The sequence below is a fragment of the Chamaea fasciata genome, unplaced genomic scaffold (assembly GCF_029207755.1).
Source record: "Chamaea fasciata isolate MVZ Bird 193981 ecotype frontalis unplaced genomic scaffold, bChaFas1.0.hap1 SCAF_5, whole genome shotgun sequence".
In the NCBI taxonomy this organism is placed as follows: domain Eukaryota; kingdom Metazoa; phylum Chordata; class Aves; order Passeriformes; family Sylviidae; genus Chamaea; species Chamaea fasciata.
In genome coordinates this window covers 38673870-39134474 of record NW_027094090.1, presented here as the reverse complement: position 1 = coordinate 39134474, position 460605 = coordinate 38673870, and the positions used below count along the sequence as shown (strand labels likewise).

At 38.2% G+C, this 460605-nt stretch overlaps 2 protein-coding genes across 4 annotated transcripts; one reads left to right on the top strand and one right to left on the bottom strand.

The window, feature by feature from the left end:
- The first annotated feature begins 12214 nt into the window (after nt 1-12214).
- Nucleotides 12215-86363, top strand: PAWR (pro-apoptotic WT1 regulator). The gene is given in 8 exon segments (XM_066183299.1): nt 12215-12242; nt 12245-12346; nt 12753-13387; nt 50295-50423; nt 68501-68535; nt 77656-77803; nt 79139-79243; nt 83734-86363. Coding segments are annotated over 8 exon segments (1269 nt in total). The 3' UTR covers nt 83821-86363.
- Nucleotides 86364-109629: 23266 nt separating this feature from the next.
- On the bottom strand, nt 109630-447768 carry SYT1 (synaptotagmin 1). Of its 3 annotated transcripts, XM_066183295.1 has the most exons (12): nt 378712-378796; nt 376294-376362; nt 368451-368541; nt 328043-328104; nt 235219-235407; nt 198041-198225; nt 185472-185594; nt 182095-182262; nt 178681-178848; nt 160081-160198; nt 117056-117189; nt 109630-112724 (listed from the first exon to the last, which is right to left on the bottom strand). In XM_066183295.1, the coding sequence occupies exons 5-12, from the start codon at nt 235388-235390 to the stop codon at nt 112518-112520; spliced, it is 1275 nt and encodes a 424-aa protein (XP_066039392.1). In that variant the 5' UTR covers nt 235391-235407; nt 328043-328104; nt 368451-368541; nt 376294-376362; nt 378712-378796; the 3' UTR covers nt 109630-112517. The 3 variants fall into 3 exon arrangements, with proteins under 3 accessions (XP_066039392.1, XP_066039393.1, XP_066039395.1); XM_066183296.1 differs by lacking the exons at nt 376294-376362; nt 378712-378796 and adding an exon at nt 447550-447768; XM_066183298.1 differs by lacking the exon at nt 378712-378796 and having other exon boundaries at nt 185472-185585; nt 376294-376346.
- Nucleotides 447769-460605: the final 12837 nt, after the last annotated feature.

The following is a 460605-nucleotide window of genomic DNA, read 5'->3' as shown; positions in this document are numbered from 1 at the left end:
GGTTTATAGTCAAGAGTGATGGCATAGTGCCAAAATACGATGGTAGGCAGAAAGAGCAGGGGGTGATGAAGAATACGCCACGATGTCAAGACTAGGAAGGGCAAGACCATGTCAGAAAATGAATGGTTTGTGTGATGGCATCAAAACAAAATTGGCCTCAAGTCAAGAGTTCAAGGCCCCATGTCATCCAAACTGCTGACCAGAGAAATGTCCAGTGCAGCCAAAAGCATGAGTTATGGCTTGCTGCTGGCTCATGACACTGTTCAAAGGAGGTATTAATTTATTTCTGAATTGAGTATGAAATAATCATCACACTGACTTGTAATTGATCTGGTGCTCCTGGAAGAGTTGACTTCCTGCAGCTGGTACTTTATCATTCTTTTATGACCATCTTGAGGTATTACTCATCTCAGGAGCACATCAGCTCCTCACGAAAGGGACAAGGGCCCTTTTGTATCTGCCCTATTGCTTGGTCTCGTGACAGAAGTATAAATGGAGGTGGCCAAATCTGCCACGCTGAAATGTCGTGCAGCTATGGGTCCTGGGAAGCTCCAGGCTGGGCCTTCCTGGAAAGAGTGGGTAAAGGCTCTTGGCAGCGGAGGCCTCAAGCATGTGCAGTATGGAAAGTGTAAGCAGCCTCATTTTTAGTTACACTTAAAGTCACTTTTCACCTCTTAGTAGTAGCTCCAGTTTCTCTAACTTGACATGGTACAGTGTGGCCAGTAAATGATGACGGCGCTTTAATTGTGCAACTGGGGGATTAATAATGTTTTATATATGAAATTTAATTGGCAGTTACAATCCAGAAGACTGTCACAGCAAAGCATGACACAAATTCACTATATGATACACATTTTAAAAACCCAACAAAACAAACTCCACAGCGATTACACAATTTTGGGGGGAGGGTATTTTGAACGAGACAGAAGAAACAATTGTCACTGCACTGTAGAGGGTTGCTTTCCCACTTGCTTTAAAGGTTCTGTTGAACAGTTCTCTTACAGCTCTGCTGGTCACTTCTGTGAAATTAGTTTTTTCCCACAGAGGGATAGCCAGTCTGTCTGCTGGGGAACAGAAGAAATGCTCTTAAGTTTTTCAGAAGAAGCTCTTGCTACTTATGGTTTTGTACACACTGTTACATTCAGCTGTGGTGATTCAGCTTCCTCAAGTTCTTAAATCAAAGCCACTAATAACATGAGTGAAAAAATGGTGGCAACTGGAGTTACTTGCTTTACATTAGTTTTGATTGCAGGAAGGGCTGTGGAGCTGGTTAGAGAGTAGTAGCAAATAAAATTGTGCTTGGCCTCAGTATAGATGTAAAATAAGACTAGAACAGTCCCAAAGATGACTGCAGGTTCCCTTACCGAAGACAGAATTAAAAAGCAAAACAAAACCTCCCAAACTCACAATTAATTGCGCACTTTAAAGGGACAGCTGCTGCCATACTGATGAGGTAATCGGCTATTCCTGCTTGTGTCAGCACCTCCCCATTTTGTATCACTGATTAGATAGGAAAAGTATGTAGCCTTTAGAGAAAGGAGGAACTGTTCAGTTCTTTCATCTGAAAACATCACCTGTTGGATGTCTAATGTTTCTCATCTGGCCCAGGGACAATTACGTTAGGGACAAAAGCCCCGCATTCCCACTCTAATTATTTTGCCCTTGCTCGGGTTCTACACGTCTGTTTTGCAAACCTATTCAAGCTTAGCAGAAATAGTTAGCCAAGAGAGTGTGATTCATCTTCTGGTGTGGTCTTTTCCCTTTGCTTTATTTGCTGGAGAAGAAAGAAAAAAAAACAAAACTCAATCAAGTATGGTGGATGGTGGGAAAGAACCTATCTGTTTGTTTGGTAGCATCTTCCTGTGCTTCCGCCATTGCTCTGCAGAGTCCTTGGAGCAGAGACTCACTGGGCTGAATTGCTCTTTGGGCAAACCAGCACCTGCCACACTGCCTCGGGTGGGACCCCAGCGGGGCTGGCTGCTGCACCTCCCCCTGACCTTCATCTCTCCCCAGACAGAAAATAGTCCTGTTACCTTTGTTTTGGCTGCTTATATACGCGTTTTAATGTCTCCAATTCCTGAAAAGACAGACCTGATCTGAGGGAATTGCGGCATTGCAGCTAAAATGAAGCTACCGCTCTCTGTATGTGGTCACTTGGGCCTATACCCCAAGTGACCACAAGAAAGAAAGGAGTTTTTACATCAGCTGATACAAAAAATACACATCTACACAAAATTACACCATATACACATCTTGCCACACAGTCTAGTCACTGCCCAGAAAGAAGATCTAATGAAAAAGCTTGTTTAAAAATAAAAATCCGTATTTACATCAACTGCAGATAGTGTGGGTGATTCTTCGGCTGTTAGCAGCTCACCTCTCTATTTTCAGCTGTACGAAAACCACCAAATTAGACTAAGTTCTTTCCTCCCCTTAACCCATGGCTATTGGCGGTGCATTATGTTAAGTAATTGCCCACTAATGCAGCCTCAGCCACTCTTAGTGCTTTATGAAAATAAGGGAGTTTTCACTACAGGCTTTTATGGATGCTTCTTTATCCCCGTGCATAAGAAAGGCACAGCTCAGAAGTAAAAGGGGGAAGGAGCGGAAGCGATGCTACCGAAGCGCTAACACTACTTTAGCAGTTTCTGCCTAGAAATAATGACACCGAGATGAGTTTCCAGCCCCTGGAGGAGCTCCGAGCGCGGAGAGGCCTCTGGCAGGCGGCGAGGCCGGGAGGTGGCACCAGACGGCTTCGCTTCTCCCGGGCCGCGCCGGGGCTCCCCCGGGGCTCCTGCGGGCTCCCGCAGCTTCCCCGCGGGACAGCGGCCGCCGTGCCGGCCAGCTCTGGCCAGGCAGCCAGGCACGGCGCCCGAAGCCGCTCCCTGATGGTCCGGGAGGGCAGCACGGCTTCTTCACCTGTCCCCCCCGCTCTGCCCTCAACGCCGTGCGTAGGGATGGCTCAAACGACAGTGCCCGGAGGAAGCTCTGCCTCTCGTGTAAACTGAGCCAGGCCTAGTCTGACGGACGAAGCGTGGCAGAGAACCGCAATCTCCAATTCATCGACACACAGGAACGCACTGGGTTAGTTTGAAGGCGGCAAGGGCTACCTTTTAATCTCTGATACTGAAAGCCTGCGAAGGGAGCTTGACACCCTGGGAATGGCAGAGTGCCCTTGGCTGGTGAGCTGAAATCCATCCCGTCAGGAGGCGGAAACTGTAACCCAAGGAGGGCTGGCTTGCGGCTCTGGTGGGACGGATCCGTGTGAGTGCGGACAGGCACCCACTGCACAGTGAGCGCTCCCGACTCAGTGAAGAGACAGACTGGGAACACGCACCGAGCGCCACAGGACAGCTCTGCTACGGAGAAGAGGGACAGCAAAAAAAGTAATCCCCCGTATCAAAAGTTGTCAAATCAGCGGTTCATAGCAGCCCTGCACTTGGCTGAAATGCTGAAACACTGGTTAACTCCTTCTTGCTCAGCTCCCTTTCACTATCATCTGTGTGCTGCTTCGCTGTGTGACCAGAGCTCTCCGTTTGCTGAGAGGCCCTGGTAGCTCTCCCTTCAGTCTCTTCTCTGGTGCAGTACACCGTGGACACTCGCGTCTTTCGGATCTCCTCAGCCTTTTCTCCTCGGATCTGCATGGATAGGGTTATGCACTATTTCCAAGCCACCATATACAATTATTTTCTGTGCAAGAGAGGGCTCTGAAATCTAATTACATTCCCTGTTATCCCTGGAGACAGCCATAAAAGATCCCAGAAGTCACTTCCCCCGGGACCTTGAGCACTGTCTAAATTTCCCTTTGTATGGGGAGTGGCACTCAGGATTGCTCCATGCAGGCACTGAGTGCAAGAACTCCTTCATATTTTACCAACAAGTCACTACAAGCTTACCGACCGACATGCCACAGCTGCTGGAAAGAGCAGCCTCTCCTCCATCTCCTCCCCACCTCAGCTGCTGGTTTTCTCACTTGCTCCTGAGTGCCACCCCAACCACCGAAACTCCTTCTTGGACATTCAGATCCCAGCACTCTCATTCAGACCTGCTTGCACTTGCTGCCTATTTGCGGCCCCCCAGACCACCTCCCATCCTTCTGCTAAGCTTCTTACACTTTCTACTCATTTGCCACTTCTCTCTCCTGTTTCACTCCCCCTGCAGACCTCATCACTGGTTACTTCTTCCAGAGCTCATTGCTCCTACAGTTCTGTCTTTGGCTGAATTCTCTGCTGTCCCCAATTCCTTGCTCCACAAGTGCAGCAGCCTCACCACCGCATGCTCTCCCTCAGCCTCTGTTCTTCACCTCCCACTCCCCTTTCCTCACACTGCCTTATCCTGGGCTTCTTAGATCCCTAATGGTTTCAAAGACACCATTAATCTTTTCCTGACCACTGGATCTCTTTTTTTCCCCACTGATAATGGAATCTTTGCCCAGCAGGAATGTCTCTACTCAACCAACGAGTTCCCATCTACTCTTGGTTATCTGTAATGCAAGGGGGTGGTTTTGCCATAAACTAAGCCCACTCCTAAAAGTCACCTGTTCCCATTCAATCCAGTTATCCCACTGCTCAGGAATCAGCACTATTTTCCACAGGCTCCAAACCTCAAAACAATTTGCAGAGTGAAAGGTCTTACACTTCTTTCTTATTTTCAACCCATCAAGGCGTTTGCAGGCATAATTCACAATTTTCTCGTTTTCCTTCATCTCATTTTGAGTGTCTTACAAAAAAGCAAACCCATAGGGGGATGCCTACTGGGTCCTAATGCTAGGGAATAAATAAATTGAGCATTGGCTGTGGGTTTGCTGAAGTATGCAGCTTCTCTCAAGTAACTTTTGAACTTAAAACTTTTTTTTTTAATATGTATTTAAAGCTTGTCATCTTGAAACAGAAAATTCTGTATTATAAGAAAATCCCAACATTTGTTCTTAAGCGTGTCCACATTTGTTTATATAAAATCATTACAATGGCACATTGATTTTATTCCAATTTTCACAGTCTCAAACTCTTATCCTAAATGATTATAGCATAGCCATGTATCATTGAAATAAATTTTGTAATATAAATTATCAACAAAATTTTAACAATAAAATGCATATTTTATTTATGTCCTTTAAGCTATTCACTTCCTTTGTAGTCTGTTTGGTTTCATACACACCCACTCTAAACTCTTCCAAGTGCTTCCCCCTCCTCTGCTTATACTCACTGACACGTCACTGCCATTGATTGATCGTTGTTTGTGTTTGCTTTGGACACTTCCAGATGATTGCTACTAATAACCAGTACTAAATTCCTGAAATATCTGCCTGATTCCTTTTCCAAGGCAACTTCATTATGGTGTCATATGAAGCACAGTAGGCCCTAGAAATACTGTGCTGCAGGAGAGAAATAATCTCCAAATGAAGGGATAGCTCAAACAAAGCATTGTAAAAAGCCATCACACTAAATTCTGCATGCATCATCTACTGCATTTCAGCAAAGCCCAAGGTTCTTAGTCAGCTCTCTGAGGAGATCCCTCAGCCTTAACTATGATTCTTTTGGGGCATAGTTTTGTGCTCACTGGACTTTCCTACTGTGTGCAACTCATTACCTGAACAAGGTTAGATCAAAAGGATGAGGTATAGCAGTTTAACCAGGCACGCAGTGACAATCAAGAGGCCTAATTAATTTTTACTGACTTTGTATTGGTTTGACAAAAAAAAAATCCAAATTAATTCTTATGAATTTGAGTGCTGTTAATTAAAAAACCAAAAACCCCAAAACCACAACACAACAGCCTTGAAGGATTATGAATAGTAACCAGTACCAACAAGACACAGACTGACAATGAGCCAGGAACCACTAGATTTGATTTCTAATTATTCATTTGCCTGCTTACATTTGGAGATACAGAAAGACAGAACAGAATTGTCTTTGGTGCAGACCAAAAATCTGTTTAACAATGTTTTAAACTTATGAGCTAGCTGCATAGAGGTCATAGAAGTATCTTGAGTTGGAACAGACTCATAGAATAATTGTGTCCAACTCCCTGTTTCTTACAGAACTATCTGAAACTAAAGCAGGCGTATGGTCAGAGGGTGCTGTCTTTAGAAAGAATGAATAGGCTCCACAGGTGCTAGAAACATCATAAAAAGGAACAAAGGTAGTGTTATTCAGATAACTTAAGGTTATCTTATAAGGTAGTTTACACCTATGATCAATTTCTGTCACATGGAGAGGTACAGTCAGCTCTTTATCACCAAGGTGGTAGACAGTATCTTGGATGGCACAGCAGTGGGGTAACTGGCAGCCTCTCCACTAATGAAGATGGTGGCAGGCCAGCAGCCCATTCAGGGTATTCCTAAGAACTCAGGACTCTAGGGGATGATGTGGCACAAAGACAGGCCCTAGAAAACACCCAAGGCTGGCTTACATCCTGTAAGACTAGAGAGTTCTCTCTTGTGAAGGAATACGAAGAGAGCAAAGCATCTCTGTTCCCAAAAGGGCGAGTCTGGAGCTGGACTAATAAATCAGCATATGGCCAAATCCAATACCTCTGTGTTATGCTCCCTGGTATTCTCATGGCAAGGAAGCACAGGCATTCTGAAGGAACATTTTGGTTCAACAGACTCTGTGCTCCTCAACTACGTCCAGGTGGTATTGTGTCTCGGAAAATTTGTCCCAACACAAGTCACTTTACAACGCCCTACACTGAATTCCATCTGCTACTTTATCACTGCCATTCACTTTGCCAAACTGTTATTTTTCACTTTCTCAATTTGTTGTGTTTCTTTCCAGTTCTTTAATTTTGATGGATCTGCCATAGTGAAGAGCTCTGCTGCAAGATGCTCCCCAGGCTCCTTCATAGTAGGGAAAAACTTTTTAAAAAAGCGCTCCCTTTGTATGGTGATCGTGTCCTGGCCCTACTGATCTGCCATCAGGGGAATTGCTTCTATGCCTTTTGCAAACTGGTCCCCAAGCATACTTACAGCCTGCCTTACAGCATCCACTTTTCCCTCCCTTCTTTCCCAAGCACTGTGAGGCTCGTCAGCATCAGCTTTTTCTCCACGTTCTTATACCTTGCTGTTTAACATTTTGACTGTGTCTGCTTTTCCCTATTCCTCAACAAGTTGCTCTAGGGCATACTCACCTGGTTCACTATTCAAACCTGGCCCTCCACAGTACCTGTTTGGATGAAAAAAAGAACTGCGTACCACAGCTGCTCAATAAGCTCTGTCAAAACTCTGCTGGCTGAACCTCACCACAAAAAACAAGGAGGTAAGACAAGCCAAGTCATTGCTCTATACCCTCATGGTGCAGGACATGAACAGCAGCAGCAACAGACCTGACAGAGTCAGGCTGGGAACTGTGGCAGAAACATTCCCATCACGCTTTTGAAGTCATCTGCACAGATACGGAATCCATTCACATCCCCACTGCCATTCTTATCCAAAACCTGCCAGCTGAGGACAGATAGCAATTTCTGCATTAACTTTTCATACTCTAAGATGAAACACCTAAAAAAATCAAGCAAACTTCTGTCAGTTTGTTTTTTTGACGCTACATTCTTCCATCAGACAGATGAATAAACTTTGCTGCAAGAAACAAGACTAGTTTGTATGTCAAACCAAACTAGTTCAAATAAACTACATAGCTTTCTGTCAAATGATAGCAGAGTTCAAGAATGATAAAACACACACAGAAACAAGACCAGAGGATGCACTCTAGGACAGATCTTGAGTGCTAGTGCCTCCTGATAAATGCAGCTATTTCACAAAGCTCTGTTTTATTTACACACAAGATTTCAAATCGGACCCAAGCACTTGGAAAAAAAGGGTTTAAGCATCCATTTCAGTAGCATAGAAAATAGGACAAATTGGCATTTCATTAAAAGCAGGATTTTCAGATTTGTACAAGTTTGCAGACAAAAACCATAAGAAAGTTGAGTCCAGTTAAACCACTGACTACAGCAACTACACCATGATGAGTTGTTACAACCTTACAGAGGAAAGCCTTGGCAGAAAGTTAGCACTTTGACCCCAGTCTGTAGTGAGGGGGGAAAAAAGAGAATAATCAATTTCTGCAAGAAAAGTTGAGGAAATGAAAAATCCCTGATGACAGGCTAAGCCTCTCAGAACAGTGTGCATATCTCAGAAGCAGCAGAAAGTGGTATGAAATTGAAAGGGGTAGCAGTTCACCTGCCTTTAGACAAAAACACCCAAGACCATTAGCAATAAAAGGTTAAAAAAGAGGAGTATATATTTGAGGACCATTTTACTTTCACAGGAAATTTGACATTAGAAATGTCATGGAACTTAGGTAGGGAATTTACAGGAACATTAGCCAGAAGTTACACCCAGAGATTTAACATGAAAGGTTTAGAGAGAGGTTTTTGAAATTTTATGGATAAAAAGCACAGATGTTCCTACAAAAAGATGGCTGTAAGATTTCACTGAGTCACAGCAATTCTAAACAATGGCATTTCTGGATGGAAGGTGCAGAAATAAGTAGGTAGATGGGTTCGTTAGGGTACAGTGAAGTGGCTGAGGGTTATCCAGCAGGTAAAATTTAAAGCAACAGAGAGGGAAGATTTAGTGGGACAGCACCAGAGCAAGCTAAATAAACCTAGCTTAATAAAGCATGAGTGATAAAGCAGGGAGAACAAGTATGTGACTGGAAAAGTTTGAACTGGGAGAAGAAAGATGAAGAATGCTGAGTGAATGAACTTCAAAGGGGATCCAATATGGGAAGCAGTGGACAGGTGCACTAAGTGGAAGAGTTTCATGGAAATACAGGTAATAGGCAGAGGCAAAGTAAAGTCTGGAGCAGAAGGAAGAGGATGTGTGTTTGAGAACCAGGCAGGTGAACACAGTAAACTCAAAAGAGACTTTGGGGAGAGACGCTGAAGAGGGTGAGATGGAGGGAATGTTTCAGTGCAGAACATGCAGACATGAGTGTATATAACAAATGTTTGCTAAGCTAAGAGCATGATGGTAACAAGTGAACAGACATTAGGCAGGAATTTGGATGTTGTCTTTAATTTCCTCAGCCATTAACGTGTTATTATGTTCTCTATTTTATTTTCCAGCCCTTGAAAATTGCCACTTCAGAAAATATTATGGCACAGATAAACTTGAATTCAGAACCTTAATAAGGTTCTATAATGTGGTTGAATCTCTAGAAGAAATTACAAAGATCTCAAGCAGCTTCCAACCCTTTACAAAGGAGGCAGCTTTGAAGTGTCCAACCCCAAAAGGCACTTAATTTCCTTGAGAATTTAAGAATGAATTATGGGTTTTACTCTAAATTGAAAAATGAAGTATTTTTTCCATGGCAAAGGAGATCAAGATCATCCTACCCAATCCTGGTGGTAATTTTACCTCTAGGGAAGAATCTCATTCCAGAATATATAAAAAACAATATCTTAAGGCTTAAGGACCCTTATCATTACGCCAGTTTAAAATGTAGCTAATAAAATGAACTGTATTTCTAGGACTTAAAAATATCCTGAAGCCTTTTTTTCTTTGTAAGAAAAGAGGAAAATGTTGTTCTAAAAATGTTTGCAAGCTATTAAGCTGTTCTCCCTTGTGGCAGAGGAAAACATGCAGCGTGATACTTAAACTATTTGGGACTTTATCCCTGAAAGCTCTCCAGCACAGACAACCTTATTGAGATGCAAACATCTGACAGTCAGCATTTTTGTATTGGGCACTTAAGCCCAACCTCACTCACCACAACATAACTTCTGTTAATTTATAACAGACTGTAAGGCAAACAAAGCCTTTTTGGCACCAAAAGACCCCAAAAAACAAACAACAAAAAACCAAACTCACAATGTTTTTTAGAGTAGAGAGAAAAAAAAAAATCCAACAGCAGTGGTAGATGCAGCTAAAGCCTGGACATGTCAGCTACTATATGAGGAAGGTGGGCACATAGGACGTGAAGTGGGGCAGGCACATGTAAGCCTTGCTAGCTGCTACAGATTGCCACAGAGAGAGGGGCTCAAGCGGCAGCTGGCATGACCTGGGTAGCAGAGAACCGAGGGTGTGCTAAGAACTAAACTACATTGTTATATTTCTCAATTGACACAGTATGCTCTAAGTAAAAACTTTCTACTATGACTTTTTTGCTAATATTTGGCCAGCTATGCTGCTCATGGTGTGTAATAATTAGGGTGAAATACCATTATTGTCACAGTTACATGATTCTTTCAAAAAAAGCTCTTCATTGTTTAAATGAGAAAAAATAACATTTTTTTTCCAAAGACAAGAACTCATATCAGAAATCCTATTTCTCGATTATGTTTTCTAGAAATACAATCGAGTACTTGCCTAATTTAAAAACTCTACAGATAAGAGTGCAGGTACTACTGCCGAGTAGTAAAGAATAGCACTAGTCCAGAACTATGCTTCTACCATCTATTTTTCTGCCTATTTACAGCTTTCCAACCCAACAGTGAACATTAGCTGGTTTTGTTTGGGGATTTTTCCCTTGGCCTGAAAGATAAGAAGTTTCATCTGCAGTGATGAAACTGCACCTTAATTTCCACATATGCGAAAGTTTAAACGCCTCTTCAAAATCGACCACCACACCAAAACCACCCCTAAATCCAAACCAGAGCAGAAATTAGATATGAGTTCAGTGAAAAGTCCAAGTAAATGAATGATCACCAGAAGGGCAGAGAAGGTTGGCAGGCTGCGACTGTGCCCATTGCTGTGAAAGAGAGCAAGGCAGAGACTTATTTAAGGCACAAGTGGCTACATGGACTAATCCTGTTATTTACATTGTGCAGAGGGCCTAGCAGCGGATATTTGGAGCTCCATTTTGCCAGATATTTTTATCCCCATCACCTATATTTTTTTTCTTTAAAAAGAAACCAAAAATCCTTGCGAAATTTATATTCTGAAGTACCACTGAATTTTATTAACGAGGTGGACAAATTCACGACTGAATCTGAAAAGGGGAGAAAAGGTGATGAAAAGGTGATCATGAGCTCTCAGCTAGGTAAGCCCAGGCTATATGGATTTCCTCTGACTGATGTAAGCTTGTATCTTGTCCTGAGCCAGCTGGAAAGGTGGCACAGGTACACTCCTTTCCCCCAGCATACCACTGATAAACCAGGATTAAGCAAGCCACAAGTCTGTTGAAAACCATGATTTTCAAAAGTACCACGACAAATTTCAAGGATGCTACTAAGATACAGTGAGTTCGGACAAACCAAAAAAAGCTGAGTTTTCCATGCAGGTTTACCCATCTTATCACCTACACAAGCTGTTCAACAGATAGCATATGCTCCCACCACGGTCCCTGCATGTTCGTTTTTCCTAACATTTAACCGAGTCAGGTTTCCCCGCTGAGGGCTGTTATTATTTATGAGACACCTATCAAGTCTTTGCAGCATGACTGGCGGAAACCCGTTGAATCCCGGTTTCTTGTAACGTCAGGAAAACACAGGATCTTTCCCAACCTTCCGCCCGCGGGAGTGAACTTCCACCAGGCTAGCAGCAGCCTGCCCAGCACCGGCGCGGCCCAGAGGAAGTCATTCTGCTGCGGGAGCCACTGACCTCGGGCTCTTTCGCAGCGCGCCCCGACCCCGGCGCACGGCGCAGCGGCGGCACCGCGCTTTGAGGCCAAGCCGGCGCTGCCGTGCCAGCGCGGCGTGCCGCCGATAACAGCCGAGCCGCGGGCTGACGGCGCCGAGTCCGCACGCCGGTGACAGCGGCCGGCGGTGCCGGGAGCCGCCCCGCCCCAGGGCCGCGCCCGGCACCTGCCCCGCGGGACGCGGCCGCACGTCGGGGCCCTTCAGCCGAGGCTTTGCGGCAGGTGCGGGGCGGGTTTGGAGAAGCCCCCGTGGAGGGGTGTGACACCAGACCGCCTTCTCCGGCCTCTCCTGGCGGGGCTCCGGCAGCCCCCGCCCGCCCTCCGTTAAAACCGCCGGGGAAGCCGAGCGCGGCCGGGGCCGGCGGCGTCCCGGCTCGCTTATCCCCGCTCCGCTCCTGCCGCGGCGCCCCTCGCCCCTCTGCAGCCCTCGCTGCCGCTCGTCGGGAGCGCCGAGGTCCGCGTCCGCTCCCGCGCCCACGCTGCCTGGGGCAGGTGCCAGGGCACCGCCGCGGGCCGGCAGCCGGCGCGGCCGGGTCGCGGCGCGCACCGGGCCGGGCGGGGCGTCCCCGCCCTCACCCCATTGTCGAGGCCATCTCGGCAGTTTCCGCCCTGGCTTCGGCTGTGTCCGCGCCGCGATGGGGAAAGGGGAGGGAGCTCGGGATGGCTCGGGGCCGCGCCGCTCCTTCCGGGACGGCGGGAGGCGGTGCCGCTCACCTGGTGCCGCCGGCGCTGTGCAGCGCCCGAGCCGCGGCCCCGCCGGGCGGGAGGTGAGCGCCGGCCGCGCTCGCCCCGCCCTGCTGCACGCGGGAACGCGGCTCCCCGGGAGGCAAGCGGGCGGCGGGGGGATGGCAGCGGCTCCGGGGGGATGGCACCCGATGGCCCGGGGCGAGGGACGGCGCTGCGCGGCCGTCGTGGCCGCGGCGGGCGGGCGGAGGAGGCGGGTACCGCCGGGCGGCCCCGCGCTGAGGGGTGGAAGGGAGCCCTGGGGAGCGAGGGGCGCCGCGCCGGGGCCGGGCGGCACGGTCCGAGCCGTGGGAGCCGAGCGTGCGAGGGCGGGCGGTGATGGAGACCCGTCCCCTGGGGCCGGGGGCTGCCCGGGGAGTTCGCGAGGCGGCGGGACGGGGATGGGCAGTGCGGCGGGATGGCTCACGTCCCCTCTTTGTTTCTCTCCAGGGTGTTTGTGCTTCTCCGAGCCTCTCCCCGCCCCCGTCTCTCCCGCCCCCGTCTCTCCCGCCCGACCCGCCGGGACCTCTCCTCTCCGGGCAGCACCAGAGCCGCCTCGGGGCGGGCGGCGGCAGCGGTGCTGGTGGTGCGCTCTTGCCGTCCAGCCCGCCGGGAACATGGCGACCGGCGGCTACCGTAGCGCCGGGGGCAGCACCACGGACTTTCTGGAGGAATGGAAAGCCAAGCGGGAGAAGATGCGGGCGAAACAGGCACCGCCGGCCCCGGGCGCACCGGGCGGGGGGGAGCCCCGTCCTGCGGGGGGCGGCCCCTCGGCCGAGCTGAACAACAACAATCTGCCCCCCGAGCGCGCGGCGCCCCCCGCCGGCGGGGCGCTGAACTGCGTCAGCCTCGCCAGCGCTGCCCTGGGCCGCGCCGGCCCCGCCAAGGAGCCGCCGCCGGCCCTCGCCGGGAGCCGCGGGGCCGAGCCCGCCGCCGCACCGGGCTCCCCCGAGGGCGAGGAGAAGCTGGCCGCCAAGGGAAAGAGCTCGGGCCCCAGCGCCAGGAAGGGGAAGGGGCAGATCGAGAAGAGGAAGCTGAGGGAGAAGAGGAGGTCGACAGGTGTGGTGAACATCCCGGCCGCCGAGGTAAGCGGGGACGAGGGGGCGCGGCCGCGGCGGAGCCGTCGCCGCTGGGGGCGCCGGGCGCTGCCCCGCCGCTGCTGCTGCCGGGCGCTCCCCGCAGCGGCCGGGGGCGAAGCGCTCCCCGATGGGCCGGATGGCGCGGGGGTCGGGGCAGGGCGGCATCCCAAGCGACCGACAGATGTGGTGTAATTTATCCTAAATAAATTGGACCTGTCGTAACTTGCGGCCTTTTTGTTTTTGAAGCTTCTAGTCGACAGAGAGTAAGTTCAGAGCTTTTTGAGGATCAAACTGAGACACGTGCCTGTTAAAGTATGGTCAAAACAATAGTAGTGAGACCAAATTGATTTATCAGGTTGGAATAGATGTTCAGGTGTAAATATTATTCAGTTTGGAACCCAGAAGAATTTCCTGCACTGGAAAAAATGTAGTGGTTTAAAGAGCATTTTTTTGAGGCAGAGGAAGGTATTTTTATCAGCCAACACCACTGTCCTCTGCGGTTTGCTACTAGTATAAAAATCTGGCATTGATTTGTAATCCTCCTAGAGGAATTCAGAAGAATGATAACTAAGCTTTTAGCTTGTTTTGCAGTTAATAAGAAAGGCCACAGGAAACTTTGCACAGAGTTGGATTTCTGTCTACAGTTTTGCACTAGTAATGGTGATCATCGTATTTTTGTAGAGAAAAACTTGTAGTTCTTCTGGTTAATGTTATGGACTATTAAAGTAACTAGAAAATTAAAGATCTTTGTTTCTGAAACATCAAGAGAAGATGAAATCGTGTTCTTCACACCTGAAGTTACTAATCTTTGCTTGTGACATCCTAGGCACTTTCACAGCACACTTTCATGTGAGGTGGTCTAAAATGCTGCATCTTTACTTCTCCAAGTGAACTTGTTCTAGCCCAGTCAGTAATGGATTTGCACATTGCAGCAGGGGTTGTATGACATGATATTTTAGGGGTCTCTGTTGGGTACTCTGTCCCTAGTTGTTTTGAGCAGTGAGTTTGTTTTTGCTCTTTGAGACTAACGTCCTAGTTCTTTGAACTAGTTTTTTGAACTGCTGTTCCTGTGGTAGTTTTTTGGTGGTGTGGTTTGGGGTTTGCTAGTTTGGTGAGTTTGGTGGTGGTTGGGGTTTCTGTTTGTTTGTTTTGTTAAAGTATTTCTCAAAATATGTATTGCTTTCCAGGAAAACACATTCCTTGCTCAGCAGCTGTTAGAATTTGCTGCATTTCGAAGGGTATCTTTTTTTATTAAACATATTTAGGCATTGAGAAAAGAGTTCTCACCTGCTCCCTGAACTTTTGAGGGGCTAAACTTTGTGGAGTTGTCACCACGTGTTGACGCTTCTTGGAAACTTCTTGTACCTTTATGCTAACTGCTTTTATAACTAGCAGTTAAGCATTTCATCACATTTTTGGGGTCAAATTTTAGTAACTGTAGATAACTGTTGTACAAGGTGTTATTGGGGAAGCTTGCTACTAGTAAGTGTTGCATTTTTTAATGAGCACATCCTGATGCAGAGCTATCTCTTTTCCCTATTTCACTCTTCTTAAATGTTTTTATTCATTGCCACATGCATTCCAAGGAATTGTTTAGCTAGGGAACTCTAGATCATTCCTGGTAGTGAGCAGCTTCAGAAACAGTCTCCAGTGTCAAATGTGAGTACCTACTTACCGGTTAATGCTTTGCAGACTATTTACTTGTCATGTCTTTCATACAGCTCTGTAGTCATGGAAAAATGCTTTAAAGTATTGATTCAACCTGGTCAGCTGAAGTTCTCAGACAAAAGAAGGCTGTGATGTAGATGATGGCTTGTTGGAGTAATCTGCAACACTCCAGTTTCTTGCTGCCTTTCTCAATAGATGCTAGGCATAGCTTTACTGTGCAATACATAGTGATTTGTTAGTACTACACACTGAATTTTACCACTTATGGTTCTTCATGGTGTCTGTTTTAAAATTACTTCTCGGGAGATGTTCTTTTAGAGCTTTGATGGATGTTTCATTGTCTTCATTTTCAATAAAATAATTTTTGTTAGAATGAAGTAGACGTTTTATGCTAAATGTGTCCTCTTTATGACCATCATGCCACTGCGGTGGACACCAATAAGATCCTCTGAAATTAGAATAGGTACCTGTTGAAAAAATGCACTCCTAGAAGATACAAAGTGTCTAAAAGCTTTTCTGCCCAAAACTGAATACAGAAATAGCTTTTGCTCCAAAGAAGTAGGATTTAATTTCATTTGCAATGCCACTGGAGAATTTATTGATAGGAAAGGTGGCAGAATAAGAAAAGTTTGTGTTGTCTCAGTTATCTTGAAACAGGCATGAAAAATGTAAGCAGATTACTCATTAATGATTAATTTCTCTCCTGTTCAATGGGAAGGTAATAGAGAGCCAGTTCTTAAAGAGTTCTGTGTCTTAAGCGTATTTTGAATAGATGTTGGTGGAGGGCAGAAACCATTGTGGAAGCTGTAAAAACAGATGGTCAGGTTGGAAGTTGACAACGCTTTGTACTTAGAGACCACCATGGTAAAAATTAAGGCTGTTTTTTCCCTTCTCAGCACTAGTGCTTATCTAAGTAATGGCGACTTTTGAAAATAACTTCAGAAACACAGTGTTTTTCCTTTCAGTGATCATGAAGTAGTTTCTTGAAAGCTGGATAAATATTAAGTGCTGTGGGATTTGGGTTTTGTTGATTCATAACAATTCTTCAAGTTGTAAAAGGTAACTGAATTATATGCAATTATCATTACTGTGCATGTTTCCTTCCCTAAATATTAAATTTCATAACCAGTTTTTAATTGTGTTTGGAATGTGTTTCTCAGTTTGCAGGTACTTGATGCAGGTGTTGAGTTTACTTGCAGCATTTTTCTTATTTACAGTTGTGCTAGTGCCTATTTAAGAAACACAGAGCTCCCGTTATTCACTGAGAGTGCTTTGTGAGGATCCACATATAGGGTGAGAGTTATGTTTTGTATTGTTATAATAATTATGTCCGCCTTCAAGCAAACCAAGCTGCACTGGTGAAACTGCAGCTTTACTTCTGTAACTTTACATTTGAGGATTATGCTGGTATAGCTGTGTGAGTGAGGTTTTTTTGTTGGTTTATTTTTTTAGTCTGAACTCCAAAAAGGAGAATAACAAGTATTTTTGTGGTTACTTTTTAAAAAAAGGTGTGCATATAATCAAAATATTGGTTCATTTAGGAAGGACAGTTTTATAGCTGGGTTTTTTGTAATGTGTGCAGTATAGATAAAGTTTACATTTTTACTTAACCAGATGGAAGTCATCTAGGTTGGGAGGTGTTCTTTTGTTAATAACAGGGTGATGAATGATTTTAAAAGGTGTAAGGAACACTGATCTGTGTATTTTGTACCTGAAGCTGCCAGACTCAAGACAGAGCAGTCTCCTGACCTGTTTGTGGGACATACTGGAGTGAAAGGTAAAGTGATTCAAATACGGACTCTGCAAAGGCTGTTCAGCCAGTCTGTGTTCGTCTCTTGTCTTATGAACAGCAGTAAGGACATCACTTCTTGCAACCCCACTGATGGCTTCCTGTCAGGAGTGTGTAGAAGGCCCTGCATATGTGCTGCTTGATAGATGTTGCACTGAACAACAGCTTGGAAGTAAGCAGAGCTTTCTGTGAGGAAAGAGAGTTCCTGCCACTAGAGAAGTCCAGTGTGCTCAGTTGAGGAGATTAACAAAAAGTTGCTGTGTTCCAGTTGGAAAAACTTCAAGAAAATTTAAGTGCTACCTGTGTCAGGCATAGCAATTAATGTGCGTGTTGTAAAGGGATTGAAATCCTTCTCTGAATGGCTGGAAACTAGAGAGAGGAGTGGAATCCTGTACTAGCTGTTAAGCTCTTTTAATTAGACGTTTGCCTTCAGCATTATCTTTCTTAGCGATTCCCTACCTGAGTATTGAAGTGTCTTTATGTTATACCTTAATGAGGTAGTGTTTTTCCATTGTCTAACATCTGTTGTACTGTAAAACAACTTGTTTCTTTTTGTGTGTATTGGGGAAAAAAAGAGCCTCAGTAAGTGGTTGTTCAAAGTACTAGAAAAAAACCCTGCATTTGACTGATATCCTTACCATTCATGCAGATGTAATAGTGTTATAATGGAAGTCTGAAATACATTTATTTGACCTGGACAACCATTCGTGATAGGTTAGACCATTCTCCTGTTGGCTTTGTCTAGTGAACCATCTTATTAGGATTCCATTTATAGTTCTTCCTTCAGATGTGGCAGGGTGAATACAACCATTTTCAGGTTCTGATAAAAGAATTGTATTGAGATTGTTTATATCCAGTTTGTTTTGCTGGTGCTACCTTTGTGAATTCTGATTTGACCAAGCCTCCTGAGAATACCTGTTCAAAGGACATATTTTTCTTTCCATCTTTTTTTGGCACATGGTAAGCTTATTCTTTTCTTTTTGAAGTTTTGTTTAAGACTATGCTTTAATATCCTGATGTAGCTATGTGCTGGAAGTTATTTGGCCAAAAAAACAATGACAACTAAGTTTTTAATAAACTTAAAAGTCTGGAAAACTTTCAGTCCCAGAATCCATGTAGCAGCTTCTAAATTTCTGTGTGTGTACCTTCAAAACCTGGTGTGCCCATCCTGTTGCTTATCACTGGCAAGCCTGGGAGAAAACCAGGTTTCCTTGTGATAAGCAATGGAACTGCATGGCAAAATTTGATGGACTGCGTGCTCATGAGATCCTTCAGTCATCCCCATGAGGTATTGGCTACAGTGAACTGCACTTGGGATGTTCCTACACCAATGCACACAGCACAAGGAGCTTCCTTAGGCCCAGAGATGTGACATCATTAACATAAGTGAAGCCTGGTAGGATTAGTCCTGTGACTGTTACAGTGGACAGTTCCAGGCTCTTCAGGAGAGATTAGGCAGGGAAGGTGAGGTGAAGGGGTGACATAGGTCATAGCGGGGCTGGAATGGATGGATCATGGAGTTGGCAATGGCACAGTTGAGAGCTACTGAGTAAGGATTAAGGAACAAACTTCATTATGGAAGTCTTCTATAGGCAGCCCAGCCAGGATGACAGCACTGACAAATTATCCTTTAAGGAGCGAAGGGATATCTATAAATCAACCACCTTTGTTCTTACAGGGGACTTCAACTTGCCACATGTTAACTGGGAGCACCACACAGCTGGTACAAACAGGTCCAGAAGATTTCTAGAATACCTGGATGGTAGCTTCTTAATATAGATGCTAAGGGAGTTGACTAGGAAAGGTGCCCTTCTTGATTTGCTGCCTTCATCAGGGAGGGGCTTGTGAGTGGAATGGAGTGGTTGGTGACTGTCTTGGCCACAGTGACCATGAAGTGATCAAGTTTAAAATGGGCATGAGGAGAGCAGACTTCAGGCTGCTCAGGGAGATGGTGAGTAAGGTCGCTTGGGAAGATGCTTTTGAAGGTGCTGTGGTCCAACAGTGCTGGTCACTGAAGCACCACCTTCTAAGAGTACAGGAGCAGGTAATTTGAAAATGTTGAAAGTCAAGCATGACAAAAGGCTAACTTGTCTGAGCAGGGATCTTCTTCTGCAGCTCAGGCAAAAAGGACAATGTTTGTCCAGTGGAAGCAATGTTCATGGGCACAGGAGGATTACAAAGATGCTGTTTCACCTCTGTGGGGAGAAAATTTGTGTAGCTAAAGCTCAGTCAGAACTGAAGCTAGGCAGAACTGTGGGAGACCATAAAAAGGGCTTTTAAAAGTATGTTAATAGCAAAAGACAGTGCAGAAATAATATATGTGATGAGAATGATCACCTCACAAACTGGAACGTAGAGCAGAGACATTTAATGGTTTCTTCACTTTAGTCTTCAACACTGGTGGTGGCCTCTTGGAGTCCCAGTGCCCTGGGCTGGAGAACCATGGCTGTGAGAATGATAAACTCTCAGTTTGTAGAGGACTTCCTTCTCCATCTGAATTCCTTGAAGTCTATGAGACCTGATAGGGTTCATCCAAGGGTATTCAAGGGGCTGGCTGATGTCATCACAAGACCTTTCTCGATGATTCTTGAATGGTCTCAGGAATCTGAAAAGGTCCTAATTGACTGGAACTTGACAAATGCCCCAATTTTCCAGGAGGGCCAGAAGGATGCCCTGGTAACCGCAGGTGTCTGTCTCACTTCAGTTCCTGGTAAAAATTATGGAGAGGATTATGTTGGGAGTTACTGAGAAACACCTGCAGCACAGTGCAGTCATGGGTCACAGCCAGCACAGTTTCAGAGTTTCAGAGTTTCAGAGGGGCAAGTCCTGCTTGTCAAACTTAATTTCATTTTTTGTCAAGGCGACTCCCCATTTGATCAGTGGATGCCTGTTGTGATCTTTTTGGATTTTGGTAAAGCTTTTGATAGTGTCTGTCACAGGATCCTTGTGGACAAAATGTCCAGCACACAGCTGGATAAACATGTCGCATGGTGGTGAGCAACTGTGAGCAAAGGGTTATGGTGAATGGGGTTAGATTAGGCTGGTGACCTGTCACTAGTGAGGCTCTGCAGGGCTCCATCCTTGGCCCTGTGCTTTTAAACATCTTCATAAGTGACTTGGACACAGGACTTGAGGGAATGCTTGGTAAGTTTGCTGATGGCACTAAGTTGGGAGGAACTGTTGATTGCCATGGAGACAGAGGGACTTTGACAAATAAAAGGGTGGGCAATCATCAACCCTATGAAGTTGAAAAATTGCAAGTGCTGGATTCTGCATGTGGGATGGGGCAACCCTGGATGTACAGACCAACTGGGGAGTGTAACACTGGAGAGCAGCCCTGTGGAAAAGGACCTGGGAGTCCTGGTCAAGGGCCAGTTGGAAGGGCCACTGTTGATTAGTTCCATACAAGTTTGTACTGAGTTCTTAAAACTGTATCTAGCTTACATTCATTACATATGTTTAAACTCATGTATGGTATTCTCTGCAACTTTTGTACCCCAAGATTGGAGTTGTGTATTTAAAGAATTTCAAGTGGAATAGTAGTAGACTAGTAGACTTAGTAGACTAGGTGGAAGACTTATTTTCTGTGCTACACGAGGTCATGGGAAATTAAAATAAAAACCACAATCCTGATGTTTTATTTCAGGATTTTACTGTATTTGATCTGCTTGCATGTTGCTTTGAAGAACTGAATGGAACATTTAGGTCTCTCTTACTCCAGGCCTGCAAATCTTATATTCAACTCTGTTGTATAGTCTTACTGTGTAATAGTCACATCATCTTAGATGTAGCTATGTTTGGTACAAAATACAAGAACATTATCCTGAGTTAAGGTAAGCTTAAGAAAAGAAATTAACCAAAAAAAAACCTCTCAGAGAAACAAAAGTAATGCTGTGCCATCTGCAATTTTTACCTATCTTAACTCTCAACTGTTACTCAACTTGAAACAAAAATACAAAAAAACCCCCCAAAACCAAAAACAAACAAACAAAAAGTGCTAGGTATGGGCTTCACACAGTGTTTTATGCAGGATTTCATTGATTTTCTTGATCTGAAACCTTATGTAAGTGACTGATGTCTTGATCTCTTAAGTCAGAAGCTTTCAGCCTTGTTGCATCCAGTCAGATCTTGAAAATCTCCAAGGATGAAGTCTTTGCAGCATCCTTGGGCAATGCTACTGGAACATGACTGCCCATGAGATGAAAGTGTTTTCTTTTGGTCTGTCCTTTAAATTTACATCCATTGTCTCTGGCCATGCACTGTTGCAAAGAGCCTAGGTCTATACTTGATGTCTACCTGGGACAGTTGGAAAAAACATGGATTTGGTTTTTTGGAAGAGCAACAGTCTAGACAGGCTTTCTAGTTGGCAGAAATAGGTGATATAACAAGATCTGGGACACAAAGGCAGGATAGGTGGGCAAAATGCATGCAGCACTCAGATATGGAAAAAGTGTTGTGAAGTAACAGCTGATTGTATGTGTGGTGTCTAAACAACATACATCTGTGAGATGTATGAGAGACCATAGTGACATGCAGAAGCCAAGGAAGCAGTAACAGCAAATTCTCTCTTTCATTGTTCCTCCTCTCAGCACTTTCTGACCCTGCTATTTATTTTTGCGAAAGATAGGAACTTCTGTATGTCCTACTTGTCCACTGTATTCATATTTTATGAACTGTTTTCCATGCAATATGTGGTTTAGTGTTTGTAGGAACATGGGATTTCATCTGGAACCTGCACTCATCTGGATTGGTCTCTTCCCCCTGTACACACTTAAGGTGTATTTAATTCGTAAGGCTCTTTAGCTTAAATTTTCCTCTCTGTACACCAATAAAATAAGACTTATTGTAGTGTATCTGACTAAAGAGCCACCTTGCTCAGTGTCCTGCTCCTACCATGGCCATAGTCAGACACACAGGAAAAAACCTGCAGGAATGTTGTCTGGTGTTTCCTGTGAAATAGTTTTCTAGTGGCTTCACAGTTTTCATCTCAAAGACTTGCACCACCTTATCAAGACTGCTAAATGGACAGAAATTAATATGAATGTATGTGCAAAATACTCATTCAGTCTCCTTTTCTACTTGTGTAAACTGTTAGCAAACAGAACATCAGCTGACAGTGAAGTCCACATTTCTAAGAACTCTCCTATGTGATGAGATACCTCTCTATGATTACTTCCTTCTTTTCCCTGCAGAAGCTCCATGTGGTATCTGTTAGCTTCATGTTATGATCTCTGTTTACTAGTTACTCTAGATATTCTTCAGGATTGTTGAGCTTCTGAAAGATGACCTTTATTGCAGAGTTTAGGAGCTAATTAATGTTCTGGTACTCAGACTCAGATTATTAAACAAATTGTACATCAAAAAAGTCTAAAACAAACAATGTAGGGTGAGCAGTCATTTCAAAAGATCTCTAGGAACTCTTAGTTTGGTCTTAAAACAAATTTAATCTGAATACTTCTTCCAAGATGCAATGAACAGAGTAATCAGTGATAAAAAGCATAGTTTCAATTTCTTCCGTACATTTTGTCTTTGCAGGTTAAACTAGAAATTATTATTAAAATGGATCAATTAAGCCGTGCTTTGCCCAGCCAGAACTATGCCAGTGCCTTATTAACCTTAGTTGTTTGAAGTTTGGCGGTGGTTGTGCTTGTAGTCTGTGTCCCCGGCTGTTACTCACAGATTAAGATGGAGTGTGTGTATTTTTTTTTTTTTTATTTGTGGTGATGAGGCTTATTAACTTTTGTGGACTAAATCCAATCTGAAATAGGACCATGACTTCATGTTTTCAATAAGTCTGATATCAAGAGTCATATTGATCTCTGGTCAGAAAACAGTATTTAGCAGTACGTTACTCACACCTCTGTTCACTGGTCAACCTCCTTCATTTTGTCTTGTATGATACATGTTCTTACGAATGTAGGAAAAAAGCCTGGAACCCAGCAAAGATTCCATGCATGACTCTTCTGTTCTTTGTGCTGGTTTAGTAACTATTATCTTTTCACAGGTACTATTTAATTGTATTTTTTCCTGAAGCTGGTAGCTGCTACAGGTGCCTCTAGAACACAAAGTCAAAAGCTTATCTTTATCTGTTTGTAGTTTGTTTTCTTTTGAGGAATAGTTTTGAGTAAGATCTGTTTTGAGTAAAGATATAGGTATTTTGGAATGTGGAAATTGGAGTGGAGCATGGAAGTACTTAGTCCTGTAGAAAATTAGAGTTTAGACCTGTACTAAATGAGTTACTTAACTTCTGTCTGTTACATAGCCAGATGTAGAGTTACCATTCTTTCCTTCCTATAAAAGCTCTGAGGTTCTTTTGTTAAAAGTTCTATTTAAATTAATGCACTAACTCCAAGATGGATGATTTTGTGTGTGTGTGTGTCTGTAACATGGTACGTCAAAGGAGGATTGTATGACATTGTCATTTCAATTAGACAAAAGCTGAAAGCATCTGCAAAACGCTGAGAAGTGCTGAAAGATTTAAAAATGGAGTGTAGAGACATTTGACAGAACAGTCCTTTGGTTTTCTTCTTTAAAAAAAAAAAAGTGAAGATGTGAATTGAGATGGTCCACATTTTTTTTCACGTTTTAAATTGCATTCATTTATGATACAGTATGCTGAGAAGAGGTGAAGGGTGTGTTTGAAGCTTAAATTATTACTTAATGATTTGTCATTGCTTTTCAAAATGTTTGAGCCTTGAAAATGGTCACATTTCTTTCACAAAGGTAGTAAAGACTGTAGTAATCTCAGAAATGTAGTTTTTCAGAGTTGGAATTCTACAACTGAATGTTTAAGAAGCATATATTTGGTGTATTAAGTACTCTGATAAAGCATTCCAATGAAGTATATTGGAATTGGGCACTTTGAGCATTCTTAACAATTAAGTTAGAGACCTGAGCTTGACAACCAAGTATTTAGGTACCTGCATTCATACGCTTCTGAATGGCATAGCTAGAATTTCATTGGTCCTAACACATCTGTCAAAGAATCTCCTATTCAGCTTATTTCTCTACTCTTTTGATCCGTTACTTGTAGAATTGAAAAAGGACAAAGTCTGTAGCACTTCATAATGCCTAGAAAGACATAGAAACCCCAAAGGTAATTTTGTGGAAATAGAAATAAGCTAAAAATTAACAAAACTTGTACAGTGAGTGTGCATAAAGATACCTTGTATCCTCTTGAGGATGATGTGCATTGTAATTACCTTGTGTGAAATACTGTACCTCAGGCAGTTGACTTCTACAGCAAAATATAGTTGTTATTTTTAGCCTGAGGCAGAAACTGAGGAGCATCTCCTTGTCTGATAATCTTCTTTAAGCTAAAACATAAATGGGTGTTTTAATATATCCCATTTGTGGCCTTGCTTCTTCCTTTCATTTAAAAAAAAATGCGGCTTGTCAGATGTCAGATCAGTTTTTGTCAAAGTTACCCAGAGGCTATTTGAATGCAGGTGTTGGTAAGCAGCTCAATATAAAAAATCACTTCTCCCAGCATATTGCATTTTTTATGAGATGCAAGAATGTTTCAGAATCAAACCAAGAGTTTGGAAGTAGGAATATTGATGTATTTTTGCATGCATGAGGTATTCCCAGCTACCATTCCTACCATTCTGCTTCCCTTTTCGATTTTTCATAGTGATTTTTTTTTTTTTTTTTTTTTTTGTGGTCTGTTTATTTAGAGTGTTTTGGAGGTTGTTTGTATGTTATGTTCTAAAGCTTTCATTATTTACTTCTGGCCAGAGCAGAGAGCCCGGAAAATGAGATCTGAAGCCTGGATTACCTACATTGTGCAAGCTATCAGTTAATATCTATCCCATTATGATGAGTGTAAGCATCCCTAAAGCTTTGTATTTAGGTGCTACAGCTTATTAATTTAGGTTGGGAATAGCTGTTCTTCTGTTTTGAGATCCTCCTTCGATCAGTGTGGAAAGACTAGGATGGTGCACTCCGGAACTTGTGGTTAATAAATCATGCTGACCTTACCTGACTCCATCTGGAAATAGTACAAAATGTGGGTATGTAGGTGTGATACAGTGATTTTCAATCTGACTCTCAGACCTTTGGATGTCAGTGCTGCTTCCCACTTCTAAGAGTGTTTGGTGGGCTTGCCACTGTACTTACATTGTGTAAGTACAGGTGTTTTTAAATCAGTGCAGATTGGGCTTGAGCTTTGTGTATCAGATCTCAGTTTGGAAGGAGCAACGTTAAAAATAATAGCTTTTGTGCCACTTTGACAGAATGGAATGGTTTCTGTCCCTTTAAAATATACCTGAAAAAGTCTTTCTTTAAATATGCTTGGGGTTTTTTTTCTTGAGGCAGAAAGCGAGGAGCAATTTAGTAGATTTAGTGAAGTCATAGTAAATAACAAAAAAGACTAATCTGAAGGATAAATTCAAGATGTGTCTATCCTGTAATATGTTACAGAACTTCAACAAAGATGACAAATATCATATTTAAAAAGGCAGATAAGGAAAGATAGCTAACTGTAGATGTAGTTTAGAAGAGGCAATTTGTTGGTGTGTCTGGAGAGAACTGATGAACATGATAAATAAAAAGCAGCTCACTAAACAGAGGTGATTTTCTATTGTGCTGTTGATTGGTTTGTTTTTTATCTTAATTTTGTTTTAATTTTTTGTCTCTTGAATGCATGTTTTATCCAGTGCTCATACTTGTATATGAGATGGTATTTCTTCATAATCTGGAGACTGAGGTAAACTTTTTTGAAGAATACTGGGAAAAAACAGGCAGGGTTGCATAAATGTTAACTGTTTTAAATCTACAGTGACTATGTGGCTGGATTCTCCCTTCATTTTCCACAGCACCTCCAAAGTTATGTTTAATAGGTCCAAGTGCTGAGTCCTGCATTTTGGCCACAATAACCCCCTGCAGCATTATAGGCTGGGGACAGTGTGGCTGGACAGTGCCCAGGCAGAAAGGGACCTTGGGGTGCTGGTGACGGCAGCTGAACATGAGCCAGCAGTGTGCCCTGATGGCCAAGAAGGCCAAGGGCATCCTGGCCTGGATCAGGAATGGTGTGGCCAGCAGGAGCAGGGAGGTCATTCTTCCCCTGTACTGGGCACCAGGGAGGCCCCACCTTGAGTGCTGTGTCCAGTTCTGGGCCCTCAGTTTAGGAAGGACATTGAGACACTTGAGCACGTCCAGAGGAGGCAACAAGGCGGGTGAGGGGCTTGGAACACAAACCCTGTGAAGAATAACTGAGGGAGCTGGGGTTGTTTAACCTGGAGAAAAGGAGACTCAGAGGTGACCTTATCACTCTCTACATCTTCCTAAAAGGTGGCTGTAGCCAGGTGGGGTCAGTCTCTTTCTCCAGGCAGCAACTGGCAGAACAAGAGGACAAAGTCTTAAGCTGCACCAGGGGAAACATAAGTTGGGTATTAGGAAAAGTTTTGTACAGAAAGGGTGATAAAGTATTGGAATGGTCTGCCCGGGGAGGTGGTGGAGTCACCATTCGTGGATGTGTTTAAAGAGAGACTGGATGTGGCACTCAGTGCCATGGTTTAGTTGAGGTGTTAGGGCTGGGTTAGACTCGATGATCTTGGAGGTCTCTTCCAACCTAGTCATTCTGTGAAAATGAGTATGGGATAGACAAAACATGTATTGGAAAAAAGAGGTGAGCACATGACAAAGAGAAAGTAGAGAAGCAAGATTTGAGTGTCAGAAGGGAGAATAAAAAGAATGTTCCAGTCAAGTTGTTTATTCCATGTTTTTTTAATATAGGTTCTGAAATGGAAGGTATGTTGCAGCCATTCTTTAAACAGTGACCAAAATTTTTCTTCTTATATAAAGTGTATGAATCTAAACTTCAATGTGAAAACTAGTTTGGTTACATTTGTAGGAGCCTGTATTTAAAACTACAATTTTAAACAAACCTCTCTATTTCCACATGAAATTGAATTTGTAGCATTTATGCAACCAATAGGTCAGAGCAGAGATCTAAATCTGAAACAAAAGCTGGAGAGTCTTTTTTTTTTTTCCTGTTTGGTTGTTTGCCACAGTCATTGGTTCTGCATAGCAGGACTTCAGTGGAAACTTGGAGGGATTGTATGAACTAGGATCTGTGGCTGCACTAGTATTTGGTCAGTATCAAAAATTGATTAGCAAAAAGGAAGTAAGGCCTGTAAAGTGCTTTCCCACAGTTTTAAGTGGATTTTTTTTTCTGTTATCATCTACTTTTATTCAACTTACAGAATTCAAATTTTTCTGTCTTTTGTGCAGGGATGGTTCTTTACTTGGACACTGTTTATTAGGAAGCTGCACTAATTAATCATGAATGAATCCCTTAAAATATCACTGGATGTGTACTGCTATAAATGGGTTGCCATCAGGGATTACAGATGCTGCCTTATATCTGGAACTTGGTCTGGACCATATTTTTCTGGGTGTCTTCATGTGTATGAACTATTTGTTGGCCAGCACTCTGTGAACTTCATAGATGATGGGATGTAAGAGGTGAGCGCAGAGGGAGCAGTGCTGGCTTGGGGAACCAAGTACACTGAATGGGGTGTGCGAGAGTGTGCTGGGTCAGAGGGGGAGCTGCCTGTCCAGACAAAGAAGCTTGGAGAACCCAGTGATAGGTCACAGATGTTTGTGCTTGGGGATAGCCACCAGACTCCAAACTCGGCTCTGCATCTAGGCTTGAGCCAAAGTAAGTGCAGTTGGTTTCATTTGAAAGGTCTTGGCTCTGAATCAGCCACAGGTCCCAGGAAGGACGTGTTTTCCCTGTGATTGGCAGCCCTTCCGAAGAGGACTATAAATAATGTCTTCTGTTTGCTCCTTTTTTATTTTACATATAGAGAAAGCTAGTTTGAAAACAAAGCTTTTGCAGTTTACTTGGCTTATAGTTATGGAAATACTTTCCTTGAAATATTTCACCCTTGAGAAAATTGCGAATTTTCTAGTCAGTGTTTTCATGTGTTAGCAGCTACTGGTACAAGTTGATTTGAAAGGCCCAGATGTAAGTGAAAATGAAAAATTTCTTGAGAACAAAAGAAAAGTGATCACTTTATTTTCTCACTTTTTTGCTTCTAAGAACTTGACTTAAATTTTAGGTGGCATGTATCATGTCTGTAAGTGGACATTCCCTTTATCAGTTGTAGCCACAGGTTTTATTTAACAAGAACAGTCTCACAATGGCATGTTCAGTCATGCCTTAACTGTATAACAAACAAAATGCCTGAAGCAGATAGAGATAACAGCAAATGGGGACTGTATTCTAGCAAAGAGACACCAACTCATTAAACAATCATGTTCATCCCTGGTATTCCAACCCTTTCTTTTCTTTCTTCCCTCAAAATTCTGGCACCACCAGATACTGGCGGTAGCATACTCCAGCAATTAACAGGTGAAAGGATGTGAAGCTTGTATGTCTGATGAGTTCGTTTAAGGTAAAAACATGTTATACCAATACAACATTTCTTATTGATCACTGTGAGTATTTAATTTGTAGCAAATCTGTTTCCCAAAGTGCAACAATAAAAACCTCACTAAAGTGCACTCTTTAAAGCGTAGCTAGCAATCTTGAAAAGTCCTTTTGTGTGTGTAAATAATGAAGGAGAGTAGGAGGATGGATAAAAGCTAGAATAATCTTTAAGGTTCAGTTTTAAAACTTCGTCTTAAAGAAAAGAGTAGAGGTACTGGTATTTTGAGCCTTCGTTTGGCTTCATTTAGAGCAAGCAGGTAGATTTTCTATTTTGCAAAGTACCTAGTTGCTTTCTTTCTGATTTGTTTTGTAGCCTCATCCTCCATTTATCTTAGTAATTTGTTTCTGACTAATTTTTTTAATAGCCTGTTGGGTACCATGTCCACTTCTGTAATCAATGTGTGATTTACTGTTCATTCTCTAGTGTAGTATCCAGTTTAATTAAATGAGATTGACTGTTTTCATTAGTTGTGGTAGCTATTTAATTCTTAATTTCACCGTAACTCCTGGGTGTATGCTTCTAGGGATTTATTTCTTCATGTCTTCATTCTCAGTACAAGTTTGTAATGTTTATGCAAAGCTCTGTGCTTGTAGCGAAATTTTTATTAAATTATCTTTTGAAGTTTTAATGGATTGGTTTTTAAAGATTGTGTGCTGGGAACTTTAAAATAAATCATCCTTTCAGGCTGTGAATGGATATTGCATGCCTTGAACTTTTTTTTGTGTCTCCAGGTATGTCTGAGGTAGAGCAAAGGTCAAATGTTAACCATCTCCTCAAGTTACGTTTCAGATTAAGAAGACATGAATGTCAGGAATTTGCAGGATTGAGTTTAGTGAGGCCGGTAATGTCAAAGTATTAGTTGAAAAAGTGAGGAGGGGAAGAAGGGAATGTGGCAGGAGGGAGGGGGGTATTTTGCAGATACTTAAATATACTTCACCCAGGGCAGATGATGTGTTAACATGGGATCTCAGATCTGCTGGCGTTTGGGTGAAAAAGTGTGTTGCATGTATTTTGCTTTTAAATTAAAAACCAGTTTGGCTAGTTGTGGAATAGTTTGGTTTTGAACAAAATTAGCATTTGCAGCTGCTTGGATTTTTTGTTTGTTTGTTTGTTCTTACTTTTTGTCAAATGTTTTAACACCCCGGAAGGTCTGTGGAAGTGTGGTTTTTTTTGGTTTTTTTTTTTTTTTTTTTTTTTTTTTTCTGTTTTTAGTTGGGAAGCTTTGCAAGAATGTGCTTATTTTCTGCTTAAATGCATTTGCTGCTTATAATTTAAATGAGTTCATAGATGAGTCTTTTTACTTTCAAGACCAATCCTCTTCAAAAGATTGAGCTGTCCTTGAAAGGTGGATTTGTAGAAAGTCGTTTATCTCCAGAAGGCTTTTTTCATTGTTCAGAACATAATCCTGTCCTCTAAATATTTAATCAAGTAGTCAGAGTGTTTTGTACACAGTTGGGTTGAATTCCTTGATTTTTAGGGAATGCTGAACTTGAAAATGATGGTTGAGTCAGTTCTTGTCGAAATATAAGTAGATGCCTGCTGTTGTAATTAACTGACCCTGTTGAAGAACTTGCCAGGAATTCAGTCCATACAGTCATGTTACATTTAAACTTGCTACTCTGTTGGAGCAGTCTAGTCGTTGTGGGTATGTCATGATGCAACAGCACCAAAACCTGGGCAAAAGTTAACAAGAGGGAACAATTTCCACTCAACTGTTTTAACGCATTTGGAAAGAGAACCACAAAGCTAAATGAAGACTTGAGAATTTTTGTTTTAAGCTTTAGTGTCTTTTGCTACAAGATACTTAAATGGGCCTGTAGTGAGGCACAGGGAATCGTTTTGGCTGCTTACTCATTTCAGACATTTGGCAGCTGCCTGTTTCATCCCGGTCAAAAGTCCTTTGATTGTCGTCTCTTGACAGTAAATAGCAAGAGGAAAAGGTGTGAAGTTTATACACTGCAAATCTCTGTGCTGTTTCTGCTGGTAGAGTACTGTACCAGAAATGGGCACATCACTTCCAGATGTTAATGTCTGGTAGGAGGACTAAGTGTAGTTTGTTTTGAGACGTGAATAAAATTAAAATATACTCAAGGGTGTGCTTTCTTTACTCGAGCTTAATTTGAAGGCAGCCTTGATTTCCGAGTCAGACTTTACAGATTTTATTTTGTGCTGCTGTGAATTTCCAGGATGGCCTTCATCAGTACAGCCATTGCTTACTATAGTTATTGATTGGAAGTTTGCTTGTTTTCATCAAATAGCCCTTTCATGTCGAAGGGGGAAGGTTGGGGAATCCTCTTGAGAAGGTACTTTATAATGCAGTCGAAAGCCGCATCTGTGTATCCCTTAGCTTCTCACTAAGATCATGCGGCAATGCACAAGGAATGAGATCTACAGAGTCTCTATGTGACAAACAGGCATATTGTCTCTCATCTTACAGAAGATGAGCAGGGCTTTTGTGGTTGGTTTTCCTCTGCAGCTTTTAATCCAGGAGTCTTATTTCTTCCTTTCCTTAAATCTGAGAAAGTTTATTATTGCTCTCAGTAATAGTAAAGCTACAAATTCCATAGTGAAAGGCCAAAAAAAGAAGAGATCCAGCTAATATGCAGGAGGAGGAAATGCAGTGTAAGTGAATGCACCGAGAGAAAGGAGCAGAAAATAATTCATGGAAGGGAGAGAGATTTCTGATCTTGCCAATTCTGATTTGATTTCAGTGAACTATCAGATCACAAATCCTTTGGAAGCTGACCTTTATTGGATTTGGTGCATTTGAACACCTTTGCTCAATACATAGTCTTTATTATATAGTGTGTGATGTGAGTTGTGGCTTTACTGTGTATCTGTTTATGTAGCCAGTAGAGTAAGAGTTGGAACAGTGAAACAGGAAAGATACGTTTGGATAGGGCAGCTCACTTTTTGGGTGTGGGTAACTCCAGCAAATGTTACAGGAAGAAGTATACTTCTATCCAGTAAAATGTGTACATTTTAAACAGTCCATCTTTCTTCATTCCCATAATGAATAATAGAGAATGAATTGGCTGTTTCAAAACCATAAGCTTTGGCTTTTAGAAGATTTTCCTTTGCATATTTTAGGAGAGCTTTTCAAATGCATCTGATTACTTGTTTGCGTGGACTTTTTTTTCCCAAATTCTTTGCTTCTGCACATTTTTTAGATGCATCTTTGGACTTGTGCCTGAATGCTTCTTTACACTTGAGCTTTGAACTACAGAACATTTTTGCCTGAATCATCTCAAAAAGGCAGTATTGATCTCACTGTTGCCCAAATGTAAGAAAAATTAAAGCCAAGTGGACCCTGAGATTTCCACTTTGAGGGGAAATGAGTGACAGGGCATAAAGATAAATCAAGCAGCTCTTCTGGCTCTGTAAATGCATAGAAATGTTGATTGGAGGAGGCCTTTGGAAGGATCAGAGCAGTATTTTGAGCAGCCCTGGATCAGGTCAGCCTGGGTTTTGTCTTACTGAGGCTTGAGAGCCTTTAAAGGTGTGTCTCCAACTGTCTCTCTGAGTTACCTGACCCGGTGCTGTGCTGCTGCTCTCTTACTGAGATATTGTTCCTAGTGTCCAGTTGATGCGTTTTGTACCCTTTGCTTTATCATCTGCTGCTTCTGAGAACATCCTGGCTCACATCATCTTTGTAACTAACCTTCAGATAGTCTGAGGTTGCTATTAAATTTCTCCTTGACTTCCTCTTTAGCAGGCTGAACAAGCCCTTCTTCTTCATCATGTGCTCTTGCTCTAAAAACCCTCTCTAGTTTCTTTTCCTGCTGTTTACTTTTTTTCCTATTTTCAGAAATTACTCTGATTTTGTACTTTAATAATCTTTAAACAAGAGTAAAGTGAGTATAAAGCATTTTTTAAATTGTTTTTCTTAGTCCTTGTTGTAAGTGAGCTGAAGCATGTCTGAGAAAGTTGTCTTTCTGTTGGTTCTCCTTGCTGGAGTTACTGGTCATCAGACACATATCAGAGAGAGTGTGGGTTGTTTCTTTTTTATTAAGGAATAAGAAGCAAAGAAAGAATTACCTGTTTCTCAAGGTAACTTCCTCAGAAGCTAGCAAAAGTTTACATTTTTCTCAGATCCTTTTCGTTCCATATGTTTCAGGGGCCTAGGCACCTTAATTCAACTGTTCTTTCAAAAAATGAAATCAGTATGGATCCACAAATGATATGCCCAGTGCAGTAATTTTAAGTAGGAAGTAGTTTTTAGGTTGTTCCTCATTCTTTTAACTGAAGCATTTTAGTTGCAACCAGAAGTATTTCTAGTAACAAAAATACTCAGTGCTGATTTGGATAGATATGTATTCTCATATTTACATATTTTAAAAAATTCTGGTATTGCTTGAAAGAGCCACTCGGAGACTCATAATCTTGGTGAATTATGGAATGCACATACAAATGTATTTGTTCTCCAGTTACAGATAGTTTAAATTTATATGTGAAAACAGCATTGTTTATTCTGACTAGTAGAAAAATCTAACTATTCAAATCAATCCCAATATCTTACTTATCTGATAGTGCTTCTTTATAAAAGGTATTTGCTGCCTTTGTGCTGATAAAAAGTGCTTACTCCGCTATTGTAAAAAGAATATATGTTCTTTTTAAGTTTCAAGGTACGTTTAGTAGAGTTTTTTTGCAGGATGGTTTTGAAAGCTGAATGATACTACTGTTCTGTGAATAACTTAGCTTTGTGTTTTCAAGAATGGTATTTTTTTTTCTTTGGTTTCCATTCAGAAAACCAAATTCTAAATTGTCTGTCCAATGAAATTTATTGGGTTTTTGAAGCTTCCCTTAATGGGGAGTATGAATTGTCAGATATGTACCTTTTGGTGATGAAGTTCTTCTTTGTTCCTAGGTTAAAAATGAGTTTCATCCTTTGATTTTGATTTGACTCTTTAGTCAGGCTGTTATTAAACTTGTAAGTGGGCAACGCAAAAATAAACTCTCTTCTTGCTTTGTTGATCAGAATGCTGTAGAACAACTGGTTTGTGAATAAAGTGCTTGATTTAGTTGTGGAGCCCAAATCTGAGCAAGTCTGTGGAAAGCTCAAAATAATTTTGTCATTTTAATACTGGTTCATATGCTTTTATTTATCTATAAATTGCTCCAGGGAACAAGAGCTGACTACTGAGGTGCTTAAAAGCCTTTTCTTTTGACAGTTTTTCAAGGGACACATTCAAATTGCCTCTATCTTCTATTAGTGGGTAACTGTGACTTCCATAATCTAAAATTTACAGATGGGATAAAGCTCAATAGTAATCATGTCAGAGTGGTCATAAAGTCCATTTGATTTTATTGTTGTCTCTTCCCGTAAGGCTAAATAGCGTGTTCTTCCCCCCTCAACTTTTTCTTTCTTCATGACTTGTATGTAAGATATGCAGTTTAATTTCTTAAGTATTTTGCTATTAAACTAAAGGTCATGTGAGTATCCCCAGGAATCGGCTGTTTCCCAAGAATGTGACTCCTGAAAGATGGTCTGTTGTAACATGCTGCTTTTGCAGCCATGATGTGCTGCATGTCAGAGTAAATTAGAGCACAGCTTATTCATTCTCCTGCTACATCACAGGAGCTGGGATTTTGAATACCCATTACTCCTTATTCTTCAAACTTCATTAATAGTTTTGGACCATAAGTAAAGTTCTAGGTCACTGGCCCTTTCCCCGTTACTGTTAGCGGACCCCTTTTTAAGTCTACTGGAATGTGAAGAATGAAGTTTTACTTCCCTTTTTGGGAACTCCTAATTTTTGCCAGTTGTATGATTACTTCAAGCTTCTGCATTGCTTTAAGGAATAAAAGAGTATCCCTAATTTATTTACTATGAATAATTAGAATTTACAACACAAAGAAATGACATTTAAGCCTTAGCCTTTGAGGAAGCTAATTATCATGTATATGAAGATTCCCTAGAAGATGGGAACTGAATGCTGAGAAGCCTTGTTTTAATGAGACTGGTTTAAATTTCTTTTTTAATGTTAAGGCCTCTCTTTGTTCTGGTGCCCTACTCATAAGCTGAACAGAAAAGTGAGATTTGAGTGAACAACTAGGAAATTATTTTAGGCAAGCGTGTCTCAAATCATATTAAAAAAATCAGGAGCTGAATTTCAAACTGAGATGTACCATTCTATTCTTTAATGTAAAATTATCTTTTCAAAGTTTAAAAGCAGCAGTTTCAAATATTGTAGGATTTTGCAAAGTTACATTCCGTAGTAGTTTTGAGAAGTACAAACAGGTTTAACTTGGTGTAGAAACTGTATTGCAATCAGTGGTTTTTTGCTTCCCCAAAAGCCCCTCACATTATCTTATTAAAACGGACTTTGCATGTTGATGGTTGTAGTTTTTCAAGGAAAAGGATCAGAAGGAGTGAGAATGTTCTCTTTTGTGTGTGTGTGTGTGACTGTATCCAAGTTACTATCCGTAACCCAGGTTTTGTTCTGCGGCAAACTGATTTAAATCCTCCTAGGAATGCACAATATCCTTGCCAAGGGGTTTCACCAAGCAATTGTATGCTGTGTTTCAAAATAGGCATTCTTTACAAATACTTCTATTAAAAATTTTGTCCTTAAGAATAGACTGTAGCAGTGCATGTGCTTTGTGGCGAATAGAGGTAAATGTTTAGTCTGTGCTGTTGAATAATTAAAAGTTCAGCATGGGTAGCTTTGCCAGGAGTGTTGCTCACTGGAGGGTGAGCATATAAAGAAAACCACAAATTAAAAAAAAAAAAGGACAGGAATTGTCATTTTTTGTTTTTCTTTTTAGTCAATCCAATAGTTTGTTTTATTTATTACACTCCTACAGTGCTTTAGAGTTTATAACTAAGTTATGTGTCAAAGCCAGCAGAGTCAGAAAAATCCTCAGTGTTTCCAACACTTGGCTCCAAACACAGATAATCTTCTCAACCAGTAGTTTTCAGATCTTTCCTCTAGAAGTGTACAGCTGCATCTCTTACTGAGAGCTGTGACCACTGCAGATTTAACCTGTATTTATCTGCCAGGGAAGATCTTCAAGGGGACAACTGCTTTAGACTTGGGGTTATGGTCAGTCATCAGCTGTGACAGTGTTAGTACTGGGTTCTGTGCCTCTGTGTGCCTGTCTCACTTAAGGCAGAGTTACTAATAGTGGGTGTGCTGTTAGCCCTTTACAGTGGGAAATACGGGGCTTCTTTCAAACAGTAGGTTTGGATACTTTAAATGAATGTTTTCAGTTCCAAGGTCTGGTAGCATGGCCATGGCCAAGTGCTACATTTCATTTGGAGGACCCATCTGACTTAAATGTGGAATTCTTTTCCTGAAACAATTATTTAGTCATAATGTAAGTCATGTTGTTGTGTCTTTCTGGTTAGATTAGTATTACTATACCACATTGATGAGCACTTGCCATTAGGAGTACGTGTTGAAGAAATAGTTCGGTTTTCCGCCCAGGGGAAACAAGTGTAAGTGTTCACATTATAAAGGGAGTCGGTTCATCTCCAGTAAGGATAAACATTTGAAAATGATCGTGTCCAGATAACTTGCTCTCAAAGCAGTGGTCTGAAGTTGTCTGTGGTCTGGTAATACTGATTTGTAAGAAACCTTGGAATACTGGAGAAGTTTTCAGAGAATTGAGTAAAAAATTATCATTATAACTACAAAAACAATTCTAGGTTCATAAATCTAGATCAGCAGATGTTAGCTAGATGGGAGTCAGTTCCAAGGAAATCACTGAGAGATCTGTTTTACTTGATTTTCTTGACTGATGAACAGGCAGTGTAATTTAGCAGATCTTTTTTTCCTAGTATTGTAACTGAGACCATCACAAAAATGTATTGTAGTTACCTTGTAAAAATCTTGTGTTAGCAGGAAGGCAGAGTTTGTAAGAAAGGTAGCAATTTTGATTAAGCTAACAGGGAATGTAGATGTGAACTAGTTTCTTTAGTAGGTGTGATAGACTTAATAGTAACTGAATTTAATACTCTGATGCAGTCAGTTGGATAAGGTCAAGAAGGAAAAAGTTTAATTTAGGAACTCATATTCTGTGCTTTAAAAAAAAAAGAGCCTGTAATCAAAGTGACATAAGAGCAGTTGACCTCATTCAGGGGAAACACTCTAGAAACATCCCAACATCCCTTCTTGGCAGGGATGAGTGGGAATGTCTTTGAAAGCAAAGAAGGGGTGGATCAGCTTTTTTTATTTTTATTTTTTTTTTTTTTTTAACTGTTACCTTTTCAGATTTGAACTATATTGTGCTTTGGGGAATTCTTGATATGTACCTATGTCTTCTGATAAGAGCCAGCATGCTGCAATTCCATATGTGTGAGAGCAGAATTGCCCTGCTGCCTATGCTTATTTCTCCCAGTTTGCTGTGCAGCTGCAGGTGGTTTCTGTGGGATGTATGCATGAAGGTTGGTGAGGATAAATGTGTTTTTGGTGCGGTTTGTTATCCCTGTTTGTTGTTTCTGTTGCCACTGCAACTCTTCCTGCAAAGAGTTTACTGTTAAAAACTCCTAGAAAATAAGGCTGCAGGGAGCCTTGAAGAATTGTCAAGTTTGTCATCTTTCCCAACAGCATTCTTACACCTCTGTTATTCCTGATATTTATCTTCTGTTGATGTGTACTTTAAAATCTCCGGTGATGACGATTGCTTTTCTGGGCAAACTGCTCTGTGTCCCTTTTTTGGATGTGGCTTTTTGTATATTGGTTTTTTTTTTTTTTTTTTTCCTGTAATGTACTCGTTCTTTAGACAAAATCTTACTGGTTTAAATGAAATGGCTAAGTGAATCAGTCTGCATTCTATTTGCAAGGTGTGTGTTTCTTTTCACTAACCCAGTTGGTTGTTCACAATTTGAGCTGAGATTTTGGGAGAAAGCTTTTCTTATAGCATTGTGTATCAGTAGTGAATGACTGTGAAAGCCTTTGTGGGTGCTTGGTATGAGAATGCATGGATGTACCTATGTCTTGCTTCCCTCTCCACAGTTTAGAGACAGTCTTCAAACACAAACCATAAATAGAAGAGGAGCTACAGAAGAGAGTCAGAGCCTTTCTTTATCCAAACTCCATTTAATAAATACTACATTTTCAGAAATAAAGATGGCCAGAAAAATCCTAGGTGCCACTTATATTCCAGGCATAAACCACTGCAGCTAAATTATCATTACCTTTTTTTAATGTTTACAATCTATGTCGAAAGTACAGTTAAAAAAAGGCCATCGAAGTCTGTATGTGTACAAAGCTCTACTTATAAAAAGAAATTCCCTGTTAAAAAATGTGGAAAATTTTTCTTAAGGCAGAAATAAGAGAATACTAAAATCCTAGCAGTGTAGGGCATAGTGCAGTACCTGTGTTATGATCCTTTGTGGTCTCGTTTTTAGTGGATATTTTTTCCTAAAATAACTTGCATATGTTAGCAGGAGAAGTAAATGACGTGAGGTATGCTATGTATACAAGGTATACGTATTTTAATCTGTTTTTGTATATTGTGCCCAGAGAGGGGGTAATTCATTACAAATTTCACATGGAATTAGGCCAGGTCCTTGTGCTGCCAGCTGTGTTTGTGCACCTGTTGTAATAATAGGGCAAGTGGCAAGTGTGAAGATTAACATTTTTGGGACTAAGTGAATTCATTTACGGTGGGATCAGTTCCTGTACAGGTAAACATGCCAAGACAGAAGGATGGGCAGTGCAGGCATCCGGATGAACAGAAGATGAGGCTGGGCTGTTTGACCAGGCTGTAGGTATTTCTGACTTCATGCTGTTTGTGTTGGACAAGGCAGGTTAAGTCCAGCTTGTTCTTGTCTCTCCGTTCTGCTCGTTTATATCTGTGTTGCAGTTTTCTTTCAGTTGCAGTGGCCCTGCTGCGTGTGGAGCCAAGAAGAACCTGTGAAAGGGAGCGTGTTAATCCAGTCTTTGACTCTTGATGGGCTTTTTACTTAAGGAATGTTAACACAGGGCTATGCCATGACGTGGCACGGTGGTGAAACTTGCAGTGGTTGGATGGATGAGCTCTGCAGCTCTGTAGTAGTCCTCCTTTTTCAACTTAGAGTAATAGCAGCTGTGCAGGTTACAAGCAGAACTGTTCTGTAGCCCATACAGCCTGCAGGTTCAAGAAGTCACTTGGGCCTTGTGTTGGAGCTCTGAAGTCTGAATCAGTAGTTTATTTCCCTCTAAAAATGGTGTTTAGCATTATCAGGAACACTAATTACATCCCCAAACAGTTAATAATGTTAAATATTTGGACGTGCATTTAGATGAATTTCTGTTGAACCCCTGTTTCTCTGGTTTGAATTGCTGAGGTTTTAATTTTGTGAGACTTTATCCTTTTACATGGCCAGACTGCTTTAGGTCCTTACTTTTACCTGCCTCGCCTGTGCTGGTCCTGGCACACATTTGACCCTGCAGTTAGCTGGACCAAGGTGTACAAAATACTGTTCACTTTTCATAGAGGTACCTTTCTGCTTGGAAATGACCCTGACACGGTTTGCCAGTGTCAGCGGAGGGGATGCAGAGGACTGGCAGATGCCCTTGGGCAGGAACAGAAAAGAGGGAGAGTTGAAATATAGCTAAATGGATACTTGCTGATTCTAGCTGTTGTGGAACCTTAGCCCTTGTCCATTGTGTTGTTAAATTTCTGAGGAATCTTGGGGGAGGGAGAAGTCTTGTTTTCATGGCTGGAAAAAGCAGTTGCAGGGGAACATGAAAATAAGAAATAGGAAGTCGAAATAAAATCAAAGCAATGCAGAGTTATTTCAGTGTTGAAATAAAATTTGGCTCAACTTTAGGGTGAAGGTTCAGTTCTGATTGTATCTAGAGTAGTATCCTTTCTTTAAATTGTCTAGTGCCCTCACACAGTTAGTCATAGATCTGCAAAGAAACTTCGTGTTTCTACATTATTTTAATATTGTTTGTGATACTTCAGGATTCCTTGCTCTTGCTCAAGAATCACGTGGCAGGGAAGGGAAAGAGTTTTAAATGTTTACTGAACAGAAAGCTGTATCTAAAAGGCCTTCTGCTAGGTTTTGTTTCATTTAGTGCAGGTGCTAAAAGGTTAATGGCTACCCTATCACATCTATTGTATCAAGAGCTTCTTTTCTAACCTAAAGCAATGTTAATTTCCATTTAAGGAAGAATGTCTGCAGGAGCCAGTGGTATTTACCAACTGCGCCTGGAAAAACATTCCTTTTCACCCTCAGATGCTCACTCAGCCTTCTGTTTTCCAAGCGACGTTATTACAGGCTTTAGCTTGTAGTCTGAGAAATTAAAAGCATGTTTTAATAACGTGAACAGCAAAATCCTCATTCCTGACTCCTCCTCGGATACTTCTTTACTTGCTCCCCTCTGGTTTGGATTGGACTTTTAAGTGTAGCCGTGGCTGGGGGGGATTTATTTTGTCGCTTTTGCGTGTGTGTGTCCTCCTGTTAACAACACGAAGATCCCTGCTGGAGCATCAATTTATATTTGAAAGGGTTTTTTTGTCATTAGGATTCTTTAAGTCAAGGGGAAAAAGTCTGGTTTTAACTATTATTTGGCTGTGATAGGTAATTATATGAGACAAATTGAATGGAATCCCATTTCCAGTGCTGTCAACTCATGTGAATTCCTCTCCTTGTCCTCTTTGGTCAGAGTGACAGACTGTCGGGCTGGACACAGCAGTGGCTCAGGGCTGCTTCATGGTAACGGAATGAATGCTTCTGGCTCTGTGGTACCTACAGGATGCATGTAATTGTTTACCTTTCTTTCACCGAGGAATGGTAAAGCTTGAATTACCTTGTGTTTACCACAGTTTGGTCTACAGAAAACAACGCATGGGAGCAGTTACCATGGCAAACATGATGCATGCTAATTTTGCATCAGTCTTAGCCTTAACCTCGCGCTTTCATAACACTCAGTAGAAGGGGGGGAAGAGGTGCAGCCCTTCTGTTCTGTGCCTCAGCAAGGGAGACCCTTGCCAGTGCCTTGGGTCTGGAGCACAGAGCAAATCCGTGTCACCTTGTAGCAAAGTTTCCCAGTCACCAGTAATGGGCAGATTTCTGAGTATTTCAGAAGAAAGGACTTTACCCCAATATTCCTATTCTGAAGTTGAGAAATGCATATTCCAGTTGATGTTACAAATCAAGATAATAACTGCTCTGTAAGCTGAAATCTTAATTATTTGCTTGAGCTGTCTGGTCTCAGACTCCTTGCTTGGGCTGTTGTCTGTGTAGATGGGGTGACGTACGAGTAATTGATTGCTGAAGACCCAAAGCTTGCACTGTATTGTAAGCAAGTAACTCTATAGCTAAAAAACCCCCTAAACTTTATCAGTCACTCAACACTTAACATAATGGAAAATTGCCTTTTTTGTATAAATTCTGCTCTTGTGAATATAAACTTTTACTTATCCAGCATTTTCCATGCTTTATTATTCATGCTTTGTTCTGGTTTGATTTCTTGTAGAAATAGCATTGCTCTCTTATGGAATGAGTTACAGTAGTCTAAGGTTCCAGTGAGTGAAGTTGTTTTGAACCAACACTGTGACGTGACTCATTCCTCCCATCATGATCCTGTACTAGGATTTCCTTACACCTGGAGGGATTTGGTTTTGTGTCTGTGCATGTTGTTCTCTGTTCTGAGGTCATCATATTCAAATGCTACTTTTGTACTAAGGTACTTGAACTTGCTGGCATTGTTTAGTGTGCACATGAAATACTCTTTAGTGGCAAAGCCTTGTCTATTTGCATGTTCCCACCCTGAAGTCCTAGTTTTTCTTACCTGCTGGAAGTGGAGTGTGCCCAGCTCTGTCTTAGATCTGTTAATCAAAATATGAAAATCTTTGGATGCGTGTTGCGGGGAAAATTAGGCAGCCCACTCTGACAATGACAAAAAGACCACAAAACATAAGTAGTTCTGCTTCTCAGACCAGTGTGTAGTTTTGCTTCTCAGACCAATGGAAACAGATGTGTCCTTTGCTTGCTTGCATATTTTTGCTGCTGTAATATCTGTTTACTTGAGTAGCTCCCTCTCACCAGGCATCAGCTACATGTTCTTTCAGTGAGCCTTTCCCACAGCTTTTTCTGTCTCCCACGCTTTCTTCTCCTCACTCCCATGTCAGTACCATAGTTCCCTTAGTTCCTCACGGAGCTGTTGAATGGGAAGAGTCAAACACCTGCTGAGCTGGCTCAGGGCTGTATACAGTGCTGACTACTTAGGTGGAAGGGTAACTGCCTGTTTTGTCTAGTCCTTGAATTACTGTGGCAACTAATCTGCATATTTCACTTGTAGCAAACTTGAGTTAACCCCCTCACACTTGTGCAACTTTCACGCCTTAAAGAATCTATTACTAAGTATTGATTACTGTCAGAAACACAATGTGCACATACCTGCCAGCACTAGGTATTTGATTTCTTTGATTTCTGAACGCAGTTTCCCCGCAGTTTCGTAAGAAGCAAGGATACGAGTGGAGGTAACAGAAGACTCTTAGCTGTTAGCATGTGAGATTGCCCTATGAGAACCTGGACTGGATTTCAATCAAGATCCTTGGACATTGATTTATTTATTAAAAAAGTGCTGGGAGTGCACCCAAGGAAGAGGACTTCCCTCCAAATACAGAACTAAAGAGTGATTTTGGAAGTCTGGCTTGGGAAACAGCTTCACAGAATTGTCACTAGGATTAGTTTGTAGGTATAAGGTGTTCTCCCAAGAAATAGTTAAAATACTGACTTCAGCAACAGCTTTAAATTTTTTTGATCTTATCTGGTTGTATCTGTCCTAGGGAGGCTTCAATCCCAGTACTGGTACTGAAGTGCTTTTTCTGCCTGCACTGTTTTGATCAGTGCTGTCTATTGCTGACAGCAGTGCTGAGTCCATCAAAAGTGCTTGTTTATTGCCTTGGAAATCAAATTCAAACATACTTTTTTTCATCCAGATAAGTGCCTATCCTATTTGAAGTGCTTTTTCTGTGCTACTTTTCCCTTTCTGCCCACGGCTGAGTGTAGACACCATCTCTGTCTGGTTAGTACACTTACTTGTATTAGGACTCAAAAGAAGCATCTGGGAGAGCAGAAAATCTGATTGATATTTTTATCAGTTTTTCCGTAGATTGAGAAGATCTCTCCTAAACGAGAAGTATAGTAAAACTCTCAAGAAAGTATTGTGCCCAAGTTTTCTTTTTTCCCTTTGGGTTCTGAGTCTGTTGTCCTGGCTTGCCTGTGCTCAGTTGGTTTTCATCAGCTATTTTGCCTTTGTTTAGTTTGACCAATCCCACACCCACTGTATGTAAACATTGAATGAGAGTCAGTGAGTAGAATTAGAAAAATGACAACTAGCCTATTAGACAAGAGAGCAGAATCCTATGAAGGCACTGCATTAAAAAAAATTAAAAAATTAAATGGAACTTGATATTCAGATATTATAAATGGCTACAAACTGTATGCTTTAGGGAACAGGACAGTTAGAAATACTGTTCTACTGATTAACCTGTTTGGTCTCCTTTTAGAACATTCTTCAAGTACTGATCTCATCTGTATTTCTCTTCAGAAGCACCATAGATGTACTGGGGGAGAGAACATTCTTCTGTGTTATATGGTCACATTAAAGGGAATAATTCTCTTTTGAAAATGGCATGCTAATCTTCACCGAGATTTTTTTCTCTCCCTGTTTCTCTGGCTTTAAAGAGAAGGGTGCTCAATCTGTGTGGTCTTTTGCTACATGACAATACAGCTTTCTCTCATTTGGAGCACTGTTTCTGTTTGCTGACTTTTGTCAGAAATACATGGCAGTGAAAGTCAAAGTGATGGTGGTTAGATATTTTTACTCCATTATCTGTTTGAGTGGCATTTGTTCAGCTGTTGATGCCCTCAAGTACCAACATCTCCTAAAATCTTACCTAACACAGGAGCAAGTTTAATGGAAAATACAGCACAGGTGGGCATCAAGCGTGTAAATGATCACTTGTTTTCTGTACATCCAGGAAGAATCCTCTCTTCTGCTCTTGCAGTCTGTGAATGTTGTTTCCTAACATCTCTGGCATGATGCAAACTGATAAATAGTTTGTGAATGGTGCAAATATGATTAACAGATCATATTTCTCCCCGGCTGAACCAGGCAAACTTTGTTTCACCAAATTTCTTGTGCTCAACCACTGATTTGCCATCTTTGTTTCAGATAGGATGTGTCATTTCAGAGAGTTAATTAGGAGGTTAATGAGACTGTTTTGGTGGCTGGCTCCACTTCTCTGTGTGGAGATTGGGACCATTTCTGTAACTTTTAGATTCATGTGTTCAACACTATTAATGATTTCTGTGTAGAGGATGTAGCTTTTATTGACTGTGTACCAGATGTCCACCATCAGCAGAGGAGGGTAAAGACATGTTACTGCTATCAAAATAGAAGTAAGGAGCAGTGTGCAAAATTTGAATGAGGAGTGGGATGTTTATTTTCACTCTCAGCACGCAGAGATGTTCTATATAAGGACCCTATAGTTCTGAAAGTCAGATCATACCAACAAGCATTTGGTGGATTTGGCTGCTTTTTTCATAGACCCTTTATTTGATGTTGATTTACATTTTCTTTTTTAGAGCATGGGATTGGGGTTTCTTCTGGATGAGTCATGATTCTATTAATATAGTAACTTCCCCATGGAACAGGTGTAAGCATGTCATTGCATAAGGATCCTCAGTCATTGTTGCTGCTTGATGCTTCTGTTCTTAGGCGTTGATCAGTCAGAAGGGCTTTAAAATGCTAACAGTGAGTTCAGCGTTAAATAGTTCAGTGCTTAATTCTGAGAGTTTGCCAATCCATAATTTTTATTATGTCTCTCCCTTTTCTAGAAAGATTTTAATAATGCTAGATAGCTTGTCTTTTGCAAGACAAGCTTTCTTGTATCCCTGGAATTTTACTCTGTGACTTTAATATCATGTACTAAGTAGTTAAATTAAGCATATCCACCAATCATTCTTGACAAGCCTTGTGATAAAGGAGTTTTTGGCAATTAGTTTAAGTTAAACATTTGACTTTTGAACTCATTCTTGTGGTATGTTTGAAAACACTGGTGACCAAACAGTGTATTTGGATGAATAACAAACTGCAAACATTGCTAACATTGCTGCTTTTTGTTATTATAATGAGGGATAATTGACATTCTGGTGTTGATGCAGTTGATGTTTTACATAAAGCTTTAAAAGAATTTGAAATACTTTGTTATTTTGCTCTTAATACAGACAAATATGCTGGGTTTTTTTCCAGAAACATTTCTAAGAGGATTTTGAGACTTTAAATTGTATTTGCTCTGGAATATAATTGAATGTACAAAGTAGGTACTTATAAATTCTTATTATGGGTGAGAAAAGGATAGAGTTCAAAAAAAATGTAAATGTGACTTATAATCAGGAATGCTGTGAGTTTTGTAGAGCAAGATGTGCATTTCACTCATCTCTAGGTGATGCTTGTCTTCTAGAATTGCTTTGTTGGCAGCATGGTCAAGGATGAGCAAATCCTATGGCTGCAGTCAGCTGTGCTCTGGCCCACCTGCTGGGCACTGACCCATTGTTGTCCTGGGATCTCTTTTGATCTCAGATACCAAACATTCCTGCCTTTACTCTTCTATGTTAAAAATCCATGCTTGTGATTATACTAATGGTTGATATTGGACTGCTCCAGTTAGAGAGGTAGACTTTTAGAAGTGCACAAAAATCATGAGGATAAGGTGTTGGAGTTCAGTGTCCTTTTCTGGACTCTCTTAATGTGACAATTGAAGTCTTAAAAAAAATTTAATCTTTAGCTGGGCAATTGATAAAACTGTTTGAAGGTTTTAGACAGTTCATAGGAATAACGTTATCTCTTTTCACCTCTATAGGAATAGTTTTCAACTTGGAAAGAAAAGCACTTCAGCAAGTGAAGTGTGATGAAAGGCTTGCAGAGTGAAAAAAGATGGAATTTTCCCAAAATTATAAGCAATTATTCCAATAAAAGCAGTTATTCCAATAAAAAGATTTTATTACTCTAAACATGTTTTACTTAAATATTTTGGGTGCTGTCTGAACAGTGTAATAAAAGTGTGTTACAAATATGATTAAAATAAGTGTTTCAGAGGGGGAAAGTTATATAATCTTAAACCATAGAGCTTTGAGGAGAGGTGGTGACAGAAGGATTTGATACTATGCAAACAGGTAGGAAGATGGTGTTTAGCTGGTATCAAAGTTGTGCATAGTAAAGCAAGAGGCATTTGATTCTTAGTGTTGCAGTAAGAAGAGTGATTATAAAGAAATCATGTGTAAAATACTTGTCTTTTATTTGCAGGTTTTTCTGAATGGTCAGCCAAGGGAAAGATAATGTTGAATCCCAAAATGTATGTTGCAGTAGTTAATTGCCTGGATAAGTTTTTTTCAGAGTTAAAAACAGTTCTTATATCTTGTCTTGTATTTCTATTGTGGAAGCTTTTAGAAAATACTTACATTTAATAGAAACCTTTGCAGTTTTACAATGTCTTGAGATGAAGTCGATAATGCACTTTGAACTTTCTCTCAGCATGGGAAATATCCTTATGGCAAAAGTGACTTTTTAAAATTGCCTTTTTAAATTGTTCGTTGTTGTTTCAGGGAAATGGGAAGATGCCTTGATTTGTTTCCTCTCCTGCATTACTACCATGGTTAAGCGAAGAAAGCCCATCAAGATAACTGATGGTGCTCATGATGCAGAGTTTCTGTTTATTGCCCAACATGAAGCTGAACATGGGGTTTTACTGAGAGTACATATCTGCTTGCACATCTTGCTGTACTGGTTCAATATGGTATTATCTCAAGTGCTCATCATTTTCAAAAAGCTGATGTAGCACAACTATTCCTGGAGTTCTGCGAAATAAATAGCTTGAATGGGCCTGTATCTGGTCCAGGCAAAATCAATTGAGTAAATTAAAACTGCTGAAACTAACCTGACTGACCTTTCATGAAATAAACTGGGAAGCCCTCAGTTATGTACTTGGCCAGCAGAACTCCAAGGCAGAAGCAGGTTGGTGCAGGATGGGGGATGGGAACGGGGACATTTTGACTCGGCACGGTTTCTTGTCACAAGAGCAGCGTATACATGCTCATAAACTGATCTGCAGAGGATAGGAATATTGCTTCTTTCCAGGGAAAAGACAGCCCTTTCCCAACTTTTGCTTGTTCTTAGCAATGCACAAATATTTATAGGAAGCACACCAGTGAATGTCCTTCACACCAGAAGTGTCCTCCATACAATGTCTCCTTGAACTGGAGGTGGTGGTGTGCTGGAATGTGGGGATATCTTGGTGGCAGTTTCTTTCCTCAGTCTGATTCTTTTTGAAAGCATCTTACTCTGCTTGTATTTTCCATACTAGAGGTTTACAGAAAAATGTTTATACTACAGCTTCAAACATTTACTGAAATCCTAGAGAACCTAAAGAATTTCTGTGGATTCCTTATATTAAGATCAGATGTGGGAATGTCACATTGAATATCTGCTATACAAAACTCAGATGATTTCAATGAAAAATAAGAATCTGAAATGGTATGTGCCTAGGGGCAAAATTAAAAAGAGGAAAGGGAATGGACAGAGAGAATTATATAATGGGTCAGAATTACACCTTGGTGGTTACAAGTCCATTTCTCTGCTGTGCTGACAGAGAAAGTAATTGCTGTACTTATGTCTTTTTCAATGACGTGAAACTAGCTTTTACAGCAAAGTGCAGTATTTGAGAGAGCCTGTAATGTGAGCAGCACAGTAATCCAGCTGATTGAAATGTCTGGTGGGCTGAGGCAGTTTCAGCTGAAGGGCAGCTTGGAAAAGCCCAGTTTTTGAGGTGTCTAACAACACTTTGAACATTTTTAGTTTTTTCAGTAATAACGTATCAACCCTCACCCAAAACCCGAAATGTGGTTTTATTGATTTTTGTTACTCTACAAGTTAGCTAAGAACTTAAATGGCAGTAATGCTAGCAATCAATAACTGAAGTGCATAAGCAGGATATTTTTAATAAGAAAGCATGTTTTGTCATGAGTCAGAACAAGTGGATTTCCTTTTAAAGGCTAATGGTTATTGAAGCGAAGCTTAATAACTTACTAAAAGGCAGTAAAAGGTTTAAATTACATTATTTGTTACTGTGTTGGTTTGTGCTCAGCCTGCATTTTATAAACATTGTGTGAGTTGGTGTGTCTGCATGTTTGGAAGGGGGAGCATAACCTTTGTGTTAGGGAAACCACAGCCTGACAGTGACTACGAACCTGCTTTAGGGCAGGAAGGCACTGGCAGCCCTGGCCAAATGTGCCATGTCAGCCATGGATGGTGACTCTCACCCTGTGCTCGTGAGTCTTCCATCTCATCGCTTACAAGTCATAAAAACGTGGTGCTTCTGTGGTTCTAACCACTCAAACTTGTGCTGGCTTCAGCTGGTGTGACACTTGCAGAGTGAAGGGAACTGGAGTGGGGAGCAAGCCCCCACAGCCGTTCCAACAGAGGTTATACACTCTGAATTCGATTTACATTAACTGTTAACCAGCTGTTCTGTGCTTGGGAGGAAGGCCTTTAACCTTGGAAGTATGCATTGTTTGGGGCGGTTGAATACCTTTTGATGGTATTGATTTGCAGACTTTGGTGATTTTGGACCTTCCTGAGAAGAAAGGAAAGGCTGAGAATGGACATTGCTGGCAAATCCTAACTGAAAATGTTTAGTTTAAAATAATACTGCTAGAACTTTCATACAAGATTTTGTTCCTGTTCAGATTTGCTAAAAGAATAGTTAGCAGCCGGGTGTTGTTATATTAAAAGAGGGAAGAACATTCTTCATTACAGATGTAATTGTATTCAGAAAAAATTATTTTTCTGGAATGCTCATTGTCTTTGGAAAGCTTATGAGGAGCTTTCATGTATCTGCAGGAGACAATTTGTGGAGAAAGGTACACTAATCTACTTAGTCACTACTAAGACTTTTTTCCTACAATATTGGCATTTGAGCTTCTTTTTTCTCCTTAAAGAATGTTTTTCCTTGAAACTACGAAGTTGTTTCCATTCTCTGCTTTAACAATTTGGAGACCTGAAGACCAATCTGAAAATGTTTCTGGTTTTCTAACACAGTATCATTCTTCTTCTGCATGACACTAGTTAAAATTTACATGGTGTCTTCTGTGTGCCTCGTAGTTCTTTCTGAACAAGGCTGGCTTTGTAAGAGGTGAAGATCACTCCCTTTCTTGTTGCAGTAGGGCCTTATTATATCTTATTGTGTCACTTCATAATGGATTAATATGATAATGGGATAAATTAGGACTTAAGTTCATGTTATCAAAATTTTTCATCTTTATAGTTTATAAAAGGTAGATGATGTTGATTTAAAGATCATTTCCTAGAATGTGCCATGACAATGTTTTTTAAATGCTTTGTTATAAATGGACCTAAAGGAATTACATTAGATATTTGTAATTATTTTATTAGAAAAGACCCATTGAAAGTGTTTTTGAATGTGCAGTGATTTAGCCATAGTAACCTTCTAAGTATGCCTTTCTTAGTGATAGGAACAGGTCTGCATCAGTTGCATTGGAAGGTTGGTTAGAAATAGACTAGTGAAATTGCATTAGTGTTGCTGTCATGAGCGCTGCTGTGGAGAGTTTAAATGGCTTTTATTCAGGGTCACTTGTGGAAACATATCCCTTTCTGGTTTGCCAGTTTGCTAGGACTTGTATCACCATAATGTTTGCTTTGGAGGAGCTGGAGTTAGTTTTTGATACACTAGTGCTATTTTCAGCTAGCAAATAACACTGGTTTTATTCTTAAACATACTGTATTCCCGCATTCTCATTATGTACTTTTGACTAGTTTTGTGTCCTTTGTGTAAGATGATGACAGAGATTGTCAGTATCTGAGCCTCAGAATACTGACTTTGTTTTTCATGCATTAGGAATTTCAACTGAAATAATTTGACATTCATCTTTGTTTTCTGCTAGTCCTGTTCTGTGTTTCTCAAGGTACTGTGCATTCATCTAGAAACTTTTTCTGATGTCTTAAACTGATTATTTTTCTGTGTTTCTGTAACAAGGTTTCACACATCTCTTGTTCTAATGTAGAGTGCTAGCAAAGAGCTTGTGATGTCATGGTCAGTTTTTTTGTTTTGTTTTCTAGCTTTGTCTGCCGTAAGTTGGTCTTCTAACCATAAGATTGTGAGGGGCTTTTCTTTCTATAAATATGTGTACACTAAATTAATAGACTGATCTAGACATAGCTGACTTAACCCAAAGCTGGTTGAGTCCTCGCATTTCTACCCTGGCCTTAATGTGGCTTTGAGCCGGAGCAGAGGCAGTAATAGGGATGATTTTTTTTTTTTCATTTACTTGCCTACTTACTTTTCCTGTCTCTGGTCTGACAGCAGTCAGTGCTTTAGAAACTTAATCCTCTCAAAGAAATTATTTCAGCAAATCTAGTATGAAACATTTGTATTGAAGAGTCAAAGTGTTACATATAAGTGTAAACTGTGAGTAATTAATGACTGTCCAAGTAATTTAAAAATCACTGGTTTTCAATGGCAAATTGTCAAAGAAAAAATGAAAACCACAGGCACCAAAACTAAAATGGGTGATTGAGACTGACACTTCAACCTCAGTCGGTGCCACTATGTCAAAGTAGATCAGCTGTTGAGTGAAGAGTACAATTAACTTTTTTTTTTGTCTTTTCTGGATTTCCTGAAAATCTCTTACATGTAAAGGTACTGTTTTTGCCTCACACAATTGCATGTGGCAGAGAGGGTTGTGGAATCATTCCAATAGAAGGAACTTCAGGTATAGTCCAAGCTCCTGCTCGTAGCAGGATTAGCACTGAACTCACACAGCCTTGTCTAAATCTTTGTCAAATTGGATCTTGTTTTGATTATTTCTTGCTTTGGTGATGAACAAAAAGTTGTTAGTTGGAAAGAAAAGCGTTGAAACATTTAATTAAACTTTCCTGAAATATGAAATTAATATTTGAAAATACTCACTGATGCATGAATTTTGTGAAATATGGGAAGCATGTGAAGCAACATACAAAGGCTGTAACTGATAAATAAATAATTTTTGTTTTAGAGCCTTGATGAGTATGAAGATGATGAAGCAGGGCAGAAGGAACGAAAGAAAGAGGATGCTATTACTCAACAGAATACGATACAAAATGAGAGTTCCAGTGCAGATACCTCTTGCTCATACTTACTCCAGGTGAGATCATAACACTGTTCATTTTGGCATTTTACTCAGATTTAAAACTTGTACTACTTTCTTCTTTGTAATTCTTAACAGTAGAAAATATGCTACGTGAAAAAACCCTAAGGTTCAGTAATTGACACATTACTGAAAACTGGGTATGAGGTTCAATTCCTCAAACTTAACACTACTGAGACAAAGATTCTGACAACAGAATCTTCTGTTTCTGTAGAGGTCTTGAAGGTAATAGTTTTGATGTTCATCATAGAACTTACTATTTGATGAGGGGAAGAGAAACGGGAGATTGGAGTGAAAAATACTGATAGATTTAGAATATTCAATTAATTGGAGGTAGACTTCTAAATCAGGACACATTTTCCTAATTTATTTTGTCAATTGACTTCTAATTACTGTTTCTAGGATTGAAACCAACACACAAACTCCTAGGGTAGCCCTTGCCTCTGTGAAACCTTTTCTCTCTTTTTATTGCTATTGCTCTCCAATCCCCTGACCACACTCATTCCTGCAGTCCCCTTCCCCACTATCAAAACATTGCCAATTATGCCCAGTATGACCCTCCTTCATATTATACCACCTGTCTCAAATGTTCTGTCTCTTTCCTGAGTGCCCTGAGTCTCTTTAACCAGTCTTGTTTCTCCTTCTGTTACCTAACAGCATGTACAAACTGAGGTCATCCAGCTCTGCCTGTTGACTCCAACAGAGGCAACAGCACATGCACGGGGAGAAAAGCATCCAAACAAACCAAGCACCTGGTGCTCATGGGTAGTTTTCTAGCTATCCGTAACTAGAGGTAGCATGGCTGAATTGGTGGATCTGGATGCACTTTCCTTCTAAAATTTTGCCCAGTCTTTCATGTGCTCATGGATGCCTTTAACGTTGAGAAGAGCCTGAGGCAGAGAAGTCTACAACCTAATTACCTGGAATGTCAAGATCAGTCTCCTTTTGTTAAAGCTGAATCTGTCATTTTCCATGTTTCCATGTGATTTCAGCAAAGTGTCCCAGTGGAAGACATGGGGAATAACTGCTTCCTCTTTGTGTGACTGAGTGCTGCAGAGAGAGGATGGCTCCTCTCAGCTGCCTGTTCCCTAGGCTGAAGATTTCTATTTTTTTGAGGTTGTTCCTCAAAGAGGAGTTACTCAAGAACATTCTCTCCTTTCCAGTTTGACTCCGTTTTGTTTGCTACCCAAAAACAGAACCAATGTAACATTCAGTACAACATACAGTCATAGAGTGGTTTAGTGATGTGACTTGTTTTGTTCTCTGTTTCTTTCCTAATAATTCCTGATACCTATGTGTCTCCTGAGCATTGAATTTACAGTTTATGGTGTATATGCCTAATCTAACTTAACATTTTGGAGTTATCTGGGAGTGAGAATAACAAGCTCAGAGGTCAATGCCTGCGTAAATTTAGAAACATGTTCACCTTTTGTTTCACTTATGTACACTGTACTTATGTACAATAAATTTAATCTCCCGTTCCTCCTCCCAGTCACTCCCAATAAAGGACTCCTGCATGTTTTTACAGTTGATCTTTATCTTTTCTGTTCTGAATAGCATCTGTGGACATCTCCTCCCCAAATACATGGAAAAGCACAGGTTTCTGCACAGGTTCCTGTAACACTGTTCTGGTTGTTCCATTCACTGTGAGAGCTGACCATCGGAGTCCACCATTATTTCCTGCCTTTTCACCCGTGATTTATTCACAGGATGTTTTCTTTTATTCCAAGAGGAGATTACTTTCTTTAGGAGGTTTTGGGGAGTGCCTTTGAAATGCACTATGCTGTCAATCAAATTCCTGCCCTGGACATGTTTTTGTGACTTAAAAAAGCTGTATGAGATTTGTGAAGTGCAACTGTTCTAGAAATGCCATGGTGACTCTTCCTCATGATACCATAATCCTTAATTGTTCTAGACCTACTAGCAACACTTTATCCAGTATAAATATCAAGTTTACTCCTCTATACTACTGTGTTTAAGAAGCTTCTTGAGGATGATGTTTATGGTACGCCGTGGTACTAGGGCAGTTATAAATGAGAAGTTTCATTTGATCTCGGTTAGTTCAGCTATTACATTTTTCAGTAACATCAGTGGTTTCTTCAAAGCTCAAGGAGTAAATAGCTGCCTCATTCTGGCAGGTGACATTTTAAAATTTCTTTTATTAGCTTTTTTTCACATTCTAACAGTGCTTCTGCTGTAAATAGACTGTTCTCCAGAAGGAGTGCTCTGATATGACACACTTACCGTTCTTTTCCATGGTGAACATCAAAAGTATTTCTGCAAAGTGACTGTCTCCTCTGAGTATGCCTCATATAACCAGATGTGTTTATCTTTGCAGATTTGTCAGAAGCCATCATGCTGAAAAATTTTTATGCTTTTTTTCCCAGTTGTTTGTAAGACTCTTTCTGACGGTGTTCACTCTGTTTTCACTTCTTTGACAGATATTCCAAAAGTTATAATTTTTAGTTTCCTCTAGTGGTATTGTATAATGCTTGGGTTATATTCCCGTGCCCTCTTTTTTTCTCATCCAAATTCTCTATCCTTCTTGATTAGCAATCTCAGTTTTTATTTACCAAATTGTGTTTATTAATTGTATTCTACATTTCCAAGTTTGTCATCTCTCTATTCCAACAGGCGCTATTTCCTTGTTGACAGAGCACAGCAGGCATGTCCTGTTACTGACAATACAGAATAGAGTTACAGGTCTTGGATCTGGCAAAGGCCCAGGGTGGCACATGTACAGAACAGATGGAGCCTCACGAAGGTGGAGCTACTAAGAGTTAATCAGTTTACTACTGGCTCTGTCAATTCGCTTCTTCTTAGAAGACTTAGAACTTGACCATTTTGAACAGAATTTGACAGCAGTGTTATTTCAGCTTTGGTGACTTAATTTCCTTTTGATTCTGCTCTGTGCAAGGCTAATACTCTTTTAAAAAGTAGGGCTTATGTTGTAGATGTAAGTACTCATTTTAAGTTGCCATTGACCAGTATATCTTTTACTTCCATGTACTAAGCAGAATAAATACATTTCTGTACTTATAGCTATTTCCCCTCCCTTGTCCATTCTTATTATAATTTAATGAAATTTGTAAATACATAATTGTTGTGAATGTGGTAAATAAAATGGTATTGACTTCATATTTGATGAGGAAATACGTTGCTGAGTAAGGTTTTCTTTCCAGTCCTTAATCTGATTGTTTTAGTTCCAGTTTAATATTGTCAGAGGTTGTGGGTCTCATTTTCTTAGGCAATATGTACATTCTTTGAAAACTCTGGCTGAATTTAACATTCTTCATCCAAAGCACAGACATACCAGGTTTGTTTAAGAATAGATCTAAAAATACAACAGACTTGAGTATTTTCCCTGAAGCAGAGCTATTTGACTGAAATCACCTCCTGAATTATTTTATATTGACAATATAGAAGATGGTAGGTCTGGCAATGTTACAAGCACTGAAAAACTATTACAATCAAAGAATTTGTTCTTTAACTTTAGCAAAAGATAATGTAGAAAGCCACACCTCACCAGGTGGCTCAACATTAAATCAGCTGCCAGACACGAGTGTTATATCTGACTCTGACTTTCTTGCTTGATTTTCCTCCTGTTCTTAACAGGACTAAAATTCCATTCTTCAGTTGTTCTGATCTTGTGAGTTACAGTCCTGTGGGCTGCTCCAGCCATGTGTATGGGGATGCAGACTGATGGTGATAAATCATAGATCCGTAAGCTTAGAAATTTTACAAATGAACTAAAAATCTGTAATGCTAAGGACAAGCATTGTTAAAACTACTATTTAGAGGTTACTAAAGTTTCTACTTTATCTAAAAATCTTCAGTGTCTGGTAATTATAGATATCTATCTCTTGTTTAGCAGAGATGGCAAAATTAAAAATAGTGCAACACTATTTGATAGCAGTGTCTTTCTTGCAGGTGGATAGAAATGATATGTTCCAAGTAGTGAACATGCCTTAATTGAAAATGGTATTAGTATTTATGTGCTGTACAGAAAGCTTGCATCAAAAAACCTACAAGATTTGGCTGGAAAAGCCAATTTTTTTAATGAAGATTTCGTTTTAAGTTTTTTAGAAGACTTTCTGAGTTCCAGAATGTGGAAAAGATGTTACTATTAGCTAATACTCAAAAAACCCCTACCAAAAAACACCATATGCAATGCTGTTGTATCAAAGCATTCAGGTTTGCTGATACCATGGTCATGTGCCTCTTGGAATTCAGTTGTTTGTGCATCTGAACTCCTAAAGTATTCCCCAAATATGTGCCCTTCTTCATGTAATCCTGTGGCAGTAGGGTTAACATAACCTCTGAGTCGTTACAAAAGTGATACTTGAGCATGGTAGTATGTTGCGATGTGTGGGTCACCTTATGGTGTTCTTGGAAAATTGGAGAGCCAATTGGGAAAGCTGAGAAGATCAATTCAAAACTAGCATAAAGCCTTGCAGTGAGAGACACATGTATAGGTCCTCTGTCCATTAAAACCTTTTAATTACAACGGGCTGTTTTTTGGCAGTTATGCTATAATAATGCGGAAGTATCATTCTCAATACCTTGGAAAGGGTTTGAAATCCTTTGTTTTATGTTACCTGTGGTTCCTTTCTACTTGTGTTTTACTTCAAGTGTTGTAGTGTCTGTGAATGCTAGTTGTTCTGTGCACTGAATGAGTCCATTGCAAAAAAATTATCAGCTGTGAATAACTGATGTTTAATATATGGGAGCTGAGTAAATACGTATTGTCAAAAGCATCAAGAGACAAAAAGGCATTTGAGAACTTCAAAATTACTTTTGTCATTGGCATGAGGGTGGGGGTTATTGAGTTCTAGATGTGTGTTTCTTTCCTCATTGAGGACAAAAAGGGTCCTGCTGGATGAACTGAATCCTTTCCTCTCCCTGGAAAACTTGACCCAGACATGTCAGGATGATTTTTTACTACTATCATATCATGAAAATAGTAATCAATTAGAGTGAGATTTTTGTGATTTTTGTGCCTGCGGGCATGGAAAGAGGAAATTCTGAGTCACTTAGATACTGAACTTCAGCCTATGTGAAACTAATACTATGAACCCTTCAACTGAAAGGTAATTAAAAATACTAGAATGATTTAGAGTATCTTACTGTAGAAAGGGAATGCTGATCTTTATTATTGTTAGGCAGAAGCAAATCATAACTATCACAGTTACCAGTATCTTTTGCATCTGTACTGATTGCCAAAGATCTCTCTGCAGTCATTTGCTAGAAACCTGTTGTGGTATTTGTAGTGCTGGTATGAAACTAGTAGAGGAAAATTGCCTCTCAAGCATTATGAAGCCTGGGACCCCATTATGAGATGACTCACTCTTTTTTTTTAAGACATGACAACTGTTTTGCTGTACCTAATTGCATATTATGTATTGCTATAAAGCCCAGAGTGTCATTCAAGACCCTTGCACTTCAGTTGGAAATGGCAGTTATTTTGTTCCAACCATTAACTTGCTTTGTGTATGCAATTGTAATGTACATTTCTTGCTCTCTCTGTATTAGTCTTAGCATGTACACGAACAGGAAATTCAAGAAATTAGGATGTTGAATCTTACAAAATTATTTTATGCAAGACACAGCTTTGTGAGATACATTTTAGGCAGTTAAACATCCACACTGAATTGCAGTCACAAACTCAGAATGGATTTGCTAGACAAAAAAAAAAGTCACTTCATTTGTAGCACTTAACCTTGTTAGGCTGTAAGTTGTATTATATTCTTGCAGTAAGTACAAATTATGTCCATTAGTAGACAGACTAAAGCTTGATCCCAGTACTGAATTCCTGTGGAGCTGTTAATCCAAGACAAGAGAAGGCAAAGCTGCCCTAGTTTTCAGCTCAGGGCAGTGACTTAAATACACAATAGTATTGCCGTGTCTTGATTTGCTCTCCTCTCTGTAGCAGCAATGCATTTTTTTGTTCTCTGCAAGAGATTAGCTTGCGATAGATGCTTGGATAATCATTCAATTTAGCGTAGAAATTACCCAGTACCTTTGAAAGAATCCTTGTTGATTGGAGGTGAGGATAGGATGAAATGTCTACATAATTTGCATTAATGGTACAATTATGAAATTGTGTCATAGTAGGTTGGGTTCATTGTAGTAACTTCAGTATGAATAGGTTAGGTGGCTGGCAAAGTAATCAAAACTTGATTTATTAACATGACCCTTTAGTTATGCCTTGTGCATTTAGTTGTAAGTCATTTAAACGCCTTTGAAAATTGAAGGAATACCACATCTGATCTTTTTTTAAGCTTGTGTTCTAAAAAGGCTTAACATTTCACCAAAACATTACAGGTACTTTCTAAAAGGAACGTGGTCCAAAGATATTTCTACAGAAGTGTAGTTCTGTTTGCTTCTATACTATTCTTTAAATTTGACCTAACTTATTGAAATTTTTGGAAGCAAGGATATATATCAGTGTTAAAAAACTATAAATGTTTGAGGGGCACCTTATAAGCTTTGCTGAAAGCAATAAATAAAGGTAAGGAATAAAATTTCTTAGCTTTGTGGCAGACTGTGAGAAATGCAGGGATCTGAATCTGTTACATGCATCTCCTTTCAGAACGACAGCTGAAAACCTACTTGACACAAGCTTCCCCAGAGTTCTGTACTTGAATCTTGTGCTGAGAATATATTGCCAGACAAGCCAGTCAACTCAAGTTGCACTTCTTGCCTATTTTGCCTTTTCTGGCTTGTCATTTATCTAATATCATACAACATCATTTTACTATTATGTTTATTATCCAAAGTATATGGTAATAATATTCATGCCTATTCATGCATGGCTTTTCAAAGGTGTCTGGCATCTAGGTTTCACATAGTTCTTGCAAAGAACTGTGTGCATGCATTCAAGAGAAGTAAATAATCTTTAGTAAGTATTTTGCCATGATGTTGCTTGATGTTAATTTCCATCCATAGAGAAGATGTGATTGTGCTACACTAGGCATGCCTAAATGTATTGAACATGTTTTCTTTTCAGCACTACGTTTTTTAGATGTTACGCCAAGAGTTATTTTGCATATTAACATGATTATAATATGCTATTGTTTTTAAAAGTAAGGAAGTAAATGTGATTCAAGTAGAGAAATATGTTAATTATGGTGATGTATATTTGAGTTTGGAAGTCATAAGTAATTCTGCCCAATCAGGTTATATGACTCTAATATTTGAGAGTTAAGTACCTGCTAATACTCATCTTGGGTTTTCTATTTGCAGGTGAAATGTGATGCACTTCACAGAGATGGTATAAAAGCAGTCATTAGTATCCACAAAGCACTTAAGCTATAATAGTGACTGCAGTAGAAAACTCACGAGGAAATCTGACTGTATGTCTAAAAGCGTTTGCATAAAAATTAGGTTAGAAGTGTTCAAATTCAATGTTAAGTATTAAAAGATCACTAATTTTTAAAATACATTTGCACCTTGACTCAGTTTTGTATGGGTGTGCAGTGTTTTGTAAGTGACATTAGTTGTAGGGAATTTGCTGCTCTGTGCAGGTCATGACATGAACCAGGTGCTTCAGTTACCATCTGCCATGGCTCCCATGGCTTGGGAGACGAGGGTGATTTCTGTGACCTATGTGAAGAAAACAGGAACACAGGAATTTCATGTTTTCATGGCCACACGTGATCAGGCAATCATTCAGGTAATTTCTAGCAATATGGGCCTGTATTCAGAGCAGTTTGAGTATGTTAATAACTAAGTAATTAAGGCATGTGTCCACTTCGAGAAGAGCTAGCAAATGCAGAATATTGAGCATTACTGAGTACTGTTCTTTGTGTTCCACTTAAGAGATATGGAGAAATATATCATGTTGTTGGGAAAGGCAGTATCATGAGTTTGAATGAAAGTTGCGTAGGTCTGGGACGTTGTGATCTGTTCTGAATTGCTTGACTTTGTGGTCTTAATTGCTTTAATTGCACTTTTCTATATATATTATTGCAGGTTGGAAAAACCCCTACTCTGTATAGTAACTTTTTCATTCATCTTCATGGTAACTTCTGAGTTTGAGTGATAATAACATTATATATATAATGTTATTAATATTATATATATATATATATATATATATATATATATATATATATATATATATAAAATATTATCACTCACAAGATGTTCTTGTCTGGTATAACTGGAGGCTTTAACTACACTCAAGGGTTTGTTTTGATAAAAATGAGATTGCTAGCTTTTTGTTACATTGTATGGATTTGTATTTTTAGTAGAACAGCAGTTCTAGAACAGTGGAGTCTGAATTTCTCATGGAATGGGCTATGTGATAAGATGTTGTTTTAGCAACATAGGTTTCTGTTCTAAGATCTTCCTCCTCTCCTGCCATGTGAGCAAATTTAATAAATGTGTGTCTGTTGGTATAGTGCTGCTGACCCATGCATGTTCAGTGGGTTTTACTGTGCCAAAGGATCTGCACATGCAAATCTGATTCAGCTGTACTGTATGTGCACTATCCAGTACTGCTGCTTTTGGAAAGTGCCTTCAAGTGCAATCGTGGTCCTTTTTGCCCCTAAGAAATCAGGAAGCTAAGAGATAGCACTCACTGATGTAAGACCAAAGGGATGGAGGGTGGCTGTAAATTGGCTATGAGCCAGGTAAAGTTGCTTGGCTATAGTTGCTTGGGCATCCCTGCTTTGAGTTGCCTAACTTCTGCTCTTGGAGGGAAATACTGATAATGACTATCAAGATTTGTCTTCCTGACAACTGTCCAAGAAGAGAGATCTTTCAATTTTTTTGTGGAAGGCATTATTTGTGTTCAGTGCTTGATCACTGTCAGCATGAATTTGATTACCTTTGATGGCAAACTTTGCTTTTCTTAGAAAGAAATACACAATTATTAACATTTTTAACATCTGTGCTCAGTAAAATTTAATTTAGTGGATAAGTGGTTTGAGTTTAAAATTTTGTTTGATGAATGCATTTCACTCCCAGTAAATAGAATTAAATGTACCCATGAAGTCTCTTAAAATTGAATATTTGATTTTGTGTGACTGTGTATGTGTGCACAACTGTTTGTCACAGGACCTGCCTGAAAACTAAAGTTGAGTCAAGCCTGTATCTGTGAAGGCAAGGCATTTTGAAAGCTTCCTTTTCTTACTTTAGATTCACAGTTGTGTCTAGGAGCCTACATGGTTTTCAGCTCAGCCTGCTCTTCAGGTGCTTTCTAGATCCTTATGCACAGCAAGTGTGAAGCAAAGTGTGTAATGATTTCTTATGATTTCCTTCTTGTAGTTTCCTTAAGTTTGGTTGTGATCCTTCTGCTAAGATTTCATTTTCTGGGGGCTTTTACTCTAATTTTTTGCTGTCTTCAGGTGTTGCTGCTGTATACTCAGCCTGTATGAACAGATGTTCACTTTGTTGTTGCCGTTTGTTTCCTTCACTATGGAGTTCATGCTCCAGAATTGCACCAGCACTAGCTGCTGTTACACTTGTCTGGGGTCTTTTTTGGGACCTTTGTACGGATGTAAGGAATAGGAGGCAGTTTCTCAAATTCCCTACTAGTGTTTTGAGCAGTCTAAAGGGGCCTCACATAAAGGATTTTTTTTTCCCCCCCACATGTTTTCTCTTTTGGACTGGTTTTTTAAGTCAGCTGTGTTACAGTGGGTATCTCCTCACAGTCTTTATTTTTGTGGGGAAACAAGAAAAGTGATCCTGAAAGTACAATGGTAAACTGCATCTAAGGTTTCTTTGGCAAGAAGAATCTTTGAGCACATACAAATATTTTGAAAAAGGTCTTCCTGACGTATCTACTTGTGGAAATAGATTACACAGCCTGACTGATATCAAAATCTTTAGTAAGGTATGGTAATACTCCTGATTCCTCCACTTTTCTGTTCTTCTACTCTAGAAAGAATTTTAATTGATACTGCTTTCATGCCAGGAACAAGTCTGAAGCCTAGGTAGCAGTTGTGAGTACCTGCTGGGTGTGTACAGAGAGGGAGGAGGCTCTTTTCTGCAAGAACCAACATGAACCAAGAGGATCCCTACTGCAAGGTGAAGAGGGGAGACAACTTGCTCAGTATTGCTGAAAGATGAGCAGAAATGTATCCTCTGCACAAATACACATAGCAATAGTTTTCAGACATTTTGTAACATGTATCATACAGTCATGTTATTAATACCAATTTAGAGAATATCATAGCAGTAGATACTCGGATGTGCTGGTGCTTTTGGAAGGTGCATATTCCAGTTCCATGGTGGTGTGAGGATGGCTGGAGCAGGATAGCCTGCTTCTCCATCTCTACATCCTTGCAGTCTAGTGTAGTTAATGTGATGGCTCAGAAGGGCCATTACATTAACTATGTAATTCATGGTTGTTTGGTGGAGACAGTCTGACTGTGTTTATACTGTTAAAAAGTACAAGACCTGGGTGTGAGCTCAACGGCTGCACTGCTGATAGAGCCTATGGCTTAATTATTAGCAACATTTTCTGGCAAGGTTTTGGTTCATGCTGCCTAATGCTCTTTTATGTCGTACCTGAGGACTGTTTGAGGAATAATGTACGAGGAGCCAGTCCTCTTATATAGTATGAACATCACAGCAACAGTTTTGGCTGCCTGTGTAGTGCTACAAGGACATTACTAGCCTTTGCTAGCTCAAAAACAACTGCATACCTTTCATCAACAGGCTGAACACTACATTGAGTTGTAGTTCAGCCCTTATGTGATTTCAAATACTTGTGTCTGAGGGGAGCCTACAGATTCTTATTTCTTAGGAATACCACAATGTCTTTCTGGTCATTTTTCCTGCTCTGCTTTTTCTGTGAGTCACCTGAGATCTAGTCAGGGTTTTTTAGCCTGATCTAATCAGTTCCTTCACAGCTTTTGTTCTGAGTGCCTAATTGTTTGTTCTGAAGTCTTTTTTTCTGACTGTTCAGTGGTGAATATTGATTTAATATAGAAATAGAGAATAGTAAATAAAAGAAAAGCTCTGTTAATTTGTTTAAATGTGTGTTTCTGGTTTCCTTATTTCTGGGAGCTGTTTTCTTTTGGAAGATGCTTGACTTACCTGGGAGTTACTTGTGTTATCTGCTGACATTTCTTTAATTATTTTCTCTCACCTTATGTCCTTAATAGATTTCTTCAAAGGTATGGATTGAGGATACTTACCTTTCTGTTAGAACTCTGATTGATTCCGTAGGTGTTCTTGCAGTTTTTCCTCTATGGCCCCCTACTTCTGTGTAAACAGGCAGATAAGTCATAACTCCTTTGGCTTCGCTGGAGTAATATCTATCACTTGAACCCAGGCATTTTAGCACATTTATTAGTTCTAGTTTGAAGTCCTATTAATTGCATATTAATTAAAGATAGTAGATGAGGCTGTAAAAAATAAGGTTCACAAAGTTGTGTTGCAAACTTGTGTTTTCAAAGGGGTGACACAATTGAGAGGAACTGTCAACTCCCTCACAGGCAGAGGGGCCCTGTAGACATAGACAAATTAGAGAATTGGGCAATCACCAACTGTATGAAATTTAACAAGGGCAAGTGCCAAATCCTGCACCTGGAATGGGGCAGTCCTGGTTGTGTGCATTGACTGGGGAGCAGGAAAGAGACCTGCGGATCCTGGTGGATGGCAAGTTGAATGTGAGTCAGCAGTGCCCTGGCAGCCAGGGGGGCCAACCCTGTTCTGGGGGCATCAGGCACAGCATCACCAGCTGAGGGAGGGGATTGTCCCCTCTCTGCACTGGGGCAGCCTCACCTCCAGTGCTGGGGGCAGTTTTGGGCGCCACAATGTGTAAAAGACATTAAAAAGAAAGCTGTTAGAGAGCATTGAGAGGAAAGCTACAAGGATGATGAGTGGTATGGAGTGGGAGCCATATGAAGAGCAGCTGAGGTCACTTGGTCTGTTCAGCCTGGAGGAGACTGAAGGGAGACCTCATTGTGGTCTTCATTCTCACAAGGGGAGGAGGAGGGGCAGGTAGTGATCTCTTCACTCTTATGACCAGTGACAGGACCCAAGGAAATGGCAAAAAGCTGAGTCAGGAGAGGTTTAGGTTGGATATCAGGAAAAAAACTCTTCACCTAGAGGGTGTTTGGACACTGGAACAGGCTCCCCAGGGCAGTGATCACAGCACCAGGCCTGGCGGAGTTCAAGAAGCATTTGGACAACACACTCGAGCGCACGGTGTGATCCTTGGGGTATTCTGTTTAGGACCAGGCAGTGGACTTGATGATTCTGATGGGTCCTTTCCAAATCAGCATAATCTTTGATTCTGTGATTCAAGAGTGGAAGGTAAATGGTATCTCTTGACTCCTGAGGGAAAATCGCTTCTGGGAAATTTTGATGGGAGGAGAAAAAAGGTATTTCGTCTGTCTTTTTGCTGTTTTTCTGATCGGCAGTCATTCCTGGTTTGTATTAGGGTCAGACTGCTTTTCAGTTGTTGAACATTTAGATGTTATCCCACTTTAAGAGCTGAATGAAACCTTGTCTGTGTTGCAGAAGATACATAACTGCCATTTCCAAACAAATCTAGAGTGCAGAGTTGTACTGAATGTGAGAAGTAGCTGTAGTTAATCAAGATGTGATTTAAGGTACAGGAGTTAACTTGATTTGCTGGATGGAGATAGAATCTACCTTGGTATGTAAAAAGGCAAGAAACACCAGCAGTAGATCTCCTTCTATGTAGTGAACTTGTTTTGCTCACATCTTGAAGAATGTACAAAAAACTTCTTAGGAAGCCCATATTTGAATTACATATGAAAAGAAAATTGTTTTGATGGCCTAATTTCAGTCAAAATTTAATCTTGCATGTTGCAGGAATATCATTATGTAGTGATAATTTGCACTAGTGTGTAGTTATATTTCAAAACAGCGTGCATGTTCTTCCTGTCAGTATCTATACCAGTGAGCCCTAACAGCCTGATTTGATCCAGGGGATTTGCTTTAATTGTTTGCAAAACTTTTAAGTAGTGTTTCAAGGGATTCCAGTGAACCTTGTATATAGTCCAGCTGACTCCAGAGTCTGTACTTGTTTAACAACGTTTGTTAGTGCATTTTAACTGGCAAATTTGTAGTAGTAGGGTTGGTTTAACATCTGGAAAACTTTGTCAGACACTTGTAAACACAGACAATTCTGTTTATTTAAAACCCATGACCAGCTTGTTTATGTAATCTCTCTGTTGGCCAGATGAAATACCAAGATGAGCCAGGAGCAAAGAGGAGAGTTAGCCAAGTTCCTTGCATCCTAGTTTGACAGAGATTTAATTGGCAGTAAATGGTTTCATTAATTGAAATGGTCTCAGCTGTCTTTTCTGTCATTATATATTCTCTTGTGCAGCAGGTGCATGTCTGTGTGTTAGTCTATGCAGTGAATCAGATGAAGGAATTCATGTGGAATGAGAGAAATGTTTTCTTTTTCCTTGGTTTTTTCACGTAGTTCACACCCTGTCCTGCATTAATACCATCTACACAATCACTTTTGTAGACAAAACAAAAAGGGAACATGAACAATTTTCTGGAGCCATGATGATGTATGTCACTCTGCAGTAGTTTGCAGTGTTCACTAATAATTTGGTTTATTAGTGAAGTATATGCTATTAAAATGTAATGTAAGCTGCCTGAGATCATGTACAAAAAGTAAAAGTATTTTTAAAGCTGTGTTTGGAATACTGCATTGAAGTGTGTATTTGATTTCAGCCTTGGACAAAGAATTGATGTTGGTACATGTCTTTGGCAGCAGTATTTTTTCACCAGTATGAAAGAAACCATTAGCATTATTATGGATTACTTCTTCACTTACTGTTTTCCATTCAGGATTTCCACAGACTATAAAAAGAATTCCTCTTTTAGAGGGAGACATTCAAATAAACTGATCCCTTTGTTGCTCATGACAAATTTCACTTTTATAGTAATGATTAGGTATTTTAAATGTGGGTTAAAACTCAAAAAATATTAAGGAATATAAGCCAGATTTGTAAATAAGTATTTATGTACAAGAATAATCATGTGCTTTTAGGTTAACTCTTTGTCAGAACAGGCATATCCCTCCTTCTCTCCTTCTCTTTCTTCATTTTCTGCCAACCTTCAGTTCTCCAAAAGTGGAGGAGACAAGGTCTTAAATTATAGGTGCTTGCCTCGTTTAAGATCTTCTGAATAGTTTGAAATCTTAGATTAATTTTTGATTTATAGGCACATAATGCTATTGACAATGTGACTGCTTATGTTCATGTTGCCAGAGACGTTTGGTTGCACACAAAATAAATTCCATAAATGAGAACAGGGGTGAATAATACATTTTCCTAGTGCTTTCATCATCACTTTAAAGAATGATTGGTTTGCATTTACATTAGAGATTTCAAAGTAATAAAAGTCATAATTTACCAAATCTGCAATATTAATTTAGTGTTCAGAGGAACTTTTTATGCATCAGATGTGCATTTTTAACTTTTTATTCATAGTTTTAACTACAGAAAAAACCCACTAATACTTAGTGTAAAAACATGTTACAAAGGACTTGTTAATTGATTCAAGGTTTTTTTGTTTGTTTGTTTGTTTTAACAGCTGTCATTTGTACCAAATGAGAGTATTTGCTATCCACTTTGTCTCTGAGCATTTGTTTGCTTTCCCAGCTTTTTCTGAAGAACTGACTTTTCTGAATACTACTGCCAAACTTTTAAGTGTCCTGTTGAATTAAATGTACAAATCTATGTAATTGCTTTACAGCTTATATTTGCATTTAGTATATGAAAATGTTTTAGCAAATAAGAGGATATACAGTGCATTCATTGCATCCTTTTAGTATCTAGAGTACAAAACATCTGATACCTCAAGATTTCTTTGTACCAAGGTATGTGTGCTTCACTGGACTGCAATCTTAGATGCAATTTCTCCCTTTCTCATGAATTCTGCCTTTCACTGCAAACAGAGGCTTATGTTCACCAGGAATCATTTTCTTGAAAATAAGAAGCTGTTAAAAAAATAACTGAGGAAGATTGGAGCCCAAAGTTCCTACTTTATTGTATCTAGAGGCAGTTAGGCAAAATTTAGACCCAATGTAACTCTCCATCGAAGCCTAGAATGACAATTGAACCACTTGCCCATTGCTAATGGGGCAGCTGGGATGTTTCTGAGACCATCACAAGCAGGCGCTGTGTCTGTTACTGATGTGGTGTTTCAGTTCTCAAATACAGGGAACTTATATCTTAATGTATTAGATGAAACAGTTTGAATCTCTTCAGGTACCTCAGAGTCAAATCACCTCCATCAGTCACTGCTGACTGTCTTAGAGCTAAAAGCCTTAAGGCTTTAGGGGATCTTGGGAAGTCTCCAGTCCAGGTCTTGCAAACAAAGCAGGATTCCTGTAACAAATTGCTCAGGACTGTAGCCAGTTGGGTTTTTATTATCACCATGGACAGAGCTATGTCTCCGTCATCTTTACCCCATCAGGAATTTGTACACACTGGCAAGATACCTCCTGAGAATCCTATTCTCCTGGCTGAACACTTCCAGCACTTTCAGCTTCTCCTCACGTGTCAGATGCTTCAGACCTTTAATCATATGTCCAGCTTTGCTGGGGTCTCTCCAGTGTATTGTTCTCGTACTGAGAAGTCCAGAAGTGGACCCAGCGTACCAACTGTGGTCTCACCAGAGCTGAGCAGAGGGAAATTAGAGAATATGCTTGGAAGGGACCCATGAGTCCAACTCCTGTCCCTGAAGAGGACACCCCAAGAATTACACCATGTGCCTGAGAGTATTGTCCAAATGCTTCTTGAGGTCTTTAAGGTTTGGTGCTGTGACCACTTCCCTGAAGAGCCTGTTCAAGTGCCCAACCATCCTGAGATGTGAAGAACTTTTCCCTAATATTCAAATTAAACCTCTGCTGACACAACTTCACACCATTCCCTTGGATCCTGTCACTGGTCATGACAGAGAAGAAGGAGAACAGTGCCTGACTGTCCTCCTCCCTTCATGAGGAAGTTGTAACTGCAATGAGGTTTCCCCTCAGTCTTGTCCGGGCTGAACAAGCCAGGTGACCTCAGCAACTCCTTGTGTGATTTTTCCTCTAGTCCCTTCACTGTCTTTGTAGCTGTCCTCAGGATGCTGTCCTTCAACCTGCTGGCAGTGCATCCTGAGGGTGCCATGTGGCTTCTTTGCTGCACAGGCAGAGTGATGGCTTATGTTCGACTTGGTGTCCACCAGAACACCCGGGTTTTTTTCTGCACAGTAGCTTTCTACGCAGCATGTACTCATGCTTGGGGTTATTTGTCCCCAGGCTCAGGTGCAGGACTTTGCGTTTTCCTTTTTTTTGGATTTCATGGGGTCTCTGTAAGCTCTTTTTCAAGCTTCTGTCCCTCTAGATGGCAACACAGCCACCTGATGTATTGTTAACCGCTCATCCAAGTTGTTTGTATTGTAAACTTCCTGAGACTGTACTTTGTCTCATTATTCAGGTCATTCATGAAGTCATTAAACAGTACTGGCCCCTCTATCAATCCCTCCAAAGTGTCTGGTGTCCAGCTGGAGTTAAAGCTGCTGTTCATAACCCTCTGGACCCAGTAGTCACTGCATCTCATGGTCTACTTCGCTGGCCACTATTTCTGTATACATATGTTGTGTGGGAAGGTGTAGAAAGCTCTGCTAACATCCAGATAAACATCATCTTCTTTGCCCTCATTCACCAGGTCCTCTCATCATAGAAGGCTATCAGGTCAGGCATGGTTTCCTCTTCACGTATCCATGCTGATTTCACCTTCTTGTCCTTGAGGATTTGTTCCATTTCCTACTCAGGGACTGAGCTTAAGGATTGCCCTACAGTTCCCTGTATGACCCTTCTTGAAGAAAGGAATGACATTTACTTCATTTTAGTCCTCAGAAATTTCCTCCTGCTTCCATGACCTTTCAAAGATAACCTACCCTTAAGTAAACTTTAAAAATAGCATTGGTACCATTTAAAATTATGTTCCTCTGCCCTTTTAGAGGTAAAATTAGGTTTCTGTTTCACAGCTGTGAATCACTAATTTTCAGATGCTGTCATCAATGATAAAAATAGCTATCAGTGTTAAACCAGCAGTTTTGCCAAATTTGTGGATTTCTTTAAATAGTTCCCATGAATTTATTGAATTTTGTTCTTCTGCTTATCTTAGGGATAAAGCGTAACACATAGAGCAGAAATTGAAAATGCTCCATAGGATAAAATGTACTTTCAGATCAAGCTTTTTCTATAATACAAATATTTTTTAGGTTTTTTTTTTTTTTGGTATAGTAAAATAATAACCTTTGTGTCCTAATTTTAGCTTGCTAATCAGTGAAGGCAGTGTAGTGTTTTGTAGAAGTTTCAGAATGGATAGAATTTCTCTTTTATCTTGTTTTGAGTGCTCATTTACTTCTTTGCCTACAGTAAGTGTAAGTAGACAAAATTTTATGCTTTGCCTTTTTTTTTTTCTTGTAAATGCAATTATTCATTAACTCCTAAATATTCTTTCCTGACTTTTTACCTGTTATTTTCTGGGGGGTGTTTTCCCTATGACAAAGAAAATAATTGGTTCATGTTCTTACAACATCCTAAAAGATGTTTATGGACTTACTCTGTCAAATCTGAGCCTTTGTTTACCAGTTGAAACATGTCTTAATTTTTGTTCTTGACAGCTTCAGTTTTTGTTCCTATCCAGAAGGAGAGCAGTGGTGCAGAGGAATTAAAACAGTTTCGCTCTGCTGCTCTTGGACAAGTTGATGAACAACTGCACATGTGTTTTCCTGCTAGTTAGTGATAGTGGAGGTGTAATGGTGGCAGGGTGTGAGCTGTTCCACTTGTTGTGCATTCAGGGGGATGGAATAAGTGTATCCAGTTTTATGATGTAATCAGAGGCAGACACTTAAGGCTTTTGAGGTGGTGTACAGAAGCAGTAACATGGTTACAGTAGTCCTGGTATTGTCTATACCTGGCAACAAAAAAATGCAAAACTGAGTTGTACAGTGCCATGGGACTGCTCTCACTGCAGACTTAGTTTTCTGTGGAGTGATAAGGTATTTTGGCAGTATAGATACAATATTATTAAAAAAAAAAATAATTCGTTTTTACTTTCTGTTTCTTTTAGGACTCCTCCCGGATGGTTTCAAGCAGGTATAAAAGGTATGAGATCTTTGTACGAAACAATTTTTTTACATTTCTGTCAGAAATAATGCTGATTAAATTGTATTTGTAGTAGAAGCCATCGTACTGCTACTGTAGATACATAGCCTGATATCAGGCAAAGGACCTGAAAGATGCAACAAGGTTATCCAAAGCCCTCTATTATATTACTATTTTGAAATAAATTCAGACAGTGTTTTACTGGATCTTACTAGGGCAGGATAGTTTCCCAGTCAAATGTCAAACTCAACTACACATTGCCTGGCAGCCAGTATTTTCACAATTTAATTTATGAACCACCATATTCCGAAGTTTAATAAAGAAAGATAATTTTGTTGCTCTCCACAGTGAGAGATGGTTTTGTCATACCACTGTCTCAGTTGTAGCAAGTATTTCTCATATATAGCATGTCCTCTTTGTTATTTGTTTGTCTTTGAGTCATTTGGTCATTACTCCAGCTTTTTAATCAGAGAAATACTTCAGAAGCTCTTGATGCACCTGGCCAGTGTGCAAAACTTTTGTCCATGTGGAATTAATACTGACGCAACTATTACAACTATTAGGAAATGTTATGGTAACGTGGGGTCTAAAATATGTCAATTGAAGCAAGACAGTTATGTAATAATGTTTTTATTTGGTATATGAATGCATTCTCTTTTAGGTATCCTTTACTCGGGTAAAATATGTAGGTGGTTAATTCATCTGTGTATATATATAAATGTGGCTGTAGAAGAAAGTGCAAAGAGAATCTAAAATTATCTAGTCTTCACTGCTGTATTTTCTACTCGTCAAAACTGTTCACCCGTAGAATCATAGAATGGCTGGGTTGGAAGAGACATTGAAGATCACCTAGTTCAGTCCCCCTGCCATGGGCAGGGACACTTTCCAGTGAACTACATTGCTTAGAGCCCTATCCAAACTGGCCTTGAACACTTAGAGGGAGAGAAGACCCATAGCTTCTCTGGGCAACCTGTTCCAGAGTCTCACCTCCCACAGTGTAAAAAAATAATAACCTGTCCTGTTATGCTTTAGCTTTTAGCATGGTGTCTTTTATATTTATATTCCCAGGTTCTCGCAAACCCAGCTCTGTGATGCTTTTTATTGCTTTAGGGTTTTTTTCTAAATCACTTTGTCATTGCAGAATGGGTGGGCTTGTTGTCACAAGCTTAATAACGATGTAATTTCATGATTCATTTCTTATTAATCAAGCACATTTTAGTTCAGTCTTTACTTCCTCTTCAGTCCTGGTGCAGAATTTTACTGCTGTTTGTATCTGCCAAATACTTAGTGGTGTGTGTCATACTTTTGTGGCTTTTCATAAACCTTATCTCTGCTTCCATGCTGTATATACTCACTCACTTGCAAAAACTTGACTGTGCGTGGGGTGGTAATAAATAGAAGTTTGCACAACCAGGTTCGTAACTTATTTGAAAATAATCTAGTTCTTCTGATTAGCATTGCAAAAGCAGGAAACACCAGAGCTAGAAAACGCTAATTAAGACTTGGTTGTGCAGTCTTCCCTTAGTCAGCTGTAGTTATATGTGGGACGTAGTCTTTGTCAAGTTCCCCTGTCAGGACTAGCATCACATTCAGGAGGAATCTGACTTGCTGTGAGCTGTCATTCAATATTTTATGGATGTTGCCATCTGTCTTATTCATTGCATAGTCTTGAAACTTCATGTTGAAAGTGAAGGATTATTTACCACTATCAACACAGTGCCCAGTGCTCACAAGTACTCAGTGGGTTTTATTCCCCTTGAGGTATACAATGCTCACTGCGATTTGAGTTAATAGTATTTTATTCATTTTCTGCTGTATTTGAAAATTTCTGCCTCTCTGAGCTAATTTTTCCTGTGAGGGTACTTTAGATATGACTCCCAGTGGTTTTGCTTTCTGGTTTGAATGCTAAGGGAGTCAGAACCAGAGTTGTTCTTGGCTTGTTTGCTTCTTCCAACATCTGCAATAGGTGAAGGTCTTAGAGAAGCAGCCTCCTCTACAGTAATTCTTATTCAGATCACACAGATCTCACTGAAGTCCCAAATACAGTAGGAGTCCCTTGGAATGTCAGTTGGTTAGAGCATGGTGCTAATAACACTAAAGCTGTGGATTCCATCCCTGCGTGGGCCATTCACTTAAGAGTTGGACTCATGATCCTTCTGTGTGGACTCCTCCATGTGTCCCTTCCAACTCAGAATATTCTGTGAATCTGTGAAATGTGAAATGCCATTCTGTGATTCCACCTAGAACTGGAATGTTAATGCGTAAAGGCTGAATTGAGAGCATAAGCTGCTTCAAGGCTCAAATACGTTCAGCTTCATGTGCTTTTAATGATTTTGAGTGTACTCCCTTAGGTTTTCAAGGCAAACTGAGAGTGAAGCATGTTCTCACATAGGGACAAGCACTTTGAGATCCTATTTGGAACTTACTTGAAAGAGTAAGCGGCCGGTACTTTGTGGGAGAGAGATGGTTGGTAGACTTTATAGACACATGATAGCAAAATGGAAAGTATATTTTCTGAAATGTTAGCTCTGTAACAGATTCTCTTTCCCATTGAAAGATTGAATTATTTTCCAGAAATATTCAGGTTGCTTTCTTCCATCTTTACTACTTCTGCTTATTCTCTTTTGCCTTCTTGCTCTTCCCCAGTTACTCCTTATCAAACATGACATCTTGTTCATCTCATCATTTTCCTTCACTTCACTGGTTTCCATTTCCTAGCCCAGTTAGGCATCCTTTCCTTTTTCTTCCCCATTTCTCTTACATCCTTATATTTAATCATTGAGGTACTAGTCTTCTCTTTATTATTTGTCTGATTTCTTGCGCAGTTTTTTTTGTTTCAGTTTTTTTTTTTTTTTTTTTCCTTCCTGTTTTGTCTCCATTATCTGTCCTTTCTGACTTCTAGTCCTGGATTACCGACACTGTTCTGGACTTCCAGTACCTTTCCTTTCCCTTTCCATTTAACTGTTTTCATATTTTGTGTTACGCTCTTAGAGATTATTTCACAGCTTCTACAGTTCTGTGATTCTGCCTCTAGACTGAGATAGCCATCCTCCTGTACCTGACAAGAGAAGAGATTTAAAAGTAGATGAGATATGTGTGTTCTTACAGAACCATTGTTCTCTCAGTGTGTTCCAGGACTCAAGGAATTGCACAGATTTTAGACTGTGAATTACACTGGCTACTTTCCCTTATATGGGTGCAACAATCCGTGACTAAACGTTTATATGACATTGCTGGGAAACCTGTTTCACTGAGTGTCCATTGACTGGAAAACATGTTTACAAATGAACTCTGATGTCTGCTGTGTTGCTGTGTGCTTAGTGACTTGGGCAAACTGAGCCTGTCTCTTTGCGCTGTAAAGTAAATAAAAGTTTGTGATGAGAATCTTAGTCTATAATTGTAGTCTGTCTTCTGAATTTTCTCCAGAAATTTTCAGAAGTTTGTGGAAGGTTTCCTTTGCATGATTAAGTGCATAAAGTATTTTCAAGAGAAAGTCTTGGTTTCGTTGTGGTCTGGAGCGGTACTGTGAGATCTGTTAAAAGCACAACCAGAATCTATAAGGTCGTGCTGACATGAAGGCCACAGGACATGCAGGAGAGTATGTGGGAGCTGTGGTCAGTCATGTGTCCTAACTGTGAGCTTCATGTGTTTTAAATGTATAGGTATACTTAAGTTGTAATAGCCCATATCAACTTCCCATTCTTCTGTTTTCCTCTCAGGTTTTTTAATGTAATATGGCTCATCTTGGCCATTTCAAACTACTGTTATGAAGCTGGGTCTGCCATTTTTTGCACTGCTTTGTGAATAGTTGTTTTAAGTACCAAACATATTGCTATTAGTAATAATTTAGGTCTGATGGTATCAGCATAGTGGATGTTACCAATGATTTCTCAGACATGAGAAGGACAACGTGCATTTTCTTTATTGAAATATTTGAGTCTAATCTACATGTAACCTTGAATTATGTTCCTTTTGTGAACTAAAAGGCTTGTTTGCAAGTAACAGTAAAAAAGCAAGATATTTATGCAGAAATAGGAATATTTTTATAGACACAGAAAGTTCGATCAGCTTACTTTAAAGACTGTCTACTAGGTTTTGAACCAATTTAGTCTCTTTTAAAAAAAATAAATTGTAGAGCAAACCTTGCGGATTGGGATTTAAACATTTTTGCATGGTTCTAGAATCAGACAGATCTACTGGATCAGTTTACCAAAAGAGCTAGATTAAAATCTCTTCATGGTTCAGAAGTGTATTCCCCATATAAGTTTGTTTAGTAGTGGAAATGAGTGCCAGATGGTATGCTTCTATGGCTTCCAGTCAAAATGTCAGAAAGGATTTTTGCCCCCCTCATTTAGGATGGTACAACCCATTAACATAGAACCCTAGAGGTAGAGTCTATTTAGCTGTAATTGTAGAAGAATCCATCATACTTGAGTTTATCATTCATCTAAGAGTTGAAAAATAAATGGGGAAATAGAGACCATAAAAAAGGTGCTTCAGAGCACTCACTGGAGAGGCTTTGAAGGAAATGTTTGAACACTGCTGAAATTGCCTTGCTCAGTGTTTTTAGATAATTAGAAAACTTAAACTATAACGGTTTGCTTTCCATCATACTAACCTTGATCTCACTAATTTAAAAACAACACAGCTGCAACATACTGTTTCATTATGCTATGCCCAGACTTGCCTGCTTGCCTGTGTTTAGGAATTTCTCAGTGAGTTCTGGCTTTGGAAGCATTGTCTTATCTAGCTTGTTACCTTAGGACCACTGCTTTGCAGATATGAGCATTTTGTTTTAGACAGGGGTCACTTAAGAGGTTTTTCTTGACTATTGTAGCCCTTCTTGAGACACTGCTGATGTTATGAGAAGGCATAAACATGTAGGGTTTATTTCTGCGAAAGGTTTTGATAGTCTAAGTTGAGCAGTCTCGAGTTCCTCACTGCCCCTTGTGCCAGTGCTCATGCAGCTGGGCAGTGTACGGCTTCACGGAGCCACTGTGGGTGGAAGTTGATGACTTCGTTTTGCTTTCTCGATTGCTGCATCATGGTTTGAGTAGTTTCCCATTCACCTGAAGGCCAGAGGCAGGAAAAGTGGAGGAGCCTAGGGAAGTACAGCTGTAGAGAAGATGAGACTACCTTTCTTTAGCTCAACTCTGAAAGCCACAAATTTGGCTCAAGCAGTCTGAAGTAACAGAAAGCCAAGGTGCCCTATTTAGAAATAATTGTCCTTTGCTTCTTCTAGCAAAGCTGTTAGCAACTGATTGGATATTATCACATAAATAACTGGGAGTTTCCAAATCAGGTATAGTTATAAGATTCTGGCATCAAAACAAACTTTCTGTAGTTGAAATACAGTTTTGGCAGGGTGATTTTCACTGGGTGAAATGGCAGTATGGACAGTGCTTTTGAAAGATATTGAGAGAATCAAAGAAGAGTTGGAAGGAGCAAGAGACATTCCACTGTTGGGGAAGATGAATCAGGGAGACATTATAAATATGATTGTGTAGCAAAAGATTCTGAAAATATGAATCCTATAATAGAAATAGAAGCTTACTTTGAGTTGTAGGATACCGAGTCTTAGTTACTATATAACCTGAAAACAATAGCCTAGCTAGCTGAAGAAGAATCCCTTTTGATGGAATGATACCCTTCTGCTAGCTAAGGAACCAAAGGTCAATGTGGCAAAACAGAAACGTCTAAAGAGTAGTTTTTAGAGTTTAAAATATAACATAGTATGGTAATGTAGTAGTTCTTATAGGCTATATGTAGATTCTATAGCATTTTGTGTCTTGTATTGGTTGGTCACTGTAAATTAGAATATTCCTCACAAAAAGAGATATAATGCATTGTAACTTGGACCTCGCTCTCTTTTCCCTGCTCTCTTGCCTCTTCCCCCTGCTCTCTGACCCCTGCCACCTGGCTCCCTTCTCTCTTAACTCGTACCCCCTTGCTCTTCCTCTCGCTCTCTCTGGGACTTTCCTTCAGCCGAGGCTGGTGGCTGAAGGCAAGGCCCTTTTTACCCTCGACCCATGCAATAAAACCATGTATTCTAGAATATCTCAGGTCAGCAGAATTCCTTCTCCCTGCCGTCCGCGGATGTTCCTACATTCCACCTGCTGTAATAATGCTTTTAAACCTATCGCTGTATGAATAGCTGATTTTTTTGTAAAGAAAATAACTAGGAACATCGTTCCAACCCAAAATTTCTGTTTCTCTGTAAGAGTAGTCAAGCTGATTGTGCTATCTTGTTTTGTTTTAAGTATAGCCAGAAAAAAACCCTTGTTAAAATAGTTGTGTTTTTTATATAAACATAATCTACAGGTATGCTTCCATGGGCAGTATCTTTGTTGAGCGTAGTTCATAGATACTTCCTCTTAGTAAAGAGACACCAAGTTCAGTGACACTGTTTTTCTAGTCATCATTGTGGGAAGTGTCCTGGGGGGCATCAGGCCCAGCATCGCCAGCCAGGCAAGGGAGGGGATTGTCCCCTCTGCTCTGAGCTGAGGTGGCCTCGCCTCGAGTGCTGAGGGCAGTTTTGAGTGCCACAATATAAAACAGACATTAAGCTCTTAGGGAACAACAGAAGAGAGCAACAAGGATGGTGAAGGGACTGGAGCAGAAGCCCTATGAGGAATGGCTGAGATCACTTGGTCTGTTCAGCCTGGAGAAGGGGAGACTGAGGGGAGAGCTCATTGCAGTTACAACTTCCTTGTGAGGGGAAGAGGAGGGTCAGATACAGATTTCTTGACATTTGCGGTCCATGACAGGACTCAAGGAAAGGACGTAATGCTGGCTCAGGAGAGGTTTAGGTTGGATATCAAGGAGTTTTCCAGCTAGGGAATGGTTGGGCACTGGAATAGGTTTCCCGGGGCACTGGTCACAGCACCAAGCCTGTCTTGAGTTCAAGAAGTGTTTGAACAATGCTCTCAGGCACACGTGGCTCTTGCGGTGTCCAGGGCTGACAGTTGGACTCAATGATCCTGATGGGTCCCTTCCAACTCAAGATATTCTGATTTTGTGGTTCTTTCTCATTTAACACTCATGAAGTGACATTGCATCTGAAGACAGATGTGTTTGTGTTTCTGTTGTGGCTAGTACATTTTTTTGCCATTGCTGTATACCAGCCATTGGTTATAAGAACCAAAACAATTAACTTTTTATCTATCACATTCCTTGTGTTAGGTTATGGAATGATGCCCCCTTAAATGTTTTTTTTTAAATCCCATTTCCTAGAAGCCTCCATGATACATCCTTTGTACTTTCCTACAGTGAAAAGGAAAGTGTTCAGTAGGGTCTTCTGCCCAGTGGAATAAGTGAGGAAATTCTTGAGTGTGAGTTTCAGGAAAAAAACCCTCTGAAAACTAATGCATTTTCTTTATTAATGAAACCCTTCCTGTCCAGGTATTCTTTCTTGTAATCTTTGTGTAAGAGCTTCTGCAAATATCACTGAGCTGAGTTGAAATACTCCAGTATGCTAGCAAAAGTATTCATTTTTAAATGATGAAATTTTTTTTGTGTGGTCTGTCCTTGAGATAATAACAGCATGAAACTACATGTCTTTTGGGAAGCTCAATAATCTAGAATTTATAGAGTTAAGTTAAAATATTTCTCTTATGCTGTGTTGCAACATGCATATCCGGTCCTAGAAATGTTTTTTAAAAAATCTTCTGGATGAAGAATAAACAGTGCTAAATATGGTAATAACATCAAGCTACAAAATTCCTTACAATTGTGTCAGTGTGTCTTGGAAACTTCACACATACTGGAGCAAAAGAATATTTATATCCACGAAAAGACATCCCATTGCCAGATGCTCCTGCTTTTGATTTGCATTGTATCCATCTAAATCTGCATGTTGTCAGCAGGGGTTTTCTGGAGTTATGAAATGCAAAATTGTTAAATGAACGCATTAATCATACACTCTTCTGTGTTTTAAAGGAAATGTTGCAGGGATGCTCGTAGTGCTTTCCATTCTTTTCCTAAGTGGTCTAGAGCACCAGTGTATACATACTTCAGCTGTGTGATTTTGCAGGATCACAGGCTGGTTGATTATGGAAGGGACCTCTGGGGGGAATCTTGTCCAGTCCCCTGCTCAAGCAGGGCCACCTAGAGCTGATTATTGAGGACCATCTCCAGGTGGCTTTTGAGTATCTCCATTTTTTGTTTTTGTCTTGGCAGTTTGTCTGCATATTTTAAGAAGTGTAATTTTGATGAATTGAAGAGGGAAAGTCTCTTTGCCTGCTCCCAGGGTACTCTGTTCTGTTATTCTTAGTTATTCATTAGAATCTTTGATGAAGGTAAGTAACATTACTGTTAGGAGGAAAACGGCTATGGGAAGGACACTGCTAGTTTTGTGACTGAAAATGCTTGACTTGTCATACATACTTTTAAATTAGTACTGGTTTTGTACATACTGGTAGTAATGAAGAACCTGCATGCTTTTTTAGAAACTAAGTTATGTGTACTTGCAGTACTTTTCTGTGGATTCCGTGACAGTGATTTTTAAATAAATAGACACATAATCTAAACCAAAAAACCCATAGGACCACTTAAGGAGTGTCTACCAACAGAGCTCTGACAAACTCCTCTGTATCAAAGTTTTGAAGTAAAATATCTGGAGATGGCATAAAATTAGTTTATTAGGTCACATCACTTTCTTACTTTAGTTTACTGTCCATTCCCTTACAGGCCAAATCCATAGTTCCCGAACAGTTAGTAAATATTCTTCTTATGTTCTGGACATGTACTTGTTTTTTCATCCCTTATGTTATTCATCTAGTTAAAAAGATCCTTGGTTTAAACTCTGTAGTGGCACTTTAGTTCTTGAAATAAAGTTATTTAGCTTAGTTTTTAATGTGTGTAGTTCATGAAACTTGAGATAAAGGGTAAGTATGTGTTTATGGTTTATTACCCATGTGATGAAAGCTGCATTATCCAAGTATTTGAATCCCTGAGGCAGTGAATTTAGTGAGTTCTCAGCTACAAAAGAGCTGTGAAATACGTTCTCTGCAGTTTATTAGACTGACCTATTGACTGCATTGGAAAGCGCTTCTGTGACTGCTCTCATTTCCATTTTGTTAAATGTGTAAATAGGTGTGTGCTTTGCTCTGCCTTTCACAGTACAGCTAATGCACCAGAAGACGATGCTCCAAATAGATATTCCCGAACAGAGAGGACAACTTTCAGCAGACACAGCAGAGATGCAAATTCTTCTGGCAGTTCTCTTCCAAGTAACGCTTTGGAAAAGAGGATTGAGGAACTTGAAAGGGTAAGTACCAACTAACCTTTCCATGGCATACAACTGTAATAAAGTACTTTTGAAGCTCCATGGGGAAATTTGCAGGTGAAATCCATAGGAATGATGCAAAATGATTGAAGTCCAGATAGTTATGTCTACAAAAATGTATAAAGAGTCAGACTGACTGAGAAGAATGTGGACTTTCAAATCACAGGTGTTTAGTTTTCATTTGGTATATAAGTGAGAAATAGTTTAGGTAAAGATAATATACTTAGAGAGCTGGCAGTGCTCTGTGTGCTTCTCTTATGTACCTCGTGACACACCAACACAGAGCAAATGTCTTGGGGGAAGAAGGAGCTCACTGGCTGTTCACAAGGTTTACAAGCCAGTTTCTGATCTACTTGTTGGTTTGGAGTTTTTGGTATACCAAAATACTGTAAAATTTAATTGCTATCCAATTCTTCGTTAGAGCTGTAAACATTTAAAATACATATTTAAAATTATTTTCATTGTTTCACACTGATTTAATAAAAACAGTTTGGGGAATAATGTTAAAGCTGAGCTTTTCACCTAAGCCAATATTTTGCTAAGTAATGTCATCTGTGTAATCTACTACTGGCTTCTCTGTCTTCCTCTGAAGTGGATTTTTTTGTGGGTAACTTACCAAATATTCTTGAATTGTATGGGTGAAAGTTACTAAGTAAACACAATTTGAATAGGTCTTTTTTTGGAAAGGGGAAAATAACATGTATTTTGTAGAAATTACTGTTTCTGATTTTAGTCTTGAGGAATCTTCATTTGAGTAGAGTATACCATAATCCTCCCTTCTAGATTAACTTCTTTCTGAAATACTTTAATTGCCAGTAACAAAAAAACAGAAGATGATTTGAACACCTTCTTTCCTAATGAAGATTTTCATTCTCTCTCACATTCAGGCCCACAGATTTAAAAGTGAGTCTTCATTTCTTGTTAATGGTCTTATAAAAAAAACAACAATAGAAAATCCAACCAACAACGATTTGGGAGCTGATGCTTTACATTTACTTCTTCTGGTTTGGGTCCCTGTCCAATTCTGTGTTCATGCTTAAGTTAAATACAAATTAGCACTTAATAAAAGTTAAAAATATTATCACTTGAATCAGATATCAAACTGATTTGGTGTTGGTAAAATATTCTTAGATGTGATTCCTTAGCTCCTTGAAAGGTAAAAGGACTTGAAGATGTGGGTTTGACTTGCTGTAGGAATGGAATTATAGGTAAGTCTGTGTATGTGTTCTTATTCCTTTGTTTTAGATGGTGTTGACTTAAAACTGTTTCTTAAAAAAGAATTAACATTTCTAACTTCATTCTGTGTTGTGGTTATAGGAACTTGCAAAAGAAAGACAGGAAAATGCAAGATTAATGAAAATGGCACAGGACAAAGAGGAACTAATTGGAAAGCTGAAAGAAGAAATTGATTTATTAAACAGAGTAAGGAAATACTTTCTTATATTTCTTCCTCTATGAAGAGGAAATAAAAGTGTCTGCATTCTCTATTGTTTTCTTCAGGCACCACATCCATTGGGCAAGGTCAGAAAAGAATTAATTGAGGGATTTTTTGTATGTGTGTAGCTTTTCAAGAGGTATGTCAGTAAAGTTCAATTTTCTAAGTTGACTTCTATTTGTCATGGTTAACTTCCCTAAGTCCGGTGTTACTGGAGTACTTCAATTCCTTGTTGTTCTAAGTGTTCATAGAGCAAGGTTCTAAAAGCAAAAGCTCTTTATATTTTGACAGATGTTCTTATACTCTTTATTGTTGATCCCAAGTAAGGGCGGAATAAGACAGAGGGCAGGGGGCTTGAGGTACTATCATCAGGCAAGGTGTGAAGGCAGGAGAAGAGGGGTAGAAGAGTGAGACATGCTTGGAAATGGGACAGGATAAGAAGTTTTGAAGTTGATAAAAAAAAGTTGCACCAGTTTTTAGGGCAAACAGGAATTCTTTTGTAGAGTGGATTATTGACCTCATCCTGCACTTCCTGGCTGAAGTGTGGAGACCTGATGTACTAGAGATACATGCCTCTGTTCTAGTCCAGTGCAGATAATGCTCTGGTCAGTTCCTCAGTGAAGGGAGGCAATAACTGCATGAGGAGTGTCAGACCTACCTTTTGCAGCTCTTCATTAGTAGCAAAGCAGGGCAGCATTCAAAAGTTTGCAAACTAACCTAGAAAATTAAGAGAGATGAGATTATGCTGAAACACAAACTTTGGTTTTATGTGGAGAAACTTGGAAGTTAATCTGTTGGATAAATGAGGTATTGTCTGGTTGGGAGAGATTTCAATTTCAACTGAGGCATTGCTCTTCATGCAGTTCTTTTATTCTCCAAACAATCTGTTACATCTAAGCTGATGGCCTTGTTACAGCTGAGGCAGGTGTTCGTTCCTTCTGCATAATGGATGGCAAAGCTATTTCATTCTGTTGGTCACATCTGACTTCCTGACTCAAAGGTCACAAAGAACAAATCAGAAGAACCTAAATGACTGAAATCTTGGGGTTTAGGACCACAACTTTTTGAGAGGTTTGATGTTCCAGAAGCAATGTTATTTTTTTTTGGCTATATTTGAAGTATGATGTCCTAAATGAAATCCATCAAGTGTCTTAACTAGAAACTATCCTTGAACATCCATTGTAAAGTCAGGCAGTGTCTGTGCATTGCCTGTGTTAAGTACAAGGGCAGTTTCTGCTTGTTGTATGGAAGAAAACAAACTGAAAAAAGTAGTTTCAAAACCGACTTTGTTATATATTGACTAAAATTTTACCTTTCCATGAGATATACAAAGCCATCTTATTGGTGCTCCCTAAGTAGACACTTTTAAACACAGTAGAGAAAGGATTTTTTTTTTGGTTCATCAGGTCAGCATTTTTCATACCTTTAACACTTCTGTTTGCTCAGTAGAGTGCATGTTATTTGCCTGTGTCTCTTGGGCTTTTCTTAACGATGAAATAGCTACCTTTTGATTTTATGACAGCATAATTATTTGTCTTCTTGAACTCATGTCTCAAGTGATGCTTCCATTAAAACAAATACAGTTTTACTTTCCTGTTTATTTACTCTTGAATTTAGGATTGCTTCTGTATTGGCTGTCCATGTGGATTTAGAAAGAGAAAGATTTAAAAAATTAAGAAAAGCTGTAGAAATACCACATCATTCTCATGGTAAAAGGTTATGAAAGTTAATATGGCAGTTGTATTTGCTTCAGGTTTATTCATAAACATGAGAGCCAGCACTTGGACATCCATCTGTTCTTTGTGGAGTGTCCCTGTGTAGGCCTAGCACCAGGATTGATGCTTTTCATGGAAGAACAGTTGTGATCTTCAGCCTTCTGTTCACATAAAAGGATGTCCCAAGGACTGAACTTTATTTAGTGAGTGAGTCTATGCAGAGGTCTTAAAAATTTTTGCTGGTAGGCAGCCTAAATAGGGGTCTCTAAATTTGACCATCCATACATTCATGGTTTTCCTCCAGCTTTTCTGTTCATCAAAATGAACAGTTATTGGATGTTAAGATGTGCAGGTGTGGAAAGAATGTCACATGAGATACCCTACATAACTTCTTAAAAAGCCATTTTATTCCATATCTTTCTGAGTGCTCAGTCCATATTTGGTGAAATGCTCTTTCTAGAGGTTTTAGTCAGATCATACCCACAGATGAATCCCTGATTGACAAAGATGTTGTATTGCATTTGAAAAACTTTTCCCAAGAACCATGTAAGCTTCTTGGTAGAATTTTTCTCATTTTAAGTGAGTATATTTATTTAATGTGACAATATCATTTTACTGAGATCAGCCAGTACATCACAGCGATATTTTAAAAATATGAGCTGCATTTATATTGAAGAATAGAAAAGGCTTTCTCCTATAAATGGCATTCTCTCATTCCAGTATATTAGACATTAAAATTATGTCTGCCATGTTCTTTGTAAGAAAGGGGAAATTGCTTCATAAAACCCTTAAATGTGTGAAAAGAAAGGCATCTCAAAATATTTAAATACTTTGTAGGCAAAGTTCAACTGTCAACTAGTTTACACTTCATCATCTCTGTCCTCACTAAGATGTCATTGTAGTTAAAAGTGTGTTTGGTATGTCTGTCAGTGAGAATTTACAGTCCAATTAGTGTCAATTGTGTAGTTATCAGTTCTTTTGGTATGTAAAGTTCAAGCTTTCCTGCTATTGCATCTTTTTTTGCTAATAAGCATAAATAAGTGTTGTAATTTTGAATAAGAAGCTTTAAATTTCAGAGTGGCAGAATCCCCTCCATCTCTCAGCCCATTGTTTTGGTAGATACTTAAACTGCAACAGTTATTTTTCCTGGCTTATATTCAAGAAACTTTTACTTGTAGTAATGTTTGGAATGTTATTTTTGCAGCATAAACATTTCACAAACTTCTTAATATTTTATTTTGAGTCAATTATACTAGAACTTTAAACAACAGATTTTTAGGTAAGCTTTAATTGAGGCATCCAGCGGCTAGATCAACAAGTTTGAACATTATAAGTTTTATGTATACCAAACTAAAAAGAAATAATTTTATTCAAATGTGTCATCCCTTCCATCTGATTATTGATCTTGCACAAAAATTGCACAAAAGAGAATATAAAGTTTATTTGTTTATAGTAAATTGTATTTATAGTATCTATCCACCAAAACTTTCCCTGTTTAGATGTTTAAGGCACTTGTATCCATTATGTTGGACTGGTCAAATGCTTTTCTTGGAAGTGATTCATGCTGTGATGCAGCTTTACTTCTGTGAGGCAAAGAGGAATTTCTGCTAGTGATTTCTTGATTCCACTCTAGAAAACAATAAAGGGATTGCAAAGGTATTGCAGTATGGACTTTAGCTTGGCAAACTGAAGAGGCTTTTTAAAATCATTGTATCAATTGAACAGATGATCTCTATTGTGCGCTTCTGGAATGAAAGAAATAAGAAACTGGGCTTTGTATGTCAACTACTGTATAACAAAGGGCTAAGAGAGAGAAAATTTCATCTTTACTGCTTGAGGCAAGACGACAGTTTGGCACACTTGAATCAGAGAACACGTAGGATCTCCAGTGAGAATTCTAGTTCTTTTTCCTTTGCCCACCTTTCATTTTTCTCCTTAAAATCCTGTCCTTGACATCACTCTTTTGTTTCTTCATTCTTTTCTAGTTCACGTTCTGTTTCTTGCATGTGATTTTTGTACGGTAAAATTATTTTTATGGAAGTAATGTTTGTATTAAGCAGCCATTATCACTGGTTTTCACTTTAAAGACTTGAAAAAACTTGTTAGGAGAGAAGAAGTGAAATGGGAACTGGACAAAAATGGTAATTAGTGGAAAAGACACAAACATTTGGGGTGAAAGCAGTCTATTTTGAGCACTCATTACTACTGTGTGCACACTGTCTGTTCTTCCAGTAGCACTTTCACTTTAAACAGAAGGTACGAAGTCCATTCTTATTTTCTCTTTACAGAAAACAGAAAAAAAGGACCAGCATATCTTTTTCTGAAAACTTTGGTACTTAATAAAAAAACCTGTTCTTCCTGCAGTAATAACCAGTGATCTGTATACATGAGAGTCATGGTTGCAGACAAGCAATTGGGAAAGCAGGAGCAGTAGTAGCTGATTAATACACTTTCTGTCTATGCCAGAAAAATAATCCCCCCCTTTCTATTTTGGTTTCTTTATGCATTAATTCCTGCTGTAGTTTTGATTTGAACATGTTTCTTTGTAAGGTGCTTGGGAATATAACACTAATGTTTTGTAATTACAGTAACCCTTGGAAACAGGCTGTTTTAACAGTTCTAAGGGTACCTACTGTGACACTAATTCTTCCCTATCCCAACTTCCTCATTTCAGAGCTAAGATGCTAAATTCCTGCTGCTATTAATTAAGAGTTTGTATTTCCATCCTGAGGAGTGTTTATTTTTCTTTTTTTCTTGTACAGGATCTAGATGATATAGAAGATGAAAATGAACAATTGAAGCAAGAAAATAAAACCCTCTTAAAAGTTGTTGGACAGCTGACAAGGTAGAAGATTCAGGCATCAATGAGGAAAGATTTAAAAAACTACTGATTGAACATTATGCTCAATATAGTAATATTTCCTGTGTTGCAGTATGTTATAATAACTGTCTTTGTATTTATTGTTAGGAAAACCGATGAATGTTTATTTTCATAGTACTTTCTCCTCCATTCAGTGAAATGGCATACAATTTGGGGTGTATTTTTAGCTCTCTTTTCACATAAGCATAATTAAAATGTTTGGCATTTGTCAATATTTTAAGTTCAAAAATATTTGGATTTTTTAGCTTTAGATTACATCTGCTTAAATTACAGTAATCTAAAATTCATAGCACCAAAATCACTTTCAGTCCATGTGGGTGTATATTTTTGAAATAAATGGAAGCAATACATATAAGCTTTGTTTACACAGATTCAAAATATATATTTTGGGAAAAGCTTCCTTTTTTGTTCAAACAGCTGTAAAGTGGATGCCTTATTACCGATGTATAACATTTTGCAGATTGATGACTTGCTCTAGAACTCTTGTATGTTGAGTTTTTTACTGTGTCTGAAAGATGAACAGTAGAAAGATGAATAGTAGAGAGTAGCAATTTTTTTTCCATGTTTAACAGTATTCTGTCAGAAGGGGAAGGTTTTACTAAAAACAGCAAAACAAACAAATGCAAAACACCACAAAGCCAAATAAATCATCTCTGGTATCAGCATTAATAAGTTCTTAGAATCACGTTGAAGCTGTGCACTACAGTTTATTTTATGGCTTTTGCTTTAGCAGTGAAATGCAAGTTTGCAATCAGACAGTTAGTTTGCTGTGTTGAGAATTCAAACAAAGCCTGGAGCTTTCATTTTAGCAAAGACACTTCTTGTTGTCATCTTAACATTTGTAGTGATCATAACCTATACAGGTTCTTGGATTTTTTTAAGGTGAGTGAAAATTTTTTTGTACATGACAAAGTAGAGGGGCATACTAGTGATATGTGCCTTTTTGAAACATCGTATGGTATACAAATCCCATTTTTATCCTTGATTTTAAACTAACAAGTTGTTTGAAAAGTGCCTGGTTAGATGTTACAATCCAGTTAAGACTGTGTGCAGATTCTTCTATAACATGATAGCTGACAAAATTTTCCTTAGACTTTAACCACAGACCTCACTTAATATTTAAACTAAAAATTATTTGTACTTTATTTCATCCTAATACAGCACATTTTTCCTTTTTGGTAGTTTAAATGTACATGTCCTTTGAGGAAAGACTAGAAATTAAAACATTTCAAAGAGTCCAGGCTTTTGCTGGACAGTTTTGAAGTTTGGTGTCAGAAAGTTACATAGTGTTCTTGTTACCTTAAAGGCAACTTCAATATAACAATAAAGCAGTATTGTATATGTATATACATATACACATTATATATATATATTTCACATATACATAATGTATATGTGAAATATATATAACAATTACCTTTTCAGATTTGCCAATTGTTTTCATAATGTGCATTTAATGACAGTGTTTCTTAAATTTAAAATCCGGCTATTATTGTTACACTTTGGATTGTTTTGGATATAGGATAGGTTCTTTAGCATTTGTGCGTTCTGATGAGGAAAAACTTTTCAAAGCTTTAAAGTGTTTTTCAAGACACTTACAGTCCAGAATGCCTCATTGTTTTCCTCCACAGCAGATGAGATTCCATGGGAGGCCGTTTAAAACCTTTACTCAGGGGGTTAAATGGTATGGGGGGTTTGTATCAGCCCTTTGAACTACAATATAAACACTAATGAGTATTGTTTGCAATGTTGTTGAAACAGTAAGACGTCCCTTAATTTATAAGTTCCATGAAATTAAACATTTAAATACACAATAAAGTCAGTTGAGATCTATGCCTTTTGAATAAATACGAAACTTGCTCTAGAAGAACATCTGATTTCCTTCTGTGTGTACTAGATAGGAAGTACATGTACCCATGTGCTGCATGGGATGTCAAACATATTGAAGCCTTATTAAGGACATACTGCAGTACACACAGATATCAATATGAAGTTACAAATGAGATGTTTCATAAAATGTGTTTCATGCACATTTTAAACCAAAGAAAAATAGTAACAAAGAACATAAACAAGAGTTACTTGTCTTCATATTACCTCTTCTTGGCAGCAGTAATGCTGGAATTAGAACTATTTTTTTTAACTTGTACATAAAACTGACAAATATTTGACAGAATTTCTGGATTTCTAATATAACTGTTCTTGTTCAGGGCTAGTTGTGATTTTTCTACTCTGGAAAACTTGTGGTAGTTGAGTTTTCCTCTGAAAACAGTCTCATAATCATAATGCAGAGTGATTTTTAAGAAATATCCATTTTATATGTTTAAAAAATTTAAACATCGTTAACCTATGAGTAACTGAATATCCATTTTAGTTTTGAACATCGACTAGTTGTGGTGATACTTGTTATCAGATTTAAAAAATGATTTTGAGATCTTCTACTGCAGGTAAAAGATACATGTTTAATAATAAAGATTGTTTGCCTTTGTTCAAATAAAACAAAATTCTTTTTAATCCAGGCTGAGTACTTACTGTCTTTAAAGGAGAATTAATACTGTCTGTCTAAAATTTTAACTGTATTTGTCCTCTGTAGTCCTTTGTAGTGGGAAGCTCCCAATCTGAACTGCTAAAGTTAGTTTTGCATTCACATTGGAGTTTTCAAGTGTGTATACATATGCCGACACACGAGAGAAATTTGTGTATTTACACTATACTTATTTTTTGTTTTAGGTATGTAGTGAGTATCCTTCTATCAATTAGATAAAAATTATCTTTTCTTCTACTTCCAATTAGAAGTATAACTCTTCCCAGGAAAAGGAAGAATGTTACAGTGCTGTTTCTACAGAAAGTGAATTGATTTAACTTCTGAAAGCTCTATATAGGTGCGTGTTCTCTTCTCCTGCACAAGCAGAATCATTAAAGGCAATCTACTTTTCACTCGTAGTTGCAGACTGCACACAAAGAGAACAAATGAATAATCAGTAAATATTAGGGAGATAATAGTTATATGGCAGCTTATCATAAAGTTTGTAATGTTGTTGTGTTAAAAGAATGTAAACAAAAATACCACAAGCAAATGCATTCAACACCATGGTTACTTTATGGATAAGACATTATCCATTAAGAGCATTTGCACTTAGTAAATTTAATATGTTAAGTGAAATTGGTTAAGGATGACTGCCTTTATAAATCATGGTGGCTTTTAGGTTTGTTTTAAAACACAAAATTTTGTCTTTCCTCAGTTTTTGCCTTTGGCATTTTAGGTTCCTCAGTCTTGATGGGAAATTTTAGCTCCAAGTACACAAGTGCATTTTCTTTGCTCCTCCTTTAATTCCTGGATTTGCCATATGATAGCTGCCTGATCTTAGCAGTTGGTATGTTTTCCTATGGATATTCTAGTTTTTCTCTCATTACTTAACTCTTTGTATCTTTTGGTATATTCTTTCCCGTGTTCTTATAGAAGTTTAAGTGGTATCCATGAAGTGTAACAATGTCCATGAACCTATTTGCTGGATTTTCTCCTTTCTTAAATAGACCTCAAATATTTATATGAAATTTTTCTCATACACTGAGGAATGTATTGCTGCTGAAAGTTGGTTTGGGACACCTAAGAGCTTACCAAGGTTTTGAGAGGGATTGAATACTGATAAAGATATTGAGAGAATCTAATGTTCTAGTTGTACCGTAAAAAGTTCTGTTAATCTCCAACAATTAAAAGTGAAACCTTGTAGGAATGTCACATGCAAGAGTAATGGTGGTGTATGGAAAACACTTGGACAGGAGCCAATAACAGGATGTCTGTCTAATGTGTCCCAAAGTAGCCCAATTCTCTGTGCAGGTCTAGTGTATTTCCACCTAAATCTACAGGTTTTCAGCTGAGCCCTTCCTGTCTAGCAGCTGACAGCCCTTCAGGTATGGAAATGGATGCATATGCTCCACCTGGCATTCTTTGAGCAGGAAGGCCTAATTCACACCCAGTAGCCTTAGTCTTTCTTGCTGCTATCTCAGGAGGGATTTCTGTATAAACACAATTGACCTTCAGTTTCTGGATTCGCTGGAGACATTTGATGCAGTATTAAGCAATTGGCAGGTTTTAATGATTGATTAGGAAATGGATGACATCTTTCATGCCACATAAAAAGAGAATGTTTCATTTTCTTATGCAGTGTCTAGTCTGCTGGGCCTTTTCTTGAAATGAAAGTTGCTGCCCCCAGAAAAGACTCTTTTAATGCCTTTAAGTTGGGCTCATTTTATGGCCTGACGAAGGTGCTTACGTCAGTAAACTCAAACCCACCAAGCCTTCTTTTAACAGCACTAGAAGTTAAAATGTCTTTGGAAGAATTCCAAGAGCAGATTTGAGGGTAATATCTTAGGACTGTAAGTCCTTGTTTTCTTTTGGGCTTTGAGCAACCTGGTCCAGTGAAAGGCATTCTTTTGCATGGCAAGGAAGGGGGGGAACTAGATCATCTTTGAGGTCCCTTCTAACTCAAACCATTCTGATTCTTCATTTGAAGAAAATCTGGCTAAAAAGGCAACATCCAGCATTGTTTCTGAGTGACTACCTTGGTAGTCATTGATGGACTTCTTAGGGAACACAACTGTTACTTCACACAGAAGTACTGCAGTATAGCAGAGAATAGCAGGAGCATTCTAGAAATGTCTTAACTTGGATTTTCTACTGGTTTGGGCCAAGCTATGTAAAGCTTCGTTAGTAATTAGTGATGGAGTTGTAGTGGATGTTGCTGATGAAGGAGACAGAAAAGTCTTACTTTTGTGGCTGTATTTTAGGCTTGCTTCAGGAAATCTTTCTGTGGTTATAATTATTGAGAGGTTAAACAGTGAACTTTGGCAGTAGTTGTGTAAGTTTTAGAAAAAAACTTTGAGGGAAGAAGGGTGCTCTTTGGTATCTTCAGTATCTTCAAAAAATAGGTATTTTTTGTGGTAAGGCTCTGTTATCTACAGATAACAAAAGATAAAAGCCTTACCTGTACTGCAAAGATCATCCAAGTCTACCTTGATTTTTAATTGATATGTTGTAAATGTTAAAAAAATATTAAATAACATAAGAATCAAACTTTGTTTTCAGATCTGGAATTCCGTTTATAGGGAAGGTAATGGAAATGTATGCATATTTTGTGCTACTGCTCAGCCTCCTTTTCCGGTAAAGAGAACCACTGTTGAAAATGAACATTTTATAATTGATTGTCCCATTGTTGACTTGTTTAGATGTTGCAGCTAATAAAGTTCATGCTTTCTGGAAGAGGAAAAAAAAAGATGCACTTACAAAGTAACAGCAGCAAAAATGAGAACTCAGTCTCCTCTTGGTATTTTGGGGTGGGAACTCAAGCAATTTTTATGGGTTGTCCTTGATTAAATGACCTGAAGATATTTAGGTGTTACAGGCACGTTGAATGAACTATTGTGTAATCTGCAACCAAGTAACATTAACTGTTGTCCTTTTTTAGTATCAGTATTTTCTAAGAAAGCTAAGCATAATTTAAAAGAAAGACAGTGTTTTTGTGTTACACAGGATTGTATTTTAGAAAACTGGAGGTTGATAATTGGCATCTTGATATACTCTTCATTAGTGTTTCTCCCCAGAAATCAGGTTTTGTGGATGGGTAGTGGAATGAAATCTTTGTTTTCTGTCTCAGAAATGTTATTCTCTGCTTTTGCCTGAAGGCTCATTATAACAATGATGCAGTTTAGAGAGTTTAAAATTTTGATTGCAACAGTGTATGTGTGTTTACAGCCAGCTACCAAATATATTTAATGGGTGGGGACAATAAAACTGCTGAAGCTTTGCAAGTTGAGACTCTCTAGAAATAACTCCCATATTTCTCTGTGAAGCAATTATAGAGAAAATGCTAATTGTTCCCAGCTGAATCATTCTTTCTTCTAATTTAATTGCTTTGGCTCACTATGGTTTGTAATAAAATATCACTTAAACCCTCCAAATTCTGTTGCTTTGGCTTCATATGAGAAGTGACATTTAAAAGAGTGGTCACTTTCAATTTTCACTCTCCAGATTCTAGGATTTATAAGGCTGGTTTAAAGCGGGGAGAAAACAAGGAGAAATGTGTGGGTTGAGACTATGCAGGACTGTATATTAGGGAGAGGATATCTTTGTGTAAGGACGTAGAAAATCTAGTTTCCTCCAGCATTTTTTTCACGTAGTTTTCAACAAGGAAAGGATGACAAACTGGGTGTTTTATAGAGATCTAGAAGTGGTTCCAGTTATCACTGCAGTACAGTTAAGTGTTTTTATGAGAAAAATGTAATCTCCAGCTTTTCATTTGCTCACCTTTGCACAGACACTTAAAAAGGAGAAGAATATGACTTTCTATCCTTGAAGAAATGCAAATGACCATCTTTGCCCAGAGCTTTGATCCTATCTTTCCTAGACTATGCTAGGCTGTAGATGAGTGGTCAGAAATGTCAGACACTGATTTTCAAATACTGCATCATCTGTATTATGCTATGGTAATGTTGGTTGGTATGGTTAATGTTTTGGGGAATGGCTAGCTCTAAGCATTTAGATTTCTAGCAGAAGCATAACAGAGCTGGTTCTCAAAATAAGATGGAAACCACTTGCTCAGGTGCCAGGACTGTGTGGAGAACATCCGATTTCCCTGTATCTGAGAGCCTTCCGGCTGCATTTTGCAGATTTAAACATAAAAAATTCTTCCTTAACAACTGCTGAGAGACTTATGGAAAAGAAACACTCTCCCAAACAAAATACTCCTTGCTTTTGTAGCGTGCCAGGTAGTTGTGTGCAAGTGTTGTGGAACAAAATAATTTTAAAAGTCTTTTTTAAAGCACATTGAATATAATGTTACTGAGTGAAGTAATTTAGCACGTTCTAATGTAATTCACTGTGCCTTTGTAAAATGGTGGTGCGTTAATGAATTTTTAAAAAAAGTATAGAATCAGAGGAAGGAAACTCTTCTGGGTTCACTGGATTGTAAAAGCCCAGAACTGGATATCGATCTCAAGAAAGGTGCTGCTTCTTTTGATTGAAGTGGCTGGTGCAGCTCTGTAAGCATGCTCTTCATTCAGCTCCCATTTATGCAGCTGTCAGCAGTCTTCACTGAGAAACTCCTTATGTAGGAATCACATCCTTTTTATTTGTCATCCTATCCACTGAGTTTACATGGCTTTTGAAATGCTGCTAATATTGTAGCTGAGGCAGTTGAGAGCAGGAAGAGTTGCCCTGCCTTCCTTCTGTGGGAGTGTATTCCAATACTTGGAAGCTGCTCTTGGTAATATCTGCGTGACTTACTTCACTGCTGGAAGAAAGTAGCTTGCTCTTTGGGGTTTGTAATAGGAAGTGAGAATCTTCACTAGTTCAAAGGCAGCAGTGACCAGCAGGTGTCCATGGGGCTGCCTCTGTAACACAGAGCATTACCACCTGAATTTTGTTACGAGGTCCACCTGTAGGGTTGTAAATTTACCTTAGATGAGAGGTCAGAGTATTCGAAATAGAAACTAAGTCCCATGTCCAAAAGTGTGTTACTGAAGTGGATGAATAAAGCTGATGTCTTTGGTCTGTCTGTTCTGTGGGTAAGCAAAGATGCAGGCCTTTCAAGGCATTTTACTTTAGTATTTTTGTCTAATCTATAGGTAAGTAAAGACTTGAGACTTTTAAAATCTGTCATTTCGTGGCCTTTTTTCTTGAACACAGTTGAAATATGTTTTATGACACTTCAAACAAAGATAAATAGATCTCATTTAGCTACTTGGGGATTCTACAGTAGATGAGTGCAATCATCCTTTTTCTTGGTTTCATTTTCTTTAGTCATCTTTTGCCTTACTGATGTCTCTTGAGATTTTCAGTGCTTAAGCTGAAATGTAGCTCAGTTTACAGTCTAAATCTAAGGAAGGTTATCCCAACAGATGATTATTTATCTCTGCAATTGGAGTGTTCTGTGTATTTTACTCATTTTTTAATATCATGGAGTCAAAAACACTTAACGGACGGGTTCAGGAAATGCCTCTATCAGTGCTGCCAAACACTTACTTTTTGAATCTATTAACAATCTTTTCTGGCTGTGTGCTGCAGTCAGAGCTGTGTGATTGTGGAAAGTAAACAACTGAAGTACCTATGCAGGGAGCAAGATTTAGAGGTAAGCGCTTTCTGTTTGGTTTTTTCCTCTCTCAGGCCATACACCAGCTGTACTCTGCTGTCCACTAAGCTGCTGCAGCTAGACAGCTGAACCAACATATTTCAGGGCAGTATCATTAACTGTGCTGATACAAAAACCCACTGGACAGGATGAATCAGCTTCCATTTATTTGCAAATTGGCAAAATGTCACGTTCTTCTTCTGCTCTTCCTCTATGAAACTTTTATCCATCTTTCCCACTGCTTTTTTGCAAATAGCAGTGTGTCCAGCTATTCAGAAACAGGAAAGTTTTACAGCAAGTTACCAACTGATTTGTCAGCTGCCTTGTTGGGCACCGAGGCAGTGAGACACAGGATGCAGTTTGCTAGGCGTTGGCACCAAGAAGAATTTTCCTCCTTGTAATCTGGCAGGATGCCGTAACTCCTCACCAAAGAGATTGAAATAAAACATTTTTTTCCTCATCATTATGCAAGAATTAAAATAATAAACTGTTTTGAGATATTGGCAAGCATTGCTTTGGATTTTAATGGACTTTAATAATCTCTTAAGTAAAGTAATAATTAAATCACTTTTTATTAAATCACTTCTTACTAACACGGCTCTAGGATACCAGGCTCAAGAGGGAAAGCTGCAAGGCCAAGGAGGGCAAGCCTCTGCTTTGAATTTGGTGTCATATGGGCAAACAGCTGGCTGTGTTAGTATTTTCTCCTTCCTCTAACTATACTTCTATGAAGCTTGACTTCATTGTAGGTCTGCTACAGTATTTTTTGTTTGTGTGTCACAGCAAGAATTTTGGGTGTGTCAATGAGAGATGGTAATGTGAACAAAGGTCAGGCTGGATGGCAAGTAGACTCGTGGCTAGTAAGTACACCTGCAGGGAGGATATTTGTATGAGATGATGATATTTGGCTTGGGAGGGGAAGTGACAGTGTTCTTTGATTGAAGTGTTGACATGGCAAGACTTAGCCACAGTAGCTAGGCTCTGCTGAATCTGTGAAAAATGGTGTTTAGAAAAAAGTCCTCATTCATACTGATTCTGTTTTTCCTTTTGCTTCTTTAGTGCAATAAAGAGCCATAGCTTTGGGGTGCAGAGGAATTTGAAGGGGACAGAAGAAAGGTCAGAGAGTAAAATAATAGGACATTGCAAACAGGCTTTAAAGCAAAATGGTTACAGTAAGTCAAATGTGAGAGGAGGATGGCTAGAGTCCTCTTGCCAGCAGACAGGCTATCCCAGCACTCAGCAAAATAATAGCAGTCAACCAGAAAGGCATCCAGTCAACTTGGAAAGGCATCCAGACTGTGGGCTATGAAAGGTAAGAGCTGGGGGTGTTCTTCCTTTTCAGGCAGATAAGTTTTTAAAGCTACTGCTTTTGTCAGTTTTCAGCTGATAAAAAAAAAAAAAAAAAAATTATGCTGCTATTAAGCCTAAATGATCCTTGGGAAACATGACAAAAAAGGCTTAAAATTTCCTATGTATTTTCAGATATATTTTGAAAGTGTATTCGGCACATGTAGTTTTTACAACTTGTCTCAGTGATTTGCAAAAATAAGCATCCACAGGTGTTGGAAGTGGCTCAGCAGTAGCAAATTCTGTGGAAGAACTCTGTGCTCTGCTGGGCCTGTCCTTGAGTTGCTGTGTGGGTGAGTCTCTGATACTGGCTGACAGCAAGGTTGGTTCAGTGAAGCTGCAATAATAGGGGGTTTGCAAGCTCTGCAGAAACCGGGAAGAATTTAAAAGAAGAGATACCGGAGTGGCTATGGTGGGACTTTCTTCAATAAAAGAAAGGAATAATTCAACGACAAGTAGTGAGGACAGAGCACTGTGAACTCTACAGACCACTGTCACTAGCAGTAATAACCCATTCCTTTGAATCATAGCAAAGGAAGAATAAGAAACTAAAGAGTAGCACAGAATGAGTGCTACTCATAAGCATGGAGTGTTTTCTGTGCTCACTCTTAAAAAATCCCAAACCCTGAACACCTGGGCAGCCTGTAGTCCTTTGAAAAGATCCTTTAAAAGGAAAGAGAAATGCCATTGTGTTACTCATAGTGCCAGGTGTGTTGAAGGAAATGGAGCTTACCTTTTTATTTCTGGTCTGATGAGGAAGGATTTTGATTTTCTTTAAGAGGGATGGGTTTTTTTCTCTAAAGGGGATAGATCTGATAGTGTCACTTTTCCACAGGAACTCAGCTCGGAGATTTTCTGTCTTTTCTAACTCATGTTCAAGAGAAGTAATGTTTTAGCTGTCTAGATACAGTAAACACTTCTCCTTCCTTCCCCTTTCAATTAGGGTGAAATGGTAGGGAAAGGATTTGAAGTAATTATTTCTCAGAAGGGGAGAGGTGTATTTGGTGGTCATTGCTAAGACTGTGATTTAATGGGTTTTGGTGTTACTGGAGAGCTGGATATTCTGGAAAACGTGTCTGTACTTTGGATGGCTATTCTAGCATCTGTTTTTAAGAATATTCCTAAATTACTAATTAAAACCAGATGCAGCACAAGATTAATTAGCCTCCCTGTACTTTCTCTTGTCATCATGCAGTCCTCTTGTGAGAGCTGTATGCCAGAAAGCCAGGAAGAGGGCAGTCTCACTACAAGCAGGTCCATTTTAAAGGCACAAAGCCTAATTCCCAAGTTTCTTCACAAATGTAACCATGTTAAATAGAAGATCTGTTCAGGGTTGTGTAACTACTTCTGTAGCAATTAGAGAAAACTACATGGAAAAACTACACTAGAAAAGCATGTGTGTTTCTAGCTCATCTCTCTATAAGGTTTTCTTTCCTTTTCTGTTAATGTAATTCAGATATAGCTGTACAATCCATTTTTCTCTTCAGTACATTTTTTCTCTTTCTCTCATTTGTTTTTTCTCTTCCTAAGTGAAATGAGTGGAATGACAGAGCTAGCCAGCTTTCTGTAGACCAGGGGCATGTGATTTGTGGCCTGTATTTGTGAAACCACTGGCATTAAGTTGTTCATGAAATCTGCTTCAGCAGCATGATGACTAGAGAAGGTTATGTCAGCCCTCAGGAGGAACCACACTGGATGCTGTGCTAAGGAGTGGGAGAGAGAAATTCTGTAACTAGCTTGCCCATAGTCTGCTTAAGTCACTCAAAACTCTGGTTGAAACACTGATTGCCCTGGACAATTAATCATAGAGTCTTTCTGATAGTTATTTGCCCTGTTCTCTGCCTTGATTCTGAGAAAACAGGCTCTCGATCCCGTTTATTGCTCATTATGTATATACTGTTAGATTATGGGAACAGGTGAGGCAAACTTCATTTTGAACCAGCATTTCTGTTTTCAGCAGTCTGGTTACTTGATAGAGATATTTAGGTCTCTCAGTCAAGATGTTCCAGTCAGCTATTTCCTAGAGGCAGCTGCTCCTCACAGACCTTGCCTGTCCACTCTTCGAGGTGCAGAGTGCAGGGGATGGGGCTGCTGGAACTCTTGAGCCCTGCTGAAGACAGAAATACTACTGGGTAGCACAGGCTGATAAATTCATGGTGAGTCTAAGATCAGAGAATTGTGGTGTGGGAAGCAGGAAGCTGGCGAATGAAATCAGAAGCCCGTTCAGCAATCCAGTTTTTCAAAAGAGAAAATGAGCCAGCTGACAGCTTTCTCAGGGAGTCAAAGCAGAGGCCAAGGCAAAGAAAGGGAAGAAAATTTGATGCCAAGCTGCTGGCTGCCTCTGTTATCCTAAGTTTGCTTCCTCTCCTGCTGAGGCTGAAGGGGACACACCTAAATGGAATTGGTGGAGTGAAAAGCCCTGTCCCTAAGTGAGGAAAAGGGACCTAGTGGAAGACTTTTGTGACTGCTTGTGGTACGGGGTGAAGTAACTGAGGAGCTGTGAACTGAGTGTAAAGGGTTTCCCTACCTTGTTGTGGTAAGAGACCAAGGCACCTGGTGAGGTCCAGGTATCCATATCCAGCTCTATTTGTAGGAAAGGTTTCTATTTGTGTTCTTACTCTGAAATGGGAAAGGAAGACTTTGGCTGGGGGCCAGGTCATTTCACAAGGCCGGAAGAGACGAAAACATTTTGGGTGAAATCTCACGCGTGGCAGCACTAGGTGTTGAAAAGTTACTTTCATACATGTTACATATATTGCAGTGTCTCTTGGAACTGCTGTTTAAGATAATTTGTTGTATATCTCATCTGTATTTTTGCAGTCATAAGAGCTACTCTTCCTTGTACATGAGGTACACAGAACTATTAGAGCTATGTAAAAAAGGGAAAAAAATTGTGAGACAGAAACAACCATCAGAAACCCCCAAACCTAAAGGAGCCTTCATTTAAAGGTTGCAGACTTCTTTTTAATTGAGGAACTTGCAAGTTTTCCTCAGAAGGAAGAGGTGGGACTTGCCTTGTTTTGCCGAGATGATGACTCACATGCCAGTTGAATTCAAAGGGGAATAAAAATTAATGGTCTGTCTTTCCTCCTATACAGAACATTTTAATGTACCTTGATTTCTCAGAGTGTATTTCGTAAAATAGAAGTTGAACACTTCTACCTAGTCTTTAGAGGCAGAATCCTGAAGGTGTGCAAGGACACAGTGCTGCTCTCCCAGCTTCCAAGTTCCACAGGAGCCAGAATTTGGTTGAAGTTGTGTCTCTTGGCCAGTCTGTTTATTGTCTCCCATTTTCAACATTCTTCTCGTGACCTGCAGTATTAGTTTATGAACTCCATTACAAATTCCAGTACTGCAGGTCAGTAGGTGGTATAGAGGTTTTAAGTAATTCCAGGCTGTTTGGAGTAGGAGTAGATAGGGATGTGTATTGAATCAGACTCGTTAGGTGTGGTTTATCTTGATTTTACTGAATTGAAGTAAACCAAATAACAGAGAAAATACCCTAATATAATTGTAATCAACTTCTGTGAGTATGAACAGTCTGTGCTGAAGGTATGATTACAGGAAAGTAAAACATTAATGAAATTGCAGTTTTGGAGCTGAATCTGTTCTTGACCTTTACATGAATAGTAATTTCCAGGATAATTGAATTAGTATATATTTGTAAATAATTTTCATAACTCATTGCTAAACAGTACCTGTGGCTTATTTTGAAGACTGTGAACATTTGAACATTTTAACAGAGTCCTTTTTTACTGCAAATTACTGCTGCAGGTAGAGGTCTTCAGATCTATATTCATAAAGAACAGGTGAACTAAGAATCTACTCCCCCACACCCTGCCTTTTGCTGTAGGCTGGGACAGCAAATTTTTTTGTCCTGGGGAACATAAAAGGACAGAGACAATTCATTTGAAATCCATACTGTTCTGTTCCTTGGTTTTATGTGAGCTTGAAGCATTTGGGGATGGCCAGCTAGAAGGGAAGAAAGTCCGTCTCGTCTTATAGGGGGCCAAACCTGCTGTTTCTGCAGGGCCAAATATAATGTAAAATTAAAAATAAAAAAGTAAATTGCCATCTGGGATTTGAAAGTTGACACTAGAGTGTTGCTACTGCTCCATTTGTTACCCCATTAGTCAGTAAAGATTATGGATGGATATAAGGAAATAGAAAGCAAGTAATAAAAATCTATTGGAGTTACGGTCTTTTGTAGCAAGGGCAAAAGCCAAAGAGTAGATAAACACTGTAATCATAAATTGTAGGTCTACAATATACTGAACTTAGTTGCCTTCTTAGTAATCAATATCTTCTCTTGAGCACCTTGATGGGGGTCTTCTGGCATAAAAACTGCAACACTCAAACACAATTTGCTCCATGTCTCTTGGATTCTAATGGATTGCATTAAAATCCTTTCAGTCATTATGGAGCTTTTAATACCTAGCACACAAACTTTAGCCTCGGGGCATGGTTGTAGCACATACCAAGCGGATACCATGCTTGATCCCAGCGGTGAGTGTGGGTTTGTGTGTGCATGCATGGGTGTAATGGGACGTGTGCAGGAATGTTGCTTTGAACAAACATTCAGGTCTCAGCAGAATGGTTCTTTTGAAGTATTAAAAGAACTAGTATTAGTAGATGAGAAACTTACTTTTAATTTTGAGATATAACAACATCAGAAACTTTTTCTCCCAAATTTTCATTTTCCTTAAGCATGAGGTAATGGCAGGGTATTAGCAATGTCTCCTCTGCCTTCGCAGTGCTTTTCAGATGGGTGTTTATTTCTGTGGATTGGGCTTCCTTGGGCATCTTCCCTGCTGCTCCATCCCAGTCCCCCCTCTGGCCCCTCTCTCGTGGTCCATGACTGACATCTTCTGGTGGCAGTTCTGTACTGCACAGTAGCCTGGACGGCTAATAATGAGGAACATTTTGGGGCCCTGGTGCTTAAGAAACCCGTAACTGCTTTTGTGAAATTGTCATCCTAAGGTTTGCTTCATAACCCTCAGAATCACTGTCGTCATGTTCTGCTTCATCACCTCAAAGTCTCGCTCAAATTCTGTATTTGCAGTTATTCCTCTGGGTTTCCTTTGCAGAATTCTTGAGTTTGTTGATATTAAAATAAAAGAGGGGGAGGGAAGATTTAAAAAATACATATCAAATAGATCAGATCAATTTTAACTGTATTGTGAAGTTAATAAATTTAAAAAATGCATTTGGCCTCTAACCTGCAGTTCTGAGACTACTGTCATTTAACAGCAAAGCCTGGTAACAGCACATGCTTTAGATTCTAATAAATATAATTTCCTTAAGTAAAGCTTAAAGCAATGTTTTTTGCATGCTAGACCAGTGCCTCTGATATTTTTCAGGAATTTACTGAGCTTCTATGCATATATGCACAAAGCAGTGGGAAGATAGGTATGTGTTTAATTTAAAAGAAACTGATGGTTTTGTTTACAGGAATTACATTCTAGTCCTTCATCTCCATTCCTCTCTGCATTCCATTCATTCAGGAGCTCAGACTGTTTATATGGTCTGCTTCATCTGACATTATGCTAAACCCTGAATAGAAAGATGATTTCTCCAAAGAGGTCTACATGGAAAACCCCCCAGATGAATGGTCTATGGGGAGAGCTGGTGGGAATTTAAAGATCGAGACTGCTGGCATTAGCATGAGTTGTTTGGCAGCGGGACAGAAGCAAGAGCTGTTGCTCATGCTCCAGATGTCTGCTTGCTTCTTAATGTGCTTGAGGATATGGTGTCCTTGGGTCTGGGACATGCCATAGCCACTTACTAGCTGTGTTTATTCCTTGAATTTCTTCAAAGTAAACAAAACCTCCTAGAACACTTTCTCCTCCCAACTCTGACTTCTTGAGCAGGCAGTCCTAACCAGAGCTTTGTGTGGTCTTCCTGTTTCCAGCAGTGCCACTGCAGTATGAGGAAGCCTCAGGACTGCTGGCACTGTCCTGCAAGAGCTTTCCTATAATTTTAAGTATGTGAGGGATCCACCTTTGTCCTTTCTTTGGATTACCATTAATTTTATAATAGTGCTCTCCCTGCATGTGTGTGTTAGCCTGAGCAGACAGATCTGCCTGCGGCACTGCTGCATGGTGTCCATCCCTTGATGTTACATGTGGTCTTCAGTGCTCCATATGCAGTACAAGTTGAAGTTCCCGTCCAGGCGCTTTCTATGTCAAATCAACAATCTTTTTACTTTTTTCCCTTACTATTTGCCTTTCTGAAAGTTTTCAAATGCCTTGGGAAGATTGTTCAGAACACGCCTATTTTCTGCTCCTCCCAGAAACCTGATGCTTTCTCTTCAGACAAGGTTTCCTGAAATGAATCTAATTACTGAGACAACAGAGTTGTGGGTGAGCATTTCAAATAACCTTCTCTGTTTTCACTTTTTTTGTGCTGGGTCTGGTTTGAGTACAACCTACAAAGCATTGGCTCTAAAATCCAAAGCTGAGATAATGCTCTCACCTACTAAAAGGATAATCCATCTCCTCTCTCTTTCTGTAAGTATGATGCTGTTTCGATCAGATTGATGTGACCAGCACTTAGCAAGGCTTTACAGCTCTTGCCACGGTCTGACATTACATGAACTTGAAATTAAGAGAGCATGCTGTGCAGAAGCCTAGAATGGGGCCAGCACTGAGAGGGGTTCCTAAACCCCTGCACAGTCACTTCAGAGCTAAGTGCCAGAGTAATGCTTTGTCCTGTGCAGGGCCCGCTTGTTAGAGGGCAGCTCTGAATGGTTTGGGAGGGACTTATTTTGAAACTGGCATTAAACTGAGGTGCCCACTTAGAGGGCTCATTTAGAGAATTATGCTGCTCCCTAATGCACAAACCCACTGCCTTGTGCATGGAATTGTTTAATTGATCAAATTTCTGCTGTGTATATTTGGAATTAAGCAGCAGCTACGCTTACAGATAATTGTATGCAGATACATATATTCAGATGTCTCAAGCCAGATCATCACCCTCACTAGAAAGTGATCCTCTTTTTTTCAGCATCCAGAAGTAACAGCATTTTCTAAAAAAAGTCTGTTGCAAATTGCCTTCCTGGACAGGTCATTTTAGTTCTGTGCAGCCGATTAGTAGCCCTGTCAGAAATCCAATCCTCTTCATTTTGGATGGAAAATAGATTTTAAAAACAAGTTGTAAATATAATTGAAGTATTCTTCTTATTTAATGCCTTTAAAAACATTCATGACTGTAGTCCCTGGACACTTGAAACCATGTCAGTTCAGCTCCAGCATGAACTCTAGAATTGTAGAATTTCCTGGGAGTTGTAATCCATTAGTTTGTCTCAAACTACTCAGCAGCATCCTGAGCAGATTGCAAAATCTTCCACCTTCCTTAAGATGAATCTGTGGTCAGGCAGTTTCCATGACTGCATATGTAGATATACAGTAATTAAATTTCAGTTTTTTGCATACTGTATTTTACAGTTCTTTGTGTATTTACTGCTGGGTAGGAGGAAGAAATACAGCAAGATGTTGATTTGAGTGACTTCTGAGCTGAGTGAGAAATGGTCTTAGTCTTCACTAGTTGTTACTGGCTAATTCTGAAGGCCACATGTTTTACACAGCGGTCAGCTTTAGAAACTGTGCACAGCGCCACAGTTAACACACCTGGGTTGCTCTCTGCTTTCCTCATCTTCCACAAAGTGGAGCTACAGCTGCACTAAGAGAAGGGAATGTGGAAAAACAATTTAAGGATAAGGAAATAATACTCTGCAGTGAAAACAAAAAAAAAAAGTTGAAGCTTGACAGCTGAAAGTCAAGGAAAGATAATTCATCAATCTAGCTTTGCAATGCTCTAGATCCAGAAATCATAGAGGCTTCTCAAGCCATTTTGAGTGAGCAAATAAGTGCGTGTATGGCTTGTACATGGCATACCCTTGCTTTACCATGGCACAAACCTTGCTGGTAATGTGTTTCTTGTGGGAGACAGTGATTGGTTTTCAAAACTCTGGTTTTATTTAGAGGTAGAAACGCGTGGTGGCATGTACCACACCACTGAGTAGTGGTGACTAGTTTGCACTGTAACCAACCACAAGATACTATCCTAGAGCTTGGTGAAATCTCTAAAAACTTCTCACTGATGTTTTACAGCTGAGTGAGTGTGTCCAGATATTCTTGAGGTTTGAGCTGCGTCAGGACCAAAGCTCTAATCACTACTGCAGCCTTGTGTGGCCCTGTGTGACCTGAGATCATGTAAGTGGCATTGAGTTGCTGCCTACAGCAGTATAATAATTCTTACCACCTCATTACCAAAATAATTCTTCAGATATGATGGGCAAGTTTTATAGAAAACATTGAAAAGAAGTTGCATAAGTTCCCAGTTAGGAAAGTAATGGTCTTGTTAATATATAACTCTGCTACATATTACCTACAAAACTGTTTTCCTCAAATTCTCGAAGAGCAAAAGATTTTAGTTTTCTACTTATATTGAACAGAGGGAGCAGACACATGAATTACATAGGACTCCCTGAAAAAAGGCCAGTGAGAAGTAAAATCTGATCATCATCACAATGTAGCATTCTGCCAGTCAGGCCATTAAGTACTTAATTAGCTCCTAAGCACACAAAAAGTTCAATTAACTGGGATAGTAAACCTAACCAAAAACCAGCTGCAGTTGTGGTTGGAATCAGAAGATTTTGAAAATGCAGCTGTGGACTGTAAAGCTGAAGAGACAACCATGGGGTATAGACAAAGGCAGTGTTTCCCCCAATTTTTATTGACAAAAACAGCAAAGAAGATGGATTTGCCTGTCTTTGTATGAACTGATGCTCACTGATGAAGGTGAAAGGCCTGAGGGCTGAGATATGGCGGCTGATGGAATCTTGGGACTGATGAGACTAATCAAAGAATAGTTTGGGCTGGATGGCCTTTAAAGGTAATCTATCCTGACTGCCCTGCAGTGAGGGCATGGGGTCCAACCTGACCTTGAATGTTCCCTGGAAAACCTGTTCCAGCATTTCACCACCCTCATTGTAAAGAATTTCCTTCCTTGTATCTAGTCTGAATCTATCCTCTTTCAGTTTAATACCATTACCCTGTCCTATTGCAACAGGCCGGCCCTGCTAATGTCTGTCCTCATCTTTCTTATGAGCCCCTTAAGTACTAAAAATTCACAAATAGGTCACCCTATAGTGTTCTGTTTTCCAGGCTGAACTATCCCAATCCTCTCAGCCTTTCCTCATAGGACAGGTTTGTCGTCCTTCTAATCATCTCGGTGGCCTCCTCTGGACTTGCTCCAACAGTTCCCTGTCCTTCCAGTGCTGGGACCCCAGAGCTGGATGCAGCACTGCTGGTGGGGTCTCAGCGCAGCGGCAGAATCCCCTCCCTCACCCTGCTGGCCACACTGCTTTGGATGCAGCCCAGGACACAATTGGCTTTCTGGGCTAGGAGTGCCCATTGCCAGCTCAGGTCCAGATTCTCATCCACCACTGTCCCCAGTTCCTTCTCAGCAGGGATGCTCTCAATTCCTCCACCCCTCAGCTTGTATGGTTACTGGGGGTTGCCCAACCCAGGATCAGCTCCTTGCACTTGGCCAGGTTGAACCTCATGAGGTGCCCACGGGCTCCTTTCACCAGCTTGTTCAGTCCCTCAGGACAGCATCCCATCCCTCAGTTGTGTCAACTGCACCACTCAGCTTGGCATTCTCTGTAAAGTTGCTGAGGGTGCACTCAATCCCACTGTCCCTGTCATTAATGATGATATGAACCTGTACTGGTCCCAGTGCAGACCCCTGAGGGACACCCCTTGTCACCAGCCTCCATTTGGACATTGAGCTGCTGACCACTACACTCTGGATGTGACCATCCAACCAATTCCTCATCCACCTAACAGTCCATCCATCAAATCTGTCTCTCTTCAATTTAGAGAGAAGGATGCTGGACATCCTTACAATACAGATACTCTGGCTTCTTGCTGTTACATTTACCAGTAAGCTTCTGACCTCCCTCCCTTGAATGTCTTTTAGACCAAGTGGGGAGGAAGGGGCTGATGCAAAATTCAGTTCTGTACAAGCTGAAGTCAGCTGCTCCTCATCAGGACCTTGCCTTTTGCATCCTGCAAAGTCCAGTGAAGGGGAAGACCTGACTTTATGTATTTGCTACACATACTGTACTTTTTAAACATGAGAAAACTGCCTGCAAACTACAGAAATAACTCACTGCTCTTTACAAAGTCCTTGGTTTCTCTTATTACACCTTGAGCCAAGTCTGGACAGTATTCTCCAGGCAATCTCTGGGAGCCAGGAGTTACGAGTCAGTAGTTTTGTGGTATTATCCAGATCAGTAATTTCCAATGCAGGATTTTTCCCCCCTTTGATAAGTGCTCTGTGGCGGTGTTACCAGACACGTTGAATCATGTTGCATGACAAGGAAGAGACCATGTTGCTGCTAATAAGACCAAATTCACTCCATGGATAACTGTTTTAGATAATTAACAGGATAAAATGTTTTCATTATGTTCCAAGTACTTCAGATGAAAAGGATACAATTCTTGCAGGAGTTTGAAAATTACCTTGCTCTGCTAACCATGTCACAGTAAGTGGCTGTTCTACTATGTGGGAAACATATTGTTAATGAGATGAGCAGGGAATGGCATTAATCTTCCCTCTTTTTTTTTTTTTTTCTTTAAATTAAGGAAGAGTATAGCAATCTTTAGGAAATGAAGATCCAGATGCTTTTGAGTAGGATGATTTGGCTGATGATAATATATTTGTTTATCAAATTATGTCAATGATAATTTCAGATTTGCAGTGTTAAAAGCTATGGATCTTTAAAGCCTTTGCTATGGCTTCAGAATTTAAATAGCTGGCATTTGCAGTGTAGTAATTCTCAGATGCCCAGACTGTGGACCAGAGGTGTGTATGCTACAAACCCTAGGAAAAGTAAACAAGGCAACAGTGGGGTTATAAATGAAAGGGGAATGTGGTATATGCCATGTAATGCACTCATCAAGGAATGGTGTACTACTGCTTACACATGGAGGAGACCTAACATCAGGTGCTGGGGAATAGAGTGCCAGCACATACCTGTATTTAGTAGCTGCTAGTCAAGGAACACCCTGTGTAATTGTGTGGGGATGTGAAATATTTTGTCACGAAGGAGCTCCTCATCTATCCTTGAACATATCAAGAGTGTGAGAGGATTTATGGAGCTGTCACCCAGGAGATAATGAATGCACACACAAAAGAGTGAAGACGTTATAAAACTGTTACCCAGGCTGGCAGGAGAATGAAAGAGTTGCCTGATGATGCTTATAAGTTACTTATTCTTTTAATGCATTTTAAAATCTAGATTGCAGTGAAGTTGACTTCTGTGTCACCTGTATTGACATTCTACTTAATGTTTGCTGGCTATTCTATAGACATTAAAATGTAAATTTTTCTTTAAGATAACTGAACGCGAGTATGGGATAGTGATCTGAACAAAAGTTTGCCCCTCATGAGATGCCTTAAAGAGAGAATGTGAGTCAAACCAGGCTAAGTCAGGTCATGAACAGGGGCAGTCCTCTTAGCATGTAATCAGAGAAGTATTAGTCCTGCTAACCTCAAAAAAGGCTGGGAGGAGACTGGCGAGACTCATGTGCAGCCCAAACTGATTGTTCAGCTGCCTGAGTTATAATGCAGTGGATTTCTGTTATGGTGCCAGGCAGGGAGAGTGTTCTCCCTCTCTTAGGGAAAAGGTTACAGGAGGTTTTGTGAAGGCACTTGAGATGATGAAAGTTGTGGTGGAAACTGATGATGAAAGTCATGGTTGGAACTGATTTATAATTTCTGGTGCATGAAAAAAATAAAAAAAAAAGCCCTTTGTTTCACCTAGTCCATTATATTTCTTCTCCATTAAAAGTGCTACTACACTTCTTTGCAGTGCCGGCGTGACTCTCCATTGCTAATAAGTTGTAGAATATGATCAAGAACAAAGTATATTTTACAGGACACACCTACAGAACGTAGGTTTTGTGCTGTGGGAAGTGAATGAACCACTGTAGCACCTTTGTAGTTTAAATTCTGAAACAAGTATTAACTGGTTGCAAAGGCTTTTGCAACTCTTTGTTTTTCCCTGAACCCATGTTCTTAAGAGATTGTTAGGAGTTATTGCAGAGTAGTTGAATAAACTCTAGAAAGTTAGCTAGGCAAAAGTGCAGCAAAGGAAGCATCAAAAACAATCCAGAAGGGAGGAGCTTGTATTCAGCTGGATTAGGGGACACAGTGGATACAACATAATAGCAAACATGGGATCAGAAGTTCAGTTAGAAGAGATCTTGTGCCTCTTTGACAGGACAGTGACATGGGGAAAGACAAAAACATGTAAGACCTTGTGGTTGTAAGACCTTGGGGCTATATGGCAAGAGAGAGATATTTGGTCCCCTGATATGCAAGCGATTTCTTTTTCTTCCTGTATTTTTGCCAGTTTATTCCTCTGTGTTATCTGTACTTCAGAAACTGTCAACTGGAGAAGCGCGCCTGCTTTCTTGCTGTCTTTGCATTACTAATTACTGCAGATTTAATTATGGTCACGGTGCTCAAACCTTTCAGGCAGCTATTTGTTTGTGTTAAATCCAAGGAGTGAGAGCATTAACCAATTCTCCTCATGACTGGCTGGAGTGGGAAAGCTAATTCTTTGTGTTAGGAAAAATGCTCTTTTCAGAAGCATGAAGCAAAGCAACGATGATAACCTGAATCTTCTCAGGTTTTTATTCTGGAGACTTGGAAGGCTCAAAGAGAAGGCACTATGTGACATAGGCAGGACTCATCTTTGCTCTGGTACAAATCTGTAGCTACTTTTCTGTAGTAGAGCAGAACTCTGGATAGCTGGGATACATATTTACTCACTAGACCTACCTTTTTTTTTTTTCTTTTTTTTTTTTTTTTTTCTTTTTTTTTTTTTTTTTTGTCTCCATAAATGTCTCGGTTTCCCTCAAGACTGGATCTTTTTAGATTTACTTTTCAGAATTTCCTTCTGTTAGGGACTCCCTCAAATCCTTTTTTATACCCTGTGTTTCAACTACAAAGACTTACCTGATTCAGCTGCCATGGAAAACTTTTCACTGTACACCAGACCATACGACATCTCTTAATGGGATTTTATTTTCCAGTTTTCCAATAGGCATTTTCCAAGGTTTAGTCTGATCTTTGAAAAGCACTTTGAGACATTTGCATGGAGCGTATGATGTCTCAGTGGCAGCAGCCCCACCCTGAAGCCGGGAAGCATCCTGGCATCCGTACAAGTGCTGTGCTGGGACACAGAGCATGTTCTGTCCATGTATGAAGTATGTCTACAAAGAAGCTTATTCCAGATAACATACATGAAGGCTAAATATATATAAGAGGATTGTAATTTGAACATCCTTTGTGTACTCCCAGTTCATCAGAAGCTTTCATTACCTTCTTAGAGACTACTGAGAAAACAAATCTATTTTTCTGGAAGTAACTCTTGTACAAAAAAAGAGGTTCTGCTTTCATTTGTCTTAGTGGCTTGACCTAGCTCTCTTACCTTCTCATTTGAGATCATCATTAGAGACATTTTTGGTACTACTGTTCAAAAATTCCTCCAAAGTATTTGGGTGATCAGTAACATTTGATTTGAATTGAAATGCCTGCCTTGGTAATGGATTCTCAATATAAGAAATCAGAGATGGCCTCATAATTTAGATTTGTTCCAGCTGAAACAATTTTACAGCACAGGTAAATTTTGCCAACTCATTCATCTGTTTTCTAGATCACTAATAAATGTTCATCTGCAACAATGAACCTCTTTAGCACCTCACCCTTAATCATACACTATGTTGAAATTTGACCATTTAATCTTCATTTAATCCATGAAAAGGACTCTGTGAGTCACTATGATTACTTAATTTCCTTGACAGTCTTCCATCAGAGCTTTTACCCATGAATCAGTGTCAGATCATGGTGTATGGCCGGAGGGGAGTAAGTGAAACTAAGAAGTTTGATGAAGCAGGGAGTTAAAGCTAATTAACAATTTAGCCATTTATTATATATTTTGGAGTGTTGGTTTTAGAATTCTTAAAACTGAGTTAAACCAGAGGCAATCTTGTACTTGAATGAAGAAATGTATAAAAGCTGCCTTGAGTCTGACTGTTACAGGAAAAAAAAAAAAAAAGAAAGAAAAGGATGCCATGAAGAAAAAAGACATCTTGAGGAGTTTCATGAAGAATAAAGCCATTTTGAGCAGGATGCAAGTTACTGACGTTCAGTCTGTCTTTCACCAGAACAAGTGGATGAGGATGTTTCTGAGTAAGTGTGAAATAATTGACTTTAGCATTGCATTCTGGGTTCCAACCTGTCAGGCTTTCAATCATGATTAACAGCCAGGAATCCTCCTCCTTGTGATGAATGGTCCAACGGAGAAGACAAATATAGCCTAAGCTCAGTCTGGAGCTCTTCAATGACAGATCCATGTCACGGTTTTGGAACAAATTCTTGGTGCCAGTGGGCGCTGCTGCTCCTTAGGAAAGCCATGAAGGCTAAGGTACATAATAAAACATAATAGATAAAAGAACTTTCCCTGGGCTCAGGGGGAATGCAAGCAAACTTAGGTCTGTGCAGGACTGTGGGATAATCTTGATAAGTTGAGCAGAGACTATTTTGCCACTTTTGTGCATTGGTCTTTTGTAAGGAAAACTGGTGTCAGCTCCATTTGGTGCTGTAACATCAGGGCATCATCACCTACTGTGTGCTCTCTTTGTTGTGAGTAATAAGACAGTGTACAAAGATCTGAAATTAAATGCGAGCTGTCAAACTGATGAGATTGGTTCTGTCAGAAGACAAACTCTTCATTTGGTAAGGTAAGTGTATATTTTTTGGCTAAATGGCTGTTCAAAATCTCAGCATGTTATCACACAGTACATGCACAGATAAAAGACTGTACTAGCTGTACCCTGCACCTTCACCCCAGAAGCACGGAAGAGCTTCCCCAATTTATTTGGCCTCTTTATAAACTCCATGAAGAACATCTAGATCATCCCCTAGTTTGTAGAACTTTCTTTTTTTTTTATCTTGAATACAGCATAATCTTGACATACATCTCTTTGTATGGCTCATGTCTGAAAGTGTTGCTGCAGGTGTCGGTCACAAGGAAGAACACAGAGTTAGTGTCCTGTGTACAAGTTTGTCATGTGCTTTTGGAACTACTTTTTGATGCAATATTAAATGTATTTTCTGTATTGAAGGTAAAGCTTTGATGCATATAAGGTAAAGGTTATGAAGGCTGCTTAAAAACTATGGTAGGATGTCAAGAAAACTCCTTTTTAATACTTTTCTCAATGCCTGGATGAGCAACAGTGCTTGAACAGGTACTGAAAATTTGGGCTGGATGTGTATTTGGTAGGTTCATGTTCTGAAAAGCAGGTCAGTATGTGTAAAACTGCAGCCTGGAGTGGAAATGTTAAAGCATAAATAAATAAAACAGGGCTGTTAGAGTAAAAAAAAATAAACTGTTTTAATTTTTGCTTTGCATAACTAACAGTCAATTAACTTTCATTGACTCATGATGTGAAAAGTGATCGAGAGACAGATACTTTGCTTTGGTAACAGTCTGACAGTTGGGAAGAATGTTTTTCTTGACAGTTGATTAGGGGTTAAATGAGCTGAATAAAATTGGTAATTTTTGCTGCTTTCCCCACTTAGTATAATAGCTATTATATGAAGCATTTTTCCTTATATTAGTTGTAATGACTGACTTTAGCTGATTACTCTGTTGAAAGAACTGGTTTTGATTGACAAAGATGTCTTCTTGGTATTCTTTAGACCTGTAAAAATGGCTGGTGAATATAGAACCTGCAATGCCTCCTCCCTGCTGCCCCTTTCCCCCATTATTTAAGCACTTATTTAATAATCTTTAGTCTACAACAGGTTTAATTTTATGGTCATCTTAGAAGCAGCACTTGGTTGTAGGTTAAAATATCCCATCTCTCCAAATGAAAACTTCAGCCACAGCTTTAGCACAATTGTCTGGAAGAATACTGATGTGTAGGCAACTACTTGGGAGTTTTTGTCATGGTCATGTTTTGATAGAGGATGATGGTTTTTGAGGCAAATAATCAGGCTCCTGGGTAAACAAGGTAATAGTGCTTCATCTGAAACAGAGGTGGAGAATTCATCTACTGTAGCACTGCTGGCTGTGACTGTCTTACTGATGAAAGCAGCTTTTCACAGCCCCTCGAAACGTGCTGTGCTATTTCACTTGTGACACTTCAAAGTATGTGATTGTGTGAAAGTCCTGGAGTGAAATGTCCTTTCAAAATTTTCGATCAAAAGAGACGTGCCAGAACATCAACAGGAAATAAAACATTTTTATTGAATATCTGTGTAATATGTATGTTATTTTAACGACAATTGGAAAACTCTACTGTGGGGAGTCACTACACAAAGTGAAACAAAATATAAACCACCTCATCAAAAATGAAGGTAAAATACGGCTAAGGTTGTCAGCTCGCGGGCCACGAGCGATATGGCAGGATAAAACACCCCAAACATTTCTACAAGATACAGAGAAAACCCACACAGAGAAACACTCAAGCAGGCAGTAAATATACACAAAGGCAACTAGGATCTTTCTACAGCATCAGATTCTAATACTTCACACAGCTTTGTCAGAAAGGTACATGTGGCTTCTTTGAGGATGAAAAATGTCATCTTGGTCACATGGCAGGTTCAGTCTCTGAGAATCATTGTACCTTACAAACCAGTTCTAGGGTGACGTTCAGTCTGGCAGTGTAGGAAGAGAAAGCATTAAGAATACCTTAACACAGTAAGTCAGTCCTGGCACTTTGAACCTGCAGCTATCCTGAATGAATAACTGAAAGCTGGAGACCATGAAGCTCTTAGGCTGGGAAGCTGACTATCTACTTCTTCTCTTTGGTGGGGTTTGGTCCTTAAGGATAAGATTTTAAAATATTCCAGCTTGATGCTTTGCATGTATGTGCCTGTATCAGAAAATGTCTCACTTGTGTTTTTTCTATGTTTCATGTAAAAAAGGAAGAAAATGGATCTTGCTATTCTCACTTTTGGAGGTGGGGAGAGATACAGGCTTTTTTCCCCCTCCCAGTACTTTGCTGCTGCTTTTACCCTGAAAGTACTGAAAAACAGGTGTGCTCAGCCATCCCTGCACTGACACACCTCTCCCAGAAGCAGAGCCTTGAGGGAGGCTGTGGAATTTAGTTTGCAGCGCACAGTTCTCCGATTACATTCATCTTTGTTAGACACAGAAGATTGATAAGAACATTAATGGTTAATTCTCATGCCGCCCTCCAAAAGCAATAGCATTTCCACATTTCTAGGGTAGTTTGCATTGCTGAAAATAATCAACTCTTCAAAGCATTATAAATATATTCACAGCGTGGAAAGATAAGCGAGGGGCCTCCAAGGACAGTACATGAGCTAGAAGTGATGCCCTGAATGACTTGATGAGATGGTGCAGCGGAGGTGCCATGCTGGGGAGCTGTAAGATGACTCTACGGGAAAGCAGCAGGGGCGAGGGCGCTTGGAAACGTAGAGTATTGCACAGGGCTTGACAAAATGCTGCGTGGTCAACCCATTCACTAGAGCATCCTTGTCCCCTGCATAGCTCTCCAGTTCTACATTGGTCCGTAACAACTGGAACTGCTTGTGCTATGCGTTCCTTCGGCAGTGCAGTAGAAGGGAATGGCAGTATTATTACAATATCACTACGGAATAAATTGATTGCTATCCACTGAGAAAACTACATTTCTAAGCACACACGGCAGTCACAGTGATACACAGAGCAGTCTTTCAAGACTCTTATGGAATGACTAATAGCTTCATAATAGTGCCATTTACTACATAATAACATTTAAAACATTTAAAAACTCCTCCTGAAACGAGCATCTAGTATACAGAAGAGGTTGCTTCAGTTTTCTAGAACTTGTTCTTTGTTTTCACTTTTTTTTTTTAAAGGACAAATTAAAACTTAAGTATAAATAGTATATAAAAGGTCACTAGCTGTTCTCTTTTGGCTTACTTTGAAGTGCATTTAGAACTATGGCTAAATTTTGTCATCTTCTGATGGGATTACAATACTGTCTGTTTACCATGAAACTATTTTGTATAATAAACTCACACGGCTGTGTCTAAAAAATATTCTGCATTCCTTCTAATCTGAGTTAGTATCATAAAATATTTTGTTACAAAGTCTAATGTGCAAACTCATTATAATGTGAAATTGTGGATGGAATTCACAGTATGCAAATTTTGTATAAAGGTGATAATGGAGAGCTACTCTTGTTTTCATGGCAGCATTTTACTACTGCTGCATCTCCCTCTTCCCCCTCCCTGCACAACTTCTGCAGTGGTCTGTCTTCATATGTTAGATGAAATTGTTGCCTCCTGTGGAACTGCTTCCTCAACATTCAATCTAAAGCCATTTCAGTCTGTAATGTGTTTGCTTTGGAATATATACAAAAAAATTATATCCTAGCTTCTGGCTACATCTCCATGAGGTCAGTCATGGAGCTGTTCAGATCATGCTAAGGTGCCTGTGAAAGAAGTCTACCCAATTGGATTTGCCTCTCCAAGATTCACTGTGGACATGAAGTGCGTTATTAGGATGGTCCAGTTGAAAGCTCAGATTTAAGTTGTCCTTTAAGATGTCAGTGTAACACTACTAGTGCCTTACAAGTTGGATATTTTTTTTTTTCTGGAATGCAGACGATACAATAGTTACCCTATAATATAGTATCAGCTCTCCTACATCTCAGTCAATTTACATAATTTAAAATAGAACATCTTATTAAAAACATCTAGATATACACAGATTAGGAAACGCTTACAACATACAAATACACAAACTAGAAATAAATTCTGAGCATACTGGTGTATATATACAACTGTGTGATACAATAAATAATTTCTGTCATGCTCTATCTACACATCATATTGCTTAAAAGAAGAGTAGATCTGGGGCGGGCAGTGGTGAAATGAAGCGCCTTTGAAAGGCTCTCTACATTTAAATTTGTGCAAATTAAAACGGGAATTTTAAAGTACAACTGATCTGTGTCAGGAACACATGGCTGGAAATGAAAGGACCCATATTACTGAGGTATTTACAGATACTGGCTAAAGAGCACTATGTGGGCAAATGCAGAAAGGCTTCTTCTTCATCTTTTTCTTCTTCATAATTTAATTTAATTTAATTTTATTTAATTTACTTCTTGACTGCCAGCATGGCATCTACCTCCTCCTCGGGCTGTAGGGTGTGCCACTGTGCAATGGGCCGCCGGGGGTTGGCCAGCATGTCTGACCAGTGCCGCAGCTCCGCGCCGGTGCTGTTGTAGCCCACAAAGACTTTCCCGATGGCATCGTTCTTGCCAATCTTGTCATAGTCCAAAACAGTCACAACAATTTGCACTTTCTGTAACGAGACAGAGAAAGAGCAGTGAGCATGACAGTGAGGGGAAGGTTGGCAGGGATGAATGTGGGGACAGCCAGCCATGGAGAAGTCATGAAGGGGGAAGTGTGTGACAGCTGGAGTAGATTCCCCTAATGAGAAGCAAGTTCAAACTTTTTTCTTTTTTTTTTTTTTTTTTCTTTCCTTCTTGTGAGCCTTCCAAATAAAATCAGGTTTACAACCTCCCTGTTAGCTTGAAACTTGCCCACTTGCATTGAATAGCTTCACATGGAAATAGAGGTTGATTGTTTTTCCTTTAACAGATTAACAGCTTACAGGTAAATTAATTCAAAGGTTGTGCAATTTTACACACCCGCATTTTTCAAGTAGATAAGTTAACAACTGAAATTCAGAAATTGCTCAATATTTGCAATGCTGCACTCTATTCCATTAGTTGCTTTTCTACTTCTTAGCAACTCTTACCCATCCATCCAGTATGCTTATCAGGTATTTTCAGATAAATTCAGAAGACAGTCCTTATGGTTACTATATACATACATGCACACATGTTCTCATCTCTGCACATGCGTGTGCACTTGTGCACATGCACAAGAATGTGTGTATACTGTGTATGTTCTGTGTATTTACGGAGAAATCTAGAAAAGAGGCTGGCTGCTTAAGGGAATTGGAATGGATGTAAAAACGCCTGGTGTCTTGGGGCTCTGACATACCAGCACAGCCTATGACGGAGCTGATGCTGGAGTGCCACTTCTATAGGAATGGTGACCTCTGGCAAACAGGGTTAAACAAGTCCCACACGGTCTGTGTGAGCCCATCTGTCACAGCTCATAGGCAATTTTCCATCCATTTAGGCTGGGGCACACTGGGAGGTGTTTGAGCCAGGCATTTATGTTTGTAGCTGTGTGCACCTACACAAAATTCCTCTCTTTCAGGTCTTTAACATTTGTCAAAAGAGCAGAAACAGCTATTCCTTCAGTGGAGTGGTGTTCTTCCCCAACAGCACCTAAGACTTTCACAGTCTTGGGCTGATTTTACTAAATTGTAACACTTTTCCTTATAGAGCTTTATTTTTAACGATGAACATACAGTTCTTTTCTTGATTCCAGTGTCAGCTTCCTGAAATGCCCTGAAACACGTTTCCAGAAAAATCTTCTGTTCTCTAGAACTAGGTTTTTAAATGAAAAGCTTCACATATATCTACAATCTGGACCTCTTACTAGAATGATTAATTTCAGGGCTTGTAATAGGATTATCTTTTAAAAGTAGCAAGACCAGGGTCATTAGGTTTATTTTATAAAGTCCATTTCCTTACAGGACTGTGCCGTTCACTGAGCCAGAGAAAGAGATAGTTCTAACAGGCACTGAAGTATTTATATAGTTGCCGATGACAAAAGCATACATCAAACTCAAGACTTGCCCTCACCAGAGGATTCAGGATAAAAGGCAATATTCTGAAGGAAGTATTTCTATGTGCCAGAATTACGTTTCAGTGCTGCTGTTTGCAGTACACTCACTTTCAATAGTACCTCCCCAAATGAACACTTACGTTTTAGCTGCATGCTACACTCACAGATATAAAAAGTAAGCTTGAGACTAATTTTTTGCACTACAAAAAAATGCTTGCCTGCTGTACCTAGAAGCTTGGGGATAGTTATTACTGGATTTTTTTTTTTTTTAATGTTAATCATAAGACAAAAATGAGCACTGTAAATGAAGGACCCTTTTCCTTGCTCTACGAAGATGTAAGAACAGCCAGCTCAGATAATTAACTTGGAGATGATTCTCCCCTCATGATCTCTGGACTAAACCTACAGAGAAATGTGAGCATCTCTTTGCCTTTGTACGACATATTAAAGGAGCAGCTGCATGGCAAAACCCAAGAGGTGCTAGTAAAAAGCACTGCCTCTCCTAATAAACACTTGGATTAGCAGTTTCCACAGTGTGATTAAGCCCTTTGGACTGAGAGGGCCTGGAGACATGGCTGTCTACAAAGGCAGGCTGCTTTGCATGTGGCAGAACACGTGCCTGATCTGCCGGGAGCAGCAGGATTTGACTTCCCTGTGGTGTTCTCCCATTACCCTTGAAGACATCACTTTCTTTCTCTTAAGAACCAGAACCCACAGTCACTGTAAAATTGTTGAAAATGTTAATGTTTAGCTCCTTTAAAATTACAAAGATGTACTGCTATTGGCCTGTTTTCCCTCCATGACCTCTCTTCATTCTCCAGCAATCAAGAAACTTGTATAACCTTTATTTTTTGACAGTGAAAGTTTGCTTAATGACTTTTATATGAACAGTACATAAGTCACAGTGATTCCTACCATATTAAGTCTAAATCACATTTAAAATGTGTTTTTCTAATGATGAAATCACTTCAGTATCCATGATGAAGTAACTTCTAAATATAATCTTTTATAACTAACTCAAAATACATTGGCAAATGACCAAAGTCCATAATTGCAGATTTAAAATTGAGGCTATATAGTCAAGTAGATAGCTAAAAAGTCACTCTAATAAACTTATAAAAAACAAACAAACAAACAAAAAAACAAAAAAAAAAAAAAAGGAAAAAAAAAAAGGAAAAAAAATGGGGGGGGGGGTGATTGAAACCTCTTAACCACAATACTTTAAAAATAAATTATACCCACCTCAAAAAATGACTTTAGAATTAGAAGACAAAATGGTCAAGTACCAAAACCACACCTAACCATACCAAAGCTTTGATAGGGTAATTTGGAGGCAACCATTCCAGCTCCTCTCAATCCTGCCCTATTTGGAAATAAAGATACTTGTTGCCTAAACTGCCACTTGATTTGATTCATCTCTTTTTTGCCTCTGGGTCTTTGATCCTTGTTATGAAATCTTTCACAAGCACACAGACTTGCTTTCATTAAAATCAAGGGAAATTAGCCCCCACTGGATTTCCACTTTTTGATTCCTAGAATCCACAGACACCTGTACATGCAGTAGGGCATGAAGAAATTCTAAATGGACTAGTCATGCATCCAAGTCATGGTACCCATGCTTCACCTGGTCTAGTTTTATTATCGTTGTTAGTACCAAGTCAATAAAATGCACACAGTTTTACTTGAAAGGTAGGCCGTGGCTCCTGGGCTTCTCTTCAGCCCAGTTGATATCAAAATCAAAGCTACACACTGTGAAAACCAATACCATGCTCTCATCTAATGATGAGGGGGCTCCAAGTTTTGTCCAAGCAATTTAAACACGTTAGAACTTTTAAACTACAAGTTTAAAAGCATGGCACCTAAATTATACCATGACCTCTCTTACAATCCATAGACGATGTATTCCCAGATGTTTTAAATTACAGTGATAAAAACTGGGAGACCCCTGAAAGGACAATTTCCCCACTCAGCTCCACCCAGCAAAGCTGTTGTATTGCTTAACATCTCTACAGTCCTGGGGCTCCATGGCCAGGTGGGAAGCCAGCAGGCAGTTCTTTTCCTACATGCCTCCTGAGATGGCTAAAAAAAGCTGGTCTCTTGAGATAAAGGACAGTTAACATCAAAATAAGTTAATTCTCACCCATGAGAGATGGTTTACCTCCCAGTAGCTCAAAGATAGGCAACTGAATCCCTGAAAAAAATTACACAATGCTTTGTCCTGGTATTGGCCACTGCTAAGGTAGGTGACTTCCATCTCACTGTGCTGACTTCTGAGATCCTCGATTTTAGGTACTGAGCTCTGAGAGTAACATCTGGATAACTACTGGAGCTCTCCTGAGGCACTAAGAGAACAGGTACTGCAGTACTGATCCCTGAGATTCTCAAATGCCTTTTTCCAAGGGACATGGGAATCACTGAAAAACTTTTCAAGGTGTAGTGAATAACTGGAAAAAAAAGCCCTGTATGAATTAGGTGTTTTACTTTACAGGGATGCTACAACAGGCCAAAATGTTTCAAAAAACAGGCCAAATAAAAGCATAAAGAACACAAATATATCTGATAATGCCGATTTATTATTTTAAATAATTTAGGGAAAAATGTTAGATATGGCTTTTCTTTTATCCCTATTCGTTTTTGCTGGTACATTCCTTCACTATCTCCCTGTGCATTTTTTTTTGCCCAGAATCCATTTCTGTTAACAGAAAATGTCAGTTATCCATTTCTCACTGATGAATCAAAGCTTCCTAAGTACTTCACATTTTATCATTTCCCTCTTGAAGCAGTCACACTCATCTAATGTAGCACAGGGCTGGCACCTAGGTGCTAATGAAGGCATGCACATGTGATAATTAACAAGATTCCTGTTAAATATTTATGAGGGTTGAGAAATGGAATGCAGAGGAAAGACAAAACACTGTTTGACATTACCTGAATTTGCTCAAATGGTACTTCAAAGCTGAAAGACTCGTTGTAGTAGGGATTCAGAGTGTTCTTTTTAATTGTAGTCTTTTTCTTCTTCAGCCTCTTGCCATTCTGCATCAGATGGATCTTCACATAGGGATCTAAGCATTCAAGAGAAGAGGTAGAGCTAAGAAGGAGAGTTCAGTGTGTTTTCTACAAATTTTAATCGCGTACATGTAAGGGTAGATTAAAAAATAAACAACAGACAACATTTACAGTTTGTATTTAAACAAGTTTGTAACTTCTACTATAGAAAAACTGTACGGTTATGAAGTGTTCCTGATGGGAAAAGGTACAAAGTATTTATTGCATTATCTCCTTAACATCCTGAATGTGGAATAAATTCCACCTAACTTTGTTCCACAGCTTATTAACCATCCTGCAAGCATTTCTTAGCAATGGTTTGGGGGGTGGTTTTCCCAAGACCGGTGAGTGCTGCCAAACGCATACAGCAGGTACAGAGCTGGCATGGCTGGAGGCTCTACAGCCACCTGGCAACTATTCCCATCACTCCTTGGGCAGGTGCTGCACCATGGCTTTCCTGTGCTCTGACCTCCCTGGTGAGCAGTGACTGACAGGGTCCAGCAGGGTCCAGCACTGCCTGGCAGGAAAGGACTCTGTCCCTTCAATGCCAGCCCTCGGCCTCAGTGCTGCACACACCCGGAGTCCATGGGGGCCACGGTGCTGGTATAAATCACAGACTGGCTTTGCCACTCTCTGCTGAATTCCCACTGTCATTTCAAACGACTTCTGGTGGCGAAGGAACAGAACTCATTTGGTACCTAATCAGGTATTCCTTGTGTGAGCAAAACCTTCCTGGACATTACAGTGCTGATGAGGTATCTCACTGATGATAATTTCAGTGGAACTTTTGCATGCGTGAAAGAATAGCACTGTGAGTCCTTAATCCATTACAAGGGCCATGTGGCTGTCTGGAGAGTGAACTAACGTTCTTCCATGGAGCTGGAAAATAGCACTTCCCCCACTGAGTTCAGCTATTTTTCTGCTTAGGCTTACCACAAAGCAGCATCTGAGACATCTCAAGCTCACACTTTTCAACAACCTGTATGGTACTGTCAACAAAATTTGGGTAGGTATCTCTTCGGCTTTAGGCAGCTGAACTGTGATGTAGATCAAGGCAAGCTTCCCTTGAGTGAGCTGGTAGGAGCTATAAAAAAGGCCTGCCAGACATGTCACCTGCAGCACAAATAAGGGAGCCTGAATAATGCAAACTATCATAGGAGAGGGCTTCTCCTTTCCCTCCTGAGAAAAGGCTGGGGCTACAGAGGAAGGACAAATGAACACTGCACTTAATATGAGCAAACCATGCTTTATGATTCTGCAATGAAATTAATCTTTACAAGAGTAATTGCACTCTCCTACAATCAAAATATGCCTTTCTGTGGAAGTCCTGGGTGTTCAGGAAAGTTAAGCTACTGGAGTCACTTGATCACAGTCTACAGTTCCTCTGAAGGAAGCCTAATTTTGGTAGTAGATTCTTCAAGACAGCAGACAAGGGTATAAAAAGATCCAGTGGCTGTGAGAAAAGGATTAGAGAAATTCTAACTTAGGAATAGGCACATATTTTAGGAGTAAGACTGAAACAGCTGGAGTAGCTTCTCCAGTGGTGAACTCTCTGTTACAGAGGGTTAAGACCCCTTCTCCCTCAAAAGACTCAAAGTTCAAACGGAAATTAAATCTGGATAAGTTTACGCTTCAGGCAAGATGGGATTGTAAGGGTTCCTCGTGGCTGCACAATTTATGAATTAAGGAGTATCATGTGAAGAGCAGAATGCTAGCAAAAAGCCAACAAAGGTCTGTTTCTTTTTTAATACCGAGTTCAAGATCACTGCACACAGGATTTTGAAGCTGGAAAGGAGGCGAATCTGGACTTCTTCAACATCCATCAGTCGGTACTTAAGAAAAGCTCATCACTTTCCCTGAGGCTCCATGCAGAATGCAAAATTGTCCTAACTTCAAAATGATGATTTACGTATACCTAATATGTACTGAGTAAGTTTAGTAGCCAATGAGTTGAGTGGTAGAGTGTTAAGAAATGCGAATCAGTTAAGATGCTGTAAAAATATAATTTGAGTTACCAGACTGGAAAGCTAAACAGTACAGTAATATATTAAGGGTATTTGAAGGGAATAATTTATTAAAATAAATGCAGGTGATATAAGCCAGTCCTTTGCTGAACTGTGCCTTTGCACAGACAATATACACAGGTTTGATAATCATTCGTATGTCCTTAAGGAATTGTACAGTAAGATTTATATAGGGATGCAGAAATAGTCCTGTATTGATGACAAAATCCATATTTTGAAGAAGAATATTTTTAAACTAGAAATCAATGTATGAGACTGCTTGTACATCTATGAGCACATTCACTAGAAATTATTTGCTTCTACTGACTTTCTATAGTTTCTATCTTCATGCTTGTATTAGAGCAGAACCTGACCTAGACAACTCACAGCCATGGGACAAGACCCACAGGATATGTTTCTGTAGTTTCTTTTTCATGTCCTGATCAGCTTCTTCTGTTTGTCAGTCTGGGGAGTTGAGTTAGGCTCAGTCAAATGCCAGTTGTTTAGTAGGAAAGACCCGGTGGTGCCACTGGAGTGCAGAACTGAGTGGCAGAGGTACCAAATGGAGCACAGAATGGGGCGTAACATGATAAAATAATCTGATTTTCTTTCATCTGAGGGTAAAATTGTCATGCTAATCCAAACAGAAACCTATCACTTAGCTGAAACCATGTTCCTCCTTTTCTTGTTTCACAGGAAAGTATTGTAAGTTTACTCATCACAAACATCTAAAATCAGAACAGTGTGTCCAGCTCAAGTAAGTGGGCGATTAGAGATTTTGGCTGAATTTATCCTCATTAGATGGTATATCCACTTCCATGTTTTTGAAGTGTCCCGATCCCAACTAATTCTCCCCTCTCCTCATTTTTCTGTCCCATACACGAGCCCCTCCACCACTGCACTATCTTCAGTTACATCCTTCCATGTTGCACAACGTTAACTCCCTCAACTCCCCAGTAATCTATTTGCTTGCACTCCACCCAGAAAACCTGATACCTAAGCACAGACTTTCTTGTGACTTCATGAATAAATCTCTGAAAAAGACAGATTCTTTTCCACTAAATAACGGAAGCTGAACTGCTTGGAATCAATTACTGGAAGAAGGGACGATAATCTAAAGAAAGCAGAACCTCTGGAAAGTGCCAGTCTCAAGTGATTTTTGTGAGATAAGGTTTAGTCTAATGGAAATGTCTCTCCTCTCTACTTGCAACATAACCTCAGTGTTGGCCCCATTAGTCAGGCTGAGTAATATTTTAACATGTAAATAGTCTCACTGAAGAACTGAGACTAGTAAGGATGAACTGATATTTACAGCCCTGCAATGATAAATTGCCTGTTAAATGCCTAGCCTGGTCATAAAGGGCAATGCCAATGAAAATAAGCATTTCTCTTTATGTTCCCTGGACAGTTATCTCATTCCAGAGTAAATATCTATCTTTAGTCAAATAGATTGCACCCCAGAATATTAATTTCTCTCCATGGGTAAACATCACAGTATTTTTAATGAGTTTGATTCCTTTCAAGTAAACCAGGATCTAGAATCACATTACATCCACACGTACCTCTGGATGGACTACACCCATCTATCTGGAAAAAAGATGTTGCACCCAGATGTCCCCCTGCTAAAGGAGACAGAATGACTTTGTGTCCCTTGCTTAATAATCCATTTTAACCAGTGTGTGGGAGTAAATAAAATTGTGCTATTTATTCCCTCATTAACAGTCTACCCAGGAATGCTAAAAGGATGTACAATTCACAACTAATTGTGCATTGTGGATCTCACAGTAATGTCTCAATGGAGGCTAGCTGAACTGCTTTTAAAGCATGGGGGACCAGCTGACACATTTTGTTTTCCTGAAGTTTGCAGTAAATGCCAATGCATTATTTATGAAGTAATCAACATGGTATGTAATATCAAGATTTCTACAGTAATCTGGACCATGAGGCATATATATAGATATATAGATATATATGCACACACACACAACTGGAACTCTGTTAAAATAATGACTAGTTACAGATATGTTGTAGACAAGATGCACTTCGTTTGTTAAGAGATTTTAAAAAAGCAAACTTTAAAAGGAAAGAGTACTACAACACAAAGGAAGAAAATTGTGGCAAAAGACAGTATGTCAGGATAAGGTAGAACTTGAGAATGACTGTTTTTCAAGGGGTTTTAAGATGAAAAATGTTAGAGGGGTAAGTAGCTAATGGAAAGTTATTTTGCACATAGGTAGGAGAGAATTCAGCATACAAATTTCCATTTCTATGGATCTTCAGGAAAAAAGCATCAACAACAGAGTCAGCTTGGGATGGTTTTACTACAATGGCTTATTCTGAATGCAAACAGAAGGACAGTGCCCATCCTTGTAAAAATAAAATTAGAGCTTTGGCAATCTAATCAAAATATGAAAAGGAAAGCATCTAGAAATTGACAAATTTGAAAAATGCCACAGGGATAACACTGGAATTGATTGTGTGTGCAATTGTACAGTCCTGAGGCTGTGGGCAGGGGGAGCTTAATGGTTTAAAGAAAAAAATCCCATGCAGGTCTGTGCACTGAGATCAGAGAAAACCCTCTACAAGCCTTGAGAAAGCCTAACATGATTAACAGGAAAAAAAGTGAGCCAGAACAAACTAGTCATAAATACAGCTGAATAGTTCCATATGACAAAACACTGCAATAAGATGTCCTCAACTAAAATGTAGAAATGGTGAAGAAATACAGTGCCAGAACTGCCTCCAGCTGTATTTTTGTCTTCAAAATGTTCAGGATAACTGGGTGCTCATTAGCACGTGTTTTTTTTCCCATCAGAAGAAAATTTATGCACAATCCATGCCAAAGCTCAACATCACTGACATTTAGAGCAAAAGTGTCAGCAGACAGTGGAGTTTTCCATTCCAGGAAGCAGAATGAATTCATGAAGAGCTTGTAAATTGATTCAAGAAGTAAAGAAAATGAGGTTTGGAAATGCAGCTTTCCAAATAGCTGTGCAAATGCAGTTAGGACAGAGGTGACATGCAGGGTGTATTGTTAGTTCCAGGCTAAAGAGCCACTCTCATCCTGCAGCACAGCAGTGCGGTGGAAAACCAAGGAAAATCCAAGCCAGGGGCTTAGACCAGAGCTGGAGCAGGGTCAATACTGCACCCTTAGCCTGTGTCCCCTTCTGTGAAAACAGGCTTCTGGTGAAGCTCTCTTGCCCAGCAGTGGAGAGAACAGCCACTTAATACAGCAAACAACCTTATTTTGTATAGAGACTGTATCTGGGATGGAGGCCGGCTGCACAGGCAATACCTGCGTGCCTTTGGAGAGAAACAGCAGCATACGCCAGAGTTAGGATATGGAAAGCAGCAGGGTTCTAAGAGCAAAGCAAAACAGGAAGAACTTTGCTGGGAGTTCCCACAGATTTGCTGATTTTTCCCAAGAACCATGGGACATGATCCCTCTGTGGGCATATAAACTCTTCCTCCCAAGGGAGAGGGCCAATTCACATGATGCCTGTGGTATCCAGGCCATGGATAATTTACCCTGACTTTCTCTCTTCTGTTTATTCATGTTTGGATGAGAGCGGATAAAACAATCTCTGAAATAATGAGTTTAGAGTGATAATGGATTTTCTCAGCTAGTATTTTTTCAGATGAATGGAAAGGTTTGAATGGGAAGGAGAGCCAGAGGGGGAAAAAACAATATATGGTACAATGACTAAGAAGAAGCACAAGTATCTTCTAGACTGCATAAAAATTATAGTTTATATTCACTGACACAAGCTGTTGGGCCTTCTACCTTCCTCCACAAATGAACAAATTAAAGTTAGGATATTAATTTTACAGAGTAGCTGATGTCCCCAGAGAAATATTGGAAAACACTCTCACACTGGAAACAGTTCCCTTGGCATAAACTATATGGTTTGTAAGGTTTTTAAAATCAGATTTCCTTAGAAATAGGAGTGTTTTTAAAGTGGGCTTGCTACATAATGTCCAACCTCAGCTAATGCTGATATTTTGTTACTCTAATCACACTTTCTGTAACCCCACCAGGCTGCAGATTACTTGATGTTATGGGCCAAGCCTTTAGCAGTGCCCAGTATTTGCGACCAAAGGTGAGTAGCAAAAGGTATTTGCTGTAGGTTCCTGTGCAGTGTCCGTGCCAGTCTTGACCCCAGCAAAACACATTTTGAAATCCCTTTTACTAAAGGGGCTGAGGACTGAGTGGTGGAGACTCTCCCAACACCAGCCAGGAGAGTACTGGCCATGGATGGGGTTGAGAAGTTGCATGCAGTTCAGATGGCCTGTCAGAATCGCCATGAGAGCTGTGACCAGTTTAATCCTAAGAAGCTCCTATCACACTTGGCAGTGTCTGTCTGTGCCACGGAGGGATGCTCCAGACCCAGTGCACACACACAAAACACATGCCCATCACGCTCCTTCGGGCTCATATGTCACAGTGTAACAAGTTAGATCACTTTGGATTACATAGTTCCACCAGCATCTTTAAAAGAAGATGCTGTAAGACTGGGTAATTTATAAATGAAAATGTATTTAATTTCATATTCAATAACATTAGTCAGATTCTCTAAGGAACAATGGAGTCCAGGAATCCATTTATGGTGGGGAAGAAGGGGTTGGTATCTATAAAAGTAACAATAGCCTGCCTGGAATGAAAAGAGTTAAATGGAGAGTGTAGCAAAGCAGTCTCAAAATAACAACTCTTCACTGGTGCTCAGATATACCAACATCAGGTTGCTACTGAAATGCTGAATTCAGAGAACCACGGAGCTTTGGGAAGAAGGAGGTGCTGTAAAACTGCCAGCCAGCCAGTGATTCCCTCACCCAAGGATCCCAAACTGAGGCTGCTGAACATGAGAGCTGACAGAGGAAACAGAAATGTTCACAGTGGCCTAAGGGCTATTCAGCCAACTCTTGAGTGTGCAGTTCCACCCACAGTGCTTCCAACTGGAACAGAACGACAAATGTTACAGTGCCAGATGGGGAAAGTAGCAGAAAACGGGAGGGAAAAAAAAGGAAAAAAAAAAAAGAAAGCCAAAACTCTTATTTAAAACAAGCACAAATTACTGCTTATGAGCTTTTGATTAAGTTTACTGCCAGAGCAAGGACAGCTGATCTGTCTGTTGTATCCAAGAGGTTCATATCAGCACAGTTACACATAGACAAAACAAATAGTTTTATAAAGTGCAACAAATGTGGGTTGACACAACAGGAAAATGCACCTTGAGTTTTGGCTGTGGGTAAACACAGAATACGCTTGTGGAAAAACAAAGCTACTCAACCAAGCACCTTGTAAATGTGATTACAAGGAAACTACATGCATCAAAGCAGTAAACCTTGTTCTGTATTTGCACCAAAAGGGGAGGAACTCACTGCTCATGAAACTTAAATGTAGCAAGGAGGAAAACACAGCATGGCATTGTAAAAATTTAACACACTGGAGAAGGGCCCCTGCAATCTTAGATTACAAATACAGAAATAAAAATGCATATTGCAATACCGTGCTTGTATACAAGTAGAAAGAATACAACAGCAGCTAAAATGAAGGAGGCATTTATAGCAAATAGTGGGAAGGTATTAATCTGAGCTGCTGATACAGGCAGACTCTCCAGGACAGGAATCCAGACTGAAACCAAAGCAAACTGGCAATACCTCAGGCAGCAAATTCCAGCAGACTGCTGAGTTAGAATTTAGGTAATGCCTTTTGATGATGTAGAGAAAAAAAAAAATTATTAAATTGATGGCAGTGAAAATACCAGAAGATAATACGTAGAGGCTTAAAGAGATTCGAAAGACTATCCTCAAGTGGACTGGGGAAGAGGGAAGGGGGAATACATATGGACTGAGGAGTAACAACAGGCAGAGGAGTGAAGAGAGTATCAGAAGCACAGATTACAGAACACTCCAAGGTAAAAAGTACTTCTTGTGGGACGTCATAGCTGAAAACAACTAGAGCTTGGGCTCATAATGATGTTCTGCACAGGACTGCCAGTGAGTGCCATGAAGCCCTCCAGAACTGGGCTGGTTTGGGGGCAGAGCTGCACCACCTCACTGAGGCACACACTGCTGAGTGGAGGCCTGTTTCAGTTATTTCCCCACTCCCAGAACCCCACCCATCACAAAGACCCCAAATCCAACAGCTGTGAGACAAAATAAGTCCTAATCTCAAATTTCATTGAGAACAGATAGGCATTCCAGTATTACTGGATAATAAAGAAAACCACATCTGAGTGAGTGTCAGTATTCACTCCAAGGAATTCCTCAACCCTGAAACACAGAGAAAGTCTGTTAAAAACAAAAATTGGTCTAAGTAGCATATTAGCAATTTACTGTAGCAAGAATATACATTTGCAGTCCCAACTCTCCAAGTCAGCATTGCCACAGAAAGGTTTTGTAGCTTGAATGAATTTCAGCATGGCATCACTGTGCTGTGATTGTCTTTACATGGAAAAAAGTGAATATAACGCCTGCTAAGGGGTAATCTGTGTACTCTTCCACAGAGGGTTAGAAGCAACACACTCAGAACCAGGCAAAGTCAGTTAGAAAGGCTGTCTCAGATCAAAACCATGAAACGATCGTATTGTTTAACCATGAAAATTTTCTTCAAATGCAGCAAACCTAATTATGTCCCTGTATTCCATCCATATCCTCACAGGCCAAAACAGCATGAAGGGAGTTGGGAGGAGAAGCAGAAAAAATAGAAAAGCAAAGCAGCAGGGAGTTTTATCTACCTATGATTGAAAGGGTAGGAAACACCCAAGTACCTTAGCTCATACAAATGAGTCACCAGAAAAATGCAAGCCAATATACTGCAAAATAATTCTGATGCTTTGAATAAAAATCTAGCACAGCCACTTTATAAACAGCTTTTCTCATCCAGGTAAGCTTTCAGTCCCAGACAATGTGAAGGAGACATGTCTTTTTTTTTTTTTTATTCTGATGATTAAACCACAGATAGCACAGAATTAATACTGCAGGAATGCTGCAGTAAAGAAGGCATAGGAAAAACAGAGTTACAACATCAGTGTCTACTGGCAAAGCACCCTAATCTGAACTCTTCACAGCTGAGAAACCAACCCTAGGTATGCTTTTTCAAGGTTGATATTTATTTTAAGAGCATATAAAGACTTTCAAACTACATTTTATTTATCAGTGGCTGCATGTATAAAGGGATTCCATCATCATCCAGTCCTCAGTCTCAACTTGAAATAATACTCAGTACTTTTTCTACCTGCAAGGTTTACATAAATCTTAGTTTTCATTTTGTTTTCATTATTTTTCTGTTGGATTTAAGCTTCAAGGAAAAACCCTAAATGGAAGGAAGAAGGTACGTGAATATAGTCTTTCTTTTAGCCTACAAAACATGCATTCAGAATTACTTGGAGAAAATACTCAACAGCTCTCTTTCCCCTCCTATTCCTGCTTCCCAACACAAGCAGTGTCTGTTAAGCAAGATTTTGGGAATTCGCATAGGTTATTTGTGACACTTAATTTTAGAGTGAATCAGAGGATCAAACTCTTTACTGCCTCAACACACAGACCATCCACCCCATATATGAAACCTAAGGTAACGCACAATACAGTTAGTTTTTAGAACCTCTTTAAACACAGAGGCCGCAAAAAACTTCTCCCTATTCCCTGCTCAGAACCATGGCTAAGGACAAGCTTAGCTGATGGGCTTCCTGGTGGTGAGAAGACTCCTGGAACACTGCAAGGCAAGAACTGCATCTGCTCAGGGAGTGGAAAGAGCTATTCTGGATTATGTTTCCCAATACTGTTGGGAAAACAAGTTTTGTTTTGGATTAAATTTAATCACAGCAAGGCAAAAGAGATCAAAAGCAGATTTTACTGGGATGGGTAATATCTTTGTCTCAATCCCATCATGAGAAGTTACAAGGTAGGTTAAATTTATCAGCAATTTCAACCGAGTTCAGCTAAATCATATCTGGTTTTCAAACATGACAGCTGAGTGAAAGCCTATTTTTTAGAATCCCCAAACCCCCCAGGTTTTAAAAGCCTGAAGGTCAGATTTTTAACTTGAGTACTTGCAGAGGAAGGGCTGGGAGGCTGCACGCCTGCTCACATTCCTGTCGATTACACATAATGAGAAGCAGTGACCTGAAACTTAAGGCAAATTTTTACTTAGACAAGAGTAATATCAAGATTATGTTTACTGAAGAGTCATGCAAGTGCTGAAGTCCTTGGGAGAACAAACTGTTTACTTTGTTTTTTAACTCCAGACAAATTACAAGAAAGAACAAGATGAGGAGTTATTTAAGAGCTAAGATTCAAGGAAAAGAACAAGCGCTCAAGGCCAACAGCATCTGCATTAGGAGCACACTGCTGCTGAGAACATTAGTCCTGCTATAAGACAGGAGGACAGATGACCTGAAAAATGGTGCCATTAGGTGAAAGATGGAAGTATTTATAACACAACCAATAGCTCATGCCCCAAATTCTTCTTTAAATTGCCCCAGTCAGTTAATGGCACAAATAGATATTTGACTGACATGTTCACCACTGACTCTACAGAACTTCAGTTTAAAAGTCAGTCAAACGTGACACCACCTTTCAGAAATCCAAGGGTACATGATAGCTTTCAGCTCAGATGCCTGCTACAAATTTCTACAGCAGATAGCCTATTTGGTACAGAAGTGGTGGAGTGTGCTTCACTGACAAACCAGATCGAATCTGGGCAGCTCAGTATATTTCTGCCTGCTACCTCATTGAACAAGACCTTGATGCAGCCTAGTCAGTGGATCACGATCTGTAATAAAAGCAACCCAGGAATCCAAAAAGCACATATGAATTTCTGAAACCCTTTGGCTCTTCAGAATTGAAAGGAGGAGTATTTGAAAAGACAAGCCTCAGTGCTCGTGCTTACTATATGAGGAGGATGCTAGAGGAGGGGAACTGCTGCTTTTATTTGTAATCAATAAATAGAAACCATAGTAAAGGAAAAGTGGATGACACTGCTTCCAAGCCAAGGTAGTACTCATTGTGTGTAACAGAGAGTAGAAGTAATTTCAGTAAAACTAGGCTCATAAAATAGTACTCTTTTCAAGCAGTGTTCGCCAAAGTTAGAATAGATTTTCAAAAGTATCGAGTACTCTTCGGTCTGTTTTCCAAGGCACCTAGCTCCTGTTAAAAATTACTGGTACGAAGATGAAGCAATCAATTCCCCTGGAGTCCCAGGCTTCAGCTTTCCTCTGGAAACTGCTATTGAACATTTCTCTGCATTAGTCAGTATCTAAGTGACAATAGGTCTCTTTTTTTTTTTTTTTTCCCTGTGAACAAAGACAGTCAAGACATTCACTCAGCAGCAATGAGAAATAATTCAAATTCTTTCTGTTTACCATATATGCCACAAATGGCAATCAGCAAGCAGTGATATTAAACTTGTGGGTTTCAGATAGACAAAACATTCACCTGTTAAAAATGAAGATCAGAAACGTTGAAAAGAACATACTAATGAGAACTGAGATTTTACATTTTTTTTAAAAAAGCCATATTTAGCAAATGATAAACCTGCTTTTCTGAGACTTTCAGGAGAGAAGGAGAGAAAGGGGGAGAGAGAGGGAGTGCCTCCAGTTAGCTTGCCATTAGCACAAAGGAAACAATTGCAGGGCTTAGTGAGGATTTAGCTTTCACAAATGCTTATCACGAAGTTATGTCAGTGCACACTATTGTTCTGTATTTGGAATGAAATTAATTTCCAACTCCACATTAACCTTTTAGAGACCTTGCTTGGTAGAGGAATTTAATCCTTTAGATGTGGTATGTCACCAACAGAGGCTGTTTCTAAATTTGCTGAGTATGATAACACTATTACCTGAAGAACTTTCATTAAAGGGGGAAAAAATCAGTTTATTAACAGAGAGTATTTCAGACCATTGAAAAGCTGAATGTTGAATCAAATAGGCAAGAAAAATGAAATAAAATCTAGGAAATCCTAAGTTTTTTCAATTCTCATAACATATTATTCTTCTGTGCTACAATTAATCCACAGATACTGTGACAGCATACTCTCGAGCCATTCACTAATACAAAATCTTTATGGTGACAAAGTAGATCTTTTCTAAACTTTATGCAAAACAGGCCTTCCAACGTGCCCAGGAAAGACCATTCAGCTGGGGAATGGGAAACAATTGGTAGCTTTACCATAAAGTAAGGGAAAAGTGGTGATTTAGATAGTAGTGGAAGCAGGAATCTCAGCACATGTGGAGAAGCTCATTTTCTGGTCCTTATTAGTATTAATGCAACAACTGTCTTTGTTGGCCTCTGCAGGACTCTCTCCCTGCTGCATTCCAGGAGCTGAGAGGAGCCCTCTGGAAGTCAGACAAAATCTGCTGTTGCTACCATATTAGGAATCAAACCGAGTAGCAAAAGCCTCTGGCTGAGAGGAGATAAATCAGCAGGGAACGCCTTTGCCTCCCAGCCAAATGAGTAAAGCAAAGTGATTGAGGAAACAAAGTAAATAATAATTAAAAAACAAATCCTCAGCAGTAGGAGAGACAGCTTTCTTTTTACTTTTATCATGCTTCTTACTGAAGTATAGGTCCAAACCAGATTTACAGATATGAGCACACCCTGTTCCTTACATTTCCTTATTGCTGCAGAGTGAAATAATCCTAAGACACCTATCAATGATCAACAATGTTTTTAACACGTTCTTTTTGGCTGGAAAGACAGCATTAGACTGCAGTGGAGTTAAAATTGCTCTTGACATAAATTTTGGTTTACAGCCAATCTGGTCTTTCCCCCAAGATTTCCTCTAATCACAGACACAGTCACTCTTCCACTTGTGATCAGCCTTGTAGGCCATAGAAAATCTCACCTGAAATACGTTTGCCACTGATTCAGCTGTTTGTAGAGGCAGAACAAAGGACTTGCTATATTACACTTTGTATATGTTCATGGATCTATTCTGAGCACTCCTTATTAGAGAGGGTCTGTAAGGTAACTAATCTATTATGGCATTGGCAAAGGGATGCTATTCCATGTAGGTGTGATTGACATCTATAGATTTTGTACCTGCTGTGTGAGTGAGGACCAGATCTGCAAGGCATGCCAGTTCATAGCCTGTAAAAGGTGGGAAAGTCTAACTCCCATTGCATGGCATGGAGTCCAAAGTCAGCATGATGAACTGTCCTATGAAAAGATCTCTGTCTCTACTCTCTGCATTGCAGATGCTGTGAGATGGATGCTGACAAGATGCAGGCACTGCAGATACCATCGCAAAAAAGAGCAAGGACTGCTGTGCCTGGACCCACGTGCCAGCCCCACATAGAGGCCAATGTGCCATATCCCCTTCTGCTCTTCAGCAGCCCAAAGCACACCCATCCCACCTCCTCTCATCCTGCACAAGTACACACCCCTCTGCAGGTTAGGGGGCTTAACAAAAACATGGTACAGCTAAGTTCGGGTTTCTATTTTGAAATCCAGAGGAGATTTGTTCTTAGTATGTTATTTCACAGAAAGAAAACAGTCTGAAGAGTAAGAAAATGTAACAAGATGGATACACTGCTAAGCCATCGTTAACTAGTGATAAGTAACACCATCATTTTGGCCTCAGTAACCTTGCACATCACTTGTGATTGTTGTCTTTGGTGGCAGTGTCACATACATTTTCTAATCCTCAGCCATCAGGCTCCCATGGCAACCCTTCTCTCACGCAACCAAAATAAACGGGGTGGTCTCCCCACAGAACTTAACGCAAAGCGTTGCACAAATAATGGCAGAAATAATATTTTGCCCATGGAAGTATTCCCACCTCTTCTGAGAGGAAAGGTGGTTTCTGAAAGGTGGTAGACTAGCAATAAAGAGGAAGATTGCATGTATCATCTTGTATTCATTCAGGGGATGAAAATCAGTAGGATTCCGTCAACCAGCAGGTTGTCTTGGTAAAAATAAGCAATAGCTGAGGGAATGCAGAAATAAAATGGTACCCACGGCTTTCTACAGCTTTTGAGACAAGAATAAAGCTGCAGCTTCCTAATTATATAGTGCTCACCCTCTAGCATATTGATTTCATTGTTATATTTTCTCCTTTCTTGATAAGACGCTGTGGTTGAATGCTGTTGTCAGCTGTGCGTTGTTTTTCTGAAAACCTGTCTTAACTATTCAAATATCCACAAACTATACCAACATTAGCAAATAAAAAATGTGTATTTTTGGTGCAGCTGAAGCTGCACCAAGATTTGTCTATTCACCCCCAAAATCAAAGGAAGGTGAAGCAGAAGCTCTCACGTCATGATATCAGCCAGTGGTATTAGACCATAAATATTCATAGGGCGTCACACCAGTAAGCATTTATCACCAGTGGGAGCCTGGAAACTGGACTCTGGGGCCTGGGAGAGCCCTCTGGCTGAAGCTAAAATCAGACTGATTCACTAAACGGCAATGTGGTTGCACCCAGAGGATGGAATTGGATAACTCAGCCTACAATCACCTTGCTGCTAATTTGAGTTTATTTTTATTTTTATTTTTTTAATCTGGAGTCAACAAGGTGGTTGCATCCCATTTTCTCAGCTATGTTTGTGTCTGATAAAAAATGCTGGTGTGCTGGACAGAAATTTAATGGGAACAGGGAATGCTGTGCTTGGAAGCCCTGTTCACTTCCGTTTCAAGTGATTTGATTTGTATCTGTGCTACCGATGGAAAGGAGACAAGCAGGACAGAGTATTTAACAGAGACCCCACTTTGAATTAAGTTCACTAGATTTTCCTTTGCAAGACAGTTACCCCGTATTTTGTCATAGATATTGCTCATCTACAGAGAAGTATTGTTCAATTAAGAGATGGTGCCAAAGGAGTAACACGTTTACAGCAGGTTGCAGGTTGCACAGAAAAGCAGTGAAAAGGTGTGAAAAACAGAGCTTTCATACTGCTAAAAATTTCTGTCAATCAACTTTTCCTCAAACCAGATAGAAGATGAACTCTGAGTCTTACTGTCATACATTTGGTATCTCAATTAGGTTTTCAAAAAAGAATGGTTTAAAGTGCCTTTCAAGCTTTAAAGTGAGCTCTCTTATATAAATTTGCCTACAACATGTTAAGCAGTGCTATGCAGCATTTCAGATTTATTTTTCTTAGCATCTCTGTCATTCTAATCATAGCAAATTCCAGGCAGGGCACTTAGCAAAACCCACAGAAGCTTTTCAAAGGCTCTTTATTTTCCTGCTTCTCCTTGAATTATCAGCATCTTTGTTTCATAAACTTTTGAACTTGCCATAAACATGTCTCGGTATGTTAAAGTACTGTCTTTCACCCAACTCCCGACTGTGAAAATACAGGAGATTACAAAAAGAATTGACATACACTTAAAAAAAAACCAACCCAAACCCCCATACTCCAACCTTATATGTTTTACTTTTTGTAAGTAAAGAGGTGACTTTGCCAACCATTTCTAAAGGATTAAAAAGCCTGCTGTGTCATCTCATATATCTTCGTTCACTCTCTAATGCAGCCAGAGAACACAAAGGCTGAGAGAAAACCTTTTATCATTTGCAGTTATCGACTAGGCCAGAATACAGTATTAGGAACCTTAGAAACTTTTAGCTAAAACTTCTTTGCTTTGAAGAATGGCTGATCTCCTAAGTGAATGAAAGCAGTCTACCCTCCAAAAGGTTGTTATTATTATCCAGAAATCTAACACATTTTAGGGAAAAATTGTTGGGGCACTTTGAATGACTTATTTTCTACTGCATTGCCGCAACAGTCCAAATGTTTCTGGATGTTCTTAATCACCTTATACACCACCTTTGGGAAAGTTTTACCTGCCTTCAACAATAAGGTCTTTTATTTTTTTTAAAAAAGCGTATCTATCAGAAGGCAAAGGCAATTAAGGGAATTGTCGCTTCAATGAGAGTGAAAGTTAGTGTTTTGTCCTGAGGCTCTTCATCCAAGATGCAGCTGATCTTAATGTTATGGGTTTCCAGCAAAATGCAGGCAGAATCCTTTTCTCCATACAGCCTCTTGCTCATGCACCATGGCATGAGCAAACAGTAAAGTCAGAGGTGGAGGCTGACACTAAACACCAGAGTAGTGCCCCAAACTAGGTGCCAAGATCTCTGCATAGCAATCATAAAAAATGCTATACTCTTAAATGTGAAACTTTTATATATATATATATATATATATATATATATATAAAATAATCTATTTTTAAAACCCTTCTACTTGATTATGATTCCTGGGGTTAGGTTTGCTTTTGCATCCATCCTCTCTTTCAGTATGGATTCAAATCTTGACCTTATTCAAAGGCATCAGTCTATTTACTCACCAGAGGTAACCCACGGAAGAATTCTGGCATTGATTGATAGTCAAGCCAGCAATCAGCTCCTGGAAGTACTCTATCAGTTGAGAAGTGAGACTGCAGGATCATTGTATGCAAAGTTTAAGAATATTCACTGCTGCCAACTCTTGTGATTTTATCACAATCCCTGAGATACTGAGTATATTTCTTGAAGCCTTAGTTTCTCAGGATTATGTTACCATCAGGCATTTGCAGTTTGCATTTCAAATTAAAAAACCCCACAACTTCTCTACCTCTCATGGCTAGAAATAAAAATCTGAAAGCATTGGACCCAAAGCTTCAAATAAAAAGTAAGTTATTAATTAATATACCTTAAGTGTATTTATTTTTAAGTCAAGAGTAAAAGTCTGGGAACCTAGGTTTGGTAATATCACTACTATCCCCTCTTTACCAACAGCAAGCTCTAAAACTGAGCTGCTTGTGACCTTTTCCTTATGTATTATTTCCCATTGCAACCACTGTCAACGTGCAGTGATAAAAGCTTTAAAAGCATAATTGAGAAGGGCTTTTACTTGTAGTTTTGCTTGACATTTTTCCCAGGAAATTTTCAGAACTGAGTGAAATCAGAATCAAACAAAATGGTCTTCAGAAAATTCATGGCGTCCTCCTCCGACAGTGGCATCACTAACATACTGAACTGAAGAAAACATCAAAACAGACATGGAAACCCAACCAAAACTATACTGGTTGACCGTCTGTCATGTCAGCATGAACTCACGCAGGTTGCCACCATTTTGGTAAATATTTTTCTAGCTACTGCAATCTGTGTTCCACTGTTTTTACTGTTGGGAGATTTATCACTACATTTTCTATAGTCCTCTGCCAGCTTTAAGTGCAATAGAAAGCTCTTTTCTCCATTATTATTTAGGTTTCTTCCTGGAGAGAAAATAAAGCAATTCAGAAGACTAATCAGACATAAGTACAATTTTGAAGTGCTGGACACAAAAAACTCTCCCTGCAGTTTCCACAGCAAAATAGCTGTGCCACATAATTCTCAGATGCTGCTCATCTATTTTGCTTTAGGTTTGTTGAAAAATCAATCTCTGAACTCAGGCAAGTGTGAAAGAAGGGTGGCGAGCAAAAGGAATGGACACCAGACAGCACAGACTCAATGTATGACCGGTGGCTCCTCAAGGAGGTGATCTCAGAGCCATCAGGCGTGAAGCCCCTGGGATATGCTCTTCCTGGGATCACTCAGAAAGATTCTGTCCTTCTCTGCTGTTCAGAAACGGTCATGGGGAAGAAGCATGGGAAAAACTCTGTCTGCAGTTTAACTACTATCCCAAAGATTCCTGACTAATCTGGTACCCGTCATGCAGATGTCCAGCGCCTGTAAAAAAATCTGCATTTTTTCATGCTGAACTACAAACACCAGTAGAGTTTTGCCCAGTTTTGTTAATACGGATTAACAACTTGGATCATGTTAATCATGTTTCTCCTGCTTTCTCTTTATGTTCTGACTGTAGAAGGTAAGTATCTCATACCTGTTTATATTGTGCTCTATAAAATTGAATCAATCTTTTAAAGAGAGACTTTCAGGGAGCAGTAAATATCCAGATCATCATTTTATGAAATTGGTTCATAGCACAGGACATTTGAATTCCACGGACTGTTGCCATGGCTGCAACCCGAATGAAGACATTTCCTTCCAGAATTCAGCAGACATGCTCCTTTGTTTATTTTTTCATTATATTTTATTTATACATGTAAAAGAAAAGGGGCAACACTGACCAGTCAGTCTGCTCTTTAGCATACATATACTCTATTTCACCACATTATTACTTCATCAAGATAGTATCTTCTGGCCAAACTGAAGAGGATCTTTTAGAAAGACAACAAACCAGATTTATGGACTTCAGCCTGCTTCATTAGCTTATATGCTCTAAGTTGCTTTCACATTAAATCTTGTGGAATGACTCTCTTATTACTTATATTACTTATATTATCAACTGTCCCAATTGCTCTGAGGGGCTTTGATTGAATTTTAAAGAGATCCAGCAATCTCAAAAACCTCCTAATAGCTATGTCTGAAAGTGATAGTCTTTCTTCATGTAAGGATTCTGAAAGTTTCTGCTTAAGTGGTAGCATTCACACGACTTAATTTTTACCATTTCATGCTAAGAACTGAAAATAGCACAGTAACACAGTTATTGGAGAATACAAAAATTTGATTTACTAATTGAGAAAAAAATTATAGTTGATCAACATTACATAAAGTAAAAATTTACTAAAGTATTCACAGCTATTACAAGCTACTCACGTCACAATAGCTTCAGCTTGGTACAGTTATGATACAGAATATACTAAGCTCCCTTTAAAGACGGTAACTTTTCTTACCTGTTGAATGCAGTAACTTTTTCAAAATCTTAGGAAAAACACTGCAAAGGTTCTCTTTATCTCTGTGGTACTCTATAGGTTTTCCAAAGTACGAGATGAAAATAAGGTTTAAGTCCTAGTAGAATTAATCAAATACAACTCCGAGAACAGCAACCCACGTCCAGGCCCAGGGTCAATAAAACCAGCGGACTGGTTTCAAATGTGATGTTTCTTAAAAAATGCAAGAGGTCAGATAGCTAGTCTTTGCACCATATTTTTTCGTCATTTAAAGGAATCAAGGAATTGGCCTCTAGGGCCTTTTCTTACAAACCAAACACATCCCAAACAAACAAGCAACCAACCAACAAAGGTGAGACAACAGTGAGAAAATAGCATTGAACCTAATAGGTAAGAAGTTTACCTGAAAGAGGTTGATGTGCCTTCTCCAATGCATATTTTGTTACTTATAGGAGTGGAATAATTTTGGCATGCTTATGCTATAGTAGCTGCTAACCCAGTGTAGAAAGGACTCCCCTGGGAAGGAGGAAATCCTCCCACCCTGTTCCAAATGGAGTTTACCCTCTCCAAACACAGCATTTGAAAATCCCTCTGTCTGTGTTCATTCCCAGGAGTAGAAACCTTGGTAGTATGGAGTTTCGAGGAAGTCAGAGCTTTGGGGAGCTCAGAGGAGACTGAAGTCAGCCCTTTTTCTAAACTGTTGTCTTGATTTCTTAAAGATTTCTGTAAACATTGTTATTTTCACAGAATCACAGAATATGCCGAGTTGGAAGGGACCCTCAAGGATCATTGAGTCTAACTCCTGGCCCTGCACAGCACTATCCCCAAGAGTCACATCATGTGCCTGAGAGAATTTTGTGCTGTTCCCTCCTGTAATGGAAAAAAAAATATTTTCCACAATCGGTGTTTGACCGTCCTCCTCTGGCACAATGAAGTAACTGTGTTTTGCACAAACAAGGCATCCCAGTTGGATTTATTGTCAATTAAAAATGCTGCATACAAAAACCTTAGATAACCTGAGAAATAGGAACTGGCAAAGTCTTTTGCAGACTGAGTTATGGCAGAAAGGCACATGGGCAGTGCACACGAGGTGAGTCAGTGGGACTTTTGAGTAACAGCTCTGCATGACACACATAAAGTAAAGGCAGGCACAATTACAGCATTTATGGTTTTGGAAACACAATTCCTCAGCTAGTGCTCAAGAGACAAAGACCGCTGATCAGTGAAAATTATGTGGCACTCTCCTACAAAAGAAGAATAAGGACCACGCTGTGTTACATATTTAGATGCCAGCCAGCACCCTGCTACGTCCCGATCCCAGGCTCAGTCCCCAGGCCACAAAAACCAATTGTGCTGCCCAAAGCTGCCTTTGAAGCAACCCCGGTGAGAAACTGATTCTAACAAGGCAAAGACAAGGAGGCACTTCAGACAACATCAGATAATTTAAAACTGTGCACAGCTCCCTGCAAGAATAAATGGGCACATCATTGTCATCGTTGGTGAAATTTTATCTGTTCAGATAAGCAGAGAATTAGGCCAATAATGCCCTACCAGACTAAATTATGTAACTACTTATCTGTAAAGGTTACTTTTGTTATCTGTATAATGGAATTATCGCCACAAAAACAGTTATTTAGCCACTTAGTTATAAAACCATGTAGGAACACCAGAATTTCTATCATCAGTTTATGATTGTCTTTCGTTATTAATTCCAATCGTGCTATATAGTGATAATGAATCACAACAGGGGCACTGCTTCAGATATTGCAGCACAGTATATCCACCAGACCAGAACAACTACCTGCTGCATTAGGATAATTCTGACACACTTTCGTCTTTTTTCCTGAGTTTCTTTTTTTTTTTTCCCCCAGTTTATCTGTTCTCAGCTTCCTAATCTAAGCGAAACAGATGACAATATTTTCCTCTTTGATAAAAGCCCCAGTGACAACTCAATTTATTTTTTAACTAGTTTGCCCATCAATAGTCCGGTCCACTAGACACACTAAGACCAGCAAGTGAAAAGGCATACTTGATGGAATTTGAAAAGTCAACCCTAAACACACCACCCAACATCTAAAATATCAGCATCATGCCTTGAACAAATGATGTGAGGTATTTGGTTGTTCAAAATAATGGCATTACCTTTGTTGTAGACCTGGTCACAGTGCTTGGCATTTGGTTAAATCGTTTACATCTGTGCTGAATTTGTATAGAGCCATGCCTTTACAGTCCACTAGCACTCTACACCATCTTTACACACACCAACATGACTGAATAAGTCTTTTGTTGAAGCAGAAAATCAGGTTCATGTTCATCTCTAGACCAATTCCCTAATAATGATTTTTCCATCTTGCAATCTGAAGTTCAATTTAAGGACCAAGGACAAAAGAAAAGTGTTTTTCCCCTCAGGAGAATTTGACTTGTTCAGATTTAAACATCAACATAAATAGATGTTAGGAATGTACTGTTTTCATTTATCTGTGAGTTACTCTATACTTGCTGCTTCTTTCTCACTTGAGGAGGATAGTCCAGGTCCCCTTCCAGCATCTAAAAACCACACTCTACCTTGCACCAGGGAAGGAATTTACTGTTGAGACTGTAGCCTCTTTTTTGCAATCTACTGCTCATGCATGTAGGCATGACAAACGCTGCATATGCTTTTCAGGCCCTTACAGTAACAGCTTTAAGTCCAGAAGAAGGCAGCGCTTTCCAAAATTATAGATCCCATGGATAGAGAGCCTATGCATAGAGAAATGCACTCTGACTGTTTACTATTGGAAAAAAAAAATTAAAACTTATGACACTGTTTTTGTAAAGGAATCTGCTAATATTTGGGCTGGATTTTATACTAATCTAATTTTTTTGGCATGTCATTTTTCAGAACAAATGATCATATAATTGTCATTATAGGATGCTAAATTAAAATGTTCTACAACATAGTTTAATTAATCTTTGACTCTTGAGAAAGTACTTAAGGATGCTGAAATTGAACTTCATCAAAATATTCAAAAGAGCCCTTGTCCTTAGCAGAAACAAATAAACAAACAAATTAGTGATAGTTTCCTATACTTCCACAATAGGCTGGTTACAGCAAAATAAGCATTTTTGTAAGCACGCTTAAGTGGACCAGAATATGATGGTATTTTCAGAATGGTTAAAATGCTCCTTAGCTCTCAGTGGCAGAGCACATTAGTCTGAAGACTGTTGTTATCTCAGTTGCTCTGGTACTCTGTGACCCTGCTACTACCTCCAGCTATCTGCCATACAAAGGCTTAGGTTGTTTTCTTGCATTTACTAACTTGTTTTGCCCTCTCAGGTGGGCAGTCAAGGATCTCCTTGGCACAAGCAGAGCAGCATGAACAAAAAGAATTTTCAGCTATTTCCTAATCTCCTTTCTCTTGGTGACATAGTAATTTGAAATTCTTAATTCTCTATACATGGAGCTTAAGTAAAGACTGTAATAATTCTTAAAGAGAATGTCTTTCTCTTCTGTTGGAGATTTTACCCATGTATAGAAAATAATGAGAAGAGTCCATTGTAGCTGTTGGCCATTCCCTTGATCCATGTTAGACCTAATTATCTGTGGATTTTGTTTTTTTCTGTTTGTTTCTTTTTTTTTTTCCCAAATTATCACCACCAAGCTCTCAAGTTTTTCTTATATAGGACTGGAAAAGATGTCTTTCCCTAACTTTCAAGATCGTTCTTTTGCGGTGTATGATTAGTTGAAACAATGCTCTATTTAAACTGATGTTCAAAAGTTTCCTTGCAGGCTCATTTTGAGACTGATACCATTCCAGAGAGGGACTGCATATATTTTAACACTGAAAAAAAGCAAACACGAAAATCCATATTGCCTTTTTTCATCTGATGGGTACTTGTACTAGCACAGCAATATTTACATGACACAGAAGTCAGAATTTACTCACAGCTGGAGGCTAGTATTCACGACACAGCTAGTTCCCCATCATGAACTGTCTGAGTTGGAACCTGATCCATGACCAAGACTACTGTGCACAAATAAACAATAACATGATCACTGCACTGCAGAATCATAGGCTAAACTGTCAGAATAATGTCAGCTACTATCACATCACATCACAGGTTGTGTGTTTTTTATAAAGAAGACAAAATGTTTTATTTTCCACTCCAACAAAAGCATTTATTAGCAGCTCTCAGAGCTTAATTCAAGTTAGGCATGCAATATCTGTATTTCAGACTGACCATAAATCACTTTTAGAGAATAAGAATCAGTTGGAGAACAGCCAAACATTATTTCAGAATTTTGGTATTAAACACCCTTTATACAAACAAAATTATAAACATATTGTCTGCATAAGCCAGGAGAATGTAAGTGTATCAGATAAAGTGATGCACCTCTTTCACACATGCCACAAAAGCAGAATAAATATGACAGAGGTATTTGTTATTGTTCCAGTTCTGTGGTGGTACTGTACACTGGGGTATGTTAAACGAGCATGATAAAAGGTGGACATAGTTCTTCAAAATGAAAGTATTTTTATGTAAAAATTTTGTTTTCTTTCATCCACAATGCAATTAATAAAGTGATAAAAAAGTATTCAGCCAAAATAATTGAAATGTATATAAACATGCATCCTTACTGGAGAAGCTTTTAAAAGGAGAAAAAGAGGAAAATGCACAAAAAGCATTACAAAAATGGTTGCATAAGTTTCCATAAAACATGCAACTAGACAGAATAGATGGGAAATATAGTCACAGGTTTGATTTTTTAAATATTCCTAAATCAGAAATTTCCAGCTGTTCAGTTTAAATACCATCAATATTTGACAAACTAAAAGATTTCCACTTAACAATAAACTCTGCATCCATGCTTAATAATTTGATGTATATGTATGCTGATCTCATAAAGATGCAAATGTCTTCTGGGATTGGCCACAGAACACTAATTTAATATTGTACACGGGGAATGTTTGTTAATTTCTTCCAGGATGTCTCGGTTATAAGAACTAGAAATTATTCTGATTTGGGAATCGTGTGGGAATGAGAGAGGATGACACCTGCTCAGTACCACTCCTGCAAGAGATTACTCCCACACAAGGGATTTGCATGATAATAGAAAAGCAGTATTTTCAGGGTTTTATTTACTACAGAAATATCTGTACAGTACAGATTACTGACCAAAGCACCAAGCAGAACAAACTGGAACCTGCATCTCTGCTCACATTTTCATCTGTCATAGCTGTCATTCTTTTGTGTTCCCTTCCATTTTTGCTACAACAACAGCTGGGCTGCTATATGTATTTTCTGAAAAGTCATACATATTGCATGATTAATCATTTAAATAATGAAACATCAGCTTCACAGTATTGTTCCTATTACTTGTGTGATGGATTCTCAGCTACCTGTGACAGACCGAAACACCATCCTGGCAGTGAAAGTTTCCTTAGGTATCTCTAGTGTGATTCAGTGACATTTTAGGCAACTGGAAAGTTTGAAAAATATTTTCTAGTTATTTCACTAAGGGCATGTTTGGCTGATGTCCCTCACAACTACTGGATGATTCACAGCTGCCTACCTCCGAGAAGCAGTTCAGCAGAAATTACTGTTGTGTTTCTATAGCAAACAGAAAGGACTGAAACTGATTTCTCCAGGAAAATGCAAACCCAACATACACAATTTCAAAAAGTCGTGACACTACCTACTCTTAAAATGATATAGTTATTTTAAACCCACACTAATTCTAAGGCAAAGGACTCCCTCCCCAAAATAAATGGCCATCTTGCATACCCAGATCAATAGTAACTTCAACATTTCCAGCTCAAACCAGCCAAGGTCTTCAGTCAGGACTGTAGCTTCGCAGAATAAAAATGAACCAGAAAGGTAGAAAGCCATTCTGCCATTTAGGGAGTGTGTGGATTGAACCCTCCCATAAATCTACAGCTCAGCAGCCTGGACTGTAATGTCTCTACATGCCCTCTGGGTGAGAAGGGAGGCAAGGGCTGCAGGAACCTCATGCCATCCTTCCTGTAGTTCACTTTTCTGTGGGCTTACAGAGCTCCTCTTATTGCCAGACTAAAAACTCATTCACTCTATGACTGTAACATTTTCTGTCCACAGCATGTGGACAGACAAGCAGGGGACACCAGCTCTTTGGTAGTGTGGTGAGCATATTTTCTGTTCCATGATGGGAGAAAGATTGGAGAATTTAAGCCCTGGTGTGCTTGTGTATCAGGTGAATAGTTCCTCATTGCTGCTTCAAACTATAGACTTCAAGCTCTTTGGAAGAGCTGCGAACATGTGAGAGCTGCAATGCAGTTATTTTTCAGTTTTCCAGCTATTTTTATATTTCACTTTTTAAATTATCTTGTTACATAAAATGAGCTTATCCCCACTCACTACTCAGCATCCTTAACTTCATATCCCACCCCCTCCAACTTATTACTAAATCTACTCCCAACATAATTTCGCATTCTTTTGTAACTTTAGGTAATTTTATTTAAGGGACCTTCAAATATATCATTAATCTCTAAAGATTTCCTGTATCATTCATTTGACTCAGCTTAAATATTTTGGCTGATTTCAAAGAGTTAACAGCTAACAACTTAGACTGATGTACAAAGATTCTCTTCCACACACTCACATCAGTTGACTCCATGTTCTGCATAACTAATAATGCATGTCAAAAAATGTATGGGTTTGAGACTGATCTGATCAATCTATTTATGTAATCCAATCAATCTATTTGTCTTTAAATATATTTGTATGTTGTTATTGGCATTTAGGTACCTCCTAAGACTAAAATCTAGTGCTAAATTAATACTCACAGAGACTTTTCAGGCCCCAATTACTTGTGTGCCGCAGCTGCCACTAAACCGAGTAAATACTCTGTGTTGCAGTACAGAGAATGGAGGCAATGCATTGTGATGTGGATCCCAGTCCTGTGCATTAGCATAGCAGCTGAGAGTGTGAAGTGTTTAGACTGTGCTAACTTAAAAGAACCAGGCTCTATCCAATGTAATACACAACTAATAATTACATTGAAAGGCTGCAATTGAAGTCCTATCTGAAAGCTTTTCAGACCTACAGAATCCCAAAGAAGGAATAGCCAATGTCAAATAAAAATTAAAGTAAAAAGAATTTGATAAAAACCTTAATTAAAAGTGTGTCAGAACAAATACATCTCACTTTATGTCCTGAAGCTCATTAAATTTTAATATGACAAAGTGCCACTGGGCATGAATGTCAGAGTTTCAGTGCTGCTAGAGACTCAGTGCTGGTTTCCTCAAAGCCCTCCTTGGATAAACCCCCTCGTGCAAACCTCCCCTTCTGCATCCTTTCTCTGCAGCTGGCAGGAAAAGTGACATCTTAGAAAGTGTACCTCTTATTTTTGAAAAGCACCCAAACCCACAGGTAGCCAGTGGGAGGTGGCAGTGAATAGGCTGGTATTACTGGTTCCCAGCCCCTGACACACTGAATGTGCCACCAGCCCCATTTGCATCAGCTGGGAGCTGCTGTGCAGCTGGCAAAGATTGACAGGAATACAAATTCTGGCCTTTGGTTTCCTGTGTGCTGAGACTCCATGTGCACACAAGTGGCCAACCAGGGCTGGCTAACCACTGAAAAGACCCTTGTTCTGCTCCTGTTTGGCAGGAGAGCAACATTAAAGTGAACCAGCAACAACCAGGGCAAGCCCAAGCTGTCCAGAGGAGAGTGGACACTATGCTCTCTCCTCCCAAAATTGAAACAAAGACCCTGCAAAATTCTCCACAAATTTCCCCTACCAATAAGCTTATCTCACACTCTGCTCAGACAGGACAAGCTTTTTAATACCTATATTTTGGCCACTGAGGAGGAAGATAAGAGGACCACGGAACCTAACTGCAAAATATATGCTCCAAAAATCTCTAGCCATGTTAGCCAGAAAATACAAAAAAGCCCAAACCAACTAAGTTGTCAAAGATAAGTGCTTTTATTCAGACGGGTTTTATTCAGTTGCTCAAAATTAATAGACTAATACAAAGGAAAACCATTGTAATTTCCATACCCTAGTATTTTTTGCAAACACAAGGGATTACTTGAAAATTTTTTGATAACAAAATGTTGATTAATTCAGTTTCCTATTACAAAAATTTAAGAGAAATGGAATCTACAAATCAGTGGCAAAAGAAGAAATCCAAAAAGTCATTACACAACTATATAATTACTTGATGATTTTATAACTGTGTGTGTCAGCAGGAGCAAGAAAGAGACTGCTCTTCAGAGACAATTCTATCACAACAAGGCTTACAAAGATATTAATGTAAAAGCTTCTCATTGTCTGAAAATCCTTTGCCATGGCAACTTAAAATCAGCTGCTTCCAAGTGATTTTAAAGATTAACCATCTATCCTAACCCTTGTGTTTCAGACTTAGTATTTCAACCACAACTATTACATCTTCTGAACAGGTGTATGCATTATCTCTACAAAGACCTGCATGATGAGCAGGTCCATTTACTCTACAGGTAATCATTTTGGCTCTTACATATGGCAGAAATTATCAAGAATCCTGTATTCAAATCACTCAGACTCTTGCACATGCACTACAGGAATGGCTGGGGTGCTGTTTTTTGCATTACAATGAAGCTGCTTTTCATCAAACTGTATTTTCATGCTGCTTTGAACTTGCTGACAGCATTGATCCTCTTATCATCTTCAAGGATATCTGATAAGAATTATCTGATTCAATGGAAATTTGAGACAGCTTCAGCTACACATGTACCAAAATTTTCTTTGAAATCTACAGACGCTCCTGCATTCAGTCAGTGAGACTGAATATGAAGGATAAACTGGAAAAAAAAAATCTATTTCAAATTTGAACTGGGGAATCATGTACCTCAATTTCTGTGAATATAAAAACCTGAGGAGGAGATTTTCAGCTGAGAGTTTTTAAACTGTGTTGGTTACTGGTTCTTCAGGCTTGCAATGCTGCTGGCAGTGATTGTAAGCAACTTGACTGAGAAAATACTTGCCTCTAAGCGTTTGATAAGGAGTACTTACTATTTCCTGTTTGCCCACTATATTCCTGATTCATGCTCAGGCGATGGTACAAAGAAAAAATATTTACAATTCTGCTATGTGGCTTTTATTATTAAGTTTTTCAGGACATGAGCACGATCAAACTGACTGGAGATCTTAAGTAGAGCCATGATACAAATAACACACAACAGTCTCAGGAGAGAAAGGGATCTGAGCACAGATGAAAGGAGGTAAAAACAAGGAAATTCAAAACTTACTATTGCTATTACTGCTACATGAGCAACAAGAAGTCCCTCTTAGCTGCATGCTGGCTCTATACAACAGGGGGCAGCCCTGCTCCATCACACTGGAGATAGGAGTGCAAATACAGGCAGAAAGAAATGCTCTCCAAGGTCAAACTTAGCTCAAGACCTTTACATATGGCCAAAACCCAATGTACTGGTAAATCAGTGGAGAGTCAACTTTAAGGCTCAAAGTAGCATTCAGAACAACATTGGCAAACTCTGGGTACCAAAGAGAGTAAATGTAAAAAGACCTTACATAAACATGTGAGAGGACACAGCTGTTTTTCTGGAACCTATTTTTCTTAAGTGTCCAAGAACACATCTGCATCTCCCACAGAACACGTTCACTCAGTCACCCAATGTGTGGAGGTGCCCTCACTATCCAAAACACATAAGGATATGGAAAAGCGCACACTTTAGATCCCTCTGGGATGTACACTGGCTGGTTCAGCTTATCCTTAGCACAGAGACAGAGGCGGTGACCGAGCTTTGCACAGAGAAAAGCCTTTGCATGCTTGGCAAAAAAACCCCAAACAACAACAACAACAAAAAAACGTAGCAATGTAGCTGTCCCTGCAAACAGAGAAGGTCATTCTGAAGACTAGGTTTCCAGGAGTAGAACATGCACCAGGAAAGCAGTAACCCCAGTTCTATTTCTACTCAATACGAGGTAATTTAATACTCCACCTTCTCTGAGCATTTCCTATCCTACCAGGGTATAGTCTTGGCCAGTGACCAGGAAATTAAACCCTCAAGTTTACACACAAGGAAATAAGAAGGTGCCTGGGACAAGGGCACCTGGCAGGGTATGTCTTGACTTTGCAAAGTACTGGTTAGGACACTTAGGTGGATAAGGACAGATAAAGGTCTTGAATTTATGAGGTTTCACTTCTCTGGGATCATACCTGCTTTTTATGTTAGGAAGTTCTGAGTCAAAGCCCACCCACAAAGCATACTCCAAAGTGGGAATCAGAAAGTAAGACTTATTCAAAGGTTCAGAGCAGAAACTACCACTAAATTAGTCACATTTCCATGCCACCCATATCTCCGTTGCCTCATGCAACTGCATTTGCAGAGCCATTTGGAATACTAATGTTTAGAGACTCCTTGAGAGATGTTAGAGGTACTTCTCAGACAAAAAGAGTTTTTCCTTTTGTTATACTTTAGAAACTGAAGTGTACTTACTAGTCTAAACTCTCCTTAAAATATTTTTATCATATGCCTCACTGACATCTCAGAATCAGCTTTTGGATGAAAGGGCTCAAGGGAATGAGCAATACGCACATTTTTCTTCTGAGTGCTCCTTTTCAAATTTGGTTATTCAAGTCACTTGACAGAGGGTTAAATTCCTATGCCCTCTCTCATCTTCCTTTTAACTGCATATCCAAGAGACTCAGGTAAGCATTAACTTAAGCCCTAAAATACCTATTAAGCCTTGAGTATTAGAAACTCTTTTTTGAATTTAAGGCCTCTAATTCACTGAAAAAACCCATGAACAGCTTTTCTCTGCTGTCAGAGTTGTGCAAAAGAGTTTAGCTATAACTGAGACACCAACCTTCTGCCTTTCAGTTTATTAAAACTTGGCCCTGAACTGCTGATTCATGGCAATTTGGTCTTTCTGACTGAACCAGGAAAAGTTACTAAGAGTATAGTTTGAAATGTATTTAAAAGCGTAAGTATGAATGGGATTTTCAAAAGTACAGAGCTAAGCTGAAGTCCTGTCACCCACTGGAGTTTAAATTAGTGAATGTCCTTATTTGAAATAAAAAAAAAAAAATTGCGGAAGCTTTCTGCTCATTTTGGTAAGTCCTGTCTTGCCCTGCATTGCCTTTACCTGATTAGTATGTTATCTATCGAGCTGCATGGCTTCAGCACTGGAACTCGAGGTCTGGTATCAGCACATGCTGATGATTTAAGGTTTGAAAATACGCAGTTGAACGCTTCAGTTTACTGAAGGAAGACTTTGGAGCTGAGAAGGCAAGCTGTATGTGGATTTGGTGTGTGCTTTTCTACAATGGTTTGTGTTTTATATGACATTGTCTAAACCGTGATGTGACTGCGTTACTGTGCCCAGTCTTTGGTGATGCATAGATGGCAACTCTCTGCATCTCTTATGAACCCAGAATTTTTGCCTTCCTGGCAGCTCACATGCAATTTTTCTGGAATACTTTTTACTGTCATTATTTAGGGATTTTTCTCATCTTGCCCACTATCTTTATCATGCAAATATGATTAAGTCATTAAGTGATACACTGTTTCTTCTATGCCTTATTTCTTCTGATTAGTTTGTGAGACACTAATTGCATTTTTTCTCTTTACTGTGGCTTGCAAAACACTTAGGAATATGTGCTATTCAAACTAGTTTATTACCCCCACATAAAATTCACATAGAAATTGTTGACAAGAAATAAAACCCACAGGCAGCTATAGGTAATGTGTCTTGTTTCCTAGGAGCAAAAAGGTGGCATGCATTTATGCACAAGCAGACCAAACCAGTCAACAGAGAGCATTCCAGAAACAGCCAAAGCCTTTACTAATTATGTGGCCATGAAATGCTTAAACAAAAAAGCATTAGAACATCCAAAATCTGAGTTCTATCTCCCTTTACATAATAAAACAGAAGCTTCACCTAATGGAAATCCATTGGACAATATGAAAATATGCCTTATTGGAATGTTGTGAAATGGCAGAACCTAACTCCATGCGTCACAGCCAGTTTTCAGCTCTTCAGTGCAATTTGAGAAACAAGGAGGAAAATAAACACTCAGTGTATGGGGAGAGATAAAACTGGCAGATGGAGAAGCTGGCCTTTGTGCTTCTGAGAATAAATAAAAATCAACAGAGAAAAACAAGGGTAAAAATACAAAACTGGGCATGAACATTTTGCATCTGACCAGAATGCTGTCTTTCAATAAAACAACACTAGAATTAATACAGAGCACTACTGTACTATTTGGATGCTTGGATCTCTGCCAGAAAAACTGCACCACCTTCCCTTTACTAAAAATATTGACTGGAGTGAGTTACAGCAAGGCTACCTGTCTTTTCAACCTTCTAGACACAACCCTGATTAGAAAGATATACTTCTCAGTCCAGTAAGACCTGCAGTGGTCTTGAGTGCTTGTAACTGAATCTGACCCAAAGATACTGAAGGATTATTTAATTACCATGTCACACTTCAGAAACCCTGGCCAGTAACATAAAACTTGGTCACTATTAATGAGGATTTGTTATTAATCATATTCAAAAGCAGCTCAGAGTTCTTCTCTCTGGTTATAATAAAAATTTGTTAACAGCATTTTAGACAAGAAATCCAAGCTCCTCCACTTTCCTTATCAAGCTTAGTACAAGACCTTTGTTTTATCTATAGATGGCAGTGCTATCAAATTACTTACTTCATTTTTTATCAAATACAACATAAACAGCCATAAACAACACAAAGAACATGCACTTATACAATGCATCTCATTTAGTATGCCTGATTGCTATAAGTCAAATGAACAAAAACCCCCACAGCATTCCCATAGGGTCCTTCAATTTTGAAGCCTCTTTCACGGAATTTTAACTCAATTTCAGGAATATAATTGAACTAACAATCTGTTGTCTCAGACAGGATGTTCTCTGCCTGATATTATGCAGGGCTGGACAGATGCCAAGGCAGATTTGAATGCACCTCAAAGTACCAGTGAAAAATGACTGGACTGTTCTGAAAGCAAGAGGCGTGTGCTGGATGGGTCAGGCACCACTGTCTGATGCCTGTCTTCCCTTCCATTTAACCTATCAGGAATCCAGTGTGCTAGGATTGTAAACAAAGAGAAAATACAGCAAGGCAAATGTAAACAACAAAAGCCAACAAAAGTGCTTATCCTGCAAATGCTCTGCATAAAGCAAACCTTGCTCAACAACACAATGCTTGGGGACCAAGCTCTTTGCTGAAGAAACATTCTGGCAGCCAACACAGACAAAACCTGGTTTCTAAAATCAGGGTATAGCTTAAGATAGTCAGAGCTGGAAGAGAAAGTAATAGAGTGATTTAGATCATTGGAATGATTGGAGCAGCTATCTAGATTAAAAAAAAAAAATTCATTTCCTTTATACAGTGATCAAAAAGAAAAAGTAAATTCACCACATGGTAAGAAAATGAGACTAGATTTAAATTTGAATCAAAGTATGTTTGTCACTGAATTTGCACTAAAACAAAATACATTTTTTTCCTTAGTTCCCAAGGAAACATAGTGTAGGCAATAATTTTGTCTTCTTGGAGTGCAATTACCACCCTGGTGACTGACTGCTCCCTTTCCATACCTTTTTAGAATATTTGACCAGGATCACAGGCCTCTTGAAGACATTAAATTCCTTTAAGTTTTCTGAAAGCAGGCAGCCAGATGGAATACAGAAAGCCTACCAAGTATCCCTGTATGAGGTGAAAGCTCTAAGATGGTCTCACCTCTCATTACACACCAGAAAACAGACAGGTGAAAGAGTTACTATTGATGTTCAAACTGTGGAAAAAAGTTACAATTGAAGCACATATTTTATTAGATATCAGAATACCCAGTCACATTCCGAAATTAATGGAAATCATGCCTTATAATTTCATTGCTCACAAAACTGTGTTTGAAATTACCAGAGGACTACTGCTGGCTTTGGGCTTTTGCCAACTCTTAATGTAACAGAAACCAGTGCAAAACTTCCCTCAAGGCTGAAAAGCAATCAAGTCATATCCTCTGCTACCTCATGAGCAACCTGAAGATGAGGACCACAATACCTAGGCTCTACAGCAATGGGTATTTCATAATATCACAGATGTATTAGTTACACAAAGGAAAGTGTGCATTGGTGTATATGAAAAATGTGCTTGTCTGAGTAATTTCATTTATAAACAAATGACTGTCAATACTTTGTTGTGGATTCTCTTATACTACATTTAGTTCTGTGAAGAACGAAAACCTTGATCAAAGAAATGCAATCAATCCCCAGATTAGACAAAAGCAACACCTCTCTCATTCTTGAGTCTATTTCTTGACTAATTCATGTCAAAGAACTCAATCAATGTAGGGAATCACTCACTTGCTGTGCCACAGGGACTACCAGACACAAAAACAGAGCAGAGCAGCAGAAAAAAGATTATTCTTATCCAGTGCTGGTTTCCTGACCAGAATCCAGACAGTAACTTCCTGAAGTAAGTGTTCCTCAGCAGTGGGGCAATAAAAATAATCTCTAGGAACACCTGAACCAGTCCCTGATTTCTACCACCATCCAAGAAGCAGCTTGGCCTAACACCCTTTAAGCTTACTTAGCCCTAGTGAAACCTCTCTCAGGAACACCTTTGCTCCCACAGCTTTCCAGATCCCAAACACCTTATTTCTAAAGTAATGTGCACTTGTTTTAAATAAAATATTTTGCCCCTCTCTTTTTTTATCCACAAGGGAGCAGCCTGAATTAACTTAGCTTCCACCCAGCTGAAACAATTTGCAGCACAAGACTTGCTGATGCTTTCACATCCTTACATAAGCAATTCTTCACATCCCACATAGTCAGGGCTTCTGAACTTAAAAAACCCTTTTTGTTACCAGCTCTCACAATCGCTACTTTTAGCATCCCTCAGATGTTGATAAGCATGTGACGGTTTGCTGATGGGAAGCAGCCGATACAGCTGAGTACTTCAACTCGGCTTCCTGGGACTTACTGCAGGAATGCATCCCCTCACAACAGCGCTGGAGTGAGACTGGCCCTCGAGCCAGCTGTACTGCAAAGATTTCTGAAGAGGCTCAAAAAGAATTTAGTATGCCTTCTTCTCACTAGGGCTCAATCAGGACATTATCATTATTCACTTCACTGGAAAGGTGGATTTAACCTGCAGACTTGTATATGTAAAGTGTTCTGTGATACCACTGGGAATCTGGAGACGGAGATCCCTTGAACTGGGCTTGATAGCTGAGATTAAAAAGAACCCCTTACTTCTCTGACTTGAAGCTGTTCCTACAACGGTGCTACTGAGCTGCAGAGATGACATTTGGATCCCAAAATGTTCATATGTACAGGACAGGAATTAAAATTTGGATCTGCCTACTGTAAGATCATGCATAGCTTTTATTAGATCATGCATAGCTTTATATTGTCTATCTCTATCTTTATTTGATTTTTTACAAACTCACACATGAGAGATTGTATTGTGACGAAGTTCACAAAATCAGCTCTTATAAATCCTGTGTTCTGCTTTCACAAAAGAGGTAGAGCACAGAGGAGCTTTGCAGTGGATAGGATTCTTTATTACAGATTTCTTTTTAGGCATATTTGGTAAGAAAATTTCCATCTGTTATCCATTCCACATTGGTCAACTGCATTACATAACATTTGAAGTCTGCAATCAAATAAAGAAGGTTTGGTCTGTCAGTACACATGCTGGACAGATGTTATCTTTATTTTTACCTTTCCTTAATTAGAGTTATCTATTTTATTATTCAGTAATTATTTCATTAATATCTGATTTGATGGGATGCAGCAAGAAGCCCTTGCACAGAAATTATTTTGATTTAAATAGAGTAAAAAATGTTGCTATTTGTAAATTTGAAGACAGCTCAGCAGAACTGAAAGGCATTCATGTGGGGAATGAGCAATAGCATATTCATCAAGAAGAGAGAAAAAAGATAACTTCATAAACATGGGAGGACTAGAATCACTGCACTAATAACCAGAAAATGTCACGAGTTGTTCCCTCCATATTACCAGTTCTACTATATTATTATGTTGGTGATAGGTGCCCGAGTTGAGAGTAACACAGTCAGCTCCATCTTATGAACAAGGTTGGTATAACAGAGGAAAAAAACACCCCAGTTTTGGCTTCAAAACTAATCATATTGTTAAGGGAATTAAAAACAGACCAGATCTCTCTCTTCAGCTTTGTAAAATAATTGTTTAGCACCTTAGCTGTCTTAACTCAGTATCTAAATTAAGGGCTTACTTGTGTAGATCCCTCAATCATACCCAGCCTTATCCTCCCCTTCAACACATTTGCAGATTTCACAGAAGTGACACATACTGATGATGCTAGACCATGTTATCATGCAAAATCACGCTAATCAACATGTTATTCATGCTAAAGATGACCCTCATGAAGAAGAGACTGTGTTGACTTTCACAGCTAATAAACAAATGGATGAAAACAATAGTCAGGAATAAAACCCAAATAATTTTCACTTCCACCCACATAATTCCTTCTTTACTTGGGAAAAGTGGCATTTCTGGGCTTTGCCTTTTCCCCTTGTTGGCAGGTAATCTCCAGTTAATCAAACTGGCTGTAGCCCAGGACTGTCTCAGAACCAAGTGGCTCTAAAGCAGCATGACCTGTTCTGGAAGGGAAAAGACAGGGCTCAAATGCTGGCTTTCCTACCTCATCGATAACATCATGGAAGTGAGAGCGAGGAATAAAATAATTGGAAAGAGAACCCCATTGAGATTCACATCACTCTGCTTAGAGAGACAAAAGGCACAATGAGAAAAACTGAATGCTGGCTCTCAATCTCAGCAACAAGACTGTATGTCTTCTGTCACCTCAAGAAGGGTAATGGGATCTTTTGGGGAACTGCATCAATAGAAGAAAGGGCAGGACTTGACTTTCACTTTTAGTTAGAAAGGTTTTGAAAAATAAACTTTGGAATTGGCAAGGGGAAAGCTTCCTTTCCATTTTGCCAAATAGCAACTTGCAGCTGCCATTGGAGAGCTTCACTTGCCAAATGTGCAAACAGATTTGAACAGCTATGACCCAAAAAGGATTTATGTAAAGTAATGCTATAAACCAAGAACTACACATACCTGTTTTTTTATCTCTGTTCTTACACTGAAGCACACGCTTTCTCTGTAGTCATAGACATTTTCAGCAGTGTACTAGAGGAAACGTGCAGTTCCCTTCTTTCATAAATCCCCTGCTCCTTTCAGGAGTAATCTGGGATCAAGGGTCTGATTTGTGAAATGTTTCTTTCCATCGATATGTGTACGTAAAGGAGTTATACACTGGAAACGGAGGCAGGAGGTCTATAACAAGCAACCACAAAACTAATCATTTTTCTACCCACATGGGATTAAACAAACAAAATATGCATGTGGGATTTAAAGTAATGTAAAAACTTTAAAACTGTTTCTAGTTCTTCAGACAGTGCCACAAACTCCATCAAATCTCAATTGCATCAATAGTGCTAATGCTCATCATGCTGTCTTAAAAACCTGTATAACTTTACACTGTTAAGAAAATGAAATAGCCTCATTTATACCTTCCTTACTTTCTCTGCACATTTAGACACTTATTTAAACTGTATTTATAAAGATGAAAAAGATATTTTCTTTTTTAGTTTCTATTTTTCTTAAAATCCATTAAAAAAAAAAAGATGTAAGTTGCAATTTTCAGAGAGTAAAAAGAAATTAAATTTACTTATAAGAGAACTGACTAATTTCCCTGAGGATTTTAGAATCTATCTACAGTATTTCTACATCCATTTTACAGCCACTCACATTGCTGTGAAACTCTTGAGGACCTTGAAAACCTAAAGCATTAATTACTTATATGAAAATGAGATGTTCAACACACAGATTTTTACACTTGCTTTGGGACTGTGCAACCAAATAAAAATTTACTATAATTTAATCAGGAAGAAAAAGGCATACAAACACAAAACGCATTGTTTAGATGTGGCTATTCAAATAAAAGAATAAGAAGTCTTCATATAAGAATACGAAGGGAAGGGAAGTAGGAGAAAATAAATAGAAATGCCAGAAAATGATGACTATTAACTGGCAGAGTCCAGCCAGCTGGGTGCTGACCACCCACACCTTTGGTCAGTGTCTATATGAAATAACTCCTCCTTTCTCAAATCAAGAAGCTATTCATACAGCTACTGAGCCAAGGCACTTTTTCAGCACAGTGATTGCCCTGAGGTTTCTCAGAGCAATGCCCACAGGTTTAGCACAACTTTTCTGACAAGCAGAAAGCATGGTCTTGTTTCCCTCATTTTAAGCACAGGAGAAATAAAAGAGAGGAACAATTTCACTCTGCTACTCTGTATGAATCAACAAATTTGACTGTTCATCTAATATATTGTTGTGTACAATAGCTGTAGCATATGATGCAGTGGAAATTGTGGACTCACTACAAAATCAACAGTTACCTGACAATTTCCTCTTAAGAGTTTCCAAAATGCCCTGAAGTATGAGAGTCTGTGTATCCTTTAACATAGCTTCTATGATGAATACATTGTACTTTGGAACAGATGTTGATTTTGGCACTTCCTTCTTCAGCTTTTAAGTTGAGGAACAAGATAGCTTGGTGTCAAAAGCTTGAGTTGAGATTAGAAGAAGCAACCCCCAAATACCTTAATTAACTATTGAGGAAGGACCACTTCAGGCAACCTCCCACCTACTGTGCAGTGTTACAGAAGATGTCACCAACAAGAATGTTCTTTCAGGCAGGAGAGAAAGGTTTTAATGTGATGGAGATTTGCTGACTGATGCCATCACCACTGCAGGAGCCCACAATGAATTTAGTGCAATGCTGTGCAACCGCTTTGCGAGCGTGAGATGCACTGCTGCAGCCATCTGCTGTTGAAGTTCTGCTGGTGTAGTAGAGATACTGAGATGTTAAATGATGTAGAAATCCTCTACACTAAGTAGGGATCTTAAAATATTTGTTGGTACTGATCTCTGCTGGATTCCTTAGGATTAGGCTAGCTGAAAATACAGTGGCGGCAGTGGTTTGTTATTTATTTTTACTTTCATCTTTTAATAAGCTGTTTTCTCTTCCCTTAATACTTGCTGAGCTATGCTTACAATAGGGCTTATAGGAAGACCATGGCATTAATGGTGTATTTCTTTTCCCATAATATTGTCCTCGTGTTAGCCAGCTTTTAAGGTTTCTTATGTTTTCATGAAGTTATTAAAGTGAATGCTCTGTTTGCATAATAAGCATTCACTTGGTCTTCAAAGAACTGGTCTCTAAATGATTTTTAATTTCTCTATTCTTTTCTAAGACATTGAAGTAAGCTGTTTGAATTTAAATGCAATCTTTCAACTTGTAGAAAACTAGGTGTATTCCTGCTATAGAACCATTTGGTCCCCAGAGATGGTTCAGAGTATTTACTTGGCAGGTATAAAGGGGTGCTGTGTATTTTCTATTTATAACTCATAAATACTGAAATCAGCTTTCACACATAATGGGCCCGATTATGGGCTGCTTTCTTTTCACAGCTATACGTGCAGCCTTCTGCAGAAGGAAGAGCACAGGGATCCAGTGACAATCCTATTCTCCTTGCAGTTCTTTCTAAGCATTAATTTGCACTAAATAGTACAATTTAGGGTCTGCTACAGTATCTGTTACTTGGCAACAGTTCCTAAGGCAATACCTGAGCCCATGCCAGCTAGGGCATCTACTCCCCCTTGGAACTGGGGAGTGGTGAGAGACAGCAGTGCTGAGGACATAAGGGGAGGGTGTATTGCTGGCTTCTAGGATACATTCCTGGTAAATACATTCACTAAAAGTTAAGCATGCTACAATAACACAAAGAGAACAAAAGCACATTAGCTTTCAAAGACTTTTAGAAGGAACAAACCATACTGAAATTAATCCTGAAAAGATGACAAGATGTGTTAAGGCTTACACTTACTATCAGCTGCTAAAAGGTGACTTCTTGATACAAACCAATATTTCACTGTAATATACAGAGCCACTGAAGTTCTTAAAAAACTCAAACCGAAATAAGGCACTTAAGCTGAAGGGCCTGAGTGGCCAAACACCTTATAACAAGTCTGTTTAGGAGGCAGCCCCAGACACTCCTGAAGGTTGGGAGGCAAAATTCTTTTCAAGGTATTTGGGTAATTTATTTCAACAATTAGCATGGTCAAAGCAGGGAAAGCCGATGGAAGTTGAAATGAAAGTTTTTATTTTATGTTAGGAGCAAAACCAAATACAAATGAAAGGCATGGCTAAATATATGGAAATCTATAGAACCGCTTGTACAAATGTGTGTATGTATTTCAAAATTTTCTGTGTAGTAACAAAAAGCACCATATTTATCCCACAGACCACAGTTAGCTACTACTCAAATGCACTGAGGGTTACACAACCAATTTCACTTTAGAAACTAAGTTTAAATTACAACTAAAAATAAGATTAAAATTAATTTAGAATATTAGAATCAAGTTTCATACTTATTTAAATCTGTATCTGAAATCAGTATTACTTTGATTTAAATGAATATCTCATAGGGGAGCTGCAGGTAATTCCTGTCCTCTACTCAAGCAGAAGGGATCATAACCCTAATGAAGTACCACAACAAACAGACAACCATTGTGAACTGAATGGCACTGGTGAGCTGCATTGTGCCCTTATCAAGGAATTAGCTGGATTATGTCTCTACGGACTATTTGGAGAGACTAAACCATAAACTGGTTTTGAAATCTTCCAACACTGCAAATCACCTAACTGAAATTTAAACAAAACCAAAGGAGTAACTTGGAAGTCTAAGTTCTCTGTAAGACCTAAGCTTCTAAGTCTCATAGACATTTTAGGTGAAGTATGCTTATAAAGCCAACCAAGACCACCAAGTTCAGATAAACAAAAATAATTGCTTTGTATCCTTAATTCCTACACATCACCTTCCAGATGTCAGATTCATTAGCAATGCATTTGAATATAATTTAAATAATTACAATGCCATTTTAGAATATGCATAATTGCTTGCCAGAGGCCCTTGCTCACCAGAAGTAATAATTTCCACTTGTTGCAGTGACTTGATGAGCTCAGGCTAAATAGTTTCAGTGTTTGAGCCAAGGTTTTCTCTAGTCACAGCCTGATGTTGAAATTAAGTTTAAGACCTGAGAGTTGATTGCTCAGATGGGTGATATGGTTTTGTTACAGGAAGTCTAATGAATTTGATGATTAGTTTGTTGTTTTTATTATATGTTGCCAAAGTAATTTATGCTAGGCTTTTGACTGAAAGCAATGAAATTTATGAAAAATGCTGGTGATAAATGCTTTTGTAAAGTTTTTTCTTTTTTAAACAGCTGTAGTAACCATTAAGTACGATAGAGATGCTGACTAGGAGGACCAAGGTTTCCCAACTGAGGCCCTGTAAAAATGCTAGGAAAGGTAGTGCTCTCAATATACTTCAACCTCTCTTGCTTTGAGTACTTTTGTAACAGGGCTCTCTCTATCTGCATAACATAAATATACATATTAAAAGAAAATCAAGTATGTATTTAAGCCCAATTGACTACAATTATGGATTTAATAGATCTATATAGAGTAGTAGAAGTTCAGATGACTAGTGAGCCACAGTGACTGGTTCTGTGTATTGGGACTACAGATAATGTAAATGCTGAAACCTCCCACATTGTTGAGGTGCAAAGGTACAGCAGATATTTACTAGCAGCAGTAATACTTAAGATGTGGACAGAAGCAGCCAGAAGGAAGACACAAAGTTGCCCACAACTGTGCTGTGAATGCTTGTCAACGCTTCCTCACTCTGTGAGGCAGGTAAACTTCATAGAGGCGTAAGGAATGGGTGCAAGAGAAAAGCAGAACCATTTCCAAACATCTGCACTCTGCTTTTCTAGCATCTTCTCAAAACCAGGAAAGAGTAACTAAAAGATATATCCCAAACCCAAAACAACAACAAAAGAGGTATTTTTTGCCTATTTTTGACAAACTGTTAAGATTTGTTTCCTCCGTCTGTGTCAACTACAGCATTTTCACCTCTTGTTAATGGTGCTGTTGAATATATAGGTAACATTCAGTTTGAGTTCACATTTGATTGCTAATCTTTTCCCACCTCCACTGTCATGCAAAATTTTATAATATGAAAAGCCATTTTAGTATCTAGAGAAAGTAACAACACTAGGGGGAAATATTTGCTAATCAACATAAAATCCTGTCACCTTCGTTAACACTTAGAGACTAGGTATTATTTAGTGTGAATAATGGCAACAGAATCTCAGCTTGATTTCCAAAGTAGTTCCTGCATAATTTATTCAAAAGATAAATTCCCTAATGAAAGATACTGGATCTACTTTAAACCAACATTATTTCATCTATAATTACTGCCTCAGGAATACCAGACTAACTGCCACTTATCACTGTCAGTGACTTTTGAATTCCTGCTACAACTATGGTATCCCATTGGGTTTGTTTGTCTCCAAGAGAACATGATGTTTCAGGTTTGGCATGGCCCTAAAAAGGAGAACCAAACCTCTCTTTCCCTAGAAATTTAAATGTCCTCTACGTGCCTCAGAACATAGAGAAGATTAAGTCCATTCATTTCCTCACAGTTATTTCCGACACAATCTACTATAATTTCCATCTGAAGTTTGTAGAAGCTCTTCAGTTCATTAGTGCTTCCCCTGCCCCTTTCTTTCATTTCTTATAAGCTGAGTACCCATTATCCATCACATTTCTCATAAAGTTTGGAAAAGAATATAGATGCTCTGGCTGTCTAAGCTAACCCTTAGTCAAAATCCCCATGCTTTGTCATTATGAGAATCTAATCTTTCATTAGGAAACCATTAGGAGTAAATGTGCTTATGAACATTAATTTGCAACTGTTCATTCTGAGTGTTAGGGAAACTATTAGTGGTGTCTTAATCGAGTGTCCATCATGGACAAGAAAAGGCTTGACTTTACTGAGTAATGACTACAACAACACTTATATGTCCTTCACTTTTATGTCTCTTGCTGTGCAGTGGATGACTTTAGATGCAAGTAAAACAAAAAAACCCAAAAAAACCCCTGGTTATTGATAGAAGACTTTGTTCCCCCTCACTATGGGAAGGTCCTCCAGTTATTATTCACTGAAAGTGGTAAATAAAACCTTCACAGTTGCTTTTAGTAAGTTCCCATTTCTGTTTATTTTGCACATAGTTAGTACCTTGTGCTAAGATTATAAAAAAATAAGAGCAAAACACTTGTTTTTTTGGTCACCCAGTAAATCAAAATGAGCAATTACATTATCTATGTGTTAGTGGCACCTTCAAAAGTTTCCGGTCCTAGAACTGTGCTGGAAATAGCCTCATTCTCAATAGTGGGCAGCAACTGTTTCTTCTAAACAGAAGGCATACAGACCAAAATTCTCCTGGAAAGACCTCACCTCATAAAGCATCTTGTTATCTAATCTGGTCTCAACTAATTAGCAATTTAGACAGTAACTTGTGTTCAAATTCCAGATGCAGCAGAGAACAGAAACCTACAGGGAGCTGCACCGGGTTGCTGGGACACAGCCCAGGTGCCAGTGTGCTGACTGCAGCGTCCCTCAGAGGTGGCACATCCCCATCACACACAGTGTGCACAGCCCTCACCCCATGGAAAGGCTGGCAGGGCTGTTGGCAGGCACTGAGCACGTTGGATATAACAGCCTCACCGCTTACCACACGTGCAAGACTGTCATTTCAATTTCTGGTGTGCATGCAAATGCAGAGCACCTCGAACTCTGCACGTGTAAGCAATCACACCTGAGCCCTTCAAATGCAGAAACCATCTTCCTAGCACCTCAAACAGCAGTCAGCATGGCAACCTGTGGCGAATTCCTCTGTTACCTATTATCTGCAACATTGCAGTGAAATGCTCACATTTTGTGAGATTAAACAGACAATAGGAATTGTAGTCAGTTTTTTTTCTCTTGCCTGAATAGTCTGTATTTATCTCTAGGCAACAGGAGAGAAGGAAAGTACAGAGAGCTTGCACTGTCATCTGATTGTGTAACACTTCAGACCTTGTCTTGGAAGGGGATGCAATGTATTGTGATTTTTTTAACCTAGAATTAGTTCTGATATACTCAGTCATGCCCTAACTTTCAAGAAAACACAAACCACATCTTTCAGACAGGGTGCAAGAGTCCTTACCTTCTCAGCCAAGAGACCTCCAACAGAAAACAAGTTGATTTTCTGCTTTTACAAGCCTGCAAAGCTTTGAGCAGATTTTCACATACATACCTGATAGCCCACCGACATCCATCTTCTTCAGGTTCTTCGCCTCCAGAATGACGACAGTCAGTTTGCCAGCAGTAGGCACATAACGGAGGGAGAAGCAGATATCACCCAGCTTTTCTTGCTGTGAAAGGAAACAATACACGATGCTTTACTTTAATGATTTTTTTTTTTTACCTTTTAGAAAATGCAATTTTGAAAGCCCCACAGAAAATTAGCAGGATTACATCTCTGACTTGTACTGCTAAAGAAAACATTCAAATGAACAATATTGAGAAAACTACCACAAATTGTCCAGATTAAATCTGGATAAATCTGTATTGATAACCTCAAATCTGTTGCAGTAACTATCCTATATAGAACCAAATGACAAGGTATGTGCTGGCCAGAAAGCAAGTGATGCTTCCCACAATTTCATCCCTGACAATAGGGGTACCACAAGTACTGTTTGCTCTTTAAACTAAGCCAGCAATTTTTTTGTTTTCTCCAGGTTGCATTTCAGTGGAAATCTGCTAAGAAACATGCACACGCAGCTACTAGGCTGTAATATGGATCAGTAAATAGTGAAACAGTAATATGAATCTTTCTCATCACTCTTTGTCACAAAAGCAAAAAGTATAAAAAGCCCACTAAGTACAAAATATTCAGTATAAAAAAAGACTTGTCTCCTATCTGTCAGAAGAGGAAAAAAAAGAGATAGAGACCATGAAAGTACACAGTACCTCACTCCTCACATAAGGAATAGCTGCCAAATGCAGCCTTTTGCCATTGATGGCTTAATATTTTCCTAACAGTCCTGGCAAAGAGGGAAAAGCTGAATGATGTTCAGAATTATAGGAACTTTGTTTTAAAATGATGAATAAGAGACAGGAACTCGCAGATGAGAGGGGGAGGATATTGCTTAGAAATGATGAGTTGGATGATCCAAGCTGCTTTCCTTCTTTCCTTCAAGGCCCGTGGTATCTCTTGGGGGGCTAACAAAGATGTTTTTGAGACGAGAAGGATGAGCTTACACCAAGCAGACCAATAAAAAAATTCAGACAGCCATGCTTCTCTTTCAAAGGCATTAGCTCTTATGGCATATGTATACTTCCAAAATTTATTCTGACGGTAGAGTATAAAGTACATTTCTATGATCATATCTCTTTGCTTCCAGCGTTTTCTTAGACACAACTGAGAGTAACTTGCTCACATGCTCATGGATGTAGTGGATATTTTCTACAGAACAGACAGTCCATGTGCAAAGGACTTACCTATAAAGTGACAGATTCTAAACTGATTATTTCAAGTTGGGACTGAAATCCAGGGACAGTAAGAGACAGTTCCCTGCCAGACATCATCTCAGCAATCACCAGTGGTCAGGAAACATACAGAACAAGCATAGTTACATGTAGTTAAGATATGCTCAGACAGAACAAACAAAATAGCTTGTGATGTGTGTATTGTATAAAAATGCTGTCAGAATGCACTTGTGCCAGTATCTTGAAAACTCATGGTGATCTCCTCACCTCAAAAGGATATGTTAGAATTGGGACAGATTCCAAGAAAAGCAGCAGGAGCAAGAAAGGATATGACACAGTTTCTGCTGAAGGAACACGTAAGCAGATTAAGACTCTTCAGGTTGTAAAGTGAGTAGTTGGGGAGGAGACCTCTGTCTGACTCAGAAGGGCCAAAATGATGTTATTACCTTGTTCAAAAGGACTAACACAAATATGAAAAAAATTACTCACATCTAGAACAACCCTAGATGTCTTTCAGAACATGGACTGCACTACCATGAAAAAATTTACTATTCTTCCCTGACTGCATGTACTGTCGTAAATCCCAGCAGAGATTCAGATTGTGAAAATATGGACTTCTGCCATACAATCTACATAGCTCATGCCTGGCTTTAGCTGAGCTTCGAACAGCACAGTGACAGCAAAACATGCTCCTGTTCACCTGACATTTGGTTTTGCAAGTCCATATTGGATAGGGTAACAGTGAAGTTGATCTATCACTTGCAGGTTGTTCAGAATGAAAGAAATCAATTGCTTATTGATTTGTGTTATCATGATCACAGGTCACCCAGCCACCACTCGGTGTTCTCCACAGTCACTGCTCTATTACATCGTAGAGTTGGCTTAAATTTGCCTGTGGATTCATGGGGCTCTGAGAAGACAAGGTATTGATGAAAGCTTGTTTTAGTCCCTCCATCTTAGAGATCTTGGTACCTACCCAACGTTCAAGGGCTCTGCCTCACCTCCAGATTCATTAGGCAGAGCTTTAGTTGTAGCAGCATAGGAACTTTTGTCCCCTTTTAAATCAATACCATGCTTCTGATTGTTCCTTTCAGTGGATATTTGTAAGGGGTTCTTTAGCTTTTCCTTGTTTGGATTTTTGATTTTTTTAAAAAAATTGTTTGGGGCTTTTTTTTTTTGGAGGGGGGTAATCTTGTGTTGAGACAAGAGTGTGTTCAGAAGGCATAAAATAGCTTTAGGATTGTTGGCTCTGATCTGAGTGCTTCAGCAGTAGCTGAAGGAAGTACTTTACACTGAACAGCTATTGCCACGGAGACCATCACCTCTCACCAGCATTTCTCCATTTGTAATCATGTTATGTTACTGTGCAAATACTGCAATTGCCTAGTCAGAAGAGTAATTTTAAGAGGGTGTTTAATGCTTTTTTAGCCTCTTTTAATGTAATTTTAGCTACAGGAAACACAAAGAATGCAGCATCACGCAAACAGCCAGTTTTCCATAGATCACCAGGTAGCCAAGGAAGATGACAGCAGATAATGGGCTAATTCCAGTGAATAACCTGAAGAGAAAACATAGGCACCTCATTAAATGCCTCCAGAATCAAGTTTAGTACTTTTTTTGTTGGTATGAAAATCTGTATCAACTGCATTTCTACAATATTTCTTTTACTTGTAACCTTTTCTCTTTGCATGACTGCCACACTATTTTTTTAGTTCAAAAAGTATTTGTCAGGTAAAACACTGGAAGTGGCAGCATTGCAATGAAGCAAAAAACCCCAATCACTAGAGGTGTGGTTTGCAGGAGATAATTACAAACTCCCGCAGGGCTACACAGTACAGATGAGTACCGCTGGTATGGTGATTATCCCATGGAGCTGCCTTATTGTTATTATTAATTTCTTTCAGCCCTGTGTATAAATAATTTATGTTAGTAAATTACTTTGATGGAGACTGTAAGTTAGTGTTAGAAACTTCCAGCTGGGAGGTTCATAGTCATTAACCTATTCATGTATAATGCTTATACACCAATCAAAATATTCTCTCCACCTAAGCAACTCCATAACTTTATTACTTTTAAAGAGGATGCAATGGAGCAGAACATAAATGACAGAGACAGTGCTCCTAACACTTCTTCAACTTAGGAATGGCTATTTGAAGTCCTGTTGAGAACCTGGACTTTTTAGAGATGACTCTTAAGTAGCTCCTGCCTTTTCCATGCTTCTCCTATTTGTCAGTAATCATGTTTGCCTTGACAGTTTACTCTCCTTATGAGCTACAGAGAAAAATGCTTTCTATGCAGATTACTCTCATTTGTACTGCAGAATCTCTAACAGACATATTTATCTCATTAAAATAAACATTCTCTACATTTTTTGTAAAGATATGAGAAAGTTGATGCTTGCAGTTCTCTTAGTAAAACAATACCGAAACAACAAACCACAGCACCATATGCTCTTCCCTAATTGGATATAAGACTCAAAAACAATCAGTACAGGAAGAATATAAACACAGCGAGTTGGGTTTCCAACTTTGGTACCTGGCTTTGATTGTGAATATTTGCATAAGCCTGAAAGAAACAGAATATGATGCAATTTATGGGCAAAGACCCAAAACAATACCATCTTACTCTAATCAGTATTTACAATGAAAGCTCGTAAAGTTCACTGTATAGTTTTCACAGCAACTAAAATGCTTCAAAACTCTGTGGAGAAAATAGGGGCAGCATAAATGTGGGCTATGAGCTAAATTAGTGTCTTTCAAATTCAGGAAACCCAGGTAAACTGCAGTGACAGAATCTAATCCCAATTCCCACACTGATGGACTTCAGGCAATTTTAAGGCCACCACACGCTGTCTGCACATGGAGATCTTAAATCCAATGAATTCCTTTTCTTGCCATGTAAGGCATGAATACACTTAGCCTCAAAAAGTGCCACAATAATACAAGTGACAATACCACATGGATGTAGAAATTTATGACGTAGACTGGTCCCAACTTCAATTAAGCGACAGTAGCAAGTGGGTAGAATTAGCAACCTATTCACATAGTTGGGATCTAGAATTATGAAAGCACTGCTCCTCCATGCCAATAGAGCAAACAGGGATCACACTGGGGAAGGGTAATACTGGTTTGTTGAGCACCCATTTTTTCTTTAGACGTGAAATTTTATTGCTACCACAGCTGTCTGACATCACTAGTTCCAAAGGCACTGCATTTTCAATAAATACATGGTTAGAGAACAAAGCAGAAAATTTCAAACCTTCAATAGGTATAATCAGAAAAGAAAGAATCTTTTTCTCTTTTATTTGCAAACTGGGGCCCAGACGACCCCACAATATGAAGATGATTCTGCCACCATTAGGCAAAGGAGTGGGAAGTGAGCAAAAAGCTCCTAGAACTCAGTTTGTAGAAGCAGGCTAGAAATAGATGGTGCAACAGGGAAAGATAAGGAAAGGGAAGAGAAGCTGGAGCTAACATGTCAGCCCTTATGGCACTTTGGAGACGATCACATGTATGCACACCAAGTACCACTGTACCCCAAAGTTTGTGCACTACTTTTGGGATAAAATACCAAGAGCGAATAGGAGAGGCAGAGCTCTCCCAACCCTTTCAGGCAAAAGGTTTTTTGCAGAAGTACCTGTTTTAGACTTGCAAAACGTTATCTATACATTCAGTCAATATAAACCTAAAGGCTTTAACAACTATGCCATTAATCTGACAAACAGAGTAATTTCTTTGTTGTCTGAAAGAATTTCATGCCCATGAACACAGCAGCCAACTGGAAGTAAATAGGTGCTAAAAACCTCTGGAGAGAAGGCAGAACCATCTTCATAACTGTACCTACTGCAACTTTAGAGAAAATATTTTAAAACAATAAAATATGAACAGACAAGTGCCCTACTGCATGATTCCTTACTCTGTGATTAGTCTGTGTTTTGTCTTATAAAATGTCTGATCAAAAGTCTCTCCTATTTGCTGTTAGTAACTTTTTCTTTTAGAAGAGTCTTCACAGATTACACTGTCTTCAAATGTGCACACTTGGCCACAAAAGGATGTCCCTGATAATGTACGTGCAGTTAGTTACAAGACATCTAACAAGTAAATTAAGTAGCAAAGTGAAATAAGTCATAGCATGAGACATTGGAAGAAAAAGAATTCTCAAGGCAAAGATCCAGAGGGTTCACTTTGGACCCTGTAGAAAAGGGACTAGCAGTGGTAACAGGCTAAAGAAGAGATGGAAAAGATATTAGGCAAAGAGAAAAGAGAAATAGAAATAAAGGTCCATGAGGAAAGCTTTAAAAGGGAGAAGTTCTAGGGCAGACAGGGAATAATCTTTCAAATGAAGTGAATTCATTAAAGGTATTGGGAGGTAGTATCTGCAAGCATACAGCCATGCTATAAAGTATAAGTTGGAAGGAGCCAAAAGAAAGAGTTTAATTGCATATTCCTTTTGACTGACTTCCCTACCACAGTCCTACTCTGAGTCTTTGTGACACAACTTTTTTTTATGCCAGCACTACTTTTTACCTTGGCTTCAAGGGAACAGCCCTATCAGGATCTTCCTCTGGAAAGAGAAATACCTGCTTCTTTTTCCTTCTTTCCCCCCAGCCCTCTCTGAAAAGCACAACTTGAAACAGAAATTCATGGGACATATCTGTCCTCTTGGTGCAATATATAAAAATAACCAGTGGATTGCACTTCTTTAACTGCCATAACTAAGTAATATTCCCCAACACAATGGTAAATTGGACTGGAAAGCAATTTAGGCAACAAATTTGAACCAGCCAATGTTATTAAAAAAATTAACAAACTAGGTTTTGGCAGCTTCCTCCTTTTAGTCTGCTTATTACATTTTTAACTATTTAGAGACAGTATTGCAATTACTGCTTTCTAAAGTGCAAATGGAAAGAGAAAACACTGTTATTATTAGTAGAAAATGACACTTTGAAGTCATCAGTTTAAAAGCACCACAATCAGAAGCCTCTTGCAAAATGAGAAATGCTTTGGCCGAAGGCAGCATTAGCCAAACTGCACTCTTTGATTTCCAGACAAGAGACCATAATATCAAACATACCAAGTTCTTAATTAAACAAGAAGAAACTTAATTTCTTAAATGAATGAGAAAGGGAGGAATGAATGAAAAGAATCATATATGGCTGAAGGTCATGGCCTGTTTTTCTGTAACTCTTTGCCTACCCACAAATGCTTGCAGTTGGCTGCTCTGCTTTAACGACTGCATGTCCCTGTTTTCTCACTTGCCTTCTCCTCAGCTCCTGCCTGATCATATTTCTAAATGTCACTCACGTCTATGCAGGCCAGTGCACAAAACAAAATTAATTTAACTGAATGGCACACTAATATTATTACTTTTGACACCATGGAAAACTTATTAACTACAGTATGTCACAAGGCTAGTCTTCTAGTGAGTAGTTTAAGTACAACATTGAAAGGAAATGTAATACATTTGAAAGATATTTTTCTTGGCTTATCAGACATTGTGAGAAGTCAAATCACAAAGCTTTTCTCTAATTATTAGAATATTATACATGCAGTGCAGTCATTCTACAGAAAGCCATTGGTCCTCCTGTGATAGGGTAATAGGAAGCCTATTCTACACTACAGTTCCCTTGCTTCATTTAAAATTTCTGGTAGTAAGTATGAGCATCTTAATGCCCAGTTAACGTAGTGTCTACTACCAAGTGTGTCTTTAGTTTCCAAACGTGATTGAATTAAAAGCTTTAGACTAAGAACTGGAATTACAGCATGCATCCAAAAATATATAGGATCAGTAGTCAGTAAAGAACTGCAATTAAGAATAAAAATAATTAGCAATTTCTTACTTGTAAGATGTATGACAGCATGTGGTAGTGTACGAAAAACCTGGTATGAACAGTCCTTGCTATAACAACCATACATTATTCATTACCTCAAGACAGAACAAGCTGATTTGAACAAACCAGTAAAAGTGGGAATGATTGGTGTGATGGAATGACTAATCATCTATGGCTGCTGGTAACTACTGCTGAAATTCATCAGCACCAGGGAAAGCCTATCAGGCAAAATCAGTGCCTTCATTACTGAAGCCATATAGTACTATGCTTCTATTTTTTCTGCAAAAACCATAAAGAGAAATTCTGTGGAATTCATGGATTACCTTCACAAGGCAGCCATCTTCTTCTCTTTCCTGAAACTTCAACAAACTACTAAGACAATAAGACCTGCTACTAAGACATTAAATAAATGTTGACTGATGTCCTTTCTCTCCTCTCTTGCTTGCTGCAGCACCACTACACCTTTCATGTTCCTCCACAATATCCCCTAGAACTACTACCAGCTCCCTTTCATGATCTCCACCACAAACCCCACACAACAGAGCAGCCTCCTCCAACATCTTCTGAATTGGAAAAGAGGAAAGAGGCAATACATACTGGCATTGTTTTAAAACTAGAAGCTTGCTGGCTAGCTATGGGCAGGCCAAAAAGAACAGAACACCTGCCACGTGCTTAAGGGTTTGACTGAACAGGGCAAAAATCTGAGGATCTATCTTTGTTAGACACTGCATTCCTATACACTTACAGAAATTTTCTTACCTTGCTTTCCAACTTCCAGGGCACACGCAACACAATTTTGTACCAAAACCAGCTTGTGCCTTTATTTTCACACAAAGACAACTTAGTCACACAGAAAAGCAAGGATTCCCACTGCACTGCAGAAGTGACCTGAAAAGGGCTGCACCAAGAACCAGCACAGGAAAATGAAGAGGAACTGGATTTCCTAATGGCAAAAACCACAGACAGCTGATCTAAGTTGACAGCTGATAGGTGAAGACTTACAACAAGACAGTTCTCCACCTGTAATTTATCAAGGTGAAGATTTTCCTTCAGGTAAAATTTCACCCAAGCCAATGCCATCAGTTTTTTCCATTCACTGCTTTTGTGCTACAAGCACATGAAGGACTAGAAGTCCCATTCTGTATCACAGTTTTTCATTTGGAAAGTTTTCTTACATTGTCCTCTTTTACTGATTTTTGTACTGAGGATTTTTTTAGAGCATCAGAACTGCCTAAACATGGGGTGGGGTATGCAGCTGGAAAAGAGGCAAGCTGAAAAGCTCAGAAAAGCTCTTGTTCTAGTGCTCCCTAGTTTAAGGGAAGTCAGAAATATGTGAAATACTCTCTCAGATAATTTCACTATTTTTGTCTTTGGTTCCACTTGAAATGAAGGAACTAATACATGTCTCCTACTACAATGTCTTACATTATATGTCTTAAGTTCAGCACCTAAAATATTTGTGTTCAGTTCAAGAAGGAGGTCCTTCAAACTAGTGCTACATATTTGAATCTATTGACTCACCCTTACCAGGCTTATTTTCACTTCTTAAAATAAGCATTAAAACGTTTATTTTTATGAAACTACTGAAAGATATTCAAGTGTTGGATAAATACATATTGGCAAATTCCTCTTTTGTTACTCTACTTATCCTGACTATTTGCCTTTGAAAAAATCTCTTAACACATTCTTTAGGAAGACAAAGCAGCTCATCAAAGGTCAGTGTAGCAATCAGAACCACACACTCAATTGTATTCATCTCTTCAGTAAAAAGAAATAGTTCATTGCAGTTATCTGAAAATCTAGGGAAGAGGACTGCACTTATCATAAGATCTCTGACTCAATGATGTTCCTTTTTAATAAATCTTAGACCACAAGGGAAATAAGGCTGAAACAGTGCTAATGTTATACTTGTGTAACTTAAAAAAGGCCAAATAGGATGAAGGTGGTATCTATCAGTCATTTGTCTTTTATCAAACCCAGATGAAACAAAAGAAAAATTCACAAAAGTTTGTAATAATGTTGATTTAAAGGATATAAAATATTATGAATGCGTTGTCACACTGTTTTATGGAAAGAAAAAGGTCTTTTCAACGAAAACCAGATTCACTCTTTGGTAAGACTGGAAATTTGCTTGATGAAGGAAACATGCACATTTTGCTGACAATGGAGCCAGGTGACATAAAAAAACTATCATAACAGTAAATAGTAATGCAACAGGTTGCTTAGGAAAAAAGTGCTTAACCAATTACCTGTAACCAGTCACAAAGAGGACATTTTCGTATAGCCAAAAGCAAATTTTCTACATTCTAAGACAAAGAACTCAGGACTTTTTGTAAGTATCTTCTGAAATAGGAAAGGTATCTTACAAGGCAATACCTCCTGCTGAGGATTCAGGGTCATAAGCCACAGACCATGAATTGCTAGTGTAATGCTGTGCAAAACAATCAACAGTAGACATCATCAGGAGAGGCTGCTGACTATGTCTGCCTGACAAAGAAATAAAGTATGCTGCACACAGTTCTTGTGTACATAATTTTTTTTTTAGATGCTGAAAACTACAAGGATGGTAAAAAGTCATGACTCTAACTGGAAAAATGAAAACCTGATTTTGAAAACCACAAAAGATTAATTTCTACAGCATTCTGAAAAGAGGATTGGACATGACTTGATTACAGTGAATAAGTACTGTAGAGAATAGCATAATGTATTAAATTGCTTGAATCTACTGAAGAAGGGCACAACAAGAATCAGCAACAGAGCAGAATCCAGTAACATCCAAGTAACAAGTGAAGTACACATTTTCAAGAGAGATAGAATATTGCTGAAGCTATAAAAGGATGTGTTATTCTCTTAATCTACTTATGTCTTAAAATCAGAAATTTTCGAAGTCTTTGGACTTAAAGACCCTCTAAGAGTTTTCCAGTGGAGGTGCAAAGCTGCCTATAACAAACATTGCCGAGGGCTGAGAATCAGACAGTTTCTAGCTCCTTGCTCCAAAACCAAACAAGGTCTAACTTTCAAGCTTGTAAGGGGGTTTCCTTGTGCCACCTTCCTCCCAAACTGGCACCGGGAGAACACTTTTAGTTCCAGGATGCTGTCTGTTTCCTAGACTGAGTTAGATTACAGGAGATTCTTTGAAATGTTCCTTGAAGACCTAGGAGTCCTCCAGATTTAGGGCAAATAATACCACCTAACTTAGAGAAATGTCTAAATAAATTGAAAGGAAATAGCACTATTTCTAAACAAAATGAAGGTATTTTTTGAAATGAGAGACTTTTTTATGAAAGAAAATTTTCATGTTAGGTAATATAAATGACCCACATGTCATAGAAAACTTGTCTGCTCTAAAACATCACAGAAAATGAATATTTGTCCTGATAATTAATGTGCAAATCTGAGTGAGTAAAAGCACTTTCATCATAATCCACTCCTAAATCTGGGCTGGGTATTAACAGACAAGGGATGTCAGCTGCAGACCACAGGGCACTCCCACAAAAATGAGCTGCTGCCAGTTTTGAAGCCGAGGCTCCGCTCATCAACAAGAGGTCCTCCTGTTAATTTTCACTTCTTCACTAAAGTTACTGAAGAAGACATGGAAAAACAGAGGTAAAATAACTGGATTCCAGACAACCAGAAATAATTTAAGTAGCACCTAATATTAAGCATCTGAAGGGAAGCTCAGACGCTGTCTACCCCTTGTCAGCCATAGCACTGAGAAGCTGCAGTGCCACGTTCTATACCAGTGGCATCAAGAGCAAGTTGCAAACCCCACATAATGGTAGTCATACAGGAAATGACTTGAGTCAGAAACTTATGGCAAGCTCTTTGGCTAAGAAGAAGAGATTTGAACTCAAGGTCAGCCACAAGTGGAGAAAGGCAAAGAGACGGGTTCCCAAATTCAGTTGCCTTTATCAGTGTAAGCAGACACTGCAGTACCTCCTAATTCCATTCTGTTGTAGGCAAATGCATGTGGCCGACCAAGCAGCAATAACATCACTTCCAACTCGCTTACTGCTAGTTAGGAAACATCTATCTCTGACATTATTTCTGTAATTGCGATTGCAGACATAATTGTCAAGGAAAACATCCTGACCTCCATGTCACTGGATTCAGTTTCAGGTACACGTTTTACTCTATCTTTAGGCCAGCAAGAAGCACATAGAGAACATATCTGGATCCAAAAAGAGAATGGAAATGGATTTCATCTGTGCACTGATGATGGTAGCTCCAAGTGACTTGTATTCTGCTCTAATGAGACTGTTGCAGTGATCATACACCAGGCCTCTACAGCAAAAAAGTCATACTTTGAAAAGTCTGCTAATGGATGAGACAAAACAACTACAGTAACCCTCCATCCCTCTACGTGAGTGAGCCAGCCAGGCAGCCCCTGAATGCTTCTCTAGTTATGACAGTAACAATCACAAAGTAACCTGCAGAAGGCCAGAGGAAAGGAATGGGAGAGCAGTACAGGTGCACGAAACTCACCCTGCTGCATTAGCTGCAACACACTAACAACACATCAACCACTGCAAGGGATTTCTTTGGCCTTTGGTAGAAGGCTGACCTATATGATACAACTGAACAGGAAGCTGTAGGACTGAGTTATCCCTGTCTGTCATCCATTTAGCCTAGAAATAAGACCTGGTATACTTCCTAAATTCATGTACTCCACCTCTTGAAATATTAGCATAAACTAAATAAAAGTCTAATACCTCTGAACTGAAAAAACAGTCCTATATTTCAGATTCTAACTGTGATTAGGGTGTTTTGTGCTAATTCCCCTCACAGGTACAATGCAAAGTGTTTCAGATACCAGTTTAAGCTCCTTGTTGAACTGAAAGGAAACACAACAGGCTCTGAAAAGAGGTTAAATGGTTACTATGGTAATCTCTGACACGGTTTAAATGAGTGTTTAAAAGGTGAGAGAGGAAAAAAAAAAGAAAATTGCTTATCCCTTTCTTTCTTTGACCACTATTCCTAAACCTTTGTCTCCCCTTTTCAAAAACACATCTTTCTCTGATGTTTCTAGAACCCAAAATTTTCTAGTTCTACATGGAGTGGGCACAACAAAGCAAAGGGATTGGAGTAGCATACAACTCCTCAGCCTTCTAGTGAAAATGCTGTTGTCATCTTTTTGAGACCCATTCTTCTCTCATGACTGTAAAAATGCTGCTCTCTGTTCTGAAGGTCCTTCTAATGACACTGTATTTTGATACAGCTGTTTAACAGCTTCTCTTAGCTCCTGATCCTGGTTTATAACAGCAATCAGATAACAATTTTTGTCACTGTTGGTGTGGAAATGTAGGGGAGGAAGGGAAATAAGGTATTAGCCGGGATTACTGCGAAGCTTCTGCCTAGAATCCCAGTGAGGCCATTTCTGCCTCTGGATTATGCATTCACTGATGCTGGTAGTCAGAAAAATACATAAAAGTCATAAAAGTCTAGTAGAAGAACAATGCTGAACAATTCCAGATTTAGCATATTCTGTGGCCCTTTCACACTCATCGGCTGGTCCAAAAGATCCATTTGCAATCTCTCCCAGAATACAGAGCTTTGACTTGGGAGTACTCCACAATTAAATCTCTATCTCCTGGAATTCCTTCTGCAGTTTCCATTCAAAAAATCTCTTCATACTCTAGCTTCAGATGAGTTTGATCCCTCTCAGTAGCTTCCTCAAAACTCTATAAAAACACTATTCAGAACACTGCTTTCCAACTGCCGTTGTATGTGGCTGTGTCTTTGTACTTTAAAATACCTTATGGTTGAGCAATAAAACCCCACACCGAAATATTAATATGTGGAGGCAGGGAATTGCCCACTATTCCTTCCTTTGGCCTTGTAATTTTCTACAAGGTTCTTAGCAATATACTTTGTCTGAAAAAAAAAATTATTATTATTTTGTGTATTAAGGGTCATTAGATGCTTAGTACCGAGTGTAGGATCCACTATTTCAGCCTCAAGATGCCCTTTCACACATAGAAGGAAAATGGTAATAAAGCAAGTTTTTGTCCAATAAGCAATATTTGTTTTTCTGATCTCAGAATGAATACAGTTCAGGAACAGAAAAGCCCCAGACGAGCCTGAATTTGACACAATTGCTGAGCTTCTCCTTCTTTCATACTGTCCTCTGTATTTGAATTTAATATCTGTAAAGCCAGACAATTTGAGACGAATCAAGACAAGTCCCCTTTTGATTTCAAGTAAGTCAATTACATTCTTTTTATTGTAACACAAGAATGTCTCTGACCTCCTAAGGTGTCTCTTCCAGAGAGGGAGTTAAGAAAGAGAATACTCAACAAAGGTATAGTGGGATTGTCAGCACTTTGAGTATGAAAGTCGAGAAAAGAAACGCATAATTCTAAAGAACTGAATACCGTACCCTTACAGCTCTACTTGAATCATATTGTTTTATCTTTAAAACCATTTTAGCATCTTCAATTTCAAGATTAAAAAAATCCTAATTAACTGCTGAAGAATTTTAAAGCAGGCTTGCTTATTCTCAAACTTCAGAACCTCAGTTTTGTTCCCTGTCTCAGCAGGAAATTCAGAGACAGGAGAGATGCTGCACTTAAAATGTTGAACAGGCAATTCAAAAACCTCTGCTTACTGCATAAGCTCTCCACAAAACCTGAAAATTACAACCTCCTTAGATTTAACATTTTAAAGTTTTAATTGGGTGTAAGAAGAAGTGAACTTGAGAAGATGTAAACAACACGAAGAAAACATAATGTTCCAATATAACATGCAGCTAAATAAAGGAAACCTCACATTTTAAAATTTGTCTGACACTCTGACAGCATCTCCATAGGGATAATGATACTTTCTTTTGCAAAGCACTGTGCTCTCTGCAAAGCTGTAAAAGAGCTAAGTGTTATTACCAGAGATGGGAAAAGCCTATTAGATCATCTGTCCATCGCTCATGTAACTATAACACAAAATAACAGTGATTTGCTGCTGTAATTTGACAGTGACTTCTGTAAAAATGTCCTTTCTTAGATCTCTGCAAGTTTTAGTTCCAGAGTCAATAAGCTGGGTGGGTCACTAACTTTTTCACAGTCTCTAACTTCTATGAAGTATACCAAGGTATTAAACACACATGCTTCAGGCCCACTTTTCCACCTCCTATCTTCACCTTTTACTTTTGAATAAGGAAGAAAAGAACAGTCCTCATGAACAGCACAGCCAAGGGCCTCTCACCCCTTTCCAAGGCAGCATTGTGCATCTCTCCTGCTTGGGGTTGTGTGTCACATAGGAGTGATGCTGGTGTTTGACAGCAGACTTCCCACTCACAAGCCTTGTATAAAACATACCCACCATCACCCACTGTGGTATGAGCATGCATCCACCATGTAACCTAACCATGGTGGGTGCCTGATCAGATAATGCATAGTGTCTCATGTGATGGCAGTTGCGAAAGATCTGCAGAACTCTTGGTGGTGGATACTGACAGGTCAACAAAGATCCTTCTCCTTATTACGATAAAATGCTCTGCTTCTCCGCCGCTTTGAAGAGGAAGAATTGTTTCTGCTCTTCCTTATATTCCCTAAAATTTCTTGGCATATTTTCACAACAGTTTTTCAATTTAAGTGCCAATATAACAAAATGTCTGGAGGGAGATCAGCTGGAGTATTCAGAAGATGACTCTCAGTATGATTCACATCGCTGTGAGCAAAGAAGAGGTCTGTCTGGCCCGCTGTACTGGAGTGATAACAGATATTGGATGCAGTGTGTACTCAGATAAAGTTAATAGCAATGACATCTGGTAGATGACAGAGAGGAGCAAACTCTTGTGATCTGCTTTTTAACACTCTGTGCCCAAACCATTATATGTCAGACTTGGTAAAAGTGAATAATCTTTCAATATCTACCACTCCTCCCTCCCACACTCTCAGTCAAATGAGACTGTAGGACTACGAGACACAAGGACAGCAGATCTAAAGAAGCCAAGGAAAAAGGATTCAAGGCATGCAGCTCATTAGTAGTGGCCTCCTCAAAATTTAGCAGTCATTGCACATTCCTAAAGCCCTCTCACAGTCATAACAAATGCTCACACAAAGGCTTCTACCTTCAAAGCACTTCACCAACATAAATATATTAATAAGACCTTTCCCAGAAGAGAATGCAGTGTCAGAGAGATGCCATTCAAATGGCTAGGCTGTGAGAGATAGAGCTTACATTATTTCATTAAACCTTCATCATCTGTCTTCAATATAAAGCACATTTAGAAAAAAGGACAGAATGTACAGAGGAGCTTTATGAGCAAAAAGAAGAGTAACTGCTTGTAAAATTGTTTTGCCCCCTATGATTGAAGTGGTAATTAAATTGTAATTCTGTGATGTGCATCAACCGAATTTGACACAAACTAAACCCAAGATTTTTATATTCACTTTAACTGATGCCACCTAGATAGCTCTTTTAAAGTGACTGGTGACAACTGTAACTGATCCACTTCGGTATACATCTTGTCTAGGGATCATAATTAAAACATTAAGGATACTTTGGCAACTTACACTTAATTTCAAATATATTTAGAACTATAATTTGCACTAGGTTGCTGAGAACTGACAAACTTGCCTAAGTGTTTTAAGGGCAAGAAAGGAAATAAAGCCTGTCATTCTTCAAATATTGCAAATCTCATGCAGATGTGCTTTTCAAGGACAAACTCCTTACACAATTACAACATGTGTAATAGTCTGCAAAAGATATTTTGTTAGCAATAGAATTACATATGTCATAAAATACATTTGCCATAAATTTTGGATGAAATCCAGTTGCTTAGGTTTTAGTTTGTTATTTCAGTAAGCCAGGCCACTGTATCATGTTCATGGTCACTATGAAGAGACAAACATGTGTCTACTGCTACACATCTGATACAGGTAAATCGTTGTTAGCCTTCATACACACAGTGCTACCTTTGCTAATTCTGAAACTAGGGTGCTTCTTGGTTGCAGCCGTATCTGCTGTGAATTCTGCAACATCTGCTGGGTCAGATGACAATCCCTTTATGCAGATACAATCTCACCCATCCATTCTTATTACTTAAAATATGCTAGAATTTGCTTGGAATCTTTGCTGTGGAGCAGGGACTGGAACATCAAAGATGGTAAGGTACTTGAATCAAATACAGAACATGAATGACATTCCATGTGAAATACAACTCCCAAAATGCTGACAGATGCACCTCTCCTGGTTCTTGGTAGAGATTTCTCTTTCAAATTGGGCTAAGTAATTATTCGAATCTGGCTCAACATATATATGACAGAAGTAGAGTTTCCATAATGGAGCAGAAAAAAGTTTGGACTAAATACACTAGGCTAAAGAGTAAGTGGTTTTTGTAGGATCACTTTTTATTTGTACTGTAACCTTATGAGCTGTTACAAATCAGCTACACATAGCATACAGAAAACTAAGATTAAAATGTCTCCATATACCCCAAGTTATGGTATTTTTCCATACTGATCGGACACCATGCATGCTTGAGCATTAAGATGCAAAAATAAAACAAGAGATCTCCTGTAATATGAAAAATAGATATAAGGAGTTGGTGTAAGCATAGGTTTTCATGATGTTATCATATCATCATATTGCCTAGCTCCGTATAAATAAAATGGCCATGCTTTGGTGGCAAATTCAAAAAGGTTCCACCAAAGAAGTATAAAAATAACAAGTGTTTTTTCTGCATAAACAGTACCTGAACTTTGAAGAAAGGTGAGGGCAACCTAGATTTCATCTCTACAGCAAACTATTCAAAGCTCTTGCAATACTCTTTCAATATCCAAGTACTTCCAGAATTATTTTAATTACCTCCTTCTGTTTTAATAAATAGTATTTTCCAAGTCAGAATGCATTTCTGGAAGGAGCTCACATGCTCAGTATCTGTTTCAAGCAAGGTTTTAATCATATTGTATTAGCAGGGTATGAATTTTATGAAAGCAACCAAGCGACTGCATCAGTTCTTACTGTGGATGTTAGCTAGAACACTTAAGAAGCAACTTTCTATGCAATCAGGAAGATGAAACCCCACACTGGTCTGTAACATGTTTTCTGTAAGCTGCATGTAGGAATATCATTGCTTATGTTCTAAAACTTAAAGTTATACTACAAAGATAAAGTGACAACTCCTTTTAGCATAGTGTTTGGCGTATTTTATCTGTTTTGAAACAGAAAAGCATGAAACACTTGGAAACCATGCATAGTAGTGTAATAAAAGACCAATTCGTTTGTTAATAAAATTTGGAAGTAATAATACACTCCAATCTCACATTTTCAGCTTTCTAGTATGCTGAGCACTTAAAAGAACAGGCCCCTTGAACTACAAACGTCCTTTATCTCTTTTTTTCATTTTCATATTTACCTCTAAGAGTGGAAGAAAAATGCCCCATGTAGCATGGCACTGATGTTACCTGCAGAAAGAGAGCCCTGCAAATATTGCCACTACGAAACAATGCCATGCAGAAGAGTCTCAATGTGGCAGTGGCTTTCAAATCAATAAGCAGTTGAAAAAAGCCATCTGAAAACACAGTCTTTAAAATAAACATTCAAAGAGGCAAGACTGAAATCCTGCATTTTTGAAAATCTGAGAAGGCTGCATGGCTCTGCATTTGCTGCTGTTTTCACCACTTTTAGTCTAAATCAATACTCAGGTTTTTCATCACTTGTGAGAAGGAAAGATTTCATTCAGAGATTGTCCCTTTAATTACAGAAACTAAGATTTGAATCCAAAGCACTTAATTAGCTGAATTAGATGATGAGAAACTCAGACTTATGATTACTTCTTCTCCCACCAGAGAATTAAAGCATGCTATGTACTCTGAGTGGGCAAGTACTGTCTATCAATCAAAATGAAAAAACAATGTAAAAATAAGTACAAAATGGTCCTACAATAAGAAAAAACTTGAATGTATCAGTATGCACAATCTCATAGGATGCACAATCTGGTGATGAAATATTTTCAAAAAGTGTCTTCTGAACATGTAGCACTATACCTAATAAATAATGAATTCAAGGGATGTTGACAATGAGAGGAAAATAAAAAAAGGTGATAAATATTTGAGTAAGACACCATTCCAAGGGTTTTGTAAAATTCATAATTCTAATCAATGGATATTATTGTGTAGCAGTTCAATAAAACTGTAAATTATTTCACTGAAACCCTACCATTACCACGCACAATAAGATGTCTTCAGATGCAAACCCTGAGAACCACCAAGAAACCTAAATGCACACCACTTATAATGCAAATGCAATTCTATGTATCCAAAATGCACCAATTCAAGAAAATGTCAAACTCAGGGAAACATTTCTAATATGTTGCATAAAGTATCAAAAAGATTGATTGAATTATCAGAGGAGAATGTCACATTCAGTGAGTATTGGAAAAGATGCTTATCAAAAATTTATCAGAAATGCTGAGAAGTGCTGATAACAGATGGGAGCCGTCTCGGCAAAGAAAAAAAAATATATTGCTAGTTTGTCTGTTTCACTAGGTGAGGAAAAAAGTGTTCTGGGAGAAAAAAAAAGTCTGTTTTTTCTTACCTCTTCTTTCTCTGCACTTTGCAAGTCCCTCCACTCCTCAGTGACATGACCAAAGTCCACTGTGTTCATTGCAACTTTATATTCCCCAATGATATCGTGTTTGGAGAAACGATCAAAGTCATAGACTGCCATCACTAAAGTTTTTCCACCCAGCTCAGAGTATGGCACCTGCAAAGACAAGAAAATGACAAAGTCTGCATCTGAGACAATAAAGATTGGTCCACTACAATGCAAATCTATTTCTTTGGTTTATCAGCTGTCATCTCAGGTAAATTGAACTGCACGAGAAAATTATGAGGTGTATTTGTTTCAGAGTCACCAGATGCAGTATTTCTTGAGACAAGGCTCTGGCACTCAATAGAACAATGTGGCAGCTCACTCATCACTCCTGGGTTTTTCTCATTCTACTTCAAATCATTTTGTGGGTGATGAAACTGAAACAAAAAGCCAAATTACTTGCACTGAAGACACATGAACTTTTCACACAATGGTGTTTTTTCCTCAATAAATCACCTGTCATCACTCAGAGATGGCTAGCTCCCACACTGATGAAAAAAAAACAGCACTGGCTTACTTTATATGTCACAAAGTAATTAGACACTGGATAGGTCTCTTACAGTACCAATACCTATTTGTTACCAAGGTATATTTTTCAGTACTACACCTTTCACGTTAGACACTAAGATGCTTCTTAAGTCACAGTGTGTAACTAGAAATTGTGGTGGCAGAAGGCCAAGTTCTGACTAATTCTCCAGCTGTTCTCATGTGGTTCAGATAGATGCTGTGGTTTGGATGTTTATGAGTCACATTTTTAATATTCAGATGGAGACATGCAGCTCAGGTAAGCCACACCTGAGTGGCTATCTGAAAAGGTCTGATTTAGGAATTGTTTGGATTTATGTGAACACTTGGTCAATCTGAATATACTCTGCAAGTATATATGGTTTCCATGGGACTCAGTAAATACTTCATTATTTAGAAAGTGAAAGCGTGGCATTACCATCGGCCTTGTTAACCCCTATGTTCTTGTCTGCTTAAACCCTAGGACTGCTGTCTTTTGTTACAGTTTGGATTTCACTTGCTTACTAAAATACTTACTAATAAGTAGTAATTTTCCCTTTACATAACATCTTATATAACATTTTAAAAAAGCTTATCAAGTTGAGAGCCAGATCTAGCTTCCATTATTGAGTCAAATAGTTTCAGTGGTACATGGTCGTGTATCTTAGTAAATACTACATCAAAATCTATTTTTCATTCTCTAAATTATCTGTAGCTTCTAAAAGCTAGAAAGGGCAAATGCGTGTGAAAGGAAAAATTCTAAACAATGTTTTATTTTTACACAGCCTCGAAAATAGGAGAAGAAAAATGTTCTAAAGTTTATTTCTCTGTTAATTTACAATACTACTGAATGGATCCTGGTCACTTGGAACTGAATGTAGCCACAAAGACTACATTCACCATTATTTACTTTTCTGTACTTGACCTCAGTGAAGCTCATTTTAGCTACCCCCCTTTCTAAATGTTTCCTTCATTTATTACTTCTAACGTAGTCTCAGTCTCCAGCTTTTTTCTGGACGATCAAGGATGGCCTCAGCTCTCGTGAAGGGTTGCTCCCTCTCCCTGCTTTCTGCTCAGACATAATCAGTGTCTTGACTTAAAGCAAGTGAGACCTTGGTAATAGGACATGCATACAGGAGCTTTTTTCTGGCACAGATGTGTCACTCCTCTACACATAAACCCTCTTCCCACTTTGGATCTGAGGAGGAACACCTCCCTTTGCCAGGCTGGTGTAGGGCAGCTAGGATTTCTTGGTTCCTTTTGGCACTGCAGTGTGGGTATACAATTCAGACAGCTGTAGTCTGACAAACACTTGTACCCTGAAACAGCACCATGGATGTCTGGGAAATAGAAATGGAAAAGGGAAGGACTAAGGTTCAGGGCTCAAGATGCTCAAGTCAACTCATTCCCATTAGCCGTACTTTGGGAGGAAGGCAGGCAGCTCACAGCTGTGCCCTGTAAGCAGGCAACAGCATGGGCCTGGGCTGCCTGGTGGGCAGCACTGCCAGAGAGATGGGAGGGATGCCAACAGAAGCTGTGCACCAACTGAAGTGGGTCACAGGAGCAAAGCTCTGCACAAGTAAATGAGATACTGTCTACAGTTCCCACAGAAGTTGCTATTATAGCTGCAGTTCCAGTTAAATGGTCACTGTAGTGCTCAGAACAATGACAGTACTTGGCATGCTCTGCTGGTTTTTCCTCAAGTACAGACCACAGACCACAGGGGATGATCAGTACCATATTGAGATGCACCTAAACACTCCGTCAGGTCTGTCATGGAAAACAAACTATTTTCTGGAGCATAAAATTTAAATATTAAAGTTGTGACTTACAACAAGTGGACATTATAGTCCAGAAGTGGCTGGTCTGATTTATAACTTGTGTCTTCATCTTAGATGACAGCATTATTGTTTTTTCTTTGTTTTTGTGAGCTGCATGGGAATATGTAATTTAGAACTCTGCTTTCTTTTAAATACTCTCTTAGGAAAGCTCGAGAAAGAAATAACTCCCCACAAAAGATTACTTTTATGAACATCTTTAAGGAAAAAAATAAGCTTATATATGCAGTAGTAGTTGTGGCCTACAGGGATATCTTTCTCATTGAATGATTTCATAGCCTGAGTCTTTCACTGCTCCTGTTTTCAATCTGTAGCTGTCATTATGAGATTGGGGACAAAGAGAAAGGCCTGAAGTAACAACAGAGGAATGTATATAAGGAGCAGCCCTGTGAAACATGCTGCACAGTATTCCTTTATTCTATTTAACTGGCATTTGAATTTGGCTACAGTTTTAGAAAAAGCACTATTAGAACAACGTAAATACTGCAATGTAAGGCTTACCTACATTTATTTAATTCATATTTTATGAAACCTGAGACACGATTTCTTTTCATGCATAAAGTAGCATGGCAAAGAACTGCTATGACAAAGTCTAACAAGATTAATCTGCAATATTGTCCTTCACCCATTTACTTCCCTTAAGTTTTAATCTATATTTCAGAAAATGCTATCCTGAATTTCATAAATCAGGTTACAAAGGTATTTTAAGAAAACGTTGGTCTGGTGAAATTGACATGACATTTGTCAAAGAGTCATGGCTTTCTGAATTTCTTGTATGTTTTATCCAGCCATAAAATACAGATCAGATTGTCATCAACCTAAGTGCCCAAAATCAAATTGTGCCTTTTAAACCTATCTGACCCTGTATTATAGCAAGATTGAGTATCACAGCTTTCTACCACATGGAAAATAATTTTGCTGCAGTTATCATTTTACTAAGACATCTAAATTCATAGCCAAGAATGAGACACAAAGCGGTTAAATAAAAAAGTATCAATAATTATCAAAAAACTACCTTGAACGTAAATTGCTCATTGAAAACGGGGTTAAGGGTCTTTCTGTGGACTTTTGTCTCATATTTCTTCTTCTTATCAGGCAGCAGGAAGACTTTCACATAGGGATCAGATGTACCACCCATATCTAATGCAGGCAGCTCAGCTGCTTGAATAATCCCAACCAGAAGCTGAAAAGAGAAAAACAGCAGAATGAAATTTCAAATAGATATTTATAAAAATACTGTAACAGAGGAATGCATATGCAGACTCTATTTCTGGTCTAGGAGAAACTATACTTCCCCCGCTTCTCCCCCCACTTAAGGAAGGCAAATGAAGCAACACTATTGACTTTAGAAAACCAATTATGGCAGATGCAGTCTGTACAAAGGCTGTTTTAAAGCAGAAAAGAGGTTTTCAAAGGGCAGCTGATTACAGCTAAATACAGACTTCATCCTTTTAAAGACTGCAATCAAATAACTTTCAATTGCTCTCTCCTCTTGTGCATTATTTTTCTGTGCTGAGCACCATGAATAGAAATCACATTATTAAACAATCAAGAATGTCTAATTTTGACTACAAAATTTTTGTATTCTAAACCCCCTAACACATAACCTTCCCCCAACCAAACACAAAAGGTGATAAAATCAAATGCAAACCCTCAGGCAAAGCTTTATTGAAAACAAATGAATCTTGCAGTCTTCCTTATATTTACGTTCTCTTGCTATGTACATGAATGGGCCCAGACAGCAAATTAAGAACAGAGTTTTCAAAAAATATCTCATGAAAACGAACTTTTGGTAACTAAAGCCAAACAATAATTTGTAATCTCATTGTAAAATAGAAAAATTAGATTTTTAAATCTCTTATACACTTTTAAAGATAAGACTGAAGCACAGATGGAACTTGTAACTGTCTTGGCTGTTTTTTATGTATTATAAATGAAGGCTTATGCTGTGTTATGTTATGTCATGTTATGTCACATAATGTCATGTCATCTAGACACCCCAGACTGTATGAGGCCTCATCAGCATAACAGACCTGAGAAAAAGAGAATACTTTCAATCTTGTTTCATAGATACAAAACTAAAGTAAACACTGAAGTGTTTCTTCAAGGTCAAGTCTGAAGATATTAGGAACTGGGAATGAAATCTGAGAATATTTTCTTCTAAATCAGTGCTTCAATAACAATGTATTTGCTTCTCTCATGGATGAATTGTTTAAAATTGGAAACAGGAACTCTAACAATTGCAATATAGAACAATATAGTCAATCTGTGAAAGAAACTTCTGGATTCTGAGAGACTCCTCAAACCTGGACTTAAAAGTTGGATAGTTTTAAACTCACAGTAGGGCCTGAATGCTTTCCCACTGATAGGACTCTTAAGTTCCATGAAACATTTTCCTTTTGCTGTATGAAACACTTCTCCTTTTGTGTCTCATTTTTATTCTAGATGCATAACAGTTCATAAATACATGAATAGGCTCAGGATCTACATCAAGTTTTCATATCAAAGAGTGAAAAACAAGTCTATGACTTTTAGCTAACAGAGTGGAAACACAATTCAATTCCCCTTTACATTTCTCTCTCTAAAACTGAGGCACAGTGCTCTGGAGAGTTCATTGGTCATCCTGTATTCTTAACCCTATGCAATATATTAGCCAAATTTTGGGACTGTAGTTTCATGACATTGCATTATACTAACCTAACTGAATCACGTCTCCTGCTCTTTTACATCATCTCTCCTTTGACAAATTTTAAGCTGCAATATAGTTTAGAGCAGCAAAACAAAACAGAAATCCCCAACTAGGTAATTTATTATCTTAATTAAATACAACACAGACTTACAGATTTGTGGCTCTTCCATCCTATATTCCTTTGTAAAATATGGTTCACAAAATCAACATTCCCTTTAATAAAATTCACATAGAAAATTTGTTTTCATAGTCTAAGAAAACTGAAATGCATTTTTCAGAACACGTTTGCAGCTTTTCCTTTCCCCCTCTTTAAATCTTCTGCTTCTGAAGGGTCTACACTTCATACTGATTTCATACTGATTTCAAGGGGGATCAGTGTGACTCATCACATGGCCGGGCAATTTGTTCTGGGAGTTGAGAAAAAGCTCTTTTAACAACAGTCTCTTGAAAGGCTTCAGAACTCTCTTTAGCTCTTGCATTGCAAAACAAGCACTGGTAGTCAGAAGATCATTGAAAATACAGGCAAATACTATTTATTATACCAGGTCATAGCTGTGTATAAATACCTTCCTGCTAATAGAGAAACTTTTCTTCATTTCTCTTGTTGTCTTTGCCTTGCAACAAGAGTACATGTACTAGAGTACTATGCTCTATGACCAGCATCAAATAAAGAATATGAATGTGGAATTTATCACAAGTACATGTGGAAGGCAGTTCAGGTGATGAATAGTAATTAACGGGGATTTACCTACAGTGGTAATTTCTTTCCCTAAATAGGAAAGAATTATGTGATTTTGACTTTTGAAGTTGTCAAAAAATTAAATGCAGGATATGTGATACACAGTAGAAGTGAAGAACTCAGATGAGCCGGTATGCTTTGGGCCAAATTAAGCACAGTGAATTTTACTGCAAGGCAGTGAATTGGTTTAATTGACAAAATGGATCCCTGGCAAAGAGGCCAGGGAGGGGAATACATTATGAGCTAGTTCATCATGTGGCCAGACCTGTTAAGTTGGTCAAATCTAGGTTTACAAATTATGGTGTCTACTAATTCTGAAAACTTGGTTAATATGCCAAAGTTTAGTCTTAGCAGCTTCAGAGCAGAGTAATGAAGGAGTACCAGGCCCTAAATTCTTGTCCAACCTTCGTATTTTTTGTGAGTGCAGACCTTTTTATTTGAACTTTTATTCCAGACTAGAATTTTAGGAAGTGTACTTTCATGGAGAGCAACAGAACCCGATGCAGCTAGTTATTATAGCAAAGTGAGGACGTGAGAGAAAGCAATCTTACCAACTTTCTAAAAGACCCAGTGAATCAACTTATCTTTATGTCCCTCTATTTTCCCTCCCATTTGTGTTTGCTTACATTTTAAATACTTGAAGGCTGAAGCTACATTTTAGTGACTGAGTGCAAACTCTGTAATTTACGTGGTTTGACATTGGTTGGTGATGCTCCAGTTAAAGTTATTAATAATCATTAGATAAAACTGGATCTTCAGTTTTTGATTAAAGGTGTAATATAAAGCCCAAGTGCATTCAATACCAATTTAGTAGTACCTCTGCAATGAATTTTCTGTCTTATTTTCTCCATTTACTCAATGCAAGTAGTAAAGATCTCAGAAATATCTACTTTAACTAAATTTATTACTTGATTCTCTACTTGCACGCACAGAAAAGAAATGTTACACGTTGGTTGTTTCAAACCTGATTGTTCTGGAAGTCGTAATCCAAAGAATACTGTATTTTCCCTAGCTTCTCGACTTCTTTAGCTTCTTCCTTCTCTTCCCCATCAGTCAGCCCAGTCTCAGCATCATCATCCTTAAGAGCCTAGAAAGAAGAAATGTAATATTCATAAATGAGGCAAATGGTTAAGGAGCAGTTTAAAATAGACATGATCCTCAAATCTATTTTAGAGCCATTAAAAGCAAGCATAACAGCAGAAATTCAAATATGCAGTTTTCATATATATCTCTACTTTCTGAATTGCTCAATAACATGTTATAAATCAGCAAGCAAGCAATGGAAGTAGGAAGAAAGCTCCTTGGATTATAACAAGCAAGGATTGTTATAAAACCTGTAAGTAGAAACAAAGTATCATCTTGATGAGAAGAAATAGTTCTTCTGGGATCAGACTGGCTCTTAAAGAAGCACAAGGAGGCAAACATGCTATTAAATAAGCAAAGTCACGCATTCATTCAACTTAAGAATCTTGGCAATGTCAAACCTGGTTGTACATGCTGTGCATTGTTTGCATTTGGCAACACATTTCTGTAGGACTACTGTGATAAAGAGCATGTGCTGTGGATGAGCTCTTTCTACAATCATATGCCAAACATTTTTCATGTTTTCTAGAATGAATATGGAAGCAAAGTTTCCACCATGCCATTAGCAAATGCATGTTCCTCCTTCTCCCTCCCTCCCGAGACCAATTTCCTTTTATTCATTCTCGCAATAAAGCTTGGCTGAACCAAATTGATTGCAAGCTGATTTTAGTTTGCATAGAAAGAAACACAAAAATAAAGAAATACAGAACTGCTTGCAAGCTTTGTCTATTGCATAAAGCCTATTTTTTAAAGGACACAGCAGTTATCTTAGATTTTATACATAATTAAAATACTAAAGGATGTAATTTTTTTTCCTGTACCAGAAAGCAGAAGTATTTTCACTGTGTAAATGATAATCCATACAATTATTAAACCACATGAACCATAATTAACTATGTAGAGCCTATTCCAACAGATTCTTTCCTGGATAAGAAGTGAAAAATAGACAGAAGTGATGGGGCAAATAGTCAAAAATTGTGGAAAATGTGGAAGCAAAGTTGAGAGTGTGAAAATAAAGAATCAATACTGAGCAGTCATCCATAATTGTTATATGCATGTAACAGTAAACAGTAATAGCCCTGTCTGTCTGTAAGAGCCCTATCTGAATGAAGGTTCTTTCTATATGAAGCTTCTACTTGCACAGACAAAGTGCCAGAATAAGATGTATTCTTTGCTGCAATGTAATTTTTCTGAAATTGTGGTTTTTTGTGTTGTAGGAAACCTACAGCATTCCTTAACAACAGGTTGCTGCTGGAGCTCTCTGAAAAGGTAGCAAGGCTAGAGAGCAGCTATATACATAGCTGATAGTGGTTAGGGAAAGAAGAAACATGAAAGTATTAACATTCTCACTCAGCCTTGAACACAGTGAGGGCCACACAACAGTTGTGTGGGTTTGGAAAGAAGGAAGATTCATCTCTGAAGTAGAAAATGTTCTCCAGAAGCCAGATCTAAATTCAAAAGGTCAGACTCAAAACTGTATGATACTAAGCAATAATTTCTCTACCTTTGAAATTAGCTAGAAATTCTGTTGGCAAAGCTCAAATGAAACCAATCCAACAGCTTTGATTTTTGCAAGCTGAGGAGCTGGGTCTCAGGTAAACATCTGAATGTTAGTGAATGATGGACTCTCTAGTAGAAACATAAATTACACTGTAGCTGCATGAGATTGGTGGGAAAGGTCAGTGATAGAGAGAATCACCTGTGAGACTGGAAGAGTAGCATTTCTAAACTAAACCCTTTCTATTCAGAATGGTGGAACTGCCTGAAATGCAATTTAATTTGAGACATTTTATCACCGAGCTCTTAGTAAGTTCCCTGACTGTGGAACAACATTTTTGTTAGTACAAGAAGTGTGACACTTGAAAACTGATAGGCTCTCTGGCAGACCATACATGGGATTTTCAGAATATGGAGTGATGTGATTATGCCAAACTCTCTTGCCTTCAGTAAATAAAAATAAGTTTCGTTTTAGTGATCATAAAAAAAAAAAAAAAAAAAAAAAAAAAAAAAAAAAAAAAAAAAAAAAGGTGACTCAATCCATATGAAGCAACCAGGTTTATTTGAGCCTGGAGAAAACAGGAAATAGTAAGTGAGAGTGGGAAGTTAACTCTAAGATCCACTGCTCTCAATCATCCCACTACGGACCTAAATGAGGACTCCATGATAAAAGCGTGATATACAGCTCCAGTATATTAGTGTTCCTGGGACAAGTACTGGACTTTCTGCTTTTCCATCTACATTTGACCTGGATTTTCTTTGAGAGGAAACATCCTATGGCCATTCCCCAGGGAGAAAAGTGAGAATGTAAAAAGAACCTTATATGCTAATTTTCAAATAAGAGGAATTTGTAAACAGTCTGTTAAGGCAAATGTTGTATATCCATACTTTCTCTGGGAAAACTACATTCTCTTCTGCAAAGCTATTCAGTCCAGGTGACAGAGCTGTGGGTAGCTCAGTGTGAAAAATGTTCTTACTGTGACTACAGAAAATTTAATGGGATGCTAACATCTCTCTTGCAAGGGAGTTTTGAAGTGCAGGCAGAAAACACTCTATGGTTAAGAAAACACTGTATGGTTCAGAAACTTGTCTTCACAGGTTATGAGGAGCCTATTGGAAAGGTGAAAGCTATTTCCATGAGAGATGGAAAACACTGTACACTACTGACATCAGCTGATGAGCAGCATGATTCTTCTTGACCTTGACTCAGAAACACTGAGCCACTAAGAAAAAGCACAAGGAAAGAAAGAGTGTTTGGATATGGACAAGTTTGCGGCACTGGGGGGAGAATAAAAAAAGACAAATAATCTCTACAACAGTCTCTAAATAATAGTTTTTACTGTTAGGAGAGGAATTTGCTTTCAAACTAGAGGCTAATGCTTCAGGAAGAAGCTGAGTCAAAAGAAGCACCAAAGTTTCTCATGTTTGATTTAGCTGCTGAGTTCCAAAGAAGAAGAAGAATTGGTTTGCTTCAAAGTACTTGAAACACCCCACAGGGATTTTAATTTTCTATTGAGATTCTCTGAAAGATCAATATTTAATGGAATTCTACTACAACCCTCCATTTATGGCATACTGCATCATACTGTATCGAATCTTACTGTTGCATTGCTACAATCAATTAAAATAAGCAGCTATATTTTATTTGTTTTAAAAACAATGAAATATTTTTAATTATAAACAAGCTTTTTCCTCAAGCCTTTTCAACTGATAAACTGTAACCAGAAAGACTGGATTTAGATGCAGAGGAATGTAAGACTTGTCTTCTCCAACATTTTCTTTAACTTCATGACATTTTAAATATTTTTTCTATGAAATATGTAAAATAGAAATGCATAATTGCATTGTGCCAGAGACTGGATTTATCTTTTCTAATTTGAGATGACCATGAATTTTACTCAAGCAGTTTCTTCATTTCTGCATTACATATGCAGAAACATACAACAGTGAAACATCTCTGTCCTCTCAAATGCATATAAGTATGTCAAAAATAGGCTTGTACGTAAGCAGGTGTAGGAATGTACCAAGAAAGTGTTAATCCAGTACAAACATTTCAAGGTGATAAATCTTTCTCTACTGAAATCAGAACCATTACACTGCAGTGGTTCTTACAACAGAAAGAGCTAAATTACAGCAATTTGAGATCCACTGTTCAATCTGCTGGTTGCATCTTCACTTCCATAATGTTATTAAGAGTGGTTTTGCAGCCTCCTCTTTTCTTCTGAGTTGTTAAAGAAAATGCCTAATTTTCAATCCTTTTGAAACTGCACACCCTGTAGTGGGTTTTTACACTTCCTGGTTTTTTTTCTCCCTCTCATTCCCCTAGCTGACAAAAGCCTCTCTCTGGTGACACTGCATCCTGAACACTGCAAACATCCCTTGCTTTCAGCTCAGCTCCACCAAAATCCCTGCACCTTGTCACTAGGTTTGCCCCACTACTATCAATCACAAATGAGATTCTAGGGCTTAAAATAACTATAATCCCACCCCAAACTATGTGTAGAAAATGAGAGGTTCTGCAAGGGCAGTAGCTCTGTTGGTTGCCTCCATATTCCACGTGTGCAGAAGCTTCAGGAAAGCAAAGTGGTAGGAGACTCATGTAACAAAGCTGCTGCGGCAGCAAGTGTACTTGCTTGCCTCTTTACTGAGAGGCAGAGGCCACAATCACGACTGAGTCACATCCTGCTAATGGCTAGTTTATGTTGTAAACCATTTAAAATGCAAAGTGTCTTTCACTTTTGTATTTAAAGAAATGCTTTCATTAACATAGTTTTTAGGGTTCCTCCTGTTCATGGGGTGGTCTACAGCCTCACTTCTAAGGAAACAAACTACCACTAAGCAAGAAGGAGAGACATTGGGAAGCAAAACAAAACACCGGTGTCAGCCTGTAAGTTTGTTAGCTGCATGATGCATACAGCTGTCCTGATATCCATCTCCACTTGCCCCTCCATCATTTCTTTTGGAATGGTGAAGGAAATACTGTTTTAATGTTTGGATGATGCCCAGTCCTCAGGCTTGTACAACGCCTGGTGAGCTGAAAAAAGAAAACAGTAAGATTTTGTAGCAAGAATGTTCTGTGCCATGTCCAACAATGAATTTATTGGAAAGGCAATTTTTCATCCACAACTAGAAATGACTGCTGTTCCACTAACAGTGGTGCACCTCTTATCAATATCTTTTCCATTCAAGAACACCCTAATTCTGATCTGGCCAATTTTTATCCCAAGGGAAAACAAAAGCCTTTAAAAATTCCTGTCTGGTTCCCTATCACAAAGCAGACAACCCTGCAATTGTAACATGTTCTCTATCAGAGTCCCTCAGAAGGAGAGGCAACATTTCATTCATTCGGCATCTGTTTTCTCTCCATGAATTAATTTAAAGAGCATGTTGTGCCTGGGTTTCCAGTGGCTGCGCCAGGCTTTGGTCATTGTGAAATCTACTTTGCCACTGCTGCTGTAAGAATGCTGGCCTCACATACTAGCAGAGGGCCACACTGATGTATACAACAAGAAAAACCCTGCTGGGTTCAGCATGCAATGCCTTGACTTGCTTGATTACTTCCTTGCTTGTTATCCAGCTTTTAAATGGTCTTGGGTTATTCAAAAGGTTTTCTTTCTTTAGGAGCTCTATGACATGAGGTCATCATGTTCAGCTTAAGACCTTGCTGTACTGTTTGAGTACTAAAATACCAACTTAATCTGGTGCAACAGAAAAATACAGAAAATGCTGAAGGTGTTCAGTGTAAAATATGAATACATTCATTTATATAGGAGCTGTTAAGCTCATAAATCAACATGGTTTTGATGTTTTATAAACACCTGTAGCCAGTGTTTATAGGCTGAAAAAAGATGAATCTGATCTCAACCTGGAAGCCTATTTTGGAAGTTCATCCTCTGGGCCAGGGCTCTGCTCTGAAAGCAGGGCCCATGTGTGCGCACTAAAAGTAGCAGGCACTCCTGCAAGCACGCTGCCGTGCTCTGCCCCCACCTGCCATATGGCAGGCAGCGCCTGCTTGCACTGAGCAGCAGGCTGTGAGTGGGAGGCAGCTTTAGGCTGCTTGGCCAGTGCATGCTGCTCCATCAATTGTTCTTCATCCTCCCCAAATGAATGGCACTGGGCCAGATAGAAGCGTGCTTTGGGACAGAGCTGGCTCCTTGACCTGGGAGGACCACTCAGAGTACTACATTTATTTCTGTTTGAAAAATCTGTCATACTATATAATTAGGACTACATGAACTTGATAGTGAAAATTAACCTAAATAAAGCCAGACATCATTTACTGAGTGCCACTTTGATCTATGGAGAGAAAGTTGGCACAGACCTGTTCTACTGGCTTAGGTCCTTTAAAAGAGGTAAGATAATCCTCTGAACATCTTCTAAATAGGACTTTATGAAGTACCTGATATTCTCATGTTTGAAGGCTGCTTGCTATTCATATTTATTATCTGTCAATTTGTAAGAGTAAATCCCCTTGTTTAAAAAGAAAACTATTAAATATTCCCAAATCTTTAGTTTTTATTTTTAAAAAATGTATACCTCATTAATATGAACGGCTGTTCTTGTTGTAGATTATGCATTCTCACTAACTTCAGACATAATGTAAGAGTTTAGCTCTCTATAAAGTCTGTGGATATAGGTAAATGTCTTGAGAGTCTGATTCAAGTCACTTAATTTAAGGACTAATTGCATACTTCCTAAATGCCACTCCAATAGGAACTTGCAGACTCTGGTCTTGAATAAAGAACTCAAAATATGATCTGTTAATCAAGAAAATGCAAAAAATGTCCTCGAAAATGGAAGCTTCCACTAGTAAGACCTTCAATAAGGAAAACAAGATACGTAAGACAACTAGTAGAATCTGCATCTTTGTATCACCCTAACAGTACAATAGATTAAAAAAGAAGTAACTAATTAATTACTTTACAGAAAAAAATAGTTTAATGAAGGAGGAAAACAAACTCCGGAAGCATACAAAACAAGCTCCCATGTTTTCTTGGAAGTGACTGAGAGGAGGAGACGGGGATACAAATAAGTCCAGTCTTGTGTCTCAGAGCTACTGCTGCCATATTTTCAGGCTTCTGAAGTCTAATATAAATCTAAATTTTGAAAGAGTTTTACAGGAAACCTATTTGTAGAACACAAACACTCATCTATAACGTTTTATTTCCATAAACGTTATTCACATTTTTCAGGAAGTTTTATGCACAGTGCACAGTTGTCCTTGAGGCAGGTGAAAAAGCAGGACAACTGGTCAAGGCTGAGATTGAATTAATGTATAAACAGGACTCAGCCAATCCATTTTGACTGCCACAGTAAACTTATTTGGCTTGTTTTCTAAGAAGACTCGTCCTGTAGTGGCTCTGCAGCATATCATCTTTCTGAGTGTGAATTAGGATGTCTCACTGCATTGTGGATAAGCCATAGTAAGCATTAATGCCACCACAGGCTGAAGATGACAACAAATGGAAACTGGCATGCTGACACCAAGATAGGTAGCACTGTGGAATAAATTCACTCACTATTCTCTAGGCATTCAACGGGGAAAACAAACAAGCATGTAATCAAATATTGCAGAAGAAAAGACCACTGTCAGCAACAGAGCTTCTGTTACTCAGAAAGACCCTCTTGGATTTTTTTCTGGCAAAAAAAGGCTTGAGTTGCTTCAAATGAAGTCCAGGCTCTCTAGATGACAGTGTGGATTATCTTGACTTCATTTGGGCTATTGTCTTCAGGCGGACAGGTCAATGAACTCCGAAATATTTTAGGGCACCTAATACTAAAAATCTTGTTCTGTCAGTATTTTTGTCTACATGAGGGCAAGGGCATTTGATGATCAACAGCTAGAATCATAAGGTGAATCAATCTAAAAAAACCCCATTGTATGTTGACATTTGGCTGCGTGCAATTGCAGCTCTCACTGTCATGTCACTTTATAACATCAGCTACTTAGAGAGGAACATAAATCAGAATATTCAGATTAAGTTAGTGCATAACCCCAATGTAAAAGGAAGGCCTATATAAAGGAAAAACAAACATACAGAGAAGTCAGATGGCTGACTGAAGGACACAGGAAGTCAGTAGCAGAGCCAAGAACATACTACTCATACTCCAGGCTGCAGTACATACACCTAATACCAAATCCCCTGTTTCACCTAACACACATACTGTAAGCCAAAAATTCTTCACTAGTTACTGTGTTTTAGCCTGATACAATGAGAAAGGGATGAACTATTAAATCTCATTTTCTACAAATGCTTCGTGACCTAATAAAATGTTCAGACCACAACAATTATTCTCGAAGTAATAGGGCTAAAATTTTAGTAAGTTCGCAGTGCCGCTATTGATGACTGAAATGATTATGTGTATTTCTTTTCTTAGCCCACAGGCTGAGCTTAATAAAGAATTTTGCTGTACCAGTGCATTAATAAATCTGAAGCTATTACACCACCTCTGAAGCAGAGTCTTAAGGGCCTTTTTTCCCCCCCCCAAGGAAAAAAAAGTAGTGGGAGCCACCAGGGGCATTAGTAGAGACTGAAAGTTACGAAGATGAAAACCATGATGGGAAGATCTCACAAAAAAACTAGTGCCAGTTGTCACTAGGTTGCACTAACAGAAATCTGTTCTAAGACCACTTAAAAAACTTTGGTATGGAACACTAAGAATTTAATGGGTGAGCACTGTACTGAGATGATGTGAGAGCCCACAGCAAGTTTCATGAGATAGCAGTCATTTTAGCAACACTTAGAAACTAAGACATTAAAAATACACATTGCTTCTGTCTACTTTTGATATGCTGACATTTATACAAAAAGAAAATATAATTAGCAAGTAATTTTTATGTGCCAATCAATTTTAAACTTGAGCTTTCTGGTACAGTTTGATTTAATATTTAAACTATAGCAAGAATGACAACCTCCTTTCTTCCACCCTCCTCCAGCCTCCCCCCAAATATATATCCAACCAAAAAATATCCAATCAATTTAGTTCAGCCTCTTGATGTGTGTATCAAAGCTACTACATGTCCATCTCTGCTAAGGAGACAGAGCTGTCAGGAGACTATGCATGAGAGCTTAAGTCTAGGTGCGTCCAAATAGCAAAATAAACCTACCGCAAGTGACAATCCAGAACAGTCATGAGACAAAACATAGACAAGGAGGACATAGGAGGAAGAAATAAAAATTAAAACATCCACACACAAACATTAGAAAAAAACATGGAGAAATGACCTTTTTTACAGTTGTACATTCATCAACAATTTTACCTTCCCTAGAAGGAATTTAATTCTCCCAGTGGTCCGTGGTGGAGCTGTATACTTGACTTGAAAAACTAAGCCTTGCTTGCAATGGAAATGGGTCTCAAGACTGAAAACCTAACCTTATTTTCAATTCACCTCCCATTCTACCTCATTTTAGCTACATTTTTTGATAATCTTCATATAAAGACAGTTTCTCTTTTGAAGTTGTGTTTAGGGAAGTGAATATTTTGAAGCACAAATATTCCAAAAGAGAAAAAAAACTTATTCCCCTTTCTGTAATATCTAGCTATCATGTGTGACTTTTGAGCTGACTGTGTCTCTGTGTCAAAACGATCTTCAACCATGCCAGGTTACATGGCTCTATAATGATTTGGCATGAATGCACATGAATAAAAATAGTTCAGAACTTCTCCTTAACAAAAAAAATCCAGACTAAGATTAAAATTATATTTCCAGGAGCTGTTACTTTCAATTTACCAAATGGCACTCTCTTTCAACTTCATGTGCCTAGGGAACTAAGATCCTGCAAGATGCCACATGACTAGCAACTACTATTATGCACTCTTAGCTGAAGGCAGAAGTAATTAGCACTTGCAGGTTCAGGTCTAACAATGATTGAAGTAGGTTTTTCAGTTTTTGACATTACTACTGTATGTTGCCCTTTATAATGGCATTAGACCTACATCTTACTCTTCAATTACTTTTTTAACAATTTGCTTCTTTGAATAGCAAAAGGCATTCTTATTATTCCCCTTTCTGTTTTATGCCAGGGCCTATGAAGTGCTTCAGTTCTCTTAACTGAAATACGCTACATTTAGCATTGCCTTGAGTTCAGCTAGGTATATTAAAACCTGCACTGGTAAATCAAGATTAACTGTTAGAATAAAAAACACATCATAGAGAAAAACATGACAGCCAAAATGTTGCATTAAGAATGAAGTTGGCAACAGTTACTTGAATGCCAAGGACTTAAAATCTGTACACAGTCAGACTGCTAGAAATGAAGTTCAGGTGCTAATTTAAGAACCTTTTAGCCTGGGTTTGAAATCCCAGACAGTGAGGAGAGGTGGCTGGAGAGTTGGTGATCTACTTATTAAAGGTCTGACATTTACATCAACAGTGAATCTACCCTCCTTAGGTTCAACTGTGCAAAACAAAACCTGCTAGTTAAATCCCAAAATATCCAGGAAAATGTAGGTTTAAATAGCTATACCAAGTATTTTGAATGAAATCATCTTAAAATACCTATCTGTGCAAACTTTAAAGGTCTGAGCTCTCTTTGTAGATTTTAAATGCAGGATTCAGGTTTTTTTTCAAATTTTCCCATTAAAAAGATACAAATGGAACTCAATATTAATAAAATAATGTAATTTTGCATTTCAAATACTTATTTTCCAAGAATCCATGGTCATTTATCCAGGTCCTAATGAATATAATTAAAAACACTTAATAATACATTGTAAATACAACAAAGGCCTTACATGATATGGAACAAATTCCACATAAATATCAATCAACAAACTGCACATTATTTATCCTATGACAAAGTATTAGGTTTGTTACCATTAGCAGGACATAAAAAAGTTCTCAAGAAATTTTTCCATCAGCATAATCAAAGCAGTTCTTCCAAATTATTCTGGGTTTAATGAGAGGAGCTAGCTAACAGTAGCCTAGAATAACCCAAAACTGGTGATCTAATTTTTCATACATTGACAGAGAAATATTTCACAATTCTTAGTATTAATACCTCAGAACAAAGTCTATAAATCAAATACAGGGATGAATGCTAAAACAAAGTGCTTTAAGGAGGTTTTTCACATTCATCATACGGAGAACCAAACCTAGCAAAATATCTTCTTCAAGGGAGAACCCAGAATTCCTTCTCTGATGTGTTTTGAGCTCAGTTTCACTAATCCTTCTAACCTTGGAATACCTCCATCTACATTAGTGATTTTGTGTACTGAGAATGCTTTTTCAGGAGTGAATTTGTCTTGTCTTGGTGTCACACACTCCAGTACACCAGTGTGGCACATGAAGCATTGTATCTCCAGGAGAAACCAAGGTTGAAACTGCACACCAGTGCAGTATCCAAAGTACTCCACTTGCAATGGGGATGTAAGGGTCTCCAGCATTTTCTCTTTGTCCTCTTGTCCCTGACACTGAAACTGGAAATAGCTTGGATAGCTCTACACTTACTCATTATTTCCCCGCACTTACCTGAGCTCCTTTCTGACTCCTCTCACATGATCTATTGCAGCTGGTCATCAGACTTGTAAGGCCTCCTCACCCACTCTCCTAATTTCACTCTTCCCCTACTACATCCTACGTGCCTGGAAAAGCATGTTAACCTGTTCCAGGACTCTTACGACTGCTGATGAGCCACACTGGTGGCTGTTCCATCACTGAGCAGTGGCATTTCACCACTTGTTCTGGACTGGTCCATGTGCCTCTTAAGCTATCATGCTTTAAGATTCTCTCCTTGGATCTTGTCCCTGACCAGCTGGCCTTAGTTCTGGGGTTCCCAGCTTTGACTTGTATTTCTGACCAACCTGCTTCAGTTCAGCTTTCTCCTATACTAGATCCCAGCTTGTGGAATCATCTCCATATTCCTGAACATGTTTTTATCCTCTCTTTTTGACTGGGTAATCACCCCTGTATTGGTCTAGCACAACTTCCCCAGCAGTCTTGGGAACATGGATGTGACTATGCAACATCTTTAAAATTATTTGCTCCTACTTAATGAGGGTTTGCAAAGCAATTCTCTAAATTTCTTCAGTCCTTCTTTTTTGAAAAATCTAGCCCTCTGTCTTCTTAGCTTAGGAAATCTCTGAGCTTTGAGAACAAACAGATACTTCATGTTTATTTCGTCATTCTGCTACTAATTCCCAACAGTTTGCTCCAGGAAGAGCATTACTAAAATCCCGTGAATAAAAACCTTTGTTTTCTTTCAGGAAGGTCTGTGGCCCTTAGTATTAAGCCCAGTAACCTCTGCTTCTCTTCCACCAGGCAGATCTGAAGGACAAGTTTTTCTACCCTTATGAAAATGATGATGCTCTCAAAGGGCATTATATTAATCTTCTTCTCCAAGTTACTCAGTTGCCTTACAGCTCCAAGTATAGCCTGTCATGTTTAATCTTTTCCTCTCTAGCACAAAATGAATTCTCGAAACATCACTGTGTCGAATGTCCCTGTGGTTTTCCTTTTTCATTATTTCCCCTTGTTTCCAACTCTCATTTTTGCCTCTATACTATTGTTTCCTTCTCTGAAAGGAAAAGCCGAACTTTTGTGTAAAAAGAAATTTAGAGCTCACAACTACTTTTCTTTATCATGCAATCTCAGAAATACCATTAGTAAGATACACAAACACTGTACTGGGTCTTGAAAAAGGTACAGTAAAAATTGCACACAGTTGCTCCATTTTTGAAGCAAGCAGGATACCTGTGATAAACTCGTCCCTTTAGGATGAGTCATTATATGCCTGCTCATGATTTTTTAGCAGAGCAGGGAAATTGGCTAGCTACTTCATCAGTGATGCCACACCCATGTTCATCTCTTGTGATACCACTGAGGAGATGCTGTCAATCAGTCCACTCTTCACAGAGCCACTACTGAGACAACAAGCACAGCTTTTTCTAGACACATCAAAAAGAAACCTTCAAATGCAACCCAGAAGTTCAGGAAATGGAGAGGTACTTTACCTGGTCTTTCATGCTTTTCCCTAAATCTTTAACATCTTTCATGTTAATAGCATTCTTCCCTCCCTTCTCCTTTCCCTTCTTCTTGTTCTTCTTTTTGAACAAGCATTTCTTACAGAGACAAAAGCAGCAGGTGAGGATTAATAGGACTGCAACTATGGCTATGGCTATTAAGGCCCAAGGTGGCACTGGAAGAAAAAAAGACACACACACAAAAAGAAGGTGGTAAACTGTTAGTAGGGTTAAATTTAGAAACAAGCACATTTCTCTCACAGCTAAGCCTTTTTCAATGAAAATGCCTTGCAGAAATACCTGAGATCCTTTCTAAAATATTCTGTCATCATTTATATATTTCTCCCAACTGAGCATTTGCCCATACAATGCCAATTTAACATATCTATCTATATACAAGCCTGGTGACACATATCAAACTCACTTGCAGCTATTTTGATTCATCAACCATCTGAAAACAGTATATCCAAAATATTTACACTGTGCAATCTGTAAAATGCTCGGCACATTTAAGCAATTACTTGTTTCTTTCTTTAATCATCTCCCCAACCCACCTGGCATTGTGGCTGAATCGGGTGGAACTGACTGGAAATTTCCCTTTCCTGGAATGGTATCTGATCCAAGCAGTCAGTTCTAATGAACAGCCCTTTTCCTCTGCCCACTGCTGTACTTGACAGATTCACAGATTCCTTGCAATAGCTGCAGGTCAAGGTCACCAGTGAAGACTGACCATGGAAGGACAAAGGGCTGTCCAATCCACCGGCATTTGTCCTATTTGGCATCATGCCCTTAACACTAGCAAAGTTTCAGCACACAGCTATATTCTCACCTACACTCTCCTATAAACAAAAGATTGTGTGACATTTTTTCATTAAGTTCAGGATGCAGGACATGGCTGAAGCATGAATAAATAAGAGAGAACACTTACTAGCATAAAATGTTCTTATTAAAGATCAGAATTTTTGGAAAGAAGCAATTCAGATGACACTTAAACACAAGTACTCCAGAAGGCAATTATCTTCACACAAATCAGCTTTAATGACCACTGATTCCCACATTTAAGCAGAACACCTGACAAAATTTTAAATCTTGCAAACTGTCATTTTTTAAAAATCTTGAAATGCACTCAGTTGGTCTGCAAGATACTCAGTGCATTACCTAAAGGTCTCTAATATGATACAGAGCTACAGAGCAAAGCCAAGAAGCGAATCAAATTTGACATGTTGACGTCAGTGAATCACAAAAGGGAATGGACAGTATAAATAGAGAAAATTAATTGCCTAAGGAGCTAAGAGGAGTGCAAGGCATAGTCACTGGAACTTCCACTAGAAATTACCAGTTCAGGAAGATGACAGAGCATCTACACCTTCCTTACTCTATATTTAATGAACATCTTTTCAAACTTTTATTCAAACGACCCTAATGGCAGATAAAAATGCAGGAGAATAGTTAAACAATAATTTCTGTAATATTTTTGTGCCTCCAATTGTTCATTAAATGCAACTGCTATAAAAGGAAAGCTGAAGCATATGTAGAACAAATGAGAACTGATTACTAAACAAATGAATGATAAGAGACAAATGGTGAACAGATTAACAGCTGTTTATGCGATGTACTTTATGAAGTCAGCAGCAGCAGTTCTGCAGTTAAAGTTGCATTAGATTTGAACTTATCACACTTATAATCTGTATTTCATGCATTAGTACTTAATTTTGTCTTCAAATCTGGTATAGTACCGTTTTGTAGCACAACTGACTCTTCTACATTGTTTTCACCCAGCGCCCAGAAATGTAAACCCATGATCTTTCACAAGAACTGTGTGCTCTACTCAAATTCTAAACCTTACATGTGTAGTCAGTTAGACACTAAGCACCTGAAACAGCATCTATACAACACTGCATCTAAGATAACCCACAGGAGTTATGCCAAAAGGAAATGAATGATGTGCCCATATTCAAGCTGATAAATAATCAGCTTTTTGTTTCACTGATTTGTCAGCAGTGCCTGAAGCATGAATGTGGGGAGCAGCAAGATAATGGGATGGGGTTCTGCCAGCAAGATGCCACTCTGTGACGTAAGAGAAGAGGAACACATCAAGTTAACTGTGAGAATCAATGGGTTAAGGAGACAGGGAATGTAGGCATTAATAGGATAAACACATATGCATCCTGCAGATGTAAAAGCTTGTGTACGTAGTGATTTCAAGTGCCTTTGTGCTGAACGTGTTGTATCAGGTGGTATTCTGGCACTGCTGCCTTGGTTCTCTCTGGAGCATGAGGAATGTAGGGTACCTTGGAGAACATTCGAAACACTTGCAGATACCTCAGCTTTTTTTTTACAATGTGTTGTCTGCTCTCATCTGTTTGTAACTTAATTTCACCCAATAGCTCTTGTGATGCAATTAAATGATCATTGAATCTGAGACATTATGCAGAATTCTTTACTTCTCTCTTTGGAGAAAATATACTTCCTTTTTATATTAAACAAAGCATAAGCACTGAAGGAAAAAAAATTGGGGTGGCACAAAATCTGGACATTTACAAAACCCCTGCAAAATTCAAGCTTGAAAAAACAAAAAGGAATGGATTATTTTTTCCAATAGAAGCGTACTATCTCTGTCAAGGAAATGGCTCATTTGAACATCATTGTTGACAGAGATGGTCCAATCAATGCATTTAAATAATAGACTTAAGACAAGTGAAACATACAGTTATCATTGGCTTTGAAGAGATGCTAGTTTCCTTTGAAAAGCATGATTAAAATATTTTAAAATGTTAATCACTTTACATAATAATGACAAAATTTTCCAGAATTACTGAAGACTTGGAGATTTTTTTCTACTTGTGCTCTCCAATTCATGATGCTGCCAGAGGAGCCTTAAATTTGGAAAAAGATAAGATTTCAAATAGCTACTTTTCTATAAAGTCATCTCCAAGTGGACAGACTGAAGTCACTAGCCAATTTGGAAGAGTCAAGTCTGCAGCCTTTTATTTTTCAGGCCGCTGTTTACCAATTGTGACTAGTATCTACAAAAATCTTATCAACAGCGTAAGAAATTTCTGTTCATGCAGTGGCTCATTTTGAAGATTCATATTGATTAATCTCAGTTAGAATTTACCCTAGCTTATATCAAATTTTCAAAGAATTATGTTTTACCAGTGGACAACAGTTGGAACCTATATTTTGAAGATTACCTCCACCCACATGATACCAGATTGACCAGGCTCAGCAATTCGAAACCTCAGGAGGTCTCTGGACACGAACCATTGAAGAAAAGACCTCTGTGGCAGACGAAGCAGGGTGGGTGACTTAGAAAATGCAGATCTTGACCCAGGGATCAAGGTGTCAGGGAGCCAGAAGCTTCTTGTACAACTTGTCTTACCAACTACCTGCACAAGGGGGTGCTTTGAAACAAGCAATACTTACCCATCCAACCAAGCAAAAGCTATTGGTTTAAGGAAAATTAATATGTGTGTAAACTTTCTGGTTTTTCAGTGCTATTTTCTTTGTTCTACTCCTCTGGGAAAATATAGAATACTTATTTTGAAGAAGCTGTCATGAATGTCTACGTGATTTGGTGATTCTACAAAGCTCTTAAGACAAATCTATAAGAGGGGATTTGCTGAGTAGCAGTTAGTAAATAAGGTCTTGAATTAGTGTTATTGATCCAGTCCAGAGTATGCTCTAGGACTTCAGTCAGAAATGCAGGAATGAAGCCTGTTTGTAAAAGGAGAGTGTAGAGAAAAAGAAATGCATGGCTTACTCCTGGGCAACAGCAGGGCACTGAAAGGAGTAAGCTCTAAGAATGTGTCAAATCAAGGCATTTTGGGTACCAATTTTGCATACTTCACTCATGCTGAACAACAGTCAGACATAGATGCAACTAAAAGTGAGCACTTTTATCCCTCTCTGTTGCTTCCTTCCACTGATGACAGCCAGAGCTGTGTGCATATTATGGGTCATTTGATGCACTTGATACATTTCACAAATAAAGCAACTATGATGCTCTAAGATTATCATTTTTGTTTGGGCTTAGGAGTCTGTTTACAAGGTTTATATCCAGACCATTCCTGGAGATCATGCTTGTACTCGTGCTCCGCAGCGATCTGTGAGGGCACAATGTACAGAGTGGGAATGTTTGTCCCCAGAGGTCATCAAGTGATGCTCCAACTGCAGAAGGCAATCAGCCCAAGAGAGCAAACCTAATCCAAAGCACTGCCCCTACAAACCTCAAGTCCTCAGGACTGACTGCTTCATTTCACTGACTTGCTTCTACTGAGCTGCACTAGGTACAGCTTGAGTCCCAACCTGTCATTAAATTTTGGTCCTTTGAGCATGCTAGATTCAAAGGGAAGGATGTATCACTGAGTTATTCAATTTAAGAGCTACAAATTTTGTCATTTATATAAAGACATCCCTACTTGGCATTACACAAAGTACTTGGAGAGGTACAGGCTTTGGGTCTAAAACTGACATTTCCGTTAGATGATCTAAAATTATCAAATGCCTTGGAGGACATTTGACTGCAGAGGAAAGTCTTTAAGCGGGAAGTCACAAAATGTGTAACAGCATCAAAGTGCTGCAGTCTGGGAAAGAGAATAAAATCCTTAATCCTAATGATTTCTTTCCCTTTCTGAGTGCAATGTCAGAGGAAACTTTACTAACTTAGAACACAAATATAGGGAAGGTCAATGAAGAACTGAAGAGAAGAGATGAATTAAAAAATGAAGACTCCCATACCAAAAATACTGTTCACCAAAAATTCCCAATTAAGCAATTAAGAGACCCCATTTAAACTGTAACAGGAAAGGACTATCAGATGATGACAGCTTCCATATCATTCTGCAAAAGAGGCCCATAGCATGCTGGAATTGAGAAATACTAATCATCTATGTTTCAGAGGGGGCATGATGCTTAACAGGAAGCTGCAACTGCCAAATAGCTGTATGTGAAGCACATTGCTGTAATCTAAAGCTCTGGTAGCCTGAACATGGGCACTCTGACAGTTTTAGTTTATTGAACCATAGTTTTATCTTAGCTGTTTGTACTTACAGCTTCTAATCAGGGAGCAAATTCCATAAATAGCCATATTCAGACTTTCTGTATAGAAATTCCCCAAGGACCCTGTTCTTGAAATCAGTTTGACATTCATTAGAAGTTACTTAGAGAAAATGTCCTGAAAGCAAGGACCCAGATAAAAGATACCACTACCATAGCAGAAGGAATACAAAGGTGATCAACGCAAAGTAAACACTGATACATGGTGAAGTGACTCATGAAAGACAAAATCTGAAAATACATACTTGCATATACTGATGATTTAAATACTAGAATTCAGGCTGACACAGCTACATTTCCACCCCAGACACTCTTATGAGTGACCTCTTGTTTTAATAGCATGTTTGCAAAATACTTCTTTTACTTTCTTACATTTACTGCAACTTTTTTTTTTTTTTTTTCTGGTTGAATTTCATGCTGCTACCTTTGACCCATCACTAGAAAGAACCATTACTAAATAACCTAATGAATGCACTCATGCTCGTATTTCTCCCCTTTATTTTTTGAGCATGTGCAGTTGCTTAAGATTATCCCCATGTATAGCTTATGAAAGTTACTGAAGCCTTAACTCTGCTAAAAGAGGTATGGTCTGACAGTGAAAGAACCCCACAAAAAGTAACAGTCCACGGAACTGCACTGATCAGATGAGTTCACTGACTGAATATACCCCCTATAGCTTTTTAGACATTATCATGTAAAAATTATGCAAAATTTCTATGACTGAACATTCCATTCTTTGCAAATAAACCCACACTGTATTTAGCAGTAACCCTTGATACAGCTACAAATTTAGCCAAGGTGCTTGGGGTGTTTGAGGATCTGATGTGCCCACTGTATACTCAAAATCTGGAAGTCAAAATGCACAAAAGAATTAAGATATTTACTTGAGGGCAAAACCACAGCTACTATTGTAATTTGCAAGTCATTTATTAGTGCTGGCATTAATTCACCTTTTACAGCATGAGTTATGTTCTGTCAAAGTAAAACACAATTACCCAACACTGTATCCTCTTCCAGCAGAGTACAACTATTTGTCTGTGTTCCTCTCCCTCTTTAATGTGTTTTGCTCCGTCTCACCTCCAGTTCCTCACTGCTCAGTCTCATCAGCTCCTCTGCCCCTTGTCTCTGGACACACATAGGGGAGAAAGCAAGATGGGAAAGTACAGATGAGACAGGATGGTGAAGCACCCAGAGAGAGGAAGTAAAGTTGCTGAGATGTTTCCTACTTGAAGGAAGTACCTCAGAGAGGTTGCAAAAGCCTTCAAGCTTAAATGTCAGGTTTCATCTGTATAAATATTACAATGAAAACAGCTCCTCTGTTAACCTCCACATTCCCCTCCACCCCCAATCAAAATGAGACAGAATAAGAGCAGAAGAGCATTAGCACAGCCCTGCACTCTGCTGGCTCTGTCACCATCGCTTGGGGCTGCTCTCTTGGGCTCATTTTCAGCTCAGCCAAGGCACTACCTCTTTGGTGGCTACATGGGTCCTTGCCAAGATCCTCCCTGTGGTCCTGGCAGCTGGCTGCCTTTTCCAGCAGTGCCATGCTTCTGCAGGGGTGTCGGCTCTCCTCTTACCCTTTCACACTCTCAACCCTCCCACCTGCTTCTGCTTCCCACTTCCTCCAGCAAACACAGCAATTTCTTCCACTGCCTCTATGAAAGATGATACACAGCACCTGGCACACAACGACCCAGAGGAGGAACCAGCAGCCCAGCTTCTTGCTGCATAGCATGTCCCTTGGGAATGACCGTAACGCTGGCCAGTGTGACAAATAAAACAGCCTCCCTTTGCAGCAAAACCTGTAGGTCACTTCATACAGAAAACAGTGTAGGGAAAGGTATGACTTCAGTGAAAGATGTTTTCTAATCCAGTAGGGTAGTTGTAGCCAGGTGAGAGTTGGCCTCTTCTCCCAGGTGACCAATGACAGGATGAGAGAACAGAGCCTCAAGTTGCACCAGGGGAAGTTTAGACTACATATTAGAAAAAAAATCTTCACAGAAAGAGTGGTTCAATATTGGAATGGGCTGCACAGGGAGCTGGCTGAGTCACCATCCCTGGAGGTGTTCAAAGAAGACTTGATGAGGCACTCAGTGCCATGGTTTAGCTGATAAGGTAATGTTGGGTCAGAGGTCAGACTCAGTGATCTCAAAGGTCTTTTCCAACCTGGTTTATTCTGTGATTCTGTGAGATAATATTTTTAAAATGATGACTCTTATTGGTTCATACACCTGTTGCCATAAAACTTTTAAAATAAAAAAATGAGTTCAGGATTTAGAAAATTGCCAGAGACAGTGCTGGGGCACCATGAGCAGCTGGGAAAGATGAAGAAGGCTGGAGCCTGCAACCATACATGGAAGACAGAAAGGTGTGCTGAATACTTTTCAAAAACTCTATGTGCTAACAACAGTTGAGGCCAAATACTTCCTTGAGAAGGGACAAAATAATTCATGAGGCTAATATTCAACTATGACAAACAAATATATAGAAGTCTGAGATGACTGCTTTGCATCATGTGAACAATTCTATTTTGTGGTTAAAATGATACCTTAAGTTTTAGCTTTTGTATTTTCCAGATTCTGTACTGCATTAGTATATAACTCTGAACTTCATATAAAGGGTTAGCGAGTTCTCTTCACAGTGTAGTTAAACAAAACAATCCTTTTCCAGCCTGACAACCAAGGACACCATTGCAGCTTCAGGCTCAAAAAGTATAAACAACAGGGAACTGAGGAGAGCAGTCTGGGAGAATGGGACTTCATAACCTGAAGCTGTAATTGGACAATTGACCCCAACATGTAAATGGACCAAAACTTATAAAAGTGTGAAAACATGTGATCTGTTGTCCATCTTGGATGTAGCCTAGGCCGGGCAACTGTACTGCCCAAGGTGTATTCTTGAGAGGCCTTTTTAATAAATACCTACTTTATTCCTCTAACACCATTAAACCACTGTTGTGGTTTTGGTTCATTCATCTGAGTCATGGCACCATTTATGGGGTGGTTTCATGTTTGCTGAATTTTGTTTGCTAACTGGGAGATAGGATTTTGGGAGAAAAAGGTGAAACAGGCTCAACTTAAAAGTAAACCAGATATATTTTTATTAACATACACTGAGGAAAAAAAAAAAAAAAGGAAAATGAAACTTTGAAACACCTCCCCCCTACTACAAACTGTTCACTTTCTTACTCAGCATAGAGAGAAAACTATGATTTTTAGTCAGCTGCAGCCATTTAAACACAATCTTGCATCACTATGGGAGAGAAACCTCTCTAGAGTTTATGGAGAACATGCCACAATAAAAGGTCTGGCGGCTCTCAGTGTCACAAATCTGCAACCGCCCGGCATTTTGCAGATTTTGTGCAGTCCCACTTATTTAATAGTTTCCTAAGCTGATTGTGGGCCTCCGCATATTTGGAGTACTGTTTTAAGACTGTCTTTTTCAGTATAAAGTAAGGATTCTTTTCTTCTATCTCTAAAATCGTCTCTATCTCAAAAGAAATAGAGACTTTCTTTTATGCCCAGGAGCCGGTGCCTTACTCTATTTAAAATTCTCAATTAAATCTCATTTATATCAGCACACACAACCCTTCGGCTAGAACTTGCATTCCCCCAAACAGCATTATGATATTAGAAGAAATAGTCCATTTCTTCATAGTTCACATCCAGAGAAGTCCGGTCAAAAATGTCTACTTCTTCTATCAGTTTTTTTCATTGACTTCATTTCATGCTGTTTCTCTATGTTTTAAATTACTCTGTCTTCCATAGAAAAGAGAAAGGGTTAATGTCTTTGCCCAGAGTCTTTTTATGTCTCCAGCTGACTCCCAAAACTTCAAGACTGCAAGCAGCGGTGGGAGGAAGGAGAAGGAGGGCATGCTCAGGAACACTGATGGATAACCCTCTTCCACCACTGGTCAGATCCAAAGCAACTCAAACTTGGATCAGCTCCTTGGAGCTCTGCAGAAAGATTCTCAAGATTTTCTCCTCCTTTGGACCAGAGGCTCCAGCAGCCAAGCCAAGAGCATGGCCACCGCGGCCCCTGGGGCAGGGCCAGCCCTGCTGGTCTGCAATCCTCCTCCTCTCCCCATGGGAGGAGCCGGGGCAGAGAGCGGACATTGCCGGCCCGGCCGCTCTCCCACAGGGAGCGCCCCCCGAGGCCTGGCCGGGCCTCGCCTGGGGAGGCCTAGCCCGAACCTCTGACTTACGAGGCGATGTTAACTCCTTGCCAGCCAGAAGAAGAAAAAGGGGAGAGTCACCTGGGCCTTTTGATTTAAGTCTGGGCCCTCCAGAGGCGTATGCAACACTTGTATTCATCAGCCAAGCTGTCCATGTTATAACTTCCTTAAAAAAACCCCAACCCTTTCACATTCATTCTAAACCACCACAACTGTCCAGCCTCTGTTCAAGGCAGCCTCTCAAGGCATCAAAAACGCCTTCCACTTTTCTTGTGATATCCACAATATATTGCACCCCTAACCTCAACTGATAGACTGTAAGAAAAAAAGAACAGTAAAAAAAATCTGACTTGGAACCGGAAGTTTCAAAGGGACAAAACACTCCAATCACATAAACCCCAGGACTCAAAAATCAAGAGAATAAGCCTCAAAAATAATAAAACTGATGGGAAAAATGAGTTACTCTTATGTACATCTGATTTTCTTGTTTATTCTTTCTTGTCTACACATCTTTTGTTTCATTGTATGCAATGAACACTAGTCTTATACCCCTTTTCAGTTTTTGAACATTTGGATAGATTGTATCACATTTTCCAGGTTTGTCCTTCCAACATGACAATCGTCATGTATTTCAATATTTGAAAGTGGAATCACATTTATTGCATTCTAGATTTAGTCATGAATACTACATATGAATATTATAAATTCCCACATTAAGTATGAGCTCCACTGAGTAGGAAGAAAGTGCTAATTTGCATACATTTTATATAAAATACTATATAGGGGTAAAGTCTTTTAAAAGAGTAACAGATTCATGAATTCTGACATGACGAACTTAAAGAAACTCTGTGTCTTTGCCAATATTCTGTTAACATTTACAATCTTAACACAGGATGTTATTACACAATGACTTAGGATTTAAAGGACAATAGCTACTATTAAAGGATAACAAACACTGGAGTAGTACATCGATTTCCTAGTGAACCTAAGAACCAGTTTTATTTCTTTGTGGTATTTAATATTAACTTAGAAGTTCTCAAATAGAAACAGCTCATATATAGCAATTTTCACCAGTAGATCATAAAGTGCCTTATAAAGAAGGTAGGTATCTGAACTTCACAGGTGGCGACACTCATACATACAAAATAAAACTACTTTGACTAGAACACAGGAAACAGTGTGGGAGCATCAGAGCAGCAAAGTTCATATCAACTGCAGGTCCTAGGCACCCACCAGCAAGTACAGGGAGCTAAGGGCTGGAGGATGTCGTGCACATGGTGCAAGCAAGGGCCTGGGGAGCAGTGGCAACCTTGGATACCACCAGAGGAGGCACCCCCAGTGCTACCCTGGGGTGCATGCACACTGCTTGGGGCCCTGGTAGCACAGAGGCAAAAAACTCACAGTCAGAAGGAACCCCTTCAGCACACCAGATCATCAGCATCGTGTACTATGTAAGACAGCAGAACCACACACACATCAGAGGTGTCCTACATCCCAGCATCAGGCCCCTTACGGTAGTAATCTTTCCAACACATCTTACTGGCATCTCAGCTACTGCAATGCCAGGAGTCTTGCTCAGCCCTTAGAGCATCTATTTCTCTCTGCTTCTTCCCAAGCAGCAAATCAGAGGACCACAGTCAGATTTTCTGCAGGGATGTTTCATACAAAAGAGTGATGCTGCTGAGAAGGACAGGAACATGGAACTTCTATCCTGGTGTGAAACAATTACTATCTGTAGGGTACTTACTGTGTCACAGAGAGTGTAATGACATGCCTTGCTCTGAAAATGTTCCAGCCTTGTGGAAAGATTTAAGAATTAAAACTTAATTTTATCATTATAGATCTGTAGCACAAACAAAGAGACTTGAGTTTCATTTGTCATGCTCTGCTACCGTGGTGCACTAACCCTGGATAGATTCTAGGTGCCTGCCAAAGCTGCTCTATCCCTCCTCTTCTCAGCTGGGCAGAGGAAAGTAAGTACCACAGATGGTCCTGGGTCAAGATAAGGACATGGAAAGATCACTCATCCATTACTGTTGTAAAACAGACTCAGCTTGGGGAAATTAGCCTAATTTATTATGAATCAAGTAAAATGTGAGAAATAAAACCAAATATTAAAAGACCTTCCCTCCACCCCTCCCTTCTTCCTGGGATCAACATTTCTCCTAACATTCTCTACCTCCTCCTCCGCAATGATGCAGGGGAACAGAGAATGGGGTTTGCAGTCAGTCTATCACATGTCTCTACCCCTCCTTCCCACGCCTGGAGGGGGAGGACTCCTCACACTTTTCCCTTGCTTTAGTGTGGGGTACCTGCCATGGGAGACAGTCCTTCACAGCCTTCTCCAATATGTGCGCTTCCCACAGGCTGCAGTTGTTCACAAACTGCTCCAGTAGAGGACCCTCCCTCAGAGCACAGTCCTTCAGGAACCCGCTGCTCTGGTGTGGATCCTCCATGGGGTCACCTGTTCTGCCAGCAAACCTGCTGCAGTGTGGGCTTCATTCCCCACAGTGCCACAGGTCCTGCCATGAGCCTGCTGAAGCCCAGGCTTCCCACAGGGCCACAACCTCCTTCAGGCCTTCACCTGCTTCACTGTGGGATCCTCCATGGGCTGCAGGTGGAACTCTGCATTCCTGTGGACCTCCGGGGGCTGCACGGTCCCATCCTGCCTCACCACGAGCTGCACCATGGGCTGCAGGAGAATCTCTGCTCCAGTGCCTGGAGCACCTCCTCCCCTCTACCCTGACCTTAGGGTCTACTTCTTACTTGAAGCTTTAGAAACAATCTTTTTTCTTTCCTGATTGCCACTTTCTTATCCAGGCAGCAATACTGTAACCAGAATCCATACACTCAGATGAAGCACTGAATTCTGGGATACTACAGAGTAAACAGAATTCCCTCCTCATACAAACCAAACCGATGAGCCTGCCCCATTGAAACAGGCAGTCTGCTGTTCCTTAGCCTTGTTGCCAGTGCAGATTTCGATTTCCCACCTCATTAAAAACTCCGGTGAAATTCTCAGTGAAATTTACTACCTCTCCATGTGAAATCAGGTCAAATGTAAAAATGTAAAGTACTTCTACTTTGTAAACAATCAAATTCTCTTCATAAAGGTATGACAGCCTGTTCTTCAGAATTGTATCTCTTGCCTTTGTCCATTACACAACCCAGGAGAGCTATAGTACCGACTTTGAACAGATACTAAGCAGGTTCTTATGTCTGCCTTGGAAAAGGCCCGTGATGAACTTATTTCTTTCTCCCTCTGAAAGGTAAGATAAAGACAGATTAAAAAGACCTCTTCTACAGCCTAGAATGTAATATATATGTATGCATTGTACATGCCCTCTCCTCATTAAAGAAACAGATGTATTCTGCAGTTAAGGATTTTGGGAACAGTTAATTTCAAAAATTTCTTAATACTTTCAGACGTAAAAGCCTTTGTTGGTGTTTTTCTTTCTTTCCAAATTGGTTCAACAGGAAGCATTCACATACTTAAGTATAGTAAACAGTCAGAAAGACCAGTTTTTAATAGGCTGGGGACCTTTTTAATATCTTCGAGTCCAGAATGACTTACTAAAAATTAATAGCGTGGCTGATTGATAAATAAATTATAAAAACAATCAAGGAGCAAAGCAAAACCAATCTCCTTCTTCCAGAGAGAATTATGTTAGTACAATTGCAGTATGTAGGCAGCAATTGACCATATAAGGAGCCATATTTCTTTCTGTGACAGGAATGTATCTCAAAAAGCTATTTCTTCTGCTGGGCAGTAGTGTATGCTCAGTAAAATCAACCAAATATCTGCATTTTTCGATCTGTTATTTTAAATGTAGAGCTAAAACGTTGAACAGGATTCTTTCCCTAAATATTATCATTATTAATAGACATTCATTTGTGTGTGGGAAGTGCCTACAGGCACTGACTCAGAAAAAATGCCTCACCAGATCAGACACTGCGCAGAGATTAAATAAAGGACAATCTTGCCTGAGAGGCTTTTCAGTGAAAGCTCTCAAACCTGTGTGGTGGGCACGTGCCCATCTTGGTCTGACTGCCCACAAGAGCTGTGATCCTGCCCAACCATCAGTCTACAAGAATGCACCAGACATGCCCACTGCCCACACAGTTCCCCTGTGCATATTCCCCTTGCTAAACAGCCCTTCTATCTTCCCAAAAAGATCTTCCTAGGATCCTGTTCACCCAGATCATGATTGCCCTCTTTCTGGAGGGAACCCACCCAGACAGCTTGGCAGCTCCAGATCTCTCCAGTGGCCAAGCTTATGGCTATGGCTGGGCCCTGAAACAAAGGACACAGGAAATGAAGCAGCTCTCTTTGCCAGGACCCCCCAAAACAAGTGCCCCAGCTGACTGTGCCATTGAGGTCCCTTGTAGTTTTCCCCAGATAAGACTATATAGTCTTGTCTATATTTTTGCAGAAATGGTCATATGACAAGCACTTTGACACTGACCCTTCAGTGTGAGATTAAATTCCCTGTCCCTAGTCACCATGACTGAAACATCACATACGGTTCATCTTTTTTTGTTTATGGTCTGCAATACCAACATTGGTCCTACAATACTTGGGTGTCACTGTTGCAGGTACAATTAGCATGAGCCACACACATGTTCATGGAGATCATCAATAAGATGCACTTTTTCGGTCCAGTGTCCTCTCAAATCTCAATGCAAGTGGGTGCTAAGACTCTTGGTGCATGGCCAGCAATGCCTGAGCTGCACCATATGCAGGCAGGAGCTCAGACCACATACCAGTCATATGAAGAGGGAGAACAGGGTGCTGGAGCTGTGACTGAGCTATTCCACCTCAGGATGGCTCAGCTCACCGCAGTAGAACTAAGCAAGGCTGGTTGTGGCTCTATGTATGCATTTTTCCAAGGGACATCAGATTGTGTAAAAACAGGATTAATCATGCAGGGGTATGTAGGAGCGAATTCCTGGCAGGCACTCTGCTCAACTCATGGACATGACACTGGTTCATGAGACTGGGGGCATAATGCTGTGGGCTCTGCTGCCGTGGTTTATGGTGTGTGCCCGGCTGGTCAGGGCAGCTGGGCGATCTGTTCTGCAGTGTGGTCTGCCAGACTGCCTGGGGGTGTGTGCTGCAGGATTCAATGGTCCCAGGCTGGCACCCCAGGCATTCAAACTAAAATCTTTTAATGACCTCTATCTATTAAGCAGAGGTACTGCTTGGGATATTTATACCAGTTTTGCAAATTTTGAGAAAATAGGTACCAACAGACCAGCTATCCTAAGCCTCATGCCAGTGCTGGGATGGAAAGACATATCCATTCTTGTGTCACACCTCACCTCTGCCTCAAAAAAGCACCACAGAAGACAAATCCCTTTGCTACTTCCCTGCCAAGATCAACTTGCCAAGAAAGCACTACAGGTATGAATGCACACAACAGCTTTTGCAGCTGTCTGCTCTGTTCCATCAACACACAGCTATCACCATGATGTGTATAAGAATACAAATAAACATACAGTTTTGTGGAATCTGCACGTTACTAGACACTTATACTGCTAATACAGAAAAATGAAATTTAATCTGTAATTCAAAGACTGTGTACAACTCAAATCCTTCAGACAAAATGTTTTCATCTGCTATTTAATAAAAGAGCAGGCTGTGACCTTTCTTTCTCTTTTTATGTGCTCAGTTTCATTTTAAAAGACTGAAGCAAAGAATCTAAACATGGGTTGGGCCCTTGCCTTGTATTTTGACCTCCTTTATTTTGCAAGAAGCTATCAAGGTTGCAAGCTTTTATCAGCAGTGGCCTTTCTCAGAAAAAATCTATTTTCAAGGTACAGTTAAGGTTAATAGCCATGTTGCTTTTCTTTTTCAGAAGCTCATTTAGCAGCACAATTATGATGAGGATGATGATGATTGATTACTAACTTATGTCTTTTTGCACAAAAAGCACCATTCCTGAGTGTATAACCATAAATACTGTAATGATCATTAACGTTGTAGCAGGAACCACTGCCAAAGTGATAAATAGATTTGGTTTACATTAGCTACCAGTCTAAAAGCATCATTTGACCTCATTAATCGATCTAATAAAATCTGGAGTCATGTTCCATAAGAAGGAAGACTGTACTTTTTTGGAACAAGAACTCCGTGGCTTTTCTTCTGATCTCCATAAATATAAGAGCTGAAATTTTGTACCACTGTAAGGTCACAATTCTCTCCAAAACACTCAGTGCAAATGCTGGGCATTCAATTTTGTCTTACTTGTTCAGTCTGGAAGAAATTTAAACTGTTCCTGAGGGGCATTAAAAGATACCTGTACAAGACCAGTGAATCTGCATTTCTTGGAAAAGTGGTCAGTTTGGTGAAGGAACCAAGGACACATTTAAGCACAGAGGTCTTTAAATTTCATGTTAGTACACTGAAATTGCCTCAATATTATATGGTTGATGTATAGATACAACATTTTAGATCTCTGAAAAGACTGCATTTGATGCCTTAATCCACACTTCCTACATGCTACAGTTTCTTTTTTTGTTCGTCTTTACTTCTGTAAGGTACACATATAACACACTCCTCACTGCCACTGTACTTCTCACTTTGCCTACCTAGCAATGTTAGAAGTTCATAATTCAGCATGCCTGGAATATGTTTTCTTTCATACTGTGCTTTAGCCTTCTGCTAATTAGACTAAATAGCTAGTTTACATGAGCTCTAGTCAGGTCTTATATTCAGCTGGGCCATGAGAGTGCATTATAACTGTTATAGCTGTAACCCAAACTGATGGTTCTAGTTTCACATTCAGATGATGGAGATCTGAAAAAAGCATGGGAAAGACTGTTTTATAGCTCACACATCATCCTGAAGGACAGCACAACATGTTCTTGTACAGTGTGGATTAATAGAGCTAGTCTGTACCACTACTTTTATGGTAGACTTGTCAAGCAAAAACAGCTATCAGTGTGTCACTTCAGAGAGCAACTCTCCCTAAAAATCTCACCTACTATTTTGATCACCCATTTAAAAAAAATTATGCAGAGGGGGAAGCATGACTATGCAAAGGACAGCAGAGGAATCATGAAAAGAAAATTTTTCTTCAACTTCTGCATTTTATTTGGTGATTGCTGTTGATTCTAAAATTCAGCAATATTGATAATGAAAAACAGAAATCTGTTCTTCCTTCTGATTTTGGCTTATAGTTTGAATTATTTCCTACACAATGCCATGACTTAAAGCATGAGTTAGAAGTGCTGCCATAAATTAAAGCTTCTGGCTGGATGAAGGAATTTAATCTAAGTCTCTCCATTTCCTGGAGGAACAATCCAACAGTAAGATTAATACATAAAGTTTATATATAAAAGGAGTGGTGATCTGTGCTACCAGTTTAACATCAGAAGACCCAGCCTTGTTTTACCCCTACCCTCATTCACCCAAAACAAGGACTGTAGGCATCTGTCCTTCAAAGGGATATTTTAATTCCCCACTGTTAAGTGAATGGGTGAACCAGTCTGTTGCTCTGAGATGTGTTTGGGATTTCAGATTAAAAACCTCCATTTTAAACCCCTGCACCTGGCTTGCTGCTGGACAGCCAGCCTGGGAAGCTTTTCATTGTTCTGAGACCCCATGACTCCCACCTGTGCTGTGTCTGAAGGCCAGCAGTGTAATACTGAATGCAGGCTGCAAGGTTTTCTCACATTATGTCAGTCATTCTTCCTGGATATGATAGAAATAAATAAATTCCCTCTCTCCACCTTTGATTATCTGCATTAGGTGTCAGTTCTGCCTTATGCTGCCCAAATGAAAAGCAGACACATTCTGGGCACTTACATCCCTTATGGGATCTAGCTGTACAAGCTTAGTTCACAGAAGCAGCATCCATTCCTCCATCCTATTGACCCTGACTGAGCTCAGCACAGATTGATCCTACAAGTGTGTCCAGACCAGACTTTTTGCATTAAGTGAAGCGTTTCTGTAAGGGCACATTGAAAACTCAATGCTGAAACGTCATGGCTTCTTCTAATTGGGAAGAGGAAAGGAAATGGAACCATATGCCAGGTCTGAAAGTCAATTATTAGCCATTCTTGTTTTATTTTTGCCACAGAAAACAGCCATCAGGGTCTGACTCTAAAGTTCTATACTAGGCTTGAATCTAGAGTCCTCTGGTTGACACTACTCCACTGCTTATCTCTGAATTGCTTTCTCAATGATTTATTAGTTGCATAATCAGAGAACAGTGTTTTGTTCCTTTTAAAACGGGAAGCCAGCAGGCTTAAAGATCACAAAGAATGCTACTAAACCTCAAGAGCAATGAATTTAACAGCACACCCTGTGTACACTCCTCTCCTGAGACCGGCACACATTTAATTACAAAATAAATTTTTCACTCTAGTAATATTTTGCTCCAGTATTTACAGCCAACCTTAGCAGCTACTCTTGACGAACACGTTTTCTCACTGCTATTTAAAAGCCACTGCATGCCCTCGTTTTCAAGAGTTCATCCTGCTTACTAAAATCATTTAATTAAACCCTATTCTTCTTACTGGATTAATTTCATTGCTGCTAATCAAAGAGACTGGAAAAAAATCATCAAATCTTAACATTAGAAGAACACAGCAGAGTTCTTGCTACTGTCTCTATATAAATACATTTTTAATGGATTTGAAGTGATTAACCTGTGGTTTGGCCAGAAAGAGGGAAAAAAAATATAGAAAGGAATGCCAGGGAACGCCTAGGAAAAATAACCACTCCTGGAATTAAAAGTCAGTCCGCTGAAATCAAGGGTGTGCTTCTGATGACTTCTGTCCAGTGAGTTTTCTGTCTCAGGTTTCCAATTCCTCTGGCAAGTACTCTGCCATTAACTAAAAAAGCTCTCTCTTAATAAGAACTTTGCAATAGCTGATCAACCATTCTTTCAAACCTATAGCACCACCAGTAATGAACAATTAATCCTCTGCTTCCTCAGAACTTTGTTAAGCTTGGAACAGAAAGGAAAAAGCAGCAAGAGAAAATGGACTCTGTGAAGCATGAAGAAATTAAAATAAAAAGATGATAAAGAAAATAAACATTAATGGTAGATGAGCAATCAATAAAGTCCAAAGCTTGCAAAGATTGCCTTGGAAACTAAGTGCTCTAGAGGAATTTAAATAAGTACAAATGGAATCTCAGAAAGATTTATTTAAGAGTGAATTAATTCTTCAGCGCATTTTCCTTTTTCTCTTTCCTTGCATGATGGTCTCTTAGGCTACTTCATTTTCTACATATGGTGCCACAGGACAATAACAGATTTATCTCTACATTATGTATGTTCTTCCCTAGTAATTATTCCAGCAAGCAAAATGTTAACACATTTAAATTAATGCAAATGAGATAGTGGTTTGTTATTGGCTGAAAGTGCTTCAAAAAAGACTAACAGTGATACACAGATGCAACTTTGCATCTGCAGTCTAATTAAAACTAATCTAATTAAATATGGTGCATCTGCAAAGCTGCTTGAGCACTGCAGAGAACACACAGAATTCCTTTTATAGTTGGACAGAGCTTCCAAGAGCCAGTGTGTCTGCCATTTCACTTCATTTGGAACCACTTTAATAGCAGGTGAGTAATCAGCAAATAAATTCTCCACGGCTGCTTTGGAATTGTTCACTCAGAGAGGCAGTGATAATGTATCCATAGATACAACACAACAGCAATGGAGGGCACATGGAGGCAATGGTTGCATTATGCAAAATGATACAGCTAGAAAAAATAAAAAAGCTTGAAACCATAAGTCATCCTTTAACCTCACTTATTAAGGAAGAATTCTACAAAAAAAATACTTCTGCAAATGTGTTACATTACCAAATGTGAGTTGTTCACAGCAAAATCAGGCATCATCAAAACATTGTCCTGTCTAGCGATTCCTTTTAAAATATTTTTTTTTTCCTCTGGCAAATAAACATTCCACAAATGTTGTATCCAGTAAGAAAACTTACTGTTCTCAACAGAAATTCTGCGATAAACTATTCAAAGCTATTCTATTCTGAGATCTAAAATGGCAACAAGGTAACAAAAAAATGTCTTCCCCTCTCAAAAAATTCAGGTTAGAAATCTCATGTTGGAAAACTGTCTTAAAATGTGTAAACCAGCTACAGCCACAGGAAAGAAGGTCAAAGGAGGACAAATCCCGATGAAAAGAAACTGTTATCACAACAGACTTCTATAAGGTATTCTAGTAGTAAAAAATACTCTTAATTCCCATCTTAGAGAAATAGATAATATTATAGATAATAGAGAACTGTCTTGACCTATTACAACCTAAAGTAACTATGTCCGTTGAAAGCCAAAGGGAGAAATGTATGGCGCTTGTCAGGAATCTGAATCCATGTATAGTAAAGAGGCTCTCCAGATCTCATAGTTTATCCTCTTTAATCCTTTTTCAAGGCACACCAGATTACCAAAATATTAAATACCCATATTAATATCCATAAAATGTTGAATTCCAATATGTCCTTCACTCTGTGGGACAGGCATGGCTCTATATTCCTGGGCAATTCTCCCTATGAGGCCACGCTTTGTGTTGGCACAGATTAATGGAACGAGAGCATGCAAAAACTATACTGTGGATACAACACCTTCCTAGAGATCAGCAAATTGAGTCTTCCAACCATTTTAGATGAAATATTCACTGCGTGAAAAATGAAAATAGGCTTGAGAGTAGAGCTCTGAAGACTTCTCTTTCTTTGGCTGGAACCCTACCCAGTGAGCTATTTACCCCATATAAGCCAGAGGCTAAGCCACTTCTCCCACAGAACAGTGTTTTTGAGTCCCCAGCTCTCCCACGGAGGATTTCTGTGCCACCCTCAGTGAGACAGATGAGTAATGCATTCTCCATGCAGTCTAACCTTCAGGTTATAGGCTCTCTCTTCTCTGTGGGGTGAGATACATGGGTTTAAACTGGTTTAGGCTAAGATGCAAGCCACATTCTCCCTCATCTACTGGCAGTGCCTTAGCAACTCTTCCTATTACAAAATAAAATTGGTGACAGCACTTGGCATTTCCCTTTCCTTCTTAAGCCCCACTGTAGTTCCCACTAGTTCCAAGAATGAAAATACAACCTCCAAGTAAAAGAGCAATAGATATGACAAGTAAATCCCATAGTGAAAATTGAGTTTGCTGGTTGAAAAAACATACATAGAGGCCTTTGTTAGGAAAAAGAAATCATAAATGATGAAAAGTCTCCAAAATGGCCCATTAAAGTAATTTTCTCTGCTGTCTGGTAAGTAGAGCTGCAATTTGAGTCCTTTCAGTTATAAATAGTTACATTAATTTCAGCAAAACTACGCTGAACAATGTTTGTAGGATTATGTCTTGGGGAGAACTTAGTAATACACAGGGAAAAAGCACTGCATGTTTGTGAGAGCATTCCTTTAACCTAGGAAAGATAAGTGTAGTGATTTATAGAAAAGGGATACTTTCCTAAGTCATAACTAATTTTCAGAGTGAAATTGCTAATCAAGTAGTAATTTTCATGGTATTTTTCTATATCCCAGTGTGAAATTTACTCCATTTTGGAAGCTTGCAAAAGGCATCTTTCACAACACAAAACCTGCATTAAGGTGAGGTTTATGTTGCACAGGTTGTCACAGAGGCCCATGCAACAGAATGAATATTCCCCTCTGTGAAGGTTAGCAGCACCACGCACTACACTAAAAAAGCCTCAGGGTAACAGACACTTCTAAAATAAAGAGGTTTTTTGTGGCGTTTTTTTTTTTTTCTTAAACATACAACATGAAGAAAAGTTGAAAATAAAAAGCGTTTATACAAGAGAACTTCTTGACTAATTTCATAATGTCATTTATGAGTTTCTTGACATATTTCATGATGTTTCTTTATGTATTGCACCAGTGAGGCCACACCTCAGGAATTGTGTTCTTTTTTGAGTCCCTCGCTTCAAGTCAAGTAAGACACTGAGATGCTGGAGAGAAGGGCAAGAAGGCTGCTGACGGGTCTGGAACACAAGTCCAGTGAGGAGTGGATGAGGAAGTCGAGGTTGTTCAGTCTGCAGGAAAGGAGTCTCAGGACAGGCCCTATCACTCTCTACAACCACCTGAAAGGAGGCTGTGGCCAGGTGAAGGTTGGCCTCTTCTCCCAGGTTACGAGACCAGGGCAAGAGGAAATGGCCTCAGGCTGAGCCAGGGGAGGTTCAGAACATCACGAAGTTCTTCACTGAAAGGGTTGTCAAGCACTGGAAGGGGCTGCCCAGGGAGGGGCGGTTATTTCTTAAAGACTCTGGAAGTCTTTAAGAAATAACCTGGCACTTAGTGCTAGGGTTTAGTTGACAAGATGGAGATTGGTCAAAGGTTGGACTTGATGATCTTAGAGGTCTTTTCCAACCTAAATGATTCAGTGATTTGGTGATTTTATCATGGTACCATACATTGCCTAAGGAATGGAAAATGAACTGTCAAATACTTTATGATTTTAAAATACATGATAACTTACGTCTTTTTAAAATATATTTTTATATATGCTTACATATTTTGATTTCAATGCAATTTGGAGCTTTTAGAGTGTGGTACATACATGTGGCTGCAACTACATCACATTAAAGATAATGCATTTGGTTTCTTACCCTTTTAATGACTTATTTAGTTTACTAATTAGTCATTATTTATTATTTTTACTATCTTTACTTTTACTCTTGTATTACTTTGATCTCACATTTGTCGTGTTCACTCAATGTACAGTATTCATAAGACAACCTGCTTTTATAATATATGAAGGCTTTATCATGGGCTCAGCAACCTGTAAATTGTCTTTAAATCAGCACAGAGTTTTAAGCCACCACAAATATAGAAAGGTAATTCATATATGGTAAAAAACAGCAAGAGAGACATTAATTTTAAAAGATAGGACATCTGATGTAAAGCTCCTTACTTCTAGAGTTCAAGTCAACTATACTGGTGAGCACCACACTTAATAAAATTTGAATCCTAACTTTGTGCTGCCTTTTCAACAATTTTAATAACTAAGAAATGAAGGAAAATAATATTGTCTTGCCAAAATTATCTCAGAAAGAAATTTGCCAAAATTATCTCAGAAAGAAATCTGCCAAAATTTGCCTTACTTTCTGATTGCTGACATTAGCATATTACTCTACAATACAGCAAAATTAGGGTTTGCTGGGTGAAATCTCAAAAAGGGTTTCCAGGAACCAGAAGATAACTTCTGCTTATTTTGAGATGACTCTTTCTAATCTGACTTGTCACAAACGTCTGGATCAGCTAGGTGATGAGGCGTCTGTCCTTGAGCTGAGGGAAAGGAAGTCCTCATTAATACTCCTTTCCAGTGGAGCTTCAGAGACAAAGTTGTGCCTACATACAGGAACACTATACTACATGGGAAGTGCAGTTGGCAGAAGTAGAAAGAGGCTGAGAGATTTTATTGTTATGGTGAAAAAATAGTCCTTTAATAAAGTTTTTTGTCTCTGTCACCTGCAATAGGCAGTGCTTCTGGAAGGTAGTATTTTTTTCTGCTGTGACTAGTATTAAATCCGTCTCAAATCATAAATAATTTATGTTGGCAGTGTTGTCTCAGGAGAGACCACTAATGTAAGCAAAGCTAGTTATATTTATTCAGGCACATAATGGTAGAGGTGACACTTGATGAAAGAATAAATCCTTCCCTGGAGCAAAACTAAATGCCATTTACCTCACTGCCAGTGGCTCAGAGATCCAGTATCTCTGCAATGGTTTCCAAAAACTCGACCACACTGAAGAGATCAGAATACCACTCCAAAATAAACCTTACTAAAGAACTCTCTAGTCATAGTATTTTAACTATGGCAAATGTGAAGACTGTATTTTTTGACCAATAGCCCTTTTTATCCCTTCATGAAAGCAGGCTCTGACAGACATGCCCCTCACAAGTGGCTAGGAGTTATTTAATTGGCCTCACATGCCTTCAAGTTGAGCCGGCTCCTGCCTGGGAACAACCTCCTGTGAGCCAGTGCTGCAACCAATTTTCCTTTGGCTTCTCTCTAAACTTGGCAATACTACAATTTATCCTGGCTTGTCTCAATTGTTGATCCTTATCTGAGGTCACACATGATTTTGCTGACTGCCACTGACATTGCAGGGTCATACACAACACACTTTCTGCCTCTCCTTCTGAAAATGTTTCTTGTCCAACTAGTAGGGCAACTAGCAGCAATTAGAAAATGCTTCAGCAGGGATGTGAGATTTCTAGATTATGGTTCAGTGCAGGAACATTCAGCATATTCAAGGAATAAAGATCTACCCTTACAGGAACCCTCTTAGTCTCAAGAAAAAAAAAAAAAAAAAAAAAAAAAAAAAAAAAAAAAAGTCCTTTCCTTACAACTTCTGTACACTTATTTTTAACTTTTGTACATTAGTCCTGAAGCTACCAAAAAAATACACATCAGTATTCAGTTTGCTTTGCAACAATGTTAGCTGAAAGCTTTCCAGTCCTTCTTAGCAAGCTTTGTGTGAAGTAGAGGGAAAAGTAGACAAATATTGGTATACATTTATTCTTTTTCATCAAAAGTATCCTATGGCAGACAGCCTAGAAAACAGAGCAGAGACTAGCATTGTCAGAAAACCTTAGGCCTCTCAGCCATATTGTCAAAAAAACATTTCAGAGGCTTTAACTCTCCTTTTTCCTCCTGTAATGATATTCTCTACAGAAGTCACAGGCAAAACTGTGCTTTTTTTCTGGAGAGGCAGGAGGTGTAAATGAGATGAGAAGATGCTGTGTGATAAGCGAACCAGGAAAAAGGAAGGAAAAGAGGCAGTAGATGAAAGAGACTGAGAAGAACTGGAGATGTAAGTCACAAATTGGTTATCATCTACTTTCAGACCACAGATGTGCCCTCTAATACTTAAAAGTCATACATCCTGTCAACATGCTCTGCAATAGTAATTTTCAGAGTATCAGACATATTGATGTGGAGATTGTGAAGCCATACACTGGCTGTCATTAATGCTCACTTCTCTGGTGGAAGCAATTGCTGCACTTTCTTGGAGATATCACTGACTATTACTCTTTTTTAGAAAAGGCAATTTTACATTCACCTAGCATCAGGACAGGAACAGAGATATTTTATAGCTCTCAGTCCTCTACTCCCAAAATGTCAGTACAAACCCTTTCTTTTCCTTGCCTCATAAAATATTGTGGGAAAGCAGGGAATATCAGCATTGCTTTGCTACATCAGGAGCTCACTGACACTTCAGTCTGCTACTGGCTCCCAACTCGCAGGATGACAATGCTGTATGAGTAACAAACTTCTGTAATTAATCATCCTGAAAATTTAGGTCTATTAAGTTATGCCTGGGAACTGGACGGTAAGGCCACACGCCAGCAATATATATTTATTTTAGTCCTATGTTGAGGTAAGTATATTAGAGCTTGTCTTCACCTCTCACAAAAACCAAACCAAAGTAAAATCAACTCTGAAACAGGAAACATTGAAACATCTGCCAATCTATGAAAAGTGATCCATCTTAGCATTTAAGACTGATACAAAGTCCCTGATTCCCCTGATAACCGAGGGAAGATTACAGAAGTCTGCCCAAGCAGAGGCACTATCAGTACCATTGGAGGCAATCCTGTAATTTTGTCTGCAAGGACCAAAGCACTGCTGGAGTCCAGTCAGTGAAAAAATCTTGAAGCATGTAACAATCTGATGCCAACTTTGAAATGCTTCTGAGTGCCACTCAATGCTGAAAGGAGGGAGGAATTAGTGAAGCATCACATCCACTCCTTGCTCATTGCTACAGCACTCCTGTACATCCACCAAACAACTCAACTGAGCAACTGAACACTCATGGATGACCTAAACGCAGAAGGAAGCTAAATAACATCATCTGCCAGTATCCTGAATCCCTCTCGGGCACAGAAAGTGGCACCATGGTGGCCTGCTTCCCCCTGAGCCAGTAATGCTGGGGAACAGCAGTGGTGACATGCTGATGCAAGGGCTGCTGTACTTTGGGGGTAACACAAAATGAACATCCTCAGCTTTTTTGGTGATGAGAGATCCCCCGGGATTTTCCCTAAAGGACTGTAATGCCTTACAGCCCCATCCAACTCTCATTAAACTAAATGGAAACAACCTCAATCACATCTGTGGAAATTGGATGTTTGCTGGGTTGGCTCAAGTCCCAAGTGAGGTAATTACATTCTTCCAATGGCTTCCATTGGAAAATTTTAGTGTGTGTGTCCCCTTCCCAAATGATCTCAAAGTAGCACTCTACTGATCATTCAAACTAAACAACTGCCTTAAATGCTCTTTTTTTGACAACAATCATGAAAATGTGCGCTGTGATAATAGGCCATGTGAAAAGTGGGTACAACTCTCAGCAAGCAGCTCACTAAAATCAAATGGAAGGTAAAAGAATTACACTGATATTTATGAAGGTCTGAAAAGAAATTTGCTGCTACCACTATATGTGTGTGTGACACATCTCTAAAATTGCATTGCTTATAGAGTTACAAACTTTTAATAAAATAAATATCTTACACTAAAATAACCATAGCCAAAGTAAAAAATAATTTACATTATAATAAGAATCAATGTAGCAGTTCATCAGGTAAATTACAGGATGCATTAGAAATGTTATTTACAATTTTGATCCTCCAAACCACTTATGGGTAACAAATTTAATTTGATGCACCATTCAGGAGCTTAAAGGTTAGTACACATTTAAATACTTTACCAGATGAAACCTTTTGAGATTCTAAAACTTGCTGTGCAGCATTCCAATACCTGGACTCAGCCTGCATACCCACACTATGCTTACTGGCTGGCTCTATCAGGTAAGAATGCAATCCTATTGTCTTTTAAGTTATTTACAGGAGAGGTGCAGGTCCGTCAAGCAAAAAGACTTGAAAACAAGAAAAAATTTCTTCACCAATTTGCAGTTGTGCTGCACTGCAAGGTTCAGCTAGCTTTGCTATGCCTTTAGGGATTTGGTATCACTAATTATATTATGTAATTGGGACACAATTTAGGAGTTTGGCTGGTCGATTTTAAAGAGAATGTATTTTCTGTTCTTTTTCTAACAGGAATTGCCAGGAAAAATATTTGGTTCAACAGAATAAAATGCTTCTTGTCATTATCATTACAAAATTTTAAGCCAGTTTTCTGAGATGTAGTAGTGGTGTTGGACAGATCTGAGCATTCTGCAGAATGAAAGCCCAGTTGTCAGTAGGTTCCTAACAAAAATGAGCTGCTGAAAATCAAGGATGTTGCATAGTTTAAACACTTCAGTTCACGCATTAACTGAACAGAGATTATTGTGATTAGTTTCTCTTTTCCATTTTGTCTCTTCCTATACATATTCCTCTTGCATGCCTATATTTACATCAAGAAGAGCATTGTGGAGGAATATTTTTGTACTATATAGTCACTGTTAAATAAATGCACGGCTGTTTCAGAATAGTCAAGTCAATGTCGACATTTCTTCATGTGATGTTATCACTATGCCCTGAGTTCAGAAAGTGTTTTTTGTCCATTGGTCCTCTACACCTATCATCCTATTCCCCACTGTCCTGGCCACCTCACTGTCCTACGACTTAAAACTCATCAATAAATATTTCATGAGACAAGCAAATTTAGAAACTGGTATTCTGGAATAGTCTCCTATAAAGTGATCACTATCACTGACTTGTAACCTAAAATGCTATGCTAGGCAGAAATTTATGAATAGTAAACTTGCCTTATCTTTGTCTGTCCTCCTCTTGCTCATGGTGCAAGTAAATTTGTACCCATGGCGTATATGAACAAACAGACAAATAAAACAATTGACTCCATGGTTGAAGGCTGAAATGCCATATTCCAGCTTAAAGCACATGCTTGATGAAAATTGTGTCCTGAGGTCTTAGGGAACATGATAAAATAGATATTTTGGGAGAAAATGTGAGTTTGATACCTAAAGAACAAGCAAGACTGAATGCTGGATTAGCAAGTGTTTTGCTTGTGATGATTTTTCATGTGAGTTCTGGTTAGGAGAAAAGTGTTAATAAATACATAAATGAAACAACACAGAAGGAAAATAGAAAATCCATTGAAATCTGGTAAGGAAGAAAGGACCATAAAAGTATCTAGAAGAAAGGTGTAAAATTCTTGAAGATTGTTGACTATGTGAAGAATGTATTTCCTTTCTAAAAATTGTTTCCAGTAAAAAAACAGTCTGATGCCAGTCCTAGTCCTGGAGGTTTCCTCCCCATTGAGGTACAGTTATATGGGTTATGGTCCTGACAGAGGTCTAGGAGAAAGAAAGCCTCCTGTGTAGAAACGACTTCCAAACCAACTGGTAGCTCACCAGCTTTCACATACCCCTTCTCCTTTCTCCTTCCCCTTCAAGGAGCTGACACCCCTACTCCCCTGTGTCAAACAGATGGTTTGTGTGGCTGCTCCAAACTCACAATAAAGGAGCTGCCATCCAAGACTCAGGAGTATTGTTCAGGCTGCAGCCTGAAATTGCTGAGCCTCAGGTCATCCTGAGACTAAGGGAAACCAAGGGATGAAGCTGGAATATTTGGATCTGCCTTTCCAACAGGAACAGCTAAAAACGAAATGCAGAACTCATGGTGTCATATTCTGTAACCTTGTGTGAGACATTTGTTTAAGTGCAAGGAACCTTAAATACCTGGTGTTATTTGTTCCTTTTGTCCAAAGGCATTTCACAACAAAATGCATATGCTGTCCTTCAGCCAGGCCTCTAGTCCAGTGAGTTCTCTTACTCTTCATCAGAGTGTATATTGCTAGAAGAGATTGAAACAATTGCTCTCCAAGTGAGAGAAATCAGGTCTCTAAGCTCAGAGAAAGTGTTTTAAGGCTGTGAATCTCTCTGTTAAAAGGGCTTAACCTAGAAGTCTTTCTAGATATTAAAGTATGTGGTGTATGGCATAGACCAGTTTTTCCTTCTGGATAAACCTGGGCCTCCTATTTCTATGTCATTCTGAAGAGGGCCAACACTTTTAACTCAGATCTGTGAATTCAACTCCTTGAGTCTGATTCTTAAAAGCTAAGTGTAGAAAGCCTAATAATTTCTGGAGCTCCTTTTTAAGATGTGGGTGGAAATGCCTTTCCCATCTGAAATGATAAACTTCATCTTTCATTTTGGAGGCTCTTACTGCAACAGGAAAGCAGTGCCAGCTACAGTACTGAAACATGCCCCCACATGATAGAGGGGCTGTGAGCGAATTAGGGAGCTCTTGCTGAAGTTGGTAATTAAGAGTAGATTCAGATTCTGAAATCTGCACAGGAGTAGGCAGATGGCTTGTTCAGCTGCCAGCTGGAATTCAGCCTTCATGAGGCAGTCATTCAAGTTCAGCATCACAGCTTCTTTCTATGGAGTCAGAGCAAAGTCCTCCCATACAAAGATTCTTCTGAATATTTGAGGCCACTTCCACAGCTCTTGCTAAGTGGCTGCATGTTCTGGAAGCAGTAGTGGTGTTCAGATCTAGAACCATTCAAGAGCTTGCTTGACATAAAAGCCAAAACTAAGAAAGATAACTGAATGCATGAAAGAATGCTGTGTACCTACAGTACTCCTGAGAGCTCCTTTGGGTGGTGAGTGTCTTAATTTTTCACCCACCTTTGCATATGGTACTGATGACCAGGTATTTTAATTCATATATAAGTAAAGGCATTCTTGTGTCTTTTAAAAAATGTTAAACCTAAAAAACCCCATATTAATCAAAGTAAGGAGGGTATTATATATTTATAATCCCTCAGAGAAGGCTTTAGTTTGGACAATTCTCAGCAGCAAACTCACCCAGTTGTAAGCAGAATAGTTAATAATAACAACAAAAATGGCATTCTGTTCTTCAGCTGTGTCAACTTACGAGTTCTCAGAATAACAGTGGCATTATCTACTCTTGGTTCTCATAAAAATACAAGAGAATATCTTCTAGCTTGCTACAGTGCCTAGACACAAGTAGCTGAGGTAAGGATGGAATACAAATCTTAACAGCAATTTCTATATTTTCACTGTGCATTTAAACCATACTTTTTAAAAGAAAATCCACTAACCACAGTCACAGGCACTTTTATATCTTATGCAGTATATTGCTGAGAATCAATCTTCAAATGTATTCTCAGTTTTAAATTCAGAACAGTTGTTCCATGAACTCTTATTTTTACAGCAAGATTACAAACAATTATAACATATAATGTGTAATTCTATAGGCACTTTATATGGAGGTAAGTTTGAAAAAGGCTAACAAAGATTGTGTTTCTTTTATGCATGTAAACACAATTTTAATGCACTTTCTCTCACACAAAGTAATGAAATTTTAAGATACGTTCCCAGAACTGAAAGTAAGCCAGCAACCATGTTCGGTTTTCTGCTTGTAAATTGAATCCTCTACTCCATTTATAAGGCACTGGCACAATTTGACATATCTATAGTGCAATAAAATACCTACCAGAGCAGTTGCAACATATAAAATAATAATCACAGTGATGTGCCAGAGGAGACCCCTGGGGGTAGTCTGACATCCTTTATTAAAATGCCATCACCAAACCAAAGGTAGGTGCTCGACCCTGTTTTCGCTATGGATGAATTTCATCCCCTTGGCTTTAAAAGTTAATCTAAATGTGTTTTTTTGTTTTCTTATATTTTGCTGAAATGTTTTCAGCATCACGTGTTTTATAGGAGAACTTGCTTCTCCTTCCCTTTTTTTCAGATTATACAACTCAAAACCAACTGCTGTTGCTGAAAAGGGGGCTCCAGACACATGCAATCAATAATGTATAATTCTGTTTGACACAGAGTTTACTTTCCCAGTGTGCTACTGCCTTAGAGACAGCTTTTCCTTTCTGGCAGGACAGTACATTCTCGAGGTGATGCAGAGAAGGATTTGGGTTTAGCCTGCGACAGGCTCTCCCTGTGCTGGGGATGGAGAGTGCTGCAGCTGCTGCTCTGGTTCAAGATGTAGGAGTCTGATCTTCTGATTTCTCCTTTCCTCCTTGGCTTGTCCAAGAAGCCAAGATAATGGCCAGAGTAAGAACAGGGAACCCCTTTGGATGTAAGTGCATCAGATGGATGGGTTGAGTTTGCTTTTATTTGAAGAGATTATTTCCCTGTCCATGGCTGGGGCATTGCAACTACATGATCTTTAAGGTCCCTTCTGACCAAAACCATTCAATGATTTTATGTAATCTCCTGGAAAGCATGTGTGCTTGCCAGTGGTTGATCCAGCTCCAGTCTGCAGCAGCAGCACTTCTAGGTCATGCTAGAGCAGCCTGTACTTCCAACAGCCTGAGGTTCCTCACTCAGTCCTGCATGAGGATCAAACTGGCAGCTGTCATGAACCCAGAAGTTTAAGAAGAGGACATGTTAAGGGGAGCCTATCAGAAGGCATATGAAAATAACTCATGGATTGTAAACTGCAATAATGTAAAAAAATAAATAAACTCTGCATGACAGAATCAATCATTAAAATACTGATGGAGTATAACTCAGTGGGATCTCAGACCACATGCTACTCCTTCCAGACAAGGATTTTGATCTGCTTCATGGGTTTTTACTTCCATTCTTCCATCCCTCAGTATCTATTTAGACATTTGGGATTTAAACACTGTATTTTCAGGATTCCTCATTTAAGACCATCAAAATACGCCAGACCTCTAGAAATAATCACAGCATTTTCATATTATGAGTTTATAAAATAACAGAGTTGAACTGTTTTTGTCTCATAATATTAGTGTCTTCTGGATGTGTGTGGACAGTATTTTCAAGCTTTTCCCTATCAGCAGGAGGTCTAGAAATTTAATTTAGCGTTAAAAAAAAAGAGACGAAGTTCTCATCTATACTCTGGGACTGGGGGGTTCAGGGAGAAACAAAGGAATCTGATATTTGCATTTAAATTGCTGTATTTAGAAATAATATTTTTCCCCATCTAATATTGTACTGTAATAGCTCTGTCTTGTGCTTCTGTGTTCCAAAATAAAATCTTATTTCTGATTTTCCCTGTTTCTTCTGCAATATAAAGCTGAATGTATTTGTTTGGCATGAATAGCTATGAATGATTTTATGACAGGAAGGGAGGCAAGAAGACTTGAATTCTTGCCGTCCCATTTCCTCCAGCACTGTTCTTTGGACTTCCCTGATTATCAAGAAACTTCTTTATCTTCTCTGAATCTCTCCATACAAACATTCTTTGCCAAGATACCTAAATGGAGTTTTCCAGTGTCCGACTGCTCCTAAGCTGAAAACTCTGCTTACTGTTTCAATAAATCTATGTCTGTACATATATAAAGACACGTATACACAGTCCTCATTTCTACAGCCAGTCAGCTACTACTTGAGATGATCTCTGAAGCAGAAACTCAATTTTTTCTGGCCAACCTAAGATATTAGGCAATGACTAACATTGGCATGTGCTGTGAAAACATAAATCATAGCTATTCCTGCAAACTTTATTCTGATTTTAGGGTATGCCTACATTATTAATCCAGTTTCTAGATATGAAAGCAATCTATTATCAGCATTTCGTATCTTTATTATGAACTTAGAAAATAATGTACCATCTCCTCCCTGTACCAGTGACACCTGTGGTCCAGGAACCACTAGGAGAAGCCTAATGAATTCCTTTTCTGCAAATGATCAAGCTGTCAGATTACAAAAATTATGTATCAGAAAGACCCCATGAACAAACCCCTCAATTTTCTAATAACAGACATAATCTGGTAATAACTCCCTGATAATCTTGGTGCCACATATGAATGAAAAATTAAGAAATTAATTTTACTGCCATTTATAGAGGGCAATAAGCACTCTTCATACACCTCAGCCGGTCAATCAAGAAAGGCAGACAGGCAAAATAGCAGAGACCAGCAGGGAGAAAGAAATAATGAGATGTGTCTAAGATGACTGCTGAATGATGCAATTTTGACTTAAATGGCTAAATATATAAATCCAGAATTACTTCACTTGCTAAATTACCCAAGTATATCTACAACTTGGTAGTCAGCTTACTAAAATATTATTTAGAATTAATCCAGACCCGATTCTTACAGTTATGTTTATGTTTACATTTTACATTGTTACAATTCTCTCTACAGCCTCCAGTCCCATTTTGTTTCAACAGTTATTCCCTAGTCCAAGGAGAGGGAAATAAAACTTTTTCTGCGAAAAGAATGTGAAACAAGTCTGCACAGAACATCAGGTTTTAGCCTGAATTATCAGTGAGATTTGAGCTTCTGGTTTTGGAGGATTATCAGTCAGTTGTACAAGATGGGCTTTTAAGCACCAGTTACTGAGGCCAAATGGAGTGGCAGGTCAGCCAAATATTTCAGAATATGATTTGTATAGAAATGTACTTTTCATATTTACATTTATATTTATATTTATATTTATATTTATATTTATATTTATATTTATATTTATAATTACAATGTAAGACAGCAAAGAGCATTGGAAATATGCAATATCGTCCTTCTACAGAGGTAATGACACTATCCTGGATTCAATGCAATCAGCTATTATAGCTGTTCCAGATTTTATCATGAGCATTAACAGCACATCACTATTCAATCAGATGTATGCTGGAATTTTATTGGATTTTTGCTGTCTTGTTTACTGGCAGAATGAGGTCTCCTGTTCATACAGGAATATGCCAATTGAAAACACATCAACATCACTTTGATTTTAAAATTATTAAATAAACTAACGGTAATTTCTGTCAATTTTTATTTGTGTATGGTTAGTATCAGTATCTTGACATTTAAATGTCTCCATGCAAAAGCTGTTGCTGCCATTACCACAGTCTTGTTACAACACACTTACTGTAAATGTATGGCAGATATTTTCCTAGCCTGCAGACAAAGATCCAGACGTAAGAGCACTGAGAAGGAAGAAGGAAAGAACTGATATATAATCTTTTAATGCATTTTGTTTTCAGAGGAGTGGGTGCTGTTTTATCTGCTCTGTTTCCCCCCTTTTTTCAGTTGCTGGATTTACTATATTTAAAATGCAAAATGTAAAAGCGGATATGGTGCCTTTTTCACCTTCTGGTAAACAGATTAAAAATTCTGCAGATTAAAGATAAATAGGGATTGAAAGTTTAAGAATCAATTAAGTTAGAGTGACATTTATACCCAGTTCAGTTATGGAAAAACAACTGTACTGTGATTATGCAAATCAGCCACTCATAACCAAAATACAGGGATTTACATAATGGAGAAAAAAATTCCTCACAGTTATGCCTCAGTAACTTACTGGGTTCTTGCACTTTAATTGTATGACTCATTGTAATAAAATTGTCCCACTTGCTTTATCCAGAGTGAAATGTATGTTAGGACATTGCCATTCTGAATGATTTGTGTGCTTTTGGTAGCCTACGTTCTCCTGACACAAAATGTGGTGCATGTTCTATTTCAAACAGATACAAATCAAGAATTGAATTAATCTTTTGAATTCTTCTATTGAATTCATCTTTTTTTTTTAAAGTAAGACTTGTCTTGTGCACACATCACAGAAGAAAACACCAGTATAGTTTAAATTTCATTAATTCAAATTGCTTTGTATCTTGTGGTTTTGCAAAGTGAACTTTTAATGGGAATTCTGGTATTTTTAGTTAGCTGATATGTCTAGACTATTTAACTTCTGATGTCTGTGTGTTCTACAAAACCCAGTATTTTAAAAAATGAATCTTCTATTACAAACTACATGGAAGGAACAGTATTTATTCAGCTGGATGTAGTTTGATGTACCTTTATTTTTGTTATCATGTATTCCCTGATTAGAATATTGGCATTTCTTTTCTTTAAATATAAGCATGACTATATCATGATACTATATCATTTCTAAGATAAAACAGAAAGAGAAGACTACATAAATTAGGCCTTACTATGGCTTGGCCTTTTTAGCACTCAAACAAAGTTGATTGAAGGTAAGCTTTTTCACAACACTCTATCCTATTATATATACATCCACTAAATCATGACGGCTTATTTTCCATCTGCAGACATCTTAGGCAGAGGGAACTGAAACATTTAATTATTTATCTCACACAAAAACAACAGAGCACCAAAAAAAAGGTCCTTTCATAGTAAACAATGAGATTTCAAAGTTTTCCCTGTCATGTGGGGATGAACACGAGAACTTAGGAAGCAAAAATGATAAAGCACATGAACTAAAAAAGAGGCTTGTCCCTCATCTGAAAAAAATTAGAGAACTTGCTGGCTATGACATTCCACTGTCATGTGTAAGACTCAAATCAGGTCTTCAGTTTGAATCTACTGGAGGAAAAACCTGGTCCATGGTATTGGGAATGTTCTTAGACTTCCAAGAATCTGTGCTGTCCCAGTGGGGCCTATGCACTATGTTTCTTCTCTCCCACACAGCAAGAAATTCCCAAAAAAGCACTATACAAATAATTTGGTTTGTACTAATTTACATACTGCCCTGTTTTAAGACAGTTTCTAAAAAAAAAATTGCAGCCAGCTGTAAGAAGTAAATCCTGAGAACTTTTCTACCACAATTAATTTTTTTTTTTGTAATAGGCTGAAAACATCATGCTGACAGCTCCCCACTAGTATAAACTAAACAACTCATGAGAAAATGGTTAATCTTCCAACAGGGAAATTAGGTCTCCTCTGCCCTCTTGTCCTCAATATTTTGTAGTCAGTCTAATTAAACTTACTTCTTTTGTGTTTATGTTAGCTTTGAAATTAAAAATACATGCAGATCTGTGTGTAATGTGGTCCATTCTTGTAGGATTTACTATTGAGGAAAATGGGCAAAAGAAAGTTATCTGGAATATAAAATGCTCAAACACGTCAATGGCATTAATTCATATTTACTTTTTCAAAAATGTGTCCACAGAAGTCACTTGCCCCTCTGCAGTAAAATGAACACTCAGCTTTCTTCTTGAAATGGCAACACCCCCCCCCCCCCCCCCAGTATAGCAGAACGTAGCACTAAATAGTTCCAGCATTTGATAGAAATCCTGGGAAGATCCAATCACATCTGCAGCCTCTATAATAAGAGCAGATAATTGGCATGGGATTTGTAAATACCTTAGGTTCATTTCTCCAGGACAACACTGCTGCATGATCTTGGATAAGAGACCAGATTTCTAAGATGGAGGCAATATGTTCTGATGTCACTATCAGCATGAGGTACCATATTTTATAAATTATATGATGTATTTCATAAGATTTGTCTTATGACCTAATGCACTATTCTAATTAAGCATTTTCATTATGTAACAGTAGGGGCTTTTTTCTTTCATGAAGACATAATAGAAGCTTTAGTCAGTTCAACTTGAAAACATTCTCCAGATTGGACTTTCCACTTGTTTTTGTTGTGGTTTTAAAGAAGTATGCAGCAGAGTATTCCAAATTTCTCTCTATCTACAAACCTTTTGCTACAGCTACCAGCTACCAATTACAGAGTTCCTTACACTGGAAGCCATTCATGCCTTTGTGAAGTTAAAATCAAAGTTTAAAAATAAGAGGATATTTACATAAAAGTCTTGTCTACTATTTACATAGCATGGTGAAACAAGAATTACAAGACAAATGCTTCAAATTTTGACTTTTTTCCCCCCAATGGCTTGTCTTTTCATTTTTCCTCTCTTTTTTTTTATTTTTAAATTTTTTTTTCTCTGTTTTTGTATGGTCTGCACGGGACTGCACAGATCACCCCAATAATGGCACACAAACTTCTTACCTCTATAACACCTTAATTCTTGCAAGTGGGAATTTTGAGTGACAGAGCAAAGCTGTTGGCTGTCAATTTTGCAAAAACAGCATCTGCCAGATTGCCAAGATCCATTTAGCGATAAAGAAATCAATTATTATTCTAATTTGTTATTTGACTTTATCAGTCACAGAGAATCTCCTTACACAAAGGACAGCCTTCTAAAAATGAAAATTCTTACATATAGTATGTAAATAAGTTAAAATACTTCCCTGGAAATATTTCACATCTACTTTTTCTTGTAAAGAAGAAGTTATTAAAGATTGAAGGTGTCTCTAACGCTTGCTACTAAAATACACACACAGAGCTTTCACCTTCTTGTCTACAAAAGTGCCAAAATAATCTGCTGGTACCATTTGGTAATATTTCTGTCAAAAAGGAATTTTTCTATATGATATGAAATGCCATTGACAATATTGAATTAGTCCTATATACCAAGCTATGTAGAGTAAAACATGTCAGATTCAAGAACCCCAGTATTATCATAAACAACAGCACAAAGTTAATGCTTGTACTTTTTTTTTTAATGTGAACAAATTGAGACCTCAACTTTGAGTCAGTACTTTCTAGCACCAGTGACCAAAAGAACTCTGCTGACTAGTTCCATTAACTTCACAGAAAAATACATTTATACTTTTACGTTTTTGGCATAGGTACATGAACTTGTGCAAACAGCATTCACTGGCTGATCTACTAGAATAACTAGTGAGAAAAGAACAGCTATCTTCATAATTACAGATGTATTAGCTATTTTCTTGTTAAAACTCAATTTTCACATTTCTTTCTACATTTTCTAATCTCCAAAGATCCAAAGTTTCCTTGTTTTCTCAATATATGTGAGTTCTGGCCAAATTTAGCTTTAAGGTAATATGGCCACACACATTTGTCATAAACATGAAACCTTAAGTATTACTGATAGGAAAAATTTTACTTACTGGTCCCACAGGCACAGTGAAATTCTCTAGTTTCAGTTTTAATGATTCAGCAGTAATTAATCCACAAAAATTACCAAACTAATCTGACATCTCAAGAATAGACATAAATTAAATTTGAGTTGGACTCTATTTTTTTCTGCTTCAGTTAACTTTGAGGAACTTACAGTTCCAGTTTAATCTTGTGATTTTTCCCGCTTCAACTAGAAAACATTTAGTATGCTGTCTAAATAAATGTCAAAGAAGAAAATGTTAAATTAAATCTAGTCTGTGAAAAGAAGGCTCTTCATCAATCAAGTTTTACTTACGTGGAATTTTGTTCAGTTCATTCATGAACTTCTCTTTTAGCTTAGAAAATGCATCTTCTTTTCCTCCCCCTCCTCCTGGACTGGCTGGCTCGGTGACATTACTTGGAGGGGCTGCAGCTACTGTGGTCGCTGGCGGTGCTGCCAGGGCCTCGTGATGACTTTCACTCACCATTTTAACTCCCGGGTAAGCTGTTGGAATAAAAAAAAAAAACACAACACAAAACCTAAAGGTAATATAATTGAAATTTATCTCTCATCAATAAATGAATAAATAGGCAGAATATCACTTGGTTCTCATGCTTAATGGGTAAATATGACTGCATTTGCATATAGTTTCAGGTTCTTCATAAAATATTTATTAGACAAGAGAGGAAAGTATTTTGCAAGGGTTAATTTCAGCCAGAATAGTTTTATTGCTTAGAGCTCTTTTCCAATGGTTTGCATTTTGGAAGCACTAAATTTGAAACCTCAAAATTCCTGTGAGAATCTCATACAGATTTACATTTGCTCTTCAGTTTGAAAGTATAAGCAAAATAGGTAATAAATGCTCTCTATGTGCAAATTTCAATGTATTTGCATAATTATTTTTCTGTGAGAATTACAGAGGTGTAGATCATGGACAGAGTTTCTATATATGAAATAAATGAGGTGATAAGGACATAATAAAAGCACTTTTTGATTTCCTGTCACAGTAAAAACCTATTGTTTCCTATTTAAAGCTGTGTATTAAATAGACATTGATTTGCATGCATTTTTATCTTCACTAAGTGAAGACAATTTTCCTTCCAGGTATTTTGTGTGACACTTGCTACTGACAACATTCTCTTAAATGATTCAGATGAAAATACAACATCTGTAGGGAGTCCAAATGTAGCCATTTTGAAATATCTATGAGGCTGTCACAAGCATAATCCCACATCAGCACATTATTAATTTCATGTTGTTTAATGGGCATTTTGGAAAACCTTTATTTGAGCATACGTTACTGTATTGGGTGTGCATGGCCAGTTGTAAATAGTGGAGTGGCTACTGGCTGGCATCTGTGAGAAGCTTCCAGAAACCTCCCCCATGTCCCACAGAGCCAATTCCAGCCTGCTCCTGGATGGACTCGCAGCTGACCAAGGCCAAGCCCACCAGCAATGGTGGCAGCGCCTCTGGGATAACAGGTCTAAGATGGGAAAATACTGCTGGACAACAGCTACTGGGAAAGAGGAGTGAGAGTATGTGCGAGGACAGCGGGGCTGACACGGCAGTCAGGGCAGAAGGAGGGGCAGGAAGCGCTCCAGGCACTGGAGCAGAGATTCCCCTGCAGCCCGTGGTGCAGCCCATGGTGAGGCAGGATGGGACCCTTCAGTCCGTGGAGGTCCATGGAGGAACAGAGATCCAACTGCAGCCTCTGAGAACCCCACACTGGAACAGGTGGAGGCCTGAAGGGGGCTGTGACCCTCTGGGAAACCTGTGCTGGAGCAGGGCCCTGGCAGGACCTGTGGCCCCGTGGAGAGAGAAGCCCGCAGTGAGCAGGTTTGCCGACAGAACAGGTGACCCCATGGAGGACCCACTCCGGAGCAGTGTGTTCCTGAAGGACTGCACCCTGAGGGAGGGACCATGCTGGAGCAGTGTGTGAAGGGCTACACCCCATGAGGAGGAAGAGAAGTTTGTGAAGGACTGTGTCCTGTTGGAGAGACCCCACAGTGGAGCAGAGAAAGTGTGTGAGGAGTCCTCTCCCTGAGGAGGAGGGAGGGCAGAGAAAATGTGTGACAGACTGGCTGCAACCACCATTTCCCATTCACCTGCACTGCTGAGGAAATCCAGAGTGAAGTTAAGCCCTGGAAGAAGGGAGCAGGGAGAGAAGCTGTCTCAAGATTTGGTTTCATTTCTCAATATCCTACTCGGCTCTGACTGGCAATAAATTAAGCCTTTTTCCCTAATTCAAGTCTGTTTTGACTGTGCCAGCAATGGGTGATGATGGTCTCCCTGTTCTTATCTGGATCTAGGAGCCTTTGGTTGTATTTTCCCTCCACTGTCCAGCTGAGGAGAGGAGGGATAGAGCACTTTGGTGGGAACTTGGCACCCAGCCGGGGTCAGCCTAACACAGTCACATAACAAAGAATTTTGGGCTAGTGGGATGAAGATGAGAAGATAGGAAAGAAATTTCAGGATCACAGGAAGGCTAGCTGAAATGTTTATTCAGGTTTTGAAAACATTATTCTGATTTTCTGTTGCATCATAAGTATCACTGATCTGAATAATTTCAGAAAACAGAGGAGCTTGAAAAATAACAAACATTCATTATTGCACTGAGTGTACAATTGCTCTCAGTCTCAAAAGACATTTGGCCTTTGAGCTTTTCCTGAGAAATTTAAACATCAACATAGGAATAAAACACAGCACATCAAAAGTGAAGGGGCATAAGAGCACCTGACTGCATGCAATATGATGAATCATGACCTTTCTTGTCTTACATGATTGTTATCATGGATGTTGCTAAGAGTGCTCCTACCACTAAATCAAGAGGAGAATTAGCTTTTTGTCCTTCAACTTCAGTTCTATGAGTCCACAGTCATGATGACCTGCAGGCACAGACCTGACTGCAGGCAGAATGAACTTTGAAATCATCCTCACCATTCCTATAATTAAACAGGGGTTTGCACACAAGTGTAATCTGGAATACAAAAGCCATTCTCCAATACTGCTGTATGACATAAAACATTTTAACAAAATGGGGGGTTGGTCTTGCTCAATTTGGGAGTATTTTGTAGCAACTATATCGATGCAGCAGTGAATGAAGTGGTACTCCCTTCATGCCCACCGCTTCTGTCCTTGCCCTCAAGTCCCTAGCCTAATATAAAATCATGTTGATGTTGACACAGAATATGTATACAATACAGCTCCATAAAAATTTCATAAGCATGTGGTCTTAACTATTTCCCTGCAACAACATGGGAGCAGTTTACTATCAAAAGCAGACCAATGTTGATGGAAAGATTCCAGTTAATATTCATAAATTTGGCTCAAGCCCGAGATATCTGTATTTCCCCAACTGCCTCACAAAACAACAAAAAAACCCCAAGTAGTACATAATTTGGGTAGTATGAAAAAACATGCCAGCTATTCCACACTAAGAGACTTTTTCCATATGCTCTGATGAATGCCAAATACTATAAAGCAAAACATGCAGAGTCATAAGCTGTAAACACTCGTGCTGTTTTATGTTATAGCATTTTGTCAATGAATGTCAGTTAAATCAGAAGGAAAGTTGTATATCATAATTAAATCAAAACTAAATTGCTTAATTATAATATATTGCTTAATTATTTCAGGCCTGGCAGTTCACTATTTTATTTAGCAATGGAAGACACAATTTGCAGTGACGACTTTCAGCTAATTAAAAATTAAGGCAAATGTAATTTATTTGCTTCTAGTTCTGGAGCTATATTTTGAAAATATATTCAAAGAACAAATTTGAGGTGTTACACTTTGATTTACTTAAAAGGAGGAAAACCCAACAAAACAGACTATTCCTGTGATCTCCAGGAACAATCCTCAGTAGATTCCTAGTGCAGCTAGAGGTCACTATGTCTAATGAAGCATGCACAAATGGTGTGAGGCTTGCCACAGAACCTTTGACCTTTATGTGCCAATGACGCAGTGCTGATATTTCAAAAAGGTGTGAAGGGGCTGAAAAAGAATCTTGATTCAGAAAAAGCTTTCTGCAAGGAGCACATGCCCACTTGCTTATAACATCTGATGCCTTTTGTAACTGTAATGCTGCAGCTTTCCACAATAATGGTATAAACACCATGGTAGCATTAAGAGACTGCGGAATACAGAATAATTAGATTAAAACCAACCTTATTAGAAAAAGGGGGTTACTTGAATGCTGCAGTGCATCACTGAAGATACAAAGATCTACAAATCACTAGCAGATTATCTGCCGTTTATGAAATGGTAGTTGCAAGCAAAAATTTCTTTTAAGTTAAAAAATGAAATGTCATTCCACTCAATTATGATTTTCAGTTCAATGTTCACTACAGTGTTTATAGTGCTACGTATGAAACATCACATATTTCATGTGCAGCATCGTCATAAATAAGAGTACATTTGTAACTGCAGTAAAAGTACAATTTAACTTACACACTTCTATAAAATGTAGCATAGACTGTATTTCCTGACCATGTTGATTCTTTGGCATACCACTGCCCATTCACTGCCCAGTAGTGCCATATAGTCATTATAAGACATTTAAAATGAAACAATGGACAAACATATGGAATACTTCAAAGTAATGCTTGTCTCTATTTAGAAGTAGGTCTAAGTTGACTGAAAATCCAGTTGAACCCTTGAGAAGACCAGGCATTTAGAGCTTTACTGTTTCCTATGCCAGAATAATTCCAACAAACATGAATTATCAGCTCAAACTTCTACATAGTTTCAACAAAATTTCCTCTAAAAATGAAGCATTTGAGAAATACACAAATACACGCTGGAGATTTGTAAGAAGCAAGAGATTTTGTTATGGAGGTACAAAGTATTGGCTGACCGCCTTAGTATGTGCTGGAATGGATCCTGATGGGGAGAGTCCCCTTGGAAAGCACCTCTTAAGAAAATTGTAAAGCAGCAATGTCTCTGAGGAGGGGAGTAAAAAGGCGTAAAACTTCAGACATGGATGAATACAGAGCATTGAACAGATTCTGGAAATCAGACTTGAAAGAATGTGTTCAAAGGACAACAGTCTGCAAAGATTCCGGCATATGCAAAGTATGATGTGGACAACTTGGGAAGACTAATCTCATGAGAAATTTAACTTTTTTTAAAAAATATACTGAATAGTCAGAAAATTAATGAGAACTCTGTGGGATGTCCACAGTGATTCACAGAAAAGGGGGATTTTTTTGAATGAGCGAAACTCAAGAACAGTGTAGCACCTTCTGGAAAATTATGGGGAGAATTATGAAAGTCTTACAAAAAATATAAAAATAATAAAACACCAAAGGGCAGCAAACTTAACTGGTGTGTTTCTATGTGGTTAAATTACAGTAGGTGCACCATAGCAGCTGCGAAATACATAATCTTATAGGTGTAAAATCAGCAACATTTTTTCTACATGGTGGATTTCAGACAATTTATTTTTGCTCATTTCTCTTATCTGCTGAATCCAAACTGCATGCAGTGAGACAGTAAACAGGTCAGACATCCCATGCTGACCAAATAACTTCCTTCCAATGAGAATTTTTCTACAAAGTCCTTTTACTTTACAGCCCCTCTCTTTTTTTTTCCATACTAAAAATTAAAATTAATGAAACTATTAAAAACATAGAACTATAGTGTTTCTATGGGTAGTTGCTTAAGTTTTCAGAAGTAATTGTCACCATTCTTTCAATGTTTAATGCTGCAACTGTAGTAGAGCTATTGAATATACTGAAGATACAAACTAGGATCTATACTGTTAAATGGCATTTCCTGGAAAGCTTGTCTTTTCAACATACAAAACATGTTCAGCTTAGCAGTTACATCCAATGTAAAGGATGTAATGTAAAAACAAAACTTATTGAAGAAAGAAGAAAAATCACACAGTTGTGTCACTTGATCATTTTTGTTTACAGCACGTGGGCAACTATTAGCTTCCAGTGCTGGTATACCCAGGGTAACTATGCAGTATTGCCAGAGAAAGGTTTGCACCACGTTGAAAATGCACCTCATCCCATTAGAGTGTTTTTGATAAAATTAATTCATCAGAAGATGGGATCATTAGCAGAATGTTTAAAGGTATCTACAATAAAGGATCTCTTCTTAGATTTAAGTATTCTGGGATGTTAACAATACATTTTTTACTCATTCATCTTCCTACTAATGAAATAGGTTATCTTTGTAACTTCAGTAAAGGACAGTTATTTTAAAAGACAAGCTCAGAAAAGAGACTTTCGTGGCCTTTTATAAAGATGGGACTGTAAGTACATTTTCAGAAGAATGGAAGGTCATGGTAAAGATGTATCAAAACAGCCTTTCATGACTACCACAAAGGTTTACAATGCAATCCAGATTTAGTACTGCTTTAGAGAAGGTACATGAAAGGCCAACAGTTCATGGGGGAAAAATAGTTCTGATGAAGAACCTTGGTGCGGGAATTCATGTGTCCTCTCTGTGCTTCTACCAAGGCACAAGAAATGTCCCAGCAACATCCCCATATGTCCCAGAGTGATCCCTGCACCTCTTTCAGTGGAAAAGAGACACTTCTGCTGCTGTTTGTGAAACATAAACTGACACTTTCCAGACACCATCCATACATCAGCTCTTTAACACTCCTTTCCAATGCTTGCTACTAACACCACGCCAATACTTTCACTGGCTGAATGAACTGAATAAACAAGACAAAGCACCTAAATCTTTTCCCCAACACCTATGGCTACTTTACTGCCCAGTTTTAGAAATGCCCATGCCTGCATGTCCTGCCAAAGGAGTATCACTTCTCCTGGAGCAGGCTGGAGGAGCACAGTGTTGCAGACAGAAACAGAACCATGGGCTGGTGAGCCAGGAGTGATAAGGACCCCAATACATGGAGGGGGAGACATCTGAGCCCAAGTTTAAGAAAGTGTGGGGGAAGAACAGCAGTCACATACCACATCAGGCAGAAGTGCTGCAACCTCAAAGCACCAAAGACAAACAGAGCTTGGCAGAGATGTTTTTTGACACTTAGGAAAAAACTTCTAGTTTTGAGGGCCAGCAAGGCTGACCATTGTCTGCAGCACATTCCTGGACCAGGCAACATATCTTTCCACTATTAGACATGAGCCCCAGATCAGTCTCCAGAATTTACTTAAAATAGGAACAAATATTTTTAGAAAAACATCTGAAAGATAGTAACTTGATGGCCAAATATATATTAATTCTCATGAGAAAGTGAAATGTTCTCAGATTTCCAGTCTAACATTCACACTGAAAACCTATTATTTGAGTATGAGTTATATCAAAATAATAGCCAGTTCTCTGTGTACTCTTCTTAGCCTGATTGACTTTTCTAGTATATCTGATAAATCTAGAAAATATGAAGAATAAGCATAGAATAGTTTGCAGTTCTCCATTACAATAAAAACATTTTATTTAACTGAAATCATTATACTGGAGCAACTCATGTCTAAGCATGTTTCAAAGCTAACCATATATTGTCACAGAAACAATTTGTCCAGGGACAACAAATCACCGGTGAACTTTTGGGAGGGATATGGACACTGTGAACACTGGAGAAAGATAAATTCTTCAGTCCACAGCACAAATTTCAGGCTTCTTTTTCAGCTCCCTGCTCACCCATCTATTAAATGTGGCAGAAGTATAAGGCTGTGAAATATCTTACACTAAAGTCTGTGGAAGAGAATCTTTGTCTCGAATGTTCAGGAAGGACCAGAGTCTGATACATAATCTATGAAGAGCTAATCTCTGTATTTTGCAGTACCAAACTATGCAAGATGGTATTCTCAGACTCACTCCTTAAGCTGTTGATAAGACCACAATTAACTTAACAGAGAACAGTGAAGTTGACACTATTTTCTTTCTAGCTAAAAGCCGTAATTTTTTGACTGCACTTCAAACTTCTGTTCCCGCAATGCAGAAGAGCACACGGGAGCCAGAGAATTCACACCAGTTACAGAGAAACATCTCTGTTTAGGTCACAATGCAGAGTAAGTCCAGAGTGGTGGGTCACTTACATAAATGCCTGACCATGTTCTGAAACTTTTATTATTCCCCAAGTATATGATATTTTTTAGTCATGCATTCCCTTTGATATTTAGAGGTAATGGGGATAGAGACAGTGTCTCTGGATGTTGATGTTATTGTCATGTTTCAGCAGGGAGGTTACCTGTCAAAGTTTCACAATATGTATAATTTAAACCCTCTGTCTACTACAACAATTGCTGCTTTAAAATGTCTGAGCTCCTTGATACTAGCTAGTTATTAATAGAAATAAGGGAAAGAAAGAAAGAAACTACAGTAATTTCCTCCCACATGATCATTCTGTCATCTTTCACACTTGCATCTCATTTCCTGAAGCTGCAATCTGTGCTTCTACTCCCCTGGTATTTACTTCCAGACTTCCTTTATACAGCAGCGTAAGACAAAAGAATTTATATAAAAATTAGTGTTCAACTGAATTTAAGCATGACATTCTAATGTAGTCCACAGAGTGTTCCTGCTGTTCCAAAATCATTTTAGAGTAATCTTATAAATAATGAAGCCCTTTATATCAATAATTTTTCTGTTGTGTACATTGCATAAAATCAATTTGTACTCCCATATGTGGCTCTTGTCCGGTCAATGGCTCTAATAAAGCCTATAAACTAGTGAAGTGCCATAGGGTTTAACTATGACATAGCAAAACTCCTAAGGAACCACATAACAGAAATTGTAAAATAATACAGAGAAATGTTATTAATATTCTTGCTTTGGCACAGCCTTGAATTCACTATTTCTCCTTTGAATGTTCTCTTATTAGTATTTCTTATACGTCCCAATTTCTGCAGTCAGTAACCATGGGGCTAGCAAAATTAATTAGGTACATGCACTAAGGAACCAAACACAGGGAACTGAGATGTGCAGTTCAGGGTTACATATCACATTAGTTCAGTCTTGGACTTAGGTTGTGAAGTAATTGGCACCTCAGAATATGATTCTGACAACCAACTATATAAAAATGGCACCTTCTTCCTGAAAAGAATCTGCTCTCTCCGTATATTCAGTCATATATGCTGAATTTAATGAGCACCACATTTAACTTCATCATCAAGTGTTTTTTCACCAATACATCTGCAGTATTATAAAGCTAAGAAAGCAAGGAGAATGCAGTAAGATTGTATTCCTCGTCTGCATCATGAGTGCAATTACAAACTGAACCAAAGGTTCAAAGACCTTTGAGAACTTACTACAGAACACACAGTAAGCTCATGAAATCTGGGCTACATCCCTTGGGGCTACATCCCTTGGCAGTAGGTGGGAAAAGGCAACAGCTCAGCTAGTTTTTCAGATCCTATGACAAAATTATGTTTATGGCATTTAGAAAAATGTAAATAGTTGGTATATGGCAATAAAGCTTTAGATGCATCACCCAAGTGTACTAATGGGAAAATATCACATGAGTGAATTTTGTAGATCAAACTTCACAAATTCTGTATGATCAAGATTCAGACTTTTCAGGTACATTCATTCTAGTTTTAAACAATCTCAGTAGGTCATCACACAGGTCACAGTCAGACATATGTATAGTACCCATGTGTGCACAAATACATCTTTCTCAATATATATCATAAGTATATTCCTCCCAGGTGTGCAATAATTATATGCTACTATTACTGCAGGAAAGCAAACAACAGCAGTTTGAGTCCAAGACTTCTCTTGTGAACAGATGGGGGGGCTGTAGGGAAATACACAATCTTCATAAGTTGTGTTGCTGTCAAAAAGATTTTTTAGGGTTTTCTTCCTCCACATCATAGCAGTACTGAAATCAGGAACAAGGCTGCAAAACCGTGAACAGAAGCTGACTGATTGTGACAGGTTCTGTTAATTGCAGCTACATAAAAATTACTGTTTCTTGAATGTCACCAGTGCAGGAAAGAACGACATGGAGACACAGGAAGCATCTGCACTTAGATTTGGGGTTTAAGTTAAAATATTCTCTAAAAAAAGTTATTTGATATTTATGGTAAATTATTATACATAGATTTTTTAAAGACAATCTTATCAGCCCATTGAAGTAAAGTGGTGAAAATTGAAACTAATTGTCCCATAATGACTGATACTTTTTCCTCCTGTTGAGAATGATACACCATCATCCAACAGCCTTCTCCACACAGCAGGAGGGAAAATTACCAATCAATTACATGACATTTAATTTCCAACTTGAAACATTTTTCTTTTGAAAGAAAGAAAGCAAAAAAATCCTAATTTGAGATTAATAACCATGCATTCCCTACAGTGTTTTGGAAAGACATCTTTAGAAAAGATGCCCTTATGCATATCTGAAACTTTTTAAATAACTGATAACATTAAAATGAGGCAATTGATAAAGTAGTATAAGCACATATTTCTGCTGTTAGTACAACTATTACTTGTTCTGCAATTATTTCTTCAGATGATCAGTTTAGCAAGGATACGACCAAAAAACGTTGTATCCAGCTCACACATGAGCAGTACTAGAGAACACAACTCCAGAATAAAGATAAGGAAGTAACAAAATGAAATAAACAAGAAAACTACTTCTTTTTGTTGTTGAAATAAAGTTAAGGATAAATGGTAATTTAGGGATTTTCATAGGCTTAAAACTTTTAGCATTTTTTTTTTGCACCTGGAAATGCTTAGTGTGGTCATATTCCCTTGTCTCCTGTAGACCAGAGAAAGCTTGTATGATAAAGCTTTGAATTCCCTTGGGCAGATGACAGACTAAGCATAAGGTTAGCCACTCAATGAGTGAGTTCCCATCACCTGAGTTTTGGAACACCTAGTGTTGCTACCTCCAAGGGAAGAGTCATCACTGTCCAGCTTTTGCAAAAAAGGACTTGCATCCTGTCTTCAAGCGTCACCTCTAAGAAGGTGCTGGAGACAGTTCAGAGGAGAAGCAAGATTTATGAGTCACTTCTGTTTTTAGCACACCCTGCTGACTAGACAGCTTCTCACTCAGCATGCTGGCTGCTGAGCAACCCATTTTGAGGTACTCACATCTTCCGGATATCGTACAGGAAGCCTACTCTGAGGCTGTGACACAGTTCAAGGATGGAAGGAGCATGAGTATTTATAAGCACAGCATCAGGAATTCTCTAATCTAACCAACGACCTCAATTTGCTCTCCTTTCATAAATAGGATGACAAAAGCAGTCTGGTGTCTCTGCCTGACGGTATGGCGCTTCTGCATCAAGAATATTCCTCACTCCCATCTGGAGGTTCGGCACTGGTTTGAAAGAAACTTGGTGGACTGAGGCCAACTGAGATGCTTGGGCTGAATTCTGAAAGCAGCCCTTCTGCATGCCTCTTCCAGGATGGCAGATCCCAGAGCATCATGCTCTTTTAGACTGAGGGATGGATCTACCCCCGATCTGGACAACAGTCTGCAGCAGCATTCTGACTGAGGCAGTGATTGATAGATCATTCTGCCTCATTAGCCACTTACTGCTGCAGGAGGGCAACTAAGGTTATTGCTATTGCCAAAACAACCGGAGGGAGCTAGAAATCCTACTTAATAGGCGAGGCTGATTTATTGCTATTGTTGGCTTTCCCAATTTTGTTCTGGACACTTCTTTCTTCTGACCCAGGAGAGTGCTCTTTGTTTTAAACCACTGATTCAGTACATGTTCAGGGGAAAGTGTTGTTCATCAAAAGCCTTTAAGTAGGATAATTCAGTTTATCAAGTTTGTGGATGGAAACTTGAGCAAATTTTACTTAACCTATGGGTAATTACACTTGGAACACTCTGAACAGCTCACTGGTTACAGGATGGTCACAGGAATGTTATTTTTAACGCAGCCCAGTAGATACTGCTACTGCAGTTAAGTCTGTAATAGCTAAACACCTCGGAGCATGTTGTCACACATCCTAAGTTTTCCTGTAGATTTAGCTGATTGAGTTAATTGTCCAACTGAGACATCAGAAGAAGGGCTGAGTGTACACTAAGTGCTCTATACAGTTAACATTCACAGAGAAAGAAACAAGTTTTGAATAAGCAAATTAACATGAGTGAACCTAAGAGTTCCACTTTGTATAGACATCTTATTGATATAATTTAAAAAACAATCTGTTATGTTTCAGTTCTTATTTTCTTGATGTTCATGTTGTTTTATTGAATGCTTCAACTTCTGTGACAAAGCTTTTTTTTTTTTTTTTTTTTTTTTTCCTTTTTTTCTCCCCTATTTTGTTTACTGTAAACCTCTATATTCAGATACGGAATTATAATCATTTAGTGGTCAACACCCCTAATCTAGAACCAGGATCCATTTAAAACAGAAAACAAAAACCTTACTGATCATGTTTAGAATAAAGACAGTTATGTTTTCAGTTCCCTTCTTTTTTTTTTTTTTTTTTTTTTTAGATCACTATAGCTACTGTAAATCTATGCATCTTTATCCAACTTTTAGCTGAAATATGTGACTTTTGGTATTATGTGATCTGTGGCCTCTTGAGTGTGACAGAGGAGACTTGAAGCTGGGGAGAATTTCAGCACTAAGGGTACACTTCGTCTAAGATCATGTGCTACCGACTATTTGGCTGGTGAGCTTGGCCTACAAGGAGGATGATACACAGAAAGAGGTTCATGCTGTCTACTGCTCAAGAGGAGTGGCCAGGATAAACAAGTGATAATTTTAACTTCATTTAGATCTTCTGGTAGCTGCTTTGGTTGGGTTTTTTTCTGCCCTCTGCAATCTCCAAATTGAAGTGAATTGCCCTGGAAAAGGATGACGGTACTGAGCCAAACAGAAGGAGAATGTTAGAGAGGCCAGCAGGAGCTTTAAGCTCCTTTCAGTACATGTGTTTCTGCTTTGTGACATGGGCATTTTGTCTTCATGAAAGCAGGTAAACACAGGACTGGACTCAAATGATAATGTCAGCACTACTTGCAAGAGCCTGGTTCTCTATAATGAATGCAGAACTAATTATTAAAGAAAACCTTGGCTTCCTCTGAAAAACTTGCAGCTAAGAGCTTTCCAGAGATTATACCTACATTATAAAAAATAAGAACGAAATAATTCAACATGATTGATGAAATTGTTTGCTTTATCTTTAGAAGAAAGTAATAAATAAGTCAGCATTTCAAAGTTCTGTGAAGAGAAAAGCTATTTGAGAGAAAGCACACGGATGCATTGTTCTGTAGCAGGGGCATTTGATGAGCTCCAAAAGTCTCTTTGGAAGAGAAAAGATGTATTATAGTGTGTGAAAAGAAGAAATCTTCAGTAACAGGCCGTTATCTAGTTGCTGAGGGCTGGTTCTCAATGAAAATAGAGCAGAATAGAATGGATAGTTTAAGCACTGTGAGGTAAAAGCAGAAAATTGGACTTAGAGCACAAAGGACATTCACAATGGAATGCAAGTGGATGCGGTAAAGTGTTAAGAATGCAACAAGAAGAAGATTATCATAAATATGAAGAGACAAAAGTCAGAGTTTTGCCTTCACGTCAATAAAGCCCTTGGAGAAAAAAAAGGGAATTAGCCCTGCTGGAATGTACATTAGCAAAGAGAAAAGAAAGATGAAAAGCAGAATACCACTTCAAGGTCATTTTAAACTAAGCAGCAACTACTAAATCTCTAATTACAAGACTGCAATTCTTGTTTATTAGCAATTGCTAGCAAAAAATGAGATAAACCCCCCCCCCTTAGTTCAACATAGTTTTGAAGTTCATTCTGTTCATATTTTTGCTGCCACAAAGCAAATAGAGTAGTTGAATATTATTTAAACCTCGAAAACAAAGACAAGTTTGTAAATGGAAAAGTGTATTATCTAATTCTTTTACCACACATTAAATAGTGTATTTTTCTTGTCGTCTGCCCTTTTCAAAAAAACTAACAGCTTTAACTTCACAGAACACCTAAATAAACAAAAGTCATAAACCGAATACCTAAATAAACGAAAGTATCTCCTCAGAACTTAGGAACAAGTACAGCTTCCATGCTGTACACACATGCAGTCCACATTTCATTGAAGAATTTAACAAGGCTGGAGGTCAGTTGAGAAGTTCCCACCAAAAGCCCCTTCCTACTAAGATTGGAGCTAATGCAGCAACTGTCTCAGCCATTATCAGCTGCCACAGTAGGAGAGAGAAGCAGCATTTATGGCAAGGAGTGATATTTGTTTTTAATCCACAGGCATAAGCCGTATCTGGAATTTTCATCACCTTTCCAACCATTTGAAAACACTAATTGTTATCTCTGTTAAATGCCTTCTCTTTCTAAACCAATACTCTCCAAATGAAAACTGTAGTCACAGCTGCAAAGGAAATCTACTGCCAAAATACACCACAGGGAGAGAAGAAAATATAGTGGCAGGTGGCTCTCTCCCAAGTGGAGAGTGCCATCTCCCTGAAACACTGTTGGCTCTTGTAGAAGAAATGCTAAAGAGCAAAGAACTGCAGTATCAGCCAGGCATTGTCTGTCAGTGGATGCTATTAATGGGAACAAACTGAAGGCTGTGCTTTTAGTAAAAAAAGATGGAAAGGCTCAGGAGGGCTGAAGCACTGGATGCCTTTGCCTGCACCCAAAGTGAAAGTAGTGAAAATTTTGTAGACACTTTTTTAGTTAGGTTGGAACTCAGTAGTATTTGCTTCCCTCATACATTTCTTACTCTTTCTGTTTGCAGATTCCTGACTAAAGCCCTGTATTTGCTTCAGTAGATGTTTGCCTATCCCACATTCCAGTCCCATGAGTTTATCATCAGCAGGGGACAGTTTAAGGAATCAAGCTCAGGGAGGTGTTGTAGCCCCTTAGTGGAGCTCCACCAAGCAAACTGTGATGGCACAACACTTCCACGTTGCCTGTGACATGGGAACAGCTCGACACAGCAGCTTTTTTTCCTGATAGAGAGGACTCAATTAAAAGGGGAGATCTACAAGGTGAGACAGTGCAGCTGAGAACTGCCCTACAGCACAAAGTCCTCTGGTCAGAGCTCACTTCAGAGGGAACTTACCTACAGCTGTGCCAAGAGAACACTGAAGTTATCATCTGAAACTCTCAAAAGACACTACTGAAGCCTTTATATTTCTACCTTTATATCTAGCATAACAAGAACCTGTAGTTATATGCTCATTATATATTTTACTGGGTCCTTTGCAATGCTCAAATCAAGAACGTTTAGATTTAAAGTACAGCCACTTTCCAGTTCATTTTAGTATTAGCAGTAGAAGATTCTGAATCTAGTCTTTCCCTTCTTACAAAACCACTTGTAAGACAGCAGGGAAAAAAATGGATACCAGTCTTAAGTATCTATATTCTACTTACAAAAGGCAACTACTGCCTAGCATTTACAGCAGGGATTACAAACATGACAGTTAGGTACCTTTATTTCTTCTCTATGTAATTATTTCTAGCAGGCAAATTTGAACTTGTTGTTGTTGTTGTTGTTGTTGTTGTTGTTGTTGTTGTTGTTGTCAAAGCCTACTCACACTCTGTGACAAACCATCCTGGAACAAAATGGACAAGTGACACCTGCTGTGAAATGAGAATCTGATCAATCATAAAGGTTGCGAATTAGGTTGAAATATACTGACTAGCTTAAAGGGTTTTTAGGGCTGCCTTTATACCTTTAGGTGCAGCCTCAGTGACATGTTTTAACAGGTCTTCAGTCTGGTTACCAGTACTAGCACACTGTGGTGCATTGAAGGAGCATCTACATGCAGGAGAGGTTAGACACGTACACTCACTGTTTATCACCTGATATCCCAGCACAACCTGCTTTAACATTTGCGTTTTTTTCTTCTACTTATTTGGTGGTTTTAGCCTCTTCCCCTTCCTCATGGCAGTTTTTTCACTCTCCTCTTCTTCATCCTGGTGTGTGACTCATGCACTAAGAATCACATTTCCCTGCTTCATTAACCAACTTTATTCTTTCTCTTTAGATCCCTTCTATAGAAATTTTTCTGTTCTCTATATTCTCCCCTTCTATCTGTATCTCTATCCCTGCAGTTACCGTGCAATCTTAATAGATTTAGCTATTCATGCCTTTGAAAAATCCCCTCCTACACCTTCATAATTCTCCTGCTATGCAGCAAAACTCTTTTCTTACTTTTAACTCCCCTTCCTCTCATCACCTCTCCCTTCCTGCCTCTGTTCTATTTATTCAGTTTCGCTTATCTAACTGAGGCCATAGTTATGTCAGCAGATCTCTGCAGAGCAGACATGTCAGCAGAACTTCTAAGCTATGTCGTTATTCTGATAGAAACAGTTTTTGTCAGCCGGTATTACCCATTTTCAGAAGATGGTGTAACTGCACCAGCAAATGTGCCTCCTCTTCAGCACTTGTTCTTCCTACACTTGTGGTGCTAATGGGTCAGCAGTTACAGAACAGTCAGGCTGCTCAGCCACACTCCACTCGTCAGACAGTCGTTGATGCAGAGACTTTACTTTTAGAACAACAACAAAGCAACGAAGAATGGTATTTCTGGTGCAGGGAGAATACCTGCTTGAATGAATGCGCAGATCCTGATACACTCTGTGTCTATCTAAATGGGCAAAGGAAGGGGCTCACTTTGCAGAGTACAACATCAACTGCTCAACACTTCAGCAGAAGCAAATAAATACATTAATTTAGCATAGCTGGAGTGAACAATAACCAATTATTCTCAGGTCTCTTTTCAGAAGTCACAACCGCTTAGGAGTGATGGAAATTTTAATTTTAAATGGCTCTCATTAGAACACAAGACTGTAAAAAGATTTGTATAAGAAAAGACATTACAATAGCATAGAAGACAATGGACTGTTTTTAGCAAGGCTGTTCATCTAATTGTGTTTTGCAGCCTAATGATGCTGTACAAAACTTAATTGACTATACTTTGAGCCCACCACTTCTAATGGAAACTAGTACTGAAAAGGTAAAAGGAAACTGGATTTTGAGAAAGGGGATCAGGGATGATTTTTAACTTCTGTTAATACAGATCACTGTAAACTCTTTCAGGTTTATATTCCAAAAAGTTTCTTAGATTATGTACTAGGAATACACAAGAACCTCTCTATCCTGGGACATGAGAGAGAGTCAAAGAATTATGTGTAAACAGAATGTACTGGACGTGTCCTTTGGGAAGAGAATTGTAATGCGACCTGAACGGTCTTCTCCCACTCTGTTTGAAGCCATTTTCACAACCCTTATTCTCATTCTCAAAGTCTCATTCCCTTGTCCACTTATAAAGCTATCAGCAGTAAAGGACTGGAAGTAACTTCCCAAGACAGATTACTACACAACAAGCTGGTTAAGGATTTCTTGCATGCCCGTGTGAAGCATTTGATTCTAAATACTGCCAGCCAATGTATACTACATTGGATGGGTACTAACCTGTATTATACTAGATGGAATATAGATTTAATCTAGAATAGTAAATCTCTATAATTCTGTATAAACAGCACATGGCCATATTCCAGGATCTACTACATTTCCATTGCATTCTTTATACACAAACCATGAATCACGGTTAGGCCCTGTAAACACGGGAACGTAATAGTCATCCAACTCATCTTCATTTAATTATACTAAAATGGCTATAACGTTCAAGAAGCCGACAATTTAAACAACCCAATTCACTTCTGATGCAAGAATAACTGCTTGTTCCACCCTACAGGAATGCATGGCATACTGCTTTGAAGTAATTTTAAGTGTCACCATCTAGTGCCTGGTATACTCAAGGCTAGTCACAGTTTCTTGTCTGCTTCTGCCTATTTTCCCTTCCTTCAAATGAAATTTTCAATTTTTATTGCTGGGTGTGGAATTTTTTGTTTGCCTGGTTTGGTTTATTTTTATAGAGTAAGACAGGGATATAAATCAAATGAAAAAGGAAGAGTTAATGTTTGAAAATAATCTCTTCACGCATTAGCCACTCATCTTAATCACAAGTCCTTGTTTCCAGTGCCTGAAGACAGTCTTTTCTGAGTACATCTTAAACTACAGATTGTAGCAAATTTGTTTTGCTTTTGGTAGACCTGATTGAAACGCTCTGCTGTTTAAAGAGAATATAAGTAGTTAAAAATGGGGTTCTTATTGTATGAAGTAATCAACTTTCTTGTTTTAGGAGCGGCTATAAGAACCATAAGAATCAAATACATACTTCAGTTAAAATTCAGATTTTGAATCTGAGCAAAGTTCTGGGCAGGCAAACAGTATCTGTCCATTCAGAAAAGAACAGTTTTAAACCAAGAAAATCCATCTATGGTGGAAAAAAAAAAAAAAGAAGCAGAATCTATTCTGAGATCTCTGTAATTCTGTACAGCTTGTAAACTGCACAGCAGTGTTTTTTTGGTATGTTCAGTTTCCTAGCACAGAAGAGACACTTTCCGTGACATACTACATAATCATTGAAAGAGCAAACTGGTGAAAATTAATTCCACAAGCTGTAAGCACTGGACATAGTTCAAAGATCTTACAACCCTCACAAATTTAACAACCTCAATTTTTTCCCTTGAAAACAGGAAAATAACATGTAAGACTAAAAGGTACCAGGAGAATAAGACTAAAACTGCTTGCAAATTCTAACTTTGAGTATGAAATTCTGACATTTCTGTTTGTTCATATCAAGATGCTTATGTTTCAAAATCAAGAATAATTTCTACCCAGTAAATTTTTGGCTTTATACTAATAGCTCCAAACAAGCCATTATTTCCATCATAAACATATAAACATAAAACAGGTTTCACAATTGAAACTGCAGTTTGAGGTTTTTTGAGAAGTCAGGCAAAATATTTGTAATAGAAAATACTGCAAAATTTAGTAAGAATAGATTAGCAATGGCCTGTGGTATTTAATTTACATTTTAAATTCCTAATTAAAGTCATTAATGTGTAAAGACTTTAGATTTGTACATCTGTGAGAGTTGAGAGTTAATAAAAAATTTACAACTTTACAAAAACTCCTAGTGGATTTTCACCTGCTAACAAAGCAAGTATTTCCAGCAGAGGGTAAAATATTGTCCCATTTATTATATATGTATTAATAAAGCACTTGAATGCTAAAATTTATTCATGTCAACACATAATGTTGACAGACATTTAAAATCCTGACAGCACATCAGATTTTATTTTGGTTTGTGTTTCAGTGAATTCTAATATATAGAACACAGAGTATTTTAGGGTACTTTAGATGTCTTTAGTGATGTGGCACAAAAAACCCAATATGCAATCATATTAAAACTATCACAGGCTACAAACTGTAGGCATCAAAATTGTCAATTCAGCTTATGTTTTGTATTTCCCAAACATTAAGAAGATTTCAGGATTTATGCAAGATAGTTTCTCTCTCTTAAGACACATTAATAGTAGCATTTTTATTGTCTACATTCTAGAGGTCTCATATGATTTGATTCCCAAAATATCTTATCAGAAATCTTGATTTCTAATTCATCTTTGAAGTTTGGATGCATTTTTCATAAGTCCTAAAAATAAGAAGTTCTGTCTTTTGCAGAGGCATGTCATGCATATGTATGAAGGCACTGTGACAAAATTCCAAGGCATTTTAAGAAATGTAAATGGAAGGGAAAACATAGTAGCAAATTATGATGCAGCATTTTAGTCTTTTACATATGGGGAATCTTCAAGTGTATCAATGCAATTATGGGTCGCCTAGTGACAACAGCATGAAAAATAGGGTCATGCACCAATGTTACAGACTGGAGACTGTTACAGGTATAGTCTAAAAGTGAAATACTCATTTTCTGAAGCATAAGATCTTACTGGAATGTGTGGATAACCTCAAACATGACATCCAAATTACACTGAGAAACAAGCACAGAGGAAAGAACAAAGCTTCTGAAAACTGCTGTTCTTGAGAATGACTGCTCCATAGGGTTGTGCAAGTTTACTTCACTGTTTCCATGTTAAAAGAACTCAGTCTGTGTCAGATGGCCCATGTCCTATGAATGAGCAAATGCATAAAATTTTTAGATAAAAAGTCTGGGCTGATTTCAGATGCAGGTGTCCTTCTCCTCTTTATAGGTGATACTAACTCAGGACAGAATTCTGTACTACTAATGATGGGAAGCAGACCAATCTGCAGGGAAAATGCTAATCTAGAACTGCCCACGGTGGGAAAGAGAAGGAAATCCTGAAAGGGGTAAATACCAAGGGATATAAAAACCATAGGATAAAGAAGTTAAAAAGTGCTAGAGACAGTAAAATAGTCATGGAAGAAGGTGACAAACAGAGAGGTGTGACTGTTGAGTGCAATTCAGGAGAGAGAACAGGAAAGCAAAAGGAGAACAAAGTGAGAGAACATTCTAAGAGAAAAGTTAAAATATGGAAGATGGGAAAATGCAACAAAAGAGTGAGTCACAAGCCCTATGAAAGGTCACAAGAAATAAAGTAAAAATTGCAAGGAATGAATAAATAAAAAATTCACAATGCTGAGTTTCTTTCATGTGGTCTAGGTATTTTAATCACCATGCTTAGAACACATTCTACAGATCCTTCAGTTTAACCAATGAGAATTCTTGTTTTGATCCCTCCTATTGTGTTGCATATAGGTAAAACTTTACAAAATGAAGGCCTTGTAAAATCATGTCTTAGGCCTGTTACTTCAGCTAAGGAGAAAAGGACTATGGGAAAGTGACTCAGCTGATTTAGGGGTAGAAAAACAAATTATTTAATCATCAGGTGTTCACATAGTGGTGTATGGTGGTCAGTTGAATTATGTTTGTTATGATTTAAAACTATGCAGGTGATAATGGGCTAACTGCTTAAAAAGGTCTTTTAACTGGTTTTTGCAATAAAGTGGCTCCCCTTTGCACCTGCCTAGGGACTCTGTTGCTCTGCTTCACACTCTATTGCACAGTATTACTGAATAGGTTGGCTTACATATTTCAATATTACATAGGAGAAAGAGAAATAAATATTTTTACTTTTTGCCAGAAGGCACCACCCAGGCACCATCTTGCAAGCAGGAGAACCAGAGCAATCAGGACAGCTCTGAGGGATGGGTAACTTTTCCATCCCCATTCAAGGCTTCTGCACTGTCACAGTGACTGGGGAATCTTTTCTGGATTCTGCCCATTAGCTGGTGTGACCCACTTCTGGTCTGTGCCTCCTAGCCACGAAGTAATCCTGCTCTAATCCATGCCTCTAGAAACCAAGACGATTGGCTTGTTTGGCACAAAGGTTCATTTAAAGCCATCAAATTTTATGAGGCAATTTCAAATGGGCTTTCATGTTGTATTTATAAATACAATTTCTTTATGAATTCTCTTTACATAATCTTCATTCATCCTTCACAGTTGGCCATTATCACATAATGTTAAGCATTTTTTTCTGAAACCAGTGCCCCACTTCATAACAGCAAATGGAGCATCCATGCTTCTGCACAGTTTGTAATGGAGTTGTCTGAAAATTCCTAGATATAGCAAACAACAGCAAGCTGTCTACCACATGCAATGCTGCAATGACCTTCTGTATTTTCTCCTGTATGTCCTCTGTGTGGACCAGAAAATGTTCTCAATAATAATAATTTGATAAGGAAATCCAAATCATTTTCGAAAACAAAGTAAACAACAATTCAACCAGTCCAACAAATAAGACCCTACCCAAATGAAACCCTTCTCTTGTTTTTAAGTAAACCAATGTGGAAAAAATCTCACCTGTGCCAAAAAGTAAAAACTTCATGCTAACCACAGAAAAAATAACACAATACTTTATCTTCCCAAAAGAGCAATAATAATATTGTACATTGGTATCTGAAAATGGTTTTGCTTAGGAAAACTTCAATATAGTAGAGTATCTTGGTAAAAATATATAAAATTATTATTTATATATGTAGAGAGATAAATTTCTTTGTCTAACTTCAAAATAAATGCATTCTCCATCTCTAAAAGAAAAGGTTTAAATATAAAAGAAAGGAAATGAGCAGTAAAGCCTACAGGAATTTTCTTTGGGTCCATGGAAGGTAACTGACAACAAGAAATCTCATCCTAAAGACAACAAATACAAAATTTTGGAACTGCCATAAATATCACATAATAATAAATTACATAAGCATTTAAAGAATTTAATAATTATAAAGAAAAAAAGTATTTCTCAGTTAACTAGTATATTCTAGACAAATTGCAATCCCACTGTAACTGGAGCCAGGCTTATGCAAACCTTACTTATCGTTACTTATTCACAGGCATCGGAGATCTTAATCCAAGATCAGCAAGAGGTTGACTGCTCATAGAAAGGGAAACTCAACGCAAGACTGAGTTGCAATTTTGTAAACACCTCTGAAGCAGTACAATCCATGACATTTTGAAAACAAAAGAAAACAAAGATGATTGAAGGCTATGAAAAAACTTGTACAATGCTATTACTCCACTAATCAACATGATTATGCTGAGGTGTACTGTCCAGAACACGTAACTTAAATTTTAAAAGCAACTAGATCTCAAGGGGTGAAAAATCTTAACAATGAGTAAAAAATGTTTTAATAAAAATGTACATGGTTTTTGGACTTGTTCTAATCTATAGTGACTGTGCAATAAAAAAAAAGAAACAGACAAAAGAAATCTGTAGTAAAATTGAGAATCGTAAGGAGATTGTATGAGTCTTTCAATATCTACTATATAACAGACTCAAGGGAAAAACCCCACACAGTAGTAGTGGAAGACATCTTCTACAATATTAAATACTATATAAGACTCCATACCTACATTTTTTATGACAGATATTAGAATAAATTTAACGAAGTAACTAGACTATGGAGGGACTTCGGTCAAACTAAGAATTATTCTGGTCTGATGTAGCAGGTGGTCTGGGAAATGCTACTTCAAGTCAGGAATGAAGACTACTTGGTAGTATGTCATGCAGATTTCATATCATGGAATGAAAATTAATCTGGCCCAGAACGGTAAAATTATGTAAGAGTGGAACTTATGAATGAATTCCATTAATTGAGCTTATTCTTTTGATTAAAGATGCTGTGGAAGATGACCTGAACAACATCACCTATAAATATTTGATTCCATGTAAACTATTACATATCCTACTACATTAAGACACCTCCTTCACAGTATTCCTTTTCCTTGTTTCCTCAATATGACTAAAGGTCCTTTTCATTCAAAAAGGTGATAGAAGTGGATAAATTGTGGCAAGTTCCTTAAAATTTTAACCTACCTCTGTATTACAGCTACAGAGTGAAGCAGTGGTTCAGACGCTATGAATAAAGAATGCAGTTCCATTTTGGCATATGAGGACACGTACAGATTTGCTGCAAAGCTGTTGCTATTCCGGAAGTGAACTTTGGATATGTGATGTACAAAAAAAAAAAAAAGGACAGAGAATAGGACAGTAAATAGTGATTCAGTGCTTTAAGTTTTTTGGGTGAAAAGCACCGTCTCTTTTTATGAAACTAGCAAGTTCCACACAATCAGTAGGATTTTGCCTCAGAAATGGTAATATTTTAGCACACGCAGTAAAGTGACACCAGTAAAAGTGACGCCACCTCACTTAAGAACATACTGAAGCACACTGATTGTGTGCAGATTGGCTATTCATTATTAGAGAGAATGCTCTCTGTTATTAACCTGGAGAATGCTGATATCTTATATGTAATCCAATTTGCTCAGTGAATAATGTTTAGCAGGAAATGTGGCACTTATTCCAAATGCAAATTTCTCTGCATATTATATTGAAGCAATGTATTAATATAAGCACAGGAAAAGATATTTTAAGCGGTTATTTGCAGGTATCATAAAGCAGCGACATACCTAACACTGATCATGTCTTCATACTGAGAACAAAAAAAAAAAAAGCTGAGTCTCACCTCTGAGATGGAAAAAATCAGCTTTATAACTCACTTGGGTATAAGTCACTGCTACAATGAATTGGGATGAGAAAGGGCAATTCTTTTACTGTTTCAAAAGACATTCAGCATATAAAGTAACTCTAGCAAACCAGCATCACCATGGATTTTCAGAGATTCTGAGAAGATACCTCTCTGAAGACAATGGAAGAGAAGGTACTCAGCAATTTTGAAAATCAGGTTATTGAAAAGCTTTCCTAACATCAGATTATTTCAGCTTTCTTGCTGCAGAACAAATTTAAGACACATGAATCCTGATTTTTGAACAACCTGGTTAACTTCTCAAGATTAGATTTAATCAAAGAGGTATACATAATGATCTGATCATTTTTAATGCTACCAGCTCTGCAAGCTCCTTTTGAGGCTGACTATCTCAGTGATTGTGTTATTTTAGTCAGTAGATGGCATTAGCTGCCTCAGTGTTAGTTACGCTGTGATTTATCAAGAAGTGGGTCAGCTACAGCCTGTGGCTCTGTGTATGTTCCCAACAGGCTGAGGGGAAAAAAAAAAAAAAAAAGATTTTGTTTTCTTTTGTTAATTACTCTTGCCATATTTTAGTTGTTTCACTGGACAATATAATTAGACAATAAGGAGCAGATTCAATAGCAGGTACACATTTTCAGACAACACTGAAAGAAATAGGTAGGATAGCACAGGCGATTCTGTTCAGACAGCAAATCCTTCTGCTGTAGGTATTGCTCAGGATTACAGGAGGTTGGCTCTGAGGATAGGAAACTGTTCAAAGCCATGAGGGGAAAGACAGCTGACACAGCTCTAATGCTCTTTAAACCCCTCTGCTCTAACAGACTCCTCCCAGCTCCTTCTACTAATGAAGAGAGGAGCATGTTACGTGTCATATAAATTTATCAGCATGATTTATATTTTGCCGATATTTTTAGATCTAGCAGTTCTTTAAAAGGATGTATTTCAGTAATTCTTATGATAAAACTGAGGCTGTAAAAACACAAATGTATATATACTATAGACAAAATCTTAATCCAGTACCATTCAAATATCCAATGGGAATGTTCAACTATTCCTCTGAAGTGACTCCAACCCAAACCCTGCAGTTAAACACGGTGAAAGTGTGTTTGTACGCGTTTGAGACCACAATCTGAAAGCGCCTAGTGCTGAGCAGGAAGCAATTCCCCCCTTATGTAAAAATAATTCAAGCTGATTTTTTTCCTCTTCTGTAACAGGATGAATTTGACAAACTTCAAAGTCCTTTTTCGCAAAATTTGAAATATTTTCACTCCCTGCTTCCACAGCCAGTGATTAGAATACGCACCGGGAATGTGCAAGAATCCGAAAGACCTGTCAGTGCATTTGCCACAGCTCTTTAAAACGCCCTGGCCACTCTGCTGGGGTGGGGGCCAGTTTGCAGTCTGGAAATCCCTTCCTGCTTCCTCAGCCCTCGCAAACCAGTGCATACATTCCCACTGAATGTTTTCAAGTGGCAGATACTAGCTGCAGAACTGAAAAAATGTGCATTTTGTAGGAAGGGGTTGGGTTTTCAAAGGGCATGAGGAAGGATAAAAGGGTAGACGACATAACTGGCTTTCACTGTGTTCTAGGACATTTAGAAAATATTTTCAATGTTTTTGCTGCCTTTTTGTTTTTCTGATATTTGATTTTCTTACATGGATTTAATGGGTTTTCACACTTGTATTTTAAAAGCATCAACTTACATAATTTCTCCTCTGCAGTTAGTGACTCCTCTTGAAATTTCAGGTGTTTATTTTGGTTGTGTACCTAAACTAAGGCACACTTTCAACAACAAATGCAAGGATTTTCCTGAGGAATACATATTTTTAATTCACAATGAATTTGCATATTATGTTTTGCATTTTATGGCACGAATAATTTTATCTCAGAAGAACAGCTCTATTCCTTTATCTTACTTGCCAACTCAGATTACTGATGTTTATGGCAGGTGAACTCATACAGTCAAATTTTTATATGCTCCAGCAAATCAAGAACTGACTGCACCAGTAGCTTTAGTCCAACTACACTCAGAGGCTCAGCTAAATTTGGCCTTGTTACTCCATATTCTGATATATCAACCCAAATGTTGAGCCAAACCAAGCTAGACTTTTCTCAAATTGGCATTGCATCAAAGTGCAACGAATACATTATAAGCAAATATCCAATGTTCCCTTTTCTTAAAGCTCTACATTAGCAGGATCATCCTATTCCAACCCTCTAAATATAAACGTTGGAAGTTCCTTTACCTAACTATTCAAAGTATTCTCTTGCTGTAGGGGGAGTGAAAGAATAGCATGGAAATGGCAGCAGGGAAATATTAACTCAGGTTTGTATGTGGGAAACTGAAAGACATAAAAATTAAAGGACTTCTTCAGGCTTGTACACAGTACTATGGAAAAGCTTATTCCCAAATTTCCCATTCCAGCATCTCTGGAAAAAAGGAAAAAAAAAAGAAAAAAAAAAAGAAGAAAAAAGAGTAAATATGCTGCCATCTGTAGCTCTCTAAATGCCAGTATAAAACAAAATCGTATACTGATAATAAAGTCAGAAGATAAAAACAAATAAGCAAAATCAGCAGCGCTGTCAAACAGACAAATCTTAAAATGCTGTCTGATGCATTTTCCTCACAAGCATATTTCCTCTCCCTCACATTTCAGCATCTCTGATAGTTCAGTTTTCTATAATGCCCAGCAGCGCAGCAAAGCCTCTTCGTAACCTGGAGGTAAACATGGGTTCAATGTTTAAATTTGTCATTAATACACAGTCAGCTAGCTAGAACTCAAGGGTGTGATGCTGTCTTTTTCCATAGTCAGTGCTCCAGACAGTAATGTGAAATGGAGGAAAATGAGTATAAGAAGTTCTCATATATACCGAAATGCAGGACACCATTTCATCAAGGAAAAAAGATTTTGCTTCCTGCCATTAAAAGAGCCAACACTGGAAGCATGAACCCTTTTGTCAGTCTAAATATGGCATCAGACTAGAGAGCTCATAACACACAAAGCTTCCCACAAGGAATTCTCAGTTAAAGACCAGGAAAAATTACTGCTGAAATAAACCAAGAAAATAGAATCAGGATTCTTTAGGACTGTTAGGACTGTAACCTATCTTTCTCTGTTCTCATAAAATTTACAACACATGTGAAAACAGCCAAGTATGTCAGGATAATTATTTATGCTACAAAAAAAAGGACTTTGGCCTCAAATTTCTAACATAACATTTTTTTTTTCCAACAACAAAGAAAAACAATGACAATTTCAGCACCAAAACACTGACTTGGCAGAAGACCTGAGTCGCAAATTCAATGACATTGAAAGCTCAACCAAGTTACTTTGCCTTGGAACTCACAAGACAGAGAGAACAAACAAAAAGACCCAATTCTAAAGGGAAAAGAAAAATATACAAAGATTCACAACAGTGATTGTTTTAAAAATATTTTTCAGGATTGAAACTGGTATTTGCTGTTTTAGGTAGAAAATTGTAAGAAATAAAATTTCCACACAAGCAGGAAAATATCAGATATGAATGCATGTCCAGATGAAGACAGATAATCATCCATATATACTTAATTCCCTGAACAATGCAATGACAATAAAACCTCTGCACACATTAGGACAAGAATTATTACATAAAACAAGTATGCTAAGCTTTTTCAAAACAGAACAAAGCTGTCCAGCAGCTATTCAGAGATGAAATGACAGTCTGTATAAAAGATTAATTTATTTTTTAATTGGCAGTCATTTCCAAATTTGCAATTTATAATGACTTAAACATCTGCTGAAAATTTAGAGCCATATCTGAACAGACTATTTCACACAAAGTGCACATTAACATTACTAGGCTATTACATATGAATTTGCAGACCTATTTTAAAACAGTTAAACATTTCATAAAGTCCAGGCCCTTTCCTATAGAAAAGGAGGGCAATAAGGCCAATGATCAAGGTGAAATTATTCGTTTTTCTAGATTTCCATTTCACCCATCCAGCTGCATCTCCCCAGCAAAGTTAGGCCTAAGTGATTCAGGCTGATAGGACCTTTTTATACCTGCTGAATTTCAATCTTTTTCAGAAGTATTTGCCATTCTGGAAGATTTGGTTTGAGTTGTAGAGATAAACACCACAAATATTGACTCATATCTGGCATTTCCAGAGCTTCATAATGTGATTCACACAGAGGTTGTAGTCCTGGAGCAACCTTGAACAACAAATAATATGCAGGAGGCCCAGCTAAATGTAAATATCGAAATAAATAAGTAACTCAACTACATCTTCAAAATATGGCCCCAAATGTAAGAGTAGCTGAATACTATTTTGAAATGTAATTATTTATTATAGAGGGTATTTTCCCAACAAGGTGTAATGCAGTTTTTCCCTTTTATCACTTAGTTGAGTTCTGCACTGTTCAGTCCCTTACAAAAATACTGAAACACTGTTAGGCAAAACAGCACCTAAAAAAGATATGACTGAACTCACAAGGATTTTCTACTGCTATCTTTTACTAATGAAGTTGCACAAACGTAAGGAGGAAACAAACTGTCCAGCAGTGAAAATGCCAGTCTCACATTTCTTATTCAGTGCTGTCACAGAGAACTCATATGAACTCGACGGGTCAGTACTTCCTAAACCTGTTTTAGCAGATGCTGTATATCTTGGTGCATCACAGTGTGAACACACCTGTTCTTTGCTGCGAGCCACTAAACTGCCATGAATATCCTGCTTAATGGCAGACACCTGAACAAAGTATAATGCAGGGTTTATGAAATTTGGTACCAAACTAAGATTGAAAAATTGCCAAAGCTGGAATCATATAATTTCTTATATGGAATTCTAAGGAAAATAGAAAACAGCACAAGAATTCAAACACTACTTGAAAGTTATGTTTTCCATTTGAGAATTACTGGAATTAATTTTCCAGCCTGTATTGACTCTTGGCTGTTGGGACAACTGACTCTTCCTTGGTCATTTTAATAACCCTTCTCTTTGTCTGCTTTAATATGGAACTATCTGCATAAAAAAAAGAACTTTATATAGCATTCCAATTTTAATTACACTTTTGTCTTTCTAAATTAACACATCTCCACATTTCTTGAATGTCTTGTCCAGTAACTCATCTTTCAGTTTTCCATGATGATACCTCTACTCACCCACAAGTTGATTTTTCTTTTTTAGTTGTTTTCAAGGGATGAGAAGCCAGATGGGGTAGAAATGTTTTATGACTGGTTACCTTTCATTTTGTACTTATACACTTGATCTATTTCTAATGATCCTCTCCTCAGTCTCTAGATATATCATTCCCTCTACAAGCTGCCAAACCCTCCAGTATGTATCAGAAACAAATCTTTAAAGTTTTCTGATTTTTGGGGGCAGTTGTTACATGAATAATACTGCTTCAAGACCAGTGTTCCCTTAACAATCTCACCAATAACCTCCTTCCTATCTAGTAACTTTAAATACAGATCATGTTTGCTACTTCTGATAGTTTTTTAATCACCTTACAGTTTTTTACACACTTGCAACAAAACTAAGACCTATTTTTAAATACGCTCCTACAACAAATGCTAGAAAGTCCATATAGAAGAAATTTACTGAGGTTCCTTTCTTATCAAAAACCATGGGCAATTTAGTCTGGCATGCTCAACATCAGGCAATTCCATGTGGGCTTCAATTACTTCCATTCCCCTACTTACTGTTTTGTAAAAATATCTTCTAAATCCCTTTATTTTACTGAGGTCAATGATCTACCATTGTCCAAATCATATTTTAACAAGAAAACAAGAAAATTCTTGTGTGTAATGAAGTGCCTTTTTCAGGCACACTTTATGTAATAGATTTTTAAAACATAATTTTCTAAATCTAGGACATCTCTAAATTATTTACAGTTTTTGAAAAACCACATGCAATAGGAAATGAAAATAGGCATGATAAATCAAAAAGAAAACAAAAAGTAAACAAGTATGGTACAATTTCTTAAAACTTATGGCAATTATCAATGCTGATTATTGAGATAATATTAAAACAAATATGTATTATAATTAATTTATTTTGCTCAATTAAGTGTTTTTTTAAATAACAAGCAATCAGGAAATACAAAATAGCTTAACTTTAATCTTGCTTTTCTGGTAAATTAATATCTCTTTTAATATAAGCCCTGTCATAAGCAAAATATAGTGATGATTCTCTGCTATGGAATGTACAGACTACAGTGTTTTGCATCTCAGCTGAACTTAAGCATCAGTTTGTCATTTCATGATGTTCACTGAGTTGACTTTGTCATGAAACACAAGGGTAACCACCATATTAAACTGGTAATGTGGTAGACTGATACCTTAAACTAATATCTTAAAACTGGTAAACCAGGATCTTAAAAATCATTTGATTTTCAAACTGACTTCTGAAGAACAAGCACTTAAGTGAACAACGTAATATTCAGAGTTGTTGCACACACAGAGCTCTCTTTGAGATGAAGAGAGGCTTTGGGTTCTCACCATTATTTCAATGAAGGGCTCCCACTTGGGTAGCTTCTGTGTCCTCAGCTTTAATAACTCAGGAAATCTTTATCTCAGGTATCTTTAGGTAGCGTGTGATAAGCATAGAGAGTACAAATAAGCAGTCCTTAACACAGACATAATTTCCACAAGGTAAACAGCAACATGCTCTTTGTAAAATGGTCCAGATGTGGTTTGAAGTGAAAATTGTATATACATATAAATAATATAAATAGACAGTTTTCCTATTAGTTTTAATATAGACATGTCCACTTATAAACAGTTTATATAAATCACTGATACTTTAGCGACAATCAATAATGTTTTACACTTCTGTGGGAAGGCTTGAAAGATGTTAATTAAGAATTATCTGAAAGGGTGTTAATATCCTATTAAAAACTGCCCATGGCTTTGTTTTCAGTAAATCTTTATGGGAGTAGAAGAAAGTTGCAGTTATCTCTGTAGATTAAATACCAGTCTATGAGTTATTTAAATGGAAAGCACAATAGATATTCACATTCTATTTTTAATGACAAATGGCAAAAGAGAGTATTATTGACCCTCCCTATCACAGACACTGAAACAAGCTCACCCATGCCTCTGAACAGAGGAAATCTGTACCCCACAGATAGTTGGCACGGAACTGCAGAATCTTTATTTATAGCCAGTGTGAAGGACTCAGATGCAACCTCTTGTGTTCGTGACAGTACAAATAGAATGTCTGCAAAAAAAGGGATCTATAGGATGAGGATGGTAAAGGGTGAGGAAAGAGCAAAGTTCTTCAGTTCTTTAAAGCTAAATGTCTTCTGCTGAGGTCGCCTTTTACCATACACTTCCATATCTTTTCATTTAAAAAAATGTTTCACAAATCACTATTAGCACTTTTATGTCCAGCTCAACAACCTGTCTTCCAAAATACAATTTATATACAAAAATAATGTGCCTGATTTAATATGCTTATCAGTTCTTGTACTAATTAACGCACACATATATTCCATCAACAGTTGAGCTTAGTACCAGTAATTAAAAAAAGACAAACTGTATTTCGAAGTAATCACTAAGTCATCATGAACTCCTTTTTTATGCATGCCAACATTTGTAGCCTTGAAAGTGTGCTTAGGATAGAATTCAGTAGATTTTAGCATAGTAATTTAAATCACAAGGCTTTTGAGCAGGAAACAAATCTAATTACTACATATCTTGGTTATCTTTGGAATCACCTCTGCCAAAACACAACAGATACATACTTATATAGAATCCTTTGCCACAATAAACAAAACAGATTTACAGAGGAAGCCTGCATCAGCTGTGATTAACAGGATCTGTAATGCCAAGAATTTAAATTACTGCCTTTGTCTGTCAGCAGGTTGCTGGACACAAAGACAGATGTCAAGAGTTACCCTCAGTTAAATGGACCAATTTTGTGCAAACTTTTCATTTTACTTTATCTGTTTCTCTACAGCAGAACCTAATGAATTGCAGATAGCAGCTACAGCACTGAACCAAGACACAGCTCCCACTTGCCTATACACAAATAAAGTATTTCAAAGTTAATCACGGAGGAATAATTTCTTTGAATGCCATTAGTTATGGAATCCCACCACAAACAGTATTTGTTTTCATCCTTGGTCTTAGTGGCATGCACGTTAAAAGCTGTACTTCTTAGATAAGATGTACTTCCTTGTCCTATAAGCTGTGCTCAAGAATTATTATTTAAAATGTTGCTCAAGCACTTCACAATACTATTCCAAAATGAATTTCATTTTACTTGGAAATATTTCATTTAAACTTTTATGGACCCCATAAAATACCATGAACATTTCATACACATGATAGCGACATCATTAGTAATTATTACTGTGTTGCCTCTTTTTCATGTAGCTTCAGTAGTCCTTACATTGATTAATATTTTAACCAGATCTCTTAGCGCACTGAGGAGTTAAAGAGTGGCATTTATCTCACCTGATTTTAAATACTAAGCCTGATCTAACAGCAGACTAGGAAGAAAAACATATTGAAAAAAAAGACAAGTACAGAGGAAAATTTACAAAATTTTATCTTCTTTTAAATGTATTTATATGATGTCTGAGTTCTATAGATCTAAAATTAGGTAAGATGAATTCAACTATGCCAAGTTTATGAGATGCCATGCACTGAAGTAATGATTACCCAAAAAGATGGAGGTGAGTGAGTTTAATGAGACTATTAAGTGAGGAAGAAACTTTTGTAAGAAACTTGAAGGTATTTCACAAACATATAAACATAAAAGGTAAATTTCCTTTGGCTTAAATTATTTTATGTATAGCTTTAGTATCAACCTCAAGGGAGAAAAATGGAAAAATACAAAGTTTAGTATTTTTTATTTTATATACTGTTGCATTTAGACCATAGCATATCTCTATATATGTGTGTATGTGTATAAAATATATATATATATATATATATATATATATATATATATTCACACATACACATAAAAGTTTTAAAAATTCATTTTATTTGGTTAGAAAGAGAATAAAAAGGAAGGTTTTTTTCCACGCATTTGGTGTTTGGAAGCATTCACTGTAATTGAATCCATGTGAAAAACTGGGTTGCTATTTACCAGTTTCATTTATATGAAAATGACCACCTGCTACGGTAATGAAAAAGTCAGTACGTTAAAACTTGAGAAATATCTTTTTATGAGCTATTCCTTCACTATCCTTACAGATACCACAGAATGGTAATAAAAGCTATTTTTCATGTTTTCTTCTTGAACTTTGAAAAGAAGATAAGAACCCTTAACATAAAACAATACTCTAGTATGAATGGGAAAGAATGATTTGACCCCAGTATCCCATCACCTCCTCAAAACAAAACAAATAAAATACAATGAGTTTTTGGCTACCACTAAAGCAATTCCCTACTTTGTATTCAAGAGCTGTAATGCTTCCATATAGCCCCAGATATGAGAAATTGAGAAATGGCCAAGAAATCTACCTCGTTCCCTATTGCCACATAATCCTGTGGAAGTATTTGAAATCCTCGGTTGAACACTATTGCCTTAGTTATCAATCTGTCATCTGTGAATCCTCTTCTGCTTACCTATTACTTGCTATCATAAGACAGTTATGTTAATACCTATTACAGCTAATATAGTTCTTTTCTGGAAGAAAGTCTTTTACACTGGAGATACTGTGGATATCTGTACTCACAGGATTGCAATTATGTGTCAGTGGAAATAGTATAACAACAGTCCTGATTTGAAGGAAAGGAAGCCAAGGGAATATTGCCAAGCATTTTACTTTTTCCTAGCCTATGGAATTCACTCTTATCCTCTCTCTAGTTTACAGAGGACCTTACATGCCACTTGTTCAGACACATTCCAGAAACTCCTAAGTATACTAGAGCATGTGGCATTTCAAAACTTAGAATTTTGGAAATATTTCTGTGTTGGTTTTTTTTTTTGGTTGGTTTTTTTTTTTTTTTTTTTTTAAATATATACTAAATACGCTTTTCCAGTTTGGAAACCAAAGATTGTGCATAGGTTGGTGAATTTAAAAAAAAAAAGTACTTATCACAGCATTTCTAAAAAGACAAAACACAGACATGCTGTATTTTTGTTTAAGTTATTAATTTGCTACCTGGAGATAGCCATAGCAGTAATACTTCTTAAAGGGGAGATTTCAATAAGGAATCCAAACACATTTTGGAGATTTAGGGTTGAAGAAACTTACAGCAGCAGCTAAATCACTGGCATGTGTTTTACACATTAGTACTGAATCTCAGGTTAGTTATAAAAAGTAACAGAAAAGATGTAGGGAAATGCTTGAAGAATAAAAACAAGCAAATAATTCCCCAGAAAGTAAGGATAAAAGGTGGGCCGACCAGAACTTAGGGCTCACAAAATATATGATACTTTTCTCATAAAATAAATCTGCTCAGACCTCACGCTACCCTTATTAGAACTGTTTTAAGTGTCTAAACAGTTCATTGGCTTAGGATAAAAATGTGTAGCATTTAAGCAGTTAATCAAAGTTTGGCTTTCATTTTACCTATGAGGACATGAAAATTTTAAATATCCATTTGTTCCTGTCTTCATTTTGTAGAGCTCTTCTGTGTTCTGAAGGGACATAGTAATATTCTCATTCTTTGGAGCATTTGTGTAATCTACTTCAGCCACAACCAGGTAGAGGATTATTCCACTAAAAGAACCACCCTGGAAAATTAGAAACAGTGATCATTTGACTCAGTCACTCTTCAAGCACATCCCACTGAGGCACCAAAGCAATCATCAGCCACCAATCCAAGAAATCAGGTTCAAAGTCACAGAGGCACTTGTTACAGCTGAACTTTAGGACATCTGAAGTCTAGACAGGGTGTATCTTATTTTTAACAACCTGCTTCTTCTACAACCTGTTCCCTAACAAGAATTTGCTGAAATAAACATAAAAGATTCCTATTGCCTTCAATTAACTTTTTATCAAGCTTTAGCTACTTCCTCTTATCCTCACCCTCCTACTCACCTTCCCAATATATGTATCTCATCCTTCTGCTCTATTTTGCTGCTTCCAATTAGTTGTGCTTTCTACCTCACTGACTCTCCTCTGTTCACTCTTCAGACTGATTTTTTTCATTCTCTCTTCTTTCTTGCAAACTTTACTTCTCTTACTGCTATCACATGTCACATGTTAATCACAATCTCCTTACTACATCCATTACTTAAATGCCTTGTTATGACCACCTGAAAAAAAAGCACTGGTGAGACCATATCTGTCCAGTTCTGTGCTTCCCAGTTCTGTGCTTCCCAGATCAGGAGAGACACGGACATACTGTAATGTTCTCAGAGAACAGACACAAAGATCATAAAAGGACTGGAGCATCTGTCATCTGAAGAGAGCCTGTGAGAGCTGGGACTGTGCTCTGCAGGAACTACAGCTGCTCCATCCCATGTGAGCAGGAAGCCAGAAAAAAATGCCAGTAGGCATGCATGGATGAAAAAGGAGCTTCCAGCAAAACTCAGCCACAAAAATGAAGCATGCAGAGGTCAAAAACAAAGAGAGGAGACCTGGGAGAAATACAGAGATACTGTCTGAACATGCAGAGATACAGCTGGGAAAGTGAAAGCCTACCTGGAACTGAACCTGGCAAAGAACAAGAAAAACTTGCAGAAGTATGCAAGTGACAAAAGGAAGACTAGGGAAAATTTGAGCCTACTGCTAAGTGGGCCAAGAGACCTTGTGACACAGGGCATAGTAGAGGCTGATGTACTTGATACTGTCTTCACCTGAGCCTCTACTAGCAAGACTGGTCTTCAGCAATTCCAGGCCCTCGACACCAATGGGAAAATCTGGAACAAGAAAATGTACTCTTGGTGGTAGATGACCAGGCCAGGAAATACTGCTGTCCCTGACGGCACACATCCACAAATGGTGAGGGAGCTGCCTGCTGCCATTCCTAGGCTACTCTTGATAATCTTGAAGCACTGTGGCAACTGGGAGAAGCATACAAAGACTGGAGGAAAGGAAATACCACTTCAAACTGTAACAATGGCAGGAAGGAGGACCCAAGGAACCACAAGACTTGTCAGTCCCACCTCTGTGCCTGCAAAGGTGAAGGAGCATATAATCCTGGAAATGATTTTCAGGAACATAAAGGACAAGAAGGTAAGTGGGAGCAATCAGCATGGGGAAATCTTGCTTAACCAACCTGACAACCTCCCATGATGAAATGGCTGGCTTTGTAGATGAGAGAATTGCAGTGGCTATTGACAACTTTGACTTCAGTAAGGCTTTCCAGATTGTCTCCTGTAAAATGGTCTTAGAGAAGCTGATGAAGGATGAGCTAGACAAGCAGGCAGTGAGGTGGACTGAAGACTGCCCAAAGAGCCAGACACAGAAGGCAGTGTCCAGTGGTACACAGTCTGCTAACTCGTGATTGTACCCCAGGGGTCAAGACTGGGTCTGGTCCTGCTTAACACCTCCATTAATGGTCTGAATGATGGGGCACAATGTACACTCAGCACATCTGCAGTCTGCTGAGAGAAAGCACTTCAAACAGAAAGTGGTAGAAGGACAGAAGGTAAACAATAACATATTCTTCTGAAAATCCCACTCCTAAAACTGACTGCTATCATCTGTTACCTCTTCTGTCTAATTTTAGATTGCAAACACTGCAGGGCATGGATGACATTTTTTATTTGCCTAAGACGTGAAAAACAGCTACACATTAACTACATAAATTATTAATAATGATAACAGCAGAAAAATACAGCTCTGTCTCCACCTGCCATTTAATAATCAAATAATCTGAAATAGAAAATCAAATAGGCTATGAAGGAGTAAACATTTTTATTAATTTTGTTACTGTTCCCTATATTCTTTATCTGGATATAATGGTATTTTCCACCTTAATAATATACAAAGTTTAACAAAAATGAAAAGAGATACTAAATTTCACAAATTCAAAACCAACTTGACTTATTCTGCTGAATAAAAAGGGTTTCTAATTCAAAAGTTCAGATAGAAAATGTTAATAAAAACAGAACCCAGTCAAGTCAAATAAAATAAGAAAATAAATAGGGATTTTGCTTTAGGCAGCTTGAATCTGATTTAAGCAGCACTCTTGGAAGAATCCAGCTGTTGTTTACTGAAATGTAAAATAGTGTACTTATTCTTTTATGTGACAGCATTCATGATCCTTCAAATCATGAAGTAACGTATTTCTTCTCATCAACAATAATCATTTTATGTACAGTTACTAATCTGACCAATTACCTGAAAGCTAATTACTCAGGCTTTACAGAATGAGATAGCTAACCCAATATATTTTGATTTTAATTACTGGTATTTAATAAGGAGTACTGCCAAATACATCCATAACATTAATGTTTTACAACAGCATTACAGATATTTTGTTAGTGATTCAAGCAGTCTATGATCATCTTTGTTTTATAGTCTCAGAGATCAATCTAATTTTAGCTAGTGCAGAGCTGGACTATGGCAATTACAGTGTATTATTAATGTTTACAATTTACCTCTTTTCTCTGTATGTACACTGAATTTTCACATTGAGGCATCATAATTCTCTCAAGACAGCAGGATAACTCAGAAGGTTCAAAATGATGCGTTATTAAGAAAAAAAAGATCCTTCCCCAGCAAAACAACTTGTGGCAAGTTTAAACAGGGACTTACTCAGCCCAGATCAATTGAGCCCTCAGAGTTACAAGAGCTGCAAACGCCATCTGTGCTTTTGCCTGACAAATCTTTAAAAACATGTAGTTCATCCCCACTTACAGTTCCTCATTTTTATAGGGAACTAATAAAAGCCTAATGCCACTAAAGAAAACACTTTCCTTTCTATATCACTCTGCTAAACGATGTTCTATGTAATTGCCTATATCATATATTCTGTATTATCACACTAAACATTCAGTGCAATTCTGTTCTGCCTATAAAAGCAAAAAAGGTCAACGGAGAGGGATACATTCCCACAATCCATGCTAAAACATTTATTTCAGTCTCATGGTCTCCAAGCTTTCACAAGTACTTCAAGAGGAGATTGGAAAGAATTTGGTGCCCACTCACGATGATGCCTCATAAAAGGTTCTTCAAAAACTGATCAAAGGCTGTAATTTCCATGCCATTTCTGTCCAATTTCCTTTTCTCTTATGTTTTCATTTTTGAAATGGCTATGATTGCAGTCCACTTCTGCCCACACAGCACTGCAGGTCTAAATGAACCATTTATCACAAACTTTTTGTCTTTTAGCTGCTCCTGATTTTATTTCCTTTGCAATTTTTTAATTTCATTTTTTGGTACTGCTTATACTGCATTGCAATTACCTTCATAATTATACCTGCAGTGATTTATGTTTTCCAGCACCCAGATGTATCAAGCCTTCTGATCCAACCCAACTGCACTTTATTCTTTAGGTTAATTTTAACTCCTCCTCCCCCCTCCTCGTCCCATCACCAAAAGGAATTCCATTTGGATCTTTCCACAGGAAGAACTTTTCCTTTTGCCCCTTCCACAGCACACAGAGAATGCTGATATCTTGTATTGTTTTTGCTGAATGCTACTGTCTTACATCTGAACCTCACATCTTATTAAAAAAAAAAAATCATTTATTTAAAAAAAAATTGGAGACAATGAAGTTTAGCATATATTCAATTGATTCTCCTTATCTCACTAGACAGCATGTCATATTTTGAATAACAATTGTGTTGGTATTCTTTAATATAAAATAATACAAGTCATAAGCAGACAGGTTCTCCATCATTTTCCTAAATGTGCTTGACTTGCCTCTGAAAAAAAAAAAAAAAAAGAAAAAAAAAAGCTAAATATAAGCTTTTATGACTTAGTTTAATCAACAAATGATCTTTCAAAAGAGATTTTAAAACCCTCTCATCTTTTGATTTTTTTAAGTTAGGAAAGAAATTTTAAAACTCATAGTCATCTAGCCATTTATTTAAAAAGTCAAAGACAGATATATTTTACTTTAGTATTTTCTGTTTTCCTTCGATTTCCCCTCTCTGTTCCAAAAATTAACCTTTAATAAAAATGTCATTTATTACAGTTTAGCCATACAAAAAGATTAAATAATATTTCAAGGATAAATTTTATTGCTATACTTTTTGTCAAATTTATCTTTCAATATAAAACAATTGGGTGTATTACAAAATGCAAAATAAATTTGTTTCAGATTTAATAGTCTTGAAGTGAGAAAAGTATACTATACATAATAATTAGGGAGATGATTAAACTATTAAATGAGAGAGAAAATAAAATAATAAATATAGTAATACTATGAAGTTCCTGCAGACTAGTGACACATGGCTGTAGTACCTGAATTTTTTGGTGTCAGTGTTCAGATCACCAAGCTTAGAACCTCACAATATTTAAGCTACATATGGATGCCTGAGAAGGCTAAATGAAATTGCGGTTGCAATTCTCATATTTGAAAGCAAAAGAATAACTAAGAAGCTATATATAAAAACCAAATAAAAACATACATATGTACCTATGTACATAAATGCATGCATGCTTATTTCACACAGAATATACCTAATAAAAACTCAGAACACATCTTAAAACATCTGTGTTTACTACTAAAGTTTTAAACAAGAAGCAAAAGTTCCCCCTGAACTTACATGGATGGATCTGTTTTACATTTGTCCAGACTGACAGAGCACAAAACTTGATGTCCCATTTGGTGAGATGGTGGAAATCTCTGGAGGCCTTATTGAACTTTTACACAGATGCACCCACTTCACACACAGCTTACGACCAAAGCTACATGCAAACAACAGTATATGACCAAAGTAAACTACAATTCATATGAAAGCAAATGGGCAAGAACAGATATCAGATAAAATAAAATTTATTGTCGTTTCAACGCAAACTTTTCCCATAAGCAAGGATTCTTGTCGTTTTGTAACAGAATGAACAAAGTGATGGAAATTATTTGAGCTACTTAGATTTGGAGGTAAAAGACGTGCACCACCTAGGAAATTATCTGAAAGACTTCTCGGAGATATTCATGCTGGTGAAAAGGAGGCTCATGGGGGGAGCTCATTGCTTTCCACAACTACCTAAAAGGAGGTTGTAGCCAGGTGAGGGTCAGTGTGTTCTCACATGTAACAAGGGACAGGACGAGACGAAACGTCCTCAAGGTGTGCCAGTGGAAGTTTAGATTAGAGAGTAGGGAAAAGTTTCTTCACTGAAAGGATTGGCACAGGTTGCTCAGGGAACAGGCGGAATCACCATCCCTGGGAGTGTTCCAAAAAAGGTGGATGTGCCAGTTGAGGACACAATTTACTGGTGAACATGGTGATGCCAGGTTAATGGTGGGACTCAGTCTTTTCCAACCTTAACAAATTGATAATTCAGCAACAGCAAACAGGCAAACAAAAGTATAAGAGAAATAAAAAATAACTTTCAAATGAGAGAAACATTCTACAGGACAAAAAAGAAAAGACCATCTGTAGAATTATATGCAATAGAGAAAGAAGTAAACTTTTACTGGGTCTCAATGCTTGCAAAATCAGCTCAACAGCCATGAAAGCAGATACTTAAAGGAAAAAAAAACCCCTTCATTGTTTTTCTTTACTTAATTTTACCAAGGGAGATTATGAGGGTATAAATACTAGATGTTGTTTCTAGAGTCTCTTACATTTTTTATCTAAAAACATTCAGGCCACATTCTACCATCAGAAATACCACTAAAACACATAAAGTGAAATACAGCATTGATTTCAATAGAGCAAATCCAGATTTATACATCTGGAGAAAAATCCATCAGAGTATATTACATATTATTTGGTGGAAAATGAGAAATTCATCCATGAATGACTTTCTGTAACATTGCATTCTTTTCACAGAGTAATTAAAATAAGCAATCAAAGCAATAACACTTACTAGAGTGACATGAGAAGCTGTCCCTATTCACCTTAAGGAAAAAAACCCCAAGTAGACAATTTGAGATGGTCATTTTGGATTCTTCCCGTGTTGGGGGAGACCAGGATTTGTTCCACAGCCATTGTCAAAATCTCTGTTACTAGAAATGTGATCTTTCTTCTTAGATTACTATGACCTATATTGACATAAGAATTTAGGAATTACCAATATCTACTGAATCTAGATTTAAAAATGCCTTGTGAGCCTGAGCCTTATTGTGTTTTCTCTCATCAGATTAATTTCAGTTTTCCCAGCTCTTATGGTTCTTGCATCTTTTTGTGGACGAAGATAAAGCTAAGTGATGTTTAGCCCTCTTGACTTTTAAGACAAAGTGCCAAAATGATGGCTACAGGTTCAACAATGATAATGTTTTTGATTTCTGTCTGAGCGTATTGGTCACAAGAACATTATAATGGTAGAGATGCTGTCTTCATTAAGAGAAGAAAAATCATAATCACTAAATAGCTACTGTATTACTGTAAGAAGAAAATATTAAAGTAAAATAAAGTATTCTTTTGCAAGTTTTACCTAATAACAGCTCTTCTTTTCCTGTCAGGTGTGACTTTTAAACAGGAAAAAATACTGAAAACACAGTATTTTATACTTCCTTCTATGTCTAATGTGACAAGTACATGTAAATATATTAAAATATGCTACACTGTATGCAGATGCAGACATTATCAAATTTAATTGATAGAAAAAATACTGAAAAAAAGCACTCAAACAACAGTTCACAGACATTTCTATGGAGTTCTAATTCTGACAATAGTCTTGATTAAAAGCGTGATGAGAATGAAAATAACCTCACAATGGGATTACACATGAGCTGAATGATCAGTAATGGGAGATTGTTACACAGTTACGTTCCTAGGTTTCTGTAGAATTTTTCACCCAAATTTCACTAATGTTGCTGCATTTGATTGATTGCAATTTTCTCCATTTCTAAGCTTTGTTCCAGAAAGCTACATTTTGTTCCAGTCATCTTAGCAAGTGGCACAATGTTCCCTGGCATAAGATATTAATAAAAAGTCATGCTGCCTGTCTCTCTTGGTTGGTCACACCAAGGTTGATTTTTGGTAGCATTTAATATTCAATTGCATTGGCAGTCACATCTCTATTTAAATTTGAAATAAACTTCTGAAAACAAATACAACTACTGGAGAAAAAAGCCAAATTTAGATAATTTACACTGAGATAATTTACATTTCATGTCTTCCCTCACCACATCACACTGCCCTCCATGTCTGTACAGAAGTAATAGAAAGACCTTCGGTTCACTTTTCATTCCTTGGTGGGATCTTCAGCCAAACCTGAGCTTAGATTCTGACCTGGCCTCACATACGGGCCCTGTTTGAAGTTCTACCAAAATGCTTTGTACGTGACCTAGCACCAACTTCCCAGGTGACAAACCTGCCCATCACTGCTGCTTGCTACTCACTGACAAATGATCCTGAAGAGCTTTCCTGAGGTGCTAAAAAAGCACAGCAACTCAGGTTTACTGCATACTGTTCGAAACAGATTTTCACCCTTTCTGCAAACAATGCTGCTCACGTCTCACACAAGACAGCTACTCAAGCACATCCAAGGGCATTCCCCAAGAAACAATATGCTAATTCCCTGTCTCCGGCTAAGCTGGTTCCTGGTGCACATCAATGTACAACTTAAAACTGATGATACAGACCGTATAACATAATGAACTATACTGGCAAGGTAATATATTATTACCATATAATAATGTAACACATATTACACACTTATAAGTAAAATTACATTCACTGATGAATAAGCAAAACTGTGTTGGAGTAGAAAGCTATACTAGAGATTTACTACAGTATCAGTCCAGATCTGATTTTAGTCCACACATCTCTTATGCATAACTTCATTTAAGTAATAAAACTTGGAGATGTTACCATTTTAATATCAAAAAGACACAAAATCCCCACATTACCAATTTTATTATAGACTTGCAGCAAATTCATAGTTCCACATTATTCATACCGGGGTAAAGCATCAGCCTATTTTTGGCTGGTTTTATTCTCTTCTGAAACTTGTCTCTATGTGCCATATTTAAGCTCACCTATATTTTATATGCATGCTTATTGAACACTCTTGCATAGGTATGAATATGAACAAACACAAGAAACAGTAAACACAAGGTTACTTTACAATGGAAAAAAACCAATGATTTTATTCAGGAAACTACACATTCCTATGCATACGGATAAAAATAATGTAAGCTGTAGGACTAGCAAAGCATGCTAGTCAAGGGTAGAAAAGTCCAGTGCACTGTAAGAACTCAGCAGAGAACTTCTGGAAACCGAGTGTGTTCCTTCAGTGATGAAGCACAGGTCATTTTCATGCAAAGTACTTACCCTGTGGTCAAACCTAAAAACTGTACTAACTACCAATCCCACAGCTGACACCAGAACAACAAACAATAATTTATCTCTAGTAAAAACTACAGCTGTGTCTTCTTAATGATTTTATCATTTGCCAGGTATCCAGTTACAAGTACAAAAAAAAAAAAAAAAAAAATTACGGCTAGAAGGAAATACGTTGACTACTGGGGTACCTGTCTTGACCACCAGTGTTTAAGGGGATAGTCCCAAAGCTATGGCTCTGTGGTTTAAGAAAATGGATGGACAGGCAAACACGGCATTGAGAGAATACGTATTTCATGAGGTAAGCTGAGATAACAGAGAAATGGGCATGGTTTTGGATGTACAGGATCGAAAGAAGCAGGTGGGAGGGCTGTAAGGAACTGACCTGATTTAAGGGCTTATTGGTATTGGAAGAGTGTTTTACCTTCATTCCTCCTTATTCCTTTCTCTATTCCTGGCTGTGCCATTTCACAAACTTTGTCCAGTCTCCTCAATGTTCAGGGGCTCCTGCTATGAAATAATTCTACTTATTAATATGGTTTTAGCTATCCATCTTCTTCTGTTACCTTATCTATTTCCTAGATTACTAAAATGTATTGGCTCACAGAAAGTCCCAGAGTTTGGAGAACTGGTGAACACACAGGGAAACTAGATTCTCCTGACCTTGGTGGCAGGGAATTGTTAGGCTACAGATAAAAACAATGAAGGACAAATAAACAGGAAAATAACTATCAACTAACACTAATAATTTCTGTGAATACTGGCAAACATTTGACAGAGGTAAGGATGGGGAAATACTCCTTTTTTTGTTTTGGAAACATTATATAATGCTGTAAAAAAGGTCTTAGGATTTTATAGACTCTTGGTTCCTGCCCTGTAAACACCCACACCCATTACACCACGGACACCATGGACACCTGTGCAGAGTTAAGCTGGGCCTTCTCAATGTATGTAATTCTTAGCAATTCCACCTCAATTTTCAGAAGAACTGATGAATGGCTTGGACCGCCCTGTCAGCCTACAAACATGAGATACACACCGGATGAAGTCTCTTTTTTCCCTTTTAATTCAGACAGGAAGGAGAGCGAAATGCTGTGAGAAGCCAGATACTAAGTGGAACAGGGCCATGCACTCCCAGAGCTGTTCTGACACTTGGGTTACAGTGAGCTAAGAAGCAGTGACACTGCACTGGGACTTGGCACGGCGTGATACAGTGCAGAAGGCAAACATGGCCTCTGTGTGTGAGAGAGCAGACTGCTACTTGCTGTCTGCCACTCAGTTTGAAAGGAAAGCTGTGTGTTCTTTCTCATCCCTGGGATGGGCACTTCTTTCACACCACAGTTGAAATTTTTGTCAGTCTACACAGGTGCACTACTTTCCTCATCACTCAAGCAAAATATCTACCACTGTGAATCAAAAATGTAACTCAGATCACAGTTTCTAGTGTTCAACCTTTTCTGTTTGCTTTTTGGCCTCTATGGCTCCATTTTATTATTTTCAGTCAGCCTTTTCTCATTTTTAATAATACTTAAAGTAAGCAGCTACTGACTACAGTAATTAATTTTAAAAATTAATTAATACAAAGATGTCATACGATTGAGAACTTCTTAATTATTTGCACAGAACATATCACAAGAATTGGGGGCTTCTTTTGTGAAGTATCCTGTAGTTCAAGTGAGCAAAGCAGTCTCTGTATCATGTATTTATAGATATGTATCATGCAGAGTCAGGAAGTCATTCAGCATCTCCTACAGACAGAAAAATTAGAGAAGACTGGAGATGAGGTCACTTGACCATATTTGCCCCACAACAGTTGCAGACACAAGTGAACTTGGCCCTCCACAGCTTTGTGACTCAGAGAGCCTCAGAGGAGAGCTTTTCGTATGGTGCTTATACAGGTCAAGTCTGTCATTAACCAAAACACTGTTCTGATTTCGTATCTGCTGTACACTAGATGTCTCAACCCTTCCAGTAGCTTTGAATAGTAGTCTATGGCAAAGATTTCAGTATTTTATCAGGTACATTGAAAACATACTGTTTTCTTCCATAGATATTATACATCTGAGATATCAATTTATATCCGCTTAAATGCTTGGTCATAGAGTACACGGACAGAGCTTTTGTGAGCATCCATGAAAAATGCCAAGAGCGGGAAGAGAAAATGAAGGACCCCACAGCATATCCTACAGCTCCATGTGTTGTATAACAATTCAACTAAGGCAAGTCATCATGAGTTTTGTAGTTTCTATGCCAGATCTGCACCGGTGACTGGTGATCCTAAGCCTTTCTCTCTCAGCTAACAACACAGGAAATTTCCAGGAAATGGAATCAAGACAAAAATCATCAGAAATACTGCTACTTCGCACTTTTTATCTGTCTCCTTCACAAAAGAACCACCGACAAGAGCTGAAGAACCTGGAGAGTCTTGCATCCTCAGGCAATAACTATCCAATTCTGATACAATCCTATTTTGGGCCACAGAGAATCTGTTAGCTACTCAGAGACTAAGTTAGGGTAATGAGTGAATTTTTTACTATGCTACAGTTATTTTTTTAGTGGTTTATACTCTACTTTTTTTTTAACCAGTCAGAGATTATTGCTTGAAATGTGCAATTATACATACGTCTTCTGCAGAACCTGAAATCAAGGGGGGAATATTCAGTAATAATAATGACAATAAAAAAACACAGAGTTTGCAGAACAGTTTCTTCTTAAGCATTATCTTTTTCTGTTCTTTTTAAGGTTCTCCTTCTTTCTTTCAGTGCTCCTTTTTCATTAAGTTCATGTTCCATAAACAGAGGACACAAAGTAGATGAAGATGCCAGTGTTCTCACACATCTACATAAGCAATTTTTATAATTGATGCAGAAACTGCCCAAGCATAAGGTCCACCTGCTGCAGAAGTATAAAAGAGCTGAAAAACAACCAGATGTGGATAAGTGTGAATTCTCTTCACATTCCTCATTCTCATATAGCTCCCACCCGTTGGTTTCAGCAGAACAGCCAGAGCAAACCTCACACCAGCTTGCACATATGTGCCGGCATTATGGCCAGGTGGCATGAATTCATACAGTCCCCCTGACATTTCAAACTACTCTCAGCCTCAGCAGAGCCTTGATCTGCCACCAGAGCCAGAATACTCTCATTACACCAGTGGCATCAGAAGAGCAAAGTCCTAATCATAGGAGGTTTTCACACAAAAAAAATTAACTCAGAAAATAAAAAGTAAAATTCTATTAATGATAATTAAGTGTGCTCACCTGATAGATTTTCTTGCCTCAAGGCCAACAGTAATCTGTAGACTGCCCAAATACCTTTTAATTAGTATGAGAGATTAATACTATCAGTCATTTAACTATGCTTTCTTACTTTAGAGCCAAGAAAGCGAGTAGAAAAGTAAAGTCCATACAAATTTGAAGCAGTGTTGAACATTTTATTACTTCAGCACATTTACTCACCACAGCTTTTTATGTTCATTTAACCACTTTAAGAATTCCTACAAAGATGTAAAAGGGGACAGGGCAAAAGAAAATTCCTAAAAATTACTAACTTATACCTTGCAATATATTCTGGTTCATTTAGAAAGTACTGCAAAATAAACACATAGGCACAATCAAATACTACATTGCACATATCTATTTTTCTCACAGGGTAAATGAAACAAAATAAACACTACAGTGAAAGAGTATTTTTTTAAATGGAGAAGATGTATATATATACACTCTGTAGTTGAAGTCTCTCATTTAAAGAAAATATTTGCAAATCTCTGTACCATGAATGATAAAATGTGATTTGTTCTTAGGGCTCCTATGAGTTCTTTATTTTTCTATGATTATGCATGTATTTTTAGAGATTTATGTAGATACTTGCAACTGTACTATTTAAAATTCATTTTTAAAGAAAAAGCATATTTATAGGCTAAAAAGGAAAATATTAAAGTATTTAATTTCAAATAAAATATGCTTATTCTGATAATCATAATATATCTGTGAGAGGAGTAAAACATGTTCAGTTTTGCTCTTCAAAATTCCTTCAACATTATTTTTATATTCTGATCAATAAGAATAACCTATTAACTAGTAACTTTTAATAGTAACATTAGTGGAGTAATGTAAATAGTAATGACTGAAAATGTCCTACTCTAAAGCCAGGGATTAATAACTGCACAGAGAAGCTAATGTCAAATGAGTTTTGCAAAATGACCGGGTGTCCCCTAGATAGCATGTGGAAAGGTTTGATGGGGGTCTCATCTGCAAAGCTGTAGAGATATTTACCCACAGTAAACTGAACTAAAGTAAACAGAACCAGCATTATACAAGGTGGCGCTGATACTTGCAAAACCTTCTTCGTGAGTGAGCAGACCTCCTTAGATTTAAATTTCCTATTTGTCTTATTCTTGGCTCTGAAAGTGAAGTGCTGAAATAAAAATACTGTGTTTACAGTCAGTGCTAAAACAGCATGACTTTTCAGTATTATTCCTGTGATCAGGAGTCAAATTGGAAGGCATTACCCCATAGGCCAGTAAGTGTCTTTAGAGGCCTGTTCTAGTTCAACTGCATGTTGTGAGACCCTACTGTCAGCACAACTCAAAGCCATACCTGCTTTGCTGACACCACAAGGCAGATCAGACAGCCAGAAGGGACAATGTTACCATGCAGTCTGACCTGCAGTATTACAAAGGGCATGGGAATCCCCAGAAGAAATTCCTATTTGTAGCAGAGATTCTGTCTTAGAAAATCACGACTTTGATTTATAAACTACCTTCCTTACAGAATTCACCACTGCTGTGTTCAGGTGCCACCACGGTTCTTTATTTACGGCATGAGTCACCTACTTAAAATTGCTAATCTGTTAACATGTTTGTCTGCTAGGTTTTAAGCCTTAGGTTTTCAGTTATCTGTTCTCCACATATACAACTATAGACTAATCTCAAGTCTTCCTATAATGATTTTGTTTTCTAAGCGAATTCAGTAAAACTCATGGAGATAATATATCACCCTACAGAACATTTTCTAACAAGTATTGTGTCTCGTAAGGACATCAGATTTCCAGCATCCTTGCTGAATAGTGGGAAATAAGATTAGGCTTAGTATTCTCTAGCTGCACAGAGCTGGGAGATAAAATTATCTCCTTAGTTTTACTCCATATTGCCCTGTTCATACCTTCTGTGATTATGTTAAGTATTGTTGGCTACTGTTCTGGATGAAAAACTTCAGTTATGTCCATTATTATTACCGATTAGGGCACCTAAATGCTTCTCCTGTATAGCACCCCTCATTCTGTAACTTGAGTTGTCTTCCTTATATTTTAATGGCTGTGCTTATAAAACATATTGTTTGCCTCAGTAGAGTTCAATCCTCTATAATTCAAGTCCCACACACCTGCATTTCCATTACTTTTCCTGAGACTGATGTCAGACTGACGGCTTATAATTACCTAGGTTATCTCAGCCATTTAGAAAAAATGTTAGTATGACCTTTACTCCTACAAGCTTCTGGAACATCCCCAGTACTCCAAGTTAGAATGAAAATCGATATTAAAACTCCAGAGAGTTCTTCTGTCAATCCTCTGAAAATATTTAGCTACCTGTTACCCCAATGTACTGACTCAAGATTTCCAGCATCAGTAGCTTTAGTCACTGTTGGAGTAGAAAGGATTTCATCATGACAATACACAATGAGTATGGCAACCTGCTTATCCTCACATACAGAAGTATTCATGAACATTGCTGACTTCAGCCCCAATTTAACTGCCACAGACTCAATCAATCAATCAATGCCATCAACTCTAAAAAGCTCACTGAACCATTATTGTTTAGTATCCTTCACAATCGGGCCAAAGTAAATCAAACTTGGAAAACTCTAAACATGTATGCGAACATGTATCTCGAAGTAATAATATGCAAGTGGCAGGAATTAGCCACGGAAAACCAAAATTAAAGGTATTTTTAAGAGAGAGGAAAGATTGTAATAAGAAGACTCATCAGGACAGAAATCAGTATCCAAGGAGCTTTTCCTCAAAAACTCTGAAGTTCAGGCAGTTCTGTGTTAGCGCTTTACGTTTGCAACACACTACACTCTTCTTTCCCAAGAGCTAAACTCCAGCCTAATTATCTATAAAAGCAAAAGTGCAAATACTTTGAAATTCGACCTAGCAGAATGGTAGTAAATCTATTGCAAAGTTACAGCCAAGTAAGTGAATTTCATAGAATGTTCAAAATACCTCATACTTGGCCTTTAACACTGAGAAATATAAAGTAAAGGGGTTGCAGAGGCACAGAAAGTTCTAAACTCAACAAACTCCTGGAAATACACGGCTGCAAAGAATTTCTTAAAAAAGATAAGCTCTCTACATAAAAATCCATTCACCTTTCCTGCTTGTAAATTCAAAATGCATGAACAATCCGGATAAAGCATTTATATTAGAGACAGATGTAGTAGCATGGAATTAACTACTTTTGTATGGAATTGGAGACATTCACAAGTGGTAGGGATATTTAATAGGCAGAACTTTGGGCTAACATCAGGTCTAGAATGCACAGCAAGAATGGTAAGGTTATCATCCATGTTTTTAGTATTTTTTAATTACAAATGGTAAATAATTTATTAGAAGCAGTGGAAAAATAAAAAATCCCTCCAGAGAAAAAGCAGTTTTAATCGGCTAATTATGTGGTGCTCAAAAGTATTTTTTAATGGAGCCTGAGATCCTTCAATTTTCACTGAAATTGTTAGCAAAAGGGACCCCTATCCTGGTTGCAACATTAGACCTATGCATGCAAGTGCAAAGCTACATATTTAAGAACAGAGCATTATTCTGCTACAGGCAATTTTAAGCACACCACCTCAGTGTACCCTGGAAATCAAAGACAGAGCACGTGCAAACTTTACATATCAACGCAGTTGTATATTCTAACCTTTTGATTGATACTATTCCACCTAAATACAAAAATACATAAACTGCTTGAGTTAACTATTTCTTTACTACTTATAGTTCAGGCAATATCAAGACATGATACTGCCTGCCTGCCTTTAATTTTTTTCCCCTTAGTTATTATGTAGTGACAGACCACTAACAACAGCAAACTTGCAAATATAATCATCAGCAACAATATGAAAATAAAGATTGAGAGAACTAGTCCCAGTCTATTCATCTGATGATGTGCTCCTTTTGACCTTTAAGCTGCCAATCTTTTAATCTCACAGTAAGACTGTCAATGGTGAGTGATGAGGTAAACACTTTTTTCTAGGTGCACCTGCATGCACCTGGCTTTGACTGACACATCATTCCTTTGAAAGGATGTTCTACAGAAAGGTGTCCCCAAACACTCTCAGAAATTGCCACAGCCAGCAGCAGTTGAAACCACACCAGGACAGATTGAGGGGGAAGCATTTGACACTGACTAAGAATATTATGAGAAAATAAAAGTAAAAGAAGAAGTACTATTACCAGGAGATTAACACTCAAAGAGATGACAGCTTGCTCCTTTTATATTTTAGTTAGATTTAATCTTGTATTAATTAATTGGCTTAAAATATCCAAAAATTCTTTTTATTTTCACATAGGAAGAAACAGGAATTTATGAAAAGTTAACTGTGCATTACAAAGTCTTCAAAGCAGTCATGTCCTGACTTATTCTTCTGCAATATACTGTTTGAAAGAAAAAAAACCAGAGAAATCCCAAATATTTTTTAATGAAAGAATTTAAACCTTGAAACAAGATTCCATCAAATTTTCTTAAACCCAAGTACATTCATGTGAATGTTTTTCAAATTGAAAGCCTTTTAGCTAATATAGCCACAGGAATACACTGAGAACGGGCAAGTCTGAGTTCTGCATCAAGAAACTAGGGCAGAGCTGGGCCACAACAACCACAATGAAACTATGGTAAGAACTCCAGAGGAGAGAAATGGCAGCGTAAGGCACCATTTCAGAGGTGGGCAGGAGTGTCTATCTCAGTAAATAACCTGTGGAAGCACACAGCTTCAAGTGAGTACACGCTGTGGTAGAAACATGGGTGTGGGATCTCACTCTTCAGTTAGATCGAAAGTCCTGAATATATACAATGTTGTTTTCTATCAGCCTGAAAAATTAAAAGTGTATTTTCATTTTCCACTAGTTTTACCTTTCACTAACAGCAACAAAAAGGTTTTATCACTAGTTATGGATATATCTCTTTTGACTGATTACCCTAACTGTTTATAGGTTACACAAAGACTAAAGTTCATATCAGGAAATTCACTAAAATCGACATAGAACACATGCACCCTGAATCTGTTTCTTAATCAGGTGAAATTAGTTTTCATTCTGCATTAGACCAGCAGGCTAGATATTTTCTAGTCACAATGGCTTTTTGATAGGGTTATTTTTTGTATGTAGATTAACTCTTAAAACATATCCTTTGTAGTATTTGAGCTGTTTCATTGCTAGGTACTGGAAACATAAGTAAACACATAAAAATAAAACAGTAAGCAAAAGAGAACCAGATATGGATAGGGAAATCAAATTTGTTTCTTAAATTTTGCTGCATATAGCACACAGAAGAAATCTATGTATATTCTGTACACCAGATATCCTGATTAATTCAAGGGCATTATATGCATTATGTATGAATTTAAAAATAATATTTAACAGTATCTGCAATACTATTCTTTAGAAGAAAGTGCTTCCTGTGACAGCCTCATGACAGAGGACTGAACTTAGGTCAGACCTCCTGTTTACCATCTCATGTTTTAAAAAAGTATTCTCTAATCATTAATATTTTCAAATCCAAATGCTGCTTAAAAGAGGGGTGTATTTCTTCTAATCATCTGGAATGAAAGTAATTGCTTGCTATTAGATATTAGCTAGAGACAAAGGAAGCAAGAGTAGTTAATGAAAAGTTCTTCACATTGAACGAGTCACCTAAAAATGATGAATAAGTGTATAAAACAACAAGAGTACATAGATGAAAAGAGAAGATTTCATTACTGAATATTTTAGCTTGTCCACTATCCTTGTAAATTCTCTCTCGAGTGACAATTCTTAGAATCAAAAATATTTAAATAACTTTTTACACACAAAAGATTTGCTTATCTGTCACTTCAAAATTTCCACTCTAACACAGAAGATAAAGTTTTCTGCAAAGATTCTGGATGTGCATGCCCTAGTTATTTATATACACACATATCTACCCAGGGAAGAACATAAATGTATTTCTTAAGTTACAACGTGATAAATGGTAGATTTATAGCAACTGGTGCATTGCAAACTGGCTGAATGTTCTGAACATAAAGTGAGAGACATCATTATTGGTGCTATAAATACTTTGCACTGTAAAATCATACTGTATTTTATGTGGCAATACAGAACAAATAATACAAAAATCGTCTCTGTTTCTGGCTCAACTTAAAATGTAATAAGCTCTGAATGATCCAAACAGAAGCTGAACTGAATAGATACAGGCATCACTTCCAGTTCTTATAGGACCCAAAATCCACTGCATCATCACAGCTGCAATAGAGGTAACAGCATTATCTGATTTCCTAATTAAATAATCTAGATCTCTTTCTTGGAAAGTGAAATGTTTAAGGCTCAGTTATAAGCCATATTTTTTTTTTTCATCCATCAAATTCTACAAGATCCTTTCTACATTATGCCTTTAAAGAAAACTAGGGATGTGTGCCTGAGTTTGCTGGGACTTGAGGAAAACTACTTTGGCGAAGACTTTAAAGAGAAGCATCTGACATATCATTCTAATGTAATAGTCAAGCATCTGAGGGTAGCAGTACCATGAAAAAGTTGGCTGGTAAGACAAATCAGGGTGATGAAGACTACCCGTGTACTGAGTTCATCTGCTCACTCCCTAAATGTGTGATTGTTCTCTGCTCATCCTTCTTTCCTGTTTTTTAGGCATGAGTTCCCACAGCTCTCAGCAGGTTCAGGGGGAACTTTAAGGCAGTTACCTGGGTAAGGCTAAACCCAGAATCTGAGTGACTAAAGAGCTCAGAATCCTACTTCAAAAGTGAGCATTTTTCAAAGAGAATGCCTAAATTTATCTGTTCCACTTTTTCTATTATTTGTTGAACAATAATAGTACTGACTTACATTTACAAAGGACTTTGGGATCTCCAGCTGAAAGATGCTATTCAATTAGTCTCATAAAATCATTGTTAAAAATGAGATTCCCTATTATACCCATTTTCTAATCAGTTAAGTTCAAAAGTTCACTTTGATACATAATCTATTTAGGAAATTTAAAAGAGAAGGCAGAAGAGCGGCTGGAGAAAAATGTCTAGAAAAAAATTCAGTGATAACTAATCAAAGGGAGAAGAGCAACTAAAAATTAAAGAGATTGTAAAATGACTCTGAGAAGGCATAAGAAAAAAAAATCAAATTATAAGTATGATTGATTTCACGGAGTACTAGCAACACTGCCTTTGTCTTTATTCCTACTATCTATCACACATCATACACAATTCCTAATAGTTTTTTTAAAATTACTTAATGAACTTCCTTTATCGAAATTCCACAGAGAAGAAAAAGTTGAGAAATCAAATGATTTGGGAAGTCCGACCGCCCACAAAATACTTTGAAAGGTTAATTTAAGATATGTCATATTGTAGAACATTTCTTTCTCTAATTATGATATTGATCTCATATAGACACAATGCCATCCCCTCTGGCTTACAGCTTTGCAGTAACAGTGCAATTGTTTCCCATGAAAACCAAGAATAAGGTCATACTGCACATACCATGCAGCCAGACTTCTTATACTGTAATCTGTAAATGAACATTTTAAAGGTAATTTAAATGGTCTTTATTTAAAATTTCCACTGCAAAACACATTAAATGAGTATTATCTAAAGAAAATCTTGGGCACCAGTTTTTAAAAAATTGATCACTGTGATCTAAGTACAAATCTTCATTAAACATGCAATTGAATTTTTAGTAATTTTTCTTTCTAAGATTAATTTTTGTGAAGTAACACCTCTGTTTGGTTTGGCAAAAGACCCAAAGAGTTAATGTTCACACTAGATGGGAGTTTCATATGTCAGAATCAAACAAAATAATTTTTTACTTTTCAGATACTCTACCATGCTCTTCTTCAAATTAATATACATCCATGCAGCAAAAGCGTGTCTGATCCCTTCACGGAACCATCTGCTTAACAGGAAGACAAATATCTTCTTTTACTCCTGACAAAAAACCCAACATACACTGTTTATTGGGGAAAACCAGATAACTGTAAAAAAAATCAAATCTGTAACTATAAACATTAAGCCGCTCTGATTCACTACCAATGCACACACAGCTCCACCAAATGATTTCCTGTTTCCATTTCTGCGAACTACTTCTGCATTTCCCTTAAGCACTTTGAGTTTCAGATATGGCTTATATTTTCAAGGGATGTACACAGCAAGCTGCATGGCAGGTTCATCTGCCCTAATTTAATTGACAGACACTATGTTCCTTCACAGTCAACAGCAAGAAACAGTTCCCCCAGAAGATGAGTCATCCTGTCCTGTAATGGAGGTTGAATTAAAATAAGATTAATTGCCTATCCACTGGCTGTGAAACCAGCTCAGATCTTGTACTGCAAACTTGCACTGCAAACTTGCACACCCGACTAATAGGTATCTACAACTGGACAAAATGTATCCTGGTCCTTATTTCTCCAATTATTAAAATTAAGAGGAGAGAGTTCAATCATTTAAAAGAATATACTGCAAATGATCAGTTTACCCTGCCCTAGTGATTTTTTTTTTCCAGTTTCAGCAACAGCATTAATCCATTTGACTGGCACTGCTGACTGCAGTTTTCACCTTCACGCTCCACATATTAAAATATGTCAAGCCAGCCCTGCTGTCTGATCTTCTCCATGCTCCAGGGGTGTGGTGTGGTGCAACAAAATCTAATCTATGGAAACAAAATGGCTAAAACAAATTTCACAGCATTGCAAAGGTGCATAAATGTTTTAGAAAGTGAGGCTGTGGGAGAAGGGGCAGAACGTTCTTGTAACATTGCACGGACGAGGTGAGTTTCAGATGTCTCAGAAATACACAGCAGTAATCAATACTGCCTGTAAAAGAACTTATTCATATTGGGTCAGAATTTTTGAGGTGAGCTGACACTGCATCCAGGCAAGGTGAATCAAAAACACAGAACACACAGTCACTCATCAACACAGTATGCTCACACTTCTTACACATAATACCCTGGCCACTGACAACCACATGCAATCAAAGATACAGATTTGGCAGACAGTTATCTGTTCTATTCATTTTGTCCTGCATATGCTTCAAGTCAGGAAGTGCAAAGTGAAAACTGCAGTTAAAGATGTAGGAATTTTTTCTAAGGAAAGTGAAGCAAAAACTTTAGAATTTGACCTTTACATGCCAGACTGTAGCTTTCAAGCCTTTGCAATTATTTTTAATTGCTTACATTGTGCGATACTGTTTCTGTGCCAAAGGAATCTTTTGCTATCTGGTTTGGTTTTTTTTTTCAAAAAAAACGGGCAAAAATAGTTTGTATATATAAACAGCTAATCTGACACTACACTGCAAGTATCTAGTAGGAAAAAAACCTGCTTATATTAGGGCAAGTTTAAAAATTCTTCAGGAAAACTGATGAAATTGTTGATTCTTATTTCATTTTTTAGGAAGCAGTAGTTGCTTAGCAGTGTGATATTATTTAATCTTAAAGGCTGTTTTACATTCACACTGAAGAAACAACAGATGAGAATACAAGGGGTATAATCTGATGATACAAATATGGAATCAAAATGGATTGACGGAATACTTTTTAAGACAAGTTGCATTAATAGAAAAAGTCAGAACGAGACTTAACCATCATGTTGATTTCAAGCTACAAGACTTCAGAGAAACTTTGCCTAATTATTCTTTGAGCCCCTACTGTCTTTAGAGCTTCTGAGATAAAAGTTTAAGGAATTTTTCCAGTAAATTTAGTTGCCAAGACCTCTTCCACTGTCATTAAATTGTGAAGTGGCAAAACCCCTGCTTTTGAACTATTTCATCCCCATTTCAACTTCCCATCTTTCTGGCAAAGGCAGAAGTAACCAGCATGTTCAATAAATACATTCCTTACTTTCCTCTCAATGCCCTACCTGCAGAACCCCCCACTACCTGTGCGTCAGGTCCAGGAGTGACCCTTGGTAGGGAAAGCGGTGGCCAGCAGACTGTGGCTGCCCTGGGACACTGTGGAGGGCAGGCTACTTGAGGCTGCGTCTCCCCCTATTGCCATTACTGTGAAACTTTCAGGTTCACTTGGAACCTGATCAGAAGTAGTTGCGATCCAAACTACGATTTTTAAGTTCTACCCTAACAGTAAACAAACAAAGCTATTTCCTCTTTTGTTTGGTAAAACACTTGCATTTGAGAAAAGGGGGAAAGGACAACACTGCAGAAAGGAAGAAAATTGCTTCAACTTGTGACAAAATATCTCCTTTTTCAAACTTATAGGAGGGAAACCTTTCTACCTTCTTGGCCACAATTTCTTTGTTGTCTAGGTCTGATACACTGAAAAGTAAAATCTTTTCAGGAACAAGCAGTGGGCTACCTAACTAGCAAGCTGAGGGAAATTGCCTCCATTTATACTAAGAACACGGTAAAAACCCAACCCCTCCAAATGACAGGGTTATAATCTTCTGCAGGACACAGAAACGTTAATCGAAGCAGACTTATCTTTGATGATGTGACTACTGCACCAGTTCACTACATGATGATTGTGTGCCTGACCTAGTACAAAGTTGTACACCTAGTACAAGGTGAGGAAAAAAATCTTTTTCGTCATTTACAGTGAAGAAAATTAATGAAAAAGCCATTGGCTCACATTGTACAACCCTATTTGTGCTCTAATGGCACATTTTTATCACAAGGTGTTTGTGTTACAGAAGCCTCATTTCAGTTACAATTAGGCAGTTTAAAGAAAGTGAGGAATATATTCACCATTGCCCAGTTTTGCCAGGAGTCCTCTACTGTGGCAGTCAAACATCCCAAAAGGTGTCAAGTGAATCTACCATGCAATGGCAAAAAGTAGTAGTTCTTAGCACCCAGCAACTTCTTATCTAATATTACTGAAACTTAACGTGGCAGGAAATTCACAGATTTTTAGAATACCCCTGGAAGAGAAAGAACCAGTCCACTGTGAAAAATGTTTTCCTTGAAATGGTTGCTGGTAATTTCATTCTTTTCAAAATGAAAAATTACTGTAATATGCACGTGATATTAGGAACAACAACAAGTTAGTACAGATTTTCCACAAATGTCATATTTGGTTTTTGAATTGTTGCAGAACAAATGTGCAAAACTACTTTTCTCTCCAGTATGTTTTTGGGTTTTTTTTTAAATTTTTGGCATTAAAAGATAGCCAGATAAAGATGATGAAGATGTTCATTCACACATCCCACTGCAGTTCATTCTTCTTCTTCTTCTGTTGATGCTTTTGAAAAAGTCTGAATAAATTCTTATTTCTAATTTATAAGCCCTTCCTATGCCTGCATACTGCCAGTTTAGATGCGTCACCTGTAATAACAATGAAAAATTGCTGTGTGCCTCATGTTCTGTTTTCTTCATCTGCTTTAGAAGCTTGCTCCAGCTACCACAAGGGAGTTCACTTGTGAGTAGTAACAAATCTAATTTAACTGTACCAAGTCACAGGTTTTTTATCTTAATAGCTATTCTGCACAGCCCAGAAAACTCATTAATGGAAAGACTCTCAAGTCTAGTTCATGTCTTTTATGGGAATGAACTAGCTTACAAAAGAGAACACATTTCATAAAAAGACAGATAGCTTAAAGACATCCTCAACTACAATTGTCAGTACTCTACAATTATTGACACAAGCAGTACCTTTGTGCTGCTTCTTGTAGTATCCTGAAGAATCAAGTGTGCTTAACAATGACATACAGAGAAATTTAAACCAAAGACAAGTAGTAATGTTAAGTTTGGAGGTCACCTCAGGTATTCAAATTGCTCAGGAGGCAGCAGCATATTCTTTTACTTACCATTCTGACAAGTGATAGTAGCTAGACTGACATTCAGAAAGCATGAGCAACTAACATGTCATCATTTAAATTTAAAGTTAACACAGGAAGCAGCAGCTCCTGCTTCCTTCCATCCTGTGACAAAAATAGTGTTTCACTAATGTGAACCTTAGGATAATAAAGAGGAAAAGCTGGATAGCTAGGTCTTGCCTGTAAGGTCAAATTTACTTGTGCACATCAAAAATAAAATTGAATATCTGAAGCCCTTTAGCACTTTAGCCCTGGAATTCTCCTGGGAAAGGAAAATTTAAAAAATGAGAAGAATAGAGCCAGCAGCGGCGGAAAGGAGGTGATCACCATTAGAAACATTTTTCTTGGGATGAGTGAGGAGAATCAATGGGAAGGAAGGAAGGAAGGAAGGAAGGAAGGAAGGAAGGAAGGAAGGAAGGAAGGAAGGAAGGAAGGAAGGAAGGAAGGAAGGAAGGAAGGAAGGAAGGAAGGAAGGAAGGAAGGAAGGAAGGAAGGAAGGAAGGAAGGAAGGAAGGAAGGAAGGAAGGAAGGAAGGAAGGAAGGAAGGAAGGAAGGAAGGAAGGAAGGAAGGAAGGAAGGAAGGAAGGAAGGAAGGAAGGAAGGAAGGAAGGAAGGAAGGAAGGAAGGAAGGAAGGAAGGAAGGAAGGAAGGAAGGAAGGAAGGAAGGAAGGAAGGAAGGAAGGAAGGAAGGAAGGAAGGAAGGAAGGAAGGAAGGAAGGAAGGAAGGAAGGAAGGAAGGAAGGAAGGAAGGAAGGAAGGAAGGAAGGAAGGAAGGAAGGAAGGAAGGAAGGAAGGAAGGAAGGAAGGAAGGAAGGAAGGAAGGAAGGAAGGAAGGAAGGAAGGAAGGAAGGAAGGAAGGAAGGAAGGAAGGAAGGAAGGAAGGAAGGAAGGAAGGAAGGAAGGAAGGAAGGAAGGAAGGAAGGAAGGAAGGAAGGAAGGAAGGAAGGAAGGGGAAATAACTTTTTCTCGTCTTTGCTGACGATGAAAAGTTAAGATATAATCTGAATATGCTAAGGAATTAGACAATTTATTTCGTTACAGCCTTCCTGATACTTGTCCATTTCTAAAGCATATCCACTTCCGGACAGAAGCAAGATTTTAAAAGGAAATAAATGGTGGACATATTATGATAGCTTATGCTACTGAGGCAGCACCAAGAGAAGTAAGCTTGGCTAGAAGCGAGTTGGCACTATGGATATACAGCAAAATACATAAACACAAAAATTTATATCCCACATTCTGAACCATCAGTGGCTGCAATAGCCACAGAATTTTGTAGTAGATGAACACAAATAAGCTAAATCCTATTCTTAGAAACCCTAATGTGAATAAATTATTATTTTCAGAGAAGTCAAAAGGACCTAAATACACAACAGATGAGTCAACAATTCATCTTTCTTAATTTTTGATGTGAGTCAATGGACTACAGAATTAGTATTGACTGTACTAGATGAACGTGCTGAGTTCCAGAGCACAGCCTTCTCTTGAAGTATTTATCAAGAGCAGACATACCATTGAAGTGCCTACTTCACTCATCATGAAAGAAACTACGATGAGTAAGTTATATACGTATACCACATACTGTAAAATGTCTGCCTTTGCTAAAGTCCACAACTGTGAACTCTCATGAACTCCTACCCTGTTGCTTCTGTAGAGTGAGTTTCAGTATGGAGTAAACTCCTGTTTTCCACTCAACCCAAATAGAACAAAGAAAGGCATGAACTCTTAAAAACTTTTGATACCATAAATTTTCATTTTCATATCTTCCTGTATTCTGACCAAAGGAACAAAAAGGAACATTAATAAGGGAATGATAATTCTGACTGTTCCAGGATTTCAAACAAAAACTTTATTTTTTCTGAAAAAACAGAGAAAACTGAGACTCTACCTAAGGGAAAAAAGTTTGTAGTTATAATTTGTGACAGGAAAATTTAAGAGACCCTCAAAGCTGTAAAAGGTAAGGTGTCATCAGTCAACCACAACTTCCAGTAGCATAGCATGGAAAAGCTTCCTAGTAAAGAGCTTTATATCCTACCCTCATGCGGTAACTAAGATCTGGATATTTTCATCCCAGCACTGATAATACTTCATTAGGTTAACAATCAAATAAACAAACAAAAAAAAGGTCAGGTGCTGAATCCTTCCTTATAGATATGCATAATCCTCCACACGTAGAAATGGCTTACTCACTGTGATAAAAGTATTGTATTTGCTATTCCAGGGACAGAAGTACTACTATGCTGAATATGGATCATGGTCATATTTGCTTTGTGCAGCTGATTTGACTATTAAAACACACAATACACAATAAAACACTTTTACTGCAGAAGCCTCTTATGCCAGGATATGCTTTAACACAAGTAGTTTGAGTGCTCTCCTTGTTTCTGCTTAAATTGAGAATGATGAAATACTTGTTAAGAAAAACTATCCTGTGCTGTTATCACCATGTACTCTGAAGCTACAAATCCCAAATCATGAAACTGATCATGTCACGCTGATTGTTTTTTGGGGTTTTTTTGGTTTTTTTTGGTTGTTGCTTTTTTTTTTTAGGATAACTATGATATCATTTTCTCAATATTAGGATTATAACCTGTAGAAACACTGACTAAAAGTTTTGTTTCATTTTCCCCTGCAAAAAAATAGAAAATTACACTGAAGACAGATGTGACTGTCACGTAAGCAATTTAATTCCATAAGGTGAGGCTCAACAAACCTTCTTATCCCAAATATTGAGAGGTTTATAACAAGAGATGCTTGATTTCTGCAGACAATGACCATTTTAAGTTGCTCTGCATTTGATAAAAAATAGTATCTTCTGTATTTACATGTGATTAAGAAAGATTTTATTTTGCTTTCCTGTGTTCACTAAAGTTCGAACTGTAAAAGTAACAATTATATCTGGAGTAACAGTAATATCTTGAGAAATGGGTTTGGTTTCTTTTAGTATAATTAGCTAAGTAAATTGAAAAGCCTCCAAAGGCTACAGACAGAGGTAACTTTTTTTTAAGTTCCAAGCCACATATTTCAGTAAAGAAAAAAAAAAAGAAAATCCACAAATTTTAAATTTACAATTTTTTACTTGGTCTACATGGAAACACTTTTGCTTAGTAAGTTTCCCAAACATCAGCCTGTCAACAGAAAAATATCATCTTCTTTCCTTGCCAGAATTAACCATGGACACACTACAGATTTAATTCTGTATATAGCTGAAGATCGATCCCCTCCTTGTACACTCAGCCTTGCCATTTTGCCTTGGACATAGCACCAACACTTTTCATCAAAAAGGGCTGTCTAAGTAAGTGTTAGCACTTAGTGCTAGAAGTATGCATTTTAATCCATTCAATTCAGAATGGATTTGTCTTCCACATACTTTCAGGGTATATGCGCTTTCTCATGATTTTGTGGTCAGTACTAAATACTTTCCACCAGAAGATTTGATTTTAATTTGTCTCTGACGTCTTTATATTACACAGCATCCAGCAACACATACTAACTGTGTGCAGATCATGACCATGGCTTTTCAGGGGTACAGCAAGTCAAACAGTAGAAGTAGAATCCACGTGTATTACATCGCTCGTGAAGAGAGAGGCAAAAAATGTGGTCCACAGTGTGTACCTTAGATCTGTCACTGGATAGCAAGAATATTCATAATGGAAAGAAGAAGCATCTCCTTCTCACCAAAATCCATGAGATGACTCTCATATTCCATTTTCATTACCAGAAATAATTTAGGCACTATATTTCTTTTCTGAATGTATGTTCTTACTTGCTAAATGCTTGAGAAACTGAAAACAATCTAGTGAAAAACACAATTTAGAAAACTTTTAAAAGAACCAACAAAAAAAGAAAGGTGTAAAAAGGAAAACACTTTCAAAAATTATCAGAGTAATATATACTCTAGAATTTTATATCACAGCTATGTCTCAAGTTATTCTGGTGCCTACTCTGCTTTAAAGAATGCACTCAATATGCAAGGCTGCAGGCTTGTGTGTTCAGTTTTAATTGAAGGAAATTTCACTAATTACTTACTAATCCAGTGCAGTGATTTTTCATATGCTTCGTTCATACAGAATAAAATCTGTGCCTGTAAAATTTTAATAGATAGAAGCTAGAATGAGGAGATTGGTGGATATAAACAGATTCTTTCACACTCATATCAGCAGTTCAAATCCACATTATCTTTCTGGGGACCAGAAGAAACCATCTGTTTAGAAGCCTACATAAAATGAGTTGATGATCTTAAATATAACCCTTAACAGGCACATGTTCATCACCTGCTTGATTGACATACACGCAGATAGACAGAAGAGAACAAAAAAAATGAACTATTTTCACATCAAGAGCTGAACCTAAAGTGCACAAATGAAGTATATTGCTACGACAACCAGAAGCATTAATGCTGTTTACAGTAAAATTGCTCTAGAGATAATAGATAATTTCAGTTGTCATCAGTTATGTACTAACTTACATAACAGAACTGGAATAAGGGACAGCCAGTTATTTTAAGTGTCTGTGTACTGTTTTTCACAAATGTTTTGTCAATCCACGTAACCAAAAATGTTTCTCTAATTCAGAACAGTCAACTTCAAAATTTCATTACAGTGGCTGAAAGCTGGTTGAATTTTGACACAAGGTTTAAGTTAAAACAGGCTGACCTAAATGCAAAGCATTTGCTGCTCAGAGTATCTCTCTTGTAGTCCAAGTTTTTTGTCTCTACATTTACATTTTTTCCCAATTCTATTTCCCTTCTTTATATGGTAATTTATTCTCTGAACAAACCAGATTTTACTATTACCACAAAAGTAATTCAAAGTTTGTGCTTATATTTAATTTTTATTAAACCAAGCAAAGAAAATGACATTATACAAATAATTCTGAAACTAATACAGATGCCAGAGAAAAATGGCTAACTAATGCAAAAAAAATTTTCGGAATCCACTGAAATCCAAACATATTCTTACTTTTTTGCATTCTAACAGAGCAGAGTTCTGTGCTCAGAACTCATCAACTCAGTGCAGTGTAGAGTTTATGCACTCCAAAATGGTTTGCTACCACCACCCCCCCTTTAATGAGAAGTCATATTGTTGTAGAGAACACTTTATAGATTTTTCCACTTCATCTATCTTCTCACCAAGGAAAGAAACTGTCTTCAGCAGCAAAGAGACATTGGAACAGTGAAAATGTCAAAGATATACCACGACACACCTTCACCTTTTGCCTGCCATAATCTGCAAATACGTCGATGAAGTATCTAGGCAATTTTTCGCCTGGACAGTTCAAACAAATAATTGCTAAGGGCAATGGCAGCTTTCTTGTACTTGCTCCTTTTTTAATACAAAAAGGTAGATGTCAGTAATCATATGTAACTTTCCAGCACTGCAGCAGTCCTGTAGAAAATACTGTAACTAAGCTTTGATTGCAAACCTGTGGCCTAAAGTAACAATAAAATAATGAAGACACACTGGAAAAAAAAGCACCCAAATTCTGCTACATGTTACTAATTTGTGTCTAGATCATGACACTACAAATCCACACTAGCAGTAGAGTGTGGACTGCCAAAATTGCCAGCAAGCCAGGCTTGAGCCATAAGGATGTCTAATGTTTCAGCCCATGACTTGACAAAGTGTTGCAGCAAAGTGGCCAAAGTGAAGTCATCCTCCCTTTCATGATGCTCGCTGTGATCCAGGAATCATCATGGAGGGGGTCAGTTCACTGTCCCCCTACACATTCCTGAAAGACTTAAAACAGCATTTGTCTGGAATATGTGCTTCACCATAAAACGACTTCAGATAGGGACAGTGGGTTTTTTCCAAGTTTCTACAGCGTTTAAACAAGCTGACGCTTGATCCTTCATAGTGTTTTGTTTCCTATACAATAGTGATCAAATTTCATTAAGCAGTAGCTGAGGTAAAATTCAGCCCAACTACTGCATTTCTCATGAAAGCAGAATGCTGGTTTTACACCAGGCTCAAAACAAAAAGAAAGCACAGCATCATCATAAGAAACCTAATTATGTTTTACTTCAAATTTCAGTAAAGAACAAAGATCACAGATAAATACTTTTCATTCAGGAGAAAACATACCTGTTCATAGGTTAGAAAGAGAAGAACTCTGTATTCCAGTGGCCTTGGAGCAATAAATGTTAGGCCTCCAATATGCAGCCTTGGTTGGAGCTCCAAAATGCAAATATTCTCCACTCAAAGGGGAGCTACCTTAGTTTTCAATGGTTATGGAAGAAAACTACTGCCAGCTGTGACTTTCTTCTACATTCACTCTGACCATGACCTTTTTGCTTTGCTTCAAGAATGAAGACAAGATGTTTACTTCTTTCTTCTGATCATTCCTTAAAGTATTACCATTATCATATTGGAAGACATGGTTTAAAAACACATTTTTTACCCTGCCATCAACTGAGTAAGACGAAGAATAAGTCCACCTTTATCTTCTGAGTAAGGCAGTCCCAGAATGGTAGATGAGTCATGGCAAAAGCTCTCTCTCCATGCCTGCTAAGAAATACAGTACCCTGCACGGAGGCTCTTTTCATCTCAGAGGCTCTTTGTGATTACTTGACCATATCTACGCTAGGAATACTTTGCTGGAGTAAGTGTTTTCTCTGCCAGTGACTCCTGATTGGCCTTGACAAACAATCAAAGCCTCCCACCAGGTGATCTGTTATCTAGTCATCAACACACCAAAGTGCAAACTTCAAAAACCAGCTTGATGTGTGTGACTTCAGCCTTTTAGTGGTGGGGATTCGAAGTAAATAAAGAAGCATCATGTCTAATGAGAGCTGAGTATCACACTCACCTGTTGCTCACTTCAAAAGGAAAGCACAAGGACAAACAGAGAAAGATCTTCGCTCCAAATGGATTTTGCAACGTGAAAGGTACACACAGAGCACTCTCAATATCAGTCACAGGAGCACTGCCGAAGTATTGTGGGTTACAGTCACTTATTAGAAAGCACCTTTTCTACCATATGCAGTATCTTGTTCAAATCCAACAGCAGACACTCATAAACAGTCCTAATTTAGCCCTTGAATAATGAGCAACAGAGAAGCACCTTTATGTGGCTCTGACAAACTCAGTTCCCTTCAGAACTGTAATTTTGGTATAGCACAATTTCAACTGAACTTCCTGAAAAAAAAAAAAGCACAGACCAACTTTTGGACCTAAACTAACATAATTTCCTTCTAACTACCAAAAGTTGCAGCCTTAGACCTTCTCCTATCTCTTACCGTGAAACAGAACATAATTTACGAAAGTAATAAAGGTGAATGTCATCACATGCTTAAAATGGCCAAGGATTCTTTCAGACAATTTTTTTGCTAACTTACCATTTGCTTAATATTAGATATTAGATTCTTTTCGTACATCAGGAATGTTTCAAACTCCTTTAGTAGCTATCTTACTGTCTAATTACAGTTTAATAAAAACATGAGAAATAAAAGCATAAAAAGATTCAAAGCAATTTCCTATAGTTCAATTGAACTGAAGAGTGTCTCACTCTTTAATATGAATTCCCCAAATCCTTTATTAGTGACTGTCTAGTGTTTCTGTAGTAACTTTATGGACAGTTCCATTAGTATTTGATTTTTAAGTCCGGAAAATCATTTTAAATTTGAATGGGATGCCTGAGCAATATGGCTATAAATATATGTACTGCAATATTAAATCAGTTCATCAAAACTAGGCTTAACCTAAGCAAAGTTGCTAAATTAATGATTTGGATAAGATGCTGCAATTTAGTGCTTATACATGTTTCAGGATTTAAATATCTTTAAATGATTAATTGATAGAGGATTATGAGTCAACTTGCTCTTAGTCTCTTTACAAATCCACCTACTGTCCATACAGTAAAATTTCAATATTCTGTGGGGCTGTTTTCTCTTCAGGCTGTTAATTTTTTTCCCCAAGAAATTTCTAAGTCTAATCCTCACACAAGATGTACAAGATACAGTGAAAAATATTTCCAAATTAAAAGATTTAGCTCTATAAAATCTGACTGCCTATAACTCTTTCTCTTGCCATCTCTTCTTATGGTTGCTTATCCTGGTTCCCTTTTTCAGTCGGTTACTGGATGCAGCACTGATTATGAGACAGGTAACAAATGAGATCTGCTTCCAGAACATAACATCATAGATCCAGTTAGTCCAGAACTACTACCTGTAACAGAGGTATTTCTCTGGTACTTGCAGACACCCAACACAATTCCAAAACCCATGAAGAGAATTAGGAACTCAAAAATATGGGTGATGGAATCATCTGTTAATCACTAGAGAAAGTAAATGTAAAAGCTAATTCCTCTTTAATATGTTTCTACATTTATGGTGTATTTCTGTAAGGTATTTAAGAAAACATATTCTAGAATAACAGAAAATATGATGAATGAAATTAAATTAGAAAAAAATTAGCCATTCCAAATTTTTGTTGAGATACAAGAAATCATTTACTATTTTAATTATAACATCTATATTCCAAAAAAAAAAAAAAATTCGGTGAGTGATTATTTACGATTTTCATGGACTTACAAAGGCAAGACTACAAGTGTTTTCCAGATTTGAAAATCACACACTTAAGCTTTTTTTCCCTAGAGAAGTAAAAAAATCATTACCTCCATACATATTAAGTCTCAAAATAGCACATTTGCAATGATGCTAAGGGTTTTTGGCAAATTTTCAATTTTCAGTTAATGCAAAAGGATTTGGATGGGAGGCAATATTTGAAAGAGGTTGTAGAAAATTTTCCATTACATGTCATCTAAGGTAAACCGTTTTCATGAAATCAAAGAAAAAAAATGTTTATACTGTTAAAGCAAGCAATTTTCAATACTTTGGTCATATCTGACAGCCAGAAATAGAAGGCTTTTGCTGAAGACCTTGCTTTGTGGTGGACTGAATACTTACCCTGATTTAATTTTATTGTTGTCTGGATATCAAACAAGTGTTAAACATAGGCAGACCATGCTTAAGTAGTGCACTTACACTGACAGTGGCTTCTGGTTTTGTGCTTCATGCAGTTACTTCCACATTTATTCAGGGAAGCTTGAAAGGACAAAAAAATCAATACTAATGTAGTGGACCAATTCAAATTTGTTCTCCAGGATATCTTGTTTAGTGTGCAGCTCACACACTCTGAAATCGTATGAGGAAAGTCATCAGTTCTGAGATCATGAAAACTCTTGTTTTTCTTAAATCAGATCCATCTGAGGAAAATGTGTATTAGCTTAGGAAGCAACAGAAGAACTTAATAGAATTACAAAATCTTTAAGAATGCCAGAATTACACTGACAAGCTGCAGCTCTCCACCTGGATGATAACAAATGTGCTGCATCCACAACTTTCTCAGCTGAGGACTGTTACCACCACTTAGCTCAGGTAACAGAATTGCTACTTATCACAGAACAATGTTCAGTGTGCACTGACACTCAAGCTCCTTTAAACTCTCAGAAGTAATATATGACACAGTACTACATTTTCTGAACATCTCACTAAGAATGCTTGACCCTCAAGTGATTAGAAAACAAAAGAAATGAAATCATCTCTTGGTAGGGACACAGCCATAATGGTTTGAAGGCAGGTAGATGAAAAGAGGGATGGAGTAGGGACAAAAATTAAAATTAATAAAATATTGCCATACTTTCATGAAAAAAGAGTTTCACAGGAATTATGGTCACAGAGGTAACATAAAAACACTATGTCAGTTCTCATACATAACTGGATACTTCCAAAGACAGTAACAGAATATGTCCAGTGGAAACATATTTATTATTTTCAAAGCCCAAATAAAAGAACTGCAAATTTGAAGCTTGAATTTAACATGAACAAGTCAATTTTAGAAGTTAGAAAGGTTAGATTATGAAAATAATACACGTATCCTCTGGAAAGGAAGAGTAACTTTGTTTAAGAGGATGAATTTAGAAAGCAGGATTTTCTGTTAAAATGAGAGTTGAAAACAGCCATATTCCTTAAAACAAAGATCACCTGGATATCCTGATACGCTCCTTAAGGGATAATGCATTGCCTCTGCTTTAGATAAAGACTGGTTATAAAACTTGAGCAGTGGCAGGTTTTGCATGTGCTCTCTTGGAACAATACTGAACCACAGTGAGCTCAAACTAGAGAATAATTATTCCTATTTGAATGCTTACCAGGATATAAAATGTTTTCAAGAGAACACTAAGTTCTCAGATAAGAATATGAAATATTTTTAACTAATGCTAGAACTAATGTTCCAATACTGTTAGAACTGCAAAAGATTGAAGGTTTCTTCTCTTGCTTCTGATCCAGCTGGTTTAGTCGGTATATTTGACAACACCTCAAGAATAGTTTGTCTGCCATGTACTTTTCCCTCTCTCTCCTATTCTTCCCTCCTCTCCCCCTCTTTCATGCTTCAAGGGAAGATAAGGAACACTGAAACAATGTATTATTTTTACTAAATACAGAAAAAAACTCAAGTAGCAGTGATGTTCTTGAAACTACGTGAAAACAGAAATCATTACATTGGCAACATACTGCATAGTAACGGTGCACTTATGATTACCCACTTGTAATTCAGTTGAGCTAACAGGTGACAAAGTGATTAATCCTAAATAGCCCGACAAGATGTCCTCACTAAACCTAATTTCTAGCTTGTATAAAAAATACTATTACAATATATCCTTCCTTAGAATTTGATTTGGGAAGAATTAACACAAAATAGCCTATGTTATTATCTGATAGAAAAGTTAATGCAGATGTTTTTCTTACCAAGTTAACAACATAATGCAGAGGATTTAATAAAACCATAATTTCATAAGCCAGGGCTAAAAACCCCCATGTTTGCTGCTAACAGCAAGCAGGAGGTATGGTGAACAAAATCTTACTGAAAAGACAAGTCTAGGGCAAAGTAGCAGAGAGGCTTTGACCATTTTGTCCTTCTCTGTAGGGAGTTATCCCGCACAAGACTAGACAGAGAGATCATTTTCACCCCCAAGTTGTTACACAGTCATTACTGGGATAGGCCCTGCAGGCAGCAATCAATGAAACACAAACGTTTCCATATGGATTGGCAGGTGTTTTTTGTCTCCATCTAAAGTGAACACAAAAATAAAACCTGCATGAAGAAAAGATGCCACTATTATTTAGTCCAGGCTAGTTGAAATTCAGCTACAATAGAAATTCATGGCGATTCTGTCTCGTCTATACCAGCTGTCTGTTTTCAGTGCTGACATTTATTCTTTACATCATTCACTCGAATATGAGACTTGTGCAATAAGTAAAATATGAGAAGAAAACATCTATTTCATTTCAAATTTGCACATCTAAGGCATCTAAGTTACTAAGCCCCTGAAATACTGTTTTTTTTGAATTCCAAAGGGAATATTCAAAAGAAGAATCCTAACAAGGAAGGAAAGCAATAAAAAATACTAAAAAACACTGTTAAAGCATCAACTTGTTCAAAAACAATGCTGTTTAGCTACACTGTGGCATTTCCCCATGATTTTTGTGTACAACATGTTACATAACAGAGCTGGATTTGCATTGAGGGCAGGAACAGCAAATGCTGTTTATATTTCCTCATATATAGCTAACAGAAAGAGCTCAGTGCTTCATTAAAAAACACACAAAAAACCAAAAAACAACAACAAACAAACAAACAAACCACAAAAAAAATGCCCCACAAAAACCAAACCAAACAAAAAACTTATAGGTCTGAAAGCTTTCATCCAAGAAGTAATTAAGAAAAAAAATTCCACACTTGCATAATTTAACAGCTGCAAAATCACTAGTTTTAGGCCGTTTTTACTACTTCAGAAAACATATTTGTGACTGCTGTATACCATAGTTAGATGCATTGAGATTTATTTAACTCAAGAATACTATTTTGTGAATGATTTTTTCAAAGTGGCTTATTAATATAAAATGAAAAAATCAAGTAGGGTAGGTGGAGGAATATTTTACACATTCATGCAAATCACCATGATGGATTATAAACACAGGCATGTATGTGTGTGTATAAATACAAAATAATAATAAAAAAAATTTAACTGAGAGTCTGCAGTATGCAGCACATTATGGCCTTGGGAAAGAACCACGTCAAATGCCATTTGATGATGCTCAGCCAGGCACATATAAAGGCACATTGCACCAATAATATCTGACAACACTGGCTGTGCTTTTTCTGCTTCAGTGGCTAGCTTGCTCAAATTCTGGGCAAAGGAACACACAAATAGTTTATAAGCAGCTACACTGTCAGCATCATCCTTTCAAAACAATGACCACACTGGTTTCCCAATAAATACACTTCACATTTCAGGTCTGAAATTATGAAATAACAAGGGAGAGAAAAGAAATTTATTAGCTCTAGGTCATCAAAAATATGTCCTTGAAAGCAAAATTACCAGCAGTTAGCTTGAAATTCAACTTTAATGTCCAGTAAGGTCTTACTTTTCTTTGATGATGCTTCCAATGCAATTTTTATTTGTTGCCTCAGTAAACAAAAAACTGAGCACAGTTCCTGCATCTGGACAGCAGGTTGAATTAAAATGTTTTACACTGGACAATCAAAACTAGATACATCCCATTGGTAGCACTGAGTTTGTCCAAACTATTGGTAGGAATGAATATGCATTGTGAGAATGATATATGTGAAAGTCAAGAAGGGTCAGGCTTCTTCCCCAACTTCACCAGCCACAAATCTATCCAGCTAACAGATCTATCCAACAACTGTGACCAGATGCAGTCCAAAAGAATTATCTTTAGATTTTTGCTGACTACATTGGTTGATGACAGAGACCAAAGGCTCTGCAGTACTTGTTCAGACAGACAGTTGCTAAAATTCATCCACCTACAGGGATGCACAGACTGACTAGATGTTTCCACCACAACTGTTTAAGTTCATGGCAGGATAAGATTATCTTTTTTGTGCAGCTTCCTCTGCTGAACTGGCACAAAAGGCTGTATGCAAGAGGTCAGTCTCGAGAGTGAGAGGACAGGGATGAGACCACAAAGTGTGCCCAGAAACAGAAATTGTGAATTATTTCTTGGGGAAGAAGTAAAAGGCGTATGACCTCTGCCTAAGTGATTTTGTTCCCCAACTTGTCTGAAATTATCCTGTCTCTACCTTAGAACTGTATCGTGACTGACAGCCCAGCCTCATTCTGTCTGCAGGCTGGGGACTGTCCATACTTTGAGACACTCATTACGAGGATGCTCTCACACAGTTCTCCCTCCCAGCTTCGCTATCACATACAGCACACAGGATGTAGGGTTTAAAAGAAAATATGAGGTGAAAATGAAAGCACTGCACTAATTAACTGTTTGGACTTTTTTGGAGCTGTTCATTTTCCTTGGTTTCAGAGCCCATAATCAATGTTAACCTAAGATCACCGCAGCAAATTGCTAAATCAGACTTGTAGGTTTCCAATTGTTACAGCTCTTATGACAAGCCAAAACAGTTCACAACACTTTGTTTGTTTGTTTGATTGTTTGTTTGTTTGTTTTCCCCAGGAATCTGAGTACAGAAGAGAGCACAGGAGAGGCCAATAAATGGAGCAAAACGTTGTCAGCTTTGTTCAAACTCTGATATTGAGTCTCTTAACTTCTAACCTTGGAGCATTCTGTAATACATGGATCAGCAGTTTTTTCACTTCCCACCATCCTAAATCCAGCCTTTGCACTGCTAGGAGGATTTAAGTCACTACGTTGCAAAAATAATTTTTGCTAAATCAATCCCAAACTCATTTCTGTTTACATTTACTCACATAACTCCTTTGACATTATACTGTCCAAGTCTTCAATGCAATTACCACCGGAGATTAACATATTGCATGTAACCTTCTAACCGATACTATGGGTTTATGTTCAAAAATTAAGGAAGGAAAATGTCTCAGTTCTGCCACAGATTCATAATTTTATACAAACAGACACCATAAAAGGATTTTCTTGAGACACCAATTAATTAACTATACATTTTATTTAACTTGCATCTTCAAATATGGAAAGGCAAAAGAAGTCACAGACATGGAACCAAACATTTATGCTTCAATAAAACACATATTTTTAATCAAAACGTGGGGTTGGAAATAGGGTGGGATTGGGCAGACAGCAAAGAGAGAGAAACTCTTCTACATTATTCTACAGAATGGTGAATTTTGAAGAGGAGATTTAGGAAACAAAGAAGAAAAAACTAGCTCTTTTTCTTAGAGAAAGATGTTAGACCTGGTATCTAACTTTTAAAAAAATTTTTTTCTAACTTCAGCCTTATTTACATTAGCCAGTATATTAAATTACTCTTCACTTGTTCTCTTTATTTCCTTTACTACTCCTATGATGTTCAGTGAATGGCACTGTTTCTTGAGCTGAACATGAAGTCCAGCTGGACTGGGAGTGTTAAATATTAGCTTGGTTGGTGCTTTTTTTCTCAGTTCTGGACTGAACCATATTGGCAGATTTCTGTGAGCAAGCCTGCATATCACCCAAGTGTTGCAACTCCAACTAGTAACACTAAGCTATCATTTTCAGCTCATTAAATTCACTCTACTTACAATCAAAAAATTATAAGTGTAAAAATAGGAACATTTGAGTAGATCATCTATCACTGTATTAAATACATCTTTGCATTAATTTGCAATTGTATGTTTGACCTTGATATTTTCCAAGGTTCTGACAATCAAAAAAGCAAAACATCTAGCTGTAAACACATACTAACTAAATTTCTTGAGAAAGGAAGACGGCACAATATTAAGTGAGTTTATTAAAAAAGGTTAAGTTCTTCAACAGAAGTAAACAGTGACTTATTGACAGTCCAAAAAAATACTTCATTATCCTGTCATGGCAGTCACTTAAACCTCAACACAATCCTCTGTTATACCCTATAATCGAATTTTTTTTCTTGATTTGTCCTCCAGCTGAATAAGTATGATTTATATACCAATTTTAAGAAGTAAATTCAGCAGTTTACTGTAGAAGATATCTATCGCCAATCCACAGTTCATGAGTTTTGTCATATGAAGCAATATATACAAAACAAATTTAAACACTTTGTGATAGGCAAAAACTTCACACCTATTCTTACGAGCTGTCAATAGTTCTGATTATTTTCTGAGCCTGTTTACTATGCCAAAACTGTTGAAATTCACACACTGGGTATCTTCATCAAATTGATTAAATAAATAATACAAGGGGAAGAAGACATTTTGAGGAAAAAAGAAATCTCACGAATCTTTCAGGGAGTTTTACTTTCCCCTCTTTTTTGAGTCTGGTAGAAGGTTCAGCCTGGCACCAGAAATGTGTTGATTTCTGTGAAGTGTCTAAATCCATCTAATCAACGTGCCTGTAGAAAAAAAGTCCTTGGTTTGTCTATTTGCAGTAGAGACAAAGTATGAGCATCTACATCCCTATCAACTCAATTTCCATCTGCAATCAACTTGTTCCAGCTCAGAACTGGAAAAACCAAGCATTTATACTGTAGAGCAGGAGGAAATGTAGGAATAGTAACAGTGCTACATACAGAATTTCAGGATAAAGATGCAGCTTTTCTTATGAAGCATCACAGGTAACCAGATATTATGAAAAAGAATGGCACAGACTTGACTGGCTTTAAAGCACGCAGGAAGGAATAGATGAAGATATGAATCATCTTCTATGGGGATGGCTGGTCAACATGTATAGGTCTGTATGCCCTGGGACCAACAATGGACAAGAAGACTGGATAGTGACAAGGGATGGAAACTAGAGGCCAGCCCAATAGCCAAGGGAGGAATGTGAGCCAGAAAACAGAATGAAGAGACAGAGAGCAGGAAGTGACTAGGGAGAGAAGCATGAAGGAGCAGACAGATACAGTATAGGAAAGAGCGTTACAAGCATGTGGCAAGCTAGCATGAATGATTCATAGAAGACTCTCTGTGTCAAGACATGAACCGTTATAGGTGGAAGAAATCCAGAGAACAGCAGCAGTGGAAATAGAAGCAAAGAGTAATGCTACAGAGAAGTGCTCCCCCACCAGTATCTGGCTTTGACTGTTTCTCAGCACTTTTCCGCTTTCCACAACTAACTATGGAATTAGCTAACAGTGTGTCTTGCCTCTTTTCCATTTCAAGTCCTTCCAACGGAGGCTTTTAAAGCATTCTATGCTACAAAAATGTAGCATTCTGAAATAATCAAGATGTTAAAGGTCTTGTGCTAATTGGACACACAAAATGAATGGACACTTCTTGTGCATTATGTGCCTTACTGACCCTTTTGTAAAACGGAACTAAAACCTTTTCCTCTTTTCACACGGGTGCTGAAAGTTTCTCAGAATCCAAGTACCCTTAGCAGATAATAATGCTAAGTGTCACAGAAAAGCACACAGAAAAACAGTGACATCCCATCTTCAGAGAAAGATGTGAATAGAACATGTGAATATCCCACTAAACAATAAGGATGAAAAGTGTGAGCATCTGCTGCTTCCCTGAGCATTCTGCAATTTGCTTTCTTCTGGAACCTTCTGATGTAGTTATTTTATTACATGATCACGTGACTAAAATCGCATATGCCAAGGCCAATGGAAAGGCTTACTTATTACTAGCAATTTATATTTTCCAGTGTTTGATTTAAAACCTGTAGCTTTCAGTCCGCCAGTGTGTGTGGCTATCTACAACGCATTTAAAATTATACTATAATGTTGTGGTTTAGGAATGACATTCTCCACATTAGTAGCCTTGAAAAAAACCACACTGCCACTCACTCCCACTTGCTCCTCCAACTGGAAGCACAGAAGGCAAAGACCACGGGTTGAGATAAGAACAATTTACTGGTAACAGCAATGAGATAAGAAAGCTAGTAACAGCAACAATATTAATAACAAAAGGTATAACATGAGGAAACTACACAGAAAACTCCTCACAATATGACCAGCTCTTCCCCATCACATTTTCTCCCACTGGGAAGAACACCCTTCTCCTCAGAAACAAGAGCCCCCTACTCCCACCCTGGCGACAAGGTGAGGTGGTATAGAACCTCCAAGTCACACTCCCCCAGCCACACTCCCTCCCAGCTACTGCAAAAAAATTAACTCTGTCCTGGTCAAAACCAAGACAACTACATTATGATGATATTTAATAAATTGTATGAAAAGGACATAAAAACTTTGTTGAACTATTTTTCAAGTTAAATTATTTCCATTCGAGACTGATCTGTGGTGATTAAACATGAAGAACTACTTTCAGTATTGTCACCACTGCCTAACTGTAGTTTACTAATTTGGAGTTTTAAGATAAAAAAAGATTTGAAAGATATGAAAGTGTTCATTCTCATGGACAGGAACTTACATATATCAATACACACAGATGTAAAGATGCATATATGTACGTATACATATAAAGATACATATATGCATATGTACACATGCACAATTTAACATAAACATACATATTTTCATAAAAGAAATATAAATGTGCAATAACTATTCTGTCTCTCCTCTCCATCCCAACACTTCAGCCATAATTTTATATAAATGTATCTCAATAGGAGAAAGATTGTATTTGGTTGATAATCACAACCAACAATTCAAATTTAATCTTTTTCCAAGTGTACATATATGAAAACTTCTTTTTAATTTTTTGCACAGGACTGAAAATGTGTTTTGCTTCCTATGTTAAAAGCACAGTTTTCCTTGTTGGATACAAAATGAATAATGAAACATAATATGATGAAATTGTAAAACTTTGAATCATCTGTAGAACATCACTTGATAATGCAGTCTGCTATGATGTGTTAGACCCAGGCCCAGCATCTCCTGTTTCTAGTGTTACTGCAAAATTCTGGATGGATATTTAAAAATCCAGCAACACAAAGCGTATTTTGAAAAAAAATCAATTTCTTGTCTGAACTGGTGACCTTTTCATACTCATTATATATTCACTAACCTTCTATTCTACTTTGCTGCTACTCATATATGAAGAACAACACTAATTCACAATGAAATAAGTTATGACAGCGGAGTTTTCACTTGCACTATTTTTAGACAGTACTGAACTCATGTTTGCAGATTATTCTGGAGGCTGCTCCATGCGTTTTCTCACCTGGAGTACTCACTGCATCAGATTATTATTTCATCTATTCTGACATGGATAATAAGCTGAAGGCTAGGTTTTTCAAGCCATTGAAAATGTATTTATTTTTAACCCATTAGCTCATTGTAAACATTTAATTTGTCCATGTATAATTTCAACCCAAACAGTTCCATAACAAATCACAGACACTCAACCAAAAAATACTGTGCTTCTTCATGAATCTTTTGAAACTGAACTGTTTTTATTCTGCAAACTCAAAAAAGAGAGTTGCCACCTTGCTTGGGCCTTCCGGATAAGTGCAAGACAGCAATTATGTTCCATTGAAAAACCTAGGGGAGACCAACCACAGTGAAATACTCGTTTCCAAGGCAAAACCAGCAACAAATTACATATGGAATGAACATTAAGCACTTACAAGGAAACAACTAGTTAGCTGAACAAAGTCTGCGCTTTAAACATGCAGTAGCTTTTACAAGGGAATTGAGGCGACAAGCTCAATTTCATTTCAGCTTCAGTTTGACAAGAAGTTGCCAATCAACACATGGAGGATTCTGGAGTATGGTTCTGAAGTCCACTCTAGTGTAATTTCATATACATAAACTGGATTTGGCAGTTTCAGCCTACCACACCCCAGTATTTTTCTGAGTGAACTCTGCGGAATTCTGCAAGCTAATTCTTAGGCTCAGGAAAAGTTAAGCTCATAAGATCTTCAGGAGCAAAATGGGCTACCTGCTATCACATGTTGTAGCTGAAATGTGACTGGAGGGGGGAAGCGGCAGTAAGAAACTAGAACCAAGGTAGGACAGAAGAAGAAAACACTGAGCATAGAAGTAAGATAGAAGTCGAAATGAGTAAGCCCCTTAAGTGAACACTTAAAAGCGAATAGACTCCTCAGTGAAAATTTGGTGTGAAGAGGAGCACACGGATGTAGAAAAATAAAGACAGAATACGGAGAGTGAATTTTTTTTAGGAAGCAACCTTTTTCAGCTTTTTAAATTTAAAACTTAGTAAGGAAGTAGCTACCTCTAGTAAAAAAAAGGCACAAGAAATGACGACTTTTGTTGAACAAAGTATGGCACACTCCCCTCAAACTCATGCAGCATAGCTGCATGGTCACTCCTATTATTCCCTACTTGAAGAACTGACAGGATAGCAACGCCAATAATCCCTTTTCAAGTTCATTAATATGACTAAAATGCAGATAAGCTTTACATCCGTTTCTCTAGAGTTACAAACTTGGAAGCTTTCCAGACTGATAGAGGATAAAAGATCTATTGGTGATAAAGAAGTTTCATTTTGCTTGCATAGCAAATGCAAATATATTTTTCTTAATACAGCCCAGAAGTGATCTCTTAAAGCAGCAGCTCTGAAAAGCCGTAAGAGAAACATCATTCTGAGAATCTGTGCACTTTTAACCAGAGAACTCTTCCACTGGAGATGGAAAAAGCGTGTATTTGTGAAATGGTGTTGACCTAGATAAAACTGGCCTAAAACAAGGGATTTGAAAATTAAACATGGAAAATTTAACATTAAAATACCATCCTTGAAAGTTTTAAAATGAGAAAATTCCTGGAATTTGCCTTAAAAGCTGGTTTTAATTTTATACATTATATACTTCAATTTATACTTTTTGTATGTGAACTGAGGTGAAAACATGACATGATAAACTGTTTTGTTATTCCAATTGCATGTAAAACTAATTTAAGTTAGCTGTACTTACAGATTACAATGATTTTTATTTGTACATATAGTGTTCTGTGGGAGAACATAAGAAAATGATAAACTGAAACTTGGAGATTGAAACTGAATGTGAAAAAAAAAAAAATATTTCCATAACAGGATAAATAAGCAGTTTGCCCAAGAGGGTTGCAGAAATTCTATCCTTGGAGGCTTTCAAGACTCACATGGAGAAAGTGCCAAGCAATCTGGTCTAAACTCAAATGCTGATCCTGCTTTGAGCAGGAGCCTGGCTGGAAGAGTTCTCAAGGTTCCTTCCAAAATGAGTGATTATGTGATTCTAAGGCTTCGGAGTCAATCAAAATGTTTCTCTTGCTTTCTCTGCCAGACACCTGCTGATATGATAACAGCCTCCCTCTCAGTGTACAAAATGAGGAACCGGTATTATAACCAAGTAGTATTTTCTCATCCTTATTGTTTAATGGTTTATCATCATCCTAAAAACATCATCACACAACTCATGGTAATGACAAACTAAGATACTAAGACTTTGAATCAGAAAATAAAATAATCAAAGTGCTATGCAATCAATTACTGTATATCCAGATCTTCGTGTTAAGATGAAAGAGAACAGTTAATCTAATTAGAAATTGAGTGCTTATACTTCAGAAAAAAATTTACATTAGAAGGTCAAATAGAATATGGTATCACATAATAATAACAAAATCGTGATTTATTGTTCCAATACCAAAAAACTTTGTAGAAAAATGACAGAAAGACCAAACAGGAAACCTGTGCAGGTGATGTGAGATAACATCTCTTGTTATGCCTATTTCTGACAAATCATAAAAATAATGATGCAAACATGGAAAGATTTCACATATATATAAACAGCAAGAATCATCTGAAAACTCTGCATATGTAAGTGTCAAAATCTTTTCACTACAGAAGTTCAGAATTGTGATCAGTGTGAGTTCTAAGATATCTGCTGTTCTTTCCTAATTCTGCAATTCCAAGACAGGAAATGTCATAGGGGACTCAGGAAGGCAAAACTGGCAACATATTTGTTAATTTAAAAATCTGGGCAGGTCAGCCTAATCTGTTTATTTTTAAAATCATGCTAACGTGGCATTACAAACATAATAATCACATTACTACTATTATTAATAAGATAAACTTTTATTTGTTATTAATGAAGTGCAACAGAACAGTGGTCTCTTATGAGCAAGCTTCACGGAAAGATGCATTTTCATCATTGTGGTTTCCTGGACTGGAATGGTTTTAATAAAATTAGGTACACAATTAAAAAAAAGCCCTAAGAGAAAAGACCAGAACTCTTAAATGTAGAATAAATGCTGGTTTTGAAAAGAATAACTTTTCTTTGAAGACTTTCATAGCCTACTGTAAGAGTTGTGGAGGCAGTAACAAACTATTATATTGACCTGGCATTATTCAAGATTAAGATTACTCAAACCAGACAGAATTGCCTAACCTGGAAATCTAACCTTAGTGAAGCCAATACAAATGCCGTGTGTCGAGCTGTAACATATGTAAGCTAAGATGAATTTCAAAGATCAAGGCTTAACAATTTACTTCTTATATAGTTAATTATAAGTAACTGCTGGGCACTTATCTGTCTGGAAGTAAGACTGCAAAAAGAGTTTTGTGTTTTAAAAACTGCGTAATTATTTGCAAGTAACCATGGGAACCAGCATTAACCAAGATGTCTTTTTTAGTGCAGCTCTCCATTATACATATAAACTTCACCGCTTCCCCCCTAGAGCCCTTTCTTTGTTCCTCAAGCTTTGACATAAAATATTAATTTAGGCCTAAAGAGTAAATTTAACTTTTACAGTGGAATGGAAAGTAACAGCACAGACAATAAGAATCAATCGTTCTCACAGCTGCCTGTTACCCCCACTGAAACTGGGATAATTATATACAGTCCAGAATACAACTGATTTACATAGCGACTTTTGATATAAGGCTATTACACATTATTCTTAGTCCTATTAAAGACCATCATTCACTCCCTTTTATGTATTGCAATTTCAAGAGACTCTGAACATGCCCTACAAAAACAGACTTTTAAAAACATACTTGTAAATTTAAAAAATAATCCCACAACTTTGTCCCTAGCAAAATACCAGAGAATTACAGAATTTAACTCCTTTGTATGGGAAAAAAATGGTAGATTTTTTGATTCTCATAGTCAGCAGCTAAAACATCACACTGGGAGAAAATTCAAAGTTTACATATCCATGTTGCTGCTTAAGCTGCACTATGACCTGCAAAGTCCAAAAAGATATCACCAAAGACACCGAAATAATTTGATCTTTTCTTCCTTAACTATAAATAACTAAAACATTCACATAGAGAAATAAGGCCTAAAGAAACCAAATGTTTACTAATCATCAGCATCTGACAGAATGGTGAACTACAGGGAGTTAATTAGACAAATGCCTTTAGCTAGGTTACCTCAGATATGCATCTTTAATTAAACAGCTAAAAAGCCTACCTGCGTATCTTACAGCGCTATTGCAATAAATGGGTGCCATTTTAGCAATTATATTTCAAAGGCATCACACAGTGCTTTGAATTGGATAGGCTCAGTCTCTGGGGAAGGGCCATCTATTGGGCTTTCCTTAAGTAACACACAGCTGCTAATTTGAAAAGTAGCATTACTGTAACCTTGGAGTGAACTGTTGTTGCTTGTCCTCATAGCAAGGGTTGCTCACTGTATGCACGAGAGAAAACACCGAGTTTCCACATCCAGGCATGAAGATAAATTGCCTAAGTGGGATAACAGTGCTAAACAGCACTAAACAGCAAAACAGAAATAGACTGCACCAGGTTACGTGACTTCCTGCTCTGTGTGTGATAGCTTCAGCAACTGCCCATCTTACAGTGGTGACTGACAAGTGGAAAGACAACCTTCTTGAAGTATAGGGTCTTCTGTTTCTGGAGATATTTTCAAGATGAAAAGTTTCAAGATTCATAAGCTTATACAATACTTAGTACTTACTTACTTACCAACAGATACTTGGTAGCCACCTGCACATCCAAATGCAATAAACAAACACTAAATGTAAAGACATAAATACAAAGATGCACAACATAAAGGAATAGCAAAAAGGGGGAAAAAGGCGCCAAAACAACCACAGAGGAAAACCCCCACATACCATAATAGAACAAAGATCCTTTAGAACTGACTAATCTTCATGAGCAAGGTTTACCTAGCTAGAACTCACATCCTACCATGCACCAACAATTAACTGCAATAGAAATGTGCTCTATTTTCTACTGAAGGAGAGAAAAAACTTGTCTTTGTAAATTAAATGAGAGTTTTGTGAGAAGTGAACAGAGTTTTAACGTTTCCCACAAAATTTTTCCCCATCAGACAGAATTTCTTCCAGTGCACTGTAAACTGTGCCAGCAGCTATGTCCTACAGAGGATCACTCCCTTGCCACAGGTCCCACTGTTTTAACAGCACGGCATCTGCCAGATACTTTTCCACACACGAGACATATACCTGAGCACCACTCAAAGCATTTGCCACTTCTGTTTGTGATTGCAAATTACTAACTTCTAGAACTGCTAATGGTAAGACTACCTTATTTATATGACTTAAAAAGGCACTGGGGATACATGACCATGGAAAGTGAGTGAATCAGAACAGAGGACATGTTTACTTTACAGTAAATATGTAAACTCATGAATTGTATAAGGACTGTACAGTATTTTATTGGTGATCCTCTTATAAGGTGATAAAACAATTAGCAGTATTGATATATGAAACTTCAACCAAAACCAAAGCAACTTCAGATTTCTTGAGCAAAGTCTTGTATTGCAACCCATTGTTCCAGGGGGAAAAAAAGTGAGTGTCCGTACATTTCATGCAGCAGAGAAACACCACCCCCCCAACAGCATCAGAAAATGACAAGGCAACCAAGCCATGGATAAGCTCTCATCAAAAACCTTAGGAGGGATAAAAGACTGTGCTCACCAAGGAAAAGACATTTCTCTAAAATAAATAGAAAGTTCAGTCTTTACCCACAGAAATACATACACTCTCTTACATAGTCAAGCTGCTTCAGTGTGCTCTCCAGAAAGGTACTTAAATTGAGAGATGTGCATGTATCATTATTAGCAAAACCCAACTGAGTTAGAGTTGTTTGTTAGCCATGTACAAAACCTATACATCCAAAACACACTTGACATTATTTAGTCTGTGTGCAAGCATCAGTATAAACCAAGACTCCTAACTGTGAAAACACCTGGGGCAGCATTCAACACCATTTCAGACTACAGTAACTGTTGCCTACAGATCAGACAACATTTGTCACTGCCAAATATTTCCATTTTTTTTTAACCAGGCACAGTCTGGAAGAAAAATGTAAAGCTTTCTGAATGGCTAGTCATATTTTGGATGAAAATGACAGAAGCTCAACAGAAAATACACTAAGGTCAAGGCAATGACAAGAAAGCTAACTAGTGGCAATTTTTCATCAGGGTATCTAGAGAGCTCACTAATATTTTGACAAAACCTGTACCTTCATTCCTTTAGCTCTGAGTTGTCATTTCTCTGCTTTACCAATATAGCCAACACACCAGTAGCAAATAACTTTTTTTGTTACACTTTTTTTTACATCTTTCAGATGTAGAAAAATAAATATGCAGCCTTAATGTAATTCTTGGCCATATTCCTTTTCTACATATACTATTAGGTCTTGTTAACTTACCAAAGAACAATGCTCATCCATATTTCTATAATTTCAGTCTCCTGCTGTTTCTGAAATCAATGGCAGAAGTCACATTGAATTCTAGGCGACCAAGTAAGTTCCACTCAATCAGAGAAGCAAGAGGTAATAATAGGTATATTAAGTATCTTAAGCAAATGCAGTTCCTAAGGAGACTCCTTTTAAATCTAAATAACTGCGAACTTTCATCCTTCCTCTTTTGTATTATCACTGCAAGTACCTAATTCATTCTTTCTTATTCAGTCAGCCAACTGTATTTTCTAACTATTTCTACATGTGGCCTAAAATATATTCTGATGACTTGAAAATAAATGAGCAAATCCTTTTTACTGGCACCACACCAAGTCCAAACATGATAACTGAACTTAAAAAGTCAGCAACGTGACAGCTCATCAGCTAAATGCTTCTATTTAGAAACATCCTGACTGGTCTTGTGCTCTAATTTGATGTTTTTCTTTTGGATCAGTTGAGTGTTTGATTGTTTGTGACTGAAACCCAGGGTTCTCCTTCTCCTGCCTGTTCCCATGAGAAGTACTAACTATACTTCAACTACTTTAAGAATACTTACATATAAACATTATCCCCTTAAAAGCATTTCTAAATCCCCAGATTGAGATAACTTTCATAAGGCAGGCTGCACCTTAGTATAAAAACAACTGACACAGCTCGAGTCATTCTAAATCGATGAAATCTAAGATGTTACGAATTGTCCAACTACCCTGTCATAACTTCCTGCTAAAGAAGTTGTGACACCACATATATTGTACTTCTAAGCTAAAAAACTAACGAAGGAACGTTTTGGTAAGCAGGATTTACATCTAGTAACAGGCAAAGCCAAACAGTCATGTGCGGCCAATGATGATTTACCTCCTGAAAGCCACACATTAGGTGTGGCAACACAGTGGTGTCAAGGGTCATGGAAATGCCTTTATTCACACCTCAATCAATTTTTGAGACAATCCTGAGAGAAGACTTTAATGCATTTTCATAGCCATGATGTTTTTAAGTAGCAATGATACACAGGTGTCACACAGTTCTAGCGTTAACTGCTTCCCTTCTACCATGCAATTCATAATAGTCTATTATGCTTAATCTGCCTCTCTCTTTTACTTACCAATGGATTAACTCACACAAACAGTTTATTGGTAAATAGATTTTTCAACATTTTATTGACCCCAGTACACAGTTTTAAACTCTCCTCTTGATGCTATACAGAAGTGGATGTGCTGTTTCTGAAAAACAATACCTTGCTTAATTATCCATATTTATTTTCAGGTTGCATCTATAGCATTCAGCTGGCTGATAGCTGCACTTGAGCGATGCTGTTCCTGGGAAGCTAATGCTGAAGAGGTGCTGTAAACCTGATGTAATATATTGCAACAAATAAAAGGACAATTAGGATTAATGAAACACAGCTTTATTTTCTCTCTAGAAACAAGCTGATGATTCAAATAACCCCTCAAGGTCTGATAATCTTATCATATCTCCTTTTTTATATACTAAGTATTAGAAACTCTTTTTCACAAGCCTAATACCATACTTGTTAATAATAAACATTTTTTCATTTAAGACTCACAAAATTCAGTTTCACTCTAGAAATCAATCATCTGCCAGAGTTTCTGGGTTGATTTCTTTCAATTTAGCTTTGGAATTTTTGTCTGAGAGAAAGCAATTTGACAACTGAGGACATAATGTTCCAGCAGAGCAGAGGAAAAAAAGCGAGAGTGAGCAAAAGCAAGGGAGCACGCACATGTGCATCCAAGAAGAGAAGTCACACAAACATGGGCTTCTTTGGTGCTCTGAGTAAAATATCTAATCAGCAGAAATCAGAAGCTCTTCAAACAAATCAGACATTGTGTGCTATAGGCAGATAAACTGGAGAAAGTAGTATATGCTAAAGCTAAGGGTTTCACAACCAAAATAAGGGCATAAAGATAATGTATCCAGATATCATTTATAAGCAGATTTACTGTGTACTATCTGAAAAAATGTAACATTATAGTCCCATACCCACAGCAGGTAGAAAAGGAAGAAGAAGTAGGAGCAAAGCTACAAAGACAGTTTGGTGACTGGAATAAAGATCAAGCCCAAATTGCTCTGAGCTTATGTTTAAGAAACAAACGTTTATAAAGGGAAAAGGTACAAACCTCAGGTTCATTCACTAATACAACATTAAGATATCTGGGCATGAGGAAGAAGGAAGATACACATAAAAACCATTGCTTTATGTCTAGACACATTTCTGATCACATAAATGGGCACCATCCCAGCCTGAGCCCCTCTTTGCAAACTCAGTCACAATCTAGTTACGGTACTCCAGCAGATGTAAGTTGTGTTTTGTCCCCATTGTTTTGGTTTTTTTTAAATCCCTATTTTGAAGAAGATCAAGAACTTTGGGAACTACAAGAAAATAAATTAGGTGACACTGAGTAAGGTGGGAATTTTTTCAGAAGGGTATCATCAAAGTAGCTCTGGAAGGGAAACTAAGATTTAGTAAGCAAATCCAGGGGAGGGCTACAAAGATTCTTCATTGTGAGGGTGGTGAGGGACTGGAAAAAATTGCCCAGAGAGCCCGTGGATGCCCTATCCCTGCAAGTGTCCAAGGTCAAGTTGTATGGGGCTTTAGAGAAACCTGATCTAGGGGAAGGTGTCTCTGTCCATGACAGAGAGGTTGAAACTAGATGATTTCAAAGTCACTTCCAATCTAAACAACTCTATGATAATATAACTTAGGTAGAGTTTCCAATAAGAAAATAGTAAAGGGAGAAAAATGGGAATATGAACAAAGGGTGAAAGAAGAAAGGAGAATCAGAAATAGTATGGGGCTATATGCTTTAGCAGTAAGTAGCAGATTAGTATAATTATACCAGAGCTTTCCCTTTCTTAGCCCCATCTCATTATTCAAGCTTGCAAAGGCTGCTGCTTTTTCCCAGGAGAATGAATAAGGGTGGCAGGGAGGACTTTTATTGGTAAAAAGTGCAGCAAGAAAAATTGTTTGATGTTTGTAGGATTTATTAATAGTCTTATACAGGTATTTTCAACATTAGGAACCACTGAGTAGGAAAATGGGGTTTTTAAAAGGCAGTTACTAAACAGCAGATATAATATCAATTTCTTTTAACATGCATCAAAAACAGCAAGCACTAATGAACGCACTTCTCAAATACAGCGCCACCTTCTAAGAAGCTTGAACTGATGGACAAATCAATATTCAGAACAGTCTTAGAAGTCTGAAGGAGTAAGTTAAGTAACAGCAGCACATAGTTCAGTAGTTCTTCAAGGTCTTTGCAATACTGAGACGGTATGAGCTTATTCTTTTCACACCAGTAACAATACTATCAATTTCACCACTGAAGTGAATTCTCCTGTGAATAACGCCCCTGGAAAGTTACTGTGTGCCACCACACCAATTTTGAAAAGGAAAGTTACTCAAGAGGGTTTAAGCAAATCGTTTATGTCCACCAACAAATCTTTTGAAAATTTCAGTATCAAAGATACTGATTCTATTCTCTTTAAGAAATGTGTAAAAACAAAATTATAAAGTTTACATGTAATGCCCATTTTAAAACCTGCCTATATATTGGGCGTATTTGCCCAATAGACTGTAACTCTCCAAAAGGAACCCCTGTTACCTACAGGAAAAACAATTAACAGTTTAGTAGCCAGTGGTTTGTTAACCAATTATTTAATGCAGTTTGAAGTCTTACACATTTTTATCCCTAAAGTAAAAATCAAATTTTAAATAAACCCTGTCCATGTTAATAATTTCATTAGAACTAAGGATTTAACCACTGAAACATGATTCTAAGAGTAAATACCATCAAAAATGGTTAAGGTTGTACAGTCTAAGTGACATCTTATTCCATTTTTCTCATCCTTCTTCCTAAAACCAATGGTCTTGACATCACAGCTTATGAGTGAAATAGGCTTATGGTATAAAAGCAGCCTGGGCACTATTTCTCTTAGAAATGAAAAGGTATTGGAAGACCTATTACGTGAAAGATCAAAGTGTACCTCTGCTCAGTACTAGCAGAGACCTCCAGGCTATCATGCATTTTACACAGTATCACCAGACTTTGCAATAAATGTTTGGGAGTTATCTTTTGAAGCCTCAGCCCCTGGATCCATGCAACTGAATGAAAATCTCACCTTTCAATAAAAAAATACACTTTTAAACCTTGAGATTTTGGAGGGACTAAAGCAGTCATAGAAATTGAGCAGTAACACGAAAAACTCCCAAGCACATGGCTCACAGAAAAAAAGAATCTCAGCATTTTTAATAACTTAACTAACACTTTGTAACTGGTGAGACTGGTAAAACGGCCTAATGTTATGTGCTTTATGGACAGCATGTTCAAACACTTGTGCCTTTAGCTCAAAGTACTGTTGCATTTATTATCACAGCTACAAGAGTCACTACTAGTATGAAAGACATCAATCAGTATTGCCCTCAGAGCCATCGTGCAGAGGGTCCTCTCACAGCAAAACCATGTCTTTGTGTCTTTAGCTTGCAGAGCAAAACTGAAGGTATAGCAGCACCACACTGCAGACACAGTGCTGATGTATTTGATGTGTTCCAGAGCACTTCTTATCATTCCTAATTTATAGCTACTCTAATGGATATCCCCTGACCCCAAAATCCTAATCCAAGGAATCATGCCTTTCCAAATACATTAAATTTTGAATTTTGTGTTTTCAAAGTTGTTTTCTGCAAGAAAAATTCTACTGGCCATTTAATGGACTTCAAATATTAATATAAGCACAGAAGACTGACATAAGAAAACATTTTTATGTGCTAAAGGTTTTGCAAAACATTTTTGTTTACATGGAAAAGTAACTGAATTTCCTATTTCCTTCCCATTTTTACAGATATATGTTGTCAATATAGTTGAAACTTATAGATACAATTGTAAAGAGGTGATGTAAAGATGAGTCTTTTCTCATTTCCAAATAAACTCTTGAATGCGTTCCATTTACATAAGGAAAGCTATCAAAATAAGATGCTTATGATGGCTATATGTCTTCAAAGAAAGATTTACAGTATAAAACTTTAAAGAAGAAAAAAAATCATCATTGGAAAGTCATACTTGAAGAGGATCCAAAACTGCCAAATAATATCCCTCAACGATCACCAGCTCCATCCAGGGGAGTTGTCTTAACCTGTAAGTTTCATTATCACTTGTACCGTATTAGTTGTTTCTTGAGTTAAGCTTCATGGACCATAAACACAAAACAGCAGAGCTGACAAAAAAGTCTGTCCCCTTATTTTCTAAACAAAGGAATAAGTCATGACACAAGCAGTGACTGAAGACATTATCTCCAAGACTCAGAGGAAATTTGGGCTGGAAGTGACCCAATCATGAATTACTAAGGTACATATCCACAGCTAACCTGGTAGTCTTTAAAAGCAGATTGCGCAATGAGATTAAGAATTAGAAACAAAATGGAAATACTGATTAAAGCTTGCTCTCACAAAAAACCCCCACCAATTTACCCCCAGAAAGCATGCAACGTTGCAGATGTCTACTAATTTTGTTTGATTGTATTTAGAGATGGGACTACAATAGCAGTTACCAACGTCAGCAAAGCTGCATTATGATGACACAGTATAATTCTCCTTATTGAGAGATTTTAATCACAAATATTAGACAGTAACTAAAAGTTTAAAAAAAAACCTACACAAATTATCAACATCCCCATTCAAAAATATGCAGAGCCATAATAAAAACTGCAGTAGAAAAGAAAATGTGACATTAAAATTTCTTTGATATGTGGATCATAGAAGCAATTCATTATAGTAGCTTCTTGAAAGTTGCCTCAGTAATTGTGTAGAACTGCTGCAATGTTTACACATTTTATGACTTAATGCCAAAAACCAACTCTTTTTTTTAAATGGAAATGACATGCCTCTGAAAGAGTCTGATTTAAAATCATGGCCAAGTTGATATTCAATGTGATGTTTAAAAATAGCCAAGTACAGGAACACAGTATACAACAGAGGAGAATAAGCATGTTAACCCTACTGACTGAAGCTGGCTTATGGAATTCCAACAAGCAAATTACACTAAATAATATTTTGCTTTTGAAACCTAACGTGCAAAGGTGGTTAAAATCTACTGCCACAGCAGCAGCCCAGGCATTTGGCTCTTACTCTTAGGAAAGATGCTGATTTTTTTTAGTGTTTTTTGGTGGATGAAAAAGCAGCTGGTAAATACACTAGTATTTCAGAATAAATATATATACAATAATATTGAAAAATGGAAAATAAAACACAGATTTCCAGTTCAATATTTTCCAAGTAATAGACAAAATATCACTCTCTATTTATTGAAACCATTAAATGGCTCAAATGGTTAAATTCCTGGCTGAGAAAAATATGATTACATGACGTCTGGGGCACTTGGAAAACACATAATTTGAAAACGTGTCTAGAAAAGTATGTGTTTACCAATTAAAGAAACAGCTTAGAAGCTGCAGCAGATAAATTAAATAGTAGAGACTAATCAATCACAGTACTAAAATGATAGATGACAACTGAACCGAAGCCCTAGGGAAATACAACTACAGAGCCATTTTGCAAAATTAGGCTGCATAACTAGCATACCTCAAAGCAGTACAGAATCTAAATCCATGTCAGAGATGTCACATTAAAAAACACAAAGCTGTGTCTGTAATACAGGCATGATAAAAAGAAAATAAAAAATAAAGTTTTGCGGCACAGAATTTTGTAAGCATATAAGCCATAGAGAAGGGACTCCTCTGAACAGTCTCGAGATGATAACCAAAAGAGAGGCAGTATAAAAAACCTCTACATTATGCAAATGCTACTATATAATTTACCAGAAGTTCACTCTTTCACTATGTGAGGGGAAAAAAAAAGAGTGAAACTAATTTAGGGGAAGACCTCATTAAAGACTTAAGGTAGTGGAAACACTCCAGTGAACAATTTTATCCAAGCCTGCAGTATATGCACATGAATTTTAATTTGCAATGATAAAACCTGTGACAAAATGGCAAAACAAGGAATGAGGGCACTTCCATGCTGCTTCTAGATTACTATACTGCACGAAAGATTTAAATAATAATGTCAGGGAAGGCTACTGTGATTAGTACAGAATATTCAAGAACCACAGGCTCATTTCTTTCTGCATGTTCATAAATTCAACTTTTACAAAATGGACCCTCCCAAAACCAAAAAAACCCTTCATTTAACTACCTCGTCTCTGGTACATTACATACCTCTAGATACAATATAGTAAATGGTAAAATACAAAACACAGTAGCTTTTGAAATAGACATCGGGGCAAACAAGGGTAATGTTGCATGCTCATGAGCCAATGGTAAATCTAACATGAATTTAGTTCTTTTACACATAATGGAGTCAAACTGCCCATACAATAATTTTCAGTAGGCCAAGCCTCCTCTCAGCTACTCACACCAGAGTCTGGATTCTGGTTATCTCTCTCCTGTACTAGTGCTCTGCTTCTGCAATCTCCTAATTTATGTCACTTTACCTGAACTTGCCTTTATCAAACGAGTAACAAAAAACCTGTGATCAGTCTGCCACCAATTATTTGCCACTTCTTTGACAAACCAAAGTTTGTGGCAGATGAAATCTGATTGCTGCTGACTATGTGAGGACAATAGACACCGTTTTTTGAACACATGTTGCAAGATTTTTTCCCTGCTCCACAAAGGGTATCTGCAATCTTTTGCAATACCAAAGACAAATGACAATGGCCCTTGCACATAAAATAAAGTTGAGAACACGTAAAGCCCAGAAAACATACTATGCATTATGACTTCTATTTTATCCTTTTTAAAATAAAAATAACGTTAATTTTAGTTTTATTTTTTCTGTATGTGGGGAATCCAATCTTTTTTTGCCTCTAAGTACCAGATATTTTAAATTTTAGATTTTTATTCAAGTTGAAGGGAAAAAAGGTATTCTGAAACAATTCCACAATTCCAATTTATCAATCCCAGTGTCAGAAGAATGACTGGTTACTTAGCGCATGAATAACATACAGTTCTCAAGGGTGTTGTTACAAGGCCCAGAGGTGCCATACATGAATTTCCCTCCATGGGTGAATGTACAGCCTGATCAAGCTGGTAACATTGCTTCTCACTGATGATGGATGAGAGGTAAGAGCAGTTTTTTTTCTGTTTTATTATTTTAATTTCCCATGTATATTCCAAAGAGAGTGTTAAATAAATTTCACATCGCAAATGTTAAATAATCACTGCAGAGTTTCATTTTTGTTAAGATATATTCATTATATGTTAGATCATTTGTAGTTTATAATCATAATACCACGACTGACAAAATTAACTGATGGATAATACAAAAAGGTCTTGTCAACCTATTCTGCCAGCAAAAGAGAGAGAATTTGTATGTGAAGGAGTACCAATAATAGTTGACTATTCTTTTCTCACTATACACAAATAAATCCACATTATTCTGAAACAGCTGCCTGTGAGGTCTGGCCACTTGACTCAGAAACACAACTGGGGAGAAGATCTTCCAGAGTCTGCAGTGGTGAAATTTATTTTCTACAAGTAGGTCTGTAACGACTTGCGGATTTTTTGTATACATATACCAGTTGAGTTATACAAATTGCTTGGAATTGCTAGCATTTATTCATGTAACTAACAGTCACCTGCAGCCAAAGCTTCAGATCCAGAGGGCATAAAGCATAATTCATTAGGTTGAAGGTATCCCATGCATTAAATAACCACTTCCAAAGTTCCACTGTATCTTTCTACACGTCAAATAAAATTGCAAAGCCTGACCTGTATTACGCTACGTTGCAACCCTTTGTGAATTCCTCAGACATAGGCATATGGCATTATCCTGTGCATTATGACCTGACAACAGCAATAACGCTCTTGGTCTGCAAAGTATCGATTTGATACTAGAAATAGCAAGCTCAAAATTTGCCCAAGATCAGAAACATTCTGCAATGCAACTCTGCCAAGAGTAAGAGGAGATGGCCCTGTGTGGGAGAAGCAAGTAGAAAATATGAAGTTCGAGCAGATTGACTATGTGGCAAAAAATGGAAAGATAAAGGGTAAAAAGAGGTGTGATAGCATGTAGGGAATATAAACCACAGCAATCACAGGGGAAAGAAGGGAAAATGAAAGGAAAGTATGACTAATAGAAGAAGAAATGAAAAAAAAATAGATAATTAGGAGTTTTGAGAAGTTTTCTGGAATTCTCCGGTACATATGTATCATTTGCTACATATCCAGAAGATGTCCACTGGTAACATAGTTTAGTACAGCATACAAAAAACCACACAGGTTCACAAACAAACATCATGTTGTCCTTGGATTTGTGAAACATCACACATTTCCTTTCATGCTAAAGCCCATCATCAAATTTGTCTGCCCAGAGATATAATGGGTATTTTTTTGCTATTGAGATTTACACACATTCTTTTCCAACAGAAAGTATTATTTTTTTTTACTTCTCAAGAAATACTCAAGATTTATTTCTATTCAAAACTAGCCTGGTTCCATACGCCAGTTTGGCTGAATGAATAGGGATTTCATATACAACACAAGTTGTATATACAAGTGAAATTCCTTAACTTGTACTGCCAAATATATATTCTAAAAGCAGAATGGTGCTAAAGAACACATATTCTCTGCACATTACTTACCATCCACAATTATCTACCACAAAAAAGGCAGGTTCTGTTGGCACCTAGCACAGAGGAACTGTTTTCTTGGAACTTTTTAATAGAAATGTGTTAACACAAGTCCACCTGCTCTGGTTCTCAGAAGATATTGCCACCTGTTAAATACCCAGTAATACGGTACATCCATATTATCAACTACAGTTCCCAGGGCACATTACTTTGGGTTGGCACTGAAAGCAGTGTCTGTGCTCTACTTTGTCGTGACTGGTACTTCACCAGCAGCCTAAGAGTTTTTTCTAGGGACAATGTCAATAATATCACCCACAACACAAACATGGGTCATCATCTTGTCTCAGCAACTGCTCTTAATTTCTGGGTGTTATATAATGCTGCAGTTGTCAAAGGCCACCACAGCCATGTACTGCGGTTGGTCGGACAGTGCAGTGAACAGCACAGCTATGACCAGGGTGGTTCAGAACAATTAGTCAGTGGTTATGTGATTAACACACACCCATAAAAGTCTTTTGCTCCTGTACCGACCCAGCAGGATCTGACTATAGTGATGAATCTGTTTTTCTGCAAAACTTCATGCATGAGCAAATGTTGGCGTAATACTGTTTTTAGCTCAGTACTGTCAATTTTTCTTGCAATGTATTTTAATGAGAAGAAAAATGTAATATTCTCAGTATGGGCAGCAATGAAGACAGTTTGTGTGGATTACCTAGGCCTCTTACCTGAGATGATGATAGGATTCATAAGTCTACCCCTGTGAAATGAAACTAAGTTGGATACAAGGCAGAAATGTTCACTGCACTAATTTCTTACACTTGTTTGAAGAGGTACAAATGTGAAAGAAAAAAAAATAAATTAAAAATTAAGTGCAAGTCACGCTTAGTTTCAGAGTATGTAAGTCGGTCACTTACTGCTCACAATAGAGAATGTGTGCTTAACTCTCTTCTCCTTGTTTATTCAGGACTCCACGCTTCTGTAAGAAAAACAAATACATGCATTTACAATCTATTTAAAATTAACAAACTAGTTTCATTTGTGCTACAGAAGTTGGTCATTTTCAGATCTAGTTTTGGCCTACTCCAATATTTAAAACCCTGGGCTTTTGTGAAAGCACCCAGCAGAGAAAATTGACATCACCCCTTTTCCTTAAAAACCAGTATCCAGTCTTAGATACTACAATAGCAGAAGAGATGAGAAATCTACAGGTTCAGGGAACAAATCTCTCTTGAAACATCAGACTAAATGCTGGGCATCCTAATTTCATCTGGGCACCCGCAGGTCTCCCCAATTCCAGGAGGGTGACAGGCTTTCACATTCCAGAGGCTGGCAATCCTCTCATCAAAATCAAATTCTCATGGTGTATTAGATCTTGGCTGAATTACCCCATTAGACTGAGGAGTCAAGGAAGACAGAACATATGCCTCCAATGACAGCCACAGCCTCCCTCACCACTTTTGGAGGTGAGTGGAACACGCTGCAGAGGGGTGTTTGATGCCTCACTCCTGCTGCTTCATACAGGAAATTTGTATTGTAAGAACTGAACACAGCACACCAGCTGCTTTAGCCTTTCTTGGCCAGTTTACAGGCATCACAAGAGAAGCGAGTTTTAAGGCAGGACTGGAAGGAACACAGCATACTGCCTTTGCAGATTTTTACTATTAACAATCTTCACTAATAAAGGCAGCTTGAGAGAAAGGGAGAAAATTGGAACTGCTGGGCAATAAGGGTTACAATAAGGGCAACACTGGTGTGACAGGGCAAGCAAGATCAAGCTGTGAAGGCATTAATTGTGAGGATGACCAATTTAGATGCAGTTAAAAATGCAGCCAAGTACATAGTTACCAAGACAGACAAATGTATTTTTAATTTTATACTAACAAGAAAATGAAAAATTTTGTTATCTTAAACTGTCACCTACAGCACACCAACACTTATGCTGGTGTTTAAAAAAGGCAAATCATGATTCCATCTGCCATCTCACTCTAATCAGCAAACCATCTTTCATGACTCAAATAATACAGGACTCAAATTATAAATAATCATCAAATCTAATTTCCCTTCTATTTTAGTAAGAAATTAATATTTCTCTCTGTATCATTCTGTCAATAGTTATGACATACAGAAAACACTCATTTGCATATGAGCACTGAAGAAACCTGTTAAGCAACAATTAAGAACTGTTTGGAGCTGAGGGCTATATAATACATTAGTTAGAAGCATCTAATATTATGATGTTACTAAGTTATAAACTTTTTTGAACCCCATGAATCAGCTCTTCTATCTAACAGCCCATTCTGTTACGTCCTAGACATCAGCGAGGAGCTGAACATTTAAAATGATGCAAGGTTAGCTGGACAACAATTTGAAATCTTGTTCTAAAGGGTTTAGAGTAATTGAGATGCTGGTGTATAACACGGCTAATTTCATTCCCACAGTTTGTAATTCATATCAAATGTCAGCTCATGTCAATAGCCTTAGCAGGCCCTACCTCGCTTGGTGCTCTGTGTTAGCTGTACAAAATGCTCTGGAACAGACCACGACAGAACTAATCTGAACTACTGTACTCAAATATCTCTTGAATGGGTTCAACCAAAACTTTGCCTCTTGCTGTCAAGTCAAGTCTTCCCAAACGGAGGGATTTGAAATTCAGAAACATTCAGAAAAGAAGGTAAAATAAAAGAACCTCTAATCTCTACCTTCTCCTGGGGTTCAGAACCAGGGTTTTGGTTCAGGGCCCTGTGTATATCTTGCATATGAGCAGAGGTAGCTGCAAGTGCCTTAGAGAAATTAACACCCAGAGTCACACCTGCTCTGTGGTACACTGTCTCAATCTTCCCCTATTTCTCTAAGCTGTCTGTGTCAAGCTGTGTCATATTATTACTGAGCCTTTCAGCAGGTTCACTACTTCCTTCTGCTGCAATGATTGAAAATGGAAAGACAAATGTTTACTATGGTATTAACTGTAAATACCTGAATAAAAATACAGGTTATGCACTAGAGAAGTAAATTTAAGCGAAACTATGAGTAAGTGCAGCGCTGCATTAAGCGCAAACAGAGACAGCCTGCCTGCTCCTTTGAAACTCACAGTCTGAGGTTCCAAAGGATATGAAAAATGTAATGCTCTAGAATAAATAACTAAAAAAAAAATCAATAAAATTCAACAGTTGTCCAGGAAACTAAATACCATCACTCTTTACAAGGATTTGCAGAGCTAAAACATAAGGAGATAAATAAACTGGAAAGATTTGCATTTCCAGAGGAAGATTAAAACATTACAAAATAAATTCAACTGTGTTTCCATCACTTACTATTAAACACAAGCTATTTTTATTAGATGTGTTGGAAGATTATTTCATTCACCCTTGGTTATGGACTCCTGTGGGTCTTCAATGCAGGAGATCCCCTGCAGTGACAACTATATTTTCAGAGCTACAAATAGCATCTGTCATAGCACTAGTATCTTCCAAGGCTCCATTTTCATTTCAGTAATATTTGCAAGGGAAGACATTTCCTCACGAAACCAATGGAAATATCAACAGAAACACATTTTCATACGTGTGAATACATCTTGTATCCTTGTATCCCTTTGAAGTGTAATCTATATTTAACAAACGTTAACTACAGAAGATACTTTAAGGCATTTAATTTCAGGGTAAGTACTCATTTAAATGATCTGCAACTTTTACTTCAGTTAGCATACAGATATGCAAAAGTAAGAAAAACCAAGCCTTTTTTCGTTTATTCCAAATTCTCAGATCCCAGTCACCTTTATGGTAACCAATTGTGGAAATAATCCCATTAAACTGGGGCAGGACTGAAGGTCTAAAATAAAAACAGTTCAGTCAACAACACTGAATTTAAGATTATACATGCATATATGCTCATATATGCCCACTCAGCCGCAAGGAAAGGATTCTTTGCAATTTTTCTCAGGAAGCCCTTGTTTAACTCATACAGAAACAGAGTGGATTTACATTTATTACAGGTGACAAAGAACATTTTTAGCATCACAGAATCATGGCAAAAATAAGCACCTTTTATTAGATGCTTCACTTTTCATTGTGAATTATGTTACAAAAGATAAAAGGAAAGTTGCATGGTAATTAAAAGATTTCTCAAGATATCATAGGCCATCTGCAGTTTCTTTATTCCATTACTATTTTTAAAGCCAGGAACAACTATGTGATCTTTTACAAACTCCATGAAGAAAATATTTTTATCTGTTTAGGATTATGGGCTAAACACTCATTAGTAGAGCATATGGCTGTTATTTGAGTATTATTCTTCTCTCTCTTCTTTTATGCACTGAGGAATAATTTTGCAAACTGAAACTCCGTACTCTGCAGTAATAAAGAGCTGCTAATATATCATCATTACGGCTCAGTGACAGTTCCAGAGCACAACTGGACAAAATTTTTGTCATGAAGGAATAAAAGCTCTAGAAATCAGTTTCAGGAGGGTTTCGGTTTTGACAGAGCTGAAACTCAGCCCAAGTTTGCTCACTTTATTGATTGTCTTTCAGACCTGAGGACATCCACTTATGTGGCATATCTGGGAGGTTTGGAATAAACCATTTTGAAATTTTGCGTGGCAAAACAAAAAAATATAAACTAAACCTCGAACAAAAAGTAGCTGGTGTTTAGCCTACTGAATTTAGCGACACATCCTCAAAACACAAACCCAGTAGTCTTAGAAAGTGAAAACGGGTATTTCAAATTTTATTCTCTGCTTTAGAATAATTTGTGAGAGAAAATCAGATTAATTGAAAGTGGAGGAGTCCATTATGAATAGACTGGCATCCTGTAAAACATAGAACTGACATCTGGAAGAATGAGGCTAGCATTCGATTATGAAGTTTAAATTAGCTAATAACCAGTACAGAGTCTGGATAATTTCCAGTTGCATAATGTGAAACAAATTAAATGCATTTTGAAAAAAAAATGCATTTGTGGGAATTTATTAATAGTTTCAAATATTGAAACAGAAATTGTCATACATTATGAACTTAACAGTCCTTAATCATATGTATATTCCACTACTTTATGGGCTTAATTTGCACAGCATCAACTTTTACTGTGAGTAACATTGGTTTTGTCGAAACCTCAAATAAGTCACAGAACAGATCTAAGGATTACTTCAGAAGGGATTTAAAGCACACACTGTGAATCTCTATACAACCACCACTTAAAACACTATCCGTTCAGACCCAGATGGATTGCTATGGCAACAGAATCCCAAATATCAGGTTTGTAACTAAAAAAAATGTAAATTATTGATGAACTCAGAGTTGTCTCTCTTGGACACCCTCCTATTCAAATACGAAGCCGTATGGTTAGAATACAGAGAAATGGTTGATATGCAATTTCCCCAGCCCAGTGACCACTAATCCCAAAGGATTTCATTAAATCTTTTGGCTTAAATTTTTATTCTTGGAACAGCAGTCAGCAAGCAAGGATTACATTAAAACAGGCACTATTGAGGTCATTACTGACTGAATTCAGGCCCATAATATAACAAAACAGGAACTAATTTTGAATATACCTCCACACACAACCCCCCCTACCCACCACCCCTCCAAAATAGCACTGCTCTAAGTTACTATATATTTGATGACAGCACTTTTTCCACTCACATCACCACCTTTCCTCCTTGCCTACAGACAGTGATAGAGAACAGTACTGAAGAGTGAAAAAACAAGAAGACATATTGCTCGATAAAGAGGTGCTCTCACGGTAGAGGTGACTGTGCATAAACAACTGAGTTGCAGAACAATGAATGTAAGGAGGCTCTGCAGTCTTTGATATTTTGTAAATCAAAACTAAGAATAAAAACTTCTCTAGCAAATGAGCAAACAAAAAGAGAAAAAGTACTTATTGGCATTTTTATTGCAAATTTCATGAACAGTCTGATAAGGGAAAAAACAGTGGTAGGAAAGCCAAACGCTACTGGAAAGCCCCTCAGACTTTATACAGAACGTGATTAACACAGTGAGTGTCAGACAAAAACAGACCCATCAGTTCTCAGATTTTGGACTGCAACAGTCCAGCTTGTTTTAAAAGAAACCATGGCTCTAAAAAACCCAGACAATTCTCAGGTGTGTGCTTGCCATCAAGTGGCACTGTACATAGAAGAAAAATGGCAAACTGACTGTTAGAGTTTGTTACCAGATCCAATGTCTACCCAAAACCAGAGGGAAAAACCAGGACAGGGGTAAATTTAGGAACGGGTAAATATGGAAGGATGCTTTTGCTAATAGAAAGGAAACAATTATCAGAACAGAAAATGCAAGAGAGAAAATTGAGGCATAGAGTCACTTCCTATGACAAGGGAGAAATTTAGAGCAACAGAATGAAAGAAGATAGTGGTTGTACTACACACTTTGTGGTGGGGCAGGAGAAATTCTCCCATCTCTTTCATACAGATGAGCATTTATTCAACTCGGTACATAAAGACAGAGGATGTATTTAGGAGAGCTGTCATTTGAACAGCCATTTAAGTTTACAGATATCAACTAGATTGCAAGCCTTTTTTAGGTCTCAACATTCAATGTTTAAGTACTTCAGAATGCAGTTTACCAGAATGCAGCATCACTGTGGACACTAGAGACAAAATCAGTATTTAGACTCTGCTTATCTCTGTCCATTCAGTCTGTGGCTGGGCCATTCCCACCCTGTGAACCATATATTTTAAAGGTGAACAGTTTTCAGCTCTACAGGTTTCTCTACTCAGCAAAGGACTCTGCTCATTGTGGAATTTATCTCTCGGAGTCCTTTTTATAGTACTAGCAATGAAACTGCTTTTTCAGCCTCTGTTCACTTGTATTGAGCTATCTGCCACCTAAAGTTCAAACATCCTCCCCTGTAACTTCCTCAGAATTTCAGTTCTTAGCAGAACCCAGGTGTTTCAACTCCTGACTAGCTTTTTCTTGTTATTACTGTACACCTCCATCAGACATGCTGTGTTTCTGTTGCACACAACTCATGCACAGGCAAGAGCAGCTCCTAACCTCAGTAAGGGCCAGCTGCTCCTCAAATGCCCCTGCACTGCTCTGCCAGCTGCATGATGCTTCCACATACTCAGATTCTTTCTCCTACCACTAGTGCCCAGAACATGCCTTGTTACCCTCTCCGGTTCTCAGTCCTGGTGGATTCAGATCTCTTGTTGCCCATCAAAAGCCTTTTCCAGCTTCTGCTTTATCCTTACGTTTGGCTTGATGTCAGAAGACCCATCCACTCTGATACTTCTATCAACAACACCGAGGTCAGCATCATAGTTTCATGATCAATAAACAATCATATGAACCAGCAGGCACTAAAAGACTCTTTGCAAGAAAGAAAACCTATTAATGGTGATGATACGGTCAGTGACAATACAGTCACAAATGGGTATCTGAATCATCTTGAGATGTTTTAAGAATCTTATGTGGTCGAAGGAGTATCAGAATTTGGGGCAACAACAGCATTTCCTCCCTCCAGTAGCTATCCAGGAAAATACATATCCCTTCACCTACTAACACTCATTTCATTGTGAAGCTACTGGAGTCCTGCTGTATAAATGGGATGGCACATGCACCAACAATACAGATGCACACCAAATGTGGCAAAGACTTCCAGGAAAGATTTGCATATGACACACCATTAATGTAGCTAAGCTGGATGTGTTCACACCATGTAAGAATACTTCAACCACTATGCTGTATCTGCCATGTAGTAACTGTGGAGCTGCTCTAGAAGGAATCTTCCCAGTGTGTAGCTTACCATTCGTGCTTCGATTGGTGGGTATGTCTCAGCCCTTTGCTTAGACAAGAGTAGAATTTTCAAACTTTACATGAAACTTCTGTTTTTCCAATTGTAAATATGAACATGTGAGAATACTAACATTTATTAATAATAAAAAGCCATAAAAACTTCATACATCAGAGTGAAACTTCATTTTCCTAAGTGAAAGTTTTCAAAACTTCAGCTGAAACAACCAGCACTCGTAACAGGGCATTCCATTAAATTTAATTCCAAGTATTTTCATGCTTTTCTAGATAATAAGATATAGAGCTACAATTCTTTTCTGAGACATTTCAGAAAAAAAAAAAAAAAACCCACCCATAAGTTGCTCCATCACACTATTTAGACTAGGCATCTTGGATCATATGAAATGATAAGAAAGTAGTTCCTAGCATAATTGGTTTCAGATGTCATACACAGGTTGCTTGTTAACAGCTATAAACTAAGACTTATTCAGAAACACAGTGGAGGTTTTTAATCAGTCTCCTAAATCCTACCTAGAAAGATAACATATCTTTACGTTAGTAGATAGACACTCAGCTGCATTCTAGTGTTTGAAGATTCAAAATCTAATTGCTTTTATCATAGGACGAAAGAACCTGCTGCAATATCCACTGCAGGAAGTGATTATGTGTTACATAATGCAGCTGATCTTTTCGTTCTGCTGCGAGAGGCTTTATTTATTTATTTATTTATTTATTTATTTGTCAATTCTGCTTTATGAAAATATACTAGGATGGGTAAGGAATTCCCCCATAAAATCAGATAGCCAGTGTCAACACCTCAGCAAATTAAGTGACATAATCTGCGGGTGAGTTGTTCAAATACCCTTTCTCTATTACCCTACAGAGACCTACAGTGGCAAAAACTTCAGTATTTCTTGGCCATTTAAATGCATCCCTTCAAAGATAACTTTTTAGATAAAGAGAAAATTCTAAGCAGACTTATTCTGTGGTTCATCTGGACATATACACAGAATCTGTAGAGATGATAATTCACCACTGGTGTAATGTCAGCCCACATTTTTTATACCATACAGTTTTATTCACGCCACTGTTTTCTCCTAATGGAAATCATTTAAAAAGTTTTTGAAAGTCTACCAGGGCTAAATACAGACAAAATCAAGTTACTGCCTACCCCTTCCTGTACTAATCCAAGACTACATGCTGCACAGATTTCTGGTAAGCAGCAAAAAAAAATCCTGTAAAGATAGGCACATCACTTTCTAAAGCTGCTACCCTTGATTTCTCACATTAGTTTTAATGTTGCTTGTTCTACACTCACCATGAAACAAACCCTTTTGCTCCACAGCAACTGTTCTCTGCTCCCTTTCACCTTTTTATAACTATCTGGGTGCTTCAAATCCCAAGACTAGTATTTCTAACCTTCATGTGCTATTTCACTACTCTCACAATCACAGTTGGCTTCTCCTTTTCAATGAACTACACTTCAAACTACTAAGAGGATGAAAAGACACCAGCTTAAAAGAAGATTTTTTTGTTTACAAGAAGAGATGATATTTTGTGTCTTTCTGTGGTCAACAGGAGCAAAGAATGAAACACTCAAAATTAATAATGAAACTGGACTGACCCCTTGCACTGGTACTAGACTATATTATAATAGGATCATTAAATAAAGTATGCATATATGAAGATTTTAAATGTTTATTTTCAGTTACAACATGTAATATTTCATTACCAAAAATGTTTCCAATCACTCTGCTATGTTTAGCATTAAAATAACTTCATTGTTACACTGTAAGAGCAAGAAAACAGTCATACCAACACTGGTGGAAATACTTTACAACCTTATTCATAGATGATTAGGACAACAAAATCATGGGCAATTAGTTAAAAATAAAAAATGTTTTCAGCCTTCTAATTATTTATGTTAAAAAAACCTGTAGTATTTCTGTCTTTGAAGCATTTATGACAAGAATGGATTACTGTTATGAGACTGTTTCATAAAAATAACGAAGTCTGTTGGAAAAAACAAATTCATCTTATACCATGTTCTCTGTCTTCCTCAGTATGTAAGAATATTAGATCTCCTTACAGTCAGTAAAAAACCCCAAACTTGCGTAATCGTTAAAAAATGTGTCTTTCTTATTTAGTACTGTCTTACTTAAATAATTTCTTATTTAGTACTTATTTAGAACATTACTTTCTCAATGACTTTCACTGTGGCATATAGGGCTGTCTCCTGGAAGGAGCTGTACATAGCACCACTAAGAGATGCACAGACCAGTATTACTGGTCCTCAAACACAAGTAATAGGTTGACCAGTCAGTAGGTCTTTCAGGTTCTTCAGCATTATAACTTCTGCCTAGACACAGACGCCAACAAATAAACTAAACCAAACAAAAGAATAGCGGACAGATGCACTGCAGGTGTATAAAATAGGTGAACACAAAGAGCAATGCAAACTGGAGCTTCTTGTCAGGTTACAACTTGCTGAAGAAACATGTAACCTAAATGACAAGAGTGAACAGTCAGTGACATGTAACAACAGCCTGTGGAAAGTAGGAGGTGGGCATGTAAGCGGCCGCAGCTGCAAGCGCTACTTTGATTCTCAAAAGCTGCAAAGTCAACTCAGCAGCAACTGCACAGTTCAGTAGGAATGTCTCACATTCCTGAGATAAATGGCTGTCAGCCTGGATGGCTGTGCCAGGGAGAGAATTTGGTCATCAGAGCTCTTAACCAAGCACAGGTGTCTCAGTGTAGTGTGTCTAAGCCATGCTGCTTTGCATAGTTAGTGGCACACAGTAACATCCTGCCTGGCCACCTTGGCTTCCTTCCCAGGTCAGCTAATAGGGCTGGGCTGGTATCTACAGTGAAGTTCATCTCCACACTGACAGAAGCACAGTGAAAGTTTTAACTAGCCTACAGCTGCAGGTATTTGGGTCTAAATTCATTATTATATAACTTCATCTAGAGATACAATTTCCATATCTTAAAGCATTTCTTTACACATGATGTGCACATGGCCTGACAAAGGCATCTGACTTTGCAATACTTAAGATGAACTGAAGTACCATAACTTTTTTCATCTTGAAACTACAAGCAGAAACCTAGAAACTGGGGAATTGAGGCAGACCTTTTAATCACAGGTGTCACTCTGGGCTGCTACAGAAGAGCTTTACTGTCAATCCTTGCAGATTACATGCAAAGATATTATTTTAAAAAGCAGGATAAAAGACAAGTAATGGTTTTGCAAGTCTACATAACAGTGAAAAAAAGGAAGCATCAAGTCCACATTCAGCAAATCTGATAGCCTAATCAAAAAATAGCACATCAGACAGTGCCGTGTTGATGTGCAGATGGCTAGGAACGTTAAAAGAGGTAGTTATCATTATTATTCCTTACGTACTTGAGTAAAGAAAAGACATCATGATACTGTATTTGCCTATAAAATCAACTTCCTCAGCTAGACATTGCCAGAAGGAATCTAATGGAAATGTCTATTTAGTGAAAATCAAATAATTACCTTGTAATTACCATCTCATGTGTCACATTTAATGTTAGCATCTCTGAATCAAGGAAAAATCAAAAAAAGGTCTATTTGAAATCCTAAAAAAACCCATTTGGGCAAATATTTTAATTGGGCTACTTTTGCTAATGAAGCTAAGTATTCCACATAGCAATTTTTCTCCTTCTTTGTAGAGCCAAATGTTAACATAAACCACCCTTTAATTTAATCTTCCTATCCATCTTGAGGAAACCTGTTTAATTTTTGATTATTAGATTCTCTGAAATACAGCTTATTCGGACCAAACTTTAGCCACTTCATAAAAGCTACTCATTTGCACTCAAATAGCACACCGGAGCAGTCTGAAGGAAAAAACCATTTGTTCTGTCTCAACTGATGTATAGCGTAATTTTCTGAGATTCTTTCATTGCAATTTGCAAACACATTAGCTAAGTCTATGAAACAAAAGCAATCTGTACTACCCGTGGCCCAGAAGAAGCAGAAGCAGAAAGTTAGAAAACATAACAGATGTCTGAATCATCTTGAGGCAGGGACATACTCTACCTCAACACAAAACATCATTATCTAAAATGTGCCTCATCCATTTTTCTGACAAAGAAAGCCTGGCCACTTAATACTGAATACAGTCTTAAAACAGGCTGTATCAGACTTTTAAGAAGGGGCCTAGAGAAGGCAAACTTACCCTAGATAAACTCAGGGAAGCAACACTGCAGTTAGGTTATGAGACTTTCAGTCCCTTTTTCCAGTTCCTGCAGTTCCATCCTCAATTCCATAGTCACTCTAGCCACTCTGCAGTCACTCTTCCCAAAAGAGGAAAGCTACTGAACACTGATAGGCTGAATTTCTCCGCTGAATATTCCAATGCAGAATCTAGGAGGTGCCACTGAACACATTTCAATATTGTTACTTTTAAAACAAAGCAGATGTAAGGGAATACACTGTGGGCAGGAATGTGAACGTAAATGCGGCTTTGATAAACAGCCAGATGAGAGCATAACTGCATTATAACTGCATTCACGGATAGGAAGGGACAGCATAACAGACACTTTTGCACAGAATGATTGTTACAGCATCTCTCAGCATGGATTTTAAACAAATCAAGAAAACACCACATGATGCATCTAAGACTTCATTTCAGCATCTGGCAAAAAAGAAAACCTGTAAAAGATCACCTCGTTCAAGGAAACCCTTAATACGAGTTTCTGTAAAAAGAGAACTTGAAATTGCCTGTCAACAAATCAGCAGATGCCCTTTCTGAAGCTGACAGGTGCTTTTTTGCATTATTGTAACGACCATGAATACTTCATTGCATAGGGTAGAGTCAATTGCTTTAATCAGTTTCTACTATCACTTATGAAGTACGCAGACGATTTTCTCATCTATGCTTTGCAGTGACATAAAATATGCAAGTTCAGCATACTCAGGCAAAGCTGACTGTCAGTGTATTTTTCTCTTGACAAAAATCAGCATTTCGCCTATAACGTTGCAGTCCTGTCTCAGGAATAAATGAAGCAAGGGCTCTTAAGCAAAATTGATTCTCCTAAAATACAGTAAAACAATCCACAGCAGTGTCAGCCTTCAGCAAAGTTCTATGATACATAGAAATTTCAGGATGCAGTGTGAAATGCTGCTTTATGAACAGAACAACCTGACAGCTTAAAACAGGAACATCATGGATTCATTCAGGTATATCAATAAATCCAACGTCTCTGTCAACTATTTTCTTTCTGAAAGTTCTCTGTTCATATAACAGAAAATTCAGTAGATTAGAAAACAGTAAGACCAGGAGAAAGGAGAAAATAACAAAGAAATCGAATATTTCCTCCTCTGGCCCTGGTTTCATTTGTTCATTTCTGATACGCTTTCTTTTCTTCTTCTACACTGTCTCCTTAAACTAAAATAGGCATCTAACAGACCTGATAGCAGCCATTCTTTGCACCTAAATAGCTCCTTTGAGCACACAGTAAGAAACTGTCTTGAAGTACTTCTATTCTGAATCTTGCTACATTCATAAGTAAAAAAGGAAGAGATTAAATTACCCTAACTGCAAAGCAATTCTTGCTTGACAAAAAATCCAGATCTACTAGTCTTGTAATTTGTCCAGTGCTCTCTCAAAAATGCGAGTTTGCAATGAGATAAAACAGAAACAGACCAATGTGATATTTGGTGTTTCAGCTACCACCTTCCATGCCCATTAAAGATAATACCCTTATCTTAACTTGTTGAAAAATACATCTGATTTCATTTTTAGCTTTGCAAATATGAATCGTAAATCATTGGAAGAGATCACTGAACATGTTAAGAAAAGCAAAGAGGAGTCTTAAAAGGTAGATTTTGAAGAAAAGTGGCAGGCAGACTGACACTGTTAAAAAAAAAAACAAAACAAACAAGAGCTGAAGAGAGTGGGAAGTATCTGAAAAATTGAAGACAGGACAACATTTGTCACATGCCCAGCACTGTAAACAGGACAGAACAGGGAAAGAAAGCAGTGGCTGGATACCCCAAACCCCTTGTTTCATTCTAAAATATTTTAAGGGAAACAGTAAAGTTCAGCTATGAGTGAAACAAACCTGGACCAGGAAAAGCACAGTAAAGTAGGTAGCTGAAATCATCTCACATTAGTTGAGCTGAGGACTACTTGAACTAAGTATTTATTTTCCTCTCTCCACCTTACCCCTCAGTGAACACCATGCTATTATTGTGGAGATGAGTGGAATTAGTGGAGCTAATACAGGGTTAGAAGTCAAGAACTCTAGAGATGTAATCCTGGATTGGTCTCTGACTTGCTCCGGTACCATGTTTATGTCACTGCTCAGTTTCTCGACTAATAAGGCAGATACAATAACATACAACTCATGAAGGACCTAGCAGGATTAAATGTGCAGTATTTCGCAGGAAAGCTGCCAAATTTAAAGTTTCCTGTACCACTTAAATGGATCAGACTGTAGGGATTGGGCCTTAACTTATGTCTATAGAAACGTTAACTGCAGTAGGAGAGAATCAAGACAACCCTAAGTGTTTTTAATAATTTTACCTTTGCATTATTAAAACATTTGCCATGGGGACTGAATGTTTGCACTTCTGGGACTTTCAGATATAAATCTGGATTTTCAGATTTATACTTCAGGACAGCTGAAGTACTGCTTTGGTCCTAACACCTTAAGATTGTTTTTCTAAGGCATTATAAACAGAAAAAAAGTACCACTCTAAATATCCTTCACCATTTTGTTTTAAAAAGTCTTTGAAGCTGCAAGTGCCTCTTACTACCCATCTGTAGAGGGCTCATCACATTTGACTTTGTGGGCAAGTTGGTATTACAAAGAAACAATGTCTCATAATACATTTAATGCGGTTCAGTTGCCATTGCTAATAACAATACATTTATCCTACTAAATCCCACAGTATTATCTTTTCACCAGCACAGGAATTACTCAGCCAAAACTGAAATATGCTCTTAAATGGAGCAGTTTAAACACAGATGAAGGGCTAAAGGACTGCAAGACTGTTAACAGTATTTTCTGGATTGTTTAAACGTAATAAAGTAAATTCAGCAACAATTCTAAATTCTTCACTGTTCCATGTTTCCCTCTCACAATGAATTTCTTTTTGCCATTTTTCTTTTTCATGTTGCACTCACTGTGCTACATGATTAAAATACTAAGATAAGGAATTTTCTGTGGCCCAAAATGAAATCACACTACCTTACATTTAAGCACTTATCTGTATTTGTAGGCATGCCTGCCTTTGTCAAGCTGTATCCACTCACACATACATTCCCTCTTTATTTACCCAGCTTCCCCAAAAATCAAGGTCCAACTCTACTGCATATAGATGTTCTGCATTTATTTGAGAATTTTTGGTTACAAACTTCAGCACACCAAACAATAACTAACTGGATTAAGTTCATATCCACGCTTACGTCAGACATGAATTATATTATTTATATGATGAAAAGGTTGAGACAAAAATATTTACTTTGGATAACAAGGTGCAATTATACCAGTATGGGCATAAAACTGAATATGTGAATAAAAAACAACTTTTATTATAAATGCAATTATTTTAATTCCTGAATATATACAAATGTGTAGCATTTAAAATATGATGTCATGGGACATTACATCAAAAAATATATATTATCAAAAGATCACCTATAACAGATCACCCCTATCTATGATAATGGGCTAGAGAGTCTTGAGTTACACAAGGGAGATGTGAGATAATCCCAATTTAGATGCCTCCCTGATAGCAGTAGAGATTTATAACACTGTGCAAAAGCAGGGAGGCCTTTGACAAGCAGGCTGTTCAAAAACCTTCAGTTAGATCAGTGTACCATTCTGAAATAACAACAATCACTGCATAATTTACGGCACAAGAATATCAAAGGAAGATGATAAGGCTCCAGCCTGGGTAGAGCACACAAAGACTGAGTTAGAGATATTCTTTAACATGGTTCTATGCTTTTATTATGCCCAGATTCCTTCTGAAGTCTTAAAAATTAACCAAGATAGATATTGAAAGATAGTGTAATTGATAGTGATAATTACCTTGGAAGGAGGCAAAAGGCTATGCTGCAGCAGTACACTAACATCTCTTTTGCAAGGCTGCTGAGTATTTTGATTTGGCATATTCTGTACCGTAGGCCTTTTTATTAAATACAGCACTTTACTTAGACTAGTCTTCCAAACATCAATAGAAAACTTGGTGTCTGACTCTTCTGATTTTACATATTAGAGATCATATCTTCCTGTTCTTTTCCACTCAGAATAGTGGAATGGCTCAGAAATGGCTAACTCATTTCATAGGAGCCAGAAGCCAAACAAATTATCAGCTGTCAGTTACTGACTAGGCATCAAAAGTATATTTGGAGGCAATACTATCCAAAGAAACATGAATTAGATCTACTCAGTCTTGGATACCACATAGCAGAGATTCCTGCATGAAGACAGCCAAAAGCCCTGCACTGGAGATGGCAGTCCCTCTAAGCCTACCTCGGATGCTGGGATTTTTCCTTGAAGCAGGGTGGCCAAGGCCATGTACCACCTGAAGATAAAAAAAGGCAAGACAAAAGGAGTCAGGCTCAGCTGGGCCAAGAACCTTGAAGGAAGGTTTTTAACCTCAGTGGGCTCCAGGGATAATGCTGAGTTGGCCAGATTGCTGGCTTTTAATGGTCCTCAACACTGACTGAAGACTGACATGGCCTGAAATTTTTGGCAGAGCACAGAAAAAACCTTCTCCCTGAGAACTACAGTAGTAGGATTACTACAAAAAGTAGAGGATCTGATTTGGTTTTTTTGATGGGACAATCTAATTCATCTTCCTGCTTAGTTCAGTCTTCCTTCTTTAAAGCAAAGCCAAGATTCTGTGTAGTTTTACAATTTCCTTCATAAACAAGCCTAAGACATCAATGCTGCTTTGAAATGACAAAGAATGAAATGAGAAAGCCCCAAGACTTCCAATACTTACTGAGGAACATTATCACAAGGAAAATAATTTCCCCAGAACATGGAAGATATTACCCTGAGTACCCAGCTTCAGTCCTCTGCAAACACAGATGACCCTGGAAAAACCCCTAGGCTGGAATGGCCTTGAATATTCTGCCAAGACAACAAGTAGCAGACACACCCTACTACACTGAAACATCCTAATATTTTTCACGCAAGGAATCAAAAGGTACCTAAACTTCTAAGTCACTGGAAGGCTGTAGGAGAGCTCAAGAACATGCAAATATCATTAAGCTCTGCAAGAACAAAAGAATTTGTTAGTTGAAAATAGCCAGAGCTTAGCGTGGTGGGGCAGGACTTCTCTACCTTTTCTACTACACATGGGATGGAAAGGAAAACAGAGCTGTTAGTATTAGCTTTGCCCTTCTACAGTAATCACGTAGCTCTTGTGAGTTTTTATGCTGTTTAACTGGAAAACAGAGTGACCAGACCACCTCACCATTTTCTACCATGGTCGGTAAAGCCAGTCTGTGCAGTTTTCATACACTGTAACACTGCATCCCAAAGCCTCCTTCATGCCTCATGCTGTCTCTCTTTGTTCCTTTCCCTATACAATACTCCTCCTCATTTATAAGGAGCTAGTACATAAAATGTTTGGTTTATTAGATTTATATTTGGCAAGTTAACTTTAATCACTAGTCAGCTCTAAACATTTATGCTTCCCCCCAGATCAACAAGTATCTATTCAATTCACATTTAGCCTGTTTAACATGATCAGAAGGACATTCCTGTGAGACGCTGAATTTCCTACATAATAGCTATAGCTTGTGAAGAGGTAAAAACACTCAGCAAGATGCTTAAGCACACAGACAACTACTTTTAGTAGTCAGGAAACCTTTGAGACTACTTCTGTATTTAAACATGTTTGTGTAACTGAATCAATGAACAGGACTCAGAGTCAGGCTAGATGAGAGACATAATGGTAAAATTTGGTGGAAAAGGCCCAGATGGTTTCTGAAAATAAATCAACCATAAAAATACAGGATTTTAATTAAGCTTTGTTGTTCTACTCACAGATGCTTACAGTTTTGAGTTTTGATGGCTGCATTTTAATTTAACTCTGTTCGTGGATGAAGCATGCCCTGAGACAGGTAATCTGTCTCAAGTATTATTCTCTTACACTATCTGACATAGATGTAACACAAGAAAAACACATTAATTTTGGCATGTTGTTGTCTCATCATCTCGAAATTAATTCCACTCTCAGTATGGTAGTAAAAGGTAAACAAACAAATGCTAAATTCCCTACAATTCTAGCATGCAAGAGAGGCTGGATCACCTCCTGCATCTTCCATACAGACCTGAACAACCTGTTGTTCACCTGGTCAGTATTGGTTGTGGTACTTCTTATGCTTACCACATAGTTTCATTCTTAACTTTTGGCTACACTCCTTGATACCTCAAACTGAACAAAATGCCTCCTCCACTTGTTGCTAATGCTTATATAGATATAAAGAAGTGCTTTTAGGTTGTTTTACAGATTCCTATTCTCTCTCTTCAAAATGTTAGAATTGTAAGAAGACACTAATCACCACTAGCATCTAACACTAAAATTAAAAATGATCCTATGTTGCCAAAATTTCAATTTAAAAATGTCCTGGAGCAATTAATCTTGCTATTTCAAAGAAAAAAAATACTATCTTTTGAAAATAAAAAACAATCTGGATTTTCTTGGAAAGTCTTTGTCTTTTACTTTCTCAAGCCAATTATAACTAAAATCAGGTGTATTTTTAAAAATAAAATAAAATTACAGAAGATATTCCAATATCCTCAACTGCCCTGTGTGGTCCTTTAAATTATCTCTATCCATGAGAGACTACTTTATTTGAGTGCTATGGATAGTCCTTTGTCATTGAAATTCACACCAGTACAAAATATCTGATGTAATTATGGGAAAGTACACAAGTTATAAAAGACAAATAAATAATACTCGTATAACACTTACATTTGAGTCCTCTTATCTATGATAAATATTCTTATACAAGATGTATCTTACAGCTTTTTACACTTAAATCTGAATCATCAAGAAAATGAGAGGACTTGTTAATCCTTCCTTTATGTATAGATGAACTCTATTAGCCAAATCTAAAGAACTTTATAAAACATCATTGCTATTAAACATCCTTTATCTCTCAAATTCAACCACTTTATGTTTGTCTTGGTGATTTGTGAAAGAGGTGAAAAGAATTTTCATCATTATTAAAGAATAAAGATAGAATTAAAAATAGAAGCAGAAACTCCAAATGTGAAAAAAACTTACCCTATGCAAAAGAAGTCAATGAGAGTATCAAAATTGATTAAAACTCATTTCAACCCTGGCAGGATCAGATTTGGAAAATCAGTAATTTGAGGGAAAAAAGGTTAGGCTGCTTCTGCTATCCAGCAATTTCTCATTCCCTTTTAAGTAAAAAAGACATTCTGTAATGAAAACTGTAAATATTCAAACACCTGAAAACACTTAAAGTCACTAATTGTGACATTCAATGGGGTCTTTTGGTGAGTTGTGCAAAATGATCCTGGGAAAAAAAGCAATCTTTGATGACTTAAAAATCACTGCATTGACAACTAGAACATTTGTTAAGAAAATTATGCATTTAATATAAAATGACTCTTTCATGCCATTCATTCAGCATGCCTTTTCCTATAGCACGGAAGTACATTTGCAAAACTGATACTGATACCATGAGAATCTTTTTAAATGGAAATTTTATAAAACTTACTGTGCCTTGAAAGCAGGCATATGTTCAGACAATCTAGCCTTCTTTCATTGTCTATAGCTACCTACTGTATTAGTAGCACCATAACTCTTAAAAGCCTGAGGAATGTCTTGCATTTAATCTTTTACCTGAAAAGTTATTGAAAGTAACAACGGTCTTTAAGGTTTGGGTATGTGTGTTCCCCTTGTACAAGCAAGGCTGGTTAATATTGCTGAGTCTTAGTCACTGCTATAGCAAGAACACATTCTATCAGATAATAACCATCCTCCTCACTGCTATTAATTGCCCAAACTTCCATTTACTTTGGCTCCTTAGCCTTGACAGTATACAGTCTCATGACAAAAAAAAATAAAAAAGGAAATATTTATGCTGTCTGTTAACTATCAATTTCCTTGATTTTCAAGAAATACAACTCTGTACACATTCACACAGAAAAGATGATTATTCTGTTTCTATTAATTTGGCTGATTTTTTGAAATTATTTCTATTTTGATTTTATTATTTGAAAATAAACGCTTTTAAAATAGATGTGTTTATAGCACTGACAACACTGCTCAGAGACTGAAAAGACATCTTGTACTCTGCAAAAAGTAAATTGCCATCTAGTTCTCTGTGAGGTAAGTTTTAACAGAAGATTTATGCTTTGAGGCCAGGATGAAGCTGATGAATTTCATGAAATATGAGATTTCTTTTAAAACAATACAGAGCTATTTTCTGCTCAATGAATATCTATTTTGCAATTCCTCCTCCTCCTCCATTCTTCTTCTGACCTATAACCTCCAGATTCCATTTCCTATTTCTTTTCAGTCTGAATGCCGTTGGGTGGAAAGCTGGGACCAAATCAATTTCTTTCACTACAAATCAGTTCTGTCCCCTCTCAGCTCAGTTCCTGTCCTGGCTAAGAAGCAATTATTTTCTGGGCTTAATGAATACCACACCTTCTACTTGTATATGGTGTTCACCTCTTCTCCAGTCATGTGATGCAGCAACTTCTTCAAACAGGTCAACAGGTTTTATGCCTCCCTTTGGTGTTTTTTTGTTTTGTTTTGTTTTGTTTTTTTCTTTTAATTATTATTTCCTTCCTATCTTCACTTTTCTCCTTCTATCTGCCTTCCTCCTCCTGGTCCTAAGTCAGTTCTTAAACTCTACTCCTTTATCTATTCCATAACACTTTGTGTCTAACTTTCATCCCCTGCCAATGCTAAAAAATGCAGTTATTTTTGACTCTTCAGTCCAGTTTCCAACTCCTTCCCCAGTTATTTCCTTTAGCTTAATTCTCCCTACTCTTTGACCTCCTCTTCTCTTCTGGTTTTCTGACTGTTTTCAAATACTAAGGAAGAATGATGCAATTTCTATACTCCCAGTACCTTTTTCCTATGACTATACAACTGAATATATGTCTTGGCTACTGCACTGTAAAAATGTGGATGCCTCTCAGTTCATACATGAGAGACTTCTTGTCAGTGGCATCAACCTACAGAGCCAGAAGTTTTGCAATTCATACTTATTGTTATCCCTGCAAGTGCTTCAGTTCCTCATGCAGTAAGCACAAGTGATGACAAGTGATTTTGAATTTCTCAGTTTTTGATAGAAATAGTTTTAAGGCTGATTTCAGAATATTAAGCACCCTTCTCCAACAGAAAATGAAATGCTGGTTTATATTTGGACATGGAAAAGTATGTAATTCTAAACCACCGCACCTCTTCAAAAGCACCGGGGGTATATATTAATACGTGGTTGTTTTTTGGAGTGTGTTTGGCTGGTTGGTTGGGTTTTTTTCTTTTAATCAAACCACAGATTTTAGTATGGATAACAAGTTTTTATCACCCTGATGACAGAACTACCTGAAAGCATGGAATTCCCTTAGCAGACATGGCACTTTGAGACTGAAGTTTGTAGCTCCATGTAACTACTATCTTGGAAACAAAGATTATAAACAACCTGCAATTTTGCATGACTAGACCAGGTCAACAGGCTGTAGAGGATACCAAAAGGGGATGTGAGAGGCAGAACTAACAGGATGGAGCATTTTTCAGTTTGAGAAAATAGTTCCCTAGTGAGAGGTCATGTTCTCATTATTCTGATCCTGTATAACAGTGACAACACAAACATTTCCATCTTTTCCATGACACGCAGTATATGGTGGGAAACCAAGTCAAACCCACCAAGATATATATCTGGTTTCTGCTAGACCTGCAAAATGAGTAGTGAACAACCCAAAGCAGGCTGCACATTAACCAGTCTTTCACTGAGGGCCATGGTGGGACCATATCACATGCCTTAAAACAAAAGAAAAGTTCATATTCATTGGTCTCAAGCCATGCTGAAGTATGACTCGGTTTTCTTTGCCTGAGTTCAAGAGCACTAGCATTTATACTCATTCTTGCTTCCCATCTAGGAGACTTGCAGTATTCTTTCTCAAGAATTTCCATAATAAAAGGACATGGTGTGATTCTTGGGGTGTCCTGTGCAGGGCCAGGAGTTGGACTCAAAGCTCCTGATGGGTCCCTTCCAACTCAGAATATTTTGTGATTCTACGACATGAATCAAAAAAATATTCAAAACATATAAGTAGCTTTGCCTAGTAATCTATCCTTTCAGACATGAAAATATTGATTTCCATTTCCAAGGCTGCAAAAAATGATGCAGGGTTTTTATTGAAAAATTATTGAACTCAAGAAGAAACTGTTTACTTAAGTATACAGGTAAGAATGCAGATCTTGTAATACACAATCCCCAATTTTGTTAATGCTGGGTTCCAAAAAGATAAAGGCAAACTTTTGCTAGCCATTTTTGCACCTTTTAGTGAAGTTACAGTCCAGCCCTGGGTAATATTTTGCTGTTATTTATATACTTAGTGTACAAAAGGAAAACTTGACTTATGACACCACACACAGAATTTTAATGTTTTTTCCAGGCTAGGATTCCAGCTGACCATGAAAGATGGAAGAGAACAACATAAAGACAGGAATAGTTTTCCTAACTGGAAGTCTAAAAGCTCTTTTCAAGAAGTGCTGACTGCATTCCATCTCAGTATTACTCAATACCTTTCAACTTGCTCTCTGTAGAGACAAGCAGTGAGAACAGATACTATAGCTTGATTCTGTACTGACTTCATGTAACAGTTTCTTCTTGTGCTGGCAATCAAAGAACAGGTCTTTATGTTTCCACTTTTTTATTTCTACAACTGTCTACATTTATTAATTCGGGTTTCTCTTATTGTTTCAAAGTAGCACTACAGCAGAAAAAAAAAATCTCTCACCATTAAAGGAAGAATTTTTGGAAGGAATTGTTCCAGCAGTTTTAAGTATGAAAAATGTCTACATCTCCTAAAAATGAGATCTTTTTTCACACACTGGATCCCACGCTTGGACATTAGCTGCTGTGGAAATTCTGTCAACTGGGAACACCAAGAAGGTTCTCCGGCACACAAATCTGTCAGAATGTCTTCCTTTAGCAGCGCAATGCTACCCACTGGCATAAAGCAAATGAGTCACATCCTAGCCTTGTCCCTGGTTAAATTGATTTAGGTAGATTAAAATTAAATGTTTCAAAATAGCCGGAGTTCATAAATAGGTAAATTAAAAAGCTGTTAATTTATTTTGATGGAATCTTGTTTCATCTACATTCCAGGGCACAAACATTAATAATATCAAGGTTAATGAAGAAAAGAGTTGACCTTCGAAGTAATTTGTTTTAGTTTTCAACTGTCAGATTCCGTGTGAGCTATGAATGTAGTATTCACTCTCTTGCCATGCAAACTGACATGGGATTTGTTTCACAAAATGATGATTTGCACCAGCTCAGAGTGCAAGTGTCACTACAAAGTGAAGTGTGGAATTCTCAGGCAATTTTAAGGTTATTAGTAGAAAATACTATTTTATTTATGTCAATGTAAAAAAGTTGCTAGTAAAATGACCCACAGAAAAAGAAAAATATTTATATAAACAAAGAGAGTCAATCCTTCTGTATTTTTTACTACATTCAGCTTGCTGCAATGCAAGGAGAAAGTTTTGCTTGAGGAAAGGTATTTTGTTTGAGGTAGGCTTGGAGACAGCACTACAGCATTCTGTAAGTATTCATCAGGTTGTTTATGCAGACATAGGGCTTCTGTCAGACACTGGTAACATGCTTTGATTTACAGTGTTTATGCTAATAAACTGTTACTGCAGGCTCCAGTAAGTCTTTTCCCTATCCATCTAATGAACAGCTGGACTTAAATTAGCTATTCATTCAACTTAAGTAATTTATCAGTTACCTTAAGGAGACTAGATTTTGTAGATCAGTAAGAATAATAGAAAGCTCTTAGTCTAATATGTAGGCTACTCAATCAACATGCAGAATTGTTTACAGACTCACATGGACAGGTTAAACAAATATTCAGCAATGACTTTGTCAAAGCTGCAAAGTCAAGCAGCTGAAAGTTTAGAAATATTATACCCCTAGTTAATCCCCTAGAAAAGTTTTGCCCTCTAGTTAATCCATCTGTCACACTTAATTATTAATATGGCATCAGAATTTCACACCCACAATCAAGAACATGAGTGTTTTGCAGAATGAGTTTGCATGGTAAAAGCAGTTCATAAAAAGTCATTCTCTTTTTTTTAAAGCTGGAATATAAATACGTATCACAAGAAGAGTTTGAAGTTTGAGCTGTTCAAAGAGTGCAGTGGATTTTTTCCTTTACATCTGAACTGCTACAGTGAGCTGTAGTTAGCACAGCTAGGAGATACAAGCTGGTATTCCACCTGTGAGGAATTTGGGCAGAATTCTGTGTCCACCTGGAAAAGGAGAGGAAAAGAAAAGCACAGTTTTACTGAAGTCATGGAGTGACTAAGCAGAAAGAAACCATGGAGAATTCACTGGACTAAAACTGTTTCAGCGGCTCCTGGGCAGTCTCAGTGTGTCCCTATGCAGCTCTTCTGTTGGATGTTTCACATCACAAAAGCCTTCCACAAAACCTCTTAGAAACAAGTCTAACATCATGGAAATTTCTGGCAAAACTGAAAGAAAAATAATCGAAAGTTTGAGCTACAAAGGACCCATTTTTTAATATAGATACCCAAATTTATTATATAAAATTTTTTAAAATATATCGTGAAACTCTAAGAAAAGAGAAAATACAGAATTTTGCTTCCAAGATGTCTACAAGTTCTACATCAAATCTTATTTTCAGGGTAAACTTGAAGATATTATTCCAGAAAATTCCACAAATAGGATGAATATCAAAATACTTGAATGAAACTGAATGAAGTTCAATGAAAACTACAGTGAAAACTACTAATTTAAAACTAGGCTTTCACTTCAACCACAGCCTGTGTTGAAGTGAAAATTGTTGTTGAATTCTGCCTGCGCCAGGTTTTTTTTTTTTTTTGTTTTGTTTGTTTTGGTGGTTTTTTTTTCTTTTTTTTTTTTTTGTTGTTTTTTTTGTCTCTAGACCAGAACAGCAGTACTGAAAAACCAGAACAATGGTAAAAATTGTGTCTTTGACACTAAATCAGATTCTATATAGAACTGACATTCACTGGAGTCTTGAAACTGCTTGCATGTTTTAGGGCACTTGACCGCAACCACAGTGCAGACAAACTTTGGCTGGTAATACTGAATGGGTTTGATGAACTTCCACTTCTTTCACCAGAAGGAAGCAGCAAAAGGATAGTTTTAATAGAATGTATTTCAATCAAACTTGAGGAACATTTCAAAAAGACAAATGAAAAAGTTCTTCTCTAAGGCCTTAATATTAGCTTATGAAAAAAAGTACTAAAAGTTAAAATGCAAGAGAACAAGTGGAAGCTATTTGGGGAGCAGGAAGAAACGACTTACCTCAGGAATTAAGCAGTTAATGGAAACATGACACTAAATTGTAGAGGAGAGAAAAGTAAAAACATAGACAGGTATTACAAAGGGTAAGGAAATTTTCTGAAAACTATTAGGGAAAGGCTGCATAGAGACTTTTTCACATCTTATATTTCTGAGAAAGGAGAGTCATTCAGTGATTTTACTTTTCCTCAGAGGAATTAATAAAAAAATAAAAGAAAGCTCTTAGCCAAAAAGTTTGGCATTTTCTCAAATACTCATTCATTTTAGAAATGTATTTTTTACTAATAATGCATGAATAGTCATAGGACCATGTTCCTGTCACTGTTGTTGTTGGCTGACATATGAATTGATTCTAATTTTGAAAAATGTACTTTACTTTAAAAGCATACCTAATATATCACAAATTACAGCTAAGGAATTGCCGTTTTGCACAGCATTATCATTATAGACACCACAAGAAATAGCTGAAGATTACATCTGTTTAAAAATGGACAATGCTGTTAAAAGGTCAAATGGATGTTCTGTGGAAAAAACACAAGACAAACAAATCTAAAACCCAAAGCCTAATACCACATTTTCAATCCCAGGTAAAAGTCTACCTTTGCATCAGTAATGTACAGGTTACCAGCACAGGTATTAGCACAGAGGTTGTACAGAGGTACTTGAGATGCACTACATGTTTGACACTGGTGTCAGTCAAACTTGTGCAGTAACAACAATATTTGAAGAGCAGCTAGCATGTTGAAGAAAGAAGTTCACATTTTCTGATTTTATGTGCTTTAAAAAAAATACCATAAATATTAAAAAATGGGAAAATACTATATTAGAAATGCTGCTATTCCTCCTGTTCAAATTAGTTTCCCATGTATCGCAATAATACTAGCTGATAAAACCTCTTCCTTAGCATAGCCTTGGGTTTAAAACACTCTAATGCAATGGAACATTTTTATAAATCATTCATATGAATACATTAAAAATTGGCTAATATGGATTAAATAAAATTTTTGAATACAGTCTGTAAATCAAGATAATCTAAAGAAAATACTGCCAGAATGAAGAAGACTAAGCATGAGATGATAGTAGCATGAAATTTAAGATAAGAAGTGTTCACACTTTGTGAAAATAAAGCAAGGGTAACACAGATCTGTATTTCACATTTCAAGTGACAGAGCTAACAGCAGTAGTGGTGATCAGTACAGATTCGTGTGCAACAGTTATTCGAAAAGGCGACTACGGTCTAAGGTGCATAAACAAGGGAATTATTTATAAATCAAAAAAAATAATGGATCCATTAAAAAAAATCCTTGTTTCAGAGGCTATATGTAACGTCTCTGGGTTTTGGTCTTTGCAATACCTGTATATATGATTTTAAAGACTTAGTCTCTGAGCTTCAGCTTTCCTTTCTGCAAAGCAGATAAAAATGACTTAGCCACTTTTCTTCCCGATGGGTAAAAATGTGACAAAGGCCAGCTTCTAACACACAAGACTCAAAAGAAGATCAAATTCAATGGATGAAACTCGCTAATTCTGCAAGTTGAAATAATGGCAAAAGAGATCTGTATAGCAGCATTCATTAAAGAGAAATCTGATGAACTCACAACCAAAATTTCTCTAAGTTATGGCTCAGCATCTTTTCAAAAATTAAATATGCCTACTGCAAGAAAATGTCTTTTGACATATCGAACTGTTCAGCATTTGACATCCAGAGCACTTTTCTTCATGCTCAAAACATTTCTTTCTCTGAAGACAAACTTCTCCAAAAATTATATTCACTTAGCAGTTATAACGAATTCAGGTGTTACAATTTGCAGTAACTGATGTTTAATCTCATGCTATAAACACAATCTAGTTAGGTAGTTTTAGTTAATTTTAGCTAGTTTTCGTCCAGTCAGCTGTCAGAATGTTGTACCCATTTGCAGAAATGGATGACTTTGACATGCAGTGTGTTTTGGTGCTTGACAGTCAGATGACACTGTTGGCTGGAGCAAAGAAAACAGAAATGTGGTTACCAAAATTAAAAATAAGATAGTTGACTTTGTGTTTCTAAAATAAAGACTAAACAACTCCAAAATGCAAGCTTAGATACCAGTCTTAAAATGTCACTAGCAGTTCAGAACACTAGAGTCAAGGATATTTAAATTCTTTAGCAGGGACACCTGGAAAGCTTATCTGGAGATTAAAAGGTCATTTTATGATGAAAGACTTCAAGACTTCTGAATCTGTTCAGTATTTGAAGGAAGAATAAAATGATCATAGGAGGTACCAGTGAATTTGAAATAGTACTGCACAGATTATAAATGCAGTAGAATTAGAACAGGAAGATGGACAAGAAAGTAATATACCAGAGGAGAAAAAGATGATACTTCTCTGTGTTGCATAAGAAGCAATGGAACACATGAAAGCAGTGAAAAGACTGTTAAGGGGATTCACAGCTGCTTAAATACTCAGTGTCAGTATTTGACAGCTGTTAAGTGGCTGCATCTGTCCAAAGGCACCTCAATGGAGTTGGTTTTACCACACCATGTCTACTTGCAACATGCTCAGTATCTAAGGCTTTTAACTGAAAGAAAATCAATAGGCTTACTTCTTCTCTCCCTTTTATTTCTTTTTGTATTCACTTAAGCATCTTCCTCTTGCTCTACTACTTCTTGAAAATTACACTACCATACTTACACTATGTGACTCCATCCATTCCTTTTATTTCATTCAGTTCATCAATAACCTGTGATTCTGGCACACTGAGATTACTGGTCCATATACATTCTAAACTAAAGGATCTTCAACTCCATTTGCCATCTTACTGTTCACAGCACAGTGCTATCTTCATCCCTTACCTTTCAGAAGTATTTTTAAACAGAATTTTACAGACTCATTATAAAATACACGTCCTCTTCTTTCCTTATCAGTGTTTTCTACTACAATTCTCAGTTCTTATCCAAGTCTTAAATATTGCCATCCTAACACCTCCACAGCCTTCCACATTACTCCTTCTCTTAACATCTATTTCAAACTCTGTAGGCCTATAGTTTAGTTTTCACTCATCCAGTTTTTGTCTTATAGTTTCTTTTCCCTATTGTACCAGACTCTCCTAACTTTTAATATTATCCCTGGTGAATACTATGTGGATTCAGCTGTAATTTGTGAGTCAATGGCTCATCTCTTTAACATAAGCAGCCAGTTCCCTTTTATGCTTCCTTTCCAATTTCATTACTCTAACTGGCCTGATAGCAGCTCAAACTTAGTATGGTTAGCCCAGAAAAACTTTGACTTCTCTAAATCCTTACCCATGTCTTTTCTTCAGTGCTTAGCCTTATTAATAAAAAAAATTTTGCAGTAGCTCAGGATATGTTTAAACTCTTGCCCTTCACTTAAATTCTCCCTTCTTCACAAAAATCAAACAAAGAGAACCTTATCCCTTCAAAGTGAAAAATACTATCCAGTCATAACTTCCTTCTTTCTTGGTAACCAAAATCTTCTTGCCTTCTCCTCAACTCTTGCTCACTTCTTGTCTCTCCTGATTTACTCCTCGGATCATTTTTCCTCATTATACATTGAACAGTCTTCTCAAGCTCATAATTTGTTTCTGTGCTCATTTGTAACTTTTTTCAAACTGCTCCCAAACATCTGTATTAGTCCCAACACAACATATTAATACAATTTTTAGAAGAACCACATTTCATGAAATCAGATACACTAATTCACATTAGCTAAATTAGATTTCTATCTCAACATCATATAGTAAAGAAAAAAATCAGGCAACTTTGTAACAAAAGCATTACACATAGACTTCTAAGATGTTTGGCTGCAAAACCCTAATCCAGAGACTGGTTTAGAGTGTATCCCCTGTGAATATAAGTACATGGTATCTGGAAGGCTGATGCAATTGCAGCTCAGTTTACAGGCAATCTGAACATGAAATTTCATTTTTAAGTTTATGATACTCCAACATAAGCAACCTCCTAACACTAGCCTGAAGTAATTCATGGATGCTTTTGCATCTGCTTGTTCACAGGTGTATTTGGTACTGCACAAATACTCAAGTGATAAGGAAGGCCAAGTAAGGCTTTACCAAAAAAAGACAACAGTTGTGTCTCTATGGGTAAAAAGGAATAGAAGTCTTCCCACCTCAAAAAAACCCCAAAAACAAAACAAACAAACAAACAACCCAAAAACAAAACAAAAAACAAAAACAACCTCCCCCAAACAAAAAAACCACACCACACAAAACCACAAATAAACACAACAAACCAAAAAACAAAAAAACCCAAGCCAACCATACTTCAGTTAAAAAAAACCAAAAAAAACCCAAAAAAAACCCCCAAAAAATCAAAACATAAAAAAAAAAATTTTTTTGATAAGGCAAATTCACTTAATGAGAGAAAAAATTATTTTGGCATCTTAAGGTTAGTTTTATTTCTTTTAATATTAAAATACACTCTTACAACAATTCACATTGATATCTTTTTCATTAGTATCTACAGGTGAAGCAGACTAGAAATTGTATGTCAGCAAGAAGTGCCAACATGCAGAAGCACTGTCTAGATCCATCTATATCGATCATATATAGAGATATAAAAAGCCTCAGGTAAGAATAATGATCTATTATTTATCTATTATAATAATCTATTTTTTCTTACCACTCATTCATATCTCATTCTTACCCCTCATTCATAGCTCACTTTTGGCTGTTTTTCTCTAAATTACTGTGTTGGGTAGGAAAAGATATTATCAAATCAAGACAGGAATGTTCACAGACATAAACCATTTGTGTTTAAAAATTCAGGAAGTCTTATCCAGTTCCACACTCCTGTGATGGCTAGATAGAAAAACTGAAGGGCAGAAAGTACAATCACTTCCAGCCCTCCATCCTGCTCTTCAGATAGTTTTTCCAACCCTCAAGGCAAGGACAACTGATGTGCCAATCAACCAGCTCCTGAAATGTCAAAGAGTTTTAACACCAATGTATTGTGGTAAATCAAAAACAAGCTAAGACAAATGAATAGGTTGTACTCAGGATACAATCCATCAGGGGGTTCAAGACAGGAACCCATCCCTCCTCAAGTCATCTCACTGCAATCCATTGTTACATCACAGATTAGCAGAAGTACAACCAGGAACTGCCAAATTATGCTTAAAACACATAACAACAACAACAACCCCCGGCAAAAAACCTAAAAAGTGAAACAAAACAAACAAAATACCAAAACAAAAACACACACACACAAAAAAAAAACCCCACCACACACACAAAAATTAAACCCACACACAAAAAAAATCAGCATGGAAAACTTGAAACAACTAAACTGAAAATGTTAAGAAAACAACTCTCAATTTTGATGTGTCTGCTTTAAAACCGAAAGTAAGACATGATTTGACTAAATTAAAAGTAAAGATAATGGATTTTTTTTCTCAAGTTATATAAAAGACTTTATCCAACAGTTAATCAAAAGGGCCAACTAATGTCTCCACCTCTACACCCTTAACCATTATACCTTATTCCCACAAAATCCTATGTAAGCAGACATAAATATATGAGGCAGTCAATCTTCTATAGACTTATATGTAAGAGTACTATTTTGCAACAGTAGAGTTTTGCTGTAATACTGAGAAACCTTCATCATACAAATAAGTTAATGGCAAACTTCAGCGTAAAGCTGAGACCCATCTTTATGCAGCACCGAATACAGTGAAGAGTTGTATGAATATGTAAGATCACTCTTCAAATTGTCTGTAAGGTTTTGTGCCTCTTCATCTTTCTAGAGCACAAACTCTTGACCAGGAGATTTCTCACAACTATAAGCCAGTATAAGAAATTTGGTGCATGACCCTTTTTGGGAATGTAAGTAATTTCCTACTGAGAAATCACCTATTGTTTAATGGAAAGTCGTTGATCTCTGCCCACCATCTGCTTAGTCCAACTGCTTATTTAACATGTTGGGGGATAGAAACACTTTATCTCAGAAATTACCCTTGCTGAAGCTAATGAACATCATGTAGTAATTTTAACTAGATTCAGATTTATCTCCAGTCCCAGCCAAGCACTGAGTCCATTAGTTGCTGACAGTGACTAGTGTGTTTGGCAAGCATATTAACTCACAAATTGTTCCACTAAAATCATCATAACCAAATATGCAAAGTTATCTCAACAATTCTCAGGTGGGATGCAATCTTTATGTCAAGGTGTCATCCTTTCACAACATCTGTATACAACACCTGAATTTGATTAAGAAAACCTCTTTAGGAGGCTTTTATGCTACAAAACTGTAGACACAATTCTTCTTTTTAAACCTCAGGATAGATCAGAAGGGCTGACTGGGACACTTGCGTGAAACACAACCAACCACTGCCAACCTGTATTCAAAAAGAGAAAGGAACTCCTTTCTAAAGTCTTTGCAATCCAAAAAATACACCATCAAGTAATTTATAATTCAAAAGAATATCCTTGGACACAGGTTATGTAGAAGATCGCCCACCAGACACCTGTACCTCTCAAAATGTGGTACAAAAGGCCACGAAGGGCTGCTGAGTTCTGCTACCACAATCCAGCTGGGAGGAGGTGACCCTCTAAGTAGCAGAATGTGGCCTTAACACTTACACACCTCTAGGCTCCAATATTTTACTTCTTCAAACTTTCCATGGACAAAATGTTTGAATCGGCTTTCATTTCACTGAAACCAGTTTATTCACAGTACCACTGCTACCGTGCCACTGCTAACTTTTTTCTCAAAAAAAATTTTTTTTTACAAAAGCTGCATTAATAGCATATCCTACATCATTGCTAACAAAACAGTATGAAAAGAAGTTTTCAAATGGTGTCAAATTGCACATTGCTAATACACAATAGTGAATGAAGTCTAATAAAAACATGCAATAGAGCAGGATGAGAAAGTTAATGTAAAAATTACCCAGCTCAAAATTATGTTTTTCATGTCCATCCTATTCAGTGTATCAGAAGCAGTTGACTCCCAGACACCAGACTGACCAAATAACTGATGGGTTGGCATTATCTATGTGCTGCTCAAGAACAAATACACCTGAGCAGTCATAAGCACGAGGCTGCATTATAGACCTACAGTATGAATGTGTGTTTCTCACATTTATTTTGTAACATTCTCCAGATAAAGACATAGGACAGAGACTTGCAAGGTTGGCTGCTTTCATGTCATTTATTAACAACAATAAAATGGGAACGTTAAAACGCTGTTTGCTATAGTATGGTTCGGATCTATCTATTTTTCAGCAGCACATTCAGGGAATGTTCCAATCTGGAAATAAATATGTGGCTTCTAGTGAAAAAAGAAGCACCAGAACACACAGCAGTAGAGAGAGAGAGACTGAAAAGATTTTTAAAATCTGTACATTACTGTGTAGTTAACCATTTATCTACAAAATTAGTTTGAGCTTACAAGTATGTCCAGCCTACCCTTGTATATGCATTGCATACAGTTTTGCAGCAGTGGAATGAAATTTTGCAGGCAACGCCCTTCACGTATGACTAGTTTGTGCTGAAACAATTTGTCAATCTTATTTAACTGTTGTCATTTGCTGCAGTACAAGGAAATTCTAACTGATAAAGGTTAGATTTCTGATGTCACATAAAAATAGCAACAGCTGTCTTTCACAAAACTCACTAAAGTTAGTTTGCATCTTCCCTGCCAAAATTAATCACATATTCTAAGGATGTCCAAATGCTGTCATGCATTTCTTCCTCTGTCCCTGAAAAGTAGCGCTGCATTCTCTACCTTTATGTGGGTCATTTCTCCACAATAACAACATCTTTTTAAATGGCATTCAGGGTTACAAAATGGAAAGAGATCCCATCTCACTGCAGCCATTCATTCCAAACACAGAGAGGTAAAGGATGACAGGATGGAAGCTCTCTCTCCTATCTCCACCTGCTCCCTCTGTAACTTTTTTAGTACTATTCCAGTAGAATTTAAATCTTACTTACAAAAGCCAATATACCAGATGTCCTTGATTGTCCCACCTGCTGGCTGTGTTTACACTTTCCATAACTGATCCACCTATCCATCCTCATGCATGCATACATGAAAGAAGCACTGGGCAGTGTGCGTGACAAGCTCTCTCTTGGACCTGGCACAGGGTATGTGAAGAGTGACAGCTGTTTGCTTTAGAACTTTTTATTTTAGTTCTAGCTGCACAGCCTCACATGCTTTGCTCAGGAGGTTCCATGTTGACAATCTATAATAGCTGACTTCAAAGCCACCACACTAGCAGGATCTGGTGTGGGAATTGAAATATGACAGCCTTAGCTACCCAATTTGAGTTTCTCTGCCTAGGGATAATATAAAATCCCCCATCAGTCAGTACATATCTTCCTCACCTGTGTTTTGATCATCAGGGGTATGATTTTCACATAGCTTTCCCACCTTGCTTTTTTCTTTAATACAAGCTTTTAAAGAATTATATGACGAGCTCAGGAAATCTTGGCTTCTATCTGTGCTTCTCCTGAGAAGCAGGCTACACTGTGCATACACTTCTGTGTCACACAGCATAGCTGAAACTTGTTTACTGCTATCAAAGCTTATTTACAGCCTATCAGAAAGCTAAAAATACTTTTAATTTTTCCACAACATAAAGCAGACTGCCACTATACTTCTCATCAAATCTGATACCCTGCCAAGGAAACATACAGGTTTCTGCATTTGGTCTTCAGTCAGCACTGAATCTGGCTGCTCAGACCAAGGGTTACAAAGCCTCATTACAGAATCACTGTGCAAATACAGCAATATACAATCAAGAAATATATGCTAAAAAAAAAAAAAATAGTGTCCTGCAGACAAACATTGTACAAATAGACCTCTGCAGATACTAAACGATATCATCACATTTTCCTGTTTTTCTACAATATATCCCAAATAATCCCAATATGTACATCTGTCCATTTTATTACCCACAAGTACAGAGTAAAGTCATATATATAAATATGTTTACATATAAATATTCACTATTTTCAGTCATTTAAACTGGAAACTACAAAACAAGAGTTATACCTATAGTTACACATATTTATATTCCTAGTTCTTCAATGATGGATTTTTAAGACTATTTTCCCACTTTTTAGTGACTTCCTACCTTACTCACAACCCTCAGAGTTTGGGGAAAGGATCCAAGATTCACATATGTTGAAGAGCTCAATTATGGTAGCTAGGAAGAGACCAATTATGGTCAATTACTGCTATTAATAATGCTAATTAGTAAGTAACAATTTGTTCAGAAAACTAACTGGAAAAGGGTACAAAGAAACTCATCAATGAACAAGAAAGGTCTGTCTTGGTCCATTCCCTGTTTGGGCAATGATTTATTTGGTTTTGTGGGCACGTCTGCCATGCTACAGCTGCTTTTATAGTCTCTGTTTCTTGAGATACCTGAAGAGCTATGTCTGATACAAAGATCTGATGGATGTCTGCCTAACTAATGTATGTAGCTATTACTTTGTATTTTTCTTCTTTATTACATTTCCAGAATCAAAAAGAGATAAGCGTTACCACAAGTCACTGCTATCAATATCAAGAAGACACACACAAAAGATGTTTGAACAAAATGAAATTCTACATGTCAGTAGTAGACAAGCTGTTGTTGGAAAGTGCCAGATAATTAAATTTTACAGAGAATCACAAATTTTGGACCTCTCACAGTGATGAGATCTGTCAGACACAGATAAGAATTTGTGTTTTTAAAATATACAGGGTTTCATATCGCATCTCCTTTTAATATGAGAACAAAACAAACCTGTTGTTTGTGCCAACAGCTCCAAGCAGTTTGTCATACTGCAAAGGACAAAGTATCGATCTGGTTGGGCCACCACCATTCTGACACCAACAGACAGAATTCATAGATAATAAAGCAGGAATCTGTATTCACCCAGTTTACCAAAGAAATACTGGGAGGACAGCAGAGGATCTATTTATCTCAGGACAGTGCCCTATCCAAGGGTGCAGAGAACAGGAAGCCCCAAAAGCAGAGGCAGGCACTACAAGGGACAGAGCAGGTCTGCCTGACTCCAACTGAAGACCTGGACGCCCACTGGGACCCTGCTCCAGCCCATGCTGGGTCTGTTCTCTGGCACGTTTTGCACGTGCAGGACATAAAAAATTTGGATTCACAGTGATACAGAAGGCAAGTATTTTTTAATATTTTAAGGGAAGGAATGTATTTTAACATTTTTTTCTTTTCAATGCCACATACAAAGGGTTACACACAAAACCCGCTCACTTGCTGTGAGATGAGATTAGAAAAAAAGACCCTAAAGTCTCCCAGACAATCCTGAGAAAACAACCTTTACTTTTACTGGCTGCTCAAGCTGTTTGAGAGACACTGTGGTGTGCGGGGCACCGCCGTCCTGGCACTCGCAGCCGAGGCTGAAGGGCACTGGGAGGAGAGGCACGGTCTGCCTAGGGCTGGTCACAGCAGGTTCCAGATGCCCTCACTGCACCCAACACAGGGCACAGCTGAGCCTCACAACTGAGGTGGGGACAAAATCCCCTGGGAATACCTCTGGGAAATGTATTTAAGATGGGGCAAAACCACTGCCCAGCAGTGAGAAGTGAGAGGGGGGAAGTGTGAGAAACAGCAAAGTGGGAGAAGGAGGATGGAGAGGAGGAGCCCCAGGGGCTGGAGCTGAGATTCACCTGCGGCCCATAGTGGGGACCGTAGTCATGCAGGTTCCCCTGCAGCCTCAGGAGGTCCCTATGCTGGACAAGGGGAAAAGGGGGAGGAGTAAGGAGTGACAGGGATCAGCTGTTACAAACTGGCCACAAACCTCACTTCCCACCTCCCTGTGCTGCTCAGTGGGGTCCAGCAAAAGGGCTGGGAATAAAGGAGTGGATTTGAGAGGAACAAGGGGAGAGAAGGTGTTTTAGGTTTCGTCCTTGTTTTTCACCATACCAGTCTGTTTTAATCAGCAGTAAATTCCGTTAATATTCCGCAAGACAAGCCTGTTTAGTCCATTAAGGCATGTGACATCCCTGCCCTCATCTTGAGACACATGGAGTGAGAGATGGGCTGGGTGGGAGTCTAGCAGCCAGCTGAGGTCAGCCCACCACTTTTGGGAATCAAACTCAGGAACTGAATTTTACGAATTCAGGTAGACCCATTATATAAGAATGACCAAAGTTCATTATTCATTACAATGCTAAGCACACTTGCTAATAGCGAGGTGAGCAACACTTGCTACACAGAAAATGTATGCTGGTTCCACCACCTGATGCCCCAACCACGTTCTGTGAAGGTTCAAAGCACTGGAGTGGTTTCAAAAGCTGCTTAAACTGACTGAAGGCTTTGGTACTGCCAAAAGAGAAGAGATCCTGCCCTACTTTTCACATGCACATCACTGCACTATTTTCTTGTGAGGCAGCAGTAAGTCTTATCTGGCTGAAAACTACTTTTCATTTTTAGCGCTGGAACAAAAAAGGAGTATAAGATCATCACTTCCCACAAACATGCTATCATGAAACTATTCCCTTGGAGTGCTTCAGGCTCATGATTTCAATGTACCTCAGAAAATAACTATGCTTATGAGACTTGGATCATAGCCGTTCCCCTAGCTTCACACTGGGGTTTCTTAAAATGTCCAGCCTGATTTATTCAGATGTAAAGATAGTAAGAAATATCCTGCTGGGTTTTTCTGAGCCAATTTGTCACAAAATCTTTTCAACACTGCTTGCCCAAACCTGTGACAGGACCAGAGGACTTTCTGAATCAATCTAAATTTATGGTCTACTAATCTGGTATCCTCTTTGTGACAAGGTCAATCATTTAACAAATGTGTGTGACCTCCTGCAGTAGTTATCTGTAACTTAATTCATTCCATAAAGAATACCCTACCCACTTAGCCATTAATTTTGCCCTACACCCGGGTTCTTTTTCTTCCTCCTAAAATCTTGCAATAATTTAGTCATAGAAACAAAGAATATGCTGAGTTGGAAGGGACCCAACTTGAGTTGGCAGGGTCCAACTCCTGGCCCCAAGAATGTGCCCCCATGTGTCTGAAAAGCATTGTTCAAATGTTTCTTGAACTCTTTCAGGCTTGGTGAAGTGATCACGTCTCCTGGGGAACCTGTTCCAGTCCCCAACCACCCTCTGGCTGAAAAGCTATTTCCAGATACCCAACCTAAACCTCCCTCAACACAACCTCAGGCATCTGCTTGGGTCCTGTCACTAATCAAAAGGGTGAAGAGATTGGTACCTGCTGCTCTTCTCCCTCCTGAGGACATTAAAAACTGCTGAGGCCTCCCCTCAGTCTTCTCTACTCCAGGCTGAACAAACCAAGTGACCTCAGCTGCCCCTCATACGGTTTCCCCTCTTCCCCTTTAGCATCCTTGTTGGCCTCCTCTGGATGCCCTCTAAGAGCTCAATGTCTGTTTTACACTGTGGCACCCAGAAACGCCCCCAGCACTCAAGGTGAGGCTGCCTCAGCTCAGAGCAGAGGGAACAATCCCCTCCCTTCCCCAGCTGGTGATGCTGGGCCTGATGCCCCCCAGGACAGGGTTGGCCTTCCTGGCTGCCAGGGCACTGCTGACTCATGCTGCCCTCAACCAGGACCCCCAGGTCCCTTTCCATGGCAACGCTTTTCAGCGCCCCATTCCCCAGTCTGTCCGTACATCCAGGGTTGCCCCATCCTAGGTGCAGAATCCAGCGCTTGCTCTTGCCAAACTTCATATGGTTGGTGATTGGTCATGGTCTCTCTGTAGGGCCTCTCTGCTCTCAAGGGAGTTGACAGCTCCTCCCAATTCAGTGTTGTCAGCACACTTTAGTATTCCTTTGTGTCCAAGGCATTAATGAAGATATTGAAGAAAACTGGGCCCAGGATGGAGCCCTTTGGAACCCCAATGTTAAGACACTCACCACCCTGTCAATTCAAAACCATTCTGAATTTTCCCAGCATCATGGCTTTGTCCTATAGCAATCTAATGGGGCTTTTATCCAGCCAGTTAAAAACCACAGTTCTCTTCCCAGATATGCACTTGTAGATGTATACTTTCCCCATAAAACTATTATTTTCCCACATAGTTTTAGTTTCTTTTTTGCCTGCCAAAAATGAGAGAAAAGGCAGGTTCCCCTGCCACATAAACATATGCAGGAGAATGAGAGTCTGGTTTCTGACCATTACTGATGCTGAGATTGACCGGGATAAACAGCAAGTGTTCCAAGTACCACCTCTGGCTCAGTGAGCCAAATGTTTGATTGTTCTCACTTTGTTTAACAGCTTATATACAATTGCTGCTGGTTTAGACTGTAACACAGTAAGTGCAGCACTGTGGGAAGAAAGAGGCCTGTTTTTGCACCAGCAGTTTTATTCTCTTTCTTTCAGGAAGACTAAGATCTGAACTTGACTGTATCACTTTGTGAAATTTCATTTTCCCCAAAGAAGTCTTCAGTGTACCTGATTCAATCTGAATCCTCCAAGCCCACAAATCTCATTGCAGCCTATGTTGCCAATATAAAATAGTTAAATTTTCTTTCAGCTAAGGAGGTTATAAAGAGCTTAATAAATTTCAACACATTGATTAAAGTATTTTTTGCATTTATTATTCTCCCTATTTGTAATGGATGCACACACCACAGATCTTTGTAACATTCTACTTTCACTGTTGCTTAATGGTTTACCTTTAAGATAGCAATGATTAAAGGAGACAAGATGTATCCATCTACAGCCTATGGACTTTATCAGCGGGAAGTCTGGTCTCAAAAGAGAAATCAAGTGAAGAGTTAGTTCAGAAAAAAAGAAAGTAAAAAACTTAGCAATAGGAATTTTTTTAAATACTTCTGTTTTTAGAAGCAGGTTTACAGTCTTTCAACCTTTGTTTGCCTATAATTTTGGTGCTCATTGCAACAATACCTTAGTCCTTATCTCTTGCATAGTCCCAGGATTCCAGGGCTCCTTGTTTTTCACAAACGGGCTAGAAACTAAACACTTCTAGGGCAGGAAAACAGGAAAGAACTCATGAGAGTTTTGCTATCAGCTGGCATGGTATCTTGAATTTAAATGGGTCAGACCACTGAGACTGGTTGGTCTGGGACCTCCTGATTCTGGATCTGTACTATTTACAGTCTTTCTCTGTGCTCTGTAGAGATTCCCTTAGCTGGCCTGAGCACCATTCTGCCTTTTTAGAATGTTCACAGCAACTACACTGGAAGTAATAGTTCCTGTGAGAGGAGAACTGCGTTCATCCCTGTTTCTATCAAGGAAAAAATACCTCCAAAGGGAAAAACACCACCAAAATCAACACATCATAAATATTTTTAAATGAAAAGTAGTATTAAAGAGAAATTGCATCTAAAACACTTAAAGGATTTTTTTTTGCCAGTATAATGGTGTTTTAAAGTAAGAATACTCCTTGTAACACTTAAAAATTTCCAATTTTTTTGCATTTCACTAAACACTTCCTAATACTCAAAAAGTCTCAGAAGGCATTTCCTACTTACTCTGCTTATTACAGCAACCCTTTTAACCCAATTTGTAGTATATTATATAGACATCAGCACACTAGGGAACCTACCCAACAAATTCTGTGACTTGGGTAACAAATTAAGAAGTACTTCTAGTTTGGATTTGTGCATGAGATCCTCAGGTTCTCTTGCAACCTTAGGTTACTGGCACAGACTTTTTTAAAAATTCTTCTAGATTCATTCATATTCCATTTTTGCTTTAATTTGCTTTTCCACTTCGTATTTACCTTACAGACAACTTTATTTTATTTCATATTCCTGAGAACCTTATTGTAGCTCATGGGTCTATGTGGATAATCTCTTTAGTAGCAATACTCTTCAGGGCATGAGACAGTCAAATGTACATGAAAGTCCTTGAAGGTATTGTTCAAATGGAAATTCAACTTTCAAATCCCAAAACATTTGCTTTCATTTAAATTAGTTTGAGCTATAACATTGGTGACTTATTCCCAGACACATTTGTAAGAGAGTATTTCCTATTCTCAGAAGAAACTGCCTGTAACTGAGATATGCATGATAGTGAACAGAGATGAAAATTAATTTTATCACCGTGATGAACACACTACCACTTCAATCAAAATTTATTTGCAAGTTTTGGTGGAACAGGAAGATTCAGGGGACTTAGAAGATTAAATATTTTTGATAAAATCATAGAATATGCTGAATTGGAAGGGACCAGTCGAGATCATTGAGTCTAACTCCTGTCTTTCAAAAATGAGAAGTCTCTTCACAAATGTAAGTACCTTGCAGGAAATAAAGACTTCCTTATTAAATATATTTGTATCTGGATGTTATTATGCTGTTAATACAATTGTGACATGAATTTCATTTTTGGCTCCTAAAATCAGAAAAGGGTCTAGAATGCAAGCCTGATACTATAATCACATCTCCTAATTTCACTGCGCTCTCTACATCACTGCTACTGAATTTTATGAAATTACTACAGAAGCAATGGGACTGCCTGGTGGAGACTGAGGTGTACAAGCATTAACTCAAATGGAACTCATCAGCTAAAAAGACACAACAGACATTCTATCTGCAGCATGAAAAATCACAGTACCTCAATATATGCAGCTACATTGCATAAGATACTCACAGGCAAAAATACAAGGACACACTCTACTGAATGTACTAATCAAAGACAAGCCTTACTCAGAAATGATCTGTTTAGTGGTGCACAATGGCAGATGCCACAGCATATTTTTTTGTGATGCAAGGCTGCTCAAGATCATCTATGGATAATGAACCATGACAGCTTGGGATTTGATAAAACACAAATTGATGGTGAGAGAAGGCAAAGAATACAACTACTATCTGAACAAGAAATGCAAATCAACTGGATTTTTTAATCTTTAATCTCAGAACGAAGTATCATGTATTACCACAAAATTACATGTTGATCAATCTAACAAACTTTGCATCAGAAAAAGTGGTTTCTTTAATTTCTTTACTATCTCCATTTTAATCCTTGGAAAGTGCCATGGATTAAAGCATCTAATACATTGTAGAAGTTAACAGAATCTTGTTTGTTTAAAATACCTTATATGATTGGCATCAATGCAGTGCTCACAGGGTAATCTTGAATGAAGGTTCTTCTTCTTCACAGTTCAGAAAAATATTCCTTTTCTCCCTTTAAAAGAAAGACATTCCATGTAAACACTTGCCAGTACCTATAGTGCTGTATTTTCCAACTTCCAGCAAATAACTGCTGCTGAAAAACTCCTTTAAATGGACTTGGTTTGTTCACTGCCTTTCAGCTGATTGCCCACAGCTGATTATCATGAGATTTAATCAGACTGTTAAGAGACACAGAAGAAAAACATGTGGACGAGATTTCTTCATCATGGACTGATCTGGACTGTTTTCTTAGTGTGCTCCAATATTATATATTCCTGTAGATATCATCAGTGAGCCAAGTAAAGTGAATTGTAATGATCTCACATCATGCTTTTCTACTGCTGTAAGCCACAAGATTCCTTAACTTAGCATGCTCAGTGAATTCACAGGATATTGGAAAAACACAGATTTATACTTGAACATTTTTTAACTTCTATACACAGACAATTTCAGAACAGTTTGGATTTAGGGGGAAAAGTGGCATCAGTCAATTTAATCTTAGACTCAAAAAAAATTTCCTAGAACTATTCAGATTATACTAGATTTTTTTTCCTTCTCTGTTCTTCTATTTGCCTTCTATAGAGTCTCCTATTCTGGTAAATTAAAAGAATTCACATGACGTTTTCCCCACAGCTACAACTAGAAGCTCCAGTTAAGACTGAATGCTCAGTGTGCTGGAAGTTGTTTGAACAAGACTGTTAGACATCTTTAAGATTTTTATAAATCAAATCCGTTAGACAGTAAAGGATAGGAGTAAAGCTATATCACTATATTTGTTCTACAGATGAAAGTTAAAGTACACAAATATTAAACAATATGGTGAAAGTCACAGCAGTCTGGTTCAAGGATCTTTCTCAGTTCTAAGTGCCTTGAATCCTTGCCCAGTACCTGAATCACATACCATAAAGCCTTCCCTCAGTCCCCACATTTTATATGTAGCATTTCTGATTATTGTCCTTAGGAGGAAGTACTACCAGTATTTAGTTTTGTTGGACATGGCAATATTTAAAACTGTAAAATTTCAAAAAAAGATTTTTTTTTAAACAGCCAAAGGATTGAATTAAATCAAAAATTCATTAAAAGTATTTTAAATACTTTGGAAGCTTTCATTTTTCACTAGTTAAGTACAAATCAATACAGAAAAGATGATGGAATTTTCTGTAAATGTATATACCTATTACTCGCCTTCTATTTTTTCGGGACTAAAGTCCAAATCAGCAAGGTGCACTGCATTGAATTTAGAGGTACCAATTTCACCAAAGTCTGGAGGTACAAGAATTTACAGCTCCACATAATGTGTCTTTTCTATCAGAAAAGGAAAGAAAGACTAAAGCCTTTAAATTACTCCAGGACCTAGGGTTTTAATGAAATAACTATCAGGAAAAGCTGGTTAAAAATGTTCTGACTTTCACAGTCAACAATTATTTTGTAGCTTGTGGCTGTCTGGATAGAATATCTTTATTTATCAAAACAACAAAGTGAAATTAAACTCATTAGATGCAAACCACAACATTAATAAAAGAACATCACTGCAATGTCAAGCAGTCAAAGTTTAATTCAGTCTATTTCTGAGGCTTTATTACAGTCTCTGAGTCACAATTTTTTTGTGGGGAGCTATGCTTATTCAGTGCCTAGGTTGTTTTTATAAGGAATTTAAGGGCTTTACCCCTCCTATTCTGTGAATGCTCTAGAATTCATATACCTTATAGAGCAGATTCTTAAAATAAAATAATTATTTTCACGATTAATTTTTTAAGGAAAAAAATCCACTCATTTTATACACCAAATAATGGATCCTTATTTCCTCTCCACCTTTTTTTTTTTTTTTCAGAGCATGTAGCATATATTGTACATTTATCCAAGACAATAAATTCCATTTTCCTGCCTTCCTGGCTCATTTCTAAACTATCCCCAGTTCTCTCGAGCTAGGATTACTGGCTGATACCACTGGCAGTTATGTTGGCAGCTCTACATCTGCTGTCCAGATATCCAATTCCGTATTAAATCTGTCTTCTCTAGAGCTCCCTGCCAATTCTGACTCTTTTTGTCTAGTCAGTCCCAGTTTCCCATTCCATGTCCAATTTTTATGCCCCTTCTCATTATCCAGGTTGACTATTAATCCACTGCCTTTGCTCATTAAGCCTCAGCCATTCCCTCCTCAGCTCAAAGCTGACCAGTTTTCTAGTACTCTTCTGTCCACTGGGGTCCTGGCAGAGTTCTAGCTGGGAAAACACACAGAGGGAGTACCGAAAGCCATCACAGGAAACTCTGTTTAGATCTTTTTCATCTTGCAACAAAAAGTCTATTGGCTAATAGGGACGCTAGAGTTTATTGCTGTCAGTCTACAGAGTTTTGAGAAGCCAGAGCACACTTAGCAATGACTGCAGATGGAGATTTTTCATGTTTGTTTCATTAACAGATCCCTCTTCCCTCTGTGAATTATTTTCCTTTTCAAACGGCTTATGATTCTGCTAATTCTAGTGAATATTCACAGGCATGGTCACAAACACATTCTGCCAGAACTGGCAATCTCACTGCTAGGCAGAAAACCTAAATCTGCCAAAAAGGAAACTTTCAAATATGACGTGTAGTTTTGTGCTGAGATCTTAACTGTGTTGAAAAATCCTAGTTAGATGTAAATATTTCTAAGGAGACAGGAATTAACATCTGGGAGTCAGAAAAAGATAAATCTATAAAGTAAGTTTTAGTATGCTTTAATATAGGTAACAATGAAGCAAGAACCATGTTTCAACAAGAATTTTTAGGTTTTCTTAGAGATTTAAAACTTCTTTTTACAAGTCCCTTAGGGAGCAGAATGAACCTCTCTCACTTATTGGATGAACAGTGCATAATACTTTGCATAATGAAATTAAGCAGCCTAAAGTACATGTGAACATGACTAATGAGACCAAATGCAGCAGGCAAACCAAGCAGATGGCTCGAGCGAGCTGGAACAGAGTAGCAAGGAGATATCTGAATGGTTTGGGGTTTTGCAGAATACATACAGAAACAAAAACATAATTTTTGCATTTCTGTAAAACAGTGCATCTGTCAGCATTTTGGTGGTCTACAGATGACAAGTGAGAGCTTGCCAGAATACTAATACTGTCTGTGGAAAACCTTCATGTGTCATCTATGGAGATACAAAATGCAAACAAAATGGAGGTTGGGGGTAGGAGCTGTTTTGTTCTGCCATGTCTTGCTTTATTAATTGCATAAAAAGATACTAAGCTAGTAGTATATTTTTAATGAATTAGTTCTTCTCCGTCCTAATGGACCTAATGGTCCTAATATTCAGTGCTCATAACACAATTTAGTAGTGCAACGTACTTTTATTACCAACACAAACTGTTGAGGAACAAAATTCACACATTCTTTAAGGCCTTCAGTTAGTTTTAAAAATGTATCTCTCCACTGTGTGCACTGGTCTCTCTTTTTCAAAAGTTCAGAATAATTAGAAACATAGAAAAAGACTGAATAATTCCATGGAGCATCATTATTCAGGCAAGAAAATAAAAAAGGACCAAAACTCCCAGTACTGCAGACTTCTTTTATTTTTGGAAGACAGTAGTAATTTTTATTCTTTTTCAGGGGCTTCTGATGGTATTTCTTATCTCCAGTACTAAACAAAAACCATCTCCTTCATTCTGAAGCATACTGAAGTTATGCCCACTCTGAAATAACCACAGAAGTCTTTAACAATCTAGACCAGCAAGATCTTTCAGTCAGCCTTGACCTAAATTTATCAGGCAACATATGCAGAGATTTGGACGATCTCTTCATTTTACTGCAAATGATTGTTAATTACACCAAAGCATAAATTTTAAGCTTCAACCCAAGAAATGTTATGAAGTCTTTGTTACATGATAAATGACTAAAATAAGAAGTGAATACAGACATCATTCCAGCCTGTATTACTTTTATCAGATCTCCCTCTCATCTTCTAAATGTTGGCTGTTATTCAAATTATCCGCAAAATCCAGCTTGTATCACTATCCTTGTAGTTTTCTAGCATAACTTGTGTTAAGTATGAGTACCTACCACACAACAAAAAACAAAGGCTAATTGATCTCAGTGCCTTTTATCGTTCATGCTGACCAGGTACGCAATAGGGTTTTGTGAGGAAAAGTATCATCAGGCAATTTCTATCCCCTTAGTGCTTTAAAAATTATACTCTCCTTCTGTAAAGCTGTTTGTAAGTAAGTTCAATGGCGAAGCTGGGTTTCTGTGATATTCTGCAATAATTTTTATCAGGACAGAGGACTCAAACTCTACCTTTGTATGATTTTAGGTTTGGCATAATGCATACAGGAAAACTAGCAACTTTAAAGGAAGCTGGAGCAAAGTGCAAAACAAACACAAGAAAGTGGTTCTCTGCCCAACAGGTGAAAGATCTATGAAACTGCCAGAAATATATTACGGGGCACAAGAAAATTTTAAAAAGCTGTGTGGGGAAACTTAACACAAATTTAGAAAAGAGATTCAGTGAGAGCTGGTGATATCACACCAGATTTAGGAAATCCCTTGAGCTGAACACAGTTGGAGGCTGGGAATTTTCTTGAGATGTGGTGTATTCTTACTCTACTCTTCTCTGGAAATCTGCCATGGCTTATTGGAGATAAGATGCTTAACACTGTAGATCCAAGGCTAAGAGAATCCCCGGTCTGAATTTTTTGAACCATTCTTCCATTTCAATTACATGATCTGAATTTGTTTATACTTCATCCTAAGCAAAGGCAAGGAAATTGATGCCTTCATATTCCAGGAATTAGTCAAAACCACTGCATGACACATCTGCATCACCCACCCGTCCTTAGTACTGTAAGTGAGATCACTTGTACTGAACAAATTTGTATGGCTTAAACTGGGTATGTCCATGATCTTAATTTCATTATTAGTGGCTTCTGTAATTCAGAATGGTGAAAGAGGAAAAATTAATAATAATAATAATAATAATAATAATAATAATAATAATAATAATAATAATAATAGTAAATTAATTTTCTTTCCTTACACGGCATAGACAAGCATAAGACAGACAAGTGTAAACACAGAATCCAATAGGACGGTCTAAAACCTAGGAGGAACTATGCTTCATTTTATCTGGTAAAGCAAGAGCAGAACAGAAAGTGACTGCAGTACAGAGTCATGTGAACACACAGAACTGTCTGATCTGGTAATTGCAACTTGCAAAATATTTCTTTCCCTGTGTGTTGTTTTAGGTATCCATATGGTAGCACACAGCTAGACATTTATAAAAAAAAGACCTTGGTGACATGTGCCAAACATCTTTGAGTTGTCACCATTAAAAAAAAAAAACGCGCCTGGTCCCACATGTCAGTATTCAAGCTTACATGAGTTTTCCTGTCTCTCATCTCAGGATATTTTTTTACCTTCCTTTTGGGGATATTTTCTTCCAGAAGAACTTGCACTGAAATTCTTGTTAATCTATTAAAATGATACAATATTAGTGAAGGAAATTTCGGTCCATTTCTCTACTTCCTAATCAAAACCAGCACACAATACATATGGGCAAATACATACTTCGGTCTGCACTTCAGTGACAAGAAGACAAAAACATTATTTCAACTAGCACCCTACTTTATTGGTTCCCAATTTAAATTCTGTGTAAATATCACACTCCTGCTTCCACTTCAATTATGTATAGATGTTACTTAGCAACATTCTTTCTGCTTTTGCTTCATTGATCATTAACATTTTTTTACTATAGCAAAAGCAGACTGTGACAGACATCTTTCTTTGCTGTAAACATTTTTCTTCCACATGAATGCTGAATGCTGAAGCATTCAATTGAAAGTAAGAATCAATAGTTCACTACAGATCGAAAAAATTTCATCTCCTTACACTGTGCCAACTCCTACATCTCATACCACACTAATTTCATGACCTCTAATTCCACACCGATCAATTCATTTACTTGCTTCTAAAAACAATTTCCAGCTTAAACTATGAGCATAACCTTTAATTTATGAAAGATATCAAACAAAATATCTCATACAGAACTCTCTGAAGAAGGAACAATTGGGTTTTTTTCATGCCACAAGTTAAACTAACTTAAGGACATACAGTTAACAAGTTGACAAAGTAAGGGCAAGTTTTTGATGTTCGGTCTTCCAGATCTGTGGGCTTGCTCAACTAGCAATTATTAAAGTCAACTAACGTGACCAGCTGACAACTTGTAATGCCAGATTAAGAGTTTAATGTTCTTTGCCAGCATCAAGCTGATGCACAGTATGCCCCTCTATATCTAGAAAACTTAGCATGTCCTTTTTAAGATGACAAAACAATCTTCACAAAACTCTGGTAATAGAAGCTCATTTATCAAAAATAGAAGCTATTTATCAGAATCCTGTACACTACCTCAGACTCAGCTCTCCTCAAAACAATAGTTCATTAGCCAATTAGGTTGGAAAGAAGTATTTTCCTTCACAAACAGCTTTGATGAGCTGGGTTGCCATTTTTCCCACATACACAAAGGAAAAAAAAAAATCCAAATCCACTTGTCAAACATTGTTTCCCAACTGCAACATTTAAGGCAAAGATTGCCATTTCCTCTGGCAAAGACTTATGAACATTAAAAAAAAAAAAAAAAAAAAAAGCTGTACTTATAAAATCAGGAAAAAAAAACCCCAATCAAATTAGAAATCTCTATCAGCATAAACTTATCACACACACCCAGGCAGAGCTCTCTTGCAACTAGGGAGCAGATAAAGATTTTAATTAGCTCCCTTGAAAGTTGATGTTTGCATTTAGAACGAGGGACAAGTTCATCATCACGTCTTTATCATCCACTTTCCAGGAAGCTTCTTTGTCAGAATCTACATCCTAACCAGGAATAGGTGCCCACATAAAGCAGTCAAATTATAGTAAATTCCAAGAAAGTGTCATTTAAGAGTAGGAATGATTTGTATTTTAAGCTTGGAGTTCCTACAGCCCAATTGGGCAACACAGTCTAGATAGCCAGTTTTTAGAGTTGCACTTATTTGGAAACAGGAACACATGGGAATATTGCATCCAACTCACAACACTGAAACCAGGTTTTCAACAAGAATGATACAGATTACAACAAACATAAGATTATATAATTAGTTCAGACAAACAAATGCATAGCACAGATAATTCTGCCTTGGTAGAGGAAAGAGTACCAGGCCCACATATTTTTCAGTCTGCATCTTCTATTGTTAACTTTCACACATATTATATGCATATAAATTTGTGAACATAAATGTATTAATAACCAAGCCATCCTGTTAAGTGCCTGTCACTTAACAGGAGAGGAAATTAGTCTGTAGTGCCTATACGAAGGTGCAGGTGAGTCATAGTTTTTAGTCTTTTAGTTTGCACCTTAACGAGACATTCTGAAAAACATGAAGTATGTATGATAGATACTAATGTTTCTCTCAAGACTCAAAATAGAAAGTAAATAAGCAGATACAACTTTAGTATTGGTTGACTACTTGAGTACCAAAAGTTTGTACTCACTGAGATGGTCCCGAAGTAATGAGCAAAATGTCATGACCAATGGTTCAATCAGTCTTTAAGCCACTACTTCAAAAATAATACTGAAAAGATCCAAAACACTGTTATAGGCAGATAAAAAGTCTACTTAGTTTTCTACAGATTTCCTGACATTTTTAAGAATTAGATGATCAGGCTTAAAAGGTGTGAAGTAATGTATCATAAAAGCAACTGCTTACTGGAAACCTGCAACAAAATTTTAAGTGATACAGATAATTTTACTTACCAGAAAAGTAACACCACAATCCCATAAAAATGTCCAAAACCCCCAAATGGGCACTGAAATAATCAGTTCCTGTAAAACATTTGTATTAATATTACTTTTTTATTTTGTTTTTGATTTTTCAATCAAAAACTTTTTTCACCTATAGATACACTGACACTACTGCTTCATTTCTAGTTGACAGCTTTCTGACTATCTCTGAACAGTAGGATTCAGAAGGACACTGAAGCTTCAGACACTGCGGTGGGTTGACCCTGGCCAAAAATTAAGTCCCCACTAGCCAGCCATTCACACTTCCTCCAAGCATGGAGGGGAGCCACAGAAGCAAGAAAAAATTTGTGGACTGAGAAAAAGCCAATTTAAAAAGGAAAGCAAAAAAACAGGTCAAAAATAAGCAAGTGAAACAAAGGCCCTCTCACCAGCATCCCAGTGCTCAAACTGCCTCCAAGCAACATCTACTTTGGAAAGACCAGCCTGCAGTTTCTATCATTTAGCATGACATTCTAAGTCACAGCCCTTTGGTCGATTTGGGTCACTTATCCTGGCAGTGTTCCCTCCCAAGCTTTTGAACTCTCACCCCCAGCCTACTTTCATGGGCAAAGTTAGAATAGGTCTTTTTGTTGTGCAGGTGCTGCTCTGCAATAGGTAAAACCCTGGTGTGTTACCACTGTTTTAGTCACTAACCTAAATCAGCAGCATTTGAGCTGCGATGAAGGAAGTTAGTTCCATCTGACCCAGACTCAATACAGATGCTCAGACACAGCTCATGTCTCAAGTTAAACAGAATGGTATCTAACTGTACGCAGTGACCTTCCCTCTTTTTCTTTCTCTTACCATTTCCATCCTGGTTTCCAGGCACGCTGATGAACAAGCAACCAGGACGCCCAAAAGCATTACTCATGCAGTCTAAATGCAACTACTGAGGTCATAGTCCTCAAACCAGATGTCACCTCTGAGGCTACCAGCCTCACTTTCATCTTCTTGTCATTCCACTTTCCAAAGTGCAGCACAAGAAAAGTTACTCAACTTTCTTTGCTCCAGGTAGTACATAATAAACTTTCTAAATACCTCATGTCCATAACCATGTCCATCTCTCTTTTCCCCTCTTTTTTTTTTCCTTCCTAATTTCTGGAATTCCTTTCCCTTAATTTACAGCCTGTCAAAGCTTGTCCAGTTCTTGACACTCCTGATATATTTGACATCTCTCAGCTTCCTTGTACTCCATACATTTCTTTGATTTCCCTAAAAAATTCAACTAGCATTCAGTCTACTAAGGAACTTCTCCATCACATTGTCTGTTGGTGTTTCCAAGTTGGTGTTTCGTGCTTAAATAGGAATCATGCAGGGAAGAACTCAGTAGTGATCCTTACTGATAGAAATGCAACTTCTAAAGTTTGTGATAGCACATATGTAAAAAGAAGTAGAAATATGATTAAATAAAATTAAGTAAGTAATTCTGTTTCTCACATAATTTCATAGTTTACTTCAGGAATATTTTAACATGGAAGAAACATTACTTGAGGCAAAACTTAATTTCCAGCATAAATGTTATATTGGATTGCATTCAAAAAACCAGCAGTTTTCTTGACTCACTGTTGTGTTGTCAGTCCATATTGAACTGCAAGAAACTGAAGAAATAATTCATAATACAGTATTATTCTGAGCAGTTCCACATGCTGTCCAGGCTACTTAAATAGTCTATAAATAATTGCTCAGAAAGGCACAACTGACAGTGTGCATAGACTGGTTGATGAATCATAAGGTATTTTAAGTAAAATTTTGCTTGTTTAACTGTTTTGTTTTTAAACCACCTGCACCATATTGTTCCATGTATCAGGACAGATTAAACTGTTCTCAGTCTTTTACTGAAAACCAGACAAGCTTACAAATGATAAGTTCTATTGTACTATGGAACTGATGTCAAACAGAAAAGCTCTGTATTGTGTGGTTCCCATTTTCTATTTTTTGGCCAAGTATTTAGCATCAGGTATTGTTACATATGAAACTAACCCAGATACGTCACACACTTACAGTCTTGTGTCATATGAAAGTGATTTTAGTTTTTGCCTCCTCATCTTCAAAAAACATTTATTTGTCTCCCTGAAGTATAATTTCTCACTTGAATTTTTTTTTGTCAGCTGGCAACCAAACTGATTAAATCTACAGTATCTTCAGACAGAGGCATAAATGAACAAAGCCCACTGATTTGAGGCAAAGCATACCTGACTTCTGTCATTGTAAATGTTGCCAGTGCATACACTTCTTTGTTTAGACCAGCAGATGCAGTATTTACATGTCTAAAGAGGCACAAAAGCACCTAACGGAGATTATAAAAGCATCTAAATGAGTAAGCACCTTACTTCCAGCAACTTTCACAGGAGTCAGGCATCTATTACCGTTAGTCATTTCAGCAAAACCTACCATGTTTAACTTAGGTCACCTCCAATACCTCCAGTACTTCTTAACAATATCCTTAATAATGTCAGTCTTTTGTCAGTCAGAAATTTCTTTTTCCTAAAAGTGAACATCAAAATTTATCACTCCAAGCAATAAAGCAAAATTTAAACTAGGGTATGAAAAATTTATTAGCTCTATCTTTTGGAAAAAACCAACATCTTAGGTTGAACAGAATCAGCTTCATCTTCAGGTTTTGCAATTGCAGAGTTGCTCCTCCTGGCATCCATACAGTTTTAGATCATTACCTTTATACAATATAATGCAATATAATGTTTATGGTATACGAAATCTTTCCCTCAGCTTCATGTGATTTCAGTTTTTAAGCACTCCTAAGGAAGAGTTACAAATTAATTGCATAGATTAGTTCTTGTAGACACAGTATTGAGTCAGCGCTGACTTAAAAGAACACTAATGAATTTGATAACCAATCGGTCTCCCATGTGCATCTGAAGAATTAAGGACCTAAATTAATTTTTTAACTGCTCCTCCAGTTGTTGGTGGGTTGATTTTTGGGTGGACAAGAGTGAGGAGGGAATTGCTTACTTCATTTTACATGCGTTTATTGGAACCCAGATCCCTCCCTTTCATATTTTGCCCAGATAATAAATACTCACTCTTTTTTCAGCTGAGTTCTGAGATTTCATTAAGATCAGAGTCCTAGAGTGCTGGGTACTGTGCAAATATGTAGTTGAAAGAAAGAAAAACATTACAGCAATAAACCAAAGGGTTTAAACACATACTGACTTTGGCATTGGAGTATCAGGACACAATACCCAGTTACTTTAAGTAAAATGCCACTTTTAAGTTCTACTTCCGTTGGAAAATTCACTGTAATGCCTACCAAGCAGAAACATAGTAGTAAAAATGTTAGAACAAAGAATGTAAGCTATAAACTCATCCTAATGAAGGTATAACGACAAAACATAAACAGATGAGAAAAGAATGTGCTTGTTCTTAACATTAAAAGAAGCTTAAGACTGTGTTTTACACAAGAAGCAAACCACCAGTCTTTGAATAAGCACATAAAGCTTTTTCTTTATTAACTACTGAAAGTGGTATTTCAAGAAATAATATTAATTGACAGATTAAAGTGCTGCTTCTATAAGACTAGCAGAAAAGAATATTCCATATTCTGTTGTATGTTATTTAGAATTTCTTTCAGTATTCTATTCTTTTATGTGCTACAGGAGTATGCAAAGCTATACTCACTTGAAATGACACATCCAAACAACTCACCTCAGAGATTATTTAGGGCAAGCTCGCCAGCACATCAAACAGGACAAGCCTACAACAGAGAGATACAAAGACAGCTCTGCTACTATTTCAGGCTGTCTCTTGTGGAGAATTTAGGTGCCAGTTACGAAGATCACATAAATGTTTCATGTTTTGCACAATCACTATTGATTAATTATGACCTACATTAGCATTCAAAAAGCCTCAGCAGTAAGACCCTGTAAGACTGCAGACAGTCATTTCAGGTGAATTACTGGTGTGGTCCTACAGAATGTCAGTAAATAAGGAGATCATCTCACCACAATAATTATCGAGGCAGTGGAAAAACAAACGAACAAAATGCACAACAGTGACATGTTATCTAATTACAATGCTGTGTTTGTGTAGAGCTTACTTTGAAGTGTATCCATTTGAAAATATGAAACCCTTCTGATATGGCTATTCTAATATGCATTATTAAAGTCCTGAAAATAAGGATTTATAATGTAAGATACATCTGGATATACTAGGATATATTTGAATATACAAATAGCCATCACTATTTTGGCATGGTTTTATCTATTCTTTGAATATCATGCCCAGAAAAAAAACTAGTATAACGAGAATGCAATATCTCAGGGCAGGATGTTCCACCTTCATTTAAATAGAGAGGAAATGGATGTCCAGCAAGCTGGGGTGGAGAAGAGAACAGTGTGCTGCCACAAAAGCTATTTGCAGCAGTTAATACTGGAAGCTTTCACAAATCCATGACTGGAACTAGAGTAAGCTTTACTCTAACTAACAAATTGCTGACAGCAATTAAAAATGACCCAATTATTTCTGGAAAAAATAGCTCTTTAAAATTTAAAGGTGAAATAGACAGACGGGAGGAGAAAATGAGCAAAATAATCATGTATAAAAATTCAATAGCATTTTACTTGAAAACAGAAAAACTCAATAACATTCCTTATTGTCTTTCAATGAAAGAACAGAATAAAACAAGCTACTGTAATTGTTTTTTAACAACAGATTTTTCCATAAATAGCATTTGTGTTTTAATTACAGTGTTAAAGCTGAGTGAAGAGAATTTACTTTGTTACATACTGTTTCTTAACAGCCATTCTCAACATTATTCATTAAACTGGCGTGCCATTCAGAAAGAAGTGCATTTTTATTCTATTCCTTTAAATCACTGAAACATCTGTATAATTCCTTAGGACTGACTTAACTATTGATGCAGCTGTAAACGTAGTCAGCTGAGCATCATCATCCTTTTCAGCATAATCTAATATCTCAGTGATTTATCAGAGTAGGGGCTTGCATAAGACTCCCATATAGACTCATATAGCTATAAACCTTCCTATTACCATAACAGGGTTTCTTGCTGTTACTATTCCTCTGGGAACTTACTTGCTAGTGAAATGTTTTCCCCCCATATAACTTAACTAACCCTTAAAAGGAATCCTTTGTAAATACTTAAAATTATGAGAACAACAAATCACTTACAGAAAATATATTCTCCTGGTGAAAGTAGGATTCTGTGACACAGCTGCCATTAGTTATTTTTTTATTATAAATTAAACTTCTAAGGAAAACAAGAAAACCCTAAGTTTATATTTCCTAAGTCCTCTCAATGATGTAGAGGCCACTAAAAAGGCAAAAAAAACCCCAAATAGTGGTTCCTGACTCAATTTAGAGCCTTAAAACAGTGTCTACAAAGAACAGAACATATTAAAGCAGTTAGTAGTACTACTAGCCTGGCCAAACCCTACTCAGCACAAAAGCTGCAGAAAGGAGCTGTGTAATTCTGGCTATGATCAAAACTGACCTTATGTTTATTCTATCAAATCTGTTTCCTGGGACTTGTTCCCCCTTTCACTGTTATATTCATCTGCTACCTCTTGTCTTAAACTGATCTCCTGTGACTCCTATGCCACTGGCATCTTTGTTCATTATATACAATAAACACCACAAATGATTGATCTACATTTCTTGACGAGGTGTTAAAGCAGCCCCGTAGCAGGAACTGCTGGGAGCTCCATGAGATTCTCCAACAAGCACAAGAGTTAAGCTTCTGTTTTAAAACTTTCATTCACTTACTTTGGATGTTCAGCACTGTCTAGAAGATTACATAATCAGTTTCATTTCATTAAAATTTACTGAACTCTTTTCCACCCCTCAAGAAGACACCAAAGTGTCTTGCCCCAGTCAATTGCCTAGTAGCTACATGCCCAGCACAGCTCTGACACTTCTTCTGGGAGGAATGAGCTGGTACTACAAAGAGGATGAAGAAGCACCATGATGGATTCCTTACAGCATGCAGTCCTGAACAAGCTAAGGACTCTTCTAAGTTACACAACAAGATACCCCAACAAGGAGCCAGTGAACCTTTGTGAAAGCTTGGTCACCTCTGCTCTAAAACACATCCTACTCTCCGCAGTACATGTGATTCGACAGAAATTTGGCAAATGCAGGCACACACATGCACCTGTACAGATCTCAGACACCCAAATTACCCATGACCCTTCATGACTCCTTTCCTGACCATGCAAATGTAATGATGCAACACTGTTCACCAAAATAACAGAAAACAATAACAATAACAATAATAATAATAGTAATAATAATAGCAATAAAAGGAAAAAAAGGCAGGAAACCTCTAAAGAAACCCTATGATCTCTCAAGGCATGAAGTTCTGGATTTTGGTCCGTATTATTAAATTAATATACTGAAGACTTTTACACTATGATTACAGCACCTACTATCAAAATCCATACAAAAGCAGCTGGAATTTTTCTTAGTACTGAATTATGAAAATTAAAATCAGATTAGTAGCCCAGTATCTGGAAAGCAATGCAACATATTATGGAGTACCTGACCTATTCATAAGCTTGAAAGACACCATATCCCTTCCAAAAGGCAAAAAACATCCCCCTATTCATTATATCCTACAGACAAAGGAGGTCAACAAAGTTAGCAGAAGTTACTCCAATGTTTATGTTGGATAAACAAATAAAAAGTAAATTATAATTTGGCTTTGATCTCTTTTTTTTGCCCTTTCACCCTTTTCACACAACCCAAACATGTCAAGAACAATTCACTGTCACTGCGTGCTCTCAGGTGAATAAATCACTATAGTACATTAGTATACACTGTCTTTCTTTATATTAGAGCTTTGTTTCACTGTGCTACTGAAGCTGTGGTTGCCTCCAGTAAACAACTTTCTCTGCAAGGCTCAAAATCTTTTTCCTTTTCTCCCCTTATCTTTCACATTGCAATCTTTCACAGTCACCCTCCTTCTCACAGCAGGAAACACAGTTCTACCCCAGTGAAAGACCCAAACCCCATGACCCTCTGAGCTCTTGCTTCCCCCATACAGTCTGTTCCTGCTTAGTGATGGCCTTTCTTATGGCTCTTTTTCTTTTTTTCTTTTCTCTTTTGCATTAATTTCTGCTCTCTGTGTCCAGTGTCTATTTTTTCACTCTAGGGTGCTTCATTTCATCCTTATTAATCTCACTCATTTAACTTGTCTGGGGAACAGTCTCCCAGCTACCACTGGACTGATATTTTCCGTTTCCTCCTTTCAGTCTTCCAAAACTGTACTTAATCTGAACATTAGGTTGACTTAGCACATAAAAGAGAAAATAATGTGTTCTTCTAACATAGATTGTAATATAAAGTCTGAAAACTACTCTTTAATTTTATTTGCACCAGATAGGCTAAACTTAAACCTAAGCAAATAAATTATGCTGCTCCTTCGAATATCTGCCTAACCCTCTATATAAAGAGTGTATTGTAAGCAAAAAGTTACTTCAAAGATTTGTGTATGGGATTTAGGATTAAGATCTAGAGGGTTCTACTGTTTAATTCAAAGATATTTTATTACTCAAAAATATTTGCTATTCCTAAACAAATATATGCATGTACACGGGCCGGGATTAGCAATAAATATGTCTGCACATAAGAACAAATAATATTTTTCACCTGTATGAATAAAATACAAAAAGAAAAAAAAAGATAAGTATATAAAAATGTGGTGAAGATGGTACAGAATTTAGGATTAAGGTGAAAATAGTGAATGCAGAGATGAAGATGTGTAACAGGAGTAAAAAATACAAATGACCAGTTACTTATAAAACTAGAAGAAAGGCTCAAGAGGATTAAGCTGAGGGTGACAGAACAATTCCCAGCCTAAAATCTGAAAGAACAGGAAGAGGATATTTCAGGTAGCAGGATCATTATCTTGTCCTATAGGTATAGAAGAGAGTAGAATAGTATAGGGCAGCAAAGTAGGAGAGAGGAGAATGCAATTATAGCATCAGATGGCTGAAAAGCTTTTAAAGAATGTGTATTTTTAAAAGAAAGTGCTCAGAGTAAGTTATTTAATTTAAAGACATGCAGGCCAAGGGAGGATGAGTGGGCAGACCACATTGTATCAACTCAGTAACTATCTTCAAGGTTCTGGGGATTATTAGACACTGGAAATGTGAGAGACCTCACATATCAGAAGTTCAGATAAGCATTTTTCATATCATGCCATATGGGAAATCATTATTCAGTTGACATAAAATTAGGATTAAAAATCATAAATATTAGGTCAGTAAGTAACTAAAGGGGAAATGAAAGTGATTACTATTAGAAAGTTTCAGGCAAGAGGGAAGCTATAAAGAGAGCTCCTGAAGGACCAGTCTTGAGAGAAATCTTGTTATTTTTGTAACTACTTTAGCCAAAGTGTCAGTACTATATTAGTGACCTATCCTGGTAATTCATTTTTGGGGAGACAATCAATACCAAGGAGCATTGGGATATTTGTATGCAAAGAACCCTGTGACCCTGAGAACACGAATAACACCAATGAAATAAAAATCTAGCATATAAATGGCAAGGCCATCCCCCTAAGGACTAATAAAATCATTTCTTCATAAGCCAGAATTGCATCAGTTGAAAATGACCGAGGTGGAAAAGGATAAGTCATAGGATTTAAGTATGAGTGTTATATGGACAATGCAACTCTAAGCTGCATCAAACAAGATTTTTCAGGAGAGAAGGAAATAGTGATATGGGCAAAATCTAATCATTGCTATCTCTAAATTGCCACAGAATCCTGTTCACTCATGTTAAAGAATGATAAGCTTAAATTGGAAGAAGTGCAGAAAAGAGGTGCCAACATGATCAGAGAAATGGAAAATCTATCTGACAAAAAGAGACTGAAAATCCTTAAGCATATCTGGTCTGGTGAAATGAAAGTCAAGAGAAAATACGCCAGGGAACTGAATAGTGAAAGGAAGCAAAAATTATTCAGTCTAGGAGCCACAGCTGGCATAAGAACAAATAAATAAATATAAGGTGGCCATGAATAAAGTTAGGCTGCAAATCAAAAAACAAACAAAAAAAATAAAAAGTCTAAACATTAAACCAATGAAAATCTGTAACAGCCTTGGAATAGAAAAAAAGGGATGCAGCTTCTATCCCTTTCCCAAGACTACACATACCTGCAGTGTGTTTTACAAGCACAGAAGGTGGATCAATATGAAGGGCTACTTGAAACAGTAAGAAGCTGGAGTTTTCAGCCAAGGAGATCCCTTACTTATATTTTCAAAATTCCTTAAACTACAACTACTATTTTTCAGGAGAAGCTATGCATAATAAACAGAAGATAACAGAATTAAAGTCTTCACTTTACAGAATCATATACTGTTTTTCCATAGACTAAATGCGCTAGTTAAAACAATCTACCTAACTTTTTTGTAGAACTCACAATTTCAAGCCCCTGAGACATCTGTGATCTTTCCATTTCAACTACATTTTATTACTGAACTGCTAAGTGACATTTTCATATACTTGAATATCAACTCTGCCTTATATAAGTCAAAATACATGAGAAAAAGACTATCCAGCACCAGCCAAAAAGCCGCAGTTCCTGAGATCACAAATCTGTAACTTACCCCCTTCTCAATGTATCTACATTTCTAATAGATTAAAGACAGAATAATTTTGCAGGCATGATAATTTAGTTTTGCTTTTTTTACGTAACTGTTCAGATGTAGTATAAGAAATGCTGTTTGTTGATGAAATCTGAATGGAGGGGACAAAAGAACTTTGTAACACCACTGCTCCACTCTTTCATTAACGACCACTTTCCAAAACAGGCTCACACATGTAATTTCTTCCTGAGGAGGTGAGAACTGACAAAAGTCAAATATTTATTTTCCATAATGAAAGCGGCTTACCTAACCAGATACGTGAACTTAGACAGTTCAGTTCTCACAGACCCTTGTGAAGGGACATTTAAAGAGCAGTAACCTTTTCATTTTTCTGAGCAGAAATGACTGAGGAGCAAGGAAGGGTAAGTGTCAGTGAGACCTTGGCAGAACAACAAGCTCAGGACTTTTTATCGGACCAAAAGAAGAGCCAAGGACTGACCCAGAAAGCCACTGTAGGAGAATCTTGAGAAGGAATTTTCAAAGCTAAATTAGTAATCTAGGTGTTGACTGAATAGCATCCTGGCTAATGGTTCAGCCTCTGTACATTTTCCTATTTTCTATACATTTGATATTTTGATATTTTGGACCATTTAGCACCTTGCACCGCTCACAGCTCCAGGCACCTGACTGGAAGAGCTGTAAATTGCTCCAAAAACTAGTTAGCAAATTCATTTACTTTTACTAAACACCCTTCTTTTAAGTCAGTTGTGCACTTCCCCAGAAAAAGTCCAAGCCACCTTATATTCAGTTGCCTATTGCAAGAGTTGCTTATTTTATTTGTAGTTACTTAAAGTTTACTGCAAAGAAATTAATAAAAATCCAAATATAAAAAACAAATAGATGGTGAAAAAATGGTACCATTAGCAGTAGTGATATTTAGAGCCTGTTTCAACCCTAGCAAAATGTAAGGAAAAGCCAAAATTAATAGCAACATCAGAGATCCACAATTGCTACACAAACACAAAAGAAAGAGTAAACAACTATGTACAAACAACTTCATTCAGAAAACAATTATCTGTGACTGTGTACACAAGTATACTGTCTCGAACACTGCCCTACAACAAACAGGTATTCACACTTGTGCCACCTCTTTTAGTATGCCACTTACTACAGTTATATCCCGGTACTTCCTGACAGCAGTGTTACACAGCATTTATACATGTTAAGGGATGAAAGAATATAGCTCAGTGCCTTCAATTCAACCTGCTCTAAATAAAATATTGCTCTCCCTCCTTTACCACAGAATTTGCAGGAACTATTTGGACTTGGCTTACAGAGACAGCCATCCTAGCGAGAGCCTTGTGTGAGCCCAGATAGGTGCTTGGAGCTTAATGAAAGATGTTCTGCTCTAGCAGGGCTCAAGGATATGTATCAGCAGCCACGCTGAGGTCATGGCAGTGCCTGTGACGAGAGAGCTATAAATGCTTCTGTTTACACCCGGCTGGCTTCATTTCTCCTACCCAAGATGCGATTTGTCCCGCACCCACGGATATAAGTGGTGTCATGGGATGTGCTGCTGTGCTTCTGTAGACCCTACGCACAAAGCCTACCATCATTCCCAATTTCTTTGCCGCCCTTGGGCTTTTCTGCACCAGCCTAGAGAGAATTTGACAAATTATAGCTTTTGCGAGCTTATTAGAGAGCTGAAAAGTACAGCTCGTATCTTTAAAACATAGAGCCCTCCAGAATCCACTTTCTGTTTATTTATTTTTTTAGCATTTGCTCTGAATGCTGCCTTCTGGGTAGTTCACATCTCATCACCAGCCATCTTGCTTGCAAGTGCAATATATGACTCTGATCCTATATCCCTAGAAATGTAGAATGATTAAAAAACACTTTGATAACTGAACCCAAGTTAACATTTAAATGAGGTAATATTAAAAAAAAAATCTTGTTATGGTAAACCTATTAAAACATTCAGCTTTTATGTAGCTGCTTTTATGTAGCTCTTGAGTATTGACTTAGATCGATACTCAGCTGTTCCGTTTATTAAAATCTGCCATTTCATCTGCAGAATTTGCTCTTGTTAGTATTGCAAATTCATCAGGATATCTTAAGTAAGTTTAAAAAAAAAAGGTGTTGGATAAATGTAATCTTAGGCACAATATACTGCTCACTGTTTTCCATACAAATCATTCGATCAGTATTGCTGAGCAAAATGACTGGAGAACTGCATTTACTTCTGCTGTCACTTAAGTGTTCTATCTTATTTCTGGCACTTTCTAATCAGCTAATTGGTTTCGACCTTGTTGGGCTCCGCAAACGTAGTCCATGCAGCAAATTATACCAAGAGAGCAGCTGGTCCCATAATGTTATTGTACATTGCTTCATCTCCTGAATGAGATTTATCTCCCTGATCCAGTCTGTCACATGTTCTGAGGAAAAAATAATTTGGGGGCTTTTTTTGGTTTTACTAAGAAAAATGTGTAAATCGCAAACACAGAACAATTTCCACTGAGTGTGGAAACACTGTGCATGTATTTAGTACTCACATTTTTCTTAGGACACTAGGAAACTAATTTGTCTCTTTCCTGAGTCTTTTAAATAGATGATGTTGTTATCTCAGGTGACATGTCAGCAGAAAGCTAACATGCAGCAGAGGCAGTACACAATACTAATGAAACACTCCAGAGGCAAATCTGGTACACACTGTCAATAATTCAGAGTTTATGGTAGGTTTTCTTATCAGTGAAGCCACCTTTTCCATTTTCTCTTTCTTTACTGGCTTTATCCATATTAAGCTCAAAGGAACAAGAAAGCTCTCACACATGGCTTGCTGAATATTGGCATGATTAATACCCGCTCCCTGACAGCTGTTGAATTGAGGTGTTTTCTCAATGTAAACAGTCTGGACTGTGTTCCTACCGAGGTCTGGCTTTTGAGGAAGGTCTCTCATATGCACAAGAGGGTGGCAGGAGAGAGGGGGTGCAAACCCATTCTCCACGCTTGCCCTACCTTCTACAATACCTGGTGTGCCATGAAATAAGCCAGAGCAGCCAGGAGCACAGCACCAGGGCTTTTAAAACAATGTTAATTCTGAACTAGCATCAGGTGCCAACAATTTATTTTGCATTTTAAAAGTGCTGTTTACTCAGCATCAGGAGGCAGTTGTAGCTGAAACACAAACGGCCCCCCACTGACTATGTATAACAGTATAAGGGCCAATAATTCAAAGAAAAAAATCTCTTCGACTAATTAGAGGCCTGTGGCCTGAAGATCACCAAAGATTTCCAAACAAATCTAAATTGTTTTTTAATGCAGTCATCACAGCATCTCTATGACAAAGGTAAGTATTGTTGACATTTCCAGGAGAAATGGACAGGTAAAGATGATGGCATGAGGTGACCTGATAATGTAGGACAGCAATCCCTACTTTTTATAAGCAAGGGCGCTTTTCTGCAAACCTCTCTATTCAACCAGGATGTATCTTCTGCTCTTTTGTTTGCTCAAAGGCAGATCAGGTACCCAGGTGGATTAATAGGGAGGAGCCCTAGGCCAAAACCAGCTGTTTCATCGACCACATCCTCTTCTATTCCCTGTAAATTCACATGAGTTGCCATTCATCACCAAATGGAGGCATCTGCCACCATGGTTTCCTTGAAATTTAGCTGGAACTGAGGAGTACTTCGAGCAAGGCTCAGGGGAAAATCCATACGATCATGGTCAGCTCTCTAGCAGTTAATTTGATGTGCATTATTTACACCTGAACTTGCAACAAACCTCTAAACTGAGCTACTGGTGTTCACCTCAGAGTATTTTCACATGACAGAAGAAATTTGACATTTTTAAAGGATATTTTAATTACTTATAGCAATTCACAGCAGACAGCCCCAAAATACTGCCTCAGACACACATCTTGATTTTTTTCTTCCCCTCACTGCCCCCTCCCAAAAAAGCTGCTGAAGGGTTGCAGCACCTGACTTTCCATGATACAAAACAAGACTCATTTTCCATGGCGCTAAAAAGCCAAATCTCTCTAGGGAGACAATGTTTCCTCCTACTGCATCTCCTTTTCCTCTCACCATGTCACGTGCACACTTCAGAAGCACAAGACACCTTCCTGTTTTGTGCTGAGTATCATTTTTTGCTCAATTTCTAATCAGCCATTTGTTAAGGGAGCTGCAAAAGCACACAAAGGCAGCAGCTGCTCCCTTGCTGCTGCGAACGTGCAGTTCTGTGAGCAACTGCTGTTGGAGGCGCTGCCCAGAGGTGGCTGGTGATGCTCACTGAGGCCTCCCCAACACCCCAGAGAGAATGCTGCTCCTCTGGACTCTCACCCTATGGCATGAACAATTAAATTGCATCAGCACTTTTTTTTTTTTAATATAGGCATTAACCTCATGCAAACACGAAGTGTTTTACAAATGTGTTACTTTATGAAGAGAATAATCTAAAGACATGGAGGGAGCCTTAAAAAAAAGTAATACATTTATTTTTTAAAATATCTGATTTGAGGAAGAGGTTATTTTACTATTTGGTAGTTTTCATGCTATTATAAGCACAAATCAAACATAATTAAGAAAATTACACATAATGCCTAATTCAGATATATTCACCAAGGAAGCAAAAACAGAGAGCATTCTACACCTCAAGTTAAGGGTACAGAAACATATTAAGGAATGGACAAAAACCCCAGGATGCTGCAAAACTAAAATTAAGCATCTAGGCTGATACTCCATCTCACTACATTTTGCAACACTTCAACAGTTTTAAAATAAACAGTATCTATTAAATCTGATTTTCCCAGTATTTGACATTCAGTTTAAAAAAGGGAGGGGAAAATGAAGTTTAGATGAAAGTGCTCAAACATACACGGATACAAATAAAGGTTCTAAATGGTGTGATGCCCCTTTAAGGAAGCACCAGTTGAACATGCTAAACTAAAAGATCCTATAAGACTTCAACAGAACTTTCAATACTTTAGGTAGCATTATTAGGCATCTTCAAATAAAACTATTTGTTCCTTTCCAAGGAAGAAACCTGCATTTTTGTGCTTTGCTCCCATGAAGACCCCCAGCATCAGCAGAGCCCTCCAACAGACCAAGACATACGACAATACAGATTAATTTGAGGTAATCTGGTCCAAACCTCTACCACTCAGGAAATGAAACACTGATACAGCAATTCAGCTCCCAAGGAAGAAATATGATTCTCCATTAAAAAAAAAACTAATGTGGCAGCTGAGATCAGTGTTCATGTGAACAGCATTTTTTACCGGACAGATACTATTTAAATGCATACCCTCTTGGTTTTTGGCTTAGTACTTCAATTGGGCTTAAAATTAATACTACTCGATTTCTTAATTAAAAGCCCTCCTTTTTACAGATTTATATGTATGTTTTACAGTAAAGTATCACTAGATAAAAGATAAATAACCATGTTACCACTGTGAAAACTGCCCAAGAAATTACCTAATAAAGGGCTTCAGTGTGTATTACTGTGCAAAACACTGAGTAAAACAGACAGATTTTAATGAGAATTTAAGCATTTCCACTGTATTTTCTACAGGCTTTAAAGTGTTCATCAAGCAAAATTATTTGAATACTGTGTTGCCTTTTACTAATTCAGCTTATTTGATAGCAGTAGATCAAAATTATACATATTAAATATACATATGTAGAAAGCAAGATATTGAATAGTGAAATGCCTGAAATGCTAAATTAAATCATAATAAAAATTTGCTGTAGGACATGAATCCACACGCATTTTGAATTTAATGAAGCAAGCCTACATAAAAATGCATGCAATTGCTTCACAAACTATGTAACTTTCAAAAAAATGTTACCTACCTACCTGATTGCTGTTATTGATAATTGCAGGGAAATATAAATTAAAATAACTCATTTTGTAAGAAGAATATTTTGTTTCTAAAAAAACATCTAGAAAACCTATACAATTCTGTATCCCTGCACATCACAAATAGGAAGCAGTTATGTTAATTGCCAGTGCTTAGCATTATATTATGTAGAGCAATATCTATTGATATCTATTTCTAGAGTAATTATATGGGAGAAGGTGGTAAGTGCACACGTCTAGCAGGGGTCAGTGTCTCAGGTGACAATCCTCTCTGGCATCTTTAGGTGGTGCCAGAAGGGCAGAGAGGGTGTGCAGCTCGGTGCCTTGAACTGGCAGGGCCCCCTTTACAAGAACCCACAGCAGTGCTCTGAGATGCCCTGGGCAACATAACCAGAGCTGAGCTCAGTCAGAAAACACCTCCTCTGCCTGGAAAGCTATCCTGCTTCCCCTGGGAGGCTTCCGCTGATGAACTTGGAAGGACTGTGGAGCAGCTGGCAGGACACCCTCTTCTTCCACCTCCCTGGCAAAGGGGACTCCCACAAGGTCTTCGAACTTTACTCTTTCCTCCACACCCTCCTGATCAGCACAAGGGCGCATGGCCCTCCATCTTTAGGCAGGAAATATCACTTTTATCTAAGTACTAGAAAGTCTTGAGTGGCTCTGTATGAGACTAAAATCACAATTTTTGCCATTTACTCTAGCTGACATAATGAAGGAGAGAATCAGTCCCCTAATGCAAATGATACTATGGCACTTTCAGTGTGAGGGATATCCATAAAATCTAAAATGTATGTTATTTGAGTGAGAATATAAATAAAATTATGTAAAGAATGTGCTTGTGACACAAAGCAGTTTTTTGGTGGTAATTTCTGAGAGGGAAGGTTGCCTACGCAAAAGCCTATAGGGTAAGGTCACACTTAGAACAAAAAAAGCCTGCCTTTAAAAGGCAAAGAGGTATGATAAATTACAGAGTTACCTGAAGTTTACTGAGTTTCTGGCATCATTCCAGCAGAGCTATAATCCACTCTGGCTGCCATTCTTGCTCTAACACCAATTTTTGTACAGAAATAAAAAAAAGAGCAGCATGTTCTTTCATGTAACATGTATGCATAAATCTCACCCAGATATCCCTTAAACACAAAGATCTCCGCAAAGCAAAACTCACACCTGCTGTCTGAAGTCTATTAATAAAACAATGCAACAATATCTAAACATCAGCTGAAACAGTCTCCTCAGCCCTCACATACAACTGCCATCCCAGAATCCAGTTACCTTGAATCCGAGAGGAGACGCACACCCATCTGCAGTATAATGTAGCAGGCAAACAGCCCATCTGCCATGGGATGAGCCAGCAGCACACCCACACACACGAACAAGACAGAATGTCTTAAACAAGGCACATTGGGTCAAGTGATTCACCTTCTAAAGAAGCTGCACAAGAGTTACCCTACTTCAACACCTCCCTCTGTTTAATAAAAGTTCAATAAAATATTTACACTTTAAAATGTTTAGGCCATTTCAACATTTCTGAAGATGGAAAATTATGGTTAAGGCAGCATCTTTAAATCTAACGAATATTATATACTAGGTCAAGCTCAATAATAGATGAAACTGAACATACTGTTAACAAATTTTATTTACAAGTCTTAACAGAGATATGATGAATTAAAATACTAATTTGTACTTGCACTGTATTTCAGAAAGTATATTATACATGAATATTAAATTCCTGACACTCCAGTGACTCATGCTGAAAAGGCTGGCTTTTGCTGCTTCTGCTACTTACATAAATTGAAAAAGCAATATAAAACATAACTCATTTAATGAAACTATTAAATAACCCAACAAACAAAAAGCTAAAATACTCCTTGGGAGTTTTGTAAATAGGACAAAAGGGTGTTAAAGAGCAGGAATTAAAAAGTGAATAGTATTGACATCTGTACCTCAGGTTCTTTTTACAGTCAGAAAGGAATAAATATATTAGATGATTCACTTAGCTTAGTTCACGCATCGGCTTTAGGTTAACTGACTTTTGCAAGGAATGTTTCTCTTCTCCAAAAACAGATGCTAGATCACAGTCTGACGGCTGCAAATGTAGATATTCAAAATTTAAGTTGAATTCTACCCACTGTTTCCGGACAATAGCAAAAATCCTGCCCCAAAGAAATTGCAAAAAAATATTATTGGTAAGGAGGATTTACTCAGATTAAAGACCACAAATTCAGTGCAGTAAGATTACGCCATTACCTACAAAAAGGAGAGAGAGAAAAGGTCGTCTCCCTTCACCAAGGACAGCAGATCCAGCAACGGATTTAAACTGCAGCCATGCAGATTCTGACCTCCAGTAATGGCCAGCTAATTGTTGTCTAAGCCTAAACATACTTCCTAAGAAGGCTGTGAAATGTCCACCCCTCTGAATTTTGCTAAAAGAGTTGATACCTCTTGGAAATTATTTCTGTTTAAAAGGTACAGACAGACAAGAAATTGTCCTTATAATTCCTCTGTTGTAAGAGCAGCTCTTGGCTGATGGGTTCAGTGTCCATTTCACACACCCGTTCCATTGCGAGTCACTTTTCAAAGCCCCTCAGAAAGCACTGCTACTCCACCTTGGCAGCACCATTCCAGGTTTCAAATACAGTAGAGAACTTGAGGGCCCACAAATGCACAACCCATACTTTTTTTTCAAACACTGTTCAGTGTCAGAAACAAAGGCAGCATGGCTAATTTCATTACAGTGTTGCAAATTAGCCTCCTTTAACCCAGCAACAGTGATTTGGCACAGTGGCTTCGTTTTCCATTAACTTTCCCTAATCATATTCCAAGTCCCAGTAATGATTTAATACCTTGTGTTCATTGCCAGTTTTGCTGCTGCCAGTGTTTTTTACCCACCATTTTCCCCCCTCTCCCAGTCCCATCATCAACACAGTCTTGGCAAGGCACAGTTAGGAGAGTGCTTATCCACCATTAGCACTTGCTTCGTGTCTTCAAGTCTCAAGGAAGCCATAAAGTCTCCTTGAGTCAGTGAGCTTACGCTCAGTTAATTCCAAGAGCACTGAAAGTCCTTACTTATGGCCACAAGAGGCACTATTTTGTCTTTATTTCCTCCATGCCAATAAATTTTCATGAACCGAACACATTCACTTTTTTAACTCTCTACCAAAATGCCATGTCTAACTGGAAAAATCCCAGTGGAGAAGTTACATAAGCTAAAAAAAATGCTTCTGTTTTATCTGAGAAATTTGTAAAAAGCAGTATTCTCTCATTAAAAAAAAAAAGGTGCAGAAAAAAAAGGGGGAGGAAAAAAGGGCAAGCTTTGATGTCTGCTTAACAGTGCTATGAGGGCAACTTTGCATTCCATGTCTGTCCAATCCAAAAGATATAAACTGACTGCTCTCTTTTGCTTTTAAGAGTGTGTTGATCATCAACAGTATACACTCATTATCCTTAACCATCCTTCTTTTCTCCCTCTTTTCTCTTTCCATCTTTTGCCACACAGGGATATTTCTTTCTGCCTTACTTTTACTCCCTTCTTTTTCCAGCACTGATGTTTGACAAAACCTTTACATATTTTCCACCACTTCCACTGAACTGATTTTAGCCCTTGGTAAACACTCACAGCAAAAAACCGATCTGAAGTATTGTGGAACTAATCACATTTTTTGGGGAATTCAATTAAGCACAACAGTATGACGATACCCTATAGACTATACAAAAATCACATGCTTTTTGTGACTGAGACCCAACACCTAAATCAAGCATGTTTCTACTGAATTACTAACCCATAGTGGTATTGTGCCTTGCAACGGAGAGAGATAATGCCAAGACTATCCTTGGTCTTTTGCACCTTATACTTGTGCAATTCAATCGGCCTCCTCAAATTCTTCACTTTCTACAACAGATTAAGTGCCCTTGCAACAAAATTATGAAATGAATGTATTAGCTATCTCAGAATTCCCTTTAACACTTCTAATTAGTGGAATTTTGTAGCTGTTGTGTGTTTTGACTGTATCTTTCTATTCGACTTTTTTATACGGTTTGTATGACTACAGGAATGGATCATTCATTTCCCCCTGCCTCCTGAACATTAGCTGTGGTTGGTTTTCCGTGTCCCTTACGGTGGTGGAAAGAACACTTAATGGTCCTTCTACTTGCATTTGTGCTGTTACATCCAAAATGGGATCAGTGTGCAACCACTGACAACAGAAATGTTACTGTAACATGCTCAGAAGTAGTCCCAGATGAAACTGAGTGACTTAAAATAAACCCTAACAACTAATCTGGGCCCATTTGAAGCAAACATCAGTAGTTATAACACTTATTTAAAGAAATTAAGTATTACTTGTCACTCCATTAGTAGACTAAAACAAGCATGAAAAGAAATGCTACTAGAAACCTTCTGCATCTGCAGAGAATAGCAGAAACTCAAAATGTGGCAGAGTGATTCTGAGCACTGCAAATTTTATTAGATCTCAGTAAGCCAAATCTCAAAAGGGAGCGCAATGAAGTCTGAAAGACTTTACATTAATACTTGAGATCTTATAAATAGCTATTTCCATCTTTCAGTTAAGTTCTTAATCAAATCTCTACAGGAAATAAAACCCCATATTTTATTGTGTACAAAAATACACAGAGTAAAACACGCTGTAAGTATAATTTCTGTACAGGTGCACTGCAGGGAAACCAAAGGGAATGGGAATATTTCTCCACTGTAACAGTGAGGAAGAGAATATAGCTGCATTTTATTGACCATATTCAAACACATAACATGGATATAGCAGACGTCAAACCTGGTCTCAGAAAGGTGAACATCAACAGCTCAATCCAGCTCATGACCAGTTATTTAAGATACAAGGGGAAGCACATGAATGCATGTGCATGTACAGAGTAGAGCTTACCTGCGTTACAAAATGAGTCTAGCACTAGCAAACCAGCCTGTTAAGTAAAAAAACAATACAACCTGAAAAAAATTTAACATATACTTGTTCTGGATAATCCAAAACATTACCGTATTCCATATCCATCCGTGCCCAAAAATGGTCAGTTTCTTTAAGACCCAGCATGGCCAGAGCTGGAATTGTGTGGCAGTCGGGAGGTGCCAGTTACTTGAAAAGACTGGAGCACCCAAGCCAACCTGCCCTTCCACCTGGCAGCACTTGTCAAAGGCATAGGCTCTGCTTTGGGTGGGTTCCTGGGCTTGCAACTGTAGCCACTCAGAAAAGCTGCATTTTACAATTAGAAACTGTTTCCAGAACAGTTCCTTTGCAATTCCATCAGTGGCAAAGCTTGAGCTGTGCCTAGGGCTGGGCCACCCTCTATGAATGCCAACAAACCCACTTCCCCAACACACATGCAGCCAGGATGACATTAGCACCAACACCGGTGGAATCCCACAGGTGGCAGGAGAAAGTGGCCAGCAGCACTGATGCCACACACACCAGGGCAAGACCTCATCTGCAACTGGAACTGCTCCATAACTTCTTGCCTCCCTACAAGGGTTCTTTTTGTCTGCCATCTCTTTCCTGCTTGTTTCCCAGACCACATGGTCAGCTGGGGAGCACCATTTTATGGAAGAGAGCTGACACCATTCCCCCTTTGTCTCCAAGGCACACAGTCACCTGAAGGGCGCCATTTTGCGGGTAGGTTCAGCCACCATCTTCCCTTTGTCTCCTAACACATGGATGCGTGTGGCAGCTGCCATCACGGAAAGGGGCAGTACCCTGACAATTTGGGTGACTCTTTGTTCCCACAGGGGTTGTGAAACTGAGGAATTTTCTATCTAGGGATTACTTACTGTTATGTTTTTTTCCAGTTGGGGTTTCTCCTCTTAGTAAACTGTTATTTTTTCACTTACATCTACTTGTATCCATTCCTCATAGGTGGGAAGAGACTGGTTGAAACTTAAGGGAATGTCAATAATTTTAGAGTGTCCACCTCTTTAAATTGTCTTAAACCAAGACAATACTTCTGGCACATTTCTCCTAAAAAACAGGGAGGCTTTTATATTCAATACTTCTTACTACACATAACTGGCTGAGCATTCAAGATGCAACTAGCTCCAACAAAAAGGGATTCAAATTTCCCTTTATAAGGTATCTAACTTCAAGACTTGAAGCAATTTTGCATCATTACACGTGTCTCCTTGAAAAACTGCTCAAAAGACAAGAGAAGCTACATCTGTTTTCTCAGCTCTCAGCTGGGTGAATCTTTCAATTGGGTGAATTTGTTTTCTCAGTCCCTTAAAAATGGAGATTTGACATCTTTACAGAGCACTGTGAAAAAACAGAGGAAATAGACCTGTTAGGTTCTTTGGGTTTTCATTTCCCTTTGTGTTGACTCCAAGGCTGCAATAATAGGAAGCTGAGGTCACAGTCTTACACCCGGATAAATTCCAGGGCTTTTCCTTCTTAGTGATACTGGTAAGGACTATAATGTTTACAAGCAAGTCATTAGCTTTTCAAATAGAAAGGAAGGTTGCTCCATCAGGGAGTTTTTCTCTGGAGGACAGAAAGAAAAACATGAGCTAGGGCTTTTGCAGCAGCATCTGCTAGAAGAGGGACCGTCAATAAACACTTGAGACAAAGAGGGTCACTGCAGTCTCACAGGTATTTTTACGTGCATACTTCTATAATTCTTGTCAAGGAAAGAAAATAGGAGAGCCTGCTGCTATTAAAAAAAATATTGACTTAGACATAGATACAAGTTATAGCACAGTCACATTTTGGAAATTTATATAAAAGTACAAAAAGACTGGTAAGTGGAGAGATTCATTCAACTGATAATTCTAGAAAAATTAGAAGCAATTAAAGCCTCAGAATGAAAGAATATTATCAAACAAACATAGTCATGGAAGTAATTAAAAGCATTTGATTGCTTCATAATGGGGAGAGTTAATCAAGCTTGATCCTAATCAAAGTGTTCTGCTCATTTTAAAGGTAACAGTAAAAAACAGTGAAATTAATAAAGAACAGGTTACACTGCAATGTAGTAGCTACAACCTGGGTAAAATCCACCCAAGCACATCATCTACGATGCAAGGAAAACAACGTAGATATCCAGTGTACCAAAAGGATGAAAAAGCATCTGCTCGTCAACAACCCAGTTACTTACATTCCAGTGAGGTTGCTTTAAGTAGGTCAGGGATGTGGAGGAAAGCATGAATCCAGATTTCATAACTACTTAGACATCCACCTCTGGCAGCTGGCATTCCTGTCCACAGGCAATATAACAGACTTTGCCCGTCAAGGTAGGGTGGGGAAACTTCTGTGTTTCCTTACCTAACTGGCGAGTGATCACTTCAGGTTTCATGTAGGAAATATTGTTATTAACACGAATGAAAGTTAACCAGACTATTTTTCCTCTCTCTCTCTCCTACTAATGCGAAATAAAAACTCATTTAATGATGGTGGGCAAGAAAGGAAACATCCAGATGATGTGTAACAGAATGACACATCACTTTGATCACAATTTAGATGAGCACAGGCTTAACCTACCAGACTTTGCCTATCCTAATGCCAGGGCTATATCACTGACTCTGTAACGTTTTACCTTAGTGAAGTTAGAGTCAAAATAGAAGAAAAAACCAAACAGGTGCATTTTTGAGGTATGCCATTTGCTACACTACCTCCTACTCTTAAGAGGTAGGAACACATGTTGACTTATAACCAGCAGCAATTCACCCTCCACTGCCATTGGTCAGTCAATCCAAAGCATTTTATCAAGGAGAGCAGCACCACTTTCTCAGCAGCTCAGTTGGAGATAGTAAATAATTTGCCTAGGGTCAAATGCAGTTGCCCTAGCAGCTGCCACTGGTAGAGCTGGGACTGTAACTCAATTCAGTATCAGCCTGGTACACTACAGATCATAAAACTTGATTAAAAAAAAAATCAACTGTTTTCTTTTATCATTTAAAATCTGAAAAGTTATATACATGTTGAATATGATGAATCATGTTACAGTACCTAAAGATATAACAGAACAATCATTTATTATTGACTTGATACTGTTGTTATAATCTGGATTTAAAATAATTAAACATGTATGCTTACTTAAAACACTATTTACAAAAGGATCTCTATGAAGAATTTCAGTTTATTGCAATTTCTGGGTATAAGCTATCAGATGAGCTACAACACCTCAGCTCCTCATAAACTAAAAGTACTAGATTGCCACCACCTTTCAAAAAAACCCCCTCCAACAGACTTTGGAAAATAAACCAAAGCTGGATCAATCTTTACTGTCAGCTACAACAGTATGAATTTGAAGAAAATATTAGTATTTCAGTGCTCAATATTTATGCTCACAAATTGCTTTGCTGACACAAGACATGTCAGTACTCTTATTGTGAAACTTATCAACTAGCCTTTTTTCCCTTTTGCACAGGCCCCTTCTTACAACACATTTGCAGTATAGTACAGAAAGTGGGCAGGTTCCTATGACAAATACAGGTCAGATTAAATACTGCACATAAATACCATACTGCCACCCATATTCAGGGAAACTTGAAGTATACTTAAACCTTTTTAGGAAGGCGAATGAAAATATAGCAATGCTAACTGAATTAAATAACTATAGTTACCCGAAACAAAAATTCTTATCTCACCAACAGACTAACTGCAATGTTTATTTAAAGCCTTTCTTTCCTTTACTGGTGGTTGTGTATCTGGGACTGATATGGAACTTAAGAGCATACCAGCCATATGCAAAAAGAAACTTTTCATTGATAGACAAGCATATATTTGTTCTACTCTAGACTTTTAAGTAAGTTCTGGACCTGCTTAACAACAAACATTACAGCTAAAATAAGGAAGAGCACAAGACATTTTACTTGCTCCTTTCTTTGCCTTTATCCCAGTGCCATGGTATCCAGTGAATGAAGATCTAGGGTATCAGTCATTGCAAATGCAGTGTCAGCCCAAAGCAGTGAATTATTGTCACTACGTCTCTCAATGAGAAAATATATACACTTATTACTGCACCAAGTAAACCTACTAATCAAACAGGCTGAACCAGTTCTTGGTCAGTTCCATTCCCATCTCAGTTTAAGCACTGGGACTAGAAAAGAAAGATCAAGAAGAGACAATGAACAGAAACATTTCCTATTGCTTGCAATGAATTGTTTGGAATCCTCCTCTAAGTCTCCAAGAGGAAATATGGGGAGACTATTATCTCTCATCGAGTTGATGAATTGTTAACTGTTTAATCAATACAGAAAGCAACGTGTGTCTAACAAACAGTCATTTATGTCTGTGAAGGAAGAGAAGGATCTTTATTGTAGTTAAAAAAATACACTGATTAAGGAAAAGGACAAATAAAATATCAATCTGCATTGATCTCCTGAAGGATTTCAAGAAGGAAATTAATCAGGAAGATGGATGTAATCAAAAGTTACCGAAATGCAAAATTCCTGGGCAGCTGAGAATCTCAGAAATACACAGCAAGTTTGCTGGATGAAGGGAGAATAGGGAGAAGGTGGGGAGAGAGGGAGCAGAAGCCTTCCAATGAAATTTTCATAGCAGAGAGATCTAGCATAATCTACCTTTCACTTCTTTTGTATCTTTTTATAAATACTTAATAGACATCTTACATGTATTTCACACCCAGATTTCAAGCTCATGTTCTCCAAGTAGCCAAAGAATAAAGGAGCATGTCCATGTACACGCTGCAAAGGACATATGAAGAACTGGTATACAACTGATCCAGAAGAACTGTTGTGCAGTAACAGTGATAGACTGCAAGGCTTCCTGGCATGCAGAATGCCAAACCTGTGAAGATGCCAAGGGACATGTCCACACACTGTCTAGTTTCATTATGTTGTACAGGGTTCTACCAAATACCTTCTGTGGCTTTGAAACTGATTGGATAGTACGGTAAAGGGAAGCAGTTTGCATTGTCTCAGAGCCTACACAGGATCAGTGGTAGGAGCACAGACCAAGACTTGGCAAACTCTGACATCTGCAATGATGTCACTTGTAAAAGTTTTCTCCATCATTCCTCTGACTGCATAGGAAGTCACTCATCAACTGCATTGTTAGGAAATGAAACAGCGAAGTGAATAATAGCCTAATACATGCAAAAGAATTAAAATGCTATAGCATGAGAATATAACTTGTGTGTACTTGCTCCCCATTTGTAAGCTATGCTTGATACTGGTTGAGTGTAACACACACAAGTAAAAAGTTAACTGGATGATGTTATGCATCATAAACCGTCCTCAGGACCTTAAATATAGCAAACTGCCATTTAAAAAAGAATAAAGGCAGTAAGGCAGTCACATCAACTAAACATTGTGGAACCCATCCTACTACAGTTTGTCTTTGCACAGGAAAACTGTAAATAGTATTATAACAGCAATTAATATTGGTTTCTACTGTAATCTCACAAGTGTGAAAAAGAGAACTACAAATATATGTGTCAACAGTACCACAATATTTATTTTACATCAGTAATCTCCTCAAAAGCTCAGGCACTGGAAATTTTAGTTTCATCTGAACTTTGAAAAATCTAAGTAACTGAACTTCTGAAAAACATTGATCTCTGAAGAGACAAACTGTTTATGTTATACTGTGCTCAGTCTGAATTCCAGATAGACACAACAACCTCCTACATAATGTAACTGTCCTGGAATAAAATGAGTTTTTTTCTTTCTTTCAGGCATAAAATACAGGAACACTAGAAGCAGGCAACATGTCTCTAGTGCAGCATTTGGGCTCTATTAGTCAAAGTGTTGTATTCCTTAAGTATACATCAGAGGATAGATGTGCACATAAAATACCATATGTCAGTTTCACAGCTATAATTTACATAGTTATTTAAACTTATGCAAATGAGGACATTAAAGCTGAAACACACACCAATAAAAGGAAATTATAAGTTAGAGCTGCCACATTGTCCTTAACTTCCTGCGAGTGACTAGGTGTAGCAGAACATATGGCACCCACGCTCTCCCACTGTTCCCACTGCTCCTGAGAGAAGGCCATATGGGCTGCAGCGCCCAGACACAACAGGGTGCGTTGGGAACACACGGCAGCCTCACCTTGCCCTTTAATTCTTACAGAGCTCCTGCCAACTACTTGGAGACAATCCTTAAGCTGGAGTCCTTTTTGTCCTGGTTACTTCTCTTGGTTCTTTTCACAGAGCAATATGAACTAGAACGAGGAACTCACACCCGTTCCCTGACTCAACCTAGAGAATTCCAGATTTTCAAGCAAGGTTCATAGGATTTTCTACCCTGCAACGTATTCATGCAGTAGCTTGGTGTAAATCATGAAGATCTCTCATTTGAGAATTGCAAGGCCTTTGCCTGTTCCAGCCTGGAAGTAAGGATCACAGAAGAGTTTATCACCTTAAACAGGGACTCAACCTCCTACAGTGTTCCCATGAAAAAAAATACTAAAAATAACATCTGAACAAGAGTTGTGTGTGTCAACATTGGCAAAGTTTTAAGATCATGATACAGACGATGCTGACAACCAAAGGTAACATAATGTATTAGCAATAAGGACGTTTGTTTTGCAAAAGTGGCAGAGACTCAATTTTACTCAGTTAAACAAAAAAAATATATTTTTTCTAGGAAATTATTTTGGTTATCTTTCCAGCTCATAGTAAAAAAAAGAAAAAAAATTTTTAAAAAATAGTGGTTTGTTTTGCTTGGGGCTTTTTTCACACAAAGCGCTTACCATTCCAGGTTTCATTTTGCTAACCGAAAAAAATGACATTTATACATTTAGCATTTATAAAATGGCTTCCCTCTAGTGCATACTTAATTTAAGATCTTTAAGTGCTTTTAAATTAAAAAAAAAAAAAAAAACCCTATTAATGTAGGTCTCTAAATCAAAGGAGACAGAAAATGTATAATAAAATCAGGGAGATTAGCAAAAAAAACCCCTAGGGATCTAATAAAGACAGATATTATACTGTTAGGGTTCACCTGTTCATTCCACATTTTCCAACAGTAAAAAACCCCAAAAAGTTCATGGTTTCTTCTAAATGAAAAAACATGGTAGAAGATCAGAAATACAGATCTCACCCATGCACATTTCCATGCTGTTACTCAAAATATGGCATTATTTTATTAAACAGCTTTAGTGAAACCATCAATAAGAACAGCAGAGCTGCTATCTTCTGAAAACCCCTCATGTTTCCTGAGACTGTCAACTTACTCCTCTCAGCATTAAACTGTCGAAAGCTTAAAGCTTTACAGGACATCTTAATTCAGACCTATAAATTTTCCTTGACCGTATTTGAAAATGAGTAGCTGGACAACCGCTATTTGTTACTGTGACTGCCTGCGAGGAGTTAAAAGAGTCACAAGACAATGAAAATACTTGAGGCAGAAGTGGTACATTTAAACAAAAAAAGACAATATAGCTTTCATTACTCTAACTCTACCTAGCCACTTTCTCCAGAAATTGCTCCTGGAGAAACATGTACATCCTTTCATGAACCTTCCCCTTTCCTACATGATGATGGGAGACTCCACCAAAAGGCTCACCTGCTCAGGGGAGGAAGCGGTCTGAGCCTACACAGAATGTCTGCATCATGTGACGTGCCTGCTACTGACACATGCCAGAAGCCACGGCTTACAGATGCTCATGCTGTAAATGCTCTTCTGGGCTTAGAAAAAGCTCTGTCAGTCAGCTGGGAACACACAAAACTGTAGCTCTGCTGCAGTGAGGGGAGGTAGGTCTGAATTAACTGAATCTCCTCCTGACAGATATTTGTGCCACAGTACTTTATATTCCATGGCAGAAGAATGCATGGGACACATGCACAACAAAACAAATACAGAATAAAAAGAACCTTGAACAGTTATTTACTCTGCATATTTGAATACATAGTTGTTGACAGTTCTCCACAAGCATAGCCTTAGTGTAAATTATTTCAGGATCACTGACAACTCCGTGCAAGTTAATCAGACCTCAGACTATAGTCTTTTCACTTAAATGAGGCCTTAACCATACCAGATTCTTTTATTACCAGGTGTATGAAGTTTAACAGAAGCAAGTGAAGATTCTGCTCTGGGGATGGGGCAACCCTGGTTGTGTGCACAGGCTAGGGAACAAGAGGCTGGGGAGAAGCACTGCAGAAAGAGACGTGTGGGTCCTGGTCTATGGCAAGTTGGACATGAGTCAGCAGTGCCCTGGCAGCCAGGAGGGCCAAGGAGGTCCTGGGGGACACCAGGCACAGCACGGCCAGCCGGGCAAGGGAGGGGATTGTCCTTGTCCTGCTCGGCTCTGCACTGGGGTGGCCTCACCTCAAGTCTTGTGTACAGGGCTTCATGTCACAATATAAGACATGAAGCTATTAGAGAGGAGGGCAAAGGAGGGCAACAAGCATGATGGAGGGTCTGGAGGGAAAGCCATAGGAGGAGCAGCTAGGGTCACTTTGTTTCTTCAGCCTGGAGGAGACTGAGGGAAGACATCATCGTGGTCTTCAACATTCCTACAAGGAGAGGGAGAGAGGAAGGTACTGATCTCTCTCATGACCAGTGACAGGACTCAGGGGAATGGCACAAAGCCAAGTTGGGGAGGTTTAGGTTGGATATCAGGAAAAGATTTTCACCCAGAGGGTGGTTGGGCACTGGAACAGGCTCCCCAGGGAAGTGGTCACACCACCAAGCCTGACAGAGTGCAAGAAGTATTTGGACAATGCTTTTTAGGTACATGGTGTCATTCTTGGGGTGTTCCGTGGAGTGCCAGGAAGTGCATTTGATGGTCCTGATGGGTCCATTCCAACTGAGCTGTTCTATGATTCTACTGGCTTATGTGAAGCTTTTGTCACAAGAAGGAGACAAAAGCTTTTGGCCACAAGACAAGAGACTAAAAAAATATTTCTTATCCCTCCTGTTTGCTACAGGCTTGAAAAATATCCTCTCTGTTTAAAAATAAATAAATAAAAGGAAGTAATTTTACTAGTAATTCCAAAAGACACTGCCTTGGGGATGTTCCACAACATTATGAACTGCTAGCTTGGAGAAAAAACAGTTTGATTTCCATTTACATATTAAACCAATGTTACAGGTTAATCACCAAAGATTTCCTACATGTGCACTGAGGAATCAAGTTGAGTTGCAGATGTCACCGTAAGTTTTTAACTTTAAAATGGGCTTATCAATGCAGTAACTCACAGTAATGGTCAGTCCATGTAACTCCTCATGAGATGCAAGAGAAATAACATGAGGTCACTATACTACTTTTTCTTCTTGAGGAGTAGTTCAGAGAGGCAGCATCCTTCTGCTGTGTACTGATCATATCTGATGTCTACCTAAAATGTCCCAGCTAGTAAGTGACGTTAGTTAATGATGCATTCATTCCCTGACTGAACTATACTACGGCCAGGCTAAAAATCTCTTTATTAAAGGACATACTGTACTCCATTGACAGGTTGAGGAAATCAGATTTTGGCAAAACCTAACAATTATGGAGTCAAAATTCTGTGGCAAATATAGACCATAACCAAAGAGACAGGGACCAAAAAAACCCCGAGTGTATTTTCTTAGCAAGTATTTCTGAATGAAGTACTTGTATGAGGTCACATGAGTAGAGAAAAGTCATGAGCCAATCTCCAGGCCTTCCAAAACACCTTGCGGAGCACGGAGATAAGCTAGAGTGCGGTGCCACATGAAGATGGCCAGTGGTGCTGTGGTGGGCAGATTTACTGGGGTCTTACACTCTCTTCTCTCCTTGCCTGGAGTTACAGTCTCTCCTAGGAATGGCAGCCAGTATTTGGATAAAGTGCTCCAACTGCTAGCGTCAGCCTTTCAAACGGGGGATGGTGGGAAGAGTCATCACTGAGAGGGAACCTGAAGGGGCAACAGGGGCCAATTAGTGAAAAAGAACAGAGCAGCTGCAGAACTCAAACAGAAAATGGCACACGGTGGGAAGGCTACACCGAAACGGTCATCCTTCAGTGATCTTTCTACTGCTGCTGCTGCTGCTAAGGCCTTTCCCTTCTCCTACTGCTGAAATTAGCCACTTAGAAAAAAAAGAATGATGATGTGCTGAGAAAGAGAAAATTTTCTTCTCCTTCAAGCTGTGAAACATCTTCGCTGAGCAATACTTAAACATCAACACCAATGTGTTACGGTCTACAGAAAAATGCATTATTATCAGAAATCACAGATGCTGTTGCATTTCATAGTCCAGGTGGATTATGTTGTCAAGAAATATTTTTTTGAGAACAGCTCTTTGAAGCCCCAGCTACATAACTGATTTCATCTGCTCTATACATTACTGAAATGTACCAAGGTCTGAGTTTCTTAAATTTGCCTAGCTGGCCAAAATAATTTAAAGGCTAGACCAAGATCCTTGGACTACAAGGGCTTGTCACAACAGTAGGACTGTCAGTTGTTTCCCAAACCAGTGTTTTTTGAGTGGTTTCAGTTTGGTGGTTTGGGTTTATCTTTTTCACGTGAACTTAACTGTTTGGGATTCATGTTTTAGTAGAACATTTCACAGCTTTCCAATTTTGGAAATATTCTAGGCAAAGTGACCTATGTGTTCCCACCACTATAAGAGTGAGCCAAAGATTCATCTAGTCTTTTTTCAAGAGCATGGCTCTCTAATCTTTGCCAACGGCATTCCTGGTGAGAAAAAAATTACGAACAGTAAACCTCTAGAGAAGTTTTTTTTCTTTTAGAACAGTGTATTTCTGTATTTTCATAAAACTGGGTATTCTCCATCACATTAAGATGCCTAAACAAGGCCTGTTTTTTTCCTCTCTTCTTGGTTTCTTTTTCTCTCTGCTCTGTGCTTTTTATACGTGGCAGGATTGCTCTGGACCTTGGAGCTTTGGGGTTTATGCATTTCTTTGTCAGGTTAGATTTGCAGATTGGCCAGAAACAAGACAAGACTTGTCAGTGTTAACGTTCCTGGCACTGTCTCTTCACAGATCTTCAATATTTGCTCTTTTGCTTATCCAGTGCAATAAAGTTCAACTACATTTTGCATCTGATTAAGAACCAGCCATCCAAAACCATTCTCTCCCTTGCATCTGAAAAACAAAAAATGTACATACTGGAGTTAAAGTAATCTATTCCTTTAAGAAGTAACACTGGAAAGGGTACATCCAAATAAAGTATTCCTCAAGTATTACCGATGGCTCCGTATGAGTTACTGAAAAGTTTCCACTTTAGCACACCCTGAATCCGACCACAAACATGGTGTGTTGAAACTAAATTACTACTGCTGGATCAATAAACAGATTTACTGTTCTCTAGTCTTGCTGATTATTAAATGGCTTGTAAGGTCACATAAACAATTTTCCATGACTTCCAAAATAGTCATACCTAGCATTTAATTTCCTTTGTCTCCTTAAGCCATATTATTTTACGATAGGCTCAGATGGACCTATGGTGTTCTTCTTTTAACATTCATTCTTAGGAGTAACAGGTTCTTCAACTGGTATCCAGGTTTGCTGGTATCTAGCTGATTAATCATATTAAAATATGGTTCATCTTCTTTTATCACAGAACTCACAACACCCACATTACACTTAACTAATTTTTTTTTAAGTACACAGTCATTGTTTAGCTGCTTATAGGTCTGGCAGACTGAACAATGGGGCTAAAATAATCCATGCTTCATCTCCTACTCTGTCAGTCTTCAGAGGAGGGGGTGGGAATGACACGACTAGCTTGTAGATTGAAATACTGATTTTCAAAAACTAAGCTGAGGCATAAATATGTAATTCTCTATGTGCTGGTATTCTCTCACTTCCCTCCTCCACCTACTCCACACTCTTTCCAGTCCACTTGTTTTGTTTAAAATATGAGAGGATATAGGAAAGGAGTCAAAACCGCTGACCCATGAAAATACATGCAAATTTGGTCAGGCTGAAGCTATTAAAAATTGCCAGCTGTGGCTGATCCTAAATCTGACCTGCTATTCTTGCTAGAGAAAGCTCGCACAAAACTAGTAACACCATGAACTCCACATCCACTTCCTCCAACATGCATGCCAATAATGTTTTGCATTTTACTGGTAGCATGTAGAGCAAGATATGACCTTAATTTAGCTTTCTGGTGGGTCTTCAATTTTATATCAAGCTTTCGGTCATCCATCTCAGCTGGACAACATAATGGGCAGTAGACAAGACTGTGCACTGCACAAAGACTGAGAATTATGTCTAGAGACTAGAGGCACTGATCAAGAAACAAATGCTTCTTCTAGGGAAAGAAACCTATCCTAATACATGAAGACAATGGAAATAAAGTTGCCTGGGCAACATAATAGTCAGCACTGCCTAGGTTTTTTAGTGCTTGACTTCACAGCTTTTACATTCATCTTCTCTGCAATTTTATCCTGCATATGTGTGCTTAACTGAGAGAAGAACAGCTGAGATCAACATAGGCTTATATCCCACTTCCGCAAAATGGTCTCTAGCTTACCCACCACAATAAAAGCTGAACTCTACTTTAAGACTGGAAGAATATCCAAATACATTGGTATGCTGCTCCATGTTCTCTCTTACTGTTAAAAACCCACACAATTTTACTTGCAAAGAAAAAGTAGTATTTTCTCATTTTAATAAGAGATTAAGTTTGGCTTACAGATATAACTAGATTTTCAAAACAGCTTGTCATCATTTAGCTACTTGAATTAAGCTTAATTAAAATTTCTGTATTTCACTAAAAAAAAATCACTGTCCTCTAAAAATTGTTATGTTGAAACAAAAGGCTATAGAACAATTCACTGCAAAAGCTGTCTCTCCCTTTCCCTGTGCAACTAAAACCTTAATTTAGTACATGTTACAAGTTATAGTTTTACCAGGCAGGGCTGTATTAAATGATAAACTCTTTAAAGTCATCAGCAGTATCACAGATTATCGTTCCTGCTGCAGGTATAACTTCATCTATAGTTCGACCAAATTATGTTTTTATAAAAGAAAATTGAAGAGTATAACTTACAAGATTACTTATTTTCTAGCTCCAACTTGAAACCTCACTTCCCCATCCTATCAGAAAAAGGGGGAACGAAGATTCATGCTTATTTATTAGAGCTGTTCAAGTAATTGGACTCTTCCTGGCAACAGCAATTTCCTTGTCAAAGCTAGTAATCATAGCACCCACTTTTGTTGCTACATGATACAGTATGTATTACATAATACTTCTCTATTTTTCAGTTGTTTTGTTTTCCTTTCAGAATGATTATTCTGAAGTTGATTAATCTCTCATTAAAATCAGCAAAAGACTCAGACCATCTATACAAGTAATTGCATTGGTCCTTAAGGTCTAAGAAGTGCCTGCCCAGTCCAGAATTCCTGTATATGCAAATAAATAAGAGGTCTGGGATGTTTTTTTTCTCTGAAGTAAGGTGATAGAAGAAGTGTGTATTTTTGCACCTAATGTGAGTTGAACAGTTAATAATCACACTAAAACAAAGCAACCTGGACAAAAAGGAAGATGATTCAGGTTAGCTTGCCATTTATTCATGTATTACGATCCAAGTAAACATTACCTGGAAGGATGCAATCATCACCCTGCCAGGAGTATACAGACACTATAGACTGATTAAAATTCCTCTTTATGTAACTCACATTCTATTAGAGTTCAAAGCCAAATTGTTGCTATTACTCGAGTTAGCGTAACAAAGCAGCACCACAGATTTCAGGAAAAGAAAGGACTTCTTGAGAACTGTTTAAACTTCAGCATTGAACATGACAGGAAAATTAATTCTTTGGTGAGAAGTGAATATGGTACTGAAAATGGCAACATGATTGTTCATCACTTTTTCATGTTACTCTCTCTGTATATTTGTCCTAAGATACTATTTTCTTTAGAAAGAACAACGTTTGAAAAACATTTGCTTCCAAGCATTTGTTCAGAATTTTGCACAGCATTTAAAAAACAGTGTTTCGAACAGAAATTGTTGTATTCTGCAATCCTGCAGTAATTTCTTCCAACACCATGACTTTTAGAGACCTTATCACACATGGACAATAATGAATTATTGTCTGTCTGGGGGCAAATCAGCTATTACAGTTGTGACTTCTGCAAGAAGAGAACCTACCCCAACGAGTCAGAAGGCAGCCACATGGAAAACCTCTGAGCAGCAGGATGACTTTACTGGCTTACTCATTCCTTTCATTCCAGTGTTTGCTCCTGACTTCTGATCTTAGCTTATCCATTGCTCTGTGGAACTATTATCAAGGACTCCTGATCTTGACATAATCAGTGTTGGGAATTTTTTTTTTCCTCTGGCTCCTCTTTCTGCCCCTGACTGTGAATTTGGCAGAGCAGTGTTTGCTTTCCTAATGAGCAGGCCTTCCTACCTGCCTGCAAGAGCCCAAAGCAGGTAGACAACAGGACCTGCATGGCTTCCTTTCTAAATTCTCCTTTCTGTTTAAAAAAGAACATAGCCTATATTTGAGTACAGGTTTCCAAAATGTTCCTTTCAACATTTACCTAAACAATCTTGGCCTTTATCACATCCATATTTTACCTTCCCCTTTATCCCTCCAGTAGCCCTGTCCTTCTGCTGCATAATATTATAGACACACAGGAGTAACACAGGTGCCCAGATAGAAAGTTTCAAAGTTCAAACAAAATCAGTTTCCCAGATTTTGTGTAGTTGAGACATCATGACTGCAGGAGGCATGAGGCTTACACTGCTGATTCTGCTGCCAGTGATGACATGGAGCCAGAAAAGAAAGAGGGTCAAGTCAGAGAACATGAAATCACACCGACGTCTTCATCCCCAACACACAAATCTTCGTGCTTTTTTTGTAAGGCATATTCATCATCTAAATAATGCCAAAGAGTTTGCAAAAGAAAGAAGTAAATTAAAATCCCGAACTGCTTGCAGTAATTTCATTTAGCAAGCTATGACAGCCACCAAAGCACGCTATGCTTTGTCACCAGGTAAAGCAAAAATGAAGGATACCCTTAGTTCATAGTAACAGAGAGTAATGATATACCAATAAAGTTTTACTAACAAGGTTTCTAGATGATGTTTTAAAAGCAAGCAAACCTTGGTGACTTTAGTGCACAGAACTGGAGAAATTTAAATAGTTATTTTGTATAGTTAATTCCTCTAATTGGCAAAATCCAATGACAGAGTATTTACTTTTGGGTTACACAAATACTTGAAGATAACCCAGTATTCATACTGCGAAGAAACAAAAAGGACCAGCTTTTCCAGCCTAGCTAACAGAATAAAACCCTTGCAAATCATATTTAAATAAATGCATAGGTTTTAAAACCAAAGAGAAGGACACTCGAAAGAAGATGATTTGATAACACATGTTACAAACAATTTGTGATTTGGTTCTTCCTGAAGAGATTTTGGTTGAATATTACAGACAAAATAATCCATAACTCAATATAAAAGGGAGTATGTATGTCTGGAAGGAAGGTGGGATAGCATGCTAGTAAATGGGAATTTAATTTTTCAAGCATCCCAACTTTCTGTGAAGACTCCAGTTAGTTTAATCATTAGCATGAAAAATTACCTAACACTTCCACTGATGACTAATTTTGCCACCCCAGTGGCAGCTGATCAAATCTCTGTTGCTGCACATATGCTGAGCACATAGCTCACAGAATGTCTGGCAAAATACTCAGTATTTTTTCCTTCACTTGGATTCATAAAGCATGTTATGTCACTCTCTTGCTTGGGCTCCTTCCACCTTTTCATCTTTCCATTCTGGTATAAATGCCTGTGCGAGACAAGTAAGAGCTCTATAACCTGTTAAGTGTTTTACAGGACTCAGAATACAACATCAGGGAAGCCCCATTGAGGCACGTGGTGCTATCAAACATACCCTTAAATACACCAAGCACCTTCCAGAAGTGGGATGCAGACCTCTCATGGCTCTTGCGTAGCACCCAGCAGCCCTACAGAGAATTCCCACACCATCTATGCAATACTAAAAAAATGCAGGTGCCTCTGTTTTTGTGGGTAAATCAACCAAGTTCCACACCTGTCTCTATGAAACTAGGAGAACATGATAGAAAAAGCTCACAATAATTCAAGTTCGAGTTAGCAAATGAAAGCTCTGACTGAACAAGAGCGCATGAGCTCCATCCTGAGTTTGAGTTCTTATCTTAATCATTACAACTAACCCTTGAAAACCTTCCTTAAAAAAACCTCCCCTCTCCCTTTTGTCCTCCATCACTTCTTGTGTGACTGGAAAACTGCAAGCATTCACCCATTTCCCCCTTTATTGGTAACTTGAGCCTCACAGCTTCCTGCACTGTACCACTGTGCTAATGTTAGCACAGTCAACGAGTGAGTGGGTCTAACAGACACTAGGTCTACTAACATTATACACATATTATATATCTCAGTTACATTTCCATTATTCATGATATAACTGTTAAAGGACAAGTAATATGTTTCTAAGACATCACTATTCCTTCCCACTCTTTTTCATTCATTATCCTTTTAAAATACAATGGTAAGTAGTCCTGTAAATTCCTTGAATTCTTTGCATTGTTACTAATCTTTCCCCAAAGTTTAAGAAACCCCCAAAGTATAAGAAATCAAAATGTCACACAGCAAACTCAATTCCTTAAACATCTTCTAGTTGGGGATGAGACCAAGAGACAAGATTTTTATTTCTGACATTCAATACAACAGCCTGCAAAACACAACAGAAGGCATGTAGTATTTTGAATTACTTAAATAACAACCCACAGATCCCTGCTTCTGTATGTTCTCTATGTAAGAAAAAAAGAGTTCTCTACAGAAGCACACACAATCAGTTTCTGTATTTTTCTGAGGTCCAACATATACAGCTTAGAAAAAAACTCCATAGGCTGCACATTGTGCATCTCCAATAAAGCAGGGCTGCAGGCATAACATGACCTGAACTGACAAAGTCTCTGTGGACTGGGCAGTATCACGTGGAAAGCTGTAATGGGCATTGCCTACTACCTTTTCTACTGAATTACAGGCATAGCAGGAAAGTCACTTGGCATTCATGTTGAAGGAGGCGGTATTACTATACTGTAAATCTAACTACAGAACATCCAATTTCTTCTTTCTTTAAATTACAGCTAAGAACAGGGAGTAAAATCACAGAACAAGTTTCTATAACACAGAAGTAACCATTAACAACTTGAGTTGTCATCTAGCAAATGAAGTAAAGGACTAAGGTAAAAGCTCTTGAGTTTGCAGGACTAGCTATGACAATATTTCCCCTTGTGGCCCTGGGTAAGTTACTTAACCTCTCCAGATGAGAGTCCCCATCTGTAAAAATGAGGATAATGATATTTACTTACCTCTCTCACAGGAGATGTGAGAATTAATTACAATAATTTGTGTAAAGGGTTTTTTAACCTGAAGAGCACTACGTAAAGTGCTAAGGAACTAACTATTGTTTATATAAAAGACTGAGGGGAAGAGAAGATTCAACTTCCACAGTAACACATCATATTAAGAAAGAAACATAACTTGGTTTCTATGCCCAATCAAACTATACATCTGAGATAATTTTCCTACTACAAAGCAAGTTCAATTATAAAGTCACTGTAACTGAGTTTCAAGGCTTTCTCATAGCATTGACCATGTGTATTCCTCTGTCTAAACTTAGTGAAAGGGAGTTGCTGTAACTGACCTACAATATTCCAAAATATGCCATGCACGTAAGCTGTGACAAAATTTGTTAGGCATACTGACATTACCCCAAGCACTCTGAAGCTTGTTTTGGTCAAGAGCTGGATGTTGTTTACCTGCTTGTTCTGACTTTGGTGAATGTCACTGTCTTCATAAGGATCTCACTATGAAATTCTACCACTGTATTTTAATGTGACATTACCAAGTGAAAAAAGCAAAGAAGAGCGGTTATTTTAACTAGAGGTAGGTAAAATTATTCTCTGTATATACTTTTTTTGGCACGTCTACCAACATATCAAAAAAGACTTGTTTCCCCTTGCCCTAGGACAGGAAAGGCAAATTTACTATAAAGGGGAAGAAGCCACCTGCAGGAGACCAAAGTGACTCCAACTAGATGTATAAATCAGAGGAGACAAGGTTTGGGGCTTGTTTTGATTTGGGGTTTGTTAAGGTAGTTTTAGCTTTTACTGGAAAAAACAATAAATGCACAAAAGCAAGAAACCTGATGATACACATGCAGGAGATTATTTTGGTGCTGACCATACAACATGGAGGACTGAACAATAGCGAAGTAGCACAGACAGGTGGCTGATTGAGAGACAGCCTTAGATGCCTAGTTCATTAAAAACCTGGGCAAACCAATGTACTCTTGCATCTCTGACCAACTAGCCTAGGCTATACTGACCGCCTCTTGGCATACATTTGAACACAAGCCAGAGTACGGAGTTCAATTACTTTTATTTACAACAAAACTGTGTTTTCGTCTTTGCTTATGATTAAAAATTACTAATCAGACAGACGAGAACTGTTGATTAATGTTCTTCAAAATTACAACTAACTCTGTAGATGGCATAATTGCTTTAAAATCTATTTCTTGATTAGTATAAATTCATGAGTAAAAACTTTTTGTCTAATAAGGTAAAAAACCAAACGTGACTGCACATGCCACCTAAGCATCACTATACCTGCTCTGGCATCCTATTACAAACCAAAGCATTAGCATTCTGAAGCCTTCTGAAAAATAGTAACCAGAATTATCTCTAGTTCAATGTGTCCCTCATGGGTTAATTCCAATATGATTTTCAGTGGGTATACTTCATCTTTAGAACAGTTATTTCGGGTTATTGATGTTGAAATTGGAACAACCAGAACTAATCTAGAATTCTGCATTGCTTCATCTTTTGTACTGTAAGTTTTAATTATTCTGCTACTTTATTATGCTTTCCAAATGAAAATTAGCCTTGGGCAGAAAGATTAGAAAAGATGTTTAGATCTTATAACACATTTTGGGTAGCATTGTGGGGTGTGCATATAAAGTGTTTTGTTGCAGAGTTTCCTTCCTTGACACAAAGAAGCTCTCTGGCGCATTTGTTACTCCTCCAAGCTGATTGCTAACCATCCACAGATATTAATATCCTGCTGATCTCTGTGCTTCTGAAGTGTTTTCTTTGGGTTTTTTTTGGTTGTTTGTATGCGGGTTTTGTTTGGTTTGTTTTTTCTTGTTGTTGTTTGCCTTTCTGGTTTGTTTAGTTTTTGGTTTTGTTGGGTTTTTTTCTGTTTAAACAAGTTGATTTGCCATTTTCAAAGAGTGGCCTAGAACTAAAAGCCAGATGAATCAATATTGTCAAAAGATTATTTTCATCAGTAACTTTCTTAAAAATTCGATACTTCAAATAGAAAGTTAAAATTATAAAATAAGATGAATCTGAAAACATGTCAGCCATCCTAGGTAAAGTGAAAATTCTGTGAAGATGTTGACAAACGAAGTAACATATCATGTATTACTTTTCATACAGAATCGAGATCAACTTTTGATCACTTTACACAGAGCATAAAGTAGTCCCTATTCTAATCATTTTAATTACTTCAGCAAAACATGGCAGTAGCAGCATAAAAGTTTGGAACCAAAACTCAAACTTGTGCTTCTTTAATGTTGATATAATGCTTAAACTGTAACATACAAAATTATTTTAACTGACATGGTAAAAGACCTCAAGTTTAAGAAAAAAAGCTAATTAATGTTGCCACAAAAGCATTTCTTTACCTCAAGTAAATCAAGTTTTGCTTTAAAAAAAAAAAAAAAAAAGTAATTGCAAAGGTTTTTATTTATAATCCACTTTTTGTTAAATGACAGTTTGAGTGATCGCCAACACAACCCTCTTGATAAAGCATTTTCATTAAACAGATCATAACATTTCACCAGGTCTCTCTCTCCTTACCATTCACATTACAATCTCAGAGATTATCTGAGTGGAGACTGTGTAATGACATCTTTTTTTCTTTTCTTAGGGAGAATATTCAAGGGGCTCCAAGCATAGCCCAGAACTGCTTTGACTCAGATGAATTCAAGATGAAGTTAAACTCTAGCTCTGCCTGAGGATTTATGAACTAATAGACCATAACCATCCTTGTTCTTCAAGGCTACACTGAAAACCTGAAAGAATGAAGCTGTAGACTTACAAGTATATATGGTATTGGTAACCAATTTGCAGACCATGTTATATTTCAAACAGCAGCCATCCTATTCCAAGGATTTTCATCCTGAAGAGGGTAGCACTGTTGGAGAGAACAGCAGCCACACTGAGCCTGGTAACTGCTCTCTGAAGTAGGGTCACTCAACCACTTTCCTTCAGTTACTGCACTGGTTGTACAGTTTTTGGTACCTACTCTGGGGCTGTTCAGACCTTCACTCTTTGTATGGAAATGACTGTGAAATTCTGTATGATTTTGTTCATTCAGAGAAGCTGGCTTTTGAGGAAAGTTACTTCTCTTTTAGCCTTGAACAACACAGATCCCGCTCCAATTTGATCCAAAGGTGAGCAATTTCACATTCATAAAAAGCCCCAAAAGTTTTCAGTGGAGATACAGACTTCAGCAGCTACAGTGCTGATGTGCTGCTTTTCAGTCATTCAAATCAAATACACACACACACTTAAACAACACTTAGCACCAGATGCTACAGTCATCATGAGTAAATGCCACCAACAGGCCAAATGAGCAGAATCACCGGTCTAGTAAAATTTTAGCGATTGCTCTTCGAGCTAAAATCCACTCTCTGAACCCAACTATCAGTGTGCATAAATTAGCTGGCAGTCGAGTTTAACATGTAGTAAGAGCTAATAACTGAACCAGGTATAACACTACCTATTTCTTCAGTGCAACCTTGTAACCAAAGTTCCTAGAACTTCAAAGGCAGCAAAGACATCATTCTGTTTTCACCTGATCTCCATCTTCCCTATGTGAGAAGGCAAAAGTATGGATGGTGATTAGATGTTTCTAATTAGTATTTCTTCCTACAATCTGTTTTGGCCAAGTGTCAGCAGAACAAAATGTTTAAACAAGCAGCATTAATAACATCATTATTAATGATGCTTTAACAAACCCATTTTACCAATGAACAAGATAGAAATGACACAATGAAAACTAAAAAAAGGAATTAGAGAATATAAAAGAATTAGGCTGTTTGAAAATCCCATGTACACTTACAAATTTTAAAGTGTAGTCTCTCAGCCTGGTACTGCTGCAAACATGAATGAAGAGAAAAATAGGCTGTAGACAGGGAAGGAGGGTTTAATTTGAATAATTTCTGCATATTAATATACTCTTTAAAACATATCATAAATTTTAAAACATTAATGAAATAAAAAAAAAATTAAAAATCACTAAGTACAAAGGTGAAAGTTCCTGGAATACCACCCATGCAGTACTTGGGCACCAAGTCTTCTGCTGGCTCTGCATATTTCCTTCTCAAGGTGAAGATGAATAGGCCTCCTGTGGAGGCACTAGCCAACAGGCCACTTGCTATGATGAGGAGGTGTCTGTCCTGACCCACAAGTCACCATCATTTCATCACTGGGTGAAAAACCGAGTTCTTGCACAAGCACAACCCAGCTTCAGCTTGATTTACAGCACCTGTTCCCTCCCACGTCTAAAGGAGAAAAACTTCACTAATGTCAACGCTCTCTGTTTACCAAAATATGAAATAAAGAAGGATCCTACTCTTAAATTGATCACTGCCACCAGTTCTCACCAGTTTTCTGAGGTTCGCTGTCCAAACAGTGCAAGATAAACATTCAGTGCTTTCTATTAAGAATCGCACTCAATGCAGGCACTCAGTCAGACCTTCTACAAGATAAAAGGCACTATAATAGCAGCAAAACACCACAAGCTACACAGACAAAGCAAAGCCACAATCAGTTTTCAATTCTCTCCCATGCCTTGGCCTACATAACATCACACAGTAGCTTTATAGCTTTGCAAAGACCAATTACCTTCTTTTTACCCCTCCAGATTTTTACATTTCCTCCATGATGGGGAAGAAACATTCAGCATCAAAATGCTTACCGGTGGGAGCTGAACACACAGAAGAAAAACAAACCCCAAAAGATTACACCACACCACACATGCTCAAGGCACATTCCTGCTCTCCCTTCTTTCAATCTCTAAACATCAAGCACTACCTACAGCTTCAGTAGAATTGGAAAACAAGCTATGTAAAAAAATAAGCAAGACACTGGAATACCTCAAATGGCTCTTCCTCAAAAGGTGCTCCTATTCCAATTTTCCTGTTACGTGATTTAGAAACATGATTTAGATTTTACTTAACATAGTTCTTTCACTGCATCCAGTAGTTCTGTCACAGCTTTTGATAGGCAACATTATCAAAGTTTATTCTAGGGAACACAAGGTGTTTGCCTAAATGAAAATAGCAGTTTAGTTTAATAAATTACTGGGAGACTATTTTTTAAGTCAGAGATCTTCTTTGGATCTGTCAGGCTTTAAAAGTTTCAAGAAGACCTAAAAAACAATAACCATAATCATAAATAAATCACTGAAGAAAAACTGTAATAGTTTTAAAAGTTTATTGAATAGTGAAGCATCTCACTTTAATTTTAGTATGATTGATAGTGAAGGGAGAAGTTCAACAGTTAAACTTTGCTTCAGACCAGCAGCTGCTGAAGATGGGAACCCCATCCCCAGTTTCAGCAGACAGAAGTTACTCAACACTAGCAAAGCTGCCTGTAGTGCTAGTAAAGATGAAACAAGCACATATTCTAAGATTAGCCATCTGTTAAACCATGGATAATAGCACATGCTTGCTCTGATCAGTATTTGCAAGGTTTATGTCACTGTATTTGTTAAATCCTTTTAACACTCAGATAAGTCTAAGTGGAAAAAATTTTGAAATATGCAGTCTGTTCACAGGCCTGCAAGGAATTCAGCAGATGACTTTCGAAAGCCCAGTTAAACAAGAATTAAATAAGCAGCAACAGATCTTGAGTTTCTCACTCAAGCACAAAACCACATTTACCAATGGATCTGACCCTCACAGGAGTTGGCATCTCTTGACATAGATGGAGAGAAGAGAGATCACACATTGAAGTTGGGCTGTGAGAACTACAGTGTTTATCAGGTTCTCAGATGTCATATAAAACGTACAAATAAAACTGTAAGTGCAACATATTTCTATAAAGAATGCTCAATTATTTTGAGATATCATGATGAGATCTATAAATTACAGTTTTCCCCAGGTGAAGCAAAAGCAGGTATGTTGATCCAGTTAAGTAGTCTCAAAGCAACAACTTCTAGTGTCATCACTAGAAAGAAAATTTTTGTATTTCCCCTGTCCAAAGGAAAAAAAAAAATCTTACTGAGTAATTTAGAATTACTCATTCCCCTGTAACTTTACTCAGGTACATCTTCTGTGCCCTCTGCTTCTCAATTACCATGTCTCTTCTCTGTAATGGCAAGTCCCAAAAAGCTGGGGTCAAACACTAACAGAATTTGGAAATGCAACTTTTCCAACATCCTGAGTAATAAAAAGAAGATCTAAACACAGAGGGCAGAGTGCAAAGGAGGTTTTGATCCCATTGGTAAGGGGCACATGTAACATAAATGCAATGATGAGAAAGCGTTAACTGCTAAACTCTAAGGCTCTGATGCTAAAGTCCTCTAGAAACCGAACTTATATTGATTTTTGGCCTGTCCACTAATGATTATTCATGAGCAAGTCCAACTAAAACACAGACACAGCAGAGCCTCTGCTGAGAAGGTCACTAAATGTTGTCAATATGCCTAGCAGAACAAACATTTAGTATTTGCAGAACAAGGTAAAAATAAATGAGTGTCCTATACAAGGCCTTTTTTTCTGAGAACAAAGAGTGGACACTGAAAATCTGCTGATAAAAAGCTATTTATCCATGCCGTTTCTTCCGTTGCGCATTGGACAAAAGCCAAGAGTCCCAGTTCTCAGCTAACTACTGAAGTAAATGAGGGTCCAGCAGATAGAACTGATTTTGGCCCTTTATGCTCCGTGAGCACACTCATTATCATTCACCTGAAATCAGAAACTTTATGAAGTGACATTTGAGAGTGTACAGGCTGGATCTTCCTCTTCTCCTCCCTCTTACTGATTATGCAGTTTGGTTTACAAAGGAACTGTATCAAAGCCTAACATCTGGAGCTTCCTTAGCTCCAGTAATTAGCGTTTTGCACCGTCCAGGGCTCAGATCCACTGTGCCCTACACTAATGCCTGGATCAGTGATGGCCAGGATACACTACAGAAGGGAATATCAGATCATCTGTACTTCTACACATTAATGTACTGACGTAATAGTTTATTGTGTACTGCACTGGGAAGAATGACTAAACACACCCCACCCCCCACCGCTGCCCAAAAAAAGCCGAAAACAACAGAAAAACAACCATCACCAAAAGAACAGTCAAGATTCTTTACAGATGCAGTAATGCAGGAGAAGATATTTGGGGATGCCAAACTGGGAAAGCACAATATCTCAAATGTTATGCAAAGTACTTCCCTCAAGACAAGTAACAAATCAACCCATATGACAGACAGGATTTAGGAATGAAAGAATAAGCACACTCTGTTCTAGGAGAAACAGTTAAATGTAGACTGGCAATAAGAAGAAACAATCATCTCCCTTTCCTCTCCAACCACCTAACACAGATAATCAATTATTTCTGACTGCTATTAGCCCCTCAACTCATCTAGAAAGTTACTACTTACTATACAGCTCCCTAGAAGCATCTAAATGAAGGCTCCCAGTCTCTTGTCCCTCTCCGTGCCCTTGTCCAGGCAGTCATGCTGCTTCTTTTGCACTGGCACTCATGCTTAAATGATTAGGTTATGAGCAATTCCAATGATCTGAGCCAGCCAAAATAATTACTATTGTTCTTCTCCTAGATCCACTTTCTGTTGGCTCAGTTCCTTGAACTGACTTACCATCTGCTCATACAAGAGCAAGAAATGGCAGAAGTGGGGGCAGAACCACGAAGTCAGGGGAGAAGGGGAGGGGAGGGAAGATTCAACAGCAGCCCAAGCTGAGATATTGAAGGTTGGCACTCCCTCTACTTTGGTGGAGGACATGTCCTTCTAGATACATTCACAGAAAGACCACAGTATGCTATACAGTTCATTACCTTTACAGAGACAAATTCTGCTACTGGACAAATACAGGCTGATCCTGGTATGGCTGGGGGAAATCAGTTCTAAAAAGTACATTTCATTTATGTGGTGTGACATCTATTAACCATTAAACCCTATGATGCCTACCTGCTAGAATTATCTACACCTGATTAAATTCACACCAGAGAAAGACCACTCATTATTAGTCTGGATTTCCAGTGGATAGGAAAATGAATTCCTACAGATTTGTACTACTGGGCAAAGTACTTTCAATGACACAAGTTAGAATTAAGCTATAAAAACCTATTTTAAAATATAGGTCTGATTTTTTAGGTATAGCTAGTTATTCTGAATTGTCACCCATAAAACTAAAGCACATTCTTCTTCTGTACTGCAAGTTCTTTTTTATTTGTTTAAGAAAACAGGAATTATCTAGTACTAATATACTAAACCTCTGTACAATAAAGTAGGATTATTTATACAACAGCAATCCATGTTGCTCAGTTTTCAGCAGACTGACAGCACAAATTTTTCCTTCTTACTGCCATTCTCACCCTCACTGCTGTCTTGTTTGCTCTCACCTTTCTTGAGGAAAGAGTTAACCCAGCCTCTAATTGTGAGCTTTCTTTAGCTAAAGAAAGATAAAGCAGGATTCAAAGACCATTTTCAACTAGCTTCACTATACACTAAAAGGTCACTTGCTTGTTCAACTAATTCTCACTTTAAGTTTGATGGCTATTTTAAAGATGCTGATCTTCAGACTACTTTTATTTATAGAACAAAAGAAATAAGCACAGATTTTAAAACAAATCCCAGGAAATGCCCTATAAATTTCAACTTTACTATGTTCTTCAATTAATGGTAGTAGTTCTGGTTACCTAAAAATATATCAAGACATTTTAATTTTACAAAAATTAGACTTTTCTAATCAACATATAGAGGTGGGTCACTCATATGATAAAGGAACCAAATATATAAATTATAAAGTACCCAAATAAGGGAACGAAAAATAAACAGCTACATTTGATCTGAACATAATTTCTTTTTTTAGACCAGTATTTCTTTTACTATCATTAGAGAAAGAGAAGAGCCAACTGTAGTATTTCTTAATATTTCAAGAACTGGATAACAACTTCAAATTGTAAGCTGTACATGTTGCCTCTTTAAATTAGCAAATTATCACTTTCTCAGTATAAAAATATGCATAATAAAATCTGAGAGCTAAGAGTTACATTACTGTTTACGAAGCTCTGCTGACTTTGTATTATTATTCTGGGAGTACTCTTGAAGCTTGTTTCTGGGGAAACTTATTATTGAAAGCATTAACCTCTTCCTTCAGTTGCACTCTAAGTATTTTGATATTAATAAATTTATTTTCTCAATTTATAGAAATTACCTATTCATTTTCTATTGTCAAGTGTTATAAAAGAGAAAGAAGAAACAATATGGAGTCTGCATCAATGCGGGAACCTGAGATCTTGACTTCTGCAGTTTCTCATGTTCTAGAAAAGAGTCAGATTCCACTGTCTCACTTCAATTACACGCATTTTTGTGAGTTAATAATAGATAAATATCCATAGATATCAAATTCTTATATAATACTATTATGGCTACGCAGAGACTCCAAATTCAAAACAGTATGTAAATGTGTCTAGTCAATACTTCTGACCTATTTTGTTGAGTATATTTTTTACATATATAATTGGGTCATGTTCCACTAATATCACGCTTTCCTCTTCAACTCATTTTTATTCATTTATTTTATCACATTTGAACAGCTTCTGCTAATCCTATTCTCTGTCAAATTTGGATTTAGAGCTGTGCAGAACTTTAACATCATTTTAGCTGACAGATAGGATTTCTGGCAACCCTAAAGATGTGGGTGGAAAAGGCTGCAGAGTGAAATGTTTTTCTTCAAGCACATCTATTAGTTACAGTCCCAGGCTGCATTAAGAGACCTGCAAACAAAGCTTCAGATTCAAAAAGTGTTCTAAGAAAATGCTTCAGTCCTCATTATGATTAATATTTGTAATCCAACTATTAAATAATTCAAAAAGAGCCCTCACTTTCAGTCTGCTAGGTGGGTCAGCACACATGGAAGCAATGGCTGTTTACATAAGAAAGATGAGACTACTGAAGAGATGTGCCAGGATTTATAAATCATTTCCCTGGCAACTCGAACAGCTATTTTGCAGGTATATCTCTTCTATACGTCCATCATTAAGGAAACTCCTTCCTACATTTCCATCTGTAGGTCTTTTGGTGGTACTTTGAAAATAAAAATGATTAAGTAGTAGGAAAATTGTCTCCTCAAATCAAAGACACAACGAGGTCAGGAAGAGTAGTACTTCCACGGGAATACATCCAGTTGAACGATTCCTGCATGCTCTACAGTTGTGCATGTAATATGTCTGAATCTATCACAACCCTCTAGGCCCCTGCTCCCTCTTCCCAGCCACTCCCCACCCCACCCCCCCAACTTAGGTAAAAATAGTGTTATGGTTGCTAAGATAAGCACTCTGAAGTTAAGAGAAGCCAGAAGTAAGATTGCTGGTACAAAGTTAACTTGGCCCCCTAGCGCAACGCAGTCTTTAAAGCTCCACTGTTTTTCTCCGCAGGATCCTGCATCATTTAGTGCACAGAATGCTCTGGGGATTAATTTAGGTTATGTAGTGAAGAAGACTGTCAGAAGAATTCCAGCTTCATTTACTGCAGTAATAGCAAAATGTGTACTAAATGAAGCAGAGGAGTGGCTCAATCCCTTCCTTTCTACCAATTGCTCCCAGGTCATTCTTCCTTCCTATTTCCCTGATTCACATTTGCTCTCTCCAAGTCATAACATCTTTGACCAGGCATTTCACCTCTTCCCTACAACTTCTCATCCCCAATAACAGCACCTGCCTCCATGTTGGTACCATCACCTGAAGAAGAACAAGGACAGGCTCCCTCTCCACACTGTCTGGGCAGCTCCAGGGTGGAGACATGGGATGTGCAGCTTCCACACCCAGGGCTGTCTGCTGTGCCAAGCTGCCACCAGATCCTGAGATAATCAACACATGAAAAGCAAGACAGAGTGGCTATAATGTATTTTGGTGGCTGTTACCTATTTTGATAGCTCCCACACTCCGGGCATGGTTTGCTGCTTTGCCATTGAGCTCATGGAGAAAAGTAAGCAAATTCAGTCTTGCTGGACACATTTTTTAGAAATACTCCCAAATTATTACTAACAGTATACTAATTAATGAGCTTATTCACATTAAATAGCTTTCCTAGTAAAATAACCACTCCAACTTTCATTCATTAACAATGCATAGCAAAGATTTACAAATCTAAAATGCTGAGTACCTAGAGCCTAATCTCAGTTGTATACACAATCCCACCAGAAAAACTGGATATCACTTTCACTTTAAAAAGCAATTACAAGTCAGTGGAAAATTTCTAGGAGTTGCTATTCAATTAGAACCTATCACATCAGGAAAAACAAACCAGGTAGCACGCTTTTTTATGTGCCCAGATGCAACACTTTTAGCAGAGTTTGCCAGTGTAGGTGGCAGTGACAAAAACATGAAGTCATTACTAAGCATTAGAATCACAAACCGATTTATATGCAGTTGTGGGAGCAAACACCATACCCAGTGACACCTATTAATTGAACTTGCTTCAGCTGAAACTCTCATGTGACGTATTTCATACAGCCCCGAGTTGTATGCTACTGGAGTAACGGGCAGAAAGAGCAGCTGGCTAGTCTGAAAACTCAGTTTGGTTTTATTCCTTGCACTTTTATTTTGGGTTAGCAAAAGCATGAATTATAACTCTATTCCTGTACTTACAAATGATACTATTCTATATATATGTTTTACATTCAAACTACAGCACAGCAATTGAATATTTAGTTGGGGTCTTTTTCCCCTGAAAGACTTAAAACTCCATGAATCATGACTTATGTACATGACTTTTCACTATGGAATTGAGTTTCTAGTTCTCAAATAAAAAAACCACACAAACATTAAAAGTAATCTGTAAAATAAATTTTTCTGCCACTTTCATATTTTAGGTCTAATTTGCATTTTTTGAATATCATGATAAATATTCTTAAAGTAGCTAAGGATTAAAAAAAAATCAACTGGACTTTCTCCATGATGCACAACATGTGATCCTACACGCCAACTTCTAGGAAAAACGAGGAATACATCAAAAATGACCAATAAATGAATAATTAAAATATATTTTAAAAAAACAGTGTCATGACTGTAGGCATATTTCTACATTTGTTATACAAGAATATATTTTTAAAAATTGTTTAAACTATCCATCTTAGTCCCAGAAAAACTAAAAATGCTGTTTGGATAAATCAGTTGTTCTTCCCAAAGGCAAAACCAGAAAATGTAAAATTTCAAATCACCTTACAAATCTGTCAGACCACAAAACTCAAAATTTAAGGCTTATCAGGACTTTTTAAATTGATATGGGTATTCATGCTGAAAAAAAACCCTGTTGCAGTACTAACTTCATCACTTCACCTACATTTCTGCATAATAAGTCTTACAGCATTACAGCTTTTACACCCCTGCTGAGTGGTAGGTACCCTCAGGCAAATATGTGCTCCTGGTTGCCGCATCACGTGCAGACCTCCTCACTCACCATGCACACGACACACCCACTGTATCCTGTTCTCCAGACCTACATGTTCCCACAGCTGTGAGAAGCCCTTGTGCTGGTTCTGGTGCCACTCCAGAATTCCCACACTCTAAACCTGTGCTTCTCATGTCTCTGGGTGCTTTATCTGTTTATGTATAATACTGCTTTTCACTCAGCTCAAAAACTACAACATCCTTTCAAGCAATGCCATAAACTAACAGTATACTTATTTACACAACTTCATTCCTCCCTCTTGCAGTGTTTCAGGTTTGTCTCCAATGACCATTTTGAGTTTTCCTTTCTACTATAGCATTTGAATAACATTTTTTGTTACCATGAAGCAACACACAGAATACAAGGTGGGAAACTACATTTGACTTGTTAGATGTTGTTATAGAAGGATCATTATCATACATGTATTACTTCAAATCGTCTCAACTAGTTCTTAGAGACATTGACTTCTATGACTCACCCAAGCAGTTCACAAAACCAAATGAAAATGCTATTATTTTGATCAAATACTGACATTAATTTCTAAATTCCTGAAAGACTCACACTAACTCTATTCCCTATGTTGACTTGTTTTTGTGAAGTTTTCTTGGAAAGAAACTGCACAGAACAAACTCTTAACAGCAAGAAACTGAGGTGGGAAGTTGAAATCATGTATTTGTTAAACTGAACCTTTTAGAAACTGATCGTTATATAGCAGTGTTATATTCTGCTTCTAGAAATTTGTGAACTTGCATTATTATAAGTGTTCTGAACACTTTTTTTACTTCTTTCATGACGTGCAAGTTCATGGACACATCAGAAAGGTTGCTTTCTAATGCATGGTCTAGAGAGATTCATTAAATCTGTAGCATTTGGGTAGCTTATAAAAACTAGACAGCAAAGACAGATATCAAACATCTCAAATTACGAGCAACACGACAAGAAACAACATGTCACCAAAACTACTGACAACTAAAATATGATACTGCACAGTTTTACCACTTCTTTTTTAATACTATTTGATAGACTTACATTGGCTAAAGCATTCAAGCTTTATTAAATACAGACTTATAATAGATTTTTTTCTGAAGAGAAAACAGGAAATAGATTTAACCCAACCATTTCTCATTCACCCTGTAATTCCAAAAGCTCATCTTCATTCCCACTTCAATTTAATTTGGCATTCTTCAATAATTCTGACAGCTCTCACCTTTGGTCTACATGTTGAAACTGACAAGTCTTAGAAATGCTTCTACTGAGGTTTAATCTTTACAGGAAAAACCACACAAAACAGTTTTGGGGTTTTATTTGGGTTTGTTTCTTGTTTTGCTTGCTCAGTCTTCTAGGCTGATGCCTTTTGATTTCTTCATTAAAACTGCTTCAATTTGCACTTTTGGAACACATACATTAAGATACATTTACCTATCTCCTGAAGGTATGGCAGGGGTAGGTTTTAAGCATCTCCAGCCGTCAACTGTAGGCAATATATTTACTCCATAAATGTGGTCAGATGAGAAAGCAAAAACATATTTTCCATTTTAATTAATAACCAAAGAAATAGTGACCATTTATGTATTTTATTCAGTGTCTTAAAACCAGAAAAAATAAAGAAACAATGCTAAGAACACGACTGAAAAGCCAATTATCTTCCATTCTAAACCCCTTCTGAGAGATGATGGATTTGAAGGAACTAATCACAGTATGAGGAGTATTTAGCAATATATTTTTCCTTCTTAAGGGAAGGCAAACAGACGTAAGTATCTTTATGGGAACGATATATGCACACTTCTGTTCAGAAGAGGGCTTGGGGCTGCTGAAACCCAAGGTCCTTGAGGTCTCAGGTCCTTGAGAATGCCTGCAGTCTGCCTAGACATAGCAGCTAGGAGGTAGCACCAAGCAAAAAAATATCTTTATTTAGCAGCATCTTGCAATATTGAAGAGCTACCATTCCAGCTTTTGGAAAACTCGAGATGCCCAATTCCTACATGGCATTAAGGTTCTTGTGCAAAATAAAGCATCATAAATTATCTTGCCTAATGGCAAAATAATTATGATTTTTTAACATCACAGTGTTGAAGATTCTTTGAAGATACTAGAGTAAGTCACCTGAGCACAAAGTTGAACAAACAAAAACCCTTCAGCCATTAACTGTCCAAATATTTTACTATTTGATTGCTGAAACCCAGTGTCCTTTAGTAGGCACTGCCAGGTACTCAGGGACCAGTATACTGTTAGGGGGAGGTAAAAAAAATCTCAAAAGATGTTGGCTGTTTGATTGGAATTTTGTTTTCTTCAACTATTTTGAGTTATTAATTTAAAGTCTTTCACTATCGATGGAAGTTGTCACTTAAATCTTTGAAGCTGTTTTATGAAACGTGCTTGCTGCCACTAGGAACAAAAGCTTAAGAACCTACCTTTGTTTCAGGAACATGGGTAGAATGAGAGTTTGTTGCTCAGTTATTCCCCAGAATTTTCTAGTACTCTTGCCATTGAAATCTAACCCTCCACCCTCAGAATTGTCAAAAAAAAACAAACCCAAAACAACAAAACTTCAGCACATGGTGACGTGAAAGGCTTGGAAATTTGCATTTGAAAAAAAACCCAACAAACAACAGGTGATGGGATAACACTTTACAGCCTTATTTGTTTTATTGGTGCTAGACACTGGCATTAAAATCAGCAGTTTGTAGGCTTTGTGGTTGCTTCCTTACATGTCGTTTTATTGTATTTTATTAAAAGAACATCTTGTTTGCACAAAATAATTAATTTAGCACCTCTAAAGCATCGTTATTCTTCATTTCAGCCTTTTTATTCTAATTTAACTGATGGACAGCTAACATAGGTACCTTGAACAAAACAACTGCACATGTTCACGCCACCCCTAAGGATATAAAATACCCACTATTTCCACACATATTTTCATGCACATATTTTCATACTCACCCTCAAGATTATACATCCACAGAAAGTTTATAATCAAAGGCTTCACTCTGAAGAACTGGAGAGGCTGTTTGCATGCATAATGCTTAAATGCTCAGCGTAGCTACCCAAGACAATACTTCAAGGTCACTCCCAAAGCATCCTAGCTAAATGACATTTATTTAGCATCCCAAACTTTTTCTCACAAATACAGTATGACAGAATATGAGGTAATGTCCAGGTTCCTAAGAATAGCAAAGACATGCCCAAGGCCAGGAAAAACAACCATGCCAGGCTAGAAACTTCCTAATTGGCCAAGGTGTGCAAGTTGTTCAATACCAATGTACACTACACACAGACCTACAAAGTCACGTGTGCACATTCAACTCAGCTGAAGAAGCAACATCATTACTTATATGTGTGGGACTCACAGTACCATATATGCAGTAAGAATAAGAAATGAAGCATCAGCAAGAGACTTCTGCTGAGATTTTTCAGTTTTCACAAATCTGTTCGGATGTACCAGCAGGTATCCTGCTTCCAAGACCTTAAGAAAAAATGCTTAATGACTGGTCTCTCTGGATCCCATTAAGTGATCATGTAAACAGCAGGACACTGAAAGGCACTCAACAGAAATCTCTTAGTAACATTTTATGCCACCACACAGTTTGGGTTTTATTTGTTCCTGAGGAAATTTGGAAATTCATTCAGGTTTGCATAATCAAAGTATCATATACAAGAATAAGAAATAGTAATTGTACAAATCAAGTACAACTATGAAAGATAAAATTCCAAAGACAGAAGACATATGCATCCTGATTGCAAAGCATGTATTATGAACTTTATTCAATAGTGTTCTGTGAACAGTATCAACACACTACTTTCAAAAAATGCTAAAAGCCACTGGACTGGTCTAGCAAAGTGTGTTTTACCTAGTAATCACATTACATGGTACAGCTATGCTTATCTCAAAGACCTCATGTAGAATGCACCTGACCAGCACCCAGAATATCCTGACAGGGAAGACCAGCCTACAACACAGGGTCAGGCTTCCCATTAGGCAGCATTCTCTACAGTCCTATCAGTCATGTGGCCAAAGTGCCTCTATCTCATAGTTCCTCTAACAGATGAATAAAATTTGCCTTTGGGCCAAGCATGAATTAAGCCTGATTTTAGCAGCATGCATGCCCAGCACCTGCTGAAAACAAGACACTTCCAAATGTGCATCAAGCTGGGCACTGCTGGTAGAACTGGTCATTTACAAATCCTGACCTGCTTAAACAGTAATAATTTTGCCCTTCATCCCAAAAACTAGGAAAGCTCGGTCAAGTACTGCCTCTCATATATTTAAGATGGACAGGATTGTGTCATTGCTTTGGCTGTGATTTTCTTTATAGTAGCTGGTAGAGTGATGTGTTTTGAATTTCAGAAAATAATGTTGTGAACACATTGATTGATGTTTTAGCTGTGGCTAAGCAGGGCTTATGCTAAGTCAAGGACCTTTACTGCTTCTCACAACACCCCAAGGCAAGGAGGCTGGAGCCCACTAGAAGCTGGGAGAGGACACAGTCAGGACAGATGGCCCCGGCTGGCCACTGAGATATTCCACACCATAAGATGGCAAGCTTGGTATATAAACTGAGGGGAAAGCTGGCCCTATTGCTCAGATACTTGGAATGGGCATCAGACAGTAGGTACCACCTACAGCAATGGCATTGTGCATAATTTTGTATATTCAAATTCTTATACCATTATTACTGTTTTTCCTTCTATTTCTGTACTACCAAATGCCTTCATCTCAACCTCTGCATTTTACCTCCTGTGCCCTTCCCTCTAGTTCTCTCCCCATTCCACTGGAAAAGGGAGTGAGCAGGATCTGAGTGGTGTTTCCTGACCTGCCAGCTTAAGCCAGGACAATTGTTAAATATGTATAATATTGACACTGTTACTTTCTTACCATATTAATTTTTTCAGTATCTATTGTAGTGAGTTTCAAGCTGTTTGTCACAGTAGCATCTGTCTTAGATGTCTTTTTCTGGCAAAGAAAGCTCTTCAACAATGAAGTAATTGTGGTAGCACATTGACCACATCTTGAGTTTGGGCATTTGTCCCAAGCAATCTATTTCAAAAGCAATGAAGCACAACTTAAAATTGAAAACAATTATATGTCACTATCTTTTACCGTGGAAGGGAAATCCTGGGTAGCTTTACTTCTTGGTGTGAAATGTAACCTTTGAGCTCCTTATACATTGTGCGATGACTACTGCTACTGTCAGCATAATTGACTTTTTTTCCTTCCAAAAAATATAATCTACTGAGAACTAAAACAGTACTGAAAACTATCCATGTAAAAATATTTTGTGTCATGTTTCTATATCACCCCAAAATTCTCTTGCAGCTTGAAACCTTCCCTCACCTCAACCCTAAAAATCGTCCAATTCTATGAATGCTACAATGCAATCAAGTCATAAAGGCAATATATTCCAAAAAAAGAAAGAAAAAAAAAAGAAAAAAAAAACCCTATCTTGACATTCTTAAAAAATGAACTACTCATACTTTTAGTACACCCAGCTTTTATTAAGATGTCAACAGAAAGCATTAAGACATTCTGTTCCACAATAAGGATAATCTTAAGGCCCTATTACTTGCGTAATTGGAATTTGGAAGTTTTAATGAACTCTAGTATGTTCAAGAACAAATCACAGGGTTATATTATTTTTTACAATATGCGGAATTAGAAATGACTATTCATTTTGACAAAGACTGATACGTCTAAAGTATTCAGTGTCAAAAATTATTTGAGTAATGACTGGCTTTCTGCTATTGAACAAAAACTAAAGCTACTCAGACATTTACTTCTAAAAGCTTTATTTTATTACCATTCAACATTAAGGGGTCTGAAAAAAATGGCCTTCTCTGTAGTGCTTAGATCATGCACTCATGTTTTCCATGTGGGATTTATCCTTCTTTTTGCAGACACTGCTGTGATAGCCATCTGAACTTACAAACTTGGAGTTATTTTTAAACACTGCTGTAATACAGCAGAGGTAAGAACAACTTTGATTTCCAAATGATAGGTTGAAGAGAAACTTTAGAAAATTTAAACCATATAAAAGTCTCAAGACAAAGTCTTGCTGCAATAACAACCACGTGACTAAGGTTTCGGAAGACCTCACATTTGCTGATTAAACACAATAGGAAGTCCAAGGGTTCAATAGCATTGCTTTGACTAAAGCAGTCCCTGCAACTGTAATTGTTCAAATGTTTGGAAGATTTGGGAGGAGAGCGAGGAATCAACCAACCAACAAAACCATATACACAAAAAACCAAATAATCCCCCCCACACAAACAAACAACCCAATACAAACAAACCTAACAACAAAACCAAACCTTACCAGAAAACTATGCACTTTTCATAAGTTATTTGAAATATCTCATAAAATTCACCTTATCTCCCTGGTACACCTTCACAACCTTTAATGGTTGAACTCAATGATCTCAAAGGCCTTTTTCAACCTAAATGATTCTGTGATTCTATTCTCAGATAACATATTAATAATTTGTTGTCTGAAGAGATTCTCAGCTCAGATATGCTATGTTTCTCTTACGTAAATAACCTGGTATGATGAAAGGTTTCAACAAAACCTTACAGAAAAATTAAATCTATACATAGTAGTTCACGCTTCCATTTCAGAAGTTTGTATCTTAGCTAAGAGTACACTTTCACTTGGACAGATCACTTTAATGTCAGACTGATTTCTGGATGCTCAGCAATTTATATGCACATAACACTGCACAGAATGAGCATCTTATGATGGAAACTTCAGGGCTTACCCTGCCACCACTATGGTTTCTGGGAAAATGCAACAAAAACAATCAGAAATTCAGACTCTAACAACTGAAGAACAGTTGATTAATTTATTAAATCAGTCATGAACAGTTTCATTAGGGTGGTACCTAATCACCTTGTCTACTGCATTAATGACAGTTATTTTTGATTATACACAAGTATTTACCCTTTACAGTACCTTAAATGTTGCTTGCCTCCTAACCAGAGCTTATTGCAGTATCTGTTTTTAATTACATTTCCCATCCTTTTCCCCTTACGGTTTTAAAAAGTACAGAGGATACGGGCACACGTAAGGGAAGAAATGTGCAGAAACTGTTTGGTCAATTCAAATCCTAACAGCCATAGGTAAAATCAAAGAACTGTATTTGGGTGTTCCAACAAAGAAAGCAAGTGTTGCTTAAGGTCACTGCCAGATTGACATTGTAGCTGTAAACACATGGTGCTAACTTTGTATTTTCACACACCATCACCGTTCTCTGGTGAATGCTTTTGTCAAATGTGAAAAAAACATAATTGTTTACATACTTCACCTGACATACCTGACATTACACTAAGAACTCAGCTACCGCAGAATGGATAAGAGAAATAGCTTACCAAAACCAACACCCAGCATAAAAAAGTTCAAACTGCTTTGCTAGAGCAGACACATTCAGAAATACTGATAAATTCAATTTCATTAGAAAGATGATAGGAGACTGCAGTTTTACATATCAGTTTCTGAACCTTGAAATCTCTCCACAAAAACCCTTCCTATCTAGAAATAAAAGCACCAGAGTAACTGCTACAGGAGGGGCTGCCCAACTGCTCCAAATGAGTCAGCGTGCCCAGCACCTTGGGCTGTTGGATGCAAGGCCAGCAGCTGAACAGATTGGGCTGTGTGTGTCCCTGTCCCTGCATACATAGGAACCATCTGGAAACAAACAGCTCAATCATGAAAGAGTAAAGCTAACGAGGAAAATTGCAGCTTCCTGATCCAAGGCCCCCCCCCCCCCCAAAAAAAAACAAATCAATAAAAAAAAGAGGAAAAAAAAAAAGGAGGTACTTACTTACTTCCTCACTACTCCTGTTTTAAGACTCACAAAAGATGAGGGCTTTTCTTTGTCTCGTTCTGCAACTATCCTTTTTAGCTACATTAAAACCATCACCATGGGAAATGAGGAGTCAGATATGGGAGGCAAGGCACATGGTTCATCTGGTCCTGATGCCTTGGTCTGAGGCCCCGCAGACCCAGCAGCCATGCAGCCCAGCAAGTTTCGCCGAAGGCTGCTGTCAGGTCATTGAGACCTTGCCAGTGGATGCTTAAATACACCTAAATTTAAGGCCACAGCAGCCCCTATAATACTCAAGGGAAACAGCAGTTGGAGGGAGGAGACAAGAAGTTAAGCAAATTCAGTCCATCATATCCAGGATCAGTCTGTCCACCATCCAGAAGCACGGGCCAATGAAAGCTGCACTGACAATGTGCAATTTCAGCTTGGCCAACCTCACAGCAACTCCAAGCCAGCCTGCGCCCCAGCACATGCCCAGGCTCCAGCTCTACCAGCAGCAGCTACTGAGAATCAACCCCAGCTGCTCTGAAGTTGGTGACTTCACCTTTAATGAGCCTAATTAATTTACTTTCAAGGTAGCCTGACTCCAGATTGCACTGTGTTTTCCAAATGTTTTCTGCAAAGCCAGGGGAAGAGATGCCCACTCCCTATGAGCCTCAACATGGTCCTGGGATATCCCTCCAGTTCAGGTGCTGTTTAGGACCTGCCAAGGGGAAAGACCCATTGCCTGCTTCCAGGAAAGCCTGGGGAAAAAAGCCATAAGGTAAAATACTGCAGAGCAAAATATTATGATTGAAAATCGAACTAGGATTTTATTATTAAAAACCGTCCTCGGATTAAGGATTATAACTCCTAAAAGTTGGGGGGCTTAAATACCTTCTTTAACATGAAGTAATACAGAAACAGAGATCACTACCCCCATTAAAAAGTGCTTTTATTTCCTTATTCAATCCTTCAGTTTTCTAACATAAATTTTTCTCTGCCACTGACAACTTCTGCATTATTTATACAACGGCCAAACTATAATTGGCCTCTTTCACTTGGGTGAATATCAACATATGGGAGAGAAATAGGGCAAGGAGAGAATGCAGATAAGTGACAATTTCCATATTTGTAGAGAAAACAGTTGTACCCTGACAGCGTGACAGGTTTTAGATGTACTGTTCTGCATTTATACATAGTTGATGTCTAGCTTATAAAGGTTCATTTAGCTAGAAAATCATCATGTTTAGCGGCTGGAAGGAGGCTGGAACAGAATGAGAAATTCTCATGATCTGTGTGAACAAGACAACCATTTTGCTGTAATACAATTTTTCAGAGTACTAGATTTTTCTTTCTAGACCATTCTGATTTAACTTTACTTTAGATCTAACATGAAGATCCAATTTTTACTGTACACAGTACTATGAAACCAGTGGCCAATTTCCAATTTTTAGAGGCAGAAATTACATAAGCTTAAAATACACATCCTATTGCCAGCTTTTCTTTTAGCTTAATGTAGCACATTTTATTCCCTTCTTTTTACCACAGCAATCAATTGGAAAAAAAAAAAAAAAAAACCCTGACATTTACATCCTGAACCTTTAATATTACAGTATATTCCCACATAAAGAAATGTGATGCCATCAATTACAGAGGGTCACATATTACTAGGATGTTCTGGTTCACAGCTGGGACAAGATCATCTGAGAAGATTTCTACATAGAAACTACACAAAGCTGTTTAAATGGATCTCGCACGACAGCTCAGAAAGTATGATTTCATCTCACTTACAAGCTACACTAGAACTACAGCCTTGAATTAGATTAAGGAGGAAGGGATGGGCTGGTTATGTGCAGGGAGGCAAGCAAGGAAGAACCAAGCTAACCCCTGAAAGCACTGTGCTGATTCAGGTGCAAAACTTACTGCAGATTCAGAGAGGGAAAATACACACTAGCAGCACCTGAGTTGCTGCGTTTCTTCTCTCCACTGAGAGCTTTACTGATCAGATGACCAGAGGAGAGGCAATTCTCACACTTTGCCCAGTGTGCTACCACTGGGGCAGACCTCATTCGTTCCCTGCACACTTCAGGCAAGATCTCAAGCCTGCCGGATCCACTATCACTCCCCACATTAGGTTCCATATTCAGGTTTCAGGAAACATCGAGCCTCTTAACAGTTGTGATTCACAGTAATATAAGGCATTTCCTCTCAAGGAAGCCAACTTCCATCAGCACTGACTGAAAAAGCCCGATTTCAAACTGCCCATAACTGCAAGTAAAATATTGTCACTCCCAATACAAAGGACCTTTATTTACTGACAAGATCCGCACCTTTCCGTGGAGCTGATAATAAACTTTTCACTACTGTTAAGACTCTGAGATATATAAAGTTTATTCATAGTGCTTCTGTTGCACTTTAAGATTCTGCAGAAAGACACACTGTGCATCGGCATTATTCTGAAACCAGAAAACTTGGGTTCAATTCCCAGCACTGCCACAGACTCACCGTAAGGCCTTAGACACATCACTAAGGATTCTAGTGTCCCATGTCCGGTCGGCTGGCTATGTCTCATCTAGTAATCCCAGACTTCTTATAGTCACTGGAAAGGAACAGATAGCTCCAGAGAGCAGTCCATCTCACACCAAGACAGATGCCTAAGGTAGGTCAAATGAATCACCTTCTGAAGGTATTTAAACTTAAATGAGATGAATCCTATCCTAATCTTCCTCTGCCATTGATCTCCATCGGTCATATGGGATTTATATTTCAACACATCAATAGGACACTACTTTGATTGGCGCCTACACAATATAAATGACTGTTTGATGTGTACAGGCTTGCACTCTTCACAAGGTCTATTTCTAAGACCTTTCCTTGAAATCTTCATGTCTACATTCAAGACAGGCTATCTGGGCAGCTATGGTTTTGACTTTGTATTTGTTTAGCCCATTTATGCTATCACATATCGGAGTAGTACTAGGTGTTCTCCTATATCAGCCTCTCACTGAGGGATGGGAGCAGAAATCTCCAACAATTATATCACCCTCTAGATAGACAAACTGGCTCTTGTACCGGGGAAGCTGCTGTAGCAGAATTTTGCTAATTCCTTTATCATGGAAACTGCTTTCTGGTATGAAGTAGCTAGTCTTTTAAGTATAACTGAAGCTGAAACGAGTTTGTCTCCTTTATGTCAGATAAATTCCCTCCTGGCTGCAGAAGGCTAAAATCCAGGTCCTTCGTACCATCCCACCTGTAAATAATTCAAATCCCAGTTGTGAGCATGGCACTATACACAAAATAGCTCTCTTCAGTAGCAAGTCAAACAGCTTACTTAGTTTTCAACTGGAAAATGGCAAATCATGATTACTGGGAAACAGGAAACTTTCTTCTATTTAAAACTCAAATTTATCATTTATGCCAAGGTGAAGGTAAAGAGGTTTTAAAGAGTGCTCAGCATAGTTTCTAAACAGAGCTCCAAACTAGATGTCCAAATCCCCTAGTAGGAACAGTACCTAATAACCGGCAAAATATAACTGGCAGAATGCCTAACAGACAAGTGCTTACATTTGCAGGTCTGAAGTTTCCATGATACAATTAAAATCCCTTTGAAGGAGAGGGCTGATATGGTTACAGCAGTGAGTTGTTTATTGATCTCTGGGGGCCTTAAATGATGGCACTTTTTCCAACATTTGAGCTAATTTTTTGGGGTTTTGTTTTTTTTTTTTGCACAGCAGTCCATGTCCCCAGTCAAAGATCTGGACCCTATTATGTTAGGCACAGTATAAACACATTACAAGATATGTCAGGACCTGTTCTAAAGAGACTGCAGAGCAAACACTGTTCCCTGAAAATATGAAGCAGGTCTTGATGAAACAGCCGTCGCTGGTTACAGCCCACATTTGGAATTCATGTGTTAACAGTGCATCCGTACATAAAAATAATATAAAATTTAAAAAAAAAAGAAGGAACATGGCCACCACACTGTATGATGTTTGCTTTTGATTTTTCCCATGTGTCTGGCAAGCAAGCAGCCTACAAAAACAAAACAGGTAAACAGGTTTAAAAAAGCCTAAGTAGCTATTTGAAGTGATGGTGACAATAAAGGACTTTTTATGCAGTCTTCCAACTCAACTATAAAAGTGCTTTGAAGGAAAAAATAGACCTATTTCTAGGACATAATCCTGCTCATCTAAAAAAAAAAAATATGATTCACTAGAAATACATTAACAAGAATTCTGGTCTATGTGAGCCAGAATTGGAAGAACAATACTAGACCACCAAGTCCAATGGAAAAAGCAGTGTCGCCTGAAGCAGTTGTTTTGTAACAGGAAAAATTTTAGCACACTTATTTCAGTCTCTCTTTCTGCGCCTTATCTAGGGAAAAGTTCACAAGTATTTACTAGTATTAAAACTCTTAGCAACTGTGACTGTATCCACATGTACAAGGGTGCTGTCCCATATGGTGACTATGTTTTTACATGTTAATCTTAGGCACTAACTTGCTGAAACCAGACAGCTAAGGTTTAGTTCTAACTCTGCTAGGCACAGTTTGTGTAAGTTATCTTCTTTATCTCTGCGCCGACAGGTACGGAATGTTTGACCATCATGGAACAACACGGAGCCCCTCCACTCACACACCTCACTGCTAAACCCATTATTTCCAGTTCCTCCTAATCTTGCTACACAGAAGTACAAAAAACTCATATAGCCAATAATAATGGGACAACAACTTGGCTCGACTAACCACAATTAATAAAATTGCTGATGGTCTTTAGGAGTAGAAGAGTTTCAGTACATTCCCCCACTCTTTTCTGGTAAGTACTACAGCTTAGGATAAACACTAAGCACAGTTCTGCACTATTTACCGTACAACCTCTTAAACTTTGTACCTAGAATTTATTCAATATAATTGCCTCTAAGTCTGATTGAGATACAACTACAACTACCTGTAAGTATCTTAACACCACCACCGCTACAAGTAGGACAGGCCAAGCTAATATTTTTCACAGTTTGAAGATAAATTCTTGTATTATTTCATCAGCATAATCCCTAAGGTATTCAGAATGATCAATACACTTATCACCAAAGGAACCATGAAAAAGCCAATATTTGGCCTACTGGAAGACAAAACCTTAAACAATTTGTTAACAATCTTATCTAGGCTCAGTACTCATTACATCCACCCAGGATCTTTTAGTTCACCCTTGAGTTCATTCTTTCAGACTTACACATTCACCAACTTGAAACCCCTAAAGCCAACACTGCAAACTATGACAAGTGGTTGGACTTTTACCTCCCCAGTAAAGACTACTTTTCTTCATCACAGAAAGAGTCGGAGAATTGAGTGGAAGAAGGCACAGTGACACCAAAGACTAGGGAATGCTAGGCATTGATCCCTTCCAGCAAATAATTTAGCTTCCTTCTGTGAAAGCAGTAACCACCACCAAATTCATACATTGTTTCAGAAGTAGCTGAAACAAATAGACATTGTAAGAGCCAAATTTCAACACAAAGCAAATTAACTGCTCCGAGTTTCGTTTTAATACTGAAAGGAAATTCCAAAAATCTATTAACCAGAGTAATACTGACATGTTCCATTAAAATTAGGCCAACTGTCATTCCTTTCACTTACATGCAATACATACATTTTGGAATTCCACTGATGAGCACAGACATCTGGAAAGGTAGAAAGAAGTTTTGGGATTCATTTGAATCCTTAAGTAACAGTGCAGACAGTCCCTACCATGCCTGCAAAAGACTGGTTCATCAGTTTAGCTGGACATTTCACTAGTTTTCGATTTAGAATCTAGTTGACACTACATGAATAATCAGTGCTCAATTCAAAAATCTGAGTTCTAGCTGCTTGATATAAAGATAAAATATTCATTACTATTATTCTTTTAAAATGCTGATTCCCAGAGTGAGTTTTATGCCTTGCTCACCTATAACAAAACTTTCATCAATATTTACAAAGAATAATTGATTTTGAGTAAACAGCTCACAATTATTAGACAGTGTACAATTCATAAAGCAAATATTTGCATATCAAATTTGAAAGTAAGCCCATTGTTAAAAACAGACATTTTGAAAATGACAAATGCAAGAAAAAACTACAGCATGTGACTTCAAGTGGTTTTTGTCCCAGATGATTTTATTTCAATTTTTCACTATCAGCATTTTCTCAGTAAGTTAAAAAAAAAAAAAAAAGTAAATACACATTAATAAAACCCCCAAACAGATCTATACTGTTATGCAAGATTTACAAAATAAAGCAAGTATACAAAATAAGAGCAGCAAAGGACTTACACAGCTATGAAGAAGCAACTGACCTCTGTCAAGGTCACGTGGATATTGCCTGGCATTCCTCGGATCTAACTAGCAGCTGAGCTAGCTAACAAAGCACGAAGTAAGAAAGTCAAAGATGATGAGCAAGTGCAAGGTAACTACATGTTGTTAGCATATGAAAAACAACTATGAAGAAACTCAAAACCTCAAAAAGAAAGGCATCCACTGTCAGGCTTTTCATAAGGAAATATTGGTATGTCCCAGATACGGTTATCAAATGCAACAGTATACCAGACAGATTTTTAATTAAATATTTGGGCTGTTAGAAAATACATAAACTTTAATTTCAGTATCTAGAAATCCTGCAATTCAACCAATATTCCACTTGCAGTCAAAAAACATGTTTGCCTTGTATGCTCAGCTGGATTATTTGAGGACATCTTTGGCAATTCAGTGGGAGTACATTCTCAAAGGTAGCCCCCCTCATCAGAGACACCTATTTTCTTAGCAGTGCCACCAACTAACTATCCACAGCCTGATACATGGAAAGAGATGCTAATCAAGCCAAGTTTACCCTGGTTGAACGCAGAATCATGACAGGATACCATGGTTCAGATGCCAGACACAAGGGTTGCCACCTGCACAGCCAGTTCCAAACCCAGAATGGTCCTTCTGGTACCATCTCACTAATGGGCATCTGGAAACTAAAGCCTATTTCCACAAATCCAGCCCATAACAATGAGACACTGGGCACTGGCACTCCCACATCTTAAAGAATAACAGGAAGCCTCTTTTTAAGTGAAGTACCTACTAATAAGCACAATTTATAGTTTTAGGACACATCAGAGGAACAAAATAAATGAAAAGAAGGGCTAGCAACTTCAAGAATGTTTAAATTAGGTCTCAAAGATGAACAGTAGTTAGATAAATAAACAAAATTTTTTCGTCAGTTACAATGGATGAAATAGGATTATAACATACAAGGGCAGCTTAAGGGAAGTTCAGACAGAACCTCTTCACACTGCACAACATGTCACATCTTTTACAACAAACGCTATTTAATCCAAGAGACACAATAGGAGTTAATAGCAGCAAGTTCAACGGGTTGGTGATTTTTAGGTCAAAAGGACAGGTGATTACCTCTTCCATTCTCAAGGATTAACACAAATCACAAATCCAGCAATTTCAACATCAAATCTAGAACTTGTACCTGGTCTAGTTAAAAGAAAAGAAAATACTAATCTACACACTTGAAGTAGAAAGGTGTCATCTGCTCAGTAAGGCAGTTCATATACTTGCTACTCTGATGGACAAAACACCAATACCTCATTTTGAGTCTGCGCTCTGGTAGCTTGTACGCCCAGCCACGCTGCTGTGTGAACTTCCATGTATCAGGGCACAACGTAATACCAGTATTTTCACTGTGAAGGGATCAAGGAGCCTTTCTGCATATCCAGCTTTTTAAAGAGAACCGTAAACTTTTAGGAGTCCCATCAGGAAACAGACTAGACACTACTCAGTTGAGACAACTCAAGTCCCTCCTCTAATTTTAGTCCAGCATCCTTTCTGAGATGGGCAGCCTTCCTACTCTCAACACTCCAGTCAGCGTTAACAGCTGCATACAACCTTTTTTCTCTTTAAGAGCAGACCATGTTACCCAGCTGTAAACCCAAATCCTTCTCAGAACCAGTATATAGGGGGGACTCACTTTTTTTTTTTTTAACTGAAGTAGCCAAAAGTGTTACAGTGCACTCTGTTAAAACACATTCAGATGTAGAATGAGAAACCAAATGAAATCAGCCTATAATAGCACTTCTTCCAACTTTATTAAAATTGGCACAAAAAACCCAGAAGTATTCTCATGAATATGGATTTTGTATTTTATTCCAGATCATTGTCAAAGGTAATGAAAAGAGTTGGAATAATGGAGATGGCAATTCCCCATACACTATCTGTTCTGGAATTTATTACATGGAAAAAAAGAAAGCTGTTCACATGGACAATAGTGCTGTTCTTCAGTATTATTTTTACAACTAGAACATCACCCTGAACTAAATAAAATGTCTTACTGAATTCAAAACACAAAGCTTACAGTTTCAACAAGAAACACAAGGAGTCCTTTTTTAACTCAAAAAGTTTAAAAACTCTTTCGACTGGGATGTATTATACGATCATTCTTTAACCCTCAGCTATTTGCCAATATATTGTGTCTTCTATCAACACATCATACCATTAAGTTTTCCTTATCAATTTATCCTTTAAAAAATCAAAAAATACAACCCTCCCTCTCTCTATCTGTATCATCACATATTTTAAGAATTCCTCCCAACTCCAATACTTCATCCTAGAAATAAATGTTTATAAAGAAATGCTGTCCATAGCTTCGGAAAGAGGCAGAAACAAAAAACCAACCACAAAAACCCCCAAACCACCTAAATAAAAAAATCAACTCTAAAACAAACAAAAAAACCCCCTAAATGCCACTAGTGGTCATTAAGTTTTCCAAACCATTGTTAGATCTAGTGTTCATCTGTACACAGATATATTTTCTAGGTAAAGCATGACTGTTAGCCTGAACCAGATAAGCTATTTGTCAAGGAATCTTTATTTCCACAGTGCTTTGCACAAAAGCACTCCAATTATTTTTAACTGCACTATCTACATAGTTATTTAAACACATGGACATGAGAGTTCATGGGTAAACTCATGTCTCTGAGCCAAGCTGAGTAATGGTTACCAGCATTCCCATTTTGCAACTGCTACAATGATTTTTCAACCACATGATTACAGGAAAACAATATCTTTAAGATAAAGGTGCAAAACAGAACTTGTAAGTGGACTTTTAATCAATTCATTAAAATATCACTGAGCAGCTTTGAGGCACCATGCTACCTAGTCACTATAGCCATGGCTACATTATTAAAGCTACTACAATACATTTGACCATAAATTCTGAATAGTGTCCCAGAAACTTACAGAGAGCATCCTTTAAAAAACCAAATTGGATTTAGCCACTCCTAAATAAAATCTTATTGTCCTGAAATTTTTATATAACTATAACAATTCAGGGATGATTAATTTTTTGGATAATTTTTCATGACTGTTTTAAAATTTGTTAAATCTTCATTTAAAAAGATAATATAAATATTAGAAGCTTATCAGATAACTACACTGCACAGGAGACATTCCAGATTTATTTCATGTTCTGATAGATTTCTCTGAGCCTATTTGGGGATGTCTAGAAAAGAGAAGCGGCATCCCGAGTTTGCAATTCTCTGAGAATTTAAAAGATGGCAACACCACTCCCTCTAGTATGGAGAGGGAGAAGTGTTCAGTGCCTGCTGTTTCAGGGAAATACCTCCAGACTGGCAGTGATAAGAAAACAGGTTAAGAAAAATGGTCAGCTCTTTCATAAGCCATTCATGTGCTCCTCCTTTAGCTACTTGGTGAAAACAAGAGAAGAGAAAAGCCAGCCTCTAAAACATACTGACTAGACATTTGTCAAAAGTAGTACACAAGGAAACGTTCTTATTACAGCTCTATCCAGCTTTCAGTCACTACAGAACTCAAAGAAAAAATTTGTATTAATAAACATTTTCAGTTCTTTTCTTATTTAAACAAGAAAAATTTTTCTACATGCTGCCGCACAAATTGCTCAGCCAATCCATGTAGCCCCTGAAAGAGATTGCCTGTAGCCTGCGCTTAGCCTATCACCAGAAGAAATCAGGAAAAACCCTTGTCAGTTGTCCTCCTCCTAACGCATTTTGTTTTGGTGTCTGGTATTTCTGTAAAAGATGTAACAGTATAACTAACCCCCATTTCCTAATCCCCTCTTTTACTGGGGTGTATGAGGGAGGAGTAAAGCCCTCTCTAGCAAAGATGACATTGTACCTAACGATCCTGAAAATATTTGTAAACCTAATGCTTTGTTTACTTAGTCTGGCAAATGTTTTTATTTTAACCTCGAGTATCTTTAGTAAATGTCGGCTGTAAACACAAATTCATAGTTTGCTCCCTTATCTGTATTTCTAATTAAGTTTTTTTCCTAGATACAGAGTTACATCTAAAACAAACACTCTATAGAGAATCAAAGTAAAATCAAAATATGAAGTATTTCTTTGTGAAACTGTATATATATATATAGGCATCATCAGCAGAGGGAAGGAGATCATGGTATCCTTGCATAATAATTCCTCTATGCTTTTCTTCCAGATATGCAGAAATATTTTCTTGTTCTTTTCAACTGTATCACAAACTTTAATGTCTCTTCCACAGTAGGTAATACGAGGTTGCGTGCACCCTTTATTCAGAAAGCCGTTCCCAGTAAAGAGTTTATCTGTGTGCTTAAACGAGCATGCAAATCTAAGACTACATACAAATACCATTAAAATCGTAAGCAGACTGCTGAATGGACAGGAAAAGACAACAGTATGCTAAATAAGAGCTTCATTTTCATGTGAGGAAACATCAATTAACTGAGTTCTGTACAGCTCAGTGGCTTAAAAACTTCTGCCAAGACACTAAGCTGCTCCTTCTTTTTACTTATTACAGCCAACCCTGCCAAAAGACCATAAAAATTGATTTTATGTTTCCGGTGTCTCTATGCTAGCTGGAAGAATATAGATTTTTTTTTTTTTCCTAGGTTTCTGACAAACACAACCTTGCCTTATCACACACCTTCACTACTCTAACCAACACTGAACATCTTTTTGGTCATCTCTTACATCTGATTTAAGTTATGATTAAGGTAGGAGAACATTTCGGATTGCTAAATCAAACACCGTTCTACACCTATGTTTTTAAGGGGTTTCTTGCCCATCAGTGTTACACAAGAGGCTATATCCCACTTGTACTGCTACAGCATACATGACAACTGATTATTTTTCACATTTGCTTTAAGGAAGTATTAGAACTGCTCTGTTAGACTGTGAGCTACCTCTTTAAATTCCAGCATCAATCCTTAAAATGTATTTAGCATCTTTCGCATCAAACATTAATAAGGCTCACTTAGGCGCTCCTAATGTGAAGGAAAATTTGGCTTGTATGAAATGGCTACACTGGAACATTTCATGCTTTTGCAAGTGCAGGAGTATGATTATTTCCTACAGCATGTCATTATCTTATGCCCTGTGGTTCTTTTGGAAATTATCTCTCCTCACTCAAGCTGCCTACACTATGTTTTTAAGCTATATAGTTTCAATTTATGAATTGTATGCATGCAAATTTCGAGCAACTATACCACAAGCCAAGTAATAGACCACATTAAAGTGTATTTCTCTCAGACACTACTAATAGAACTAAAAACCCAAAATGCTTGGAACAAAAAAAGATATATATTTGACTCAAGACATAAAATCAGGTCATTTGTTTCTGAGACAGACAAGAAAATACTATTCTAGACACATGTGCAATCAACTTATGCTTTTCCTGAGCAGGTTTATTTAAGCATAGCAGGAGATGTCATTTCGTGTCCTCACAAAGCAAATTAGTTCACTTCCTACTTGCCCTTGTACCCAAAAGCTACCCCCCCGCCCCCTTTTTGAGGGACACTCCTAAAACAACTGCCCATCTGTAACTCTAGATGTCAACTCACCAGGGAAAGGAAACTCCCATTGGGTCTACAAGTACCAGCCTTCCCTTTCCTAGGATGAAGTAACTCTCTCGGACAATAAAGCAGTTTAAACAGCGCATAACAGATTAACATGCAACATGGATGGCACACTGCACAGCAGCTCTGAGGATCAATATCACTGCTGCAGATTAGTAGTCTACTTGTCATCTACATGTATGCGTATCTGAAACTACTCTACTGACCTTTGTACAGAAAATATTGTCTCAGAGACAGTGAAATATTATTGCACTACAAGATTTTGCATTGAGTTTACAAGGTAATAAAGACAGAACAACTTCTTCACACACAAATGGCTATTAAATAAGGAAAATAAAATTTGACATGCCCCAGACAATCAAAAGAAATGATTTATTTGGATGCCAACATCTGTCTTGAGATTCTGGCCAAGTGCTTTTCTGTGCTCATTTAGGACTGTACTTGGAAAGCTTTTCAGTTACATCTACCTAGAGATTTCTCTCTACCGCTTCCCATCTGACAGAAATCACTCAGCTGGGTCTGATGAATAATAGCAAAAGGCAGCTTGTATCAGAGATGACTGAATTACAGATTGTTGAAAGTGCCATAAAGGCTCATTCCAATGACTACATTTAATTTATTTACTATACTGACTACCAGAAGCTAGTAGTCGTTTGATATCTTTATTTCAGAAGGCTGGAAACAAAAGAAATATTAACATTCTTTGTCACTTTCTTACTACTGTACCTAGTACAGTTTGATAGGCAAAATTAACTTTTAAACAGAGCGCTGATTCCCTACCCATACCGTGTGCGCCTAGGAACCAGAAGAGAACGTACCCAAACCAAAGCAGAGCAAGCGGTACTCGGTATGAAGGAAACAATGTCAGAGAAGATGAAATCGCACGAAAAGAAAACACATTAGCCTGACAGCCTTTCTAAGTAATGTGGGAAAGGCTTTTGTGAATTGATACATAAAAGATTAGCTGTTGTCCTGCGGTCCAGAAGACCAGCGCCGGGGCGGGGCACACCGCCGCGCCCCACCGCCCTCCGCCGGGGCGACCGTCGGGGACAGACCACCCTGCCGAGGGCGGGGGCACGGTGCTGGCAGCGGCCAGGTGACACCCGCAGAAACAAGTTGGCCCGGCGGCCGCCTCGGCGCCCGCTCCGGGCAGCGGCGGAGAGGGATGGAGGGATGCAGAGCGGACTGCTCCCCTCTCCTGTAGCCGGGGCGGGGGGCGACGGCGGAGCTCTGCGAGGGCGGGGAGCAAGGGGGGCGGGGGGGGGGGGGGGCGCGGGCGTCCCCTTTGTCTGTGTCGCCCCTCCCGTAAACGCCCCCACCCCCGCCGGGAGCGACCCGGGGGCGGGCCCCCGCCCCCCGGCAGTGCGGGCAGAGCCGGCGGGCAGGCGGCGTTACAGCCGCCCCCGGAGCGTGTGCGCTCCCCCCGCCCGCGCAGCAGGCAGCCCCCCCGCCCGAGGCGACACCGCCCGGGCGCGGCTGCGGGCGGCCCCGGGGCGCTGCCTTACCTGGCAACCGGGGCGGGCGCAGCCGGCTCCGTCCTTCAGCCTCTCCCCACGGCGGCAGCTCCCGGGGCGAGGCTGCGGTGCGCGGGCGGAGCGCCCCCGGCACGGCAGGCGGGCTGCCCCGGCCCCCTGCGCTCGGCGGGCTGGCGGCGCGCCGGGCGTTAAGTTTCAGCGGCGGTGGCGGCCGCCGGCGGGCAGGGCAAGGCGAGGCAGGCGGGGCGGCGGAGGCGGCACGGGGGCTGCGCGGCGCCGGGAGCGCCGCCACACTGCAGCGTCTCCAGGAATCCCTCCCGCGAGAGGCAGCCCATCACCCCCGGCCCGCCGCCCTCATTGGCTGCGGGGCGGGGAGACGCGCTCCCGCGGCCAATCGCCCGGCGCCCACCGAGGGTGGAGCCGCCGCGCCGGCCTCGCCCATCCCGCGGCCGCGGGTCCCCGTCCGCCCCGTCGGGCGGGGCCGGGCGGCGGCGGGCGGGGGAGACGGGTGAGGATGGAGAGGATGAGGAGGGTTTCCCCGCGCTCGGCGGGCGAGGCCGGCGGCCGCGGGGCTGCCGGTGGGCGGTACGAGGCGCTGTGCCACAAGCCCAGCGGCCGTCGGGCGAGCCGGGTGCCCTGGGCGAGGCGCGGCGGTGGCCGTCGCCCGTAGGTCGCGGGGCGGCGGCGACCCCCGGCAGGCGTAGTTGGTTCTGTTAGCGAGCTGCGGTGCGCAGCCCTCCCGCTGCCGCCGCCCCGGGCAGCCCGCGCCGGGCAGTCGCGACCGAGCGATGAGTCGTAATTGGCGTCTGTGGCTTAGGCGAGAGCAGACCGTGTCGCGTGTTCAGGTAAGGACGTGCAAGGGTTAACCTAATTCCCTTGATCCATCCACTCTGAACTGGAGCTTTGATTAACATTGGTCTGCAAAATGTAACTGTAACAAATTCAATTAAGGGAAGCACATTTCTTCAACTTTTAATTAGATCTACCCTATTTGTCTAATGTTTAATATAACATAAAAAGTTGCTCAGGCTCCAGAGGGAAATGGAAATAGATTTAGATGTAAGCTTAGCTTTTAAAAACACAACAGACTAAAATTCTTTGTTCCTCGGCATATATTATTGCTGCATTTATACCCTCAAACAAGATAACAAGCAATATTCTTCAAAGAGGAGGAAAACAATTTTACCTGCAAAATTGCAAACATAACAGGGTGGTATTTATGCAAGTGTTTCCCATAACCTTTATTTGGTTACAGGGTAGTGAACATACAGGTTGTAGCCCAGGTTTGATGCACTACTGTACGGGATCCTGCTGGATTACAGTTGTTCTAAGAAAACTTGAGAAAGTAGTAATATATTTCACAACCATTTAGTTGGTTTCAGTTAGTACACAAGAGTGAAATTTATCTAAAATACATCTTAATATAGATAGCAGATGTTGGCAAAGAGATGAGTCCGTATGCCATCGTCAGCAGGTAACTGAGAAAGTCACGCAGCCCCCAGGCACATCTCGTAGGTGACTTATTGTGCCTTCAACAGAGCTGTATTCGGCTATTCCCCATCCACACTTTCATGCTGGGATTTGACTCTCAAATTCACAGCCTTTTTCCAGTTCAGTTTTTCAGATCACATTTGGTTTTAGGTCTGTTAGTCAGAATAGCAGGTATTTTTGGATGGGCACATTAGATCATGAGAGGAGAGAAGGAAAGCAAATGCGAAAGAAATTATGTTGTAAGCTTTTACTGAGCTCTGGAAAGGAGGAACAACCATAATTTAAACTGCATATGCAGAAGTGTCACCTGTGCTCAGATTACCCTGTATGATTTAAAAGGGTTGCTGTTTTCTCTGTCCCAATACAATAGATACCAAGGATTATTTTCTCTGGGATCATTTATCTGGTCACTTTAAAAACCCACACATTTCAGTGCTAGTAATTATGAGGACTTGATGCTGAGTTCCTAACAGCCACACAGCCAGAAGCCTGTGGGAGTCTGACATTCACAAGGCATGACACATCATATGCTGTCTTAGTATTTGAGCAAAGACAAGAGACATCACTGAAGGCCAGTGGCCCTTCCTTAGTTTACAGACAGTAAGGAACAGAAATGCTATCTGGCCCTGAAGAGGATACCATAATTTTTGCACTCTTTGACTACAGCAGTCCATGCATAGTTGTTCTGCTAGGTTGGAAAAAAAAAACCCAAAAAACAAAGAAACCCCCCAAACCAGCTGTCATAGGGGCAGGGAGACTTTTTGCCTATTATTTTCTGAGTTTGGTTGTTTGCAATGAAAGAATTGCGCAGAAGTTGCTTCCTTCCATTTCTTTCAAGTTCAAAGGTTTATTCAAACAGAGGTTTTCAGTCCTGCGATTTTTATTTCACTACTGCATTTTCAAGGAAATGGGTAGTTACTATCCAGTCATTATGTTAACTATACCAAAGGAAGCTGTGAGGCTTGAGGAATGACAAACGTATTCTGAATGGATAAGGATGCTCTATAAGAGCTCAGGAGCCATTTGATGAATGCTTGGAGTGCTAGCCGAATGCTAGCCTCTAAAATCATGAAACGTAGATCACTGTATTTATTATTGTTAACTCTTCCACAGTTGTGTTTAGCAAAGAAGAAGGTATCCTGTTGTGAGAAAAAAAGAAGAAACATGCGAACCCAGAAGAAATTATATTCTAAACTCTATTTTGTTGTTTTGTTTGGAATTACAAATTTTTTATGTGTTTTAGTGCATCCGAAAAGAACTTTAAATAGTGTCAGCCATTCAGAAGTTCCATGAGGAATCCTACTACATACAAATAAAGAACTAGACTCCATTATATTCTTCATATGTCCCTGTTTTGTTTTAGACTTTGACTGAGCCAAAGGTACAGAAACGTCAGAAAAAAAAATTGAATAAAAAGCAAGACTAGAAATGATTCTGTGTCATTTTATTTTTTACTTTCTGTATATTGTGACTTCAAGATACTACCTCAACATTAGAAAGCAATATGAACCATAAACCCTAGATTTTGAAAATGAAAGACTCCTGCTTGATCCATAAAGAAGGAGGAAGCCTGAGCCAAAGCCAATGAAACTAATATTCTCAGGCCTATCTTGGCAAGTTTTATGGCATATAAAGAGCAGATACTAGAATGGCAGTCACTGAACTGAGGCTAATTCAGGAGCAACAGCAGTTGTTACACATAAAAAAACCAATCAGGGCTCTGACTTCTTTCCTTTTGTGGGTCACCCTTTGTGTGCCCAAGTACCACAACTGCCACAAACAGATGTACAAGATGGGAAGTCAGGTAAATAATGAGAGCAAATCATTGGCAGGTAAATAAGTAAATAAAACTGGTGCCATGTTAATTTACTTAACAAGTAGATCTGCAAACTAACTGAACTGTGACTGTTGTGATTCCCTGGCTTTGTGTTGCACAAGGTTACAGATCCCTGTCTTTAACAGAAAAATACTTTTATTTTGTTCTTATCATGTAATTTACTTCTATTTGTGCTTTGGTTTGGTCTTTTCCATCCTCAGTTTTTAGAGATGTTCCTATGTGGGAAGATAAAGGAATTGGGTTTTGCTTAGGGAAATGGGACAGCTTTTCAAATTGGGCTCTGCTTGCTGGAGTTTAGGAACATGTTTCTGAAATTTATTTTAGCATATTAAATGTCTGTTCTTGATTATTTTGGTATTTTTTCCAGTTTACTGGGAATCCAAGGGCTGGTCTGTATAGCTAAAAATGAAACACTTGGAATCCCATTTTGGTGTTCTGTTGTCACACTCTTGGTTTCAGTAAAGTTTACATAATACCTACTGAGTGGTGATGATGCGCTTAAAATGTAAGACATGAAAGCAGAAGAGGGAAAGCTACGTCCCCAAAGTGAGAATTAACCTTCAGTAAAATTAATAAATACTGGAGTAACTATTCAGCTATACACAACTATTGGAAGTGTTATATGAAGTAAATCACCTTTGAATGTGATTTTTCTAACAATGTATGTGATTATCATTTGGGTAGAGAGAGTGGAGAATAAACGTTGGGGTTTTGTGGTTTTGATTACAGCTAAAAAATCAAAGGGTAAAATCAAAGAATTTGTTAGTCCAGTCACTGATGTTTGTCTCAGTTTGTCATCTGATTTCATTGTTTTCTTCTGTTTGATCTGTACACATCTGCTGCTGCTTCTAAGTTGTTTAGGCAGAGATGGTCTCTTTTAGTCTGCATTTGCATAGCAGCTGACAATGAGAACTCCTGCTTTGTGCCCAGGGCTCCTGGACACTGTGGCAGCAGAAATGAAAATGAAAACAGAAGTACTCTGAGGGGGTGTTTGAGTGTAGCCAAACCAACTTGCATATGCTTTGCACAGATGTCAGCTGTGTAATGTAAGAACCGATGTGAGTCTGTGTCAGTCTGTTGCCCTGTAGATGGTGCCCCTAGTTCAGGGATTCTCTTTCAGGTTGTCAGATCTGCATCCCTAATCCCCCTCCCCACTTTGAAAGTCAATTTTCACCAAAAAGGTGCTCAGGATGGTACTCCAAAAAAAAAAAAAAGTTTTCAGTGCAGGTAAGATGAGCTGGACTGAAGTCCCAGTTCTCTTCTCAGGCACAATCTACTTTATAAAATGACAAACTACTGAGCTCTTAGCTTCCAGAACACCCAGATATTATCAATCCCCTTACCTTATGGCTTCGTCCATGTAAAATTTCTAATCCACAGTTAGTATATGCATCACTTGGCTGGCAGTGTAATAAAAAGAATGTGAAATGGGATTTCTAATTTAATTTTGAGGAGTGACCTTGCAAAGCAGGTGGAAGATCTGTGTAATGGCAGTCAGTGTTACCTTTGAGGAGAGGGTCAAGACTTAAACAATGTCTTTTCAGATAAGTATGAATGATTATCTCAATGCACATAAGGGAGCACATTCCATGTCTCCAATACAAATTAAGTGTAACTCCATATGGAGAGACTCAAATGAATTGCCTTTTAAGTACAAAATATGCTTGTATTTACACCAACCTGAGAGTGGAGTGTGGGTGAATAATATAAGTATCAAACTATAACACTGAAATAGAGGTAAAATCCTAAGGCTTCAGGCTTTCTAAATTTCATGTCTCTAATTGGAAATGTCCACAAAACCTTCAGCATGCAGCAGACATACAGCAGGAATGCCCCAGGAAGCCTGCCCAGCCATAAAGCAGGGTAAGTTCTACTGTCTAACTATGCAGAGTAGGTCAAGAACTTCCAGGTGAATTAAAGATGGGATAGAGTTACTAAAGAACTAGTTAATGTATTTTAAATTTCAGAAAATACTTCTGAATGTTAGTAGCGTGATAAATAAATCTCAAGGGAGTTTGTTTTCATTTAGCTCACATTGTCATTTCATTCAAGGTAAAATTACCCTAGTATTTGTATTTAAAATGCCAAATCAAGAAAGGGTCAGTATTCTTTTTTTACAGTAATCATTATTTCATAATAATTTCTGTTTGTTTAAAAAATGTATTTACTGCTCTTAAAAAGTCTGCTGAGTATATTTTTATTGAGCTTAAAAGCTTGGAAACCACATAGATAAATGAACTGAAAATTATGTCATTAATATAATTAGTAGAAAAGATTTTTGAATTTTGCTTTCTTCACAGCAATGTTTTAGCCAGTATACAATATGGTAAACTAGCATTTACTCTGGCAATTCTGTCTGTCAGCAACACTGTTTTGTTTACAAACTAAAAGAATTGTTTTGTTTGCCTTACTGCTTTTTCGATAGCATATGCCATAGCCTTCAGATTGTGTGAGTATAAATTAGAAGGAAATAGAGCTCTCCAACTGTGTTGTTAAGATGATAAGGTCAATAGTAATGTCTCTTCTGCAAACCTTGATAGATATTTATCCAGGTCAAAGCTGAATTTTTATTCATTGCAATAAGTTAGTGAAAAGAAGGCCTTTGTTGCTTTTTAAAAAATTTAGGCAAAGAAAATTAAATCCTACCCAGTGAACCTAATTCTCCTCACAGTTAGGTATAAATCTGTAGTAAGACCTGCCGTCTTAAAAACACAGTTTTCACGACTGTTATCTCCTATAAATCAAACTGCCTCAGAGTCCTAAAGAAGTTAATGTACCAATGCATAATTTTTAATTCCAATGCTGAATTTAAATACAAAGTTTTAAGGTAGCAGAGACTCCAGTTGCACTCTGGGGACATAGTTTCTACTTTACTCAATAGTTCCTACTTAGTCTGGGGCAAGATCATCTTCTGTAGCTGCTCATAAATCTGGACTAAGAATCCCCTATCACCTTCCTAGGCTTTTTGCTTTTGGTCCGTTTGCTTGCCAGCCCTTTCACCTTCCTTCTCAGTCCTTTCTGTTCATCTGAGAATATATTTTGAGACAACATTGCCAGCCCTCTGTGAAATGGTCTGAACAATTACAGTCATCCTCTTCAGCCTGATGTTGGATGCATTTCTGCAAGACCCAGGATTGGTTCTTTTCTGTTAGGGATGGAGGTGAAGTCTGCAGTTAGAATTCTGACAGATGATGAGGTGCAGCAATAAAGTCGTTCCTGCTGAGGAATGGAAAGGTCATTAAGTCATTGGTTTGGTTTTTCATTCTTGTTTGTATGTGAACAGAAGTAGCTACTAATGTTGCTTCCTGGATAAAAACAAAATTTAAAAAAACAGGAAAAGAAAAGAATTGAAGCAGACTAAAAAGCAATTTAGGATGGGGATAATAAAGGTTCTCATCACTAGAAGCTTGTCTTTGCCCACACTGAGATTGGACTAAGAGTTTGCTAACTTAAGCTCAGTAATTTGATCCTAGGGAGAAGTTCAGCCCAAAGGAGTGTTTGGTACTAATTAGTTTAAGGATTTTGGCTAATATCTCCTTGTCCTTTAGTGTGAATTTTCAAAGAAATGGAGGTTTCATATGGTCTTTGATGTTGGAACTCTAAATTAAAATGTTCTTTCTGAAGATGAGAGCCTAGATTAAGTTATTCTGGGACTTAGAGTGGACTCCTTCCTTCCATCCTTTTTTACTTCTGCTGGAATCTGTGGCCTACACTTTCCCACCATAATCACAGAAAGGCATTATCATCATTATTCCCTCATACATACAAAGGTATCTGCAGAATAACCTCAGGGATTTTTTAGAGCATCAGTCATTCTAAGTTGAAAACTACCTGTTCAATGCTAAGGGGTTTTTTTATTAGCTTCCTCTTCAGTTTGGCTTTTCCTCTGAAAATTATTAAGCTTTATCTCTGACCTGTTTTCTTTTTTTAAGGAAATCAGTCATGCCATTTCCATCATACAGGAGTTCATAAAAATGTTTACATTTGACTTTTTCCAGAAGATTTATATTAGTTTTCTTTCCCTTCTACTCTTATTTAAATAGAACTTGTTTGATTTTTTTTTTTCCTGCAGTCATTTCTAAAAAATCCTTGATGGTTTTCTTTTGAGGAAAAAAAAGGTTATTTGCCAAAGTTATTTACAGTTTAATTGCCAGTTTAATTACAATCTAATGTCTCATTTACTGTGTCACACTGTACCCTGCAGGCTGACCTGTGATAGATGGTAGGAGTCACAGTGGCAACAGATTCACCTGTGTCTGAAGCTGGGCGGGCTCACACTGATGTCAGCAGACCTGCCCTGAAAAACCGCACCAGCCCTCTAGTGATGATCAGAACATGAAAAATTCTCTGACCAAGCCCATTTGGACAATTTCACTATTGTGGTGTTTTTACACTCCCAGTTTTTGCCACTGATGCATAGTGCACTGACTTTCTTTACTGCCTATATATTGGTGAACAGATTCAGTGGCTGTGCTAGAAAAGACATCTCAGAGCATGAATACAGAGACTGGCTGATACTTTTGGCAGGTTTCGTCTCACTTCACTACAGATGCTATCATATATCTGATGTCAGCTTATAGTCCTCCACAAGGATCTCAGAAATCTATGTACCTTTCTGGAAGGACCTTCTGAAAGGAGGTTGTTACAAAGAACTGTGTTTGTAGTATACAAAGGATCCATTTGAGGTTCTATTTCTGGTGCTGGTTAGAGAGTTATGTGAGAAAAAAAGATTTGATGCCCCTGCATGCTAAATTTCATAGCCATGAAGTTTTGCTGCTAATAACATGTAGTCATGTATCTATAAAGTAACTGAGGTTATGAGAGACATTTAGAGGTCATCTGTTATAGCCACATGCTCCAGGCAGATCCTGATAGAACAGGTTCCTCAGGGCTTTGTTCAGTCAAGTTGTGAGCACCGCGAAGGATGAAGGGTTTCAAGTCATGTAAGTGTCCCTCCAGACCTCCTCACAAGTACTAAATAAAGGGATAGATTTCTTGCCTTGATTTCCTGGGTCTTCTCTTGCTGACACTGCCAAGGGTGTAGTTGGCCACTTTTGCTGCAACAGCATACTGCTGATTCATGTATATGATTCAGAAGCACAGCTATACATGGAGAACTTGGAAGGCTGTGTATGTGTATGTCCATCCTTGATCAGAATCAGCCAAAGTGGGTCAGCTTCCCAAACCTCCTTCATGAATTTGGTGTCAGGGAGTCCAGGAGCCAGCATGTGAGGGGCCACACCCATCCCTCCTGTTAGGAGAGCTGTCTCTCCTAGCGGGGTGGTCTACTGGTCACATGAATACTACTTATCACTCTAAAAAGTTGATGGAGCTGTGTTAATACCATGAGGAGTATAGTGATTCTTCTGAAACCATTTCATTATGGATGATATACATGAGGCCTGTGAGCAATTTTATGATCTTGACAGTAGATTCTCCTATCTCAAACTAATGATCAGGAGTGACTAAGCTTGAAAGGGTAATGACATCCTTCTAAGATCTGGAGCTTCAGAGAGGTATACCAAACACTTGGCAAATGCAATTATTCTTGTTCTGAAATTCACTGTCATCCTGAAAATCTGCTTTAAGCTGTTCCAGGCCTGGAGATGGATGTTTTTCCACTATCTGAAATTAATTTTGTTTGTCCAGAGTTTCCAGACAGCAAAGAACAGATTGCGCTCATGCAGCTATGGCCCAGTCTGTCCTGGTAGGAGGTTAGGATTTGCTTGAGAGATTTTTGTCCAGGTTCTTCAGGTGGAAAAGTGGAAGTGAATGACCACTCACCTGCAGGATGTCTGCAGAGCAGATTTAGATTGTCATAATGCTCTATGGGCTTTGGGAAGCAGAGAGCTACTCCTGTATTCGGGACAGTTACAACATGTGTTTGAAACAGAAATTGAGGGTAAATAAAGGCAAAATAATGGTCTATGATTATCTATAACCACTACAATTTTGTAGTGAGGGGAAAACAATCTGGGACGCAGTCTACAGACTGCAGCAATGTGGATACAGCTCAAGTGTGCACCAAATACAGACTTAGTCTATGAATCACCTTTGCAAAGTATAGAAGGTATACTTAACAATTCATGTAGCTCTACATTTCTACTTAGGCTTTTCATGTTCATTCATATAATCTAGACTTGGAGTACGTATCTCAGGACCTTTTCCTTGCTTGCTTTTTGAGCCTTCTCATTTCACATTGGAGACTTTCTTTCCAAGCAGTCATACACAGATTCATACCGAGATGGGAAAATGGTACTCACATTTTCTACAATTAAGCGTTACCAGCTCTATGATAACTTATATACTTACCTCTATTACAGCAGTAGGAAAGCCTATATAGTAGTAATGAAGCTAGTATAAAGTAGTAAAGCTAGTATAGCAGTATTAGAAATGAATTTAATTAATACAAAAATAAAATAAATCTGTATTTTCTAAAATAAACCAGAAATAGTGTATAAAGTAAAATAAAACAATAAATTAGCAAAGCTAGTATACCTGTAATAGTGTAGTATTAAAGATATATACTATAGCAGTAAAGGATATAGTAAATTTTACAGTGAGGCTACTATAGTAGTAGTAAAGCTAGGATAGCAATTAAGACACTCTTCTCTTGGCATGGAGAGTGAGTTTAAAGTTTGTTTTGGAATTCGGGTTTGTACTGTCTGGAAAAAGATGAAAAAACTCTTTCTGATATTATTCTTTTTAACTTCAAGGAGTTGCTGGAATACCCTGAAGCAACCTTAAAATATGCAAGAATCACTTCACTTTCACAGTAAGAACCAGATTTTTAATACAATCTCAGTAACAACTCCTCCTATAGTACTTTTGCTGCAGAAAAATGATGTATGTTTATTCTTCTAATTAAAAATATATCTAATGCATTTTTTCATGATAGGAAGTATAGCAGAGTAATCTTTGCCTTCAGGTCATAACACTTGAGCCAGAAATGGAGAGTCAACTGAACTAAAATTCTCCTAATAAGCCACAGAAAAGTGACTAATACAATGATAATCTCTGCAGCTCTTGCTGGAACCATCAGCACTATCTATCACAATATCCTCTGCCTCAGGATGTCATTTCTAAGGTGATTTTCTCATCGCTGGTTTTTTTTTTAGTTTTGTTTTTGGTTTCTTATCTTTTCTTCTTGATCCTTGCCACATATTTATAGCTTCCACACAGGAACTGTAATTATACCTTTTCTTTGCTCTAAGCCTTCAGCCTCTAATGCATTGTAAAATGTTAATAGTACTAAAGTAGAAGGGTAAGAATCCACTAATGCAAACTTTTGGGAAGGTTTCCAAAAGTGCATTCTGATTTTAATCATGTAATAAATTGCGCTGACATAGAGTTAAGCTTATGGTACTAAGATCTCTCCACAGATATAACAAAATATGGGACTTTTGTGACTTAGAATTTCTAAAATAGAGCTCTTAGTGAAAGAACACACTCTGAAGTCTGAGGATGCCTATGATCAAAACTGAACACATCTCTTTTCTATTGGTATCTAAATGTAGGTTTAAATGAAGGTCATGCTGGTATTTTCTGGCCTGTATTCTTCCTAATGTGAGACAGATATTTGGCTATGGGAGTACAGGGGTTCTGTTTGCCTTTTTTATATTCTTTTTTCTTTCCATGTCTTGTTTGTATTTGGCTGTATCCTTTTACTCCAAGTTCTCTAAAGTTCTTCCCCTGTTTTTCCTTCTCTAACACTGTGTGTAATATTTAAGTTGCATTTGAACTAGACTTTCATATCTGAGTTGCTGTATACCAATTGCATTATTTAGCCTAAATTTTCCAGTATGAAACTCCTCAAAAATCCATTGCTCACAAGATGACTGACAGTTTTGGGACACATTCTTACTGTTTTCCATTTGGACATTTTACTGGTATCAAGGCAGATTTAATAGAATCCACATTTCTCCAATTATAACTAATTTAGGAGTGTAAAGCTAGTTTGATCTTTGACTGTTCTATCTTCTCAAATTCAAACCTTTTAGTTAAATGCCCTAATTTTCTTCTGATTCTTTATATATTCACTTGATGGCGTTGACCCCAAGAATACTGGCCCTTCACTTGAACATCCCATTCTAGCAGCCTAATTTAATGTCAGCCTGGCTCCTGAGAAGCTGCTGAATGTATTGCGTATATGGCTACTCAGAAGCTGCTGAATCTCAGGTTTCTCTCTCCGAATTGCCTCTATACTTTTGGTATCTCTTGACAGATAGCTGTTAATGCATTATTCAGCTTTAATACAATGCTTCTAATAAAAATACTATAAAATTTTTAAGTTTTTATTATTATAATTTGCTTTAAATAAAAATAATGCTTTTTTAAAAAATTTGAAGAAGCTCAGATGGGCACAAAACCACTGCTTGTAGCAGAAAAAAGCTGTATATTTCTAAAAGTGGTTTCATTTTTGTTCACATTGCAAGGATTCAGGTTGGCTCTTCTCTTGGCAGAACCAGTCTGCTGTTAAAACTAAGGCAGATGTGAAACCTGCGTCCCAAAACCAGAGATGTGTGCTCAGGGCAAGGTCATCTTGCAGTGGAAAACAGCCACAGTTTTACACAGAGTCAAATTTACCTAAGAACAGAGATCCAAGGTGCTTTTATTGATGCTTATTGTCTACCTAGCTGAAGAAAGAGAGCCAGTTTGTAAATGACAGATTCCCAGTGGAGCTATGCTGGAAATACAATAGGGTAGGGATATGGAGGAGGACAATGAAGACTCTGTAAATTCAGATTACTCTATTATAGCTATGTCTGTGCTAAGATGCCTTGACTAACACAGTTATTGTTGAGGGTCTGTTTGTAGGGTGTAGGTAGGGCTCCAGGTCATAAACTGTTCTCCTGCTTCTGGGCTTGAGAAAGTGAACCTAAACCCATCCATTACCCAGGGTCTTGACTAAGAAGATCACATTCATATCAGGGCTGTGACCTCTTCAGACTGTGTGTGCTATGGCAGATGTAACAGGAATACTAATCAGGAAAGATTTTTAGAAATTTAAAAACTGATTTGTGTGAAACCTGTCCTAGCACCACTCAGTAGCTCCCACTTGAACTAGAACCACATTGCATCCTACTTATAAAACAAACTCTCAGATTTTCCTGTTACTAAAATACCAGTGATGTTATAGCACTAGAATACATTTAGCATAATTGTTTTGCATTGGCATCCATAATTTCTGATGTCTGTTCTGCATATCCTTGTTTCTGATTCCACAACAATTTCAGTCTTCTCTTCTGCCATTTTTGTTTTTTCAATGATTCATTCAAGCTTGTAGTTTGAAAGTCCATCTGCTTATTTTAAGAGCAGATCTTTCTTTTTCCAACCAGGAAACGTAACAGCAGAATCAACATAACATAGCTGGAATTCAAGTGATTGCATATATCTTTACAGAATGCAGATGTGTTCCTTTTCACAGTCAAAATTTGTAAACCAGTTTAATAATGACTGCCCCCCAAAACATGCATGCTATCATTTCAGGAAACAAGTTGTTTTGTAAACAGACTTTGTGGAATAATGCAATATGACATGAGTCATGCAGTCTAAACTTGATTCCAAATTAATGTACCGAATTTCATTAATTGGTAATGTTTCAAATGCACATTTTTACAGAACCAGGAGACACTGGTATTGTAATTTGCCCATAGTAAAACAACAAATATAAACAAAAATTCTGAAATTCTGCTTCAGACAACTCATTTTCTCTTGGCATTGAGAACTCTTCCCAGCTGTACTCTCAGCCCCGGGAT

Coding starts and splice junctions, on each gene's coding strand:
- SYT1 (XM_066183296.1), bottom strand. CDS start 235,390: ATGGTGAGTGAAAGTCATCACGAGGCCCTGGCAGCACCGCCAGCGACC. Junction 178,849..182,094: donor ATGAGCAATTTACGTTCAAG/GTAGTTTTTTGA, acceptor TTGTCTTTGCAG/GTGCCATACTCTGAGCTGGG. Junction 112,725..117,055: donor TACCATTTGAGCAAATTCAG/GTAATGTCAAAC, acceptor GTCTCGTTACAG/AAAGTGCAAATTGTTGTGAC.